At 39.2% G+C, this 512,474-nt stretch overlaps 6 protein-coding genes across 14 annotated transcripts in view; 4 read left to right on the top strand and 2 right to left on the bottom strand.

Annotated features, from left to right (window-relative positions):
- The first annotated feature begins 87,496 nt into the window (after positions 1–87,496).
- On the top strand, positions 87,497–147,456 carry SH3GL3 (SH3 domain containing GRB2 like 3, endophilin A3). Its single transcript, XM_076347881.1, has 9 exons — positions 87,497–87,656; positions 129,548–129,616; positions 130,888–130,960; positions 132,989–133,132; positions 134,725–134,858; positions 136,260–136,418; positions 139,269–139,372; positions 140,601–140,728; positions 146,662–147,456. The coding sequence occupies exons 1-9, from the start codon at positions 87,612–87,614 to the stop codon at positions 146,865–146,867; spliced, it is 1,062 nt and encodes a 353-aa protein (XP_076203996.1). The 5' UTR covers positions 87,497–87,611; the 3' UTR covers positions 146,868–147,456.
- Positions 147,457–149,336: 1,880 nt separating this feature from the next.
- Positions 149,337–165,719, bottom strand: LOC143164862 (lamin-B3-like). 2 transcript variants are annotated; one of them, XM_076347882.1, is made up of 12 exons: positions 165,349–165,719; positions 160,659–160,815; positions 159,535–159,660; positions 158,447–158,617; positions 156,991–157,116; positions 156,647–156,867; positions 155,708–155,933; positions 154,668–154,775; positions 153,702–153,818; positions 153,495–153,602; positions 153,291–153,361; positions 150,950–151,013 (listed from the first exon to the last, which is right to left on the bottom strand). In XM_076347882.1, the coding sequence occupies exons 1-11, from the start codon at positions 165,717–165,719 to the stop codon at positions 153,320–153,322; spliced, it is 1,773 nt and encodes a 590-aa protein (XP_076203997.1). In that variant the 3' UTR covers positions 150,950–151,013; positions 153,291–153,319. The 2 variants fall into 2 exon arrangements, with proteins under 2 accessions (XP_076203998.1, XP_076203997.1); XM_076347883.1 differs by lacking the exon at positions 153,291–153,361 and having other exon boundaries at positions 149,337–151,013.
- Positions 165,720–176,115: 10,396 nt separating this feature from the next.
- ADAMTSL3 (ADAMTS like 3) lies at positions 176,116–365,628 on the top strand. 4 transcript variants are annotated; one of them, XM_076347884.1, is made up of 31 exons: positions 176,116–176,154; positions 177,520–177,611; positions 207,660–207,779; positions 261,542–261,669; positions 264,092–264,137; positions 271,781–272,017; positions 285,458–285,584; positions 294,636–294,710; positions 300,098–300,255; positions 301,237–301,348; positions 304,093–304,231; positions 305,822–305,872; positions 311,213–311,429; positions 312,305–312,452; positions 313,890–313,974; positions 320,839–321,125; positions 328,523–328,652; positions 329,692–329,884; positions 330,539–330,718; positions 331,509–331,662; positions 336,011–337,091; positions 339,154–339,281; positions 339,613–339,741; positions 351,354–351,536; positions 353,569–353,688; positions 354,496–354,708; positions 357,164–357,347; positions 360,216–360,420; positions 361,292–361,401; positions 362,907–363,121; positions 363,653–365,628. In XM_076347884.1, the coding sequence occupies exons 2-31, from the start codon at positions 177,531–177,533 to the stop codon at positions 363,760–363,762; spliced, it is 5,346 nt and encodes a 1,781-aa protein (XP_076203999.1). In that variant the 5' UTR covers positions 176,116–176,154; positions 177,520–177,530; the 3' UTR covers positions 363,763–365,628. The 4 variants fall into 4 exon arrangements, with proteins under 4 accessions (XP_076203999.1, XP_076204000.1, XP_076204001.1 ...); XM_076347885.1 differs by having other exon boundaries at positions 311,225–311,429; XM_076347886.1 differs by lacking the exons at positions 361,292–361,401; positions 363,653–365,628 and having other exon boundaries at positions 362,907–363,019.
- A 1,677-nt stretch (positions 365,629–367,305) lies between these two features.
- SAXO2 (stabilizer of axonemal microtubules 2) lies at positions 367,306–381,607 on the bottom strand. 2 transcript variants are annotated; one of them, XM_076347890.1, is made up of 4 exons: positions 381,488–381,607; positions 375,349–375,417; positions 373,812–374,014; positions 367,306–370,027 (listed from the first exon to the last, which is right to left on the bottom strand). In XM_076347890.1, the coding sequence occupies exons 1-4, from the start codon at positions 381,526–381,528 to the stop codon at positions 369,045–369,047; spliced, it is 1,296 nt and encodes a 431-aa protein (XP_076204005.1). In that variant the 5' UTR covers positions 381,529–381,607; the 3' UTR covers positions 367,306–369,044. The 2 variants fall into 2 exon arrangements, with proteins under 2 accessions (XP_076204005.1, XP_076204004.1); XM_076347889.1 differs by having other exon boundaries at positions 375,238–375,417.
- Positions 381,608–381,672: 65 nt separating this feature from the next.
- Positions 381,673–484,908, top strand: EFL1 (elongation factor like GTPase 1). 4 transcript variants are annotated; one of them, XM_076347893.1, is made up of 20 exons: positions 381,673–381,728; positions 382,460–382,562; positions 383,258–383,325; positions 383,522–383,606; positions 385,031–385,164; positions 385,793–385,930; positions 386,894–387,108; positions 391,529–391,652; positions 392,544–392,620; positions 392,762–392,898; positions 393,720–393,842; positions 396,741–396,840; positions 406,836–406,987; positions 407,682–407,860; positions 408,537–408,672; positions 436,882–437,013; positions 439,535–439,682; positions 446,184–447,187; positions 452,113–452,297; positions 484,689–484,908. In XM_076347893.1, exons 2-20 carry the CDS (start codon positions 382,472–382,474, stop codon positions 484,749–484,751), a joined length of 3,291 nt encoding a protein of 1,096 aa, XP_076204008.1. In that variant the 5' UTR covers positions 381,673–381,728; positions 382,460–382,471; the 3' UTR covers positions 484,752–484,908. The 4 variants fall into 4 exon arrangements, with proteins under 4 accessions (XP_076204008.1, XP_076204006.1, XP_076204009.1 ...); XM_076347891.1 differs by lacking the exon at positions 484,689–484,908 and adding an exon at positions 465,462–466,021; XM_076347894.1 differs by lacking the exon at positions 484,689–484,908 and adding an exon at positions 461,637–461,701.
- A 27,138-nt stretch (positions 484,909–512,046) lies between these two features.
- Positions 512,047–512,474, top strand: part of MEX3B (mex-3 RNA binding family member B) — a 2,855-nt gene continuing 2,427 nt past the window's right edge. Inside the window, exon 1 of the mRNA XM_076347895.1 lies at positions 512,047–512,474. This exon is cut by the window's right edge and continues 65 nt beyond it. Coding sequence (XP_076204010.1) covers positions 512,272–512,474 — 203 coding nt within the window. The 5' untranslated portion in view covers positions 512,047–512,271.

The raw sequence follows: 512,474 nt of genomic DNA on the forward strand, positions 1-512,474 counted from the left end.
CATGCCAGGAAGTGTATTACATGCCATTGGCGAGATACCAAACCTGTGACTCTGGGGGGATGACTGAAGGAATCCTCACAATTCTACATCTTGGAAATAAATTCTATGCTAGAAGGAAAAGCTCTGTAACACATGCCATCTGGTACCCTTTGCCTTCTTGTTGTGAAAAGGGAGAAAAGAGAGAGGTTGCTTCCTCATGTATAGACCTAGACACAGTGGGCCAAAACCAACTCTTGGTAACAGCAGCAGAAACAGCAACTCAGCTGGTGCTTTTCTCTCCCAGTTGCACCTCTGTTGAACACGGGCATTTCCATAAGTCTCGGTATCAATCTGAGTTATCTCAGATTTATACCAGGAAGCCTGTTATAGTAACTGGGAGTGTTATTTGGCCCATTAATTGCAGGAGAATAGCATCTAATTGCATTGTAAATGGAAAGAGTTATGCTGAAGCCACTGTACTGCACTGGACTCGGCTCTCAACTGTTCTATGACTTTTCCTTTAAAATATAATTCGTAATGTCTTAAGCAAAAATCAAAACTATGTCCAAAATTGAAAATCAAGTATTTTATTTAACCTTAAAATAAGTAAATAAAAGCTCAGCTGAAATCAATATTATATATACAGAAAATCCAGATGAGAAGCAATTACTATTTCAGGATTACTGAAAGGATGTTTCAGTAATTCTTTGAGAAACACTTACTTTAAGTAGATGAGAAAAATTCAAATACAAGTAAGACTCTTCTACACATAGGTAAAGAACTGTCTACCGTTCATTCCCACGGCCCCAGTAAGCTGTCCTACCTATTCTTTATCCTGCTAGGAGTTAAAGTAGAAATGGCTATGTGCCAGCATGAGTTAGCCCCAAGGAAATTCCTGCAGAGTAGCAGGAGGCATGTTGGGGACGTGGCCTGAGCATTTCTGCATTCCAGCTCTCTCCAGTGGCTGTAATGACCTAGTGGGGCCATCTGCAGCCACATTTCAGTTTGGGCAACACCCAGGCTACTCTAACCTGGGGTACGGACGAAAGTAACTCAGCTGGCTGAGGATACAGATACTGAGGTGATACAAAGCTCCCTTCCTTGCATATGAAGTAGTGTACTGATACAGTGATTTATTTGGGTCATTCATTAAACTGTTGAAGGACTTGGCCCGTATAAGTTAAAAGTTAGTGTTCGAATCTCATGAGACAAAGAACACCTCATTTATACATTTATAATGATAGGAAATAACCAGCATAATAAAAATCAATAATTTATATCATAAGGCCTCGCAATACTATTGTAACAGTTTGTTCCATAATAAGGCAGTAAAAGTTATTAAACAAGCAATATTTATATTATATAATATAACCATAGTTTGTATCATGACTGGGGTCTATTTTCCTCTGAGTGCAAATATTTAACTCCCATTAACATTAACAAGAGGTTACCTAGCATGTACTTTGGCAAGAGAATAAAACCTGAATTTTAACATTAATCTTAAGCAAGCTTTCAACTTGAAAGAATCGTGAGAGTACCTTGTATTAACACTATCTTAATTGCTTTGAAATCTGGATTTTGCATGAAGCATATACACAGATAAAAACAACTCGTGTTAACTTTAAATTGCACATTTTAGGATAACGGGAAATAATTGTCTGTCACCTTTCTGTAAACTGCACAGCTCGCTCTGTGAAGGCACTGTTAGCAGAGACAACGATAAAATCTTTGAAGAATTCTCTCCATTTCTAAGGACATTTTTTCCCCTAGCCTTGCTTCACAGAGGAAAATTAACTCACAGTATTTTTCACAATAAGAATGGTGGAGGAAATGCCTATTATATTTGAAAAAGAAACAACTTTTTGGCACTCTCTATTTACAGTTTGGGGAATCTCCTTGTTCGCATACGCACTCTCACTGAGGACAGTGAGGTAGCATAGATATATAGTGCAAGTAGAATCTGGCCCTTTTCATTTTGTGAAACTGCTTTGATCATGACTCTCTCAAGACATTATTTTAAACTAGAATGCAATTGACCGCTATTGCACCATATGTTCCTTATGTGTGAGCTCTGTCTTGTTCATTAATTTTTATGCCACTACTGTTGGAATTCAGCCAGTGTAATGTGGAGGCAATTAGCAATGTCAGAGTGTTCATGCCAGCATATAATGAGAGAGAGAGAGAAAAAAAGAGAGAAAGAGAGAAACGGGGAGATTATACTTGCTGCTACAGGCAAGGGTCCTCTTCAGAGGGTTTTCTTTCCTTTTTTTAAAATGTTATTTGAACACTGAAAAATCTAATAAAAACAGACAGGTGACAAGACATAAAAGTCTTGTTATAGAAGTCAGATTTACTCACTTATAAAAACTCTCCCATAGCTTTTTAATATATTCACCTATTTTCAGAGGATGAAACTGAAAACTCCCTGTGGCCCGATGACCTCGTCTTCTAATCTTACAAACACTGCAGTCTGCTTTAGCTCTGTATCAAAATGCTTAATTTTAGCCTACAAAAAAAGTTGCATGCATATACTAGAATAGAAATGTACATTAAATAATACATGTTCCTGTGACATAGCATTTACTGACCAAATCTGTGGCTTGTTTTCTTAAAAAAAGAACTGCTACTGCAAATCTTGCCATCTGAGATCAAAGATATTTGCCCTTCTTGTTGCTATTTGTGTTCTTTAAATTTTCAAGATAAAAAAGATATGTGCCTGAAGTTCCAAGGAGTACTGGAGACCTCACTAAAGTATCCACCTCTTCTCATTCTAAGCGTACACATACACACACACAGACACCCCCCCTTCCCTTCCAGTGAGGGAAACTGGCCCCAGGATGGGCCAAGTTTCAGAATATAGTTTCTGCCTTATCTCAGGATACAAATGCAGCTAACATAAATGCTGCAAAAATTCTGCAGTATTAGAAATCTTGTGCCCATAAATCCACAAGTAGAACTCTACTAGAATTATCTCTCACAGTATCTTCCTATTGAACTCCATAGTATTCTCCCATGAGACAGAAGATAAAAAAACCCACTATATACACAGGAATCCCTTCATAGTTCAAGACTTGACAGAATTTTGTTGTTCTTGTGTAAACATCTACATGTATGTTCACAAAGTAGATAACTCAGAAAAACTTGACTAATCAGAAGAATGGCTCAAGCTGCAAAATCTAACTCCATATTCTCCTATGCTTCTTTCCACTTCACATCATAAGTGATTCAGACCCAGGCTTGGGTTTCACAGTTCATTAAGGAGACAGACAACTTTGAAGTTCGCTGGGGACACAATTTTCAGTTCTGTAGTGTTTAATAGTTTAATTATCTATTTGCCTGTGAAGTCATTAAGCAACTCTGCACTAGTAATATGGTTATTAAGAGATACCTCCCACCGCAGTCATTTAAATACCAGTTACAGTAGCATGGTGCTGCTTGTGGTAAGGGTCTTTGAGGCTTAGCGGCAGCCTTTCACTTTTGAAAGCTTGGCAAGTCTGTAAAGGTAGTTTGACTAATCCACCTTAATTCCTACTGGATATCTACCCTCATCACAAAAATCACAGCATCTGGCCAGCTTCGGAGTGTACAATTGTCTTTAAAGAATCCCACTCAGAGGTTAGCAAAGGCATTGCTGCACTGAATTCACACATAAAGAGCCTGATCCAAAGCCCACTGAGGTCCAAGTCATGGCTTATTGGGCTGAGAAGAAACATATGCAGTTTGGCAGTATGGGCTGCCTAGGATCCAGCTACTGTCATTTGTTCAAACTTCATGAGCAACAGAATTCAGTCAGAGTTTTTAATAAGTTTCTAAAGCAGCTCAGAGAAGTGTCAAAAACTTTCTAAATTGGAAGAGTTTTAGTGAAATCTAGTCAAAACCAAATGTTTTGGTAGCATGACATTAGAAAGTTTCATTGAAAAGTTGGAATTAATCACTTAGTTTGAATTAAATGATGAAATATTTTGTTTTGAAAGTACATTTCTTTTGTCCAATTCATTTGGACTTTTATATTACATATTATATTTAATATTGAGAAATAAAAGTGGAAGAAAGCTGGGAACTTCCAAAAGGACAGATTTCTGTAGCTTAGCAGCTTCCGCACGCCCATTTGTGTCTTCTTCAGTGGATGCAGTAAGAGACCTGAACAGCTATTCAAGTCAAGAGCAAACCCCACCTTTATATGAGAGACAAACAAAATCATATCTAGTCATTACTGAACATCTACTTATTCTGCTAGTAAGGGGAAAAATTATGTGCTGGAGTAAGCCCAATGAAGTCAACTAAATTATCAGAGCAATACAGTTTAACTGATAGGAGTGAGCAAAGCACTGACATTTGAAAACTATGTGCTTCGCTTACTTTCATGTTGGTTGCAGTAATAACACAGGGGAGTTTCACTTTAATTGCATGTTAAGAATAGAAAAGCAAGGAGAAGGCTTAGAGAGCAGTCATGAGGTGATTGGATTAAGAAACAAAACCCAGCACCACTGAGTATCAGGGTAATTCTTCAGTCAAATGTTATTAGAACAATTAATATAGTCCCTCCACTGCAAAGTCATCCAGTGATTTCAGTTTCCTCTATTAGTTAAGTTGTTTTTTTTTTTTTTTAAAGTTGATACATTTGCATGTAGCATGCAAGACCAATTTAGAAGAAAAAAAATCTTTTCTAGCTTTACAGAAATCTCACATTAGTAGCTAGATTTTGTTCATAGATCATATTAGCAAATGATGTCTCTCAGACATTTGCATCGCAGTTTCAACAGGCTGTCCTCCACCTTTTCTAATCAACCGAGAAGAGCGACAGTGAACTCTGCTCACTGAGTCTGTGCAGTCGTCTGCCCTGTGGCTCTCCTCCTCTGGCATTCACTTCCGAGGCCCTCCTCCCTGCAGTGTTCCTAATATGTTCAGACACCCGGGATGCGGGGAGAGGCTGTGCATTCAGCATGAGGCATGACAGAAATGCCAGCTACAGTCACAAACTTGCCCCAACCAATTCTGCTTCCGATGTAAATTGTGCGTCAGACACAGAATTGGCAGGAAGCAGTTTCATGGGCAAATGGCAACGAGGGCAGCAGAATTTTATTCCTGAAGCAAATCTCTACTTTGTTTCCTCCTGTCCTCCTCTAGAGCTCTCTCCAAGGCCAAAGTTTTCACACAGTACAGAAGACAAACTCCAATTTTTCTGCCTCAAAATCTAAGGAATGTGCTGCATGCTGCAAAACCGCAAGTGAGCAGAAACGGTGCAAGGAGTCTTAGCCTCTATGAAGACCTAGGCACAGACAGTGTTTGGTTGCTGAAGAGATACCTCCTAACACATAATGTGCAAGCCTCTCAAATGCCACAACATGCGCATGATGTGACCCTGTCACCTACTTGGGACAGCACAAGTCTCCCCCAGCTTAAACTCACGGCTATTTGATACTTAAGTGAAGATTCCCTTCTAGCTGTAGATTTGGCACCAGGGATTCCTTTCTCCTTCTTGAGACCCCCAACCAACACATACCCAGCAGATACCCCATATCTGTTCAGACAGGTTGGCTGAACTCCGATCACTTCTTCCCACTGCAGGATTTGGTGTTTCAGGCCCCCAGTGGCACTGGACACTAGCAGTAGCACACCGACCAGTGTAGGTACGTTCACAGAGCTACCGCCTAGGTATTGCTGCTATGGAAGCTACTATACCTTCCAAGTCTATGCTCGGGCCACATTTTCAAGCTTCCCCCCCTCAAAGTGAAGACCAGAAGGATGCTCAGTTCAAAATATGAGCTGAAATTCTGAGGTAATAAATCAATTTCAAAAGATGTCCAAGACACAAACTGATGTAGTTACGCCTTAATGTGATCCACAGCAGTTGCTGGCAGAAGAAAAGAAATCCTGGCTCCAGAGGTCATCCTTTTGCCCACAGTTTTCAGAGGAAGGAACCGTGATATTTACCTTCTATCCTAGTTCTGAAATGGATCTGCCATGCACTTTTGAGCACATCACCTAAAATTTAAATACCTTCCTTTTCTCATATACAAGATAAACAACATTATCTATCAGCTGGCCCACTGATCAGACTGAATTTATTTTTTGTGACGGACTTGAGATCCTTTGGGATAAGGTGCCGTATATGTGAAAACTATTATTACTCCATTCTTGTAATAACTCCAGAACATCCCAGGGAGTCCAACAGCAAAGCTCTCCCACAGAACACAAAAATAGTTTTACAAAAAATAAAAATTAAAATAATAATAAAAATAAAATACTGAACATTCAGGAGAATTAAATAAGAGACCGGCTTGTAGTTTTCATGTGCAGTCATCTGAGTCAGCTCTCCAAGGAGTGCCAAGGGCTAAATTCATCCTTGAGCTATGCTGGCTTCTGCCAATGTAAACCAGGACACGCGGCCTCTGCCAGCAAAGCAGGGAGAGGCTGCAGCAGTGGAAAGCACCCACAGCCTTCCTCTTTGTTGGGGGTCTAAATGCAGCAACAGCAGCACTGAGAGAGCAGCCTGGCCAGGGCAGGTTCATAGCTGTGGCAACCCAAGGTGTCGTGGTGTAAGCATCTTTTACTGTGGAATCTATTACAGAGATTCAAGCAGATTTTAAAGCAGTCTTTGGCAGAGCCTACTGCAACGAGGAATAATGGTGACCAAACCTCTTAGCAAAAGAAGGCAGGGTGAGCTTATACTGGGATTGTCACTGGCATGAAGAGAAGTAAACCCACCTCCAGGGGTTTTGTCCATCTTCAGATTTTTCTGTGCAGTTTGTATCACTGGCCAAGTTTGCCAGCCTGTGTTGCATAACACAACTTAATGTACAGTCAGATTGAGCCTGTGATTTGACTGGGAAACAGCTGTGTGACTCAGATGTTTTAAGGGGAGGGCAGAATACTGTGTACAGAAAACTGTCCTCATTCCACCACGAACAAAGAGTGGCAAAAACACAGGCACCTCCACTATGCCAGCTGTATTGCTGCAGCATAGCAGTCCTCACTTGGCACGATATAAAAAAGGAGATTAGCAAGTATAATAGCATTTTACTGTGCTTGTTAGAGTGAAAAATCATTTGTATGTTACCACTACTGATGGTCCAAAACCACAATGCTGAAACTAAACAGGGAATCCAGATTTGAACCTTCATCCAAACCCCACCCTCTGGGTCAGTTCTTTGTTAGATCCAAAACTGGAAGGTACCTATTTTCTGTCTTCTGGGAGGCTGGCGTTTTGCAAGGCCTCATCAAATTCATACACTTCACAGCTGAAAATCTTGGGAGGAGAATCTCAATCTTGATTGCCACAAACCAGACTTGCCAACCTAACTGGCAACCCCCAAACTAAGTCTCCACCAGAAGCATGCACCACTGCCCAGTCTCTCCCAGGGTGGAGTTCTGCCAGCAGAAGAGGCCAGCAGCCGCCCAGGTATAGCTCCATTACATTATGAGGATGGCTCCAAGTTTAATCCAGAGGAATACACAAAGATTTGGCTTTATGTACAGGCTAAGTTGTGACTGAGTGTCTCATCTTGGTCCCCGTTGGAGCGGAGCCCAAAACCACCACACGCTTTGGCACTGTTTGTTGTACTTGGCAATCTTTGCTCAAGCTAGGTGGGTGCATTGGCAGGACTTGTGAGGAACCCCTCCTCTTTAATTGGTGGGAATGTACCTGTAAGGCTGAGCTGTGTTTGGTAAGGCTAAGTGTTCCCGCAAGGGAAAACGACTCGAGACAATGCAGTTGGTGTTTAGAGTAACAAGACAGAGGATGACTGAGGCACTCTTTCATGTTACCTGGAGGGCCCTGTTAAGCTCTCTTACTGCTTTCTGTTGTTTCGCCATGAAACTGTGTCCCTTGCTTTAGTTAAAGGGAAAGCTGATGAAATAGCCAGACAGCCCAAAAGTTTCTTCCAATTACTTGAGAGAAACCTAGACCATATCTAGCTCCAGTCATTATTTTGTTCCATGCCAGAGGTTAAAAAAATCAACACAAATACAATTTTTGCCATGAATTGTCTAAAACAAAGACATTAAAAGCTACAACTGCGGCTCCTCTTCATTTATTAAAATAATTTCTTACAGACAGGAAGATTACATGAAAATTAAACTTTGTTCTACTTACAGGCTGCCTAGTGCTTTTTTTTTTTTTTTTTTTGTATGTGACAAGAGCTGGTGATGATTATATATTTCCTAAAGCTAAGTATACATTTCATGCATTGACTTGAGAGCTATTAATTCTACAAGCACGGAATATAAGGCGTTTAAGCTGTGTTGCAATTTAACATTGGTAGGAGTGTTTTCTCCAAGCCCCGTGCCTTTGCATTAGATGACAGAAGGCTGTATATCACTTCCCGCACAAAATTAAAGATGTTCAGAGGTATGTGACCTCTACTGTCTGAGCTAATGGAGTCTCAGATACCTCAAGACTGAAATTATTACAAACAGATAGCTGAAATATCATATCTCATATTCTATTCAGTAGAGGGCAGCGGTAGATAAAAGCCATGCACACCTATTAACCTATTTAGAGTCCTGTCTCCAAACTGGTTGGCTGTCATGAATCTGATGGCAGCAAACACACTGGACAGACAGAAACAAGAATGATGGATTCAGTGCTTTTGGTCATGTTCCTCTGCTCACTCTCTCCCATCTCCTACCCCCTACCCCCCCCCCCCCTTTTTTTTTTCTGCAATGGATGGTATCATCAAGGCCGAATGCCTTCTACAAGGTGTTCCCCCTGAAAAGCCAGCAGGAAATAAAAATGCTCAGACCCTTGTGGGATCAAGTTCTTAATGGCTCTAAATGAGAGCAAAGTAAACACATGCACATGTGCATGCATGCACACACACACCCAGCATCTGTCAGACCTTTTTACCAGACAAGGAGAACACAAGCCGCAAAAAGACTGTTGCCTGGTGGCAAGGGCACAAAGAGGCATGGGGGAGGAGTAAGTTTTAGTGCAGTCCCTGCACTTAGCAAATTAAATTAATCGATTCATTATACAGTGTTATGGTTACAATTAAATATAAGTGCCAAGAAATACAGCAAGAATGTTACATTTTGCTACATTAGCTCACAATTACACATGCAGTGTCACCTCACAAGCACTGATTTCTCAACCTGTGCAACTAAGTAGGAAAAAGATAGATACATACATTATTAGAGTATGTAGCATTTAAATTTACGTACATTAATATATATGAACAACTGTACATATTCTAACTTTTCCTGATCTAAAGTAGCTTATCTTGGCAATCTTAAGGCATACAAGAAAAGAAGGAAAACCCTGCTGAACAATGGAGAGATGCCAAGGGGGAACACAAGACCAAAGAAATGGGGGACAGGTCAGGAATACTGGAAAGAGGAATTCTGAAACAACTCTTACTGTATTTGTTTTCAGGGAAAAAAAAACCTTGCAACCCCACTTCTTTTATTACAGGTAAGGGATAATTCTGCCACAGTGGAGTATATCTTTATGCCTTATTACAATTATTTTCAAAGAGAATTACTGTTGAATGTAAGAAGCATGGTGCGTGTATGTCTTTACATATTTATACGAGCTGCTAAATGGTGAATGGCAAGAAAAACTGATTCATTAAAAAAAAAAAAAAATCCCCAGCACCTTAACTGGTGGGGGGGGGAAAGGCAATGACTACTACATGCACAGTTTGCCATAAATGTAAGTTACTGCAACATTTCTAAAGATCAAACAGTTTTACCTGCCTAGCTGCAGAGTGGGCAAGACAAGCAAGTGGCACACCAGTCTGACTGATGAGTACTGTGCTGTAAGGGTTTGCCTCAGCACGCCTACACCTGCGTCCCCTCCTCGGTTCTGTAGGCTTCAAGTTCAGCCTTTCCAGAGACCTATCTGCAATTGTCATACTTTATAGCTGTTGAATGACACTTCCTATCAGGAGCTACTTAATGAAAGAGGCTTTCCAAGAGAAGGATCAAATGTCAGTCTACTTTGCCCTTCTCTTCTGGAAAACCATGCAGGTCCAAATGAGAAAGACTATTTTGCTGCCATCTCACAGGATTCCACCACAGCACTTTAAACATGGCCCAGTTTCATCACTGGGCTGTTATCTCTTCAGCTGGAATGGATTCACTGGGGGAAAGTGCGATAGCCTTTCCTCCCACCCCACAGCACTGCTGAAGGCACTGCTTGTGTCTTGGGTCACGTGGAAAAGTCACAGCTGAGTAGCTCTGCCAGCCCACATCCAACTGGTGGCTGCATCTAGCCCTGCTCTTCAGAGCCCCATCCTACTGCCTTTACCAACAGATTTCTTGAAACAGGAAATATGGCTGGGAAAGGTCACAAGTGAGTAATGACTTCTTAAAAGAATGCAGATTACGCTTCACTATCTTAACAGTGAAGTACGGCTTTATTCTGCTCTCATTTCAAGTATTCAACGTTTTGAGCTAAATTTAACTGAAGAACTTTATTTGCATTGAGGAAAAAAACCCCATATTTATGACGCTAAATGATGCTATTCTGCTTACATATGTGTGTATGTGAGCAATAATGTAATTCACATGCAATTCCCTTTATCTCCAATAGACTTTAAATGAAAAAAAAAAAATCACAAAATGAACAAATGCACGCTGGTACAATCTACTGAAGCATACGTTGAATTAAGGTGCCTTATAACAGCAGTAAAGAGATAAAAAGGCACGAAAACAATGCTAACAGGTAGAATTAAACATTTGGTTCTTAGTAAGATATAACTGTCCTCTTCACCAGAGCACCAACGAAGTTTCTTGTTAGCAAGTTGGCAACATCTGAAGTATTATTTCCTGATTAAGTTGATAGCTGGTATTCATTGCAATCACTTGAGGATATCTTAGTATCCTGTGCAATTTTAACTCCTCCGTAAAATATCTGGAAGGAAGCCTTGCAGGCTATCTAACATCGACTCAGCTACTTGGTGACCAGCTGCTTTGCTGTGGTAGCAGTAAACTGCAAAGTCCTGTACTTACAGAACACTAAACACCAAACCTTTGTAGGTGCAGAAACAATACACTCAGCAACTATTTATTTGCTGCCTTGCCTCTCTGGGAAAAGCCCTGCAACTTTCTCGTAGCCTGCCTAACAAAAGCCCTGCATGGATTTCCTCCTACATGATACATGGGAACCTACTGCTTTCTCAGAAAGGGCCATAACTTGTAATCTTTGCCCAGATTCGTACATCCAGCCATCGGGCTGAGGCTTGGCAGTGGTCAGTATGCAAAATGCTCCCACACACAACTAACCTCAGAGGGAAAATTCATAGAGAATCCACCCCCATGTAGACTGCAGAGGCAAAGCGCAGCTGTCTGCAGCTATCCGAATGTCTCAGGCTTGGTCATCTTGATCTTTTTAATGACCCCGCATATCAGTAGAATACAGGCATCTGTTCAAAAGAACCTAGCAGCTCCTGACAGAGCAGAGCACACATCAAAGCAGAATGGGTCAGATTCTGCCCTCACTAGATACATTAATTCAGAATAACTGAAATGAAATCAACAGAATTATCCTTCATTAACACTACGGTAACCAAGAGCTAAATTTGCACTGTTTGCTTTTCACTGTAACTTATGCAGATGTGCTACTTTTTGTACTTCAAAATATCTATATGCTTTATGGCCTAACTATTTTTCATTTTCCTCTGGCAAAATCAAGGGTAAATTCTAAAGAAGGCAAGAGACTGACTATATTTCTATCAGAACTTTTTGTCACTGGCATTACTGAAATGCCAGCAAATGCAACAGACCTGCAACACATCTCAGGGTGCAAAGAGTTAATCTCCTTTCTTGCAGATCATCTATGTCAGTCCAGATGCTTGGTTGGGAGGAAATATAACCCAAGTGCCTGGACTAGTGCAGCAGTCTAAAGAATAAAAATATTTTTATGTACTGTGCTTATAAAATATTCTATTTGCTGTGCAGTACCAGTTATGTTTAGAACCTTCCTTCAAGGATTTTCTTTTCATATTGAGAAAAATAGATCCATACACTCCTTGTTAAAAAACACCCCTGCCTAAATGTCTAACCTCCTCTGTGAAAACTGATCCTTTGCTGTTGGTCTGCATCTTTATTGTGCCTTCAAACTTATATGTTAAAATAAAACCAAGACAATGGATATCACAGTAAAGTGCCACTTAAAGTCAATGTAAAGTTTGTAATTCTTTGCAGTCCATTCTTCTATTATGCTGATGACAAGTTAATTTGGGTGATAAAATGGAAACAAAAAGCAAGGAAGTAATCCTGTTTTATAGAATATTATTCAAACAATAATAGCTTCCTTCGCATAACACTTATTTCATTCCATCATTACTACTATTATTACTACTATCTTAAGCTATGACAGATTGTGAAGGGTCAAAGATAATTTTTATCAATCAGCCTCCCTTTGTCTTTGGCAGGTTTAATCATGTCACTTGGAATGTAGCATGAGGGGCCTGATGAAATTGGAAAAGCATGTGAAGATAAAAATCACTCTCAGATGAATTCAGACACTTCCTGCCACTCTGCAGATGCCACAGTGCTGCAAGCCACCCTCCCAGGAGAGATGATTCACCTGGAAGGAGGGCCAGGCTCTGCCAGATGTGTAGGAGGCTGCCTGAGACCCACATGCTAACACTGTCTCAATTGTATGAAGCATATGCTTTCAGTCAAGGGTGAAAAATGCAGGCACCAGCACATGCCAAAAGTCTTTCAAGCATGGCCCACCAGTCAGCCTGAAGCTTAATGCACTGATCCATCGAGTCAGCAGATGTGTGTCACCACAGTACAAGTTGAAGCTGGTTAAAGCTATAAAAGAGTGAAGTGACCTAATCCAGACATTCAAATCTCACAAAGAAAACCATATTGTTGTCACTTTGGGGGGCTTAATGTGGGACTTCAAGCACAAACACTGAAAGCCTTCTTGGAGTAAAAAGATATGTTGCTGCGAAAGCATAAATCCCAACCCTGAGCTACACTTGTACTGATTTCAAGTTGATCTGATAAAAGCATAGCATGGCTTTCCTTTTTAGTACTGCACATACAAAAAAGAACATCTGCAGAATTTTATTGCTAAAGCCATAAATGCTCCTTATCCGCTTGGTTTGAGGCAGAAGTCCAAAAATACCTGGATAGAAAGTTTATTTGCAGAGTACCACTGCGTACTTGGTAGAGCCAGTGAGTTATACAACATATTCTTTCACTCCTGGCAGAGTGCTGTCGGTGTCAGCTAGGAGTCCGGCAGCAGAAGCTGGCTCCGTAGTGCCTGGGAACTCCTCCCTCTTTTCCATTTAATAATCATTTAGTGGGTACAGTATTTCCTGACACACTCAGAGTCAAAGCACACTTTACAACAAAAATATTCACCTTGTTCACATGCAGAACAATTTGTTTAAAGAAACCAGATCTCCTTAGCACTCAAAGATCAACCCAACACTGGACGTGTGCAAACTCACTTCACTGTCAACAGCAGTTGTTTCAAATAGCTTGTTCAGAGGTTGGTGATAAGATGTAGTTCTCACTGGGCAAACATAATGAGGCAGATGTAAAGGTTTTTCTTGAAGTCTTTTCTGTCCATCACCTGGAATCCAGTTCACAGGGCTTTCTTAAGTATTCCTGTCTGTAATAGCCAGGTCTCTGGAAGAATACTGATGTTTCACAATGACCTCATTGTGCTTTGACATAGCTTTCCTGAGCTGTGGCCTGTGGCAAACGCACACCTGTTCCATTTATGCCCAAGAGGCCAAAAAAAAAAAAAAAGTAACTTCAAATGGTATTCAAGTTCAAACAACAAGCAGGGCTCTTCTGCCTTAAGAAAAGTCCATCCTGCAATCCATTTTGCAAAAAACGATACCTGGTCATTTAAAAGTTAACTCTTTTAGTAACCACCATAGATAAGAGTTAAGAAAACCTGTGCCAGCTTAAGGGGGAAACACCCACTGTGCATCTGAAGTTTTTTTCCCCCCACTTGTTTCTCCATGTATAAGTGTTGAATATTACCATTGCTTAATAACGGAGGCTTTCTGTAGCCTAAAATCAGGACTAAGGTGGTAACTGCGCCAGGAATCATACATATGTATTATGAAAAGAAGGTCGCAAGACCAAAATCTGTATAAACTAAATATGGGATGGGAGGCAACAAAGATACAAGACACAGATGGTACTGCCAGGAACAGAAGTACAAAGTAAAAAAGTATGTACATAAATACACACACGTACACACACACACACACGTGTCTCCTGTGTTCTCCCATCCAGATAACGAAGGATGTTTAAAATTATGTTGATCAAAAAGGTTTTGAATTAATTGGGTTGGGTTTTGGTTTTTTTTTTTTTTTAGTCCTCTCCTGATTTTTCCATTGCCCTGCTCACCTGCAATTTATAGTGGGCCAAAAAAGATTTCTGGCAACTGCCCTTATACCAAATGCCTTTTGCATGTCAGCTATACAATACTTTGCATCATCCATAGTCTCCATTAGCAAATCTGCCCTTTCACCCCAATAGCACCCATCTGCCATTTCCACAGCTTCAGAGGCTTTTCCTCCTCCACCAAAGCACATTTGGGGGTAGTTTCAGGGCAAATTCTTTGATTCTGGTGCTGGAGCATTATTGAGAAGAAAAAATAGGAGAGAACAGTTAAGTGGTTTCAAAAGAAATAAGTAAGACAAAAGCAGAGCTCCATAACTATGATTTTTTCACAACTCCTTCTCTCTCGAGTCTTTTGTGAATGCTACTTTCCCTATCCAAAAAGCTTTTGTTCCTTGGAAAGGTAAAGGATGTGCTGTGGCTCCTATGGAAGAGTAACCGGAGGCTAGTAGAGGAATGGAAGTGAAAGGCTCCTCAAGACATCCCCTGTGGTGCTTGAAGGCTTTGTCTTTGACTGTCATGGCAAGACTGGATTCAGCAGGAGCCAAAATAACAATATCAATACTTCTGCAAGATACCAAAGTGTAAACAGAGATGGGAAGGAAAAGGTAACAGTGAAACAATAGAACACAAAAAGTAGCAGGTATCAAGTTGAGTTTTCTTATAGTATAAGATAAAACATGGCTTTGCACTACCTAAATGCCATTGAAACCTCACATGATAACATTTTTTTTCATGGTTTTATGTATGCTGCCTCAGTATTAGCTAAGGTAAAACTAAATTATTCTTCATTCATAAGATATTCATCAATTTTCTGCACTATGTGCTGTAGAAGCATTCATTGCTCATTTCTTTTTTGGGACTAATACAGAGAGAATAAATTAAGAGCTCTTCAGGCTTACCCACTTTTTTCCCCCCCAAGTGCATAGACACTAGCAAGCACAATAATAGTACTGCTGTGACACTGCTATCGGCTCATGCACCTGAAGAGTTTAAGGAAATAAGAAATTCTGCAGAACAACAAAAATGCATTAAATGATTGAGATATGTTTATGCTTTTTTGCAAAAATAAACTGTTATTAAAGAGTTAAGCCACTGTATGTGTGGGCGAACTACTTTCTGTAATTGCTATCTATATACAGATCTTGAGAGAGATGTTGATCTTCTGAAATGAAGGGTGCAGACGCAAGTCTTTTTAAACCAATAAAAAATACCAACATTTAAGTGGTTTTTTTTTTTTTTTCCATAGATCCTTTGTATGCAAATCACTCAGGTCAGATAGAAAATTAAAGACTTCTCCTTGGACAAAACATTGTCACTTGAACTTAGGAAAATACATGGCTGCCAATAGAAATCTAGTCTGTATTTGACAAAGTGCTCCACTTTCCCATCAGAGAATCTCATTATATGATTTATATTTGGAATTTACACATGTTAATATTAAAAAAAATAATCATGGCTGTCCTTCTCCTGCTTCTTTGGAGTAAGCCATTCTGTAGCACTATGTATGTTATGTCCACCACCAAAATCCTCTGGCTTTGCACTGAGAAAAATCTCTCTCCATCTACCGGGGGGGGGGGGGGGGGGGGGGGGGGGGGGGAAATCTTCTAAAACTTGGCCCCCTCGCGTCCCAATCAAAACATGTTGATGTGCGTACACAAGTTCAGAATTATTTCAGATGGCTCTGAAATATCCTAAATAAATATTTTTAAGGTCTTGTCCTAGTTGTGGATATCAAGCAGTATTTCTACCTTGCAGTAGAATAACTATGTAGAAAGAGGTTAAAGACTGAAAACTAGACCTGACTGCTGCCAGTGTTGGAACCTCTCTTATTGCTCTGTTTTCCAGAGCTTTCCTTGTGTAATACCTTATTCAACACAGTTTCAACATAATACATACGTGCCTTATATCTTATATTCAATGTGACCACACATTTTCCTTTCTTTGGGCTTGAACTTGCAAAACTTTTTCTTCCATGAGTAACCTTCTCTCACAAAAGGTGTACAATGGAGATCTGTACTCAAGTAGGAAAAATACTTCTTCTGAAGATGGAATTAGAGCATGAGTGCCTAGCAAACAGCTGGTGGGCTTACCTAGCCTGGCAAAGTATCTCCTGGCCCATGGACCCCCCCCGTGAATGTTGGCTCATGTCAAAACTGCATAGCAGTGCATGGGGCAGAGTGCTGACTCACACCGTAAGATTTCACGAAGCTCTGCAGACCTGTCTGGAGGTACCGGTTCAAGCCTGGAAGCGGTAAAGTCACATTTGCATTGAATCTTCCTCGTAGCGGTTTAAGCTAGGGAGAAACACTATGCAAGGGTAGCTATGCCACTTCCCCCAAGCAAATCAGCCCCAAACTGGTTCAGACAGTGCCAAATATCAAGGAGCAGTATATTGGTATTCAAATTTAGATTTTATCTGTATATAACTGTGCACTTGCTGTAAGTGGCCCTTCTACATGCCAGAATATAAAGTAGATTTGACATCTTTGGATTATAGACTGGTGCCTGCAGTTTGCAATTCCAGGGTTTGCTTTGAAGCTTCAGCTTTTTCCTTGCAGTGGTTTGACAATGGTCATGATTCAGCATATTCAACGTGCTTAGATCCAGCTGGCTTTTCCTTTATCATTTGGAGCTGAAGGAAGACAGCAAGGACTTTCTGTAGCCCCTTATTTCACGTTAATGGACCAGTTAGATTTTACAGCCCTTGCACCCTTCAGAGGACACAAACTAATTCCTGCTCCTTCCTTGCACCCCAAGAGAAGTGTTACAATCAGATATAAGTAAGTCTCATTTTTCATCCCACCAGAACTATGAAAGTAGACACAAAATGGAGCAACAGTTGTGCTCCGCAGAAATGCCAGACAGTATTCAAACAACACTCAGCAGAACAACCCTGAGGTGTGTTTGCTCCGTACTGTTCCCAGCACCAGACAGGCCCCAAAATTAACTGTGATCCGTTATTTCATTGAGTTGTCAGGATCAGCCTTCCTACATTTGTGGAAGGAAACATTTCCTTTTCTTTAATATCTCTTATCTATCCTACCTGTAGACATAACATTTATTACAGGTTCAATCGATTAATTAGAATATTTCTCTTAAAACCCACATTAATTCACTGACTTGACTCTACTAATTTTCCAAATACTTTACTTGTTACTCTTTTTGTGTATGAATCTTTATTCCTACACAATGATCTAGCTGTGCTGTTTGTAGTTTTCTGACAATAATTCACTCCAAAAAAGGCACCCTCTTCCCAAGTGTGATTAATGACAATTTGATTTGTGTGCAACTAGCCTAGTACAGACTATTGGATTCTTTCACTTCAAACAGCCAAAATTGCAAAGAAGATGAAGTGTTGCATATTTTAGAAAAGACCATTTATGGCATAGCACATACATTACATTCATTCCCATGAATGAAGCTGTGACCTCACTGGGTTATTTTAGGGGAACCTTCTACACGTTTGAATGCTAGGGCTGCAGTTAGGCCTAATATATATTCTAGTGTTTCTAATAAATTATTTCCATCCTTATACACATACCGATCCTACAGAATGTCACAAAATCGGATTATGGGCAACAAAAAACTGTGCTGCTACCTTAGGGTTACTCATGGGAGCAGGACAGTTACTTAGAAATGCTCTTGTAACTAGAAAGAATCTGCCAGAGGAGGCAATCCAGGGAGCAGTTAATGGTTTTGGGGTTTTTACAGTGGTCTTAGGGACCGGTGTTTCAGTTTAAGACTTGCATTTCACTTCAGCCTTTGCAATGTCCTTCACGATCCAACTGCAAACTGAGTCCTCACAGCTATGCTGGTCCCGTAGCCAGGCAAGCTAACCCAGCTTCAATAGAAAAGTCATTTTTTCCCCATATACTATGCCGAGGTACAAATTTTGAAGTCAAAGTATTATTAGAGAGATGCCAAAATTGACTTCATTCCCTGCTGAATGCCGACCCTCCAGGTACATTCAGCAACTGCTATAACTAAATGCAACTGGCCATAGTTGGCATGCCCCGATACTACATTTGTTCAAACAGATATTCCACGTAGACCGATGCCAGCACACACGCATGTTCCAACAGTGAAGGCTGTGAAACATCAGGTTGTGACAGCTGGCTTTAAAATAAAAACTGTCCAATGAAATATATGAAAACATAAACAAGAGGACTCTTGTTAGCCCAGGGGATTCAGTCATTTTCTCAATGCTAGTTTTAACTTTGCTATGTTTATCAAATTTATACCTTTAATGCATACATAGTTCCACCTACTTATAAAATGAACAACTGAGTACAAATTGAAGAGTACCTTCTGTGCAGAGAAATAAAAGATAACATCTCTCAGCTTCCTCATTACTTTAATGACTATAACTTGCACAAAGCAAGTAAAGAGGTCATCAAAATGCTGTGGCAGTGCTCCACGTTCATGTTGCAAATCCAGAATCAGGAACTTCAAGGTCACAATGTTTGCTATATTTCTGCTTTTCTCAGATATCTCCTTTCAGAATCCAGATAGAGTACAAGACATACAGTCATCTACAGTTTTAGAGCTACACGACAGTAAGGAATTTCATGAAGAGCCGCAATTTCTAGAAATAGTTCACCTGCAGACAACCTAGAGTGCAACCGCTCATCTGATGCGGAAAGATCCACAAGTCCAGTTGCTTTCACTCTAGAAATCTCTTTATTTACTAATCAGAAAAAGGCAGGTAGCTTGAAAGCTCCTGCCAGCGAGCAGATCATGACTGCAGTTAGGAAACCCATGACACTCTTACAGGCCTCTTCAGGGGAAAAAAGCTCAGAGTCAGGTCTCCAGTTTTCCAAAGATCTCTCATTTCAGCCTGTGACATGAATCAGGTCTTTCCAGAGAATACCTACACACCATTTCTTCATTTTGCAGTACCTTCCCTGCCATTTAATAATTCAATATCACTTTGAAAGTAAGGCTCTAATTTCTATTACATGCCAAAATTACCTTTACATTTTTCTCTTTAACTTAATCTTTCCTGTGCACCTTGTATACCATCTAGCGCTACAAAAATCCCCAAACAAGCTCTTCCCCTGAGGTGTAAAAGACCAAAGGAAAAAACCCACCATATATCCTTGCCTCTTAGAATGAATAATTATTGCAAAAGGACACTCTTAGGCTTATGAAGAACAGTAGTTTCAAAGGATAAAATTATATAAATTACAGTCTTTTCATTATTATTTTTGTCTAAAGGTGGAGCTCCCCTAGAAAGGAAAGTGATCATTAAGGGTAGAATTGAGAGACAACTCTGCATAATTATTTCTTCTGTCTTATAAGCCCCTTTAGTACTCATTTTTCCAGCCATGAAACGTCTATTTGATCATTTTTTTCATATGACATGAGAGTGCTTTTTCTTGCCTTACAGCATCATCCTAAATGAACCACCCAGCTCTATTTGATTTTTCACCTTAAACAAGAAACATATGCACCTCAGACTTCTTCAACCCACAGAAAAACTCATTACACAGTATCCAGCTAAACGTGATCCAGAGAAATAGATAAAAGTCATTATTTCCCATCTGTCCCCTTCCAGTTATCCCTATTTCCCTGCTGTCATCTCCTCCACTTACATTCTGAAAACATAAATATCTACTTTTGAGGGTTCTTATATAATTTTTGGGTAAGTAAAAGGGAATCTTGAGGGAAAACGTCACCAGAAATCTAAAAGGAAAACCTATAGCTCATGAGTTTTAATAGGGTAAGTCACATGAACTGTCAGTTTGAAGCTATATAAATGGTTTATATTTTTAGAAGGAAACAAAACCACTATGTCCTAGCTAACGATTTATTGAATGAGTTGATCTGAAATGATGATCCTTCTATTAAATGTTAATATTTCTTCTAATAAATATTTTATTAGCTTGCAAGCTCTGTTCTGTATACACAATCAGACAAGTATTATACCTATGTCCTGTAGATACAACGATAGTCTACTGGAAAAGTTATAGGCTATGGCTAGAAAAGAAAAGAATGCCTCCCCAGAGAAAAATCAGTTGCAACTGTGAACGTATTAAGGGTATGAATAGGGCAAATGGTCAGGTCTTGCTTATCCACTTAATAGGCTTGGGAGCAAATATTATCTGTTTGGCCTGAGTCTACAACAGCCACTATTTTCACTGGCAAAGAGAACTCCTCTGGAGCTGTCCTACCAGGGACTGAGGCAGGCTGGGGCTAAGTTGCTGTTCCCTTTTGGGTCCTAAAGACACAAGGAAAGGCAGACAGCAGGGGACAGACGCAGTATTCCCCCCGCTGAGTCACCCAGGGCCACAGAAAGCCCTGTGTGAGGCTCCCAGGTGTAAGAGAGCTGTCTACAGAGTCCCCCTTTACATCTGCAAAAGATATAGTCAGTGTCCAAAAAGCCTTCTCTGCAGTGAAGTGTGGGACACAGCAACTCCCGGTTCTTGATTTATATCAATATACAGCTTTGATGACAATGGAGATACCTTGGCTTCAAAACTGAGTGGTTTGACAGAAGACCTTTACTAGAAGTAGTAAGATAGACTTTATATATGTTTTATGCTGCTATTGTACAGTGCTTTCACTAAACAGTACACGTAGAAAAATCATTCTTGAACAAGGTTTTGTAAGTTTGAAGTAGTACCAATTACACTGTAAAGGTGCACACCAAAATAAATATTAGAGGTCTGTTGCTACAGATTGTATTCTTCCTTTTATACAATATTTGTTAATATATATTTTATAATAACCAATAGCATTATTTTTATATAAATATTTTAAATGAAATCAGACATCACCACAGTCCTTACATTTTACGCTTTGAACTGCACAACCATGGCATGGTTTTGTCATTGTTACAGTAGAGCGAGTCTGGTATTTCAGATCAAACACAGTATGTAGTCCAGATGTGTTAGCTGTCACTCTGTGAGTAAACATTTCTGATGGACAGTGTGTTAACAACAGATTGTTACTCATGTTGTTGCACGATGGTTACAAAAAGTTAGCCTGAGTGTCAGAGATAACACCAGTGAGAACTGCTGGTGGAAGTGATGCAGACTGGTGTGTTTACAGTGATTTCTGTCATGTGCCTCCCCCATTTACTCTCCAAGGGAGAATCATATTTGATTTGAACAACTCCCCATAGAGACTACGGTGGAAGCATGGAGCTATTTGATCTGAGGGGCAGGACTCACACTGAAGCAATATCTATCAAGGAACGTTAAGCGATGCAATATTAAATTCATAACTGTGCAGTTAAACTATTAAATACATGCAGTTTTGCCTGAAGTGCTAAGCACATTCATTTATACTGTCATTTATGTGCCCTTTTAAGGGGATACTTGTGAAGTGTCTTAGATTAACAGACGTTAAATGACAAAACGTTCATCAGTCCATACAACAAAGGCAGGACAAGCAATAGCATCTGCAGTTTAAGTTTCTCTCTGCACAGGCTGACCTCAGCCTGGACCAGAAGAGACCCTTCCAAGACAGGGCCACCATTTATCTTCTATAAACACTCACCCTTCAGTTTCCCTTCTGTCACAGGGAGAAGGGGTATCCAACTGCTAACAAGGTATTGTGCCTTTGTGTCCTTGGCACATCTCTAGAAAACCGGATGGAGGGACAAGGCATGGCATGCAGATGAGCAAATTCCAGCAATCGTGCAGTGGGCACCTTCTGTTGTGCATGTACAGCCCAAAAAAAACTCTGGAAAACCTCTGCTAGACCTGTGCTGGTTTCATGTAGCGTCAAGCCTGGGTGCGTCTGCGCCTTGCTACTCGAACTGGAAGCAGTGGCAGCAGAAGCTTTGCTGGCAGTGGTAAAGAAGGTATATAGCAAGTGACAGAAGTCCTGAGGCAAATGTCGGTGGTCCTGGGAAGGTGTGAAAGATTGCCCGTTTCTTCTAGCCTGGTTAGACTATCAGCTAATTGAGAACCATCAGTATAGATCCCTAAGCTGCCCTCATGGCCATGACTTCTGGCTGTTGAGCTGAATGCAAGCCATTTCAAAGTACTTTTTTTTTTTTCCTTTTACCACTTGTTAGAATGACTGTTATGATACTCTGTTCCACTCGTCACTCCTTAGATATGACTGTTGTGATACTCTGCTCCACTCGTCACTCCTGACAACTGAAAATAACAAGGAGTATCTAATATGCAGTTATGTTCCTGCCAAAGACCTGGAGTCCCAGGGCTAGATGTGTTACATCACAGAGAATTACAGGTGATTATATAAAGAGTTACATATTCATATGCTAACAAGTATCACGAGACACGCACAAGAAGAGATGACGACACTGGTCAACTTTTCTTCTCCATATCTGTAACTATACAACGTAAATTCTGACTGGCAGGTTACAGTGTCCTCGGGACTACCCAGCAGCTCAGGCCACTTAGGTCTGATGCAAGATCTGATCCAAATTCTTAAAAAGCAGCTTTATTTTTCTTGAATTCAACAACTCACAGAAAAGATACGGTTTTGCATGTGTGCAAAGTGTGGTTAAGGAAGCTGCCCCATTTTCTTTACTAAAGAGATGTTTCCTAGTACAAAATGGGACTTGGAAATTTCAGCCGCTTTCAGTATTATTGTACACAAAAAAACCCTAATGAAATGTACCCAGCTATTCCACCTGAGAAAACACAAATTCCCTACATGTTACAAACTCACACTTTTAAAATTTATTATGCCACTCTATCACCTCAGGCTAATCTTCACAATATCACTGCCTCCAGTTGAATCACACTGATTTATACCAACTGGAGAGATAGCTAGTCCATCCTCAATGCCACAAATTATAATTTTCAGATTTTTATGAAAATATAATGAATTTAGAAAACTGCAGGAAGCAAGTCCACTGCCTAGCACACTGGGGATTAATTTTATTCTTAAAAATTGCAGCAATGTATGCTTCTGCTTATGAGGGTGCACTAGTAGTGCTACAATTAGGGTTGTGCTGTCACTTCAATTATAAACCCAATTTTTTGAGGGTTTACTAAAACTCCAGATTAAAAAGAAAAGCTTGCTGCAGGCTGAAATGTTTTGTATAAGATCTCAGCCAGGGGATAACTTGTTTCCAACATTCTGAAAAAAATGAATCAGGTGCTTCAAATGTTAGAATTTAAATGTGCTTGAAGAGACAAAACATTGAAAAAAGAACATTTAGTTATGAATTCTCAGTGCAAAGCAAGTTGCTTCCTGGTTCCTATCAGAAATACTAGGCAGAAGCATGACGGCAGATTATGCAAGTAGAGAGGAGGAATAAGGAAAACAAAATCCCAAATGTTTGGGGGATTTGTGTTTGTTGTTTTTTTTTTTTTTAAACAAGCACCAAGCAATTTTGTAACTGGGATTGGCTAGATCAAAAAGAGACAGTGACCTATACAATTTTAAGGAGGGAGGAACAAACCACCTCTTCTAAAAGTGAAAAGTAGGACAAAGACCACACAGACAATGTAGGCTTCTCTCACTTGAGTGAGGGATGAGCCAGAGGTGTGACAGTTTTTACATGTGCACACTGTAGTCCATGGTATTGGCAACTAGTGTCGACATGCCTCAGACCAAGTTTAAACCAAAAATAATGTAATGGAAGATGCACAAAGCTTGGTGTGGGCTGCAAAATTTAAGTGAGCAGGCAGTTTTATACTGAGATGATTATCTTGCCATGAGCTCTTTGCTGAAAACACTGTATCTGAATAAGACAGTTCTTTAAAACCATCCCAGTTAAATTTGCATTCACACTCCTGACCGCAGTGTGGGCATACCGTCCAAGGCTGAAGACCATTAGTTAAACAGAGAAATGGTACCGCACATTGCATAGTAGTGGTTTCTTCATGCTGTCTTTGCTCTCTTCTACAAACACTTCTTACAGAGGAGGGATATCTTTTGCCCTGAAAATTTATTCCTTGATCTCTCATGCTGGCAGGCTGGTGACACTGACACCTCTTTGCTATTGAAACAACTATAAAACATATCCATGCAATACAAACAGACCCTTGTTTCTGCATCTCTTGCAGCTTAGAAAGTTCCAGGTCCCACACATTCATTTTTGCCAAATTGGCAGTTGCTAGGAAGCAAAAGAAAAATGCTGGCAATGGTTCTGTGGGACTGGGGAACATGCAGGCGGTTTTCCTGCAGCACAGGAAACAGACAGGAATTTTCAAATGACTTTCCAGGCCAGAGACATCCAGGGATGTCTACTAATAAGGAAACCAAAGTAACTGCAAGGGGATGATAGGAATGGCGAAACAATAATGATGCAGCTTTTGGAATGAATTTAAATTGGACACCTTGATTTACTTACCTACTCTAGTTGAAGTTTCTATAGAGGCAGAGAAGTTGGTTAAACACTGATAGCCTACACAGTCTATCACTGCACAGAAGCAGCAAATTTTTAAATGGAAGTAGTCAGCCTGAGCTGAAATACAAAGAGATAAATTGCAACTGATAATTTCAATTAAAGACTCCCTTAATACATGAGAAACAGTTCAAGAACTGTTCAGAAAATAACCCAACACTGCATTGCTGCCACACTTTAGCAGCAGTTTCTCTTCTCACACAGAGGAAAACGGCGCCAAGCAGAAAGACTGTCAGAAACCTGCAAGGTTAAAGGTACACCAATAAATGGAAAGGTCAAAAGACTATTTTTACAGAGCACCAAGCCTAGCTATTTACTGCTTTGTACTTTTGGGAGAGGGGGGTTGTAAAAAAAAAAAAAAAAAAAAATCTGATACCAAGGCACAAGATCAAGCAACTGTATCTAGACTGCTGTTTTCTGAAATATTCTTCTCATACAACAATGAAAAAAAAAAAAACCACACAGGCAACTGCACTTGGTAGCAAATGAAGTGCAACTGGATTCTGCCAATCGAAGCTAGTAGCTACATATCATAGTGGTGAATTATTGTCATTTAAAATATATGATTTAAACATGTAAAAAATGATTCTAAGTTCCCATTATATATGCAGTACATAATGTATTTTTATCTTTGATCACACCATACACCAATCAATTATACCCAGCCCTCTACCAGCAGGAGCCTTCTTCATTCCAGCTGCCCGATTCTTGCAAGAAGGTCCATCAGGGCTCTCAAAGGCAACCATAAGCTTCACACTCTGCAACAGCAGAGATTTTGCTCAGGGTGTTTAAGGATCTGCAGGATTTTTCCCCCTCTCCACTTCCTCCATGGTGCTCATTTATAGTAAAATAGGGAAAATGCTGTTGGCAAGAAGATATAGGAATGATTTCCTTCTCTTGCTACTTTGATGATTCCCCTTAGGGGACACAGAACAAAGAAAAATCAACACTGGCGGTAGCGGGGAAGATCCAAAAGTCTCTTTTAGGGCAAAGGACACAGGTTGTGAAACTCTCTTCTTCTGGATCTGTCCCATACAACTCAATTGTAAACTCCATGTACCTGACTGCACTTTCTTTTATGTTGCTACAGTGCCTGACGTCTCATGCAACAGGGCACCGCATGACCTCTACTTCTGACAGACAACATGGAAGAAAATAAATGTGTGTGTCCCCCCCCCCTTAATAAATGGAGAGTTACTACAAAAGGCAATTAGGGGAATTTTCTTCCTTCAAGAAGTACCAACATTGTCTCAAATTCATGGATGTTTGTAGAAATTCACCGAGAATTGCTGTCTCTAGTGAAACTTAACCATTTTAACACTACAAACATTGAATACCTTCCTTAATCCAGGCTTAAGCTGACAAAATATAGACAAGTAATACAGGTAATTTTGCACAAAGCAGCAAATATCTGAAGTATATATTTTTTTTTGTTAGTTCTTGACTAGAAGACACTCACTGTCTAACACATAACTCACGGCAAGCTGATCGGGGAAGCAGAGTGATTCACGGGACCCCCGATCTCTCAGAGGTCTGTATTTGCAACACTTTAGGAAAACTAAAGCCTTGAAGTTCAGAAAGACTGCTTGCTGGACTTTCAGCTCTGTGACCTGTATGCAGAAATACAGGTTTTAGAAGTCAGATGTGGTACAGTGATTATTTACAGCGACAAGTCCCTTCCAAAAATATAAGACAAAATTGGTTTGGGAAATCTGTCAGGTTTTTAACTTAGAGCACCAACATCACCAGCACATACTTCTCAGTCAACTAGTTGCACCAGGAAAGGCCAGGCTGGGGTGGAATATGTTGCACAGTTCCTGATTCTTTTTAGTCCTCAGTGAGACCCACTGGCATAATTTAAAGTAGGTCTCCATAGGGTCATAAATGGATAAAATATTCCTAACCAATTTTCAAAAGCAAAGATGCCTGATCCAAGACTTTTCACAAGTTTTGAGAAGAACCAAAGCGAACTAAAAGGTTGATCGGTACAACAGTGTTGAGTCAGAAACCCCACTTAATTTACAGTGGTATAAATGCAGAATGAATAATTCAACTTGTAAACTCATCCCCTCATGGCTGCTTGTATGTGTGCACATATGCACAAGCATGCTTACACACATGAAAAATGAGTCCAAGACACAGGGCTACTTGAAAAACAAAAGAATATTCATGTTTTGGCAAAATACTATTTTGCTTTTACTGGCATGTAAGACCAGGCTGCATTAGGCATATTTTAGCAATAATGATCAAAGCACAGGCTTTCCCTGAAGATTAATGACTGGCTAAGAGGATAGTTTGAGGTCTGTTTACCCCAGTTGGTCCTTAATTCCCAAGAAAAGCATCTGCAAAGCTTATTATTGCTATAAACTTAAGATGGAGGGAGGGGTTATGCTGTTTCAAATGATACATACAATGACTTTTTAGAGACTTAACGTCTTATATATTAGCCAGACTGTTTAAACCATCTCTTAAAGAACTATTCATCTTGAAAGTAAATAATTTCATACTTCCGTAGCAGCGCACTTCATGTAAGCACTGCAAACTCCTTTACAACCAATTCATTAAACCCCCCCCGCCTGCCTCTACGGCAAGTGAGGAAAGAGATATACAAGGATCATTTCGCTCTTCATTGAAATACAGCTACATCTGGGTGGAGAATGAAAGCTATTTAACAGCAGACAGAACTCCTACGTAATATTTAGGACAGAAAGCGAAGAATATCATATTCACTTTAAACTGAAGAGGATTTAGCTACATAGAAAGCAGCTGCTTGACCTAACAGAAGCTAATGTGTAACACTCTTGGAAAATATGCATGTGGTTTTTCAGACAGATTGTGAATCTCTTATCCACACTGCTGAACAGCTACTCAAAGGAATAATTTCACTGATTTAATGGAGGAACAGTTCCAGTTTGAGTAAGTAGTTTCCAACCTGAGTCTTATTTATCACAGTGGTCAAGAACGTCATGGCTCACCAGAAGTTCCCAAAAGCCTGCACTTACAATTGAAATGTTATTTCTTAAAATATATGGAATTCTCAGTTATGGTGAACTTGCACCTTAGAATACAAAAAACGAACAGCAAAGATAATATGCTAAGCTTAAATTCACATCAAATTCTGGATTATTAATAGTAACTGGCCCAAGGAGGGGCTATGGATTTTAAGTTATTGTAATGTGGCAACCCACTGACATGTTAGATTGAAATCTTGAAGGTGTTTCATTTAATTGTATATACGTTAGCAATCATGTTTAGACTTGAAGTAGGCTATATACTATACTTTCCTGTATATTTTCCCACAGACGTAATCTAAACAACAACAAAACAAGTTGTTTTTAGCATCATTATAAAAAAAAAACCAAACACCTGGATGTTCCAAATTAAGCATGTGATTCAAACAGTCTCTTTATAAAGGATGAATAAACCAAACAGGATTAATTTATTAAGACTCCAATGATCGAAAGCCTATTCAGGGCTGGCAAAAGTATTCATGGCCTTGAATGGGATTTGCATAAGAAACTCGTGTTCTAAAAAAAACTTTACCTTTTCTTGCACAAATAAAGCTGCTTTGCTATGTAGAGCAAGATTCAGAAAAGTGTGCAATAGTTTTGCCACTGAAAAACTCTTTTCTGCTTGCATCCTACTGAAATTTCCATATCTGTCACTCTGTTTTAAAACGACAGGTATAATAATTAATACACTCTCAGTTTAGGTCTCTAGGTTCTTCATTATCAGTGTGTAAGGTAGAGGGTAGACTAAGTGAACAAATACAACCCAATGGAAGATGGCGTAAAAATTTATTTCTAATTATTTATTCTCATTATCTGAAACAGAGCTCTTAAAAAAAATGCATTAAACTTCCTCAAGTGCTGCACTCACTTTGGAAAGGTGTGACTTTGGAAAGATCCAAAGATTTTCGGAAAACCAACTTCCAACGTGTTTGAATTTACGTGTGTGCCTAGATCCTTTCCTATAATTAAAAGGGCCTTTCAAACCACGAGCCCATGGGCTTTCTGTAGCTAGTAGGAATGATCCTTCTCTCTATGACAACTTTTAGCTTGTTCCGACATATCTCCTAAATGAAGGCATCCATAAATGGAAAAGAAGCTGATCTCATTTTTGCAGGTAGGTGTGACGCAAAGCAGCAGAGTAGCCTGGTTGTTAGACACCCATACCTATACTTACGGGAAAACACTCTTTGGACATTAAAAAGGGCCACTGCCTGATCATGACAAGACATGAGTAACATAATTTGTAAGCATAGTAATACACGCTATTTCTAGTCACACACGCAACTGTGAAGACACCAAAGGAAGCAGAACTCTGCTGGTACATGCTTTCTCAAACCTTTCACTGTCATGCATACAGCGGGGTGGCAAGATAACTGAAGTAAAGCTTTTGTTTATGAAAAAATGCTGATTTTCATGTTTTTATAAACATACCATGTTTATGAAAGATGCTGGGTAGGCTGACATTATTTATTAGCACATCATTGTGTGGTCGTACACTTCATCACTTCGTTCATTTCCTGTTTTATGCATATATAACGAACCCATGTAGCTGCTTTTTTTTTTTTTTTTTTTTTTTTTTTTTTAATTTGGCCTTGTATACCTGAGACATTTTCTCTGGCTTCAGGCTCCCTCCAGGTGTCCCAACTAGTCCAAATCTACATAATTTTGAAAGAGAATATCTATGATATTGTGATCCTCTTTTTTTGGTTTTGGGTTGGTTTTTGTTGTTTTTTTTTTTTTTTTTTTTTTTTTCATTTTTTACTACTGGTATGTTGTTTTAATAAAGTCTTATTGGCTCCGTATTCCACTATTCCAGACTACTTCAGACAGTTACAGCGTATGAGCTCAGATGGTACTATATGAGAACACAAGAAGACAAAGATAAGATTATACAGAGATCCCAACAAATATAACTGAAATCAAATGACCTGGTAATCCAAACAAGATTCAGACGGCAAAGATAATCAGAAAGATAATCCACTGAGTAATACATATTTGATACCTAAGTCTTCATTGCTCTTTAGCTTCTATTTCATCAGGTGTATCACCTAGACCTGTGCAAAGTTAATATACAGCGATGCCAAGACAGCCTTCAGTGTACAGAAAAAAGGCACCAGAAAAGCAGTATTTCACTGCTTTGAAGCAGGTTAATGTGGAATCCCAATACAATTCTAGCTGCAGAACATCTTAGGGAACACGATAATGTCAGCAATGTTTCAAAACACAATCCTACTCTAAATCTCAGAAATTACTGCAAATTTCTAAACACATTTGACAAAGCATCTCTAAAAACAGTAGTTTCACAGATGTTCCTGAGCATATAAACTGATTTGTAGCATTTTTATCATGCATCCAGGTGCATTAAGATGAAAAGAACTGCCTGGCTGTCAGTGTGAGTAACTGTGTCTGGCAAAAAAAATTCCAATTTGAAATATCTCAATAACAGCCCAACACTACTTTTTTTTCCTTTAAAATAATTGCAAACTCAACAAATCAGACCACAAAAAAACAGGAAAAAGTCATTTAAATATGGGTTTAAACATTTGTTTTATATATTAAACATAATATTTTAAAAGCCTAATTGTGTTTTTTCCTCAATAAGGATTCAGCACTGCTCTTGCTCCACAGTCAGTATGAGTTTTAGAACAACGGTAAGGAAGGCAGGACTGGTTCTTCAGGACCTGTTACAGGATTTATCCTGATACAAATAAAAAAGCATCCCTGACTTCAGCGCAAATACCCTTTATTCCTAGGAATGTCATTCATACCTGAATCCACCAAAATGCATTTCCCAATTTGGAACTTATTTATTATGAATCAGGCTCCAATTTCAGCGTCAACTGGCTAAGTTAGAACTTATTCAAGCATAGATATCACATTGAGCTCTTGGGATATTTTTAAAGCAAGCAGTATTTTAGAAAAATGGATTGCAGAGAACAGTTTAATCCACTTTGAAAAGACACGAGTTTTATTGAAAATAATGGAATTATCAACCAAATGATATATATATCTCCAAAAGAATAGAACTTTACCCATAAGACTTTATATACATCATGCTGTATCAGAAAATTTTTTAGATACTAGATACGATGTTGAACTTAAGCGCTAACAGCTTCTATGACTACATCTGTATTCTACCACCATGAAAGCACAATCACATTTATCATTATGCTTTAAGAAAGTGAAGCAGGAAAAGCAATTTTATGCTATAAACGGGACCACTGCTTTTGTATTAAACTTCTGCAAGTTAGGGTTATGCCTTATTTCCTGAGAGAAAATTAAGAATACTAGGAAAACCAACAATGTTCAGTGAGTTGCTTCCAATAAGAATGATAAATATTGCTTCAAGAGACAAAAATAATTTAATCCATCCTGTCAAAGAAACAACCAACTTGTTTCACTTAGTTAACATTTATTCTATGGAGATATTTTGACAAAAATCCATGATACTCATTTTGTTCCAACTACTGTGATTATTGACTATTTAACTGTGTCAGGATAGAAGAAAGTAAAGAATAAAGTCAATTTTGTTATAAAAAAATGCTTGTAAACCTATACTAAAACTTAACTTCTTATAAATGTCAGATTCAAAAAGATGCCAAACCATGAACATAATATGCTTATGTTTGAGCTCTGTTAATGTATTAGTTACTTATCCAAACTGTCTTTATTAAAGACAGTTAATTCCCTACTTTCTTCATGTACTGTACCTGTTATATTTATTTGCAAATGAAGGACCAGAAAGTACATTTATTTAAATGTTATTTACAAGCACCTTGGATGTGCCTCCAATGTAATATATCATCAGCGCAGTCTTTGATTTAATTGTTGCCGTCATTCCTTTTTGTGCACTAACACATGTAGGAGTTCCAAACGCCAAAATACTCTTGCCTTTTTTTGTGTGTGTGTTACATACCAGATTTTGTAACCTGTGTCAAGCTACCTCCGATGCTTACAACTTGTGAACAGAGGCCAACAATGAGCCTCCCCAGACACTAAATCATAATCTTCATGTTTTTCGTATTTCACATTCTAGCCACAGTTTCAACATCCATACCCCGTGACATTAGGGAAGGATAAATCAACGAGGATGACAGCTCCCTTGTAGAGACTGGTACGGCCCTGGGATCTGCCACACCCAACACCCACAGCTTCTGCCAGATGTCTTGAAGAGTTTTGTGGTATTAACCCCTTCAGGAGTAACTAAGGGGTTTGTGCTGAACCTTTATTAAGTAATGGCTCTTTCTTTTTTTGTAGAAAGAGGAAAAAAAAAAAAAAAAACAAAAAAAACCAAAAACCACCCTTGATCCAGCTTAATAAAACTTTGACCAACTAGAAGACGGATAGTGGGCTATCAGTGATAATTAGCAAATCAGTCCTTGTATTTCCTTAAAGACAGGAATTAGAAGTTAAGAGTTAGCGTTATACAACATTCCTTCCTTCATACCATGCTGTGGTCCCACATGTTTATCTAAAACGTCACAGTAAAAATTTCAAAACAGTTTTATGTTCACTTTTTCAGACCTCGGAAACTGCTTTACCTTCTTGGAATCAGAATGCCCATTAACTGCCCTTCAGCCAAACAGACTATTCATGCCTTAAATCAACAGGATTTCTAATCCAAAATCCGTACGGTACACTCTACAACTGTTTCTCTGGGTCTGATCTGGCCCCAGGGACATAAATTTGCATGCAACTTCTAAGTCTGTGAATAGTCCCTGGGCTTAAAGTTGCACATGTGCTTAAGTACTTTGTTCAGTCTGGGTCTAAGACAGCTACTTTAAAATGAAAACAGAAGCCATGTAAAGAATAACATTGTTAAAAACAATTTTCCTCTGTAAACATTGTACAAAAGGAAAAAATGTAACAAAATAAACATACTGATTCCTAAAAGCACATACTGACCCAACAGTAGGTAAACAGCAGCTAAAAGGCCATCAGCCAATATTAATGCATGCCACTTCACATAAAAGGGCAGAATCAATTTTATTTAAACATAACATTAATAAATGTGAACTGTATCCAGGATTCTTTGTATACTATTGCAGGTAAAAGTATCTGTGGATATAAACAGCAAGCAAGTGGTCGCAGCTCTCAGAGTAAGCCTGGCCCCTATTCTTCATCTAGTTTATTTTGTGGATTTGAAAGTAGTTATCTAGGCAACTTCATTTGTCTCTCCTGTACAAAATGTGTTCACCTCTCCAGTTTGTGTGTGGCTTTTCATAAAAAAATAACCTAGTAGAAAATATTGCAAGGCTAGCACTATTGACAAATGTACTTATGAATATTGTACTGCCTAAAACTACTTCTGATTTGCTTTCCAATGGGCTAGGATTCAAGTTGAACATCAGTATTTCTTTAAACAGTTATAAAGAATACATTTCAGGCTTCAATAATTTGTGGAAGAAATTACACTGAAAGTAATAGTTATTTCAGCTCTTGTTGAAAACAAACATACAATAATCAGTGTTGAACTTGGTCAGAAAAAATTAACGCGCCTGCAACTATTTTTCATTTGGGGAACATGCCACTAATGATGTTAAAAACACTTAAACTTAACTATCCACAGTTCACAAGAAACAAACACAGATGCAGTTTTTATAATTTAAACTAATTGCTCATAAATAGCAAGACTGATGGGCTAAGGGCTTGTTCTCATTTACTAACATTTCAAGATGGAGAACTAATATTTCATTGTATGGTTCACACCAATATCTGAGAAGAATTTTTTTCCCCAAGCTTGTTCTTTATACATGTGCTATATGAGTTAAAGGGTTAAGTAACCATTATATTCTAAAGAGCAAACTGTTTGCCTTAGGGCCATCTCCTCCTTACTCCTGATGAATTGCCTGACACTTCATGTATCATACATTACTTTTCACTAGGAAATAACGTTTGGTTCCAGTCATGGTGTAAGACCTGACTTTGGAAGTATGAAGCAATATGGGATAGACCAAAAAAAATTAAAGTACATCATCATCTGCTAAATAGCCTATACCTAAATAGTGATATACTAATTTATAAATATGTATGTTTGTACTTAGAAAATGGGCATAGAAGTATATAAAGAGAAATTCTGTGCAGACTAAGATGAATAAAAGACCGACTGTGAGAATCAATATTCTGAGTGACAAGACATTTTTCTGGACTAGAATGAAAGAAATGCTAATGTTATTGAGGGCTTTGCATTAAAAATGTTTGTTAGATATAAGCTAAACACAAGCATAACACTTAAAATTATTTTTAAAAAGAATTATTACAAACAAGTAGGAACAGCCCAACAAGTAGCTGGCAGAAACCGACCTGGATTTCAGCACAAAGGCACAGTATTGATTCTTTTCAGTGTATTCTGCAGAGGAGAGGAGCTAAAACTCCTGCTTGGAACAACAGCAGGAAAGTGAAAGCAAAAATAGTGGCATCGACTTCTGGTTTAGATTTTTTTTGTCACAAAACATTTAGATACTTATTTCAAACACAACCCTAGATGTGTTGTCACTTGTGTGTGTCAGAACTTGCTCAGGAAGTACAAAGGCAAAAAAAAAAAAAAAAATCCACTTGCCAGTGCTCAACTTTTCCAGGTGATTCAAAAGCCAAATTAATGACTTCTGCAAAAATCTTTATAAAACCATACTACCCAAAGATACTCTATTAACTTTGTGAACTAAAATACTTCAATAAGTACTTCAGAGCAGTTTACAAAGCTTTGCAAATATTACATGAGACAGCAAACCAATCTTTTATAATTAAAAAATTATTTATTAGGCAGAGATTGAACTCAAAGAGTTAGGCTTACAGTTTTCTCTTAATTTTAAATATATTTTCTCTTGCTGTCTTGCTTCCTAGCAAAACCTATGCTTAATGGATAAGATTTACATAATCCTGCATCACATTACTTACTTATCAAGCTGTGTGTTTCAGGATATAAATGTCTCCCTGGAAAATGAATGATTCAAGCTACAGAGACTAAATTTGGGCGAACAGGCCCGGAACTGTGTGCTGCTCCTTTGTGGAGGGCAGGTCCTTCCATTAACTATGCATCTGATGTTTCTATGATGGAGTGCCAAAGAAGGAATGCTATTTAAAAAAAAAAAAAATTGGCAGATAAGGTCTGGCCACTGAGGAAGGAGGACCAGGTGGCGAAAGCACAGCTCTTGGGTGGAGGTTCTGTTCCTGGGCTTGGCCCAATCCCCTCTGTGATCTTAGGCAAACCAATCGTAAGACACTAGGGGTTTCATGTGCAGCTCCCACTGCCAGTGCTTCACACCTCTGAATCATCAGTGCACCTTCCTCCCTCTCTTCTGTGGATGGGAAAACGAATGCTTCCTTACCACAAAGGTACAGCAAGGGTTAATTCATAAACATTTATAAAGCGCTTGAGACTGCAGCAGCTCTGGACTGCAGAGCATGCGAGGACTGAACATGAATTTTAATCAAAATACCTCTATTAGATGAAGGAAGTGGCCAGTGTAACAACAGGTACCAGAATAGAGAGGAGAATGGATGCCTTTTTTGAACACACCATGATCAAAACATTCAGACAGTGTGGAAGAAGAAAAAAAAAATTGCTCCTGCTGTGGGGAACAGAGGACAAGAAGCATGCTTAGGTGATAGACTTTAGGGGAGACAGGGGGGATAGGAATAGATGGGCCAAAGCAGAAGGGTACAGAGCTCAGGAATGTAGATTTCTCAAGCAACAGCTGTCTGCTAACAGCTACAAAATACATTTACAAAACAGAAGTCTGATCTCTCCCCAGTTAGCTTATTTAACAGCCTGTTTATTGTTACCAATAAGCCCAGCGAGGTGAAGATCCGATGTGTGAAGTTCTTTCCACAGGCTCTGCAGTTTAAATCCTATTGTATAGCCAATGAACACAGTTCTATGGGGTTTACTTCAGAGTTTTTTGCTTAAATGAAAAATAACATTAACATACATTTTGAAAAAAAAAAAAAAATACAGGTTGCGAACTTGAAACTTCCCCTGTTAAGATCCCCAATAAGTCAGCAGTATCCTCTATGTGTGCCGAGTGAACCACATCCCCTGGAAGGCACATAATGATAAATAATTAAAGACTACCACAATGCAGAAGGCGGCCAGATTAAGATTGTCCAGGCAAACACCATTTCTAATTTGAGAATCTGGCTTTGCAGCCATTTCTTTTTCTTTTCCCTTCTCTCAAACACACAGCTTTCTGCATTAGCAAGATGGTCACATATTTGGGATTGTCAGTGGCATTCATAAAATGCTCAAAACTTACAACCAGTCTTCTTTCCCACCTAAGAATTCACTTCATTGAAGACTTCCAAAGCTATCTTTGGCATCTGACTCTGAACAATGGTGTTTTGTGATTTATCTGTCATAGGTTCTTGTCCAGCTGTATGTTTGCACATATAGCTGACAGACTGCTATGTTAGCTAAAATCATTAAATCCTGCACATGTTTGTTTTTTTGGTTTGCTATCTCAACCAGAATTAATACTGGCACTCTTTTTCTAATTACAATGGTTTAAAAATAAAGGAGAGGATGGAAAAAGCTAGAACGGGGACAGCCAGTATGAACACCAATAGCTGAGGAAATATCTTTTATCCACTCCTTTACTCACATGAGACCATAAAAGAGCCAGAGGACTGATGGGTTTGTTTTGGTTGCGTTTTTTTTTTTTTTTAAATAAAACCCCTCGCTAATTCAAAACTGCCCTTCGAAGCAGTCGTATAGCAACTGAAGAAGTGACCAGCTCAAGCACACATCAAATGAAATGGTGTAATTAAGACAATCTATTTCACAGATAAGCAGTTCAATCTTTTGAAGGTAACACATGTGCTGATTTGGCTACAAGAAGAATTGCAAAAAGGGTTCCAGGAGAAAATGTATTAGGATGTAAAGGGGAAAAAAAAAAAAAAAAAGGATAAAAGCATTTTTGCACTTCCCTTAGAGTTGCCTTTTTGGTTTGTAGAGACCTTTGTACATGAAAAGGTCACATTCGCTTATGAGTAATAAACATAGTCAGAAAGTTTGCTCACAAGAGAGCTGAACCGGGTTCCAGCCTCTCGGTAGTTGAGAAAGAAAAGGCACTCCCAAAACACAGGATGGGATGTTTGAATGCAGGAGGAAAGAAACCTTAAACATTAACTCATAACACAAAAATGTAGCGTTTGTGTGATTCATTAAAACTTCAGTGTCAAAGCTAAATCTGAGAATTTACCTTAAATAGCGGATTGAGTAAAATGAAACCAGAGGGTCTTCTGGAAGATTCCTGATGACAGGACATCACCAAAGACTATGATATTGCTGTCAATTTTTCAGTGATTTCACGTACATACATGTATATTTCAATAATTTCCTATGACCACAGAAACATTTCCTTTACTGCTATCAAAGTCTTTAAAAGGTAGCAATTAACCATCTTCTAAATACCTAAGTGTCCTAATAGAAAGGGCAAAAAAATCACGTCCTCTGGCAGTTAAAAAGAAAAAAAAAAAAGTCAAAAAATTGAGGCCAAAAGCAACCTCGTACTTTCCCGGAGCGCGGGTGAGGGGAAATTAACCGTGCGTGCGCCCGTGAGGCGTTTCTCTCCGCGCCCTCGGGGACGCGGCGACGGAGAGGCTGTTTTCCCGCCGGAGCGCCCACCGTGCCCTCGGCCGTTCGCGCTCACGGGGCCGAGGCCGCCCCAGCCGCTCCGTCCCCCGCCGCCTCGCGAAGACGCCGCGGCGTCGCGGGCGCCGCCACGTGCGGTCGGCGGGGCGGTGCCGCCGGGCGGGGAGCGGGAGAGCGGCGGCCGGGGCCGCCCTGCCGGGCCCTGAGCGCCCGCCCGCCTGGGCCGAGGCGGCCGCCTCACGGCGGAGTCGGCCCTGACCCGGCCCCGCCGGCACGTCCCGCTCAGGGACCAGGCGGCCTTCCTGCAGGCGCCATTTCAGCCGCCGGCCCTCCCGAGAGGCTCCAGCGGTGTTTCCCCCCTTCCCAGCGCCGCGCCACATAACCCCGAGGTCCCCTCAGGCCGCCGATGGAGGAGAAGCCTCCCGCCCGCCCCCGTTAACCCGCCAGGAAGGTACTTACGGGCTCCATGTCCGACGGTGTCCACGAAGCACCCGGTTCAGGGGCTGGTCCTGAGGCGGCCCGAGCCTGGCGGCAGCGTCCTCTCTTCTTCCAGGAGGGGTGACTCTGTCCGCCTCATGATTTAACGCCCGCTCCCCCTGGCCGGGGGAGGGTGACAGGCTGATTGTCACCTGCGCGGCTGTCACCCCCCGCTGGGCGGCCCCGCTCCGCCCCGCCACACCTGGGAGCGCTTTGCAGCCCCGGCCCGCCTCGGCCCCGGCCGGAGGGGGCCGCCACCCCGGCTGTCCGCCTCGCCAGCCCCGCCACGGCTCCCTCGCTACCAGCGAGCTCCCCTCAGCTGCGGGCCGCTCCGCCAGGATCGCGGGTTTGGCGGCACCTCTTGGCCCTCCGCGCCCGCCGGCGGGTTTCCTCACAGCGGGGCTGAGCGTCGGCAGGCTGAGGGCGGTGCGGGAGGGGGGCCGAGGCTGGGCCCAGGGGGGTTCCCCCGCCAGGCTTTCGGAGCCACTTTGGACATGGAGGCAGTGCTTCTGGCTTGGAGAAGGCCGCAGCTCGGGCACGGTGAGGAGCACGGTCCTTGACTCCTCCAAAAAGTCTCAGGTGGGGACCTGCCACCTGTGGGGCAGGGTCCTCTCCAGACCCCTGCACCCACTGAGGGAAGGTGCTCAGGCCCCTTTGGCAAGAGGTGGTCTTTCCTGTCAGTCAATGCATCTGCATGGAAAGAGTTTCATGAAAAGTCTGAATTTGACGTCTAAACTGGTGTAAAGTGGGAGTGATCCCACATCAGTGTGTAAAGTTACATCAGTGTAAAACTTGGGCAAGTGGCAAGAGAATTAACCTTTTCCTCCTCTTCTTCTAGAGGCTTCCACAGCTAAGAGGGGCCACCAATGTGATCAGGAATGGAAAAGTGAATAGTTGTCTGAATTCCATTTATCTTCCCAAGAAGACATATTCATTTAGAAATGCTGACTCCAAGGTATGGATCATATGGATCACTATAAGTATAAAAAAGAGACTATTGCATATTTATTGTGTGCCATATACAAATTATATTTGTGCATACCACAGAACATAGGGGAAAAATATCTTAGCACCTTCTTGCCAAAATAACTAGTGTCTTTTTAACTAGACTAAAATGTTATTATACAGTTCTGGAATATCAGTTTGCATGAACATAGTTACACCTTTACAGTTTTATTATTTGTTAAATAATATGTACTTAACAAGGATCACTGTACGTGATTTCATGTAGCAACAGGCAAATATAGTTAGACGCTCATATGATGTACAAAATTTGAACCCTTTAATCACTGTATGCCCTCTGCAATCTCACTGAGTCTTAGTGAGAACAGTAACTGAAGTCAATCAACTATCCACAGTTAATCACATGAGAAAGTGTTTACAGAATCAACTTACTAATCAGACAAAAATGTTCAAATAATGAAATAAATTAAGCATATTACAGCAGGCAAACTGAGGACGTAATATGAGGTTTCTGATATGTATAATATCTGCACTGAAATTCTTTAATGCCAGGTGTTGTTATAACTATTCAGAAAGCAAGCGGCTTTGGGGGAAAAAGTTGTACTGATTTAATGCTACAAGTGAAGTTACTACTACTCTTTATTTAGTCTTGCAATAAAAATGTGGGAAATACACAGCAGAAAAAAGTCTCTTAAATGAATCTTTTGTGAATGTTTAGCATACGATCACCAAAATAGTGAAGTTCACTAAGCCTTCAAATTCAGAAGGCTTAAAATGCATGTGAATAATAGAGATCTTATAGACAACTCATTCTACACACAACTCTCCTGGTTTATGTCATGATCATCATGATTCTGAAACAGAATCAGAGAGTCTTCAATTCTATAAACAGGAGTTTAAAGATTCATTATATTCTTCTTTGAAATGAGTCGATGCTCTAAAAGCATAGTGCTGAAAGGCTGCCAAGCTAATAGTCCAGTGAGCACTAGGAAGAGATTAATTTTATACCTGGAATGAGTGTATACAGTTTCCATTCCATTTAGTGAAAGGGCTGGAATGTGAACTAGTGTTTCCTTCATGGTGCAGTGTTGTGTTAAACCCTGGAGTAAAGAGTCAGCCTCTAGAACAGAGAGAGTCTGCATTCAGGGCTGTGACCAGCTACGGATGTTAGTCCACAAAAAGTAAATCAAAATGGGATGTTTGCGATGCTTACTTGCATTTTTTTTCCCAGTATTTTGTTGAATACTGGTACTGGTAGTCTGAAATCAATGTGAATATTTGGGAATGCAAATACGTTATGAGCATTTCTGTTTACTTTGAAACATGCATATATCAAAATGGAGAGGTGTGTGCTAGCAAGCATGGTCTCCTCACTAGAGAGCTCTGCCTGAGGTGTAGCCAGGGTTGTAATCTCCAGGTGTATTCTTTCTACTTTTCAAAGGATGCCTGACCAATAAAAAGAGACAGAATGAAGGCAAGGCAATGGATCTACTTCCACAAACTAGGTTAGCCAGCAGTAATTAGCAGAGGAGGTTTGGAGTTCAGACCAGTTTTGGAAACTGTGCCTTTAAAGGTTGTTAGAAAAGTTGTATTAAATTGTCTTTTGTTTTCCTGTTGCTCACTGTTGACTGTTCAGAACTCCAGGGATGGATTTCTGAAAAAAACCCTAGGCCTTTCTGATTATTAATCATGTTAAGGTATTTGGTGCAATATATTGGTTCATACTACCAGGACCCATATATTGGGTCATCCTACTGGGATTATTCAAATTTTGTCATTCAGTGTGAAGAAATGTACAAGGAATGGGAGGATGACATCTCCTCCATACCTTTTCCAGGGCAGCTGGAAAAGAAGGCAAGCATTTCTTGCTTGGAGAAGTTCAGTCTAGGTTACCGAGTGGGAAGAACAATGCTGAAGGAGGCTTTTTTTCCTAACCAAAACCATAAGTGAATTGTATACCTGAAAAATCATCAGTTCCTAACTGACATTCTTGGTCAGAAGTAAATGGCATAGGACATCATGAATATTTGGAATGTTAAAGAACGATCAGAAGGAGCAAAAGCATTACTAGAGTTGTTCCTTTATGCTGCATGTGATGCGACGTTGCTATTCCAGACAGAAACATACTAAGGTAGGTAACCACACCTCAAATTTTTGTGACAAGAAGAGGCATTGAGTCATCTGTTTCATCAAAAAAAAAATCTCCACAGGCGACAGTTACAGCTGGTTGATATAACAGGGTCCTACACCTAGAGACTTGCACAAGTAAATGAATTGACTGCTGAATCAGGAAACTGGTAAGCCAGGGAAAGCCCGTTTAAAAATATTGGAGAGAATGGCTGGGCCTAGTGGAGTGCTTAACATAACACTAAATTTCAGATAAATACCCAGAGTTCATGGTTAATTTTCATATTTGGCTGAGGAAGAGATGTGAGGAACTGTACCTGTAGAAGATTTTGTCAAGAATCACTTGGAACTTTTTTCAGTCATGTAGAGATTCATATTAGACAATGCTAAATACAAACCTGGATAAAGTATTCTTTTTTCAGGCTATTTGAATCTTAAGTATGACTAAATACAACTTTGAAGTAAAAACACATAGACACACAAAACTTAAGGCCAGAGGTTTCATTAGCCTATATCGTCCAACTTATTAAATACCAGAGATCATTACCTTTTATTCTCACTCTTGTGTTTAAGTCATTAATACACTGCCACTGCAGACTCCAACAGCCAGAGAGACATTCTGGACCCCAGATCAGATTATTTTCTGACTCCTTTCACCCTCTGGTTATTCTCTGTTCTCCAGCTGTGATGTCTTCACTCCATCATAGTCACTCAGATGCTATTACGTACTACATACGGGAGAAGCAACATTTGCCCGTAATTTGTTTAGAACTGCATTAGAAAAAAGAAGAGTTGTACTTATCAGAAGAATAAAGAGTACAGGGGTAGCTCTGTTGTGAATCGGTTAGCCTTGTCATTTAATAATTACTGCATTATAACTTCATAATAAACATTAGCTATAGCATTTTATAGACAAAGCTTGTAAATTATTTGCATTCTAAAATCTTTGGAAAATGCATCTAAGAGTAATCACGGTTCTAACCACTGGGTAAAAAATCATGTGATCCATGCCAGTGGCGCATTTTTGTTGAGCCACTGAAGAGTCTCCCTGCATGAATCTTTGGTAGAGGTAGGATTTTTATCATGTATCAGTATATAAATTCAATAGAATGAACAGCATCTCAAATTTTTTTTTTTTTGAGTAAAAAATTTGACTAATGGCACGGTGACCTCATACAGCTATGTTTTGTGCTTTTGGCGTTTTGGCTCACCGCACCTAGTAGATAAGAAGGATACGTGTCCAGCTGTAAAGAAATAAACAGTCTAATCATAGTGCTGACAATGATACGGTGCTGTTTCACTTCTGGTTCATCTTGTTTCCTCTTGTACCTTTACTGCGGGGTGAATGTGCAAGGTTATGCTATCATTCAGCTAAACAACTGGTTAGTAATGCCACGCCAGCTAGAGAGTCTCTGCCTTAAGTCAGCTGAGAGATTCTTCTCTCTGTGGGGCCATAAATGTGAGTGGCAATGGCGAAATCAGGAATTGCATGAAACAAATAATTCTTGGTTTGTCATTCTGTGGTTGGCAGTCAGATTGCTGCATCATACAATGGACCATATAAAATGCAGAAAAAAGGTGGCGTAACAGAGAAAGTATTAATGAATGCTACTTTTCATTAAGGTGTATGAATATATGCTTTTCAAGGATATTGATTTGTTTTGGGTAATGTCAAGTTGTATCAATCCAGAGGAAGTAGCAGGAGGCATTTTGCATGTCTGCTGCTGCGAACACATGACTGTCCTGATGAGTTTTGTGGGGACCAGGTCCATGGCTCTTTTCTTTTCTACTGGCTATCTCTGTAACAAACATAGCAAGAAGAGAGTACCCTGGAATTTTGCTTTCTCCAGGTTATACAAAACAAGAATGAGACTCCTTGTGGGCTCCTCTCTGCCCAGGCAGTGAGATGGCTCTTTCAGAGCTGGCCAGTGCTCAGTGTAATTCCCGTATTTAAAAAGAAGAAAGAAAGTTTGAGTCATGATGACATAATAACTCATGTAACACTTTTTGAGGCAAACCAGGACTTTTCTGACACTGTTACAGCTGCACAAGCAGCGTATGTCAAGCCCTCACAAATTATATGCTCTTCTGTATCATTATTTTCTTTCACTTTGAGCTTTATTAAAGAAAGATCTTACCATGTGGAATTACAGACCAGTTAGGCTAATTTCATCTATAGGAAAGATATTTGAAAGCCTTTTAACAGTTTAGGAGAAGGAGTACCTAGTAAAAGCATCCTTCAACCTGATTAGTTGTATACACATGGTTTAGGAAAAAAGAAGTCATGCTTCACTAGCCTTCTGGAACTCTTTGAAGATAACGCTGCCAAGATAGGGTATACTGTGGACATTATATTTTTAGATTTTCAGGAGTCACTTGACAATGTTTTACCCAAGAGATTAATGCTTAAAGAGAGGGGAGTGAGGGGGCAAAGCAAAAGTTCGCTCATTAAGTTGAAAAGTAGGTCTAAACAAGAACAATGAGGAGCTAAAAATGTAATTTTTACAGACCAGGGGAAATGAAATTTGTAAGGCTGCAGTACTTCTGTGTATCAAGTTAACTTATTTACATAAATGGCTTGAATGGATGTACTCTTTTGAAACTAAAATAGGCTCATTATCATTCATTTGTAGTGCTAAGAAGCCCTAACAGGATTTGTAATCCCAGTGTGCTGAGCACTGTATATGTTAAGAGACTGTCCCTGCAGCCAAGTAGACACTGTAGAATTAAAGTAGAAGGGAAGTGTTATTTTCCTGATTATGTAGAGGAGGTTCTGAGGCCTGGGCAGACTTGATCCCAGCCACAGAGTAAAATCTGTAGATCTGATGAGTGAACACATTTTCTTAGTCATGAGACCAGATTTCTGATTTGGAGATGATACTTCACAGGAAACAACAGTAAATTCCAAAGAACAGTGAAGTACTGAAAAGCAAATATTGCCAGCCCAGCACTTCCAAATGAATATACATTCTAACCAGAGAAGAGATTTAAAATTTATTGTAAAAGTATATCTTTCAGCATAACTTACGCATCTGTAAGAAATGTAATTTTTATATATAAATGACTTAGAAGAACACATTTAGAAGAATTATCTCTCCGTGATGTAAAAAATCTTGCAACAAATGGTGCAACATTCTTAATTAAAACTTGCTTGGTTCAAATATAACTTTCCAAGTCAAAGTCATATCTTAGTTATTTTTATGTGCTACAATAAAAGAACTAAGCTGCAAAGAGCACTTACTTTGGCCCACAGCTTGTAGATAGTGGTGCAGCAGTGACAAATTGAGTGAGTGTGAGAACCACTATGTCTACAAGTTGGGTTTGAAATATTAAACTTTGCAAGATGTGAACATGACCACACACATCAAAAGGATGTTCGAAGATGCTGTTCACCTCTTTCTGTGCATCCACTTCCCAGAATACTAAGCTTAAAATCATGTGGTAGATGAAATTTTCAAAGGAATTGCCTATACTGTAAAAAAAAAAAAAAAAAAAAAAAAATCTTTTTAGACTAGAGATCCATCTTGCATTTCTACATGCCTTTTACCATATACCCAGTTTAAATACCCTCTTTTGAAAAATGAGACCCTACCCTTCTGTTTTTCTGAAGGATGCTTTTGTTTTTGAGTGCCTAAGAATCCTGCCTGACTACGCTTCTGATACAGGATCCAAATTTACTCTTGCAAAGGACACTTCATAAGACTTCAGCATAGATAATCCTGATTTACCATGCTATGAAATGGATGACATTCAGATCTGTCATCTTAAAAAATATTGCTCCTCTCTTCCCATTCTGCTTATCTTCCCCCCACTTTACTGAGAGTTCTTGGAAGTACTCAATGCTCCTCTCTGCCTGTCTGTAGTCCCCTTGCTTTGTGCATATAGACACATAACTGGCACGTAACTGTGGGAACAAATTCCTGTGAGGCAAGTTAGGGTGGTAGTTTGTAGTATTTGGTACTGCATGGTTAATGGTTAGGATAGATGCTCTTACATCTTAGTAAACATAAGGTAATTTTAGGTAGCTTGCTGCTCAATGAAAGTAGGCTAAGCAACCTTGTACCCGCCACAGGAAAACAGCGCACACATGAATAGCTACCGTGCATTAACTAATGCACTGTAAACTCTTACCTTCTCTTACTTCACAGTTAATGCCTGGAAATAACTTGTTCTTGTTGCTATGTCTAACTTGTTGAATGACTAAGTGATTGTAGGAACTAATCCATTCATTACCTAAAAGAGTTCTTCTTTAGCTGGAGTTGTGCGGGCTAAGGATTTTGATCTTAAAGACAAAGGCTCTAATCCTAGTTCTTTATCGGTGTGATTAATATAATCATGTATGTTTGAGACCATCATATTCTTTACGCAAGATGACTGCAGTAGGGTCTTTTATAATAAGACTCCGATATAGACCTTAGCCATGCTTAGGTTGGAAGTGCCACACCTCTTATATGGCATAAATAGGTATCTGAGTTAGAAAAGCTGCTCAGTGTGCTGTTATTGCTTGTGTTATGTCCTAAAGGAACATGAGTCAATCAATAATTAAGCCACAAAGTACTGCCTGTTGACATGGCAACATGTTCACAGATGTGACGTGAACTTAATGTCCTTCTTTCATGTCTCCTGTGAAAGTAAAAGTCTCCTAAGCTCAGTAACAAAGAAATGGAGCAGACATTGCCAGGGGAAAAGGAGAAAATGCAAAAAATAGACGATTTATTTTATAAAAATGGATGCCTTTGAACCTCTTCTCTCTCAAAACTACTGTATAAATGGTGTCTCTTTTTTTTAGTAGAAGGACCTTTCCCTAATCAAGAAATCCCCAATCACCTATTGCCAAATCCTTTTTTAGAAGCATGAAATGAACTTCCTTATGGATCATTTTCATGATTGCCTCTTTCCCATGTACTTCACCCCACCCACATTTTTAATGGAGCTGAAGTGAACACAACTCTTTCAGGTTACTTCTGTTTAGGCAAGACTCTGTCTAGCTCCAAGAACAACATTAGCTGCTGCACCACAGATTAAGGGTTGGCATGAAGGTCCTAATATGAAGTTGTCATCATTGGTTGATGCCTGTTGTTCTGACGACGAAAGAAGAAGCACGAGTGTCATGGTTTAAACCCAGCCAGCAACTAAGCACCCAAGAGCTGCTCACTCACTCCCCCCTGGTGGGATGGGGGAGAGAATCGGAAGAGTAAAAGTGAGAAAACTCGTGGGTTGAGATGAGAAGACAGTTTAATAGCAGTAAAGCAAAAGCTGTGCACGCAAGCAAAGCAAAACAAGGGATTCATTCACTCCTTCTCCTGGGCAGGCAGGTGTTCAGCCATCCCCAGGACAGCAGGGCTCCATCACGCCTAACGGTGACTTGGGAAGACAAACGCCATCACTCCGAACATCCCCCCTTCGTTCTTCTTCCCCCAGCTTTATACGCTGAGCATGACGTCATATGGTGTGGGATATCCCTTGGGTCAGTTGGGGTCAGCTGTCCCAGCCGTGTCCCCTCCCAACTCCTTGTGCCCCCCAGCCTGCTCGCTGGTGGGGTGGGGTAAGAGGCAGAAAAGGCCTTGACACTGTGTCAGCACTGCTCAGCAGTAACAAAAACATCCCTGGGTTATCAACACTGTTTCCAGCACAAATCCAAAACACAGCCCCGTACCAGCTGCTGTGAAGACAATTAACTCTATCCCAGCCAAAACCAGCACAACGAGTTTGTGTGACATCAACTTCCATACGTTGGGATCAGTTTTGCTGGCTGTTTCTGCAGCTTCTCTGCACGTGCTCCCACTCTCACATTCTCTCTGCTTGCCAGTTACCCTATTCTCCTCTTGGCTTGCATGTCTTTCTTCTGAGCTTTCTGCAGCAGATGTTAATGGGCCTCGCCAACATGTTTTGTTTGCCACATGTGTTGCTACCTGTGTCACAATGGGTGAGGTTCTTTTTTCTTTTTTTTCCAGGGCATCTTTTTACTTCTGCCTCAGTCAGTCTCTTGATCTTTCACACATTAAAAGTTTACTACACATTTTTTCCTTTGGGAGCTTGGTGTCCTCCATGCAGAGGACATGTCCAGTCCAGCAAAACTACGCTTTTATAAGATTGCTTCAACACTGTTTGTGCAACCACTTTGCAGAACTTTGTTATTCATGATTTTATCTTGCCACTTGATATGCATAATAGCTTGAAGGTGCCGTTGATTAAATTTTTCCAATGCTTTGATGTACCAGTACTAGCATTTCCATGTTTCTCAGCTCTAGAGTGAGGTAAAAATTAGTACACTACAGAAAAGCTAGGGTTTGGTCTTATGTCTAACAGTGTGCTACTTCCAGATTTATTGGACCTAATTCTCCATCTCTGTCCATCTAAATATACAAAAACTAACTGATGTATAAAAGCCGACTGTTTTGAAACTCATGTTAGGGAGAAACATTAGATGCAGGCTTTAAAATTCTCATGTGTAATCCTTGTCCTTTAAGAAATCGGGTAACAGTTTTGATAGCTGTAAATTTATAAAAGTACAAATCTCAGCTGCAGGCTACTGCACAGCTGGGCAGTCTGAATGTTTGGTGGACCATATACCCTTCAGCAAGTATTAATCCTAACCTTCCAGACATAAGATATGTGGAAAACTAATACACAAGCTCAGTGATAAAAAGAGACAGACAAGATTGCTGAGACAGCAGGATGACCTCATACTTCATCAAATATGTCCCTTCTTTTCTCCTTCGCCGTTTTCTTTTTAATGTATTTTCTTCAGTGTCCTATGCAATTTCAGATCTCTGAGCAGATGAACTTTTATTTTTAAACAAGAAACCTCTTTCTGCTTGTATCACTTTTCAGATCAACTTTACACAAAACTGTACTCCAGCAATATATTTTGGGCAGGGTCAGGAGCAATTCAAGAACTTAAGGTTCTTAACAGCATTTTTGGGTTTATGTCTGGGCAAAATGTGCAGCTGAAAGACATGTCTGCTGTGCCCTTAATAAATAAATTGCTCACTGGCTGTGGTGCTTGCAAACTGACAGCCTTTAGGCAATGCCCAGTTGTCCTTTGTGATATTTGAAAGGCAGGTTCGGTTGAGCTGGAGAAAAGGGCCCAAATCTCCATTTAAAAATACTGACATGGCTTCTGCTTTTGCTATTTTTATTTACTGAAATATAATATTCTAAGGCTCTTTACTTGGAATTCTTCTGTGAATTTTTAACACACAAATCAATTCATAAACCTTACAATACATATAATTTACAAACAAAAGCTAGACATTTAATGGGATTTCTGCAGGCACATTATAATTATACCTGAACAATAGTCAACAGGGAAGGGAGTAATGGTAGCACCATTAGGAAAAGAGAAGCATGACTGCTACCTGTGCAAGACTTAACTTGATGGGAACTCAGCTATTCCCATGGCAATTCAAAACACTGAAATTATACTGATTTAGTACTCGGTGTGCAATCATGACACCTTTACTTTTTTTTTTTTTTGGTAGATCTTACTTGAAAAGTATCACATTGACATAAGTGGGTCTCATTTCTGGAAGAGATTTATTCCAGGCAATAAAATTGGAAAGATCAGCCCCTTACAAAAGAAATGAGTATGTGCAATACCTTTAGTTCACTCTCCAGCACGCGCACATTGTTTTAAAAAAATACAGTAAATTATTGTATTATTGAATGCATCCAAATCTCTTCTAAGCTGTAAAGTATACTTTATTCTGTCCTTTATTACTTAGAGAGTTTCATTAGTTTTGCAAATTACACTGTTTCTCTGTTTCATTCATGTGACTTTAATAGCCCCATCTGCTGGCTGAGCACCAGGTAAGAGAATTAGCACATACCTTTGAAGGTCTCTTGTTCTAACAGGGCTTCCATGGACTTGCTACTGAAATGTTCTGTTTTTTTCCTAAGTGAGACAAAAGACAGAAAGTTGGAAAACTGCATTTTATAGATGCATATTATCTCACAATGCTGTGGAGTTTATTTTGTGTTTACAAAGTTCTTGGTTTCTGCCAGTGTCAGTCTGCTTTGTTAATGATAAATATGCACTTTTGTTGTTGTAGGATCTTAATTTCCTAGAACATTTCACAGTTTGCTAAAGTGAAAAGGCATGAAACCGTAGAAACTGGAAGAAAACATCAGATTAAATGTAAATGGCAATGATCACTGAAAAAGGAACGAAGCAAAGATTTGCTTTCAGATGCAGTGCATCAGTAGCACTGAGACTGTGTTGTGTTCTGCAGACTTTGTCTTATTGCTACTCTTCCCTAGGCATCCATTTATGCTGAAGATGGGATACAGGGCAGGAGAGACTCTTGCCGTGACTCAGTAGGCTCATTTTCATGTTGTGATGTCCTTTTAATGGAAATAGATGCCACAAATCTCCCAGAAAAAATGAGGGGGGCTTGATTCATCCCCTCATTCTTTAAATGGAACTACACTACACTGCTTTTTGAGGGGAAGCTTCTGATGTTACGTGTACAGCCATGGTACCACTCGTTCTACATGGATGTAAAGGAGTAGCTTATAGGATAGCTAAGGAGTATGAACATGTGTTTCTTGTGCATCACTGAAACTGAACACAAATTTGGTATTGCATCTGCAGATTGTCCTGAATAAGTATTCTTACTATAAACCTGTGATTTATCTATGTATTAAGATAGCAAAAGCACATGAATAGACTTCGATGTGTTAAAGAATCGAAAAATATCTTATATATAAAAATATATTCTCTACAAAAACTGTCAAATGGCCTGGGTAAGGAAAAGGAAAATCCTGAAAAAAACAATGCTGGAGAGGATATTTGTTGGAGGGGTGTCCCAGGATGCAGACACCTCACTGTGGTCACTCTGAAGGAACAAAAACTTGAGGGGGAAGGGAAAAGGATTAATGAATGTACCTTTGCTACAGTCAATAAGAGAGCCTAAACTGCATTACAATTTCTGATGCTGTCCATTGCAATAAAGATCACCTTAATTCTTTTGCAATGTGCAGCAAAGAGAACTTTGCTGAATAAGAGCAATCTACCTTTTTCCAAAGTTTATTCCAGTGACTCAAGACAGAGAGAATGATTTAACGGAGCTTAAACAAGCACTAACAGAAAAATAAGTTACCACAGCCATCCTATTAATGTGTCGATTCTGGTCTGATAAGAAACTTGGATGTTTTTTAGGGCAGTGAAGTCTAGAAAAGCAAGACAAGTCAAAATCACTTATGATATGATGGGCTCACCAATATAGCAATCCACATTTTCTCATGACTGTGAAGATGTTGAGTCAATCTTTGCAAGGAAATTCCAGTGAAACTATTACTCTATTAGTAAATTAATGTTTACAAAGCCTTGTGAACTCAAATTGATAAGTAAAGGTTGTCTTTGCTTGTAGCCTGGTCTAGAGATACAGAGGGAATGAGTATCAAAAAGAAAGAAACCATTTCTTTCACAAAGATGAAGTACAGGATTGTGTTCATACTCTTTCAAAAGCTTTTTCAAAACTTGGTTGCTGAAATTTTCAAAATACCTTAATGTTTCAGATGAGTTTTACTGAAAGTCGAAAGGGCTTGTGGTCCCCATTCACATAATTGCTTGCGAAAATATCAGCTCCTCTCCTAGTTCTGTAATAAATAGCACATGACTTAGAGGACCAAAGGCTAGCTTCCTGCTGAAGATCATACACAAATACTAGCATACCATGGAAAATTTTCTGCTGATGTCAGTGCAGAAGATACAACACAGGATGCCCTTAACTGCATTAAAACAACACAGATGATTTTAAAAGGAAACCTGGGAAATACATTAATTGTATGTTCAAGATCAGCATTTTCCAGTTAGTAGGGGTATTCGTGTAATATCTTTCTTATTGTGCAAGAAGCTGCTCTTTTTCCTTCCAAATGCATTTAACATAGCGACCCAAGTAAATCCACCGATGCAGCTTTACCAGCTGCTGTACTGTTTCCCTCCTGCAGAGGTGTTCTTTAATGAACACATGTTTCTTGGTCACAGGTAGTCCGTTTTATGCCTGACTGCATTTCTTTACAGGCTTTAAAACCGAAAGCCTGAAGGCACAAGTGCCATATGTATACTGGATGGAAGCCTGATCCTTCAGTGGACAGCTCAAGTGATTATGAATTACTCACTTGTGAAATCCTGAAGTGATATAACCAAAAGGACTGGTGGATCATAAAAACACTGATTTCTGTTTTAAGAACAATTTAGTCAATTTAATCACACAGTTTTAAAGTTAACTGAAAGATTTGTAACAAAGTTTCCTGTATACCTTGAGAGATAGATACATATATAAAGCTCTTACATAAATAATGTTACTTTTTAAATATCACATAAAGACACGTAGAGAGGTAACCATCAAAGAAACTGTTACAAACAGCAGGCCTTAAACTTTGTTTTGGTAGGCTTGGCAGCTAACACTGGCCATTTCTTCTCAGCAGAGATCTGGATTTGTCTTTTCCTAAGACTAGCTAATCCTTGCTCTCTTCTTCAGGAACTGTATTCACATCTTTTTGCATTCACTTGAAGAACAGGTGGCTCAGATCAGCCAAACCTTAATCCTAGCAGACCTTGAACTTACTGGAACACTATTGCTCTTCCAGTGGTCTTAGAAGTTTTCTTTTTCCTGCCATTACCATGATTAATAATGATCTTGACACACAGACACAGATGCGTTCATATATACACTAATAAACACAAATAGAAAACATAATAGGTTAAGATGTTAAAACCAGAAATCGGTCAGGAAGGCAGAAACCAGAAGTTTTTTTTAATGTGGTAAAGTAAAAAATAATATTTTTACTAAACAAAGGCAGAGTTAGGATTTTGGAGAGTCTTACAAACAGAGTCAGAAACAAATGCTCTTCATTATCCATTGATTAAAGGAAAGACAATTTCCTAATCTACATTAATTTACTGAACAGCTGGACAAATCTCCGAAACTTTAAAAAAATTATTACCAAATGTCTTGAAATATACTGTGCTTTGCCTGTCCTAAGTATGAATGCTGTACAATTTGATTATCTGAGATAAGCAATTTGTACTCAGAGTAGCACAGAGCCTATGACAACACATCTCTTGTGACTGTCCATACTTCGTAACCATTTCTAAAATCCTCAACTGCCCACTATGAGTTTTGAATACTGAGACCACTTACAGACACTTTTCCAAATTATGACTCATTACATTAAGCCTTCTTTTCATGAAACTCTGCTTAACTGTGCATGTGCTGATTGTTTTCTTTGTCATCTGACTTTCAGACTGGTTACTGATCTCCTTTGATATACCGTACATGACATCCTAACAAAACCAAGTCTTTAATCAAAATGATGAGGATTCAAATGTGTGCCACTGTCAGACAGCAGGGTAAGGCTAACATGCAGCAGATGTGTACTTGCAGGTCAGATGGAATGAGTGGATTTAAGACATACAGTTGGTACAATCTTTAGTTTAACCCTAGATCTGATTTTAAAACCCAGGCAGAACTTCTTCACAATGAGCTGTGTTGGTTTTAACTGTCAGCTGGCAAAAGACCGGCACAAATATTTTATGCATCGGATAGACCTGACAAGCCTTGAAAGTCACAATCTGGAAAGCAACAGGAATTCGTTGCAGGGAAAGAGACAAATGGATCTGCTTTTTGCTTTATGACAAAAATCACCTGCATTAGTAGTTCTGTGTAAATATTTTCTCTTTCATGCTGCTAATCTACAAGATGTGGAAAAGCAAAAGACACAGCCACAGGTGATTGCCTCTAACAGATTTCATTTACACAAGCACAAAACACAGATTGCATAAATGAAATCTGCAGCTGCAAATCAAAAATAAGACTCCCTGGTTAGTCAATTAAGGATCAGGAAGCACCAAGAGCAAATATGTCAGAATATGATCTGCTTTAATATAGTTTAGAAAAGAGCTTGAGAATTTAAACATTTAATTGTGTAAGCTGAACTTTTCTCAAGAAAACAATTTATAAACTGTGGGATAGACTGGCATATTTTCCTCCTACACATATGTAAAAGTTTTCTTCTTAAAACATAGTGTCAGTCTCACTGATCTCAATGGGAGTTGCGGTGCTCCATACTTTCTAAGAGATGCTTTGTTGCAAACCAGTTCCAAAGTGACTGATGCCACTAGTGTTTAAGCTATAGCATGATTAATTTTCTCAAATTTGTTACAGACATTGATGTTATAGTAGTAAAGACTGTTCAGGGCACTGCTATTTGTTTGGGAAAGTGTTACCAGATAGTATTTTTACCTCATTACAGGGAAGTACGGTAGATATAATTTAATGGACTATAAAAAGAAAGAGGTAGGTTACACTTTTTGTTCTGCTCTGGGAAAATAGAGATTTTTATGTGCTGTAGTGATATTTATTTAATGCTGTTGATTAGGAACTGAAGAGTCCTATCCCCCCATTGCTATTGGCAGATGCCAAGAATTTGTGGATTCAAGCTGTGCACTGGTTAATTGTAAGATCCACAAGAAATGATGATGGCAATAGTAACGCTCAACTGAATAAGCAGTTAAGCACATCTTAACAAGTTATCATGTTGATGAGCCCAGTAGAAATACTGAAATGGGTAAATTAATCAGGGGCTAATTCCTGAGTCCTGCTCAAGAGCTCTGAGCAGAATGTATCATCCCGGGGATACAAAGGAACCAGAAATCTGGTAGGTATCTCCAGATGTCGATTTCTCTTGAATACGAACTTTTCATATACAGCATTTCCAACAGTGTCACTAGTGTGCATGTCTGTTGATCCCCAGCTGAAACATCAGTCCTTTGATGATTATAGGTAGAGGGATTTAATTCACAGCAACCCTAACGGCGCTCTAACATATACCAGACAATGAAATGGCTTTTGTCAGCCACGAGTTTGGGGAAATGTTACCATTTGCAGCTTAATCTTTCACTGGGAATAGTTTTTACTCTTGGACAGAGGTGAATGAGTCCACTGAGGTTAATGAATTCATGAATGTGAGTCAGAGATGCAGATCAAAACTCCTGCCTTTATTCTCTTACCATATACTGAAGTATTTGTAGTCATTGCTTTCCTTTTACTTGGAGAGAATAGCATAATGATAGCTTTTTTTAAGGCATCATAAGAAAAGTATCCCTATTGTTTAGTCATATAGCATAATGGGTCTACCAAAGCATGACATTTGTATCAAAAATGTCTTTCAAGAGCACTCAGGAGACTACAGGGCCCAGTTTTGTACTTGGGTGCCCCACTCAAAATCAGTAGAATTATTTTCAGAAGAAACCCCATGCGTGATCAGTACCGCTTCCTTTGCGATGGCGATGCTCCATACATTGCAGTTCATCTGCACTCTGGGATCTTTGGGCAAAGAAAAGAATCCAGTTCTACATTTTTCCTTATTCTATTGGGAAGAATTTGATTGAAGTTTTGTATGAAAAAGGGTAATTACTGAAAATGTAACTTCACCTTTGTGATCTTAGCACATTTTCTTCAGTTTTGTTCAGCATGCTGAAAACTAACAACTGGAGGTCACAATGAGAATACGCACCGTTATCAGAGAGTAAAGCATAACATGCAAATGCACAGTGCTGTAGTAGTTGAGGATGGGAAATTTATTTCTGTCTTTGTGACCACTGTAGTTAGGTTATACAACATATACCTTAATAAGTCAATGTATTCACATATTGCTGAAGAGGTACTATGTTCCATAGTATTTATATATATTATGGAGCATTATGGCATGTCACCAGGTAGTCCCTATTTTCTATTAATATACTCTGATATGTGATATACTGTAACTTCAAGCATCTGTATAACCTAGACGGTCACTTATGCCATCTGGGTATCTGATGTCCAACAGCAATGAATGCCAGTGGAGACTCCCTATTTTACTATTGCAAAATATTCTAAACCCAAATCCTGTTCTTGGTGACATCTATGCAATGGTGCAGTTTGTATCAGGGTTGACGTAGCATGGTCAGTGCAGGATTTGCCTTTGAAGTGCACTGTGGAAAATTTCTGTTTTAGGCTGTAAGTGTTCTGCAGAGAATATTGTCTTAGCTCTCACTCTTGCCATCTTTGGTTTCTATAATTGAGTATAGACCCACTGACTTCTGACTGAGTGTCTAACCCAGATATCAGATTCTCAGATATACAGTCTTCTCTTAAAAATCAAAAAGGAAGAGTTGCACTTTATTGATAACAACCGACTACACACCTTCCCTGTGACGAAGAATGTTGTCCTAAGTCAACACCTACACTTCTGCCTTTTAATCTTATGTCTCTGTACAGCTCCATGGTAGTAATATCGGCTACCTCCTCTCACGTACCTTATGATTCTTCCATCCAGGACCTCAAATCTTCCACCTGTGCTTTCTTGTCCTCTCTCGCTGTCCATACACAGTACAGCAATGGTCTCATTGCTATAGCTAATTACTAGCTGGGCAAGAGGCAGCATGTCCTGTGGCTGGTTATGAGCTGTATGTGTGTTGATTGTCCAACTGGTAAGCCAGACAAAACAGAACTTTTGAGTTCACGTTGCAGTTTTTCCCTTAATGAGGCCAGTCATCTATCTAGTCATCAGTTTTCACGTAGCTGGGTAGAACTTAGTATCTTTGAGATCGCTGCTCTTCTATCAAATTTGTTTGACATTGGCCAATAGATTCAAAAGTTAGTGGGAAAGACAGAAAACACAGTTGCATAAGCTTGGGATGATCAGGTTAGGAACACAGTAATGCTTTCTGAATACTAGACTAGGCTAGTGTACTACTTAGGTGTGTACTCACTAGACTAAACTAGACAAACAGATTCAGAGATCAGATAGATAGTTTCCTAAACACTGTAAATAATGCTACCCCAGGAATGGGTCTAAGGAGACCTGCTTATGTCAGCATACTCACATTGCCTCTCCTTCCCCATTTTGTATCATGGAAATAACTTTGAAACTAGGACAGTCTCCAAGGCTAATTATACTAGCATCTAGGGGAAAGTTTTGGCATTTTGGAGATGTGCAGTGGAATCCCCATATGCTGCACTTGGGAAAGGATTTTTGAAGAAGCTGTGATAAATTCAGTTGTTTCATTTAGCTCTTTGTTGAATGAGAACTATCTATGGAGTGCTGGTTGTTCAACCGGTACCTATTTGTCCTTCAAGTAGGCAGAATATGTAACTGAATTTTATTTGAGGTTTGAATTGCTCCTACCTACTTGCTCCATAAAAGATCACCATCTTGGAATGACCTCTGTTATGCCAAAGGGAACAGGCCAATCCATCTGAACAAAGTGTGTCATATGAATTCTTGCCATAAATCCACTGCAACCGGTGGAGTTAACAGTGGTCACAAATTTGACCAACAAAATTCTTTTTTTTTTGCCATATGCATTCTGTAAAAAATATTTTGAAAATACTCATTAAACTTCTCCTCAGTATCAACACAGTAATATAACATCCCATGCTTGAACTTACTCTATGTAAATTGATTCATATAAAAATTCTGTCTGTGAATTCCTTTATGTAACAAGTATTTGATGCCTTGATTCACCAATGTAGGGGTCACCAGTTGATGTCTCAGTGCTGTTTGGAGCTTTTTTTTTTTATTTTTCCATTTCTGATTGTCAGGCTTAAAAATAATGTGATTTCTCACTGAATTATGGTGTTGTGCTAGACATGGAGATATATATATATGCATACATATATATGTATAAATTTGTATGTATATTTTGACTGGCATACCAGTACACGTCAGTTAACAGTAGGATCAAATCTTTATTCAGTTTTGAGGATAGCATATCTTATGTCTCGGCTGTGAAGAGGCCATAGTCTGAAGTTCTTTGATATAATATTTCTAATGCCTTTGTAATAGCAGTATATATACAGTTTTTCATTAAAAAATCATAATCTTTACTTCAGAAGAAGAGCTCTTACCAAAGAACCTCTTATGCTGAAAAATTTGTGAAGATGCAAATTAGTCAAAGCAAAATGAATGCCTGCTTGCCTTAATGAACAGCTAATTCAGTTCTTTTGAATTCAATGTTATTGAGCTGCTTCTCTCCAGTCTTATATGTTTCTTATTATGCAATTTGAAACAGCCTGAATATACAGACATATTTACAGGACTGTTCCTGTAGCAGGAAGCAACTGTGGTTAGTTTAGTTGGAACCACTGCCTTTAATGCACTGTTTAAACTAGATTAACTTACCTATACTCTTACCTAAAAACTGAGGTAGGACTTGCTGGTAAATTCAGTTGACTACATTTGTCTTTTAAATTGAAAACTTTTTAAAATTTAGGATTTATAAGGGGGTAAGTCATTTATAGAAGTGGTAGACTTTTGTTTACTTTACACAGTAAATAATTAGCCTGATTATAAATAGGAAACATTTTTTAAGTCTTCTGCTATCATAAAGCAGTTTGCAAAGTCAGCATTGCATAGTATAAAAATGTCAAACAGAAATCCATCTGTCTCTTGTAGTTCCCTGATCACCAGATGTGCCTGTGTCCCTGTTTTTCTTCGGGGGGGGGGGAATAAATTTGTGACCTTCTTTTGTGCTAAAACATTTCATTGTTCAATTCCCATTTTTTTTCTTTTTTAAGAGATAATCATAGGCAGATCACGAACTTGAAGGTGCATATATTGGACTCACATAAAGCCTCTGGGGCAAAATGCATCTATTTCTTCAGCTTAGTTTATGTAGAGGCAAAATAAGTCAAATGTGTGAAATTTAGATTCAGAGTTCACAGATTGTCCTTTGCAGAAGAAATCAAATGAAAGCTCTCTGAATAACCCAAATAATCAAACTTATTTGGTGATGGATGTCCTGAATTTAGCTGAAAAAGTTAGCAGTTTGTGTTGGGATCTGGTTTATATTAATGCAGATAGAAGACTGCCATCCTAGAAATGTCTTCCTGTATCAACAGCAGGATATATTTGGGTAACCTGTGTTATGTTGTGGGCCTTTATAGTAACGGATTTCTGAGATCAGCTCCACAAATATATCTACTGCAATTCCATGTTACAGAACTAGACCTTTAGTGTACCAATCCTCTTGAACAACTAAGAAAATAACCTTCACTGAAATTGAAAAACATTTTACAAACACCACCGACACTTCTTTTGCAGCAGTTTCCGGGCGGGCATTGAGCAACGCGTGTAAATCACCACCATATTTTTAAGATGCAGGAAGATGTGCCTCTGTTTAGTGCAACTGAGAAGTGGAGGTGATACTGCTACTGGATTCCAGTGCAGGACCAAATTCACTGGGCCATTAATTTTGCTTTGCATCACTTCCTCAACACAAAGCAGACTTAATGCTACATTAACTGGCAGCCCAGTGGTTCACAGTGTGTTGGAGAATCCAGGTGGTGCAGCTCTGGTGAAATGGCTTGTATAGTCCCTTCCTTGCAGTTTCAGAGTAGATGTTGAGCAATAGAGGGTGGGCAAAAGCAGGGGCAAATGAAGTTTTCAGTATAATTTTGTTCTTAAACTCACAGCTTCCAAAATTCTGTGGTTAGGTACGAATCTCAGCTTTCATTTAAAAATTAAGTCTCAGAAGCCATAAAGTAAATCAAGAGAAAAACAGACAGATATTAATCTTGTGATGTTTGATCCAATTTTGTGTTTTGGGGAACTGCCTTCTGGTTTTTGAACACCTGGATTTGGCAAGGCTGCTATCATGCCTGGAACAAGACACCCAAAGAGTTTTCTTACTATCACTATTCCGCTCCCACTCCCTTTCAGGCAAATGAACTAATTTGGACACAATATTGCAACACGTTTTTTGCATTCAAGGTGGCTAATAGCCTACTGTAAGCGGAAAGAATATCTCTAAAAGCCCAAATAAATAGCTGAATAATGTGCTCTTCACAAACTAAATGATCCAAATCTATAATAAAACAAAATATTAAAAATTAATTCCTCTGCTTAACTGCCTAAGCCCAAGTTTAGGATTCAGTGTTTCAGGAGATACAAGGATGGCATAACCGCAACTCTAGGGGCTATCAGTTCTCATACTTTAATGAGTGCCTTGACAACATTAGGATATTTAGTAATGAGATATGGAGTCCTTTTTTTCTAGGTCACTGGCATGAATTTGACCCTGGTTAGTAATAACGGAGAGTCATTATCAGCTGGTGACTGTTTGGTGGCCTACGACATACAAGCTGGTGGTTTCACTTTGTGTAATGACCCATGGCTGCATACACATACACACAGTCTTCAGTTAAAACATGTGCAAATAGCTTGGAAAATACCATATATCTCATGACTGAACTTCAAAACTCAGGCTGAAAGGTCATCTGTGGTGGCAATTAAGAGTGACAAGGTTTATACCCTGTCAGCTGCAGAGAACAAGGTACTCACCAGCATCCATACAGGTCATTTGCTTCTGCTTGTACAGTGGTAGATACACATTTAAGGCAGAATAACACAAAATAATGGGTAAGTACTAAAGTCATTCTATACAAGACAAAGTAATGAAGCAAAGTCCTTACACGTGTGGACTCTGTGAGCAAAAAGGAGGGAAGCAGAAAATAAAGGGGAAGAAAACCTGGAAAAAAAGTAGTGGAAAAGGGAAGATATGGAATGGTAAAATAGAGAATATAGAGAAATGTAAAACAGCAAATACACTGCTGGCCCATGCTTCCCCAAACACCTGACCTCTCCCCTCGCCTCCTTTTCAGAATTAATCTACTTCCTGTGAAAAAATGGCTTGTTATATAAGAAGAAAAATTCAGCAAAGTATTTAAGCACATTTTTAACTTCCAGCATGTGAAACATTCTGCTTGTTTCAGCAGAGTGACTGTCATCCCTTACATTAGGTATTTGCTTATCTACCTTACCAAAGTGAAGTTTCGTAATTATGCTGTGTAGACTAAGCTAAAGGGCTTGGTTATGATGATGGATGGCGGCTTTACTACATCATCAGCAAGCAGCATGATGACCAGGAAATTAGCAAGGAGTAACAAAGAAATAAGAAGATCCCCACTGATGTAATATGAACTTTAGAGAGGGTTGGGAGGGCTTTTGGAGCAAATGCATGCTGGGTCAGGATTTTCCACAAACTGGTTCACCCATCTCTAGAGTTACTGTTAAATATCTGTGACATACGTGAGTTGATTCAATGGTGAAAGGCTTAAAGATCAGGCTGGGTTGACATTTTTCTTGTAAGGCTCAATATCATGAAAACATTCGAAGTGTAAAGAGCTGCAGAACTGGCTAGTTTCACATGTCATACTGATGCTGCGTGGCTTTGTAAAAGAACTGATACACTTTGACGCTCTAGGCCTGAAGCAAATACAAAGCATAGGACTTCTGAGCATGGTTAGAGACCGTGAAGCAGCAGCATAGAGCACCAGGTAAGATCAAATTCCTGGCTGTCTTCCATTTCCCTGTCACACTGTGTATGTTGATAAACTGTTTTTACAATAGTGATAGGATATGACTGCCACCTGCATGCTATGTAATATGTATACTCTACAGTAAGAACATTTAGCAGCTGCAAGATATAACTAGTTTAAGCCTAGAATGCCTGGATGTTCTCAGGTGAGCTCACTACTTTCTAAGCTGTAAAAATGCTTAATCTCTGTGTCACTTTATATTATTTTGTAGTTAATATTGTCAGTGGGTTGACAAAGGCACATAACCAGGGGCAGAATCTGGCCTATCACATTTAGTAGGATATGATTCCTCAACTAGAGACACTGCAACCTCGTAAGGGCACATATTCTGCTTTGTTTTCACATCTGAAATGTGAGAGAGTAGATCTTGTCTTGCACAGCTGTAATTGCCAACTCTGTGACAAAAACATATGTGAGCTCAGTGCCGATACATGATAACCCACAGATGCTAAGACCACATTTTTGTTTAAGAACTTTAAACAAATAACCGACTGACAGCTTAGCAATGTATTCTTGTCTGATGCTTTTGACTGGCACTTAGTTGGAAAGCTCTTTGGAGCAGGAAATCATCTTCTATTTGATAATAACATGATGCCCTGTTCCTAACTAAAGTTCTACTGAAAAATTATTATTATATTGTTTAATGATTTTTTAAACTTAGAATAGTGCAAACACCATAAGGAGCTTATATTAAGTTCTGAGACTTATTAATACTTCTTGTGTAAAAGTACCTTTCTCCTCATTATTTCTCTTCTGCTTTCCCATTTTGGGTCTGCAGTCACTTTTCTTTAAGCTTGAGTTATATTACCTCATTAACTTTGTCTTGTTCTGCAGAAGCAGTACGTCCTGCTCTGCTCAAAGGCAAATCTTTATGCTGTAGTTAGCAGGGGACTGTTTGTATGTAGGTCTTCACTTCCTGCTCATTGTGGCGTTTGGTACTTCTCACAATAAACTTGGCAAAGCTAAGGCTTATTACATATCAACTATATTTTTGTCTTTTACAGTCCTCCATTGCTAAACAAGAAAGCCAAGCTTTCACAAATAGAGGAAGCATCTTGCTGCTTTCCAATAGGTAACCACAGATACTTCATATGTAACCATTGATTTTCTATCCAGGGATATGTAGGAAATCTTACAAAGAGCATGAGTAAGGACGCATCTACTAACATGTCAGACTTTTCCAGTTTCCACACTTTAATGCTCAGTCCAGAATACTGATCCCCGCACCAGAGAACAACCACAGTTTACAAAGTCAATATATACTTGTATGAAGTAGCTGTATAGTTATGATAGTTACCACAGGGAATGAAACCTAAAATTTTTTAGATGCAAGCAGAGGGCATAGGCAGGATCTGACTTTTCTCTGAAGTAGGCTCAGCTAGAGGAAAAATATTGATTTTCACCACAGCCATCCTTCCTTCAAAAGTTATTTCATGTTTGAAAGGAATGCATGAGGCTATAGAGGAAAAGGAAAGGGGTGATATTTTATCTTAATTTATAATTTTATTTTATTTTATTGATGCATACTGCATTGGAAGTTATTAATTAGTATCAGTGGTCAGTCATGGCAGTCATGCTTTCTTCCAAATAGGTGTTGCAGATATCAGACAAAAATGTAAAAATAAATTAAACTTGAAAGTTTTAGTTTGTTTGCGTAAAGCACCCAAATGTTAACAAATTTCTCTGAACCAACTGCTAAGCCTTAAATCTGCAAAGTCTGAAACCGACTTTTCTAAGACTACGTGCGAACTGCCAGCTTCAGTTCATGAGGTCTTTGCAAACTGAAATCAATTGCTTGGTTTCAAAACCCTTTAGTCAATACTGGCTTTTACTTGGAGAAAGGCTGCTGGGCTTGGTGGGCCACTGGTCGGATGCAGAACGAGGTTGCTACTGGGGTGGGGTGGTTTTTGATAGAACACATTTATGCAGAAACGCAGGTGCTCTCCTTTCAGATGGGGCAAATGAAAAGTGGAGGAGGACGTTGGGGAAGTAGATATGCAGATTACATTCTCGAAGCCCCCTGGAAAATGTAGTTTTGCCTGTGTTCCTACACTCATTTTTTCAGTGTGAGCAATTGACAGCTTGATATTCATGAGCATTATGAAAAAATGAAATAAAATCGGTTCAAAAAGAGTATGCTGTATAATTCTCATGTTATGGCACTTACTTGCACTAATTACCTGTTTTAGAAATATAGCTAGAGTCATTGTGTAATAAAAGCAGAATCAGACACCATACCCAAATTAAAATATACCTGCATTGTAATGTATTTTGTCCGTATGAATTCTAGTATTATTCCTGTCCCTTTTGAAAAAAATGTAACCCTTTTTTTTTAATTTAAACAGTTCCACTTGGAGTTCTTTTTGCTCATTCTTCTGAAGAATTTCTGCCTGAAGCACAGCTACAGTACACTCATAAAACATATCAAAGTATCAGCATTCCCCAGTACTCCAACCATTCCAATCACTGCTGTGTGAACAGCTGAGAGTGCATTTTTTTAATATTCACAACCTAAAATACTTCAGCACTTAAAAGTGCCCAGCTCTGCAAGCCTTCCTTGGCCAGGACACTTCTCAAAAGTTCAGTGAAATTCTAAACCTAGTAGGATTGCAGATTCAAAATCAAAATCTTGGGGCTGTACCTCAGGGGGTAAAAAACCAAAGCAATAAATGAACTGTGAGGAAAAAAAATCCTTTTAGATTTAGAAAGCAAAAAAACATGGTTACAAAAAAAATTCTTAAAAATACTGACAATCAAAACACAGCTGTCTATTTCTAAGAGAGTAATTCCTTATGCAGAAAATACCTGCGTAATTAACGTTTACTAAAGCAAAAGCCCAAACCTGCATTCTTTGCCCATTCCAAACTTCTGCTGACTTCACGCAAACGTAAGTGCTCTAAAAACGTCCTACTTTCTTATAAAAAATAAATGTAGAGTTTATAATAATGTAAGGAAGCATGAACCTTACTAATACAGCACCTATACAAAATTACTAGCAATCACACAATGGATAGTATGAAATATGCAACTAAAGGTCATGGATGTTAACAGAAGTTAAAATGTGATTTCAGTGACGGACTTTGGCAGATTCTGCTAAAGAAGGCGGGCTGCAAAGCCAGTGAGTCCAGCAGAGGGTATTAGATGAACTAAATGCACGGTTATTTGTTCCTCAGTTGACTCTGAAGTAAAACAATTCTGCGTGAACTGAATATACCAATGTTTTCAGCCACTGATACTTAGAACACTTAATTCTTAATATTTAGAATATTAAATATTTGCTTATTATTAAATGGGTGTATAGTTTTCTGCTTGTTCAGGTGTTAATAGTAATTACTGATCCTTAGAAACAAACATGCCAAACATAACGGTACAGGAATATATATATGCTGAGACTGCCTCACAGAGCACTGTCACAGTAGGAGGTACACAAATACTGATTCAGTGCTTCAAGAGTAATCTTAGGCATGGCAGTTTGTTAATCCTAAAATAAGGTAAAACTGAATGGAACAGTAAGGAGAAAATCCGGACATTTAATTATCTCTTAATTTGAAATGCTTTTTGTTATTATTTGTCCAATTTATAAAAACACCACGTTTAAGTTAGGTGGGTTTATGTGTAATTCATCTATACTTACTATACCTACTTACCAACACAAGAGATTTTTAAAAGATAATGAGAAAAAAAGACTTCCTCTTTGTTGTCAGCTAATTTTGTTTTGTGCTTACCACTGCAGTCTCATTCGACCTGAAGGATGCATAGGTTGTAAGGTATGAGATATAGAATGAGATATTACATTTTCTGCATCACCCAACAGCCAATAAAGCACTAAATCAGCTTGTGAAAGAAAAGAATTCTGCTACTCTTCTCACAGTACACAGGGTAAAAAATGCATCCAAATGTTTTAGATTTTTTTTTTCCCAACTCTTCAGGGCAATTAATCTAGCCAGATGAAAAAATGACAGGAGAATAAGCCTTCAAACTGAACTCTTAATTCTTCAGAGAAGTTCTTCACTGGAACAGTGCTGCTACATACAGTGATAGGGCCTTAGTGTGTATTAGTTCTTGTCTACTCAGTTGTTCATTCTTCCAACAAATCCACCTCATGCCTCTTGCTTCAGTAGCTCCTGTATTTAAGACAAACCAAAACATGTAGATAGTCAGGAGTTTACAGTTCCTTCTTAAAACTGGCTCACAAAACACCCGTGACTGCGTCTCATCCCTCAAATAATGAACAATGAAAATCCATGGTATGAAATTGGACTTTGTGGAGCTTCTTAGTGGAGGCAAAGAACTGAAATAGGAGAGGAAAACAACAGTTACAGTATTAAAACAATTGGAGTAACTAGTCTAGTCTTAAAATACTTAATCTAGTCTTAAGATAATGGTTCTATTCCAACATAAAATGTAAAAACCCCACTGTTCTAGGAGCAAATCTGTTCAAGATTCACATGGCAAACAACATTGTGTTCAGTTGTAGGGTAGATTTCTGAGCCACAGTAATTTCAATGCCACAAGGAACATGGACTATTAAGTAAGTAGTAGAACCTGGTTAATTCACATCAGTGGTTCAAAGCACCAATGTCTATTACTAAAATTTGTAAATTAGTAAGTTATCAAGCAGCATGGCCCATTTTTACAACTTTCCCATGAGCATTAATGATATTCGATGTTTTCTTAAAGTCTGCTCCCGCAGGCTAATGAGTAGATGCAAACTTCAGCTGCCATCAAAAAAAAGTTCTAGCCTTTATGGTTAGAGATAAAACATGAAAACATGAGCCAACTGAAGCCTAGAGTATCAAAAAACAGAAGGCAAATAAGCAGAGCCCCAAATTTACTTATTTATTTTTTAAAGATCTGGCAAGCATCAAGCTAATCTTTTGATATTTGATGGACCACTTTATGCTTTTTAAACACCTGTAGTTAGCAATATTGAACTGGCACAGTATGAAACAGAAGAGCACTCCAAATATCATTGTACCAGATCCTGATTTTGCAAGTCGATAAACACTATCCAGTGGGAGCTTACGGCACTGTGCAAGTTTGAACCTTTATTTAATAGATGCAGTTTAATATTAATTATTTATTAAAATATAGCGTAAAATATTCCTTTTTTCCTGTATAAAATTAAAGTAGTCCTCCTAATGTGAAACCTGAGCACAGCTCTCTAATTTAGCACAGCACACAATTATAGAGTTAAGCACGTGTGAAAATGCTGAATCAGCTTTTTTCTTCTTTGTGTGCTGAGAAATAGGGAGGAATCTCCAGATTACTTAAAGTTTCATTTTATTATTCATTTAAGAACAAAACATGACAAAAATAAAAAGGACAGCGGGGTCCGAAAGTGTTGGAGGCACAAATCTTCAAAGCCTGTGACTCATTTTATTGCATGTGAGAGATCGTCAAGCTCCTCAGAATACACCCGTGAACAAATTTATGAAATAAGTTTCTGTATGTAGATTCCAATTTGTGCAAATAATGAAGTAACATTTGTAACAGATTTGGCTTTCTGAGCCTTGTTGACCTATTAGAATATGGCTCATTTTCCTTCAAGATCATTGCAGGAATCTCAGCTAAAACCTTACATCTGCCAGAATACAGGATTAGACAAATTGGCAGGTGGTAATAGGTTCAGAAGTTAAAAGGAAACAAACTGAGCAGCAGGATAAAATCAGGGCAAGGTAATTAACATTCTGTTTATATTTTCAAAGAAGAAACAACAGGAAAAGAACAGATGCCGGTTCAGATTTGTGGACACTCCCAGGAATTTTTTGCTTTAGGTAAAACAGTAAGAACGGCCCAGAAGCTGTGGGACTCAACTAGCCACTCTGGTGAAAGAGGTCAGATTGCACCGAGAAGCAAGAGGCATAGAAGGGTGTCATTTAATACACTTGGTTGCTTCCTGCACAAAACTGTTTCTCAGCTCCAGATGCGCTTGTGGAAAAAAAACCACCAGGGAACAACTAGAATTTAGAAATTATAATATAAATTAAAAGTGATATCAGAGCTATTGGGAGTTTGTTTAATAAGGCAGATTTTAGTCTGGCATCATACCTTAACACACCCGAAGATTTATAGTCAGCCCAAGAGCTACAGGGAAAAGCCGAACAATCATGCAGCAATCAGTCATTTTTAAAAATACCACATGGGGCATATGGCAGACAACTGAGATTATTCTGCCTACAGTACATACTGCCAATACGGTGTTCTTTTAGGGGCTGATTCAGAAGCCAGTTGGATGGAGAGGGGATTGGGTTGATATCAAAATATGTAAGGTTTTGGGGACCTTACCAAAGGAAAGAGAAACCAGATATAAAATGCTGGCCTCAGTGAGGGCTATTGCAAAATTCCCAGCTGTCCAAGATGGACCAGATCATTAGTGATTAATGCCCCTGCAGCTTTGCAGAAGTCAAATAAGCTTCAACTTCACCCTGTTGGCCACAGGCTTGATCCAGTGATTGCTGAAATCTTTGTAAGTTTTTTCAATAATCTCAGTGAGCTTTGAAACATACCCCCATTCGGGATCTGTAGCCTTTTACCTGTAGTGAGCACAAGAACTACCTATGCATCTGATTTTCACTTCTACACAATTAATATTAAAATAATTTTACCAGTTTGTTTGAATTCTATCAGTAGTTTTATTTAGGCCTGTAAATATATAGCAGTTGTATCTGAATAACCGAGCAGAGGTGATTTCATGCAGAGAGAAGGAGAAATTCTCATTGCTTTTCTCCTGTGTAGCAATTTACCACTAAAGTAGGATTGTCTTCCATTCTAGGGAAAGGAAAAAAAAAAAGTTTAGATGTCAGTGAAAGGGAATGTTGAGGCAAAATGCCTTCCAGAATTATCTCTGCAGACTCAAAAGGTGAGCATTTAACCTCTAATTTTACATATATTTAGAGTGAAGCTCTGGACGAAAGAATACTGTGACACAGACTTTCAGTGAGGTGTCTGGTCTGAACACCAGGTAGGGGGTAAGGCACTTCTCTGGCTAAGGCACAACTATGGAACCTGAGAGAGATGTTCAGTACCCATTTTTGATATCACTTTCTAGGTCAAACCCCTTAACCAGTCTGTATCTCAGTCCTTTCACTGGTAAAATACGGATTGTATTCCCCAATTGCACGATGAGTTAAATATCACATCATCCTTAACATTTATAAATGCTTTGTAATCATTCACTGTGAGGTTATATAGAATTGCAAGGTAAAGCGCAATCCAAACACAAGGTAATAAAAGTCAAAGCCTTTCATGCAGTGCTAGGAATACTCAATACGACTCATTTGGAATAAAATTTTCATTCCAGCCTATTTCAAACATACATGCAATGCTACTGTTATGCCATCTCAAGTTTCTTACGACAATATTAATCTACTTGCAATGGATTGTAGCATGGTCTTCCTGTCTTAAGAGGGAACCTGTTGATTTTCATGTATATTAATCCGGTGTAGCATTCATGGCAAGGGTTTATTTTACATGAACAGATTTGGTTGTTAAGGCAGCAATGTTTGTTTGCTGTTGTCTTTCTATGTTGTTGTCTTATGTTAGGTGGTAAAATAAGTAAAATATTTCAGGACTGTTAGCTACATATTTTAAAATTTTGCTGAGAATCTTTTATAGTAAGCTGATTTTTCTCTGAGATGTGGTGGTTACATCGTTTTTTAAAAGTCCTCAACATTTCCTTTTAAATTTTTTTTTTAAGAAGGAACATAAAGGAAGATGAAAAGCAAATTTCATTTGTACAATTGATTTTTAATTTATTGTTTCTGTGTGGTGCTCTTGCAGAGAACCTAGATATATACATTTTTGCAAATTATGTTCTTCCAGAATTACCACTGTGTGTGTACATAGGGAGAAGAAGTGGGGCATAGAGGGCGGATTTATATTTCCCCCCCTTTATTGTGTTAAGAATTTTATCAACTTGTTTTTAGCTGCAGTGTGCATAACACTATGTTACATAATGTCAGAAACATTTTATTGAAATCAGGTTTCGCTATTTGTCTAGTATACTAAATTAGAAAGACAGTGATCTTTCACTAACTCAGTTCTTTCTAACCCAGTGACCCAGATCCCAGTGAGTTTTCTTAAGCTCAGAAATACTATTTCACAGAACAGTCTGTACATTTGTGCCAGTTCTACCTTTTATTTATTGTTTTCCTTATGGAAGGTATTTTCATCTGGTTGGTTATATATTCTTTCTGTTTGTTTGCTTCTGTTTTAAAGCAAAGCTAAGCAAATAATTATTCCTGGTTTATCAACATGCCTTAGTTGGCTTGTCATCTTCCTTTTACTAAACTTTTCAAAGGAATTTTAAAATAAAAATGTTACTGAAAAATGAAATTTCAGGGCATCATCCTACAGCATATGAAGTAGATTTAAAGGACACTTACCCAACTTAAATAGGCAGCATAACAACAGGCAGAAGATATTTCACTCTGTAAATTGGAAGGAAATCAGTGGAAGCTAATTGATTTATAATTATTTATAATTGATTATTTTAGCCTGGAGAAAAGGAGGCTGAGGGGAGACCTCATCGCACTCTACAACTCCCTGAAAGGAGGTTGTAGCGAGGTGGGGGTCGGTCTCTTCTCCCAAGTAACAAGCGATAGGACGAGAGGAAATGGCCTCAGGTTGCACCAGGGGAGGTTTAGATTGGATGTAAGGAAAAACTTCTTTACTGAAAGAGTGGTGAAACATTGGCACAGGCTGCCCAGGGAAGTGGTTGAGTCCCCATCCCTGGAGGTATTTAAAAGACGTGTAGATGTGGTGCTTAGGGACATGGTTTAGTGGACATGGTGGTGTTGGGTCGACGGTTGGACTCGATGATCTTAGAGGTCTTTTCCAACCTTAATGATTCTATAATGTGCAAACGAGAATCCACCATTAAAGGAAATTAGTGTGGAAGCCAGGTGTGCTTAGCAAATAGACCCAGAATTTTTTGTCCCTTCTTGCTAGATGTGTGGCAATCACTGAGATGATACCAACAAATCTCCCTTTTTTCCATATCAACACACACACAAAAGACACAAAACCTCTATGTTATTATGCAGCAAACACAATATGAAGTATAAATTAAATTATTATGATTATTATAAATAAATTATGAACGGGTATACTGGAGCTTATAAATAAACCCCATAACCCTCTAGATAGTTCCAACAGGCTAATCTTAGGAACCTATGTATCCGTCAACAAGAGCAAGGATGCTGTAACATTACATTGATAGAGATCACCTGATATCCTTGGCACTTACCAAATGTTATTTAATTTATGGAAACTAAATTTCAGCACAGACAGGACTGCACTTTGCATAGTGACAAAATGCCCAATGTGCCATTCCAGAAAAGATGCATTTTTAGACATCCGGGGAAACTGCAGCTAGCCTCCATCTTGCTGGAGGTCAGGAAATCTAAAGCTCATGGAAGTACTACAAAGCAGTTTTGTATTGAATCAACCTTTCAAGAAAAGTTGAAACAGTAGGCGGTATCAGGGAGATTTGATAGCGCCCTTTAAATCCGATTCTACTGTATTCGTTTGCTGAACAAATTTTCACCAGTTTATCTGGAATTCTATGTATTGATTTAAGTCATGCTTCAGTAAGTGTTCAACATGACTTCAATGGATGAGTGAGTTTACATTTATGGTTGCTCAGTTTAGTAGCAGGCAGTGCTTCTAATCCCTGTGGAGCTGCTATTAGCCATTGGTTGACCTGAAATTCACATGAGTTGGCTTTAATTCAGAGCTTGGTCTGCTCTGCATGGTTTGCTGGTTTGGGGTGTTTTTTGTTTAAATTTTGACCAGTGGCTTAGGCCAGTTTTTCTTGAGTTTTTCTTCTTATTCTTGAGACTATCTTTTTTAAAAAGGAGAACAGATTACTTTATAATGACGGAGAGCTTGTAGAAATAGTATTAAAAGAAGCTTTTCTGAAGTAAATAGAATGGACACTTTTGCCTTCAGATTTACATGGTCTTACTAGAACTAACCTTCCTTCTTTTTGTAGGATTTCGGTTTGGAAAATACTAACAATTGTCAAGATGAGGAACTGAGAAAAAAGCAATAGGCAAACAAGGATGATCATGTATTTGAATAAAAATAACAGGAGCTACTCATATATCACATGGATGGAGACCATGATGTCCAACGCCAGTGCTAGTTTTCTCGTTTATGTTCTTTTGTCTCTGGACTCTAGGAGAAGGCGGCAACACAGCCCTTTAGAAAAACACCTTTCTACATCCCTGAGCTATATTGACTGTATCTCACCTTTGAGTTTTCTCCTCTGTGAGGACATACATCATTTCTCCTTAAGCAATCATCCTAGCTAAAAGTTTGCTAAACGGGAATCAGAGGTAATCCAAAAGTAACAATGATTTTGAAAGAAAAATGAGACTAAAATGAAAGGAATTATTTTCATAACATATATAGAGGTTGTTTCTTGTGAGGCCTTCTTAGCTTAATTGCAGGCATATCTTGCATCTTTTGAAATCCTCTTTTTTTCCTAACCCTTGTAGTCAGCCTATCTCTGTTGCAGGGATATCTGGATAGCCATCCTTTTTCTGGCCTGCAGGCGTCCTATTACCCTTTGTGCATTGGTGGGACCACATGTACAGGTTCATCTCCTCCAGTGGTCTTCAGTAGCTATACCCAAATTTTCAAACCCTTTGTAATAAGGGAATGTTACAAATTGCTATTCTATCTGCAGGATTGATCACCAGTGATCTACAAACCCTTTAATCATGATTAATAAGTGTCTTTTAAAAAATTTAACGATCTAGCTGAGACATAACTTGTTGCAGACCATGACTTGTCATCTTTGTCTCAGGCCTCTCCAGGCCGTGTTTACTTACTAAACCATTTTTCCATCTCAAAAGAAAATTGAATTATGCACCAGCTCTAGAGCCTGCGTTTAAAATCAAATAACTAACAGGTAATGACTGACAAATATGCTGCTGCGCTGTTAACCTTACACAAAGCCCTCTCCAGCCAAATGAGAACAACAGCAGAGATGGGAGCTCACTGCAGTGGGATGACCTTTGAAATTGAATTGAGGCCATCTGAATGAGTGATGTGGAAGCTGTAGCCTTGCTCTCGGTGTATCTTAGATACGTACTGGTGTATGCAGCTCGGTGTATGCAGGAGCTAAGGCAGGGCATTCTTTGCTCTTCCCTGCCAATCTTTACTAGATGCCCATATCCCCAGGGCCCAGCCTGCAGTGCTCTTTTCTGCTTGTTGCTAGCTATGACAAGTTTGATATTGCTTGCCTGTTTGTAACAGTACTTTCCAGCACTCCTTGGATGATCATGCTATTTCTTGGGCTTATTGTCTTTAGGCTTTGGCCAGAGTGGTAGGGAGGGCCAGGGACAACTAGAGGGTGGGCAGAGAGGGAAGCAAGAGAGAGCTTTCTGTGTGGCCTCTAGCATCAACATGTTTTGTTCCTTGCCTATGAGGAATACTGTGAGTGTCCAGACAGTGTAATTAACTTCCAAAGTTACCGGAGGGAACATTTCACGTGTTTTTAATAACGACCCTTAGACACTTAATGTGACCTTTTTCTTAGTATCATTTGGGGCCTGGCAGTCTAACTTTTGATTAGACTGCAGAAGGGTTGCGTTTTATATTAGAAAAATTTATGTCTGTATGTGGCTTGCAGAAAAGTATCTGAAAGCTGTGTGCAATCCTCAGTAAAGAAAATGTTTCTTTTTTGTATGCTACGTTTAACAAGCAAATACATTTCCTCCAGTTTTCTAACAAGGGGAATATTGCTGTTGAGTTAAAAGTCTGAGGTATTTTCTGGAATAGGGAGTATTTCTCTATGCTTTTATTGCAGATTTCTTTGTATTTATCTTATTGAAAACTATTGGTGATGGGACAAAACTGTGACTTGCAAGATCTTTTAGCTTTAGAAGATCCTAGTCTGTATTCCCCATGTGTGAAAATCTCACTAGCTGGCACTACAAGGGCAGAATCTTAATGTACTTCTTTGGGTTTCTTCTGTAGAGCATTGGTTTGATGCCTTTTTACTAGCTAATCAAGGTCCACAGGGACTGGAGATGGGTAAGTAGCTATTCCACTTATCTTGTACATGTCCATATAGAAAGATACATGGTTACTCACCACGGAGATGGACAGGAAATAACAGTGAGGGGGAAGATCTTTACCTCATTAGTAACATTACATTTCCTATAGTGCGTATTTTTCATATATTAAAAGTTAATAAGACAGTGTTAGCTTACAAGACTTAAAAAGAGATGTGATCATAGTAAATGTGTCTAGAGGTTCACTAAGATATTTTAAAGCATATCCAGAACTCTTTCCTTCACATTCTTTATATGTCAAACAATAGTATTTTTTTGTTCCTTGTTTAAAGTCTTAAGAGCTGCAGCTACCATAAGAAAATTAATGTTCCATATTATATTGGTTATTACAGTTGTACTTTGAGGCCCCAGTCTTGACTGGGGCTTTGGGATAGTAGGTGTGGTGCAACACACTTAGCAGGATAGCTTCTGCTCAAAAGACCTTGAAATGTGTCTGGACAAGACTCACAGAAGTCTCGATGCATCCCTTTTATAGATAAGGAATTGATATATTAAGTTATGCACTAAGTTAGTAACTAAGATAGAAGAGAAGTGAATAAAATCTTCTTTCGGGAAGGCTCCGTTTATCATTCCTATAGGTATTGTGTATATTTTGCAGTGGGCACACTGTCAACCAAAGCTAAGTTTAACATGCACATAAAAGGTACTTTGTTGGCATCTTTTCCTTGCCATTATATCAAAATTACTGTAGCTCAGCTGCCGTGGCTTCAGATTGCTTCTTCCATATTTGAACAAAGCGCTGCTTGTAAGAACAGATAAGAACCACGAATATATTTGGCACTATATAAATAACACTTAATATTTTCATCCTCTTATAAATAACTCTTTTGCATTCTTCTCTCAAGTTTACACACATACCTGGATGGGGTTCTGTTTAATATATATATTTTCTCCATTGTTTAGAGAAAATATGTAGAAAGGAGAACTTTCCAATTAACTGCACATACTCCAAGAGTTATAAAGGTCAGTCACTTCTCAGGAAGCTTTGGAACTCTTGTAAAATGCTTCCATGTATTTATGTATCTGAAAATACGAAGCAAAAAAACAGAATAACAATGATGTTGAGAAAGAGGATCCCTCAGAGACTAAAAATATAAGGAAAAAACCAATAATGAAAGTAACGGTCATTGTCTCAAGTCTAGCCCTGTGTGGTAGACCCACAGCCTTAAGTAAAACATCGACTGCACTGCAGTCTTCCTCTGTGCCAAAGGTAATTTTTTGGGAAGTTTTTGAGGAAAATCAAGGAGTCTGATCAGCTGATGCTGCTTATTTTTGTTAGCTGTTAGCATTAAACACACTTCTTGAAACTAGCTGGACCATGTTCCTTGCACGGCATCTAACTGTCCAGTAAGCAGCTGTAATTGCTGTGAGGGTGGAGAAGACGACAATATTCTCCTAACTGTCTCTCTTGCGTAAAACACTGAGTAGAGACTAAGTTATATTTCTAGTTATGTGGGTGATTTTAGGTAGTTGGGCGTAGCGGCAAAGAGCCAATTTCTGCAAAACTTCAGCAGACAGATTAAGTCCTCTGATCAGATTTCTGGTGAGATTTAAGATATTTATTGTAGCCTGTAGTGATGCTACCTTCACTGTTTTGTAATAGATCTAGAAACTTTTGATTATACTGCAATGTTTTTAATACTGAAAAGACAATAGCACTAAACTATTTACTGAAAAAGGCTTTCTTATGCAATACCCATCAAGTATACAAGGACTGTAATTTAACCTTTTCTTCTTAGTGTTGACATTGTATCTTGCCTTATTTTTACACAGTTCACTGGAAGTCATGCTTGCAGCAGAATGCAGACTCTTTCTATGTGTCAGTTCTGAAACATTTTCACTAGGCTAAGCAGTTTGAGTCCTGAGAATAGGAGATATGGGCTTACTACCAGAGTAGTTTTACACAAATACAAACACTTCAATCAGCTACTTTCCTTTTTTTTTTAAATTTGTGATGACTGTATTTGGTCTGCATAGAAGTGCAGAAGTAGTTGGAATGTTTGTTTTATCACCAAGTTTGTATGATAACGTTTGCTATAAACCACTTTTTTTAAAGGTTCCAAGAGAGTACAATTGATTAGATGCATATTTTCTGCCTTATACAACAGATCACACCCAGCTGCACAGCTTTTCTCAGGTAAGTGAACTGTGATGTATTCCCCTTTCTCTTCCCTTCCCCATCTCTCTTAATTAGTAAGGAAAACCAGACATCTATCTGCATGAGGCTTGTTTTAAAGTCAGTGCATAGGTCCATGGAAAATACATATCTAGTTACTAGGATTTGTCCACCGGGGCCAGACAGCATAGATAGCTCTAATAATGAATTTGAAATAGGATTTTCTTACTACACTGAAAAAAAAAATTCCTCAGACTCAAAGATAAATCAAAGGGAAGTGGCACCCTGGTGGACCAGACAGCCCATTGGCAGCTCAGTCACATGAGAGCCTCAGAGGTCACTACCTCAGTATCAGCAGAGCTGTTTGTAGAGTTCACTGTGGAGTTTCACATCAGGGCTAAATCAGAATGCTTAATAATCTGGCACCCAAATTTCACATGTTGCCAGCCTCAGTCCTTATGTGAGCCCTCCTTTCACTGCTTTGGAAGCTACCCCTTTGAGTCGTAAAAGACGGATACACATTCCTATGTTTTGACAACTCCAAAAAAATTAATTTAGAACCAACATTAAGAGACTGTTCTAACTGTGTTGATATACAGGTAGGTGAATTTTATCGCAAAAAAGTATGCTGTCCTCACAGCAGATACTCTGAAATGAAGAGGAAGGATTAACCGTAGTGAAATCTTTATTAGTTATGTGCTCTTTCTTCCAGTCTATGATACAACTAGGGCCATTACAGAATTTTCCTCAGAAGCCAACATTTTCAGATCATTAACTGGTTTCGAGTAAAGTATCTGCTTTGCACGAATTTGATTCTTTTTTTTTCAGGATGCTTTGATTTCTTGTGGGGGAATGGAAATGTAGGTCAGACACTTGAACCAATTCCCACACACATTCCCTTTTCTACCCATCCATAAATTTGGATTTTGAAAAGTCACAATGGGGTTTTCTGAAATTTCTGAATTTGTGTCTCATGTCCCTGTTCTAATGTAGAAAGAGTCTCCCCAGCCAGTCCGTATCTCCCAGAAGTCTCTGAAGCCAAAAAGGCTAGAGTGATGGCCTGTCCTCACTGCTAAAGGAGACTGTGGTGCATTGCAGGTGTAGTTTGACAGGAATGTTCAATCTATACAGGAGATCAGGAGCCAAGAAATACTTGAATACAGCTCCCACGGCTAAGCAGGGCTCTGAGCACCTCAGTTAATCTACAGTGTGACCACTCCCCATCTATAAATTGACATATACTTCCTTGTTTCACAAAGGCTTCAAGAGGATAAAAATCTGTGAAAGTTATGAGATTCTCAGATGCTGTGATAAGTCCCAGGATAAACAAATGTTGAATGCAAAACAGCAGCTTACAGGGTACATATTCAAGGGCATGTGGAATGAATTAGAAAGATGAAGAGAAGGAGCAGAAGAGTAAGAATGGGAAGAAGCAGAAGGGAGGAAGGATAGACCGTAACAGTGCAAGTCAGGCAGCATGACTGGAAGCTATGGGAGAGTTATGCAGAGTCCCAGCACACTTTGAGTTCATGTTGCAAACAATCTTGTAAATGTATCTAAAGCAAACTGAGCCGGTGGCTTACTAAACTGAGTTTTTTGCAAAATTCTAATATTGACATTTTTGTGAAGTGGCCAAGAGTAACTCCCAAAGAAGGGATCTTACTGTGTGCATTTAAAACATGAGTGGATATATTAAACCTAGGTTTTATTTAATATCTCACAATAGTCTTTTCTTGGGGGGGGGGCAATGTAAGCGGGTTAAAAAAATTAACTTTCTGTACTGTGCCGTATTTACTCTGCCAGTAGTGTGAGGGAAAAGAGCAAGTCTGGCTATATACACATGCACATGTGTAAATAAACAGGGAATAAGGCCATACATCCTTCCTTAGCTGCCCTTTCCCATCCTTTTTTTGGGTGAGAGTGCATATTATGAAACTGTGTACTGCATACTGGGAACAGATTAATGGATTATTTTTCTGACAATGGAAGGTAAAAGATTAAACATTGACTCATTAAAAAACAAATCCCTTTTTTAGGACTACAGGTTAAGCAATGTGGATAGATTAGATAGAGAAACTGATGCTGTTTTTCAAAGAACTGAAGAGCGTGATCAGTAAGGAAGAGGAAAAGCTATTTGGCACTGCAAAAAAGAGGTGACAAAATTCAGAGGAGAAAATGTAGGATGCATGTAGAGAAAGCTCTTAAGACAGTGATGTCAGGTAGATGGTTTTATCCTCCTACTGGAATGGGTGGAAAGCCTGCTATTGGGTTGAAGAGTATATGTCCTTTTTGTTCCGGAACATATTGGGTGAGATACATTCCTGTGCAAAAGGAGATAACTCCCAGCTAAGCTTTCCAAAAAGGATTTAAGCGATGCACAGTAATTTATACTGGCTTTCTGCACTAGAGGTTGTCAAAATTGCCACTGGTCATATCAATGACAAGACTCCACTCGACTGCAGTGAAACAACAGTGACTGCAAATTAGGTGTACTGATGTTGCAAAACATCTTTCAGCAGCAAGGAGCCAAATGGCTTAATGTTAAATGGAAGAACCTGACACAAATAATTTCTTATGATTTGCTGAGGAATGTCTCAACTTGGAGTCACCCTAAGGTATCTAATGCTCATGCCATTTAAAGTAAACTGGGCTGCCTTAGAAGCAGATGAATAGTTTTGTATTTTTTGCTCTTTGCAGTGATATACTTTCTACTGAAAACAACGGATATTAAGAAATTAACTGGCTTAGGTACTTCTCTGTGTCTCACTTTGCATATACATGCATTGTAGGCATCTTCCTCCCCACAAAACCCAAAATCTCATTTATATTTATAATCTTCAGAAGCAAATTTTAAAATGCTATTTAGATGCCGTTTGAAATCCTACCAGGCACCTCATCTGCATTTGTGTGTCTAGATACAGTTTAAAATCTGAAGCTAGAAGCCTATGTGGCACTTAAAATAGAACTTCAAGAACGTTGTAGTTTTTATAGTCTGATCTTCATGGAAAGTATCATATTTTAAAATCCTATAGGCAGAATCATTAAGAAAAAAACAAACCGCAACTGAAAATAGTGACAAAAGGGGAAGGTTAGACTTTGTGTTATACTTTGAAAATTCTCTCTGCCAGTCACCAAGCAAGGTAGATTTTGGGAGGCAAGATTCTAAGCCCACTGAAATCCATAGAATAACTCTCTTTGATTTCAGTGGGCTTCACATCAGACGCTTCACTAAAGTATACTCTGACAGCCTTACACACTGCTTACTGCATTTTATTTGAGTGAAAGTGAAAACTAATGCAAGTGTCAAGAGAAAAACAGCTAAAAATTGAACAGGTGATACAGTCCTGCTGAACAACTGATGCAGGAGGTAGCTAAGTACCCAGAGGGGTTTGGGAGGAAAAATGCAGATATTATTTGAACAGACATGTTTAAAATAATGAAATGTATCAAAGGTATGTACAAGATGTCCAGAACGCCAGCGTCGGGATTTGATCATAGATAAATCCGAAACACAGGATTCTGCAATTTGTCATCAAAATCCTTCGGTACAGAAATTTATAGGTTCTAAACGGTGTGATGTATTTTCTCATTACATGAAGGAAATACAATAAGGGGTATACCTTCCTATATTCTTTAAGTAGGTTTTAGTTTAAAATGAAGATTGGTATAGAGAATTAAGTTAACTTCACGACTTCCTTTCCCCACATCTGTTTTGCATAGTGGTTTTAATTTTAGGATTCCCCCCCCTTTCCTCCTGAAGCAGGCAGTGGAAGATCACTGCCATCTACAGATTGGAGATAGTATCACTAATATTAAATTGTTGAACAGTTTCTCTCATGTTGGAACATTTTTCTCTCTTTGCCTTGAGCCCTTGTCTCCTCAACCCCTCCTCCCCTTGAAAAAACCCCACAAAGTCACCCAACACACACTGTTGTCTCTGTGGCACCCTGATCATAATCACCCTCATTAAAGGAAAAGCATAGTACTTTAAGAATCTTAGAAGTCCTGTAATGTTTTAAGTCAAAGTTGAAAGGAAAAAAAAAAAAAAAAGGCAGGATTCACAAATATGCTTTCCGTTACCTAGTATATATGTCAAAATTTAGTATACATGTCAAAATTATAAATGGCTTCTTACAGATTTCTCAGATAGCAGCTGAGAAAAATAACAAACTCTGTGGACATCTGTATAGACGGATTGAGTAAGTGGGTACCTGCTTTCCACATATCGGTGCCTGGGTCATATTTGCAAGATGACCTATCAGGAAAAACAAGAAAGTATGGCTATAGTTGAGCTATAGTTTAAGCTCAATTTAATCCCCATCTTCTATTTTCTTCCTCCACAGAAGGGAGTAAAAAAAAAAAAAATCTGATAAAGCTTCATGCTATTTTTATTTATTGCAGAAGAACCACACATTTGCAGCATATAGAAACCCATTACATTTCACATAACTTTAGAAAGGAAAAATAATAAAATTCATCATTTCTCCCCTGTATCTTTCATAATCAGATAGAAAGTTTCTAATTGTAAGGAAAACTTTTATCAAACAAGTCAGACATCAGTTATTAATGTACAACAGCTGTCACTATTTTTTAATCTCTTCCGATGTATGCTGTTTCACTGAATCCTTGAAATTAGTGCATATCTGACAACATTAAAAAATATTAGAATCACAGATTAGGCAAATTAGAAGTGGTCCAGTGTCTACATTAAGATTAAGTGATTTGTCAGCTTGCATACAATTTCTACCATGTTATACTTGACACAGTAAAGAAATTGATAGGCAGAACCAAAAAGAACCTAAGAAGAGATGACAGATTTCCCACTGGTGTATCCAAGCGTAGGACTGGGCTCACTGAAATTATTTTTAACTATGACTTGAGAATTTAAGTTTGCCAGAGATCACAGAGCTGGAATAGCTAGGTAAAAAAATTAAAGGATAAGTTAAATGCAGTAGAGTTAAAGCAACCTGTAACTGCAGGGGATTTCAGCTACTGTCTGCCCAAATATTCTTCTTCATGCACCGGAGAAATGCTTCTTATTTGCTTCCCCAGGTGAGAGAAATTCCCTGGCTTGTTTCCCCTGCTGCCTCTATATCATCCTAGCAGCCAGAGTAGAATTTTGCTTTGATTTGGGAGTCCATTACACTGTGATAATATGATTGCTTCAAGGAACATGTTCTGGTACGTACGACATGCTTTTACCTGTACTAGCAACACCAAACAACTGTAAGTCTATTGCTGGAGAAGTTCAAGCAATAAAAGCAACAGCTAATCTGGTCTGATCATAGGGAAGGAGAGGTCTCTGACTCCGAAAACCTTTACCGTCATTGTTTTGCAGGACCAGTTTCTTCTTTAAAATCCTGTGCCCACTAAATTGCAGAAGAATATATGCCTGGCTTCCTTAAAATCTTTTGAAAACTCAAACCCCAGTTCACAAGAGCAGCTTTCAAAAAATACAGGCTGAAAGTTTGGGCCCCACTGAAGTCAGTGGCAAAAGTCCTGTCAGCTCCAGTAAGGTCAGAATTTCATTCCTGATATTGATTCAGCTGCTACCTTTAAATGCAACAGTTTTCAGGTTGTTTCTACAGAAAGTCAATGTCAGGTGTGTTTATTATTTTAAACTACACAATTTGTTTAGAAAAGTAAATATCTGAGTACCTTTACATTTCAACGAGCAAGCTAGGAAGTCTGTCAGGAGGCATGTCTGTATTTCACACATTTTTAACATATTTAATTGAAATAGTTATCTGGTAACTACGGAATGAAAGCTGTGCTTTTTTCCCTATTGCTCTCAAAGGGCGTTTCTGTACATAGCCGGAAGGTGGCATTCACGGTTAACAGTTAAAGGAATTAATAGATGCTATTTCTTCTTTGCATATGAGGGAGGGGAGAAAAAGGTTTCTTAGTATAGTGGCAGTTACTCAATTAACCATGATGCTTGAACTAATGCAATAAATTTGATTTATGTATTCTTTGTTTTAAAAGGAGTGGCAGAGTTATCCAGTAGTAGACATTAATCATCACGACGAGACAGCAGGGACCTGGCAAGTTGTATTCATCTTCCTGTAAAGTATTTGATAGTAAAGGTCCTTGTCTTCAGTTACGTCATTTTATTCCTCCAAATAAGTCAGTTTCCAATAATTCTTTGACCACTATAATACCCACTGTTATCAGAACAGTTAGGAAATGAAAAAAAAAATTTGAATTTTATCCAGTCAATGACTCTTAATCAGATTTTTCAAAGTCTGATCATTCCCATTTATGATCCAGTTGGTCTATGGAGTATTGCCATATTTAACATCTGTGTCACATCATGCCTTTCCTGTTGCCTCATTGATCAACAGACAACATGTGATGATTCCCAGATGTTCAAACATGGCAGATCCCAAAAGACCTATTAAATTACACTGAAAGCAAAACAACATTCATGCTGTAAAAGTTTTGTTAAAATCAGGTATGTCTGGATATTCACAAACTTGCTACAAGATACTTACTGATATTCAAATCAATTTTAAACATCAGTCAAATTCCTTGAAATGTCCACATTGTGTATTATATAAGGACACTGTGTCACAGAGTTGATAAGACTTTCTGTCCTGTAATATGAAGCAAGTTAAAATAGAATTAGGGATATATTTATACATGGAGAAGAGAAACCACTGGATTTTTTTACTTTATTTTTTACTATTTGCCTCTTTTTATTACATAGAGTCTGTGTTCTTTCAGATCAGATTTTTACTCAGATTTCTTGCTGATTATATATTTTTTCCCTGATAAAGCTGAATAAATTATTATCGAAGAAGCTTGTGCATTGCATTCTCTAAGCAAGGCAAGGCAGCACGTGTTGTTCTTCAGTGTGTCCTTTTTCCACTGAAAAGGATTATTCTAAAGACCAAGACTTATTAAGATGATACTTCAAGCTTTATTCTATAACTGAGGAGCAGTTACATGAAATTCGAGGCTGGATTTCAAACAGTAAATGTGATCCAGTTTATGCCAGAGTGCTACAACATTCTGCTTCGAAACAGTCCTCACCATTTCTGATACAGTGGTTTTAACATGGAGATGAATATCCTTTACACCTTCCTGAAGCTAGCATTACTCTTCTAGCAACATTACAATTTCAAATTTTGTGCTGGCTGTGGCATTGTCAACAATGAGAATGTCACCATTTTCTGATGAACACAGGCAGCTGTGTGCAGCAAATCAGTAGCTCTATTTTGTCACCTCTGAAATAGCAGCACAGAACTCAGGTGCAATTTTTTGAAGTCAGAGCAACATTTCTGCACATTACCACACTGACTCATTTTAAGTTACGGTTTATTTTGCCTTACTCTTTTATAAGAAGGAACACAGCTACTTTACAAAGGCCAGCAAAAAAGAGGGATGTTCCTTATGTGGTTACTTCTGATACACCAACACTTGTTTTTGCCTTAAACTAAACAAGGTTTTAAAATAGGTTGATTTTTCTTCCCCAGAAAAGAGGTTAAGAAATTTCGGTTCAGAAATGGCTACGTACTTCTTTTTGGTATTTTCCAAGAGAAAAGCTTTTTTTTCCCCTTATCCTTAGTGAAAAAATTTGTGGGTCCGTTTCACAACCCAGCCTTTTCTCACGGATTTGTTACCTTGCTGTACCTCCATGAAGAAGGCTCCTGCCCCAGGTCCCCCTCGCCGGCCGGGCTCCTGCTTAGACTACATCTCCCACAGTGCAATACGCTGCTCCCCGGACCCAGCACAGGCAGAGAGGCTCACCTTGGCACTCACATGGCCACAGATGCATTAGGGGAGATGTAGTCCCTTGAGGGAATACAGCCCGAGAGGGAGGCTCAAGCAGGCAAACTAGGCGCTTGTGTGAAGTAATGCTGCTGTACTGGAAACGACGAGATTTGAAGCTGAAATGAAGTTTTTTTCCGATTTGGTCAGAAATCGGAAATATTTCCATTTAGGACAAATAGACCTACCCAAAGGAAAACATCTTACAGTTTTTTTCAATGGTATATCAAGTTAGAAATCTCAAGCACAGAGGAAACAAAAATGCTCTGGGTATCCAGGATTAGCACTAACTAACACTCTTTTATTTCCAGACTTGTCTCCACTGTGGAGTACTTTTGGACATTCACATCTTTATTCTAATTTACACATGTAATTAATTTTTGTTGAACGGTCTAGAGTTGTCTGTGAGCACTGAGTGCCTAGGTATATGTTAACAGTAAAAAATAAAGTTTTTTACTGCTACCAGAAACAACATAGGCACCTAAAAGATCTCCAAGTAGGAGCTGTTCAGGAGTCCATCCACATAGTATACTTTGCAAGATTAGGATTGCAAAATTTTTACAAGCTGCAGTGTGACAGAGCTGCATACACAAAAAAGTAGCTTGTTGAGTTTTCAAAATTAGAGTACCTACTTATAGTATACACATATGTAATTTAAAAAAAATCTATATCTAGATTTTGAGTTCATCTAAAATGTTTGTATGTCTTTTTAAAAGAAACATGTAATTAGAACCATGCTTATTAATTAATGGCGTAAGACCTAACAAGCTTTTGTTTTGTTGTTGACACTTGCAGAACAACAGCCATGGATTTAGGAAAGTAAGTGAGGATAGAAGGTATCTGCAGGATCATGGAGAAGAGTGTGGAATACAAACACAGGAAGGAGACAAGAAGAGAAGCAAAAATCTGGATAACGGTAAAGCAACACATATGGAAAGTCAGCTTGAGAATAACAATCACATATGCCAAAAGTAATTCACTAGCTACATTTAGTTAGAAGATCTGGGGAGCAAACATAAGCATCCTAAACAAATGAAGTAGGTTAGCCAGAGTGTCTACCGGCCCCAGGGTCACATATTCCTGCTCTAACTGCCAGAAGTGTCCGTGTGGAACGGGGAGCTTTCCAAGTCCTGGTCAGTCCTGGCTGTGTGGGGAAGACTGCCTGTTCTTTTCCCTTTCTTATGAAATGTATACTGCAATGCAAAGCCATGTCAGAAATACCTGAGCTAGTTTATCTCCACAGAAAGTGCTACAATAGGCAGAATTGCTTGTTTATGTTCTAGAAGCAAAACCGTAGTGTTAGCCTGCTCCTGTACATGAACATATTTTCATATCACCAACTTTTTTTGTTTATTTTTAAATAATTGTTTCTTTTAAGTATATAGAAAGGGTGCTAAAACAGGCTCATGAGATGTCCTTACTGTCTTGGGCATTTTTTGCAGAAGGATTCTCTTCTTTGTTATTGGGGTAGTTTGCTATTGGCATTGTTTTCCCAGTGTCAGCTCCCGGGTTTGTCCTACAACATCAAACCTGGGAGCTGACACCAGGAGAATAATGAAATGGATGAAATTTGGGACCAATTTTATCCAGTGCTGTAGTCCTTTGGATTTCACTCTGGAACACTATGTTATACATTACTTCATTTACTTGGGTCAATACTCAAGTATCAGTGTCAATTCAGTTTAGTATTCCCCTTTTTCTTCTAGAATTGTGGAACCAGATGAAGTCCCACCTTTTTAGAAGAGCACACAACCTTATATCTGAGCCTGCCACCTTATATCTGAAAGCCACAAAAGCCTGTAGAAAGGTAAGCGTTTGGGGTTTTTTTGCTTTTGCTCTCCTTCCCCATTGCCAGTATTTTGAAGATGAAGTTTGGGAAATCAGACTTCTTCAACATTTAGAGAATTCATGTGTAGTTTCCATTTATTTTTCTATTAGGAATCTAGAATTTGGGGTTGCTAATCTCTAATTCAACTACAGATGAAAACCTCCTTTATGGGTCTCTCATAGGTTTCTCTCAATGACCTTGGCCATGGTAAGCAATACTTGGTTACTCAATAGGCTGGTTTCCCCTGTAGTTATTCTTGTTCTGGATCAGGTAAGTACATCCAAAGTCTCCTTCTAATGCCATGTGTAGAAATTTATTGCAAGGTAAGCTGATGCACAGTAACTTGTTTTGAGTATTTAAGCCTTAAGGAATAGATCAGTGCTTTACTTAGGTAGTCAGCGTGGCCCAGAATCAAATCCAATAGAATTTCATCACAAACTCATCTTTCCTCCCCTTTTTGATGTTTTCTTTTGTGGCAGTAACTACCAAAGACCCAGATCACATTTCACTGACAGATTTCTCATTATTCTTAAGAGACATTCAAGCAAACATGTATGTAGTTTGCTTCAAATTCCAAATAATTTCAACTGCTAAGATGCCTCTGGATCATTTTTTAAGTATTTCTAGTTTTCGTTCTGCTGAAAACCTAATACTTCATATAGCTGCTATTGCAATTTCAGCTCTTACAGGTAAGGTAATTTGTTCATGGAAAACCAAACGCCTATAAGGTTCTTTGCCACATCTTCAGACTGAGTTTCTGCTGACTGTGTTTTTTACATAGTATTAGCCACACTGAAATCCAAGTGAATTATGAATTTATCCATTTATCTTAGTATCTATCTTGTTTGAATTTCACAGGACCAATTTTCAAGCCCAGTTCTCCCATATAAGTAGCCAGCGCATATTTTCTAGTCACTGCCTTGATTTCAGCCCAGTTAGGAGTTCTCAGTTTGTACAATTTCACTGTCCTTTTTAGCACATCTGATTCAATGACAATAACATGTCGGAGCCATCATTTGTTGTTCTCATGCACTTTGAGATTTCCTGAGTAGTGGGACTGTAATTGTTGTTTAAATATCCAGGCATCTAGAACTGTTGCCCTGAAGGCCTCCTCTTTCCCAGAATCTGTGAAGCATTTTTCACTATGCCCATGTAGTCCTATGCCCTGGCCTGTCTTCTGCTTGTAACAGTTCTTTTTAATAGAAGCTTTTTTCCCCATCATGTCAGCATTTATCTGAACCACTTCCCATAGTTTTTGTACAGTTTCTGATTTCCCTCATTTTATAGACTGAATTAGTGACTTTTCGTAAAACTTAAGGAATATCATCCAGCAAATCACAACGCCTTTTTTCCATGAGATATAACTATGTCCGTGATCATAAAGCTCTTACATATTGCTTAGCCAGCATATATTACTGGCTACAAGCTATAACTTTTGCTTATACCCGAACTGAGTATCAGTTTCTTTTTCAGGGTCTCTCTACCAAATCATTAACACCTGGACCATCCAAGTTGGGTCACTAATTAGGTTTTCACCTTGTCTGTATCATTGAGCAATTAGGCTATGAAGCTGAATTTCCACAGGGCATTTCCCACTTGCAAATTCTTGTGTCATTTCAGCAGAGACAACATGGCTGTTACCCTTGGGTTACAAGCAGGATAAAAAAAAAAAAAAGGTAGTTGTAGACATATAGCCTTACTCATGTTCTTTATCTAATCCAATTTTACAGCTAACAGCCACAGTGACTCCATAATCCATTGATTCCGCTCCACAGTGACTTATTTCAAACTCCGTCCTTCTTTGCTTCTGGTCCACCCTTTCTTAAAGCCGAAGATTAGCCAAAGCCACCTTCTCTCCCTAATTCCATGGTACACTAAGAGGTTGCTTTAATACCTTTTACAGAACTCTGGTTTCTTAGCTTAGGCTTTATTTTCTCACCTGAGATCTCTACAAACACGTCACTAATTTAAGCCATACCCAATTTGGCCTGGACAGTTAACATCTTGCTGCCTGTTTCAATTAGGAGGAGAAATTGGTGCCGAAATCAAGTGCCTGTGGTGTCATCATGTTTACTTGTAAAAAAGCTGAAAATGCTTTTTTCCTAGACACAGGTGGCACCAGATAGCAGATGGGGATTGCAGACCTCCCTCAAACATTACTTGGTCCAAAAACCTAAAAGGACTTCACCTCACAGTTTGTCTTCCAGAGCAAACGTTGACTGGTGCTATCTTTGCTTTCTCTTTTGTCTCTTCTGCCTCTCCAGTACAGAGAGTCCTTTGTCAAGTAATAGCCAGTAGGAGTTCCTTAACTCAGAATATGTTATGACTTTACACTTCGTTTCATAATGGTACATAATTGTTTCTAATAGGTGGGACAGTGATTCCCTTCTCCCAATTTATAACATGACAATTACTCTGAAAGTTCTTGTATTTTTAGCCATTGTCCTCTTTGCTGTTGCAGAGAAGTAACTATAACACACTCTGGAAATGCTTTTCTCTCCCAGCCCAATAAAAATGCAGTAAGCATGACAGTGAGTAACACAGAGCCCTGCTGCAGCCGGCAAAGGTTATCTCTAAACTGCTTCCCAGGTCCAGGCAAAAAATTTCAGCTGAATCATAGCTCCCAAGCGATCTTATGGCCAGGATCGAGCAGCATGCCGCAGAGCGTATCTTCCCCAGAATCTAAGTGTAGTCTGGAAGCACTTTACCAGTGTAGGCATGACCACATCTCACATTTATATCAGCACATTGCCGATACGCAGTCATATTTAAGCATACAATGAACCAATCCTATACCAACCAAGCGAACAACTGAACCGTTCTTTCAGCCTAGCTCTTTCTTGTACCTCTGCTCCGAGAGGGAGGTGTTCGGTGGGAGGCCGTGCCTTGCTGAACCTTGAGCAGCATAAGTGCAGCTATGGAGTCAAACTACCAAGTGGATTTTGTTGTACAGCACCAACCAGTCACGTTCTGGACCACTGCAAGAGCTTTCATGTGTTAAAAGGTACACTTGAATTATGATGCATAATAACAGATGTGAGGTGAATGAGCGCAACTAGAGATGCTACATGGAAACAAAAGAAATGAGACCAATAAAGAGAAAATTGGAACCTTATTAGAAATAAGACTAGTTAGATGAAATCAGAGCGCTAACAGGCCTTTTGACGCTCAAGCATCTTGTAATCGGAAGGATGCCCATGCTGTAGCAGTGGTGCCACCTGGGCGCAGGGACCCTTTCGGCTCCGCCTGACAGGCACCGCCGGGCCGGGCCGGGCCGGGCCGGGCCGGGCCGGGCGCGGCGCCCCCCCGCAGGCAGGCCGCCCGCCCGGCCGCCTTCCCCTTCTCCGCTGTCTCCATGCAACATCGCAGCGTGGGCGTCTTCCAGCGCTGTCATTTGCATAGCCCCTGCAAGTGGCCAATGGGCAGGCGGCTATGGTTCTGTCATTTGCATGGGCCCCGGCGGCGGCCAATGGGGCGGCAGCCGCCGAGCCCGCTCGGAAGGCGATGTTTCCATCTGCGCGGGGCGCCGGGGCTGTAGGTGCGGGTGACACAGCGAGAGGCCGGGCCGGCCGCGGGAGCCGCGGGGACCTGCCGGCCGCTCGGCCTGGGCAGCCGCGGGGGAAAGATGTCGGTGGCGGGGCTCAAGAAGCAGTTTCACAAAGCCAGCCAGGTAAGGGGAGCAGTTCCCGGAGCCGGAGCGGTGGCAGAGCCCCAGACGGGGCTTTGCTGTTGATGGGCGGGTCGCCCTGCGCCCGCTCCCGGCCGCCCGCCGCAAGGCGCAGCGGATTCCTCGACCTTCGCCTTCTAAGGTGGCGGCATCACCCTCTGGCACCTCGGGGAGCGTTTCCTTCAGCTTTACCTCCCGGTCCTCCCTTTTGTTAGTGCCTCCTAGCCTCTTGTGTTGATCCTTACAAGAGAGGGTTGCCTGTTTCCGTCTTTTGCTTGGGGCTTCGGGTCTTTCTTTTGGTTATTAATATTTGTTATTTAATGCTGGGTTTGTGTTTGTACTCAGAGGCCTCAGTTAAAGATGTAAGCATAAGGGTACTAGCTTTCCCCTGAAGAGTTCATTGTGGTGTTCTTCCACAAACTACTGGTTTATTATCCTACCTGGCATACCATGTATTTGTTCTATAGAGGGTATCATATGTTTCTAGAGTTTTCCCTCCTTTTCTAGATGCTGTACTCTTATCTTTTCCTCGGTGAACCTTCATCTTCTGACCCCTTTCTCTCCTGTTCTCTTTTCTCTTTTATAATGTGCTTCTCTTCAATACTTTTGCTGATTTCTCTTGAGAGAGAAACCCCTTTCTGTCAAGCAGGCGGACTGGTTGCACTACACAGCACGATAGTGCCAACCCAAAGCCCCACGTTGGTATGGTAGCCTCAGGAAGCAGCAGCAGTGGGATTCTTCTCACTTGAAGGTGTTTGGAAGCCTCGGTGGCTTTGCTTGCTTGTTGCAAGCCCAAGAGGTCTGTATTTCTCTTGGCTCTCATTAATGATACTGGTGGTACTGAAATTAGTGTCTGTAACCTATTCAGTCAGATTGGGTAACTGCTCTTGTCTTGGTCAGAGTGGAGAAAATAAAGGTTCCTTGAGTGCTTAGCTGTCATCTGTCTAGGTCCTCCTTCAGGTATTTGGCTTGTCAACAGCCCAAATGCAGAATGTGCACTTTGTTTGGATATAGAGATGCTGAATATTTGTATCTAATGTTTATTTTCAGTAGTCTTCTTTCTTTCATGTTATGTACTGATCTTGAAAAATGTCATGAATCTTTTAGTAACTTTCACTGTTTCTTTGAGAAAAACGTGGGACTCCCAGGGTGAACAAATCCAAGGATACTTTATAAAAGGTTTTGGCTTGTTTTGCACCTAACTTATGCTGGTAAGTGATGCAGCCTTTGCTATGGCGAGTTTGTAACTCAAGAAGCAGAAGGTATTTAACTGAGGAAGTTAGAGTAACCACAACAAGTGCTGTCTCGTCTAGCCACTGGTAACAGTGCAAGTTGCTTAATCCTGCCCAGATGTCAGGTAAACATAAAAACAAAAAAGGAGGGAGGGGATCTGATAAAGGTAGTAGTAATGGCAAAAAGGAATAACAGAATATATTGAAGTTGACTGGGAGTTTGTTGAAAAGTTGTGGTATGACTTCCAGTATTAATTACAGTAAGGAACCACGATGCGTAACTCGGATAGTATTCTTCTCAGGGTGGGTCAAAGGTAAACTTTCCACTTATTTTCAAATGCAGGACAGAGCAAGGAATTTAAAATAAGTTGATTGAAAAAGTCCCTCTTCAGTAGAAAATTAACGTGCAGGAAAAAGATACTGGAATTGGATTTTTCTGGGTGCTCAAGGAAACACAAGACACTTCTTAAGAGCTCATTCTGGAATAATTCAGATAAGATGTTGGGCAAAGTAGTAGTGGAAAAAATAACAGAAGAAATAGCATATATATATAGTTGATCAAAACATCCAGGTCTAAATAATGGATCTATTTATCTCTGACACACAGAGACAGGGTCATGCCCATACATATACAGGTACAAACTAAACAGTTGTTGAAACTAACAAAAATAAAGTGAAACACGCAAAAGGGAAATATCGGCACTCCATCTTTCAGCTAAATTCTTCTACAAAATGCTAAAACAAGCAAATGCAGAGCATGAAAGAGGTATTTCTCAACAGAAAGTTTGTTAAATCTCTAAGTACTGTAGGATCACTTAAGGAGACATACACCTTTGTGTATTGAATAGATGAGAGATGCCAAGGGTAACTTAACAGCAAAGACAGGCATTGCTTGGGGAAAGAATGACATTAATTCCTTTAGTGTTCCCAAAGGAGAATGGAGGCAGATGACAAAAACTGGCAAATTTCCCAGAGGACATTGAGGAATACTGAAGGGAGTGAGACTTGTGCCAGGACATGTGATTAAGGAATAAGAATAATATTGAAGGCTGACAGAACCTAAAGACAAAAAAAATCTGAAGGATGAAGCATGTGGGTTAAGACAATCTGTATTTAACAATTCCTTCAGAAATGTGAATAAATATCAAAGAAGTGACAAGATCCATATATTTTCAAAAGATACTGTTTCCATGCTAAAATAGACTTCTATTCAACTGAAATAAATCATAGTTCTAACTGAAATATGGAGTAATATAGATACATAGTTATAGAAAGATTAAGTAAAATAAAATAAATGGAGTTATCTGTAGCTCTGTATACTCTAGCTGAACTACTTAATTGTTGCAGAACTGTTTTTTGCAAAAGAAATGCATTTCTGTTTTGTTTTTGTAAAAAGCCTGCCTATTCTGTGTGTCTTTATGTGCAGCTTTTGTGGTAAACTGGTGGTGATTACCTTTGTGTGTAGGCTTAAATTCTAAGTTTATACAGTCCAGGAAAAAAGCAAACAATACTTAGAATTTTATACGTGCAGTTGAGGTTTCTGGGATGTTTGTCTGGTGCATGCCAGCTTGGTTTATCTAAAGTTACAGTTAAGTAAATAAGTGTTTGCTTTATAAAAGGTCAGCAGCTAACTTTTTGTGGTTTCTAAAGCCCTCACCAAAATCAGGCATGACACGCTTTTGCAGATTTGGTTGGTGTAATAAAAAGTCACCATGTCTCTGTTTGTAAACCATTAATTCACAATAAGTGTTCTTGATGGTGTTTTCCTAGAATTTTTTACCCGATTGTATTTTTTTTTCCACTGAAAATAGCGTGTGTGTATAGGTTTTCACCTAAGTATCTTGTAGTGAGATTCAGAAGACAACTCTTGAGTTATGAGCATCTGTTGGAATTACTACAGTAAATTCTGCACCTCAGATTGAGTGGCATTTTGACTATTTTTCTATGTATTCCAATATATAAAGCTGCAATTCTGCTCCGTTATCTGTACCCTAATAACTGCTTCCTCTGGCGTCACAGAACTGATAGACCCAAAGCTTATATATAACCCAAAGGTTATATATCTGTTATGTAACAGATAATAGCTTTCAGGTACACTAGAATTTTCTTTACTATGCTTCTTATTTAGGTTATAAGTTTAAACTGAAACACTCAAGTGGACTGGAATGAGGATCGCTTCCATTCTGTCCGTTTAATGTCAGCAATGATCCCTTGAGTATAACTCATTTGACTAATGAAATACCAAGCAGAACCTGTGTGGCATCTTACCACCTCTCACTGGCTGATAAGTGAGGTCAGGCTGTTTCTCAGAGCTGATTAACTCATGTGCAAGTCTCATGGAATTCAGCTTTTTTTATGTTTTTTTTTTTTTTAATGTATTTTCAAATAGAATTTTTTTAATTAACCTTCAGGGAGTTCTGTTCGTGATGAAAATTTGTCTTCTGTTGCTTTCAGCCTCTGACACATCTTATCTGTTTTCCTGTTTTCAGTTTGAAACCTTTTGATGTAGGTGGGTGTATCTCTGCCTACTGTTTTTGTAGGCCTTGTTCTCGTGGTGGTTGTGCATGTGGGATAACCCAGATGGTGGGAGGACTGCATCTTCTGATGCATACTGGGAGTATTTTTAGAGTGGTGTTTCTGTTTAGAAAAGCAGTAAGTGTAGAGAGTGAACAAGAAAGCCTTAATAGGCAGCAGATGCTATTATAATTTCTGCTGTGCTCTAAAACTGCAGCCAGGCTAGTATCTCGGTGTAAAGATATGTGATTTTTTCAAAGTAGTTGGAGGCTAGTGAGTTGAGAACCTCCCTCCTGTAGGGTGTTTTGAAAGCTCAGCCACGATGGTGGCATAGGAAATCTGCTGTTGACCTTCATTCACGTGTTTTGTGTCTTTTTTAAAATTAATTTTAGCTAAAGTCTGTGTATAGCAGCAGTCTCATTATCAACAGCTTATTCACAGTGTATTTCTTAGGCTTAGCTTCTCAGCAGTGGTAGAAATTAATACTTTTTTGAGGAAACACATGACTACCACTTATTGTGAATGTCTTATTTGTAATGTAGGCATCAACAGTTATTGTTAGCCTATGCAGACTGGTTTCTTAAACCTTCTCCTATTGTCAGTGAAGAAAGAGAGGCTCCAAGAGAGTGTGAATCAGGAGCTGGCTCTGTTGTCTATAGATCGATCCTAAGGGTGAGCAGATTTTTCTAACCAAAACAATCAAAATCTGTTACAACTTTTTTTGTCTTCTGAAAGTGATTTAACTTAGTGTAATAAAGTATACGCTCTGTGCTCTTGTCTCTTGCATACCCTGAATGGCATTTGTCTTTTCAAGTACTGCATCTTTTTTTAGCAATGTTTTTAGAGGCCTTTTTCTGTTTTTTAAATTTTTTTTAATCTTTTGACTATCGCCAACAGTTGCAGGGATGCTGCTGCTTCTCTCCCAGATTTCTTCTTTTACTCCATTGATTTATGTGGCATTTTGATCCAATCTGTTGGAATGAAGACCAGATCAGAATCAAGACCTTGTTCCCCAGACAGAATAAGTCTTGTGATTGGGTTTTGTTGTGTGGTTTTCTTTTTGTTCTCCTGACTATTTTTCTTTTCTGTTAGCCTAGACATAATATTTAAGCCTCTTTTAAAGTCCATGTTGACATTGAGTTAATACACAAAAACTTTATTTACACAAGTGCTTGCTAGCAAAGGAAGTACTTTGGTAAACTGAGGAAGAGACAAACTTTATACAAAGAAAACCTGAACTTGCCAGTGAGACATGAAGAGAAACTCTTTATTGACTACATGCGGATATATTTCTTTCCTAGGACTGTAAGCTGTTATCATACCATCTGTCAGATGGACTGTCCTCTCACATCCAACCTGAATTGGGCATGATGAATCCAAGACCTTAGTAGAGAGAGAGAGAGCTTCTATCCTGTTCCTAGTTTTTATTAGAAAATTGGATGTATTCTTTTGCAAATCTTACAGACTTGTGGGGGTAGAACAGTGGTGAACATTAGGACATTAGTTTATTGTCTGAGATGTTCTGAAATGGGTAATTATGCTTCTTATACATGTTTCAGAAAGGAGAGTAAACCCTCAGCCACTGGCAAGGACAAAAAATAAAATTCCTCTATTGTCTATGTATATGTAGATATCTAATTAGACAGTATTGTTTGTCTTTACCTGTGTCATGGCTGGGGACTGTTGTTATGCAATCCAGTAATTATAAAACTATAATGTAGATGATACACTGTTCATCTTAAATTCCTAAGATGATATGAGGAGAGGCTGAGGGTTTGTGTCTTTGAAGACTTGTTAGTTCGTGGAGTATTTGTTGGGTTTTGGGGGGGTATTTGTTGGTTTTTTCGGGTTTTTTTTTGTTTCTTTTTTGGTGGAAAACTTGGTGCTTGCAAAAGAAGTCCTCATTTTGCACTTTCTTTCAAAGCAAAATTATTAATAAAAGGGAGGGAAACGTGGTGCTGTGCCAAAGATCAGCATGGATTTGGGGGGGGGGTAGGAGGGGTGTGCGCAGTAAGGGGGCAGTAATCTGCACTTCACCCCTCTTCCTTTGGCATTAGTAAGGCTAACTCGCTCACTTTTGAGTTACATGGCTGACTTTAGGTTGTGCAGCCCACCCTGCTTACACTGAAGCTTGCTTCCTAGGACCGAAGTATTGGGCTAATAGGTAGGAAATAGGAAGATGGTTCCTTGTGGCATGGAGGTGATTTTCAGTATTAAAAAATATATCTCATGGAGTTGGGAGGAGGGGAAAACTAGCTCTCAAGATTCAGGTTTACAGTTATATTTACAATTGTATTTATCATCTGTTAAGTAGCCGGCCAGTAAGGCATAACTGTAGGAAAAAGAAACTTTGAGTGCTTCAGCCAGCATACAAATTAGCAGAAGATAGCAATCATATGCCTCTGCAACCTTTAACAATGGAGCTCTCAAAGCTTGCAATAGATGGATTACAACGCTGTAAATTGGGAATCTAGCAGAGATGCAGCTACAATTTGGAAGGAGGTTAGTTATACTTTACACATAAAATACTTATATATAAAAATCTCATGGCATTGCAACAGAAAATAGTATCGCATAATGGAATGGAAGCTGAACTTTCTCCTTTAACACATCTCCTTTTATAGATTCTTGGCTTTGCTGAAGAGTTTTGCACAGGCATCCTGAAAGGTCGAGTGAGAGCTGGCGTTCCATCCTTAATTCATGCTGTTGCCTGAGTCATTGCGGCACATGCTGGGTAATATATTGCAGTGCAGTCTCTTGAGAATCCTGCAATGCTGAAAAACAAATAGACAAGTGAAGCACAGCAACAGCATTGCATTAAGATCTTCTTTAGCCTCATTTGCGAAGTGTTACTCGAAGTTGCTTAAATATCTTGAACAGATACATTCTACCAAGAAGTTGCATTCCTATACAGAATCTGGGACACAGTTTGTAATATACATATAGGAGGACAAATTCTGCTTAGTTATACTGACAGAAATCTGGGATGGCTCAAGGAAGGGTCTCTTATATAGGAGTGTGCAGCATAACTGTATAACTGAGAGCAGAATCTGGCCTGTAAAACCTCAGTCGAAGTGCTTGCTTCCTATTAAGGTAAGAAATTGTATATATTCAGTGGCACAATATAGCTGCAGTTCCAGAACACACTATTGCTGAAGAATAGAAGTGGTTTTTATATAACGTTTTGTCTGTTGTGCCATCCAAACACCAACACTTTCTGTAAGCATGCATGTAATTCAAGTTACAAAATATGTCCTGTTCTTCATACCTTCTGTTAAGAACCCTAGAAAACCCAAACTTTGTCTTATAATGATATTGTTAAGAACAAACTGCTTCTATTTACGTTAATGCCACTTTCACCCCAGTATATTGCGATAGCCTAATACTGTGCTGTGTTCTCATTGTTAGTCTCTTTCCTGTTCATGGAAAGGAAGCCACTGCTGGAGTTTTATGACTAGTTGAGAGTTGAAGATGCAGGTTTTAACAATGCTTTTAACAAGTCCGGTTAGAAAAGGGCTAATCAAATGTTAGATTACAGCTTGAATTCTATTTTGTGGAGCCCTAGTGTCCTATCACTGTGTACATGTTTCTATTATTAAAGTTATTAAGAGTTATATGCATTGATGGGAGAATATACCAGTCAATTTCTTGCAACATCTCAAATATCAACAGCTGTGTATGTGAAACACAAAAATAACTTGGCCTTACATGCTTTCTATTCAAAGGACAATGCCAAGCCTCTGATGAGAATTAATTCTGTTTCTGTACTACCCTAATTAAATCACATTTTTGATACTGTACCTGTGTTTAATGAACTGCAACGACTGCAGTGAAATTAGCCTGGTTACGAACTGAACATGATTATAAGAATCCAGGACTCAAAGGAAATCAAGGGGTTCTAAAATTCTGTTTTCTGTGATTGGAAGTGGTTCTGTTCTTGTGCAGTCAGGTTACAGATCTAAGGTGAAAAAGTGGGGAAAAGTTTTTGTAAGTTGTTTGTTTGTTTGTTTTTGTTTAACCAAGTGAAAAAGAAATAAAATATTAAAACCAAGTTCAAATGGTCCTAGGTAGTAACAGCCCCTTTATTCCCTTGTGAGTGCTTTGCAAATGCAGGTAGGTCTCGCTGTTCCCATTCTTTTTTGTACAGATGCAAATAAATAAGGTACTTGAAGGTGACGTGACTTCAAGGTTAAGGAGCTGGTCAGTGGCAGAACCAAAAGTAGATTATGTGTTTCCAGACTATAGATGCAATGTCCAGTCATTAGAAATTCTGCTTTCAAACTTTGTTGGGGTTTGAAAAGGTGTGTAGAAGAACCATGTCATTCACTGTGGGTTTTTTTTTAAATTCTCCTTTATTTTGCATAAGATGTATGGATAAATATGAAATGTAGATACGAGTTTGGATTAAAGCTTCTATATAAATGTGGTGTAATTCCACTGACTCGAAGTTCAGCAGGGCTGAACATGGTATTTTTGCTTAACTTTACTGTTTTTAATACCCCTCTGGAACTGGCAAGCAATGTTTTAGAAACTAGGATTTTCAGATAATTATACCTCCCCAGCAGAGAGTAAGTGGGGGGAAAAAAATTATTTAGTGCCGTAAATAAGATGTGGGATTGGAGGTCAGAAAGTCATTGTTTTGATTCAAAATTGTGAATTTCCCTTTCGCAGTCCTGTTGAGAGAGCTAGAAAGTGCAATTTGGTGCGTGTGCCGTCTGCATGGTCAGAGAATGCCACAAACATGGGAACGCTTTCTCTTTCCCGCAGAGAATGTAGCACCTGTCAGCTTGGCTTCTGGGTCACAGTAGGTGTGTGCATGGTGGCAGGGGAAGAAACCCTGTTAAAGTAAATTATGAATCAAAGACTATAACTTTTCATCAATTCAGAACCAGCAGTTCCAGTCTGCTGTCTAGAAATTCCTTCCAAAGAAAATAATACAATTTTTAAAGACGTCAGGATTAATTCTGCTTTTGGTGTAAGCTGCTTGGATGTCTGCCTGGAGGCACTGGAACATAGCAACTGTTACTTACCTTTAAGATTAACTGTTTATCGTTTTACAGCTTTAGCATCTGAATACTCCCTAAGTAAGCTCTATAGGTTTTTCTCTCTTAACTGTACACTTGGTTACTGCTTTCATTTATTCCGAGTGGGCCAGGTACAGGAGCACTACTCGCAAAGGGGCTGAAGGCACTGATGAACCCAAAAGTTTCTCCGCTGCCAGACTTGTAAATGGTTGATGCCGGAGCATGGTGGATGGTTGCCCCTGTGGGTATGTGTAGTACCGACAGATAAGGTGGAGGAGGTACTCATCCTTTGTACACCTGTAAGAAGCAAGATGAAACTCGGTTTGGCCGCTAGTGTTTGCGTCGGGAGCTTCTGTGCCTGATTCTTCAAGAAATTAGGTGTGCAGTCTGCAAACCTATTCTGTGACACAGCTTAGGGAGAATGTTTAATTGTGTGGGGAAGACTATCGGAAAATGATGATAAATTGGCTTTGGCTACCTGAATGAATATACCGTGAAGAAAGTTGGCTCTTACTTTTAACTGATTTGTGTGAGCTTTTTTTTGTTTTGTTTTGTTCCAGTCTCTGACCCTTTGTTTTCTCTGTTCCATTTGCCATTACACTCATAATTAGTTTTTAGAAGTTAGTTGTCCCAACTTCATGCTGCCATTTAATATGCTCTCTTGGAGAGATTCCTTTGTTTACCTTTCATTATGTAAAACTATTTTAATTACATAAGAACTCAGACTGTGTTTTCTACTGGGGGTATTTTTCTGCGATTCCCTCATATACTTAGAGGGAGTGTAGCCTTTTATATCAGCAAAATGGATCTTGTATGGTTTCTACAAAGTACATATCTATTTTGCTTTTTTTTTTTTACACATTAGTAAATTATCTTGGGTGTTTAGTCATTGCGATATTTTATATGGTCATAAGCTATTAAGATTTTCTCCATTTAGATATTCTTGGTTTATAATGATGCACTTTCATTGAGATAAACAATAAAAACTATGTTCTGGATCTATTTAGGTGGTGGGGAAAACAAACCAAGCAGTTTCCATTTGAGGTCTTACGATTCCTGTGATTCGTCAAAAATATATTTGGGACATAAGAAAGCTTTTGACTAAAGGCCTAGTTCAGTCCTCCCACTGAAACCAGTTGAAGGAGACAGTGAATGGTAGAATTTGAGGTGAGCAGACTATTATATACTAGAAATATTTTCTGCTTTTTACTTCCTCAACTCTGATGAGGTTGCTTTGGTGGAATCACTGAGCCCCCAAAATAATCTGTAAAACAAGGATGTGAATAAGGTAACACAAATGGAAAGGAAAACAGAAGCATCCACAATTGCAGATTTGGCCCAACCTAAATGCCTATGTTAGTGTGAGGTGATCTAATTTCCCAGAGACATTGTATTCTTGTTTATTAGTGTGATGAAATCGATGATCTATGTTCAAAAGTCAGGATCCCATAGATTTATCTACTATAGTCATGAAATGACAACTGTGTCTGTCTGGTGTAAGAGCTGTGGTCTGTGCAGGTCAAATGAAGCAGGTGTTTGCAATGTTCTGCTGCTGTTTGTGGGTAAATGCAAGGTCGTTAGGCTTCAGCAGGTTTTTTGGATGTGACTTGTTTGTGGTGGAAGAATATTTTTCTTGTTTCCAGCTTCTTTCCAAAGGTGGAACAAAGGACTTTTTTTTTTAACGGGAAAAACTGTTCAACAATTTGAAGTATGTCTCTATTTTTAGAGTTAATATAATATCAGTAAAATCTTGAAACACGTTGAAATTTGAAAATCCCTAAAGCTCATGGGTGTGAACTGTCTTAACCTCTCTCTATCTCTGAAAGTTCCAGGCCCCAGTTTTACTGTGGTTAAATGGAAATTGATGATAGCACTTCCATTATTATGTATAAATATAGTGTGTATATATAACCTGTATTTCCTCCCCCACCATCTTTAAGCCTTTGGACAGAAAAACTCCTCATAGATAGCCTCTACCCGAAATATATTTGCAAGACATTCTTAGAAGGCAAAAAAAATCTCCCCTTCAGTTTCCAGACTTGCATGTCTGAGCAAACATTGCTTGTAGAAGAGCTGAAGATTCACTGTGTGGAATGACACTTGCCCTGAGCAGTGCCGCCCTGGGTGGCTGACTCTGTCAGAGGTCTAGGCTGAATTACATGGTTTCTTTGAGATATATTCGTTGCTTCTTACGTTGCTTTTTTTGACATGACCTTTGTGGAAGCAGTCTTTAAAGCTTCTTCATTAGTTATTGTTGTACTTCTGAGTTCTAGTCAGATTAGTGTGGGATTGCACCCTGCTGCAAAGAAGAAAGAACAAGTTCAGATGGAGAAGTCTTGTGCTATTGATGGCTTGCGTAACAGATTTGTGGCTTTGCACTTAGCACCTCTTTGTCTATCAGCACATTTGGGAAGCAGCCAGAAGACTAGGACAGCTCACTCTATCTGATGAACAAAAAGTTCATTTATACAAGGGGAAAAGATGCACATAAATATAGCTGCTCTTGCACAAAAGTCGTAATGCTTCTGGGAATTGCTTTTTTTTTTTTTTTTTGGATTATGTCAAAATTACATTTGTTAAGAAAATGAGGAAATTATTTTGTTAAAAAAAAAAGGCAAAACTTTATGAACTCATCTTGCCAAGTGTTGTGGATTTCTGTGATGCTTTATTCAAAATTATACGAAATTGGAAAAATTATAGTTTTTGAAAAGCCTAGGTGGAAGTTGTTTGTTTATGAAGATTATATGTATTCTTTTGGAACATTACATATTTTATGATCCAAAATAGTAACTGCTTGCTTTGTTAATTACTTTTGTTAATTACTTTTCGTAGTGTATCATCTAAGTTATTCCTTCAGCAGATGTTCAGTTGTTGCCAGTGTATATGAGACTGAGTAAATTTTATGTTTTTTGTTCATCACTTGGAACATGTAAAACACACCAGCATTGACACTCATTCTAGCAATGCATATTATTATTCTAGCAGGTGACTGAAATAAGTACATGGTCTGGACGAAATTGCTGTTCTAGCTTGGTGCAAAATAAAACTCAGTTTTTGTCAATTTGCCAGTTATTTTTTAAATTTAAGTGACTTAGGTATACAGAAATTGCAAGTGTTGGTATGTCAGTTGTAATTACTACTCAGAAAATACTGCTGTGCAAAAGCCTGTCTATAATTCTTTTCCTCTTCTAGTATTCCTGGAAGCTTACATCTTTCGGTGCGTTTAAATTAATGCAGTTACAAAGATGCGTTCAGTGCATTCACAAGGATTGCTCAAAGTAGTGTTGAAATGTTATTAAAAAAAATTTTCAATTGCTATATTTCCATGATCCAAAAAGTAACTGTAAAATGAATTAGGTGCTGGAGATATTGTCGGAACTCCTGTCAGTCAGGGCTTTAATTTGCGCACATCATTCTACATGGCACATCTTAAAGGGCTTGAAAAATAGCAAGTCTTGCTTTTCTTTGTACTTGCTTTTCCAAGCAGCGATTTCAAATTTTGGAAAACTCTGATTCTGTGTATTATGCAATTTAGAGTTGCATTATTAATAATGAAGAACACATTCTACATGTATATTCTTAAATCTTGATCAAACGTATATGACAATTAAAGGACCACATCTACTGCGTTGTTTGGTCTGAAGAATGCAAGAATTGTGACATTTTCACTGCAAGTGAGTTTGTTAGCGATTGAGGTTTGCCCTTCAGCGATCTCTTCAGCTGTGGTTAAAGGTTCCTGTTTCATGGGACTTGGCATGTTTTGCTACTGATGGATGTACTGCCTTTTTTGTAGGAATTTCTTGCTGTAAAGCCGTGTGCCAGTACAGAGGAGGACAATGCCTTTTGACCTCATTTGCACTAGCGCTTCAGAGCTCATTGGGGATTTCTGCAGAGGTGTGTGTTGTTCTGTGTGTAAGTTACGCTTGGAAAATTTTTCCAGTTTTCTGTCATTTGTTTAAAGATGGAATTTGATAAAGTTTGATAACCATGAAATACAGACAATTCTGTGTGCATGCTGAGGGAAGTTCTTTGTCCCCATGGATGAAGTCAGCGGTGCATTTCTGCAGTGCTGCTGTTACCACTAGAAAGAATTGTGCCTCGTGGAGATTCAGGACAGTGCGTGTCTTTCTTGGAAGTGTGGATGGGAAGCCCTATTATCCCCAACTGCATTTTAGTTTGTGGTACTGCGTGTGACAACATGTTGCTGCCTAAAACCACTAGTATGTTTTGAAATGGAGTTATGAAAATAAGGCAAAAATGTACAAGTGACTTCCTCCCCGGACTAGTCACAGTGAACACAGTGACGAAAATAATCTTTTTTCTTTTTTTTTTTTAAACTTTTCACTGTGATACTTGGAGTTTTTCTTTTTCCATTAAGTGGATGAAAAGAGCATGGATTATTAAAAACTTTCAGATACACAAGAGTGTTTGAGACTTGTTTGTTCCATTTAGGTTTTGCAACTCATGATGAGCACAGGTTGCTCATCATTAGCAAAGAGATAAGTCCTTTTGTTTTTCCCATGGGTATCGTTGCTAAGGGGCTCACACGAATCCCAGCGAAGTCAGCAGTGCTGCAGAGCTGCTGGGGGAGCATATTGTTGGATTTTTCAAAATATTTGAGTAATGAGACTGTAGCATGATTAAAAACTCAGTTGCCTTTGTAGTGGACCCAGGAACAGGAAGCACATTACTTCACAGTGTTCTAATGTGAATGTTAACTTAAAGGCTTGTGAAAACGGTCAGCTTAAATAGCTTTAAAAAAAAGAAACAAACAAACAAGAAACCTCTGAAGCAGAGGAGAAAAAAAAAATCTTGCTGATTCAAAGGGAAAGTGTGCAATCCGCCTACAGCGGGAACAGGTGGATTGCCTTGAGTAGCAAGTAACAGGGACGACTGCGTGGCAGAAGAATGTAGGTGTTTCACAATGTACTAAAAGCAGTGGAAACTACAGGACTGACTGCTCAAAAAAGTAGGAATGATGCCACTTGAAATAATGTGCAGTAAAAAAGTAAGGGTAAGAGAAGGAGTTGTCAATCCATTTTATAGTGACTTAATAAAATCCACAAGGCTAGTGTAAGTGCTAAAAAATGTAAGCAGTAGTTTAATAACATTGAAGGACAAATCTCTAACTTGATTCTGTGGGAATGGAATTCCGTAAGAATTACTGCCTGATGGAAAGTAGTTTCTGAAGGAGCAATAAATAGAGATTATTTGTCACTTTTCATGCATAAAAGATAGACTTGCTGATAAACATTATGCTGGAGCGGTGATGAGCAATAGTATGCTAATGTAGGGAGAAGTTAATTCTAAACCACATCAACCAAAAATTATGATTTCGACCATTAGTGTATCCGGCTATGTACAACTTCTGTTGACAGTCTTGTTGTTCTGCTTCCTCTGTACAGCTCACTTGGCACTCTGTAGTGGATGATCTTGACCACATTTTTTACTGATAATGGATTCACTAAAACTGTCACTTTACTATGGCGCTGCCAAAGAACTTTTTACTTTAGATAAATACATAGTTGTATAGTAACTTCTAAAAATTAAAAATGGTATTCTTAACTATTTGCAGCGTATCTTTTAGCGTTCACAGCTCTGAACTTAGACAAATTTTAAGAATATTTAACCTAAATACATATGCTTTGAGCTTAAAGCTGTAAATCACTATTAAAAGTGCCCACATCTTGCCTACATTATTTCCCCTGTGGTTGGTCTTTATTGGCACTTAAAAGTATTTGCCAGGTAATTTCTAAGACTCATACTTACTGCTTGTGATGTTGAATGTATAATGAGATAGGTTTGACTTCAGTGAAGGTGATGTAAGTGTATTCTGACTTTATAGAAATCAGAATTAGGTCAACCCAAAAAGTGAGTAAAAACCCCTGACTTTTTCCTAGCCCTTACTTTGACAGGGCTCTCTGACATCAGTTGTGAATAAGTGATCTTTTTAGTGTTGCATGTGGGCATTGAGGATGTGCTTAAGGCATAAAGTCAGGAAGAGGTGGTAGGTGCTTGGTGTCCTGACAAGGAGGCCCAAGGTCCTCAGCCTTGGGGCGGGGGGGGGGGGGGGGGGAATAAATATTGAACTATAGTTTTAGACCACAGCTGATTTTTATTTTAATGGGTTTTCAGTAAAGCCGTCTAATAAGCAGAAATCTCTGGTCATGGAAAATGCAGGAGGGCAACTGGATATTCATGAATTATGCAGTGCGGTTAAGTGTTTTCAAGAAGAAAAAATAATTTAAATGTTTTAAGGATTTTAATTGCCTATTCTGCACATGCAAGCTACGATTTGTGTGTTGACTGATCTCTCTTATTTGAAGAACTAGGATTTAATTTTTTGTTTCAAGTGATGTGAAAGAAATAACACCACCAGCATATGTTACTTTAACAGAAAAATGCTGCGACTGGCTGTTCTGTAAGAACTCTTACCAAGTCAGACTTCATACCAGACCCAGCTACGAGGTAATACACTGGGCCTTGGTTCCATGAAGCCTTGAAGCATTTGCTCAGCTTTACATCCATGGGTAGCTCTGGGACTGTTCATGTGCTGAAAGCTGGATAGATCCCCTCCTGAGTTCAGGCCTGTGCTATAATCGGTGATGTATTTAATGTTAGCTTTCGCAAGAGCCAGTGGGAGCCATCTTGCCCAAATAAGCTAGGGTAGTTTAACCTGAGAAAAGAGCGAAGGATCCGTTTTCTGGGGTTAATTCCAGGGCATTGTGCTAGAATTGGTCAGACAATGTTCTGGGAACGTGAGGTGCAATAGATTCTTCTTAGAAGCTATGAATCAAAGTAGTGCACTCTTCCAGAACTATGACTGGCAATATCCCAACATTTTCTAGAATAAGGCAAAGCGTAGATTTTCACTAGACTGAGTGACAATTGCTAGATGTCATGTGAAGAGGACAGAAATGAAGAGGTATCGAATGGACAAGGTAATGTAAAGCTTACTTAGTTTAGGACAGAGAGGTCATTAAAGAAGTCAGACTACCTCAGTGGATGGTGAGATTGGTTTTTGTACGCATAGCTTTCCACTGCATATGCAAATACTATGTTTATGGAATTGGCTTTAACAGCTGGATGCCATCAGACTTGAGGATGCAGTTGCATGGCAACTTGCATCACCCTAAATCTAGGCCATCGTAGCCTCTCTCTGCCCCCAGAGTAAGGTCCTGCCCGCTTCCTTGAGTCAGCTCTGAGTGCTTGTGTGATCACACACTAAGCTGACGGAGGCAGCTTATCCATCTGAAAACTACTCTGTCTCAAATGTGTGATTAGCTTTCAGGTGGATTAACTCACTGAAGCAGCTCATCGTGTAGTTGCACGAGAGCTAGTGCCAGTGCAAAGGAAGTGGTGGGAATGTCTCAACAGGGAGGAAAAGGATTTAGAGAAGGCTAAGCTGCTGTGGAAAAATACCTTAATATTAGAATGTTTTGTTCACATTCAGAGTAGAATAAACCATGATTTGTATCTTACTGATGTTCTGAATGATTAGCCAACAAGAGATCTCTGCCACTAGTTCCCCCTGGGTTCAGTGGTGACTATCAGGATTATGATAATAATCATGTGAGGGCAAACAAAGGAGGCAAAAAGATCTATCCATATTCCAGCAAGCCTGTAGACCAAACAGGGCAAATGAGTGTTTTAACTAAAATGGTGGTTAGCCTGGATGTAGGTAAAAGGAATGTTTCTGGTGAATGCAGCACCCTAAGCCATATAACCTGCAAATCCTTTGAGTGATAGGGCTTACACAATGAGATGTGAGTGTCTTCAGTCCGACTTCAGCGGAAAACTGAGAATGCTGTTGAAGGGGGTGGGGGGGAATGTACGTTTTCTGAGTAGAGGAAAGAGGGCCCTTAATTCAACTGTGAGGAGTATCAGAGGAAGGAAGTTCTGCTCCATTAGAGTAAGGACTCGTGTGACAAATGATGTAGAACAGAGATACAAGTTAGGGTAAAGTTGTAAAAGGATGTTAGCGGTAGCAAGAGGAAAACTAACCGGTAAAAAATAAATGTGGTATAACTTTTCATGTTCTCTCAATACTCTTTGGGCAAAACAGAATGTCGTAAGGGACCACTTTGACAATTACTTGTTAGCATCTGTAAAAGCAATCTTTAAATTCAGTCATGAGAGACGTCTAATGTAGAAACATCTTAAATCGCACAGGAGTTGAAGTAAGAAAGAAGATAATATGAAAGATCTTCATATTACTTGGAAAGGAAGTGTGCAAAGGGGGTTATTTAAATCTCCAATTTTAAGGGGTTTGTTTTATAGCATAATCACCCTTTCTCATCTTCGCAGTGGGCATATATGAATATGTCAAAAGGAAGCCACACCTTCTTTACCAGCACAGAGAACAACTTTAGAAAGAGGGATTGTTTTAAGGCCAAATCAAGATTGTATTGCTGCCAAGTGAATTTTTGCACCAGGAGCTTGTGGAGGGAGGAAGAAGTGTTAATGTGATAACAGCCAGTGGAACTCAGTCTGCGTGTAACTTGTCACTCACAGCTCTAGCTCCTCTCCATGCAGAGTAAAGGGGACGAAATACTGCCCGGTTGTTACACCTGAAACAAGATGCCTAACAAGAGGCAGGAAGTGGTTCTGGCAGGGTGCGTACCCAGCGCTGGGTCTTGCTCCTGGTACTTTGTCACCCTGCAGAAGGACTGCCTCTGTGTGATGCACCCGCTGCCACCACTTGTCTGCAGTGCTCATGCACATGCTGTCTCAGTGTTTTCTGGCTGGATAAACAAGTGCCGAACAGATCATAGTTTGGAATAAAAATCCCCAAATTTTACTTTTCAAAGAAATTCAGAATGTTTTCTTTAACAAAAGTTTGGAACTGAGTGAGGAGTCAGTGAAATTGGAAAAGTGAGGAAGGATATGAACGACAGGTTTTTTTTTTTTTTTTAATTCTTTTTTTAATGGCTCTTTGAAGTCTTTATACTTCTGTTTTTAGGATATGGTCACTTCCACAAACAGCAAGATTTTAAACAGATTAGGGAACAGTATTTTAGATTTGCAGAATGAAGTACTGAAGTAAAAGAGTGATTCTGTCTGTGTGGAGCTTTATGCTTTCATGTATGTCATCGTTCTTGGTTACATGAATTCTCAGATCAACGAAGTTGATTGAATTTTTGTCAGAGACTTCAGTGTAATCAGGTTTTCTCATTAAAAGCACTTGTATCTTCTCCTGAAAAGTGGACAGTCTTGAGTCTCGCACTTTATTACATAGTCTTTTAAGTACGCTCGCAGAGCAAATAATGTGTCTGCATCTAAACATTTAGATAGGTTCGTTTATTTTATTACATTTGAATTCTTACGTAGATGTTTTCCTTTTGAGATGTGTACAATAATGATTACTTTCAATTTACCAATTTATAAATGCATGTGTAGGCATCAGTGTCGAGTTCTTTGGGAAACAGTGGAGGTTTGTCAGGAAAGTGTTCAAGGTTTCGCAATACAAAGTAGTTCTTGTTGTACAATGCATGTGCTAAAGAATAGCTTTAGCAGACAAGTTTGACTAAAATGCTCAGTAATACTGTGACGTGTTACCGCCTGGTGCGAAATGAGTCACTCTCTATAGAAATGCAAAATCGCATTATAGAGTCCACAGTCTTGTACTTTATTATACATGGACAAGAATGTCCTTTGTCCGTGATACTGGTTTTCTTCAATATCTGTATGCATTTAATTTAAGCTCATAAACACCATGCTGAGTGTAATGATCTGTTTGATTCGTATCATTGGCCTCCATTTTCTATGGGTTCAGTATCTCACTGTCCTTTTTCACTGCTCTTTTAGATGTGATTGAAGACGAGGTATGGTTGTCAAACTGGAATGGCTGTTTTGTAATATGTAGAAATACTGGCCTCAGAGCTGTATTTATTTGGGCTTGTCCAAAACAATTGCTCATGTTCTGTCTGAATAGTTGCAGTGAGTAGGAAAGGTCATTTAGTGCTACTTGGAAGGACCATAGCTAGAAGTCATCAAAGGGCAGTCTGAAACCTTTCTGTGCAGAGATCTGGAACAAGTTTGGAGAAAGCATGAGTGATAGTTACGTAGCTCTGTGATTTATACAATGGCATGGAGATGAAGGCTTTGTTTAGCAATAGGGTTTTGGTCTCTGGAAGGGGGCTGGATTTTGCCACAAGTACGTTGGATTGATTGGCAAGGAAGAGTAGGAGGCATGTAGAAATCTTGAAAAACTATGAGTTTGCAATGGGATGGACTCAGTTTCTGGAATGTACTTCTCAGTGGTTTTGCTGCCTCCAAAATTCAGTAGCTGCCAAGGGCATCAAGAATAAAAGCACTGTGGTTTAGAAATTTCTATGTGAAGCCTGCGTTGCTTGCTTTTTCATCCTACTGGTGTGGTCAAACAGTTTAAGTGAGAACTGCAGTGTTAGTGGCGTGCAATGAGAAAGCCTATTTAGGTACCTGGGAAGGATGTCAAGTCTGATTATGGATTTCAAGTTTAAAGCACTTGAGATGGTAGATCACCATATCCAAAGGAAAGACTTCAAATCACAATGTGTCTCAGAATTGTAGCACTAGAAGCAGTGGCTATGCCCAAGTTCAGCTATAGGACCCAAAGGTGAAAGTCCATCCTCAGGATAATGGTATTACTACAGCAGATTGTCTGGGTAAGTTAATGACAAGCTCCATTAATCCTTGGGTGGTCCAGCTCATTTGTGAGAGACTGTGGGGGAATGGGGGGCGAGGGGGGGAAGAATTGTGTTTGAATTGTTCTTTACTGGAGTTCAACTCCTTTGGCCAGAATGGCTTGGAATAGCAAGCAGTTGAGCAAGCATCTCTCTGCAGTTGAGATGTTGTGCTAGCTCTCTGTTTCTGGAATCAAACTTCTGCTTTCTGACAGCTGCTCTTTTTTCCTTTAAATGTACAACACACATTTCTTTTCATGTTATTATCAGCTAGTGTAAGCTCTGTGCTAGTGGTTAAAAAGAATAAAGAATGTGTGTAATTAGGAAGCTGAGAAAGCTCCTATAAGTTATGGGAAAGAAATAAAAGATGGTGCTTTTACAACTACAGTTGAGGGTCTTGCCAAAATTATCTACATATGGTTACTGATTGCTTAATATTTTCCGTCAAACTTAGTAAAGAAAATTATCTTAAAGAAGTACTGTATGCATTATAAGAGAAAGGACTTAGCCTTTTAGGTTTAGAAGTAGTGGAATACATTCCTTTAAACATTTCCTGCTAGAATAACATTAAACATTCTGTATGCTTCTAGCTCGTGTATTTGTCTAGTAATCTTACCTCGTAGAGCTACAGGGTCTGACCTGGAGCTTAAATCAAAAAGTGTTTTGCTGCTGACAGATCTGAAGGGAGGAGGAGACTCAAGTCCCATTTAAAAATTGAAGGATTTAATACGCACTGATGACATTTTGTCTAAGTGACAGACTTCTAATCGGAGACCTTTACTCTTGCAGATGATTTAGAACTCACGGTGCATTGCATTTTCTGAACCTGGCATTGCAATACTTTATAAGCCGTTTGGCAAGTAGCTGTTCACAGTTAATATAAGTGGTGATGCTTATCTGTTGTGTTCTTAAGTTCAAGTGTCCATGCATTTGTGGGAAAGTGCTTTTGCAATTTAAAAGCAGAAGGTCAAATTTAATGAAACAGGGAGTCATAAACAGTGCATATCTTTTTGACAGAAAGCAAAGCTGATAGGAACTAGCTTTTCAAGCAAAGGCTTATTGCAACTCTCCTTGAAAGCAAAGGTAGTTATATCTCTTTCTTGCTGTTTCCCCCCCTCCCCCCCTTGTCATCTGTTTCTCAGTTATCTGTTTCTCAAAATAAGAGCAAGTATATGATCTTTTCTGGGATGTTTGCTACAGTATTTCTGTCCTAGGACTCTTCATTCTTTCAACCTTGAGTTGGAGACTATATAAATTAACAGTATAAGCCAGTCGTGCACTTTGATAAAAAAACATGAGAGTGTACCAATAAATGACTCCTGAGCAGAGTACTGAAAAGAACAAAAGTATATGCAGCTCTTGCTGGGAACAGAAAACAGAGACTAGCAGGGGGGGAAAAAAGCGAGGGGGGAGGCTGGCTTGTGAGGGAGAATATTTAGGATGGAAGGCTGGATGAATTATCATCATCTGTAGATACACGAAGTAACTAGTCATTCCAAAATGTTTCATTTCCTGCCTAAGTATGAATTCTCTGAACAATTTATCAAGCCATTGCTCATAGCTGTGGGAATATTTTTTTTTCTTGACAATTATGCAGCAAACTGGAACCATACCTGGACAGTTCTTTGGTCCTCTGAGTTGGGCTTAACAGTGGAACTAACATGATGATTAGACCTTTTTCTGGTAAATTTTATCTTTAAGTGATTTAATTATGAATTGTTTCATAGGACCAATGTATACTGATGACAAGGCTAGAGGGGACACAAGTGCATCTGAAACAACTCCATTAACAAAAGTATCTAGATGAAAACTTGGCAATGGTCCTGTCAATAGGCTTTCCTTTCGTGAGCAATCAATTTGAAGAATAGTTTCTTTACCATTTAAAAACAATGCAAAGCACAACAGGCTCTCACTGTGTGACTGTAAATCTGAAGTTACGAAACTAGTGACTTAAGTAAATACACAATTTGTCAAACGAAATCTCTAGAGCTAACCTCTCTAATGGACATGGCATTACATCAGTGGGTGCTCTTATTTCAGATTGACAAGGCTATATCAATCTATATAAAATTCTAAGGTGGGAGAGAGCTTAGAGATAAAAGTGAAGTTACTTTATCTTCTCTGCTGTTTTGAACTTGAGTTGACTAATTTAAACAGGGTGAACTCACATTAAAAATAGACTTAAATGGAATGAAGTATGCTCTAAATGAGCTTAGTGTGTGTCAGTATATATAAATATAAAAAAGCTATTAAAAAAAAACCCAACATATATTACAGGTTCCCCGGGTTCCTTTGATTTATGTACATTCATTGTAATTTAAAAAAGAAAACAAACCATAAACTCTCTGTTTATGTTCAGGTTAGCAATGGAACATTTGAATCATGCCAGTGGGAAAACAATTGGGCTACTTGAAGCTACTATCAAATGCAGAACATAAACACACTGAAGAAGAAAAGACTTCTTTTCCTGTCTACTCCCTATTGCACTTTTAAATCTCTTTAGGAGATCATTCCCTGACCACAGGAAAAAGATATATAAAATCATTTAAATAATGACACTTCCTTTAGTTATTACTTTTCTTTTAAATGGAATCAACCCCTCCCTTCCAGGCTAGTTGAGATAATAGTTAAATTACTATTTTCACCAGCTGCTAAACGAATAGCCTATGCTGGATTTATCTTTCATTCCCATGCATATGCGTGTGCAGATGCAAACTGATATCCATATGGTCTGTAATAACAGGTTCTGAAGAGTTAGTTCAGTTCATCTCTAGTTACAGTACGTCAAGGAAATTATACTAAGAGCAATGTTTTCTATGGCAAAGATGCTGCTGTAGAATGTGCAGAATTTCAAAAGTTAAAGGCATTTGTCTGACTAAACTTGAACATATCTCTAAGGAAGAAATGAACAACGGGCAATCTGCTGTCCCAAACAAGATGCAATTAGGAAATATTGGAAGCCATATAATAGCGACATCATAGCAACAACAAGCAAGGCACTTACCTTCCTGCCCTTCCTGTATCACCTTCATTAGCGGCACTGACTGTGGCCTGCGTGCAGCCATAGGAAATGGTATGGCTGTATTTGCAGTGGCAATACTCTGTGTAGGAAGAAGTTACAGAAAAGGAACTTTAAAAGAAGTCTAGAAATAGTAATTGACCCGTTTTGCTTATAGCCTCCCGTAGCTGAGCAATACTTGGTTTGGTTTCAGTTCATGGTGAATGCACATGCATCCCAAAATGAAATTGAACCAGTTAGAAAAAATAAAAACATACCTCGCTGCGCTGGCTTTAATCTCTAGTTGTTTCTGGAAGGTTAAGGGAAAATATAAACCATACAAAAACATAAGCCCTATGCAGAGGCAGTGAGTAGGCTTTCCTCATTTGCCTACAAGGGAGAAAACCAGCTTTGTTTATTTAGGCTTGGTTTTGAGTCTTGGTCTGAAGCTGCAATGAAGTACTTTCCCTCGCATCCAGACTTGCACGCTGGAGAATTGCTTTTATCTGCCATCTGAAGCCTCAAGTCATGTAGCAGGGCGTATTGCTTGGGTAGCTTGGCCTTAGCTATGCTGATAATTTTATTTTTGCACAATATAAGATGGAGATGATAAATGTATGGTAATAAGACCAAATGCCTTGCTCTGATCAGAGCCTACATTTGTATTTTACACCACTGCCTCTTTATTCCATCCCTGTCGTACTGACTTCAGTAGGAAAACCTTTTTTCGTTTGAAATTTCCGTGGTTCAGCAGTGTCAATATTTTGCGTGTGAGTGGTGCTTTAGCATCAATGGAAAATGGACTCTAGATGGATTTAAATCTAAACCCACAATATCCTGGAATCTGTTTCATGAAACCACCTATTTGAAGAGCTAGTCACAGAAGAAAATTAATAGGGAAGGTTGATGGAAGAAAATGGAAGAAATTGCCCCTCTTTTTTCTCCCTCTGAGGAGCTCTGAGCTACTTGCTGGCAGGTGCTGGAGGCTGCCAGCTTAAATGCTGCTGCTCTTTTTTTCTTTTTCTTTTCTTTTCCTTTGTGTGATTTGCTCAGGTTTTGAGCAGGGTCTTACATACAGCATAGATGGAGAGAAGTGTGTGTAAGAAGAAAATAAAGGAAACAAAGAAACACAACGCAAAGAGAGATAAGTCATAAGGAGGGGTGAGGCAACTGAGAGAAAAACAAACTAAATGGAAGCAGTGGTAGTGAACAGAGACTAAATTGAATTGACTGAATTGAAAAGAAGTGCAGAGGTACCAGTGATTAGAGCATGAGGAGACAACACGTCTCGGGATGCATGGCTGGCTTAATGTTTCTGTGAGAGAGAAAATCTACAAAGCTTAGAAGAAGTGCATCAAGAGATGGGAGAAAGTGACGGCTCTGCATTTCTGTACTGTAATGTGAGGTAAGCGCGCAAACAGGACTGCCAGGAAAACCTGACACAGTTTAGTGTCTTAATAGAGCTGACTGGCCCTGGCACCGAGTTGTGTGTAATACAATAGTTGTCAGTGGTAAAGTGATTTTCTTGCTCTCCCCTTCCCTGCTTCTTGTTTCAGTTTTTGAGTGCTGAGCCAAACTCTTTATTTTTCTCAGTTTCATGGGGACGATGATACTCTAACAAAGACCAGACTTTGTCCCTGGTATTTGAACTTGTGGCATTGATTTAGCCTTGATGGTACAGAGGAGCATCAATTTTGCTGTCTCCTTCCCAAGAAGGCAAGCAGTGTTTATGCTTCAGCCTTGCACTGAGAGCTTCAGCAAGCTTTTAATTGTCACTGGGGCTCTGGGAACCCAGCTGGTAGTGGCTGCCTAGGGAATACACTGAATTGCTACATCCCTTCTTGCCAGGGACATGTTTCATTCCTGTGCCTCTTTTCCAGTATCAGAACTGTGTTGGCTGTCAGAGAATGACTGGTACAGCTACGGGCCACCTCTCGCCAAGGGCTCTGAAACTGGGATCCTCAGGCTGAAAGGAGAATTTGCAGCAAACCTCTACTGAAAGTAGAGCTAAAATCTCACAGATTCACAAATGAAATACATAAATTTAAAGTGCTAATGTTTTAAATAGGATTTCAAATGAAATTATTATGAAGCATTAAATGTGCTACTGTTTCAAAAGTAATAATTTCTGCCATGGTTACCTTTTAAAACTTCATTTTTGCAAACTCTGGCCCTAGTGATACAGGTGAGAGAAGTGCCAACTTGAGCTAATTCTACTAGCACAAAGTACTGGGATTTGAGAGGTATCAAAAGGAGGGAGGTAGGGGACTCCCGGGAGAAATTACCGAATGCATTGCAGAAAAAGCAAGCTGTAGAAAATGGGACTTCTGTTTATAATTTAATATTATTACATGCGCCTTTTGGGTAGGTGGGATTGCCATTGCTTTACAAATAATCATACAGTGTTTCTTTGTAAAAGTGCATCTGTTCATTTGCACTGGCAGAGTGCTTCCAAGCCAGGAGCCATTGATCTGAGCTCTGTTGTGCAAGTCTGCCGTCTTTCTAGAGTATTCAACTTTTTGTGTAATTTTTAAACACACAGCTTATTTTTGTGGAAAAGTATGTGCTGATTGTCAGAATTCTTAATGCCAGTTAAAATGTATTAGGCCACAGTGCTATGGATCTTTATATATATGTGGTAGTTTGCAAATAAGTGTTGGGTCCAGATGTGCACAGGTAACTGTAGTCAAGCAGTAGTTTAAATATTGGTAATTTCTGAAGTGTTTTCTGGGTTATAATTGTAGACCATACACAGTCCTAAACTGTATATATGCCCTAAGGCATACTCATGGTTCTACATTGTGGATGCATAGACTGTTTAAGAAAATACCCACCTCCTATCCAGCCGTTATTTATAAATGTAAATAAGGGAAGCTTTCGCTATGCTGTGCTAGAAGAAACACAAGGACAAAATATTGCTTGAGAAGAAGGCATGAAGTAATAATAACGTAGTAGTAGTTTAGCTGCTGTCAGCTGTTTATGACTAGAATCTGAAATTAAACAGAGCTCGTATTTTGGCACTGTTGAGTCCTGTGTGCTTCTCTGATGAGTTTCTTGGGCTAGACTCTTAAGAAGTATTTACATGCCTAGAGATTTAGATAAGCACTTGGTGGGGTTTTCAGAAGCATCCAGTTCCCTAATACCTTTTGGGTTTCTTGAGGGGATATGGGGCGGGGGGTGTACGTGCGTGTGTGTACGCACATGTACGTGCATATAAAAGCTGTTGATTAATTCTATTCTTTTGAAGCAAAAGCATATTCAATTTAATAGGAAAAAGCATTCCATCCCGGTCTGCTGAGCCATTGAGTTATTTCACAAATACTGTTTTGCTTCTATCTTCCTTTCCTATCATTTTTTTGTTTTATTCTTGTTTTCCCTCACTTGCTGTATTTGCGAGGCAAAGGGAAAACTTGTTAATCCTTGTACCTTCTGACTTGCATGGAAAAGGGTATCCTTTGACACATATCAGCAGGTTTAATGGCATGATGTTGTTATGTGTCATATTTATTGCTAAGACATCAATTTTGCAAATTCCAGCTTAGCATGGTTTTGTTGCTGAGCTCTGACAGATTTACATTTAAGAAAGAGCATTAAAAAAAAAAAAGCTAAAAGTGACTGAACTAAGGAATATTTTGTAAAATGTTGCCCTTCTGTTTCTGTTAATCTCCTCATCAGGACAAGAGAGCAAGTCTTTTCTATTTACGTGCATAATCAGTATTTAACATTTTGGTTACTGATGTATTTTGAAATGTTGCCTCACTGTAACTGTATGTGATGTGATTTATGATCCTTATGGAAGCTCTCAGCTTCATTAATAATACCCCTGTGGAAAGCTACTTCTGCTGAATCAGGACTGCAACTGGAGGTTGTAGTACCCTGTTGTTTTCCTTAGATTTAGTTTTAGCAGAATTTATTCAGTTAGTCCAGGATCTTTTTTTTTTTTTTTTTTAAAGTGAATCCTATAATTGTAGAGTCAGTTTTATGCTAGTGTAAAATCAGTGATCACATGTTCCTTGCTTTGTGTACAATTTCAGGTAGCTTTGATATAATGTTTCCTGAAGTTTGGTTTTAAGACAAAGGTGTTCAGCTGGACAGCATGGAGTTTATTCAATTCCTAATTGGGGTCAGAACTGTCATATAATCTTGAGCAAACTGTTCAACTTTCTGCTAACCACAAAATTGCATATTTGGACCGAATGCAGATTTTTGTATGTATATTCTCTTTTGTAAGGTTGTAGTTTAGGAACTAGAACAATCCATGATTGCTTAGATCAGCAGAAAACTAACATAACTTTGCAGATTTTAAAAGTGTTATCACTCAAAATTTGAAAATGTGAAACATTTAGTCATATCAGTTTGAACATGGAAAATGGGTGTAAACACTTTTCACTTTTCTGACAGACTGTCTACAATAAAAATCTTTCTTGCACAGATTGTACACTCATTTTTTGATTTTGCTCTCTGATGAAATCTGGAATTGCATTCTTATAATAAATTTAATGATTGTGCAGTAATTGACAACTCACAATTTGTATCCCATAAGCATAACTTTCACTTGCTTTGCCTGTTCAGAAATACATATAGAATATTTTATGTAAGACAGCATTCTTCAGGGCAAAGAGTGGAGATCTGGGACTCTGGCATTCTAATTTCAGAGTTACTACTTGTTTACTGTGTGGCCAAGGACAAGCCAGTTTAACCCAAATTCAGTCAAGTCAAGGCTTCCAGTTTCCCTCCCCCTAAATTACTGGCATATCAGGAGCTTGGATGCGTGGTTCAATCTGTACCAATTTGTTCCTCATTTTTCCTGTACCATCTAAAGCTATAGCAGTGGCTAATAAGTAGCTCTTGCTGAGAGCAGAAAGTCTGGAATCCAGACCTGTGAACAAGCAATATCAGCAGCACAAGTGGCTTTCTTTTAATGAGAGACTCGAGACCTTTGGAGTGTCACAGAAAGAGTCAAACTGTCCACTACATAGTGAAGATAAAATATTCTGAAATATGTTAAGAACTTTAAAAGAGCATACTTTCTTAGAGGAAGAGACAGCACCCTTCTCAATGTGCAGACTTCTTTATAAGTCTAGATTACACAGTCTATATTTACACATATTTTAGCTGGATTTTGTTAATAAGGTTAATTTAAAAGGCTGCCTGATTGTGTACTGACTGGATCAGCTGGGTACAGGATTTTGAGTGTTGACCAAGTAACAGCAAGTGCCCAGCATTCCTGACCCTACTTAGAATTCACTTTCTGGCACAGGCTTCTTGCATCTAGTTTTCTGCAGAACAACTTTAAGGACTATCAGAGCTATAACGTAATGTCTCATGTTTCCGTTACTAAATTAGTAAAAAACATAACCAAACCCTAAATTCTGGCAAAAAAGATTACATATGAGAAATATCTTAGAGCATAGGAATCATATGGGGTAAGTTCTGAGTATTGCTGTCAAAGAAAGGAGATTTAATTTTTTTTTCACAGATACAGCAAATAACAAATTGAGTCATAAATGATATGTCACTAGATGTTATTGCTGACTTTCATAAACTGCAGGACCATGACTGGCACATTGTCCTGTTTTTACAGATGACTTGATTAATGCCAGACACTTCATCTTACCTTATCAGCTGTAGATCTCTTCTTAGAGCACAAGGCGTTACTACATCAGTGGCTGCTTACGTTAGAGATGATGAGTTTCTAAAGCAGACACACAGAATCTTACAGGTCTGTCGAGACCTTTGATATACCTGTGTCTGTTTCCTTTTTTTTTTTTTCCCTTGAAAGAACAGGAATCAAAAAATACTTCATGCATCCCAGTTATTTCATGCATCCCAGTTATGTCAGCAGAAAGAATTGCAAGGATGCTAGGAACTTACAGAAATGATCAAACACCCACATCATATACATTGTATGGCAGATCTTTATGTACAGCACTCATTAGCTTTGTCAAAATGGCGTGCCCTTCTCTTTTGAAAAATTTCTGTTGTGATAATACTCCCAAATGGCAGAATCTTTTGTTTAGAATATGCAGAATAATATAGGTTGTTCAACTAATCACACTCTTAATGTGTTTTTTTTTCTTCCATCTTTTTTTGATTGTGTAAGTCCTTCCTGAAGAAAAGAAGGCAATCATCAACCAGTAACCTCATTTATGTCATGTTCTTGGGTTCTGTGCTTTTTTCCTTTTTCTTCGGTGTGGTTTCCCAAGCAAAGGCTGTTAGACTGATTAAATACATTTTGACATGTACCTAGGTGTCCTCAGCAGTCCTTACTCATACAAATTGATTTAAGTTAGTAGAGATCACACTAAGTGGTACAGAAGAACTGTACGTAAAAGAATTGAAATCAGCAGAAATTCTTGTCTGCATAGTTATGAGTCTCTAACACCATTACTTTGAAAGCAGAACCTCTGGTTGATCAGTTGGTGAGACTTTTTGCTGACAGACAGACGTCTGTGAGGTGTGTCTAGATTGCTTGCTGAAGCTCCTACATCAGCGGGGAGTTCTGTCATTGCTCAGATGTTCCTGTATGTACCAGTGCCTGTAAGGGCATTCTTGATCCCAGAATACATGGCTTGCACTATTTGAGCTTCCTTTCTAAATAAAACTAAGCTGCCACTTCTGAACCTTTGCCAGAACTGTGCTGTTGCAGCTCGACAGCTGTGGCTGTTCATTGATTCAGCCTGGTAGCTGCAGACCTTACGTTCCATGATGTGAATGGGTATTTTTTTTCTTTGTGAGCATATGGGGACTTTTGGTGGACTGGGTCCATTCTTGTTGATACTGGCAGCTGTAGAGTTGACTGTAGCGGTCTCAGCTGATTGCCTGGCTGGACTTCTCTACACTCTGGGTCGTGCTTAGCTGTGACGTATTTGCTCCACGTTAGAAAGTAGGCTTAATAATAATGCTTTACATAGATCTGCATTCAACCCATTAACAGTGGCGTGCTTGAAGCCGAGTTAATGTTACACCAGCAGCTCACAGAACATCACCATGCGGGAAGTACGCGTATGGGGTCACCCTCAGATCCCTACTTCCCAGGCAAGTCACATTGCAAACATATTTCTCTTCTATTCCTCTTTATCTGGCATATAATTTTATAACGCATTTCATCTGACTTCCTAAAAATAATCTACTGTGATCTTGTTGCTCCTGTTTGTCTGAGAAGTTACAAGTAATGAAATAAAGGCTTCATTAATGTTAGAATCATAGAATCATAGAATAGTTTGGGTTGGAAGGGACCTCTCAAGGCCATCTAGTCCAACCCCCCTGACGTGGGCAGGGACATCTTCAACTACATCAGGTTGCTCAGAGCCCCGTCCAACCTGACCTGGAATGTTTCCAGGGATGGGGCATCCACCACCTCTCTGGGCAACCTGTGCCAGTGCTTCACCACCCTCAGTGTAAAAAATTTCTTCCTTATATCTAGTCTAAATCTACCCCCCTTTAGTTTAAAGCCATTCCCCCTTGTCCTGTCGCAACAGGCCCTGCTAAAAACTCTGCCGCCATCTTTTTTTATAAGCCCCCTTTAAGGACTGATAGGTGCTGATTAGTGAGATAGGAACGTTCTTCATGAATATAAACATTCTGGCAGTACTTTCATGCATTTCTTTAATTTCGTGTGATTTGGAGATCTGTTGGTAGAAAAAGTATGTTTTGCTTCTTGGGAAACAGGCCCTTGAGATTCCTGGCGTCCTTTATATTGCCTGGGGGTTTTTTGTTATGCAAATGGAATTTCCTACCTAAATCTGTGCTCTGAAAATGAAATGGCGCTCCGTTTTTATTTTTCGTGTTTATAAGTTGTATGAAATTTTTAAAATTAGAAAATATTTAAGAAATATTTTAATGACATTTATCTTAGTGTGTCCTTAAATGTAACACATTTCTACATATATTTAAAATCCTTCATATTTTAAAAAAAATACAACTCTCTTTGGTATTTTGATTTTGTTGGCTGCTGTGACGAGATTTGCTGCTGGGTCCATCAGAAATCCCTAAAGGATTTATAGGGATTTACAGGGAACCCTGAAGGATTTATAAATGTGGGGCATGCCCTTTCTTTACTCAAGATAGTGTGAGCATAGGCATGAGCTGTCCTTGAAGTACAGGCACATCCTACAGTTCATACTTTATATTTCTACTTTAAATATCTGGGAATAGAGATCTTCAGTGAAACACTAGGACGTGAATTCGTATGGCCGTGGATGTGGTGTTCTGGAGTTCTGGTTCAGCTGTTTGTGATGGGTACAAGAGAATCATCCAATTGTACGCAACACTCCTTTGCCTCCCTGCATTTATATAAAAATGTACTCTGCCATAGGTACTGCCAGAATGCTGTTTTAATTTTTGTATCTGCAATATGATTATAATTTTTAATCAGTGTTAATGTCTCACATTCCAAAATATTATATTACATTTTATAATTATGCATAAACTGTTAGCAAAAGAGAAAGCTTCACTTTGTTAAATATGCATGTACAAGTGTTGTTGAATTCAGAGATATTTTATACCACTCATGTAGCCGTGAGAGCAATAACAAGTATTTGATTTTTAGGGCGCAGCTTCTTGCACTCCATAATTTTGATTAAATAGCAGTAGGACCCAATTCAGCTGCTTGATTAATTTTTTCAAAAAAAACCCCAGTTCTCTCTGTTGCTGTCAGAAATCTTTTTTTTACTGTTTCCTCAAGTGCGTTGGAGAAATCTGTGCTACTGCTAGCTGAATGTTTAATAGAAGAAAAAGTTATAAAATACTCCATGTAAAGGTAGTGACCCTTTGAGCTTGATACCATGAGGTATTGAGCGCTCCGGTCTTGATCCAGCAAAGCACTTAAGCACCTACTGAAGTATGAACTTAAATGATTTGCTGGAGGCAAGCCAGAGTGTTCTGTATTTGCAAGACTGAAGTGTATGCACTTTGTAGTAGACCCCTTATTTATTTTGGGGGGCAGAATAAATCTTTTTTATTTCAAGTACATCAGAGCAAGAATATCTTTGTTTTCTTTGAAAACACAACGTACTGAGGCAACCAAAGATTTCTTGCCATCGTTTTAGTGCTTAACCTCTAAAATAAGAGGTTTGGATTTTCTCCAAAGCATTAGGATAGTATGAGCTGTGTCAATATAATTAAAAGAACAGCTTCAAGTACTGGTACACTTTTATAATTTGACTTTTTCCCTCGTTGTGTTTTTTAAGGAGCCTGAGAAAAATCTCTTTTTAGGTATATATTACCCATTTTCATTTGCAGATGATTTTCCACTTTTAGTGGCTCTGACATCCTTGTCTCTGCATGGATCTGGGCCCTGTCTTGGGACATTCTTGGTGCAGGGGGAGAGACCTGAAGAGGCTGCCATTCTCATATCTGGTTGGTTTCAGCATCCTCTGCAGCTGTTCCAGAGGCCAAGTGCTGTGTTTCTTTAGTCTTTTGTTTAGATCTGTGTTTGAAAATGTGCATCTTAGTTTAGTTTCTCAGTGTGGGGCACTTTTTTCCTTCTGAGTAGTCAGACCTTCGGTAGATCTCTAGAAGTCAATCACAGGGGTGTCTATAAGCTGCCCATTCATTTTGGATGCTTGCCTAGTCAATAAAGCAGAATATTTTATTCTTTTTTTAAAGAATATTTTTCTATCACAGTGGCAAACTTTGTGCAGATGGCTCTGCCAACGTGTACTCCTTTCTGTTATTAAAGATGTGCTAAGATGCAAGACATTATGTAAGCTGTGTTGTAGGTTCAAGTTCTTGCTAGTCTGCACTACATGAACTAGTAGTAACCTTTTTGAGTGGGGGGAATTAGCAATCTATATAAAATATAGCAATCGGGAAAGAGGAAAAACAGGTAATATACATAGCATTGTAGTAGAACTTAGAAGCACAAAACAGGAAATTACAGGTACTTGAGGTTAAACTATTTTTGATCTAGAAGACAGGCTGGCATCTTGGTTCTCTAATCTGATGGAGCATTCTGGAAAAGGACAAAAAAGAAAACCTCTCTCTCCCCTCAGGAGGTTGAACGCTGCAAGGAAATTCTACTTTAGCCAGAAGACATCTTGCCAGTCACCTTATTCTTCCCATTGTTTATGATAGGCTTTAATAAGATTCTTCAGAAAGCTGTTAGTATTGTCACATTGCATTAAATCCTCTATGCATAATAATTTAACACCAAATGAAACAATTACATGGCTGCAGGGCAATAACTGGAAGTTTTAATAATTTATTAAGAGGAGCGTAACTATTATGCATTAACCATACTGGAATGTAGTATTTTGTACTAAGTACTGTATTTAAAGATATATCTTAATGTATTTGAGCAGTTTGGCCGAGTTACATGTTTCTGTGGGAAATGTAGCCATATAGTCATATTATTTCCTGGCTTTCTATGTGTTAACTTTGGGATGAATCTATTAGTTTCCCCAGTTGATTGCTTACTTCCTTTTTAGACAGAAGGAAATAAATTTAAAGTATTTTCATAGCTTTGGCTTTTTTGTTAAAAGATTTCTCCTAAAAATCCAGGTTTTGCCTCATGGGTTTGACAGTGTGCATATTTATGACAAATACAGGAATTTTCCATCCCATTAAAGTTTCAACAGAAAATTTCAGCAGATACTCCTTCAGAACGAAATAAATGCTGTTACTTGGTGAAGAGTCATTAAAAGCTCTTAAGTCTTTAATAGAATGATACCTTTCATTCATTCATTAAATAGTATTTTATGATTTCTTGGCCGGTTATCTACAAGAGAGTTTTGCTGGCCAGTTAAGGACTTCTTCAGCTCCACTTGTTTCAACAGTAGCTGAATAACAACAAAAAACCTGTGATGGTTCAATCCCAGTTAATGACTGCTGCAAAAGAAAGGCAAGACAAGTGAAACAGAAGGTCAGAGCATGTGTGCAGGTATTGGCTGGCAAGAATCCTATTGACCTGTATTATAAAATACCCAGTGGATATATTAAAAAAAAATAGGGTAATTGTTTTGAGAGTTTTATCAGCTCTCTGTTGATCTGGGATATTTTTGGCAGTTTCTCACATTCAGTAACCTTCCTTAGTGAAATATGAAGAAGTACTGTAATTTAGTGGGTATGATGTACAAAACGTTAGTAAAAGACAGCATCTTTCTGAAGCTCATTTTTTCTAATCCATATGAGAATGGAGAAATGTACTATTCCTGTGCAATAAGAAGGATAAATCTTAACATACTTAAAGTACTGAAAAATTACATGAAAGCTTGAGGTTTTTTTAGTTCACAGTCTTGGTGAGCCGTAGATTTTAGTTTAAACTGTAGACAGTTCATGTGCTGTGTTCATGCTTCATTCATTCACAGAACAAATCAAAAGAAATTTACATTATCGCAAAGAAATTAGAGTAACAAAGAACTAGTGTGAGAACAAAATCTCAATATTAGGTTTATGGAAAAAAGTTTTCTCAGCGAATTTCTTGGAATATAAATTCCTTAGGAGATAAATATTTAGTCTCTTAAGACTGAATAACAAAATTGCAGTTTGCATTTTGAACAGTAGCTGGATATACAGAACTTAAATAGAAATCACAGTATCTGGAGGGGTTTCTTCCAAAACCTATTTGTTTTTTTCCAGGTTTGTCTTCCTAGAAGATTCTACATAAGCCCACCAGAGACTTCTAGATTGTCTGTAATACAACATCGTATTTAATTTTTCAGTATTAAAAAGAACAGTAGGATCTAGGAAGAAGTTACAAGCAAGGAGCGTTTGTGTACAAACTGCAGTATTTCTTCAGGCAAAATGGTCGTCTCCTATTATATAGAGCATGCAAGTTTTACAATAAAAGGTAGTCTGCTATCGTATATAACTACAAATGAGCAGGGATAATACTGTGGCTGATTTGAAAGTGTCTTCATGTTTGTAGTTAGTGGTGTGGGGTTTTTTCTCCTCTAACTCTAATACGTCAAGTGTGGTGGAGGGAGTTGCACAGACAACCGAGAGGAAGAAATCTTTCTCATTTCACAGCTATTCTCCGGGTGTAAATTTTGATCTAGAGGAAACCTAATTAGCTCCACCAGAAATATGACTGATGAATGGCTTTAGTTTCCGACCTGGCAGTGGAATAGTAAGGTAGTGGTGTTTTTTTTCAGAGCCCCAAATTCTGGCTCTGGCCCTGTCTAGTGAAAAGGTGCTGCATCCATGGCACCCAGCTTCCGAATTTGGAGATGAAGGATTCTTCCTGTACAAGTAATTCCGTGCTCCCTCGGAGTACGTGCCTTATGTGATGGTAGCAGTTTCGCCTTTGATTAGCTGACTCGTAAAAACTGATAGATATTGCCACATAATTACACAGCCCCACAGTTGGGCATGCTTCTATTTAAGTTCAAAGCATTTTGCAGCTTGATATAATGCATGTAAATGATGCTCAGCAAATAGTCGGAGAACTAAAACTCAGCAGCTGTCTCGTTTGTGCATCCATTTTCAATAATTAATCTGGTATCCTGTGACTTTTAATTGGGAGAGTGGTGGTGCTGGTTTTACAACTCCTAAATTCAGTATGATCAGAACAAAAGCTTTTGTGTTTCTAAATGCAAGAATAGTAAAGACGATCCCGATTATACCAATATGAAATAAGCTGTAGTGGTGTAAAATTTAATGATAACCATTAGACTTTATATGAACTTTTACTGTCAGGAGCGCAGACAGCTTATAGACTTTACGGAATCATTTTTTACGGTATCTCTCTGAGCACTGAGGTGGTCTCCTTTTTCAAAGGAAATGAGAGCTCAGAGTAAATGTAATTGAAGAAGTGTCTCCTTGGGCTAGAAATTGCAGTATCATTAACGTTTGCATAGAACCGGGAAAGTGTGAACAAATTTTTTCTTATGGTCAGTGCTTTTGCTCCTAGATGTAGGTGTGTTAGGTGGTTTTCAGTGTCTGTATGCAACCGTGTCTGCAGATCCTGTGGCTGGCTCTATGGAGTTGCATTCACATGTCACTGTAAATACGGAATTAGAATTGGAGTCAGGGCAGAAGGGCCCTCGAGTGCATCTACTCCAGCCTCCCGCTTGAAGCAGGTCTTGTTAGAGCAGGTTGCTCAGGGCCTTGTCCAGGCAAGGCTTGAATGGCTTCAAGTATGGGAGCTCCACAACTTCTCTGGACAACCCGTTCCAGTGTTTGACCACCCACTTGGTGTGGTTTTTTTCCTTCTTTTTTTTTCTTTCCTTTTTAACAGGTCTGAATGTCTTGTTTTCCGACTTGGGACTATTGCTTCTTGTCCTTCCACAAGATTCAGGCTCCATCTTTTCATATGCTCCCACTAGGTAGATACCCACTTAACTCTTCTAAAGACAGAGAGCTGAGTTTGTTCTGCATGCCATGTGCTCCAGGCCCCTGCTTATACCAGCAGCCCTCCACCAGACTCACCCAGGATGTCAGTGTCTTGTACTGGGGAGCCCAAACTGGACACGTACTGCAGATCTGGTCTCACAAGTGCTAAATAGAGGGAAATTATCACTTCCCTGGGCCTGCTGTCTATGATGTTGCTAGTAAAGCCCAGTACAGGGATGGCTTTTTTCACCTCAAGGACACAATTCTGACTTATGTTCAACTCTACCGGTACCACAGGTGTTATTCTGCAGAGCTGTTTTGTCGCCAGTTGGCCTCCAGCCTGTACTGTTGCATGGGGATATTCCATTGCAGGTGCAGGACTTTGCATTTGTGTTTGAGCTTCATGAAGTTCCTGTCAGCCCATTTTTTCCAGCATGTCAAGGCCCTTATGAGGAGCAGCCCCACCATCTGGTGTATCAACTGCTCCCCCCAGGCTGGTGTCTTCCAGATTCTCAGGGAGTGTACTCTATCCCATCATCCAAGTTGTTAATTAAATTACTCCATTATTCTCTGCAAATTGTAGATGCAGAATCTCTCTCTCTCTGAAAGCCGGTGCGTAGAAGTCTCAGTTGTTCTGTGACCTTCTGGATCTAACTTAGATGCTTTCCTTACTCCCTGCTGCTTCAGCAAGTCCAGTGATTCCCTTGTAAGGAGTGACTCAGTGTTGCTGCAAATAGTTTCTCCCTCTGTGAGTGGCATCATATTTTATCCATTAAAAACACAATGAAAAGTTTTGCAACATTTCGGAAGAGAAACCAAAACTAAACATAGAATCATAGAGTAGTTTGGATTGGAAGGGACCTCTAAAGGTCATCTAGTCCAACCCCCCTGCCGTGGGCAGAGACATCTTCACCTAGATCAGGTTGCTCACAGCCCCGTCCAACCTGACCTGGAATGTTTCCAGGGATGGGGCATCCATCACCTCTCTGGGCAACCTGTGCCAGTGCTTCACCACCCTCAGCATAAAAAATGTCTTCCTTCTATCTAGTCTAAATCTACCCCCCTTTAGTTTAAAGCCATTCCCCCTTGTCCTGTCACAACAGGCCCTGCTAAAAAGTCTGCCGCCATCTTCTGTATAAGCCCCGTTTAAGGACTGATAGGCTGCAAGAAGGTCTCCCTGAAGCCTTCTCTTCTCTAGGCTGAACAACCCCAACTCTCTCAGCCTTTCTTCATAGGAGAGGTGTTCCATCCCCCTGATCATTTTCGTGGCCCTCCTCTGGACCCGCTCCAACAGGTCCGTGTCTTTCTTGTGCTGAGGGCTCCAGAGCTGGACGCAGTACTGCAAGTGGGGTCTCACCAGAGTAGAGGGGCAGAATCACCTCCCTCGACCTGCTGGCTACACTTCTTTTGATGCAGCCCAGGATACGATTGGCCTTCTGGGCCGCGAGCGCACATTGCTGGCTCATGTCCAGCTTTTCATCCACCAGTACCCCCAAGTCCTTCTCGGCAGGGCTGCTCTCAATCCCTTCATCCCCCAGCCTGTATTGATACTGGGGGTTGCCCTGCCCCAGGTGCAGGACCTTGCACTTGGCCTTGTTAAACCTCATGAGGTTCACACGGGCCCACTTCTTGAGCCTGTCCAGGTCCCTCTGGATGGCATCCCGTCCCTCTGGCGTGTCAACCGCACCACTCAGCTTGGTGTCATCTGCAAACTTGCTGAGGGTGCACTTGATCCCACTGTCTATGGCATTGATGAAGATATTAAACAGTACGGTCCCAATACGGACCCCTGCGGGACGCCACTCGTCACCAACCTCCATCTGGACATCGAGCCGTTGACCACTACCCTCTGGATGTGACCATCTAACCAATTCCTCACCCACCGGACAGTCCACCCATCAGATCCGTACCTCTCCAGTTTAGAGAGAAGGCTGTTGTGGGGGACCATGTCAAAGGCCTTACAGAGGTCCAGATAGACGACATCTGTAGCCCTTCCCGTGTCCACTGATGTAGTCACTCCATCATAGAAGGCCGCTAGGTTAGTCAGGCAGGACTTGCCCTTGGTGAAGCCATGCTGGCTGTCTCGAATCACCTCCCTGTCCTCCATGTGCCTTAGCATAGCTTCCAGGAGGATCTGTTCCATGATCTTGCCAGGCACAGAGGTGAGACTGACTGGCCTGTAGTTCCCTGGGTCTTCCTTTTTCCCGTTTTTAGAAATGGGGGTTATGTTTCCCCTTTTCCAGTCAGTGGGAACTTCACCGGACTGCCACGACTTCTCAAATACGATGGAGAGTGGCTTAGCAACTTCATCCGCCAGTTCCTTCAGGACCCGCGGATGGATCTCATCGGGTCCCATGGACTGGTGCACCTTCAGGTGCCTTAGATGGTCTCGAACCTGATGTTCTCCCACAGTGGATGGCTCTTCATTCTCCCAGTCCCCACCTTTGCCTTCTGCGGCTTGGGCGGTGAGGCTCGAGCACTTGCTGGTGAAGACCGAGGCAAAAAAGCCATTGAGTACCTCCGCCTTCTCCATATCCTGGGTAACCAGGTCTCCCATTTCATTCTGGAGAAGGCCCACATTTTCCCTTGTCTTCTTTTTATCCCCGACGTACCTATAGAATCTTTTCTTGTTGCCCTTGATGTCCCTGGCCAGATTTAATTCTATCAGGGCTTTAGCTTTCCTAACCTGATCCCTGGCTGCTCAGACAATTTCTCTGTATTCCTCCCAGGCTACCTGTCCTTGCTTCCACCCTCTGTAGGCTTCCTTTTTGTGTTTGAGTTTGTCCAGGAGCTCCTTGTTCATCCATGCAGGCCTCCTGGCTTTTTTGCCTGACTTCCTCTTTGTTGGGATGCATCGCTCCTGAGCTCCTGATCCTTGAATATTACCCAGCTTTCTTGGCCCCTCTTCCCTCCAGGGCTTTGTCCCATGGCACTCTACCAAGCAGATCCCTGAAGAGGGCAAAATCTGCTCTCCTGAAGTCCAGGGTAGTGAGCTTGCTGTGCGCCCTCCTCGGTGCCCTCAGGATCTTGAACTCCACCGTTTCGTGGTCACTGCAGCCCAGGCTGCCCTTGAGCTTCACATTCCCCACCAGCCCCTCCTTGTTGGTGATAACAAGATCCAGCAGAGCACCTCTCCTCGTTGGCTCCTCTACCACTTGGAGAAGGAAGTTATCATTGACGCATTCCAGGAACCTCCCAGATTGCTTATGCCCTGCCGTGTTGTCCCTCCAACAGATGTTTGGGTGGTTGAAGTCCCCCATGACACCAGGACTTGTGAGCGTGACGCTGCTCCTATCTGTCTATAGAGGGCCTCATCCACTCGATCTTCTTGGTCAGGTGGCCTGTAGCAGACCCCCACCGTAATGTCACCTGTCCCTGCCTTCCCTTTAATCCTGACCCACAAGCTCTCGGTCGGCTCCTCATCCATCCCCAGGCAGAGCTCCATGCACTCCAGCTCGTCATTGACATAGAGGGTGACACCCTCTCCTCGTCTCCCCTGCCTGTCCTTCCTAAAGAGCCTGTATCCCTCCATCCCAACACTCCAATCATAGGAGCCATCCCACCACGTCTCCGTGATGCCAATAAGGTCGTAGCCCTGCAGGCGTGTGCACGTCTCTAACTCCTCTTGCTTATTCCCCATGCGACGTGCGTTTGCATAGAGGCGTTGAAGTTGGGCCCCCGATGAAGCTGTCTTTCTGGCTGGAGTTCCTTTGTGCTGCTCTTCAGGCGCTCTCCTGCTGACCTGTGTTCCTTCTCCAGGCTCTGGGCATCTATTGCCCAGATGCTGCCACATGGGTGGCATCATTTGAGCAGATGTGCAAAGAGGGTGAGCAGGCTGCAGCCCGGTGCTGAGGTGCGTGCCTGTCGGCACTGGGAGTGCAGCCTCACCAGCCAAGTGCAAACGCCTGGATCAGCAGCTGCAATCCTGACAAAAACAGCAACAACACAGTAGGCCTCGGTTTCAGACTATTACTTGAGGGAGGCGTGTGTGACCATGTATGGCCATCAGTAAGCCAGGGAGAGCTAAGGGGTGCCAATGGATAAATAGTGTATGCCCTAAGACATTTGCTGAAAACATATCAACTTCCAGTGTATCTGACGAGACATTGCGTTTTTCAGACTATCTTTGTCAGCCTTCTGATGAGACAGTGGAGGGTTTTTTTTCTCTCTGGCATTATTGTTAGTGTGTGATCTTTCTACTCATCCACCGTGCTTCTTGTTATAACATTCAGATCTATTCTCTCTAAGTGTGGGACACTTGTTATTTTAGTCATTTGGTGCAGTAATTTATTATTAATTATGCTTTCACAGTCGAGCAATCATATTATTTCATTGCACTTATTCTTCGCCAACATATAAATGAATTATTTGTAATGAGACAGCTATGGGTTGCTACTGAATGTGGATTTTGCAACTTCAGCCTGAGAAGGATAATTCCCCCACCGCACTTAGCCTTTGAAAAGGGATCACCATGAGAGGTTTCAGGAAACCACAGATCTGTTCATTGCCTGCTGGAGAAAGAAAACGTGTGAGGCCGTGGAAAATGGCATTGATTATTTTAGGAATTAACATTGCACAGAAAGGAGATGGAAACTGTCAGTGTAAGGAAGCTGCACAATTTCTGATAGGCTGCTTTTCATGCAGCCTTTTCATGCACCTTTCTCCATCTGTGCTCAAGGACTCCTCAGATGTTCCTGCGGACACCTGGGCAGTGTCCCCCTCCATGCATGGCCTCAGGTTGCTTCTCTGCTGTGATGTCTTACAGCAGCAAGATGATGACCTACAGGAACTCACTGGTACTTGGGCTTCTCCATCTCTGTTTTTATCTGCTTTTGTGCTTGTTCTGTCAGTGCTCTGGAAGAGAAATAATCTTGACAAGTTTGTGGGCTGTTTGGCATATTAAGCATAAAGATTGTGAGTCCTACTGTAAAGCCGATAGAAATAATTAGCAGTACGGCTCTCTTTGAACTCACATTTGCCCTTAAGCAGGTCTGTTGGCTGTGTGGTAGCAGTGATATTGATGCAAGGTCAGCTGCCACTGAGCTCCCAGCTCTGCTTCATCAGCTCATCGCTGTTTTTTGGCAAGGCAGCGCGCTCCCTCCACACCTGAGCGGCGCGGGCTGTGACCGAGAAGAGGGAACTATTGCACTACAAAGAGCCGTGACCCATTTTCAGATTATGCAAGTCTCCAAGGCCCTTTTAATTCAGTGAGATGAATTCCCTTTGAGAAGGTGCTGAGGACGAACAAAACGCTTTACTGGGGGCAGGTTTGGGGAACACCAGTCAGTGAGCTAGGCCTGGATATTACATTACGCTGTTACAAGATTCAGTGATAAAAGTCAATTAAAACAGAAATGCGTAGCATTTTTGCAGGAATTATCTTAGGAATTTATGTTTAATATTTGTTGAATATGTGTTAAACCACTTCTCTTGTAGTGAAGTGATGCTTTCACAGGCTGTTTAACACTGGATGAGGGTCTGGCTTTCTTTTCATGCTGTTGCAGTGCAGGTACCATGCACTGCAAGAAGCAGATAGCAGAGTTGTGCTCGAGTGCTTATTCCTAGCCACGACTTACTCAGTGAGGACCAGACTCGGGTCTGACAGCCTGGAGTTTTTACACAAAAGCTGGATAATGTTTCAGCCATCTTAAGAAGATTTACTGAAATCCTCTATTTAAAACTGGTGCTTTGTGTTTTTGAAGAATGCATGGCATTTTTGTTTTCAGTATCATAAAGATGCTCAGTCCGTTCCTTCCACAGAACTTCACACAACTCCCAGCAGCAGGAGTGGGAGTTGTATCCCTGAGCCTAATGGCATACAGGACCAGAAGGTACTCAGAAGTACAGAGCTGGAGAGACCTCCTTGAAAGGGTTACTCTGGATTTACCTGCAGTCAGACTCCGGTCCCTATGCCTGAAGTCTGCAGTGTAGGAGTGTGTTTAGGGTACAAACTGTTTAAGCATGAGAAGTCATTTTTTGTTTGCCTGTTGTAAATTCATATTGGGTATCTTTGTCTCTCTTGAAATGAGTGCTTCACTTCCAAGACTAAGGTTACTCTTCTCTTGCACAGTTGCCTCAAATGGTTGCTGCATATTTTCTAATCTGAAATGAATTCCTGTGACTCTCAGAGATATTTATTCTGTAATTAAAGTCATGCAATTTTTTTGTTAAATTTGTCTTTTTACAGTTGTTCAGTGAAAAAATAAGTGGAGCAGAAGGAACAAAGTTAGATGAAGAATTTCAAGAGATGGAAAGGGTAAGGAAAGCAACATTATGTTTTTCAATATTAAGCTATTGCAGAATCAAAAATGTTTCATGTTTCAAGTGATAGAATGGTATTGTAGATTTACGGGGGGGGGGAACCCATGTGCTTCCGAACAGAATTATGTAAGGATAAGTGCAAATTTATCCTTGAGCCTTGTCAGCTCAGCCAAGGGAGAAGAGACAGCCACAAAGGCTGTCTGAGCAGAGGAAGCAGGTTCCGCTGACACCTCTCGACAGTGAAGGGAAACTCCTCCAAGAATGGTGCAGAGCATCAGGAGGGGCCTTTCTCCTCTGTGTGGGAGACTGGAGAGAGAAGTCTTCAGTGTTTAGTGAGCCTTTGTAAATATCACAAAGCCTTCCCATCTGATATTATTCATGATAAAAATCTAACTACTGGGGTCAAAATTTCTCTTGATACAGAATTATATTTCTTAGTTTAAATCCATGTTCAGAAATTTACATGAATTGTTGTGGAAATGGAGATGTTTGCTATCCACTTATTAGCTGTTGTGTTGCAAATTAAACAATGTTCCTGCCAGTTTCTGCTTTTATGTGCTTTTTTTTTAATTGCCCTTGTCTTTCTGTGTATTTTTTTAATGTTCATAGTAGACCTAGGTCACAGCTTTTATTGTTGGCAGCTTGACGAAAAAAGTCTTGCGTGAGTTGGTTTTTTTCCAACATGCACTTTTGAATTTATGATCTAAACAGGTTTCTAGGTTTCAGTTTCATTGGCTACGGAATAATTATTTCCTTTCTCTGCATTATAAGAGGAAAAATAATGTGCAGGCCCTAAGGGAGGAAAAGGGAAACAAACCAGAAATGTGATTTTTATAGCATTTTAGAAACTATAAAATGGGAAGACGGTGCAAACTACTGCCTTAAATGGCCCTGACCCCAAGATTGTGAGGGGTATGTTCAGTCTTTTTAACCTGTGGAGGAAAGCAGTCTTAGTAACAACTATTGGGATGGCTGGAAAATTGTAGTCTAGAATGTGTAAGTAGTAGTCAAGACTGATGGGCTGGAAAGGCAAGCCCACATTTTAATATAAACCTTCTCTCCTTCCCAGTACTACCTGCCAATGAATATGGTTTTTGGTAAAATCCTGTCATAACTATGACATGGCTATTTATTTTAAGCTACAATATTTGCTTTACTTTAAATAAAATTTCATAATCAGTTAGAATAGTATATTATGTCTAATAAAATGATAAACTTTCTAGTAACTGATTTGCTTTTTGTTAATTGTGTACTCTTCTTTTTCAGAAAATTGATGTTACTAATAAAGCTGTAGTGGAGCTTCTATCCAAATCCACAGAGTATCTTCAGCCAAATCCAGGTAGGATAGGAACAACAGGTGTTGGATTTTGCTGAACTTTGTCTTCTTACTTGGAAATTCATCCTAGGTAAATAAAAGCTAATTAGGTCATCATTGTGAGGCTCATGGGTGTCCTAGAGAACTTTACCTGTGTGTGCAATGAACTGTCAAGTTTATATGCGGTAAGTCTGATCTGGGATGCATTCAACTTGCAGCACACAGTGCATCTGGTTTACTGGGCATGTGTAGGTTGCGCATGCATAACATGTTTTGGACAGCTTGGTCCTGTGGTACAGCACGTGTGTTCATATTTGTGCTGGGTTTCCTGGAGTGGGATACGGATCCCTAAAGTGAAGAGAACGCCAACATGTTTTTTAGCAGAGATATAAAAAGCAATTGAATTTAACTCGGATGCTGCTGCCATCAGAGGTACTGGTGGTTATGTAGCCATGAGGAAGAGGGCTGTACTTGCTTACCCAGTATTTGAATGAGGTTTTCCATTTTCTGGCCACTGCTAGGTCTTCGTGGATTTTGGATCGTCATTTAATAGAGGTTTTTGAAATCTTGTTTTAAGAAACAAGAAAGGAGACATGTTTACATTTGCAGTCAGTCACGAAGTTTATCTGTTGTGACCTTGATTCACTGTCCAAACCAGCTGTTGGAAGAACCTTCATTTTTTGAGAGCTGTCTGGCTGAATTCCTGTTTAGTCAGCTACATTAGTGACTTCAGAGATAGCCATCTCTTGTGGGTACTTTGAGATGCACGTCCCTGAAGAAGTTTAATGGGTTATGTCTACAAAAGGATGATAGAATTCAGTCCTTTACCAAGGCCCAGCCGAGATGTTCAAGACGAAGCTTGTCACCATGGTCCACATTCCTCAGGAATGTCTGGCCCATGGCCGTTACTGTGTTAAAGAAGCTGTTGAGTGATGATAGTAAGGAGTAGATTGGAAAAACTCTCCAAGAATAAATGCGTGTTTTTATCATGATACGTGCAGGATAACAATAAATTAATTTGTATGTACCAGGCCATTCTGCAGAATAAATTTCTACTGTCTTGATTACTGGAACCAAAACAAAAGGGGGTGGGGGGAAGTTCTGCAAAGTTCTCACAAGCAAGAGAGAGAGCATGAAATTGGCTTTGGCCGTGCTTGTATCTATTCTGTGTTTGCTTTCTGCAATACTTCTAATCAAGGAGTTCACAAGCAGGAATATTCAAAGAAATGTGAGTATTGGTGAATATCCACAGAAGGTGACAAGCACTTGTCCTGGTTTCAGCTGGGATAGAGTTAATTTTCTTCCTAGCAGCTGGCATAGTGCTGTTTTGGATTTAGGATGAGAATACTGTGATAACACACCGATGTTTTAGTTGTTGCTGAGCAGTGCTTACACTAAGTCAAGGACTTTTCAGCTTCTCATGCTCTGCCAGCGAGGAGGTGCGCAAGGAGCTGGGAGGGGGCACAGCCAGGACAGCTGACCCCAACTGTCCAAAGGGACATTCCATACCATGGGACGTCATCCTCAGTATATAAACTGGGGGGAGTTGGCCAGGGGCCGCGACTGCTGCTTGGGGACTGGTTGGGCATTGGTCGGCAGGTGGTGAGCAACTGAGTCATGCATGACTTGCTTTGTATATTCTTCCACTATTTTACTTTATTTCAATTATTAAACTGTTTATCTAAACCCATGAGTTTTCTCACTTTTGCTTTTCCGATTCTCTCCCCGATAACACCGGGGCGGGGGGAGTGAGCAGGCAGCTGTGTGGGGCTTAGTTGTCGGCTGAGGTTAAACCACGACAGCTCTGTATCTGCCTGGAGAAATGATGCTCATTCGGTTGGGAACAAAACTAGTTTCATATGACCCATATTGTTGAACGGAATCTTATTTCAACTTTTGACTATGAAGTACTGACAACAAAAAACTTACGAATCTACAGACCAGCATAGTGACTTGCTTTGTGACATTGCTTGTTAAATGATTTATTGCTTTAAATATATTAGTTTTAAAAGTGTTTTTATAACTTTTGTTCTTTTTTTATGTCCTTCTTAGCATACAGAGCCAAGCTGGGAATGCTGAACACTATGTCAAAGATCAGAGGACAAGTTAAAACCACAGGCTATCCCCAGACAGAGGGACTCCTAGGAGACTGCATGATACGGTATGGCAGAGAGCTTGGCGATGATTCTATGTTTGGTGAGTTTGTGTATCTCCTCTGTGAATATTTCAGCATAAAGTTCTTTGCAGAATATTACTCAGTGACATAACCTATGTAAATAGCCGCTGCAGGTAAGAGGGAAAGTTAAGTACAGTGATCAGGGGGTGGGTGATATAATTAACAAAACACGATGCTTCTGCATATTTGTCCACCTCTATTGCAGGTGGATTTGATAACGCTACTACTGATGCTGTCTGATTGATATTATTACTATGACCATTTTAGTTTCTAAGTTGACAAACCTAAATAATTTAGGGTGATTCTTAGATGCACTGTATTTCTTTTAACCTTTAAATAAAAACGGTTACCCTATGTTTGAGAAGTAAACTAAGGGAAAAAATACTCCTGGAAAAAAATAAACAGTACCTTTGGGTGATTTTTTTTTTTTTTTTTTTATGATCTGGTATTTCTGTACTTTGGAGCAGTGCATCTTAAATATGCATTTTCTTGTTTTCATGAAAATGTATTCTAGCTTGGCCATGCTCCAGTTCTTCGGTAAATCAAATCTTACCTATTTCCTCTCAAAATATCTTGGTACTTCACAGCCAAAATCTCGATAGAGGCCTTGCTTGCTGAGCATGCATAGTGTGTGGGCTTGACTGGAATGAATTTGAAGCATTGTCACAGAGCTACTCAGTGGGTGCTTTTTGATGTGGCTGGAATTAAGAGAGAACCAGGGAGAAATACCTGAGAAAAGGAGAATCCTGGTGTGGGGAAAGAGAGGGGACTAGGGCTAGGAGAGGGTGGCATGAGCCGGGACCGCGTGCAGAAGCCAGTACACAACTGTCTGGCTTTGTTACGTACTGTTGTTAATATCTGCAATTTTACGCACAGGGGTTGTCTTGAAATAGTAACAGCTATGTAGGTGTAGGGACCTCGCACTCGAGCCCAAGCAGGTGCTGCAGAGGGAAAGATGCTGCTAATAGCCAAAGACTCATTTATTCTCCTCACGAAGAGTGAAGTGGCACAACTCATCTGTGAGCTGGATGTATTTGTGATTTTGCAAAAGCAACAGGGATACTAAATAAAACTAGGAAAGGGGAAAGGACATTTCAAACGCTGTTCTGCCTGCTGATACTTACATGCTTAATAAAGTATACAGCTATGTTAAATAGGTGGTTTTAAAGAAGCAGCAACAGTTTTGATCAAAAGGAGGTTTGGAAGAAAAACACGCTGTATGTGAGGAAGTTGTAAAACATGATTTTGTGATTAAAAAGTTACTCACTTTTTGTGTATTTAATAACATCACTAAAGTTGTACAAATTAATCAGCTCGGTTTGCAGTTCTCAAAGTGGAGGAGGTTTGTAACCTATGCAAATACAGTAGGGAAGGTAGTATTATTTTTTTTCCTAGGGCATCAGGGGAAAAAAAAGAAAGTACATTTGGAACAAAAATTTTCCAGTTCTAGTTTTCTGTAGGGGACAAGCAAGTGCGTAGCTTGCATTATTTTTTTTTACTCTTCAAGGGCCTGCAGCAGATACAAAGATACCTATTTGAAATAGCTGTTTCATAAGACAAATTTTCTGGTTTTACATATATTGAGGTATAAGCAGCCTATTCTTTACCATAGGCCTTGCACTACTGGATGCTGGTGAGAGTATGAAGCAAATGGCAGAGGTGAAGGACTCACTTGATATTAATGTCAAACAAAATTTTATTGATCCTCTACAGTTATTGCAGGACAAAGATTTAAAAGAGATTGGGGTAAGTTTTCCAGAGTAAAGCTTCACTTATCAATGATCAGAGTCAATCAAACTGTAGTTCCCTGAGATATTTTTCTTGAAAGCAATAAGGTAAATAAATTTCACTGCATTTAAGTTTGTCTCTCTAGCAAAACAGTGATGAAATCTGCTTAAAATCAATGCCTGGCTATTTCTCACTTGTCTAACTTACTCAGTTTGCTATATTGCTTATACATTCAGTACGAGAAGGATAGTGAAGAAAATTATATTCTTTATTTTTCTGCTATTTTATTTTAACCGACATTTTTATTAATTCTTATGAACATGTGAGTGGGCTGTGATTTACTGTGACTGATTATCCTGTCTTGCCATCTCTATCAGCCTAAAGCTGTTTGTAATGGAGGATGAATGTAACTGTTGAAAAAGGCTATTCAGGACAATCACAGAATGATCTGAAAAAATGATCCATAAAATGTTGAAGTGCCACTATAGGAAAAATATAAAAATATGTTCCTCAGCTTCCTAACCTTTAGAGTTAAGTTTTTCAGTGCTTTTGTTTACAATGTGACAATTCAAAGAAAGCCAGGCAGTCTCTGTCCAAGTCTGTTGATTTCAATAGACTTGGGTAATAAGCAAGTTAAAACCCCGATGAAATGCAGAAATGAGAGTTATTTTATTTGTTTACATATAAATGGACGTGGAAAGCATAGCAAAAAGATAGTAATAATGTCTTGATGTCTGTAGCTGTCTCCTGTGATACATAACTGTTTTCAGTTGTAGTTCTTCTAAACTGATGAAAAGACATTGTTTGATGTTAGCTTTAATGAGCATTTTGTACTGTCACTTTGAGTCCATTCTGTAAGTCTGTCAGTCCCATGATTTTTGGCAACAGAAAAGCTTCTGTAGTTATATCAGATAGAAGTGTCAAGTTGACGCCTAAAAAAGAAAGCAAGAATACAAGATTTGTTGGAGCACTGCTTATGGAATGAGAGGGGAAAATAACCCTTTTAGTTTTAGCTGTCATATTGCAAGTAATTCAAGAGGTAAAATTGAATTCAATGTAGAATATGGGGACACACACATATTTAAATTGGATCCTGCTTCTCATTTAGACAATCTGAAGTGTTGCACATTTAGTGAAGTCCATGAGTTGGATGCCTAAGTTTAGTAAATCAAGGTAGCCAATTCTCCAAGTGTTAACAAATGGTTGTTTATTTAAACTCTACACAGTTTAAAATTTCATTCATGTATACAGTCCTAGACTTACCTGTTGCTGCCATAGATCAAAGGGGTGGACTGGATAATCTCTGAGCCTTGTATTTCTTCAATCCCGCATATCTCTATATTTGCATCCATAACTGAAGTTTCCTTAAATCACAATGTGTTTGTTTGGACCTCCTCATAAATGTTCTGTCTTATTTAGCATCACTTGAAGAAACTAGAAGGACGCCGTTTGGATTATGATTATAAAAAGAAGCGTCTTGGAAAGATACCAGATGAAGAAGTTAAACAAGCAGTAGAAAAATTTGAAGAGTCAAAGGAACTGGCTGAACGAAGCATGTTCAATTTCTTAGAAAATGATGTAAGTCTGTCCTGCATTTTTGTTTGCTGCAGTACATCCAGGAGGGCAATGTCTGTGGGATTGGATAAAGCCTGTCCCATCCTTCATAGGAGGTAAGGTCTGAAAGCAGAAAGTGTGCCTCTTTCCTCTTTTAATCTCCTGTGAGAGACAGACACGTAATACACAGCAGTAAATGGGAGAACTCAAGAATTCAGGAATTTCTTCTGGAAATACAGTGGCTCAGACAAAATTGTCACAGAGGTCTTCAGTAGTTTTATAGTCTACAAGCAATGAACTATCTGAGAGTAGAATGCAGTTTGATCAGTGGGAGGGAGAAGGTTGGGAGATTAACATAGTCACAGACCAGCTGCTGAAACTATGAGCAAGGGTATGTACCCTGCGCTTTCTGAATTGTAGCTCACTTACTGTCAAAACTTTGCTGCTGATTTGAAGTCTCTGGATGATTTTACCTCTGAAAATCATTATTATTACAATTTGGCTCTGAAAATTACTCCATAGAGTTTGTTTGTGGCTTGGGCTCAAGTACCTGGACTTTGGCTCAGAGTCCCAAGTCTATCATGAAATTATGTCTAAATAAGGAGCAGCTGTGGTCATTCAGAATAATCCTCTCTCCTGTCTGTACACAGAGAAATAGCAGGATGTGCTTTCTCCCATGTAAGCATGGAACTGTAGGAAAAGAGAACTGGGCCTATTCCAAAGCTTTCTCTTCTCCTGTAGATGTAGCATCACAGAAAACACACTTAGAAAGGAAGAGGTGTGCTGTCTTCTGTGAGCAAACAGCAACAAGGCGGAGCTGTTAAGTGGGAGTATTTAACTGTGAGCAACTTCTCCCTCAATGCACACCTGTGTAATGGCCAGTTATAAACTAGCCTGTAGCTCCTAAACTGTTTGTGAGTGGGACATATTTCTTACAGCAGTGTACAAGTCAGTAAGCCTCTTACTGTTTTATGAGGACACCAAAAAATGTAACATTCTCTATCAACAATTTCAGCACACTGTTCTGCTGTCGGCTCTACCAATTGCCTGGTTGCAGTGTATGTGTTTTATAATTCTGCCTTGCATAAGCAGCTGAGAAATGTTTCAGATGGTGTTTATCGTTAGTCAAAGCACCAAACTGAGGATAAAACAGTTCATGGATTAAAATGGTGTAGCTGAGCCACTAGAGAACTGATGAGTTGTACTTTCTAGAATAACTAATTCTGCCTTTGGGAGGGGGTGAACTGGCTGTCCCTTTGAGGTTTTTTCTATATCCACTTTCTATTGTTTAAAGAAAACTCTGTGCTCCTTCCCTTCCATTTTCCATGCTGACCCAGTCCGTCTGTCCTCCTCAAACTTCTCACTACGGCCTTGTTGTCTAACCCCAGACTGTCTTGCTGGGTTTGCAGAGATCTTAACTGCAATCGTTTCCTTCCCATCCTTTCCAACTCCCCATATGTCACCCTTTCTTAGTCTCCTTGCCCTGCAATCTCTGTTCTCTGGTTCCCAGCCATCTTGCCAGGTGCCCTTCCCAGACTCAGTCCTGATCCACATCTCTTTCTCAGGTTTTTGCACAGCTAGTTCCAGACCTCCCTCATAGAGACTGTTGCATGCACTTCTTATCAGATCCATCTCCCTGCCTTTCCCACTCGGCCAGTCCCAGGCTCCTCTTGCTTAAGTGGCTTTTAGTCCCTCAAGTTTCGCTGGCTCTGTCCCAGTCTCTCTCTCTCTCTCTCTCTCCCCCCCCTCCTAATCCACAATTCCATATCCCTCCTGGCTCTTAGTCATCTTGCTTGGACAGTCCTTGTCTATCCATTTTCTCTGACCACCCCATCCAAACCCCAGGTACTTTGTGTGTTGTCCTCAGCTGGTTTACATTACTCTCTTTTGACTGTGATGGAATTGTACCAGCTGTTGATTTGGTTCTGTGCATTTCATTTCTGTATGCTATGTGACAATGTTTGGCTCTCTTGGAGTCCCGGCAGAATTTCTAATAATCTTTTTAACCGAGTAAAAGCAGACAAAGTATAGCACATAATTGCCATGGGTCCATAAAACATTCGCAGAAAGTTTACTTGGATACTTTCTTATGATCCAATGTCTGAAGACATCCTGATGGAATGGAAACATGTCAGACTTCTTGGGGTCTGTCCTCTTAATGCTGTCTTAAAGGAAGAGGACAAATAAATATCTGTTACTGCTCCATCCGCAGTACAGCTTGAACTTCTCGGTTTGTGTTAGGCAAATGAGATTATTTGTTACCTCATGAATAAAAATATTTTGATTTTTCTTTCTCCTTCACATTCTCCCTTTCCTCAGCATTCATATTTTTGAGTGATTGTCTGATACTTTTTAAATCCAAGTAGATAAATCATGTTTCATTTATTGGTTTATAAATGCTGCCATCTAGTGAGGTAAGTCCAGATCACTTCAGAACTGCAGTTTGTAAACATTGCTAATAAATGCTAATGGGTCTGAGTCATAAGAGCTGTCACAGTGTAGTTTCTTCCAACATTGCTGATCAGAAAAGCTCCACTTTCACCTGTTAAGGGGTCATGTCCTTTTAACTGTTTCAGGCTTGGGTGTTGACAGACAGATGGCTTGGAAGTTGAAAACAGAAGGGATTTGCACATTGTGAAAGGAAATGACTCAAGGACCCAGCCCTGAGTTAGCAAACTACAAGTTACACCTCAGTTTTGTTCAGTTTCCAACTGGCGATTTCTTTGATAGAATCACATATGCTCTTTTTCAATAGCCTCCACAAGATATCATGGTCTTTTGAGATACCAGGTCTGTTTTGAATGATCTGTTTGTTTCTCCTTCAGCTGAATGTACTGCAGGCTCCTTACAACTATTTTCCTCTCTCTATTTCAGGTAGAACAAGTCAGCCAGTTGGCTGTGTTTGTAGAAGCAGCACTAGATTACCATAAACAATCCACAGAAATTTTGGAGGATCTGCAGAGCAAGCTGCAAAACCGGTAAGACTGAACCCATCAGAAAATTTTGAACCTCTTTTGCAGATGAGGTTCATGAGTGTGAAAAGTCACTGAAGCAACAGATCTTGTAGCACCATCTCACAGATGCACATTTGCTGCACTCTGTGCCTTACTGGACTTCATTGCTTTAAACCGTTGCCACCTGGCAACTTCTTGCTGCGCTGTGAGCCTTTAATGTAATGCAGGATCTGCCCAGAAAGCTTTGAGTGTGTGCAGAATCTCTCTCTCACATCTGTGGAGGTTAATCAGGACAGCCTCCTTTTGTTTGGAGGTTTATTTAAACTTGCATGCTTTGCGTTGTGTTTTGGAGACTTTGCTGAGAAGTTGGCCTATTTTCATTGAGATTAAGGGGTATAACAAAATTCTGCAGCAGAGTAAGGGAATAGCCAGCTGGCTAGGAACACGGCTGTGGTATAATGCACTTATGAAAGGCCCAGATACTTTGTGTCATCCGAATAGAAGAAAAAAATGCTGCTGTGGTTAATTTGTTATATGTCACTCAGAGAACAGGAGACCTAAATGACTTGAGTGTCACCATAGCGTAGGCTAAGGTTACAGTCACAGAGTCGAGGTAACTGTTTGGGGCTTTCCTGAGATGAGGGTGGACGTGGTGGCTGTATTGGCATAGGGGTAGCTGTGTCTGTAGACACCCTGCACCATCCCAGCTGGAGGGGCCAGTGAGACAAGGAGGTCTCAGCCTGGGCCACATGCACATACAGGAAGAGGTATTGAGGCAGTTGTGCTGACCAAAATGGTTGTTTCCCATTTTCTCTAATAAAAAGGCAATGTGTGCGATGCAGTCCCTGGGCCTCTGTCCTGGCTGGGTTTCTGCATATGTCATTTGTAGTTGAGCTTTCCAGAGAGCTCATTCCTGGAACTTCTGCTGAACTCAGTGGCAGCTGTGGATGCTCAGCACTTCTCATACTCAGGCTGTTAAGCTTTATGCCTCTGTCAGCAGGACCAAAGCATTAAATAAAATAGGGACTTGCTGAAATTCAAATACTGCACGAGAATTGAGCAGCTTTTAGTGAATAAACCTGCACTCCCTCCCTCCCCCCCCCCCCCAAAAAAAAAAAAAAGCCAAAAAAGAAAAGCAGCAGAAGGTTTTTTCCCCCCACTTTTCAAACACCAAAGCACTGAACGTGAGTGGGAGCTCCATAAGTATTTCTTTCTTCAAGTAAATCTCTTGCCACTCTTTTCTGTGTTCCAGAATAAATGTAGCATCTAGTCGGCCTAAACGTGAATTTAAGCCAAAGCCTGTAATAACTACAACTCCAGAAATTGGTGATAATCAGCAGCACAATGGGATTGCCTATAGTTCTTCCATAAAATCATCAGGTAAGTCTGTGGCCACAGAATTAACATGTTGATAGATGTTTTGCCAGATTGTTGCTTGAGGTATTCCTTGTACCATGAGAACAATGGATCCATGAAGCATCGGTATCCATGCACCTGACTCCAGTTTGTTTCCCAGGTTTGGAAATGGAATTGTGAAGCAGGGTTCCTCTCAACAGTCTCTCACCCATCTGAAATTTAGGTGTGGCATTCTGCTTGGCCTTTTAAGTTGTCTGTATCACCACAGAGGGTGGGAGGAGAGAGAGGGAGAGGCAGTTGCAGAAAACTTCATTTCTTGCAAAGACAGATGCCTAAGGTGGGTGTGTTAGATCAGTCTGGAATATTTCCAGATGCTGGTTTCTCTCCACAGTCTGAGACCATAAATGATCAGTACAGGATCTTAACTTAGCCATGTAAAATTCAGAGAGATGACTCCCACCCTTACTCTCCCGTAAAGTATGCACCAAAGTGAGTGCATTTATGAACTGAAATACTTAAGTACCTATTGGTGTGGGAGTAGGATCCTTTCCATTGATTAGGCCTTGATTCCACAAAAAAAATCAACTGTTGAAAGCCCTTGAAAGTTATGTGAATGATAATAATTAGCAAGGTTACGCTACTCATTGAAATAACTTTTCCTCATCTCACGAATAAAATTATTTTGCCCTATCTCCTTAATGGCTACAGTGGTGATGAGAGAAGACCAACTAAAAAAAACCAACCACACAAAAGACAACAATACGCAAAGAAAAGAGAATGAAAAAGCCAATTTTTTCCATAGACATTATTTGTAAGGAAAACAGAGGGGAAGCAGTGAGCCAAAGGTTCCCTTCTCTACTTGGCATGGTATCTAGGATCTTTTTCTGAAGCTTTTTTCTTTCTATTTTTTTCCCTCACTCTCCAATGTCCTCTTCCCTCCAGTCTTGTTCCTTTTTAAGGTTGTTGGGAGAGAAATGAGAGAACTAAAGGTGAAAGAATAAAGCTTGGAGCTGTAACTTCATGTCTCTCTAATTTTCTTGCACTCTGCCTTAAGATGAAGCTATTATACAGTCCATACTGAAGGGGATTTGCAGCAGTTTGGCAGCATAAATCCACCCGGCAAGATCTTATTCCTCGATTTGTTTCTTTTGTGCTTCAAGTTAATTGAGGGTGTGTAGTGAAGCTCCCCATGCTGCCCGAATGCTAAGAGCAGTTCTGTGTTGCTGTGAAATGTGGGATTGAGGGAGACAACCCGCTCTTTGCACACTCCTCTCAATTCAGACCACCGGTTCCTAAGACGTGTGTCCTAAGGACACGTTTCATTCAAAGCACTGGGGATGTTTGCAGCAATCAATAACTTTCTAGTTATTTTCACAGCACATCTGGATGAAAGTAGCAAAAACAGAGCAACCTTTATTAAAAATTCAGCATAAAATTTCTAGGCCCCTATCAATTACTTGTCAAGTTATATAGGCTTTATTTTTTCTGCTTTGCGTGTGCAGTGGAGAAAGGAGATTCAGATTCAGCGTTTGTATATAAACGAGTGTGTCAAACCAGAGATAAAACAGCACACGTATTACAGTGGTTTATCGTTGCCATGAAGCAATTGATCCAAGACGTCCTTTAAGGGTAATCAATCCTGCCTTTGGGGGAAAGGCAGACTAGATGACTTCTCAAGGTTGCTTCCAGCCCACTTAGTCAAAAAAAAGCCAGTTTTAATGAGCTAAAATTCAGTGAATGAACTGAAAAATAAATGACCACTGATCCCTAAGATAAGGAAGGAGTGAGACGCTTCCATTCATTGATTCCATTTATGCACTATTGCATCAACTGCTTGCATATCACTAAATGATGGTTTTTCACTTACTGCTTGGCTCACTCAGTGCTGTCAGAGTGGAAAAGAAATAAAACAACCATGAAAGAGATGAAAAGGAGAAATGGAATATATTTAATAATTGTTGCTATGCTTAGTGTCACTAATAATATCAGAAAGACCATTTATCATGTTTCTTTCCTCCTGAAGAAGCTATGGATGCCGTGCTTACCTCCCCAGCAGGTACAACCATCAGCGAAATCATTGTTCATTGTCTTCTTTCTCTTCCTGTTCCATACTCAAAAGTTACCCGTATGGATTTCTGTGGAGCTGCAGTGGGGTCCTGCTTGTGAATGGGGAAACCTTTCTGTTCCTGTTTAAAATCAGAGTCATGAAACAGATCAGATTTATGGTCTGTGTTTTAGAAACGTGAACCAGGCGGCTCTAAGCAAAACTGCTAAATGTTGTTAAGGTCCCCATGTGACAGGGGGGATAGCGTCATGATCGCCCTCTTTTTTTTCATTTAGAAAACTGTTCTCTTCATCCTACACAAACAAGCACTTTCATGCTTAATTTCCCCTGTTTACACATTGACCCTATCAAAATGCAGACCTCTAATTTCTCTGGTACTGTCACTCAAGGTAAGTAGTATCTTAGTATTCACCGAACCCATGGAAATCAACAGGACAGTTCAAAGCTGTGATACATTCAGCACTACCACAATCCAGTTCTGAGTGTTGAAATGGCTTTTCCTGTGTTTCACCATAGCTTTTCAAGTTAAGTATCAGCTTCTTGGAGCAGAAATAGTATTTTCCTTTGTATGGTCCCTAACACATGGGGATTATTTACTACTAACGACTTGCACACATTTGCAGGGCTAGATTCACAGAAACCTCATTTTAGTGTTGTGAATTATTTAGCTCCTTTGATTAAGCACAGATAACAAATCTGTGGTTTTGTTCTAATTCATTGTTATCCTCATTAGTCAGCTGAGGCTATGAGCATCATCTGGCTCATTTTAGAACTCTCTTTAAATGCTGTGTTATGTCATGTCTTTCATTCTTTTTGTTTGTCAGGTTTGACTATGATATGAAATAAAGGGGTCTGGTTGCCATGTGCCAGAATTTAACATAAGCATCTAAATGTTTACTCGCTTCAACTGTGAGGGAGACTTGGATTAATCATTTTAGCAAGCTTCCAGGTTGTGATTATTAAAGTATAATTTTGCTACCATATGTATACAACATGCTATAGAAGACAGAGTAAATGCAGGTACAGGCAGTAACTCCCTTTGAGGAAAGCAAACAAACAAACAAACAAAAAACAAACCAGCATTGAATGGCATTCTGGTTTCATTCTGTAACGCTCCAGAAATCATAGACAGCTTCTTGCTTAGCCTGTTTTTGTGGTGGTTTTTTCCATTTGTGCTGTCCAGGTTTGAGTGGTCTGGAGATTAATGACAAGTCATCTTTGACAGTGACAGTGAAGTGTGGCAGTTTAGCTCCACAACTGGAGAAATTAAGGAGGCGTGCATGGTGTTGCAAATTAACATAAACCCTGTTTGCAGAAAAAAAAGTGCAATTTCTTTAGCTTAAGTCTCTGCAACAGGAGAGGATGTGCAAGTATTTAATAGACAGGAAAAGGCTGGAATCATGTCGCCAATTCTGTGATGTTAAACAGTGTGTGTGCAGACTGTCAGGCAGTGCTGCCCCCATTACCTTTGTCAAGGAAGCTTTGTCTCATTGGGTTATACAGTAGCAGCAGCTGCCTGACTCTAATGAAGACTTTGACTGATCCTACAGCCTGGAGTGAAACCGGTCGTACTGGCTGTGACCATTATTTAAAAATCTTTCCAGGCTGCCAGACATTTCTTTTCAGTTCTTTGGAGCTTAAAATGAACCAAATGTGATCCATCTCATATCGGGTACCTTACTGTCAGAAATTAACTGGCTTGCAATAATAAACTAGCCCCATCGGAGCAGCTGGTGAAAGCAAGGAACTTTGTCAATTATTCAGAGCGCTGCCTTCTGCTTTGGCAGTTCCAGTGAGCTGGTACCAGTTCTACCCTGGCAAAGACTGAAAAGAACTCAGCTGTTTTTGAACACAGTCAGTCCAGTTTTGTTGGGAAAGTGTGGCTCATCTTCTTTTTTCTGCTTGGACTGTTTCAGCAAAAATATGTCCAGAACCGTGCTTTCACCTGTGTCACTGTGTTAGACTAGCAGTGGTTTAGTTTGTTCTTGTAAAACTTTGTCACTACCCCATGCCTTCTACAGGCAGAGGACTAGTCCGACGTTGTCACAGCAATGTTCTGGGGAGGTTTGCTGAGGGGCATCTCTGTGTTGACAGCTCTCTTCCGTTGTTATAAATAAAAGCTCTCTTCCGTTGTTATAAAGGATAAAACATACCCACAAAATAGAAAAGTAATTCCTACTCCCCAGTTTTAACCCCAAATATTACCCCGATTGTATTATTGTCAATTAAAAAGATGCTTTCACCTGGTCTCATGTGCCAATCACCAGAACAGTTGTCACCTGGTTTCCTTAAGAGACTTCTCCTAATCCCTTTTACTAGAAAATGTCTGAACAGTTACTTTTCGATAGTTTCCTACGCATTACCATGGTTAGCAGATTAAAATGCATTTTTGCATGCATTTTTAACATCTTCGCTATTATATCTGTATTGCATTACCGACTGTGTGCAGATTTACCCAGACAAAACCCATTATTCAAGGCGATTGCATGATTAGCATGTGTGATAGCGGGGAGAGAGGGTCAAGACTAGAATATTTGAGAATTGTTGCAATGTTGCAAAGAAGACAACCTGAATAACTTAGTATTTAAGAGGTTTAACTGCTTTAATGTAAGTACTGGAGTGTTCTAGAGTTGTCATGCTATAACGTGTTTTACTACTGTTTACATGGTAGCAGCATGAAATTTTTTCTCCTATTCTTCCTTTATAAATATATTTCAAATTACCAGACTTTTACTTGGATATGCTCTATATGGTTTTAAAAATCTGGTACGGCTGAACTTCAGTTGAACCCCTGGCTAGGCCTTGGCCACAGGGCTAAGCTTTACAGTTTGAACATTAGATTCCATTTTATTAGAATAAGTTATTATTCATAAATACGAATGAATGAATGTATCCATACCACAAATCCAAGCCAATTAACACCCCATCTTTAAAAAAGGTGACTGCATTTACAAGGTTAACTTCTTTTGCTAATGGTGATTCTGTTCTGTACTTCATGTTTATATTTACTTGTTTTCCTGTAAATGTATGTACTTGCTACTACGTTTGCATATGGTACCATTAATATTTTGAAAGAGTAATTTGGAATGAAGATCTTTGTAGCAGGGCAAACAGCATAAGTCACAAGAACAGCCGGATACCGTATCGGGAAACTGTTTTCATCTGTAAAAATAGTCTGACAGGCACCGTTGTTCCTAGCATAACCTTTGCTTTAGTTCAGATGAAGGATGTGTACAACAAAGGGTTTGAACACGTCAACTTGGGAGCAGTAACGCGGAAATGACTGTCACTGCTCGAGTGAGGTGAGGGTGGAAGCCTTAACGCAGGAGCAGCTGGAAGCCTTGCTCCTGCAAAGGCACGTGTGGGGTGGAAATCCAGGTGGCTGCCTCCAGGCGGTAAGTGTGTGTTTGTAGGACTGACTGTGAGCCCCTGCCCCCGGTACGTATTCACACAGTAGCAGCGTGCTGCAGTGCAATTTGCTTACATGATGACTTGCCTCTTCTCCTGTTGACTCTTCTACTTCCTCAACTCCTACCCTTGCAATTCCTCTAGCCACCACTCCACAAAGAGAAGACCACACTGATTACTCAAGCTATCAGTTTGAGATAAACATCCTTTTGAAAGGGAAGGCAACTAGGAATGAAAATAGAGTAGCATCTGAACTTAAGGGAGAAACAGAATTATGCTTTAAACTAATTAGCACTAGTGTTATTTTTCATATGTAGAAGCACCAGATGGTAATGGGTGAAAGCAATGGAAAAACTGTTGAGGGGGGAACTCGTGGCAGCAGGGCTATGTGTTTTGACCCATTGTTTTATGCTTAGTGGCTGGTGGGATGCTGGGACGCTCTATTAATATGTGTTGGGGTTTTTTTTTTCTGTCACTGGGGCAGGTTCTTCAATGCACATGGATCAGCCTTGCTGCCAAGCTCTCTATGACTTTGAGCCAGAAAATGAAGGCGAGCTTGGGTTTAAGGAAGGGGACATCATAACTTTGACCAATCAGATTGATGAGAATTGGTATGAGGGGATGTTAAACGGAGAGTCTGGCTTCTTCCCCATCAATTACGTTGAAGTGATGGTTCCCTTGCCTCAGTGATTGTGTCATTCAAGCTGTGAACGTGATTTCATGACTGAAATGGATTCACAAATGTTCTGTCAGTGTGGCATTCTGTGAAAGCCTTGCTATTTGACTGACTTACTGACTTTTGTATGCGTCTTTTTAAAATGTATTTATTTTATATTCAAAAAAATTTTACCTTCCCTGACTCCATCAACCTGCAAAAAAACCCATAGCCAGTTTTTTTGCTTTGTGCCTTGAAGATCACTGTATGAAGTGTTTACTGGTAGCTCACTGTTGCTCCAAAAATGCATTTCCTTGCTATTATTGTATGTGGATTTTTTTTTTAATCTTTGGCTGCAATGATTTTACTATTGAAAACCATTTTTAAAAATACTGTAAGTGAGGCTAACTGTAACCGGGTCCCAAGTTACTGATGTCATTGAGCTCTTTTTATCTATCACACTGTAATTTATTGTGAGCAAGTTAATCCATGTTTCACATTGTATGTTGACAAAAGGCAAAGTGGTTGTTGTCAATATTATGATGTTGTTGTATTAAATACAAGTTCTCAGCATTGAAAATTCCTATAATTTACTGACCAAACTGAATAAATATTTCTGTGGGATAAGAACAGTGGTTGCTGCTTCTATTCCTATAGTTCTGGCATTTGTTTTTGAGCTGGAGGTCACTTTTGCTAAATATATCAGCTTTCAGTGAAGAAAACAATGCTACATTAAAAATGCATTAATAAAGCCAAAGTATTAGTTTTATGACACCTCAGCCACTGGAATTTTAATAATCTTGCTCTCTCCCTACTGCTTGTGTAGCATTTATAATGTCTGTTAAAATTCTTTTCTAGCAGGAGGATAAGAGAAAAATTCCTTTGAACTAAGTACAAACTGATCCTAGCTCCACAGGGTTTGGATAGAACTCTGTTGAGGTAAATAGGTGAGTATCACTGGTGACTGCTGCAAACAAATGAAAAGTCAATATGCTTCTACTTTTTTTTTATTTATTTGAAAGGGATGTTCTCCATCCCTTGGAGGAGAAAGAGAAGACTAGGTGCAGAAGGAAAGACATTCTGTAACAAAAAATATGCAAAAAAAGCCTCAAAATGAAGGACAGACATCTTGATTACTATCAAAATGGAGGTAGAATTAATTTTATTTCTGTTAGCCATCTCCTGCTTTGTTTAGTAAACAAACAGATGTAGTAATGACCAAAAAATTCAGCAGCCCCAGAGGAACATGTAATCTTTTGCCAGTTGCTCTCTGTGTAAGACAGAGGGTGATGAGAAGGGAGCTGAACTCTTTATGGGCAAACTGGCTTGAACCCAGCTTCATCAGGGTTCTGTGGTCCAGTTGAAACAGCATTCCCTAGCGAGGAAAGAAGTTAATGTGTGTCACAGGTGCAGTAACTTTTCCATCTAAGAAGCATAAATAGCCCCTAACTGGCTCTCAAAACCATGGCTTTCTGGTTTCTTTCATCTCTGGCCTTGGCTTGTGCAATGATCACAAGAGAAGTAGAGGGTTATTCTTTGCAGCTTTGGCTACAGCCTGCTACATAATCTCAGAATTGGGACTTGCTTATGTAGAGAAAAAAAATTCATCAGCCCTTTTCCAAATTCATGGGCAAGTACCTAGTAGTTACTAGAGCAGCAACTTGTCCTGGCCTAGTTTTTGAATGAAAGTACTTATGTATGGGACAACTTTCAAAGGTTTTAGTGTTTGGGATTCACAGCTGCTTTTGCTTTTCCTCCCCTTTATCAGAGAGATCTTTCCACAGCAGGCAAGAAAAGAGGCATTGAAATGTCTCTTTCACTTCACCAGAATTCCCTAGAGGAAAGAATTATACAGCACATGTGTGCACACACACACACATATATAAAGGTTTGAATTCTTGATATGCTTTACAGTAGGCAGCTTGCCATTTAGTATAGAGCTCCTGGTCAGCTGCAATAGATGTCTCAGCTAACAGAAGTAGCCATTGCAAAAGTAGTAAGCTGGAAGCAAGTCAAGAGAACTATACTGTTACTGATTAGGATAAAGTATATAGAAGGGTCATAGGAAACCATTCCTCTTTAAGGTTTGCTACCAGGAAGACAATTTGTGCAATAGGATCCATTGCACAGCAGAGACGTGATTCTTTAATATGTACCTTTTTAAGATGGTATGCCAACAAGTTTCATCATAAACTGTCTAGTAGGTTGTGTAATTAAATAGATGTTTTTCTGGACCATTGATGGTGTTACCAAACATTATTTCCTATCAGGACTTGTACACTTGTTCAAATCTTAATACCATCCTTCCCTTGTGCTATGAAAAGGTTTCATTTGAAATACTGAAGATTCCTCTCAAATCAAGTTCATAGCAGTCCAGCGCTGAGTGATAAATATAAACAGAGCAGCACAGGGTACAGCTGAAGCTTTCTTCAGTCTGCAGGGAATCTTCCCTAAACACATAAGTTTCATCGCTTCAAAGTCTTTTGAGCCATTCAAATAAGATCAATGAACAAACAAATTTATTATTTAACCTGCAAATATTAAAGTCCAAGACTGCTTTTATATACATGAAAAATATCTTTAATTAGTTAAAAAAGTTTAAGAAATCAAGATAAATATAGCAAGATTATAGCAGCAGCTATTTCTATGAGGGCCATAAGGTACAACAAGAATTCAGATCTGCTAAAATGCAAGTATTTATTTATTAAACCAGTATCTACTCTTGATATCTCAAAACTAGAATTTTTAAATAACTTGAGTTAAACTAGTATAAGGAAAGCCTCACTTTAACAACTGCATCCTAACACAGAACAGGTCTTAAATTCAGAACTGAATACTTTGGCAAGGTAAGAGGCAGTCAAAAAACTGTTCCAGCATTTGGAGAAATCTGCAGTCTCAGCTGCTCCTCTCCCTTCAGCTACTCACCTCTCCTCATGCTCTTGAAGAGTAGCATACTTCATGTGGCTCATCAAGGCCCTCTCTTTACCATAGAGCCTGCAGGTAAGCATTTTAGTAAGAGGCTAAGAATAATTAAATGCAGTGGCCCCAGAGGCTGACTGCCTGGTTTCTCAGGGTTTTCGGTCAGGCTTTGCATGAACTACAGAGCTATTAAAGTTACAGTAAGTTACATACTGGCCAGTAGACAGTATTCCCCCAACTGCCCCATTAGACACACACAAAGCAGTACTGCAGACTGCACAGAGCTAAGGACTCTAAGAGCAGGTATTTCTGAGGTACCTTTTACTACAGTCAGTGCTTCCTAGTTTTGATTTTTGTTTCAGCATGTTTTTTTTTGAATGGGACCATTCAAACAGAATGCTAATATTGCTAGTTACAGTACCTTCTCTGTTGGAATGAGATGCTTTTTCACATTTACAGGATACATCTGTCCAAGTTAAGGTTGACACAGCTACACTGTGATATACTGTGTCTAGGAACATACAATACTGAAACTGGTGGATTTCCAGGTGCTAGAATACAGAAACAGTACATTTAATAACAGACAAGAATATTTTTTACAACTTGCTTTTAATTTTAAAATGTTTCACTCTAGGAAGTTCTCTAGCAAGTGATCTAGACCAGAGTTCCATATATTTCAGCATCAGGATCTGAGCAGGAGATGTTTCAGACACTCAGCACTCTTCAGGATATTGTTTTACTTCAGCCAAGTTCAGACTTGGTCAGGGTGCAAGCTAGGGTGCTATCTGACCCATGCAGTTTCCCACTCAGGCTCGAAACAGAAGTTACCCTTGGAGAAACACCATATCAGAATATTGAGAAAGCTGAGGCAGCCTCATGCTCATTGTCAAATATTTAGCATCCTTCCAGGGCTTATGTTCAGAAGTTTTGTAAACTGTGTACCCTCCTCTGTTCCAGCAGGTCATGGAAAACAGATCCTTGTGTTAAAGTAAGAAGTAGCTTCACATGGAGCTTGTATTCTACTGCTCTTTATATCAGCGAATCCAAGGACAGGGTCCAGTATCAGAAGGTAGGAAGTTTCATCATGTCATGGACAGTGTTTCTTACAAAGAGGTCAGATGGGAGATGTGAATTCCAAGTTTCATATATTGCAGAAGATACCAAAACACATGTAGTCTTTGTCACCTGGGATTAAGAAGTGTTTTCAGGTGATCATCTCTTTGTCCCCATTACATGATAGAACAGCTAGGATCCTCATTTTGCTGCAGAAATAAAATAAAATATCAATACATTAGGCTACTTAGCACGCATACAAACTTAGTACTTATTGCTGGTTACCTACTTGATCCTCATACAGGTGGTGGTGGGTTTAGTGTTTTGTAGATTTAGTTACTTATTAATAAAGCAAAGCAGATTTTCAAGAGGGGCAGTACTTTAACTATACTAGACAGTTTGGGGGTGGGGGAAAAAAAAACACCAAGCTTTTAAGAATTTCAGTCCATGCAATACATGAGCCTGTGCCTTCTTTAATGAAAGGCCATTAAGCTATCTATCAGTGCCTCAGTTCTGAAGCATCAAAATTTAACTGGCATGCAGATTCATGCTACCCTAGTTAGGGTGGTAAAAGCAGAAGCAAAAACCATGAAAAGCCTGCCTTCCTTTAAAGCACAGCATGCTTTCTCTGCATCATTTTACTACATGCAAGAAGCTAACTGTTTTTTTACTAGGCTGCCTTTATTTCAGTACTACCAATGCAGCAGAAGCATATAGGTACTAATGAAGAGTTTGACAGGAATTCAGCAGACAGGAATGACATTAACATTTGAGTGGGAATATTAGAATTGATTCTTACCATAAGTGGCACACAACTGTATTGTAAAGTTGCTGATAAAACAGATTAGAGGTGTAAGGAAAAAAGTTACTTTTGCTTTCCATCACTGATTGCCAAACAAGTGATATTATTAGTCAATTCAAATAAAGAGCCTTTAGAAAAGAAACTTGGAGAGGCCCTACTCCAAACATGAAAAGAAGCTTGTATCAGTAAGTCTCTTGATAAGCCTAAAACTTCCACTGGTGTTACTTCAACCATTTTGGTGTACGCTGTGCATTAAGAGCCCAAAGGCCAGAACAGCATTATAGAACCTTTCTCAATAGCTTATTTAACAGGGTCTCACCCTCCTTCAGTGAGAGACTGAAAATATTACAAGAATGTGCATTTAAGTCAGGAGACTTTGATAAACATCCTTTAAGCCAGATGGTATTATAATAATAGATATTTACCCAGATTTTCTGTTTGAAAGAAGGACAAGGAAAGCACCAAGCAGCAGGCAGTAACTGCCTGTTCTCAGGTACATTTTCTTCAGAAAGACACTACTAAGGTACTTTTAAGTTAAGTTTTCAGACAGATATATTATGAAAATACCTAGGAAATGGTGGTGGCTTTAAGACCTGGTGCAGTAAGATGCAAGTCCTCCTTGTAACTGTGTAGGATCGGTTTTAGCAAGAGCTGTGGTAGCTCAATATGCTGTGTCAGCAGGAGGGAGAGGATGAATTTGTAGCTAGGCATCCCCTTGCACTTAGGGCCTCGGTATTTGTACTAGCAAAGGGGGACTTGGTGCTATTTCAAGTCAAGAAACAAACCAAGTCAAGTACAGTCTATAAACCTGTCTAGTTATGACCAATTTAAAGCCCTTTATTAGTTCTGGTTTAGACTACTTGAGCAGTTAGAGACACCTGACTACTAGTACATCAAAGTACACTAGGAGCATCCCACATGCAGAAGTTCAGACTTGTCATGTGGTCAGTCAAAAGTCATTTGGAAGGGCTAAAGAGTCTTTCACAGGGCATTACCACATGCAGGTTGTAGCCAAAGGGTTATAGTGTATTGAAGGCAAAACATGCCTATTCTATTTGACTGTGTCAACTCCATTAGCATGACCTGCATCTGTGCTGAAGTTCCACTTGGAAAGTATTGAAGGGAGTATTTATGACCGAAGCAAGGCCGAGATTCTTATTTTGCACAGTAAAATAAGAAAAAGTAGTTCCTGGAAATGAGCTGGAACAGAAGTGCCTCAAACTCATGCTTGAACTTAAGAGGGGCTTAGGCAATCAATACACTTAAGAACTTTGATTTCAGCCTTTCAGTACTTTTGAATGGAAATACTAGGTTTCTTCAGTGTGAATTTATCTTAAGAGCAAGTCAGGGACACTGTTTGGAGTCTCGGCTAAGTCACTTCATCCCACAGAAATAAGATACTTCTAGTTAGTGTTTGCATTCTGTTCTTGGGGTAACAGCTTTTAATTCATGGTCAGATGCTTAGATAGAACAGACGTTAAAGCTAGTATTTTTCAGTGTGTCAGTAATAAGAGACCAAACAATGCTACTATTTGATCATATTCAACCAGAGAATAAGCAAAACATCAATTCCACTTCTGATGCAAAGCCATGCAAGCTACATCCTACATGGGACAAGAGACTGCAGCACTATTAACGAAGCAAGTTTTCTATGAGATGACAAGCACGACTCTTACCATCTCACCTGCTTAAGGATGCTCACAGGAGCCACTATCATGAAACCAAACAACATTTCTTTTTTCTTCTTCTTTTGGTCTGACATCAAGAAAAATGTGAAGAGTTGTAGGATATGGATAGTACTTGGGGAAGTATTTTCATACAGTAATGAAAAGAAACAGCCATTGAATGATTCTGTTGATAGCATGTATTTAAACTTCAGGCAGCTTACCTGAGATGGAAACTCCATTTCACTTCCAGTTATTTCTTCATAATCATCATCTTGCTCGCTGCTTTCTTCTCCTCTGGGTACATGCATTATCTTCCGCTCTGCGAGTTCCTAGAATACAATTGAATTGCCACCAAGAACCCTCAAGAGTAAAGCACATCAGACAAGTTTAGCAGTAAATAGCTTCTACTGTCCTAATATCTCACTTACCTCACCATCATCTGTGATGAGTGTAACGCCAATATTATCCCCAATTCCCCAAGACTTCTGAGACTTCCAGACCAGATCACTAGGACCTGGGCTTACACCAGCAGCTGCACCCCAGATCTGCAACAGATTTAGAGTGAGCTTCTGAAGAATCTTATTCGTAGTTAGGTTAGGATTCAGTCTAACATACAATTCTTGAGTACTCCAATACCAAACATGAACTACTACGATCCCTGGCAGGTTGGTAGGTCCTGAAAAGAACTAAGAATGGTGGTAATGTTTTTTTAACTGAAGACTGTAAAAGAGTGAGCACAGAAAAGGCTGTTAAGAGCTTCTACCTGATGTAGAGGTAGCCTTGCTCAGACATGCATACTATTTGAGTCAGAGCCAAGACCAGTATGTCTGGTTACAGAGACACTCATGGCAGCAATTTGTGTATACAAGATAGCCTCTAGCCTGGAGTCACTCACAGATTCTTGAGCAAGCTTGTATGGAGTTTGGAGTGCAGAGTGTAGAACTAGGCTCTTTGATCATTATCTAAGTGTACTTAGAGTATGATTTTAGAGCTAGTATTTAGCTTAGTACCATAAACCGTGAGCTCGGCATTGCTGAACTGTAGTGGACTAAAGCTTTTAGCAACAGTAAAAGTCTTTGCACAACTTGTATCAAATCACAGGAGTATGGGGAACCCCTAAGAGTAAGCTAGAATATATTGATTCTGTTCATAATAACAGCACATCCCAATCTGGGATGATCCAAGTTCAATCCAAGATTTAGCTTTAAAGAAAATTTGTCATTTCAGATCAGGTTGTTGCAAGGATTTTTCCCTGTCTCCCTCTCCACAAAATAAGGATTTTAGTTCTTTAGGCACTTGCAGTATCAGTTTAGTTTTCCTTATGACATGAATCTGTTGCCATCTAACATAACAAGAACAGAGCTCTGAGTAAGTTTTACAAAACCACTACCTACTGTAACTACTTGGCCTGCCTGGAGAGTAAACCGTGAAGGAAATTTGTACGTTACATCTGACACGCTTCCAAGATGTCTTCTTAACACCCATCCATGTAGTGGCTGATCCTGTGGGACAAGAAATTTCTCTCAGCATTACAGACCACCACCATATCATACAAGTGGCAAGGTTCTTTCCAGACTCAAGGGTCAGTTTTAGTCCCACTCCTGTAGCGTACAAGAATCTGATCATTTTGAGGAAGCCTTCAAGTTTCCATTAAAGCCTCTCTATGTTTTCTCCCAGTACTTCCGTAGGATTAATCTTAGTCCCACAAGTTTAGGCACATCTGTTCTTGCCTTCTGTTGAAAGGGGATCGTGATGCTCTTTACCAGGAAGATTCTAATGAATGAAGTTGGTCATACCCATCTACCAACTTGGGCCATATATATATGAACACATACATAGTGGCCTGTGAAGGTTTAAGGCGTCTCAGGCTGAAGCAACTAAGCTACCAGCCACGAGTTTTGGAGCTCTGAGGATTAATTCTAATAATTCTAGATTTGCAGACTAAACTAGTCCAAGAATTAGATAATTGGTCAGATAAACCCTCTACATGGCTTAGATACTATCAGCTCTATTCACCCTTTTAGCTGTTTTAAACATTTCTAAGTAATAAGAAGCTGTCATTATCCAATTTACTAAGCACCTTATTTAGTTTGAGGACAAGTAGTACTTCTGATAGCACTAGCCTGAATCTGATGAGAAACAACTGAAGGTGTTCGATTTCTGCACCATAGAACCCAGTGCACCTCCCCCCAAAAGCACCTCCCAGACATCCCTGTGAACAAAACACCTGCAGTACAAAAAAGAGTCAGTCTCTAGTCTTCTCTTGACAGCAGCCAGGTTAGCTGAGAAGTTCCCAGTTTGTATTTAGTTTGGCAGTACTCTTCCCTCATCTCTTCATCCTTCCCTATTGTCATCTCTCACTAAGCTACAAGTGGGTTCACAAGCAGTCACACTTTGCAGTGAAGGCCGTGCAGACTTGAATGAACAGAAGTACCTCATCAGAGTTGTTTTTAAGCCTGACAAATTTCCCATCTGCATCAATTTCTTCGATAGATACATTTCCAGAGGATGAAGCATGCTGAACAGTCTTAAATCCAGCACTACGCCCTCTCTTTTTGGCTTCTTTCATTTTCCTTTTCTTCCCATGCAGGAACCGGCGCCCTTGGCTTGTTGCTTGAGTTGCAGTGCTGTGTGAAGATGGACTGGGTGACAGCTTTAGCCTAGAAGGGAGTCAGATAACATTCACTTGAATATATGATGTGCTTATTTCTTCTCACTCCTATCCTCCCACTACAGCCAAGCCTAACAGCTTCTTATATCCAAGCTTTCCATGAAGCCTTGAATATAAGATTTTATTTTTACTGGCAAGACTAGCTAAGTAGCTTGTTAAGTTTGGAAGACAGCCCCAGCCCTAGAGTTCAGAGCAACCTTATGTCGATAAGTAAAGATTCCCAACTGCAATAAGTACTCCTTTAAAGTTCCTACAGACACAATCTTCAGTGGAAGTAGTTTAAGTTTTTGACCCTTCTTAGCATGTATTGAGTTCATGTTGTTCTCACCAGGCAGTGTTTGGATAGTTGGGAGTGGATACAATTTCCCAGTTTCATTCATGAAACTTGAGCGCGGTCTTTGATACATCTCCAGGATGTAGCACAAAGCTTTGAGAACGTTTGATTCTAGGGAGGGATGTCTAATGGACCTTTGAACTTTATCGGTTGCATTTATCAAGTTACTTCATCTTACTACACCAGGTGGTGGATGTGGGATATAAATACCATCTACAGAAGATTATGCTTCAAGAACTAAATTGTGGCACTAATCACATATTAATATTTATTTCTTGCCTCCTCCACATTCTGAAGAATATACAGTTAATTAGCGTAGAGATCTTGGATGGAGCAAGTCTTCATATGAGGATCTTGTCATAGCCTACCTCTGTTCCTCTCCTTCCAGCATCTTTCTGTAGGCATTTATTTCCAGATCTAGAGCCAGTTTCACATCTAAGAGATGCTCATATTCTTCCAACTGTGCTTGCGCCTGCTGCTGGGCTTGTGCCATTTCTTTCTCTTTTTCAGCCATACGCCTTCGATGGAGATCGCGATCATAATCCAGTGTCTCCTGTAGCTCCCTTATTCTGTTCTCCAAAGCAACATTCTAAAATTAAGGGGAGGGAAAAATCAATTAAGCCATAACTGAATATTAGAGAGGAGAGGCCAGTGTTTTGAATTGGGTATCTAAATTAAAATAATTCTAAGGATATACAAATAAAGATAGTACCTGGCTTTGATATTGATTAACTTGAGATGTCAGAGTATCAACTCTCAGCTTTGTTTCCATCAGCTCCTCCCGAGCAGCATTGGCAAAGTCACTATTTCTTGCTGCAGATAGCTGGGCATTCTCCATCTACAGATAAGTCACTGTTAGTAATGAGTTGCTTATGACCACATATTTTAAATAGGGAAGGAAAACCAAGTGATTTCCAGCTGTTACATCTGGAAATAGTTATGTTTTACTTAAGTGTGCAGATACCAATAGAGTCCAGGTCAGAAAGTTTTTCATTGCTTTTCAGGGAGGTTTACACAAGTTTGACATGAATGTCAGAAAAAGTCAGCAATAATCAGGTAGTGAAAATTGCTGGATTAGGATATTTCAGTTACAGATGCACAAAGACTTTGTATAGATATTAACTAAATTGATTCTCCAGAACAATGGACAATATGTTTAGAAGCTGCTTGTCAAAGCATGGGGCTACAGGGTATTAGGTATGCTTATCAAACTATTGCTCTTCCCCAAGAGTTCTATTACTAAGCAGTTCCTGCATCACTATAAGCAGCACTGAGCTATTTCTAGAGCAAGTCAATCTTGAGATGTTGCAAGAAAGGATAAAGTAGAGCCATGCTCCTACAAGAGGCACTCACAGAATTTCCAGTGGAAACCTGGACAGAAGCATCCAAAGGAATTCACTGAGTTGGCATATAGGTTGGAGTATAGAGAAAGCCAGAAAAAACCAGGAAGAAACGAACACATGTACTTGTTGAGAGAAGTAGCAGATCATGGGATTCTGCACCGAGTATTAAAGAAGGCTTAAGATACCAACACTGTGCACTGCAACCAACCCAGGAACCCCTGGGATCTTACCTACCAACAGTATAAGCCTAAAGTATTACTTTTTCCAGCTAATGCTGGGAAAGAGGTGACAGACCAGTTCTGGAAGACAAACTGTCAAGCTACTTCATAGCTACCCTCTCCCCCTTATCCAGTACTAGGCAACTGGAAAGGGTCATTTACACTCACACATTTAAAAGTGCTCTTGGAGAACTGTAAGAATACCTTATTTCATGCATTTTAGTAACACTATAATCAGTAGATCAAGTTTTATTCAATAATACTGAAATTGCTCAATACAAACATAGCATACCTTGGTCCTGAATTTGTCAGACAGGCTCTCAGATTTGTCAGAAGTCTGAATTCTGATCAACTTCATTACATTAGCCATTCCTGATTGCTCCCCAAAGGGACAGTATTTATGCTTGAGCCAGTTTTGTTTTGGACCAAGTGTTTGTAGAAGTTCTACTGTCAAATTTGACACTGCTTCAAAATTCCGTAACAACTTATGCCAAGAAGCTCTGCACTGAATGCAAGGGCTCCATCAGTCAGCTATTTATGCTAGCGTGACTTTATTAAGGTGCAGAGAACTAAAGCTTTGTTTTATTGGCATGTTTTACAGACTCACTTTTGCACTGAATGTTCGTTCCAGCTCCTCTTTGTATCCTTGAATTTGTTCTTCATGTTGTTTTCTGAGCCCCTGCAGAGCATCCGAGATCTTACTCTCAAATTCTCTCTGACGGCCAGATTCTATTTCTGCTATCCTGCTCTCATGGACTCTTTTTGTCTCCTTGAGCTCCTAGGAGAAGAAGAAGTTTCTCAGAGAATAAGCAAGCCAATACAGTTTGATTTGAGACTGAACTTACTGTACCAGCTTAACAAGTCATTCAATATTGAAGCAGATTTATCATTGAGTGCACAGTAATTCATCTTTATTCAGATCTTGGATATTCATCCATTAGGTCGGGTACTTCCACCTTGCCAGAGTTGTTTTGCTTCCTCACTGCCAACACTGCTTAAACTAATAAATGCAGTAGTTTGTATTTAATTTTAAGACTAATTCTTTGAACTAGATGGATTTCTCTGCTTTTCTTTACTTAGAGCACATGCATATATACTTCAGTTTCTTTAAGCACTGTTACTTCACCTATTCTTGTTTTATTCAAAAAGTAATAGCAGTTGGTTAGAGAAATTGGAGTTCTATCACTGAAACCACACACTTTGAGATTCCTTCCAGTCAGAAGGAAGTTGGTTTACATTCACATGTTTTTTAGTTCTATGTACTGACTTCACACAAAGGTTACCAGACACCTTTGATAAGTATTAAGGAAGTAGGGAACATAAGTTGCTTATTAAAGGAGATTTAACTTCTTCGATTATTTTAGGTTTCTAGCAAACATCTGGAATCATTTAACTGTAATATATGCACTTTCAGTTATACAAAGTAGTATATTGGGATTGTAGTTACCTTCAGAAGTGCAGCCTGAGAAAATTATCTCATATTCCAGATACCTACTGGTACTATGCCAGTTAACATGAGGTTGTGTACTTTCTTGAAGTCTTCCTAGTTAGGTGGATTTTATTGGCTGGTGGACTGTCATAGGTTGACTCAGCTAGTTACCTTTTTAAGGATAAAGCACATCTTAACATTGCTTTTAAGTGCCTCCAGGGATCATGGACACCTAAAAAAATCCTCGTTAATAAGCTAAAACATACATCTTCATGAAGGCGCTTCTGGAACGTCATTTGTTCCTGCAAAGTTTTCATATGATTTTCCAGGTCCACCCTCCTCAACATTTCGCTGTGGAGATGCTTTTTGGTATCTTCCAGTGACAGCTTCAGCTGGAAGAGACACACATCAGGTAATCAAAATTAAGAGGTCATTTTTCAAAACTAAGACAGTCAACTTATTACAGGTCATTCAACTTCATTCCCACAGCAATCAAGACACACTGCTTGAGTGAAGTTGGTTACTCTGTTTAAGTTCTTACTTCAGAGGGATCCAGCATATCAGCAACAGAATCCTATTTAGTTATATAGACCAGATTTCCCACAAGGCAAATAAAGAGCAGCCCTTAATCCCACCAGCTAAGTTTGATTCCTCAAAGTAGACTTCTGATGAATCAGTTGTACCATCCATGTACATTCCTCCCCTTCACAACACTAAGTGTTCCAAACTTCTCCCTAACTTCCAATATCATTTGTTTGCTGCTTAACAAGTAAAATCCTCCAAATACAGCCTAACTATGTTAACAAACTATTATACACTTCCAGTGTTGGAGTGTGCTGCTTTAATGATACAAGTTTGCGGTTTTTTAAGTTTTCATCCTAAAGATTTGAAGTTAGCTTATTCAATGATCACATTAAAGCATGAAGATACAAAACCTATGCTCTTAGAAATGCACTGAGTAGCAACTCAAGCAGAGTTCATTTTAGTAGCACAAGAGCCTACAAAAAAGTAGTCAGAACTTATTTATTCTGCCTAGATTTAAGCACAGTGAAGCAGGGTCCATCAAATGTTCCCTTTGCTGACACGTTAGAGAACGCTACAGGGGCTATAGCAGTGCAACACATTTCAACTTCCTTTGTCCTTAGAACAAGAAACACTACCTACTGTGGTCATAGAATAGAATTAAAGGTACCTACAACAGGTGGAAGTTTTAACAGACCAACTATCAGTAGCATTTGCTTTCAGCAAGATTGCAGAAATTTTTTTGTCCACCTGTCACTGCCATGGATAAGTCTTTCCCTGCTTTCAAATCTCAGTAAGCTAGGTGGGGAAAAACAAGCAATAGCTTCAGGAACAAAAGCAAAGTTGAAATTCCAGGAACAAGTCTTACAGTGACTACTTGATCCTTTAATTCACGGAGGTCATTCTCCAAACTTCGGTTCTCATTCAAAGCTGTCGCCAAGTCAGCTTCCTTCGCGTTCAGCTGAGCATCAAGGTCTCTCATACGAGCCTGTGCCAGGTTTAGATCAGCTTCTTTTTTTGAATTCCTACAAGTGAAAGTTTTACACTCATAAGTTGCAGCTGGAGGGGGAGATAGTTTGTTTTTAACATGTTTACCTTCACAGGGGTCTGTGGCAGAACTGAAACAGAAGAGAGGTTAGTTAACACTCGCGGTGAGAGCACAGGGCAGGCTGTAAAACAAACCAGACAGGCCCCTCAGACAAGTATCATTTGTTTAACCAGAAAGATTTCTGACCCAGTTTCCAGCTTGTTTTCTGTGAATCCTACACAGAAGCCAGCTATTTTCCACGGCATTATCAACCGGAGAGGGAAGGCACAGCACACACCACTGTCTCCACAGGGAGGGACTAGTCACACTCAAAGCCGAAGTTCACCAGGCCACAGTGACCTGCGCCCCTGAACAAGCTGCTCACACAGGCACCTCCTTTCAGCAGCAAAGGCCGCCACCAGCTTCCCGGCAGAGTGCCTGCTGGCCCTGAAAACACACCGCTCCTGCGGCCCCCGGGGCTCCGAGCCCCACACACCCCTCTCACCAGGAGGGATCCGCCATGGAGGCCACCGCCGCCGCCCCGGGGGAGGCCCCGCAGCGCCTCCAGGCGGCCAGGCTGGGTGCGAGCAGCTCGAGGCCTGCTTTCCTGAGGCAGGGCAGCAGGCGATGCTGGTCACACCTGGGGGCAAAGCACCCCCGCCTCTGCAGGTAGAGGCAGAAAGCAGCTCTGGCTGCCAGGGGGTGTCATTCGTCCTCCCCCCCGACCGGGACGTTCCTGCCCACAGCACAGGAGGAGTTCTGTCCCCGGGAGGCCACTGGCCCAGCCCTGGCGAGCAGGCCTCAGCCCCACATCCCCAGCTGGGCCTTTGCCTCCTACAGCCCCTCAGCTCCTGCCACAGGGCAGCGAGCCCCCACAGCAACCGCCCTTCCCTCACAGCACCCTTGCAAAGGACTCTTCTCCCTCAGGAAGGGTCATACGCTTTTCCCTCCTTCACACCATGGCGGAGTTACAGGGCAAGAGAAGCTTCGCCTTCAGAAGAGGGCCATTGCCTTGCGCAAACACCCAGGTACAGAGCCCTCAGGTACCACCTGGATGGCCAATGCGGTTGTTTAAGTTGCCAGTTTTACTTGGCACCACAGTAGAGAAGTGCTGGGCCCACGGTGAGTTCCTGTCAGAGAAAGGGGTGATAATTTCCCAGACTGTTCTAACTTCTAAAACCCTTGCAGTTGCCTGACCATGATCCAGAGTCTGACTTCCTGCTCAAAACTCAGATTTGAGATTGCGAAGACTAAAGTGTTCAATTTATTTTTGCAAAATCTGTTCTGCCAAGTGGCTAAGTTGTGATAATTCATACAATGAGTTTTCCAGTTGATAACTGAGCAGACCCATTGGAGAGAGTCCAAAGTCATTCTGCAGGAGTGATCAGCTCTAGAAAGCTTGGACTGCAAGGAAAGATTGAAAAAAGTAAGGGTTGTTTAGTCTAGAGAAGCGAAAAGTGTCAGGAGGTAACAGTCTTTCATACATGAAAGACTGCTGCACAGAGGAAGAGAATCTGTTTTCCATGTCTGTTGTGGAAAAGACAGGAAGTTGCAGGCTTAAATTGCAGGGAGGAATATTTGGGTTAGATGTTAGGGAGAGGAAACTAACAGTAGGTCAACACTGAAGCACATTGCCTGGGGGGATATTCTGGAATCTCCATCATCTGGAATTTAAAAAAAAAAGGGTTACGCAAACATCTGCTGGAAGGGATACAGGTATGGTTGGTTCCAACACAGGCCTGGGCACGTGGCTACATCAGGTTCTTGCTCGAGGCCTTTTCTAGCCCTGCTATCCAGAGACATTTGTTGACTGTCTCTCATACTTCCTGACCATGATGGAAAACCAAGTGTTTTGCTAGCAGAGGTTATTTATTCTTTACTCCAACTCTAGGAAAAGAGTAACTCTACTGGGGTAACAATAAAAAACCAAGATAATGCGTTGTAGGTTTTTTAGTATTTACAGGTTTCTTTCTTTTCTAGGTATTAATTAGCCACCTTCCTTTTGCAATCTCTGCCACCACCACCACTTACTGTGAGTATTAGTTATGATATTAACAAGTATACCAATAACACTATTTAATATTGACTGTTTCATCCTACAATAATATAAATTTCATTCTGCAGTCAAAGTGTGTGCAAGACTGAAATTCCATTAGTATCTGTGTTTTAACGGTCCACTTTCCTGAGGCAGGCCTCTGACAGCCAGGTTCAGGTTTCCTATATTTTTTCCTGACAAATATTTTTCAGAGAACCCTGAATGAGTCATTTCATCTTTAAGAACAGCAATTTAACAAGTCTGGCTTTGACAAGAGTATTTACTACCCTTTTAAACCAAGTTTGGGGTTCAGAACACCACTTTACATTATTATACAGCAAGCAGTGACAGTTACAGTACTCTACAACATTCCATATACCAACCATTCCAGAACTAAGCATGGCTTATTGACTATGAATTGCAAGCGATAACTTTGAGGCACTGCCAATCACATTCCTTGTAAATCAGGGTGCCACATATGCTTGACCTGGAGAATCTAAATAATTTTACCAAAAGAGTTCAGGTATGTTTGAAACAGACTCCAGCTTGTCAAGACAAAAGGATGTTAACAGCACTTGCAGAATTCATTCTTACAGCTTCAGCTTGCTACACGGCATATTTCAGGTGCAGTAGCAAAATGCATGTCTATACTCAGTGGTGCAGAAAGAAAGTGGTCTTGTCTTTCTCTGCTGAGCTACTGTAGTTGCTTTGACCTTCCTCAAGCTCTGAATTCAACCGATACGCTTATCCATAACTCCTCCTCCCCAAAGGTCTTTGGCCTACTTCCAGTTACCACTGTTTAAGTAGTAAGAAAAAAGCTGAAATGCAAGCACACTTCATTGTTGCTGAAGGTTTAAGTCTCTTTACCAGTGATTAATAAGAGCCAATGTTAATGCTGTGTGGAAGTTATCTGGTGACATTCCATCCTATAAGAGTTCCAGGTTATTTAAAGGGTGTATATATAAAGGGCACGATACACTCAAAGTAGTTTGTTCCAAGTCATCTGAGACATTTGCAGTTAGACAGCCCAGATACAAAACACTCATTAATATTAGGACTTCAGTCTAGTCCTTTCAGAAAGCAGCATGTACTATGTATCATTTCCCATGGGCCGTAACATTAACCACTTCTAAGACCTACTTATGTTAAAGAAAAAAAAAAATCAGTCCAGAGGATTGCATACCTGCCAAGCCTAAAGCTTTATAAACAAAGCCACAGGGTTATACAAACACAAAGAGCAGCAGAAAAGTTTTAGAACTGGCATTACCCCTCTCCTCACTGTCCACTCAAGTGGCTGGTTAGATTTATGAAATAGATCTACAAGCCAAAACCCAGCATGAATGAGACAAGCCCAAGAACTTCTAAGCAGCTGAAAACAGAAGCTTAGAGTAAAAACATGTTTTATTCCCAAGTGGAACAGCTACTTAAGTCCTACTGAGCCTATGAGGAGGCAGTATTTGCTCCATACAAGTATTAAAAGAAAAACCTGGTGCCTAAAGCTGCTACGATACAAGTTTATAACAAGATTTAGGGGGCCTGTGGACACCCAAATTATTGCAAGTCTGTAATTGATTTAGCAGCGCAATGGGGCATTAAAATAACTAGCAGTGCTAGCACTCTGTATATACCCATAAAGGAAGCTTGGTGGGATTGGACACTTGTTCCCTCCCCTTCACTACCCACCTTCCTCCCTCCTTCAAGAGGATTTGATCACACTTACATTGGGCCACCCCTCTGTTCCAGGCTTGGTGAGACTAGACAACAAGATGATTCCAGGCTTGGGATACACAGCTTGCAACAGAGTCAAGCCCGAAACAGCAGGCAGTTCATCCCAGTAGCACGCAAATCAAGACCTAAAAGCCACTAGGACAATTTCTGTGCAGTACCAGCCTAGACCAGGTAAGCTATACGGCTTACAGGACTACCTTCTCTGTGTATTCCCCTCTAGTCAACATCTGAGCTGAAAAGTCCAAAAAAGATGCGAGCTGACTCCATACAGAGACTCCTTCCCCTACCCCCGTAGCTTTCTAGATGCTTTCCGGCATAGCAGCTTCTTGACTGTTCGTAAACACAGGTGTGGTGCCAAACCCAGTCAGCTATGCATTCATAGCATATGAATGCATATGAAAGAACGTAAGGCCACCCAACACCAAGTTCTGGGGGAGCCCCCGTGCCCATCATGGAGGTGCTGAAGTGGCCCAGCAGCACTACAGCAGCAGGTGCTCACAGCAGTGTCTCTACAGCACATCTTCAGAAACAGACATTAGGATTTCTCCTAGCCCAAGACACTCCAACCTCACAGGGCCATACCTTTAGGGTGTCACCATGACCTGGACACCCTACAGCACCGAGCGCTCCCTCACCAACACACAGCTGCTGGCAAGCAACATCCCCTCCCCCTCACGAGCCCCGAAGAGGAGGCGGCCCCAGGGTGGTCCCCAGCAGGGAGGCCTGCTCGGGGCCGGGCAGGTGCAGCGGGAGGGCCGGGGCACCGACCTGCTGTGCAGCTGCCGGTGCTCCTCGCCGATCTTGCCCAGCTCCACCTGCAGCGCGGCCCGCTCGATGGCGATGTCGTCCAGCGCCCGGCGGGCGTCGGCCAGCTCCGTCTCGTAGCGGAGCCGCAGGCTGCCCAGCTCCCGGTCGCTGCCCGCCTCCTGCTCGGCCAGCCGCTGCTGCAGCACCGACTTGTCGGCCTCCAGCGCCCGCACCCGCTCGATGTAGGCGGCCAGGCGGTCGTTGAGCTGCCGCAGCTCCTCCTTCTCCTGTAGCCGGCTCAGCCGCGTCGGGCTCAGCGGCGAGGCGGCGGCGGCGACACGGCTGAGGGAGCGGCTCCCGCTCGCCGGCGTGGAGGAGAGAGCCGTGGCCATGGCAGCCTCCGGTCCGGGCCCGGGCCCCACCGCCGCTACCGGGACCGCCCCGCGCAAGACACCCAGCGCCTGCCGCCGCCCGCGTATAAATAGCCGCCAGCTGCCGCCGCGGCCTGCCGGCGAGGGTGGGCAGCTTAAAGGGCTAGGGCTGCTCCCCCACTGCCGCCCCGGCCCGGCGGCTCCGTGTAGGAAAGGCGCTTTTTAAATTTTATTTTCTTTTTTTGCTTTATTTTTTACACGTGCCTTGCTGCATCTCATCAGCCCAATGGTGCTGCCCGGAGAGGGCGGGGAAGGAGCTGTCAGGAAAAGCCTACGGCAGCCCGGCGTTTTTACAAACCGGTGCAAGGGGTCGGGGTGAACACCCCCCCCCCCGATTTAGGAAGATGCATGACAGCTGCAGTGATGCTCACACTCCAGCATGCTGCCGTGTCAGTGCTCTGCCCGTTCTGTCTGTTTTTTTGCGATTTGTTCAGCTGATGAAAATAAGCTAGTCCCTCCTCTTTTTTGGTTTGTTGCTTGTTTGTGGGCGTTTTTAGCTTTCAGGTTAGGCTGTGGTGGCTGTCAGCCATCCCAGTGCTACAGTGTCTCGGTGGAAAGGTGATGTGTGAGCAGAAGGAAGAATGGAGCGGGAATGAGAACCTGCATCAAGACAAGCGTGTGAAGCAGTCTGTGAAGCCGTACACTAGTTACATTTTATAAAAATCATTGTTCAATAAGAAAGTTGCTTCAGCACTTTAGTAGTGACGTATACTGTGATAGTTGTCAGTTTTTTCCAGCAGCTAATTAATTTACCCTTTTCTTTTTCACTTGCATCTTGGAGAGCAGATGCTGTGCAGATCTCATTCAGTATGAGCATAAAAATCTCTGAACATTAATATAACTGTTAATTATGGTGTTTGTTGCAGCAGTTACAAGAAACTTCACTTAAGAGCTTAGCTTAGGTCAATGTTATTTCCTACCCAGAAAAATAGCCTTGACATCCTCTCAGAGTTCTTTAAATATAAAGATAGATTTTATGAAGGTTGCAGGTGTAAATTCAAACTTCACTTTATAGGTCGGCAGGCACATAACATAGGAGGACAACATAGCTGGCCCCAAGATTGTAGCTGGGCATTTTAGAATGAGGTTATATATACCCCTGGATACAAAGTTACAAAGTAGATGAGGACATAGAAGGAGGTATGGCTGCTCATCAAGGTTTTTTTCTGAACTTCTTTATACATCCATATAAAAAACCAAAACACAATTTCAAAACGCTAAAGCTACATGCAGCATGGTGATGACACATGGCCAGACTGAGCTCCTCTGGTTCTAGTCCTAGCAACAGCACCAGGAAATTCTTTTCTGCAGAGCAGTTCCAGTTTTTTGTTTTGGTATAATGAGTACTTGTTTGTTCTTCATTGCCAATAGAAAGCTCAATTCAAGAAAAATAAAAAGTATGATTTAAATCTGAATATGTACCTCTAAGACCAAGATGTGTATGTCTGAGGGTTTACTTCAGCTTTGAAACCCCAGTCCTCTACAAAGAACACTGTGATCCTATGTCATTGCCATGTTTGATGGTTGCAGGTTACTGGCCAGCTGTTCAAATACAATTGTATGGGTTTGGAACAGATGCAGAACAAAGCAAGAAATCTGCTATCCTAAGAATATTTTCCTTGCCTGCCAAGGCTTTGTAATAGTGCAAACAAAAACAGCTGAAAGAAAGAGTTCAAAAATAGTCTGAGCTAGTTTTGTCTTTTGTATTCTTCACCTACTCTCCCTATGCAAGAACAGAAGGTGGCAACTTAAGAAGAGCGTGATGGAAACTTGTTACTGATTCTTGCTTTTCTGACATTTTTTCTGACTTTTTTTCTTTGATTAAGACTGTAGTCTGTACTGCTTAGACCACAAGTGTAGCTGAGGAATTCCTGCAGAGATAAGCCTGTACCATCTTTTCCTATTGTTTCAAGTATAAAGATATCAGGAATGTTTGGGGATTAAGAGATACGGAGGTTATCAGGAAAAATTGTGGGAAAAGGTATATATCCCAGACTAAAGCATAGTAAAAGCTTTTCTACAAATAGTCCTTTTGTAGGAAAATGTAGACATGGGAGATTTAGACAGTATTAGCAGATTCCACAAAGTTGGAATCTTTAAGAATATTTGTGGACTTTTTGCCTTAACGACCTTGACCAGCCTCAGCGGTGGCTTCCGCCCACGCCTCTGCCCACGGGTGCAGGAACTCCATTTGAGCTCTGGCCTGGCCTTCAGTCCCTCTTTGAGCTCTGTTATGGTTGTGCCTAGCTATAAGCTTTGTTGGTCCATGGACTAATTTTCTGGCTTGACCTTGTACCTGCATAGCTACCGCAAATTTGCCTGGGCTCTCTGCACACCCTGGCTGCTGTCTCTAGCCCCCTGTGTACCTTGCCTAGGAGCGGTGGGACAGGGCTGTGGCTGGTGTGGCTCCTGCCCTGCCAGCCTGGCCACCCGACTTGGCTTTCTCTCCATTAGGAAGCAGCTGGACCTTGCCACTCATTGGATGACAGGTTGTTAGAGCAATGACTCTTAAATACTTAGGTAAGGCCAAGTTTGTTGATAGTAGCATATCTTTTTAGACTTTTTTGTGACCTAATACGGAATGTTTGAATTCATACCTACTTTTCAAGTGTTAAATACATTTGAGGCTACGCACAGCAAGTGATCAGGCTTGACTAGTATGAAAATATTGTGCTGGCAAATGTAGAGATGCAGAGCCAGCATAGACAACAGAAACTTTTGTAGTGTTTTAGTGTTTTTCTTGTTCTCTGATAGTCATTCTGCTCTCTAGTTCATGAGAGTCTCTTCCTAAATATCCATTGGAAACAAAACAAGGTATCTCTGGACAGCCTTCGGCCTTCGTAACAGTTCAAGAAATCTGTACGTATAATAGTAATGCTATTTCAAATGGTATTACTCTGATGCATTAGAATATATCAATAAACACTTTGCTAAGCAGTCTATTTACAGACAGCTGTTAGTGACTCACACGTGTCCAGAGCTAATAAAGACAGATTGAGTTCTACTAGCCTGATAATGGTTGCCACAGTACTAGAGTAGATAGGGAGGCTCCATGAGAAAATTAGAGACTACCCACCGGAAAGGTTAAAGGGCAGTTTCTGTGTCGTTGGTGGTAGTACACATAGATGAAGTCCTTTCCAGAACATGTCACTGCGCAAGTGATCCTCCTGTGTAGTACTTCAGCATATGCCCCTACTCGCCTAGTTAAATTAAGCAGGACAAGTCGGTCAGCTTACAGTGGTTTTTGCCTGTGTTGGAACAACAGCCTTAAGTTGGTAATCAGTAAAGAAATGAAATTATTTGTGGCATTACCAGATGCAGAAGTAAACAATAGATTTTGTTTGATAAAACATGAAATACAGAAAATGTACCCGATAGCAACATTTTGTAGGTGACACCTGATAAGATTCTGTCTTAGGCTGTCCTAGTTTCCAGTTGCCAGTGACTAAATTCTACGTTCATGTACGAATGCAGAGAAGCTGTTCCTATGTACAGTTTATATTGGTACTGCTATGACTCGCATCTGGCTCACCGTCTGAAGATGTATGCTGTCGTCCAGTTTTATGTAGAATGCACCTTAGTTTCTGTAAGGAATGCCTATACACAATGAGGAGGAAAAGAGGTCTTAGGTACTGCACGGGTCTGCAAAATTGAATTTTGTTCTAGAAACTTTACGAATACCAGTATCAGACTTTGAAGAAATGTCACAGATTATGAGGGGTTCTCACAGCATAAGGCAACAGAGCCAGCAAAGAAGAAAATATGAAGGAAAGTGGAAAATAAGCTGTTTTTTCAGTGACTAGATAGCACCAAACGGTGAATCTGGAGCCCTACAAACTTTCTTTCCCTCCATCTACCAAATCTCGCTAACCCTTCTTTATCCTCATTCACTGTCAAATAGATTGTATTCAATTATGTCATCACTGAATGTTAATAAGAATAACGAGTACATCTGCTGGCTCCCACAGGAGCCAGGAACCACCTCTGATCCACCAGAGCTAAGGCAAATCTGAGTCCCTTGTGAAAATGAAGTCACTTCCATCTCTTTTAGTAGAATATAATAACAAAAACGTCTTCATTTATATCCAGGCAACATTGCTGAGCTGAGCTGAGCTGAATCCATTTCATAGAGAGCAAATAGTTTATCCCACTATTATTGTACTTGACTCAATACCTCACTCAATACGAAGCACTTGGGCTGCAGCCAGGCCGTGGTGAGGAGAACAGATACTTTTCCTTGGTAATGATTCACAGTATAGTCTCTTAATGAAGATTGTAAATGTGCAAGTCAAGAAACAAGAGCATTTCCCAACATAGCGAAAAAAGTTGGCAAGTAGAAGAGAACAGAAGAATCAAAAATGAACTTCAAATGTGCTTTCTGTCCTCACATTTACTTTCAACTGTAAAGTATAGATAGAGCTGGGGGTTCTATCCTCTCAGTACACGATCTCATTCTTTGTTTCGGGCTTCATGTTTTATTTGCTGCTTTGTTCCCACCCACACAAGCTTACAGGAGTGTGTGACCATTTTATGTTATGGGTTTTGTTGTAGTTTTTTCTGTATTTGTATTGACACACAAACTGTGTGTGAGAAAGTGGAAATTTTGTTCCTCTTGCTGCCAAACTTTTGATGCACAATGTCACTTTTCTGAAGCTATTTTCTGGTGACCCCGCTTTTGTTTTGGGAATTTAATTTTTTAATCTGTTTCAACTGTTACCCACACTTATTCTTTCTTCTGGTTTTGCTGCATTTTCCTACATTAATCATTCATCTTCTGCTTTCATAACCACACTGCCTTTGTCACTAGTATTCCTCCCAATGATGTATTATGTATTTCTTCCAACCCTGTCCTTTTTTTCATTCCTTCTCACTGTTCACTCCTTGCTTACGTTCTCTTCTTCTGTTTCCATATTGGTGTGCATCTTTAGACACTCATGTAGTGACACGCACAAGTCATCTTGTGAGATGCAGGTCACCTGCTTTATTCTTCTTGCTTTTCCCCAGTGAACCATTACAGTGAGGACAGTAATTGTCCTGCTGACCTTTGTCTGTTGTTCATGACTTGCAACATAACTGATTTCCTCAGAGCCCCTGTTTATTCCCCAAATGTTGCCTCTTTCGCATAGCACTCAGTAACATTTTATTTTTAACAATCACAGAAGTAAGGGCCGTCACAGACTGAGGAATACAGATTGTTGTCACTGTTGCATGAAAAGAAAATGGCGGACAAGTTCAGGAATTCAAATCTGCATATCCACAGTCCTCAGCGGGGTTGCATTTTTTTTGCAAATTAGGAAAAAAAAATCTGTTAAAGAACACATAGCTATGTGTAAATAAACTGAAGCTATTTTACTTCTGCAATGAATTTTTCATTTTGCCTTATCTGCATTCAATCTTCATCTATACAAGTTCATATTTTCTAATTATGCCCACAATAAGCACCTAAATCCTTTTGAAAAGATATGCTGCAAAACCACAAAATGATCATGTAAGTGTATTACAAATTTATCTCAAAATGTCCGTTCTAACATTTTAGTTAGGGCTATGAACACCGCAAAAAGTGTGTGCCATCTGAATCAAGATGTGTTTGTTCTGGAGAGTCATGAAATTTAATGCATCTGCTACTACTGTACAGGATCATAAATATGCAAATGAGCCACAAGTTGTTTTGCTTGAGGATAAAAAGGAATTTGAGAGACAAGAAAGGACAAATATTTATTCAAATACTTGAAATAGTGACCATTTGTATATACTGTATTGGTTAATGCTGAATTCATTTAAACACAAACAGAGAAGACGACAGTAGTTTTCTTCTATAATGTTTAGGTCTATACATAAGTAGTTTTTCTTTCTTTAAGCCACAAGGATTTTCTTCTACTTACTGTATTGATGGAGCTGTTTCCAAAGCCCAGGGGCAAGGATCAACGTGGAACGCAATGGGTTCCATAACACCAAGAAATCAAAGACACAGTGCTGTAGCTGAACTTTGTACCTTTATACTAATAGAGGCTTTACTCTTTATAGGGTATAACGTATTTGTGAAGTGTGACGGTGTGTGATTGCTCTCTACCCCAGAGAGCTTGTTATTTCAGGGTAAACAAGCACCCTGTACAAATACAATGCAAGGCCGAAGAACTGATTATATCGTGTCAGGGTTCTCATGACTCTAGTTACAGGAAATTTAACATTTTCCTTTTATTAGTCAATCAGGTGCAGCTCTATTACTGATAACTTTGAGGCCTCAAACTAAAACTCTGTTTCTGCATGGGGCCTCGGCAGGATACTTCCAGTTTTGGTATTCATTAGACATAATCCTGATTTACGAGCCAAATGTTGTTCTGCACTGTTTCAACGGATTTTAAATTTGTAGTTTAGCCAAACATATTTTTTCCTGAGTAGTATAGGCTTTTGTTATGAGGAAAAAATAGCCTTCATGATAATCAGATTTGCTTAGTCGAACTTGTTTTGAGAGAATATTTATATATAAGTGGAGTCTGCTGAAGAATTATGTATACCTGCGTTTCAGGACAAAGCTAAATAGAGAAATGTGGGTTTTCTCTTTTAGATGTGAAGATTTTCTATTCTGTCCACTGAGAGAGTGAAATCTGATGGTTATCATGTGATTGAACGGAGGTTTTTGTTTACGAGACCAGAGATTTAATTTTTTTTTTCAATTTTGCCCTAGCTATATCTTGTGGGATCTTTTTTTCTCTGCCTTTTCTGCCTGCACTGTTGAGTACAAGTTGAAATTTTCTGTTGTTACACTTGAATGTAAATCAACGAATGACAAAATATTTCATGGTTGTTTGGTAGCGAAGACACATGGTCTTAAGTCAGTATAAGACAAAGGATAAGACCATCATATTTCCAACCAGCTTCCTCAGGAGAGACCATGCCAGCTATACAGATGGACGAGATCATGATTATGTGTTCAATGAAATAATAAGTGCAAATGTCCATATTTCACAATTTTATGAACAGTAAGGGCTTTACAGCTGTCATATTTAATGTCATTTAAATGATGCATATTTTAGAGAGCAGCAAAAGAAAAGCATACATGTAATAAAAAAGCATTGCTAACAAGAAGAGACAAATACAAGAATTATGCATGTGAACTCTGAGTGTTAAGAGCATCACTATTCTTTCCCCTTCAAAATCTTACACCAACTCTGCCAAACTAACGTGGCACGAGGAGGGCGAATTAGAAGACTGTGTGGTAAAAGTGCTAATAAAGTAATAACTAAAAGACTTGACACTGGAGCAGGGATTGTGCAAACACAGTGTAATAGTCAAAGAATGATAGTTCCTGCCTTGAAGAGTTTATAATCCATACAGACAAGACAGAGTGAGGGGAAGGGAAGTTAAATGTTTCCTTAGAAAATGGTGATTTCTTTTAAACTTGAATGGTCAATTAGTTTTTGCAGAATTCCTGACAAACTTCTCCAGGGATGAAAATTAGGCTTCCAGGACCTCTAAGTTTGTGGCCTTTAACTTTAAGGTACATATTGAAGGAGTTTACCATGGAGCTGCAGGTGCTGTGATTTTGAAGTGGTAGTTGTCAAACAGATCTTGCCTGGACACCTGAGTTTCTTTTGGCTTTTGCTTGGCTCAGCAGAGGGGGTTATGGAGATCTCCAACAGGAGTGACAACCCCAAAGCTTCCAGGTCCACTGGAAGTCTGGAGAGAAAAGAGTAAAGTTGCAGAGGTGTGGTGTGAGGCTGAGGTGAAGCAATTAAATTGGATAAAAGAGGCAACAAATCAGCATTCAATGAGAGTGAGATTCACATAGGAAAATGCCCTGTTAAAAGCTGTCCAAAACCCTGTATAGTTTCCAGCAGTAGGCCTAGGCTATTTTTATGCTTCAAATACTGTTATTTCCTAGGTGCTCGTCTTCTTCACAAAAAGGATGATTTCAATGTAATAAAAGCAAAACCAGACCATGGATGGTGGGGGAGAATGGGATTAACAACACCGTCATGTCAGTAGCTCAGGCAAGACACACTGCCAATCGCTATTTTACTAGCTGTAGGTACCATAAGGTACATGCATTATTTATTACAATGCTGGTTCTGAAATCTGCCTGGGGTGTAATGCTTGCAGGTGCTCACCTCTCTTTTCTTACGTGCTGTATAAAGGCAGATATAGGGCCGATACCCTAAGATCCAGATCATGCGAGGAATTAAGCGTGTGCCACAGCAGCAGCCTCAAGTCAGTGAATCTGATGTGAGCTGTCTAACCTAGGCTACTTCCTATTACACCGCTTCTTTTCTGCTCTCAAATTTATTGCGGGAGATGAGCAAATTTTTCTAAGACTCGCTTGCACGATGTTTGATTATCCTTTATGGTTAGGGATGCACACAGCCTAGTGTGATGCACACTGAAGCAAATGACCAGGAGCAGCGTTGAAGGAAGGTATCAGAGTAAGCTGGGAGGAGAAAGTAGAGACCACAGATGAGTAGCACTGAAAAAGGGAAAAAACAAAGAAACGCTGACCAGCATTCAAATTTGGAAAATGCTATTAGAATGTCAGGGCCAAACCTTTCAATGTAATCTTTGGCTAATACCAGTGCTAGGAACATAGCCAGAGCTATTTTGTCTAAATATGCCCATCTGGCAAACAAATTAATAGCCTACTCTGCAGCTTTTGCTTCAGGGACTCAGGGCACTGCTTTGCTATTGAGGGGTAAATAATTTTAGGAGAAGCGATATTCTAAATAGGGATGGTGCAAGCTGTGTACGTTCCTAACTAGATGGCAGGTCTTGAGGGCCATCTTCATCCTGTAGTTGTGAACGTCTTTTGGTTTTGTTCCTGTAGTACTGCCAGCCATAGTCTTGGGACAGGAGAATTTATTTTCTGCACCAGCTGATCTAATGGCTAAATTCTGGCTTTAAAACCATTTGTGAGCAAGTCTGAAGTATGTGCTGATCCCACCCGTATATCTTTTTTGAAGATAACATATTGCAGGGGTGTAACTGAAGTCATAGTTAAAGGGCTGTGTGGTTGTTTAAGTAACTGTAGCAGTTGAAATGGACGGAAAGCAAAGCTTCCCAGAAAGTTGATATACTTTCAGCTGACCATTATCAGAAAAAGAAAAGATCGGGTCCTTAGCGGTACTCTCGCCTGTTACACAGCCCGTTATCGTGGCAATGCGCAGACTGGAAAGAACAGCTTGCCTCAGCTGTCAGGGTGAACCTGCGACAGAGCAGCCTGTGAGTCTTACAGCGGCGCGGAGGAGGCGGACCCGGCAGCGCAGGTGTTAGTGCGAAGTCGGCGATGTCCTGGGGAGCCCTCCGTGCTGCAGCGAGCCGGGCGTGCGGCCCTCCCGCGGGGTGGCTGCTCTCCGGCCCGCGGCTCGCCTCTGGCTGGTCTCCTCCGTCAGGCTAGTTTCGGCAGAGGGCACTCTGTTCCTAACGATGGAGGAGGCGGTTTCCCGTCCTGGTGAGAAACCTAAACAGATTGGAAAAGTTTCCAGTGCAACATATTTGAACAAACTCTTCATCGGTTATGTTTAGTTCACTGGAGCGTATTTTTAACTTCAGTGGCAGGGAAAATAGCCCTTTTTCTACGTGCTGCTCTTAGCGGACTCGACGAAAGCTTGCGACATCGGTGGAAGCCGTAGCGCAGAGGTAGAGGATTTTAGTGTTCCTGTTCAGCAGCCCGAAGCTCAGAGGGAGAACGAGAGCAAAGCTGTCGTATGAGACATACTCGTCAGATTTACAGTAGAAAGCCTAAAAATATCGTAGAGGGCAGCATGATTAAAGACCTCCTCGGTGTGCGAGCAGATTTGCAGCTGTCTTGTGAGAGTTACTTGGAGATGAGACACAGGACGGTTGTGGTTTTGGAAGCTGCTTTGCATCAGATTTGGGGGCTGACTTCACGGTAGCTCTTGCCCCTCGGGGGAAGACGAACCACTCGGTCCGGGGCTGCCGGGGTCTCGGTCGCCGACACCGGAGCGCCGCCAGTGCCTCCGCAGCCGGGGCGGGCCCCCCTGGCCGGCCGCCCGCTTGCGCCGGCCGGGGAGGCAGAGGCTGCGCGGGGGGTGCCGAGCCGCGGCGGCGGAGCGGGCGCCGGGCCGGGCCGCGGCCCCGCGCCGCAGGTGGAGGCGCCCGGGCGCCTCTCGCCGGGGCCGGGCTGGGGCGGGCGGGGGCGGCCCGCTGCCAGCAGCCTGTAGGACCTTGGCTAACGTGCGGCGGTGGGCTGGAGCCTGGCGTGAGGGAGGGGCCGCCGCTCGTGATGCAGGATGCTGTATCCCCGGTGCCGTGACAGGCAAGGCTCTCCCCTGCCCTGCGAGCGGGAAGGAGGCGCCGGCAGAGCCGGGCCCGCTCCCCGCCTCCCTCCCGGCCCCAGCCCCGCTGCGCGCTCCCCGCCGAGCCGAGGGACGCGGCGTCGCACCAGGTGGGTGAGCTCGGCGGCGGCCCGGGCCGGCCCTCGGGCGGCGGCAGCCTCCCCGACCCGCTTCCCCGAGGGGCTTCCCGCGAGGGGGGCGGGCGGCGGGCCGGGCCCCGCGGGCGGCTCCCCCGGACGGGCCGGTCGGGTTCAGCCTTGAGCGGGGGCGGCCGCGGTGCTGGGCGAGGGTCGTCCGAGGAGGCAAAGCGGCGCGGGTTGCTTACAGAGCCCCTGGGGAGCCCAGGCACCGACACCTGTGAAGTACCGGAGCCTGGTGTGTTTTGCCGGTTGTGGCTCTCAGCAATGCCTGGCGGGGGGGGGGGGGGGGGCAAATAAAAATAAAAAAATCTTCTTCCTCTTATTGCCGTAGTTGATTGAAACTTTTGAATGACAAAAGCATCCAGGAGTGCTAAAGGTTTTGGGAGGGAGGGGGACTTTTTAATTTTTTTGGAGGGAGGGAATAAAACACTTACTTCTGTAGGGAATCTTAATTATGTTTTGTTGACAGGTGCAAGAACTGTTTGGATAGATGGTTTTCCTCTGGGATATCTGACCTTTTAGAAAGGAGTACTTTTTTTGGAGGAGAGATTTGCATTCACTGTGGGGCTTTGCAAAATAGTAGGGTGGTGGCTGGGAGGAGGAGAGGGAGGGCTGTTTGCCTGCATATGTATTAGGGGTGCGTGGAACGTGTACTATTTTGAGATCACTGCGGTAATGAATCGCCTGAGGCAAAAAGATGCATTGACACTAACAGAATTAGCGGCATTGTTACATTATTTTTTTCTTGTTGGCAATTTTAAATTGAAGTTTTTAGTAAAAGCGACTGACAGTTTCGTGTTGGCCCTGTAATGGTGATGATTACTGAATTGATGGATTTTTTGTTTTTTTTTTCCTCTGCCCCGATCACTTAGTCTCTGAGCTGTTAACGATCAGAGCTTTCAAGGGCAATGCAAATGACTGCTGAAGTCCCAGGGCTGGGCTCTGAGCTTTGAGTGGGTGAAAGTGCTGGAACAGTACATCAGAAATACTATGCTCATTGGATTTTACCTTCCGGAGATCAAGATGGGAGGGGTTCCCAATTTGATAAATTCTCTTGCATTCAGGAGATAATCAAACTTGCCCACTATTGCCAGCTTCCCCAACCCTTTCATTTTCCCCCCTTTCTCTTCCCTAATTGGAACTACCTCACCCTGCAGGCTGTGCTCATGGCATGCACTGCGCGTCTGCTCCTCTGGCCAGCACAAAACTCCGGTGTTTGCATTGCATTTCTTCCAAAGGCCAGTTCCATGCCTTTGCCCAGTTTGCTTTAGTCATTGAAATTCTGGCGGAGCCCACTTGATTTTGTTTGTAACTTGAAACAATTTCTCTCAGCAGAGCCCCAAGGCATGAGGATGGCCAGCCCTAAAGCCACAGGGCTCTCCTGGGAGATCACTTGGCTTGCTATTGCTATCTGTGCTCATCTACAGGTAGGTAATGAACTTGTTGCTATTGTCATGCCTGGTCCTTTATCAGATGATCTTGCTGCACACTTTGAATTACTGTTTTTTAAACAGAAAACCGCTGAAGGAACTGCACTGTAAATAAAAGGCTGCCGATGAGAAGGTTTTCCTTTCACTGAATTTCAAAGACATCCATGTGGGAAATTAATATTCTCTCTCTTCCTAGTAATATCGTACCTGACTACCAAATGGGGACCAAAGGGAGGTCTTGCCAGATGTGTAATGCCATGGGTCTTTCTATGCAGCACAGCTGCTCTTTGCCCCCAGGAGGTTTAGCACCTGATAAAAGTAAAGATACTGTAAGTGACAAGGGTTATATAAATACCTGGGTAGAAACAGCTAAAGCACTTGGAAGTCAGTGTTGGGGGGGAAGGTGGTCCAAAAGGGGCTGTGCTTCAAGTGTTCAATGAATACAGGAACCATGGAGGAAAACCATAGCTGCCAACTGATCTATTGCCTGACACATGAGCCTAATCAGTTCCAAAAAGCGAGTATTTCAAGAAATGTGGTGTGCTGGCATGCAGCAGAGATGTTGTTACAGTATGTCATTCTCTATACTGATAGTTCCTACAGCACAGAACGTTTCAAGGATGCTTCAGTCTTAAATACACCCAAATCCAGAAATCTTAGGAAAGGACATCTAAATAAACTGAAGAATATTTTTTGAAATAAATAGCATCTTTTTTTGAAGTATTGTTGTAGTTTTTGACAAAAAAGTAAAATCTTGGTTTTAAATAAAATCAGTGGTGCTGTTTACTGTAATACTGTTATGTACTGTTTGTACTATTGTGATGCTGAGAAATGGTGGTTTCAAACTGGAGCCTGGTGTGCTGGGCATTATATAAACGTACATCCTGAATAATTTTGAATTGAAGGACAATACAGCAGGCAAAAGTAAATTCAGAAGGAGTATGAAGAACTGAGGAGACTGTACTAGACAGCTGAGTAAGCTATGATCGATTTAGGGTGGAGTTTGAGGTTTAAGGTAGTGGGAATCGGGCCCCAACCCATTCTTAGTAGCACTGCCGAGCGCACTGTGTGCTGTGAGTCATTTGGCAGCTGCCTGTTGATGAACACCTCCTGTATCTGTATTATGGTTGCAGCTAGTGGTGAAAGTACACTGGTTACTTGGCTAAAGGACTCGCCATAAAAGTAAAAATTATTATTCGTATTAATTGTGCAGTAAACTGCAGTGCTTTCAGTGCATGTCCAAGCAGATAGGGAAACAGTGGGATCTTCTGCTTTTTGCTTGCATGTTTCTTATGCAAGAACAAAAATGTTACTGATTTGCTGTGCCTGTTCAGCTTGTATTTCTGTGTGCAAGCAGTTGAGTGATGCTGTAATAACCGGCCCTATAAAACACTCAGAAAGTAGTATGTAAAGTTCACTTAATAGTTCTGTTCAAGATGAGAAAAGAAGTTCAGAGAAGGGAAATGTCAACTTCATGTTTGGGCCTTTTGGTTATGAAGAGACCGTTTTTTTTTCCTTTTACAATATATTTCTTGTATTTTTTTCTTTCATATTTTTCTTATTGTAGAACTGGAACCAGTAGTGGCACAGTTTCCTCTTCTCCACGAATGGTTTGGCATAGCTTCACTTGTCTCTTTATAATAAAAACAACCCGAACACATTGTAATAATCAATAGGCTATTGTGAGTAGCTTTATGAACATTTCAATCCAGGTCAAATTTTTTGGTCTTGACTGTCCTTTAAAATATTCTAATCTGTTTGGCATATTTGAGTCATTAGCACTTAACCCCAATCTTGTAGGAGGCCCTTCTGCTCCTAAGTTTTAGGTATTTTATCACAATTTTAGGCACATTAAAGGTATTTTATATTATTTAACATAACATTTTCAGTATCCAATAACCATTAATTCTTTAATTGGTTGCTTGGGGCCAGGCTATATGGACCACACACAGTCATTCTACCCTAATATTGTACCATAGCTTCCACTTGTGTTGTTTTTGGCTATTAAAGTGCTTATGTCTGGAGCTAATCAATTAGAAACAATTGGATGCTGGGCAAGGTCACAAGTCTATGTCATGTCACTTATGTGCAATTGATTAATTTCATCCTGCTTGAGGCAGGTACAGAATAAAATAATGACCATTTCAAAAGAATGTGGTGGAAATGTGGTATGAATGTAACGCAAAGAAAACTTTAACATGAGAAGTTGTGAAAAAGAGGTAGCTGTTACTGAGAAGAAATGAAAGTTAACTTTGGTTATAGGAGCCCTTTCCGATTCTTCAGAGCATGGTAACAAGCACAGCATGGTGGCTCCAAACTGAACTCTGCCCTTACAGCTATGCAGTGTCTCAAGTTTGACAGAACTATTTTGTCAAGGGCAGATTAGTTGCTATACTAGTAGGTAAGTTAGATTTCATAGGACAACCCAGTGAATAGTTTACCACTGAGCATTGCTGAGCTGCCTGTTCATTAAATCTGTTCTGTGACCAAGAGCAGTGGCATAAACGACTCAGGAGGAGGTCGCTTATGGGCTAGCCTTGGCTGTGTTCTTCTGCAGACGCAGAGCCTACTCTTTCCGATATGTGCCAATATAAATGAAATGAATGGAACTGCGTTAGTCTAAAGCCAATGGTAATCCAAGCAAATGATGTCTGTATGTTTTTCTTAAAAACAAACAGAAAAACCTTGCCACCAAATGGTAGCAGCAACATGGAATAATTCATTGTTTCTAAAGATCTAAATGATGAGTCTATCCAAAGAAGTTACTGTATTCCACAGACTATATGTATTTGTGAACATTAACTATATCCTTGGCCTTGAATTTAACTATTCATGTGTATTTATTGCTAAATATGGTGTAAAAGGCTCCTCCTTTTTCTCACACGGTAGCAGGTGAGCTATCAATACTACAGACTTTAGGAGATGGTTAAGCTAATAAACAGAATAGAAGTATCCAAGTCCAATTTTGCTGGTTTTAAGTGATCTCTTGAGTACATATGGCTCCATATTGGTAACTGAAAAGGCAGGATGTTCAGCCTGGTAACCCACTCTTGCTTAACCTCGTGAAAACATTTTATTACACCATTCAGCTAGATGCTGTTACATTTGTTATGAAATGTTTGCAAGACTGCGTATGTGTATATTCTTACTAATGGATTAACGGCAGCAAGAAATGATGGCTAGCAGATTTATATAGACAAATATATATCATCAAGAATTTTACACATGGATTCATTTTAGATTTATCTCTGGTATGTTGTTTTCAAATCAGGAATACGCTGATATTTTCTTAGGTTCCTACAGTCCTAGTTAAACCCTCTACAAGTCAGTCTGTTTCACCTCCAAAGACCGTGGAGTTGCTAATGTCCGAGGAGGGAATAGCAGCAAACACACCATGTCTGGATATTTAAGAAGCTTTAGCGCTGGGTTTCTATGGAAGGGAAAGTTTCATAGGTCACATACTCATTGAATAAACTGTTGGTTGCTCCCATGATTTATGTTTCTGCAATCCCTGCTTGCGTTATGTTTTTTTCTATCTGTGATATTTTGGATGTAAAGGATATACATGCTGAAAACATTATCTTATTCAAAATGATTCTGCCATAACCAATCTGCCAAAAACTACCAACATAGTAAATGTCTTTAAGGTTGAGTTTTGCAAGGCCAAAAATCTGATGTCCATTATATGACATAGTGGACTTGGAGACCATCTTTGTGGAAAACCTTTGGAATATTGTTTTACAGTCACTGGATGTATTGCACACCGATGTTCAGAAAATAGATTATGATCTACATGCCATACAATAGTAAGGATTCTTAAATGTCCAGTAACTTTAATAAAAAATATCAGGATGAGATTTGCAAGTCCAGAGTTAAATCTGAAGCAGTTTCACTTTTTTGTAGGCAGGTCGCAATTCTGCACCCATCTGGAGTTTTGCCATCAGCCTCAATAGGCCTGTGGTTTTATTCTTAGTTTGAAGATTGAAATGCCTCTACTACAGACAAGTAACACTTTTGAGACTCTGTAGAAGCATTCTGACTTAAAATATTCATTGTTATTGACAAGGTTGTAACTCAGTGACAGTATTACCAGAAAACTTATATAAGTTTCTAAGCTTGCTTTGCATTTATGACTAATAATGATTGCTCAGCCAGTGCTCATAGGATCTGAACTGCTGCTACCCCCAATTTACAACCCAAAAGAGTTGAATTGCCAGAAAAATTGTGATGAGTCTGTCTTGTGACTTGAGACACAAGCTATGTGTGAATACTTATTTTTTTAAAATGTACTCATTTAAAAAAAAGAGCCAACTATGGGAGATGACCAAGAGTATAGATATCATCAGTGAAGGGATCCTTTTACTATCTCATTTATTTGTTTTCATTTTCTCAGTAAATATCTTTATCGTAGTGAGTATGAGTGATGCTTGCAGTGATACAACTCGGGAAAATCAGTTCAAGCATGGTCCAAACCCATTAATTCTGATGCAGCAAAGGTGGTTTAGTCTCCATATCCAGCCAGGTTTCGAATTCTGTATCTACATCTTCAGACAGGGGTATCAGTGCTCACTGTGATGATGATTTTTGTTAAGGTTACACTAAAAATTGGGCAGAGTCTCAAATCAGTTGTGTGTAGAGCTGCAAATTGCTTGTTCCAAAACAAAATATCCAAGAGTTGAATACATTTAGAGAAGCCTCAAGTGTAGGAATAATCTCTCACAACAGCCAGTAGCTTCTCATTTCTCTTGAAAAAGTAGTGAAGAAGTGAAGGAATAGCTCTAGGATAATCTTTGGTTTTAGCAGATACTTGAATGCTTAGTCATTGATAATTACTCATTCAGGTCTGCTTGGTGCAGCTGGATCCTTCATATTCCTTACCAAATTGGGGCATAAATGGCACTGAGGGTGGCAGTTTCGCACAGCACACCGAATTCCATTCCTGCCTTTGCATCACAGAAAATGTACGTGATTGATTGTACTGATATCAAAGCCCTTTTGCCGTTCGTTCAGAAATCATGATTTGGCCATCCAAAATAATGAGTTTCGCTTCAAAAGAACATACATTTTAAAATCGGAGTCCTTTTTATTTGCTTTTACTTCTAGAACCTGTAGGGTTTACATTTATGTCTTTATCTGCAATTTTTGGGCTTGAAGCTTTTCATAAAATAGTTCTCCGTGCTTACCTGAATCCAGGAGCTGGGGTTTAAGTAAACACCAAATATAATGTGGCTTGCAATGAGGTAGTAAAATATATTAATTTCAGTGATAGTGGGAGCAGATTTATAATTGTGCCTCTCTACTTGTTTGTGTTGTAAGGCTATGCAAGAAATCTTGGGGCATGAGTTATATCATACTGTGCAAATGTTGAACTTTACTGTTAAGTCAGCGCTTTGTTAAGATTTTATGTAGTTGATAATACTGATGATAAAGTCTTGTGGCTGCATACAGTCCAACACAGTCTTACTTGAACAATTCAAGTGTAATCCTTATTATGCAAAATCTCTGTAAAACAGAGGGAATTTGTGCACGGTGAAAGAGTGGGTTTGTTTTTGAAGTACAGTTTGCTAGTGAGCACAACATTCCAGAAGGGACATTGGATATAGCCATGGCAACTCTGGAGAGGCAACTAAGACCCACATATGAACTGCATAGCACTGCAGTTCTGATATGCCCTCTGCACTCACTTTATTGTCACTGATTGATAAATAATTCCTTTAGGTTTTGAAAGCATGTATATAACTTTCTTTCCCCCAAGAGGAGAACTTTTCTTGATATTAGCTGAAGTATGTACACTGTCAAGTGCTCTTGAATTTAAGGGTTATATTTTCAAAAAGGCCTCGCTCCAGCTTCTAGGAGGAAGTACGGTTCTGCAAACTCACTTTTTGATGACTGTCAGCTACGCAAGGGTGCTAAACTTAATGCCGATATAGCAGCATTTTCAGAAGGGTCTGTGTCACGTGGAGCCTTTGTTTTGATGATTTTCAGTAAGACTTGAGACATCAGTTAAACACAAATGCTGTTAAGTACTTAACTGTGGTGGTAGGTGCTTAGCTGGATTTTTTTGAAACAAGTGACAAGTTAAATTTCAATTAATCCAATGGGAACCAGGCATTGGGTGCCTTAGGCTTAGGCTAAGCATTTGTCATCATAGTTAGCTGATGAAACCAAAACTTTCACCCTTAAAACTCCTTTGAAAGACTAGGTTTCTGGTGTGTAAATTCTAGTACCTGGGTGTGTAGATATTCAATAATACTTGAGAAGTGCAAGTACAAGCATCACGTGGTTATAAAGGGAGGGCAGTTTTTGAAAACTTGGCCTAATATATCCCTTCCAGACAGCGTATTACATAAATTGTTTAGGAACAATGTTATTTCTGTTTCTAATTTTATATTTATTAGATTTAACATCGTTATGGAGAGAAAATGAAAACAGTATTCTCGGTCTGTTTTGAGAAATGTGGTTTCCAAGAATTGTCAGTTTGTCATGCTTCTGGATCCACTAGAAACACAGTGAATGCAAGTCAGCTCAACTAAATTGCGAAACAATATTAAAAATGCATTTACGATTGCAATTACTAGATTGTTGTTGTATGCTAACTGTTGTCATTTGTGTCACGGTGGGAGGTCTCAACTGGTTAATGATGCTGTTTTGTAGCATTAAGTGGAGCATTTGTTTATATGTGGAAACATGTATTTCTGTATTTATGTAATGTTTTTTCTGTCATCAGGTGCTTTGCCAAAAATTGAAGCTGCTTAAAATTTATAGGATACAGTCTCTTGTGCATGCAAGCAGAACAGGGCATAGTTTATAGTGTGTATATGTGAAAGGATCTATAGAGGCTCACTCTGTAGTAAATGCAGACATAAAGAGAGTTTTAGCTGCCTGATCTATTGCCTTCTAGTATCATAGAAGTAGATGACATGGGCACACCTGCACTGCCACAGAATGCAAAAAGGGATTGTGTTCTCTCAAGCTCTGGCAATAAATGTTTCCTGGCCTGCACCTTGCAGAAGCTCTGAGAAGGTTGCAGAAACTGGCTTTATTCCCAGCTGGCTTATTCAGCAAGAAATTATCTACCTCCAAAAAAAATCCCCCCCTTTTGTTGCAAGTTCTTTGCTTGTATACATGGCTGCTCCAGGCCATCTACTGTCATGGAGAAATGCGAAAGGACAATGCAAGTACTGCTTCCGATACATTCAGGTTTGCCTTTTCTGATGGGAGTTTTCCTTGCTTTCCCAGCTACTTCAGCCTCTTGTTGGGTGTAGCAGTGGCGTGGAAGCAGAAGGCTAAACAATCTCAGTGCTCTCTGTGGATGTATAACAAATGAAATACGCTAAAATATGATTTGGCTTCCTCTCTTGAGAGTCTCCTTTTATTAGATGTTTTCAAGGTCTCATTACTCATTTGGTGTTTTGTTTTCTTGAGTCTCCAAATAGTTTTAAACTGTTCCCTTGTTGACTAACATGGATGTTGACTGAAAAAACCAATAGCATAGAAGTGTCTTGAGTATTGCCTGCTCGGTAGATGATGTTCTAGTTGGAAACTGCCAGGTACGTCCAACATATTACTGATTCTTTCAGCTGATCTTATCAACATTTCTGTTAGAAAGCAGAAGAGGGAATACATCTATCACTGGAGAGAGGTGTTGTGTATGCTGTGTAGGGATTTTACTAATGCCACTAACTGATAAGACTGCTTGAACAGGCTCTGTTTTTGTGGCCTGATTTTATAACTTTATTTATATGAATATAAAGTGCTTTCTGTGATTAACAATTACGCTTTTCCTCTAGACAGGTGATTCTCAGGTAAGTCTTTTCATGGAATAGCCAGCAAAGAGCTTGGCAGCAGTTAACAGTGCAAATTGAACGGTAGGAAATGCTATGAAGGGAAGCTGTAAAACAAAGCAAAGGGTATCATCCTTTCACTGTATGAATTCCTGGTTTGCCCACGCTTAAGTACTGTGTACAGTTCTGATCCCGTTATGAATGGGGTGGAAAGGCTAGACAGGGATCAGCTGGTAACTTGTTTCTTCTAGCGTAAGAACTGAGTGCCATTAAATAAAACTACTAAGAGACAGATTCAAAACAATGAAAGGTGGTTGTCCTCCATGTAACGATCTTAGGTACTCCTTGCCATACATTTTTTTTCAGTAGAAGGTTACATGGGTTTCAGGGGAGACAGGACGAGTACGGGGAAGATCCACTAAGAACGACTATATAGACAAACCACAGCAGGCTAAGAAAAGTGGGTGAGTCCAGGAAAGTATTCCAGGGAAGTATTGTATGTACTTGCTCTGGACATGCTCTTTGGGTGTCCGGTTATGGCTGCTGTCGGAAGCTGATGGGCTAGATGGATCCTTGGTCTGAACCAGTTCAGCTGTTCTTATGTCATTGTGATGTTCCTGGGGGCTACGCCTGCGGATTGTTGAACTAGGAGTTAGAACCAATGCCTAGACTTACTGTTACTTGTGACTCATTGTTTAAAAACTAACATTAAAGAAATACATTCTCCAAACTCCAGGTGTATCTGGAGGTATATCCTGGATGCATAAGAACTTGCTCAAAGCCTACGTAGCTGCCTACATTCTGAGCTGCTTTGTGTCTGCCTGGAATATATTTTAACGTTGTTATTAAATTTTTTCTTTACAAACATTTTTATTATGTTTCTGGCACATTTTCAGATTTTGAGTATTTTCAGAGTATGCAAGGAAACTTGGGTCATCTTGCTTAATTGCTGGAGTAGTTTCTTGTTTTTAAACAAACACTAGTATTTCCTTGAGCAAGATAAATACAGAAATGGCTTCAGATATTTTACTAAATAAGGCTTGGCTTAAATTCCACTTTGATTATGTGGTCAGTCCTTCTGTAAGACACAAATATTCCAGACATTTTCCCTGCATGAGTGCGCACTTGCCTTCACCCCAGTGTTGAAACTGTGCACCCAAATGCTTTTCCCATTTCCTCTTCCTACCTCTTTCAGTTAAATTTAGAACACAATAGGTTGGTTAAAACTATAAGAAAACCTCCAGAATGCCATCTTAACGTATGGGTTTTTACCATGCAGCTGTTTATCTTCTGCTAAAAGGAAACTATAAATGTATTTTTAATGCCAGGAGCTGGGCTTAAAATGCCATTACTTATCCGGTGGGAATAGATTTGAAAATTAGTAAGCAATTAGATCAGTTGGCAAATACATTTTACTTAATGTTGCAAGTCTCATGTGCCTTTCAAATATCCTGTTAGCATCACCTGTTCTTAACTTGCAACCTTTTAAATCTTCACCTAGTCTTAAATAGCAGTGTTACTTTGAAAGGGAAAATTTTCTGTATATTTTTAATTTTTATTTATGAGCTGAATTTTATTTTTTTTAAAAAAGCTTGCATGGTTTCTCCAAGGGCAAGAAATGTACTGGGAACACTAAGCTTTTCTTGGAGAAAATTTCTTCCTGTAGATAACCATCTTGCGAAGGGCCTTAGCTGGGATAACAGAACATGTGGGTCTTGTTCTGATCTTTTGAACTTGCTTGAATTATGTCCTTAGCAAACACCAGTGATGTATTTGTTTATAATTGCTTATTTTTCTTGCTGAATTTAGACCTCTGTGAGTCATCTGTCATATGTCACATAGAAGCCACTATTTAGAAATGGGAAAAAGGTAGGAATTGTAGACTTTCTTTTTTATTATTTCAAATGTTAAGGGCAGTCCTTGAGAACACTGAAGAAGAGACCTTGTCCTCTTCAACTGTACTGTAGGAGCGTCCCGTCATTCCTTGTCTGCCAAAAGTTCACGTTGAATCAGTGGTAGTACGAGGACTCTCAGCCTAGGCACTATAAAACCTCAGTCCTGAAAAAGATCCAGGCTGGCGAGCCCCATGGACTTCATTAGGTTGCTGTGCCACAAGTGAGACCTTATTTTGTAAAATTCAAGCTTTCTACTTCAACAGTACAACATTCTGCACTTGAGTAACAGTGCCAGTGAAGTCTGCAGGCACTTTGCCTGAGACATCAGTGGGAGTTTTTCCTGAGCAAGACCTGCCCATAGGAAGCAAACTGAGGCTGAATTTCATTAGTGCTAACTAGTTGGTTATCATATTTCCTCTTGTGTGGTGTGAATCATTTCATCTCATCTTCATGTAACTGCTAAGGACAGATGGCATTTAAAGCTGTGTCTGCAGCTGTTAGTTTTCTTGAAAATTTGCTATATTGATCCCTCTGGAAAAAAAGCGGAGATAATAAAAAAAGATAATTTGCCTGTTGCTTATAAACCTTGCAAAATTTGAAGTGATTTCCATTTTTTTACATGTCACTTTTTTTATTGTGTGTCATTGAAGACCATTTTATCAGGTGTTCCAGACCATCCCTGTTGGCAGGAATTTCTCCGAACTACTGCAGAGGGAAACATCAAAACCAGTCCTTAGAGCATGTATGCTATTTTTCAGGAGAACTGAAGCAGAACATGGAAATTCACTTTTTAAAAATCGACATGACTTTTTGCCAGATTTACTATATTCAGAAGATTCCTTTGAACCTTTTAAGGGGTTGCACTCTCCACTGCATGGTGCAGTTCTGCTAATGAAAATGGAGGGAAACACAAGCACACCATAAATAAGGAAGATATAGAGAGTTGATTTCTACATGTAGCATTTTGTCTGTGCATATGAAAATTGACATCATGGTGTTGGAATGTTGACCGTGTTTTGCATTTTGCTAGCTGCTCTTACTGGAAAGCATGTGTTTCAAAGGGAGTTTTCAATTTTTATAAGTCTTTGCCTCCATAATAGCCCAGTCTTATTTTGAATGTAGACTTCAGCTATGAATAAAATTTAACTCATGAAGTAAGAGATTCCTCTGGCACAAAATGTGAATGAATTATGCAAACATTAACCAGTAATGTGCATGTCTGGATCAGAATAGCGAAAGCCAACCTTTAGGTTCCACTGTTACCACTCAACATTGTCTTACTCTGTTCAAGAATGCCTTACTCTGAGAGTAAGGCTACTGAGTTCTGAGGAACTCCTCTCAAGAAAAGCTGTATTAAGTGTGGGGAAAGCATAGTTGGCTGCACAAAACCAATTGTTTGTGGGGAATTTTCACTAATGTGCTTTCTTAGCTCCAGACAGGTCTGTGAAAGAAGGATGCTGAGAAGTGAAGAAGACTAGCAGCAATGAAAAGGTGGCACTAGCCCTTCATCTTGAGAGCAATCATCCAGATAAAATTAGCAAAATTCAATTAGATTATCTTTCAGTAATGGGCTGGCCTCTCTCTTCAACCTTCATAATCCAATACATTTTCCCAGAGTTTCAGGGTTATATACTCTGTAGAAAGTTGGCAACCCAAGTTTCCCATGTCATCAACTCTATCCAGTCTCCTGAGAGAAGAGTTTCCTGGTACAGCATCCTTGCACCTGCTAGTTCTTCCCCAGCTCTTCTCAAAATCAGACCACTCTGAACCCCTTCATGAAAGTATTCCATGCTACTTAAACAGTTTTACTAATTTTTATAATAATGTGATTCCTCACGTGATACGAGGCGGGTCCAATTCCATTAACCTGTCCTTGTGACGCAGACCCAAATTCTTGCTGATGTTTTCAGTGTCTAAGGTCGATGGGTTTGAAAGAGTTAGACATCTATATTATTCTGAGAAATTACATCTGCATCTTCAAGTTAAATCAAAAGTACCTAGTACCTGTCAACCTGTATATGCTTTTGTCTGCAGAGAAAAGCTAGCACATTTTTTTTTTTTTTTTAAAGGAGCATTTAGCACCCTGAAAAAATATAATTCCCCTTTTTAGGTGGTGGTGTGTAATGTTGAAAGCCTCAATTCACTGCTAAAGTTTTAGACTGTATTCCTATATGTATGCTATATGGAAATATGTGCATGTATACTGTATGTAAGTGCACTAACAAAGTCTCAGGCAAACTGAGATTGTCTTTAGTTGAGTTTTAGTCTGAATTAAGTGTGAGATAGCTGCAGGTTCCTGATGGACTCTTCTCTGCATATAAGTATAAAATACTTATTTGCTGCTGTATAAAATTTATTATTATTTATTATTAGCATATTTATACATATGCTGCTGTATAAAACAATATACAATTATTTACCCTGGTGTTCTTTTTAGTTGAGAAGGTAGACACAATCAGAGCTGTCTGCACAGCTAAATGAGAACATGGGTCAAGAAAAATGAGGAATGATGTTTCATGTTGAAGGGTGATGCAGCTTGCTAGGCTGAATACCTGCTTGAACTGGGGCTTGCAGTGGCATGATTGGTCTCGTTAAACTGGGGGCCTGCTTGCCTGATCTTTGCGTTGGAATTGGCTCTTTTAATAAAGTAGCTTAGAAGAAAATCCTGTTCAGAGCTGCATAATTAACATTAGATAGGTCAGACATTATATATGGAGCGCTTGAATTGAAATAAAATTTAGATAGGTGGGGGTGTGCTTGATTCTAATGGATCTTGCTTTCAGAAGCTGTTATTACTCTTTGTGGAGGCATTTGCGTCGGTACTTGTTAAGTTCCGTTCATTGATACTTGTTAAGTTCTGGTCAGCTTTTAAAATGCTGGTGTAGCTCATCTACATCCATTCCTCTTTTTGGAGGGCTGCCCTAGCAGCCTGTGCTGTTTATATGGGCTGTTAGTACCAGAGGATCTCTGCTGCAGTAGTCATTTTTCTCTCTCTCTGGATTTGCATGCGGGTTGGTGCGGTACTCGGCTCTTCCGCGAGGCGCTGGAGTTGCAAAGGCCTCTCAGTGGGATCAGTCCATTCATGGCTGCTACGGAGGGCACATAAGAGCTCACAGCTTTCAGAGACATGTAAACTGACTCACAGGGCTCTCACCTATCTGTTATTTTCCTGTATCTTGTAAATAAATAAAAAAAAGTAAACCTTAACCAATTGAAAAAAAAATTAATATTTGTTCTTAATATTTCATCAGAACATTTCAATGTAAACAGCTAACTTTACATCTCAAATGTTCAATTATTAATTGTCATGATAGCTACCTATGACTTTTATTGGTTATTTCTAGAATCCTATTTCAAGTATAGCAAGATTTGTGCAAGCTTTATTGTTAGGGGTGAAATTTAAACTTTATTAGGATTAAGTGTTTAATAGTATAATTTGCTGCATATGTTGCAAATACAAGCTGCTATGAATAGATCCTCTGTAAAAAAAAAAAAATCATTTGATATCTTATGTATGGACTTAAATTCAATATATTGTTATCTTTAACGAAAGGAAATTATAAAAAGAGATTTACAGAGAAGGGTTTATTCTATTAACTTGAATTTCTTTAAAACATTTCTCAACTGAAGTTGAATTTGGTTTCTGTATTTTGACTTTGGTTAAAATGTGCTGTACATAACTTCTTTGTTCCTTGAATATTATTCTGAAAGTAGTACAAATTGGCTGTTTTTCATATACACGAGAGGAGAAAAATAGTAGTAGTAGTAGGTGGAATATTTATTTAAGTGGGGTGCCCTGGTTTTCTATTTGTCCACTCACAGTAGACTTGAGGATTTAAGTGCAAGGTTTCCTGTTCTATTACTGGAATTTTTTAATTTAATTTTTATACCTTGTAAAGAACTGGGAGAAAGGCTTTCCTTTCCTACATGTCTTCAGCCCCCAGCCTCCCAGGAAGCAGTAGTATGGAACACATTGAATTAGAATAGGTATCAGGTTTTGGCTTGATGCTGAAGGAGCAAAAACGGGAGGGCAGCACAGCCCTGCGTTTTCTTGGTCTTCATGAGGCATTTGATTAATCTGTGAAATGCTGGTGATTGGTTTGGATTCATAGGGCTTTGGGGCAATTTGGAATGATTCTGTGTTTGTAAATGGCAGGAATGAATAGTTTTGGCTTATTTTGAGATTCAGAGACCATATTAAATCTTCTCAGCATAGGCATTTTGACTTGGAGATTGTATTCTTGTCCCATACTTCCTTTTAAAGTGTGTAGTTGCTTCTTTGAGGATTTTATTCAAGTAGGTAATCAGGCTTTTTGGAGAAATTGGTTGTATTTTCTATAGAACAATTTGCAGTCAGCCCCTTCCTCTGTTATTAAAGCTGGAGTAACACAAAATGAGGGAAATCGCTGCATGCATTATCTTAACTCTAAGAAAGGAAAAACACATAGAGAAGGGACAAATCTCATTCAGTCATTTTTGGATGGTTTTCTGCAAGAGGGCAGCAAATTTCAGACCTTGTGTGGATGTGTAGGATTCCCTTCAGCCTTTCTACCAGGAACTATAAAAAGCTTGTATAAAGGCACAAAATAATTACGGCCTGAGCCAGGCCAGCAAGTTGGCTTTTTTCACTATAATCAGGATAAAAGAACATCTCTCTTGGCAAAAAGGACTGGGCTCTGAAATAGAGATGTTCTGGACTGATAATTCCAAGTACAGCCAAACTTGCGGAGAAATACACAGGTTAAGATTTATATTCGGGTCTTGTTATTTAAAATGGATGCTGTTTAGGCTTCATATAATACCATTGTACTCTGTATAGAGTGCAGAGGAAGCCAGGCCTGTAAAAAGTGCAAATGAAAATAGGATCACTGCCACAGTTAACTTCAGCACGGCTTAACTGTGAAAGTGAGACTCTTATTGTTTACAATTTGTAAAGCAGTGGAGAACGTGAAGATATGTATAATTATGCAGGATAAGAATAGATCAACCGAATCATTAAAAGCACACTATTTCACAGCACTGTTTGCAAATTCACTAGATTGTGTAGGTTCTAGCTTCAGTAGTTTCTAGTGTCATGGTTGTCTTCAGTCCGAGAAGTCATAGATACATAGAGCAAAAGGAATCCTCTGCAATTAAATAAAAGGGTGGATGAATTTATTTCCCTGCCTTTGCACAGTCCATTGTTCTTGGATTCTGTCTGTATTTTGAAAAGTCGTAGAATGCTAAAGACAAACATATGAGAATCTGGAACCATGCTAAAGCTTTAGATATTGAACTGTTAGGGTTGGCCTCCTAGCTCGCATTAGCTTGTACTGGCAAAGTAAGAGCTGACTGCGGATAAGAAAATTCAGGGGAGGTTATTGCCACAGGTCCATCCAAAAGTGCTCAGGAATAGTTGAAAAATATTCTGTAGGAATAGTACCCTTCTGTAAATCTTTAAAATTAAACTATGCTGTCAAGAATTCTGTTTAACCTTACGTGAAAATGGTAGCAGTAAAAGAGAAGCTGCTAGATATGCAAGAATGGGTGGTTTTGCACTGTTGGTTAGAAATCAGACATGTATTGGGAACTCTGCATTTCCCCTTGTCCTTACTGTTTTTAAAAGTAGTGAGCAGAGTATCCCTTGTCCTACAAGAGGCATGACAGCTTTTCAAAAGACAGGGTCAAGTGGACAAACCAAGATTATGTGTACTCTTTTAGAATTCAGTATATAAAAGCTGCTTTTGAAAAGCTGTTCCTTAGTAGCTGTCCTACTTCTGAGAAAAATAGTGGTGTTTTCCACTTTGCTGAAGCAGGGGAGGCCGAATGACTCACCTTCTAAAAGATGTCCATGTCACTTAGAGCTAATTGCTCATTTTGCATGCAAGACAAATGCATTAAGAGATTCGATTGTACCAGCAGCAACAATAAGAGTCAGGCCCTCCACAACCTTTCCTGTTTTGGTCAAGGTAGGAGGGCTTTTCAGTAGCTTGTGTACAGCCTCTTCTTAGTGTTCAGTTGTGTGTCTAATTTTTAGTTGCTGGTAGATTCAGTGAAATGCCAGTAACTAGGTACATGCTGAAAAGTTATCATCCCCTACAGTTAGATTCTTCAAACCGCTAGAAAAGAGGAAGAAAGACGACAGTTTATCTTACTAGCCATCTGCTATGCCATCGTAAACTCCAATGCGGTACTCTGAAGGAGTAAAATTATTCTGTTAAATTTCCTGTAGAAAGATAATCATTATTGGAAAGCAATGCATGACTTATGACATGTCTCAATTCATCTGTCCTGGGAGCTATCCATTGTACGTACACATCTGCTTCTGTACACCCACACAGGATGGGAAGATATTCTTCCACAGGAAGGTCTTCCGTTCCCTCAGTATGCAGGTGGTATGTATTGGCAAATCACATATTGTGGCTATGGTAGCCAAGTTCCCAGAGTAATGCACACACAGTGAAGCAATTCACTCAACTTCAGCTGTTCGAATGAGAATACAAGATGGGTGACTAGGAATATAATCACATGGGCCTATCTTTCAGTGTTCCTTCTGTGATACCTGTTTTAATCACTTACACTTGCTACTGGTTCATTTGAAATATAGACCATTAAAGGGTTAAAAATGGTATGTTAGTGAGATCAGTCACACTGAAGACACTTGGTACTCAAAATATTTAAAAAGAAAATGCAGACCATTTAAGAGGGCATCATACTTTTTTTAATTCCAGAGCGCTAGACAATGTCTTGCCTTTGAATTACAGATGTTCTTCAGTGTTCTCCATTCTTCATCCTTTTTTTGTTGTCATGTTCATTGAATGTCTTTCTGTAATCACCTGGATCATTTTAAAACTGCTTAATGAAATTTCTTTGCTGGTCATGGAAGATGGGTGATAAAGCTGTAGTGTTGAAACTATCCTGATTAGAGCAGGCATCCTGTTCTGAATTAGCAGTTTCTATTTTCATTTTATGTCTGACTTTCTCAGCTGTGTCTTTTAACATTTCAGCAATTCCGGTTCATTCAGAGGATTTATTTCATTCTTTCCAGCAGCAGATCCTGTGTTTATCTTTTCTCACCTCAGTAAGAGCCCTTTCCCCTTCACCATATCAGTCCTCCAGCATTACTGTACACATCATGTAAAAGAACAAAAATGAGTCATTATACTAATGACCATTAGTCTTAACAGTTGTCAGTGAACAGATGCCTGCAGTGCCTGTCACGTGAGCTTTTAATTGCTGTTTGTTTTACCGCTAAAGCGTAGTTATCTAAGTAGCGGCTTAGTAAGTGTACATGTGAAGTACTGTCAGTTAATGCTAGTAGATGAGATGTGACCATGAAGGGGACAATCTTCAGATTAATGGTAGGTCCTCTTTCATATTTGGTCTTTTCTGATTTGGAGACTTTTCTTTTTGGGGGGGTGCTTTTGCTTCTTTTGTTACATTATTTGCTTTTTGTTCCCTTTTTGACCTTTTTCTAGTCAGCCTTTGCTTTGTTAATGCTGGACAATGTCTGGCTCAATATAACACACAGTTAAAACCTTGCCCTGCTTGAGATGCTTTCACTGGCAAAGACAAAGGCAAAGTACACTTGGAGAACAACCACCCCTCCTGCCCCTCAAAAAATTAAGAGGAAATGAGAAAGTGGATGGATCAAAGATATCAAGACTGGCATGACTGGACTGAGGGAATAGTTAAGTTGGGATTTAAATGAGGCTAAATTAAATATGTAACAGTGTGGATGCATGCTTGGAGAAGTGAGTTGCAGCGTTTGAACAGCAGGCCTAGGTCAGGGAAAGCATTTCAGCAGCAGCAGATCAGGTCAGAATGAGCAAGATACTGGAAGTCAGTGGCAATAATAATGTAAAGTGGTAGATGACAACAACAGAGATGCTAATAAGACAAAGATAATTTCTTTGGGGAAAATTTCTTACTAGGAAGCAGCATGCTTTACCTGGTGGTTGGTGTATCAGTATTCCTGACATCAGTAACGCACAAAAAGCTTAAAAGCTCTAGAGTATTTGCAAAAATGCATTTGAGACTTAGAGACTGCATGCTGTGAACAGTTTCTTTTGGGAATTTTTCTTTAAAATCATACTGAAACAGGTGTGCACACGTGGAGGGAGCTTGGCTGAAAAGCATTCACCTCATGTGCCTTATTAATAGCCTTAAACCAACATTCCTACAGCAGAGCCGTGACCATTTAACTGCTTCCTTATTGTGAAAATGTGCCTGACCGAGTCAATGTGCTAGGCTGCTCAGCCCATAAACCCTGCAAAGGGACTTATTGCAATGGAGAAAGAAGAGTAGACGAAGAACTGGGTTAATATCACTAAAATTATCAGAAGTGGTGGAAAACTAGCAGTGGAAAAATCACGTTTTCCTCACCATGTGTTAGACACATTCATGTGCTGAGCTGTTGTAAATCATAAGTTAGCCTGAGAGTGAACATCTGGCTGTGGCATTCTCTACAGTCTAATTTCTTTCAGGTGAGAAAGAATTCATCAGCTAGAGGTAACTGAGAGGAGAACCATTCTGATTATTTACACTCTTATTCAGGGTGGTCTGTCTTCGTAACTAGAATTTTGGGACACCCCTCTGCCCCAGCCCCTCTTTGAAGACATGTTGACAAGATGGTAGCAGGCACCCTCAGTGCTCTGCTGAAAAAGGTGCATGAAGAACAGCGTTAGCCCAAGCTCTCCAATTCCATGGGACAGCAGTACCAGGAGTATATTTAAGTATTTTGGTCATTCGTGCGTGCTGTTAGGCCACCACACACCACTTTTCCTATCTTGCTTGAGGAAAAGGGAGAAAATTATTTCTGATGATAAAGGACAGTGTAATACAGCACAGAAAAACCCTACAAGCCCATCCAAAGGCCTACATCAGAAGCTAGGCAAATTCAGAACAAAAATATACAAAATTTTAGCAATGAAGGTAATTAAATGTGGAAATAATGTATATATTAGGTATATTCCCTTTTCCTTGATACACTCTAAACTGACTGAATCTTTTAGAAAATGTTTCCTATTTTAAAAAGAAATGATGAACTTGCTGCAGAAATTTCCTCACCCAGTTCTGTGGCCAGTGTCGTGCAGGTCATATTAGTGCCTTTGGAACGTACAAGAGAAGTTCTGGCGCCACTGAGGTCAGTTCTCCATTTACTTGAGGAATTTTGCTCTGTTAATCTGTACATGCACAAGACTTTACACAGCCTTATCTATGTGTATTTATTCTTTGTGGAAGTCACTGAAGTAGGTCAGCAAACACTGCTGATCAATAAAGATTGTTCTTGCGTCTTGTGTTATTTTAGTTTTAGTTATTTTAGTATAGCTGAGTGACCTTTGTGTGTGTGACATAAGTGTATTCTTTTTTAGAGGGGTATTTATGTATCCTACAGTAAATTGATTTGACTCATCTCTGAAGAGGAATCTTGCCACCTCATTCTTCATATTTCTGAATTATACCTGTTTATATGGTATTTACAGGACTCTTTGAGGGTCTCATAAATTGAGAAGTTTTTTGATGGTAGATGTTGATTGTCAGAAACTTTCTGTCTTCCTAATCTGTTGAAGTTGCTTAGTTGCATGCTTTTTTGGTTCTCCTACTTGAATTTTGGGCTGTTTGATCTTTGAAATAGTTGCACCAAAGATGTATTTTCTTATTGAGAACTTATTCCAGTTCTTGGTGGCTGAGAGTTTGCCTGTTCCCAGGTCTATTTCTGTTATGAGAGTTTGTAGTCATTTACAGTAGCAGAGCAATTCCATACATTTCATCTACCTGTTCAGTTCATGATAAACACTGTGCTGTTGCTGATGACAACATTGCATAAACAGTATGCAATGAAGAAAAATTACTAGCGATAGGGCAGGCTTTTTTGGGGCTGCATACTTGCCAATTTTCCCCTGCCACCTGAATCAGCAGCAGATGTACTGAGATTGATGGCAAGGAGAAAACTCCCTATCACTAGCAATGAAAGGCATGGCAATGCCCTGCAATATATGATAAAGAGTCACTGTTCAGCCTTCCCCATGGTACAAAAGCCTCTGTTTATCATTGCACTTGTGAACATCTTTAATGTCAAGATCTTCAGTATTTAGCTCTGAAGTATATAGTGGTTTAGGATTCTTTCCCCCCCCTAAGTGCTGTGGTTTTAATACCATTCCATTGCCCCACACATTTCCCTTCTTTGTGTTTTCATTATACAACAGGAATTCTCTTAAAAATCTGGATCTGCCACTAGTTCTAGCAGGTGTTTGGCTTCTGAGTGCCAGAGTTTTTTTTCCCTTATGCAGCTTATGGATGAGAATTTCACTGCCCTTAGGCACAATTTCAACTGAAGTATATGAACAGCATGTTACTATGTCAGTTCAAATTATATCACTATTAAAGCAAAAACTCAAAAGGAAATTAAATACAAATAATCACACTAACATAACATAACATTAATAACATTAAGGTTATAATTTAAATTAAAAAGAATCAGGAAAATCTGAGTCAGGAGTCCCATGTCATTCTTAGCCAGACTCTCCTGAGAGCAGCCATTGTAAAATGAGGATAATGACAACTTTGAGTCATATGAGATCTCTTGATGAATAGTACTATAATACTATAATATATAAGAACTAAGTGTATTTTCTAACTCTGTATAATATCCTGTATAGGAACTAAGTATTTTGTAAAGTCTTGTATCCTACTTTCTCTCATCATTAACCTATTTATTTGATAGCGGCTAACAAATTTTTTTGCAGTACCCAACAATGTGCTATGTCCCGTTTTGCACACATATAAATAGGTGAATTGCTAGCCACCTGTATTGTCTTCCTTGGTGTGTTTAAACCCGCATGTAGAAAGGTTGGTCATATCTAGCTGAGGATATTGTTCCTTAAATCCTGAATCCTGCAGTCACATCAGTGTGGGCATGTCACTGTGGCCAAATGAAAAAAAAGGGGCATTTTGCAAGTGCTGTGCAGAATTGCTTACAAAATGGTGCCACGAAGTGCCACCTGCCCAAAATCCTTGCTTCATGTTAGCTTTTAGGAGGCTTCCCGTTCAGATGCAACTCTTGGTTGCCTGGCAGCATTCACACCTTTCTTGTACCCTTTCTTTAGCATTATTAGAGCAATTATCCAGTCTGGATACTGGGGAAGTGGATGAGAAGGAAGTAATTTATTAGAAAAGGGTGATGTTGCCCTTGCAAGCCTATTGGGTACTATTTATCTCACTAGTAAAGGATTAGGCACCTGCAGCCCATAGCCTGCGACAGCCTCTCATTCATCTCATGTGGCCTGCAATCATCAATATTTTTTGTGTTATTACTGAATGATCCTAAGGTCTATGTTAATGCATGGCCTGCCAAAGCTACTAAGGTGTCTTGCTTGCCCCTCCATGATAGAGGCTCCTACCGTTCAATGAAGGAATCACACTATATCCTTTCTCATTTCATTTTGTTCTTTCTTTTACTCCTTAAGCAATGTGAATCTTCCGTGCATGTGTTGATTTGTTGGGCTTTATAATTCCACTGCCTCTGACAGTGATCCTACATAGCCTTAAACTATGCTCCTTTCTTGTCTTTTGTAAATAAATCTGCTGTTCCTCAAAGGTTATGCTTCCAGTCTCCTCCAGTATGTTACTGGAGCTGCAATCACGTCCATAGATAAACAAGCAAGATTGTCTGTTTGTTTCCAGCAAATGAGTCCATTCAGTTGTTAGCAGCTTGTTAGTTTAGCAAAAAAATTCTTTCACCACATGGTGTTCGTGGTAAAGGACACTTTAACAAAACTTTAGGAAAATATTACAGATTGTCCTGGTTTCTTTGCTAAGGATGCTTACAGTACTTTTGTGGCATATATTTTCTGTGGAGATCATAAGGACCCTTAGAAACCTTCAATGAATAAGAGAGAGAGTTCCACGAGGACATGCTCCAATAATGCTGAAAGGACTTGATTTATGACAAGAATTTTACCAATTATTAGGTTACTAAATAAAGAATAAAAAGAGGGTTTTGTTTGGAATAGTGGAACATATGGTGAAAGAAGGGATAAAAAAAAATCTTTTTAAAAACTATGTCTGTCTTGCTCACAAGACTTTAAAAAGAGGTTTTAATGAAATAGTATTTTCTGTCTCATTTCCAGATTTTTTAACAAGACGTTCCTTCCCTTTCACTGTTTTAGGCACAGAGGGAGTGTTCATCAAGAGGATTTTAGTAAAACTTCGATCTTTAAAAAAAAAAAAAAAAGTGAAAACATCCCCCAACCACTCCCCATGCCCCCAAAGCACCAAGCCTCAGAGAACGCGCAGGTAGACTCTTCCTTCACCATTCAAAGCCATTGTTAGAATTTCATGTTATCGTAAGGCAGGGCTGTATTTAAGATAAATTGTTGAACAAGACCTTTATATAAACAAGTAAAGAAACAGAAGAATGTGCTGGAGCAGTCAAGCTGTGCATACAGGAGATATGAGTTCCGCTGCATACAGCAGGTACAGTCCCTCCTCGCCATACTGTCAGCTCCTCTCAGCCTTTCAACGCTGATGCCACTGGCATACTTAATGCAGCTTCTCAGCGCCTGTAAGGAGACACAAAGTAGACATCCCACTATGCTGGGAATATAAGCAGTATCACCACTGTGGCAGGAAAGCAGAAGACAGGGATTAAAATCACTGGGGTTTTTTTGTTATCTAGTTTCTTCTCTTCCTACTGGTAAATCCATATCTTTGCAAGCCTTTTTTCTTGTTCTTAATAATAGGCTTGTACACTTTGTATGTGAAACTCTACTCTCAGTGGTAATAGTAATACCCAGATTTTATAGTATATGTTTTATCCATATGCTGTAAAATTGCTTTTACGTTGGCTCTAAATATTGTTGTGCCCATTCCCCCAAGGCTAAACTAAAGACTTAGGGAAATAATTGGGCACTGCAGAAAGCAGAATCTGATCCACAGTCGCTAACTTTCTGATAATAATTGGAGATTAACTGCTCTAGGGTCATCTCGTCGGAGTGCTGTATTTTTCACCTTGGCTCTTATTTATGCAAAGCTAGAGAGCATTGAGTATCTAGTGTTATTCACAGTCGCAATAGTAAGTGTTATATTGTAAGGGATGTTGTCCTGCTGCAGATGTATTTGGGCCCTGGTTCTGTAAGGATGTTGGTGGGAACTTTGCCATTGGTATCACTGGGAGCAACTTCAGTCTGCTAGTGCAGCTCAATTAAAAGCAAGTATTAGGCACATCCTTTGGAAAGAAGGCAGAGTCTGCCTAACACAGAATTTAGAAGCAGCTTCATTGGAAGAAGGAAAACACCAGGGTTCATATTTCTTTTGGAAATATGAAACAGAGTTGACATTTAAGCTGGGTTTTGAAACTAAATGAGATTTTGGCTAAATACTACTGCAGCCTTTCAGTGAAAAGTTTAATCTTTTAGCCAGACCATAGCAAGAGAAAACGTAAGTAGTTGTTGATAAATATCCAAAAGCTTAATTGCTAGTATACATTTTAGAAGGTACAGAAAAAGATTTTCAAAATGTGTTAATCTCAGTCTGCAGCCCAAGCTATGCCAAAGAAAATGTATTTACATTTAATCAAGAAAAATTTTGGTAGGAATGTCCTTTTGAAAAGACTGAAAGATAGTATCTTAATTTAAAACCAAAATGATCCCCGTTATCCTTCTTGTGTTCAGTGTTGGCTTTAAGTTGTACAAACCTACAGCATGAAAAAAGGTTTAGACTGAACACTGTTGTTTTGACGACATGATCTTAAGCACATTCAAGTCAGTGGAATGACTCCTAGTGCTTGAATGGGCGTAGGATGGGCTCGGTTTGAGCAGCAGAGATGATGTAGGCAGTTGCTTTCTTGCAGTTGTGAATATGATTGTAGTTATAGCTTAAATTCAGTTTTCAATAGTAGACACTATTGAAGCAATAGCTGAACTTTCAGTTTCTAAGTTGCTTGCTGACAGCATTTTACTGTGTCATAAATAGGTGGCTTATGCAAAATACTTATGAATTATGTATTATTATGTATTATGAATTGTCTTTCGTTTATCTTTATATGTATCTTCAACTTACAGGCACATTTTGCCAAGCTTGTTTTATTTCTACGTGTTATAAACAGGTCTAGAATGAGAGATGAAAGGAAAAATCATTAGATTCGTGCTTAAATCAGGCAGGTCTGAAGTTTGCCTTTAGCTAATACAGAGCATGCACCACAGAAAAACAATCCTGGAATCACACACTTGAGTTCTGTCCCTGGAAGAACTTCTGGTTCGGTCTTTCAGGTTGTCTCACTGACTTCCCTGATGAAATCTGACAGTCATCTTCAGTGTTTCAGGGTTCTTTTATGAAGAAATGCTTGGCTTTCACCAGTTCAGCGGAGTCCTTTTTCTTTTTTTAGAAGAAATGATGTTTATAGTTTAATTCTGGTTTGAAATGCTGGCCGCTTAGTTTAATATTAATAATTAAATAATTGGCCCGGTCTCCAGAAATGCTGAGCTGCTGGCAGCTTCTGTGGAAACTCAGTTCACTTGCAGGGTCTTTAAATGTTTCAGAGCGTCTAGCATTAGGAAGTTATTTTTGTAAATCTTGGCCATGACAAAAGCTAATCTGAGTCTTACTAGATATTTTTTCATCAGGATTGCTTGCTCTGGAGATATCTGAAGTTCTGAACTGTTAATGTAACTTTGTTTATCTGCTAACACACTTCTTCATGTTGTGATGAAGCTGGAGCGCTATGCTCTATCTAACATTTTTGTACTGGACTCCTTGAAAATCCATTAAACTGAACTGCTACTTAGCTGGTATATTACTTCCCTCGGGCGTAAATCATACGTTACAGCAGCTTAGTAGACAGATATTTAACCTGAATTAAATCGGAAGGCACACATTTTGGTATATGATTGGACTTGCCATGCATATTAATCTGACAAACGTGTTTACATGTCATTAAGAATGCAGATAGTTTTTCTCACTTTATCTGCTTTTCCCATCTTTTTCCCTAAAACAGTGATTTTGGAAACTAACACTCTCGAGACCCTGCCCAATTTTCCCCTTCCAACAAGAATTAATAAAAGAGCCACAAAACCATGGGTAGCAAACTGCCTTCGCTGTGCTGGTCTTTTTTTATAGAATTTATTTTGGGCAGGATAGTGCAGTTGTGCATTACTATAAAGCTTTAGGTGACTGGACCTTTATCTTTTGTCTGTTCCTCTTTTTAAAAAGAAGCTATTGAGGCAGTTTCAGGAAGAGTGTGGTATTTTGTCATCTTTGGCATTTAAAATAGATAATTTTGAAGTTTTCATCTTCATTACACAAAGCAGATTGTTCTCATTATGCTCCCAATTTTAGCAAGCACGCAGGCTTAGTTAGGAAATGACTGATTTAAGTCTAGGTAATGCTGATTTGCATTAAGAAGTGTACGTAAGAGCATAGTTCTTATTTTTCTCTTAATGTGGTTCTTGGTGCCAAGAAACTCTAAAATTAAAAATTCCTCTGTACCTGAAAGATTAGTGTTTTATTTCTAGTTATGTTCAAGTCATTTCTTTGAGACATTCCATCTCTGTTTTCTCATCTTCTTGACCTTCACAACTCAGACTTAGCAGAAAGCTCACTTTCTAGCGGTTTATATATAAATTCATATATAAAAATATATAAATTCATAAATAAAAACAACTTTCAGCTGTTTATATATACATATGAAACAATTACTTTCCAGTCTCCTGGGGGCTATGATTAAATAGAATAGTGGCAAGTTATTATGAGGTTTGGTTGAACTTTGTCATAGCCTTTGTATCAAATGAACTTTGTCATAGCCTTTGTATCAAATGATCCCCGAGAATTGTAGACTAAACTACATTTTTTAATTTATCTGAAATTACAATAACAGTTTAAATCCTTGGATGAAATTGTTAATCTGTACCTTGGAAGGCATGACCAATGATTAATATTTGTAATTTTTAGTCATAAGGAAACTCTACATTTCAGCGATTGCTCTGATTTGATAGTTACAAGTGAGTTGGATGGCAATAGTGAATATGAATCCTGGGTATCAAGGAAAACAAGAGCAGTTAAAGTAGTTTGCGTTGTGTAGTGGTTTCAGAGTGTGCTAGCAGGATTCCTTTTGGGTCAAACTGAACCAGAAGATGTGCCGCAGCAGCACACCTACTGTGCTTCAGTCACTAAGAGATACTCAGTCCATAGGATTGACTAGAGCTAGTTTAAAATAAGCCCTTCTCCTTCAGATATGCTTTCTGTGGGCATTCGGTCCTGCACACCATTTTTATCTGCCGATTCAGTCCTACTCGGTCATGCTACTTGGTAATGTCAGCATTGGCTGGGAAGCACTTAGTAATCATCTCTCAGTAATAAAATAAAATATAAAATCCTCAAATCCAGCAACTTCAACTCGGGCAGATGCTTCTAGTCAGAGTAGTATACAGAGCAATGAAATCGGGCAGCAGTAAAAATGACAACATGCAACTCTCAGTGGAGGGAGATCCAAAAACCAGAGGCTTGGATATAAGCTATTCATTTTGTCTTCTGCAATTGAAAGTGGAAGAGTAATTTAGTCTTTAAGCACTCAGGTGGGGAGTGATGAGTGAGGAAGCAATCACAACCTGAGATCAAAGCTGTGCTCAGAGCATAAGCCTTTGAATAAGAATGGTGCCATTTTACACTTTCCAGAACCCACATATGTTATCTGCTTATCAGGATACTTCTCCTTGATCACATCGGTAGAATGATGTAGCAAAGACCTTATTTTTTTTGTTTCTGACTGATAAGTTACATGTTCTGATTAACCGATACCTAGAAAGATTTTCAAACACCAATGTTTCCAACTTTCAGATTTTCTTCTTTGTCAGTACAGTACTACACACTTCCTTGCTACCGGATATAATGATTTCAATGAATTTTATGCAGTGAATGTTATTAGATCTGGTTTGACTACATTAGCACCTTCTACTGTCTTCATATGCTTAAGTAGCTCATAGAAGCTGGTTTAAAATGCCTATTCTAAATCTTAAGTGTACTTGTAATTTGACACCTTTAACTTAAAGCTATTAATGTTAAACTGGCCGTTAAACAGACTTAAAACACTAGCATGAAATGTAGTTGTTTTCTGAAACTTGCACTTGCAGTCTTTAGTTTAAAACATGAATTTGTATCGGTTTAGCTAAGTCATTCAGAGATGATCCCAAATATACTATAAACCCACAGACTGTTGAAATTTGAATTATGTTTAAGCAAAAGTGCCCATAGAAATATAAAAGCCTCACAAGGAATATTGGTAGATTCCTCAGTGGGGAATAAAGTGGACTAAGTGGAAACAGTAGGTTTTGTGTTCAGTACAACGTATGAATGAAAGTGCATTGGACACATGCAGCTTATTTGAATTACCTGTATCCAGAGAGGAAAAATGTTTTTCTGCTACTTTGATGAGTTGATACAAAAAAGTTCTTTGAGCATTTGAAGCTTTGATTTTTTTTTTTTTTTTTTTAAATGGACTTCTTGATTTGGGTTGTTTATCAGCTGTAATTACTTGGCTTCAACATCAGTTTGCCGTGACAACTCGTAGTGTGATCTTACTAGATTTTTATTTTTAATTGAATGTTTTGCTGCCTTCTTCCTTACTTTAGTTATATTAGGTAGGTAGCAGTACCTATTGCTGTAGTTAGCAGATCAGTTTCCATTGTAACCTCCTGTGTAACCTTATAAAACATTCATCTTTTACATTGAAGTTTTCCATGCTTGGAAGACAGATTTTGCTTGCCTTAATCTAGCAAGCATTCTTCTGCTTCTCCAGTGGCTAGCTGCTCATTAGCTTTTAATACGAAAATTGAACGTGTGTGAGAGAAGCCCTTAGTTTTTCATGTCATATTTATTAACTTGTTATTTCAGCTTCAGATGTTGGCATCTTTTATATTCAAAGCATAATACTGACGCATGTCCGAAGACTTTCTATTTTAAATGTTTAGCTTACAAATATGAGAAACACAAACAAGTTAATAGCTACATATTCTGCCGTCGAATTTGTTTATGGGAAATTAGGCAACTGTATGATATATACATTTATCTAAGACGTGTGTTGGGGTAAATTAAGCAGCTCTTTCAAAAACATTGTTATAAATCGCTAGCACTTAACACTATTCTTTTCCAAAGTATTTTACAAATATAAACTAAACTTTACAATACACCATTAATATAGGTCAGTTGGTGTTGTAATTGTGTTTTACACCTGGGGAAACTGAGGTAGAAGCATTAAGTACTTTAACCCAGGCCGCTCGAGATTTAGAATGCATATCTCTCATCCATTAGCCCTGTGCTGAAATCATAGGATTACATCATTGCCATATTCCCTCACATAGGATCTATCGATAGCCCATTGAAACCAGTGGGGAAAAATGCCAGATTATGTCAGCCAGTTTCATGTCTGGGTTATACTTGGCATGTCAAGGTTTGCATCGGCTGCAGCCAGCTCAGATTCAGCATGAAGCATAACTGTGGACCTCTCTTGGTTGCTTTATGGGGAAACTATTGTTATCAAATGTAGATTTATTCTCCATATTTTATGATTTAATTCTGCATAAATAAAGTCAGTTGGCTGAAGTGTACAAGTGAGACCACTGCTATAACAGGCTTTATAGAAATGTCAGGATAACATGATGTGAACATGAATTACTCTTATGCAGGCCTGAAGAAAAAATCCTCTTTAAAATCTTGTTCAGTCTTGCATGCTAAAATATGACCTTTTACCCTAGTCTAGACATGTCCTTTGCAAGCTATTTCTAGTTTATATGAAGATTGCTTGATTTGAAACAAATATGTTAATCTAATGCTGTCACAAATGATGGGGTTTACAGCCTGAGAAGCTGACAGCTTCTTCTTTGCAGAACAGAGTAAGCAAAAGCAACGTAAGCTTCTCCAGACCCATACTGCGAATGACATGTCATCTGCCTTTTGTGAGATAAGTTGTGAGCTTCAGAAAGTGAACTTACTGCAAGAGAGAAACTGCAGAAGGTCTTGCCTTCCTTTCCCACCACAAACTGGTTAAATTATGTGGATTACTTTTGAAATCTCTAGTTACCTGGCACTGAGATTACACACCTATATTTGGTACAGTTCTAGCCAACAGTCTGGAAACTGGTCGATGGCAACTGCTAGCTTTCATGTAAAATTACTATGTATATGTCAAAATACAGCAAACAGTTTAATTAAACCCCATTTATTAAGTGGACTCATTGGGAAATGTCCAGCAGTAACTTGTACATTTCAGGCCTTGTTTTCTTCCCTGAAAGGTTTCAACCTTTTGGAAGGTAATTTTCATCTCCTTGCCCTTTCCACTCTCCCCCTACCACAGCTGGACTCAATATTCTGCATTCAAAAGATGATTGCTTATTTTCTCCAGTATGCAAACCAATTAGCTTCTCAGGGTAGAGTTACAATGTAGTAGGAATAAGGACATAAGAGTCTGTGCAGTACATTTGCTACGTATCTGGCATGCTTTAGACCTACAGTGCAATGACAGGGTGTTCAACCAGCATGTGTTCAATGTGTCTAGCACATTTCAGGTGCGTCATGATTACTGAACACACATAGATCAGTTAAACAAAAGCCATTTGTCTAATAAGGGCCCAGGTGTCAGACAGCCCAGGTGGAGGTACTGACTCCGATTCTGACAGAGTTAGTTCCTCTGTAGCTCCAAATGGGCTCTTCTTCCTCTCCCAGTCTGTTCTCAAATGCTCTTCACCGATTGTGAATAGCGTACAGAACTAATATGGACCGCTGCCTGGCGTTCACTCCAGTCATTCCCCGTTCCCTTCCGATTTCTTCTTCGCAGTAATATCTTCCTGCAGGATAGGAAAGTAATTCACTGTGTCACGGTTTCATAGGTTACTCTGCTTTGAGGAGGCTGGACTAGATGAGCTTTCAAGGTGTCTTCCAAGCCGAGTTATTCTATGATTCTATGTCTTTATATCTTCCTGTTAGAATAGATATACTATATTTAACTGGAAGCCTGTTATCTGCAGCAGCCAGTAACTATCTAATGAAGCATATAAGGAAAAAGAAAGTGTAGCTTAATGTTGCTTTTCCACTGTGGTTTTCACAGTGTCTTTCAGCAGTGATGGCTGATAAGCCGGAGATAGTATATTTTTGTTTAATAGATGATTCTGCTATTGAGGCATCTTGTTTGGTTTTGGACCCCTGCAAGCATCTGGCATATCCTGGTCACAGACCTCTGTAGCAAAGTATCCACCCAGAAATACTGTGCCTGAAAAAGAATCACTTGTTTTTTTCCAGAAGTTTGTGTCTGGTCTTTGTAATTTATATGCACAGAGTTTTTTAAAATTTTGACTTGTGTTTGTAGTAGCTGTAACGTGACCTTTCTGAATCTCTTACAGACAAGAGCAGAGCAATCCCAAGGTGCATACTTCTTGCCCGAGTTTGCACTTTCTCCACAGGGGAGTTTTCTTGAGGATACCACGGGGGAACAGTTCCTCACTTACCGTTATGATGACCAGGTCGGTATGCCATATGTGAAAATGATAGAGATTGTCACATTCATGTAACTCTGAGATATAGATTACTGTGAAACAAATTAAGATACAAAGTGTGTGTTATCTTTTGAAGACACATCAAATTTATAGCAAATTGAATGATAACACACTATACAAAATGAAAATTAAGGCACTTAATTGTAGAAATAATAGATCAAAACCACTTATGGAAAACATTAATAGGATGTAGTAGAGATTAAAGCAACAATGTTTTAGTGATGTGTTAATAGATGTTTATAGTTAGTTCTGTGAAATGTGTAGAATTAGAGGTGGTTGTCCTTTCTGTGAATTGTTTGACCTATTCTAAATTGTTTTATTTCATGGATAAATCAGTATAAGGTAGATCTTGCATTTCCCAGCTTGTGAAAAGTCAGCACATTTTATTAGTTCATGAAGTTTTCAGAAGGGAAGGTTGAATCAATTACAAAGAAACAAATGCGAAGTGTAATAATGGATGAAGCAGAGTGTTTAGAAAGCAACAAATTACGTATTTTAAAGTTAAAGATCTTTAATGCTTTATCCAGACCCATAGAAACATTATGTTAAACATGGAATATAGATATAAATGTAAAGAAAGCAACATGAAAGAAATGCTGTTAATCTTGGCAAAAGATCTAAAGTAAACCTAGGAAATGTGTGGCATGCTGTGGAAATTTACTCATAACACAATGTGTTCCAGAAGTCAGTTGAACTTCACATCAAAACTGCCTGAATTACATTCATAGACACTTACAGTACATTTCTTAATGTAAGAGGAGGGAACTTGTTAGGAAACACTCCCTGTAAAAGTGAGAGGAGCCAAACTTGCCCTGCAGTCATAAGGTATGGTTCTGTCAAGTGATTGGCAGCTTCATTTTGAAAGATGGTCTCCTTGCAGGAGCTACTTTGAGAAAAATAGTTTGCTCATCACTACTCTAAAAAGAAGAGAACTGAGATGAGTTTATTAAAGCTTTAGGCTGAGTATCTTTTTAGGCAGACAAAAGGAAGCAGAAAAGATACAATAGAAAGCATGCTGAGCTACTGTAAATTATATGAATTTAGTTTAAATACGTTTACAATACTTCATACTTTTGCTACCTTAGAGGGTCTTGATTATCAACAGAAAAGGTACTTAGATAAGATGTCCCCTGGACCAAACACCTGGGAAAGCAATAACTTACAGGACAGTAAAATGCAGCTGCATCTCGGGCTGCAGTTAATGACAGTAGTTGAAAAACACTGTAGAGGTTATACACTTTGATCAAAATAGTTTCCATTAAATGGAGCACGTTTTAGAGAAGATGGTAAATCAAATATAACAGAGGGATAGTCTGAGTCTTTGAATAGACTGTTTGGACTATGTGAATAGCATACCTGATTAAAAAACAAACAAAATGATTCCCCCCCCAAACCCCCCCCCCCTCAAATACCAGCAGCCAGTTCCAGGCTCAATTCCATTTGATGGAAAGTTTTCCAGTTATTCCATTGGGATCTGAATTGGATCTGGGAATATGGTCAGCTTCTGTTCTTTCACAAGTGTGATTCAGCTTTGAAGCTGGCTCTTCCCAGACACTCAGTGAGCAGTATGAAATTAAGTTTGAATTCTTGGAACTGAAAATGGTGCTAAAATATCAGAATGTTGAAAATAAAAGCAATGGTATTAGTAGTAGTTTCTTTTGAAAGGAAATTCAGTCCTTAAGCATTATTTATTAAAAAATATAAATACATTGAATGCAGATGGGAACTGATGTATATTTCTAGTTTACCTTCCTGTGAGTAAGCCAAGAATTCTTCAGTAAATAGAAAGATTATTCTCCTTAACTTTCTAGGACATTAATCATAGGATTGTTATAATGTACAGTTATAACTTACTTAAGCTTTTGCTGAAATGTTCACACAAAACTCAATTTTATCATGTGGTCAAACTAAGCCAGAAAACTTGAATTCTTCTTGTTTTCTGTGTTTCATTCTACTCTTTCATATGACATTTACTCTATGAATGGAAGGAAGTCTTAAGCCAGAGGGTGAAAATCCTTTGTCAAATAATTTCTTGAATTTTTGTAAGCCGGTATGGATAGGCTTGATATGTGGTAGTTGTGATAAGGATATGCACGTGAATAAAAAGAGAGGAATGTATGTACATTGAAAGGCCATTTTTAATTACCTAATGTATCCAACACAGAAATGGAATCAGTACAGGAAGGTTGCCACATAATAAAAAAAAAAAAAGGCAGTAGCATCTTCTCACACACCTTAATTCAGTTTTAGCAATTCATTTTCTATCCTGCCCCCCTGTGAAGGGGTGCTGGCCTGTAGGAAATACATTCCTTCCTTTTCCCTGAACACCAGCATTGTCCTGTGGGCATCCCTACAGAGTCCTGGGGTTCCTGCACATCCTAAGTTACGTTAATTTAGTTGAAAATTGGAAAAGTGAAATAACCTTGTGCACTTGACCCCAACAAAACAAGAGATCAGTCTTATCCGATCTACTGTGAAGATCATACCTCCATCTGTATTCGTGGAAGGGAGCAGAACAGATAAAAGGGGTGAGAGTTTCCTAAGACTGTGGCACGGGGGTGGGAGAAGAGGGTGGGTCACAACCTCTGTTCTTTTGGCTAGCAACCAAGATGTCGAGACCCTTGCAGGAAAAGTGATCCTTCCGTATCTTCCCAAGTGTGCCCTTCCCCCCTTGCACTGTTCCTCATATCCAGGCCAATAAAATTTCCAGTTTGTTGGGGTAGATGGATATTATTTTATATAGCATCATCATCCTCATGATCCAAGATTAGTTTCCTTACATCCTCCAAACACAGGAATGTTTCAAAGGGGTTTTCTTTGGCTGTTGTGTGTGATATTTTTCAAGCAGGGAGCCAGTTTAATCAGGATCATTCATTCCTTTGTTAGTAAGTAATCTCAGTAAAATAGAACTAGCTGTTACTTAAATATTCAAAAGTATTTGCTATCTGAAAAGACGAGCTTACAGTTTGAAATGGAAGATGAGTAAATATTAATGGGAACACACTGTACTCTTTTCTAACCCAGCAAAATTACACATGGATTCATGTTGTACATGCAAGATAGTACATTTTGTTCTGGTTTAATCTGGCAGGACTGTGCTCTCATTTTTGTACAGGATTGCACTAACCCCTTTGCATATTCTGTTGCTATGTGTGTACTTAAGAATTACATGCAGATGAAATTCTTTGGCTAGATATTTTCAAAATTCAGTGAATATATCTTTTTCTTACCCCCTCTATGACTATAGAAGAAAATACCTTATAAGACCTGATTCGATACTGCCACCTTTATTCACGGAGGTGACATCTGGACAGAACGGTACATTATAGTTTTGACACATTTACTGCTTTATCTTCAGGGAAAAAGGAAAACAGTGATTCAAAGCAAATACTTTTGAGAGCTCCCAAGGAACAGAAACGTAGAAATGTTTACATTGAGCATTTTCTTCTAGCTCCCGCATTGTTCAGCAAGCTATGTCTTGCATCAGTGCATTGCATACTGCATTTCTAAAATTCTACTGAGTCAATGTAATTTAAATCTAACTTAGTACCAAATAGATTCTGATGCATAGCCAAAGACTTCATCTGCCATTAGAAATTAGAGACTGAAAAAAATATGCCCCTCTCCTGTCATTCTTGAATGAGTTTTAAAATAAATATATAAGTAATAGCCCTTCCCCCAACTTTGAGATATAAGTTGAACCTTGCCATAAGGAATAGTTTCCTAGTTTCCTTTCTGATTTCTTTTGGCTTTTCACCTTTTAATCTACTACAAGGAATTTTTTTCTCTTCCAGAATACTAGTAGTACTGGAAAGCTTTCTTGCAGAAATAAAATGTTCTTGTTTTCTGACACTTAAGGTATTGCTTCCAAGTATTAAAACCATTCCATATGACGGACCACCAACAAGGACAGCGGTGAAAGCTTGGTTGGGCTGAGTATGTTTGAAGTACCTTTCCACTTTGATTGGCTGGCTGAAAGAGACAGCTCGGGGGGGGGGAGAGAAAAGAAAAAAGAAAAAGAGGTTATCTTCTTTTAAGTGAGAAAATATTTGCTTGACCAGTTAGCTTTCTAGCTGACCATGCTCCTTCTAAATTTTATGATGTTTACCAGTTTAAACTCATAACAAGGACACCCTGATTCTGGAGTTAGACATACGGCACTAAGTAGTCCAATCCTGGCAGAGAAATGTAGTATTTCTAAACAAACCTTTTTTTAAAAAAATGCAGTCAGGAAGAGTGGTAAATATGGGCACCTTGAAACCACCCAGCAAGCGATTAAAGTAATGAAAATCTGCACTTTCAGACTTGTGAGTGTTTAGCTATGCGAGGTAAGGTAGAAACCAGTGAGTCTGTTTTCAACTAGATGTGCAAGTTCTAATACACAGGCTGAGGCTGTTACAGTTCTTTTAATAACTAGCCTTTCTTTGGGTTTGCTAGAAAAGTCTGCTATAAAGAGAATGCCAAAATTGGGAGAGTAAATATTCTGATATATGCCTTGTCCTCCACGAAGAGAAATACTCTGGCTTGGTTTCTGCTTTTTCGGGGGGGAAGAAGCACAGTATTTAAAGTGTTAATTAAAAAAAAAAAAAAAGCAGTTGAACCCAGGATCTGGATGACTTCAAAAATTAATGTAGAAATAAACTGATGGAACCCATTATTCCACCTTTTTATTTGTAATCAGCCAGCAATAGATGGTAGTGTTTGTTGTGTAAGTTTTTCACCTCATCTAAAGTAAACTACTATGTGGACAGAAGTTGTCTTATGGATCCAGCTGGGCTGACAGCCATTTTTCCTCAATTCCTCACCTGCTTTCTCCACTCCACCTGCTGATGATTGCCACCCTCCCTGGTCTGCCTGTGGAACTGTACGTGAGTCACTGCCTGGTTTTGAGTATCAGCTGCTTGCTGGCTTCTGCTCCTAGTCTGAGCCTTTTTATTCCATTGCCAACTAGTTTGCATGTAAATCACCGTGAAATGGAGCTAGAAATTTTTGGGCTTCAAGATGAGTCATGTAAGGGACAAACTTATTACAAATTAACACATCAGTGAAGACAAGCGCTAATCCTGAAAAGGGAGTAAGATTTGTAGTTAGTGGCATGCCTGCTACCCAAGTACATAAAGCTCAAACACTCCTCTTTTGAGAAGGAGCCAGAAACTTGTGTTATACTGTGACCTGACATTTTTGTTGATACCCTGAAGAAGCATTCAGAACTATTAAAAAGACTTAACGTCTTGAATCTCAATGTCTAGCTCTTCATTTAAAGATTCTTTTTGGAATGAAAAAAGCTGTTCTCAGGTGGGCTTAAACTATTTCAGGTGTCTTTCTACAATCCAAACCTTCTACCAACAAACACTCCCGATGGTTTCATTTGTGTATTCTGACAGTGAGCTGATAGGCTTAATTTTGTCTAAGCACCAGAGGTGCAACTGCTAATGCTTGGCTACCTGAATTTCAGTATTATGTTAGAAATATTCCTCTTCAGCTGAGTAAGGGACTGACCTTGCAGTCCTTACTCAGCCAATGTGCTGATATTAGAATAACACAAATTCCACTGATGAATCCTGCAAGTGGTTCCATTCTCTTAGCTGGGACATCTTGTGTAAGTAGCAAATTATGAGGTAAGGTTTGTGCTACTCCATACTAATCCTACAGATGTTAATAAGGAGTTTTAAATCATGTTCAAAGAGTTTAGAGCCATGTGTTTGTAAGGCTGTGTGAAGATAAAATGCATCATTTGGTGTTTTCGTGGAAATTTAACTGAAGCTGATGTTAGGTGCTCCCTCGTATTTTCAATTCTTTTGCTTGTTTTTTCAATACCTTTATTTTCTGTTCGCAGATTTAATTTGGACCGCTATTTTTAAGATTTTTTTTAATATATATATTACTTGGATAAGGAAATTAGCTCCGTAATCAAGTGAAATGTGTTTCTGATTTGGAGTGGGAGGTGGGGAAAGGAGGCAGGGATTAAGAGCATTACATTACCCACTTACAATTTCAGGCAAAACTGCTCTTACAGAGACTGGTACTGCGTAAGTCAGTAGGCATGATCCTATTCAAACAATACTTTTGTTTAGGCTAATTGCTTGCTGGAAGTGTGTGACTAGCATATGCACAAGTAATTATATCATTAGTGATATATTCTTGTGCGTGACAGATTGCTTGGTAAACTGAAAACTGTTTTAATATGCTTTTGTCTATTGGCCAACTGAATGGGGAACTGGCACTTTTTAAAGCACCAGCTAATATTTTAAGCTCAGGGTTTTGTTGATCAGAGAAAATAGTGGAAGTGCTGCGTGCGGTACATTTTTCTTTGTGCGCTAAGAACTACAGACTTCCTTGTTTTGTTCGTATTACTGCATTAGTCCCAACCCTGCCAAAGGTGTCTGCATGTAAATCGTACTTACAGGTCTACACCTCGTGCAGGATAAGTGCCTTCGCAGGGAATCTGTAATAATACAATTTCTGCAGAAAACACCACATTTTATATCACTTCAATTTGGACCAAATACCTGCTATGAGGCTGTAATCCTATTCCACTAAATTCTGTGGTAAAACTCGTTGGCCTGGATCCTTAGTCCTTCTGTGGCTGTGATAATACTGGCCTCAGCAGCTGGCAGAGGATTCCCAGGTAGCAGAAGCAGCCCCTCATTTGCAAGTTCCTCCCCCAAAATGACTTCTCAAGGAAGAAAGGAGAATGGACAAAACTTTCAGGTATTTCTCTTATTCTTGGTCCACTGGGTGCGGGACGGATACTGAGGCTGCTCTAATGGATGATAAAAGGCTATACAGGGATGCATAAAGCTTTGCTATATACCCTTGCTTGGAGTGGTGTTGAGAGCGGCTTGGACACAGTATGTGACTGAGACCACTGACTTGGGCAGAAAGAAGATTCAGACTAGAGGAAATACCTATTTGCAGGGACTGAATGAGAAATAATCAGGAGTATCTCTTCTACTAATGGAAAATAGAACTCAATTGTTAAAACACATTACTTTCTGATATACTTATTTTCTTCCTTTTTTCTTGGACATATCTTTGGGGCCACAATTACATGTTTATTCAGTTTGAGGTTGGTCTATATATATACAAAAAACCCCTTTTAATATTAAAGTGCCTTGTTTTTATAGTGTCTCTGCCATGCACATTTTTCATAAAAGATTGAATTTTTTTAACTCATGTTCAGTGTTTCATGTTCTGAGGGTTTTCAGTTTAGAGTTTTCCCAAATACATTTTTCAGTTCCTAGCAATAGACTCAACGTCCTTCCCCCCGCCCCCCCCAAACCCGATGCAGACAGAAGGATGTGTGCTTGGGCAAATATTCTACTGTAAAGTCTTTAACTCAGTTCTGCTACATTGAGCTAGTGACAAGACACCTGATAAAATGAATTAACAATATACAGACTAGACATTCATTTGACATTCTTTACTGGAGAACAGTGATTAAACCATGAGAGATTGATACAATGTAATGTGAATTTACCACTGACCTCCTTATGCCCCCAGCGCACCCCCAGCAGTTGGCACATGTACTTATCCAAGAATTTTGACATTGATAAAGGCTTGGCTTCAGACTTCTAAATTAAGACTGAAAGGTCTGGAGGTAGCAGAAATGATCCCATGCTTGCACAGCTCTGACGCACCACTGCTATCATCTATCAATAAGAGTCCACTGAGATACAGTAGAGAAGTGCTTCTCAATCAGAGATATATTTCAAGTACTGTAGGAAACACAATGCTTGGAACTGGAAAGCCATTCTTCAGATTGTACATGGAAGAGAGGGTGTTTTAGGCTGACAAAGCCCAGTGGTGAATTAATTAATCAAAGAACTACGTCTTTTCACTGCTCTCAGTCAAGACCAGAACAGATTGCGTTTAGTTTTTCAAGAATATAGGTGAATTTATTGAACTTCTCAAGCTGTTCAGAACCTTCATTAAGTTTTGCACGAATGCGAAGATAAAATTATTGTATTGCTGAATTTTTCACGAAGGATAAATGTGATGAATTGTTCTTTTTTTTTTTCTTCTGTGCTGCTTCTGCCACAGATAACGTTAAAAGACCCATGAGAGTTTATAGCAGCTTCTCTCTGTTAACATGGAAATCCTTAGTGCAACAATAAAAGAAACTTGAGTTTATACTGGCTCTGAAATAATGCTGAGTAAAATGCTTGCTTGATGAAATGAATCATTCTATGTGAGGTATTTCTGATATCATTCTATTGTTTTGTAAGGCAGTGGGTAACTTAAATGGAATTTACATTGTGGAGCATGTGGATAACATCCCTCACATCCTTGACAGTCATCCTTTCAGGCCTGTCCAGCATGGAAAACAGATTTATAGTACAGGTTGGATGTCACAATGACCTTTGTAGTGGAGATATACTTGAACCTAAATCTCTTCCAATTTGTATGCCACTAATGTGGAAGATGTGGTGAAAAGCCTTCTTTTAAAAATCTGCATATCTTGGCTGTTTCTAGAAATAGTTAAGATGGTGCTTGATATCATTAGCACTTGCGTAATGAACCAGCCGTGGGACAGCTAAAGAACAATCTCTTTACCACTTCAAACAGTTATTTCACTTCACACTATTTCAAAATAACTGTCAGCACTGCCAGTAAACCTAATTTATTTCTACTGACTATTAGACTTCAAAAGCTATTTGCTCACAAGGATGAAAATTACATACATTAATTACCAATTTTGGCAGTAAGAACAAAAATGGTAAATGTAGGTTCTTGAGAGGATCACTGCTGACAACTGTATTTATTATTTTCAGAGCTTAGAAAGTGTTTCAGGTTGTGATACTGTAAGATCTGAAGCATTTTAATGCTTCTAATGTGAAACAAACTGTACCAGGCTTCACAACACACATTAGTAACGTGCTGTTGATATAATGACAAAATAAGGGGACTGTCTCTTCTATTTCCCAGCTTTCAGCAACTGTCTTTTCTGATATCTAATTCAATAAAAGTGTGTTTATGTAATGTAGTCAAGTGATCCGGCTGCAGCATGGCCAGGAAGGGCAGGAGCTCTTCTCCTTTAGTGACTGGATGCTAAATCTTTGTGCTGTTTTATAAACAACTGTCTCAGTTTGTGAAGGGGAGTTATGCCCTTGTACTTGGTTATGTTAAGACACTGATAAGGTAATGATTGATGAAAAGAAAGAACAGAGGAAAATGCCGTTATTCGCTGTTTTTGTTACAGAAAGCAGAACTGATTTGCAGGGCAGGTCATAGGATGGGCAAGAATGATTGAGCTTTCAGGATCAGAACAAGGCTAGGTAGAAGAAATAATATAAGAAATAATATCTTCAGAATCAGTTTGGCTTAAAAAAGAAAAAAAGAAAAGGAGTACATGAAGATTTCAGAGATAGAAGTAGCTGTAATCCCCGATTAAGCGTCCTGGTGCAGTGTGTTTCAAGTGTCGGGTTGCCTGTGTAGCTTCCCACCAGCACCGCTGCTGAGCCTAGCCTTGGAGGCTTATCAGCACTTGACTTAAGGGTACAGAGGATGACCATGGTTTTCAGTAACAGAACTGGGAGAGTGTTTTATATTAAAATAAAAAAAAAACCCAAAACCACGTATATGGAGTTTGTTATTCATTCTTTCATGTTATGAAAGCTCAGTGATTTTTTCTTTTTAATTCTCCCTCTGTTTTATGTATGGAAGTTACTTGCTGTTCTGTTTGGGCCATAGCCTAAAAAATATTGCTTATTTTCTAATCCCTTTAAACCATTATCCTCAGAAAACCACAGAAGCTTTGGGCGCAAATTTCAGTATGCAGGATGTCCTAGGAATGTCAATAGATCTTTTTCCATGTCTGAAACTATTTACAGAAATAAATGCTTGCATGTGATTTGAGGCAATGGTTGAAGGTGCTCAATGCTTTGGGTTGAGTGTTTAGTGCAGTCTTTGCTAAAGAGTAATGCTATGCTTGAACATTAGCCTTCAGTACTTTAATGTACTTGACACAAATCATAGGTCTGACGTTTTGTGGAATGATTGGCAAATCAAACATTCCTCTTCATTCTCTGTTTTTTTTTTTCTCCACTTTCCTATAGACAGGCAACTGTTAAGCTGATTCTTGGTCTAGAAGGATTGGCAGTTAGACCTCTGAGAATTGGAAACAATCTGGACTTTTTTTAATACTCTGAGACTATTGGACTTGACCTCTTGCCACTTGAGCCTATGTAATTGAGCTTTATAAAAATATCTTATTGCTAGTAAATTTTTTTTGTGTTATCTTGCTATAAGAGAAATTATTTTAGTGTTTTGATGGTATAAGCCTTTATTCAGTTGACAATTTTATGTTGCGCAGGAGAAAAAGGACTTTAAAAAAGGCACCAAACCTTTAGCTGATTTGCAGGTTCATGAAGCAGACTAGAGTATTTGCACATGGGTGAGACAAATTAGTAGTAATATGCTGCTGTATGATATGGGATGTTTTTGTAGCTTTTAAAATAACCCTTGGGAGATCGTTGCAATTGTAAATACAAGATGATATGTTCTCTTTTACCTGATTATTTAGGCTTTGGTCCAAAAATCATAGTAATTTCAATAGACTTTGGATCAGGCCTTCACTTTTTTTAATGGAAAAGAGATTTGTCATTGATTTCAGGCAGATTGGATTCAGGTACCCCAGAAGAAATACTGTGGAGTGTTAGACTAAGGCATTACTGGAAAATGGAATAGAAGCTACAAAGCACAAGCATCATTGCAGCCTCAGCATTCTGCAGAGAGACAACTTCAATGTTTTTTCCAAATCTGGTGTCAAAAAGATGTGCTAAGACTTGCTGTATAATAAACTTCCTTAATTTGAACCAACTGCTGGCATATTTGGAGAGGATCACGGAGTTTTCTGTGACTTATACAAGCAAACCTATTCACACACCATGAATGCTGAAATGAATCATGTTTTTAAAATATTTGATCTGTTTCATTAATTATATTGTACTCAAATCACATCACAAAATATTGACAAAATGTGGTTTACTACTCCGCTCTCATGCCCCATCGTTGCTAAAAATATGCACATTTGCTTAAATGTGTAGCATATAGGTCAATGATCTTCCTTTGTCTAAACATCATGGTTTTATATGGTATAAATCTGAAGAAACAAGCTGTGCTCTTTCAGACAGCTCATATAATGCCTCATGACATCAATACAACATATAGTGGCAAAATACATCTTTTTGTTATACCATTTGAAAAAACTTAAACTAGTACTTACAATGCATCAATTTTACTTACAAGAAATGCAGTGCATTGGCTTGAATGTTTTTTTTCTTTGATGTTGCTAATAGGTGATGTAAAATATGTTCAAATATCAGACTATAAACCATAAAATTTTGCCACCTTTGAGTGCTGGTTTCAGTGGTAACTACTTGCGTTGGGGTAATATTGCATTCTAATATATGAATCAGAATTATATCTTAAGTATCTTATTTAAGTACTGGGGCTAAGTTTTAAACTTGCCCTGCTCTTTTTATTCCGTTCGAAAAAGATTTTGTTCTTTTTGCAGATATTTTTATACTTTACAGTGAACTTGCCAGTTAATGTTCATTCTTCTCCTGCTCCTTCAATACTGAGGCTATAGGGTAGTCTGTTTTTCTCATATTTTCAGCTTTGCATTCTAATGAATGTGAGGCAAAGAAAAGGAGGGTGAAAATATTTCTTATGAATAGTCCTTTTTCTATACAGTTAAGCGACTTCCTTTTAATGAAGACTGTTGCCCAAAAATTAATTTTAAAAAGGGTGTCTTTAGAGCATCAAAAGAGATTACCATCCTACTAAGATATAATTGTAATTGAAATGATCTCCTGTACTCTGCTACATGAGAGACCAAGGTCCCGCATATTAGAAGGGAGGTTTTGCTGGCAGTACCATGGAGTCTTTCTGAGAATTGGTTCTACATATGTTTGTTAATATTTTGGTGAGTGCGGACAGAAAATTTGGAACACTGTCTAGAGCAGATAGGATAGATGACCTCTCTTGCACAGACCTTACAGTCTAGGGCCCAAACACTTATGCACATGCATAACTTAATTCTTGTGAGGACTCCCGTCTACGTCAGTGAACTACCCACACAAGTAAAGATCCACATGTGCAGAAGTGTTGGCAGGATCAGGGCCTCGCTTCCAGCCCTGTTCTTTGAAATTTCACGCTTAAACTCCTGTAAGACCCCAAAGAGAGAGCACCTCTTGGGAAGATCTGAACATCTCCTGTTCATATTGCAGTGAGTGGAAGTTGAAATCATTTGTGTAATACGATGGGGCCAACAGGTCTTTCTCTTTCATAGCTCAGATGTGTACTGATTTAATAACTCCCATTACTCCAACGTTGTCATAAAGTTTACCATGAATTGCAATCAGTCTAGTTTACATTTTAAGTATTACTTTTTCTTAAATGAGGGACTTGAAACCATTTTTGCAGATTGACGACATCAGAAGATTTTCCAACTTAATGAAAAAATCCAAATGACTGCGTAATATTTTCAAAGAACAGACTGATGGAGGCTGGCCTGTTGTCAGAAAAATAGCGTATGAATTAACTTTGCTACGTTATGATTTAATTTAAAATTAACTTATGGTTTGTTGACAACATTCATATTTCATAGAATAGGTGTAGGGTGCAAGTTTTCTGTATTTCCTACCATGAAGAAAAAAACCCATTAACTCTGACATCTGTTTTTAGCACTTTCCTTCATATTTTTGGATGAATGCCTGGCAAAAGCTGGAAAGCGACTAAGAGATCAACCAAAGATGGCCTAAGGGCCTGTTCCCAGCTGGTACGACATCTGGAATGTTATATATAGTGGATAAATTCAGAGTTGTAGTTTAATAAGATTGGTATTCAAGCTTTCGGCCTACAGCAAAGGAAAGGACAGTGAAGCTGACAGCATGCGTGGTGCATAATATGTCAAGGTGTCTGAAATATAATTTGCTGGGTTTTCACTTTCATTTTGGCAGATCCCTTGTGCTTATATATAAACTTTCATCTAGTATTGTTTTGAACCCTTACAAAATAAAGGGTGAAGTCATATTGGTATTATATCCAGAATCTTATCTTTTCACTAAGCTTAGAGTATGTCTGGGTTTCTTTCTTTTTTCTTAGGAAAAAAGTGCTAAAGACAGATTTTTATGAGCTGACTAGAAATAACTTAAGCTGCTACCTTTGCAAGTTTCAAGTATATGCAGTCTTTTGCAGTGAAGATTTTACAGAATCATAAACTATTCAGGGATCTGGACTTGTGCTGTATGGAACCATACTTGCAAGATTTATGTCTCAGAAGGCCTGGTTGGTTTTTTTTTTTTTTTATTTAGGGTTTAGTTAATCTTCTAACTGTCTAATCTCCAAATTGTAATTAAATGTGTTGCTAGACGAGCCCAACAAAGTTGCAGGCAGGGATCAGTGGAGAGCCACCTGCTTACAACAGCTCTGAACATGGTAATGCTAGGTCAAAAAAATGAGCTGAAGGTGATTTCTGTTTGCAGTCCTGTCACTACAGTAACCAGATAGTATGCTTGCAAGTCCCCCTACCTTTGCATTGCCTTTTTGTGTCCCGATATAAGGTGAGCATTGCCTATGTTTTGCACTGCAGCCCAGAAGAGGATATAGTCTGTGTGTCTGGTCCTGCAATGGGCAAATCGGTTTACGTGACTGGGGCCAGACCACGTCGCAAGGCTGCAGCTGGGAGAGAGTTTGCTGAAGCATCTCCGTGTGGTGCGGTGCTGTTCTGCACACGATCCCTTTCTGTTTGGCAGCGCAATGGTCTTCTCTCCCCGATCTGCATCTTTCCTGTATGATGCTGGAGCAGGGGGGAGTCAGTGAAACTGCACTTCTAATATGTAAGTCACAGGACCGCGGCAAGGGAGTGTGAAGTGGAGGAGGGTGTGGTGTGTGAAATGTGACAGGGCTGTAATTGATGGAGGGGGTGTAATGTAAGGTCTTATTCCTCTGTTTTTTTAAAAAGGACTTGCTTTGCTTGATAATTCCTCAGCACATTGTGGTTATTTCTATGTTATTTATTACTATGCAAGATCTTGTAAGTGAAGACAAGGTACTTGAATATGATTTGGCAGGAGACCAACAGAGTCTAGGAGGAGATGGACCTAGAGTGGGAGGAGAGATGACTTTTACAGCTGCACTTTGGTAGCGGCTTAGATTTGGAGGTGGGAAAGCCAGATCTGAAATGGCTGCAGCTGAGAAGGAGAAAGCTGATGTGTCTGCAAGGTAGTGTCACTAATTGCTGTTTAGCTGGTGGGGATGTCAACAAAATTTTATTATAAACTTGTGTGTATGGTGCAGGTATACGTGCATGTAGTGCAACTGAAGCTTAAGAGGCTGAGATCTTAAAAAACAAGAACAGTGCAAGCTGTCCATTCCACAGTAATACTAACAAGATAGAAATATTTAACTGTTTTGATCTTAGCCCTTCCCTGTTTCTTCTGCTCTTCTGTCCAGATAGACCGTGTCACATGCTTTCACAGGCAAGTCTCCAAGCACTCAGGCAGCCTAATGGGTCTTCCCAAAGACAGCTGTTTTTCTACTAGGATAACTTTCACTTTTTCCAGAATAGAAATAATGCATATTTAGAACAACAAAGCGGCCACCTAAACCAAACATTATGTTAAGGTGTAACATGATGTTAGCACCACAGTCTTGTGTGATTTTTACAGTAACGTATTGCCCAGTCTCACATTGCTATCTGTTAATTTAAAACTGGTATAATCTGATGAAAATAAACAAACAAAAAAATAGTGGGATTGGAAATAGGAGGTGGGGAGGGGCTTTGACTGACAACTTTAAATCTAAGACTGCTAGCTGTTTTCATAAGCTTTTACGTGTTTGGGGTCTGATCCTGTGCTTGCAGTGTAGACCAAACTTGCTTATGTCCCTGTTATCTGTGCAGTAAGAGATTATGTGAATTAAGTTAAACCATATGGAGTAGATATTAGTTTACATAAATAGTGTAGATTTAGTTGGAGGAGTACTTTCAAACTGAAAATGAAGGATGTGCTTGGTTCTTGGTTGGAATTTAATAATCATCTTAAAACAGCTGTACGCTTTCTAGAAGGAACCTATGGTTATTGTCAACACTTTATCTATTAAAGACCATTTTGTATAAGATTTTATAACATTGTACTTTGGTTATGAAATATTGGTGCCAGGAACAGAATGATTTACTCTTCCATACGCAACTCCCTATGTAGCTTCTTTCGTAAATGAGTTACGCAATGCAATATGAATATAATGCTTTTAGATCTAAACAGTTTGTCCCTACAATGACAGAAAGCGTTTATGTGTGCCCCTTTGTATTCATGGCAAACACTTATGTAGACCCTGTTATTTTGAAGTGAAAACACTATCTTGTTTACTAAGGAATACGTATTTATTTTTAAATGAAACAATGCTACTAGCAATCATGTAAACCACTCTGTAAATGGAATTTTACCAGGGTATGATATGTACTTCTGTCTTCAGGAGTTGATTATTATTTACTATAATTCAAGAAGGCAGCAAAACTCATAGAGCTTCAATGCAGTCACATCGGGGGCGATCTGATAAGAATTGCATATAGAACTTTGAAAGAACTGCACATGAAATCATAGCTCTGATAGCAGGAATTTTTAACAAGTCTATCAAAACAAGGGTGGTACCAAGTGGCTAGGGAATAGCTAATGTAGTACTAAAATATATAGAAGGGAAAGAGCCAGGAAACTCTGAGCGTGTCTGTCTGATCTTAAGTGTATAAGGCTTTGGAATGCTTTTTGAGGAAGGAATAATTAATAACATAAAGGTAAATGGAAAACCGAAGAAAACAGATTTATCTGGAAGATCAAACCTATCCTAACTCATTTTATACCTTTCTTTGATCAGTTTTTTTTTTCCTTAAATGAGGGGAATACAGAGACCTAATTTATCTGGACTTTGGTAAAGCCATTTGATATAATGACGTACTGGAAATTAACTTAGAGGAGATGCAGTCTGGTGTGTGAAGTGGGAAGTGAGTAAGGAATGGGAGAGGAAGACAATAACTGACTGTGCCGAAAGAGGAATACTGGCCTAGAGAAAGGTTACACACAGAGTCACTCTGGGACTAGAGCTGCTTAGTGTTTTCATTAATGACTGGGACAAAAAAAGATTAAGATTGGGCTCATTACACTTCATGATAAGATAAAGTTGGGAGGAACTGTCAACACAGATGAGTATGAGAACAATACAGTAATAACTGGATGACCTTGAAGATGGGAGTAATAAAACAAAGTGCATTGTCATGCACATAGGGACCACCAGCAACTGGAAACAAGGCAATGTAGCACTTGGTTCTAACTTCCTAATACTGCTAAGGTCTAACATGGAAAATAACATTCAGAAAAAAACAGATGCAGAAAACAGTTTGTCAGTGTGATTAGGGAATGGACAGCTTATTTTATTACAGGTTTCTTTTATACTGGCTGAAGAAAGATGTTGATGACATATGATTGCTGTCTGTCACGGCATGAGGCTAGAAAGAAGTAGTAGTGTTTAAAGACACTGTGGGCACACCAGTAAGTGTATTGCCCTTCAGTTAATCTTACTATGGAAGTTAGAGGGAGGGTTTCTATCCATCTTGTAAGATTCTGAAGTAGCCGCCCAACAGGAGTATTGAGAGAGGGAACAAGCTGATGTGTTTCATTATGATGCACAATCATTTATAGATGTGTGATGCTGCTGCAAGTCTGTATTTGGAGCCTCAGGAGGTCCATTCCAGAACTGCATTTTTTTGGAGTACCAGTTATGAGAAAAAACGTGCCCTGGTGGTCATGCATGCGTATTTGAGTTGTTTAACAGATTGGCGGACAGGAGTGGTGTCTCTTTAATGTTCAGCTAGTTTGTGCATATGTTATTTTGTGTGCTTTAATAAATATTTAGTAACTAATATATGAAATTAACAGTAGATTCAGGAACATTCCTAGCCTATATTACTTGCTAAAGTATTTGTGCATTGCTTGTTCAGATTTTTTTCCTTGTTACAATAACTTTTCTTAGCAACCTTTATAGTTATTAACCTCTTTGTTTAAAATAAAATTCCTTCCATTAACGCAACATTTCATAGATGACATGCAGAGATGAAGAAAATTTCCAGCCGTTTTTTGCCAATGAGCAGTAATGCATATGCATCCAGATACTATTCAAGTTGGTTTGGCAATAGCACTGTAACTTTATAGGTTTATATGCTTACACTAGGATGGTTCCTGCTGTTTTAAGTATTGTCCAGAGGATATATTTTCTTAAATGAATATTGCTTGAAACCATTCATTTTTTGTGTGACAAGTGTAGGTATCAATTACTTTCTCTTATTGCCTGTATGGAATAGGAAATGTTAATGAAACTCAACTTCTGAACCTCCTGATTGGTAAATTCTTGGCCACCATGTTGAAAGATCATTGTTGCTGATGAAGCGAATGTTCTGTTTTACTCTTTAAAGGTCACACACGAGATGCAAAAATAGGTAAGTAATAAAAAGGGGAAGGTACTTGAGAATATGTATAACGTATTAAAATTTAATCCCAGTTGTCACTAAGCATGATATTATGGCAGATCTACCTGCTCCCTCCTTTTGTCCATCTCTGTTCTTTTGTCTGGCCTTATGTTTTCTGCTTAAAGGTACGGTCCAAAACTACTGAAAGTAAAAGCATTGGGGTTTCACCGTGAGAATTCTTCTGTGGACTTCAATGAGTCTCATTTTAAATCATGAAACAGTTTACTTTTTCTTTACATAAAGATGTGATACTTTATAGCTCACGTGTTGCAGGCTGTTGCACTGAGACTTTTAATGTGTGCAGTGATTACAGGATAGTGCCCTTAGGATTCTAGAAAAGCAGGAGAGATTGAGTGTAGATCCATTTTAACTCAGTTCTGCCTCTGAGACTGGATTCATGCTGAAGAAGCGGGGCACTGCTGATTTCCAGTGCAGTTAGACTCCATATTTTACACATTATACTTTTTGAAGGATCTGGCTGGTAGCATGAAAGGTCTGTATCAGTTATAAGCTGTGTGCTTTAAATCTTCTGCCCTCATGTATCGCATGTTTGAATTGCGTGTTTCCCTTAAGCCTAGGGTTTTTATCCAGAGAGTCTCCAGACCTGTTTTTGTCTCTCTAATGTGCAGTTAAGCACCAGGCTTCAGGTGGGAGGGAGACAGCTAATAGCTGGGAGGCATTAAAGCTTTACTGTTTGTCAGCTGTACCTGACTTTTGTAGAGAGTGATTAAAACTGCTCAAACACTTTTACTGAGACAAACTCGCTTGAGCGTGGACGATGGTTTTGTCTCAGAGCAAAAGCTTTTCTGCTCTTACTTTGGAGACAAATTTTGAACAGGTTTTCTGAGGTGGAAGGGGTCCTTCATAACACTGTGCAGGGAGATAGTGTTAGGCATTCATGCAGAATTACCAGACAGATATGCCTTGTGCCTGAGTCATTACTTCTACTTTACCCAGCAGTATTTTGGCCTAAAATCATAAATAAGATAAAAGGTAACACAGAAGCATGGAAGCAAAAGCCTTCTGTTTATCTTAGAGATATTGCCAGTCATCTGCCCTCATATAACTCTGAGTAGTTAAGGGGGAGTGATTTTTGGTATTCCACATTTCTGCCAAGCAGAAAATCGTATGAAAATAAACAATTTTTACCACTTTTAATGCTTTAATATAGCCTTATAGTTGTTAAAATAACATTTGTAATTTTTTACTGGAAATACTTATATTTGTTATCATTTAACTGACTCAGAAACTTACTGGCATGTGCAACATTCACCCTTCCAGATAAAAAAGGGATGATCCACTTGACACAAGTAGCAGAGCTCCTCTGCACAACCTTACAAATCTTTACATTGTAGATAAGGTCATTTGAGGATATTCTGTGTTTGCTCGCATTTGAGCAGAAATCACTATTAAGGCTGAATTGAGATAAGAGTTTGCCAGTCATAAAATGGATGGCTTAAAAATTGGCCGGCTATTAAGGCTACTTTTTATCTGTGGCCTGAACAGGGAGTATGCTTGAGACATCCTGTGTGTGTTTTCAGATAATGCCCAGGACTCTCATAGATGGTGGCTCTGAGTGGACAGGGCAATTAACTGGGTGCCCCTTTGCTATCTGGGTCTGGGTGACTCCTCTGACTTTCAGTGTCTAACTGCTTAGCTCCTTTTTTAGCGTGGTCTCTTAGTAAGACTTAGTGAAGAAGGTGTGTAAGTGCCTGTGTCTCAGTTGTCACCTAATAATTTTTTTTTTTTTTTTGCTGATTTCATCCAAATTTGACAGAGGTGTGACAGATCCCAAAATGTTAAGTTACTATATGGTTTGTACAAATAGGTGTTTATATGAAATGGAGAAGTGCTACAAATGCCCTTCATTTGAGTGAAAGGCTGCAGCATGAGTTGAGCCTGTATTAGACATCAGAGAAACCATGTGGGATCTCAGCCTTGTTATACAAATCCATAGGGAACCTGACTTATTTGGTTCAGAGACCTGTGTAAAGTATTTGTGAAAGCGTACTGGCTTATAAGTGGCAGTATAATGGATGAAATGCAAGTGCTCCTCTGCAGCTGGTTATGAATGCAGTACCATGCAGACTGTGAATCACAGTATTTCTCATTTCTCTTGTTTCTTCTAGTGTGGAAATGTATGTTGTTGGGGTCAGTGCAAAGCTCACTGGCAAAGTTAGATCTGCACCGGTGTGAGGAATTTGCCCCATCATTGCCAGAAAATTACATGAGAAGAAAGCACAAGTCCAATATCTCACCTGTGCGGCTTACCTCACAACATCAAAAGCCAAGATTTTGATATATATATTATGAAAGCCAAATACATATAGTATCTATCTATAGCTCCTATATATTGGTGTGGGTGTGTGTATATATTCACTATCTATATATTCATTATACTCCTTTCAGGAAACAATGTATTCTTGTGGCTAAAGCACAGAAGTAGCCATCAATTTTGGATATATTCTCACGTTTCTGATTTTGTCCAAGGTTTCCTGCAGACCTGTCAGGCTCAGGTGCTGAATGTGAGACTCTGCAACCGGCCGTTCCTTGTGCTCTCCTGCAGCTGGAGCTTGTTCTCTGCTACTGTGGGGCTGTGGCCTTCCATCAGAGACTCCAGACACAGCTGCTCTGGCAGATCCTTTTGTTTGCATTTGGCACTGGGATCCCTGAGCAGGGGAAGGGCCAAAGCAATGTATTCTGCTGCTTTTGGTTTGTTTCTGAGCGAGGAGCTGCTAAAAGGCATTTCACTCTACAGCCCAGTACTGTGGCCTTGGCCTATCGTGTGGGCCAAGACAGCTTTTCTCATGTCATGTTGCCTGATGTGCCAGAAGTTTCTCCTCGTGTATTCAGCATGACCCATCTCATGCATTGATGCAGAAGAACTTTGAAGGTTGGATCCTGTGTCACGTGAAAAGTGCTGAACTTTCCAAATTTTAAACCCAGACAACTGTAAACTCTACTTTGCATGCTTTGGCCTTGTAGGACTTCAGGGTAGGGGAGGATTTGTTAATCCATATCTCCTCTGTGTAATTAGATAGTGCTGTGGTAAAGTGCTGTGAGATCCTGGGTTGGGCGGTGCTACACAAAGTTAATAGATCTCTTACATTATTACAGAACATTTAAACCTTTCTCTGAACAATACCCTGTGAAGAGTTCTAGAGATGTATGCCCCACTAAACAAAAATACAGACACTGGAAGTGGTTTCTGTGTATTTGTTATTTTTGCATTATTTTAAGATTTTCTATGGGCTATATCATGAGAGTACAAACTCCAATGTATATTGCTTCTTATAAAACTGGAAGTGCTGTGGTTTCTAAATGGCAGAGTACTGAACTTGGGAGGTCTTTAACTTTTCTGATACTGATATTTTAAAAGCTTTGTATGTGTTTTGGTTAGAATTTTTAATGAAATTATATCGGATTGGTACTAGATGTCAGTTAGAAACAGATGTGACATTTAACACCCCCCCTCCAGCCAAGGTGTGGTCTGATAACTGAAGAATACAGGTATCCTTGAAAGGAGTTGATACCAGTCTACTTGGATACTAAGTTCTTTTCAGGCTTGTATTAAGAGTCCTTGATGGAAGACTGGAGGCAGTGTGTATGTGCGCGTGTGTGTGTATTTTTAGGGATTTGCAGCAGTTTCAATGCCAAGTGTTTTTGTACTGCTTTTTTAAAAGAACTTTTTTTTAAGGCACATCTAGAAATGCAATCCATTGACTAACTAATCTGTAGGTAGCTTTTTAGAGGGTCCTTCCTTTCTTGCAAGGTTATCAGTCCATGACAAACCTAAATGGGGCTGTTTTTTCTTGCTGATATGTTTTCATAGTAGCAAGCCTTTATTGTGTACATGGGATTACTGGGCAAGCCTTTGGGCTTGTTTTTAATGCAGTGTTACAAGAGGAGTGTATATAATTGCTCAGGATTTAATTTTTAAATAAAATATTTCTCTTATCTCTAATATTTTTTGAAAAAAACTATCACTTGGAGATAGTCTGGCTTCATTTGGAAATGAGAATTAATTGACTTCAAGGCAGTAGTTAATATATTTGTTCAAAACCACCCACTAATGGGCTTCAGTTTGATTTATAAAACAGTTCTCCCTTATCATACAAACTTTAATAGTTAGCTTTTGTTCGTGGAGAACTGAGGGAGTAAAGTCAGTTTTCACTGAGACAGCACTACTGAAACAACAGAATGAACAAGCTATGACTGAAAAGAGCCTTAAACATAAATGTTGTGATTGTGCCAGGGCTAATGTTTGAATTTATGAAAGAATTTAGATAAGCAATATGATGCAATGCTTTCAGAATTTAGAAGAAAATAATTTTCTTCTTTGAAGCAAAGGAGTCTGAATCATTGGTTTGAATATGTGAACAAGAACATGCAAAGTTTGCATATGGAAGATTAGTAGAACCCAATGTAGCAATTTTAAATGTACAGTCGGGGAAATATGTAGTATGCATAGGCTTGGTTAGCACAATTAAGGACGTTTGCAGCCGTTGGAGCTTTTAGGGTTGTTGTGCACTTCTGGATATGTGGGGTGTTGTGCCTAGTTTTCACTTGACAATGATATTGCAATAGTTTTCGTGTGTAGACCTCCCCTCTCTAACTAAAAACCACTCAAGATTGGCTTTTGTTTAGCAGAATGGACCTTGATGACTACATGGAAACACCAGTTGATAATGCAGAGTGTATCTACCAGGTCACCCACGCTGCAGTATGCTGTGCGTGGAAGGTTGCACAGGCTGGCAGTTGGCTTCCTGGCTATTGATTCTGTTCTAAAGTACATATTCACAGTACAGGTTTGTGGAGGAGGGTGGCTGCAGCAGGCATCAGCTCTAATCCAGCAGTTGAGATCAGCTGCAACGCTGCTGTGGGCTGTACTGCATTTTGTATGTTAGAGACCTGGAGGTTTCAGCGGAGGGTTCTCCACTGCTTTTTTTGCTTTAAAGGGTGGCTTGAAGCTTATGCGTAATCTGTTAAGTGAGCTTGAGTAGTTTTCACTGGGTGATGCTATCAGTTTGAGTAGATGCGTATAATTTGCATATGTACATGGAGTACATAGGAGGCATAGCATTGATAAAGGTATCAAAACCACACAAATAACATCTAAGTTGCTATTTTTCTGACTTCATAAGGAAGAACTTAATGCTGAGGTCCATGGTAATAACCTTCGGAAAATCTGTCTATGGTTGATTGTAAAATTACTTGAAATAGCTAGGATGATACACTAATAATAAATATTATTGTGGTCACAAAATTGGTCCTTGTTTTTCCAGAGACAGCAACGTATTTCTGCAAATATGTGACTCCGTCATAATTCCTCTGTATAGCACAGGATGTTACCAAAGAGTTTGGAGTGAAAGGAAGGAGGCATGGATCATTCAGTGCAGACTGGGGACTCTGCTTTCCGAATAATTCGGACTGCATGCGGTTATCCCCACTTGGTCTGAGAAGAGGTTGAGTTCTTGCTCCTTGCAAATGGAATGCTTTTATCTATATTTCTATTTAAGTAGGTGCTGAAATAAAGATTAACACAAGCAGGGTGGAAATGTACTCTATAGGCACCTCTTCTGCTAGGACAGGAATAGTGCTACAGCGGTATGACCAGGTAGCTAATACTGGGGTTCTCAGACTATGGGCCGCATGTTGCTGCTCTTGATAGAGCAAAAATTCCATTGAAATCAGTGGCAGCTCATATTAAAGATCGAAGGATACAGACCCATATTTTCTGAGTCAGCAGGGTGGACAGGGTTTCCTGCAATACAGTATGAGAAGAAAGGTAAAACCGTGTTTCTCTTCTGAAGTCCATTGACTACAGAGTTTGCAGAGCTCTGATGCTAGTACACCTATAAAAGTACATTGCGGAGAAATGAATCAAGATGTATTCTTTAAAAAAATGTGTAGGATTTGTGGTACCTTTCAAAGGGACAATAGAACAGACTGACAGGAAAAAAATCCGAACCATTTACTGCACCTAATTGCTGAAAAATGTATTTTTTTCAGTGTATGGGATGACTCATACGGTGATAGGGATTAGAGTCTTTTATTCCAGAGTCATTGGTTCAAAGTGAATAGAGATTATTGTAATTCCCTGAAAGAATTGGAAGAGAATGAGATAGTGATTTCTATCACCTTAGAAGTTAAAAAGAAGAATCAAGACTACATGCTTTATGTCATCTTACAGTTTGTAGGGTGCTAAGTTAAAAGAATTATACGTATATAAATATTCCATTTGAAATTTGAATTTGCCAAGATTCTTTAGGACCCTTTGCTCTTTTTATATTTTCCTTGTTTATGGCGGAGGGTGGGGTAACACAACTGACTTCAGTTTATGGCATCAAAATTTTCTCATTATATCTTTCCCTTTGGAGAAGAGTTTATAGTTAGTCTGTGTCTTAGACTCACAGACGTATAAAAATGTAGTAACGCTTTTGGTTCACTTCACAGAACACGTATACTAATAGGCACACCCTTACTCTAACAGATATCTATAACAGAGTCCCACTCTGGCTGCTGATTCCCACTAGACATAGGTATAATAGACCAGTACACCCATAATACGTACGTGTAACAACAGAACAGAAAAAAAGGCAAAAGAGCTTCTCACATCAGGTGATTCCATGCATAGTGTGGAAAATTCTTGAGTATCTTTACTGCACGGAGAAAGGGCACTTTCCTGGTATTCTGTCCTGGCTTATTGGAGTATCTCTGTTAGGAGGCCTGGCACTAGGCAGGGCTGAATGCCTTCTCCAAATTCAGAGATGAAATGCTCTCATGTTTCACTCCTGCTTTATATTTATATATGACATTATGTCTTTGTAGGAGAAAACAAAGCAGGAACCATCACTGAAAACCGAATTTTTTTTTTTTAAACTTCATCAATGATGTAATAACCCACTTCATGAGGAAAAAAAAAAGTAAAATTAAAAATAAAATGCCCTAAAATGCCTTTTCTGATGTGTGAGTGGTGGTGTAATGACAGTCTAGTTTTTTTAAAGTAATTTATCATGTAGTAAGTGTCATTATTCCCATGCTACATTTTTCTCTATAAGATTGGGAAGCAATGGCATTCTTTATGCTTAATGGCACAAACAATTATAGTACTGACTTGGCACTGTTTTGCTGCTTTGGCTGGCTCTGATGCTGCTGGCTTTTAAATTGGCTGCAAAACAGCCTGTGGGACCGATGTATAATCGGTCGTCTGTTGGCGCGTGGTTCTGGATAGCGTTTTTCCTTTGACTCATCTCTGATTGCAGGGAATTTGCTATTGGCTGTAGCATATTTGAGAATATGGTTGTATGCAAGTTCCTTATGAGCTGTATGCAAAGTCCCTTTTATGGTAAAAGCAAATTGTTTCACATATAACATGAAAATATGCACCATCCCTATTTATTGTTTCATTGCTCCTTGGGTTTTCTTTCTGAATTTAATATTATAAACTCTTCTAATGTTCCAAGTCCAAAATCTGTGTGACTGAGTTTTGCCAAATAGTGCTTGTGCTATGTTTAGATATGCTGCAGAAATTAGGGTTGAACCAAACTGAACATCCTTGTAGTAGTCTTTTGTGGCTGAAATGACATCAGCCTCCATAAGTGTTTCTTGAGGAACCTAGTAAGAACTGAAGCTAGGAAATAGGAGGAGACAGGCCAGATCATTAATACTGTAGTGCCTTTCTTTGTAGTATATTTATGGTTCCCTTTAGGCAGAGACCTTTGGGGGATGGAGAGTCGGTCAGTTTTGGTGACCACATGTTGGCTTGACAACGGAGGTAGTTGCTGGCGGAGTTATAGAGCGGTTCAGTGTTCCTATTCGGCTGTCTCAGAATGTAAGTGCTGCTCCCTGAGGTGGGGATGGCTTTGTAAACTTCTGCTAGACCAACATTTATACCCTTGAGCTATCTGTTTGCAAATACGAGCCATATCATGTTCTTGCTCCCTTGTCAGACCCATGCAAAGCATAATGCAAATACTAACAAGTGTAGTAATACTTAAAACATAGTAAAAATACTATTCATTTTTGTGCTGGAGGTATGCAGGGCTTACCTCTAAGATGTAGGGCTGCAATGTGGGAATACTGCACGCTGGCTTGGAGGTCAGCATTTACATTGTGTTTTTTCTGAGGGAAAACTCCAAATTTCTACCCGGAATTGGAAGAAGAAGTCAAAGGACAGATGCTAGTAGGGGCACAACATCAATCTGTACAGTCAGCAGCTGTAATATCTTTTCAGTTGTAATTTTGTTGCTGTGCGCTTTGACTCTCTTGCCTTGATATCTCCTGTCTGTGAATGTTTGAAAATCTGTCTGGCTGACCAGCTGAGAAGCATAGCCTGTGCACACCTATTGACAGACCAGGAAAAAAATCTCCTCTTCTGTTTCTGTGAAGGTCAACTTCAGTCAAATTTTTAAAACCTTTTAAGAGCTGTTAATATGGTGGACAAGATGGCTTTTTAGTTGTGCTCACTAACTTATCAGCTTCTCCAAATATACACCTCCTTTTCCCATTTGGAATTTTTGTTTGGCTCTGATAATGGTGCTCTGCATTGAAGCTGGGCTTACCAAGGAGGCCGGTCCAGGGGACTGTGTTCTTTTTCTCTTGCTGTCTGTCTTCCACTGTATTTAAAAATACCTTTCACCAGTTTTAAAATTTAATTTTTAATGAGTTTTTTGTCAATATATTGTGTCATTTTTTGAAACTTGTACAGGTTTTTTTAGTGAATGCTTATCTCGAATACAATTAAAACCTATCAAACTAAACCCTTTCAAACTTGAAGGATTATATACTATTCATTGTATTTCAAGTTAATAATACTATATATTATTTTATGTTATTTGGAATAGCCCGGTTGGTATTACAGAGCGAAAGCGGTTGAATTAATGATATATTGCAGTGTGTTTAGGCAACCACATAATGGCTGAGGAGGAACTGTGAGGTCTGCTGTATCCAAAACTTTAGGCTCTTTGCACAGAGGACGCTATATTGAGCCATAATGATTCCAAAGAAGCAATTACTGCAAAATGAAAAGATAGCCCTTTAAGATTATTTGGGTAGACACTTACGGGCCTGACATTGATGTGGACTGCACTGTTACTACAGCCTGAAAGTTGTAACATGCACCAGTGTTTAAATCATCCTGTATATTAACCAGCTTATTGTATCCATTTTCTCCCAAGTGCAAGAGGAGCCAAGAAAACTTTCATTAAAGAAATGATCCAACTAATTTAAGCTGGTGGAGGAAGGAACTACTGTGAAGTAATAATTTGGCTTTGGTCTCTTTTACAGTAGTACCTCCTGGAATGACCTACTGCCAGGTTGTGCAGGAGCTACTAATGGACACGTGATAAGTACTTTATTATAATTGAGTAGCAATGACAAAAGAATCAGTGTTTCTAATGCATGCTTACTGTTTTAACTCTCAAAGTGCCTTCCAGCACATGTACTGTTTCTGGTGCTGTCACGCTGCCTGTTAGAGCAATGGCTGTTTAAGGATCTGAGCAGAAATCATTCCGCCAACTTGGTGCCAGAGGAGACCCTGTTCAACATGGCTGTCTTCACCTCTCTCTGATGTGGTGGGACGATACTTCATGTCAGTCAGGGATGTTTAAGGTTTGAATAAGATCAGGAAATTCTTAAAAACAAAAAGCAGGAAACCTTTATTTTTGCTTTTGAGTCTAGAGATCAGATTTCAGGTTTCTCTTCTAAAATTAATATGTCTGAAAGCATGTTGTAGTTACTTTCATGTTAGTAAATGATGGTATTTTCAGAAGACCACAAAATCCTGAGGATACTGGGCGGGCAACCCTAGTTCACATAAGATTTGTTCCCAGTTAGAGTGCCTTTTTCTGCTAGCTGCTCCTAGATCTGTCCCCAGGCCAGGGTGCAAACTGCACCTTTAGCAGAATAGCTGTGCGTCTTGCCTTTTCTGCAAACACCTCCCATAATCCACTGGTAGCTGCTGAAATAGCTGGAGTAAAAGCTGCATCATTGCTGTGCTTAGGAAACCCTTGTTCCTACTAGTGACCCCCGTATTGCTCTTATTGTAGAATTGAGCCCGTATTTCTGGTTGTCCTTTCATCTGCACTGTTTTCATCTTCTGTTGATGAAATGGTCTATAGCTGAAACCGTATTTCTGTCTGGAATGCTGTTTAATTAGAATGAATGATCTTGTGTGTATGTAAGGTTATTTTTCTTTAATAAATCTTTTCTCCATGTGTATATTCTATGACAAAACTAATTAGGAATGACAAACATGTAATTCAATAGGTTAGAGGGAAAAAATTTGTAGTACCTCTTGTACTGCTTTTCATACCCAAATTGTGGACACTGTGGGTTCTTTGTTTGCTCTGTCACCTTGAAGTTCAGCTTACCAAATTTAGCTCGGCATTCTTGTGTTTTTGTAATTTGTGCTGTTGGCCATCTCAGGGTTCTTATTTCAATTACATTTTTATCACACTGATTCTTTTTATTACGTTACCCTCCTTATAAAAGTTCATTTTAATTAACTCTAGCAATAAAGAAGTTATGAAAACTGTAAATGAGAAATGGTAATGTAAATTTTGACCAAAATGTGCAGTTAAAAGAAGAATGGAAAGTTTATTTCTCTTGCTATTTAATTAAAAATGAAGAATCAGATATGCAAGCTGAGGGGGAAAAAAAAAGATGCTTAACAGAGTTAAAATGAAATATTTTCTACTCTGTCCATACTTTTTTTTTTTTCCCCCAAGTTATGTAACTTTACCCATCAGGTTTTTGGTTCTTGTCTGTCTGAAGTGATGCATCACACCTGCTTCTGAAGTCCAGGGACAGCTGTTTCTAATTTTTTCCTTTAAAGGAACAAATCCTGCTGTCATTGGAGTCAGTTATGAAACTTGTAGGGACTTTCTGGTGTAGGTTTAGGCTTTTGGTAGTCTTAACCCAGTGACACTATCGTTTTCCTGGGCCCTTCATTATTCCTGCAAGCTTTATCACTCACTGCCCTGCTGTGATGTACTTTGACCCAGACTCTCTTCTGTAGACACTGAAGTGCTGTTCTTGTTTACTTTTTTCAACACCTGCGTTCTTCTCCATCCCTCACCACTCACAATGGAAGATAGTTGAGCTTTTTATATAATACCACTGATTTTCTTCTCTGTTCCTACATATCAGATATAGTTAATGATGAGAATGACATTGGAGTTGTTAATGCTGACCCACTTTTTCTAGCAGGAAGATACTGTGTAGTGGCGAATGAGCAGGAGGAGTCCAGTGTTGTAAAAGAGGTGTGCGCTCTGCTCCAAAAAGAGCATTAGGGCAAAAGAGTTCCTGTGTCCTTGTGCCAGGATTGGTATTCTTCCCTCCCCCTGAGTTCCTTCAAGCCTTTCTTCTCTCTGCCAAGAGCACCTTTCTACATTCATCTGGAAGTACAGTTCGTATGGTATCACCAAGATACCTTTCATGTTTGTTTCTAAGTTGGACCTACCTTAAAATCTCATGCAGGTAGTAAATCAATTCAGCTACCCCAGTAAATTTCTCTGGGGAGAAGACAAGGGAAGGAATCAACATGGTTTATAAACTTTCAAAATACATAGTAAGAACTTTTTCCCTTAAGTTGGTGATTTACTTCTATTCATTGTTAGTAAGTTAATATAGAGAAACATTGTTTCTGGTGCCAAAAATCATCAGGAACGTAACCCAGAGCAATTTTTAAGGGCACAGCTTTTAAACAAGCTTCTGGAAGAAGCATTATTTGACAGCACACAAGTGAAATAACCCAGTTTGTTATTTTAATCTCCTATCTCCACTTCTGGTGTTCTGTCTTGTGGATGATTTGCATTCAGCTGAGGCTTTGGCTGATGGGTTGCCATAAATGGCTCAAAACCAGTTTGGGTACACTTATGTACAGCAATTTTTGTACGTAATTAGAATAAAGCCAGGCAGCTTTCTGAAATACCTTTTTTCACCTGATTAAACTTGGAGTCATTGTTCCTGATATAAAAGCATTGGCTTTTTAGAAGTCCGTGATGGTTTTTTTCCCTCCATGAAAGATAGGAGGCACTGTTCTTTGAAATAGGCATTTTTTGAATAGGAATATTTTATTTGGAATTTAGGTAAACTCTAATATGTGAGAACTCAAAATTAACTATTTTTATATGTATATTTTTAATATGCAGTCCCAAAATATGCTTTGAAGAGCAGTGATAATCTTTGTAAAACAAAAAAAAAGGTTGGATTTTGATCTGTGCTTATTTTGTTAATTATGGAGAGACTTCATAGGCAATTGTACAACTAATTTTTCATTGAAAACTGAATACCGTTCTTGTCCAATTTTATCCTCTGAATGAAAAAAGCTTAGTAGCAACTTTGGAAATTGTCTCAGAAGCTGAGCTGAGGTTTGGGAAAAAGGGGAATTTGTTAGAAGAGGAAATAATTTACATTTAACATATAAAACCAGAAATGTTTGTTTTCAAATTTGTGTGGGTATGCTGCTTATAAAACAGCATCTGGTCGTTTCCTGGCCTTTGCAAGACAGCATTTGTTTTGCATTTTTTCTCACTCTGTGTGAATGTGTGGAATATTGGAGAATACATGAGGTGACTTTAAAGACATGTCTACAGCTAAGAGGTATGTTGAATTTTAGTTGTAACTTGTACCAGAGACATAAGAACAAATATTTGTTTGTAATCACATCTAACCCTGAGATCCCAATGATTTATCCATCTTGATATCAAACGTGTCTAGAAAGATATATTTGTTTCTTCAAAATGTATTACTTGTTTTGCAAGAGTAATGTAGCCACACACCACAGTATTCCTTTGCTATCTTCTAGACAATGAGACACTGAAATTCTGAATTAAAGAAAACAAGAATCATAGGATCATAGAATAGTTTGGGTTGGAAGGGACCTCTCAAGGCCATCTAGTCCAACCCCCCTGCCGTGGGCAGGGACATCTTCAACTACACCAGGTTGCTCACAGCCCCGTCCTGGAATGTGTCCAGGGACAGGACATCCACCACCTCTCTGGGCAACCTGTGCCAGTGCTTCACCACCCTCAGCATAAAAAAAATTCTTCCTTCTATCTAGTCTAAATCTACCCCCCTTTAGTTTAAAGCCATTCCCCCTTGTCCTGTCGCAACAGGCCCTGCTAAAAAGTCTGCCGCCATCTTTTTTATAAGCCCCCTTTAAGTACTGACAGGCTGCAAGAAGGTCTCCCCAAAGCCTTCTCTTCTAACATTGACCTGCCTTGGTATTTCCCCATATAAAGTTTCCCGGTTTTATCTTTACAAGTGGACTGGCTTTACTGTATCTCGATGTGTTGAATTTCCTTACAGCGATCTGATTTTGTTCCCATTGTACCAAATATGAATTCTTCCACTGCATTCACAGAGAGCACGAATAGACACTAAAATGTTGTTCTGGAGTAGATCCACCTTCCACTATGTAAAAAGAAAGAAGGTAATTTTTTTACTGAATCGTGAATGAGTCTATCCATACTGGTATGTGACACTTGCCAATAGTCTAGCCTCTTGAGGGACTATACAGTCTTCCCAATCAATGGCTGTGTGGCAGCCTTCTGTTTCTGTCAAGAATTTGAGAATAATTCAGATGCAAGAGAGTAAGGAAACAAAGGCAAGACCTTTGGTGCCACCAAAGAATATCTGAGAGGAAAAATCATCAACTAGTATTTAATTCTGGAGTGCTGCTTTAGATTATTCACCCTTTAATATGCCTGTTCTGAACTGTATTCGTGCTGCCGTTGACATTGTCTTTATTTCTTGATCGGAGACTAAGATAATATATTCTGGACATATGCAGAGTAAGAAAGCAAATACCTTTTTGGACTAGTTTACCCTTGTCAAATGAAAAGAATATGCCGCAAACTAACTCAACAATGTAGTCCCTGATCTGTAGCTCACAGCACAGTCACAGGAAGGATTAGGAGAGGCTTTTTTCACTGAGCCTTTCCCAGGCAAAGTGTCACTAGGGTATTACAGCCCCTACCTCACACATAGAGAAATCAGTTGTTGTTTTCCCCATCTTGCAAGACAGTCGTGGTGCTTTATTCTTTACCAGTTTGTCCAGAAATGTGCTGTTTGCCGAAGGCCTCCAGATGGGTTAAGCGGTATGGTCTAAGAGGCTGCAAATCTCTCTCACCTCATTATTATTGCAGAGTAAGATGTGGATGACAGAGAGCAGACATAGCTATCCTTTGAGTATGTTGTTTGAGAAGTCTCCTTTTTTGGGCTGGGATCGGGTCTTCCCCTGACCTAGCAGCATGAGTTAGTGAAGACTGAAAAATACAACAGCCAGAACTTTTCTATGTAAAAGGCTTTCTGCTGTCTACTGGTTTTCCTACTATTCTGGTGAGGCCTCATAACAGAGTTAGTGACAACTGCTTGTGTGCCTACCCTCATTTATGGATAAAACTGGTTTTGTACTACTATATAAAATCTGAGAAGTGTGTCTTTGCAGCTCAACAGCTTCTGCTCCAGGGTTGTGTGAGCTTGCTCACGGTGAGCACAGGGTAGCAGTCCATGATTGGAGTGCTGAAAAATGAATGTCAGAATAATTAATTTTCAGAAAATGCAGATTAATCCAAAGTGAATCAAGTTCATGGAACTGAAATCTAGGTAGCAGATAGACTGGTAGAAATTTCCAGTGGGATTCCAGTCTCTGTGGGAGGTTGCTGTACGTTATAGGAATATAAATGCTTTTTTTCCACAAAAGCACATTAAAAAAGGTTGAAAACAGTTTAAAGAAAATAAGAAACATCTGTCTTCCTCCTCACCCTTTTTTGTGTAGGTTGTTAGAAACTTCCCTGCTTAAACATATTGCCATATTTTAACCTTATTTTTTTGTGCATAGGGTTAATATGGAAAAGCACTGCACAACTGCAAGCTCTTCTTGCATTTTTTTTTGTGTGTGTGGTAGCAGCCTTTGAAGATATAAAATGAAGACAAGAAGATTGCTCTTTAAAGTTTATAACCAAGCTCTTGATCGCCAACTAGGTTATTTATCTCATAAAACCTTTCTTCAGATTTCATCTTCTCCAGCTATATGTTTATTGACCATTTCACCTGGAGTTAAATTTTTCCCTTTAGCTGATGGTCAGCTTCTTGGAACAGGCAGAGGATGTTGCTGGAACATGTCTGAAGGCAAAAGAGAAAAGCAATGAGGCCAATCTACCCTGGGCAGCTCTCCAAAGGAAGTATTACACACTTCGCTTCCATGCCCTGATGTGCGAGACATTGTGATTTGACTGACTATTTGAAGTGGTAAAACTCAAAGTATAATTTAAAATAGAATAGGGCTTGCATTGCGGAGTATGGACTACTCATGTTAGCTGTGAAGAGTATATTGTAGTGATAATTATTTGGTGTCTGAATAGCATCTTTCTCTCAAAGGTTATTAGCCTGACTATCTCCAGCTGTCTGTTTGCTTAGTCGAATGTTACATTCACTCATTAACTTCTGAAAAACAAACCTGCCTTATGTGTTGTGAGGATTAGTTGCACATAATCTCACTTATTGGTTGGGAAACTGAGTCAGAAAAAGTTATTTATCCAAATGCTTGTAGTTGCTCCTCATCAGACATGGCAGTAGGTGCCTGGATCCCAGGTCTTGTGTTCTAGCCACTAGTCCATGCTGTATGTATGTTATCACCTATAGGCAGCTTCTCTTCACCAGCTTTGAGCTTTACTATGCTTCAGTGCCCTCTACTGCTCCATTAAAATAATGCTGTCTCCTTGCCTATTGTAGAAGCATGGTTAATTTTGTTCTACTTTTTTCTATGGGCTAATTGGCCCCGTAGTTCCCCTGGTGAGAAGTTGCTAGTAACGATGATTAGAGTAATGGACATATACTGTACTGCAAATGAATTTATCTGAAGAAATGTTTTTATCTTCTGAAAGTCTGGTATGATTCAGACTGAGATCATGGGTTTTCTTGTTTTATGGCAAGGGTAGATTTTTTTTATATATATATGTACAAGTAGTTTTTATTACTATTTGCTTGAATTTCTGAATATACAACATGTAGGATCTGATATTCAGAAGTGCAGAGCCATTTCAGCTTCCACTGAAACCAGGAGTAACGAATTTTGGTTTGGGAGCTTCTCTGAGTCAGCTATGAATTAAATTGTAGATTCTCATTCTTTTCCTCTGTTTTTGTGGGTTTTGGTTTTGTTTTTTTTTTTTTTTCTGTGTCCTCCTTTCCTCTATAATGTTTTGCTTTTTACCAGGTACATTGGTAGATTCACCCTCTGATTACTCCTGTTCTCTAGAAAGAAGCCTTGGGGTCTGTAAGCTATTGACCAACACTTTTGCTATACTGGATGCTTGTTGTTACCATATGGTTCAAGCTGCGATGGTCTTTCTGGAACGGAGTGTAGGGAGCATTGCGTGTTCTCACCCTCAGAGAAGAAATTCAGACAGCTATGTAATCTCCTTTCAGAGTTTTAGTCTTTGAAAATCTGACCTGTTACGGAAACCATTGTCCCATAATGACAGAAATGTTAGTCCTGTGTGGCACCTCTGTTGTATAATTAGATGCAAACCAGACAAGGTATTCAATTTCATTCAGTTTTTTAAATGTATAATTTGCTATTATATCCTCTGGCAGTAGTCCACATGGGCTGCCACTTGATTTGGAATTATGCGCTAATGCAATGGTAACTTGGAATTTCAGCCCATTTCCAGCTTGCAATGCTGAGTTTTCTCACCAGTGTTAATGACTGATAATGCATTTGAGAAGTGAGTGGTTGCACATTCATGGTGCACTGCGGCGCGAGATCTTTTTTGCACATTTTCGGAATGTGTACAATGTATTCTAATATAATCTATAAATAGTTTTTAGATTATTCATAATCTTTGTGTTGCAGATCTCCCTATGGAATGAGATTCCTAGCTGCAGTTTTTATTTCTTCAGTGGTTCTTTCTAGCTCTCGGGAATACCCATAGTAAAATGTTACATTAGACTTGATTTTTCCTATTCTTAAGATAGTCACAGAAGTTGAAAGAGAAAGGATTATCAAATGATGTTTGTGACCTTAAGTATATCCCATTCATCCAGTTTACCTTTGTATCAAACCAAGCAGTCATTCTCCGCACTAAAAATGTGTGCCTAGTGTCTCATTTGAATTTGTCCAATTTCAGCTTCCAGTGGTTGGTTCCAGTTATACCCTTCTACAATTAATAGATATAAATGGGCTTCCAGTAAGTGCTGTTTGCTCTTGGGAAGGTCTTTGGACTGCTATAATCCTATGTTCTCTCTGTTTGTGAAGTTCCATAGGTTAAGACATTGCCTCAGCCCTTAGGCCGTTTTCATTACTACTTTTTGGACCTTCAGCTTTTCAACGGTTTATAAAAATATGGCCCCCAGAATTGTGGAGGGCATTTCAAAATTGGTTTCACCATCTGTAAGTGCAGTTGTAATTATTTTCCTATTCTTACTGGCTACTTAGTGCTCACCTTACCTGTGTTTATTTATTAATTAGTAATTACACCTAATTCCTAATTCCCTTTGATTCCTTGGCGAGGGTTATTTTAATTCTGCCACTCATTTACATTCATTTAGCACATGCTTTATTGATTTTATAAATCCTGATTTTAAAATTAAAACGTGTGTACCAGATCAGATGCCTTGCAAAAGCTGAAATGTTTTATAACTGACTAACCCTCCCAGCCCCACCTGTTACCAAAGTGTGACATCAGGTTTATTTGACAAGACTGTCTTTTTGTTGGTGTACATAGCAAAGTTTTCCAGTTTTCCTTGGTTCTCTGCTTATGCTTTTCTGTTTGTGAAAAGCGCATGATTTCCCTTATCTGTATGGAACCATTACATTGGCGCAGAAAGCGAATGCAATTTATAATTCAGGTTTTAAGATAGGCTGTCAGCAAATCCTGTCCCGACTGCTCTTGAGAGTATTGTATACAAAACATAATTGTTCCTAGATTCGTGATTGATGCAGCAGAACTGATAAAAGTTACATTGTTTAAAAGTGTTTATAAATCACCCTGTCCATATGTTCATTTCCTGTAATCTGTCATTATGGTTTCAAATGTAATTGTGAGAGACACAAAACTGGCTTTGTAACACTCTGGAATGAGTTTTGCTTCCATTTGGTATACGTTGAAAGGTGGCTCAAAGCAAAAATTATAATCCTGGAATTCCATGTACGTTACAACAGGATGTCTTTGCTTTGTGGTTTTGAATTACTGAAGGGCGTAGTCTCTCTTCTGCGTTTTTCCCCTAGCATTGCTGGGATTTATGCAAAGTAACTGGGCCAGTTATAGGGATCGCTTGGCAGAGAGGATCGCGTGGTTTTTTTCCCAATACAATTCTTGTTCTCACTTGGGAGGTTAACATTATGGCAGGCTGGGTTTACAGTCAGTGTTGAGCTGGGTTTTGGCTCTGCCTGACACAGATGGGCTACTAGAGCGCTGTGTGGTATGATCACAGACGCAGAGCTCTCCGCTCCGTTCCTGAAGATGCTTCTCAGTTTCTCAGCTAGGCCTAGAAGTTAAATGAGGGAGCAGTTATTGCAGCAAGAGTGAAATCTGAAACGCTCTCTTCATGCACAGGTTTCTGCATTGCATGGGATGGAAAAATAGTTTTGGAGAAGCAACCTAAGTTTTTACTACCTTTTAGTTCTTTGTCAAAATCGGCCAGGAGCATGATGGAGGCAGAAGTTTCCTCTCTGTTACAAAGCGCCCCTACTCTGCAACTCGCTAAAATGGGAGACTAGGTATAGCACAGACATACGCTTCTAATCCCTATGTTTGTCACCCCACCGTTGTAACCTTATTGGCAGTTAGCCTTCAAACTGTACAAGTTTTCTTCCAATTTTAAAGATTATTCCTTTAAAGAAGAAAGATAAAACACACAATATTGTTCTCTGAAGCTGCCACGTGTTCTTCTAGAAGCAAGTATTAACTGCCTAAATATCCTATTCAGTTTTCCCTACTTGTGAGTCCTGTTAAGGAAACTGTCCTTTGCCCAGCTCCGTCAAACCATATGAGCCTCCTATTCTGCACAGCGGGCAAGGACAACATTTGAATGCAAAGTATCTGTATGGGGAGATTTGATTTAAGTCGAGAAGTACTGAACAGCTTTCGTTCTGAATTAGGGTTTTGGGATATAATAAAAAAATGTTAGCTGTGCAATTGAAAAGTGTCCCTTATGTCCAACTCAGGATGTGCTTATTTTTCCCTGTCTGAAAAATTGGAAAGAAGTAACATATTTGAGTTCTGTTGCTCAGTAAAGCAGTAAAAGTAAATCCTGTTACTATAAGAGGTCAGAGTAGATGGTCAGGCTAGATGTCCGTCCTCCTTTTCAAATCAGGAAATCAATGCTTTATTCCTGCTTCCCAGGAGAAAATTTATTACCTGCTTCAGGTGTTATGTTCATGCCATTGCATCAAAATATGGTTGGTATGATGGTACATTCCAACACTCTCTTATTTGTCAGTCCCTTTATTAGACTTTTATAGTTAAAAATTTAGAAGAGATTTATTTAACAACATGATCAGTTTTACTATTAACGTAGGAACTTTCTCTTACTTGGGGAACCTGTTGGTAGTGTCTAAACAGTTACCTGCCAGCAAAGCTATTTTTTCCCGTAGTGCATCTCTGACTTACATTTGTATTCATTTTGTGTTTGTGCAGACACACTTGAGATCTGCTTGTAATTACTGGATAGGATTTACAAATCAGAAATGCAAACACAAACACACAGCTTTTTTTATCGTATGTAAGTCACCTTTCAAAAACTGTCAAGGAATCATATTTTTAGAAGCCGTACTTGTATAGACACAAGTAATGCAATAGCTGTGCCAGTCTTTGAGACTATGAACACGCTTATGATGAGAATATTCTTGGCGTAAGTCAGGAGTATTATATAATAAGGAAACAATGCCTTTTTATACTTTTCTTCCAAAACATTCCCTAGTGAGAACTAGACTAACAAACCCCCCCCGCCCAGGATTGCCTATGAATAGATCTCCTTGCAACATGATAACTTTAGCCAAATTACACAAAGTAGATTTAAAATCCTTGTCATGTTTTCATAGTTATATTTTTAAAACCCTTTATTGGCATCTAATATGAATTGAGATTGTATAACTGTAAGTCCCAGACCAACAATGTATAGATGTACAAAACTGTCCCTCTAGCAGTACGGATGTCTAAGAGGAAGGAGGCACAGTGATCGAAAGCAATAAACTACTTGAATGAAATAAAATAAAAGCAGGGGGACTAATCCTGAGGCATCAGGTGAAGCACAAAAAAGCAGTGCGGAAGGCTGAGGAAAATGTCTTTGGCCCAGTAGTGGTATAGGTCTGTGATTGTGTGCAACACAAATACAAACCTAGCATACGGTCAGGAGATCCTTTGTTGCAATGCAACCTCCAGAAAAGTCAAAGACCTGCTGTAACAAGAGGTGTCAAAAAGGAAGAGGATTGGCCCCTACATCAGTTCAGATTTAGAAAATACGCAAGAGGTAGATGGTTACCCCTCTTCACTCCTTTTGCTTCCCCTGTGACTTATGGAGCTCTCAAGTGCAACACAGAATACAGCCCAACACGTTCTACGTGGCCACATACAAATGCTGAAAACTGAGGTGGAGCAAAAGGAAGATGAACTTGGATACAGCAGCTGTTGTCTGTGTTAATGATGTTTCCTAAAGTTTTATGAGTAGTTTCTAAAGAAAGCTGTTAATCCGTGGTGACCAAGAGTATGAGAAAATATATGTGTACGATAGGTGGTATTTGTAGTGCGAATAAGGATTTGGGAGTGTAAGTTAATGATCCAAATTAGGCAGGAACAGTTCATCAGCAAGCTTAAAAGCCCCAAAGGAGACGTAGTTTTTGGGTACGCAATGTATCTGTTTCCAGACAGACCACCTGGGAATAGGTATATACAGCCAGCCTCCAGAAGACAATGGAATTGTCTTGTTTGAGTTATCCAAGCTGCTTTTATATTAAATAAGAAACACAAAGTTGATTTGTGATAAAAGGGTAGAGCAAAACAGTAGTTAGGCGATTTGAAGGATGCCGCCTAAAGTGGGAAATATATTGTGAAATAGTGTGTTTTGGAAGAGAGTTCCCTCTGGTAGGCATAAACCAGGACACACGTCTGCGAAAGAACAGATAGCTGAGAGATGGACCTTGTCTCCAAGCAAAATATGAGTCATTGCAAGGCGTATGGACTAAAACAGTGGTAGGCCTTTCCTTCCTTACGTTTGTTTTCAGAATCCTGATTGCTTCTTCAGAGTAGCTAAATCTTAGCCCTTCTTCTCCCCTCCCTCAACGTCTGGTATAGATCAAACAGAAAATGGCTCTGGAAGAAACCCTGGTCTATTCCTTTGCTCCCAGGCAGGATCAACTCCAAATAAACTTTTCCTGATGGATATTTGTCTAGCTTGTTCTTAAATGTATTTGGTGATCAGGATTGCACAACCTTCCAAAACCCAGCATTTACTTATCCTTGTAGTTAATTTCCCTTATTTTTCCTTTATTCTTATCTAGCTGCTGCTGTGGCTTTGAGCACACAAAGGGGAAAGGGGAATGAGATCACAAGCCAAATTTATACTTTTACCATTAGCTATTTGTCATCTCTACAAAGACTGAGAAGCTTGTTCTTTATTTTTGAACCAATGAGATGCTACATGGATAATTTTTAATAGAGTTGAATGATGTGCATGGAAAAACCATGGAATTTAGATGCAGTGCATCAGTGAGGAAAAAAAATTGGGTGCTGATCTCCCTTTGTGCTCAGCAACATAAATATGGTTAACTGATAATATTGTGTTCTTTGAATTGACTGATAAATGGTGAGCAAGATCTTTTTTAAGGGAAAACAAGCCTCCTTTTTTGTGAGGATATATTTTCAGAAGAGAAATAAGTAATGCCATAAAACGTGGAACATTCAAGAGTGTTTAGAATCTGACAGTGGGTGAACTAGTATAAAATCCGTTAGCTGTGTATGATGGACTACATAGCTTATTGGTCCCCTAGCTCTCTGGAAAGCTTCACTTAAATTATTTAGCTTTATGTATTTTGGGGGAAAAAGCATGCAAACAAGCAGGAAGTTGTTTCAGACTTTCAAAATAAATTTGTATACAGAATACATGAAAAGACATAAAAGATACATCTCTCATGCCAAAAGAAGAGCTTCTCTGTACTAAAGATGTTGAAAAAATACCATTTGTTTAAAATGTATGTGTGGGGAATCGTTTGAAGTTTCTTATTGTTCTCAAGATTCTCAACTAGTATCAGTGCAAATATTTTCATATTTAACCTGGAGAGTGAGATGAGATGATGATAAGAGGGAGACTTTTGACAACTAAAATGTGACTGACAACTCTCTGCAACAAGGGCAAAACCAATCAGAATTTATCTAAGAAATGCAACTGATTTTTGGCAGGGGGGTGTGTGTGTGAATCCATGGCATCTGAGGCACAGCTTGGCTTCGACAGATAACCAAGAGCTGATGTTTTCTTTCTCTTGTGGCCAAAAAACAGATGGTGTTCTTAAGTGGATATTTGAAGAAGCATAGTTCTAGACTCCAACCAAATACCTACTTTATAGCCAGAACACTGATAAATGGAGGCTGGTAGAAGAAATAAATTTGAGAAAAGTATGTAGGAGTTTTTCCCCCTCTTCTTTGATCTTTATCTGCCCATATGTGTAAGAAATCACATCCACGTCTCCAGTTTGGCTGTATCTGACATGGAATTCAGGTGGTTCTTGTAGGTCCTATACAAAATCCAACAAAGTCAGTGAGATACTTTCCATTGATTTCAATGGCTTTTAAATCAAGCTTTATTCACTATATGTCTGACAGTAATATTTTGGTTATCTTTCGTTTACCAGATTATAAGGCAGAATTAAAAACAAAAGCAAAAAAGGAGCTTTGCTGGTTAATTTGTTTACACAAATTTTCCTTAAGTGCAAATGCTAATGTCGCTTTTAATAAAAAAACCCCAACCTTCCTCCCTTCTCTAAACCCTTCAAATACAAGCAACCAGGGAATTATATAAATAGATATTCTTACCTTTGCTACAAAAAATTCATGCGGAAGTCCTATCTTGGAATAAGCTATTCATTAGTTGGCTTGGCAGAAGGAACACAATCCAAATGAATGAGCTGCCAAGAGTATTTTTAGTGGTTTTATATGTTGCCCATTCAAATCTTGGAAAATTTCTTTAGAAAATTGGACAAACTGACCACTCATTTTTATGGGCTTTCGCAAGATATAAAAGTGAAAAACAACTATTGTATTTAGCATCTGTTAATGGAGGTTTCAGGCTACAGAACTTGAGAAAGTACTGCTGGGAAGCTAATACAATAACCGTAAAATATTGGACTGATAATAGGAAACACTGGCACTGAACAGATATGGAAAGAGTCATGCTAATATTCCATATCCAGGCCTGTTACCCTGTGCCGAGTGCTAAAGATACTGTAGTTAAACATATACAGTAGTAGAGATCTGGAATGAAGTCAGAGTCAAACTCAAGATAGATGAAATTGTCTTTCTCTACCATGAATACTATTGGTTGGATAATTCTGTCTTTGGAGAATTAAAAACCAGGAACTTGGACACAGAAGAGAAAGCAAGTTGTGCTAACATTTTTCCAAATGGGGAAATATATGTCCTTACCCCACATACGTAATTAAGCCCTCATCTTCCTTTATTTGAAGTCAGTGGCTTTTTTTTTTTCTTTTGCTTCTTTGGGAATTGGATCCAGACTTGTGCTGCCATTGTAAATGTTCCCTTGATGGGTTTTTTCTCCCCAAGCTGGAAGCTAGAAAATCAATAAAAGAGAAACTATTCACCAGATATCAAATGAGATTCAGTGGATTATATTTTATTTGACTCAAAGTAGAAAGGAATGACAAGAGACTATTACATTTTTAATCCCACATAAAATACCTTTCTGGGAAACTGTTCTCTGCACATGGAGCTTAATTTTGAAGACTTTTTTCTCAGCACTGCTGGTTTTTGGGGTTTTTTTTAACCTGTACAAAGGTGATATCCAAAATCTGCCCTCAAAAGATGTTTTGGCTTGCAACTTCTGCATATTGGGATCCTCTGCAAGATGAGATATAGGCAGGATATTTCAATGTTTTTTTTAATTATCTAAAAAAACTTCAGGAAGAGTTTGAGTGCGTTTTGCTGCACGTGAGAGAACACAGCTGGAAGAAGCTTGAGATGACAACATTGGTACAAGCTTTTGACTGTGAATAACCAGTGATCAAACAAAAGTTACGCGTATGACGGAACAGCGGCAGAAGCAGCTTAAGGATAGATTTCACCAGTGCAGGTGCCCACCATAGAAGGTTCACCACATCTCCAAGTCAGGCTACCCTTGTGTAAAGCGAGCTCTTCACAACAATGAATGAAACTGTTCTTCAGGTGCAGGAAATCAGCTGGAGCCAGTGAAGCTGAGCAAACTTAATTATTAAATATTAATATATTAAATTTGTCTCTAAGTTAAGCATGAGTAATAAAAAGAAACACTAAAACTATATTTTGATTTTGGATCAGTTATGCCATTGCTTAATATCACCCAAAGATCAGCTCACAGTTAAATGGGCAAGAACTGTTTTCTCTAAGAAAACTGATCTTGTTAAATTTCATTTATGCCACAGTAAAGAGGCACTGTGATCAGGTTGACAAGTTTTAGAGTTACTTTGGGCAGAATTAACTTCAGTCAGACTGCTTCTCAGTTATGGGCTTTTAATAAGTCTTCTCCTTCAATATATTAATTTAAAATGGCTCTACACAAAGTGATATCTACTTTAAAAATCAGGGGTGAGAAATACATCGACATAAAATAATGTCTTTAAAATTCAAAATTGATAAAGTTAATTGTTCTACATTTATAGAAAGGAAAATTAGGATTCTTATAATTGCTGTCAGCTAACAATGTGGCTTTAATATTTTTCCTTTTGACATTTGTTCTGTTGCCAGGTGTATCTGCTTATGTTCTGTGATCTGCTTTGCATTACTTTTATAGAAATATTACCATTAAAAGTGCTACATGTAGTATTAAATATCAGGGTGAGTCAGGAGACGTGGGTCGAATCTCTAGCTCACAAATGAGAAGTTTGGATGCTTCATCTGAGTGATATGGTATAAATGCCTATAACCAAATCATCAGTCTGGCACTACTGATAATCTTGGCATGAAATTGAGACACGCAGGAGTGCAATATCCCAATATCCAGAGTTATGAATATTGCAGATTATGGATAGACAAAATGCTCAGGAAAGACTTTCTATAGTGGCTGCTCTTGCTACAGTTTATTCTGCTGTCAGTATTTCCCCTATAAACTCCTTTTATTCATAGGTTTGGCAGTTAGCCATAAAATTTTGCTTCTAGCTGGAACTTGGCAGACAGTGTCTCAAGTCAGGAAAATTATTTTAAACAAATTTTTAAAATATATGATCTGTATTGGGGCTCTTTTAAAAGTTAGAGGTGCATTCATTTTTTTTCTGAGAAGAGGGATTGGTTTCAGTGGTTTTTTTAATTGTAAATCCTCTAAACAAATTCTTAAAAAAGGAAAAAAGATTGTTGTAACCAATTAGAAAGAGAAAATGTGAATTTTCTTTCAAAAGCATGTGTATAGAGATACTGTGCGTAAATGTCGAGGACTTGTGTATTTTGAAGTGATTGCTTTTAGGGTATTGCTTTACATGAAATACATAATTTATCATTGTGATGGAATAAAGCTTGTTTATGGTGTTATAAACTGTAAGGTAAATAGCGTGTAACATATAAGTAATTTTAAATGCCCATACTCCCTCTTTATCTTTATTTACTTTTCCATAACCTGTCTGTAAGTCTTGTACACAAGAGTCTTGGCAAATGAACCCTTTAACAAATTCATCATAGTACAGTAATTGATAAGGCTGTGGGAACAAGTAGATACCATTAGGTCAATTGTTGTACGGTCTAGGATCCAAGCATACTCAGATTGCGTGTGCGTGTCATGTAAGCAGAGTAGCCTTTCTTCTACTTCAGGGTTTGCAGTGTTAATTTGGGCAAATACCACCAGGACCACCACAAATCAGCAGGAATGAAATTTGATGGTGATTGTGGTAACAGCTCCTGGCTTTGTGTCAGGGTCTGTTCTTCTCCATGTTCTTACAGCTTACCTGTAGGCTGGAGAACAAGAAGTCCCACCCTGTGCTCTCCCCCTGTTGCTTTTCTCCTACTTGTAAACTGTAAGTTTACTACCGTGTTGATTAATTTTAATCTAGACCTTCAGTAATTCATAGCGTTCCTGCCATAGCTCTCCTTACCCTGGAATGACTTCCTCAACTACCGTCAAGTGGGTCTCCATCAAATGAATGGATCAGGAAGGAAATGAGGAGGTCCTAAGCTGGCACAGGTATTTTATCAGGAGGAGATGAGTCTGGGACAGGTACCTGGCCCTTGGGAGAAATGTTTAGGATTTTTTGTTTTGTTTTGTACTGTGTTTTACATTGAAAGCATGATTTAAAAGCATTCAAAAATATGTAATCACTGAAGTATGATTGCAATTTCATATGGCATCAGAATATGGAAGAAAACCCTGAAAAATAAGCCTCGACATGGAAAGATTTTGCACATTTGACAGTGGCACCAGTGTGCCACTGTGTGATCTTTGGAAGCTGATGGAAATTCTCTGCTTTGTCACAGGGATAACGCTCATCCTTTTATCGGTGTTGCTCTTCTCTTTCCGCTGCATGTGCTGAAGTGATGCAGTTTTTAACTTTAGAGACCAGTTTTAAAAATTGTGTGGTAAAGTATTTAAAAGCACCTTTATTTGGATGTTTGCAAATACATTTAATAAGGTAATTCAAAAAAATAATGCCAGATATATTTCCCAGAAATTGGAATCTATTTTTCTATTATGCACCTGAGGAATTCTGCACATTGGACTCTGGCTGACCCATCACACTGTTTATGCTGGTTGAGGAACATGTGGTGTGCAGTGTGAGGGTGGAAAAACCCAGTGTATCCAGGTGCAAATTTTGAAAAAGCATGCAGTAAAGCTTGTATGAATTCTTACTGCTTTCATGGACTCCAGGAAATATGTGGAATGTTGTTAATGCAGCTTTATAAGTAGGCCCGGAGATAATTAACATATCAAAATGTCCTGAAGATCATGTTTTCCCCTTCATACTTTGTACCTACTGTAGATATACATAGTAGAAAGGACGATGTTTCTAGTTGCAAAATAGGAGGTGGAAGAGCTCTATGAGGGGCACTAAAATCCGACTTTGGACACTGAGATGTAATTCTCAGCTGTGCTACTCACATAATGCACCTTCTCCTCCTCCTTCCTGAGGTCGGGTTCTCATCTGTAAAATGGACATAACAATACATAGCCTTAAAAGCCGCAATCAAAAAGTATTAAGACTGTGTATTGTATTTGTCACGTGACAATGAAAATGTTCTCATTATGTCTGTGACAAGATTTCTTTGTACAACCAAATGCAAGGACTGTGTATTTAATAATACCATATTGTGGAGAGTATTGTGTAATTGATTATAATTTAAAAATTATTTTTATACTTATTAGGATATAACTTTTAAGTTCTTCATTGGGAATGTTAATATAATCAATGATATTTTTAAAAGGAGTATCATGTTTCCTATAAACTTTTTAAAGGATCCCATTCCTTCTTTTTTGCTTATTTTAAAATTCTGCCTTTATCTCTCTTCCAAGCCCTGGCAAGTGTTTGCCTCAGGCTGGCTACTGAGAAAGTGGGCAAAGAGTGCTGCAATTTATATTGCTTTCTTGGTTATGTTCCCTTTCAGACCCTCTGTGCGTTTCCCAAGGTCTGTGGCTTTTGAGTTGTTTGCCAGCTACACGTGCAAATCTTTAAGTTATAATTCTCCAGACCACTTAGAAATGGAGGGAACTGGAGTGATGCTAAACATTTCTCAGTGTAGTTTCCATTTCAGATGGGGCAGATTCAGAGGAATGGATATGTTTTGAGAGTTCAAATTTATATATTTCCAGCTACGTATTCACATGTACTTTTAAATCTTGGAAGACAATGAAATACTGGAAACTCAGGGAGAAGTTTCTCATATTCTTGATCCTGGTCAGCTGTCCTGGATGATTGGACCTAAAAGCATTAGAGAAGCATAGACTTCTTGCCTGACCGTTTGGATGTCACCAAAGTTGGTTATTAGCCTTCCTCCCTGTTCTCAGGACCTAAGATCTTCTCTATGCTCTAATACTGGTGAATGTGGAATAATATTTACCACTGTAGATAAGGCAGATACAGGGCTCGTATGGCTCTGGTTGGGCAAGCATGAATGAAAACCTGGGCAACTAAGTCTGGATTGTCAGGTGCGTTGTCAGTGACGTATGTTTGTGGGACGTGCTTATCAGGGTTTTAAGAAAGGTTTGTCTCTTTGCTAGACATTTATCTGTCAAAATAGTAATTTATGGAATATCACCCACGAAAATAAAACAGATTGCTGTTGTCCAGAGGAGAGGACAGAGGCAAGCGCTCCTCTCGTAAAAGTCAGTTATGTAATAAAAATGTACCCTGGGACTTCAGTGTAGGTCATCAAAACCTGTCAGCAGTAAGTAAAACTAGAATTTGTGGTTTTTTTTTAAACTCATCTGAACAATGTAGTTAAGTCAGAAATTGAAAAATAGCAACTTAACTATGCTTTAACTACTTCAGTGCTGATTCCTTTTAGCAGGAACGTGTAGGTGCTGTCCTTGGCTGCTGTTAGATGCAGAAATGACCGCAGGAGTCGGGTATACTAATGCAGTTGCTTTCTGCCTGGAGTTGTTAGGGTGGGAACCACGGTTCCTTCTCCGTGCCCACAAATTCCATGTTCCCTCTGTTACTGCTCACAAAGAAGGAAGGAGGTGATACAGACTCTTTTCAGTGCCAAAAGCCTCAGCTAGCTCATAGGTGCCAAACAGCCAAGCAACATTTCATCCCTTCCTGGATGCCAAAAGCCTCAAGTATCCCTGCTCCACCTGCCAAAACCTCCAACTTTGTCCTGACAACTCCTGCAGTGCAGCCCTGTGTTGTCAATATGAAATTTTGCAACACACTGACAATGGAAAAATCTGGATGCAGTATAATACTGAAAAACATGCTGGGATTTGCCTTCAGTTTAGTATCAAAATGAATTACACTGTAAATATTTCCTGTGTGTGACTTTTTTGCATGTTTTTATTTTCCAAAACTTGAATTTGAATTTGTTCAAAACTGCCGTAGAATGAAAATAAATTGCAGAGTTCAACACTGGGAGCTCTAAACTACACCTGAGCCCCCAGATGTATTCTTTCATGTAGCTGAATAAAGTCCATCGTTTGCCTTTTGGCTCGTTTCTTGCTGGTGATTGTCCCGGTGTATCACTGAGCTTTACCAGCTTGTGTTTCTGAAATGCTCTTTTTGTTACCAGGCACAGGTTCCATTTTGCAGCCAGTTCCTAGTGCATGGACACCCCTACACAGTGGCAAGGCCAAGTGCAAGGAATAGTTAATGTGACTGAAATAATGTTAGTAATATTAAACTAATTACTTCTAAACATCTGCTTAAAATAGCAGCATTTATTCCCAGGTGGTTTTTATCAGTCAAAAATAACGATGCATTGTTTTTCTCCAGGATTTTATAATTCCAGATATGTTCTTTTTAACATACAGAATAATATATCATTTACTTTGGTACATATAAGTAAAAGATTTATTAAACTTAATGACATATACAGTGCACAATTAGGTAATATATAATGCTCCCAGCAATAGTAGAACTATATCAGGAAACGTCTTGAAATCTGTCATAATGAAACAAGTGGAAGTTTTTCTGCTAAAATTAGGTAATGCAAGATCTCATTAATAATTCTTATTTGTCTGGAAATAAGTTTTGGCTGTTCTTCTATTTAGTTGCTGCCACAACTGAAATAGTTTTTCCTAAATCTGTAATCTGCATTCTACACCTTACTTAGATTGTACAAAATAGAGGTGTAAATCATTTTTGTATGTGACCTTAGCAGGGAAAGAGATTTCTAGTATAGTTTGTCGCAAAGCCATAGACATAACAGCCAGAGTTAAAAGTGAAGGATACAGTTCTGAGGCTGAATAGCATATCCAGTGATTATCTGCAGGTAAATACTTGTTCTTTCAGTTATGCGCTCTGCTCGTGGATACAGTCAACAGTGCAACTTGATACCTTTTCCACCAAGTGTAGTGTCTGGAAAGAAGAATCTGGGAAATGCATCACAGAGCTACTCAGGCAGGATATTTTCCCTTCAGTGCCATAATTCCTTGTGCTACCTCTGTTTGGAGCTGTTGTAGGTATGAGGAGAAGAAAATGGCATAGTGCAGTGCTGCGCATGAAGATTAGTGAACAGCAACATAACCTTGTGCTTTGGAAGACTCTGAAAGTCAGGATAGTGTTAATAGTATTTATGGGTTGTGAGAGTGGGAAGAAGCAATAAAAAGAAATGCTTCATCTCTGTTCAAAATACCATCAAGGATGAAATTCACTCCTGGGAGAAGGGCCAGTACTGACCTTTGGGTATTGCTTAATTTAGGCCTTCAGTGGGACCGAAGTGGTGTTTATACCCTTCAATAGCTTCTTTCACTTGGATGAACTTAATCTGAAGGATCTAAATTCTGTATGGAGAAATTTAGTTATACGCAATGTGTTATTAAATAGCAATAGGATATAGCTGTGCCAACGTAACTCCTTATGGGGATTCTCTTTTGGAGTTTGGCACGCCTTTTCGAATTAATACAAACCACTTCGATAGGAAGCCATGAGAAAAACTAAAGAGCACTCACCCGGTGAGCTGCAGTGACGTCGGTGTAGTAGCAGATACATTGGTAAATCTTCCTGCATAACCAAGTCCCTACTTGTTATGACAAAGTTTTTGTGAGCCACATCACTCTGATGTGTTTGAGTAGAGCATTTTACATATCCGTCCAGCCCTAGGCATGGTCTGCATTGGTAGATGCTGCCCAGAGGTTGCACTGAATCTCTTCTAGAACCTGGCAGAGCTGGGCACCCTGCTCTGGGGAAGTGCTCAGGGGCACGTCACAGGGCAGAATATGGGGTAGTTTGTGTTGTGGTACGTACATGGCAGAGGGACTGTCACTTGGGGACTCTTGCAGACGAATCTGAGTGTTGGGTCTCTACGTTTCTTTCATTACACATTCTGTTACAATAATTCTCATTGTCAAATGCTGTGTACTTGGCTTGTGTTTGTATCTAAAGCAAAAATGTATGTTAAAAACTCTGGGAAACAAACATTTAAGGTATCAGAGCATTTCTACTGAGAAGCTGAATCTTTGTTACACTGAATGCTAAACATTTACATATCCAAGCCTTATGTAATGGATGTCTGAATAATAATAAAACTGCATAAACTGACCTTCATTCTCTGGCACCACATCTTCTTTGAAGTCTGCATGACCAAATTCAAGACAATTATGTCATCCTTCATAACAGCCAAACAAAAGTTTGGCCAAATAATAATTTTTCTCCATATAACAGTACTGTGTTTGATTTTTGTAACGTGTGTCAATGTAGCTGTTGTTATTTACTGGGTGTTACAAGTGACAGTAAAAATCCCCTTGTTTTAGATTAATGATCAGCCCTGGTAACATCTGGATTTCATTTATTTTACCTCAGTGCCCACTTCTGCTCTACTCAGTTACTTCGAGTAGTACATTGCAAGGCAAGTATGGCCTAAAAACACACACACACACACACACAATTTGCAGAACATGGTGTTACAGTATGTACCCATGTGTGGCAGAAGCAAAACAGAGCCCTGGATAGAAGAAGGGAAACTGGCAGTAACATTTTCCCCCCTGTCCAAATCTACCAGTGCCACACTTTCAGTAAAATTCTCCATGTACAAGGCTGCCTCTGTCAGTTAAGGGTTGTCAGCAGAGACTCAGATTGCATATAACTGGGCCTCAGACCTTGAGGAAACCTTGGCATACTGTCATCTCAGTCTTTGAGACTCTGCCTGTGTCACCAAGTGCTTCAAAACTTGTAGTTTATTTTCCCCCATCTCCTGAGTCAAGTGATCCTTGCCCAGGCCCATGTGCAGTGTCACGACTTACTCTTTTTTTTACTTTCAAAAATGAATTATAGATTGGATACATAGATTGGGATGAAATATTTGAAACTACCTTTATCATACAAACGGGATTAATTTCTGCAGAGAACATTGTATAAGTTCTTAAATATTGCTTTGAATGCAATGCTTGCATCTAACCCTGCGTTCACATGTGATGCTTTTGGAATGGGTACAACTCCCGCTAGCATAGCTGGATCCAGTGGAAGTGTGATGCCTTTTGCCATCTAATTCTACGTAAAGAGCAGCAATCATCTAGGTTGTGTTTATAACTGTTTTATTTTATCTGGATTCACTACAGCACTTGTGGCTTCCCTTGATCATGTTACAACATGGGTGCACATGTGCATGTACATGCACACATTTATGTATGTGTAGGTACATACATAGTTTCACAATGAATATGCTTAATGTACGTGTTGCACTTCATCTGTTGCAAAATTAAACCACTAAAGGAAAAACACTTCCGTTCTAATATGGTTCAGCAAAGCTTCACTGCTGAACCAGGTTAGAATTATGACTGAAGACAATAAAAACATGAAAAATTGAAGTTAAGAAACAAACCATGAATGCAATCCTGAGGTACAAAAATACCCTTTTGTGCCCAATTGCAATTGGCTTTTGATTTAATTCCTAAATGAGCTTGCAAGGTTTTGTTGGTTTAAATCATGATGTTGATGACCTTTTCTTTATTTTACTTCAATTTGGTACCGTGGTGTAGACAAATGTAATATGTAGAGTTTATGAAACCAGACAGCTAGTAAATCAGTATTATTTTGCTAGTAAATTACTAAGCTGTCGCAAGCTGCTTTTAACTCTTTCCCATGGGACAAATAGTTTGAACTAGCTGGAGTTTAAATCAACACTGTGGGCACTGAATTAGTCAATGATTCTGAAGAAGGCTTTGTTGGCATAAACTTCTGCTTTGATCATCCTAGTATTTACAGCTTTTTAATTAGATACAGTTCAGAACAATGGCTTTTATCAAAGCAGTTTGGTAAGTGAACAACTGGACATTGTTTAGGGCTTTAGATGACATTCTGTCTGTTAATATCATGTGGCTGGTTTTAATACAATGATGAAGTTAGGATTATTTTAGGCATTGTCACTGCTTTGTCAAAAGAAACTAGCTATTCTAAAAGAGAGAGCGGCATGTATTGCTTTTTTAATATCGTAAGTTTAATCATTTCTCAACATATTAAAAAACAAATTATTTGCCTTGGGATTACAGAGGACAAACTTTAATTTTGCACTCACAAATTTGAAAGAAGTGACTCTTTTGTTCATCTTGACTTATTTTCATGTGCTGAGTGATTTGTTGGGAAGTGCTGAGCTCTTTTTGCTCAAGATTGAAGGCAGTTGGTTCCATTTTCAGTGTCAGACATTTCAGAGTTGGCTTCTGATGTAAAGTAAACCCAACGCCAGCGCAAAAATTCCTCGGGGATCTTGGCAGAGCTGGGCTCTATCGTTTCTGGAACAGTAGATTGGCTGAAGTACACTTTTAAAGCTTTACAGTAAGTGTTTGTAAAATTTGTAAACTTAGGGGAGCAAGAAAGTTAAGGAGCCGCTGACGTGTTTAGACCAACTTCTGCAGTTTACTCTTCAAATGGAGATAGCTTATCCTCTAATTAACAAAATTCTTTTGACAAGCCGAAGTTTTTTGAGGAAGGGATGGAAAAGTTTGGAAATTGCCGACATTTGTTAGCTGCTTAACTGTGGGGAGTAGTGCTATTGTACTAAATCTGCCTACTCTTATTAATGCCTTTAAAATGTGTTTGAGTAGTCCCTAGTTCTGCTTAAGTGTAGCAAAGTTTAACTATTTGCCATTTGGGTTTCTAAAATGGTGCTTGGTCAATAGTTATACTTAAAACTGCGGTGTGAATGCATCCTAAGTGTAACAGCTCATTCACAGAAACAGGCCAGTTTTCTCAAGTCCTGTGGCACGTGGTGTTTTTGGTGGGTTTTTTTTTGCTATAATATTTAGGAGAAAATCCCTTTGCCTACACAGCATGGTATTGAGTCATATTCCTTGTACAGTGCTATTTTGAAAACAGCTTTGGGTTTTTTTGTTTGTCATTTTCACTACAAGCTTGGTAGGCTTTTATCCGAGTCAACTTCCTTCGTGGCTGAAGATGAGCTGACTTTATCTGTACTGCTGAATTTAAGGAGAGTTATGTATTTTTTTTTTCCCCTTGTACCATAAGATTTGAATCACACATCCCTCACTTTTAAATCACTTTTGTGAGGCATTTTGGAAGAAAATAGGACTGAGTCTTGTTCTCATGAGCTTACTTAAGTTATTTCTTAGAGGAAATATGTATTAGTAAAGTATGTTCATCTGGTTTAGTATTAGGATGTATACTAATCTCTTCCGCTTCTCTGGATCTAGTCAACGATGAAAACATTTTCAGCATTTTAAACTTTTTTTTTTTCCCCACTTATGAAGACTTAAATGTTTACTTGGATGCAGTTTATTTAGTAATGTTTTTATCTCTTTGCCTTATGTTTGCTGACAGCCCTTTGGTTGGTGTTTCTGTGCGCTTGTTTTTTGGGAGTAAAGATTCTGAAACACTGTCTGATTAAGTTGTGCCTTCCTATGGTGTCGAAAATAAAATAGTCATGTGAATGTAGTGCCTTTGTTTATCTATCTGAGGTCTGCTTGGATGCCCACTGAAGTCAATGGGAATAAAAAATTGGCTGTATAAATAGTTGTTTCAGTAAAGCTTGGATGAATTCTTCATGTTCTCTCATTTGCGATTGTATTGGGGCAGAGTAAATATCAGTCAATATTCTGTCACCTAAGATAAATGACTCATTGCCCCATTTTCATCCACAATATGACTTTCGTTCATAATGATGTTAATAGCCGTTACGTTATTACGTTTGCAGTAGTTTATGTGCAAACTCTATCACCACGGTGATTAGAGAAATTGGTGTTTTCATCTCAGTCTGGGTGTAATTCAGGGTTCTAAAAATCCTAATTTCTTTATGATAACAGGCCCATCATATGTCTGACAGCTCTCGGGGAATCATTATGTTTGACATTTTGTTATAAAAATCTGTGCATGTTTTTTCAAGAGAGAAATTTTAAAGGTTGCAGGGACAGAGGAATGAAAGTAGGATGTAAATGGAACAGCTGCTGAACAATTGTAGTGAAGTCAAAGAAATGCTTGGGGAAATCCTGGATGTGATTTTTCCTGTGCTTTCTTCATGAAGAAAATCATAAACCAAAAAGTACTCTCTTAAAGCAGGACATTATTGAATAATTTGATTCATATTTTTAATATTGAACTATTGTGCTAAGCTACCATGTTCTAAAATGTTTTGAGAATTTTCTCTGGGAAATGCCAATTTTCTTAAGCAGGATACAATGCAAGTGAAGAAAATGACATTTTTAAGGGGTCAAGCAGAATTTTGGTTTCGTCACAAATCTTTAATTTTTATATTTACGGTGTCTGGTAGTAATGTTTTTGAAGCCTGTGTAAGTGAGTTTAAGCTTGAATCAGTGTTTAATTGCTGTAGCCTAAAAATCACTCTTTAAGCCTTTTTCCCCCGATCTCTTTCAAATTAATAGCACTTTTTGTAATGAAGTTGTATTCTTGATTTTCTTCCCTGATTGCAATTCTGGGCATGCACTTTATGAAAGATTTGAGGTGCTTAATTTTTGCACTGCTGCTGAGCGCGGGCACACTTGAGGACATAAAAAAAGACTTTCGTCCTCTCATTAGTCCTGGATATGAAACTTCTTTGAAAGGTCAGGATTTTGGAAAGCCCAGCAGCCTGCTCAGAACAGGATGCCTGGTCTGGCTGCTTGAGATCAGTTGTGTTGTTCCTACACAGTGTGTTGGACATACGTATGTCAGGAATGACAGCATATTGGGACGTAGCAGTCCATCGGCAGAAGGCAAGGCATCAAATACACTGTATCTTCAAAGACTCTGCTTCCTTTCCCATGTAATTATGATATATTAAAATAGTAAATAAATTTGAGATACTGTAAATAAGCAGCAAAGTAATATACTCAGTACTATTAATGCCAAGCAGTAAACCATGTACCAAATCAATTAATGGGTTTTTTTTTCCCCCTCTCCATCCTCCATTTTTTCCAGACCTCCAGAATTACACGCTCTGATGAAGATAAGGAAGGCTCCTGGGATGCCTGGGGGGCCTGGAGTGATTGCTCACGAACCTGTGGGGGGGGAGCCTCTTACTCGCTGAGGAGATGTTTAAATGGCAGGTAAGCCACACGCTTATGTGTATTTATTCTTCTGCAGCTCTGCCATATTTCCCTGTCCTCTGAAGGTGTCCATAGAGGAGCATCGTTGCTTCTGTTTCTGGAACCTAGTCCTGTGTACAGATCAAGTGTTACGAAATCTTGCTTTTAATATATTTTCGTAATATATTAGATAAATATCTGAGCCTTCAACTCTGATAGAACTTTAGCATGTTATTAAAGATGTTTGTGGAATAACAAGAATGATTTATTTAGTACAGTGAAATACTGAGAGAAGTCCCTGTCACCGTAATATAAAGCGAACGGTGAGTTACCTGCATACAAATTAGCCTGCACTTGAACATTACTTGAAATAATGTTCAAGTGCAGGCTCCTCCATGTCTTCCCTGTAATAAAAAACAAGTGACTTACTCCACATGTAACATAACAGTATCAAATGCTGCTTTCTGTCAGGAAACTTCTCCTCTGCCGGTTCTTTCTATGCAGTGGTCCTGGTGGCCATATGTTTTCGTGGATAAGCCTCAGTGTAGCTTGAGGAGGACAGCGTATGCGGTGAAAACGATTTACCTCAGTAGTAAAGCTGGACTAATGTAGGACTCGTTGCTACAATCCTAAAAGTATGAGTAATGCAATAGGCTTGTAGTCAGGCAAGAAGAGATCTCAACCAGCTTAGAAGCATCTGTGCTGGTGTCCATAATTGCTTGCTTTACTTGAGTTATTCTTAAACTTTTTAAAAACTGCTGATTATGTTTAAATTTCTATTTTTTTTGAGATTTTTTAAGTTAAATGCAATATCGCCCAGGAAGCCAATTGTTCTTAAAGAAGGCTTGTAGTGTGATACGCTAGTTAACTGCAAACTGTATGAAATACATAGCTAAAGAAGATTGATTAAAACACTGCCTGTTTCTTTTAGTGCAAAATGCACACAGGTCTTTGAGAAAAGCAATATTTCCAGCAAGAAGCCGTGATATTCTACCAGTGTGTTAGGGACTGTGAAATGAGCTCAATAAATTGTAGCAATAGAAATTCCACTGTGGTTTTATTAATATTTTTAATGTGTTCCCCTGTGAAAAAACATGTGTTTTCCATACCTTGACAAATGTGTAGTTTAAAAGTTTTTTTCCCCTGCATTTTATTGTTGTTGTAATGTCCAGGAAATGCACAATTGTGAAACAAAGTTTTCACATTTGTATGTATCATAAACATTTTTAACTTGCACGTTGTGATGCAGTCATTCTTGCAAAAGGTTGGACATCTGAGACATGTAATACCTTAAACTTGGGGAGTTGTACCTTCAGCTGAGCTGGTTGAACTCTTGCTCCAGGCATCCATTGCTTTTTCCTTTTCAAATGATATTTTTCAATCCCTCACATATGTTAAAGAATTTTTTAATATTTGCAATCAATTTTCATGCAAAAAGTGGAAAACTTAGTCCAAGCTGTAAATTACCAGCTATAAATTCATGCATTCTTTAATGTAAAGCAGGTCTTTTTGGTATGAAGGGGTTATTCCAAAATGCTATTCCTGATTTTAGAGACATCACTAATTATAATTTCCTGTCCAGTCATTTGAAATATGTTTTCAGTTCTTTCAAGGGCTTGATTTTGCCATTCTGAAGAAGAAGAAGAATATCTTACCCTGTGCAAAAGCGCCAGTCGGTTATTGAGAAGTTTGGCAAACTCTGTCCCTAAAACAAGTGTGAAAGCCACACATCCCCATATTTATGAGACCACAATAAATAATCGTGGCTTTATTATATGCCTGTTATTTCAGCTACTAACAACAGACTTTGCTGAGGATCTGAATTGCCTGGATTTCAGGATTCACATGCATTGGGCACCTTAGAAATGCATCCAGTCCACGAGAATTATATTTCATTTAAAATTATGAATTCTGCTTATGTGGCTTTGGATCAGTAAAATTACGTGCTGTTCTTCAAAAGTATTGCATTGTTTCTTGGGAGAAAGGAAAGGTTTGACGCTGTTTTTTCTTTCCTAAACAAAACAGGAGAAAGGAAAATTAATGCTCATTAGCCCTATGCTTGATTAAAAGATTGCTTAGATATTCTGATCCTCTTTTCCTCTGGGTTACATCCCTTGGATTAGAAATAGCTTTGCTGAAGTCAGCATAGATCAGGCTTAGGGATGCCTTGTGAAATCTTTTTCACAAAATAAATGTGTTTTTCATAAGGTTTGCAGTAAATTGGGCTTGCAGGGAAAGCCACACGTTCTTTGCTGAAGAGAGACAGCAGTGTAATCTGTTGAGTCCCCAGATCCCCTTTGTATTTAAACCTTGTATTTTGAGTCCAAATTATGGTAAGGCAGTAGCAATAAAAGTCTAATTTTCAAGAGAATAACTAGCTGTAAAACAGGCAGGGTTGTGTTTTGCTGTTATGCAGTGTAACCGTTTTTACTCTGTTTTTCAGGAACTGCGAAGGTCGGAATATTCGATACAAAACCTGCAGTAGTAATGTGAGTCTGGCCTTTAATCCTATTTTACTTATTCAAACAATGTGTTAAAGTTTAAGAAATGCTGCTTCTTGTTTAAAACCTTCTGGTGCATAATTTTCTTTCCATCATTATTACCATTTTTAAAGATTTCAGTCCGCATGACACCACGAGGTCTCAAATTTAGGCTTCCCAAATGGACATTTTCTTTTGAAATTAAGTGCCAATTGTGATTCAGAATGTTTTATATCATTTATTAGGAAAGTTACACATTTTGGAGGATTAAAAAGTCAGTTCTCATCTTAAGCTAGCAAGTGCTTTTCCTGGGGGTGCTGTCTTTCAGATGAAGCATTAAACTGAGCTCCTGATCATTTGTGATCATTAATGGTACGGTGGCATTCTTCGCATGAGCAAAGAGGTTAACCGCCTGTGTCCCTTTCAGATCTTAAATTGGATAATTACTCCTTATATTCCCTCTGTTTGCCTAAGCCCAGATCTTTATATGTCTGTATGCAAAAGCATGTATATTTAGGTACACTGGCAATTTCTGTGACTGAATGTAAAGCTGGAGTTTTGACTATACAGTTGCTGTTACTGTCATGCAATCGCATTTTATTTTTACAGACACATTTTATGAAAACCAGTCACGTGCAGCATACTACATGACTTGTGCTCAACTGATTTGTAGTGATGCTTTGTGCTGTTTAAACAGCTGCTGCCTTTCACCCCAGATGTTGTAGTCTGTTCAAGGTGTGCAGCTCATGCAGGACTTTGCGATACCACTGATCGACAGACCATGTGTACAAACACAGTAACTCAGGATGGTTTATGGTCAGCAGTCACCCCCCTTGCACAGGTTACTTTACGGTACAACGTGACGTTCATATAATCCTATTCCAGAAAAGAGAGAAGGTAGATAAGTAATTAAAGCAAAAGCAGCTTTTTTCTTTTTTTTCTTTTTTTTTCTTTTTTTCTTTTTTCTTTTTTCTTTTTTCTTTTTTCTTTTTTCCTTTTTTCTTTTTTCCTTCTTTTTCCTTTTTTCCTTTTTTTCCTTTTTTCTTTTTTCCTTTTTTCCTTTTTTCCTTTTTTTCTTTTTTCTTTTTTTCCTTTTTTCTTTTTTTTCTTTTTTCCTTTTTTCCTTTTTTCCTTTTTTTTCCTTTTTTTTCTTTTTTCCTTTTTTCCTTTTTCCCTTTTTCCCCTTTTTTCCCCTTTTTTCCCTTTTTTCCCTTTTTCCCCTTTTTTCCCTTTTTCCCCTTTTTTCCCCTTTTTTCCCCTTTTTTCCCTTTTTCCCCTTTTTTCCCCTTTTTTCCCTTTTTTCCCTTTTTTCCCTTTTTTCCCTTTTTTCCCTTTTTTCCCTTTTTTCCCTTTTTTCCTTTTTTTCCTTTTTTCCTTTTTTCCTTTTTTTCCTTTTTTTCCTTTTTTTCCTTTTTTTCCTTTTTTTTCTTTTTTTTCCTTTTTTTTCCTTTTTTTTCCTTTTTTTTCCTTTTTTTTCCTTTTTTTCCCTTTTTTTTCCTTTTTTTTTCTTTTTCTTTTCTTTTTTTTTGTTACTGTAGTGCATTTGATTGATCTGCTTCTGGCTCTGGGAGAAAGGCAGCAATTTTCACACAAATACACCTTAAAAGGTGAGGCCTGTGGTTCCCTTGGGTTGAATTATACCCAGGCAAGAGCAGGTGATACTCATGTCGTTGCCAACCCTGTGATTTCTGCCAGCAGCAGGCAGCTGTGGAGTGTGACATGTTCTCCTTAGGAGGCCCGACACTGGAAGTTGCCCAGTAAGTATGTTGAATCAGTGTATCTCCTGGGAGAACTGGCCATTCCCTCTCTTCAGTTTGCCACACCTACAGTTTCTTGTGTGCCAGTTGGCTTCTGCCCTCCTCAGGAACAAGGCTTACTAGCACCTTGAATTGCTCTAACACTCCACTCAGTGTTGGATGGATTTTCCACCACGGCGGCTCACAGCCGAAGTTTCTGCTGGCAGAAGCTCGTGGAAGTGATTAATGAATCAGGCCCAGTGCATGCAAAAATCAGATTCTGGAGACAAATCCTGTCACTTGCCCTTTCAGAAGAAAAGGCCTAGCAGTTTTGTGCACGATGTCCTTGGCTCATAAATAAAAATGCCACAGGCAAAAAATACCATAATCTTTTAAAGCTGTGTGATAAGCTAAATTGCAGCCAGCCAGTGTGTAAGCAATAAACAAACTGCCACTGGAAAATCTATTTGCTACATTCCTTATCTAGATATCTAGTTGTATGCATTGTATACAGTAATATACCTCCGATTGCTTGATCACGCGCACTACAGCTTCCTATGCAACAGTACAAACAGGTCAACGTAGCATACCTTGTTCCTCCAGCGAAAGGACTAGAAAACTACCCGGTGTACGGAAAAAGGAGAAAGGTGAGATCAATTTGGGCATATTTTCTGCTGTAAGCAGAGGTCTACATGCTTTTAGGATATGTAAGAGCAATTGTGGACACCATTCATTTTAAGCATTATGCAGTAAAGATCTGATGGAAATGAAGGCGCTCTATGCTTCAGCATAGAGAAAATTAAGATGATTACTATATCCTTTCTGAACTCCCAGGGAGTTTTTCTGAAGTCACTGGGGCCTGTTTTTTAACTTTAGGACTTATTTTAAAGCGATAAGTGGCAAGCGTCTTGTATGTGAGTCTGTTTGAATTTATGATGATTCAAATGTTAATTTCCAGACAGGAAGCTGCCTTTACAGTTCTGCTTTTGGGGCATGTCTGAAAGGGATCAGGTTTCCATTTCAGTTCAGATACAGCCAGAATCTCTCAGGAATGGTTTTTCCTAGATTATGGATCAGATAATGGAGAACTCCTGAGAAAAATATATTTCATGAGATTTCGACTGTTAATACAGTTGATCTTTGAATTTGGCGTCACTGAATTCAAACCCAGTGTTAGACCTGACTTAACCTTGAAATGGGAGCTTAAACCTAATGTAAACCTGGGACTACTAGGCCAGTTTGGTTTCAAATGATATAATTTTCCCCAAAGCATTATTTCTAATGAATGCTTCTCCCTTTAGGAGTAAATTTCAGTTTGAAAATTAAGAGTTTAAACTAGCTTCTTTCCATATTAGTAGGTATTATTGTTAACCACATGAGACATTCAGTATATATACACTGTGTAAAGTTGTCTGCAAATGTAATTTTGCTACATGATACATTACACCACTAACATCTATATTGGAGAGTACAAATGAAGCACAACTTAATATGTGTGTCATTCTAATGAAAAGAACAAGAATCATTTTACCAGAAAATTGGTTTCATCTGGATTTGTAATAGAATAGTAGTAAGTTCATTGAACTCAAGCATGGTTCCAGAATAATATTAGTGATATTTCAATCAAAAAATTAATTCAAGGTCTTAGCAACAAAATAATTGCTGAGATTAAGGCATATGTATAGCCTGCTTATCTTTCTATCATAACTGAGATGCCAGGTGCACGATTTCCTAAAACTGCGTGTATGTTTTCAGCTTTTCCTCATAGAAATTTTAGAGAAATAAACTATATAAACGGTTCATTATATGCTGTTCAATGAGATTTTCAGTCTTTCTTAACCCCCCTTTTTTTATATTTCCATTTTTGTATATACTGTTACATTCTAATGCTATGATGTGCACTATATGGAAGTGTTTAAGATAATCCTTTAGGGTCCTATTCATAGAACAAGTTATTTGGGCCATTTCCCCATAAATTTCACATTCTTATGTGCCAAAAAGTCACTTATATATTTGCCAGAGTGACTCTTCTACAGTAAGAAAAAACACTATTTTGTAACAGATTTGCCCATGTTTAATTCCATTATAAACTTTTATTATATGCAGATAATGCTCACATTTGTTCAACATATTCATCAGATTATGGTCTCAGCATCCACTTCTTAACCAGCTCATTTATCCCATTCAGAAAATCTTGGCTGAACTGTGCCTACTTTAGTTCTATAGTATTTCACCTTGTGTTGCATAGTTTCTCTAATCTGTGCATTTATTTATTTTATATTTACAATGCTGATGCACCATATGGCTCTCATGGCTAGGGTTTCTAGCTCAGGTGTCTTGATTTTACTACGAAGCGGCCTGAAAATTGCGTAGGAAAAACATAGAACCTGAAGCTAATTTCAAAAAGAAAACAAAACAATGACTTCATCGGTTTTGGCTAGGTTTCAACAAAATGAGATTCAAAGAATAAAACTAGACAAAGGCCTAGACTTTCTTTGGTGTCATCATTTTTACTGGGAATTTTCTTGCCTTCTCTTTTGTGCTTTTTTCAGCGGAGTAATTGTTGGCAGGAGTCACAGGGTCTGATGCAACCTTCATATTTTGTACATGAACATTGCCTACAAAGATACAGATTTCCCAGGTTAGCTTTGTTTTCAAAGGCTAAGAGTGCTCACTGCCAAAACTAAAATGATACGTTTCATGAGAAGCCAGCCCTTGAATGCAGTATTTTGTAATCATCTGTCACAAAAAGAATGGGAATATATATATATGTATTTTTAACCTGCATGGTAGTCATGTCTGAAGCATCTTTTTCAGATCCGTCTGTCTAATAATATGTTCGTAAGTCATGTCATAAATACACTTCATTCCACTACAAGATCTGGATGCGATTATTTTGCCAACATTTTCATGTATTAGACCTCATAGATATGTCTTCAGCTCCTTATGTAGTGTATGAACCTACGAATGGCCTGGCTAAGGTTCAGTGGATTGAGTGTAAGACAAAAGTTATTGCTGAATTAGGAAATCTGAGAAATCCTGAAATTAGTAGCAAAAATATTCAACAAACAAGAAAAAATGTGGAATATTGAGAGGGGAAGAGGGAATGACAGAATGAAGTGATGTCTGAAATAGGTTAAAACCAAAAAGACATGCAAACAGTATGAGGATTGGGGCCCATGTATCATTGTCCGACAGCGTGGCCTTGCCCACTTCCCGAACACGCTTCACCCTTGCCTACCTCTCCCACATCTTGCCCCCCCCTTCTATTTTTTAAACTCCCTCTCACTTTTCTGACCCACTCTAATGGAATTAACCTGGTTTACAAGTCCTCTTGTTGTCTTGATTACATTCCTTTCTGTGCTTAGTTGTCTTTCTGCTTAGATTATAAACTCCTTTCTTTATACAAATATGTATTGTTCCCAGGAAAACAGGGATCTGAACTTGGTTGCCATCCAAATGCTGATATAATGCAAATGATAATAATTTCAGCCCTTTGATGTCCCTTTGTGATGCTCTTTTTATGCTCCTGCTTTTGAACACGGCTCAAACATAAAGCAGGTGGAACTAGCATATGAATCGAGCTGCCAGGATTGCTTTATGTTCTTTGAAGATGCCAAAACAAAATAGGGAGATGAGAATTCACTTGCTCTCAAGCAGCCAGGAAGAGAGTGGAAGGAAGGAGCTGCATTGTGTTGAATCAATGAGGAACATAGAATAACCACGGATTGACATCCTGACATTGTGGTGTTTGTGTCTTGGCATTGCATCAACACCGCATGATAATGAATTGTAACAACAGCCTGTCAAAACTCAGCCTAAGGCCATCGCTCTGCCTATTTTACAGATAGCTCTTTAATTCTTTGTGATGAAATGTAGCTGTGCATGGCTGAATAACACTACTCCGAAATATTGCTTCTAACTTTACCTGAATCTAACTTCCACTTATTATTTTTATCCTTAGCTACTCCTCTATTTGCAACGGTGGAAGGGAACCATATGGTATCCATATGAACTCTGAAGTCCTCTCTGCTTTTTAGACTTGCTATTGTGGAAAATGAGAGGTGACAGATAAGTCAGAGCCAAATTCTGCTCTCATTTACACCAGTGCAAACTTGGTGAATTTCTCTGGAGTGACACTGCAGTAAATAAGGGTGGTTTCTAACAGTATTTGCTTGATGTTTTTAGAAGCTCTCACTTGTGGGATTTTGCAGAGGTAAAACTCTCAAAGAATTACAGTAACTGTAATTTCTCCTTGTCTTATTCCACCATTTTATCGTTTAAAAAAAAAAAAAATTGCTCAAACTAGAATTATCCCAGACTAAAAATAATACAAAATGTGTTAGCATCGTTCTGAGTTACTCTCGCTATAAGGTGTAGCGCTGGGCAGAGTTGAAAAGCATTGCTGGCAATGCTCAGTGAATTGCCCGGTGCTCAGTTGCAAAAACCCCACGTTGATCAGTAGAGATAGAATACTGATTTTAGAAGGTATTTTATGCAGACTACAAAGAAACCAGAGACATTTCTAGGTTACTGTTTCCTATGGTGAAAAAAATCTAAGGCATTGACAAAGTATTAAGCTAATGCAGTGCTAACTCGTCCAGATTCGTATGAGCAAAATGGTGTCAGGACAACATTGTTGAGGGCATTGTACTGGAATTTGAACCTTTCTCCTGTATGTTTTAATCTCCAGTACTGTGTAATGCACTTACTGTTTCGTTAGCTTTTTTTCAGGGAAGGTTCAGTTCACTGATAAGGTTGAAGCTGTGTTCAGGATTAGTATTGTTAACTAATACTTAGTAATAAGTTCCATGAGTTCAGCTGACACATCACAATCTTTCAGTCTTATGTCCAATGAAAACAAAACTTTGTTAAAATCAGCCTCACATCTGGCATATATGTGCAGTTGGAATTCTTGGAAGAATATCCTTTCAGTCTGGCGTATGGGCTGTTTGACACTGGACATACTTTCACATGAAGTCTTTAGTGAGAAATTGTTTGACACTAACTCCTTTGTCAGTACTTTACCGAAGTTATTTTCAGATAAATCAGTATTCATCTCCATTCCTGTCACCATAGTTTAATATTAACATCATTGTTTGGGTGCAATGCTTTATGTAGAAAAAATATTTTAGAATATTTTATTTCAAACAGTTCTCATATTTGGTCTTTCAGCTGCATATGCTGAGGCTCTGTATGGGAGGAGGTACGGAACTGTCTCATTAGAACTGGAACTATATAATCAATAGTTACCAATTTGAAGTCCATTTTATTTCAACAAAGCCTTACTGCTTCCATGAGGTGATGAAGGTGTTTTGTGATTAGATTAAAGGACTAAGCACTGAAAGTTCTGGTGTCTCCTCCTAATGCTCTCATCCCCTTTCTGAGCAATACTGAACAAGTAATTAGACAAATTTTTATTTCTTTATGTATAAGTAGCAATAATACCTCTTTCATTACTCTGACGTATGAATTGATGCATGAGTGCAGAGCGCTCAGAAATCCTTAAGTGGAAAACGCTATTGAAAAGAGAAATATTAAATATCAGACATCTCATTATAGTCACTTAAAATATATAGATTCCTTTAGAAGGTAGTTCTTATTACAGAACCAGACTTTAAATGCACTACATAGTGTCATAAAAAGTAGCATTTTTAATTATCCTCTCATATCAGTTATGTTGTTATTACTGGAACACGCGTGATATTCTGTTACTTGCACTGCAAGCGATGGATTAAGCAACATAAATTGTCTTAATACACACAGTAAAACTTTGCAATATGGCATATTTGTCAGAGCAGATCAGTTCTTGAACCACGCCTCCCTGAACAGATTCTGTGTAATTCATCAGATAACTTTATTGCAAATGCAAAGTATTCCCTTCTTAAAAAAATATTTCCTTTGGTTTGTTTTTAGGACTGCCCCTCAGATGTTGGTGACTTTAGAGCACAACAGTGTTCAGCCTACAATGACGTCAAATACCAGGGACATTTTTATGAGTGGATCCCTGTGTATAACGATCCTACTGCACCGTGTGCCCTGAAATGTCAAGCTCTGGGAAAGAACTTGATTGTGGAGCTGGCCCCAAAAGTGCTAGACGGTACTCGTTGCAATATTGAATCCTTGGATATGTGCATCAGTGGAATATGCCAGGTATGTTCATGGTGTAAATCTAATTGTGACCTTTGTTGTGAGACACTGCACATTAAGCGAGCGCTTTTTGGTTATTTTTCATCTTCGTGTATCGGTTCACTTTAGACGTATCTGCAAGTACTGCCAAATGGATTGTAGATAACTTACCTTTCTCTTGCACACAGAAGTTCCTGACTGCCTTAGCCATTGGTATTTTTATATATAAATAAAAAGTCAATAACATTCACTCACTCTTCTGTTTATACATGTAAAAATTAATGAACCTAGTTATACTAGTTATAGCTTTCTAACCTTTAGTATATCTGTCAGGGTGTGATGAAATTACATAGACTTCCATTTCATTTTACTCCTTCTCTGAGTCTTACATCTCATCAACTCTGTTAAGGAGAAAATGTGACGTTTTATGGGATCCAGCCCAGAATGGCAGGTGTGAGTGTGTCTATCTGCCTTGTATGGGTGAATGAGTACATGTTGTGATTGAATGAATTGATTGTTAGTATCTTTTTACTGGGAATCTACATTTCTGGATATATTTATTGTTATTATTTGAGTTATGCTATCGACTTTACACAGTTGGTGTAAAAACAGAGACTTACAATATTTGAAGCTTGCCAGCTTTGCCCATGTCTCATTAGCAAAGACTGCAATCTTAAGTTTTATGAACAGAACAATTTTCTATAGAATGGATATGTTATTGCAATTAGTTTTCTTTCTCTGCAAGTGGTTGTTGCTCTGTTAAATGCCTAAAATGTGTGCGACTCAAAAATGCAGGATGTGGCCCAGTGAGCAAAATAGCTCCATTATAGAGGAAAATTTGACACATTTGGCAGAAGACTGGTGCACGGATTACAGCAACATTAGTGTATGATCTGGACCTTGCTGTGGGTTTTCTGTGACTTCTATGTATACTGCAGCTCCAATACCAGTCGTGCCAACACACAATGCATCTGCTGCCTCTGAAATAGAAGAAGAATTCCTTACAGTGTTTCCTCTTCAAGAGACCGCATTTGTCAATAGTACTTCACAGCGGTATCCAACAGCATTCATTACCCTGCACATTTAAAATAGGATCTACCTCTACAAACCCTGGAAGCGCTTGCCAAATAATACATTTCTTTTGCAATATTCTTAGTGATGTCTCCTCTTCTAATACAAGCTTTCACCCTGGAGGATGTCAAAGCCTTTTGTAGGTTGTATGTCTACAGCAGTCTTTGCTGTTTGTGTCCGTTGCAGCACAGAAGTGTCATCCTGAATGTAACGGAGCTCTGGATCTTTCAGAGGCTTGTGAGACTCTTGCTCAGAGAGCTGTGGGGTTTTCCGTGTTTCCCACGGTGACCTCGAACATCTACCATCTCTTACATAGCATAAAATTCACTTTGTCTAGAGGGGATCCAATTCTGTGAAGAACAGTTGAAAGATATATTTAAAAGGGCTGCCTTCAATGTTTCTTGTTAGTATTTTGCAGTATTCATGTATACATCTGACATCAAATGCTTGGAAATGTCAATAATCCGTTTTCAAAATAAACGAGGTAGTGGCGGAAGAAATTAATCATTCCAGAAGCAGGCACTGGACCTCTTTTACACTGTTAATGAGAATCGATTGCCGTTCTCCACTTCTTCCATTTTTTCTTTTTTTCATTATTTCTTCTAATTCCACAAAAGTATTTTTCAGTGTGAGAGAACATCTTCAGGGGAAAAAAATAAAAAAACCACCACCATGTTTAGGATGTGTCCTGTGCTGTGACTTATGCAATTTAGTTAATTTATAACTTAACCTCCTAAGCTGTTAGGTGCTTTCACTTTATTTCCTTTAAGTCACTGGCTATTGCTGAGGTATTTTTGCACAAATGGAAAATTTCTCCTTTTTAAAGTCTATATTTGATAATTTAGTGTTGGATAATTTTATTGAGGTAAAAATGAGTCTCTGGTCACTTGAATAACCTTTTTCTCTTTGTGGACTGTTTTGAGGGCAGAGTGGAAAGGTTGGTTACTTGTGAAAGGGACTGCGGGAGGCGGAGGACTTCCTCGGAAGCCGACACCGAGCTTTGTTGCTACTCCTGTTCAAGCAGGAAAAGAAAACAAATTGACATCTAATCTTTCCTGGAAAAATATGGTTATTTAGTCAAATGCTGTGAAGAGAGAGACAGCAAAATTGTGATTCTCTACAATGGTTGCTGTAAGATCAGTCTGTTGGGTTCTGACATATACTTGGCACAGCCTGCAAATAACTTGGCAAGTGTTTTTACAGTTAACTCATCTAAATAAACATGTCATACTGCTGATGTGGATATCTTCCCTTTTATGCCTGCGAGAACCAAAAGGTTAGTATAAGGAGACTGGCTTGCCTGAGACCCTTTCCAACTGGTGCTGGTTTTGCTCGTTTATTGTCCCAAAGTTGGCAGGTTTTATAAGATCGCAGCTTCCCCTCCTCCCCCCGCAACACGATTTCACTTTCATCTGTTTTCTTATTCTTGGTAAAGGTAGGGCTGCATCACTAATTCTGCCTCTCGGATGCTTGCTCAGACTCTCTCCTTGGCAGCATATGAATTTACAAGGACGGGGAGTTCCTGTTGTCCAGCTTCAGTTCTGATTCTTTGCACTTCCCTTAACAAGCAGAATCAAACTAAGTAACGTTCTGTCAAAGAAAATCGTGAGACGACAAAACTGCTCTTTGGATAGGAGGTTTGAGGCTTCAGGGGAAGTAAAATCTAAAGGCAGTGGAGCAGGGAAAAGTTTATTGGGAAAGTTAATAAGATATTTTGGGGTTGCTTGAGGCTTAACTCAGCCAAACCATTTGATCATGTTTTAGTCTGCTACTGCCGTGCTTCTGTTACCAAAGCAAATATCTGGGGCCGTTGTGTTAAATGGGAACAGGTCAAAACTTCACTGCCGGGAGGATTTTCACACTTAACTTCTGATATTTTTTCTAGTCTCTGCACAACTCCCAACACATTTTTTTCATATAATATATTCCTGCTGTGCCCATCTGGATGTGGGTGGAGACATTTAAAAACATCTGCATGTCAGACACATGTGTGGGCAACATTTACCCAGTTACTCCGCCTGCTTTGGGGCCCTTCCTCTCCTTGGTTTTTGTTTTTAATTCATTCAGACCTGCTTTTTTCTACCAGAATGAAGAATGGGGTGTTACTTGTGTCAGTACCTGAAATGGTTACAGTGATAATTTTCCTAATATGGAGTAATGTGTTTGGACAATAAATACACGCATCACCCAAAAAATCTGGAGTCCTAAGGAGCAGCCTGAGTAGTTCTGTCCTAGGCTGTCACAAGTAGGTCAAAGATGATGTAAATCCTGTGATGAACTTTCCATTTAGTGTCAGCAAGTTGTTTGTGTTCCAAAAAAGGCAGACGCTACACTGTGCTTTGTAGCATATGGCATAAATTTAGCTGACATCAGAATCCATCCCATATGTCAAGTGGAGTTCCATCAACTTCTGCCATACTAGTTCTTTTCTGTCACGTGTCGTGATATGGCAAGTAGGTCCCTCTCTCACTCGCCACCAAAGCACTCTTACGCTTGATGTAAATATCGGTCGGAGTTTTCGTTGAAAACAGTTTCTGTAAGCTTTTGGATGACTATTGCACTTTTTTTTCTGAGCTTTGCTTGTGCTTAAAATCATAGCTGATTATTAGTTTCTTCTGAATCTTGACTCCTTTTATTCTGAGAGTTGCTTTCTCAAAGTAATAATTTAAGGTGTTTTGTGTACTTTCCCTTTGAGTTCCTGTAGATACACCTTTTTGCCTGTATATGTGTTAAAGGACTGCCCAAGATGCACAGGAGGTTTGGTGTTCAGATACTTAGAAAGGAATGTTTCCTTTCCATCCGGTGTTACTGCAGACATAAAGCTGTGTTTCTCAGACATGTTAGTCAGGGTAGTTAATTCTTGAATAGCAGTTAAAAAAGCGCCTTTTTTTCAAAATGAGCATTTACAATCTTTTTTTACTATTTAAAAATAAGAAAAAAATGTCCACATTGCATTTTCTTCCTTTTTAGTCTTCAAACCTCAAGTAACATATTCATGGGAAGAACTGATTTTGAGGTAGCTCTGTGTTAAGTCAGCCGTTATACTGAACCTGGCACTCTTTCCTGGGTACAATTAATTAGTGAACACACGGAGTAAAGTACATTTTGGAGCATGGAAGAATCTCTGTGTAGAGACCTGTACTCTGCCTACGTATTACCGCAGGCACCAGAGTTGGCAGGCTGGACCTTATCCAGAGAGCCTATGGGAGTTACTCATGTAGATCCGACAAAAGAGATCCAAAACCAGAGCTATGTATCAAAATCTTCATATGACTATGCATACATGTGACATATGTCATAAAACTGAGGAGAGCGGGGAGCTCCAGCTGCAATTCAGCTGGCAAGTGTTGGTGGCTCTCCAGAAGTCCCACTGAAGGATGGGGCCGTGCTGAGCATGGGTTACCACATCCTACGTAACCTGCCAGCATCACTGTCCATAGCCTCAGTGGTGGTTTCCTCCCCCAACGGAGGCTCTCGGCACTGCCCAAGCCAGCAGACCACGTAGCCACCCTCCAAGGGCTGCACTTGCACCACTTTTAATGTCACAGTCCACCTCAGTGTAGTGGTTCCCTTGCGATGACGTTGTTGGCAACTCAGAGGTGTGCTTTTACTGCAGGTAATAATAGGATGCTCTCAGACACTGAAAAGGTCTTTCGGTATCACTTGTTTTTATTTTGCAGCTGCCCACTGCTGCTAGAAACTGATGTCCCTTTTCAGATCTTGTCTTATTCTCCCTCCTACTGTTATGGAGAAATACTCCCTATAGGGACTTCTTACTGTCTAAGTTTATCCTTTCTTGTCAGATAAGTAGTGGATTTTTTCTGATCTCCAGTTTCTTATCTATATTTCTTTTTTTCTGAAAAGAAAATGATTCTCTCTGCCAAGTTTTGCTTTGTTTTAGTGAGCTTTGTACAAATGTGATTTTACTTCCCAGCCCGGCAAGGTCCTAAAGCATGTGAGCAGTGATAGTAGAAAAACTCACGCTTTGGGTGTCATCTTGAACCAGAGCCTTAGTAACCTTCAAATCCCCCAGCGCTAACTTCACCTTCTTATAGCAAGGCAGATTTGGCTGGACCCAGCCAGCAAAGTAATCTGATTCCATATATTGATTTCTTTTTCGAAAGCATTCTCACAAACAAGAAATCCAATGGGAGTTTGTGTCCTATCCTCTGAGTGTGTGTATGTGTATTTTTTAAAATGGAGACCTTGTGGGAAAGGGTACTTGCTCCCCTACTGGGTGGTCCTATAATCTCTTAGCTGCTCTAGCATGTGACAGATCCTGTAGTAAGAGTTAAATGTTTTGGAAACGCTTTGTTTTATTTGATGGAAGTGGATTTACAGAATTCCGGAACACTCTTTAGCCTCTTGCCTTCAGATATAAAATGTTTGCAGAAATATGTGGAAAGTCTTTTTGGGAGCCCTTTAGTATGCAATGAATTTTATGCACTGTATTTTTTTATCTTCTGGTTTTTTTATTGCTTTACATTCTTTTCCTCTGTATGCACGGCTGGGGAATTTGAGCATCATGGTGTGTCTCCTCGTGCCCGTCATTCTGACTTACTTTACGCCTCTGTTCCGAGGTTTGCATTTTGACACACTTTGCCTTTACTCCCTGCTTTCTCATCTATGAACAACTGAAAATCCTTACACAGAGGAAATTTTCTTACTCCCACCGCTACAGATACCCATTCAGCTTGGCAACAGGGATTGTTGCTTCACTTGCTGCGAAGTGATGGGCTGGGACATTTGCTGTTAGTCAGAGTACATGCTCACGGTCCCTGACAGGGCTGTATTCTGTTTATTAACATATGCCAAAACCCGTGTCAGCTTGTCTGGGCTGCTAGTGACCTGCACTGGCTCGACTGCAGAGATGTGAGAACCTGTGCCACAATCAGGCCTTTGTTAGGCTGAGCTTAGACATAACTGAAGTTATGAGACAGGACCATGTGAGGACAAAAATCATGTCTCAGGACAAGTTAAATCTTCAATGAGGATAAACCAGAGTTTGAAAGTGGTGCTTGAAAGCTAATATTCCACACTACTTTTAAAAGTAATTTAAAAAAAAAAAAAAAAAAGGAAGTGACTTTCTTAATTGGAGGGATATTCTGGTGTCTCTCCCTCTGCTTGTCAGAATCAATTTCTTGTAGATGATGAGCATGGGAAAGAGGCAGTGGGAGTTTTTTCTTTATATTCTCTCCAGGGACATATTTTATCTGTGTAGAAATAAAGTGCAAGTTGAAGTTATCACAAAGCAAAGGATGTGAGCAGATATTGCAAAGTAAATGAGTAGATAGGCTTTGAATGACAGCAGGGTTTTACAACAGGGCAAAGATACATGGAAAATACTGACTGAGAGCAGGATTTTCACATGACAGGTTTTATACTCATGTTTTTATTACCATAAATTCCCATAGCCATATTTAAAATTAATTATTTGTTGTGTGGATGCAGACATTCCTAACATCTGCCTGTACTGTGATTCTGTGCTAAGACAAGTAGAGCAGGAGAAAATGCAGCAAATAGCTGACATTGATGCAATAAGATCTGTGTACTGTGATAGCACATGCAACTGTGCAGTAAAATACAGCCTTAACTTCTCTGAGTTTTGGATTTTGTGGTGTGTCTGTGTTTGTAGAAATAGAAATCTTTTTTCTCTGACCAAGACCCTGAGGATTTTAATTTTCCCTATTGAGAGTGATTCTAACAAACTGCAATAGAGATTTATCTTTTTGAGCACGTAAGGATTTTTCAGTATTTTCTTCTTTTACTAGTAAATGTTGAAATAAAACACGTGTCCTTTCTTAGTCAAGTCACAAGACTTGGAGAAGATATTTTTGCCAGAAATAATTCTGAGGTTATCTTGTATTTTGTGCGATGCTGATAACCTTTAAAAGTATGTAGATGTTTTTGTTCCATTTTTATCTTAGTTCTGATCTCTTGTAAGGCTGAAATAAATAGTTTGGTTATAACAGTCCAAGTACTACTATCCTGGTGGCAGGGCAGTCACATTACTTCATTGGATCTCTTTGATGTAATAGTCTACTTTCATTCTTATTTTTCACATCTTGACAAATTTGTAGGCAGTGAAAACCCGGTTGCACCTAGTCCACAAAGTCTTTGCCACCCTTCAGCAGATCAGTGATCCAACCAATACAGGATTCGCTTACTGAGATACTGTTGTAACAGATCTGTTGCTAGACAATTTTAAAACAAAAACTGCTGGGCAACATGTGCTGGGATAATTACAGACTGTTCAGCCCTTGAGGAAAAGGATCTCCTGTATAACAACTCTATCGCATTCTTGTGAAGAAGTATAATTATCATCTCCATTTGTGTATTCTGCAGTGCAGTTCCTTGCTCAGCAGAAATGTAGTATTTCTTTTACATTCTAAGCACATTGGGTACTTCCCTTTAAATTATTTGCTGGGTTTTTCTGCTTCGGCTGAATTTCACTAAATGCCATCTGTATGTTTGTGTTAAAATCCCACTAGCAGCCTATTTCATGAGTACACATGGTTGTGCATCCTTTGAAATAGCCAGGCCAGTGAAAGCACACAAATGTGAATGTCCTCAGAGTAGCCTTCATCTGGATTTCCCCAAGCTTTGTGGGGTTTGCCCAGCAACTCTAGGATGGTAATTATGTCATATTGAGATGTTGTTGAATTGATTTTCTATTTTTATTTTATTAAACCAAATCACATTAACAAAGGGCATCACTCCCTGACACTGAGCTGCCAGTCCCTCGCGTAAACATAGAACACTGAAAAACATAACTTAACATCATTTTAATGGAATCGCTGGTAAATGAGAGTCTATATCAATCAAAAATTCATTAGTCAAAGTAGAAAACGATATAGTATTTAACACATACATTGCTGAATATTTAAATGGTCTGTCTGCTAAAGAGCTTAGTCTAGGACACAGTAGGTAGAGAAAGAATAGCACTAGTGCAACTTCAGTCTTAATGTTTCATAGAATTTATGTATCTGTCACAAATAAAAACAGCGGTGATTTATTCTTTCGTAGCCACTTCTATTAGGAGAACTCAGTATGTTTGTTTTTTCTGGCTGTACCTCGATCTCTGGCTCCAGAGGACCATAGAAGGGGGGGAGCCCCTTTCTAAAGAGAAATGTTGTATATAATTATGTATATTGCTGTATATAATTTCATGCTTTTGATAGTAATAATGACACTTAACACTTAAATGGTACTTGTTATGCACAGATCTCTGGTTTTACTCATGTTTCAGATAGGTGTATCTTCAGGTTCTTTATTTGAAGTGTATCATCTTGAGTCATTAGCATCCCAGAAACATTTTTTAATAATTGACATATAACATTTTTATAATTGACAACTTCCCTCTGTGGAACCTGTTCTACAAAAAATGGTGGTGTGCCCATTTTGAAAGAGAGCGCCTGCAGCTGGAGGCGAGTGGTCAGCTGAGGGAAGAACACAGGTAAGGAGGTCTAAAGCAATGGTCTAACAAGCAAAAGTTGAAATTTCAAAACCTGATCCTGCATCGGGCTCTGCATTGGCAACTCTCGTCCATGTTTCTATTTATGTTTATTAAGAGCAGAGTTGGAAGGGGGTTTGGGATTTGCCGGGTTTTTCACTACAATGCTTTTTTTTCCATATTGAAATCTTAGTTAAAAATCTGTCACCTTGCAGTCCTGTCCATTTTCTCATCATAGTTAATTATAAAGATCTCCTTAAGAAAGGAAGATCCTTGAATTTAACAGATTATACTTTGACCCTCACAAATCGAAATTAACATGCTGTATTAATTTCTTTGTTTAAGTCTAATTCCTCAGCTGAAACCCTACTAAGTGAATAAGAGCTAACGAAACAGCTGTGGGAGCTTCTGAGTGGTTTTTGGATTCATATTTGCAAAAATATTTGTAACGTTCCATAGTCACCTCTAACATATCAACAGCAATTTCATTTTTCTCTTTCATCTGTATCACTGTATTTTATACCCTGACCTTTCGCTCTTCCTTTGCCTTTCTGAACCTACATGAACTATTCTAAGCATGCTACAAAATATTTAACACCCTTCAGTATTGTCTTTCACAATAGCACTGGCATACTAACATTTAGTTTAGAAGTTTGTTGAAGCAGATGAGCATTTCTGTTCACTGCTTAATCAGATGCTTTCTGTCCTAGCTGCTTGTGACAAAGCAGTATTATTCTTTTCCATATTTCTATTTTTTTCTTTGGAAGAACACAGACAAATAACATATTCAGGTTCTGTCCAAAAATAGTAATGGATCAGACACCCTTTTCTGAAAATAATCCCGCCATATCCAAATTCATAGATACCCCATCACGGACAGTTTGTTAAATGCACAAAGTACCCATTTCCTCAGTACCCTTTTTATATTAAATTTCTACTTATTGTTCATTTTGTTACATATTGGTCAGTATTCTCCCTGCTGTCTGAGGAGCTCACTGACAACCTAGTCATTACAATACTTGTATCATTTTTTTGAATGATGGTATTTATGACTGCAGATTTCTTAAATCGACAGGGTCCCAACCCTTCCATTACGCAGTGTGTGTTATCACTTGTTTCATTTGTGCAGCCTATGTTAAAATCGCCTAATATAATTATTTCTGACTATGCCCTAAAAGCCTGCAGATGTTTTCCCAATCTGCCTGTAATATTTATAGCTGATCCCTTTGCTCTGTAAACAGTGAGCAGTGTGGGTAAATTAACCCTAACAAACGCCTTAATCGTGAAAATCATCAGACCTCCTTGGCTTGCTGAGATGGTGTGTGAGCTGAGGAAGGCTGTTGCCATAGATCATTTTCCTGTCCTTGTTGCAGCTTTGCTTGCAAATACACACGTACTCTCTTCAGAATGTTTCATCAAACACTGTGTTTTTCTAACAGTTGTTGGCTAAAATATGAATACCTTAAATTCATAATGTTTGGTGTCAAAATACCGTATGTGTTGGAGGCCTGATTTCCAAAGCCGTACCTTGCAGCTTCCTGTTATTTTGGTGAGATCCATGGCTGTCCAGCTTGTCTGGGAGATACAGCTTCCTATCAAGGTTTTACAAACAGATAAAAAAGGCTAACTCTAGACACTCAGGTTTGAAATACACCCCACCCTAGTGTTGATCACCCCACCCTAGTGTTCACTCATTAAGATCCCAGGGTAGCAATACTTGTTGAATTAGCTCTAAATCTGAGGCTTGTCACATTAAAATCTGCAGAATTTTTCGGTGCTTCATGTTCAACAAAATCTGAAATGCTGTGCTCATTTCAGGCCTAAATTGTGATACTAATTTGAGTTATTTTCTAAATTGTGTTCCGAGATACCATTGCTTGATACTCATATTCGTAACAGTTGATATAAACGTAGTCTCGGAAGGAAGTCCACAGGCGGTGAATGCATCTAGCTGAACACACCACCTTTGCTGGCAGGGGAGCCGTAAAGCTTTTCCCACATCCAGGTCCCTTGCAGCTAGCACTCCTGTTTTACTTCTGTAGCATTTGTCTATTATTAAAAAAGAAGCAATAATACTATATGAAACAGTCCTCTAAAGTGTGCTGCTGCGCTGATTATCTTTTTTCTTATGTTCCATGTTGGACACGATAGTGCCTCGTGTTTGCGCAGTTGTATAATTTTTGTTATATGCAATGAGAGTTTGTTTTCATAGTGACTGTGTGTAATAGCTCAGTCTGTATGTTTATTATTGTCATGTTGGGCTTTAATGGGCTGGTCTTGCAAGTACTCTGCTTGCTCAATACCCTTCTCCCCCCTCCAAAGGCTTGCAGGATCTGTAGCCTACAAATATACAACAGCTTAAACTAATAAAAATAGCAGTTTCTCACACAGAGTATCACAGTGTGCAGCTTAATTTTTCCTTTGAGAATTAATTGATGAGTGAATAAACAGATTCTTAATATTTAGAAAATGAGATTACACTATGAAATGGACATGTGTTTGTGAGATCTGGGGAGAGATTACACTTGCAGTAGTTCTAACCATTTACCTCCATGTGGTAGTAGTATCTTTATGTGAATAAGAGCAGGAGAAGCAGTGGAGAGCAATAAATACTGTAAAAGTCTACCCGAGAGAAATATAGACTCTCAACTACTGGTTTGGTCCCCATCATTGTCCCATCTGAACGTTTCAGAACCTTTGGGAGATTTATTCTTGCAACATCCCTGTGAGGTAGGGAACTGCAGTTATACCCCTTTCACAGGTTGGAATCGAAAAGCACAGGAAGCTTTCAAAGATCAAAAAGAAAGTCTGTTGTGGAGCTGGGAATTGAAAGAGAGTTGCCAAGTCTAAGGCCAATGTGTCGAGCACTGTATTATTATATCCCTTGAAATTTTATCTGCTTTCTGAGTCACACAGTGGCCCAGTCAGTTTCTGTTTCTGGAATGGTGTTTTCATTCATTTCTCCATGCTAATTGGTGATAAAATGGGAAGATAAGCTTGTTTAGAGTAATTTGTTTACAATCTTTTTCTTTTTGTTATTTTCTGGATGTCAGTGATGAACCCAGAGCTAATGATAAAAAACTCCTTCAGATGAAAACATTCTAATCTTTAATCCAATCCTAAATTATAGTGTAGTGTTCCCGCATAGCTTCTATGGGGTAAATAAGCACCTGTTCTGAGGTGGTCTGATTTCACACATATGTGTGTTGATTTGTCTCAGTTTTACAACTAAGTTTTTGTTAACACTTAACACTAACATTAAATCATTTCAGTTAAGCTGCCTTTTTTTTTTTTTTAAATGAATACTTTGCTGGGCTACATAGGATGAAGATCTCCTTCAGTTGCAGGAATAAAATAATTTCCTGCTGCTAATGTAGAATTCTATGGTAAATCTGAACCCTTTAATAAGGAGATGTCGCTCAGTGCAGCATGTCTCTCAACCGAAGTATCATAAACTGTCCTCCATAATGCCCTCCTTTTAAGAGAACGCGGGATGTAGGGAATTGGGAAAATGAGGGAAAGGGGCAGGAGTGGGAGGTGGGGCTGCTTTGCTGTCTTTTCTGTAGACACATGAAGCTTGGAGATTACATTTCGCCATGTTTGGCAGCGGATGCGCATGATTTGTGCAGGGAGCGTGTGTCGCCGTGTGTGTGTGTGTTGACTCAGAGACTGGAAGACCCAACCCTGCCTCTTATGTGCGGACTCGATCCTCACCTCTCCGAGGGGATCGTGTGTCAGTTTTGGCATAGCGCAGATGCAGTGGATCTTGGCAGCTAGGACTGCCCCTTCCAAGCATTTTTATATAGGAAGAGGAGTGTGCTGGCCAATTTCAGCATTCTAGCATGGCTTTTAACTGTGCGTTTCCAGAGTGCTTTCTATCTGTTTGTCAGTTTGGAGTTTGGTTAAATATATATGTCCATGATGAATTAGCTGCACTTCTCAGGGATGTGTGTGTGGATATAAGAGGCGTATAGGTTGACTTGAGAAAACTTGAAGCTGCAGATTAGCTTTTTACCACATTGCTCAGCATTTGGTACTCCCTGCAAATTTCTTCTATGAAATGGTGAAGGGTAAGATAGGCGAGACGAAATATTTATCTCCCTTTCAGCAGGAAGGTGCTTTCAGTCAATGTTGTCTATTCTTCTTTGTCTTCCCATTCTCACTCCCGTGCTTCTTGTAGGGTGACAGATATGAAGAAAAAGGAAAACCCAGAAAAATGTTTTCATTATAGTTTGGAGAGTTTTCAGTTGACAGTTTTTCAAAAACTTTGCTTTTGGAATTTTTGGCAATGTTTAAGTTTGGGTGTTTTTATAATAATTGTTGGAAAGTTTTATAGATCGGGTCTCATGTTCAGAAACAAAAAAAATCAAAAGGTGAGAACTGAATCATCCAAGTTTTTTAAAACCTGGTTAGCAAATGTATGTGTGACTGACGGTGATATAAATGGCAAATAGGAGATCTACACGGATGCCAGTTAAATTTTGAATGGCCAAGACACCAGATTATGAGCACTGCCCACAGCTGCTTGCCTGTGAAGCTGAAGGCTGAGTGCCCTTTAAGTATTTAACTTGGGTTATTTCATTGCATTAATTCCTTCTCAGACATAATTAAACAGGTGATGAAAACCAAATTGTAAATAACATAGTTGTCCCTTGTGTTGGAAAGAATAACGCTCAATGGTATTCATTCACATACATAGTGGGAAACCGATTCATGTATTTCCTATGCTTGAATAGCTTCATATATCAGTTGTTATGGTTCATCATTAAAATCATGGAAATGACAGTGTGCTTTTAAAATCCTAAATAACAAGATATGCTGTGATAGAATGAGGCCAGCTCCTAAAATCAAAAGGATAACATAATAAATAAAATTCCAGAAACCTGAGCATGTCTACTGCAGCTTTGCCCTCCTTCTGACTGTGGTGTTGATGTTGGCAGGCAGTAGGCTGTGATCGACAACTTGGGAGCAATGCCAAGGAAGACAACTGTGGAATCTGTGCAGGAGATGGTTCAACATGCAGGCTTGTGAGGGGACAAGCTAAGGCACATGTCTCACCAGAAAAAAGTAGGTTGCAAATTGATCCTATGACAATTTATCCTTGACTATGTTTTCTGCTTGTATATTAACATACATATTGCAGAGTGTTGACCTTTTAACTATATACTTGTTTGCAGTTTTCCAAAGCTACTTATTCTGAAGTCTGTGCTAGATTAGTCTATTGAAATTCCATGAGGGATACCACACATTAGGGTATAGCTAGGAAAGAATTTGAGATATGCATTTTTTTTTTTATAGAGCTGCTCAATTCATTCTATCAGGAATAACCATCAAGATGCACATCTTATTTTAGAGGGTATCCTCATGTTGCAATATATGCGATGCTGCAGCAATGTTTTTAAATCATGGAAACATCTTATAGATGGTTTTATGGAAATTGTGGCCGTGATTGAAAGTGCCTGGTTTTCAACTTACCTTTGCTTTTTTTGTTGTTTTTTTAAAGTGTCTAAAGACAGTTGAACTTCAGAGGCAAGTTAACTACTTGTATGGTACAAAAAGCACAAGGTGAAAGGGAATAATACTTTCTTCTCTTTTTTTGTGTGTTTGGCTCAAATTTTGCCATTCTTTCTCAAAGTAATTAGCATCTTACTGTGAGTAACTCTGTAGGTCTCAGTAGTATTGAAAATATCAGGGAGGAGGGGTATCAGAATTAGACCCTTTACTGGAGTCTGAAGAGCCTGGCTATTTTGATATCCAGGCAAGGTTTGTCACACAGAAGCTCTCTGACACTTTTCTTTCCACCCTCACAGACGATGCTCCCTGTAATCTCGCAGCATATGTCCCATGTGTTTATCATGTGAGATAGTTGCCTCACATCTATTTTTTTTCTGTTTCTGAACTTACAATGTGCATTTGTCACGTGCATTTGTCACATGGAGATGGAGCCTTTGGGGTTCGTTACCTTCCTGCAGAGCCACAAGGTGCAAGGGTGATGATCTGGTGCTCTTGGAGTAAAGTCAATACTCAAAGTTCAAATGCAAGCAGGTGGTTTTTTTAAATGGATGAAGCACCTGCCTTTGACAGCTGCATGTATTTTAGTACTGTTGTAGTTCAGCCTGCAAAGATTTCACTTGTGCCCTGATTTTGAAAGAACTGTTGTACATGGAATCATGCTTAATTCTTATTGTAGTACATGTAAATATTTCCATGGTTTTTTTAAAGCCACTGCTTGCAGTATGCTTCAATGTGGATGTAACTTGAAGTGCAATGTATGTTATCTTAATGCTTGTTACCTTGCAGTGTGATTACTTGTATTGATCTACAAGGTTTCATGTTAGGTTATCTTACACTGTGCAGGTGCATAATTTCTGTATTCAATACATATGTATAACAAAGGTAATCTAAATTAAAAAGTGAATATTTTTGTGGCAGCACCTTTTGAAGTCACAGAATAATTTTGCACAAGTCAAAGAGCCTTTTTTTACGTACCAGATGGGCTATCGGTGTCAACCTTTGCTTTGCCTGTACTAGAGGCCTTTTTCATGGATGGGAGAATGTAGTTCAGTAATTTATAAAGTTTTTCATCCTGAAACACTGAGCAAATGTCTTGAATGTTTACAGTGAGCCAAAAAAGAGTTTTCATGGAGGGCCACTTTTTGTTCACTTTGTCATATCAAATACTCAGAGCTTCTGGTCGGCACAGAGCAAGCACTTGTGAAGCAGTAAAGATTGGATAATATTTTTGTAGTATTACCGAGTTGTATTTGTTTTGTGTGTCTATATATAGATAGATATAGATATATATAGATATATAGGGATATATACACACAAAATATCTCTTCCCCTTTCTGATGTGGAAGTCAGCTGGAACAGAAAGGAATTGCATCGTCTCTTCCAGTTTTACAGCAACAGAGATTCTCTGGGAGAAGGACGATTCCTGGGGACACCCTAGCTAGTTCTAAGGCAACCCAAACTAAACTTGTTGGATTGGCAAATCTGGTTGGATAGCTCATGATAAGTGAAATAAAAAGATTCACGTTTAATTGCTGCTTAGTATGCAAGTACAGTAAGGACAAAGTGGTAGAAGGGATCTGGCTTTGAAACTGTCATTTTGCGACAGAAAATATTAATTTCACTTGTGGTATTCTGGCACAGGTAAGAGCTGACTACAGCTGACATCACTTGGTGGAAGGGCTCCCATTGCCTTGACCAGGTTATGGAGAATACCTGTGGTTCATTCTTTCCTCTGTCATAATTCGGTGGCTCTTGAAGAGTTCTTTAAAATTAAAGATGAAGAAAGACTGTTCTGGGGAAAGATGTCAGTTATGTCAAGTTTTGGTTTTATCTTGCGCTGCAGTGGGCTAGATTATATGAATGAATTACCATTTACATAAGCAAAACAGTACACGTGCTACTAAAATCAGAACTTTTGATGGTTTTCTTGGTATTGTGGTAGTGCCAAAATCTTTTTTGGGTCAAGTTGTTCAACACTGTGGAAACGGTTCGATATAATCATCCTATGTGTGAATGAAATGTAGAAATAAAGCCATGCTTCCTCTGTGCTAATGTATCAGTGAAGGGAGACACAATATCTTCCAAATAGCCATTTGGAAGCTTTCAGAACTAGTGTTGAGAAGTAAAATATCGACACATGACAGACATGTATTTAAGAGGGAGCTTGTAAGGTTGTAAGCAGGATGTAAATTTTATTGTGCAATGAGGCAAATTAAAGAATTAGAAGGAAAGCAAGAGCCAAAGATTTTATTATGGAAAAAAAAGGAGACATAAGGGAAAATAAAAGTGCCTAGTTATCTTGGTCCTTATTTTAAAAAAGAAATTTAGGCATTGACAGCAAATGATTTCTCATAAAGGACTCAGTTTGTTTTATTACCTTTTTAGTATGTTTTTACATAAAATGAATGCCTTTGATTGGAAAGCTAAACAGCACTGAAAGCAAGCTTACTGTTTTGCAAATATGAAACGAACTGTCATTTCAAAAGTTTATTTTTTCCACTAACACTTAATTGCCTTTGAAAGACAAAGTAAGTTAGACTTCTGCCAGCAAGCCAGATTCTAACATTCTGGTAAAATGATTAAAGCTTTGACTAATGATATTCAAACAAAAAGTGTAATAGGTTGTAAAATGTACCATCCCATTGGGAAATGAGATATCATGGGCCTGATGTTTCTAGTACTATATGCATGGAACTCCCATTAACTCCACTGCACTTTGTGCACATGGAAAAATTGTAGGATTGGGCCCTGATGTCTGCTTTCTGCACCATTATTGGCAAGAATTGGTAGGAAAGTGTTCTGGTTCTGATACCAAGGAAGAAGAAAAGATGCTGGTTCTGAAATTAACAGGGAGTGAAGTTGAAGGCACAGACTTTTCGTAATCTGGCCTTATTTGATTCTCAAACTGCTTGATACTTGCAAGTTTTACCTTTCTTAACTTTTTGCTAAAACTTCATACAAAAGGTTTCAATGTCGATAGCTTTGTAACTGTTTGAATTTCTTCGTGCCGTGCGTTTTATTTCCTGTGGCATTTGTGCAATTTACCATCGGTCACTTATTGTCACATGTTTGTATGTCATCATCCCCAAGCACACTTAACCAAAAACCTAATTTCACTTTGGTCATTTATCTAAACAGATGCCTTCTGCATGGCTCCTTGTTCAGCACCATCAGCTGGCTCAGTTTTGTGACAGCTTGCTACCTTGCATCTATTTCCCTCTTTGAAATCAGTATACGTGGAGCTAGTAACCCCCATTGTCAAGGTTGCTTGATACTTCACTTTATAGGAATGATTTTTTTGCCAAAATTCAACAGCTGGGTCAGAAACTTTCCATGCCAGGTGCTGAATGTTTTGGAGAAAATTCAGGCAAAACAACTCAGCATATTCCAAGGACACACCAGAGAAAAACATGTTGTTTCCCACTGTCAAAACATTCCTGAAACCTTTTCTTTAATATGTCTTAACATCCCTCATTGTTGGACTTGATCACGGGTCAGGGATTTGAAATTTGGCAGGCAATGGTGGTCTGGTCATGGACAAGTCTTTTGCAGTATCTGTGAACATCAACACATATTTTACTACAACCCTTCAAAAAAAAAACCCAACCCTTTTCCTTCAGGTTCTGTAGAGGCTTCTCAGATGTTAACAGCTGACATTTCTGAAAACTTGTCCTTTTAAGTGTGCTCTAGCTTGTTACATGTCCTAATTGCAAAGAGTTCATATGTGTGCAATCTCCTTAGAATAAATCAACATGTTGCTCTTCCAGAGCTAATCTATTAAAAAGTGTCCTTGAGGTTGCTCTTGCTTTCTACTTTGCTGCAGTGTAGAATGGGTACCATGGGATGAACTCTGTGATGCCTCCTGCCTCACATTCAGGCATTACAGAAGAGATTTTGTGGAGAGCTTCTGACTCTCCCGAGCTTCAGACTTATGACATGAGAAGAGGAAAAAATGAGACTAGCTGAACAGAAAAAATTGACATTAGTTCATACAGTAAAGGAAAGACAGATATGAGAAGGTGGGAGGAGAACCTAGGACTGGCTGTACAGACACATTGGGTTAAGGGAAAAGCGGAAGAGCGGAAGACTGAGATTAGATAAGGAATCTGGGGTGGGAGATGGAGTCAGAAGCACTCGGAGAGGAAGGGGAAAAGTCAACTGTATGTAGAGCCAGGAGAGGGAATTTGGGACTGGTTTGGCAGGAAAACTGTGTGTGTGGAGGGATAGAATGCCAATACATTAGCATTTCAGTTTGGATAAGGAATATGTTTTTTGAAGCAAATTTCATCATGGTCCTAACATACTGCTCATCAGCTCACATCATGGAGTGGTCTTGGAGAGCATAAACTGGATTCTTTTGGATGAAGCTAAACTGGAAGATGTGCCCCAGAAAAGCATCTAATGTTCTCCAACGGCTACTAAATATGCAGTCCATGGGATCGGACTAGAGTTAGTCCAAAGTGAAGCACCTGCAATGTGTATGGTGTGGATGCTGTGTCTTCAGCACCAACTATTTCAGTCTACAGATCCGTTTAGTTTGGTTGGTTTACTTGGAGCTGTTTTAGGTAGTTTGAAGCCACCTTCTTTACTTTCCTAATCTCTCTTGTCTTACTTGGAGAAATTCCTGTGTAAGAACATTGGCTATTTCAGTATTTATTTCACACTGCATTTCCTTGAGATCCATTTTCTTGATGGGTTGCTTACTGTGTGTCTTTGTACATTTTGTCCAGTGCATACAAATTTTAGAAGAGGTGTCCAGAAGTAGAAAGAAGTTGTGTAACTAAAATGAGTTGAGGCCACACTGTCTCAAAAGCAGGTTACCACACCTTGGAAATACTTACTCAACAATGCAAAGAAGTGGTACTCTCTGATGAAGAGGCAGCCTTGAGTCGTAAGACCAGTGGACAGAGGATTGGAGGTACAGAGGAGTGGGAGAGCGTGAGACTGCAAAGGGAAGGACTCAAGGACAGAAAGGATGTGCCCATACAGATTTTGCAGTGTGACTTTTAGGGTCAAGATATATAGCTGCTGCTTTCAGTAGCACATACCTATCTAGTTCAGGTGTCTCTTAAAGAGTATGCATTTGGCTTTGCACAGATTCTTGTCATTAGGCAGGTCAGCACATACTGCAGCACCAATGTCTTCTGAAATTATGCCTAATGTTAGAGTGGATGAGGGAAGCCACTGCAATAAGACTCCAAATATTTTGAGCTTTTTAGTTCCCTTGTACCAGTAGTTGTTCCTGGGCTATCGTTCTTTGTATTTTGAGAGCATATAGGCCTTCGATCAGAACTGGAGGACCAGCAGATAAGTGTTGAGCAAATACATGGAAAGAAACAGTTTTTATAGGCCTGAAATAAACCCTCTGCCCTGCTGTAAGAGGAGAGAGGGAAAAATCCCAACTGGCCCATATGTGAAACAGTAAATGGGTCCACCATGGCCCACATGGAAAAATAAATAAAACCTGCTGAATTGGATCGAGCTCAGGAATGTGGCTCCTTTATTTTGATCCTGGGGATTAGCTCCCAGTCTTACCATAGCAGGGAGTCTGATCTTGCTCTCATTGAAATCCAAAATCTAAATCCACATTAACACCATAGAAACAGGATCAAACCTTGCCATCTAAAGTAAAAGCAATCCGGGAGCTTAATCAGCAAGTGCTGTGTGTAGTGTGTGCACATGCATTTGCTGAGAGAGTCCCCGGGTAAGAGCAGAAAGCCCATTTTAGGCAGGTGCTGGAGAAAGATGACCCACATGCCCTCGGGAATCATTAGAATAGAGAGACAATATCTCACCTGTTTCTCAGTTTTTAAGGTGAGCTTTATGACTCTAAAATCAGATTTTACAGTCTAGTGTTTCTGCATGGTCCAGATGATTTTGGGCTTATTTGTTTTCAGCTTTAGACAAAGGTCAGCAATTAACTTTCAAAGATACATAAATAGTATAAGGGGGAAAAAGAGATAATTGGAAATTCTAAGTATAGGTTTCAGGGTAGCAATTTCCCTCTTATGTTTTCATAAGAGTTCACTGCTTTTAACAGTGTGGATCCTACTGATTTAATGGGAAATGTACAGCATGACCATTTTTAAATGCGTTTGCAGGGCCTTGTGTTCCTTTAAGAATATGAATTATATGCTTCAACTGAGAACCAGAGACCTTTGGAATATATAGTTTTGGAGCCAGACCTGGACAATCGTAACTGCTGTTTCGTAGGAAGTTAAATACGTCCTCAGGAGAAGGTGGAGTCCCTTAGGTCAGCTCTGTCCCATTTTCTTCCAATTCCCCATCTCGGTTCAGAATTCCAAAAATCTCACTTTTATTTTTTCCTATAATTTACTTCATCTCATGGAAAGACTGCCCTAGGTCATAATTATCTCAGTCAGGTTACAAGAATCTCCTGCTGTCAGACTTCTTGACAGGTCTGTGGGGTTGCAGAAGGTTGAACATTGCTGTGGTGGTGAACTTAGTCATCTCCTCTAATGCAAATAAAATACTTTCTGGTAATATTGTCTCCGACGCAGAGAAACACCAAATTTAGCACCCCCATGAGAATTTTGGACCATATCAGAGAGTGCTTCGGTGAGGGTGGAATGTCTGTAGTACTGCTAAAGGAATGTGAAGCATCCTGAAAAGGGATCAACGAGGCCTGCCGAGGCGAGCAGAACTCGCTGTAAGGAGGTGGAGGAAGCACAGCAGAACGACCCTGGTTGTTCTCAAGAGGAGCAGTCCTACGCATCTCTGCACATCTGCAAATCTGGGCCTTGTCCGTTCAGCGCGGAGTGCCCTTGGTTCCACTTCAACACAGCAGTTGCATGAATTCAGAACCGGTCATAATCAGACTCTTACTTGAGGTTTTGTGCTGTAACTGCTGGTTGGTTGTCAAGACGGGATACAATTCCTGACCAAGTAGGGACAGATGGGCCCCTCAAACCTGCTTTCTCTCAAATACTGTAGAGCACATATGAATTCAGTAGTTATTTCCTTACTTTAAAGATATACACATCCACTACCTTCTGGCTATCTTTAGCAATTCGCCTGATGAAAAACCAAGATGCAAAAAGATATTAAGTGGTTCAGTAGTTAATGTTTTTTCCAGGGCTCCTTAACTGTATTATTGTTCTTACTGTAGTATTTTGCACTCTGGTGGAATACCCAAGTATGAAATTAATAAAGATCATATTTTATTACATCCAAAATAAATTGTTATATTTAAATGACCTTCCTAGAAATTGGCGATATAAAAACTGTAACATAAGAAGGTGTTTATTTCAGAAAAAATAATTGCAGTATTTGCTTGAACTATCCTGAACATTTGGCAGGATTTCATACTTATGCTAAGGAGATGTAAACCAGAAGCTGATAATTTAGCATCCACTATAAAAGGGTCCGGTTTAAAGTGGAAAGAAACATTCTTCAACTATTTTTTAGTTAAAACTAAACTCAAATATTCTTCCTCTAAATATTGTATAAGTAATTCTAGAGCCAATGTATCACTGACCTTCAACTCACATTACTTTTTGAACTTGCAAAAATGAACTTCCTCTACACCAGCCCCTAGATATATGTTAATGCCATCACTGAACAGAGCACCCTCTGCGGGGTGTACCTGCAATGGGCCCACGTTTGCAGGTCCTGCCTCAAAGACGACTTACGGTTGGGCCGTGATGGAAACGGGAGACGGCACGTTGGTACTTTGTTGCTTGGACACCTCTTGTCCTTTTGTGGCTATCCCTGTCGTGCGCTGTGCGTACCCTTTTCTGAGAGCACCGCTCTTGTTGGCGTGAAAGACTCTGGTCTATTGATTTGACTGTTAACTCAGTTTGCTTGGGCAAATCACAGATTTCCTACGTTTGAAATGGAAAGTAATAACTTTCTGCCTTTGTAAAATGCACTGAAGTAAGTGTGTTGTACATTTATATACGAAGAGGCCATTCGGGCAGCCAAAAGCTGTTTTGTATTGACATGTCCTATTCAGGGCTGGTTTAGTTTATAGTTAATTTTAAATTGAGGCTCTTACTGGAAGGAATGATCTTATATGGTAAGTTAGATGCAGACACTCTGTTATAACATATACATTATAGCTAATACATATTTGCTCTTAACTGGTCCTGTAATTGGTTAAGGGCTAGTGTTAAGTAGATGATTTATTTCCTGTAAGTCCTGCCACTTATTAAAGTTGTGACCTGCAGCAGGAAACGAGGTGTGGGCAAAATGAGACTGAACAGCTGCAGGTTTTTGTAAGGGGGAAGTACTACTTAGCAGATTCCTTATGTCAATTCAGTGATTAGGAAATAAAACTAGGACAACAGAGTGTAAATATGTTCCTAATACACTACTGACATTTCAGTCGTTTTTGTTAATAGCAACTAATTTTCCAATAGCGAGAAAGATTTACAAGTCCATTCGTAGGTCTTAATAGTTGCATAGCATAGCAAACAGACTCAGTATACTGTACTTAAATAACGTATGATTATTTTTAATAGAAAAATTGTGAAACCTGTTAAATATTTTCTTAGACACATTTGACAGTTTTCAGTCTAGTTATGTGATGTGCAAATTCCCTGATGCAAGATAACTTCTAAAACAGTTCTTTAATTTTCTTAGGGGAAGAAACCGTGATTGCTGTACCACATGGGAGTCGCAGTGTGAGAATTACCCTAAAAGGACCAGCGCACCTTGGTATGACTGAGCTGTTTTATGTATTTATTCATAGGCAGAAGATAAAAACAGAACCTTGTATCTGAACTCATCCAAACTTTGGGAATACGGGTAAGATCATGACCTTGATTCCTCTTCCCATCTTTAAAATCCAGCCTGGAGATAGTCCTACAGAACACTGGTAGTCCATTTAGAAAAAAGAAATAGTATACATACTGGTGGTTTCTAAATTTATTTAAACCAAGTAATTCTTATATAAGATGTCTAAAATACCATACACTCTTAAACTACGTGCAAACAATTATGATACATTACTTTCAAAGGGTTATGTGTGGGATCGATAGCGCTCGTATAACCCAGCACCAGATTTCTGTTGAAGAGTCCGAGATAGTGTAAATAGTCCAGCTGAAGTCACACCTGGTCAGTGAGCAGTGTTCAAGGAAAAGTAATCTGAGTAAAAATGAGGTAAGGTAAACAAAATACATAAAATAGACTACACAGGTCCTGTTTCACCGTAATACTTTTGGTCATTACATACCATCTATGAGAAAGAGTTTGCTATTCTGTTAGATGTTTGTTTCCTAATATTTTCTATAAGGCTGATGGTAGTATGTATGCTAATTTCTATACCCTTAGGCCTCCTTTACATAAAGAACTAATTGTTTCGATGATATGTGGGACTGCCATATCAAGCAATGAAATAAACCATTCATTTAACATTTTGAGCAATTTTTTATTAGTAAAAGTGGAAGACTTAGTCTGAACCATAGAAATAAAAAGGACTACTTCTGCTCTGAGATATGTAAATAGAAGACAGGAATGCATTTTATTTGAAAATTGCTCATCTATTTGTTTGCTTTGAAGAATATATTGTCATTTTCTTTCAAAGAAAAAACTGAATAAGACTTCCACTTTAGGGCAGCTCCAGAGTGACAATAACTTCTAGATTTAGCACTGATATCAACAATGTACAAAGCTGAACTTACCTTGAAATAAATAATACTCATTTAAAACTGTTGCAGGGGATGTATGAAGGAGTGATCCTGACCAGTTCAGGTCAGGACTCTTGGTCTTTCTTAAGTAGTTCTGCAGAAGGAAGTTGTTGTTTCAGCTTTGTATGAGGAAAAAGTACTAGATTCAGTGGCTCCTGGGCGATTTCTGAAAAGCTCCTGAGGAATGCAGCAGCAACTCGGTAACTAAGTACAGAGTGCTCCTGGCTTCCTACCCAGGGTGGTTCCGTAAAGAAGCTGTGGCTTGGCATTACCTTTGTTAGCTAGTTCTCTAGCTAGATGAGAATTGTGAAATGTTCCTTTAACCACTTCCCCCAGCACATCTGTTTGCAAATCTGTGAGGATTTAGACATTTGTTACCTAAAATTAAAATGACAGAGGTGAAAAACAGGTGAGAGCCGTTGTGGGGAGGGAGGTGGAAATTGCTTCTGGCTTCATAGCCACATCTTCAAGAACCGATGTTCTAGGGGATGTGCTTTGGGACAATTTGCTTGTCCGCCTTTCTGACTGTGAGTATGTTTGTGGGTGTTGGTCACTTAACAGAAAGTATCAAGTCATCTTTGGTCTGCAACTTCATTGACTTCTGTGTGGGTGTGCTGGTATAATTAAAGGCAGAATTTAAAAAATAATCACCTATAATTACAGGCTCCATTTGTCAGAGATGTTCTTCCTGGCTTGTAAGGAGTTGAATTTAACAGGTGGAGCAGGGACTAATTATTGTAGAATTTTATACTGCCTCCTGTTGCCAGTATATATTTGCTCTTCAAGTAAAGTCAGCAGCAATAGCGAATGCTCGAAGAGCACTATGGAGTGTCTGGCACTTTTCCCTTTATCTTGTGTTCTTTTGTGCTTCATCCCGGGCTTTACGATCTGCTCTTGTTCCAGGGAAACACAGCTGCTGGATTAATCAAAAATGGAAATGTGGTTGGAGATGTAGCACATAACAGATTTGAAACAAATAAATGCTCTGAACATTGTTTTACAATCAGCAGCTTAGTGTTTTAGGAAAGACTGCATTTCTTTGTAGCTGGTAAGAGTAAGTATTTTGTTTGTGTCTATGGACACTTTAAGACAGGCAACAGATTCATCAAAGAGCAAAGGTGTTACTTTGGGGTTTTTACGAATAGGTTCCTTTTGTACTTCTCTCTGCTTGGGTTTTGTGAATGATTTGGTGGAAAATAACCAAATAATTAGTACAAAAATGGTTATGAATAAAATGTTTCATTGCGTTGGTTTTGTTTTTGATTTGGACTATATTATGGCTTTTCTAGCAGTTGTTTTAAAAGCATTAGAATCAAAAGAAAGACTGAAAGTTCCCTGAAATTAATCCTCCAGCAGAAGAAACAGGAAAACCAGAAGCTAATATTTTTACAAGTGGCTAATGCTAGATAACTGAGTTCATGAACTTAGGGAGTTTAAACTTCACTAAAAGGAACTGACACTCTTTTTTCCCTTTTTGTCAATATCTTCTCCGCTTGCAGTGATTTGCATTACTTGACAGTATTTAGCTATACATCTATGCACTGCTTTGTCTTCGACAGATGCTAAGAGGAAGGCAATGTTGCTTGCATTTTGAAAAGAACACGTACTTTAGTTTGGGCCCCTGTATTGTGCTATCTACAAATGAATCGCATGGAAAAGAAAGAGCTTTTGGGTAGCAACATGATTTGCTCCTTCTTGCACTGGGAGCAGGAGCTATTTCCCTGGGAATTGTTCCATGCATCTCTCCACACAGTGAGGTATCTGCAGTGGGTTCCCCATGCCACGCTGCCCTACTCCTGCCTGCCACTAAGAGTATGGCAGGCTTTTGCGGCGGGTCTTCCATCCACAGCTGGGCAAGGCATTTCCATGGGGAAAACGTTCTTCTAATCAAGGTAAGGGAAGTAACACAAAGACAGACAGTTACAGGTCTTTGGCACCAGTGATTATCTTGTTAGGCACAGAAACACTTAAGAGAATTCCCTGTCCTTATGACTCTGCACATCTGGAGTCCTAAAGACCCCTCAAGGAAATGTTTCCCTAACTTAGGATGGGGAAACTTACTCCTGAAGTCAAACTTCCCACCTCTCTGCCATTACAGGACCCTGCAGAACAAATAAATGTTTGGTGACTTCTTTTCTAAACCTTGCCTATAAGCCAGTTGGTGAAACCTTTGTTCCCAGTTACTGCTCTGAAATCAATAAAGTAGGGTTTTTTGGGGGGAACTGCTCCCTAGTAAGAATTATTATGTTACATATGTGTCACATACACTAGATGCTTGGTTTCACTCTGTTTTAGAAGCCTGTGATGACAAGCACTAGATACTACTGAGCAGGGATATATTGCATCAGAGGTTATCTGTTGTGCTGTGGAATAGCTCTTCATCTCCCTGTGTGACTCACTTCTGGGAAAATCTGCGCAGCTGTTCTAAGCTTCACTGACATGACCTCCAGAGACACAGGCCATCACTCTATAGCTGGGCCTTGCAAATAAACACATGCTTTGGATTCAAATCTAGTGCAGCTCTAACATAAATGTATGTTAGCTCTCGGTGAGCTATCATGTTGTTGGTTGCTGAACAATGTTCTTGGTTTGTGCTTAGAAAAACATAAAAATTATTTTTTTATTAAGAAAATTAGCATAAGGACTGTAAGGTAAAGCAGCTCAGGTCACCAAATTAACATCTTTAACATCTTTTTGCAACAGCCAAATGTCTTGCTTTGCAATCTTAAACGCTAGTTTCAAAGGGGTCCTGTACTCCTGAGGATCCTGCTGACTTTACGTGGAGTTGGAAGTACTTGAGATTTGCTGATCCAACAAAATGACAGAATAACAGGCACCATGCATTAACAGTTACTGTTAAGCAGTGTAAGTTTGGGGTCAAGGCTTGCAGAAGCTTAATCCAAGAATGCTGAGTTCCGGATATTTAAAAGGTTATTTTGTAATGCAATCAGGAAAGAAAACTTCCATAAAAGTGACAAACAAAAATAAGTAGTAATAGTCTAAATACTTGTTTCTTTTTCTGTGATTTGATTATATCTATTTGTTCCTAATGGAAAAGCATTGGACAGTGGGGCACTTTGATTCCCAGAGATTTATTTTTTCTCTTTGACAAAGTACATTTGATTCAACACTAGATTCCTACCCTATGATCAACATAAAATCATTTCCTAGAAACATATTCTTCCTTAAACTTCCTTCCAGCCATGTATGGGATCTTTGTTATACCTATGAGCACAGTGGAACGTAATGCTTAGAAACTTGGGATAATGTTGGTACCTTCTCAAGGAAGTTAATTTCTTCTAGAATTTCTTCACTCTCTTTGGGGATGCTCCAGAATGCATTTGTATTTTAAAAGACCTTAAAGAAGAAAACAGTACTGATGGACTGCAGCATTCAGAGTATGTTTTCAGTGCAGGTAAAACCAGATGCTCTTCACCTAAATTATCTAGCCTGAATTAGGTAACACTGTTTAAAGTACCAAAAAAGGCAAGGCAGTTGGAGAAAGAGGGTATTTATAGCTCATCAAACGTTCCTTTTAGCTAGTCTTGAGCTCATCTGAGATTCATGCCTTTGTCATGCGGTGCTCTGATAGATTGTAACCAGACCAGTGTATTTCAAGTCATGCATCTTGCTGTGCCTGTACGCTGTATTATACAGAGCCCAAAATTCTACCTTCATTATGAATATCTTCCTTTAGCTTTGTCCACTTAGAGTTCAGTCAGTTTTCTGGAAGTGAGTCAATCCTAAAATGCTTCATCTGTCTTCTGGAGGTTGTGGGCTGTTAGTTTAATCTCTTTCCAAGGAGTGCAGAACAGCTCAAAAAGGGTTTTCATCACCACCTGTTCTAAGAAAGGGAGATCCCTCCGGCAGTGCTGCAGCTTCCCACCTCCTGGCCGTGCTTTTTGCTCACATGGGAAATATTCAAAGTTGAGTTGATGGCCTCTGGAATGGGTAGAGTGATACAGGTATTGAGGTGAGTGTTTGGTGAGTTTGACACCATTCAGGCTTCTCTGGAGACTGATTGCTGAAATTGCAAGGCTTTTGAGTTGCATGGAAGTATGAGTTATTTTCCTGTGTATTGATTCTATCTGTTTTGAGTTTCTTTCAGCTTGTCCTGCTGAATCTATTGCTTTATAACTATATAGAGCACTTGGCGTAGGAAAAACTGTCTCAGAAGTGCTTCTGGTATGAAAGAATAGTGTGTTCAGGCAGATATTCCTGTGCTGACATGTCATGCAATTATATATCAGTCTATAATCTGAAGCAGCTAATATTCTCACAGATATTCTGTGTGGTTTTTTTAATGCACATATACAGCTGTTACTTGCAAGGCAAAGTTGTAAACATTACTTTCTGACTTCCTTGAAAATAAACAATATCCTGTTTAAGTTTACTAATTGCATGTTTATTCTTTAGTTATAGAGTCAAAGACTCTACAAGGAGACAAGGGAGAGCACAGTTTCAATGCTCCTGGAACATTTGTCATAGAAAATACAACTGTTGAATTTCAGAAGAGTACAGACAGGGAAATCATAAAGATCCAGGGACCTCTTGGAGCAGATTTCATTATCAAGGTGGGATGTGTGTATGTACAAATCTACAAAGATATTTCAAGTATGTGCAACAGAGTAGGTGGCTGTCCATCAGCAATACAACAAAATCTTTTAGCTAGCAAATAAGGAACCCTAATTACAGTCCAGAGAGAATTTACACTAAATATATCCAAACAAATTAAAATATTACGGGGTTGATGTCTTTGCTGTGGTGGAAAGCACCAAAAGATCTTTAATGGTAAAAATGTCCAGGACTATTGTTTTAAATACTGGTGAAAGAATAACAGCGTGATCCTGTGCAGCAGATTGGTGTTAATCCAATTGAAGACTGCCACCTACTGAATCTGAACATTGCTTCCAGCAGCGCCTAGAATCTCCCTTAGACATTGCTAATCCAGCTACTGACCATTTCTAATGCTTTTCTCTTCTACCCAGACCACATACCGATGGCTTACATCATACATGCAGATATGAATATGTAGAAACATCTCAGTATTTGACTGCCAAAGGAAGATAGTCATAAAGTTTTCCATTGGAAATGACAGGTGTTGCAGTATTATCACACCACTTGGCTTTATCTGTCATGTTGTAGAAACAGACTTTCAGTAGTTTTTATTTTGCATCTCCAATATCGCATGTGCAGTTAGACTTGCCTGAATATGAACCAGTGTGGGTAGATCAATTATAGACTTCCCTCTCCAGCGAATTTTAAAAATTTTGCTATCAAAGAGTTAAGACAGAAGAATACAGTTAGGAACTTTGCCAATCAAGGGTAGATAATCAAATAGTCACATTAGTACCTTGAATAATTTGAAAAACAAAGCAACATACAAGTGTTTGACTATTGGAAACTTAAATTTAATTGTCACTCTAGACTTTCTAGAGGTTTTGTGCCTGTTATGTTATTACTCTCTGCACTGCTATTATATATGAATTAAGTTTTGAAATGACATGAACGGTGGAGTACAGTATACACATGTGTTGTAATGGAAATTTCTTCAGACCAGGTACTCTGGATCAAAAGAGAGTGTGGTTCAGTTCTTTTTCTATCAACCCATCAGTCATCAGTGGAGACAAACAGAGTTCTTCCCCTGCACGGTGACGTGTGGAGGAGGTAAGTAATGGCAATTCTTCAGGAGTGTTTACAGCTGAAGATTAAAAGTGGCTGATTTACAACCTTCGTTCTGCATTTTTATTGATTAAATGTTTGTGTTTTTTTGCACACTGGTGGTTCTTCAGAAAAATAAATGACAGAGTAGCAGGTAAGTTGGTTAAGTTAGTATGAGCATAGGTTTTTTTATACCTTATATTACTGGAAGTCATGTTCTTCCATAAAGAATGATCATTTGAGTAAGAACTTTGACTAAGAAATAAAGGTGTGACATTCAAAAGTGGAAAATGGCAATTCATAAAGGATATTTTGGGAAAGTAAGCAAAGAAATACAATGAGATTTTAGAATAAGGATAATGAAGAGATGAAAGAAGAAGGTACATCTGGCCACAGTAGTAGACATAAGGGAGAGTTTTAGAACACTTAGTTCAGAAATTAGTTACACAGAAAGCAGAATAAGTAAATAGAATTTAAAGAACAGCTACTATCAATACCTTTGGCTGTCTGATCTTAGACACTTAGTCCTGATGGTAGAGCAGCAGGTAGCGCGCCGTAGCGTCTACTCCTGGTTTAAACACTAGAGCTTACACAATGGTTAGACGAAGTGCAGCTCAGCTCTGCTACTGCTCATCCAGCCCAGCCCACTGCTTGTCATGTCTGGTTCTGCAAAAAGCGTGACCTCATGGTAGGAGGAGCGTTTGACATTGTAGATAGCTATTTAAGTTCAGCTAGCATTACCCAGGTCACCTGAAAAACAGACTGGGATACTAGTGATACTGGTGTAGTGATTTTCTTGGAGAGTACACATATGGTTTAAATAGTTCCTTGGGACATGAGTAAAAAGAGTGAAAGATGTTTAAAGCACAAGCAGAGTCTGGGGATCTTTTGATGGACCATCCATTTTGGCACTTGTACCTCACTTTAATCTGAAATGCAGACAATGTATGTGTATAATATGTAGTCCCACAGGAAACTACTGTATCTTATAAGATACTTGGCCTCATGAAGTGTGATTCTTGCTGGAACTGTGAGTGGCAATACATATCCTCTGATGATTTCATCGCGCTGTGTTTATGAATTTTTCCCTAACCTATCTGACGAGGGAAGAAGTGTAAAGCATCACAGTATTTTTGAGGACTGCATGTAAACACTGGATAACTCAAGGGACCTGTTTACCTTCCAAGTTATTGGCTCAAATCCAGCCTTATTCGGACTGGTGTTATGGTTTGAAAATTATAGCTACGTGTCAATCTCTTTGAAATTAGCCAGGGTTTTCAATGCCCTACTTTGTAGCTGCATGTCTATAATACAAAACTGGTCCCTTTATCAACAGGGCTTGACACTCTTGATGGCAGTCCCGAGAGAGGCCAGTAACTGAAGAAGCGCAGAAACTAAGCTACTTGCTTACCCATGAAAGTAGTAACATTAAGAACGGCATGTTACTGAGGCATGCAGGGAAGTTGTGTTGCAGCTGCCTGGCTTTAACCTGTTATCTTAAAGCGGATTTAGTATCCAGATTGTCTGTTTGGAGTCATTTACTGGCAGTAAAAGAGAAAGTTCCTCACAACAGAGACTTGGAATCAGTGCAATCACCATTCCTCACTTGGATGCTTCTTCTACATTTAATTCTGTAATCTCCATGTGTGGGAAGGGGGAGTGTGACGGGCATCTCAGAAAGCCCAGTCAAGCTTGAATGAGCAAGAATGTTTAAAAATTGTTCATCTTGTTTGCAAGTGGCGTATCTTCTGGGTCCTTTCAGTACTTACAAGAATTGGAACATACATGCTTTGAGCACAGGAACTGCTTAGTTCTTCTTTATGGTTATCGCTCTCACGCATGATGACACTTTGAATCAGCCAAGAGACACACAAGTGAAGCCATTGATATATGATACTAAGCATTTTCAGTAGACACTGGGACTTCTGCTGTTCGTTTATTGACTCTATTTGGATTTTAATTCTTGTGGTTTCAAACTTTTTTTCTTTGCACATACCAGAACATCCTCCTCCTCTCCTCAGTTTAAGTCCAAGTCAGCTCTTTTGAATGAGTCTTTTTTTTCTTAGCCAAAAAAGCAACCTAATGGTTTATAAAACTCAGATCCCTTCTTGTAACCAGTCTCCACACAGATTTTTTTTTTTTTTCCCCCACCAAGTAGTTACTTCAAGTTTTCTTTTGTTGGCTCTTCAACTAGGAATGTTCTTGAAACTATTTCTTGGTTTTCTACAGTTTAACTTAGCAATGTTTTTGGATCTCATCTTCAATTCCTCTGGCTTTCTGTTTTAAGTATTTATTTTTTTTTTTAGCATGCATGACTGTGTAATATAGCTCTCTAATATACATGGTAACTCCTCCTTTGGGGAGGGCAGTTATAAATTGTGGAACGTGTAGTAGAACCATATGACTTTGTAGGGTTGCCTCTGTGACAGGTGAGCTGCTCCAGTACATGTATTCCTGCATCATATGAAAATATGTATGCTTTTACTCTTATACTTAGAATATTACTAGAATGGTGTGCCAGAGTCTTCATCTAGTGTTAAGATAGGTTAACATAATTGTTATGCTGAATTGCCTTAAATGAGGATCTGGCCCTGTAAGTTCCTGTGCAGTGTTTCCTTGTTTAAAAGCAAACCAAAGAGGAGTAACACAGGAAATTAAGTCAATGGGCAGCACATTATTTGGGGGGGTGGGGCAGTAACGCTCCTTTAATTTATCTCCATTACCAAAATTTAACTTTGCTTCTGCATTAGGTTATCAGCTTAATTCAGCTGAATGCGTGGATATTCGTCTGAAGCGTGTTGTTCCTGACCACTATTGTCATTACTATCCCGAAAATAAGAAACCAAAGCCCAAGCTAAAAGAATGTAACATGGATCCCTGCCCTTCTAGGTTTGTATGGCAAATAAATTTAAGTGTGTGGTATAGTGAGTTACTAAGGAACAAGCAATCATATTTACTTAATTTCAGTTCTTTTCATCTTTAAGGCTAGTCAATCTTGGTTGATTATTGCACGCATTAAAGGCTGATGGCTGGCACCACCGCCAACAGATTTGTGGCACTTCTTCAGTGTTGCAGAATAGGAGACTCTGCTTTATACAGAGATATTGTAAATATCAGTTTGTCTGTTCAAGGGCTAATTCTACTTAATGTCTTTTGCTGAGTGGTACAGCACTAGTACAAGGCTTTTGTGACGTTGTGTGAGGGGGACAGATTGTTTGCCTGCTTTTGGATTTATTGATGCTGCCATTCAGGATTTCTCATTAGACAGACAGTAGCTCCAGTTCTCAGTCAGCGTGCAAGTTTTGCACGTGGTTTAACTTGGTTTATTCATCTGCCTACCGTAAAAGTTTCATTCTTCATTTGTACTGTGGAGTTGTCAATTATTAAAGTTTGGGGGGTTTGTTTGGTTTTTTACACTAAGAATTACAAAAAAAAAAAAATCATTCAAAGTAAATATACTTGTGGTACAAATACCACAGAATATTATTGCCAAATTATAAAGGCTATAGTATACATAAATTGTATTGAATTGCACTACAGTATTTCAAACTAAGTTTTGGATTGTCTGGTGAGGTTTCCTGGCTGTGCTAAAGAATCTTAAAATAACATCACAGTATCAAGTCCCAGAACCTCACATTAATATGCCAGCTGGCCAAGCTAGAGTTATATGCAAGAAGAAAAGGAAACACTCTCAATGGATTTCATTTCCTATAGCTAAACTGTCCATTTCCTTTCATTCCTGTTGAACATAATCGTTGATAGTGACCTCTAACAGTTATAGATGTGCAGACTTTCAAGTTTTTTTCCTGGAGAGTTGATCACTATATGGAGTGGTAAGACTTCAGTAATGTTTAATGGCAATGGGTGCCAAATGTTGCAAAGCTGGAGTGGGAAAATTAGGGAAAGAAAGGGCGTAATTATCTTTTTCCTTGCAAATTTAGCTTCTATAGACAGGAAAAGGGAAGTACTGCTGGATATAATACCGTATTTCTTAGTATTGGAAGTAAGGCTTTATGCCTGCTCTATACTGTGCAGTTCAAACAAAGAGCTCTAGAAGGGTCCTAAGCACCATTCAGGACCTATCTAGGAGTAATCCTGTGATGCATTTATTTCACTGCCACTCATGTTCCTCAGCGGTCTTTGCTGCAGATATAAAAGTATGTAACTGTTTTCTTTTTAATAAAGTAGCACAGATCTAAAGGATCACTGATAATAAATTTCTCTGCCGAGGGCTTGCTCACTTACTATTTTTTTGATGGTATGAAGTGGAGAAACTGTATGGTGAATAGATCTCTATCCATGCAGAAGAGGTAAGATTATACAGTCGTCGTTTGCCACAAGGGTAATGTGTAATGAATGTAAGACTCCCTCATTTCGTGTTTGGAATTGCTTACTTTAAGCATGATCACGTAAAAGTATGTACTTGATGTACAGTCTCGGGTATGGGAAATAATGATGCAATATTTATTTTGTTGACAGTGATGGATTTAAAGAAATCATGCCCTATGATCACTTCCAGCCACTTCCTCGGTATGTATAATCAGGATAGCATATGTGTCAGCATTAGCACAATTTTCACTGCAAATATACTATTTTGAGTACTAAGATCATGGAACATCTTCTGATTTTTTGCTGTACAGGAGAGCAAGTTTATAACAATCCTGTATGCATTTTTGAAGCTTGTGATTTATTTCAGCGTGCTCTGGATGATTAGCTGAACAGCGAGAGGTTAATATGCTCTTCTTGAAAATATCAGTGTGGAAGGCTTTAGAATAAAGAGTTGTCCCCCTAAGCCTTCTCCTGCTGTAGTGCTGAGAAGAGCATCTCCTTTAAAATGCATGTATGAATTTTTGTCTTGAAAGGTTTTTACTTTGAAGATGTATGCAATGGATATATATTCTTTTATAGAACGGGTCTCCCTATGTTACAGGACTCTAGAAATTCTTTTTCCCTTGAGAGGTCTCATTCTTCTGCTCTTCTTTATACCTACACTCTATTTATTGACATCAAGGCTGACATGCCACTTTAAAGATACTGAGTTGTCTGAATATCTATTGCCTAAAATTAAGTCATTAGAGCACAGTTTGTTGCCTTTTTTTTTTTTTTTTTTTTTTAACCTGAATCAATCACAAGAATGTAAAACTTCTCTGGAAGGCTTAGATGTTTTGTAAAGGATGTTAGGACTAAAAAGCATTGAGCCAGATTTATTGTTAATGTAAAGAATTATAGTTGATGGAGTTAGATGCATATTTATCTGAGTTGAACTTCTACTTTATTATGTCATGAAATGAATAATGTGTATTTTTCTAAAGAAGTAAAGATATGAAGTAATAAGAATGAAATCATAGACTTGCACGGCTCAGTGGAGCTACTGATTACAGCTGATATAAATGCCATGGTTTATTTCTGTAGCAATTTACGCTTGTTGTGGATCTGCTGTCCTGTGATGTACTTTGGCTTTCATACATAGATTGAGATTTTTTCCTCTAGAGCTTTATCCTGTAAAGTTCCATAATTATATTCTGTGTCCCTCCCCTTCCATTTCTTCTGCCAATTCCTTTGTACTTCAGATCTCCTCTGGAACTCAGCACAATTTATTTACATGAGTATTTCATCTTCTGAACTGCTCAGGGCTTGGAGACCAGTTGGAGAAGAAATGTAATCCCCCTTTCTGTGCTTTACTGTGCTCAGCACGTTTGCATGACACTGTGGTGAGATGTCTGTGATAAAGCCGTGGGCACGTTCTCTTATTTCAAACACTGCGAACTACAGACCAAGGCCCACCTCATTTCGACACCTCAGTGTGTCCTGTCAGAAGGTATCATCGTCTTCCTGGGGGATGCTCAGGAGTAAGAACTGTAAGATAGCAGATGGCCAAGCAGGGCTCGGAGTTGGTGCCAGCAGGAAGGAGAGAAAGGAAACAGGCTGTGTTCCACTGGGAGGGCGCATAAAGAAACACAATGAAGATGTAAAAGCACTTTTTCTTGCTGGAATTTCTGAAAGAAAACAGCAGCTGAAACAGGCAGTTTGTATACCTGCATCATGAGGTGAATCTGGTTCAGCGCGGATGCAAGTCTTGCTTCAGTGTAGCGGGATGTATTTTCTCTGTGCTGTTGCATTAGTCTGTGCCAGTTCTGCTGGGGCTTCTTCCACCTTTTCTTTTTGGTTTTTCTTTTCCTGCCTGTTTCTTACATGCTAACCCAAGACTGTTCTTGCAAAACAGGCAGAACACCAAACTACTGTAGATATGCTTGAGCAAAGCTGTACAGACTCCTTCACCTTGACCAGCAGTCATACATCACACCTCCTACATAACACGAGGGCCATGTGGAGGGCTGCTTTGCAGTCCTGTGACGTTTACCACTACTTTCCCATTCACATGAGGAAGTTGTGGGAAAGTCATGGTGCGCACCGCAAGATCTTGAAAGAGTTCTCCTGTGGCTGGAGTTGTAAATGCCCCACTGAAATATTTTTACAGATGGAGAATTCTTTTGAAATAAATAGAAAAATTTCCCAGGATGAAAATTTTCTTTTAAAGCTTTTGGAATGCCTCCATATATTTCAGACTTGTTGGACTGTTGAGGATCCCTTGACAGCTGTGGGTTCTGGAAAGTATCTCCTTGACTGCTTGCCCAAGACCCCCCTTTTCCCCAGTAGCCATGGACCTCACTCCATCTTGAAAATGCTTATGGGAGTATGGGATCTGGAGTGTGTTCGAAACTGATGAGATAAAGAAAAACAACTATAAAACTTCGTGCTATAAACACTTGCGAGGCTAGTATTACATATAGCAGTGAGCCTTATATATATAAATCCATGAGCTGCTAATTCATTGAACAGTTAATTGCTCTTTAGTTCCTGACTTTTTTTAAAGAAAATGAGTTAACGCTGGCTGTTCATTTACGTAGAAGAAAAGTGTAACTGTTGCTCTTCAAATGTATTTTGTACTTGTGATATGATATCAGTATCTGGGCATACAGCTTTATTCTGAATGCTTTTGAGTATATACTCTATGGTTAATGTTCCATGGCTTGCTGTATGTTTCGTACTCATTCTTCTGTTGAGCTTAAGCATGATTAATATGTTTTTGTAGGCAGTTTAATGAATTGCTTAAAATAGGAAGTGTCCTTGATTTACCTGCTGTATCATAGAAAGTCGGTAGTAATTACTTAAATTTACCTTTGATTTATAGGCCTTTGCTTCATCTACTCTGAGATTATGACTTCCTTTATGATAGCTAAGTTACTATTGATGAATTGATTTTGATGGGATATTCTAGTACTTGCTGAGTCCATGGTTCGTAATGGATATAATTTTTTTCATGATCCTTTCTGAGCCCCTGCAGTTGTAATAGGAATAAGTTTTAAACTAACAAGACATTAATGAACCATAAGATGCACTGCAGGACTCAGTCATTTCCCAGGTCTTAGCTTTGATTTGGGTGGGTGGTGGAAAGAAAGCAAGAGATAGGAGGTCAAGGGTGAGGAAAAATTGTGTGGGGATCAGTGGAACCTATAGACAAATGCAATGATAGGAGCTTGTTATCTCAAAACGTCACAGGAGCAGGACATTATTGAAGTTAGTTTTTGTTGAGAAGTGATTGCTTAAATGACTACATCAGTGAACAAGGAAAGAGCTACAGATGTCATCTATCTGGACTTCTGTAAGGCCTTTGACACGGTCCCCCACAACATCCTTTTCTCTAAATTGGAGAGGTATGGATTTGATGGGTGGACTGTCCAGTGGATGAGGAATTGGTTAGACGGTCGCATCCAGAGGGTAGTGGTCAACGGCTCAATGTCCAGATGGAGGTTGGTGACGAGTGGCGTCCCGCAGGGGTCTGTATTGGGACTGGTCCTGTTTAATGTCTTCATCAGTGACATAGACAGTGGGATCGAGTGCACCCTCAGCAAGTTTGCAGATGACACCAGGCTGAGTGGTGCGGTTGACACGCCAGACGGATGGGATGCCATCCAGAGGGACCTGGACAAGCTCAAGAAGTGGGCCCGTGTGAACCTCATGAGGTTCAACAAGGCCAAGTGCAAGGTCCTGCACCTGAGTCAGGGCAACCCCCAGTATCAATACAGGCTGGGGGATGAAGGGATTGAGAGCAGCCCTGCCGAGAAGGACTTGGGGGTACTGGTGGATGAAAAGCTGGACATGAGCCAGCAATGGGCTCTCACAGCCCAGAAGGCCAGTCGTATCCTGGGCTGCATCAAAAGCAGCGTGGCCAGCAGGTCGAGGGAGGGGATTCTGCCCCTCTACTCTGCTCTGGTGAGACCCCACCTGCAGTACTGCGTCCAGCTCTGGAGCCCTCAGCACAAGAAAGACACGGACCTGTTGGAGCGGGTCCAGAAGAGGGCCACGAAAATGCTCAGGGGGATGGAACACCTCTCCTGTGAAGAAAGGCTGAGAGAGTTGGGGTTGTTCAGCCTGGAGAGGAGAAGACTCCGGGGAGACCTTATTATGACCTTTCAGTACTTAAAGGGAGCTTATAAGAAAGATGGGGACAGACTTTTTAGCAGGGCCTGTTGTGACAGGACAAGGGGGAATGGTTTTATACTGAAAGAGGGTAGATTTAGATTAGGTGTAAAGAAGAAATTTTTTTACGCTGAGGGTGGTTAAACACTGGCACAGGTTGCCCAGAGAGGTGGTGGATGCCCCATCCCTGCACACATTCAAGGTCAGGTTGGACGGGGCTGTGAGCAATCTGATGTAGTTGAAGATGTCCCTGCGCACGGCAGGGGGGTTGGACTAGATGGCCTTGAGAGGTCCCTTCCAACCCAAACTATTCTATGATTCTGTGATTCTAAATGTACATTCATGCTAAAACCAAGAGGTAAATGAAACAGAGTTTGTAACCTAAAAACCTTCATGTAATTCCCATGTCAGATGTTGCAGCAATTTCCGTCTTTATTGCAGTTAGGTCTAAGATCGTGGATAGATGTCCGTTTTGAAGACATTCCCTCCCAGAAGGTTGTTTATCATCCCTCTGTTGGAGGCTAATACCCCACAGCTCTGCTGGTTCACAAGGCTGTGTAAGTTTTCCTTAATCTGTGCATCACCCTGCTTCAGGAGAAATCAGCTAGGTTAGCCGAAGCAGCTGAAATGGATGAGCAGCTGGCTTTTGCTTGAAGCAAGTTGGAAAGTGTGAATACAAAGTCATTCAATGGCATTTTAATGAGGGTGGAAAACCCTCACAGAACTGCAGTCATGACCAGCCAAATGGTACCTGTCACAATTTAATTTGTTCACAGTCCTTATGGATGAAGACAGTTTGAAATGAAATGGCTGGGTTTACCCAAAGCAAGTATTAGAGTTCCCATAGAAATTTTTTCATGAACAGATTTTTTACGGGTAGTCTGCATGATGTGGGCAGTGATGAGCAACTGTGGGTAATAGCACCCTCAGTCAGCACAGCCAGATCTGTCTTTGTCTTTGGACTTCATGTAATCTCAAGTACATATGCTTCTCTGACAATGGCAATAAGAGTATATGTGACTGTGTAAATTAACTGTGATAAATATCCTACTGAGATGATTTAGACTATTTGCAAGTAAAATCATTCCAGTAATCGAACTCTGTATATTTAGGGACTTTAACTTGTGTATGAGAATCAGATTTTCAGTTATTTTGGGAAATGTACTTAAATTTATAGTTCTGTTTTTCTTCTCATTTTGCACATGAATTTAAGCCTGGAATAATGCAAGGTAGCTCTGTAATTCAATGTATTTATATTCAGTGTGTGGTAAGAATCCAGCAACCAAACTATCAGTGGGTTTTAATGACACTAAGGTTGGATTCAGTATTTTGCACTTTTAATAGAGGTTAGTGGAATAAAAAAATAGCCTTATTTTTAACATATGTGAGTTCTTTTTCCAGGTGGGAACATAACCCTTGGACTGCATGTTCAGTTTCCTGTGGAGGTGGTATTCAGAGGAGAAGTTTTGTGTGTGTAGAGGAGACCATTCATGGAGAGATACTGCAAGTGGAAGAATGGAAATGCATGTATGCCCCTAAACCCAAAGTCATTCAAACCTGCAATCTGTTTGATTGTCCTAAATGGGTGGCAATGGAATGGTCTCAAGTAAGTTGAAAAGTAATTTGGACCTTTATTCTTGTTTTCTAAAGAAAGCCTCTAGTCTTGTGTTACCATGTATTTGTGAGCCCAGGGCTATTAGAAAAATACAGCCCTGCGAGCATAATTCATAGTACTTACTAGGAGGAGTTTGCGCTAAGTAATTTGGGCTGATAATCAAAATGTTAACATGACTGTGTGGAGAAAAATGCATAAAGAATTATTTATGCCTGTTGAATTCCTGCTTTACACGGAGGAGAAATTAGAGCCAGAGGTCAGGCCCCTTTGCAATCAGGTCGTTTGTCTCTCAGTTCTTGATAAATGTAATATTTCACTGCATATAATAGCTAAAGGCATGTCTGTCTAGGGGCTGACATGTCTGCAAGGGTGATTTTCCAGCATTCTTACCTTTCATTATAGTAACAAGAACGTAAAGCCAACTTATCTTGGCTGGAGTTATCTGATACAGTCAGATAGCTCAACACTTCTATAATTCCTTAGTTCATCCAAATGACATCACTGACATATAGTGAAGAAACTGTTCTTGCAGCGCGTCTGACCCAGCTTTAACTGAAAATGACCACTGTGAGAGAGCGTATTCTCAGTACACAGCCACCTCTGTTTCAGACTGTTGCCAATCAGATAAGCTTTACAGAACCCCGAGAAATCACTTGCATTCCCAAAACTTAGACCTTTTTTTCCAGCATCAACCTTTTCTTTACTCGCCTGGCAAGGCAGGGACAAATTCATACGTCTCTGATACCTGACTGATTGTGGAAAAACTTTAGTGAACACATCATCAGTACTTCTAACTTGCTTTTTAACAGTATTTGTAAATATAATAAGAAAGAAACAGCGTGAGATGGTTGCATTGTCTCCTGCAGTGCACAGTGACCTGTGGCCGAGGCTTGCGTTACCGAGTAGTGCTGTGTATCGACCACCGTGGGCAGCATGTCGGTGGCTGTAATCCACAACTTAAACTACACATAAAAGAAGAGTGCATCGTGCCAATACCATGTTACAAGCCAAAAGGTAACTGGAATTTTGTCTGGGTCTGTTATTGTTTTACATTTTTGTTAAGAGAATTAAAAGCCCCTGGTAACCTTTTTCAGAAATGCCAGAAGCTGGAATTTACTAGGACTTATTTCAGTCTTGGCAGAAACAAGCATTTTAATTATTGGTGCTGGGAATAAATGCCCTGCTGATATTTTTTGCTGATAATGTGGCCAGACTGTCATGAGGTGAACATGCTAACTAAATCTATACAGCCTGGTCAAGTTGGGAAAACCAGAATTAATGAGTTCAACATGTGGAGGAGGAGTTGTTCAGTAATACTTGAAATGGGAATGATACTCCGTATGTATCACCTGGGATCTTGTTCGTTTGCATCTCATTAAGTGTGTCGACATTCTCAGTGGGCCTCATCAGTTCATTAAGTTATAATCAAACTGGTTTCCTTCTCTCTTCTCCATTTCTGCATGTTTAAAAGGTCTGTAACAATGATGTAAATTGACCAATATTCTCTAAAAGAGTTGGTAAGGTTTAAAACAGTAGGTGGGAAGGTGAAAAAGAGAAAACAGAGACGAGAGGGGAAACTAGTATATCTTGTCCCTTGCTCCTTTCTGTCCCTCTGGGCCCAGAAAATTTTAGTGGGTGCGACTCCCATTCTTTCAGTTTTTATTTGAAAGGCTGTATTTCAGACCTTGACAACTCACCATAAAGATTTACAGAGGAAAAGTGAAAGCTCTCTGTAGACAACCCCATGTTTCTCTTCAGGATGTTTTCAGACTCTGGAGAATTCTTCAAGCAGAAAACTGTGTTCAGGGTTAAACCATGAAGTAGAAACTAGCACTGAAATTTTAAGAACCCTCTTCTGGGGTTTTACTTAAGTTTGGAGGCACAGATCCTCAACTGGCTTACAGTACTCCGAGAAAAACCATCACAGAAGTGTAGGATGTATAGACAGATAAAAGAAGCTAGTGTTGTTTTTGAAATTAATTTCCAATTTTGGGAAAGCTGGCTAAGTCATCAAAAAAAACATTTGCTGTGAAAATTTTCTAATGAAGCCAGTCCATCTGGAGAGCAATGTACCTTTGCTATGCTCTGGCTTCTTTTTCAGCTATAAACTTAAGTTACGACAATAATCCGTTACACTGAGATATAAGCTACAATCTACTTGAAACTGCCTGCATTTGGGGAAGATGTGGGAAGGAAGTAAAAGATTAAACAGGAATGGAAATTGGATTACTGGTACCCTCTCAGTAAAAAGGGGTGTCAGAATGGAGCTCAAACATCATGAAGAAATTTTCTAGTAAATTATGTTTTATTATCCAGTATATCTTTATTCAAAAGTATTAGCTCAATTGGCAGTGTAAAGTGTGAAGTGCTAAGGTGAATAATGCTAACATCTACATATTGCTTTGATTTTGGAGGAATTACTGAATGATTGTTTTTTTTTTCCTCTACCAGAAAAAAATCCTGTGGAAGCAAAATTGCCGTGGTTTAAACAGGCCCATGAAATGGAAGAGACCAGAACAGTCTCAGAAGAGCCAACGTAAGTACATTGTCTTTTACAGTGAAGAAACATTTCCGGCATATTTTGCAGATCATCTGGAATGGCTGTTGCTACGCAGTTTGCTTTGACAGTTGGCCCTCCTTGGGGGATGAGTTGTGCTGTGAGCTGTTCCTAATTTTACATCTCTATAGCTTTGCTTCTGGAGCTCCTGTTCTGGATGACACGCAGCTACTCTATTATAGTGTCCCTATATCATTCGAGCAATGCAAAGGGATCTTAATTTAGCCTAATTAAGCCCTAATTAATGCATGTGGAAGCACTTCAGCAGATGTAAATTAAATAAATTTGGTTTTGTCCCAGTCATTGCTGTTACCTCAAGAATGTAGTGGTTGTATTAAAAATCAAGAGGTGCTTTGTAGGGTTGCCAGGATTTCCTTGGGGGGTGAGACCAATGCATAAAGAAAGTGAGAAAAACCTGCTGATCTCTGAGCTTAGCTGAATCTATGGGGATAAGTTGCGATATTTTACACACACGCGCGCGCGTGTGTGTGTGTGTGTGAAATAACATCTGGATTTTGTGAGTCCCCTTAAAAGCTGATGGGGGTAAGCCTCACAACATTTAAGTCCTGGGGATGAAAGCATAACTTAAATTCAGCTGCACTTGTTCCTGTCCCGTGTATGTTCAGGCATCTGCACAATTGCTTGTATCCCCTGTGTACGTTTCATGCATATGCGTATCTAATACATTCAATATATAGTATATAACTTTCTAGAAAGTAGTAACTTTCTATAAGGTTTTCATGAGAGATTTTGAACAGTATTCTGTTGTGCTTAGCCAAATTCTGCACTCATTTGTAGTCATGTTAGTTTAAAATAATTTAGAAGAGCTTACTGAAGTCACTTTGGATTTATAGTGCTCTGAGAGCGGAGTGTGCCCCATAACTTCTTATTTTTCTTCCTCCATCTAGCTATTCCTGATTTTTGGCATACATGCACCAACAGGTGTGATCATGAGTAATAAAATCTTTACACCTGCACTGACTCACAGAAGAAACCTCTTGCCAAACAGGTGTTTGCGTAGTTATGGTGACTGTACTTGAAACTTTTCACTGCTCTAGCCTCTCAAGTCAAGTGTCAACCTACTGTGAGCAGTTATTTCACTCTCCAAATTGGTGGCCCTGAATTCAGGCAGGGTGGTAGCAAAGATATAAAAATAAAGTGTGCTTGTCAAAGGGGGTGATGCAATCAAATGTGCCTGTTGAATGTCAGCATATCAGAATGAAGGTATATGAGGCCACCTCTAAAGAGGATTCAGCATGAAGCTATAAAGAAAATGATCTCTAGCATTACAAAATCATGCTGTGGCAACCGTGAGCTAATGTAGTCTCTAAGTTTTTAGGATTCTTCAGCAGCAGTCTGAGAGAACAAGCAGGGAGGACTGGCAGGAACACAGCATGCTAGTTCAGAGTATATTTGGAATATAATAGAGCTGAGCCGGAATCTTTGTAGTGGGTTCCCTTGTACCTTGTCCTTACAAAGAAAGCAGTTATTCATGCCTTCCTAGGCATGACCGGAGTATTCCGCTGCAGCCTCACAGTGTGAACGCAGCCATGTGGTTGAGTTCTCAGTGCATGCCCTGTCACAGCTGTGAATTTTTGCAGTTTCCTGGATTTTTTTTCTTCTTCACTTACTCTGGAGACCTAGATTTTCTTCGTCTTTCATTCGTGATCCTAATCCTGTCCTGAGACTCTTCCCTTCGCGTTTTCCAGATGCATCTTCACCTAAGTCTAAAAGGTTTCTCCAGCCGCTTCTTGCTGATGACTCTTCTCTGCCATCCTTCTCCTTACGGAGGTGTTGCTGAGGTGCTGTGCTTTCCTAGTCTGGGTACTCCGGGCTCTCCTGGCACCCAGCTGTAATGCTGCAGGCAGATTCCCCTTTAGTTTCTTTTTACCCATCTTCTGCTGCCACCTGCTCTTACTTTATTCTTCTAAAGAAGCTGGCAAGTAAGGAGAAATGAGAAATAACTCATCCCTGACTTCGTCCCTTTTTGCAGATTGCCTGCTGGTCATGTGGACAGCGGTTTGCAAACAGAGCAATTTCTCACTAGATGCTTTAAATCTTATGCCCTAACTGCTCCTGTCTTTTAGCTGGAGTGAGATTTTTGGGTCAGGGTTTAGGATGTAAAAAGAAACTGTAACAATAGGTTGTTACTTCTCCCAGAGTAAATTATAACAAGATTTCCCTCTGATTTGGATCTGTTTAACTTTGTTTTCTGTAATTTACACATGGCACAGTGATAACTGATAGCCCACCTCTGCCTAGCTGGAGGCTTGTGATTTCCTTGGTAAAGTGCCATCACTTGTAATTTTAGTTATTCTCTTGTCATCCAAACTTAAACCACAATAAGAAGTCTCAGCTTCTAGTCCATCCTTTTATTACAACTGCCTTTTCGATGCTTTCGTGCGATGTTTTAGTTGATAATGAATAAGAGAATAAATGCAGCTGTGTTTTAGAACCCACAAATGATGGATATGCCAAAAGTAGCTTGTGGAAGATAAATACTTCTGCCGCTGTGGTCTACCACGGCTGGTGTCCTGAATTTACATAGAGGGGGAACGTTCAAAAGCTGCTTTTTTTATTATTAGCAAAATAAAAAATGACTGCCCTTAAAGTGAGGCCAAGAAAAATGTAGGTCTGACCTTTTTAGTTTTTAGTTGTGGAATGTGATGACAGTTGATACCAATCATTATTTTAAACGTTCTTCCCTTGAGCCTTCTTAGTTACAGTGGGATTCGCAGAGAAGCTCCAGCAAGGTTTTTGCATCCTTTTTATTAATCGTAAGTTAAAGAAATAGACACCTCAACTGCCTTTCCCTGTTGTGGCTTAGGACAAAACCAAAATGCTTTCAAAAGCTGATATATTTTTTCAGCAACCTGAGCTAAAAAGTAATCACTGGGTTTGTGGAGTTGCACTCGCTGAATGTGAAGTGCGGGGTGTCTCATGAAGGTTGCTGCTCATTGCAGTTGAGTCATTTTCACAGAAATGTCCCCATCGTGCCTTCGGTGATAAAGAATTACGCATTTTTCACAGCTGCTTCTCTGAAAACGGGCTGGTGATTTTGTCCAACACATGACACTCGAGGTTGATAAAACCTGGCAGTGCAACTCTGCTTAGAGCAGGCAAGGGTGGTGCTGCAGGGAGGGGTAGGGTGCCAGCGTCGTGGAAGCTCTGCCCCAGTAAGCAGCCAACATTTTAGATGCTTCTGCAAACTTCTATCCAGGCCTCTTGGCACAGGAGGGTTGGAGTGGAAATATCACAAAAGCAGCCTTTTTTTCAGGATTTAGGCATTTCCTGTCTTAACTGAAAGCAAGAACTGCAGGCATGAGGAAAATAAAATAAAAAAATATTAAGAGACACCATGTTTTCCAAGTCTTTAGAAAGCTGCAGAAGGCTGCGCTGAGTTAAGTTTTCAGTTCAGATTTGATTTGGTTGGGTTGGGCTGTTCTGTCACAGTTTTATCATCAGTAGTTTAGGTCACTGCTTCATTTTCCAGGTCATCCTACACTGGCTTTTTCAGAGTGTGCCAGGTGAACGCACAATTCTATTAGTGTCAGACTGATAACACTGCAGCATGGACATACTCTCCACTGTAGCGTGTACATCATTTATACCTGTGGAGCTGATTATAGGAGCATTTGATTTCTACATTGCATTGGGAAGAATGACTGTACAAAAAAAGGCCGATTGGGAAAAGTTGTGCCTGCTCAGATTTGCATTTTTCCGTTCTTTTTTTTTAATCAGAAGAGGAGTCTCATCTACAAACTTAGTTAAAGATCTCAGAAAATTTTCAGAGTTACCACCATCCTATCCATTCCATTATAAATTCCTGATGATCTGCAAGGCATCATAATACAAGCGCTTGGATGCTTCTTAATCCAGACGTGAGATCGCTCTGAGCGTAAGCCCATCAAAGGCAGAGTGAATTTTGCTTCAGGGGAGTATTGTGTCCAAAGCATTGCCACGTGTGTGCTGTGAATGCCGCTGAGTAAAAAATATATCACTTCTGAGGTTGATGGAGTTTGCTTTAATGATCTGTCACAGGCTTTGGTTGTGCAAGTGTTAAAAATAAAAAAATCATCTGCCTGAAGTCAAAATTCAGATACAATGCCAGCCTCTGGAGCTCTGTCACTGTCCAGTCAGTTCCTCGCTCTAATTTTATATTAGCAGTCTCCATTGGCTTCTGTTGAAGGTACTTAAAGTGTAACTTTAACATGGTCATCCTTTGAAAAGTTCTGTAATTTAGGATTTTAATAGCTAAATAGTCGGGTGACTAGTTTAGCAAATGCCAAGGTAGAATAAAAAGTATTTTGGGTGTTTTTTTTTTTTACCTTGCACTTCACTGAAAAATACCAGACACTAATATTCAACAGGAAAACCTCAATTATAATATAGACTATAATATAAGTCAAAGAAAAAATGCTCAGAATTTTCTGAGTTTCTTTATAAATCAATTGGTTGCTGAATGAAAGAATTGCTGTGGTTCCAAATTTCCTTTCATTTATACAGGATTTTAAAAGAATGCATCATACATTATTTTTGGAATGTTTTAATGCATTCAACTAACAGTATACAAAACTAACACTAACTTCTGGTATGCTGCTGTCATACTTTTACCGAAAAAAAGTTATTTGCTTTCAGACTGTAGACTGTTAGGTGTGGTCAGAACACCAACCAACTCTTTTCAACTGTAAATGTCCATCAATTTTATTTTTCAAATTAGGTACATAACTACAAATGGACTTAACTTTTTTTTACACAGAAGGAGAGGAAAGTCATAATTTTGTTAGCCTACACACAATGGCCTTGGTCCAATAAAGCACTTTAAACACAAGTGTAACTCTGAACACATTATAGTCCTATTGACTTCAAAGGACTGCTAATATGCTTAAAGTTAGGCGCATGCTTAAGTGTTTTGTTGGATGAAGGTGATTTTGCCATGGCTACCCTAGGTAGTTTGCATGACTGTCTTTGAAAAGACTGTGAGATCTGATATTTCAGGGTTAAGCTGATTTTATCTGCTGGGGTAAGAGAAAGCCTTCCTTTGCAGCTTGTCCCACAGATGTTCCGTTAGGATTTGTTATCAAAAGCGTCTGGACATTCACCCCTTGCCAGCTGTGCCATTGGACTCGATGGGCTGTTGGGTTGCACCAGTATGACATTTACTCAGATTTTATCACTGTAGGACACAACCATCCACCATTTTGATACTACTCTTCCAATAAAAATCAATCTGGTCATCTACTTCAAAGGTAGTCAGACCTGTGAAGTGATGAGCACTTGCAGTTTTCCTTGGTTTCAGGAGGAGCTGGGGATGCTGTGCCCTTTACAGAAGTCTGTCAAGGACTAGTGAGCTCAAACTAAAATTTTGAGGCTCTGTTCATGGAAACTTTGAAGTGACAGGCTTTGACTTATTTATTTATCTTCATAGTAGAGTTGTAAAGCTAATTCATCAACATGTCCTTAAAGAATAACCAGTTACCTTGTAACTTTCGTTGGAAATGGGAATAGTCTTTTCCACAGGAGACAGTCTGTCTTGGGATCTATCCCAAGCACAGCTTGAGTGACTACCCCAAGGACTGAGTTAGAGTATCCTTACAGGTTACCCACTCATCTGGTCTCCTTTCTTCTATTTGATTCTTCCTCTGTATATACTGGCAAGGAGTTACTGGCTCAAGATGATAAACTGTCCACCGAATCAACCACACTGTGTTGACATTTTTCTATGCTTACTGCGTATGCAGAGCGTAATTTTTGTCTTACCCAACTGTTCTTATATTTGTAAGGGCAGCTTTCCTGCAGTAAAGAGAAAGATAATTCTTAATCAAAGATAAGGAGAAAATCTTGCAATCCTAATTTGGATTTTTCCTTCCAAATACGTTTTTAGCATTGGTCAAATACACCCTCCAATATCTCCCATTTGTGTTTTGATCATCAGCTGCATTTGGACTTATAATAAAGAGCAACTGCAACCTTTTGGAAAAATGTCCTGTGAAACTCTGTATATTTGATGTCATACAAATTGTACCCCAGAGCCACTCAGGATGACTTTATTAATGAAATTCAGCCCCTTGGCTCTAGTGCCATTTTGAAAATTACAATCAGATATTAATGTCACCCTCGAAGTCAGAGAATATTATAGACTGAAACCTCCTTTTATTCAGTAAATTCATGATCTGTAAAATAAGATTTTACTATAGTTCATCAGGAGCATAAATGCTTCCTAATAAAAATGATGGATTATAGACTGAGCCAGTTAGATCTCTTTATTGAAGATGAGAGGCTTCTTAAAAGATTAAATCTGAACAGCAGCCTGCGGTGGTGTGCATTGGAGATAGCCAGATTTGAAAAGTGCTTTTCTTCTGTCTGGTTGCTGATTATTAGTATGACATAAGGTGATGGCCTTTCTCAGATTTAAGCAGACTGCACATATACTTTTGGCATATGCCTAAGTCTGCGTACCTGGGGAGCTATTTTGTATTGTATAGATATGTCTTCATGGAGTTTCTCCTTTTTTTCCACTGAAGGAGTTTGAGAAAAGATTTAGGTGATGTCCTTTTTCCCCAAAAAAGGATACAGCTTTCCCTGTTCCTCATGATTCTTTCTCCTCTTTTCCTACATCTTTTCTTTTGCGAATTTTGAGAAATGGTCTGGGACGGGAGGCAAGTGAAAGACTTAAGATGCTTGATTATGCATTCTATTTAAGCATCAAATAGTATTATGTATTGTCTGCTTTGTGTATAAACATACACTTATGTGTTTTAGCTGTGTTTTAACTGTGCACACACAGACACAATTATATGGAATAAAATGACAGTGTTTCTACTGCGCTGTGATTGTTTGCAGGTTTATTCCTGAACCCTGGTCTCCGTGCAGTGCCACGTGTGGCAATGGCATACAGGTGCGAGATGTGAAGTGCCGAATTCTTCTCGCGTTCACTCAGACTGAGGTCGAACTGCCTGAGGAGGAATGTGAAGATGTGAAGCCACCAACAGAACGAGTCTGTCATCAGGCGTCCTGTGACAGTGATCCTGTCCCCTACACACCAGAATTTTCACATGCTGAAGATGGCAGTGTGATTTACGACTGGGAATACATTGGTTTTACTCCTTGTTCAGCCACGTGTCTTGGAGGTACCTGTATTTATTTATTTCTTTACCCTGGGTTGTAAGAATTTGGCATTGTTTGACATTGTTGGGCCTTCTGTTAGTGTTACGCTAAATTAGCTATGTTGATCTGTAGGAAAACATGCAGCTTCAAGTTTTAACTTATTTCTGGGTTACCCATAGAGTATTTCAAACTACTTTGTTTCCTTTATATCCTGTGTTCAAATACCAACTTTATTTGGTTAAGTAAGGTGCAAGAAGTTGTTGATACAGCAACTTGCTTTAGTCTTGTTGCTGCAGGAGTCTCGGCTGCCAGGTGGTACCAGCATGTTTAATGCATCGGTGACGGGCATGTCTAGATGACCTTTCTTTTCATAGGAACTGAAAGTGTATAGTTTCGGAGTTAAAATTCCCATGTTAATTATTCCTTCCCTTCCAAAATGCTGCCATTTTCTGTAGTACAGTAGGGATACAAAGTTGTAATTAGGGAGGCTTGCTTTCAGTCTGACCGGCACGAAGATCAAACGGGAGTTTGTTTAGGTCATGGTACAGTATATCACTCTATAGGAACTCTGTGCCATACATCTGTCTGCAAGTAGTTAGGCACATTCCTTTTTGGATGTAATCGAATCTCCCTGTCGTCCTAAGTACATGTTACTAGACAAGGTTGCTGGTGTTGCTACTACATACTGTACTTTGGGACTGAACACAAGTGAGTTATGAAGTGTTAAGTGGAGGCAGTGGAATTGTGAACACACCTATATATGACAGGACTGATGACATCAGTGGGAAGTGAAGACAGTTGTACCCATAGAAGAAATAAAAAATGTAGAGCATGTAGAAAAGGGGAGGACAGAAACAATTGGAAGCAGAGAACCAGTCTAGAGCTCACAGAAAGCAGCCTCCTTTGTACTATTCACCAGTTTGAACCTTGAAGACAGAAGTTGGGAGGGATGCCCTAGAATGCTATCAGCAGGATGGTAAGTGACTGATAAGTGCCTCCTTTATCATTTACTACTGCTGTTTACTGATGGGGTTGAGCCATAGGAATAGCAGCACATGTGATCACAAAAGCTGATGCATCCCATTCCCTCTGCTACCTTCAGCGGGCATTTTGACCGGCAAGGTAGAAGAGGCTATAGTCCAAGTACCTACGTATAAAAGTGACATGGTAATGACAGCTATTGTGACTGAGTGTCTCTGTTTCTTCACTTTAATGAGGGAATTGTTTTTAGAAACAAGTAAAACCTACTCTAGAGCAGAAACAAGGCTTTCATTGCTACTAAATTCATAGTTCTCTTTTTCATATCTCAACTGATTTTTGTAATGTACAATCATTCCATTGCCATCTTAAATCCACTTTACTACTGCTTTTTAGCCCATATCTTTGTTGGAGGTGTTCTAAAAGTTTTTGAATTTTGAGGACATCAGCAGGCATCTAGGCTGAAATAATCTCTAGGCTTTGCCTGCTATTGCACACGTGCACGTTTGCATTGCCTGCGTCGTCACATGTGAGTTTGTCCATGCAAAAAGTTCACATAAAAACTTGCACTGGGAGTGCAAGCTGATGGTAATTTAAGGAGCCTGTACTGAAGACAATAGTTTCGTTTGCCGGCATGAAGGAACTTCAAAATGACTGCTGAGCAGAATCCCATGTTCAGCTTAATTTTGTTCCTGAGGGAGCTGTGTGTGAATTCTGTTGTTGAATTCTGGCCCTTTCATGAATTTGTGAGGTTGCCTGACCCAGAATTGTCCTACAGGCGTTCACAGTAATCTAACCATTTGTTTGATAGGCAATAGAAACGATCCATTTAAAGAAGTTTGAAAGAAAATATCTGGTTGTGTTCTTGAGACTTCTGTGGTATCACTGGTACTATGTCTAGACATTTTTCTTATGTGATGCTCCTGGGAAATGTGGGAAGTTGTCAGGATATTTTATCAATGAACAGCTTCAGAAGTCCCTGTACTGTTATGCTAGTTAGGTAGCAGTGATTTTTTCCTTCTATCAGTTCTGGTCTTCTTGCTGCCTTGGCAAAGGCTTTCAAACAGACCAAAAATTACCTGCCGATAAATAGTTTTAAGGGAACCAGACATCTCTTCTGTTTCCAGCTTATTGCAATGTACTAATGATCTCACTGTCTACTATTTTTCCATTGTGTAGTTCAAAGGAGCTGATCCATTTCTGCTAAGTTTTATGTTCAAATCTCATTTCAATTAGATGAACTCTTTCGTTACAAGAAATAAATGTTGTCTGAGTTTGGAATATCCCAGTGTAATGTAAATTATATTAGGTACTTTTTCTCTAGTATGTCTGTATCTAGCAGTGGCTATTAAAATAAATTCCTGTGGATTTCTGTATCCTCAGAACTCCCTACCCCCATTTCTTAATGCTTGACTCTCTCTGAATGAGGGAAAAATCTGCAGGGTCTAAGTAGCTGGAAGCTTTATAGCCACTGTTTGAGCAAGGACTGAATCTCTGTTTCAGTGCTTGTCACTTGCACCTTTTTTTTAAATCCTCATACAGACTAGACTTTTAATTCAAACTCTCCTCTGGTCCGTAAAAATGCAGATGGAAACATTGTTTTTGAGGTATTAGAATTACAGAGATAGAGCGATCTGCAAGGCATTATCAAACATCATCTTTACTTTCCAGTTCATCATATTCAGCAGGTTCTAGAGCATTAATAACACGAGGATTTGGTCATTTTGTGTGCTTTCTGCACCAATTCTGTGTGGCTTGTCCTGCAGCATATTGGGTGCCATAAAACTTACTGCTTTTGAGGACTGCTACGTTGTGTTATGCCTGTTAGCATAATTAATACTGCTTTCATCAGTCTTTTCATGAGTTCAGATAAAAGTTGTCCGGGCTAATTGAGGCAGACATCACCTTTAACATCCATAGGAAGCTCAGTAACCATCCTGAAAGCTAAAGATCTATTTTGCCTTCAGTGACTGAAGAAATCCCAGACTGAAAATAAGCCAATTGTGTGCTCGGGGGTCTCAGGATTTGCCCTCATTTTCTCGGAATGTTTTGTTTGTTTTGGTTTGGTTTTTTCCAATCTGAAGAACTTTGGCCCTGATGCAAAAGCCCCCCGCATAAGTTTAATTTTCATAATATTGGCAGTGAGAAGTAATAGTTGTTATCAGAATAAAGAGTAAGCCTGAGGAGAAGAAATGTTTTTCTTGTAATCTCTAGTATTTCTTTAGTGTTGTCAGTCATTTAACTATTCTACAATATTTTAAAGGGATGTTTTCTATTTAAAAAAATAACTGGACATTTTCTGGGTCCCTCTTTAAAAATACCTTTAATTGCAAGAGGCAGATTGTGCTATTTCAGTGTAATTATTATTATTTATATTCCATATGCTTCAAAAATTACGATTCAGGCCCCCCAAAGTCATTACATTGGCTTAAAAATAATGAGATTAAACAACAAATACATATGCACTTCCTGTTGTTTCCTTTATAGTCTGTGGCTTTTGGAAGCTTTAGGGTGCAGTCAAGTTGTGTTTTCAGGCTCTTGTCTGGACCCTAATGGCTAAAAGTTTACCATTTTATTTATAAGAAACCTGAGATTCTTAGAAAATCAATGGATTCTAGCCAAATTTAAGGGCTCTTAAGAAAAACAATGACCGTTCCGAGACTCGCATATGAAGGTGAGAGCATTTGCAATAGTGGTGTAGGCAATTTGATAACTGGTTACTCCTCTGACTAGTTTCATTAACTGCAGACACTGTTTATTCTTTTACAGGAGGACTATAAATAACATTGCCGGTTTCAATAGATTTACAGAGAGGCTCAAGCGTATGTAGGACTTGGCATTTCTTCTGAGTAATTTTCAGCTGATAGTACATATTTTTAAGCAGTCACCAAACTGAGACTGTCTGATAGAAATAAATGACTGTCCTTCCTCTTCCAGGTATTGAGAATAGATCCACCCTCTTAGCATTCGCACAGCAACTTTCCACCCCCATTTTCTTTGCACTCTAAAAAAGGCAGAAACAAAAAGTTTGGGCTTTTTTCAAGCATTCTGATCTTTTAACACAGCTTCATGCACTGTGTATTTCACTGCACAGAAAAGCTTGTAAAAGAATGTAAATGTATGTGGTTTGAATGCTGGGTTAAATAGAAAATATTCTATTTCACTGAATAGTAGGATAATTACTACAATAGTACATCAGATTACTGTAAAAATACTTAATGCTCCCTGCTGCATATATAATGTTTTAGTTAAATTATCTACTATGTTTATATTATAAGCCAAGAAAGTCATACATATAAAACTTTGCTTGCTTGAATAATAGATTCTTCCATTTTCCAATCAACATAGAATAAGAAATTTATCAGTGATTGAAGTTCCCAGCTAATGTAAAATTATAGTTTGGGGTGAGAAATCTGATTAATCGTCAAGACATTTTGACAGTTAAGTTCAAGCAAACACAGCATCAATTAAGTGTAGTTATGTATTGAATAGAGTCCTTGAACTGAGAACCAAGGGACCGGAAGGGGGTGCGTGGCGTGTTTTTAACAACTCTTTAATACCTGTTTTGTACTTACGACATCAAAACAGGGTGCCATTTTTCTTTCGATAAGGCCCCTGTGGGGAGGAATCACCACTGCAGTCTGTGCCCTGTAGTTAAGTCAGATGAAAGATACACCGCCTATCGACGTTTTCTTCTGGTAACACAATTAAAGCCAGGTAGGTCATGCCGCAAGGCAGAAGCGGTTTAATGAACTCCAGGTGGCAAGCTGCAGTCAAAAACCGTCACCTGGTATGACATGCCTTTTGCTCGTTTGGCTGGCCAATTTAGTCTTTATAACACCGAGATAAAAAGTTCCCAGGGGATTATTGCCGACTTAGATGGTCTGAAAGGAATCTCATTTCATTCCCCTCCTTCGTGGGAGATATTAACAAGATATTACTTATCGCAACCTGTTCCAGAGCAGCATCACCTCTGAGTGTGGTTTTCCCACAGGAACGCAGTGAGGTCAGCGAAACTGGAGGTTGGTAACATAGCGTAGATTTTGACCTAAAACAGAGATTATGTGGATGCTTGATACGTGCTTGGTTGCTTGTCTGGTAATGTCATTCTGTTTCTGCCAGAACACCATTTCTAAATCTTTCTTTCTCTCCTGTAGACAGGCAGATGTGCATTTCCTACATATGGGGACAGGGAAGCTGCTCCTGTTAAACAAACACATGGGGATCAACTGGACAGAAAAAAATTGATTCCCTCGGTTGTCAGTCTGGAATAAAATAGTAGAGTTCTAGAAACCATGTTTATTTATTGGTTTGTCTTTTTTCGGGCATTTTAATGTCTGCCTTGTGGTGATGGTTTTCGCTGTTAAAGGTTTCTTCTCAGCCCTGCTAGTAAAATACGTTTTACTCAATGCGTGTGTTCTATGTTAATGTAATTATCAATGCTTTGATATGAGAGAACTGAATAGGTTGTCAGTCATATTTAAGGTCAGGTCTTCTGTTCTGTAAAAATTCATCACTTTGTAGATGTAGTCAAAACATTTATATAACAAGGTCTTTCTGAACTGAAAATGAGTCCCAGAGGGGATCTAGAGGTGTACCAGAGAGCCCGAAAGAAATTGGAATCTATGTTATTGTGAAAATCACTGCTGGTCTACTCCTGCTGAAGTGTCTGAAATCGTTGGACCGGTTCAAGTGTTGCAAAGAGGGATTGTGGCAGGGCTGGCTGATCTGCTGGACTACATCAGAATTGTTTATAGATGGAAGGAACAGCTTTGGTTTGTGAAAAGAATGACAGTGCTCATGAATGTGTTGTAATAGAGAGAAATACGGATGATTGGCATGGAGATGAGACTTTCAGTGTAGGATATTTCATTGAGCCCACTGAAATCAGAATGGCTGATGATCAACAGTGCCAAGAAACGAGTCGCCTTGCACAGTTGACACAGAAGTAGGAATAGATATAGTAGCCTTTGTGTAACAATAGTGATGGTGTTTTTGAGGTAATGTCATAGGTGATACCATGAAGTGCTAAGTGAAGGTTTCTACTTAAAAAAGAACTCTCTTTGAAAGCTTAGAAGTTGGTCATGAGAAAAGAATTGTAACCTGCTGCTGAAAGCAAGTTCGTATCCTTACAAAATCACTGGAGATAAGTGAAAGATAGGAAGGCAATAGCCTTTCAATACTTAAAGGGGGCTTATAAGAAAAATGGGGACAAGTTTTTTAGCAGGGCCTGTTGCGACAGGACAAGGGGGAATGATTTTATACTAAAAGAGGGTAGATTGAGACTAGATATAAAGAAGAAATTTTTTACGCTGAGGGTGGTGAGACACTGGCACAGGTTGCCCAGAGAGGTGGTGGATGCCCCATCCCTGGAAACATTCCAGGTCAGGTTGGACGGGGCTCTGAGCAACCTGATCTAGGTGAAGATGTCCCTGCGCACGGCAGGGGGGTTGGACTAGATGGCCTTGAGAGGTCCCTTCCAACCCAAACTATTCTATGATTCTATGAAAATAGGTATTTTATTGTTTCAATGCTTTTTTGTTCTACAGGATTATAATCATTAGCGTTGCTTATATAGAACAACCCAGATACACAGGATCCCCCAAGTACATCACAAACCATCTTGTCTTTCATATGCATGTGAGTGAGCTTTGAAATTGAGCAAGGCTTTCATACTAAAAAATACGATATATAAAATTGGATAATTACATAGGTTTAAAATAAAAGTAGTTCATAAAACATGTATTTGCTAAGCTGACTTGTTCTAAAGCAAACTTATATTACGTTTCATTTTGACTCATAGAAATTTGAGTATTAGTAATCATTCATGCTTCAGTAATAAGGTCCAGGTAGCAAGAGCTGCAGATCGGAAGGTGCCAAGAATGGTCACGAGCGAGGAAAGCTCTAGGCTGCGTCAGATTTCCTGCCTTCAGCAAAACTATTGCCCCTCTTAGCCCTTATGAGAAAGGTTCTATGTTTAGTCAGCCATTTTCCTGACTATAGTTTTGCAAGTTTTCTGCATTCTTTATTACATCTTTTGCAGATCCTTAAAGTCAAGGTAAGTGAGAAGGAATCCCTTTTACCCTGATTTTGGCAATGAAACCAGTAGTTGGCTTGGGACCACTACAGCACTAGGCAGATGTAGCATCTGATGGTGGGCAGACAGAGAGAAGCCTGTTTTCTGTTGGTTTTCAGAGAGGTAGAATGTCAAATCAAGCCTTTAAAATATCACAGAAGTAAAGTGCTAGGTATAAATCACAAAATCTTTTGAGCGTTAACTATATAAACTATCTCTGTGCTCCTTTTGACTTGAGATGTTACTTTTAAGCCTGCTATCTAATTCAGTGTTCGAAGCTTTTTTACTGAGTATTATTCAAGAGTAAGCTTTACAGAAATCTCTTCCATCTTCAGTGTTTTATGAGTGTTTTCCTCTTTAATTCAGGAACACAAGAAGCCATTGCAATGTGTCTGCATGTGGAGACAAAACAAGCAGTCAATGAAACCCTGTGTGACAATTCCAAGAGACCACCACCAATGACTCGTACTTGCAATACGAAGCTTTGCCCTCCGAGGTACACTGTAATAATGAAATCACACTGTGGCAAAGAAATGGTTAATATGACTTAAATAAACATTGGCTTTCTCAGAAAGGGTTCAGATTGCAGGACTCTGGTCTTGCTTTGGGATGAAATTTCACTACTTCTGTCTTTAACAAGGTTTTGGGGTTGGGTTTTTTTTTTGGTCTTGTTCACTCCTTTTCCACTCTTCACATCTCACTAATAAAACAGTGAACATTTTCTGAAATAAATCTCTTCTGTGTCGATATTTGCCAGAGTTGGAAAAACAGCCTTAACTCTTCTAGTGGTACAAGGAAAATTTCAAGGCAATTTAACAAAAAAACAGAGAATATTTACCTTCTGTCCTTACTGAACGAAAAAAGTGGAATTATGATTTACAGTTCTTTTAATTTCATGCTTCTTTGGTAGCCCCACATAGTTCTTATGGCTGCTTATGTTTATTCAAAGATCCTGGGAAAAGAACAAACCCAGTCCAAATCCCAGAAATCCTAGCTAATTTGGTCACTTGAAAGGGCCATATGTGAAATTTTGACATGCGGTGCCTTATTTACCCACTTGTGGTCTCTGATATCCCTGATCCTTTGCATGTTGTTTCTACGTGTTTGCAGAAACCTCCTCTTGCAAAATGTAGAGGAGAAGTTAACATGAACAGGATGTTTTATAGATAACATATACACATCTAAAGGAAGCTTTGTAAATTGAAGAAAGGTCTATTTACATATTTACAATTAAACATCAGCAGTTTGCCAACAGGCGGGTTTTTTTTATGAGGAACATTCAGAAAGTAAATGCTGGATTTGAATTTGTCTGGAAATAGCTATCACTGTTGTCAGTAACTTCTGTGTTTTCTTGCAAGTTTATAAATCTAGTTTATAATTTTGCATTACTGCCAAACCAAAGGGATGTTTTAGCCATCTATCAATAACTGTGCCTTCAGGTACTTTTTGCTAGGGTCTGTCTGGGTATGACTGCTCCTTCCGCCATCTGAGGCGAGTTGCTAAAACCTGGGCTTTTGGCTGTGTTGTTGGAACAGGTGGCAAAGCCGCCCCTGGAGACGCTGCTCGGCTACGTGTGGGGTTGGGATACAGACGAGAGACGTGTACTGCCAGCAGCCGGGAGGATCTGCCGTTGCCGCTGAAGACTGCAAAGACAAGAAGCCCCATTCTTTACAAGCTTGTAACCAGATTCACTGTCCCCCTGTTTGGCACGTTGAGGAATGGCAACAGGTATGACTGGGTTACAGAAACAGTTTAAATGTGTTCCTCTGGCTGGGTACTTGAAATTCTCTAGCTGGAATAACATGGAAGGTAGCTCCTAAACTTTGGTATGTGTTTCGACTGATTTCATTAGAACAAAATAATCCAGGGTCAAAAATACTACTTTTGACTACTGTGCCAATGGGTAGTCACAGGATGAGGTGGAAAGTCCTTTTTAAGATTTCAGAAGGCTGGATACCAGTTACTCCAGACATCACTTCTCTTTCTATGCTCTGCAAATGCAGTAACCTGCTTTTGGAGACATTGCTTCATTTTTTTTTTGTCTCAAGGACAAAGTTTCCTAAACTCCCACCAGATACGTTCACTGATGTTGGACACAGGCAGATCTACGTGTAAGATGCATGTTTTTCTTTAAGATTGCATTTAGGTGGTGTGACTTTTTAACTTAGTAGTTAGGTTCTCATCATCTCTAATACATTAGCTGAACATTTTAACAGAAGAATTTTCTACATGCCGCTTGCTTTCTAATTAAAAGTAGATGTCATTTTTCAAGAAAGCATAATTGGGCGGGGGAGAGCTTACCGTGTTTGTGTAAAATAAGTGTGGTGGGTGAGCACAGATGTCCATGCAGGTGTACGAGCTTTGTTCTCTTCTTCTCCTTAGTGCTCACGTACTTGTGGAGGAGGGATTCAGACCCGCAAAGTGTACTGTAAGCAGCTGTTGACGGATGGAAGTTTCCTGAAGCACTCTGATAACACCTGCCAGGAACCTAAATTGCCAACAAGTAAACCATGTGCAAAAGTTGATTGTCCTCCTCAGCTAGTCGTAGGAGAATGGTCCAAGGTAAGCAGCCCCCAACAAGAGTGAACCAAAACCTTCAGTTGCAACATGACCTCTGAAGATTTCTGCTTGGGTGAATAATATGTTTGGAGCAATAAATTCAAAGGGTAGCTGAAGGTTTTGCAAGGCATCTACCTGGACTAAACTGTGCATACAGTTGCTGTGCATCCCTGCCTGCAACCAGACGGATCACGTCCCCCTTCCTGAGCTGTGTTTGAGTTGCTGAAGGACAGGGTGTAATGCATTGCATGCATTCTACCAGACACGTTCAGCTATCAATTATTTCATAGTATGGCTTTCAAAAAGCAAATCTTTGCATTATTCTGGAATAAGTCCTCCTTCTTTCCCATTTAATGCAAGCTTGCCTACCACTCCCTGTTCAAAAAAGATTCATAAAAGTGAATTTAGAAGCTGCAATTAAAGGCTCATGCAATACAAACTAGGAGAGAGGGTTGAGCGACTTGACACAAACTGTTTGGAACGTGCTGAATTGTTTCTCTTAGATACTAGATCTCATTGCTCTGTTCTGCCCATGGCTGGACATAAAGAAATACTGTCGTGTTATTTTAATTGTTCCTGAGTTGCTTGCTGGAACAAATTATCTGTCTTATATTCTTATTGCCTGGAAAAGCGGAGAGAGTTTAATGTCTGGATAACACAAAGATTCATGTGAACTAGAGTGTATGCACTCTCTCTCAGAAGAAAAAAACCAAACAAACAACAAACTAGTTTAAAATTAACATGTGTGGCATGGGACACCAAGTTTAGTTTGACTGCATCCTTCGTTTCACAGTGCTCAGTAAGCTGCGGTGTTGGAATCCAGAGAAGGAAACTTGCCTGCCAAAACCTAACAGCAAAGGGCCAATATGTCACGCTAAATGGATCAATGTGTAGTGGTCTGTCTCCTTCACTGCTTGTAAGGTCTTGTCAGATGAGTGCCTGCAACAGTAAGTATGTTACTTTATGTAGTTTCTTGCTAATTTGGAATGATCTATTTATAAAGAAAAATCTGTACACAGGTTAACTCACTCATCTCCCTATACTTTCACAACATTACTAATCTGGCATCAACTGAGCGTCATAATTACTAGACCAGTAATAACAGGATTGTTTTTAATTTCTTTCTGCCAGTCAGAAATAAAGGTTATGATCTAACAAAGTAGTTTTTCAATACACTTCAATGGTACATACCTCTCACCCTCATACTTACCTACATTTGATCTGCTTTTTCCTTTATCCTTTACACTATCCCAACTGAGAAAAAAAAAAAAAAATCATAAATTGAGTATAAATTACAAAGGACATTAGAAAAGATAAGAATCCAGTTCTGGCTTGTCTTTTCACTGTACATTTGCATTACACTGGACATTTCGCTTAGCATGGTGGAATTCAAAACCTGAAGCTCTGTGCCAGCGATAACTTTAGGTATAGTTTCTATCTTTCCTTGTAGAAATGAGAATCCCAGTCTCATGAGCTTTGCAGGAAGTAATGACAGTACAGACACGCTTCAAAAAATCCAGTATTTTATTACTGTCTGTATAAAAATCTTTTCAGAAAAACCTCTCTATAGGAATTGTACAATTTGGGCACAGTCAAGTTACTACGATACTGATGGTAGTTGCACTCATTGCATGTGTATAACACCAGTGGAAATACCTTACTGATATAGAGTATGTTCAATTACATACAGGAATTTAGAACAGGCAGTTCTAAATGCAGGTTCCTTAAGTCCGAACCTGCGCTCCCCTTCCTTCATAAAGGAGGGTATTAGTTTGTACGTTTGGGGAGCAGGGCGCTGGAAAGAAAGTTAAAAAGGAGAGTGTTTAGTTTTGAGGTGGGGGAAGAACCAAAAGCCTTGACGAATGGCCTGGTTTTGATCACAGATCACAGAGATAGACATGTTTTGACCCAACTCACAGCGCTGTCAAGAAATAGCTACTTTATACATTTTGAAGCTTTGCTTTAAAAATTATTCACAAAACAAAATAAGAAATAGAATAATTACTGATTCATACATAATATGAAACTTCTTTTCCTGGCCTGCGTTTCAGATTAACGTGCCAAAATCCTGAGGTTCAAAACTCCACTTAAATAAAGCCCTGTGGACTTTCAGGAATGTCCTTGGCATAAGGTTTAATAAAATATTTTGAGCTGCATATCTATCTGAATTTAATTAATTGTGGATAGTTGAATGGCAGTGTAGCTGGATTGCAAATTGCTTAGCACAGACTGATATTACATTGTCAGCTTCCACCACAGTGCCAAGAAAGCAGGACAGTGGACTGCAGAGGGAACGCGATTGTGCTGAATGGGTGCAGATCAAAGTCATAAAAGAGAATCACCATCCTCTCCCTTCATCCCCACAACCATTTGGAACAAGGGAGCCCTTGCAGCTCGGATCTGCCTGGCAATTCCCTGGCTGGGCAACAGGAGGGCAGGGGAAGGCGTGAGACACGTCCGTACCAACAGTTCCATTTTGGGTTTTGCAGAAGGAGCCAGGGCAGCGGCAGCAGCAGGTTTTGGATTCACGGGAACACGGAGGAGGTATCTCCTCCTCCCGCAGCAATGGGTTCAGGCTGCCTTGAAGGGGGAGTGAATGGAAGGCAGGAACGTAGCATGGCCCTAGGATGGGCAGATGGCTAGTTACAAAGAGTGAAGCGGACTCAGTGAAGAGTAGAGTGATGCATGGCATGCGTGCGGTTAGGGGTTCTTGCCTTTGGGAGCAGTGTTTCTGAATGTGCCTCCTCAACATGATGCTTCTGCGGCTCCGATGAGCTCCTTCTTTTTTACTTTCTCATGACAGTGCTGAGGCTTTTTAGACTTAATCTTTTACCCTGGGACTAGTAATCGTAGCTGTTTTCTACTTAATAAGCCCTATTAAGTCAGAAACATTCCTGACTGTGGGCTCTGAGAAATGGGAAATAACACCAGTCTAGCCTTGAGGTTACCAGGCAGGACCTGATGCCCAGCTAAAGCTGTAGAGGACCATTAGACGTCATAGACTCAGATGGATTTGTACCAGGTGATAATGAGGTCCAATGGCTCCAGTATGATCTAATCCTTAAGCAAGATTTACCTTGTAGAAAAAAACTTCTCCCAAACAGTCCGTTACCTCAGCAGCTGTGAGGTTGGATGATACTAAGGATCTAGAAAATGCACACTTACGTGGCCTCATATATTTATATGACCTTATATATTTATGTGGCCTGCCATCCTCAACTCTGAACTTTGTTTCACTCCTAGCCTTGCTCACCAGCCACCAGTAAAAATATACACACCCTTTAGCGTTGAACTGCTAATGAGAGTTAGTGGTCTTTCTTTTTTTAAAAATGAAATGGATGAGACTTGTTAACGTATTTATAAGTATGCGCTGGGTTTAATTCCACGTTGGAATAACTAGCGTAAACAGAGCACAGCCTGAAGTATTTTAATTTGTGTGTTTAAAGTTACACTTACTGTGTCTGTAAGTTGGATTTTGGAAATGGAAGATTTAATACTGGAACGCTTCCCTAAAAATAAATATTTGGGGCCCAGTAACTTATTAAAAACAGGACGCTACTTTAATAATTTTAGTAAACTGAGTGCCTAAAGCAATTTATTTGTTGTACCACGTGAAATGGTTGAGGGAACCATGTATCTGGATAACGAATACCGATTTAAAATCTGTGTAATTATGAAACCATGATATCCCCACAGGTCTGAACTCATTACCCAAAACACTGAAAATAACCATTTTGTTTTATAAGCATAAGAATGCACTCTAGGGTGTAGTTCATGTAGTGTACACACTTATTGAATGCTTGAAGCATTTAGCTTTTCACCTATTTCTTCACAGCATATTTAAAGCATATGCATATATGAAGCATGCAGTTTTTCAAATATTATTTGTGTGCCATCGGTGTAGTTGTCTTTTTATTTCTGTACCTACCAAGCGGAATAGTAGTGGTGATTGCAGATTCAGGCACGCTGAGAAGCATTTTGATTTGCGTGTCCATTTCCTGGCTCATCAACTCATTCTGCAGCCTCTGAGTTTTTTCTGTCACACACCACGAGGCTGGGTCACCAAACACAATTGGATTGTTTTCTAGCACCAACGCGGAGTGTTTCCCGACTCTTCCCAGCCGGCCAATTTCGTCTTGCGTGGAACTCGCTCAGGGAGCGCGTGCCCTTGCTCCACGCCTCCTACAGCGCAGTGTTTCTCACCTGCCTAGTGGTTTCTTAGTAAGATCAGTTCTACTGATCACAGTGGGGCACAGTAGTTGCCAGCAATGAGTCAACACAGTGGTATCCGAAACATTGCAGTCGTTCTTGTGTTGTCTCCAGTGTGCCTATCCAGCCGCTGCTGGGAAAGCCTGCCGGTGGTGGTATTCATTCAGGCAGCTCCCTAGAAACCTTTCAGCGTCCAAGCACCTGCAGTACAATGCGGGAGGAGCTTCATAATACCCGGTGTCTCCGTACCCAGTCTGCATGAAGCTTTATGCAGTTATTGTCTGCTTTTGTCAATGCATCTGATTACTATATTCAACCTCTCAAAATTTTGACTGACTTCTCTCTTTCCTCCCTTCCCTCCCTGCTTTCTTGGCACAACGCTGTGAGCAACTCATCTTTCAACCCAAAGAAATTACCCTCAGCCAATGATTACAGGGTGGCTTTGCTTGTTGCATGTACTGTGTCTTCACTGACTGTTTCTTTCACCTCCTATGTTGCTATCAATTTGGCTTGACTCAACCAGACAACCAGCATGGCCAGCCAACAATTTAAATAACAGTCGGGGGAGCCTTACTTTTTCGGTAGGTTTTGTTCTATTTAGGTCATTCTGCACTCGGCAGTGCTCAAATGTGGGGAAAGTGATAATGCGTTCAAATTTTTTGATTCACTTTTTCCATTCCCGTCATGCCTAGCCTTTCTGAGGCAGCAATAGGAAATATATAGGAACTATAACCATAATAGGATTATATATATAGTAGAAATGAATGTATTATATAACACATCTATATATACATTTACGTATGTGTGCACCATCTATGTCCATCATATAGGTATATGTTGCCCGTATCTTCTTATTGTTAGGAGGCTTGGGGAAGAAGCAACAGAATTCTTGGCTGGAGCAGGGGAATGTTATGGTTTCATGTTGTTCATATTTTCGCATTTTTGTGACTCAGATAAAAGCTCAGCATGTTGCAATCTGACTTGAACAAAGGCAGGAAAAGCTCTGTCAAGCATTCTGTGAAAAGCAGATTTTGTAAGTGTGAGTGCCAGTGATTAGATACTTTTCAACGCTTTGTTTTCTTTCAGAGATTAAACCAAAGCTTCCAGAAAAGTACTCTGCTCATGGACCTCAGATTGTCGGTATTCACCGAGTCTATATTCAAACAAGACAAGAGAAGCGCATTAACTTTACCATAGGAAGCCGAGCCTACTTACTTCCAAAAACATCTGTCGTAATTAAGTGCCCTGTACGAAGGTTCCAGAAATCACTTATCCGGTGGGAGAAAGATGGGCAACACTTACAAAACTCTAAAAGACTTGGCATCACTAAGTCAGGCTCGCTGAAAATACATAGTCTTGAAGCTACCGATATTGGCGTGTACCGGTGTATTGCAGGCTCTGTGCACGAAACGTTTGTACTCAAACTCATCGGTACTGACAACAGATTGATAGAACCACCGAATCTTAGAAAACTTGCCAGTGAGACCAGTAACACAGATCACAACGAGGCCAACAGCTTTGGGGCCAAATGGCATAAAATGAGCAAAATGTGGCAAATGTGGAGTAAGAAGAATGAGCTCTATCTGGGTGACAGGCAAGTAAATGATCAGCCATTTCTGCGAAATCTTGAAATCTTTGGGAGTAATTCGGCAGAAGACTTCAGCTCTCGTGAGTTCAAGAATAAGCGACTGGAGGCAGCAGTTCTCCAAGGCGCCTACAGCATGGACACTGTGCAGTTTGAAGAACTGATAAGGAACATGAGTCAGCTGATTGAAACTGGAGAAGTCAATGACGACTTGGCATCCCAGGTCATTTATCAATTAGTTGCTGAGTTATCTAGGCCTCCACAACCAACTACTGAAAAATGGAAGGGAGCCCAGGATGAGAAACTTGCCTCAAAACTCACAGGCAAATCACCTAATGAATCTGAACATTTCAGCACAAAGGCTGTTGATAAGTTAATGTTTGACCAGAAGGTTCCAGTTATTATGAGGCAAAAGGAAATTCCTCGAGTTTCCTTCAACAAAACAGTGACTGTACGGATTGGAAATACGGTTTTTCTGACCAAGAATACTCACGCTGTCAATCTACTGTGTGAAACAGCTGGTATTAGTGAAGTGAAATACACTTGGACAAAAGATGGCGAGACATTAAAAGCTTCTGAGAAGTAAGTAAATATCTTCTCTTTTATTTTTGAATGACTTATTATGTCGCTATCAACTGTAAAAATCCACCCTGCTGTGCAATATTAAAACATACTGTTGTAAAAACGAGATAAGCATGAACACTGCGCCTTCCATCTTTTTATTTAAGTAATTTATTTTTTTTCTTTCAAGTGTCTGTCACGTTGTTTGGCTTTACTAACATCCAAGTGTATGTCCATTTCCACGATATTATGTGGGAGGATTGACTTTTTTTACTAGGTGAAGTGTTTTGGATGTCCTAACTGTGTATTTTGTGATCTGCCTTAATCACTTCAGCTGCATCAGAAAATGAACAGATTTATACTCAAATTACGAAGCCTACTGGATTCGTTCATGTACCAAATACAGTGGGAACACATTAAAAACTTCTGCCATGGCATGGATGAAAAGAAGTCTTAGTTATTACTCATTTTAAGGAGGGAAAATATCGTTGGTACCCTCACCATCATTCAACACAGTAAATCTTTAGGTAGAAATGTAGCTGCATAAATTCTGTTTAAAAGGGAAGAATGAGCTTTTATGGATTTTTTTCAATACTTGAAAATTTACAAATATTTCTGTTGAGGACAGTGGAATACAAAATAATAAAGAACCTGTATTACCATCACATTTGAGAACTGTATCTGAAGAACAAGTACAGCAAGTGTGTGTTATATTCAGATATTTGCTCAAGACTGAGCAAATACTTTTACTTCATTGCTGATAAATTAGAAGCTCACCTGATAATATTAACATTAACTTCGTGTGTGAGCCTCTCGGAATAATAGCTAGCTCTTGAGGAATGAAAAAAACGATTCTGAAATGATAAAGGCGCTTTTGGATATTTCTCAACATACTTAACTGATTAACCGCACTGCCAAGAAAAATATACTTCTGCAGGGCTATCAATTAAAGCAAAGACACCAAAACTAAGCCATTTTTAAAAGTGCAAATGTTTTTGGAACCATGTAGCTCCCACCAGTTATGTTTATTTTGTGAAATATGTATAATTTCCCATTGATTTGTTGCAAGTGATACTTTCATTCTTTGGACATGATGGTGTTTTGTTTATTCACGAGTATCTCTCTGATTCCTGATGTCTACTTTCATAAATTGCCTTCATTTTAGCCCAGACTGATACTCTTGCACTTAAGGGATACATTGGCAAAGTAGGTTTCTTTCCTATTTGTTTCACAGTGAGGTTTCTTATACACACATCCATATATACGTGTGTGTACTCAAAAGCCAGTGACATCGATAGTATTGCATCTGAAAAAGAATGGGAGGAGGTAAATGGGCTGTTTATCTGTTGGGTTTGTAAAAGAAGGGCATACTTGAGCCGCGCCCGAGGCGGCTCATTTTGTTGAGACACAAGTATTTTTAATATGTTTGTGTGTATCTCTTACTTTTGTAAGTGTACTCGGGGTGGGAGAGTGCCAGAGCTACAGGGTTTTTTTGGACGTGATGAGTGTATGGCGTAACTCATGTAACTTACTGCAGAGAAGGGTAACAAGGGGGAAAAGTCCAGGCTGCTGTTTTCAGCCTCTTCCCCAGCCTGTGACACTCTCTCATATCTTGCCCCTCAGATGGCAGGCAAGGTATTCAAGACACCTGTGGGGTTTTGGTGGAAGACTTTAGCTTTAATGATGATAATACTATAAAAAAAACAACCCTACAGTAATTTGGCAATCATTTGTGAATTCCTCAATCCTGCTGAAAACCAAGCTTGCTCTTGAGAGATGGATTTCTTGCCAAGCCTAATACTTTTAATTGTGGTAGTCTGATTTATTTATTCATGCTGTTGTTCCCGAGAGATTCTGGTTTGTAGTAGCAAACTCGCTGTCCTCCAAAGGGCTGAAGAATCTTCCTTGCGCAGCGCTCCCCTGTTGTCGCCAAAGAGGAGGCAGAACTGTTACTGCATGCGCTGGTCTAGAACGGCAAACTCCTAAAAAGGAGTTTTGCTGCTGTATCTGTAACTCTCGCAAGAAGATTCAGCTGGGTTTGTCCCAGGGTAGTAACCCTTTCCTCTCCTTGAATATGCTGCAGGGTGATCCTGGACACCATTGGAAAAGTGCAGATTCAGAATCCTACTCAAAAGGAACTTGGTACATATGGATGCCTGGTTGTTAATGACTTTGGTTTTGATATGGAAACATCATTGCTATTGCGTGCAGGTAAGGCTGTAGCATCCACAGAATCGGGAACGTTCTTGTTTGGGTTTTTTTGTATATATATAAGCACCCATCCCCACTCCAACGTAAAATAGTTTCTTTTGCTGGCAGTCCATGAAACTCTGCCTGATTTAACAGGTAGCAATAAGATGTTCTGGTTGCTCTAAAACCACAGCAGGCGCGAACTGAGTCTGCTTGTATCTATCCCACCTGTATTTTCTGGCTGCTGCTTTGCAAACCAAATTCTGTTCCAAACACAACAAATTTAAATACAGGATCTGTATTTAAAAGTCAAATAAAGCTTTTAAAACTGATTATCCCTTTAATTTCAAAGAGATTCCTGTCATCTTGTCCTCTGTGTTAAATGTTACAAATCTGGAAGCCAGCAGTCTCTTGGCAGTTGTTGGAGGTACAATCGTGGCAAGAATTGGAGCAAACATTATGGTTGAATGTCCAGTGAAAGGTAAGCGAGAACTCCACTGAAGTCCCCTGTAATGTTGGAATCAGAAGTTTACCTTACACCTTGAAAGAAATTACCAGTCAAGGCAGAAAATCATTGATCATTAGTCATTTTTTATTAGGCATGTCACCCACACCAGTCCTATTTCTTTTCTGTCTGTCACTTTGATTTACACACGCATGTATATGTTCAAACAGACTTTCCTTTAAAAGCACTTTTCTTTCCATGAAGTGGTCTGAGGCTCCACTACCGAGCTTAAAGCCCACCAGAGTGAATGACTGTCTTGCTGCAATAGCAAGCGTGGCCAGCTGACTTGCTCATCAGAGAACTTTCCTTAGCCCTATTTGCGATGCACATATGTCTAGACTATTGTTAAAACCGAAAATGAAATCTCCAGCCATAGCTTAATAGAACTTTAAACCTGACAGTGAAGTAAACTTACCTTGTAGAGCCATCAGTCTGCAGCTGCAATAAGGAAATAAAGAAAAGTGCCGAGCCATGAGAGCATATAGATATATTCTAGCTCAACATCTGTGGAGCAGCATTAATGTTGATCAGAAGCTACATGCATTAAGCAGCGCACTGCTCCATTTTATTTTCTAGTCCTTTGTTGGAAAGGTAGATATTTTCTTTTTAATCTCATCATTACTATCTGTTAAGTTTAAATTGTAAGATTTAACTCTCAGAGGCAATATTCTGTCAAATGTTTAATAAGCTAAGGTCAGCCTTTTGTGCCTTGTTGAAGAAGATGTATGGAAGTGCTAATAGCAATGAACATTGCGACGGAGCGCAAAGAGAGACTTTGGAGAAGTCAGCGTGCCGTTCACATTCGTATTGCTGGGGGAGTGCATATCAGAAAGCATGTTGATGCTGAACCAGAGTAGTGATAGAAATATATATATATATATATGCGCAAATAGTTCTGCATACAATAGTGGCGCCAGGCTGACATACACTAGGACATGTGGCTCTGCTATTCACTGTTGTACCAGGGCGAATTCTTTGATGAAGTAATATTTTCCAACTATAGTTTGGCAACTCCTATGTATAACTGACCTACATCTCCAATTCAGCAGAGAGTTAATGTCACACTGTTAATATTAATATTGTTAGGATGGGTAAGCAGTTAGCAATTTAAATATAAATTAATGTTTTCACATGGGACTGTAGATTTCCAAATGCTTTAGGATTGTGTATATTCATGAGCCAAACTTTAGTTATGCTAAGACACCAGTGTTGACTTAAAAAATGATTTATCTAATTGCTTTATTTCCTGTCATTGCCAAGGAAGTATTACTGTTTGTGAATAAAATAGAGCTTGCATGTCTTAAAATGTCACTAAGCCCAGAAGCAGAAAAACTTACGAAATGATGTAAGCAGAGTTTTTCTGATCTCCTTTCCTTAATGAAAAGTAATAAACCCCTGACTTTAGAAGATTGAACTTGATAGCACTTTATGCTAATAAGTTTGTCTAATAGGTGGGACCCAAAAAATATGTCCCTATGCAGTGTAGAGGACGAGAACTTTGTTGTGAATGCTGATAAAGCATCATGTGAATTATCAGACAAGCAAGAGTTTGGATCAGAAAAAATACTAATATTTCTACGCACTCTAAAAGTTCCGTTCCTACAAACAGACAATGTGAGACTGCAAGAGTCCTCTTCTCCTCATCAGACATGTCAGGCAGATACATCTGCTCTGTTGGACTCCTGCTGGCCCACAAAATAGTTCCCCATAAGAAGAACCATCTAATGAATAAGGTGTCTGTGTGTGTGAAGAATATTAGTGCCATGCCACTAGCAGAATTCTTAAATTACTTTTAAATTTCCTGGCTGCAGTGATGTCTGAGGTTTTTTTCTATAGGCTGGATAACCTATAATACTTTCTTATAGTTCAAACCATAGTTTTCTCAGTGAATAAATCTGCATATTGAGTTCTGCATTTTGTGTCTACCATTGTAAGGCCTATTCAGGAATTTTCTTTCTGAACCACGTATAAAAATTATGCACATATGCAAAATGGTAAATTAATGGTTCATTTAGGAGAGAATATCATGCCATAGAGCAGAACTTCAGCTGGAGGCAGGAGCAGCCTACCCAACAATCTGACAAAGGCAGTTGTGAAAGGTAGAGAGAAGGTGGTGTTGTAAGGAAAGATACGCTTCCCAACTTCCTCTGAAGGCTGGCTAACGGCTGTGCAATTCACCCTTTAACTGTTCAAGGCCTGAAGACAACCAAATATATTCCACTTAAGGGGCTCTGGGTTCACTAGGTCATGTCACGCAGGACAGCTCTTGTTTGATGATTTTAACGGAAAGGACGTGAAGTTTAATATTACATACAGTGTTAGCCAGCTGACCGCCGTTTTTTTCTTTTTTCATTGTTACTGATTTGGTTCTTTTTGTCCTTTTGAAAGTCTTTCTTGCACACTCCAAAAATCACATTCAGATTGAAAAAAACTTTGACGTGCTAAAGAGCAGTGTATCCTAATAAATGGAAGAACATCAAGGAATAGATTAAGAAAAGCTAGCTAAACTGCTGAAGCTAATAGTATCGATTTCTTTTCTCTTTTAAATTTATAACAAAACTATTTTTCCACTAATTATAATAAACTCACTTTTATAGCTCCCACACGAGCACATACTAGAAGATATTCATAACATTCTGGATAGATTCATATTCCATTCTTACAGCCAAGAGCTTTTCAATCAACACACATGGTATAAATATCAATACTGATTGCTCCAAATAGCTCTTGGATAACATTTATTGTATTTGCAGAAAAGATCGTCCTGTGATTAATACTAAAATAAACTAAAACTGTCAGACTCATTTATTGTGAAACCTTGAAAGTTCTCAGTTGAAGTAAAACGGGGGAAAAAAATTAAAAATACGTATAAAATGTGCATTGTCTGCCACCTGCTGGTGAGAGTGTAGAAGGGCCATATACTGGGTTGGGGTTGTTTATACTATATACATTATATTGCATCTCTGAAATATCTTGGCACAGAGGCTTTTAAAAGTAGAAACTCCATCTTCCTCCAGATTCTCATTCCTATGAATATATTTTGGCTCTCTAAGAATAACATATTGATAAAAAAATTGCGAGAAATACACGAAACCTGTTGAATCAGGGTCATCTTTTTGCACATACGTTTCACAAAGATGGACCAGCTACTTGCTGTCAGTATTGGAACTTGAAACAGGTCCAGATAAATCAAGAATTTGATTTTCCATCTGTTCCTTCATTTACCCACGCTATTCCAAATGTAACTTTGATGCTGTTCTTTGTCTTCTATGCTTAACCCCTCAGAATACATCTCAGTGAAGAAAAACGGCAGTTTAATACATAGGATTCTGGCTCTTCATTTCTTTTAGGTTTTTTCTGTGTTTTTCTAAAAGATATTAGTAATGGATTTCAAAGGTTTAAAGGGGTAAGTACAGATTTATTTTATGAGGAAGGAATGACACTACTTATAATTAGTATAATAAAAAGAAAATCTTTTGATCTTATGCTTCTTTTCACTATAAGTGCATCTACATTAGAGTTTTTGTTTGGATCAGGCATAAGAGGGAAGGACTGAAAGATTTGCTTCAAAAGCTTAATTGTGCTTTGCTTTGTGTCTAGCAACAGTCTGGGAACCTGAAAACTGAATCTCTTTGGATATAACTGAACTGAAAGGTGTGCCTGGGAACGATGCCTGTTACTTGCCAAATACTAATGGGCAGTAAGTCCAAGGGTCCAGGCAAGATTCACCAAGTAGTCCAAAGCAACCCGCATCCAAACACGCATCGGGTGTGTTTTGGGACCTTGGTACCAACTATGTCTCTTTACAAGCACGTTCCTGATGCTCTCCACTACTTGCTAATGTAGATATAGCTTACAGAGTTCGTGGGGGGGAAAAACCAGCTTTTTTTGGTGTGTGTTTCTCCCTCTGTCTCCCAGCTTTCCTTACTGGGGCAGGGGTTTCCTTCAAATTCCTAATTCAGGAAGGGTTAAGATGGATTGTGTTAGAGGAAGGTAAAATTTCAAAAACCTAATGGAGTTCTTGGGATGCTCAGCAAGCATGTGGGTATTCCCTTGATACTTCCTACTTCAATTTGCAGAAAGCTGTCAAGAAGTTCCCTTGGCAAAGTTTAACAAATTCTTATAGTGTAAAAGAAGAGGTTAGCTCGTTGGTTAGTACCTGATTAAATGATCAGAAGGAACAAGTGGTCAAATTTTACAGTGGAGAGAGGTTACCAGTAGGGTGCCCCAAGGCTCTCTTCTGGGATTTGTGATGTTCAACATTTTTATAAAAGTTCTGAAAAAGAATGTGAACAGGTAATGTTTAATAGCTAAATGAGGGCAAAGGGTGTTCAGAATTGGTATTTGCAGAATAAATGTACATATAGAACAAATAACCTTCAATACAGACATGTGCACGTGGCTGTACCTGAATGATTACCACTCAGAAAGCTTTGTGGAGTCATGCTGGTTAGTTCCCTGGGAACACCAGCACGCTCCCTGGGTGGTGTCCATAAAGGCAAATCAAAACTAATGGCAGAGGAATGGACAAAAGAATAGAAAATACAAATTGGCCGTTGCTTAAAGCTGTGGTGAATCCTGTTTGCAACTTGCTAATCTCATCTCGAAAGGGATATAGTAGTGCTAGAAAAGGTAGAGAGAAGAGCAATATTAGAGGAAACAAGCATGATGGTCTAAGTGCAACCTCTGGTTCTGGAAGCTAGGAAGATATATTGAGGACAGGTCATTCAATAAATGCCATGATTTTAGTACTCTTTGCCTACACATCCCCAGGTGCCCATCACTGGACACAAAGTGCTGAGTTAAGTGGACTTCAGGTCTGACTAAGAATGGCAATTCCTGTGTGGTTCTTCAATTTCTGATAAAATTATATTTTCCAAGTCCCTGAGCAGGTATCTACTTTACGACCATAAATGTCTGGGTCCTCGGTGATATAGCAGGCTATTCAGGAAAGTGAAAGTATAATTACTAACCAGTTGGGCAAAACAGTCTCTGATTACAGTGCTGAACTGTAGAATTGCCCTAACGCACACCAACCAAATCTTTGTTGGCAGTCGACTACAGAATTCACTCTAGCAGTCATTTCTGAGTTCATACTTAACCCAGATCCTCTTATTTAGTTGCCTAAACATAGTTGCCTTATTTTAAATGCCTGATTTTGTAAAATATTAGCCTTAAACTTCTGCAGCTGGAAAAAAGATCAAGTTCTCTTTGAGCTGACAGCCAAAGAACTAAAGAGGACCCGACAGAGCTGTAGTAAAGGTGGGATGGGGAAGGGGTCTTGCTTCAGGAACCCCTCTAAGGAGGTCACCAGATGTCAGTGAGTATATCTAAATCCTGCCAGATGTTGCTACCACCTAGGAAGAGCGGCTGTTGCACGGCTGGTAGGAAGAGGCAGAGGTAATAGCTTTGAAAGATTGCGAGAGAATGGGGCAGTATCAGAGGGGAGCTTGGAGGATCGTACCAAGTGCCAAAATGTCTCACGCTGGCTCTCTGTCCAGGACTATTATTCCCGGTGAAGTTGGCAAGATTCATGCGGGTAATTTCAGTAGCGGCACGGTTTAGGCTTTTTAGGGTTCTCTAGAAGTTGATTGCTCAAGCATAATTCAGATGAATACAAAGGCAGTTTGCGACTTCTGCTGGAGAAAATATGAAGATGTATCGATCAAAGAAATTGCATTGTACGTTACACTAAGTCCACTGTAGGTGTTAGTGAGTGTAGAATAAATAATAATCAGATGACACTCGTGTATATTACTGACCCAGAATCGTTTCCTCTGAAAGATGACATGCGAATTTAGCCTCTGAAGTCAGGTAAACTTTTAGCAAAGTGCAGCAAAATGTCATTTCAGCCAGCACAGTTCTGCCTTGCTCTTGAATGGGAAATACAGAATACTTTATGAGATTCTACATAGCTGGGGGAAAAATTTCTGAAGACACATCCAATGTTTTAAAGCAACTAGTTAGTAGGCCAAGATTTTTATGGTGTGTAATATTTCATAGGGCTTTCAAGGTTGGAGGAAATTTCGTTTTGAACACTGAATATTTTAAGGGTGCCCTATAGTGTGTGGATTCCTTTTTTTTTTTTTTCTTTTTTTAAACATGTGTTTCACAGTCCCATCCGGAGCTGGAGGTTTTTTTCCATAACATTTGCTGTCCCAGGGCCACTCACGGTAGAAAATGATTTTTTTCATGGAACATGGAGTATTTTAGAGCTGCTCCAGTGCTAGTGGAAAATAACCCATGTTTGAGGTCAGAAAAATAGATTAAACTAATTTTAAAGTTTTATAGCCATTTAGCTCTATAGTAGAAATTTTTAACTTCAGAGGATTTTGACCCATTGCAGGAGTAAGATTCTGATTTTTAGGGTTTTTCTAAGACTAAGAAGGCCCGAGTTCAGGAATGCGTCTTTGTTCATGAAGGACAATTATAGCCATTCTTAATTTTAAGCATGTGTTTAATTGCATTCCCTAATAGGGATGGATTTAATCCTATGCTTAAGTGCTTTCCTGACTTGGAGCCATAGGATATGATTGTTTGATTCTGCTACTAGCTGATGTCAGTGATGGATCTCCCATTTGAATCACGGGGATCTAAATCGCACTCAGGGATTCTGAACCTTTGGCAGTTTGGGCGAGTCGATACCTTTGGGCTCATCCTCAGCTGCATCTGCGTGGAGGTGGGGCATGAAGGAAACAAAGGTGGCTACAGGCCATCTCTTACCTCTTCTCCTTTTTGTACTGGCTGGGGATCAAACCAGGAATTCTTCAGCTTGAAAGTAATATTTTCTTGGAAGTAGATAGGGAATGACTTCCTTCCAGGATTACAAACTGGAAGATTTACTTTTTTTCCTGAAGAGAAGGTCTAGGAAATGATTCCCAGAATGATTTGGTGTCTTCTGACGGATACAGAAAGGCAGCCATTCTGTAGAAAGAAGCTTGTGTAGATACGTTAAATTTGGACAGTAAGGTGAAAGGAAAGACATGTTTTAAAACTGGCTGGGAAAGGACACATGACAACAGCAGAAACTTCTCTGAGTCAGAACAGAGGGCAGAAAATTATAACAGTGAGGAGGAAATATTTTTAAAAATCAATGTAATTAGCTTTTAAACATCTCTGTTAATAGTCTTCAGCTACAATTCTGTAATGGAAAAGGCTCTTGAAGACAGTGTGAATGTTATTTTTGTCCATGTAAAGTCCCTATGCAAATCAACCTTTATGTAAAGGAGAGTCAAGCATCTGCAGTAAAATCCAACCTTGTGCACAGGACGGACTCCTCCATGAAGTCCTACACCTATATCCCAAAGCTTAAGTATAATTTCAGCTTCATTCAGTTTGTCACCTTTAAGAAAAAAAAAATAAAAAAACACCAACACCTGGTGGTTTGGCTTATTCTTGCTTAGTTTAGTTTCTCCTTGGATAAGAAAACAGTACTTAAAACTTTTAAAGTTTTATTTACGTGAATACTAAAGCATAAACCACAGGTTTTAGGCCTTAACTATTTGCCTAGAAAAAAAAGAGCTTCTCTTGCATTTTGATGGCATGCTTGAACTCTGCCCTGCAGTTTCTGTGTAGGAAAATTGGTGCTTTTCACAGTGCTACTGTAAGAGTCTTGTCATGAGGAATGTGGGAATTGTATACTTTGCTTGCTTTCTCACGAGAGCTGATGGATGAGACTTAACTCAGTGTGCAGTGCTGCATAACAGTAGGGAAGAAAAATCTTATCTCAGGAGTAGTAAATATGGAGTCTAATTTCTAAAGGAAAGGCATCGAAAATCTGCACGACGGAAGCTTTGTCACCTGAAATGTATAAATGGTGACCGCATGCTGGGGTTGTGCTGTGCACTATGTTATGAGAAGGAGTTTTATGCAAAGCACTGTTAAGCACAGAGACTATTAAAAAGGTAAATGCACACCTAAAAATAGGGGTTTTTTAGTATCCTTCAACAGTAAGAGTTTCTCCTGATAGGAATTCCAGAAATGACGGTATGCACAAGAACTCAGTGTCTCTCGTGAGAGTTACGGCAGAAAAGGATTTTTCACTGGCAGTATGAACGTACAGATAAACTGAAGCTGTCCAGAAGAGGTTGAAACGTACACGCTGCTTTGCCGAAGAATGCAAAGGAGCTGGACTATAAGGGGTGTCTTTTTCTCCTGCTTTATTTCTTTAATCCATTTATAGGGTGTCTATCGGCAGATGGGATAGCACCACACAATAAACTTTTTTCTGGCCAGATTCTCTACTGCATCTCTCTGGATGCACAACTCCAAAAGCTTTATATCACATTTGTGTTCGCCAGTTTTGGGTTCCCCTGAAAGGCAGGGTTAGAGGCCCCTGATTTCTGGCACACAGCTATGTCCTGACTGCAGAGTGTGCCGAGTCCTGCCCCCTCTCCTCCCTTCATGCTATACTCCAGCCTGTAATAGGTCCCTGAACTCTTCTCTGAAAGGTATCTTCCTTTTTTTTCCTTAGCTCAGGGCTCAAGCTGGGGATTTGCCTTAATACTCTTAATGGCAACCTAACCAAAAGCCCCTGAAAAAGGACACAGAAGGAGCTTGATTGCAAATACCAGTTGTTCTTAAGCAGATGGTCCAGTATCTCCCAGGCTCACTCTCAGTGAATTGGTTTCCACATAATACAAAGGTTGGGGAAAGAAAAGGAACCATGAAATGCAAAAACTTGAAAGGTCCTCAAAATGGTTGTGAAGAAGCCAGCTCAGAGAGACTCAGCATACAGTTCACATAAAAATTATTAACTCTTAGATAAAAATCTTACTTCTCGGTAGTTTTAGGTAAAATACAATGCAGGAGTGTTGTGATTATCCCTACTACTATTTTCAGCCCAAACAGATCACGTTTATGGATGCACCCTGGAGGCATCTAGATAGCATTAACTCTGTTTAAAAATGACAGTGTGCGATAACCATGTATAATGCATAATAGTGTTGTTTTTTCCATTATGTATTTAACTGATCATTTTTCATGGATTTTTTTTTTCCCCTCCACTTTACCTGTAAGTGGCAGCACCCCTAAGATTGCTTGGGTGGATTCATTGTGCGTTTCAGTTGGACTGGTTGCTAGATTGCCACGCAGGGCTCTGTCCACGCTTCTGCTCCTTAGACCTAGAATTTATGTTTGTGTATTCACATTATTCACTTGAGAAATGGTCTGATTTACTTGTGTGTGTGTGTGGTATTACTTGCTTGTTTCCCCTAAAGAGAAATGTATACAGCTCTGTGGAGAACGAAAGAGGAGTCATTTGCTGTAACTTAAATGGAGTTTAAGGTGTGTGACAGATACCCAATTTTGAACTTAAAATGAGAGGCAAAGCTATTCTGCAGATTTCTTCTGCAAACTGAACTCCAGTCCAGGTTTTAAAAAGCTCTACATGTCTCTGAATGAGACACGGGTAGAAGAGTAGAGACATGGCAATTTTTCCGGGATAAACTCTAGGATACAAACCAAGTTTGGAAGAAGGAAATATTTTACTTAAGTTAAATCCCAGGAATGAGGTACATTTCTGAATGCTGTGGTGAGAGCAGAGGGAGGACTGTATCACGGGGAGATACTGGGCTGAAGCTTGATAGAGGCTCAGGTTAAAAGCTTAAATTTGAAGCTTTCCAAACGGTGTTTTGTGGAATTTGACTTTAAATCTTTTGACTTCAGTCCCATCTCAACCGTGCTGCTTCTGGCTTATTTTTGGCTCTGACTGGTCTGCAGGATTTTGGTGCCAGTGAGGGTTGTCTGGCTGCAAACCTCTAGGCCTTAGATTAAAACAGCTCAGCATCCTCACAACACCTCCTCAGCCCATCTGTATAGTAAGTGTATATGCCTGAATGGCCATGGAAAGTACACTGTAAAGGAAAAATATGTCTGAGAATGATACGCTTTAGCCAGAAAGCTGGGGTAAAATGGAAAAAAGACCCTTAAAACAAGACCTCATCCTAATTCCAAAAGGATTTTTCAAAGTGGCATAAAGCTTCTTCTGGAAACTTGAAAAACAGCCTGGATTTTTGGACCCTTGTGCACTCTGCAGATCTGTACTTTGTTTCATGTGGTTTCATTCAGTAAAACACAATCTCATGAGTTTAAAAGTACTGAACAGTTGCTAAATTGTCTAGAATAAAATCTGTGATTATGCAGAAGAGTGTTTCTCTCCGCTGTCTTTCTAGACAAAATGGTGGGGGGCGCTTTTTTCTTCAGTGAAATAGCAGGTTCCAAAAAATATGCCTGGTTCCTATTACAGTAAAGGAAAAACTTGAGGTGTGCATTGGAAGTGCTAAGCCAGTGATTGAAATGTTAAAGTTGTTCCTAAAGGCTATTCCACAGCATGAAGACATCATCTGTAAAGTAATACTGCACGATGATCTGTGAAGAGAGGAGACTGAATTAGCATTCAATATGGCTGAAACTTCCAAATGTCCCACGTTCAGGTCAGCTTCTATAGCAGAACCCGTTTTGGTAGTCTTCAGCGAGCACTGGTCGATATATTTAGAGAAAACAGAGTTTAGGTGAAAGACAGTTTAACTGCTCTTGACTTGTCTTGTGCCCTGCGCCTTTGGGCACCTCCGCGGCAAGTCACTGTGCCACGTATGTCTGACTTACCCCGTGATTTATCTAGGAATTTGGAGCTTTCAAAGAGCACTTCTGCTGCGGCAGCCCAACCAGAGCACAAGCAGCGAAGTGTCTGGTTTGCCAACTTGCAAAATATCTTTTAAAGGCAAATGTTTGAGGAAAATAAAACAGTAGAAGTCCTCCCACAGATGTGGTACTGTGCCAGTGGAAAAATCATCTAATTAAAAATAAATGTCCAAAGTCATTCACTGACTAAAATTTAGAATGACAAGTTATCTGCAAATGCTGAGTTTCTCAGAGTTCAAGCGTTACAGTAGGAATGACGATAGAGCTTTGGCTTTCTATAACATGGTAAATGAGATTGCTTAACAACTGTGCCCCTCATTTAGTTGTGAACAGAACTCTTCTGTTCCTTTTCCTTCACGCTGCATTGTTACAAGTTGTATATATGACTTCTGCTACTTGGAGGAGTTTTCAGGAGCTTTTTTTGGCAGAAATTGGCCACATATATTTTCTAATCTAATTGATAAATGTATCCTTTTTTTTCTTCAAGAAAAATATTTTGCCTCTATTTCTTTTTTCTCTTTATTTTTAATTAGAAATTGAATTCCTTCATATATTCTGGCATGCAGGTTGAATGAAAAGATGCTGTGCGGATCTTTACATTAATTGGTCCTGACCGGGGTTAACGGTCTCACATCTTTCAGTAGCAAGACACATGAGCACGTTGCTTTTGTAGGACCGGTAGCAGTTTTTAAACTGTTCTGTGAGCTTGCCTTACAGTGCTTAACCTTTAAACTCAGGGGGATGCTGAATTATTAATAGGGCTCAGAACTGAGAAGTTTTGTGAGTGGAAAAAGTACTTGTTTTGCTGCAATGTTGTTACTTTGGTTTACACTATCTGTGAAATGACAAAGGAACTTCCGATTCTTGGATGTTACGGTAGCAGTTAGCAATATAAAAAGTATGGTTTATCTCTCTCAGTAAATGTTTTAATTATTTGTATTTTAAAGGTGTTCCCCAACCAAATGTAACATGGTTTAAGAAGACAGACATTCGACAAATCAATTCTTTCTTGGTTTTGAATGGCTCGCTATTTCTGAGGAATGTTTCCTATGAAGACGCAGGGGCATACACCTGCAGAGCAACTAACGCTCTCGGAAAAGCTGAAGCTGCGTCTGTTCTCCGCTTAACTGGTAAATGCTAAATGAGAATTCCTTACTGATAACAACAGTGAGCCACTTCGATTATGAAGTTTAACCAATAAAATAGTTGGGGGGATATTTACCACTTTATTATGAGCTTGGAATTTTTGACTGCATCTGACTCCCTGGGATCTGTTCTCTATGTTGTGTTTCCTGTAATAGTGGACCCTAGGTACAGATGGTTTGACTTGTGACTTCTTCAAAAGTTGTTCCATCTTCTTGCTTCCAGGCAACAAATATCAGCCCTTAAACCAGAAGACACATTAGAAAACTAAATCCACTGTCATATTACGTTGTTCCCAGTGCTTTTATCTAGGGAAGCAGGCTTGAGTTATTCAGAAAATCTGCAGGGAAATGCAGTGAAATGAAAGCAAAGGCTGGTTTGGGTTTGGTGGTTTGTTTTTTTTCTTTTTTTTGTAATTATAGAGGCCAATAAAACGTACAAAAAATTCTGAGTATGAACTGCTAACTCTCTGAATAGAAAATGTAAAGAAAAACTCCATTTAAATGACTCTATTGTAAGTAGATTAATAATGTAATACTGTGTAATACAATCATGCCTTGCAAATAGCTCCAATAAATGGATCATTCAGCTCTAGAGATTAACTTTCTCACCATTTTGCTGTACGAAGTACAACGCGGTTAAACATGGCCAATCCTGCTACAAAGCTTGCTTTCTTAGGCACACATGTGTAGGGCGGGTTGTAGATGTTTGGATCTGTTGGCCAGGGAAGACGTACCAAAGACATAATAGGAGCCTCTGTGTGAGGATGAGTGTAGACTGAAGCTCCCTTCTTGGTTTCAGTTTTCCTGGACTACATCAAAACTTCAGATGTTCCAGAGAGGAATATTATTATAATGACGTGACAGGGAAGATTGCTCACAAGAGTCTGAACTTCGTTTCTATTCCTGGTCACGTGACATTAGTTTAAATAAATCTTGAGTGGATAGGAGAGGGCCAAATTCTGCAATTTTTTTGGCTGTGCAAAACTGCAATGAAATGGGAGGACTTGCAGATTGCACTGACTCGATGTCGTCTAAAGCAACATCGTGTCAGCCTCTTGGACTTCGCTACAGCAATCGCTGCCTGTCCTGGGGCAGTCAAGCAGTAGAGCAAAATCTGTGCAGCCTTCCGGAAAAAAGTTCGTAAGGACTGACAAGGCAACTAGCCTTTTGCCGGTATGGGACTGGCCTCACTGTGGTTCTGTGGAGACTTGTGTGTCCCTGTGTTTAGGCAGACAAGCAGGAGGCTTTGTACAGACGTTGCACACTGAGGAAAAACGTTGAACCGATGTAAAGTGAACCCACGGAAGTTAGAATATAACAAAAGATTTAAACCATTCTGGAAGGAGAAACACAGCTATTATGCACATTCGTTAAAACAGAAGTGTTGACTAAGTGGCAAGAACTGTGTGTTACTGACAGATTGCCCACACTTTTGGCAGTTATTCTGTCTGGCATATGATAAGAAGGAGGAGTTGCTATAGTGATAGGCATATGATTCTGCATACTTCATGCTATCTCTATGCATAATGAGATTTTAAGAGATTTTCTTCTTTTTTTTTCTGTTGTAGCACTTTGTTATAATTCCATCCAATGGAACAGAGGACTTGGCCTGATTCCATTGAGAGAATTATTTTTCTTAAGATTTCTGTATGTGAATGACTGGTAATGAAATCACAGATAACATTGTAATGAGAAACAGGAAATACATCATACATCCTGTAAATCTTGTTTTTACACTGTTACAGGCTTATTTTTCTAAGAAATAAAATTCAGTAAATTTGATTAATTTAGAAACTTGCATAAACATTATAAATAATTTCTGCGTTTCCCAGTTTACATATCTGAAGTATATTTGTTAGGCAATTTAACTGCATAAATGAAGTTGATCCTAAAGAATTCCAAAGCGCTATTATCCTCCTGCTTCATAACTAGCATGTTGGATATTTTGATACATTTTTTTTTTTTAGCATCCTGATTTAATTCTTGCTAAGAAGAGTTCTTATGCATTGTGTTACAGAACAAAAATATATGGAGAATAACACCCTGTTATCAAAGGGAAGCAGAAGAAAGCGTGTCCTAATGGCATCTGGAATTGGTACAAATGTCAGTGTGGTACCTGGAGATCCACTAAGAATAGGTATGTTGTCTTTTTTGCTTTGTCATTTAAATTATATTGTTTATTCATTTCATTAAAGTGGAGACGGCCCCATGGAGAAAGTGAGTGTAATTCCTAAGAGTCTGGCTTTGGTGACCTTCTGGATTTCCTAACCGTATCTCAGCTTTCTGTTATCAGGGAGGGAGCCTCAAAGTAAGACACACAATTATTTTTTGATTCAGCTTTTCAAAAAATGTTTTAAAATGGTGACCCTTTAGGCATCATCTAGGTGACTCACCATGAGACTGAAGCTGTGTAATTTCTCTTTGAGCTTCACTTGAAAACGATGGGAGGGGATTCAGCTGAGCTCTAGAATGTTTTTTTTTATTTTTCTGTCTAAAGGAAAAATCTGTTTCCATCCCTGCTTGTGCCTGTGGAATGAAAATGCAGCAATTTCATTTAATGTGTTTATGACGCCTTTCTAAAACAGATAGAAATTCTTTCAGTACAAACCTATTTGCATATTGTAGTCTGGGATGAAATCTTCGTTCCATTTAAATAATTGTTCCCCCCACCCACTTCATTCATATAGGAGTTAAGTTTGTAAGAGCTCACTGAAAGGGAAAATATAAAGAACTATGGTAAGTAAACATCAGCTTACACAGCTGATAACCCTCAAGGGGCAGTCAGGATTTTGGGCCGCAGCTTTGACTTCAGTGAATTTATGCATACTCTTGTTTTTATTTAGACTGGTAAGGTCTTTTACATAGAATCATACAGTCATACATACTTATTCACAAACATTTCAGTGTGTTTAGAAAAACCTGCTAAAATGCTGTTGATTTTTAGGTTGCCCGGTGCTGCCCAGCTACAGAAATACAGTTCACTGGCTTTTCGGAGATAGTCCAATTGAGGAAGTTAAGACCTTGGAATACCGAACCCTGGTTGGGGGTCGTATCCTAGAGGTGAACACCAACTCTGGTCAATTTGCTGGACAATTCCAATGTTGGACTTCAGCTAATGCAAAACCAATGTCAGTTTGGGTAAATGTCAAGAAGGAAGGTTTGTTGAAAATTATATGACAAATTCTTAAATTTTAAAACATTTTCTTTCACTGTGTAAAGACTTTCCTGAAACCTAACGTGCTTTTGTACATAGAAAGTAATTCATAAATACGTTTAACTTCACATATGTGAATAGTCCCATTTAAGTCAATAGACAATGTCCATACTCAGAGTTGGATATGGGAATTAATGTGTATCCAAATATCATGGGGGGGTCCTCATTTCTTACCTGCGTAGCTGAGAAGCTGAGAGAATGTTGCCTGATTCGGTGTCTTGCTGCTTAAGCAGTTTTAAATCAGGCAGGTTTTCTTAACTTCTCCTTCAGCAAATCATAAAAATTGCTGCCATGATAGCCCACCAAACTGAAACAAAACTGACTTTGAGGTCATCTTTGGAAAGTTCTCAATTATAATCAAAACAATTTTAATATAATTGTCATATTCCAGCGTCATTACAATGATGTGGTAGCCATCTTATTGTAGTCACCCTTAAACATATGAATGTACTACGGCACACTCATCAATTTCGGTGTTAAGTTTTCAAGACTGTTTTGTAGTGTTCTCCAATGTAATGTGCTTGCACAAAACTACGTTTCCATTAGTAGGTTATAAAATGTGCATCTGAGGATTACAGTTGAATTTGAGAAGAATCTTACCTGTGCACCAGCAGGACAATAGGCTACATCTGCAAACATTTTATAAAGTTTGTAAATATTTAAAGTGCCTTAGAAATTAATTACGTTATAATTGGGCTTTTAAAAGAGAGAATTAGGAACTTGGATCCTACTAAGAGCCTGGCAGCAAAGCACCGAACTCCATTTGACAGTTTAAAAAAAATACTCTCTAACCAGGCAATACCCAGGGAATGCAAATCAGGTTTAAAACCAAGTATCTGTTGAAACTGAAAGTTTTCGTATGTGATTTATCTATCATCCTATCCATATGATTTGGCTTACTGTTTATGTGCAAAGGACTCGAGCTGTAAGATCAGATCTTGCAAATCTCACACACTGTGTGTAAGTGTACTCTCGGTGACTGCCAGTGGATTACTTTTATGATGGAGAATGGTTCTGTGTGCGTGGGGCTGGGGAGTCAGTTACATTTACAAAGTAATTTTACTGAAACATACCTATGATCAAAATGTTCATTTTTTAAATCAAAAGTAAATCAAAATATTTATGAACCGAATCAGAAAATATCCTAATAGAGTTTATCAAAAAATGTATCCAGGCCTTGGTCCTAATATAGATCTCATTAAAGTTAGAATTTCTGAACAGGTCTAGCCAGGTATTGAACTATCCACCTGTAGTCTTTAGCTGGACCGCCTTTTGGTTGCCCAACACCCTTTCCAGTGAGGCTGGTCAGTATTTTGGGGAGATTCCATTTTCCAGTCGTGAGCTTTAACTCTGATTGTTGCTTATGTAAATGTTTCATCACTGAAATACCCATGCATTTGTAAGACTGCAAAATCTCCTTTGGTGGTTTTTGCACAGTAGGCATATTGAGGGCACTTCTGAGCAGTATCATCCTAGTTAAACAAACAATACAGCCTCTCCATCATAGTTGCAGTCAGTAAATTTAACTATTTCTACTTTGAAAAAGGCCCTTTTGTATTATTTTAAGAAACCCAGAAGTAATAAGGAAACATTGAAAAACAATAAGTTAAAGAATTCATTATGTGCTGGAAGAGTGAGCCTGTGGACACAGCTGGTAGCTATCAATTATTCTTGGTTATTACAGAAAAATCTGACTCTTTCTGTGATCACATAAAAATCTGTCAACATTGCATAGTACTTCATCTTTTACCAAGCGTCAAAAAAAAGAATTGTGGGGGAAGGGATAAGTGTGGAATTGTGACTAAATATAAAGGTAGTAATTGTTAGAGGTGATTGGGTTTTTATATAAAATGCTCTTTAAAACAAAATTCCTTTTTCATCTTGCCAGATGCCTTGGTGGCAGATTATTTATGCATTAAATACTTTTCTATAGTTTAGTACAGGATTCTCTTAAATCCTGAAATTATGTGAAGTGTCTGGAGTAAGATGAGTTTTCTTCAGAATATACTCGCTGTAGAACAGCAGGAAACCTAGAGAGCCTGATTTACAGTTTCCTCTTTTTAATGCTCATTGTATAAAAATGTTATGAAAGTTTTAAAAGAAGTTCATCAGTTCCTACTGTGAGCCAGGTTCTGCCCTTCACGCGCACATATGCTGATCCCATTTGCCTTCTAGAGAACTTCATGTTCATATGTAAGGGCTGAACTTGAGGGGAAGCTGAGTAGGACTAAATTCTACTTTGGCTTCTGGCCCCTTTTCACCATGCTGAAATATTTGCTTTTCTACAGAGGATGTGGTATCTATCTAGCTTACAGAATATGCTGCCAAATCAATTAAAATGTTACACAGTTTTAATGTATAGTGCCTCTCTCACACTACTTTCAATTACATTTCTTAGATTATAAATGGGAATATGCTGAATGGAGCACTTGCTCTGCTAGCTGTGGGCATTCAGGAACCCGCTCCAGAAGACTACAGTGCATGAATGCAGAGAAGCAGAAAGTAAATGAATCATTATGCAGAGAGCTGCAAAAGCCAGTGATTATTTACCAGTCGTGCAACACAGATGACTGCCCTGCCAGGTAAACTCCTTTCTCCTCTATTTCCATGTGCTCTATGTGTATTAAAATGCACTCACAACCTCCTGAGATTGTTTCTGTCTTTATACTCTGAGTCTGAAATGTGGGTTTCACATCATCACGAACCCTAAAGCATGAGAGATGTGAAAGTGGATCACAAGCAAGTAGGGGAACGCTTGATTCAGCTGAACAAGATGGAGATCTGTGCAAGTCTCCATGCTGCTGCAGCAAGTCTTGCTGCTACCACACTAACACCTTGAAAGCTAAGCTGGAGGTCTCCCTGAGGCACCGATGTGCCCGTTTTGTGGAATCTGTGCCAATGCCCTGAGAGAAAACTCGTCATGTTTAGAGCAGCCAGGATACTCGTGAGTGGAATCTGTGTTCAGCTCCTCTCCTTCCGTGCCAGCAGAGCTCTGAGTAGGATGTTTCCTGTGGAATACCTCATTTGTCTCTAATGCTCCTCACCACAGTGTCACGCTCCTTGCATGTCCTTCCCCGCCAATTTTCTCACTGGATCAACTGGGGTACCTTGTGATCTTGGGGCAGAAAATCTTTATATCACAGGCAAGTATACCACAACATCTGATTCCAAAAGCCAAAACCTTACCTCTAGATTTCTTGAGTTGCACTGAGCATTCCAGCTCAACAAGGCGTTGCTCTAGGTTTTTAGCAGGAAATCCCACAGGAGTCCTCAAAACAAATGCTTTCCGTTGCTTAAAAGAATTGGCCATCACTGTCAGCAGTGTAAAAATCCTTGAGGGATGAGAAGTCATGCACACGTTTTGGAGTTGTCTCTCACTGGAAAATGTTCGGAGAGAAGTGTTAAGACCTTAGCTGACATTGTGGGAGTGCATCTTGCCAGTATGTTCTAAACTCTGTTCTAAATACAGAAAACATAGCAACAGATAAATATCAGGAGAAATTTGTTTATATTTCATTATTAGCAGCCAAAAAACCAGATCATCTTAAATTGTGAGTCTGAACTCCAGCCAGCCCATAACAAGCAAACTTTTTGCCAGTGGAAAAATACTGAAGTAGAACTAATAGTTTGAAACACTCAGACTCAGTTGCAGGTTTCCCTCTTAAAATCCAGCCCTTCAGAGCAGATGACAGTTAGGAGGATGCTAGAGGGCCTGATACTCCCCTGAGCAAGGTCATGCCTTTTCAGTGGACTGTAGTGCATGACTTAACAATCTGATTATCACTGGACCCAGAGTATTCACCACAAAAAAGATCCGTTATTTCATATGGCTAAACAGACTGGGACCTAAATTCTCTCTTATTAAAATGCTTAGATTTATTTTGCTTTTAATTTGGCTCTATGAATTTACCAGTGGAAGGGAATTGTGTGTATACTAACCTAAGTAACTCTACCTTGAATTATACATGTATGCTAACATACAAATTGTTTTTCTTTCATGAAGTATTCCACACTTCCTATCTAGGAAGCGCATCCCAGATGCCTGGAAAATAGCCCTGTGCCTGGTTCCTAGTGCCTCCAAACTCTCCCCCTTCCCCGTGATTACTGACCTGGGAGGGAAGTGCAAAACGTTCAGACTTCCCTTTCCATTTCCTCACTTACTGATTTCTGCACGATCTTCTCATCCCAAGGCAACGCTTTAGAAAGTATAACTCTTTAGAATTATAAAGGCTTTAGATGTACGGTCATGGGCCCTTACTATTCAAAGCGTTTTGCATTGTTTATTCACTTCTCTCCAGCACAGCATAGAGGACAGTTAAGCAAATATAAGGGTTTAAGCATGTACTTAACTTGCGCTTTAAGTGTTTGCCAAATTTGGGCCTTGCTGACTTGCTGGGCATGCACTGCACCAAATGTTTGCAAAAGTACTTGAGCTTTAAAAGGGAGAAAAAGACAAAGGTCCAGACTGTGAAAGATTAATCTTCCTTGAATGGATATAAACTGTTTGACTGTAAGAAAATGAAATAATTGCTAAAGAGAATAGAATATTTTTCCTGTTATCACAGTTGTGCTACACATAAAGTCCCGTTCTCTATTTCTAGCCTAGATTTATGAAAAGATCAAGTCAAATAAATTGTATTACCACCTGCTGCTTCCCCAGTATTGTTCCTAGCTGCCAAGACAGACTAAATCTTTGCAACTTCTAATCAATAAATAACATGTTCTGCTTTAGCCATTATCTAGCAAGATCTTGATGTAATAAATTTGGATGAGTTATGACACCCTCACCTTAGTAGTAACTAAATCAGTACCGTTCATTTTATTAGTTATGGAAAAGTATGCTGTCCTTCCTTCTGAAATGTTAAATCCAGCAGGGTCTGTAGGGTTTACCTAATATAACCTTTTGGGTAACAAGCACTGTAACTTCTGTTAGCATATATTGAGCCACAGTTGTCTTAGAAGTCATAGAATCACAGAATCATAAATAGTTTGGGTTGGAAGGGACCTCTCAAGGCCATCTAGTCCAACCCCCCTGCCATGGGCAGGGACATCTTCAACTAGAGCAGGTTGCTCACGGCCCCGTCCAACCTGACCTGGAATGTTTCCAGGGATGGGGCATCCACCACCTCTCTGGGCAACCTGTGCCAGTGCTTCACCACCCTCAGCGTAAAAAATTTCTTCCTTCTATCTAGTCTATATCTACCCTCTTTTAGCTTAAAGCCATTCCCCCTTGTCCTGTCGCAACAGGCCCTGCTAAAAAGTTTACCATCAGTTAACCAAATGTGTAAGATCTTGCTTAACAACTGAAAAAGCTGATTCTACCTTTCCTCACATCTAAGACTTGCAATGACAGGTTCTTTTGATTTTTATTTGCAAACGGATCGCTGCAAACTACCAGCAAGTTTGCCATGCATTCGTAGTTGCTATAAATTTGTCCCTGCGTCCTGTAGGTGGGTAACGAGTCCATGGTCTGAGTGCTCTGCATCTTGTGGCAATGGATTTCGCTATCGACAAATAACCTGTCAACAAGTGAAAGCCAATGGCAGTGTGCTGACACTGCTGCCAGATGCTTGTACGCACAGAGATCGTCCTGTGGGAAGGAAACCCTGTACGGGTCATTTGTGTACAGTGGGGACGATACAGACAAAAGGACAGGTGAGTTACAGAGCTTGTCTGGAAAGTCCTTATGTTATAAAGGTGCATCAGTGTCGTCATACCACTGGCTGAACACCTATTCTCTTGCACAGAGGAAGAGCTATGTGGCAGTAGTTGTAATTACCTTTCAGACCACTGAATTACAAATCCTGTTTTTTTTTCATTTTGTAATGTCTGAGCTACTTTTATTTGTCAAAGACGTGATCTGAAACCTGAGTATTCGTTTCAGTATATTTTATAAGCTAATCCATTACTATGTATTCCATTTTTTAAGCTAGTATATTGCTTTTATCGCAGTCTTATAAGAACAGTTTGCATAGCTGTACTTGTGAAGTCCCCAAAGAAAGATATATGAATGTGCTTCAAAAGCAGTTGCCACAATATTTAATTCACAGAAATCTGCTTTCCCATGTTTTCTATGTTTCTTCATTTCTGCAGTAAACTTGTGGACATTTTGATACGATTTTTATAATTATTAACACAGTATTTACTATTCAGTGAGCCAAGTAATGAATTAAGAGAATTGCTGTTGCCGCATTTCTGATACAGGTGTTAGCAAGGCAAGTTTGTGATTGTCAGAGCTACGGAAAGAATGTTGTAGCACTAGAGATGTGAAAGGATGAGAGCATAGACAATGGATTCAGCTTTATGATTAGGTAGGAAAGTCAGTATCTTGGCAAAATTACACACAGAGAATCCAAAATATCTAGGCCTTACCCGAACTGAGGTGTGATATATTTGAAGAAGGAGACACACAGATCAAGAATTATGGCTGGGTTGTGTAACTGGGTAACTGCCTAGAAGGGCGATTCTGTTGTTATTAACTTGGTTTTTTTTTTCTTTCCCCTCACCCTTTTCTCTCACTTTTTAGTGTTCTGGTCGCTGTGTAGGCCGCCCTGTAGGTTTACAGCATCGTCACTTTATATGTCAACTTCGTAATGGATCTTTGGTGCCAAACTCTTCTTGTGATGAAAGAAAGAGGTACACAGTTTGAAGCAGTACCAGTTAGATTCTTTAGACGATCAAATTAAAGATACGGGATTGTCAATGCAGCATAAATATGCAAATTCTTATGTATCAAACACAAGGAAAGGAGGCCATGCCTTTGTATACACTGGATGAATTCAGGAACCCAGGGAGAGTAATGGATTTGATGTGTCCTCCACTGTGCTAATGGCAAAGCTAGAAATAGAGTGAGAGAATCTTGATTCCCAAAAAGAAAGTAGAAATTGGAGTGATCTGCCATAACATTTTTTATTACTGCTGAACTAGGTCTCTTCTGATATTACTTTTTATTCTGGTCTACTGCTGCCCAAAGTTTATAAAATAAGAGTTTTCCTGGGCCTTATTTTGTGGACCATGTAAATTGGTTTACTATTTTATGGTTACTGAAATAAGGTGTACTTCTCTGCATAAATAGATCTCATTCTGCCTCTTGGTATGTACTGTTGAGGTATGTAAAAACTGAATGGTTGAGAAGGTATGACTTTTTACTTCAAGGTACACATTCTTTGTAAGAACTCTGTTAATTTCTTTTACTGTCTTTAAACAACTCCTTTCGGTATGAAAAGTACAGGCTATACACCTCCACAGAATCTTAATCAGCAGATTCGCTTGCGACTATGCTATAGCACGTGGATGGATGGCAGTTTCTGTAAAACACCATAATCTCAAAAAGGCTGAATTAAAGACAAATTAAAACGGAACGTGAGGGTCTGGGGGCACAAAACTTTGTTCCAGACCAAATGTGTAGGTAGGGCAGTGAAGAGCAGGGAATAAATGGGTAACAAGTACATACAAGGGAATTGTTACCGTGTTTCTCCATTACTGAACCCAGCCCTTCGTATTTCTTGCTATAGAACTGCTTCTGAATTGTGAGCATTTTAAAGCATTTTTGCTGCACGCACAATGAAATTTTGGCTCCACTGAAGTACATGGTGAAACTTCCACTTACTACTAAGAGTCAGGATTTCACTTTGGCAGCTTCAACCGTTCAAGGAGGTTTGGTGTCAGCATAGAAATATCACTCGTGTTCAGGAGAGAGGTTACGCACGAAGCACTTGCAGCATCCAGTACGCAACATTTCAGGGTCAGTTAAGTTTTCCTAAAGGTAAAACATTTGTTCTATTCCAGGATTAAGGAATTGGTTTAAAGAAACAGGGCCTTGTCTTGTCTTTCCTCGTGAGTAAGGCATGATGAATGGGCACAAAATGAAATACAGGAAATTCAACTTAAATGTAAGAAAAAACTTTTACTGTGAGGGTTCTCAAACACTGGAACAAGTTACCCAGAAAGGTTGTCCCTGAAGATACACAAAACACAAACGGAGACGGTCTTGAGCAGCCTGGTCTAGTTTACTGTGCTATGAGCCGGGGGCGTGGACTAACCAGTTTCCAGAAGTCCCTTCCAGCATCGGTTCTATCATTCTGTGAATAAAGGCTTAGCACAAAAGTAAACATTTAACCGCCATTTCTTTTCCTCCACAGATCTCCTGTCAGAAGAAACTGTTCTTCAGAGGCATGTGATGTCTATTGGCGGACAGGCCCATGGAGGCCTTGCAGCGCGGACTGTGGGAGTGGATTTCAGTCAAGACGAGTGTACTGTGTACACAGAAAGAGTAACAAACCTGTGGCTGATCAGTACTGCGGATGGGGGAAGAGACCAGTGACCTGGCAACACTGCAATGTCACATCCTGTGGCAGTATGTAAATGTTTATTTATATATGAGCATAGTAATAGTTTGTAGCAGTTATATTAGAAAGTGACTCACAGTTGTACACTAATGATTCTACAAGCATTCGGTTGTACATCAAAGGTAAAACTATCCTCTCCAAGGAGCACCTCATAATCCTGGGGTTATTTTTCTCTGAGTAGGCCAGTTTGATATTAAAGCCTCAAAAGCACTTTTAGAAACAGGATATTTGGGAAGTTGTTTTATGCAAACTTCCCTACGTGACCGTGCCAGTTGTGACTCATAAGTTTCTGAGCAAGCTGTTAATTCCTGAAAGGTGGGGTAGTTTTCTGAAACAGACAATAGGTAAATGAATGCAATGAGATCACACCTCTTACTGGTGACCTAGTTTAGCTTTGAATCCACTATTGCCAGAAATGCAAAGTAAAATAATTACAAAGCTACCAGGAATCCATCAGTTGTTTACAATTACGATGGTAAGTTCTACTGTTTATCTTTTGTCCGTTATAAAGCTTTTTAATCTTTAAATATATTTTTCAGAAGGCGAATGCAAGGATACAACTCACTACTGTACATTTGTAAAGCAACTAAAGTTATGCTTGATAGACATCCACAAACAAAGATGTTGTCAATCATGTCAAGAAATGTAACTCTTCTATGGAAAGTTCATGATGCTGCAGTGACGAGATGAGAAGAGAGGTTCATTAAACTAGCCTGCGCAAAGTATATACTTGTAAATAAGACATTAGTCGTAACAGTTAAGTGGAAACATGGGGCTAATGAAAAAACAGTATTGCAGATTGATATGCTGGAGAGGGTATTTTTTCTGGGAACTTTTATTATCCACTCTTTGCAATGGAACTTTTAACGTTTTAAGCATTTTTGTGTCTGGATTAGGAAGATAACATCATGGCATATCATCTGTAAAATTTTACAGGCCATCACGTTGTGATTTTATTAGGGGAAAAAGCATTATCTAAAAGTACTAGGTAGTGCTTACTGTCCTTAACTTAGGAGAAAAAAAGTCACAAAATCCCTTGAAGAATTTTGGAATGCGGCAACTATTGACCCCTAGGTTTTGTTTTTATTGTTTTATCAAATTTAACACAATTTTTAAATTTATAGAAGCTGTGGCTTGTAGCTGTAAAATTTTTGGCAGCAACTTCATTTTCATAAACAGCTTGAGCTTGAGGGTCGATCTCACAGGATGTGTTTTACTGACATTAGCTGTCGGATGGATACACAGAAGTACATTTCATTTTTGGTGCTTGTGTTTATGTGTATGCAGTAAAGACATTGTAGATGCTAGTACAGTTTCCAAAACAGCAACAGATCTGTTTTGAATAAATGAGGTGTCATTTTCCATTGTTTCTATTCTGCTCCAGTCACTGAAGTACAATCAAAGTTCTGGCATGATTAGACTTTTCTACTGATTTTAAATTAGACACAAGGCTTCCTTGTCAGAGCTGTGAATGAAACATTTGTGAGCGCTGTTCTCGTGCACATCAAGTCAAATGGGGAGCCAATAACTGGCCAGACACGGCTGTCAGATTTTCTGTCCTGAATAAATATTTTTTTCCCCTGTTAATGGGGAGAAACTTCCAAGGAAGAATTATTAACTATGAAGAGAGACAACTGCAAGAAATCTACTTTGAGCAGTTTTCCATCAAGATGGCTTTCCATCATGACCATTAACCATTTGAGTCTTTTGCAACTTGTTAAATTCTGATTGTGATATTCCTGGGTAAATTATTTTCCACACCGCAGATTATGCCTCATGAGGGCTGTAAGCAGAGAGAACCCCATAGGAGGCAGCAGATAGATGGTTTTTTTCTTTTGTAGTTTCCAAACTACTGCACATGTTGGGGGCCTGAATGCTTGTATTGACTTAGATCTTGTGTTACGTTACTGAACTACATTACATGCTAATTAGTGGGTATGCTGTAAGACCAGTTTTAGAAACAGCATTCCTGCACAATGGGTTTGCATCACTGAAAATTAGATTAGCACTACTGTATAGAAAATGTTTAATGTGGACTATTGTGTCCAAGGCTGACTGCAAGGAGAGGATATTCCTGATCATTACCTTTTTAATCAGCAATGGGTCTTGATTCTTTAAGCAGTTTTTTTAAATTAAAAGAAAACATTTGTAAGATACTTTTGTAGATATTTATTGTCTGATTTAAAAGTGCAATATTTTGTTTTGTACAGTGTTTAATAAAGATTTTTGGACATATATTTTTTCTTATTACCAAAATTTCTTATTCATGTTTTTCCTTTATATTTAAAGTTTTCAAATGTTAACACATAGCATTTTTTGTTGCTTTAATTTTGTCTTTGGTTAAGTATGCATGCTATACAGAAGCAGTGCTGTAAATGTTTCTTATTGCAATTGGCATGACATTCCTCTGTAGATTATTTTATTGCTTCTCCAGTAACTGAAGATGTCTAATATTTAGCTTTCTCGAACGTAGTTTTGATATTTCTGAAATAAACTCTAGTTTGATTATTCAACACTGATTACCCAGAGATTGTTTATTACCGTGATTTTCATGGTAGCTATGCTTTCATTCCAAGTGTTATTTTATGAACCTGCTGTGTCCATAATTCTGGGATTTTTTCAAAGCTAAGATTAGTTCTTATTTTTGACAGCTTATCAGACAGATTCTCAGCTTCGTTACAGTCTGCTTTGCACTGCTATTAAGAGGCAACATAGATGTAACCTCACTGAAAAAGTGAGGAAGAGAATTTGCCAAAATCCAAATATGCCAGCTCTGACTCATTGAAATCTAGAATCAGGATTCTGTAAAAAGGTGGAATCTTTATTCCATTAATCTTTATTCCATTAATCTTTATTATTTACGTTTCTTTGCCAGGCCTTCATGTACTGCACCAAGCAGAGTTCATTTAGATCCAACGGAACAGCTCTATGTTTTATATTTAGTGGGTGATGGGAACAGCTACGTGAAAAAAACTTGTTTCAGAATATCCATTATGTGTAACAGTCTTTAGAAAGAAGAGTCTCATAAATAATCTGAACAAGAAAAGCCTTAAAAAAATGTATTAAATTGAAAATACATGTCTAGCAATGAAATGGTGGTGTTTCAGAGTCATCCTAGATGGTAACATTGGCAAAGGTGCATGGGTCTATTTAATTTTCCTTTTGTGTCACTGACACATTCTTTCTGTGCAGTCTCTAAAAAAAAGGAAAGATTCTGTATAGCATAGTGCATGAAAAGCACTTTTAGAATAGCGGTTGAATCCATGAGTAACTTTTCCGCTTGTACATCTTGGTTTAGCATGACATCATAAAATGCTTTTTTAACAGCTGTTATTTTGAGACATATTAGTTTTCCAGCCTGCTGTTCATTTTGTCTGCATTTCAATAATATGTTGCTTATGAAAAAGTTGACCTCAAGTATTGAATACTGTCTGAAGGTTTATGGTATCATTTGATGCTTTTCCTGGGAGCACAATCAGTAGCGTGTGGCTCTTTCAACTGTAATGTAATAAAGGCTTCTCTCTTTCACTATTAAACTTAGGGGAAAACATTAAGGGCAAAATGAAAGGCAATATGCTCCCTCCAGCCTAAAAAAGTCTTCAAACACATCTGCAGAGGAACTGTTAAAGGTATCTGAATATGCCCTCCACTTTCTCTCAAGAATTTTTGTACCGTGCTGGTAGGTGGCAGCAAATGACTTTCCATAACTTAATGGGGGCGGGGAAAAAGTGACTTAAGAACTAAAAAAACAGCTGTGAAAATTACAAAAAGCATCTGGGCTCACTCACAGACCCAGAGGAAGAGCCATTTTCAGCAGAACACGCAGGCGCACATAACTTCATGGATTCAGATTGCCTTTCTCAATGAGTTTTCTTCCTCCCTAGGAAAGAGAGCTGGAGGAAATTAGGAGCTTCTGTAAACTTCTCATGAGGTACCAAGATTGTGTATAGGATATGGACTTGGGTAGGTGTGACTGTGCGAAGTTTTGACTTTGTTTCCTCAGTTGTGGCCAGAGAGTGACTCAAGTTCCATAAAGAAAAGGCTATTTGTAGTTTTTCTTCTGTGGCACAGAAGGATGACAACATGAACTAGACTTTTTTCCTGTCCTGCTTTTAGGATATCACAGCTTTACGTTGCCCTTGCTCATGCCCAATCCAAAACATGTCGTTACCAGCTGGGGACGTGAATAATCTTCAGAGAGACAAGTTTAATTGAATTGTTGTTTCATTAATAGAGTAAGTCATATTACAAAAAACACAGTACAAAAAACAAAGACAAAAATTACCTAAAAGTAACTGATGCTGTAATAATGTCTGGAGCTCTCTCATGCAATGCTTTTATGCACAGCTAATGTACTCAGTTCAGCTTCCTTCCTTGCATATGATCCAGTTCCTGCTTTCAACATGTTTCCATCATGGATCTCAGTCCTTTTATTGGTGACTTGGTTTATGAAGTACAAGCACATAATTCTTCAGAACCCAAATGACTACCCTATACCTATGCGTACAAGATATGCAATAGTGAAAAAAAATCACAGTGCAGTACAGTGATAAAACATGATAATACTGTTAATCATAAAACTATTTAACTTGCTTAAATCGTGAACATAATAGGACTGAAATCAGTTCATCTAGATTTCCCAAAATCAAGTAAAGATACATAGAGAAAATACTAAATATCTCATACAGAAGCATAATCATTGCATGTACAATTTCTATAAAAATATCATTTTCTGTTTATTTGTAACAAGTAATTCTGCTCTGAAGAGCAGACAGACTGAAGCCACGCTGTCTAGAGATTTCTGCATCTCGGTTGATACTTCTTTTTTTAACTGAGTTTACACTATTTTGTTATCTCTACATACACCTTTATAGTTTTCTGCTATTTTCCCCATTCAGACTGCCTCTGCAGTGACCTTTGGCAGTGATATCAGGCTGTTCAGCTTTAAAAATCAGATAGCAGGATCAAAAACTGTGGTGGATGGATGTTAACTTTTTGAGCCTGATTCTCTCTGCTTCCTCACCATCTACCTTAGAAGCTCGAAAAAACAATCATCTGTGAAATCTCTTTGTGAAGTTTGATTGAATTTGCACACTGGGTTTAAAAATTGCTTAGGTGGGGAGGACGCACACTTAGTGTGTCAGTGTCTCCAAAGCTTTGCGTCAGCTTTGTTTCCTTTGGAAGTAAGGCTGAAAAAGCACTATCAGAGAAATTAGGAAACAGAGCCTAATGACCTGCTTTTTATGTCTGAGTGATTTCAAGTATGTGTACAGAAAAAGAGCAAGGTTACTCCTTGTTAATTGCTATCAGAAATTACAGTGTGACCTTTATACTCTCCTCAGAACTGAATGAAGGAAAAGTAATGATGACTAAAGCGAAAACCAGGTTTTTAGAAATGCCTGGGTGTCATGGGATGCTATCTTATGACTTGGGCAGCAAAATGTAAAGAAAAAAATCTTATCAGATTACTCCAAGTATTGATGAGATGAAAAACTGGACTGATGAGCTAATTATTTAGATTATTATTGCATTATTTGCTTATTATAAAAAAGAAGTTAGGATGAAAAGATACTTGCTATTTCACAAATACAATCATTTGATTTGCAGAAAATCTGAAACAATTAAATGTACAATACATATGCTTGAGATGGAGCATAATGAAATCTGGGAAGTCAAGGAAACTAGAATGCACAATCAAAAAAAGAATAGTTGCCGTATAAGATGCATTATTCCTACAAAAACTGGCAAATCTTTTATCAGTCTTGTGAAAAACTTCTGGTTTTGCTTTGATTTTCTTCAAGCTATTAGTTTAAATGCTTTTAAAATCAGAATTTGCATTATTTAATTTGCTTTCAGTGTTATTTAAAGAAAAAATAAACAAGTAGGATTCCAATTATTTCACCAGGGTGCTTGAAATACTACATTTAAGTATTATGACAGAACAGCTACTTCCTTTGGAATAGGATTACTGTTTGACTCGGAAAATTCTGGAGTAAGCTGGCGGAAGAATTTGTGACCCTGAGAATCTGTGTTTACATAGACATAACCTGGAGGAGATGGGTAATTTGCTGGGCAGGTTTCTTGTTTCTTTGGAGTATATTCTGTGCGATACATAGTTTCACCTTGAAAAGGAGCTGAATTAGGAACTATAGCATGCACAGGTTTGAAACTTTGAGCTGGAATGATCTGATGTGGTATGTAATGAGATTTGAATGTAGTTAAATCATAAAATCTTCCCGTGGGTTTTGGAATTTCCTGTTGTTTCTTAGTAATCTCTTGCCGACAGCTGCCCCAAGCTTTAAAGTCTTCCTTTGTAGTAGTGTTCCCTTGAAAAGGGGCATTGGTTCTTCTTCCATTAGAAACTGGTCTTATGGGGACAGCAGGAGAAATCTCATGCTTAACGTAATCAAGATGGCTCGTGGAGTTAAAATCCATGTTGCCTGGGGGAGGAACGTACTCTTTTGTTTTGCGGACCTCAGGCAAGGAGACCAACCATGGCTGAAAACGATCCTGGAATTCAGTGACTCCATTAAAATGAGCATTGGATCCGACTTTTGCATTTTCAGGCTTGCAGCTTTTTGCAAGTTGCCCAGGTAGCCCTTGAAAATCATTCCGGTGGGTTGTGAGATCTTCAAAGGGTTGGTTGCTTGGCTTGTACTCTTCTTTTGATCTTACGAATTTTGGTTCCAGCTGATGGGCAATATAAGAAGTGCGATGGCTAGTAGTACTATCGAAAGGCACATCTGAAAGCTTGGCTACACAAGGAGGTTTAAAACTTTGCCTGGGATTCAGTTCCCTAGGAACAAAGTCATCTTGAAACGTAGTAGAATTTCCAAACTTCTCTGTAGGTGGGTGGTATATATGCTCCACCTTACTAGGTTCCCTTCTTTGAACTTCCCATGACCTGTAGTCATCTTTAAGGCAAAAAAAAAAACTTCACCATACAAGTGTTATTAGTTAAGACCATTCCTTTAAAATTAAGCCAAATTCTTCTGGTATTAAATCTTGCAAAACAAAGAAAATGGATGTAAGTGAGAATGATAATGTTATCTGCATGTCTGTGATATAACAAAACTGTCTTCTATTATTCGTGTGATAAAAACAGACGAAAAAATTGTACATGATGCCCTATTTTGAATATTTCCTCAAGGAAAAAGAAAACGTTGCATGTACACATTTAGTGTGTTCTACACAGAAAATAGCCATATACAGGTTTTATAGAGAGTATCTTACATTTTACTTAGAAGTTTGTGCACATATACAAGACTGAAAGGAACCTCATAGGTCAATGGGTCATGTTCACTACTGATTGGGAGAATTCTCTCTCATAATTTCCATATCAACATTACATCATCTTAAAGCTTGTTGGGATTTTTTTTTTTCTTTGCTTCTGGGTTTTTTTTATGAACAGACTGTTCTGCTATAGTTACAAAACTTAATGTCCAGTCTAAACTTTTTCATGGGCAGTTGAAATCAATTTGTTGTCTTGCAATCACTGTACTTCAGCTTTAGTGTTTTTTCACTCCTTGATCCTTACTCCCTGTTGAACTGCTAACATGCATTTTAAATGAAGCAGTTGCATGCTGTCTTCGTTTTATGCTGAGACTAGGCTAAATTATTTATTATTTGCTAGCTTACTACTTACACATAGGCTAAATAGAAATTTAAATTTCTTATAAATTATTTAGAATTAATAAATATAAATAGAATGTATTTATACAAATGCATTTCTATCTAGCATAGGCCTAAGCTTGAAGAAGCTAGTGAAATACACCTTTGGGTTTTTTTGAAGAGCCTTTTTTCCCCAAATTATATCCTTCCAACTCTTTCTGTCACTGCACTCTCTCATCTGCTCATTTTGCACCAAGCATTCTAACTTCTTGTTTTAATAACCAATCTGATTCTCATTATCTCAAGTATCTTTTCAATACCGCTGGCCCTCATAATCAGGAACATCTTCATTTTCATCCTGGCATTCTAGTAGATCATACCTCATCATTTATTTTTACTTACTTTTAACTGGGGCTGCGATGCAGTACATGTAACGAATTCAGTAACGCATTTTATGTGTAAAATTTTCTACTTGTATAAAGTATACCAAGGTCATTTGCCAGAATGACATAAAAGATTTAGTGCCTTTGTGCTGACCATTGCAATAGAATAATTTGTGTCAAAACAGATCATTACTAGGATGATATGCAAGCTATACAGTACACAAGAAAGAAATCTAAGATCAACTTTTGACCTACTCTGTGGAAAAACATGTCCTGCATGAGCTAAAATTATCTGAAAGATATATTGGCACTTTAATTGCAATCAACTTTTGCCTGAGATAGCCTAAGCAAGTATATGTTAGAATTTCTCTCCTTCTAGCCAAGAAAACCTTAGAGAAGGCTTTTCGTTTATCATAGAATCATAGAATAGTTTGGGTTGGAAGGGACCTCTAAAGCTCATCTAGGCCAACACCCCTGCCGTGGGCAGGGACATCTTCAACTACATCAGGTTGCTCAGAGCCCCGTCCAGCCTGACCTGGAATGTGTCCAGGGATGGGGCATCCACCACCTCTCTGGGCAACCTGTGCCAGTGTCTCACCACCCTCAGTGTAAAAAATTTCTTCTTTATATCTAGTCTAAATCTACCCCCCTTTAGTTTAAAGCCATTCCCCCTTGTCCTGTCGCAACAGGCCCTGCTAAAAAGTCTGTCCCCATCTTCTGTATAAGCCCCCTTTAAGTACTGATAGGCTGCAAGAAGGTCTCCCTGAAGCCTTCTCTTCTCTAGGCTGAACAACCCCACCTCCCTCAGCCTTTCTTCATAGGAGAGGTGTTCCGTCCCCCTGATCATTTTTGTGACCCTCTTCTGGACCCGCTCCAACAGGTCCGTGTCTTTCTTGTGCTGAGGGCTCCAGAGCTGGACGCAGTGCTCCAGGTGGGGTCTCACCAGAGCAGAGGGGCAGAATCCCCTCCCTCGACCTGCTGGCCACGCTGCTTTTGATGCAGCCCAGGATACGACTGGCCTTCTGGGCTGCGAGCGCACGTTGCTGGCTCATGTCCAGCTTTTCATCCACCAGTATCCCCAAGTCCTTCTCAGCAGGGCTGCTCTCCATCCCTTCATCCCCCAGCCTGTATTGATACTGGGGGTTGCCCTGACTCAGGTGCAGGACCTTGCACTTGGCCTTGTTAAACCTCATGAGGTTCACATGGGCCCACTTCTCGAGCCTGTCCAGGTCCCTCTGGATGGCATCCCGTCCCTCTGGCGTGTCAACCGCACCACTCAGCTTGATGTTGTCTGCAAACTTGCTGAGGGTGCACTCGATCCCACTGTCTATGTCACTGATGAAGACATTAAACAGTACTGGTCCCAATACGGACCCCTGCGGGACGCCACTTGTCACCAACCTCCATCTGGACATTGAGCCGTTGACCACTACCCTCTGGATGCGACCATCTGACCAATTCCTCACCCACCGGACAGTCCACCCATCAAATCCATACCTCTCCAGTTTAGAGAGAAGGCTGTTGTGGGGGACCGTGTCAAAGGCCTTACAGAGGTCCAGACAGACGACATCTGTAGCCCTTCCCGTGTCCACTGATGTAGTCACTCCATCATAGAAGGCCACTAGGTTAGTCAGGCAGGACTTGCCCTTGGTGAAGCCATGCTGGCTGTCTCGAATCACCTCCCTGTCCTCCATGTGCCTTAGCATAGCTTCCAGGAGGATCTGTTCCATGATCTTCCCAGGCACAGAGGTGAGACTGACTGGCCTGTAGTTCCCCGGGTCTTCCTTTTTTCCCCTTTTTAAAAATGGGGGTTATGTTTCCCCTTTTCCAGTCAGTGGGAACTTCACCGGACTGCCACGACTTCTCAAATATGATGGATAGTGGCTTAGCAACTTCATCTGCCAGTTCCTTCAGGACCCGCGGATGGATCTCATCGGGTCCCATGGACTGGTGCACCTTCAGGTGCCTTAGATGGTCTCGAACCTGATGTTCTCCCACAGCGGATGGCTCTTCATTCTCCCAGTCCCCACCTTTGCCTTCTGCGGCTTGGGCGGTGAGGCTCGAGCACTTGCTGGTGAAGACCGAGGCAAAAAAGTCACTGAGTACCTCCGCCTTCTCCGTGTCCCAGGTAACCGGGTCTCCCGTTTTGTTCTGGAGAAGGCCCACATTTTCCCTCGTCTTCCTTTTATCCCTGACATACCTATAGAATCTTTTCTTGTTGCCCTTGATGTCCCTGGCCAGATTTAATTCTATGAGGTCTTTAGCTTTCCTAACCTGATCCCTGGCTGCTCAGACAATTTCTCTGTATTCCTCCCAGGCTACCTGTCCTTGCTTCCACCCTCTGTAGGCTTCCTTTTTGTGTTTGAGTTTGTCCAGGAGCTCCTTGTTCATCCATGCAGGCCTCCTGGCTTTTTTGCCTGACTTCCTCTTTGTTGGGATGTATCGCTCCTGAGCTTGAAAGAGGTGATCCTTGAATATTACCCAGCTTTCTTGGGCCCCTCTTCCCTCCAGGGCTTTGTCCCATGGTTTAGAACCAACAAATGTCACCTCTAACCAACTGAGTGCTGAACATCTTAAGGCATTATCACCTGCTTTCTATTATGTCTTACTCTCTGGCTCAAACTAAGAAATCCAGTTTCTAATATAGGTAATTCAAAATACTACCTTCATCTTGGTTATTTCTAAAGGCAGCATATATTATTACCTTGATAGGTTGGTATGGTATCCAATTTTCCTCCTGTAGTGTGTTTTCTCTCTAGAGGTCTTACTAATGTCACTGGTTGTATTTTATGAGCATTATAATCTTTCTGGTATGTGGTTCCCAGTTCTATCTCTCCCATCTTTGGTTTATGTTCTTCTTGTACCCGAAAAGGTCGCTTCACAATATCATACGGTAAATAATCAGATCTGAATTGGGGAAAAAGGAAACACTGGTTAAAAAACATCTTTTTTCTGATGGAGTCACTTTTGTCATTTTTTCATTATATGGAAAAACAATGACTTATAATGTTTACTCTGAAAAATCAATGTGATGCCATATGTTAGAGGGGATAGCAAGGAGGAAAGAAAACTGTAATACATAAATCTAGGGTCTCTGATGCGTGATACAGCCTTTATTCAAAGGTAGATGGTAAAGCAACTTTTTCAACACTGAGTCTCATTCCCAGTTTAAAAATATTCTTTAAGATGTCTGAAAGGAGACTTGAAAAAGTTGCTGTAATTTTACAAAGAAATGATCTGGAAAGAAGAAGCAGAGCAAAGATCATACTACTACAAGTGGCAGCATTTATTAATTGCATGAGGAGAATGGAATATAATCAGAAACAGCATTTCACTGTTTTTCTGTGGGCACATTACATCAAAATGGTGTATATTACATATGTAGATGTTTAAACAGTATATGCAGTACACAGTCAATCTTGCAGAAGGGCATTTGGCCTTTCTATGTATGTCCCTTTTGGTTTTTAATAAATAAATAAAAAAATTTCACCTGTTGCCCTTACAGCTTAAAAGAAAAACAATAATGCAGAAAGTAAAGGTTTATGCTCCTGTCACTGTATTAATACTGGATGAGTGATGTCTTTTTCTAACTCTTTGAAAGATGCCCTTTAATTTTGTAAGCTTAACATCAGAGTCTGTGCACTGACAGGACAGACCTACGGAACCCCTTTACAGTTGGCTTTCTTCAAACTCCTAATAATTTAGAACTGTCTGAATAAAAAAAATTCCTCTTCCTTTTTCTTAAGGTTTCATTTTCCCATTATCTCAGATTCCACACATGTATTGCAGAAAGTTCCCCAGCTTGCCAGCTTTTTCAGGCTCGATGAGACCTAGATTTCCAAAACAGGCTGAAAACAAGGACAAAAATTTTAGATTATCTTTACAGGTTAAAGGATGCTGTAAAGAATGCAGATCTTTTTGTATGCATGCTTCACTATTTTTTATGACCTTTTTGTGATAACTGTATTTCTACATTCAAAATTTATACTTTTAAATATGTGAAAAGTGTAAAGGATGCAATGATCGCGTTTTGAAAATGATTGCAATACAATGTTCAGTCCCCCCTTAAATGAGAAAGTATGAGAAACTTCATAGAGTAATTGTAAAACACATTGCTTCAAAATGTTTACTTAAATGTTGTAATTCCTTCCATTTTCCCACGATGCACTTGGTACTCTTGTTTCGGCTTAAGGCTCCGGGGAGGAGAAATGTTGCTATACTTGGGATATTTTTCCACATACTCTGTTGTGAGGCACGGCTGTTGTCCATTATCATAAATCCTTGTGGGTTTATGAGGGCAGCGATGGCGCCTGGGTAAAACACATCAGATGAGATCATTTTGAATAGTTTCATTTAAGGGGAAAACCCATGCCCTATCTACTGGGAGCGAATAACAAATGGGGAAGATTGAACAATGGCAGTAGCTTGTGTTTAAAATCTTTTCTGAGTGATAAAACCACAAAATATTGTGCAGATGGCATAGGTTCGAGAGCACAGTATGCTAATAGAGTAATAACCAGTATCAGTATGAGAGTTAGTCCTTAGTACAGAATACAAAGGATGGATAGAGTTGATCTCAGTTCTCTAAATGATGCTACCACCAAGATGCACTTTCCTCTCTTTTTTTAATCTCTAATGATATTACTAGTCTTTTTTGTAAAAATAACCAACTATGCTTCATTTCTCTTCTCACATTGTCACTTTTTTATGGTTTTCCCTCATCGCTTGTCTTTTTATTTCTGTGCATCTACTCACCTATTTTCACAACTCTTGATTAACCCTTTTTGATTAAAATTTTAGTGGGGTGAAATCTCATCTGCACTTCTAGTGCTCTGCAGGCCATTTCTGACTTTTCAAACCTTTTTTTTCAAGGACCGACTAAATCCTCTATGCAAAAACTATGTTTGTTTATAAGTGATGACATCCCTTTTTCTTAATAGGTTTTATTTCAATTACACCTGCTTGTCATTGATGCCTATTTTAATGACACCATTGTGTTAAAAGGTGTTAAGAGGTATATCATGACTTAATTTATTACTCATACCTTGTTGTTTTGTGTAAATTATGCATGAAATTAAAATGTACATGTTGTTTTCTATATTGCTTTGAAAAGCTTGTTATATTCACTCTAATTTGCATAATGCACTTACATCTCTGGTAGTTTGTTTCAATCATAGTTTTAAAATTTTATTTTGTCTGATGTGATTATTATTTAATCTCTCCTTTAAGGACATATATAATGAAAGATGTTCCTCCTACTTGTGGCTGACAACTTGCAATACTGATTCAGATATAAGCAAAGGGAAATAACAAAAAATAAAGCATTTTTTTTTAAATAAATGTCTTGTAAAATTCTGTACATGAAAACCAAAAATAACTAAAGAACAAGAAGGGTAAAAGTGTACAGCTCTTACTGGGTACAAATCAGGTTTCAGGAAGCCAGATACCCAAGGAATAGTTCAAAAGTCTGCAGAGAAATTTAGCTAGCACTGAATACCACGAAGGAAAAAAAAAAATTAAAGCAAGGTAAAGGAATACAGAAACAGACATGAAGGACTCCTGCTGGGAAAAGTAAAATGAAAAAAACACTAAAAGAAGTTATCTGGAACTGGCGATCCCTAAAGCTGGTATTAGTTTGGGCTGCCTGGCTTTGCCAGTTGAGTAGTTCAATAAATGAGAAATGAAGTAGCTCTGTCTAAGAAGCCAGATCCTTTCAAAGCCTCAGGTGCTTACTCCTTTTCAGTCAAGTCAACGGATAGTCAAGTAACAACTGAGACACCTATTCAGAACATAGCAGGGAAAGGAAAAAGAAGGGGGAAAGAACAGGAAAGGTAGGAAAACAAGGAGGTGAGTGTGCGCTATTTCTCAGCACGACGCGTGCCTGCCACTACATTTTTCATGAAATTCAGTTGCCACCTTAGTAATATTCTTTTCAGTAAGTATAAACAGCATATGCTGTGTCGTGTAGCATCGGAAAGTAACAGCTAAGCAGGAATTAAAACCATTGAATGTATGTTTTGAAAGCTAGTTGAGATATAGGGTAGTATATTATAATGTTCTTCACATATTTTAGGCATACAATTCAATGGCGTTTGAAACAAACAATATTCATCTACAAAAACTTCATTTTGACAATCTTCAGTTTGCCATAAGCGGGTCCGGAAGACCCAATGACCAAAAAAACCCACCTTCTCTGTTCTGGTATCACCAGTCTTTGAAGACTTAACTCTCATTATTTTCTAAGCAATATTGTCAGTATATCCCCTGTATTACTGAATGGTCATGCTACAAACAGAAATAGACACTAGAAAAAGGATTACTTGCAGAGTGAGCCTATAGTAGTTCTTGGTAGATTCAACACAGAGGTGAAAGTAATTTAATGTATCTCTCCAAGGAAAGAAGCTTTTGTAATTGCATTAGAATTCATTGCTGAATCAAATATGTCCTTGATCCCAGTCATTTCTAGCATATGAAATAATTCTGAACAGCCTCTAACTATGCACAAAATTACTTGGATTCAGACAAGACTGTTCAGGAAGATCCTACATCCTACTCTGTGCTGTGAAAGAACCTTCAGTGGGCCTAAAAGGCAATGTAAAATTATCTTAATATAAAAGTGAATTTGACTTGGAGAAGAGATTAGGGGATTTTTGGTTAACCGATAAATCTACTTTTGGATGTTGTCCAACTGCTAAACCAAAAGTTTTCCTTTAGATAATAGCTGTACAAAAGTGATTACATAGGGCATCACAGCTCTTTAGAGAGACGATGCTAAGAATCATCAATCAGAGAAGACAGATTACAGCTCTGATAAATGAAATATGTTGCTTACAATTTGGCCAGAACTCCCCGAGTCACTGATGATTTTAAACTTGTTATTTGTAGTTATCTTAACTTCAACCCCACAGTTACTGATAATTCAAATGAATTTGGTGAGAATATGCTTCCCCCATGACTGACTGATGCCTGCTTTGATGGATTATTATTCTTTCCCTTCTTTGAGGGAGACTATCTATCCTGTGGCTTGCATAAGGTCTGAACAGAATCTCAGCTAAATAAAATTGACAGTATATGAGCTCTCTACTGCCAAATGCTGTCACTCCGATTATTTTAACAGAATGATGCTGAATTTCACTTATTTAGGATCTGGCATACATACAGTTGTTTTTCATACAGTGCTAGCAAGACCATTGAAATTTTCCCACAAAGTATTTTCCTCTCAGAGAACTAGACTAATAATGAGAAAAGTTTAATGCTTATCGTCATAAAGAACTTATTTTAAAAACAAAAACAAAGGAAAAAAAAACCCACAAAGTTGCAGGGGTTTTTAACTGCCAGTGCACACACAATGGCCTGAAAGACAGAAGTTATGTATGGACACTGTGTTTTTGAGAGTCATCTGCTTTCCTAGTGTTGGCAGGAGACCTAGAAGCTTTTATTGGGTGTGCGTTTATTTACATGTGGTCGGTATGAAGGCTTAAATATCTCATATTTTAGAGAAATCTTCCTCTTTCCTCTTAATGTACTTTTATTCAGGAATCTAGATTTTTATGATAATGATAACAAAAGTGCAATAAATGGGGAAAGGCTGACAGACTGAGAAGAAGAAAAAGCAGTAGTTTATTTTCATATCTCAAAACTAAACTTCTATGCTTTTGTATGCTGTGATTATCTTTTATGGTAGACAAATACTATTCTTGAGTGCAGAGAGTTCATCTACCTCTGAGGCTTTATTCTTCCTTTGGAGGCCAGATTTAACATCCTGTATTTGCTGTTAGACACATTTCTATTGAGCCAGTGATCTGAAGCCTGACTGTACTTGCTAGCTAGCAGGGGGTAATTTTCTCTTGTAATAAGTTAACACATTTGGAACCTATGGGAAATAAGAAAATAAAAGTATTTCCTTCTCTTTATGGATCAATCCCAAATAGGACTAGCTCATAGTTTCTCCACATTAAAAATACACCACTTCTAAAATAAGAAATGGATCGGGAATATCTTAGGAAACAATACTGAATCCAGCCATTACTCTGCACAATGCAGTTTGGAGAACGTTTTTGCTGTATATTTAAAAAAAAGACCCTCCAACCAAACTTACATGTCTACCACAGCAGCTTGAAAATGATCATCATACCTCCTTGGTAGCATCTTATGCTACTGCAAAAGTCTTAAAGTCTTAAGCTGAAAAGGCTAGAAATTATGTCAGTTATTAAAAATGGAGGAGTCCCCAGCACTGGACCTATTTTGCAAATTGATCTTTGAGCATGCTCAGCACTGGGTACGCTTCCAGTGGTTTTTGACTTTACAATTATTTGTTGATTTTGAAAAAGATCACCTAATAGGCACAGAAAGTGATTCAGTCTAATAAGAAGGAATCTATTCAAAATATTCTTAAAAATCTTGTAACAATTATTGGATTAAGAGCCCAAGACTGCCACCCCTAAGTATGAACACTACCACTCAGATGTGAGCCTTTAATGAGTGGATTGTGTATGTCACATTACAAAAAAGGTCATTCTGGAATTTTGGAGGCTCTTCTCACTTCACTGTAAAGAGAAAGCAGAATAAAGTGCTGTCCTACTGACTTCGCTGTATTTGTAAAATTTTTCGGAGTGTTTTTTCTTCTGTGAACAGCTAAGAAAGATTGTTTCCTTCTATTTTATTATTTAGAATTAAACAGTAATTATATCTCCACAAAATTTCCTGCAAATAGCTAAATGATAACTTCTACAAAATATTAGACCTTTTTCTTCGCTTTGAAATCTCTTCTGAGATGTGTATGCATTGCGATATCCAGGTAACACTGCCAAGCGACCAGTCTTCCCCTAAAAACAGAAACACTAGCTACGCTGGAGCAAACACAATGTGCTGCCTAAACCAATAACGGCTTAAGATTCTATTAACTGTAAAAACTTCAGTAGTGTTTATTTTAAACCATAAGTTTTGTGCGTTTTATTAAATTATTCATATTATTAAACTGGGTTTTTGAATTGAGAATTTTCAGTTGAGTTGAACGTCATTTTCTGCTGTCAGATTGTGTTATCTCACCATCTTTGTACTTGCGCCTGAGCCAAATGTGGTATCTCATCATGAAAACAATGTGTTCCAACTCGTCATTAATCTAGGACTTTTGAAACAAATTTATGGGGCAAACTACACCCACAGTCTTGGCCAAAAAGAACATGAGAAGCTTTACATACTGCCTGTGTCTCATCTCTGACTACAGGTCAAAAAAAAAAGTGGCTGATGAACAGACAGACAGACTTCCCACACAGAAACACGAGGAGTGCGTCTGCTATACAAACCTCCAGATGAAACCTGTAGTTCACAGTGTGCTTTGCTGCCATAGGGTTGGCCCTGTGCTTTCAATAGATAGTGACCACGCTCCTGTGATCTTATGATGACTCTCCTTGTATGTAGTTGTTAGAATTCTTTTTTTTTTTTAATATTAAAGACTGAATCTTTGAATCCTAGGATGATTATTGTTCTGGTTTTTTTTACGTAGACAGAGAAGAAATTTAAAATATTAACAGTACTGACTCCAAACCTATAAACATGTATTTGAATTTTGCAAGGTTTAAATCCCTTATGATTTTGGGAAACCTGATTTGTGAATTTTTTTCACCTATGGCATTGATAATATTGCTTATAGACCTGCAGTAGCAATTTTAAACAAAAAAATTGCCTCCTGACGCCAACCTCCCTGGGCCAAGGAGGCTATATAGTACAACGATGAACTGTGTGTCTCCACACGATCGTTGAATGTAAAGAAATCGTGGGGCTTCCCTTCACACTGCAGAGTATTACTGGAGGTGATGCTAGAAAGGCAGGTATGTTAAATCTATTTTAAAGGCCGTAGTGCTTGCACAGGTTTCTGTCAAGGTTGATTTAGCCAGAACTCTTCCGAGGGCTCCTTTGGTGCAGTCCCTCTCTCCACACAGCAGAGTTGGCTCTGCTTTATGGAAAAGCCTGACCCTGAGGTTTAGTCTAGGTGGCTTTGAACAGACTGTCCCCATTCTTTTCTATTTTAATGCATTTAAGATCTGCTTTTTCCCCCACCTGATGTAAACATAAACACATTACTTCATATTTACCAAGAAGATCCCTTTTAGAAAAAACGGAAGCCAGAAACTGTTGAAATAGGAATGTTACCCACTTTCCGCCTTCCCACTGCTAAAAATATTAGGCGTGGGGGTCCCCGCGCAACCCGGGCTGGGCGAGGAGGGGGACAAGGTGAGGGGTGTTTTTGTGGGGGTGGCGTTGGGGGGGCCCGGAGTGCCGAGGGGGAGCCGCCGCCATCTTCCTGGGGGGACACCCTCCCGGGGACCCGAAGTCTTCCCCCACTCCCCGAAGACGGTGGCGACCCGCGGGGCTGCTTACCCGCAGGTACAAATCTCACACAGACACCGGGGCGGCTTCATGCTCCCTGCGGCCGCCCCCGCCTCTCCGCCGGGGTAACTGAGGAAGCGCTCCGTCGCGTGGCAACGGCGGCGTCCTCGCGGTGAGCGGCCTCCGCCGGCTTCCGTCCGGCGTCACGCACCGGGGGGGGGCGGGGCGGGACGGGGGAGGAACGGGCGCGGGCTTCCGGGTGCGGGCGGCGCGGCGCCGGGGGGGAGCGAAGGTGGGGTGTTCCCCTCCCCCTCCCCGTGAGGGGCCGTTTGGCGGGGGGGGGGGGGTGTGTGTGTGTGCGGGACCGGCTTCGCGCGCGCACGGGGAGGCGGAGCGGGCGCGCGGGCGGGGCGGCGCGGCCTCCCCCCCCCCCCCCCCCTTCCCCGCCTCGTCCCCTCGGCCCCGGCCCTGAGGGCAGCCCTCGCCCCGAGCGGCGTTGCGGCGGTCCCCGGCGTGGAAACGTTGGGGGAGGTCTGCGGCCCCCTCCCGGGGCGCCGGTCCTCCCTGGGGCGGCTGTGCGGAGCCGAAGCGTTGTAGGGCCGGGAGCAGCCCCGGGGGGAGCGCGGCGGGCGGGGGGGGCTGCGGCCCCCGGCGGTGCCCGCTCGAAGGGGCGGGAGGGGAAGGCGGAACGGGGGACGGGCCGGGGCCGGAGCCCCCGCGTTTGCGCGGCCTGAGTGTAAAGCGTGAGGTTGCGCCTCTCCGGGACACCTTCGGGTGCGGGGAGCCCCGGCGGCTCTGTGTTCATACACAACGAAAAACTGACCAGAACCCCCAACCCCCTGGTTCTTGCCCCGTGTTCTGTAAGTTTCTGGTATCCGAGGTGTAGTACAAATGGTGTCTGAGGAACGCGACGTGCTCCGCGTGTCGGAGGAGGTTTCCCTGATCACGACTTACCTCATAAAAAAAAAAAAAAAGTCGTTTCTTAAGTTGCCTCCTAAATAAAACGCTTTCCTCCGTTCACAGAATTAGCTAACCATGGTCCTCACAAGCGTGGAAAAGATGGTCGGCCTCCAGAAGAAGACTTCTGGAATCAGGAATATCTGTATATTAGCCCACGTGGATCATGGTAAGACACGTGCTTGTGAGTGGCAGAAACCTTGTGAGGAAAACTTATGTGTGTGTTAGTCCGAATGATGGTGAGATATTTTGGTCGCTGTTTTAAAGCAGTAGGCTTTCACGGATTTAGCTTTAAACTGTCTTAATCCTGATTCTGAGACGTAAATTTGCTTTATGCACATTTCTTTTGTCCTGATGCAGCTTATCTTTTAGAACGTGAGAAAGCGTGACGCTATAATAATTTGGAAGAGTTGAAACTGAATGTTTCCTGCTTTTGTGATGCTGAATGTTGGCATGAATTAAATATATGTGTGTGTGAGGTAGGCTGTTCTATTTCTATGTTTACTTAATGGAAGGAGTTTGTTATGTAGGTGGAAATAATAAATGCTCGTTTTAGGACACAAATCTTTTGTCTAATTGCATGATATATTGAGGTTCTGATGTACTGTTTGTGATTTCATTCGCTTTTCTGGTCATGGCAGGTAACGTTGCATCCACTCTTCAAAAGTAAATTTGTGTGTACCTAACAGGTGAAGTTGAATGAACAGATTTATTTTTTTGAAAGTTAGTTTGTCCTTTTGTGGCATTTTAAAGCCTTTATTAATGTTGATATCTCAGAACACTAGATGTCATCAGCATTCGTAATATCGTTGCATCTTTTTCCATTTTCTGTATTAATTTAAACTAATTTATTTTTCTTTTCAGGCAAAACTACTCTAGCTGATTGTCTAATATCTAGCAATGGAATAATCTCTAGCCGCTTGGCAGGAAAGGTAGAGTTATACTGTCATTTTTAACAAAATTTCGGTGTGTATGTGCTGGGATTGTAAATCGGTGATGATTAAGGAAATTCCATTCCTAGTCTTGCTAAATCTCATTTTCTCACGGTCATGCTCTTTGACAGTTGCTAAGTAACTTGTGAAGATAATTCTACAGATTTATCACTTCTTCTTTTGTTTTTGTACTCAGCTGAGATACCTAGACAGTAGAGAAGATGAACAGATCCGAGGAATAACAATGAAATCTAGTGCAATTTCACTGCACTTTGTGAAAGGTAAGTTGGTGATGCTGGCAAGTATAAACTTTAACGTATATTTTTGTTAATTTTCCCTGTCTTTTCATTGTTGCTGTTGAGATTTTTTGTATGCAACTTTTGCTTTTGTGTTTCTCAGTGTTAGGCCATCATTCTGCAAAGACTTAGGCATGTATTCAACTGTTAACCAAGATAATCAAGTTCCATCTCAGGGTTAGCAAAACCACCTTCAATTGTATCTCTGAGTGAAGGCAATTAGACTAGTTACCTTTATTGTTTTATTTTAGATCTAAATCTTTATATTTTGATCTTAAGTCTTGAAATAATGTCACTGAAAGGCAAGATCTTCTTTCAAAAAACCAATAAATTTTTAAATGGTTTTGTACAGTCTTATCTTTACTATACTTGTATGTCAAGGTGCCTGTTATAATCTGCTATAAATTGTTCAGAGGGTTTTTTATAGTGTAGTTACAGTCTCGTCTTTGTTGCGACTCCATGTTCCTCACCAGTCTTATCCTCAGCTAGGCGAATGAAAAACATGAAATACATTACTAACAGGCTTGTGAAGAAAAAAGAATAACTAACAGAAAAATTGCATGAACAGAAAAGCCACCATTAGTCTTTCCATTTCAGCTACTGCTGATTATAAAAAATAGTTGAAATCGATGATCTTCCAGCTAAGTATTGTAAACTGTGGCTGTTTTATTGTTGACTCTGAAATGACCTTACTTTTAATGGTTAGAACCTTTTACGTCTGTTGTTTTTCTGTTTTATTGAAATGTAGACTCTAATACAACTTCTTAAACAGGAAAGTCATTTGGTCTTATTTTGATTATGGCTGATGATAAATGCAGTGAGTTCATCAAAAATTGACTGGAGTCTCAGCTAAGCAGAATTTTTTGGGAGTAATGTAGAAAATACTGAAAACTTCTCCTGTGTTGATATATTGAAGATATTTTAGTAATATGGAGTCAAAAGCGTGTTTTAAAAAAATCACAAGGTTGAAATGAGGCATTTCATCAAGAATGTAGGGTTTATTTTTATGACAGTCTGTCATGATCTGTCTTTAAAATGCAGACTGTAATGCAGTTAACTTGTGTTTTAGCCAGTGATCTCTGTGTTATGCTACTACAAGCTGGTTCAGGGTTAGGGTTTTTCTTCTTGTTTGGTTGGCTGGTGTGTTTTTGGTTTTAATTTCCCAAAGGTAGTTGGGCGTTGAAAGATGAAGATTGGCATTAAGAGTGAAATTAAAACCAGTTAGGCGCAAGCCGCTAGATGTTATGCTGCTGACAGTCTTCCTGTCCTATTTGAGTTTTTCTTAAGTGTAATGGTTACTGCAGATTTGGTCCTTAGAAATTAATAGTAGCTTAAACAGTATAACCGGGTGGCTGAAAGACATATTTTTGAAAACTGTTCTGAAATATTAATTTATTGTTTGATCCTAGGTGATCAGGAGTATCTGATTAATTTAATAGACTCCCCAGGGCACGTGGATTTTTCTTCAGAAGTATCTACTGCTGTCCGACTCTGTGATGGTTGCATCATAGTGGTGGATGCTGTTGAAGGAGTCTGTCCACAGGTGAAATAAAGTATATTAAATAGAGAAAGAGGGTAGAGAAGACAGAGTAAGCAAAGTCTTAAGTGTATTATGTAGAAATAAAAGATGAGCTGGTTTAAGAAGTTTTGTAAAACTTCTAATAAATGACAATGTACTTGAGGTATGAAAGAGGGTAGTTAGTTTCATAGTTGTGCTGAAAAACTGAGCAGCGCTGGTGAGTGGGTGTAGTGGTGTAGGGTTAAAACAGTGGGTATGCAATTTTTCAGGTAATGGAGTATTTGTATAGAGAAGAAATAAATGTCTTAAGGGAAAAAATTTAATATCTTTACATGTGCTTCTAAGATATCGAAGGTGAAAAAATATACAAAATAACATTGAGATTGCTTTTTTCCATAGCTTACTTTTAGAAAGAGGGTTTTGTTGTTGTTGTGGGTGTGTTTGCCATGAAATTCTGCCATTCTGCAGAATTCTGTAATAACTAACACTATGTACTATGGGAGTCAAATTTCTGGTTTGAATGTCAACCTGTCCTTTATTACATTTTTAATTAAATTTTAGAATTATATTGTTGTTTACTTTAACGTTCCATCTCTTTTGTGGTATCAAGCTTTCTGTAATGGATTTTTTTTAACTATTTCCTTCTTAATAGACTCAAGCAGTTCTACGGCAAGCATGGCTAGAAAATATACGTCCAGTATTGGTGATTAATAAAATCGATCGCTTGATTGTGGAGCTCAAGCTCACCCCTCAGGAAGCATACTTGCACCTTAAGAATATCTTAGAACAGGTACTCATGCTATAGTGTCGTGTTCACACAGAAGATTTTGTTGAGGTTTTTTTCTTCCCCCTCTTCTCCATTCTTGAATTGAGAGAGACTGTAATTTTCAGTGCCTTATAGCTAGAATAAATTTAGAGCAGCAGAACCGTTTTTTCTTACTTTGTGGGATAAGCACTATAACGTCGAGTCTAATTTTTAACATTGAGATACATAAGCACTATAACGTCGAGTCTAATTTTTAACATTGAGGTACATAAGCACTATAACGTCGAGTCTAATTTTTAACATTGAGATACGTTTTATTTCTAGTTGGTTTTGAGGTTCATTCAGAATGCCCGTGATAGAGAAAGGAGTATTAAATGCTTCTTGACAGGTCATCAGGAAGTCTTCATTTTTAGAAGTAATATGCTGAATGTTTTGTTCTTCCTGTTAAATTGCTTAAACTTCTTTGGAGGTAGACAAATAATATCTTTAGACTGCTCCTGATATTGATGGATTTATGCAGGGGATAAAGTTAATTCATCTTTTAAGTTGTAAGTTAAGCTGCCTTCAAACTTTTTTCCCCCCAGAGCTCACTTTTAAGCACTTACCTGCCTGGTTTCCCTTTGCCCTCCTTTGTTGTTTGTTGGCAGTAGCAAGTTCCTATTTCACCATGCCTTGTTCTGAGAAACACAGTGTATTACACATGATACTTTAAATCTGATTCAATCCTGATGTGGCCGACTTTGACTTGGAAAGTAAACAGTGTTTAAGTCGAAATGTTAGTCTCATCAGAGTCCTGTTGTCTTCAAATGGGCAGGATTAGATACACAAGGTCTGTATTTTAAATTGCAGAATGAATCACAGGCATGCTATCTTGTTTAAAAAAAAAAAATCTCTTTTATATTTTGGAAGGTGGGGAATTGCATTTTAATTGCAAGGGTTGTGAAAGAGTGAACAAATCTTAGGGTGTTTTTACATATCCTTCTGTAGGTCAATGCAATCACTGGAGCACTCTTTACCTCTAAAGTCTTAGAAGAAAGAGCTGAGAAAGAAACAGAAAGTGAAAGTATTTCGGACACTGCACCAGGAGATCAAATTTACGACTGGAGTGCTGGACTGGAAGATACTGATGATTCACATCTTTATTTTTCACCAGACCATGGAAATGTGGTGTTTGCCAGTGCAATTGATGGCTGGGGTTTTGGGTAAGTCTGGGATTTAGTTACTGTCTTTTTTTAATTGATTACTGCAATTAATCTTAAAGTGTTTTCAGTTGCTTCATATTTCTAAAGATGTGTTTTATATTTTTCTGTGATATGCAACTGTATATAATCAGTTCTAATATATTATTAACACTGAACAGCTGAAAATACTACCAGCTTTGTCATCTATGTGATGGGAACCCCTGTTTTACTTACACAGCAGCTGCTGAGCCCACTGTAGTGTCCAGCCTAGCCTGGTAAACTTAGTATTTTATTAATTGATGACACCTGATAGGCTGTAATAGACTAAGCCAAAAACTGTGGCAGTACAGGAGCTGTTTCACAAGTAGGTTGGACCTTCCAGCTACAGGGACAGTGACATTCATAACAAGCATAAGGCAGGCAGCTGGCATCAGGGCAGTAGTTTCAGCTGTCCAGTTTGGCCCAGACAATTCTGGGTCACAGCATTACTGTGATCTGTTTTTTCTGCACCAGACTTTGACTTGTCCTTGAAATTATGCATTTGTTCTCAAGTGTTTATGCTCATCGGTCTTAATCTAGCTTTTTTCTGTTCTTCATTCAGGTGCATTTCTTATCTCTTGTTACCTACTATCTTTATATTTCTGTTTCAGCAGTCGCTAAAGAGCATTGCAGAGATGTTTAATTAAGCGTAAGAATTTGGGGATAGAACAATTTTAGAAAATTTTTGGATTACTGTATTTGAGTTGGTGATCGGTTCTGTTTTTCAGTCCTGTTCTTAGTAATTAGTTTCAAAGCGCAGCAGGCTAGTGTAAAGATTACACACATTCTGATTGCTTGCCACAAGGTGGAGTCGTTGTCTTCATCATGAAAATATAATTAAAAAGATACACGCTACAGTAATACAGTGCACATCTTTAATATTGCAAAACCTTTAAAAAAAAATCAGCTCCAGGATTTTTAAGTCAAAGTCAAGGTCTTAAATAAGGTTCCATGCATAGTTTGTAGTCTAACACAAATATTTCTTATCGCTGCAGAGGAAAGGGAAAATAAAATGGGTTATTTTAGTTTAATTATCTGCCATGAATAATAATAATTTATAAAAAGAAAAACTGGAGTGTAAGTGGTGTAAAGGAAATCGAAAACAAATATTCAAGTTCTGACATGTTGGAATATTCTTTAGTCTGAAAGAGATGTTTTCATGGAGGATGGGTGTGAGGGGAGACCTTTTAATTTCTGAAGGCTAGAGGGGGTTTTCTGATAGCTTTGGTGATCTGCACATTAACACACATCTTATCTAAAGTCCTCCATTCCCATATGGTGCCCACAGTCACTCTTCTGTTTTATGGTGTGCAGGGAAACAGTATTTTGATTTCTGTAGGCTTTAGCTTTCCTGACTTGTAACTTTTCATTGAAATGACATGGAAAAAATGGATTATGGTAGTAAACTGTTGTTATACAGAGTATTTGGGATGCAACTGTTACGAACTTGTTCAAGTTCGGAGTCAGAATAAGAACATTTTCTTTAGCAGGTGTTGAAATGATTTATAGCTCTCTGCTATTTTTGTCCTGTATGGAAAAAGATTGGGCAATTTGCAACTTAGTTTTGTTTTGGATACTGACAAAGCCTGTGGAAGGGAATAAATGAAAACAAAAAGCTAAGTTTTTGTTTTGGGAAGTTCAAAGGTGGCCTAGGTTTAGTATTAGTATTCTAAATATGCTGTCAGGGAATGCTAAACATTAAGAAAAATGTTTCTTAAAGAAAATGAATTAGTGGGGTACTTTTTTAGAATAAGTAGAATTATAAGCTCAAAAGCAATTTAGACGCTATTTCTTTAGCTCAAGCTACTTGATATTTGCAAGTAAATCATCAACTATTAAGATTTTATAGGTTACAGAACTCCATTCTGATACAAGCCTGTGGTCATAAACACCCTATGATCACCTCTGTAAATGAGAAAGCAAGCATGTTGTTCTTAAATGTTAGGTGAATATAATGGTTATTTTTGTAAAAGTGAGAATTCAGATAGTTATCTTCCTTTCATGATCTCTTTTCCTCTGATAATTTCTCTGCGGAGAGAATTAAATTTCGTACAAATGTGGCAGAAAGTTCATTTGTTTTTCCAGCTCAGAATTTTAGCAAAGAATACTTAAATTTGAACTGTTTGACACAGGAGTTTACTGATGTACTTCCAGGTTATGTGTCTCTTTTGTAATAACATTGGTGTATATACAGAGAGGTGGAGAAGAAAATTTCTCTAAAACAGTGCCTAGGGCTTGAGAGTCTCTAATTTGCTGTTTTCAAAGATAATACCTTGTGTTAATTTTTTCATTGTTATTATTTTTTCCCCTAAAGCTTTTAGCAGTTGGTATATGTTAGTAACTGATATTTCTGCAGAGTGGAATGTGTGATAGATGATTAACGATATATGCTAGGATAATGTGAAGTGGAATGATAACTGGTCAAGCTTTAGCCATTTCTCTGTATTTGCTATGTACCTGCCACTTGAAATGTTTGTCAAGTGGCTTGAACCTTACTTGCAGAGTTTCTATAAGGCTGAAATCTAAATATTGGTTGTAATTTAGCTTCAAATGGAGGGAAGAAATGGGCCACGTATGACCTGTTCTTATTTTTGTGATTGTTATATTGGTATACTAGAGAGGATTGATAGGCTTTCTGTTTATTCTTTGCCAATACTATACCGACACAAGATGAACTTAACAAACTTCAATGCTTTTTATTGAATATGAGACGAAAAACCATGTTTGCGAAGATTCCCCAAATTTTAATCCCCTTCTGCTTTATATATTGAAACTTTTCAAAGATTATATTAATTGAACTATCCATGTACAAGATTGTATCTCAGCCAAAAACATGCATCTAACTTAAGCAAGGGGTGTTAGTATTCTGCTGCTGGGTCTGGATCAGACTGTTTATACATTGTACAGTAAACTAATTTGTGTTAATCTATTCTCTATCCCACAAAATGTGCCTACAGCTTGGACAAATAACAGGGCTCCTATCTGCTAGGTTTCTTATTTGTACCTGTCCTAATTCTCCATTTTTCCCCTCACATCTTGAAAATGTTTCAATGTATTTGTTGAAGCTGAATGAAGATTGTTGGCTTTCTGATACTGCTTTGTTTCTTATGATGAACTGGCAGGCCCTGGTTCTGATAAATGATACAATGGGAGGGAAAAAGGAACATTTTCCGTAATTAGTTTCAGGAGGTACTTCTGGACTGCCAGCATTACAATCTGGTGAAATACGGATCAGTGGAGCATTTTCTTAATCAGGGCAAGCCTTGACTGCTGTTACATGGTTGTGGGTTCTGTTCCTAAAGGTATTACAACTTGTCATGGCAGAAAAAATTAAGCCGTTAGGCAGTGCCGGCCTCATCCAGTGCAATTAGTAAATATGCTTTTCTCATAATCCTCAAGTGTTGAAAGAATGCCGTAAATACATATGCAGGAGCTGCTGGCACAAGAATCTTGAAGGTTCTCCCCCTGTTCAGAGTTTGGGGTAGTTTCTGGGAAAAAATCTCCCTTTTGGTCTTAGTTCAGAACTCATAGCTTACGTCTTGCTGACATGGGCAGGTCTTTTTTTAGGTGTGTAGAAATCTGAGAAATCTGGATTTCAAAGAACAGATTATCAAATATCATTGTTCTGTAAATAGGATTGTTCCGATTATAAACGTGTATTTTTGTTTCTGTGTGCACAAGGAGCAAATATGTGGAAATTTTTTCTGTTACTGCTCACTGAACATTTTCAGCAAGGAAACCATAGAATGTTCAGGACACCCTCTGTAAGTCGTAAGTAGCCTGCTTTTATTAACTCATGGAGGCTACTGAACAACACAATTGGCTTTATAACACAATTTTGTCATTACAGTTTTTATATTATTTTCTGGGTTTTACTCATTATTAAAGCAATGATTGAAACAACAAGTGCCCTAAGTAGTAAATTTAAAAAATAATTACCACCATCTGATGGCTCCAGTGTGGCTCAAAAGAGTACTTGATTTTTAACTTGTACCGTTCTGGTCACAGACCATAGTAAAATGTGTTGGACATCTTTTGCAGAATAAATTTGAGAGTCATAACATAAATATTTAGAACTTTTGTGTTATGCTTTTGAGTTTTTACTGGGGGGGGTAAGTACACAAATACTTACTTCAAATCAACAGGTTCAGCCTTGAAGCTGACTTGAAACAAAACAAAAACATACAAATACTGCTGACATTTTTGAGCCGTTATGGCTAAATATTTTTGCAGGTGTAAATGTTACACAGTGTGAGCTAAAGTGAAGGCAATTGGAAAAATGGGAGTAAAACAAGGATTTGAGATTTGTGTGTATTTTCATGTAAGCTGTCCATTGCTTAGGCTGATATGCACATGTAAACAGCATGACACGTTTATCAAGATGCATTTTGTTTCCTTTCAGCATTGAGCATTTTGCCAAACTGTACAGCCAAAAGATTGGAATCAAGGCTGCAGTACTTCTGAAGACTTTATGGGGAGATTATTATCTAAATACAAAAGCAAAGAAGATAATGAAAGGCGATCAGGTAGGGAGGTTGTCAGAAATATTACCTGGTTTCTATTTTGTTTTGGGTTTTTTTATTCTGTTCCTCATGGTGTATTCTGAAAATTGACCTCAGTACCTTTTCACTCAACATTAGTGGAAGTATAAATTCGCTAGGATAGCCTTGCATCAGCCCTTGGAGAAGAGAACGTTCCAGAATTGACCATTCAAAAGCTACATGGAGGAAATCTCATCTAACAGTGCTCACAGTTGCTCTTAAATGTCTCTGTTCACAAAATAAGGGCCATTCCAGCTTCAAGGATTCAGCATAGAGCGAAACACACAAGGTGAATGGAAGACTAACAATGTAGAAACCAGAGTAGTGAGTAGGTCTCTGTCTTATTTGAAGAGTCCTTCAACAGCTAAGGATTTAGGATATTCACATTTAGTTTAGGATTTAGAAAATCTTTTTTGCCTTAGTGAGATCCCATTGAATGCTCTACCAAAACCCTGGCCTGAAAACTATGGTTCTCTTATATTAAGCGTTTCCACCACTAAGAGTTAAGAGGGGAGAAGGGAGTTTCCCTGTTTTCATTTAATGATGACTTTTTTTTGTGTTTTGTGAGGATTAATAGTTATAAAAAGGGTGATAACCAGGCTCAAGGTAGACATGTTCTGTGTTTGTCAGGCTCTTTTTCTGAAACTGAAACCCTTGTCCTTCACTTTTCAATTTCATGTTTATTTTGTGCCTTATACCATCCTTGTAAGACAGACTGTTGAAGTAGTGATCTTGTGTAGAAACAGGTAACTGTCTTGAGTTTGAATAAAGGTTTTACATGCTATTTAGGAAAATGGTCAGTTAAAAGTGCAGTCTTAAGCCTATTGTGAAAGTGAGGAATTGCTGGTAATTACCTGTATGTTTCTGTTCTGCCAGTCAAAAGGAAAGAAACCTTTGTTCGTGCAGTTGGTGCTGGACAACATATGGAGTCTGTATGAAGCTGTTATGAAAAGGTGAGGAGATCTATAAAGTTTTCATGGAATCTCTTTCAATGTGCTATGGTGATTTTTTAAATACTCAAACAAGAAATGTTGTAGACGCTTGTTATGTATTGCTACTGTGGTTTTTTTATCTATTTATTATTTTCCTTACAGAGACAAAGAAAAAATTGAAAAGATAGTTACCTCTTTGGGATTGAAAATTGGTGCACGGGAGTCACGGCATGCAGACCCTAAAGTTCATCTTAATGCCATTTGTAGCCAGTGGCTACCGATATCTGATGCAGTCCTCTGTATCCTTAAGGAAGATACTACTTTCTGTTCTAGTGGTAGTTCTCAGACTTCAAAGAGTGCTCACATATTTCAATGTGTGACTTGGTATGATTTGTTCTTTTTTCACATCTGTGCCTATGCTAGCTGGACCTATTTTCTCACTTGTAATACTAAGTTACATATCTACAATTAGTCTTACGTTTCTACCAACTTTGTGCTTTTGCACACATCCTTTTTTTAGGAAAGTAAGTTATGAAACTGGAGGTAGTTTAACAATACACTTTTGTTATGTAGTTTTATATACAAATTTTAGTGTTTTTCCTGAAGGATAAACCAATCTCCTTGTTATAATAGTATCTTAGCTCTCCTGTCCATGAGCCTCTGTAAGTATCTGTTGCAATGTTTTAGGCATATGCATTCTTAATCCAAGATCAGCCTTTGCTGTTTGTCTGCTGTGTAGACCATCTTCTCATCATTTATAATATAATACACATTATAGTATAGCAGGCATGCACAATTTATTGATGTATAAATACTAATTAGTTCTCAAATCTTGCCCCAATTGTGCTATTCTTCGTTTCCCAATTGTACATAGGGTGAGCCACCCCTACTTAACTGTCCGTTCTGCCCTTGGATAAATGCCAGAAATTGTTGCTGACTTGAGAGGGAGCTGTGTGCACTGTAACAGACAGAGCTGGATTTTAGCTATCTGTTGTTGCTGGCAGTTAGCGCGTGAGATTGATTTAAAGAGACAAACATTGAAAGCATTTGTCTTCCTTTTATTTGCATTCAGTAAGGAAATAAAAATATATAAATATATATCCTTAGCAATGTGTTTTAGCCATGGTGTGTAATAAACTTCCCAGTCCTCTTGACATCACTGCAGAGAGAGTGGAAAAGCTGATGTGTGTTGGAGCTCGAACGTTTGATTCTTTGCCACCAGAAACTCAGGAACTGAAAAGTGGTGAGTAGGTGTTCTCCCATTAACATGAAGGTTATTTCTATCTTGGTGGTTTTGTTTGTCTTTGGTTCATAAGATGCGTAGTAATCTCTACTTAGACTTATAATTATTTTACTTGTAGTAGCTTTGTTGATGTTTGTCAGTGACGTGCCATAGTATTATGTCTTATTTTTATGGCCATACGTTTTTCTTCAATCCCATATATTCATGGTTTTTAGGCAACTCAAGCTGCAGGTGATGTAAAGCCTAAGACTCTGAAAGTGGGGATTTTGGAAGGATATGAGGTTAATATTTGGTTTTAGTTCTAAACAGTAGACGTTATCATGTAATTGAGAATTGAATATTTTACCAACTTCTATATTAAAATGATTAATTTTTAGCCAGTAGGGGTTTGAATTTGGATTCCATTTTTTACAAGTGTATTGATTAACTAGGCCCAGCTTTTGGTAATTTAAAATAAAAAACATTTTTTGTTGAATTCATTGCTAAGTAGTTTGTGTACTGAAAAGAAATTAGTAAGATGTAGCTTAGCTGTTACTACAAACATTGTCATTAATTTCTTCAACATTTCCATAGCTCAAGGTATAACTTGATTTCTTAGTTATTTCATAATATTCCAGAATGATAAAAGATTAGCAAATAAAAATGAGAGCCAAAAGACTTCCAGAGCAACAAATCTATCTTGTTACCCAGAGTGTTAAATGAAGATATGAAATCCTGATATTTTGAAGTTAGTTTAAGTTTTGCCATCGACTTCATTGAGATCACGATTTCATGTCCAGTTCTGGCAGAGTTTCCAGCTTTAACTAAGAGTTCCTCCTCAGGAAGGGTTTAGTGCTATATTCAGATGCTGTTGTGTTGATCATTGGGATGTCTATATGTAAAAGCAAGCAAGAGGAAGTTTCATAGTCACCAAGTCCTGTGCTATAAAATTGTAATAGGGGCTGGAATGACCACGTTCAATGATTTAACTTTTCTATAGGCAGTGAAAGAACTGTATATAGGCAGTAATGAAAATAGACTTGGTGTACAGGATGCAGGAGAGCTTGTAAGATGCTCATATTGCTTTTTCTGTCTTTGAATTATTTATAAACATAAACTCTGTGTTCATGTATGTCCTTTGTAACAATTGTGATGCCTTGGAAAGGAGAACTTCTACTGAGTTCTTTTCCTGAAAGACAGATGAGAACTGATGAAGCTGAATTAAGTATTTAGCGGAATTGAAAATCAAAGTTGAAACCGATGATATGGATGTAATGCTCAGTGGTGAGCAAAGCTCATATTTCTACATGTGTATGGGGTAATCTCTTCTGTGAGGTAGGAAGTTCTGTATAAAAGCAAGTGATGTTTTTCCCCCAGATTTGGTAGTCTGAAAAAGAACGTTCCCAAATGATCTTTTCAGATAGGTTTGTAGGGGACAAATAGGCCTTATATGTATGATTTTGTTGTTCTGCAAACATTCTTTCTAACTGAACAGAATATAGCAGAATACCATTTTGTTGTAAGGTAGTAAATGTTCTCTGATATTTCAAGAGGTAGTTTAGTAAATTTACAAGAAGATACCATGCTTAAGCTAGTAACAGTTAAAAACATTGCTTAACTTTGTATGTGTAGTGGAAGGTGTTTATAGAACAATGTTTTGAAGAGAGCTTCAAGAAATCTAAAGGGATCATAGAATCATTGAGGTTGGAAAAGACCTCTAAGATCATCGAGTCCAACCATCGACCCAACACCACCATGCCCACTAAACCATGTCCCTAAGTGCCTCATCTACTCGTCTTTTAAATACCTCCAGGGATGGGGACTCAACCACTTCCCTGGGCAGCCTGTTCCAATGTTTCACCACTCTTTCAGTAAAGAAATTTTTCCTCACGTCCAATCTAAACCTCCCCTGGCACAACTTGAGGCCATTCCCTCTCGTCCTAAAATGATGAGGTATCAAATGTCAATTTAAGATGAGATGTGAATGTTCAATTGACAGGCTGTAGGAATTGTTTCCCAAGTGTGAGGCAACTGATATTTTCATCCTTTACTGAACGTTTAAAAATGTTGTATTCTCCAAACAGCATTCAATACTGTCTCAGTATAAGTTAATTAGAAGAAATTTGCCTCTGTACACTTGGATCTTACCGCTCTTGGTTATGAAAAAATAGTGTACTTCATGTTTAATTAATATCTTGCTAATTTTTAGTAGTAGTATTGCACTTTGTTTGCCGAAGCATTTTACAATATGGTCTTTTCATACATCAGATAAAAGGGGGAAGTGTAGGAGAAGACGATTTATTTTCTATGTTGTTAAAAGTTTTGAATGGTATAGTGTCTGTTTTGGATTTGATAATGTGTTCCAAGTTAGATGAAAAAAATAGTTCATGGGAATTTCCTAAGTATTGAATGAGTTTTGTGTGAATCTTTCATCCTTTGAGGAATATCCATTCTTGCGGTTAAGTTGTTACGATCTTGTGAAGACATGAGCGTCTGGACATTTGCAGGACTTTCTCCTTTAGTTTGAAAGGAGGGAGAATACTTTGAGGTACTGAATAAATAGCTTGGTCTTAATGCTAAGCTGTTCTCTGTTTTTCATTCTAATCTAAACCAGCCTATGAACTGAACTTTAAATATCAAAACAATATGTTTAGTTGGAGTATATGTAGTTTGTTATGAAGAGTTCGATTTTTACAATTTTGCGCTTTTTATTGTGAAACAGACTTGAAGATATGGGCAGTGTTATCAAATGATTAGGCTAGAGTAATTTTCTACTTTTCCTGTTAATTTTTCTTTAGCATATTATCCACTGAAATAGGAAATAAACAGTAATTCCTATAAAATGCATGGAAAGCCATTGTTTTGTCCATACTGTTCGGAAAAAATTGTGCAACTCACTTCCTTTTTATGTTTCTTCAGCTTTTATGAAATGCAGTAGTGAAGGAGCAGCCCCGGTTATCATCTTTGTTTCCAAAATGTTTGCTGTTGATGCAAAGGCATTACCACACAATAAACCAAGGTATGAAAATGTAACATTTAACTTTCTGATCTATATTAGATACTTTTAGGAAAAAAAGTTACGTTGCAAGCGTGGATAAATTGTTTTAGACCTGCGAAAATAATTCACGAATTCTTGAGATGCAATAAAATCTTTTCAGCGAGTAGAGATTTTTTGAATGAGTTCAAGAGATGATTTGTTTAATCTTACTAGTTTTAGAAGATTTAACAAATTTGTTGAGGAGTAAAAACCACATTTGTTGGAGAACAGTACTTTTGTCCAAATATATCATCCTAATGCATACATTGTATGCTGTTTCAGGATGTTTGGTTGAAAATACGATTGAGTTGTAATGCTTTCTTAGTTTTTCAGAAAGGTTGTGTTGATGTGATCATAACAGCTTGCGTTTGCACCAAGAAACACTTCCCATCAAATCTGGCATAATAGCTAGGCGATCATCCAGTCCATTGCAAGTGCAAAATAAAATGGGTTAATTAAAGTAGTCTAAACCTTGACTAACTTTTTGCAGTGAAGTGAAAGGCATTAATGCACTTCAAAAGATTTTCTTCTGGGACATTTGGAAGATTTTTTTTGTTACAGCTTTTTATTGTTTAATGACCATCTTATTTTCTTTGAGGGGTAGATCCTTCTTGATTTCATCTCCCTGACATCCTTAAGTGGACTACTTTTAGCTGAAGCCATCTGCTTTTTTACAGAAGAAAAAATGTACTTTTCTGATGAGTTTATAAGAATGGGGTTCATCTAAACCTTTCATCCCTCTAAGCCTCTGGAGCATTTTCAGTAGTCAACTTTTGTATTAACTGGCCATTTTATGTTTTTCTGGGATTGTCACCGTACAGTGAAGTAATACAGAAAATACTAATCTTTCTACTAAATTAGACTGGTTGTGATTGTTAAATCTTTGTGCAAAAAATGGTAGCGTTGCTGTAGTAATATTTGAAAGCTTTACTACTATCTTGGGTTTTTCACACACTTCCTAGATTTACTTCAGTTTTTTCTTACCACGCTTATCTATGAATCTTCCACCAAAAATCTTTCTTGCACTAAGTTTGAATTCAGGGAGAAGATGCATTGCACTTATGGATTTACCAGACACTAGATGGTGCAGTTTTGCTTTGAGTTCTGTCCTTAAATGTATCTGAAACGAGTTTGTGCTCAGGTACTGGTGTAGCACAGCAGTGCCATTCCTGCTTTGTCTGCTTTCCTGGATATATACTCTAGTTATCAGAGAAGACTACACTGAGGCCATCGTTTTCTGGCTGTTCTGTCACTGATAATGACCTGTTCTTTTTTTTTGTTGGAAGGATTGAGATTCTTTGACGTGATGAGGATGTAACATAGAGGCAAAGGTGGCTTTTACATATACTGGACACAGAAAGTCTTGGACATATTTTCAAGATTTTAGTCAAAATTTTAAAAACCGAAAAGCTAGCTACTGCAAGTCCTGGGTTTTTTTGTTTTTGGTTTTTTTTCATTTTATGTCATTTGCTTGTGAGCATTCTGCCTCATGGATAAACTCTCCCTGCATGCCTCCTCCAACATTAATCTTTTTTTTTTTTTTTGATGGGGTTTTTTCTATTCTTCTTAGTCATCCCCCTTCAGGAAGGGAGCTGTTTCACATGTGTGGTTATATGCCATGTTTTAAACTTTTATTCTTTTAAAAGAGAGAAAAAGTTCCCCAAACGGACAAAAGAATATTTTGAAGAAATTTGCTGTGTATTGCAGTTCATAATATGTGTATGACCAGCTCCACTTTTTTTTTTTTTTGGCCAATGATGCATTCAGTGCAGAAGCTTATGCATTGTGACTTGTTGGTTGTATTTTATCCTTAGATTAAAAAAATGTGCTGCTCTCAATTTTATTGTTTTTGAGAATGCAAATACGATTGCATTTTTGCACTCTGATACATATTGCGTAACAAATCTGTAATTCCGTTTATCAGTCGGGTTTGAAAAACCTCAAGATGTGTACTGAGTTGAGTGGAGGATTGCAGTTGACTCATAGTCCAAGTAATGCAGAGCTGGTCCAAAAATCCAAACAAAATTTAGATAAATTAGGCTTTCTGAGATAATATTGCAGGAGGGCGAGGACTGTCCTGGAATTCTTTCTGGGAGACTTGAGGCATATTAGTGATGACTGTAGACAATATGTCCTTTCTCCCTGTTTATTCAGTAAATTGAGAATTGTAGTGTCTTGCTCCGTAGTTTGTGTGAAAAGTATTTCTTGCTGGCCTTAATATTAAACTATTCAATTGGTTACTAATTGGCTAGTAGTAAAATGAAATCACGTGACTGTTTTTCTTTGAGATAACTAGTCATTATCAGCACCATGTAATTTTGCTGATTAGGTAGTATTAACAATTTTGTTTTGAAGTGACAGTTGGATTTCATTTTTTGAAAAAGAGTAATATAGCTAAATGTGTATTTCTCAATATTTGAATTGTTAAGATTCTACAGGTAAGCAGTTCTTGAAGAAATCGGAAAAGGAGGTTAGTTTTGGAGAGGAAGGAAAGCTATCTCCGTGAAACAAAATATAAGTGTTTTAAAAACACAGCATTGTGTAAATGTGTTTCCTAAGCACATGTTTTGAATTATATTGGCCACTGTGTGATATCTACAGTTACACAGTGAGGATTGTGCTTAACAGAACTGAGTGATGGCTGTGTGGAGTGTGTGAGATCCAATATTTAAACTGGCATTCCATGAGGATGCTCCATAAGAATGCCTGAACATAGGGAGGAACAAAGAATACGTACACTGTGTCGAGTAACAGTGGTTTCATATTTAACTATTTAAGAACATTAATACATGTTATAAGTTCCATTTCCATGTTAATTTTGAGAAGCCATAACTGTTCTTGTGTATTCTGATGTTTGACTGCTGGACCTATCTGCTAGGTTATTTGCATCCTTTGGGGGGGCTGGGGGAGGGAGTATTTTTAAGCGTGTTAAAGCATGTAAAAAATCTGAGATTTTTCTCTAGTTTGTTTTTATTTTTGTTTTTGGCAAGACTTATACTCTTCTTCCAGAGGAAAAAAATGTTACCTTTTGTAAATTTCTTAGAAGCTGCAAATTGACTTTGCAGTTTTTAGTTTGCCTTATTTCTCCCATCTGCTTGTAATACTTTTTAAGCATAGGTTGGGAAAAGCAAAAAGCTCTTCTAAGTCCAGGGTGTACAGTAAATGATAATGAAGGTTGGATTTTTAATTAAAGCAACCTCCTTTGAGACTGGTGTTGGCAACTAATATCTCCTAGAAGGTGACTTTAAAAATTAATAGATTCTGTAATAAAACTTGCTATGTTTTTGATTTTACTGTTTAAATAACAAAGTTTGTCAGCTGTTACAACAATAGAACACATGGGAAAATAATTTGTGGTCAGGTTACAACAGGTTGGCAGCTTATGTTTATCTTTCTTTGGAAAGATTTAAAATTTGACTTTTATATAGTACCAGTATGTCCCTGAGTTTTTAACAGGTTTTCTAAAGAAACGAGAATTGTGCAAATATGTTTTGTCTTCCAGTTTCTTCTGTCTGAACTTCTGAAATTATTTGCTGATTCCAACCAAATCAGAGAAAGGTGTAAATTTTCTGAAAATCGGTGGTTGTGCAGAGTAGACAACACATTAGGACCCTTGATAAGAGACTGTGATCTTCTTCACTTTAGATATTAAAATATCTAAAATCAAAACCAGTAGGAAATAGGGTCATGTTGGCTTCTTTTTGGAGCTACTTGCTTTATGTAATGAGGCCATGGTTATTTGATGATGCCTGTGGTTATTTATTCTTAAGTATTGCTATGTGCAGAATTAGGTGTTCATTCAGCATTTGCTGTTTCTTTCTCTCCTTTCTACTAGTGTTTTACATTGAACTGCGGTCTAAAACAGAATGGTTGAGTGTAGGTGTATAAATAAAAGCAGAGCTTGGCGTTTAGGTACGGAGTATAAATGTTCCAGTTTGCTCTTCCTGAGGTTCAGAATTCTGTCTTTATCAACCCAGTGTAAAAGAGATATATTTAGTAATTAGTTATGATCGTTTTCAAGTAGTTTTAGCTGTCGCTATGTGTATTTAATATAAAATACTGAGGAAATGTAAATTGGATATCAGATGTTTGTTATGCTGAAATCCTCTACTAACTTTGTAGAGCTTTTATGTATAACTGTCACAGTGATGTGATGCAATGTCAGCAATAGGAGGCAAACCTTTTATGTTACTTCAAGTCCATCATTCTTACAGTCCTGCTGAATAATGTAGATAAAGAGAGGACACTAAAGAAATTCCATTTCTACTTTTCAATGGTAATAAAGAAAAGTCTGTTGACCAAATCATCTGATGTACTAAAATTATATTTCATGACTGCACTAGGGGATATAAAACATAAATACCCTTACCATTTTCCTCTGGATAATATGAAAAGTACCTCTTTCTCCTCAGTCAGCTTGAAATCAGGATTTTTTTTTTTTCTTAGGTGTCATCAGGAAATAGGCACTTTCCCATACAGTTCTGCATGAAATGATGATGGTAGTTGTTTCTTTGTTTTGTGGTACAAGGTAGCTTGTTTGCATGTCTTACACCAACAGATTGTAGTGTACTTCATCTCTTTCTTTTCTAATGTTTCCTAAAAACTGTATTGGAAAAAATGTAAATCCTGTGATTTTTGCCCAGCCTTCAGCTAAAAAGACATTACATTGTCTTGATCAAAAGAAGAGAATATTTATAAAGCTCCAAGCTCTGTAAGAAATTCCTATCTTCTTGCAAGTAGATTAATTTTTATGTTTAAAGGCAATATGACTTTCAGTGACTTCAGTGTGATCTGAACCCATCATCTTCTGTGTGCATTAATAGTTTGTTCTAAATTGTAGTTGGTGCATTAGAAATTAATATGGCCTGAGTCGTCTGAACAGCCTGTCAGATTTACAGGTTAACATCTGAGGATGGCACCCAGTTATATAATTAATAAAGTAATATAGGCTTTTAAAAATTAAAAACCCTACTTAACGGTTATTGTGAAATAAATTTCATTGTAACAGTGTACACTTGAATCCGGCTAAGACCTTTGGAACTGATCTAAGAGAGGTATATGTGGTAATGGATGAAATTTGAATCTCTGGACATAATTTAGTTTGTGTAATTGTAAGCTTAAGAGAGAAAAGCTTGTAACATTCTGAAAGAGTTTTGCTTCAAGTTTCTTCTTCTTTATTGCACGTTTAGTATGTGAGGGAAATCAAAAGTCAGTATATCAGTCAAGAGTGTTTTTCAAGTCAGCGTATGACAGCTTGATATTGATATCTTAGTTTCATTATGTATCTCAGAATGAATGATAATTGCTATATAATACAATACAATATGAAACAGTTACCGAGTAATTCCCCTTTGCAGGAGCCCTGTAAGATTGTTGTGTGAAATTTTATGTAAATTCTGGTTTGGATAATTTTCAGTTGTTCATTTTGTGTATACACGTTTATTTCTACTGTGAATTGCCTAGTGCTTTCAGTTGCAACAGAAAAGATAGGAAATAATCTTAGTAGGTGTACATTAGTTTGTGAATGGAAATAGTTCTATAGACATTACACAGTTTAGTCCAGAAATTAATGAATTTCAGAAGGATTAGGAAGACCGCTGGACATACTCTGTGCTGGATTGTAGCAAACAAGCTGTGCTTGAGAGAGCTGTCCTTAGGGATGCCGTTGTCAGAAGTCTTTGAGTGCCAGAAGGTGAGCAGAACAGCAGCCAATGATTTAACTAGAACTTAATTCTGAAGAGCAGAGTCATGAAGAGTAATCCAGAATATTCTCTATAAATTACTTGGATTTAAAGATGTTAACAGAAATTATCCCCTTAGTTTCATGAAGTCAAGCACGTGTCCATGAGCTCATGGAATTTAAACTGGTAAAAACCGTATGGAGAGAAAGCATTTTCAGCCACTTCAAAAACATTGTTCATGGCATGGGAGATGCATCACAGACACTTGTTGATGGTAGTGTCAGTCTTTTGGAAATTAGTTGATGTTCTGACTGTGGTGTTTCCTTTTTAAAATGGTCTGAAGGTTAAAAGGTTAAAAAAATAAACATAACTCTTTAATAATCAGAGGGGAATTTATGTTTGGGTTTTTTGGCTTGATTAGTCACTGAATTTTTGAAAGGTTTTGGAATGAAGTCTCCCTTTGATAACACAGAAGGGTAGAAAAGCTATCATATTCAGAGGATTGATTGCATGAAGTAGTTTAGTTGTCGTTCAGTTTGAACTAAATGAGTTATCCCGGGAGAATGTGGGAATAAAGAAGTCGGCAGTAGCTTGCTTACATTACCTGAAATCCGATTCATTTAATCAACAATCTACTGAATGGTAATAGTATGTATATTATACTCTTTTCCACATTATTATTTCCATAGCATTTGTTTACCACGTGGTTGAGGTTAAGATGAGTTAATAATGTGTTTACCCATCTGTGTCAGCTCTGTTACTTGTGCCTCGTTCACATGTATGGTGTCTGGATGCTGTAGCATCTCTCTGGAGGTAGGGAATCTCCCTTTTTCTTTCTGCTCCAGAATTTTCATTTACTGTGTTTTGTGTGACTGCATGGTCCCATTTTTTTCTGCCAATATTACGAGGCTGTAGATCCTTTCTCATGGAGTGAAAAAAGGGGAGGGAAGAAATATGGTTGGGAAGAAGAAGAGAGAATCTTTCTTCTGGTTTGGGCAGCATTTGTTCAAAATTGATTTCCCTTCTGATTGGTTTTGCGAACTGGAGAAATTTGAATAAATCAGGGTGTAATTTAAACCGGTTTTGTTGCAGATCCAGTGCCTTACGTGCATTAATTGTGTTCTGTGTTCTGCTTGAGTGTGTTACAATTCTATATAAGGATTTATTTGACAACATTATCTTTTTGTGGTTTCTAATGATACTACTGGGAGTGACTAATTTTACAGAAATTGATGCTGACAGAAACCAGGATGGAAGTCTAGGTTGTACCTACTAGCTAAAGTCCCACCCACGCTCAATCTGCTTCTTACCAAATTGAGAATATAATTTGAGAATATAATTAACTGTGCTTAAATGTATTGCAACTTACACCGGTGCATTCAGAATTTTAAGGTATTTGTGATTAGGGCTATCTGACACCTAAATATACTGATACTCTTAAAAATACTATGTAAAGGGGAAAAAAGCAAACAAACTTTTTTCTTTTACTTTAAGGATTATTTACACAAATGAAAAGTATTTTTGGACAATAAAATGTGTTGGAATGCATACATATGTCCTCATGTGTATACTTGCCATCATATATAGACTGCATTTATGACACCCTTGGCTGTCTCATCTGTACTTTCCCTATCAATCTCTCTCCTCTGGGAATTTTTCAGACATTCCAAACCCTTAAATAGCTTTGAACAGCTGCCTTCAGGAAAAAAAAATCATCATAGAAAAGTTTTCTTCTCCACCATCTGCTTTGCATTTTGTATTGTTAAGCCTCACTCTCTTTTGCAATAACATAAACAAACCAAACAGAAATACCACGCTATCCCAAATTTCAGAGGTACATATTCTTCATTCTGTCACAATGATTCTTTAAGAGATGATTTTTTAAAAGAAAAAAGGAAAAAAACCAAAAGAAGGTGCTGAGAAGTTTGTAGTGGCAATTTTGTCTTCCTTTTGCCTTTTTTATGACATGTAATGTGTCTGTCCCAGGTTCTGAGTTCTGAAAGTCTGTGCTTCAAATCCTGACGTTTTATCCTGGGGATCTCTCTTAGGTAATTTTTAGGGAGATTTTTAATTTATGTATGGTTTTCTTACTCTTGAGTTGAACGTTTGGATTCAAGGTAAGCACGATAACTGTGTTCAAAGTGGTTTCCTCAAGTTCTAAGAAGAATTTTGATAAAATGAAGGGTCTCAGTAAGCATTTTTTAAATTAAGTCTCTTGCAGAATGTGTTGTATGCAGAAAAGCATCCATATTATGATATTAAAAAAAACCAACAACTTACTGGCAGTGAGTTGGTCTCAGCCACATAATCTGTTCAGGGCTTTCTGCCCCTAATTAATCCAGTTAAGGGCAGAGTAAGTGTCCAGTAAGTGTCTCTACTGGCTACACATAAGAACTTTGACCCTTAAGTGATGGGTTGTTTCCCTATTTGGGAGTGTGGAGTAGTTGGTATGGGGATGTATGTGATTCAGTCTTTTCTTTTTTTTTTTCAGTAGAGATCATATTTATATGCCTGTTCTGTAAAGAAAAATTACTCTACTGCTGTAGTGCTTCCCACTGTTTTCTTCCTCTTATCATTCATTACTACTACTGCTATTCAGGAAATCTTGAACTGTTTTTTAAGTGTGGAATTTAAAGTGAGGAGAGGAAGTGACTTGTCCAAGGCTACTAAACAAGCTAAAACTACTCATAGGGCACTTTTGTTTTTAATGCTCTGTTGATCAGACTGTGTGCTTGGTACAATTGACTGAAAGAATCCTAAACCATCTTAATACCAAGAACCATTGTTCTTGCCTCCATCATATGAGCAAGTGCAGGTGTAAGGACACATCATGTAGATGGGGTTTTTCTGTGGGATTATGTTCACCACCTTGAGTTGAAGTCAAGATCTAAGACTTTGTGATTAGTGTGTCCAGTTGTGTTGTACAAATGCATGTTTTATGATAGAATTCTTCTGTTTCTTCTCTCGAGTTAGAATTCCATTAAGAATATTCATATAATATAAAAATGCATTGGTTATTATTTTGGAAATAAATTATTTATTAATGCTGGAAAGCAATATATATTTCCATTGCTCCCAATGCAAAAGAAAAAAAAAATTGGAAGTATTCTAGTTCCATGAAAAAAATTATATTTGCATAACTTAATTATTTTTCCCTGCTTTTAAGCCACGGTGATAAAGATTTTTTTTTTTTTTTAATGTAGGCACCTGACAGCACGTTACATGAGAAATTGTCAATACTGAAATTACTAAACAGAATAGATTATTCCTAAGAGTATCTGTAATGATTATAGCAGGATCACAGGTTCAGCTGTTTTATATGGGAAATTCATAGAAACAGAGGAGGAATTGGAAAGAGAAGATGACTAGTATCTGAAATTAATTTCCTTGTTTGGACTTTATTAAATTAGAAGATTGTTTCTAAGGGCCAGATTTAAAAATCAAATGGACAATTTCAGGCAGTGCTGTTAGATTTCATATATGTGTAACTCACTTCGCTGTTTAAAATGCTTGAAAAGAGTTGCATTTAAAAACAAGTCTGTTTATATTGCCTTATGTAAGAGTGATAATGTCATTCTTTAATTATTATTATTTTCTATGATTTATTACTTTAAATCTTACGTTAAAGCACTTTGTTTTAAGGTAGGGTTTACCAGTGAGTAGATAGAAATAGCATCAGAATATTAAAATTATTTTTCGTTATTGTCTCAGTTTTAAGTCTTTTGTCTTTTATGAAGTTACTCACTTTACGGAAAGGTAGCTATAACAAGCAAAGACTTTTCCCTGCATTTGAACACTTGTCATAAAGACTACCTTAAAATAATAAAGATACCACAAGTAATTTAAAATGACAGTATTTGATCCCTATGTATTTGGAAGAAAAGTCTGGTAGGTTTTTTTTAACTATCTTGGTGTAGATAAACTTAGATTAGTACACTGTATGCTTAGTCTTAGCTGTCATTCTAGCTCAGGGTAACATACTGGACATGGTGTAAAAAGCAATTTTGAAAATTGGCTTGGATCTTTTCTGAAAAAGTGAGAATTCACACATCAGTGGGAGAAACTTGACTTATTTTAACAAAATAAACAGAAGTTTAACATGATGGCCTCTTCCTAAACATGGTAGAGGAAGAGTTTGCTAATTTTAGCTGACTGAAAATATATAGTATCATGGGGACAAAAGGCATTCTGCATAAGTTTTTACTTATGCCAAATACAGTATTCTAATTATTGTGATTTAATTTATTTTAAAATAAATGACATTTCCAAATACTAATGTTTTAAAATACAATGTAGGCCTTTAACTCAAGAAGAAATAGCTCATCGGCGTGAACTTGCGAAACGAAGGCATGCAGAAAAATTGGCAGCAAATCAAGGAAAGGAGCTGTCAGAAAAGCCCCCAAGTGAAAATTCATCTGAGGTAACTGGGAGCGCTGGTGATACGAAAGGTATGTAATGCTCTGCTATCTGTTTTTCTTAGAGGATGTTAAATAGTAGTTTCTAGGTGTTGTCAAGGGGCTGTGTACCTTACAAAGAATCATCCAGATGCCAGTCCAAACGGTTCAATAGATGGAACTGAACGAAGAATGAGGAGGGGTCTGTAAGAAAGCTGATAGTTCATAAATGCTGTAATAGTGCCATGGATACCTGTTCCTATAGCCTGAGACCATGCTTGGTCTCAGTACTTTGAGTCAGTGAAGACAGATGATGCTTGAAGGAGGTGCTCTGCTGAAAAATTAAATAATTTTCACTCTAAGTAGAAAGGTGCGGCGATTGACTTTTGCCCTTGTGTATGGGGTAGAAAGATTCAGGTTTGCTTATCTTACCGCTAGAACCTTCTTATGGACTTGTTACTAGCATGCTTTATGCCAATATAACTTTAATTCCTTTAAGCTTTTATGAGAGTAACTGTTTCATTTAAAAAAAAAAAAAAAACCAAACAAAACCAGCCTAATAATAAACTGGTACAAAAGCAGTGTATGAGCAACAGGACTGGATTATGAGTTACAATGAGGCATTCTTGCCGTCTTTTAATGTGTTGCCAGATGTGATAGAATAATATGCAATTGATTATTTTTTTTTCTTCAGATGATGAGGCAGAAACTGCTTGTATACTTCATATATTTTTCTAACTTTGATTAGGTGAAGAGCAACAGCTCACTGGTCAAGTAGAGATCGTGACCTCAAAGGCGATGAAACAGGAAGCAGACGACAAGGAGTCTTTCATTGCCTTTGCTAGAGTGTTCAGTGGCGTGGTGCAAAGAGGGCAAAAAATCTTTGTTTTAGGACCAAAATATGATCCTGCTGAGTCTTTGCATAAGGTAAGAGGTGACAGTGAACTGTTGCCATAACTTGGGATTCTTTTGAAACACTGATGGACAACTTTTTACACATTGCTTACTCAAAAAATAAAAAAAATTCAAGTCAAAAATTCCAAAAAGTATCAAAGTAATTTAGGTAATTGTGATAATAGCTGATTGTGTCCATAAGCTCATTATAAACTTTAACATTTCCAAAATAGTTTAAGTACAGTGTATTAGCCAACAATAAATCCAATATGTGCATACTTGGAGTCAAAGAAAACTTGTGAATGAAAAAACAATGCTTTTGGGAACAGGAAGGTGCATAATAGTATGGAAAAAAAAAGTTGTTAAATGTTTTGAGATTGTGATCATAGTTCATTATTTATGAATTTATTTTAAAACATATGTTTTGTCAGTGACAATGAAAAGCAAGCTAGGAGTAGTACACACCTAAAAATTACCAAAGAAAGCATTATTTTTTATTTTCTTGGTAACATTTGCTCGTTTGCCACAAGACTGGATTTTTGGAAGGGGAAAAAAATGTTTTGTATATATTGGTTTTTAATGCCTAACTTCTGAAATGAAAATGCTCTACAATGTAATTCTTAGCTTTGGAATGCAAGGAGGTTTTGAGGAAGAAGTTTTTATCAGTACTGAGTGATAAATATCCAACACTTGTTGTTTTACTCTGTAGCTGTCATCCCAGTGTTCTGCTACAGATGATCTGCCATTAGTTCCTCATATGACTTGCTGTACATTGGAGAATCTCTACTTGCTTATGGGAAGAGAACTTGAAGATCTTGAAGAAGTACCTGCAGGAAATGTTCTGGGTAAGATGTAACTAGTATTTAATTTTCTAGGCTTGAATCCTTATATTATCCAAAATACACTGAAATTGTTTTGATGTGATTAATAATAAGAAAACTTAAATAAATCTGTGAATGTTTTAGGTATGTTATGTGTGCAAAAAAATGAAGGCACTCTAATTAAACTGTGATTTTTGTGAACTTTGAATTGTGAGGAGGGAAAAGATGCATGAATAGGAGAAAACTAGGGATTACATTAGCCTGTTATCTTCAGGTTGGAGTATTGCCAGGTAAGCATCGCTGCCAGGAATTGCCAAAGGCAGCAGTAAGGTCTCATATTTTATAAATTGCAAGAATTATTTATAATATTTTCCCAACAGTGGAAATTCTGTAATACGACTTCTCTAGTGATGTGGATAATTGTAGTTTTATTTATGGGACTCTGCTTGAACTATGGTGCTAAAAATTATTTCTTTTATGGCTCTGGCAAATTTTTCACTTTCTCCATGGACAAGGTTCTAAGTGATAAGTCATCCTAATCATTGAGTTATGCTCTTTTTGCTTTGCTCTAGAGTATGAAAAGCGTTCTTTGCTGCTTTTGTCCTTCATTTGTCTTTTTTTAATATCAAAAGTAGTGTTTAGAATTTAGAAAGTGTAAACTTTAAAAATTATTTGGTTCTTTATTTTTTTGATTTTGTGAATGAAAATGTACGAACTACAGCAAAATATAAATTATTTTTTTCATGTCTATTGTCTGATTTTTAGAGATTTATAGTAAATATATAGTAAACTAAAAATAGATGTATTCTGTCAGGGTTGGATTTTGTTAATTCAGGCAGTTAACCATGCTGGTCGCTTTTAGCATGGGCCTAGTGTTCAGAACATAAGCAGCTGGTGAATTAGCTTTATTTGGAAGCTTAATATTTTAAAATTCTGAATTATACCTTACTCTAGTCTGATGCCCAAGTTGACCATTTTCAGTATCAAAATGTATTAAGCATATGGTCTGTTTACTTCAAAAAATAATTAAGAGTTTGGAAAAAAAAACCCACCCCAAAGCACTCTGCGGTAAAAGTGAAAGGATATAGTCTTCGTGCTTGCCAAATAATAAATACTTCTGGAGCTGCCTCCTGCAGAGAAAAATATATTGTGAGAATTATGTCTTTAATGTTAAGAGTTGGACCAAATTTCAAGAAATGTTTTGTAACCAATTAATTCTACCAAAAAGTTGTGAGTAGTCTCTACTGCTGAAGGCTACTCCTCAGTGGGGTCTAGCTTTTCCATAAAGAAAAGCTTATTAGTTGAGTAATACAAAAGTTCTAAATGGTGACACAAGACTTGTCATATTCAGAAGAATTCATTAGAATTTTAAGATCAGAATTAACAGTCAGAGCTCTTAGCCAGACTGTTTGGTATTTCATCTCTTTTTACCAGATCATTGTCTGGTCTCTTTACATATTGACAAAACAGGTTTTCATTTTTACCTGGAACATACAAGCTCAAGTATATATGGTTGTGGGTTTTTTTAAATCTGATGTAATTTTAAAGAATTTTTAAAACTAAAAGCACTAAGTACCTTCTTGTTCGTTTCTCCCATTTCCCTGTAAAGCTGCATTGTTAATTTACATAAATTCAATAAACACCTTTACTGATTTGATGATGATTTACCACACTCAGGAGAAAATGCAATACATTTATATGAAAGGAATCTGTAACAATGGTGATGCAAGACACTTATTATTCCAGTTAGTAACAATGATTTCTGTTTCAAAGGCCATTTATCTTCCAGCTTTAAAGCATACAGCAGTGATTTCTCTCCAGCCATATAAGGAAATTGCTTGTAGGTTATTTAATAAATTAAGGAAGCTTTTCTGAAAGCTCTGTAGTTTTACTCTGTATAATTAAATTATTGCCATAAGCAATGCACAGTTAATCATGACTGCCTATTTCCACTTTAAAACTTGTGGTATAGGGTTCTTTCAGATTTTTTTTCTTCAGGGTTTGGGGGTTTTTAGTTATTATTTATAGGTTGTTTCTTACAAGGAAGAATCTGCTTGGTCCTAGTGAGCAGCCTTTTTATTCTTTATACTCACTTATGCAAAGGTTTAATGATCAAAGACATGGCTTGATACATAGGTTGTTTTACTGAAGATGAAAAGATTTCATCCCCTGTTCCTTGTGTTCAACTAATATTTCCTAACATCTGTGTTAGGTTTCATATGGTTCATTTCATAACCACATACTGGAGGTTCCTGCTACCATGCAAGCATCTTCTCCAGATGTGTTGTATTTGACAGGAAGTGAACCCCTGGATGTAGCATTGTCGTGGTTTAACCCCAGTGGGCAACTAAGCACCACCCAGCCACTCGCTCACCCTCCCCCACGGTGGGATGGGGGAGAGAATCGGAAGAGCAAAAGTAAGAGAACTCGTGAGTTGATATAACAATAGTTTAATACTTGAAATAATAGAAAAATAATAATAATAATACAAAATTGTAATGGAAAGTAAAACAACGCGAGAGAGAGAGAGGGAGAGAAACAAAAACCTGGGGGGGCAGGGGGAACCCAAACAAACAAGTGATGCAACCGCTCACCACCTGCTGACCGATGCCCAGTCAGTCCCCGAGCAGTGGTCACGGCCCCCCGTCCAACTCCCCCCAGCTTATATACTGAGCATGATGTCATATATTATGGAATATTCCTTTGGCCAGTTTGGGTCAGCTGTCCTGGCTGTGCCCCCTCCCAGCTTCTTGCGCACCTCTGCACTGGCAGAGTGTGGGAAGCTGAAAAGTCCTTGACTTAGTATAAATACTGCTTAGCAACAGTGAAAACATTGGTATGTTATCAACATTATTCTCCTGGTAAATCCAAAACACAGCACTATACCAGCTACTAGGAAGAAAATTAACTCTACCCCAGCTGAAACCAGGACAGTATCCACCCCTTATTCTATACCATCTATGTTGTGCCCAGGTCCCACACTTTCCAACATGTTTTACTTAATCATCACGGCTTTTCTTGTCTTTTAATATATACACACAGATACCATTCCCTTAGTCTATGGGCCATCCCTCTAAAATGTCTGTTGTGTTCATTTAGTTCATGACTTTGGATTACTTAATCACCACGGCTTTTCTTGTCTTTTAATATATACACACAGATACCATTCCCTTAGTTGATGGGCCATCCCTCTAAAATGTCTGTTGTGTTCATTTAGTCCATGACTTTGGGTTCCATCTGTCATAATAGTCTTTTTGGGCAGGGGAGATGGTGTGTGGTGGTGGATTGTTGCATGCTGAAGTCAGTTGTGGTTCCATCACCACTGCACTTTTGCTTGGTTTCATCTAAGTTCATTCTTCATTAATTTGGGTGGTTCTTATTGTAATACCATTGATATGGCATATAACTATAGTAGTAATGGCATACAATATTACGTAGCAATTAACATCATACAGTTCAAATCATGGACTGTTCTGACCCAAAATCAAATCCCCTTGAGGTACACATCGGACTTCCCCGTCCTTCCGCATTATCCACCGAGTGCACTGAGGTCCTTGAGCAAAAGCAGTCCCACGGATGGGTTTGACTTTGCCCGAGGCAGGAGTAACCCATACTGTCTTTCCCAGCATATTTTTTATGTGCACTACAGGGACTTTATCCTCTTCTACAGTACATAAAAGTTTTGACTGGGCAGGGCCAGCTCAATTGGCAGATCCCCTCGTGTTGACTTAACCAGGTGGCTTTTGCTAAATGTGTATCCCAATGTTTGAACGTCCCGCCACCCATTGCTCTCAGCGCAGTCTTTAACAGTCCATTGTGTCATTCAGTTTTCCCGGAGGCTGGTGCATGACAGGGGATGTGATACACCCACTCAATGCCGTGCTCTTTGGCCCAGGTGTCTATGAGGTTGTTTCAGAAATGAGTCCTGCTGTTTGACTCAATTCTTTCTGGGGTGCCGTGTCACCACAGGACTTGCTTTTCAAGGCCCAGGATAGTGTTCCGGGCGGTGGCATGGGGCACGGGATATTGTTCCCAGCTATCCGGTGGTTGCTTCCACCATGGTGAGCATGTGGCGCTTGCCTTGGCGGGTTTGTGAGAGTGTGATATAATTGATCTGCCAGGCCTCCCCATATTTATATTTCAGCCATCGTCGTCCATAGTAGAGAGGCTTTAACCGCTTGGCTTGCTTGATTACAGCGCAGGTTTCACATTCATGGATAACCTGTGCAATAGTGTCCATGGTCAAGTCCACCCCTCGATCACGAGCCCATCTGTATGTTGCATCTCTTCCTTGGTGACCTGAGGTGTCATGAGCCCACCGAGCTAGAAATAATTCACCCTTATGTTGCCAGTCCAGATCCACCTGAGCCACTTCAATCTTAGCAGCCTGATCCACCTGCTGGTTGTTTTGATGTTCTCCAGTAGCCCGACTCAGGTACGTGAGCATCTACCTGACGGACTTTTACAACCAGGTTCTCCACCCGGGCAGCAATATCTTGCCACAATGTGGCAGCCCAGATGGGTTTGCCTCTGCCCTGCCAATTACTCTGCTTCCATTGCTGCAACCACCCCCACAGGGCCTTTGCCACCATCCGTGTGTCAGTATAGAGATAAAGTACTGGCCACTTTTCTCGGTCAGCAATGTCTAAAGCCAGCTGGATGGCCTTTACTTCTGCAAATTGGCTCGATTCACCTTCTCTCTCCTTCAGCAGTTTCTACAACTTGTCACATGGGACTCTGTACAGCAGCTTTCCATCTCCCAGAAGTGATAAACTGCACCACAGGGAATACATACTGCAAGCAAGGATTTACATAACATAACCCTGCAAACAAATAAAAGAACATTGTGACCAGTGACTATTAAATGCTTATAACAAAGCTATTTTAACATGCCCTGGTCAGATCTGTCGTTATCTCAACCCTTCGAGCCCCACATTGGCTGCCAAAAAGGACTGTCGTGGTTTAACCCCAGTTGGCAACTAAGCATCACACAGCCGCTTGCTCACCCTCCCCCCCACAGTGGGATGGGGGAGAGAATCGGAAGAGCAAAAGTAAGAAAACTCGTGGGTTGAGATAAGAACAGTTTAATACTTGAAATAATAATAATAATAATAATAATAATAATAATAATTTGTAATGGAAAGTAAAACAGTAAGAGAGAGAGAAACAAAAACCCGGGGGGGAGGGAACCCACAGGTGATGCAACCGCACACCACCCACTGACCGATGCCCAGTCAATCCCCGAGCAGTGGTCACGGCCCCCCGGCCAACTCCCCCCAGCTTATATCCTGAGCATGACACCATATGGTGTGGAATGTCCCTTTGGCCGGTTTGGGTCAGCTGTCCTGGCTGTGCCCCCTCCCAGCTCCTTGCGCACCTCCTCGCTGGCAGAGCATGGGAAGCTGAAAAGCCCTTGACTTAGTATAAGCACTGCTCAGCAACAACTAAAACATCGGTGTGTTATCACATTATTCTCATGGTAAATCCAAAACACAGCACTATGCCAGCTACTAGGAAGAAAATAACCCTATCCCAGCCGAAACCAGGACAAGCGTGAAATCCATTAATCTCCAGTTTAGTTTCCATAGCTCTTCTTACTAGTGCTTAGTTTGTCTTATAAGAAGGACAACTATAAATAGTCCAGTCAATGAAGCATTAATTGATTTAATTTGGATGTTGTAAGTTAGTTCTTCTGTTTGCAAAGTAGTGTTAGGTATTGTTTAACAAATTGTAGAGACTGATAATGCAGGTACACAAATAGAAGAATTAATGCTAACATAAACAATTCTTCTTTTCAAATTTTTTTTGTTAATGGAAGGTGTGGGGAAAGCAGTATTTATTATGTCATTTTGTGAATGAAGCAACGTTGCTTCTTTACTAGGAGGGAAAACAATAACTTAAATTGAAACAGTGTTAAAAGTTGCAGAAAGATTATTACAGGCACCTTTTAAATTATTTCAGTTATGTTTCTATGTTAAGAATATTTCGTCTAAATCAAGACTCCCTCTATCACACCAGCAAGTGTTCTGAAGCATTAATAGGTCTGTATTCTGGGGAATGCAAAAGGAAGTGGGGACGATTGATTTGCTTGTTCCCATGCAAGAATCTCTCTCTCTCTTTATTTATTTATTTAAACAAGGGGAAGGAAAAGTACAAATACAGGAAAAGCATTATTTTGTAACACTTGTTCTGATATTTTTGTGGCTGAAGACAACAAAAAGAATTTAGTGGGTGATCCCCAAAGTGACAAAGGAAAAATTAGGAGGCAATATGTGAGGAAAAAGTAATTTGGGCTCTGAGTAAAGATTGAGCAAGTGCACACCCTCCAGATGCCCATAATAGCTTCCTTTCCCCCCCTCTTTTTGTTATTTTTCTTGTTGTCCTGTAATTGAAGGCAAAATGCCTTTTTTGTTCAATGCAAAAAAGGGGGGTTTTAGTAACAAAAACAGCTGTTGGAGGTAGTGTAAAAATGTATTTTAAATAGGCAAAAAGAAGTAGTGCTTTTTTGGGGTGATGATGTCATGCACAGATGAAAGGCCTAGGATTCCCAAACTGGGTATTGATTTTTATCTCTAAGTAATTTAAGCAAACACTGATGTAAAAACCAAGGAACATGTTTCTGAAACACTGGTTTAAGTGCTTGTGTAAGTACAAGCATGTTTAGGTACTTGTATAAGTGAATAATGTTGTGGGGTTTTTTTAAACTTGGCTTGGTGTCATGTTTTTCTGAATAAATAATTGAAGGATCATCAAGTGATAAATTTTTCTTAATTGGAATAAAATTTATCTCAAGGCATGTTGCGCATGCACACTCATGCATGTGCACACACATCGAGTTCAGAATAACATGCATCTTAAAATTGACATGTATGCTGCTTTTTATCCACAGGTACCACAACAATAGTCTTGTGTTTGCTAGCATACAAAAACCAGATTTTTCTTAGAGCTGCCTATATGACTATGTAAGTGCTTTTTGTGTTTTGTTGAATACTGTTAAAAGCAAAGCTGTTCCCTTACCGCTAGATTTGTAGTGCTTTAGTGTAATGCTCATAGGAGGCTAGGTGATTTCCTGACTGTTTTCAAATGCAGTTAGCTATGTGAATATCAAGTGTTCTACCAAAGTAAGAGCATTTGTTTCTTTAACTTACCAAATGACGTTGTTAAAAGCAGGAATCTAGAAGTCACTCCCGTTGCCAGCTCACTATGAACTGACTTCCTATATAACAGACTGTTGTGTACCTTGGTTTTTCCATTTCTAAAATGCTTGTTTTCCCATACAATGTTCTTTCATATTTTAATTATTTATAAAGCACTTATAGGATTCTTGACATGTAAACAATATGACATGGGAAATGTAGGTGATTACGGATTCATACTTTGGATTTTTTTGTACCTTTCTGAAGATAGGTGCCGTACAGCTGCAGCTAGCATGAAGAGCTGGTATGAAGTAGTGTAGCTAACCTCATTACAAGGTGTCTGACAAGCATTTTATTTCTTTAGGACTTCATTGAACAATTTAGGAGCTTTTAATAAGCAGCCTCTGTTAAGAGCAAAGAGCAGCTGCAAGCAGCGATGCCATTTTAAAGGCCCAGAATGGCTTTCTAGGACTGATGCCAACTAGCAAGCATTACCACCTTCTGTGAAAGCCCTAGGAACAGTCCTGCTGTTGCACCAGCCTTTTATTTCTGTGCAAACATTTGGTGGGCTAATTTCACTCTCTGAATCAGTAATGTGATTATTTAAAAAAAATAAAAAATAAAATAGCCAGCTTGAAGTGATTCCAGCTGTATGGGCTGTCTCATCTCAGCATACTATGATCAGTGAACACAGGAGGGCAGTCTTTCTCAAGAATGTTACTGAAATTAGCTGAAAATAGTGAATGAAACAAAGAAAACTCAAACCTTTGTCTTCAGTTTTGGAATACTTACAATTTTTATCGCTAACTGCCATCTCATAACCCCAGTAAAATAACCTTGCATTTTTAACTAGTTTATAGTAACCCAGCATTATTCAGGAAAAGATATATCTAGCATTATTCAGGAAAAGGTATATAATTGAATGGATTTTGTTACTGAATGATGTTTTATCTCTGTGAACTGTTGAGTTTACCTGACATCATTGTATCTATATTAATTTCCTAGCCAATTAATGTTCTGTGTCTAGTTAAATGGTCGAAAAGATTAAACATGTTCAAGTTGTTTCTTTGCGCTAAAGACATAATAGTTAATCTGTTGTTTGGCCTCTTTCAGTGCTGGAAACTAAAACCATTTTCTTACCTCTATTTTTGCTGTAGCGGACTTAGTCCCTTTGCGGTTACTGCTCTTTGCTGTGTGTGGTTCCAACAAGCAGGCTGAGTAATTTGTGTTGCTTATTGGGCAATGTAACATAACATGGTGCGCAGCTAATGAACTAGTATCAAATGAAATTAGAACTGTGTTTTGCTGATCACCTTTATCCTGTTTACCTTACCATTTCTGCTGTTTTATTTGTGATTCCATTTCAGGGGATTTGACTTGACAGACTTTAATGAATCACTTATTTCTTTTGCAGTACTTTGTTTTCAAATCAATATCGACATATCACTTGAGAGGAAAAAGTATGACATGTCTTAGGTCAGAGGTATAGCACTGTTGTGTATCTTTATTGACCCAGCTAAGGTTTGTGGGGAAGAATACTTTGAATGGTTATATATAAATACATGTATTATATAAATTTATATATTATAAGATATATATAAAGCTGTTTTACATTGGGTATTTTTTTTTAATTTATATTGAAGAATTTAAATTGCTATCTGAGTAGCTGTACTTTTTCTATTTTTCTGACTGTAGCTTCTTAAGACTATAAATGGAAATCGTAAGTGTAGTAATTCTTGCTGAAGAAAACCACTTCTAAATTCTCTAGTGCTTCTGGAATGTTCTCTGCTCTAATTTTCAGGAGTTTATTATGAGATCTTAAAAATGTGTTTAGTCTTGCCACTGGAATACAAGGGGTTTTTTATCATATTTAAAAATTGAGCTGTATAAGATTATTTAAGCTAAAGTCATAATACCTTCATCTAGGCAAAAACGCCTTTAAGTTTGCTCTTGACCACTGTTGGATTATAATGTCAAAAAATTCAAATAATTAAGTTTTTGAGGAAAGGAGAGAATGCAATGAAAAATTCTGTTTCCGTTTTAAAGCAACTTTCGGTTATTATAATCTGTAAAATCTGAGCTTTCATGTAAATGAAAATTAGATTTCTAAATAATCTTCCAACTGTGAGGCAAGCGCTCCTGATTCTTTGGGGTTTGTATGCCGACAGATACTTGCTGATGCTTGAGGTTTCCGGAATAGTACCAGAAGGAAAACTGCCCAGACTTGTCAGTGTTCGTTGTTGCTACTTATATGCCTGTGGGCAGCAGTGGGACTAACAAGAATCAAGACAATTTCATACCATTGCTGCTTGAAGAAACTCACAGCACAGCAAGCACATGCTACGCAGCTACTTAATAGAAAAGATCTAGAAATAGACTGGAAAGAGGGTTTGAGGTGCAGGCAGTCGTCTCTGTTTACCACCCCTGTGTTTGCTTCAGAAATAAGTGATTTTTCGCCTTGGCACTTCAAATTTATTAGATGCCTATTATTACACTAATATACATCGATCAGAATTCAGGGCCAGAGTTAAAGGAGACCGACTCCTTTTCCTCGTGTAAGGGTGGAGAATTGACTTACATAGTCATTGCCACTGGGCAGATGTTACTCAGCCTTTCAATAGCTAACTCTTTTGGGTTTAGGTCCCAGATACTAGCTGGCTTATCTCCAAAATTTCCAAATCTTCTGTGTGAGTCCGTGGTTGGGTGTGATTTTTCAAGTCTTTTTTAAATCAGAGGAGAGGGATTTTCCCCAGTATTTCGGAGTTATTTTCTTTAGTCAGCATCAATGTATTTATTTTTAGTTTCTCCCTCTATGAGACTGAATACGTCCATGTATAAATAAAGGGAGAACAGTTATCTACAGAAAGAGCCATATTTATAACTTGGCTAATGAACCTCTTATTTTTTCCCAATACTGTAAGAGAATGAGAGTGTTAAAGTAGTTAGTATCACCGATGTAAAATGGTAATAGAAGTCTTAAGGTGAAGTTTTGAGATGATTGGCTGAGCTTACATCCATAATGTTGCGTTTGGGATTTTTTCCAGCACACTGAGATACATCACTGATGATTTTGGGAAATTACCTCACATTTTCATTTGAAGAGCCTGAAAACTAAACCCTCCCTCAATCTGCTTATAAAAATTACTTGGAGCATGCTTTTGTGTTTGGTGTTTTGTATTTTTTTTTTTTAAACCGGTATCCTCTTTAAAACTAGAATGTTGGTATTGTTTAGTAGGTGGCACTTATAATATAGCCATGTGCTCTCTTCTTTCTTACGATGTGGTTCTAATGGGAACCATCTAACTTGCCTTGACTGGTTTAAAATCTCTGAAGAGACTTTAGTATCCATTACTAAATGAGGATCTATCAACCAAAGTGACTTTGGTTTTGTACTCGAAGTTGTCAGAATTCCATTTCTAAGAATATCCTGCCTGTTAGTGCCGCTATGAAATATTGTACAAAGTGGGAAACATCGATTCAGTGATGAACTTGGACACTGGGGCACTAGAGTAAATGGCTGAGAGATTCAGCAAGTATGCCTAATTTGAGGAGTTAGTGTTTAAGGCTCAGTTTTCAACAGAGGTGTAAATTACCTGATTTAACAAGGATCTGTATTTAGACTATATAATTGAACCTTTTATCCCTCTGTACAAAGTGGTATTAGGCTTGTTTTCCTACCTCTGAATTAAACACGCTGGAGAATACCCTTTGCAGAAGTAGTTTGTTGTAGAACTCAAACTTTCAGAAAGCTGTTTTAAAGGAACATTTCCTTTGTTTAATGTGGCCGTGGGTTTTCTAAAATTCAAACTGAAAACATGCAGTGTCATTTCAGGAATAGGTACAAAATAATGGCTTTAAGCACAAATGAGTTTGAAAATATATGCCTTATTACATGTAAATTCATGTATAGCAACTCAGATGTGAAAAAGACACCATAAATCAAATCTGTTTAGGAATGTGTGCAATTACCAATGCAGAAAAGAAGTTTTATTCTTAAAGGATTTTAAGTTTTGCAGTGTTATTTGTGGAAAATACATCTCATGCTACTGTGATGGTGTACGTGAATCAGTTAGTGACATTTTTGAAAATAAGTGTGTACTTTTAATCAGCTGGCTATTCCTTTAGCTGTTCTGGTCAGATAAAGTTCAGTTTCTATTAGATTAATTAAGCTTTTCAGCTTCATTGCAAAGGTAGTCAATTCGTGTCCTAAAAGGTAGTTGTAAAATGTAGATGTTTGTCACAGTATCAAGTCGTAGTATACTTCGGGGCAGATAACTAAATAAAAATGTAACTGGAATACTGTCTCATTGGTATCATTTAGGCTAGACTTTTACTTAAGTGTGGAACTGCAAAGACATTGGAGGGTTTAAAAACTTACATTAAATTGTGAAACTGTCTGTTTGGATAATATTTGTTTTCTGTATCTTAGAGATATATTTTAGACGTGAGTGCATCTCCGTTCCTAACATAGGTTCTCTCTTGCCAGGCCTTGTACACGGTGCTGCTTCTTTATCCTTTTGCAGTCTGAGTCAGGAGAACGTGCTTTTCCCAACACATCCTTAAATAACACAAACTACCTGCCTAGATAATGGGATTAATGATACAAAATATTTTCATTTCTGATGTTTATCAGTGCTGAAATACACCACGTGTAACTTGGAGGGGGGGAGGAGAAGCAGCTTGGATCTAGAAATTGCAGTTCAGTTGTCTCAAAACATTATCCTCTCGGTGCCCTGTAGGAGGCAGTGAATGAGTAGTGGATAAAAGCAGTTTTTCTAGGCAGTGTAGGTTTTGTTGGTTAAATCTAGTTTGTCACTATTTTTGCATAGTTCAAGACTTCTGAGTAATTTCTCTTAAATCTTACCTTTTTCAGCTTTAGTACATCAGGAAGTTGTTCTCTGTATATATGGTTTTTAGCAATAGAGAATTTATAATTCTCTTGAATTTGTAATGTTCTCTATTTCTGTATAATGTCTTTTCCAAGGTTGTGCAAAATTGACACTCCTTTACATGACTTTGAATAAGGCTTTTTCCCATCTTTATACTTTAAACAAATATCCTGTGAGCAAAACAGTTCTGAAGAAAAAAATTGGTGGTTTTCTTTGTTTTTCACTGAGTTTCCATTTCTCATGACATATGCACAGCTGTCTGACAAGGATTATATTTGAAGTTGAATATCAAATGATCTCAATATTCAGAGCATCTGAATGATGATGATGATGATTCCTTGATAAATTAGGGTAGTTAGAGAATTGTCATGTAATTTTCCATATGTTTCTTTACTAGAAATGGAAATAGGAACCAGGTAACTTGTTTTATCCTTTGAACTGTTTTCTTATTCCCGTTTAATGCGAAGCCAGAGGGCACTGTTTTTCATGCAATACAAAAATGTGTAGCTATTTCAATTTTGGGTAAAGGTCTCACATGGATTCACAGCACTGTCAGTGTAGTGAAAACTTTGGATTATGGTTTATAATGTGCATTTCTTCATGCAGAAAATCTACCAATGTTTTGACTCTAAATTAAATTAATCTCATGGAGTATTCTGAAAGCCAGAAGTCTGCAGTCAGTGTGCTGCCTACTTACTAGCTCAACTCAGAAATAATGTCCTGGTTTCAGAGGCAGTGTAGTGTTAAGTAAAGCCACTGTCATGAAAACATCTTGTTTAGCTTCCTTTTTTTCTTTGATACTTCCTTTGTCCTGAGAAAAGCTACTCTTTTATATGAAAAAGAGAGGGGAAAATTCTCCTCTCTGAATGTTTCTTTAACTTTCATGGCTACACTAATTGCCTTCTGCACAGGGTAATAGCCAGGCTGTAGAAATTAGGCTGGACCTCCCTCAGCTCTCTTTGATGGCTCTGAAATCTACCCTTTTTCCCCTAAGGTCCCCACCCCAAATCTTAGTGTTAACCTCCTGTGTTCTCTTTGGATTCCACCTTTCTCTCTGCCTTTCCATCTGTTACTCTACCTCAGCTTTTTATTTTGATTACCTTAGTTATCCCTTGTCAGTAAAGTAGGACTATATGAGAATATTTTAGTTAACCACAACCTAAGCAAATGCAAAAGCTCTTCTCCTAACTGGCATTGTTTATGCAGTATAAACCACTAATCCGTGAGGGCAATTTATTTGAATGTGTTCTAAATTCCTGCTGGAGCGCTTCCTAATCTTAGCCAGGCCTCCTGTGTAACGGGGAGAGGAGCAGTATACACGCTTTCACACCTGCATGTGAAGAAGTGTTTGTCTTATTGTGTAATAGACCTAGTGCCTGTAATACACAGCATTCTTGCGATAAATACCATCTGTGGTTGTGAAATGCCTCACTTCTACATTTGAACTAGCCACAAAAGCCTTTTATTATTTTCTGTATTTCTCTTTTGCTTCCATTGTCTGTTGATAGCAAAATTTCTTCAAGGAGTTCAGAAAAAGCAAGGAGGGGGTTGCAGTGAGGGCATGGGAGTCTGAGCGAGGAAGACCAGTTTGGAGTTAATTCTGCACACAACCCCACTGAACATGAAGACAGTTGCAGAGAATCAAAATCCTCTGTAACAAATGGGAAGGTTACAAAGTCAAGAGATTGTTAATAAAGGCTATGTTTTAGTGAGTTATTTTCTAAATATTTTCCCGAGATTTTAATGTTGTTTCATGCTTCACATTAAATTGCAAAAGTGTTGTGAGGGTTTTTTGGCCCATATCAGGGTGTGAGTCATGAAGTTGGCTTTGTCTGGCTTGTGAACTGTGGGGGGGAGTTAAGGCAGAGCTATATTTAGGAGAATCAACTGATGTCCAACTGTGGAGCACTGCTAAACAACAGTGTTAAAGGGGCAGCACTGGACAGTTTAGGCTCAAAGTTTAGATTGTTTGTACTGGTTTATCATTTAGTAAACAATCAGAAAAGCTGATATTTACTAGAAATATTCTTCTTCAGAGGTTGCAAGCCAAGCAGTGTGAGTTTCAACTCCTTTTGTACTTACCTAGTAATAGCTATGCTAATTTCATTGTCAAAGCTGTATGAATTGAAAATAGCAAGCATAGATAAAACTTCTAGTTTCATCTTACAGGTTTCAGAATCTGAATTTGTAAGAATTTGTTATTTATACAGAATTGTTTCATTCCAGTTATAGGTAGATAAGGTAATGTTTGAGGGGCTGTTTCCATTGAGTTTTTGTCTTAAGATGGAGTACACTTGCTAACTTTACTTGATTGTATTTTGAATTTTTGGCATGGATACGTGGAACCAAAATTAGGTACCTTTTTGCATCTACTTACGACTAAAAGAAATATGGTTCTTTTCTAACCTTTCTTTCTCCCTACTACCTAATTCTCTCCAGCGAGGTCTGTTACGTATTTGGGCAAAATTCAAGCCAGTGATTTTAAAAAACGAGAGGCTCCATTTTCAAGGCTGCTCTTCTGTCATAACTATCATGGACTCTAGCTAGTGTTTTTTGTGGGGGTTTGTGTTTGGTAACCTTCCTTTTTGCAGGCATGTTTTGGTAGATAATTCACCTAGTTTGGCAGTGAGCGTTTTATACTGCCATCTTTGTTTCTCGGCCTGTTTGTGTGAAGACAGCGAGATTGGAATAGGAAAACTGCAATGAATTTAAGGACTCCAGCTGAGACGTGAGTGAAAGCTTTTCCGTACAGAGTGGAGAGATTTCTGTCATCCTCATGAATTTGAAGCGGGCAGGTTTTTCAAAGGCACTTGGTGTTGGTTTAAGCACACTGTTGTTGACTTGAATGTAGACAGACCTGAGCCGAGACACTGTGCTGGTGGGGAAATAGAAAAACCACACTTGGAATGTATAAATTATACAGTTGTTTAAGTTAATGTACGGGGGATAAGTCAGTTTATCTGTTACTGTCATTTTAAGCTTCATTGGCTAAAGTATTGTCATTGCCAACTTTGATAGAAGTCTGTTTTGGTGACTAATTGGATTTCTGAAATACAGTATTGAGCAACAAATATTCATTTAAATACTTGGTGTTTTCCAAGTGTCATATGTTAAGATTTGTACAAGTCATGCTTTGTGCAATATTAAAGGATTGAGTCAACCATTGTGAGTTGCATGACTGTGAACCCGTTAATCTAAATGAAAATGCAAACCTGCCGGTAGTTCTTGTTACATCAGTTGTTGCACGGACACATCAGCAAAGACATTCAAACTGATTCCCCCCTCTTTAGTCTGCTGGAGCTGTTGAGGGCAAGAAAGTTGAAAGCACACGTGATGAATTCTGAAGACAGCCTACATGGTTCATTGATGCAAAGAGCTGTGTGTTGAGAAGCTTTCAAAACGGGACCTAAAATGTATGGAATCCTGATGGTTACATTTTTTTGAGCTTTTCCACAACAGCCTAATTGTTTTGTGACATGTTCAAAAAGCAAGTTCTCTGAGCAGTGGTACTAACAAAGCCTGGATTCCTGTGGACTGGTGTCCTTAAGATCCTCAGCTTCCCTCTAAGCTACGCCTAGCCTGCAGTTGTGCGTGTCCCAGTTGGCCAGCCAGAACGCGCATGCTGGTCTCCAGGCAGCTGCTTCCAAGCGGGATATATAATGATCGTGTTTTGCCTGCCCTTGTTTCAGTGAGCTCACCAATTTTGGTCTCCCTTCAGTACTTAGCCATTGATTTTACATAACTTGTGGAAACTTAATTACATCTGAACCCTCTCCTCTCTCTCACTGGTAAACTTAGTGGAAGTTGACAACATGTTTAAAAGTTGTTGAGGGGAGACTGTGTGATTACAGGAGTTGCGTTTACTTTGGAAATGAGACTAAAAACATACTCCATTTTTAACAGATTCTTTTGTGTACATAATCCCATCAGGAAGTATGACATACTGTGTTGGAAGCATTGCTTCTCAACCAAAAAAAGTCTTTTTTTGTGATCAGACATTTTTAGCAGAAAAGCTTTTCATTTTTAGCAGAAAAGCTTTTCATTTTTAGTAGAAAAGGTTCATCTACCCAGAACTCTTCCAATGCATTTAAAGCCGATACCTACCAATGGCAAATGGCCGTGCTTCTTTTGTTCAGAAAAGCAGCTGATGTTCTGTGTTTTAAGGTTTTGCTTTGTCTTGAAGCAGCAAGAAGCAAACTGCTGCTGTTTGTGGGTGATACATGATACCGCATCTGCGGACTCTTCTGTTTAGTCAGCAAAATGTTAACCAGACTGATCTAGTTTCTGAGGGGGTAGTGGTGGGGCATGGAGACAAATTAACTTGTTTCAGGACCATGAGGTGTTAGCTCCACTTTCAACATGGATGGGAGGGGAAAAAGCTCTCTTAACTAGTTTTATAAGGTGCTGATTGTTAAACCTATACTTCTGGTTGGTTTCATCATGCCATAGGAGTTTCACTGTGATTAATACCTTGATTTGCTTTTTCTTGGACAACATGTCAGAAGCAGTGTCACTTAGAGATGTATTAATGCTTTCTTAGTTGCGGGAGTGAAAATTGGGTGACAAGGAAAATTGCCTTTTTATTAGGTTAGTTTTACTCTGTTTATTTAGTATCCTGAATTGGCTCACCCAGAGCCTGACAAATGCTAGTGCTGCTGCTGGGAAGCCAGAAGTGGGGGCAAGCTTGCTCTTTTTGATGGCAACTGGCTGCTAGATTATCCTAGCTGTATTTGAGACGGTGTTCTTAGACTACCTTTTGGGGTGGGGTCTCTTTTCCTTTTATCCTCTAACGCAAATGAAGCACTCAGTGACTGGTGTTATTATTGTTGAAAAGGAAATTAAACACTAAGGGTTTTCCAGATGTGGAGATGTTAAGGCTCCAAGCTCCCTTCCTGGTACCTTTTGTCAGTATGAGGCTCATGCCTGTTTTTAACAAACAAAGAGAGCAATGTTGGGGATGTTATCATTGCAGGTAGACTGGTGGGATGTAAATAAAATTAAATCTTAGAAGTTACTTTTTTTGCGAGGGGACATTAAAAATCAAGATTAGTTCTATTTAATTTCTTTTCTCCATTTTGAAATAGAGGAACATTTTAAAGCCCAATTCAATTATGTGGTCTTCTGCACTAGTCTTAAGAATTTCATATCTTAGGAATGATCTGTATATTTTTTTTTCCATTTTCTTCTTGACCTAGAGCGAATAAAAGGTTATATTTTGCAATATTTTAGGAAGTCAAAGTTATATGGACTACGAATTACAGTAATAACTCTCAATGATACATGAACTGAAGTAATCAGAAATTAGGGGGGAAATGGCAGTCTTTTTTCCTTTCCTTTGGGGGAAAAAGGTTGGGGGGATAAGGAGTAGCAGTCTTATTTTTTAGGGGTTTTTTTATGTTTTAAATAGACATGATTTTGGTATGCTTAGTTTACACAGATGCAGATTGCCAGAAGTACTTAACGTGAAGCCGACTTGTAAAATTCATGATTTAAATACAGTTTTTATTTTGTGGAAAAATAAGAAATTTTTTTTATCGCTGTGACAAAAACCTATTTTAACCAGAATAATGAAGGTCTAGCAGAACATTTTCTCCAGAATTTTATTATTTTGTATTTCTTAGGTACTTTTGTCAATGATTAATGTGTGTGTTTTGAAATAACTTTCTGGAATTCCATCTTTACTTTTCACTAAAAATTTGTCACTATTCTAGCTAAATTTTATTTGATGTGTTTGGAGCATATCTCCACCTTTCAATCTGAGATCAGTATTAGTGGCTCAGTCATAGGTTTTCGTGTGGCAGTAACTTCTGTATTTTTTTTTTTATTTGAATGCATTTTCTGTTTATTTTGGTATTTATTTTGCTATTAAATTGGAGCGCATGATAAATAACTCATTATCAGTAACTTCCTAAGCTGCTGATTTAACAAGTGTATTTAAGGCATTCCCTGTTCCCTCTCATGCCATCTGTTTGTACACCCATTTTGTCAAATAGTCCTAATCTGAGGCATTGGAAAGGTGTTTTCTTTTGTTAGAATCTTTCTTCTAATTAATTATTCCCCAAAATATTATTGCTTGTAACTACAGATGAGCTATTTAAAGGTTTCTTTTAGCTTGAAGTAAAATTTTATGTTATTCTTTACCTTTCTTGAAAGTTATTGTATTTAAAACAAACATCAACTTCTGCATAATGTAGACTGAAATGATCCATTATTCATGGTACTTTTCAAGCCATATTTCCCAAGGCAACAAAATAAGCAAGCAGAAATCACTTATAGGCAGATGTAATGCGGGGTAGGGGGGTTGCCTTTAAAGGAGAGCATTAGGCATTGGGTCAGGTCTTGGAAAATTGAATTTTAATTAGTTACTTGCATGTCTTACAAGTTAACAGGATAAATGGTCAATGACTCAGTAGGGCATTTCCCACAGGATATTGTACACATTTGGTAATTGGTATGCTGCTTCTACTTGTGATGTCTGAAATATCCTAGTAACTGATTAGTCTGTCTTTGCATTTACCTGATGTATTGAATGATAAAGGCCTCATATTCTTTTTTTAACTTGTGAAATGTAAATCAAGTATATTGGGATTCTACACTTAAAAAAATTTCTAAAATCAGCACAAGGATGGACAGAATTTAATGAGCTTTTAAACTAACTACCATTGTCTTTTGTAATTGGCACTTCTAGTAGTAGATTCTAAATTCCCCATGTACCTAGGATATGTGATGCAGAACGTGTAGCAATATGTTCATGTAGCTTTTTCTAGGCAAACATGACAAAACCTCCAAGACTTCTACAGATTAAAATGAATTCCTTGCAAGATCAGTGCCTGAAGGCCTCATTAATTTTAACACCACTTATAATTGATTCTGGGAAGTAACAGATGTTACTTATGTTTTATAATCTTCAATTTAAGAAAACAGTATATACATGAAGTCTGCCCATTTTCAGGACACACTGCTAAAACTGAATAAAACCTAAAATGGCATTTTCTCTTAATGGTCGGTTGGTTGTTAGACTATGCTATAGCTAGTCTGATTTATGAAGAAATCATTTGATGTTATTGATCTATTAGCTGAGATTAGTTATTTTGCTCTGTTGTGGGAAGTATTTGGTCAAGAAATTAGAAGAATTCAGTTTGCTATTGTGCTCAAAACCCTAATAACTTTAGATCTTCACTCACTTGGCATCTTGCCTCAAGTACTCTCATAAAAATATTAAAATATTGTGTGGGGTTTTATGTCTTCCCAGTGTCTATTTAAAAATAAATATTGGACTTCACTACATTTTTAAATAGAAAGGTTTTGCCTCCATCTCCTTTCCTCTAATGTTAAACACTTTTCATGCTCAATCTGATAGAGCACAATTGATTCAATGCTTCCCCTCTCAGCCTCGGGCTGCTGCCTCCCCCTTCCCTGCTTTCTGAAGTTCTATATACATTTCAATGTAGGCGAAATATTTTAAAAACATTTTAATAGAGTAAAGTGAGAAGTGATTGTTTTGATTAGTACTTCCGATATATAATCTATTCGTGTTACAGACCTAAGAAAACAGGATCCTATTTTAATAGATTTCCAGGACCGAGCATGTGTGCATAGCTGTTATTAATGGTAGTCCTGCAAAAGAGGAGAGTTAGGATTGCTCTACCTTTTTCCAATGTAACTACTATGATATATTCAGTGAGCCAGAGAGGTTTATTTTAAAATATTTTGAGTTTTCTCCTCTATAACATCCAAAATATAAGCAATATAAACTGTGTCTTTGCTAGAGGACTGCTGGAACATAGAGATTTGTCTTTTTCTTCTGCTACTTTGAGGATGAAGAATCATAGGACTTTTAGTATGTGTTCCTTTTGCAAACTTAATTAGGTATTGATATCAAGCCTAACTAAAGCATTCTACCAAACACTTCAATGTTTTCTTGATTTTTGTTGACATTTTTTCATGGGTAAGATTTATTATCAATTTATAATTATGCACAAAACAGCTTTATGAAGGGTCAGTTGCCTCATCTTTTTCTATCTTCTACGAGGCAGATGTCAACATTATAGCTGAAGTCTTGGAGAGTTTCAATATAGGAATTACAAATGAAAGAACTTTTTTCTTTCTTGTTAAATACTTTTCTCATTGAACCAGTAGAAATCATCAGTAGATGACTAGCATGTGTTTATCTGTGGGACAAAGTAGGGAGGCTTCCTAGAAATATCCAGAGCTACACCTGTGAGACATTTCTCATCTCCCAAAAATATATATTCTCTTTAGAGACCGTAGTTGATGCTCTGTTGTCTGGAAGGCTTTCTTCTTCCTTAGAGGATTGCTGGGCAAAATTTTTTCAATTGCATAGGATGTTCTATATGAATTCAGATGATCTGTTTTCCAGTACAATATGCAATTTCATGGACTTATTTACAAAAGCACATTTACTATTAATAATAAAAAAACCCAACAAATCAGCATTTCAAAGGACTTTTAGATTATCAAAGTAAATATGTTGAAATAACCATTCCCAAATTCCATTTGTTTGGGACAACAACCGTGCTGAACTGCCTCTGAAGTTCTGGTTGTCATTTTAAAAAAAATTAAGTACATTCAGATGTGTTTCTGTCAGGTCAAATTAAAATCGTTTATTCGAAGTAATTATAAATCTAAAATTTGATTTGTGTTTCAGAAACCCTTGAGGAGTTATGTATGGTGCTAAATGCTTTCCACATGCAGTAATGGAAGTATTAATTTGATGTACAGGCTAACTGAAGTGAGTTCCAGTGCCTATGTGGTCACATTGTACAAAGATCTGTCCACATATTTACTGTTGTTCTGTATCGCTGCTTTCAAGTCATGTCAAGTTGAGCTGGTGTATGGAAAGGAATTATAATGTGTGGGCTCAGGCAAAATATATTACATGTATACTGCTGAGTAGAAGTACAAACATTTTTATAAATCCACAAAAGGTACTGTTTAGTGCCTTTATCAAGAACACTTTACAGTTAAAAGAGTAAAGTAACTTAAATTGGAGTAAAGATTTTTTTTACTTTTTTTTTTTTTTGGAGAAGCTAGGAGTGCATTGATTTCATAATACGTAAAGAAGAATGGGGGCGGGTTACGGATCTAAGTATGAACTTTCTTTCTAAGTTTCTGTGCTAAAATGAAGTTTAACCATAAATATTTAAAAATCAGGCTCATTTATGTTAGTTTTGAGCTCCAAAAATTAGCATGGCATGACAAATGAAATAATTTTGTAGCATAAGAAAAATATCATTATCTTAAATACTTTAATCTTCTTTCTTTATTTGCCTCATTAAGCAACTTAAGGAAATCAATATTTAATTTTGACTACACCTATTTGTAAATCCAGAAGTCAGATTTGGAATTGTTAACTGGTTTTGGTTTAAGTCTGTTTACTTTAAGGTAAATTTGTATTTTAGCAAACAAATTCCTGACTCGGCTTTGGTGTCTGCTTTTTCACTAAGACTGAGTGCAGGTAGATCTCTATCCATTCACCTTATCATTTTAAAGATGTTACTGTTTAATGTAAAGTTTTTTTTATCGTGTCCTTGAAAATGTTCTTAGTCTAGTCTGAGAAGAGTATAGGAAAGTCCATAATTACAATTGTCAACTCAATCAACAGTTAGGAAACGTATGTTATCATGCAATCTAAGTACTTAATCAAATATATGGTATTTTTTTCCAAAGAATCTCAGCAGAAGATAAATGATGCTTGTTTACTCATTATATATGTTTGCAATCCTCTGCAAAACTATAATCGTGCAATAGGAGATTTTAGTGGAAAATGCTGTTAGATCATGTTATTGCTTTCCTTGCAGTTCTTCTAAAAGCAGACAGTTTTGTTCTTTGAACTTCTAGTCTTTTTCCTAAAAGAACTCAATGGGGTGCCCTAGCACTTTTTCATCTTTTACTACTCGATGATTCAGTAGTAAAGCATTGAGGTGCTTGTGTCAAAAGTCACTTACTGCATTTAATGTCCTATCACATGATTGTGTCCCTTGGGGAGAGGGAATTTTGTTACAACAGTGTTAATAATACGGCTGACTTTACTCTCATCTAATCAGAAAGTTATGCTGAATTTGCCCTCAAACTGCTGTGAACCTAAAAGTAAAGTTCTACAATAAAAGTATAACTGAACACCTTTGTATTGAGGAACTGAATTCACGTTTCTGCTGCTTAATCTCTAGCGTGTATTTAGGTAGAACTTGTTTCTTTGAAACTCGTGAAGAAACTGGGACAGAGGCTTCTACAGTCTGTTGGATACTGGTGATTTTTAGAGAGCTCAAAAAAAACACATTGGGAAAGAGGAAATGAAATACAAAAGAAAATGTTGAATTAACTTTTTCTGTAAAATGATAGGAAAGTACTGAGAACAGCTGAAATCATGCACATACTTCACAATATTCTGTTTTCCATACAAGCAATTTCACTTGCCTCAGAATCAAGTAAGAACAATTGAGGGGGAATTGCACAATTACAGATGAGAAGAGGAGGCTCACCGGCAATCTGTGCTAACATGTGGTCTGTATTATGGACAAAAGTTGATGAAATCTCAACTAGAATGTGGTCTGTGTCTTGATTTACATTCCCTTCCTTTCCAGAAACAGTTTCTAATATAGAAAGGTCAAGTTCTGCCCTCAGATGTCTCTATGCAGTGCCCATGAGACTCAAGGGAAACATGCTTAAGAACTGAGGCGATAAATGTATAATACAAGGTATTCTTAAGCCATAGTAGCTACTTGTCCAAAGTCGCTAGTTATCATCATTTAATCCCAGTAATTTGTAAAACATTTTAAGATTCCTCAAATATAAAAGGCATACTATTGTAACCAAGTTTAATTCTACCAAAAGCCAGTTTCCCCTTGCAAAATCCCTCCTCTTTTTTTTTTTTTTTTTTTTTTTAATTAGGGATAGTAATGGAAGGATGGAGGCTGATACTGAAAGTGTATGTAGAAACAGTGAACCAGTATTAGTCACCCTAATAGGTAACGGTGTGCTAATGGTATAATCTTTTCTAGGCTTATGCTAGATATTCGGAAAAGGAGAATTCTGTGGATAAATTTGAAGGAGAATGATGACTGATATGGAGTTATTTTCATTAATTTTTTTTATTATTATAATATCATTTGGCAAATATATTTTGCCTTTCTGTTTGTTTTAGTTGGCTTTTAGCCTATTTACTTTAAGGAGAAACTGGAAACATCTAAGAGCCAATCATATTTTTAAGGTGGATCTGTAAATTTATTTTCTTATATGTGGTTTTTTAAAGCACCTTTTAAAAATAGTTATTTTCAAATGTCTCTCACTAGGGAGGAAAAAAAAGTATTTGTATTACTGCCCAAAGAAAATTACTGAGGTCAGTCTGTTTGTACTCCCTTTGAAACAAAAGGCACATGCTCGTTTTAAGATTTCGGATTGTGTAGATTTACAGAAGTTTGCATCACACCTCCTTTTACATGAATTACCAATGAGCTTGCATGGTCTTTCTTCACTGATACATAGTGCAGTGCGTGGAGCGTTTAAACAGGGAGACTTTCAATATCATAAAGTCTTAATCTTTCTAAACAAACAATGTTGATGATAAATGATATATTTCAGTGGAGACAGAGCCTTACTGGGAAGATTAACGTTAGCTTTTTGCTTTACTTAGTTCCTTACCGTGTTAGTCCAAAGCTTGACATGTCTCCATTCCAAAGCAGCCAAGGATTCTTAAGTGGTGATATCATCAGCGGGAGAAGATAGAGATCCACTGAACTAATGTGCTGAGGCTAGTAACAATGTGGCAGAAGTTAAAATTTAAACAGCTTTCATTCTTCTTTGTTTGATTTTTACACTGCAAACTAAATTATTTCCTTATCTAATTGAAAAAGTTATGCATGGCGGTGGTGTCTGCTTCATTTTTTGCATCTTGAAAGAACATTAAATGCTAAATCTTTCTACATCAAAGGAAACTAATTACACATATCTTGAAATTGATCTATTATGTGTTCAGATCTTTATAGCTGAATTCAGCTGGAAGAGTGTACTTTATCTTTAAAGGGTGCATAATTAGTGTCTAAGGTGTAGTGGTTACCAGCAAGACACAGAAGCAAAAAGTAAATGGAGGCTTCTCTTAAACCTCCTACTCCTTTTGAAAATTTCAGTCATGACGTTCTTATCTATTTCTACCATTTAGTTTCTATCGTGGTAAAAACACTGGTGATACAAGTAGGTATATACTTGATTTAGTATTCTTATCTTCTAGGGCAAGTAATAGAAAGGACTCAACAAAAGAAGGACCTTTGTAAATCTAACATTTCTGTGTAATAATTCTCCCTGATGTACACCATAATTTGGTCTACTTTTAAATGACAAACCACCAAACTCGGAAGATATTTTTTAACATTCTCTCACAGGTTTTTAATGAGTTCCTTGTCTATTAAGAGGAAGTCTTATTTTCAACCTACAGATTGGCAATGACTGTCAAAATAATAACTTTAACACTTTGAAATATGTTTATTGTTGGTCACTGTGAATAATTTGTCAGAGTAATCTGAATATAGTCTATGTAAAAAGTAAGCAACTAGTTACATTTCGATGTGGATGATACCCTTAATATATGCTAGCAAAAATCAGTTTGAGAAACAATTATGTGTGGGATTGGCTTCTTTAGGACAAGAGAGAGAATTTGTAATCTTTTTAAAATTATATCTCCACATAATACTTGAAGTCTTGCCTGTTTCTTTTAAAGATGGTATCAGGTTCGTAGAACTAATGCTAGTCTGCCTGTGTGTTTCTGTCTGAGTGTTCAGCTTTGTAAAACTACCTTTCTTTCAGTGAAGTCCTTGCCACGTAGAGACAGAGCCCTGGAGAGTGCTATTTTTCAGTGTCCGTTATTCTTCAAGTCCAGTTGAGTTCAGGCACTGTGTTTCTTTAGTGACCAGCAGTATGTGGGAATGCTTTTTCAAAACAAAAATACTATTCTGCAGTAGGAGCAGAGCATTTAGATGACGAATTTAAGAAAAAATAATCTAGCCTTATACTTGCTATCAAATCTCATATGGTATCCCTTGGTAGGCTTGACTTTTCAGCATGGGTAGCTTGCTTTGCAGTTCTTTACACTGTAATCCTCTTAATCTCAACAGGACTATGCACAAGAACAGAAGATACTTACAGTAGTAACTGTTTAGTAGATACGGCTCTTTGCCTTACATTATAAAATCTGTAAAGGTGATTTGACTCCTGACTAGGATGAAAAGGCTTTGCTACCAAGCACAATGTTAGAAGTAGTGTTACACAGTATATAGCAAAGTATGTGATATTTCTAATAAGGAGTTTTTAATAAACTCTTGTGTCTTTGAAGTGTACACACTCCCCCGAACAGTCAGAATTCAGCATTTTCTTTTGTATAGAAATTAGGTGACACGCCACAGGCAGAGTTTATAAAAAGCAGCAGTTTCCTGATCAAGTTAATACTCACGTTGAAAAATTCCTATAGACATTTTTAACTCCAGCTTCTCTTAAATAAATAAATAAAAGCAATGTACAACAACCTGCCTACTGGCGTGCATGTTTATTTGTGTGACAGACTGCACACTTTGTAGACTAGGTTGTTCTTTGAGAGATGACTATTCAAAAATACTTGCAATGCTTTTGAGAGTTTCATTCTTTAAGCTAACCTAAAACAAAAGAGCAGTAGTTTGTCTCACCTTCCTTGTGTAAGCAGTTTTTTCTTACCGTTGGTTCCTTTCTTTTTGAAAATTATTGTACTACAAAAAGAAATGTGAAGTAAAATGTGTGTGTTATAATGATGTCTTTCTTCAAGGGCTGAACAGAACAAAAGCAATCTTAAAATGGGAGGCGTATTTATAAGCTTAATTTTGAAGTGGCTTTTCTAAGTCTATTCAAGTAATTAACATATTAATACACATTTGAGATCTGTGATCTCAAGTAGTATGTGTAAATTTCAGTGGGATGAACAATAAGTAAGTTTGAGATTGATGTATCAGCATAATTAGTAGAATTCTTCCATTGACATGTCACGTGGTACTTTGGAATGAGTTGTGTTACATCTTTGTCTAATATTATTCAGAAAATACATTAGCAGTTACTTACTCATAATCATATTATGCAAAAAAGTGTCCAAGAACCTTTAATCTTTATGGATTTTTTTGCCAGCATTCATTACTAAGAATTTGTAAATTAAATAGATTCATCAGGGCTGGACACTGCTCTATGCTAGCTCACCCAGTTAAGCAATTAAAACACTCAGGCTGTAAGCCTAACAGATTTTCATGAAAACTGACAGATTTTTTTTATTTTTAGTGTATTAGTGTTGGCAGACACTAGTATAATTCATGTACTTTTACCTTCAAATGTGAAACAAAAGAGCAGAGAACTTTAAGTTTTCTTTATGGTGGTAAGAGTACTGTAATGTGTGTCAAGAAAAGAGTGCGTCTATCTGAAGTGAGATTTGGTAACTTGATTTCTCTGGTTCACATTACACTGTGAAAAGAAGCTGTTCACCTCCCACTCTAAATAATTTTCCTTTTACCAGCTGGAGAAGATCAGAATAAAATGGACCCATCCCTTTTCTCAGTCCCTGGTGGTGATGATGATCCAGCATTTGTTTTTCATTCAAACCACATGTTGAATAAGTGAAAAAGAGGAAATACATGCTGGTCATAGGTCAGGTGCAACACAGAGTTTATACAGATTTATTTTCTTTGTAGCATCTGCTATCCTGCATTTAAAGCCGTTGAATGTTGCTCTGCTTCCAGTTATTTTGAGGCAGGTTTTCTTAAATAGTGACATTTCGGGTTTTGGCATAGCCTAGTGGCCAGACATTCAGCCTTCAGAGCTGTAGAAACAGCCTGATTCTGCAGATGATAACTCTGCAGCAGACTGCCTCTTCAGAATTTAAACTCCCTCATGATCTCATAGGGTGGAAGCTGACCCTCTTTGTTTCTGGCCTCAAATAAAGAAGACTAAGCCAAAAAAGAACCTGGAAAAGTATTAGGGTGATAATGGGGAGCTGGGGTTTAGAACTTCTCTGCTTATCGCTCCTCGGGCATGTAGGAGAGAAGGAGGAGGAAGGAGCACAAATACACAGCAATCTACAGATGCAAATTTAATTTTTAAGCAGGTATAGATTATGAGCTAAAGGTTTTTGTTTTCTTGTAATAAGCTATGTGTACATTTAATTTATACTCCATTAGAAGTACTGTAATGCTTGTTGTTTATGATTTAGGGAGAACCAGGAAAACTGACTGTATGTATCAGTATCAGCTTTATTTGTTGTCTTTATTACTCAACCGCTCCTGGTAGTGTTTTTATAGCTCTGACTAAATTATGAATGATGTCCTGTTGGTTAGGAATTTGAAAGCAGTAATTTGAAATTGTCTTAAATGTGCCAGCTAGCCAGCCAAGACTAAATATGCATTTACAGCAGCTATTTTGCAGATTTATAGCTAATGTTGTTTTCTATATTTTTTCTTATCACTACAGTTTAAGCTCAGTTTTCTCCAACTTGCCAGCATTAGAAAATATAATAGGATTAGAATTAATAGCTTGCTATATGATAAACTAAATTTTACAAGATTCAAGTTGCAGAAAAGGGAAATCCCAGATGGGCATGGGGTGTAGGAAGGGGAAAAAAAAAAGCATTCTTCACAATACGAGTAATTAAGCACTGGAGGAGCTTACCAACAGAGGCTGTAGAGTCTCCATCATTAAAGGTTTTTAAAATTTGACTGGACAAGGCCCTGAGCAACTTGATGTAACTTTGAAGTTAGCCCTGCTTTGAGCTGGAGGTTGGACTAAATGACCTTTGGAGGGCTCTTGCAATCTAAATTTTTCTAAAATTAAACCACCAAAAATAAGTCTGAGCTGTACAAAGGATTGGACATATTAGAAGGGGAAAAAGTCCTCATGTCCTTTCTGTTCTTCAGAGTTATAAACATGCCTTTTTAAGATACAGAGGGAATGCAATGGGAACTGTGAGACTATCAAATGTCACACCAGAGACGAGTACCCAGATTATGTACAAATATTTTAAGATACTTTATATAAACAGTGAGGAATTTTTGAGTCTGATTTTTGTAATTAGAATAATTTCAGCTTTTTTTAGCTTGATGATCATGTCTTTAGTCTCATTTAATGTGACCGTGGGTGATTTTTTTGTTGTTTTGCTTCCCCCCCCCCCCCCCCCCCCCCATTTCTATTAGGAATAGGAGGCCTGCAAGATTTTGTGCTAAAGTCTGCAACGCTGTCAACATCACCAGCTTGTCCACCATTTACACCTCTCAACTTTGAAGCTACACCAATTGTGCGGGTAGCTGTTGAACCAAAACATCCAAGTAAGTTTAAAGGAGAATGGGGATGGTAATGCGAATTCAATATGGTAGCAATGCAGCTTCCCACCCTTAATGATTTGCCTAGTTTATGATCTATCCAATGAATCAGAGACTGACCCAGTATAAAACGTATATATATGTTGCCTAGAGGGCCATACTTTATTGTCCTTATGAATTCTTCTAGCTGGCTAGCTCATGTCTCAGTAGGTGAGGAGATACAGGAGACCTTGTTGTGCCCTTTACAGTCAGCCTTAGCTGTTCCACAAGTAAGACACTACATGATGCTAAAAGTTCAGTATTCCTTTACTTTGAAGGTAAGTATATCTTTGGGTTTTTCGCTGCTGCTGACATTCTTTTATGCTACACCGGTAAGCTCGTGGTACAGATTTGCAGTACTGCTTCTAATTGATTGCTCCTCACCCCCCGCCTCCACCCCCAACCAGAGAGTAGTATATCTCTGGCTATATTTGAATTTCAGCCCAATTTCCATTTGTTGTTGTAGCGTTAGTAGAACCAAAATAACGGGCTTTTCGTTCCGTTACAAAATACTCTAACACTAAGATTACCTGTTTTTCAGAAAGTGATTGGACAGCTTAGCAGCTATTTGTCCCACGTGTCTGAATAACACATAATCGTATATTGTACATCCTGCATTTGTTAAAGCAGTTTTGAAAGTATTGGAAATCAGTGGTTCTACTGAGTGTAGTATTAAGTTGAAAATGTTAAAGGAACGTAATTCTAGAACTACTGACCAATTTTTGGGGTAATTTTTTTTCCTTAAGGAAATGAAGCTATATCATTCTTACACTATTGCTTAATTTCTCCTCCCTGGTAACTTCTGAATCTGTGGTTTGAGCTAAATCTGTTAGAGGGACAGAAGCCTCAAAGGTAACTACACTTGCTAAAGTTTCCTGAAAATCAGCTGCTGCTTGCAATAACAGGAAAACAAGCAAAATTTGGCCATTGCAGGCTCAGCTTGAAAGCAATCAATTATCCAGTGGGCTGCATATAGTCTTGAGGTGGCCCTAGCACATTGTCTCATGGGAGTGCCCTGGATTTCCACAGCAAACCTACCTCAAAACTGCATTTGCCTATTTGGAAAAATGACTCAAATAGATCCAAATTACTCCCCTATGTGTATTTTACAGAATTACTGCATGTCTTCACATTCATGTCAAAATCTTCATGTAAGCTCTAAAAGCAAAAAAAAAAAAATCTACTCATCCCTCTCAGTGGGCTTAAATGCAGAAGACAAGGTTGAAAGTCTTTGTTCAACTATGTTGGCCATGGGAACTAACACTGTGGTTTTTCCACTTTTTGTTTATTTTTGTCTGGTTTTCAAGGATACTTTTCTATTATACCCTTACAAGCTTAGCATTAAATATCCAATATCATATTTCTTCTAATAGTCTCCGAGTGACAAGTTTAATGTCACTCTTCTTTCTGAATATGAATATGCATTCCTAGAAAGCCTGTGGGTATTCTTTACCCCTTATGTAAAATAAGAAAAGGGAATCATAATGAATTTTTTTAATTGTATTAATTATGAAAGGCTGCTGGCATGAGGTGTTTATGCATAGCTTTGATGTAATCTAGCCAAATTTGACTCAGCTGTGGTTGTTCAGTCTCCACTAACTTCAAGGCAGCTCTTTTTAAACATCTTCATTTCAGGGACAGCTGTATTTTGTTTCACTGAAAAGCTCTCACATTCCTGATTTTTCCCCTTTTCAGGTTGTAATATTATTAAAGCTTTTCAGTGGCTTCCAGCTAGTTTAAATCCTTCCTGTGCTTCATTCGCTCTTATGCCTTCTAAGTAATCTATATGGAATAATTTTTGCTTTTATTTTAGTAAAGTTAACATGTTATTATTTATGTCTTTAGAGCATTTTAAGCATTAGCAATTTACAGGTTGCTACAGTTAGGCATGAAAGGTTTCAAAGAAGTACAACTATTTACTGAAAGATGACTTTAAACAGTTGTAATAAATGGGAGGTTATCTCTCTTGATAATTTGTGAAAATGAGTGAAATCCTAAAATTTTTAAGCACTTCATATTGATAACATTCAATTTTTTTTATTGGTTGTGTGCTGTTTATGAGCTGTATCTATAGTTAATTGTATATAGGGAGCAAGATAACATAGTCATAGTCAATAGCTAGCTTGGTATATTAAACCTATTGTAAAACTATGTAAAACAAAAACTTGCAATCCATTCAAATGTGTACCATGGTTATGATTGTATAATGTGAATTTATAACCAGTACATAAATTCTTGGTGACAAATTATGAGTATAGCTTATGTCTTCAGTTGCTGCTCTTAAACCATACCACTCTGTGACTCATAAACAGAAATTTGCCCACAGAAAGACCTCAGAATTTAGCTGAAAGTTTTTGAGTATTCCTAAATATGTATTTGTGTTTAGACTTCCATAAAAATGAGTGTTACTATTTCTCACTTTAAGTATATCCTACTTCAAGTATTCCTTCTTCAGTATTACTTTGTTAATAATACCTTATTTTGCCAGGTGATATGCCTCAGCTGGTCAAAGGAATGAAGCTTTTAAACCAAGCTGATCCATGTGTCCAAGTTTTAATCCAGGAGACAGGAGAGCATGTGCTAGTGACAGCAGGAGAAGTTCATCTTCAGCGTTGCTTGGATGACCTCAAAGAAAGGTTAGAGGGGCAAGGAGGAAGAAGTATTTTTAGTTCAGTAGGTGTCTGTTGTATTTCTTTGTCAGATGCATATCTTTAGTTTATATTCTGGTAAAACAGAAGCTTCATCCACCAACAGTTTTTACCATTGGATCGTAAATGTACCTTTTTGTAACTATAAATTTACCTGCAGTGGGCAGAAGCCACTAGCTCATCACTTTTATACATCTTATACACCTTTTGGGCACTTTCTAGAAATGATAAATTGCAATAGGTTCAGGAGTCCAATTAAGAACGTAATATACCATTTGTACAAAATAAAAACCGTGAGGGGAATCATGTCTGATAAATGAACTCTCAAAAATTAGAAAGCAACAAGACCAAAATTGTATGTGCACACTCTATCCTGTTCCTTTGCTCTTCACATCGATTTTTTTTTAAATGTTAATCTGTTCTCTTACTCATGAGCAGTATTTTCTGCAAGCATAAATGCATACATTTAGTATCTTCTAATGTTTCTTTAAATGGTAGAAGAACAGTTGTCTGAAACAGTCCTTTCCTATAACTTTGTTTACTACAAAATTTCTGATACTTCTGTCCACATGCATTTACTGTCATTTTCTTTCTAAACCGAAAAGCAAACCTGATGATGGATGGTTGAATGTCTGTCTTACTGTGCCCATATTCATTACAGTTAATGTCAGATAACAATCACTTCTTATGGAAGTTAGACTGGATCACTTGTAAAATTGGATGTATGTTTTAACGGTTATCCTTGTTACAATTTAGTGCAACACATTTTTACCACTTTTAAGAGCATAGTATTATTTATTGATACACGTCGCTTGAATGTAACGTGTTAAATAGAGCAAACTGGTTGCGCCCGTCTTCAGCTGCAGTTTGCATGGCAAGATGTATAAATGCCTTTATTATTGGCATTGGTCAAATTCTGAAAGAAAAGAAATTAATAGCTATGTGATGGGGAAATAGGATTATAGTGAGCAGTTAGTAGCAGTCCCTATATTTACATTCCTAACCTTTTCTTTTGTAAATACAATTTTGGTTTTTTTCTGAGTTGTCATCTAATTTGGCTTTTATTAAGAGAACTATAAACTGTCAGGAGTGACCACTTTGTGTCCCATACTTGTATTCCTCAAAAAAACGTAGTCAGTATTCCAAACTAGCAAAGCACATAAACACTCTGTGCTTGTAGCATCGTAAGGAGAAACAAGAAACGCCTGAGGGCACAGACCAGCAGGGCTTCCACCATTGATGCACTTGGACTTGACATATGGTGCCTTTTTTTTCACTTGGGTACCAGCTCCCAAAAGGAGTTGGGAGCAAGTGTGTTTACTAGCTCGTGCGCCTTCTAGCCGTCTCTGAGGACTTAGCGTGCCTTAGGTGCCATCCCTCACATACTAGCCCGTGGGACAAGAATTGTCCCTTCCTTCTCTCCCCAGTTTGTGGAAGGAAAAGTGAAGAATGGGATCCCTGTCTTGCACCATTCCTTGTGGATTCCACGTGCGTTCTGACGGCCGTAAACTTACTTCAGTTAATTATTAAAGTGTGAAGAGGAAAAGTTGTGGTCTGAAATGTTAGTTATATCAGCTATATTTGTGTTTCTGTACACATGTTTAGCTTGTTCTAAGTGCACGTAGTTTGGAATAGCAAATTGCGAGCTAGGGATCAAGACAGCGTATAATACCCTTAAAATGTGACCCACAAGTTTTTCCCCCAAAATATTGGGAAAGTTTATTCAAAATGCTTAAGTCACACTTGAAGTAGTGGGGCAGGATTCTGATCTTAGCATCTATCATAATTGTATCAACTGGGTTCTGAAGAGTTGATATTTTTGGAGTAACTGCAGAAACTGAGGAGGTTCTGCTGAGCTGAAACTACACTGAATTGTCTTTGTCAAGATTTTAACCAAACTTTTCCAAAGGCACATATTTAATTTTAGCTTTCCCAGTGTGTATTTAGAAAACTATGTTCAAGTGATACTGTCAAAGATGTGAAAAAACATGGAAACAAATAAAAGATCAGTCATCCATGTTTATCTAAATGATTAAATATGGATGTTCTGCTTAATTTCCCTAACTTTATTTTTATTTGTTTCTTCCTAATTGGCTCTTTTTGAATAGAGTAATAAATTGAAGCTTTTAACTTTGAACACTTTATTTTCTGGATTCTACAATAGAAATTTTTAGAACTTTCTGTCCAGAGAGCATTGTAAATACTACACGAGGGGATTAAATGACCCTGTTCAGAATGAGAAACAAAGAGAATGAAGATGGTGGTAGCAGTGTGGGGGTTTTTTATTTGCTTTTTTAGTATAATACAAGTGCGTGGAAAAACTGCAGGAGTAGATCTCCTGGTTTTGAGTCCCATGGAAATAAAGTTTACAATGACATTTGCTTTTCCTCTGCAGCTTTTTTCACTCTGCCAAATTTACCAGAACTTAGGAAATTTTGGTTAGTCTTTCTGTTGTCATTTAATGAACCCGCTCAGACCTCATGGGTGGTTAAGAAGGATACACAACTCTGAACTTTGAGTCTGTCAAATAAATGTAATAAATCATTCCTCATTTTATCTTGCCATCACTCACATCCTTTGCTATGTCTAAAGTGTTTCAGCTGACTTTAAAGCATTGCTTTATATTATGAAACTGTTATAGTGGTTATCAGACCAAAGAACAAAATTATTTCTGTGAACTTAATGCTGGTTCCCTGAATAAAGCAGTGCTTCACTTCCATTTCCTGTGTCATAACCCTCGGAGTTTTTATTCACGCTTAGTTACAAGAAAAATCCAGACACAATCCTAGCTTGCGGGTTTTTTCTGCAAGTTGCACTTTTCTTGGAGTTTAGACTAATATCTTCTAAAATAATCTGGTTTAGAGCAGTTTTTGATGCAATGAGTTATACCTCATATGAAGGCTTAGTGCAAATTTTAATAAAAGGGGGTTTTCAAATACCAGGATTACCAATCACAGAGAAACAGAGATAATGTTAATCATCACTGTTGCCAGACTTGTGAAGTATTTCGAGTAAGTTGCTTTAGAGCTCCTAGGTCCATGTAGTCCACAGTGCAAAAGACAGAGCCTTTGGTTGTTTCTCAAGGTTCAAATTATATAGATTAAAATTGATGAGTTACTTTAAGCTGTGTTTGCTTGGATATAAGTGCCTATGATTTCAGGTGGCGGCAGTTGTGGCTGTTTTACTGCAGGCAGCTATTCAGCTACTAGCTTTCAGCTGTAGGTACTACAAGAAGTGAGGCTTGATGCAGAATAGTGGCTATTCTAAAACTGATTACAGCAAAATATTTCAGCTTTAGAATGAGATAGAGCTGAAGTATGGTGTGCCTGAATGCGTTGTATTAGCCTCACAGATGTCCATGCAGGCATGTAAGTAATTCATCCTTCAAGTTATGCGTACTGGAGCATGGTTTTCCTTAATTTTGTTTTTGAATGTAAACTATAGCAGCATGAAAATCTAACTGCACCTCCTTTACGGGGATCAGTGACTTATCCTTATCCAAAAAACTAACTTTCTATTTGTATGGTAAAATAGTCCTATATAAACATTAATTAGCAGGAATGTTGTATAAATAAAGGTAAATAACATCTGGGCCTTAGAAACAGGTCATTCCAATTATGGTCTTGTTTTCTCCATGTGTTTTAAAAACTGAGCCTAATTCAGCTGGCAGTATCAAACATTATTTTTATATCTTCATACCCAAATGATAAACCAAAACCCATTCTCCATTGATCTGGTGCTAGCTTGCTATACCACAGGTTGTAATTGTAGCAGTGAGATAATAATCAGTAGAGTATAATTTTTATAGATTATATAGCTAGAAAAGGCTGTTACAAATCTTTGAAGACAAAGGATTACCATTTTACCAGTGGTAGGAACCTTTCATTTCCAAACAAGGTGTTTCCTGGGACATTTTTTCTATGAGACTATTGTTTTTCCCCTTCAGATGAGGTGAAAACCACAGGCTATTTTCCTGATCTGATGAGAAGCTTTCAACATTCCAGTATCTTCAGCTGAGTTAAATCCTGAATGTATTTGAACAAGATGGTGATTATGTGCACTTAATAAACAGCCATTTCACAGTTCTAAAAAAAACAGGGTTTTGCCATGGTGCCTTTGGCAATTTTCAGCTCCTGTGATTACAGTAAACAGATAAAATACCATACAGGATATTTTGAAGCCATGAAGTTGTACTTGAAGATAAAACAGGTGATCCTTTATGAATAAATATAGAGATGTTTATTAAATATATGAAAGAGCTAACAAATCTGGCACTTCCTAGCTGGGTGGTAAAATAACACATTGGCATACTCAAAGAAGCGAAGCTTTTACTTTTAGAGCATTTTAATCACTAGTAATTAATTTTCCTCATCTTGTGAAATACCTTTTAAAGTGTAGTGAAAGTTTTTCTGCAGAGTACTCACTTCAAGACAAATAATTAATAAATATGAACTAATCTGAAAAAAATTGCTGTTGGTTAATAGCATTGCTCCGAACAATATATCAGTTCCTTAATCATCACACTTCATCGCTGTTATAAATGTCAATACTACAATATTGTTGAAACTTCTGTCATTCTGTCTTACTTTTGTCTGCTGCACTTGTTTTTTTCTAAATATTTTTATTTCCAACACAGGTTTTCTTCACTGTGTAGGGTATTTCCCAACTTAGTTTAAAAGAAAAAAGAAAGCTTTTTAGGTTGTATCTTTCTACTCTTGACCCAAAATAATTCCTTTAAAATTGCTAGTACTCTTGCAAAGCAGCCTATAAATTAGTTAAACAGGCTCCAACTGCATTGGTAAGATTTTTTTTTCCTTTCTTTTAGCATGGGAAAAGACCAAAATCTTCACCTACTGTCTCATATCCCAGTTTACCTAGTGCTTTCTGTGGTCCTTTAAAGGCAAAGATTGAATTTACCATTTCTTAATTAATCCAAAAATAAGATTCATCCACAGCATTAAAAATTTGTTTGTTTTCTTCTGTTAGGAAATTTTACTATCTTTGAGAATCTTCCAATAGAAACTCTTCTAACAAACTGAAAAGTGTTTAATGACCTGAAATAATAGGGTTTGCTGGTATAGAAATGATGGTTTAATTTTTGTCTGTAGTTAATGGTCAATTTATTTTAATTATCTCCTGTAGTTTCTTTTGTTTATGTTTTAGTTTTGTATAAAGCTGTACTCACAAAAGTAACTTTATTAAAAAAATAATTGCCACTTAATTTTCATTGAAGCAACTGTACAACATAAAGCTACTTGGGATGTCTGAGGGAGAGGGATTATGTTTTGCTTTATAGCAGAGAAAAGGCTGCTACTAATGACAGGTCTATACATTAAATAATTATCTGGCATAATTCTCTTAATGAATGTGATACTCGGGAGTAGCTATTTCACTTGAGAATTTGTTCCCTTCCTCAAGCCAGCTTAAAGGCATTCCAGTGTAGCCAGTCATTGACTCCTGCCTTGAGAATAGTGCCTTGCATATTTACATTTGTTACAAGATCGCAATTATGAATGATCCTTTAGGTTTGCAAGGAGAATAGCAGTTAAGGCTTCCACTAGCTAATCACAATACGAAGCCACCAGGGGCTTTTTTCCCCTACATCAATCCTCCTTCTGCTTCTGTGCTGCAGTGCTAGTTTTATGCACATGGGCAGCACAGTATTGTGCACAGATTGGAATCTGCTGTGCCAGGAGTACGGAGGAAAACAGGAGTATCAGCTCTCCAAGCGCTTCTCGCTGCAGAGTACTTGATCTGAACCCACAAGGTTATAGAATCATGGCTCCACACTTTTGTAAAAAAGCCTGCTCAGCTTACCCAGTGCTCCACCTTTTCAGAGCATCTCACTCTAAGAACAGCTGTACTGGTTCAAATAGGGTGTCCCTCTTGCTCAGTATCGTATCTCCAGCAGCGTGGCCTAGAGCAGATGTCTGGGGAAGAGTAAAAACAGAGGAACTGTAATGCTTTTCTGGTCCTTAATTGTTTTCAGTTCAGGGACAGTTCAGGGCCTGTTGTGGTTTGGTTGTCGGTTAATCCTGGTCAGCCTTTCCCATGCCCTTCATGATTTTGTAGACTTCTATTGTATCCTTGAAACCTCTGAAGGCTACTTGTACTTTCATACCTTTGATCATCCTTATTCTCGTTTTCTTCTAGTTCTGTTGTATCTCGTTTGAGGGGAGAGAACAATAGCACGTAGTTTCCGAGATGTGGGTGAATCGGTGATTTACACAGAGGCACAGCAACGCTTTTTCTTTTATTTTCTTCAGTTTCTTTCCAAATATTTCTGAAGACATAAGAGGCAGTGCTTCTTTTTTGAAGTACATTATGCTTTTAAGAGTTTGAAGTGCATTATCTAGTAATCTCCGTTGCAATCAGATTTATTTATGAACATCTGTTCCATGTTAAGGCAATTGCCCTACCTCCCCCCCCCCCCCCAAGTTCAAAAGTATTGTTTTAATTTTAAAGTAATTTTTAAACTTTATTTTTTAGGTTTGCAAAGGTACAGATTAGTGTATCAGCACCTATTATACCATTCCGAGAGACAATAACAAGACCTCCAAAAGTTGATATGGTGAATGAAGAAATAGGAAAACAGCAGAAAGTTGCTGTCATACACCAAACAAAAGAGGACCAAAATAAAATTCCTGAAGGAATTCAGGTTGATTCAGATGGGCTTGTTACAATATCTACTCCAAATAAACAAGCTACTCTCAGCGTAAGAGCAATGCCGCTTCCTGAGGAGGTAACTCGACTTCTTGAAGAAAACAGTGACTTAATTAGAACTATGGAGCAACTCAACACATCTCTGAATGAAGATAAAAAAACCCATGAGATAAATAAGAAGACGCTCGATAGGATCAAGGAATTCAAACAAAAGTTGGAGCAAAATCTGCAGGGAAGAAAGTGGAGGAATGCTGTTGATCAGATCTGGTCATTTGGACCACGGAAGTGTGGGCCTAATATTTTGTTATATAATTTTGAGAACTATAAAAAGTCTGTGTGGCAGTGCCTTGGGAACGCTGTGAAAGAAGGAAGTAAATACAGAGACTTTGAGAACAGCATAGTAAGTGGATTTCAGCTGGCTACACTTTCAGGTCCCATGTGTGAAGAACCCCTCATGGGTGTTTGTTTTACAGTGGAAAAATGGGAAATGAATAAAGTTGGGGAGATGCTGTCAACTAGTAGTCAGGATCCAGGGGAATGTGGTGCCACAGAACATAAACAAAGTGAAGATACTACTCTAACAAGCAGTTGCACTGATGGACTTTACAGTGTGAATGAACACCAGGACAGCAGTCAAAGTGTTCCAAAATCACCTGAGAAAATTAGTAAACACAAGGAAGACGTTTTACTTGCGGATTGTTATGGTCCCTTCTCTGGACAACTGATTGCCACCATGAAGGAAGCTTGTCGTTATGCTTTGCAAGCAAAACCACAGAGGCTTATGGCAGCCATGTACACATGTGAAATTATGGCTACGGCAGAAGTTTTAGGTAAGACAGACAAAATAAACCTTTGTCAAGAATTTGCTTTCTGAGTTCCAAGGTGAAGTTTTATAAATTAGACTGAATCAGAAAGTATAACTTGATTAAAAGTTTTGTCAGAAGTTTTTTGTAGTTCTCCAGTAGATTTGTACAGTGGCTCTCTGATACCTGTAGTATTTATACTATTCTGAATGAAAATTTAGCATTTTTGCTTAGCTGAAACATATGCATAAATAGTAATGCTACACTTTTTTTGGAAATGCAAGATACAAAATGTTGCCTTTTTATGAAATCTTTGTAATATCAACTTCAGTAAACATGAATACCAATATTGTGCCTCATAATTAAGCGTTAGTTCCATGAAGAGATGAGGAAACCTATCCTGTTTGTAAAATGAGTGCAGAATCTTAGTTAATGCCATTTCAAGATGTTTTAAGTTAATATAATAATATAGGAGTAAAATCAGGAAAAAGAGAGAATCTTAAAATAATGTTATATTGTTACAGTCCAGTTGGTAGATTTTTTTTTAATTTATTTTTTTCTTAGTAGCATCTGCATCCTTCTGGTATGCAAGTTGCTCACTTTGCAAACCCAGTGCATACCAAATGTGTGTCACTTATATTACCTTACTACTTACACCTACTTAACCTTGTTTTTATGACCTACTTACAATACCTCTTTACTTACCCTAACATTTGTTCTTGGAGTTTTCCGTGGGAGTTGCTTGCATGTTGAATCTGACCCAATGCACCAAGATCATCTTTAAAACTAACTTCCATTGCATTTAAGCTATCAGCGAATTTACTTTGACTATACTACTTATGACAGAAATCACAGTATATCCCACATACAATAATTAAAGATTTGGTTATTTGTTGTAAAAATCTCAGCTGTTTTGCGCACAAGTGTAGTGATAGCAGTTATACAAAACAAATGGGTCTGAAGAGCAAAATTTACAACTGTATGTAGTGAAAAGAAATGCATTTGAATGAGCAATTGTTTTGTACAGATGCATGATCCTGTTCTCTTCTGGAAGTACTCTTTAGTAGGCCTGGTAAAAGGTGTCCTGCGGTAAGCTTATTAGCACATTACCTTAAACTACAACTTACTATGACATAGAACTTCTGCATTTTAAACTCTTTATTAACTTTAAAATTATTTTTTTAACATGTAAGAATGCCTATCAAAATTAGACATTGTAATGTTACACATTACTGTTCCAGGAGCACATGAGCACAATACTTCTGAATCTCTATGTCAAACTATAAGCAAGATACCAATTTTCAAACCACAAAAACACTGTCTAAATTGCTGGTTTCAAAAATGCCCACTACCAAAAAAGCATGATTGTTTATAGTGATGTAATTAACATGCATTGGCTCATCAGTTGTGCCATAAAACCAAATGGAAACATGGCTTTCTAATGCACATATATATATTTAATGAGTGTAATTTAGGACTCAGACATGCAAGCAAATTAGTCCAGTCTAATGAATGTGAGTTGTGTGGTAATAACCATGGACATGCACTTAGTTGATTACAAATTCATGGGTTTAATTTTTATTATGGAAGTTTAAGCTAATAAAATTTATCATCATTAGGGGAAGTGAAGAGTATGCATGCTATCCAGTAAGACTTGGCAGTTGACACATGATAAACAACTGGCTTCTGTAACTTTAATTCTTTCAGTTGGTCTTCCATATATTGATACCCAGTTGAGTTTAATATGCCTTCATATTATCTGATTGTTTCTAAGATGTTAGCTTCTGAGGAAGCTAGTTCTTTTATGTTAGTTGTCTCAGTATATAAAGCTTTTTCCATCAGACTTTTCTGACAATGAAAATGAACTGAACTGGAGCTGAGGAGCATGGAGAGAGGAACGCAAAAATGTGTTGCAAGCTTATACATGTCCAGTGTAACGGGCCTTGAGTTTAGACTTGGGTCCCGCGTACACCCGATGTTTCCCAGTAGGTTAGACTTTGACATCTCATTCCTACAGTTAGTTCACTAGAAGAATCCATTTTTACACACTCCTGCTTTATGGAAGTTCTGTGTAAACTCCCAAAAGCTGAAGAATGTTCTGAACTAGTATCACATGTTTAATTATTATTAGCTTTTGCCTGTTGATATTCCTACCTTTTGAGCTCTTCTTCCCTTCTCTCTTTTGTGTTCTGGAGACTGAAAGCTAGACTGTCTTTTCATTTTGCTGATGTCAGTGAAACTTAGTTGGGAAAGGACTTTACCAGACTCTGTTGTAGCTTTTGTTTTTGGATTTTGATAGCAATTGTTATGGCTTTATTTTTTTTTTTAAATAAAGTTATTAAAATTTCAGATCACAGCATTTTAGGGGGCAAGTCACATCAATTCATGGTGTTGTCCTTGGCTCAGTTGTGTAAGTGAAAACATGCAGAATCCAAAACAGAGGAGCAGCTCCTCCTTCCCTGTTTGCTAAGTTTATGGTGACCCCTAGGCTCTTGCAAATGGTGATCCTGTTGTCCTTCCACAGTATTTCTTTCCAGTATGAAGCTTCATTTTTTTTAGTGTGCAGGGAATACTGAAATTGTTTAGCATTTTCACTTGATGTACTGAAGTATCCTTCAGTAAAGTGGTGAACAGGACTTAAATATTTTAAGGAGCTGGACTTAATAAGTCTTTAAAGTGAGCCTGTTACGCACAGACTTATTCTGTATGTTGCAGCACCTTGAAGCTGTTTTTGAAGTAGTATCGTATTTTCAAAATGTTTTAACTATTTTGAATAGCAAGATCTTACAGTATTTCTTGGTGATTGATGCTGCTAAATCCATTCAACTAATTAGTGTAGAGGTAGAACCGGTATTTCTTCAGTATACTGCAGTCTGCCCATAGTGGTAAAGCTGAAGACCTTATATAACTTCTTTGTGATAGCATTAACCGAGACAGTACTCCAGGCTGCTTGGATGAAATACATGTAGCTAGAAACCATTTAGTAAGCTATAAATTGTCTTCTGGCTTTTATGTTTTCAAAGAATAATCTTCGGTGAATTACGGCCATAAAATATGTGCATCTAAAGTGCTTTGTGATAAATGTTACCTTACTTATCTCATTAATATGTGTGCAAAGTTTTCGAAGTCCTACTTAAAACAATTAGTAAAATAAATATTTTGAATTATAACATTAATAACCTATAAAGTGGTTTTGAACTTACTTGCTTTAACAAATGGCTTTAATATATACTGTGTGGTACATACACAGTATATGTACAGTGACCATGATGTGATGCTCTTTTGCAATGTGTATGTTTAAGCTTGCATTTTGAAGCAGTTACTGAATTGTGAGCTGTGCTGAGATATGATCCTTTCATATCTGAGAATTTTCTGGACTCACTGAAGTTTCCATAGTCTTGAAATTGCTTAGTTATGTTAACAAAGGCAATACGTGCGTGGCAAACTCAGTGATTTATCTTCAGAATGCCTTAATCTTTTTGTGATTTTAAATATAGAATCTTAAGTATTTCCTCAATTTCCTCATGAGCAATAAGATGACTGTTGTCCATAGTAAAGGTGAAGTTCAGTCAGAGGAACAGTGAGGAGGTCCTGGTAAGGACACGAGCAGATAAAATTACCAGTGATGGTAGAAAGAACACTTCAACATTTTATTAGAGAACGATAAACTCTGAAATGATTGGTGCTGAACTGATGCTTCGTTACCTGCATCTGACAGGAAGATTTAACTATACTAGCTGCGTGCTCGTGCTGAATTTCCTGAACAGGGACCAGATTCTGTATTTAAAGAATAAAGGCAAATAAACCCACTCCCAACATTTCCTCTGGTGTCCCACAAAAGGCTTACAGTATATATGCAAATCAATGTACGTGGCTATAGTCTTTAATGATATCTTTCTGTCAAGTCAGAATAGGTGGCATGTGTTATGAAGGAATGCATATTTCTAATTATTTCCAGTAAGAGTCAGTTTTGCCCAGATGTTTAAAAGGTAGCAGTACACATTTGTGTTTTTTCAATGCAATATATTTGAACCTCTTAGAAATTGGTCTAAACTTGTTCTTCACTACAAGGTACCTTTAAAGGTAATTTGTACAGCTAATACTTACTAACTCTTGACATTTGTAAATGAAGGCATTCCTAAAACACTTTTTCAGTGCATAGGTTTTCTTGTGTTTTTGTTATCTTGATTAACACAAATGTATTTGCTAGTTTTTGTCTGTAGAATATTTAGCCCATAAGTTTGCAAAACATTTTAAAAAAATTAACTTAATGCCTACCGTAAAGTTGAACATGGGCGTTTTCACAGCTACTTTCATGATATACACTGTATTTCAATGGATTGACTGTTAATTTGGGAAAGAAAAATAAAAATTATCCATGACTAACTTAATCCTGAATTAATTAAAAAACTAATTGAACATATTAAACATAATAAATATGTAGTATTTCAGATGAACAAGTTTTCTGTGATTAGAATAGCACTGCAGTATCAGGGACAAGTACCATATAGGGATATGGTGATCCAAACAAACGTCTAAAGGTAGTTAAGATATGATTCCTGAAACACAGTAATATTTCGTAGTAATGTTTCTCAAATATTTGGCTGTAAGAAGTAAAGCAAGTTAGGCACATAATCTGGCAAACCGCCTTTTAAAAAATACCCATGTGATTGTATAAAATGCACTTAGTGCAAGCATTATCTAGATCCATACAGTAGTAATAATTTATTAAATGTTACTCATATGGTTCTGCACATTGTACTGGCAGAATTAATTGTTTGTTTGAATTTAATGGGTCCACTTAATTGATCCACTTACAGGGAAGAATTTTAGCCAAAGAAACTATGTATTTTACTTAATGCTGAAGTTTCCTAAATGAATATTTATGTATTTCTCTTCATGACGCAGAATATAAATATATTGGTAAGCTAATCAAAATTATGCCTTTGCAGGTCGTGTGTATGCTGTCTTGTCCAAAAGAGAAGGCAGAGTGTTACAAGAGGAGATGAAAGAGGGGACGGATGTGTTTATTATTAAGGCAGTCCTGCCAGTAGCAGAAAGCTTTGGTTTTGCTGATGAAATCAGGAAGAGAACTAGTGGCCTGGCCAGTCCGCAGCTGGTGTTCAGCCACTGGGAGGTAAAAATATCTATTCACTCCATCTGTTTTGGTGATCTATTTCCTGTAGATGTGGCAGACTGGAATAATAAGCGGAAAAGGTTAAGTTTTGGTCAAGACATTTGATTAATTCCTTTTTGAAATGAAGAGGGGGAAAAAAAGTAGCTTTGTATTAGTCTTATTTGCTTTTATAGATATGCTGTTCAGAAATGTATTAATATTTTGTTTAGATGGGGATGCTTTTTTATTTCAATAGAAAGTAAGTCCTTTACAAATGGAAATGATTCTTCATAACTGTGTTTTCCTGAATTTTATGTGCCTTTTTAAATGAGTTCTCTGGTAAACTTGTTTAGGGAGTGGAAAAAAAAAACACCACAAAAAACCCCAACCTACCACTAACAGAAAATGTAACAACAGATCTAATGCATGTGAAAGTTAACCTTTTAGGGGTTAGCAGGCACCTAGGGTTTTTTTTGTCCTTATATATTCCAAGTCAACATATGTTTTCATACTTAAAGGCAAAGGGAATATATTTAATTCTTTCAAAATTAAGTCTGGTGATAGTAAGCAGAGGTGTCCTCAAAATCATTTCCTTTGATCATCTTTGTCATTAAAGAAATGAAGAGGTGAAAGTGAAGGTGTAAAGGAAATTGCAAGTGGGAGAGCTGGTAAGGAGTGTCATCAGCTGAGAGTGCACTGTATTTTGTTCCTATGATGTGGATAGTAGATCTTCAAGGAGAAATATAAAAAGCTGTAAATCTGAGTTCCTTGTTCAAGACAAACCAACCTGCACTGTAGGGCTCCTCGGAAGATTCTACTGAAGGAGCTAAAGATGGGTTCACGGTCAAGAGTCAGTGGGTATAAGCTTTTCACATTAAATTTTTAAAACAACTAAAGTTTACGTTTGGGGTTTTTCGGGGGGGGTGGGGTGGTGTTTTTTTTTTTTTTAGTCAGGTGTTCCTTTATTTGGTGTTAGGACCATAGAAACTTTTGGAAATGCATTAGAAAGTCTTTTTTTGTTTGTTTTTGTTTCATCTTCTGATTTATTTTGTGACCTCAAATGTCAAGTCTCTGAGTACAAACAACTACAGATTTTTGAGGTCAGTAATACTCCATGCAGTTGCCAGCTATGGTCCGTTTACCACTGTTTGTCTCCAAAGCATGTGCTGTTTTTTTCACGTGGTGTGGATTCTTCCTCGTTTCCTGTAGCTAAATTGTCCTAGTAGGTAGTAGCTGTTAAATACTTCACTAGCAGTATTTCTTTGTTGGTAATTGTTGTAACTGCCTCAGGAATTTTATGTGGATGCTAATGGAAAAGGAGCATTGCTGCAAACCAGCCGAGTCATGTGCTATCAAAAGAGTTGGGAATCCTTGAAACAGTACACTTGGAAAAGTACGTTATGTCTTCCTTGGCAATGGTACCTTACTGGTGTTAGAGGATGCAGCGGACCAGGGACTTCTCTCTCCTCCCTCAATATTAATACTGATTCATTTAATCCTCTTGTAACTAAGTCTGACTTCACAGAGAACCGCAGAAGGGAAAACCAGAGCTACACTGAATGAAAAAGAAAAAAAAGAAAAAGGAAAAAAAAAAAAGGCAACCTCCGATAGATGGTGTATGCACAAAAAAAAATAGATAAAGCAACAACTTTTTGATATAGGGATCTAGGTGTAAGCCAGTAACAGATTAGGTACCTCAAACCAATGAGTGTTGGCAGTATTGCATACAGTAGTTTTGTCAGTTTTGGATGTTCTCATCTGAAGTGCAGCTGGTGAGGTTTTGTGGCTTAACTGGTCTTTTGTCTGAATGGCCTCTGATATCAGTGCCCTAAAAGAATATTAGTCAGAAGGACGTTAATTCCTGCTAACCATTGTTTTGTGCCAGTTTCTTTAGGATTTGTAGCTACTGTGCTCCAATACTAAGCAAAAACATAAACCCCTTGTCTCTCTGACCTTCCCTTCTATCCCCAAACCTTGGCGTATATGGTCACTGTCAGATGTTACGAATTTCACATAAGAAAATGTTCACACATAATTATAGATATGCATAGGAGACGGAGATTTGAACAACTGGCAACATTTTCTAAAATTGACCCTCAGGAGAGATTATAATTGCAGCTAGTATGTTAAAATGTAGTGGTAGTAGGAAAAATGATTGTGTAAGCCAGTCACCTTTCCACCTGGCAAATCTGTTGGTGGGGAGGGCTGGGTTTTTTATCACATTGAAAGTCACGCTCACATATTTTTGTGACAAAATAAGCCTTTTACTAAGCTACTAGCAATGTTGGCTCTGTGCAGCAATGGCAGAGGGAGTGCATTCTACTCTCACATCATCAGCAGAATTGCTAAATAAATACAATTTTCAGAATCTCTAGTGGTGGTATGACAGAGAAGCCAGAAAAAATGGTTTTGTGTCTCAGATCATATGAGTTATTTGTAGAGCTTTTCTCTGTTTCTTTTTCTTTCTGTTTTCTGCTCAAACTAAAACAAAACCCCCAAATAAATAAAAAACCCTATCAGGTTTCATCAGGTATTAGGCGTGACTTTGATAGTGCTACATTACTGATGAATTATGACGGTGTATGTATATACATGATAAACACCAGCATTTTATTTGCATCCCAATTATTTACTGTATCATTGTGTAAGATAATATGATGTGAACTCTGTCTACGTAATCTTACCCTATTTTTTCCTTAGTGCTAAAAATGGAAAGGGAGCGTGGTAGCTACTTGGTTTTGTTTTGCCTTTCCTATGGTACCGAGTGTATGGTTGCTACTTTCATTGCATACTATCCAAACCCCTCCATGGCATTCTGAATTAATTCTGTGCTAGTGGTGTTTTCTCAGTGTGCTTGGCTCATTAGCTGAGTACCTGGGACATGTATTTTTCTACACAGATTCCTTCTAACGTGTTGTTATCCCCATTTTACAGATAGTGAAATAGACACTTTTTGGTATTTTTAAACTTTTAAACACTTAATCTCATGGAAATCACATGTATAAAGTATGTTTAAAGAAATGAGGTTTGAATTAATTTTTTTTATTATTCTTATATTTCATTAATACGATCTGTAGACTATAAACACAGGAAGGTCAGTGATAGAGCCGATGTTTAAATGGAGCCATTTTGGTCTCTGTGGAAATGAAATTACCATTTTTTTTTCTTCAGTTAATGAATGTATTTTGTATAGTTCAGATTGCTCCAGCCCCAGGGGATGGAGCAATACACGTATCGAGGTCTATCTTGTCAGATACTCCTTTTTTATTAATTTCTTCTGTCATGCTTATACAATTTATTCCTGCCCGTAGAGGATGGCGCCAAATAACCATTAGTGGGAGCTTTCAGTTTGGTCCCAGTTTAAGCAAATAAATTTTAAAAGTTAGTCAAGTATTTTTCTTTATCCCTAGGCAAATGTTAAGTGTATTGGGTTTACTTGGCCGTATTTTCTTAGATTTCAATATAAACTTTCTTCTGAATTCTTAGTTTAAAATATATAACTTTGGGATAATTATGAACTCCTTGTATTTTTTTAATCCTTGGATTAATAATACACCTTCAATTAGTGTATGTTTTTGCCTGAGCCTGTTTCCTTTGTTCTCTCTTGATTCTTTGCCGTTACATCTTTCACTCAGTCATGTCATTTTATCTTAATCGTAAGGTTCTTTGAACAAGAAGATATTTGTGGTTGCACAATGCTTAGAATAATGGAGCTCTAATCCCATTTGGGAAATCTGTGTTATAGTAAAAAATAATGAATGTGGCTCTATTCAGATGCTGATTGAATTCTCAGCAAGTGCGGAAATTGTCAAAGACATCTACTAGTTGTAAAGTTGTGAAATGTATAGTATTCCTGTTAACTCGCATTTTTTAAATTGCATAATGATTGGCTATTAGACACACTTTTATTCTTGGGGGGGCATGGGCAAACTGTAAACACATGTTTAATCTGAACATCTTTTCAGTATCTTTTTCAGTATCCCTTCTAAGTAGAATAGTGTCTAGAATGTGCTTTAGGGCTCTGGGGAAAGGTAAGAGAAGGACTGCATGTAATAAGTGGTAAGAATATGAGGTATTCTGAGTCTGGAAGTTTTATATTCTGAACTTTAATTCATTCCTTCCAAACCGTAAGTCATTTTACAACTCAGAAGATGAGGGCTTAATATAGAAGTTGCTGGATGAGATTGTTAGGCCTGCATTAAACAGGAAGCAGACTAAGGTACTGAGAGAGATTCTGAGAATCTGCGAATCTGTACTAGGTTTGAACTGTAACTTTACATACATCGTTGTGCCGGTGCCGGTTTAGGCATGTAAGTGAATTCTAGGAGGGACCTGGAGCCTTTCAAATGTCAAAAGCTCATTGTATTGGCCAGGATGTCTGAAGCTAATTAAAATAGTAAATAAAAGTGGTAGTGGTGTAGCTTTAATTTTCCCTCTCGATACGTGTTTCTTAAGCAATAGGAAAAAATGCAACAGCAGAGCCCACACGTCTCCTTTTTTCTTTCAAATTCCTGAATTCCTGTTTGTAGCTACTGACTGAAGTCAAGGCTAAAGCTCAGCTGTCACTGATTGAGACACAAACAAGGATGATGCTCTTGAGCCAAAATAAACTTGTATGAGTATATTTTATAACTAAATGTGTAAATGTTCATTATTATATGAATATATATATAAATTCATATATATATGAATATAACAATATTTATTGGAAGATGAGTTCTCATATCTGACTTCAGGCATTTTAAGGCCTCGGCTGTCCCCTTTATATATTGTGAATGGGATCTCTGAATTATGAAGTACTTTTGGATGCTCGTTTTACTTTGTAGGGAATCTACACTCCTAATACCTCTCTGTAGGTTAAACGTCTAAAGTTTGATTGCATGTTACTCTGTATCCCCTTAAACCTCCTGTCTCTAAAAGAAAATGAAAAGTTATGAACCTGATACTGTTTTGGATTTTTGAAGCTTTTGCAAGATGGCTATGGATACGAAATAAGTGAACTTTTCTGTTGGGTTTATAACTTGCATCTCTCTCACTTTGCGCTCTTTTTTCTTTTTTTTTTTTTTTTGTTAAATTGTATTTTTGCAAACCCTTGTAATTTACAATCAAGAGCTGTTGAGAGAAAATACTTCTAAAGAATACAGAAATAAAATTGGGAGATTTTTTTCTAGTTAGTTATGAAGAAAGCAATCTGTTTTCACGCTGTCTTTTAAATGCCTGTATAAAAGTATATATAATAATCTTGAGAAGAAGGTATATTGTATTTATTTTTTTGATACATAAATTGATCTATAGTGATGCAAAGCAGCAGCGTTCTGTGAAGCCAAGATTTGACTACAAGGTACAGTCAGTAAAAAGGGAGGGTGAAAATTAGTTGTTGGGTTTTTTTCTTTCAGGATGTCATACAGAGATTAGCTATTTATAAAATAAACAAGCTGGTACACAAAGTATTTGGTACAATGTGAAAGTTTGTGTTTTAACAAAATAACTGTGACTTGTTTTTATTTTGAGAACATTTATGTGTAGGTGCTTCTGTAAAATTCTTTAACATATTGTAGATACTTCTCCTCCCACCCTCTGCCACTTAATCCTCATCCCCAGCATGATGTTTCGTGCAAGTGTTTCAGGTGCTCAGCACTTCCCACAGTCGCTCAGTTCTCCTAGGCAGGAAAGGAGGTGATATCTGCTTTCCACTATGATGGAATAGGTGCAGCAAAATGGAGAAGCTGAATCTGCAGAGAGAATATTCTCTTCCTTTCTGAATGGGAAGCATTTGGGGCCTGTAAAGGCTTACAGAGGAATAAGATACCTGTTACAAAAGGGTTTTTCACTGAATAAAACCAGTAAGACCCCACAGTTGGTTAAACAACAACCAGACACAAACTTGTAGAATCTTTTATTGAGATTTTAAGTTGTGGTTTCTTTCAAGGGCAGGCAGAGATTCTGGCTGCTTTGAAGGCAGAATGGCAAAATTGGTAATAAGTTTTTACCTATTCTTCAATTGTATATTGCCAAGCAAAAATATTTCAACACTGTAGTACAGAAATCACTTCACAAATGGTATTCAGACTGCTCTACATTACAGGTTATGGCAGCTCGTAGTCATATGCTAGCATCACGGCGTTTTACCTGGGGTTGATGGAAAGCAGCTGTTGATGTGGAGATTGCTTTTGAAGTTGCCAGATGTCATCTTGCAACACCGCTCTAGGATCTATATGTTCTTTCACATGGAAGTAAGGAATGACTTACTGGAAAACTGCCTGTGCATACAGGCACTAGCATGGTATGTGTTAAGCGGTAGTGCACTGCCACACTGCCAGCACTGCTTTCCTCACTCCGTAGCTGCTTGGGTTAAATACAGGAATTAGCCAGTCGCTCGTGTACCTCTGCATTACATTGTGTGTCATACTCAAGGAAGGCCTTCCTTACTGAGGTAATAGGTCTTTCTGGATCTGAGGTCACAGGAGGGGTGTAGTCAAGAAATCAGCCTCTATCTACTTTTGAGATTGTCATCTCCTCCCTGCTCCACATCCCAAAAATGTACGAGGCACTGTTTAGAGCCCACCCCAGTCCACCTGACCTCAGTCTTGCGGGGTACCCTGCCTGGTGGTCTCTGTTCTGGAAGCACACTGCCAGTATCCAAATGGCCTTGCACTGTTTGGTTATGCTCAGTGCAGAAGCACTTTTACAGCATTACCCAGCATATTACCAAAAACCCAGCAGGTAAGTTTTTCGGGGTCACATCTCACATAAACCTCTGCAAAGTTCTGTCATTTTACCTGAAAGGTAGAGGTAATTTCCGTTTGACAGGGCTGCTTCAGACATCTAAGACACGCATATCAGCTGTACCCTTCTCGTTGCATAGTCTATGTCATTACTAAGTGATGGACACCATTTGAACTGTGAATGTTCTTGAATTGTCTTTCTAGCATCAATTTTTCTAAGGTAGAAGGGATTCTGATACACTGAAGCCTGTATCATCTTTGAAATTGTGCATAATAGTTCTTTCAAAAGTTTTTTTGGAAAAAAGCTTCTGGCATAATGTTTTTCCTGGCATGCTAAGGGCTGCTTGCGGTAGTGCCCAATCACATTGAATTTAGTGGTTCTTGGGATTTCTTATTAAGCAGTTCACAAAGGCCGTAATGTTGCTTGCTGGTCTTAAAATCTTCATTGGACAGTGCAAGACTGCTCTTTCTATTCATGGTCCAACTAAAGCATTTTCCACACTGATGATATTTGGTTCAAAAGAAATGTTCTGTCCTCATCAGGCAGTAAGGACCAGTAGGGGAAATGCTACTAGGAACATGGCTGTGTTCCCAGATCTGCCTGACCTTTTGGGTGAACTAGGCAGATCCTTTCTGTTTGCTTTTGATGCTTCTCTCAACCTTGTTTTGCATAATTAGGCTGCCTTAGGCAGAGACTGTTTCATACCATCGTTTTGTGAAATACGCTAGACAATGGGACCCAGATCACTATTGGAGCCATCTGGGTGCCACTGAAATGCAAATAATAAATCATCCTCAAATTAAGGCTTAAAATTGCAAGTCCTCTTGAATTAGAAGTGATCTGTTCTAACTCAAATCTTATTGAAAAGTTTGATTAGCTTACATAATCATTTGGAGAATTTAATGTACACTGTCTTTCAGTATTAACATAGTACACTCATAGTATTTGTATTTTTATGGATTAATTATCACAGGTATTCAGATTATGTCTCTGATAAAGATACAGGCATTTATTGTTTGAATAATTAATGTGTAGGTTGTTAGGCTAAAAGAAAATGACAGCTGTTTTGCCTATGCTACTCTGCACGCTGTTACTAAACAAGTCTTACGAGACTTCATTGTTTGGGTGTGTTGGTTTGAATAGTTGTGATATTTAATGAAACATCTTGCTTTAGAATGATTTCTTTTTCTCAAGAATACTCTTGCACTTACAGTATTTGAAATAATCTATTCACTTCTTTTGAAATACCTAATCCCAGCTGACTTCATTATAAACACTGTTTTATTTATACCTAGAGTGGGCTCATAGTTCTGCAGTGAGCTATGGAACACAGTCTTCAGCATGTATTTGACTGGTTTTTTTCTCTTTTTTTTTTTTTTAAGTATAATGGGATTCTAGTAATTTGCTTATAGTCATACTTTAAACAAATTATATCACCCAAGACTTTTATAAAGTAGGTCAATGAAGATACTGTTAAACAATACTATTAAGGAACATTTCCATCACTTAAGAATTGCATTTGCTATAACAGATTTAAGAACTGTATCAGCTGCTGTGCACTAATTCATTTTACTGTATTGCATTTTATATGGCTGCGTTTAGAGAAGATGCTTGTTCTCTAACAGAGTAAATGCTAGTCCAGAGATCCACTACGCAAATCTTGATTTACAATTCACTTTTTAGAAGAAATTGTTTTCAGAAGAGGCTTGTGGATGTAGTGTAGAAATATTCGGCTGTGTTAACTAGGAAGCAGTAGCTGTCTTCCTGCTTGTTGTGCACACTTTGGAGGAGTAATCGTGTTCATTCTGGTCTGTTTGCAGTTAATGCTGCTGTTGCCCCATCAGATTATTCTGGTGTTGAATAATAAATAAGCATAGGCCAGTGGCTAGTTTATGCTGTTATAAAGAAAAATGAAGTCCTAGGAAATGTTCATGAAGAAAAGATACACTGAATTTTCTAGATGTCAGATCACACACAGTAGTATGGTGGTATTTTAAAATACACTTTACCATAATGCTAACAGTACCATCACGTAATTGGCCTCACAGTGTCTTGCTCCTAATATTGGTTCCTCTTGACATCTTTTGTCTGCTAAACTTGGGGTATAAACAGTTTGGCTGTGATAATTTTCTTGTCACCCCTGCTCAGTGGTTCCCAGACACACATGGCACACGGGCAGAATGAGGGAAAGGCAGACTAAAGACCTTTGCTAGAAGGGTAACTGAATTGCTTGAGTCACTTAAAGATTTTCAGCTGTGAAAGGCATGATATTTTGAATTTCCAGTTCTGTTTTGCTTAAAGTTTTTGTTTAGGAGTGTAACTTTTTGAAAAAGCACTGTTAAGATGCTATCATATTTCTGTTTTTAAAATGAATCTTAGGCTATATGTTTTAGTTTTGCACTGAAAAATTAGTATGTGGAAACATCTGAATAATTTTAAATTAAAAGTGACATGCAGCATGGAATAAATAACGTTTGTGGGTGTCTTTTCTGCTTTGATCCTGTGGATCTTCTAGGATCCACACTAAATACCCTCTGTTAAATGGCTACATCATATTCCAGAAGGATTGGTCCATTTAGAATCTAATTAATCATTTAGGACTTGATCCAGACAAAAACTCAATTTCTGTTACAGATTCCGGAGTCATCCCTATGCAGTTCCCATGAATGCAAACAATAGCTCAGGGTCTAAAAAGCTTCTCAGCTCCGATTCCAGGAAACCCAGACCCACCATTCTGACAGCTACTATTGTAAGCAAATTGATGACAATGCTTTTGGACCATTATACGGAAAGGTTTTTTTCCTTTTGCTTGCTTGCACTGTATTCACAGGGTATGGGGAATGATGGATGCCACCTGCTACATGCATTTGCTTTGATTCATTAATATGATGTGGATAGAAGAGGGACAGTCTAGTCTGTGCCCTCACCTTCACTTACAGAATCAGAACTTTTAAAAAAGAAAACTTCTTACTTTTTTTGTATTTCTGTCTCAGTAACACCTCTCTGTAGTTATATTAGGGTTACATTAATGTGACTGTTTGCTGACTTCCTAGAGCAGATGCGCAGCTGATGCCCCAAGTTCCAGCTGACTCAATAGATCTGGCTTGCTCTTTCTCACTACTTACCATGGTGTGGTAATACAAATAGTGTGTTCTAATTGACCTCATCTTTTGCAGTGTGTCTGCACCATTTAGGTAGGTACGATCCTCTAACAGAAATTTTCAAATGCCACCATAACTTGCTCTAGAAGCAGTACGTAGTGTCTGAATTATTTAGACAGGTTGAGAAGCAAAGCTAGCCCCTGTGGGTACTGAGGTGGCTTTTGAAACCTAATTTATGTCGCTTTACAGTGCTGCTCTGCATCATGTGGCAGTACAGGCTTCACTCAGGATTCTGTAGCCCTGAGCTGCAGCAAGTTTGCAGGTTTACCCTTGCTGGCTACTAACTTGCTGGCTACTATAAATACTAAAGAGTACATACATTGGAGCCTCCTGTTATGTCGGCTTTCCTGAGAGCTAAAGATACCTGTTGAAGCGTAAAGAATTATTATCAGTGGAAAAAGTATCCAGTGCAAAACTTCAGTTAACATTAGCAAAACAACTCTCTCATAAATTGTTGAAAGAGCCAGTCTGTCAAACCTGGGGATTTTCTTAAGCATCCATCACTACAGTATCTAAATATTTACATGTAGATTAGATCTGTAAGTTCAATTTTGTATACTTTTGGACTCCTCTGTTGTATTCATTCTTCAAGAACCACTGTTTCACTGTTTCTCTCTGGGCATAACTTCTGGGTGTTAGATTTCTTGCTAATGTAAAAAAAAACTTCATCAAAGGGGATAGTAGCAGCCTTTTAAGTTATCATAGTTTGTAGCTGTATAATCTCCCTCAGCAGTACAGTCTGGAGCAAATCCATTGAGCACGAATCACCTTTTCTTATTCACGTGTTCTTGGACTTTGAAATTTTTGTTTGTTCAGCTCTTTAGCCAGATCACGAGTGGGGAAGTCCATGGTGGTTTTCCATCATTAACATGTTCAGTATGAACATCACTACAACTTCATCAAGTCAACATGCAAATTTTGTCCCCAGGTTGGAAAAAACCCAGTAGTCTTCACTGCCCCTTTTCTTTATTTCTAGTGCATAAAATAATGGTAAAACTTTCAAGCTCTCCAAGAGTGGGGAACCATTCATTCTTTTTTTATTGAGATAAGCTGTCAAGGAATCACCTTTAAGTTTCTAGGCATTGGTTCTAAGGCCCTGTACGAGACATCAGAAGAGGTATGACTCAGATTCTTCTGCGGTTAGACAGTCCTTACTTTTATGTTAAAAATAAATGTAGAAACATGTGGAAAGCTAAGTTTCATACTGTTTATTTCTGAGCTCTCCTTGCTTTTGGTTTTCAGCCAGACAACCCTATGCATAGTCATTTCCCACCTAAATAATTGAGATTGGATGTCACCTTCAGCACATGAGTAATAAACCACTTAATTTACCAGGACTATGTATATACTTAACTGTAACAAAGTAGAACTATTTTTGTTGGTTTAGGGGCTTAACATAATATTTTGCGGGATTGAACCTACAATGTTACCTAATACAAAATAGCCATCTTCTGCTATAGTAATTTTCCTAACTCCCCATAAAGTGTAATTTGTTTGATGGTGTTAGGTGTTATTTAATATGAGGTATTAAATTAGGACTTTACAATTGTTGATGTTTCTGGGGAAAATTATCCAACTTAAGTCATCATTTTGAAATTCCTCTTCTTGCTAGTGTCTGTAACTTAAATAAGCTTTAAGAAATTTTGCTTGGTTTGAAGTATCGTATGGCAATTAAAAGTATTTTTCAGAAGGAAAAGTTTATAACACTAGAAAAGGTTTATAATGCTAAGCTAAAATTGGTAGTTCAGGGAAGTTTGTTCTCTCCTTGCCAGTTATTAATGTTAGTGCTAATATTATATATTTCAGAAATTATTATGGTGTGATGTCTTCAATTATTGTCGTAACCATCACGATTCTTACAGTAACTAATACTTGCCTGCACTCATTTTTTCCATGAGGATTTTGTTTAAGAAATTGACACAATATTACCTGTGGGTTTTTTAGTAAAAATATATTACTTGTAACTGCATCTTGTGAGGAAATCTACAATCATTTAAAAGTGAAATAAGTATTTTGAAATTTGCAACAGAACCCGAGTAACATAATGTGGTCAATTTTATCCCTTCCTAATGTTCACGTTTAGCATTCTTGGAAGGTGATCTTGTTATTTTTCACTAAGTTCCTTAATGCTCATCAACTACAGTATTTCTTTACTCTGTTTTATGGTTAATTGTCCACTAATGGGAAGGAAAGTTAAATCTCAGGACTATAACCCTATACAATTTTGGTGGATCACCCAGACATCAGTTCACTAGGGAGCATTTCCCAGATTTGATTACACATACGCGTTATATAAGCTTAAGATTTGACGATCACTCTTAATGACTTAGGAGTAATTTCTGGTGCCTGCAACAGTTTAACATATGAGTAGAACTGAGGTGGATTCTTAGGAGTTTAGGATTGAAAGGGGGTCTCCTTTTTCTTTAGGTCTTCAAATGTTTACTTGGAAACCTAAAGCTTCTTGAAGTAATACAAGAGTCACTAACAGTAACAGAATAAATTGTTATCTTTGGCTAGCTAGTTAAGCATTAAGCCTAGAATTTGTGTGAAATCTACATAGTCTAAAGGTAGAGGGTAAATATCTCTTTAGACTTTCTTGGGGAATTAAAAATGTTGTAGCTTTGCTGTGCAGGATGAAATGAGGAAAGGTTTTAAAGACTTTGCAAGATAACTACATCTGTGGCATACTCTCTGTGGTAGTCTGAGAAGTGTGGGGTATATAGGATGAACTGGGGATAAAGACATGTCCAGTTATTCTCTGATCATGTTAGACATGAAATCTCTTCTAGAGGAGGGCCCCTGAGATATTAAGCTTGCAAGAACAGCTCAACTAAATACGTTAGCACCAGAAACAATGATTTTTAAACCATCTGTCCAACTCATAGGGACTGAATAACATAGGGCACAGAAATGAGCAGAAACCTTCAGTTCTTATAAATTCTGATAAAATTGTAGTGAGACAATATTCTAGATATGAAATTCCTTCTTGAAAACTGAGAATTTTCTGAACGCTATTTGGTATTGTTTGCTGACTGGCAATTGAATTTGCTTTTAAAAAAAATTTGTATGCAGATAAACGCAACTGAATTTGAAAAGCTATTGTGGACTTCTTATGGCAAATGCCACATAGTGTATCTTAACTCTTCTGCTTAAATAGCTAATTACAAGCTTTCCAGAAAACTCTTACCTGTTCTACTTTCATATTGCTCTACTTCAGAGATTGATTACCTGAAATGTAATAATAAACCTTTGTACTACTTTACCTTTTTTTTTTTTTTTTTTTTTTCTCTTTTTATAGATCATTTCAAGTGACCCATTCTGGGTACCAACCACTGAGGAAGAATATTTGCACTTCGGGGAAAAGGCAGACTCAGAGAACCAGGCCCGCAAGTACATGAATGCAGTAAGAAAGCGAAAGGGACTTTATGTAGAAGAAAAAATTGTGGAGCATGCTGAAAAGCAAAGAACTCTCAGTAGAAATAAGTAGCTGTGTCTGCTTCCTTTCTCTCCTGACCCAGCTAAGTGCAGGTGGATTATTTTCTATGCAGCAGATTGAAAATTTCGTCTGGACTTTGTTCTTTGACACCACTTTTCTTACATGCTATAATGTCTGTGGCTTATGTTTTAATAAACTTAAGCCTTTCCAACTTTTATACAGAGAAAATAGTTTATTTATTTAAATAAAATACAGGCATATTCTTTGCAATTGGTCTCAATTTTTAAAACTTACTGCCCTATTGAACTTTCTGTTACAGGATTAGGAATTCCTAATTTAATTTTTCTTTCTGATTTATCAGATGTAATTACAGTTAGAGCTGGTTAGCTAGTTTGTTGCAAATAAACTATGCAGTGAATTTAGCTCCTTCATGTTTTTGACTCTGTTTTTTTAAATTTATTTTAATTTCTGTAAGGTATCTGTTACTTACCAGTACTTTCCATAGTTACCTATATGCAAATAGATGTAAGCCTACTAGGAGTTTCTAAACTATTTGTTTTACTCTGTTCCTCATGTAAGCAGTCATCTAAATCAGTAATGTGTCGTCTTTAAATCAGGGGGCAAAAATAGCACACGTGGAAGACTAAGCACAGCAAACCAAGCAAGATTTGTCTTTTTTCCCCTCCTTAGAACCCATCTTATTAAAAAGTTCATATGATTATCTGAAGCTGGGAGCTGCCATCTCTGAACTAGGCACACAGCTACCTCTGCCAATCCTGTGTGTGTTTACAGACCCTTGCAGAAATTTCTACCCGTTCAGCCTGTTGTCTTGAATTCAGTGAAGGGAAACACTTGGAAAAATACACAAAATGTCTTGCTGATTGCAGGTGTCTAGGATGCAGAAGGCTCCAAAATGAATTAGACCAAGACTAACAGGAAAAAAAGTCCTCACAGGGCGTAAGTTTTAGTTAAGAAAAATGGAAACCTTGAGTAGAAGGGAAACATGATGCATGAATTATCTTCTCATTTGGCTGCTTAGATTTGTAAAAGGAAAGGACAAGAATTCTAGAACGTTGAGACTGAATAGATAGGTGTCCTTGAAGAGTTTCTGATGTTTAGTTAAATGAATGGGAAATAAGTCCTTAAATCTTGTGCCAACTGACTTTCTGCTACCTCTTGTTTTTGCTAATTGCAAAGAGTTCTGTTTCAGATAACCATGCAAATGGGTTGTCCTTTTCTTTCCAGAATATAACCGTTTCTTTAATTTGTGATTGCCTTGTACTCCTTCAGCACCTACTTGATCTTTCTGAATAAATATTCTGTGTGTGTCAATTAATGCAGCAGGCAGAATTTACTCGTATCAGTTTTGCTTCTCATGGGAAAGAAAACTGTTACTTGTTTCACAAGTAGAATGATTTTGAATGCTTAACTTTTATTTTAAATAGCAGCCTTTTCTTTTCCAGCTTGTTTGCTTTCATTATGGAAAGATGTCCTTTTAAGACTGTGTTTATGAATTATTCAAGCAAATGAAATATTTGCCTTCCTTAGAAGGTTGTTCCATAAATTGCTGTTGTTTTGCAAGGGGCGTCTGCACAGCAGCCCTATTAGAGCTTGTACAAACATACTCGCGTAGCTTGGGCACTGCCAGCTGGTATAGCCATGGAAGGCATGGTATTTACTGCAGCCTGCAAAAAACAGTCAAGACATAAATGTTTGTGATGAGATCTTGGCTAATACAGCTACCCTGCTAGCTGAATGCAAGATAGAGTTAGGGATGTTTGGCCTGCAGTCACAAAGGTGCTTGAATAGATGAGGTAGAGATGGACAGGTTGGTCATTGTTATGACTGCATAATTGTTAACTGTAATCTATACTTGAGTAAGCAGGAAGAGCATTAACATAGATTTTTAAAAGATTTAACAATAGCATTCATATTTTTTTATGGTGTATTTTCAGATTGCATCTCAAAGATGATAATTAATTCAGGATGTTGCAACACTATTATTTGTAAAGAGCAAAAACTCCACTAACTACCAGAAGAAAATCAAACTAACCTGCAAGAAGTGCTAGCAGCGATATTTGAGACCTGTTTTCTTTAGTAACATCTACTAGTGGGAAGAGAATCTAATTGCTTATGTGCCATGAATCTCTAACCATTTTCTCTGGATTATTCAAAAAGTAACTTGATGTAGCTGTTTTTCCCCAGCTTTGTTACACGTACATAACAATATGACGTAATTTTGGAAAATCTTTGCAAAGCAGGATAAATAACTTGCTGATGGAGCAAGCCATGGAAAGATTTAATTGAGAGCTAGCCGTTATATAATTTCATTTTCCATTACCAGCTTTATTGCTACATATAATACATACTTAAAATAAGCATACACAGCTTTTAAAATATTTTATATGTGTAAATGTTCAGTACACTTTTTCTAAAAACTACGCACTCAGTTGATGTGATTTGGCTCTACTGGCTTTAGTAGAATCAAGGCTCCTTACAACTGATAAGGTATAAAACCAACAGCTTCTGTGTGGTAGCATTTATTAGAGAATTATAACTATTCACTGGGCAAGCCATATGATAAACCAAATGATTCCACTTTGTAGAAAGAAAAAACAAAAATAGGAGCTAGATTTCCCCAGAGAAGAACAAAGACCAAACAGTGGCCAGCACACCCCTTTCTCTTGCCTCTGGCCACACTTCTTTTACCTTCTTGCTTTAAAAATCTCATTTTCTCAAGCACTAGTAATCTTAGGTCATTCACCTTCCCCCCCCCATTTTTCTTTCTTTCTTTCTTTCTTTCAACAAACTTCACTTGCATTTTAAAGCAGGAGTCCAAAAGAGAAATCAAAGTAGAACTGGAATCTGTGCTGTATCTTCTTTCCTACCCCTCTTTCGATGTTCGTTTAGGACTTCAGCTGCAGCCTCAATATTACAATTGACGAGGACAGAGACACCAGAGAAGCACAATATTTCTGTACCAAAACATGTAGTTCCCAAATTAGGTCTGAATACAATCTCTTGACTCCCTACTAACCTTAGGAACTAACTCTTCTTGTTTGAGAGACTAATATTTGGAAGCTTATTCTGTGGGAAATAGAGCGTGTCACTCCTTCATAATGTCAGCTGCCGTGCTAACAAGAAGTGAGAAATGTGCAACGTTTGAACTGTATGCTGTACTTCTGATAAAAGACCATTTAAAACATGGAAGAGTAGCTTTGGCTGTAAGCGATTTTGGAATGCTTTATTAGATTGAATACGCACTCTGATAGCAGAGGGGTCCTGGCAAAATTCTTGGACTCCAAATGGCCATTGTTTTGAGTTGAAACTCTTCTTTAACAATTCGGGGTTGGTTAAGCAATCACAATTATAAATGTCCTTTACATTTCTCACGGTGCATGGTAAAACCCTCTACTTTTCTGTGCGTGGTGTTCGGTTATAAATATATGGAGAAAGCCATAAACAGTCTATAGGAAGGTTGTGAGCAGCACAGTTCAAGTACCTTGCAATCTGCTTGAGTAGTCCTTCCGATAGCGTAAGAGGGGAGAGGTGGGTCAAGTCAGGCATTACAACAGATGACAAATAAGCAACAAGATTCCTCTCATGAAAAGCTGTGGGCAGGAAAATTCTTTAATGCTACCTGAGGAATCTTCAGTTGATCTTTCAGACAGCCAGATTAAAAAGGAACCTTAAACTAATGAGTTTGATGTACAGCTAGGCCTGGCATATTGCCATGTCTGAGAAAAATTATGTTTTTGTGGGTGCAAGGAGTCACCTGTTAGTGGAACTACTAGAGACCCACGAGGATGAAAGAACCTCAGCTTTTGCTAAGTGCTTGCTTTTGTTCTTTGTTTCCACAGACTGGGTGAGGGGAATAAAGGTCCCCAGTATAAATGAAAAACTCTACACAGGAGGTAAATACACTGTACTCAGCAATTCTGGGAGTAAAACGGCACTCTTGATTAGAGAGGTGTTCCTCAAATATATCTGTCTGAAACTTTTTTCATTTATAAACCTAGTGCCAGACAAGTACCATTTACAGATGAGACAACCTGAAGAATAGAAGCTTGCAGATCTGCTTAAAACCTTGCACAGTGTGACTTGGCGGCAGAACTCAAACTGGGAATTCAGGTGACTTTTCTCCTGGCCCTGATCATATCAGCCTAAATTCTTTGGGCAAGGTGTCTTGAGGTTTTGCTCCTTCTATTAGGGTTTCTCCTTTCTAACTTTAGTTTGGTTCAGAATGCTGTGTAGCCTTTTCTGTGCTCCTTCCTAGTTTCCTTTGGAAGCAGAAATAGAAGTAGCAGAGCATGTGGAGGAGAGGATGTGAATGAGCTGGATTATTTTGTCAGCACCATTTTTTTTTAATGCTTGGTTTGAATTCTCGCATAGCTTCTGATTCATTTTGATTCTTGTTCATACCAGACTGCCTGTGAAAACTCAAGAGTTGAAACTAGGCAAGGGAGTATAGTTTTCTTTGTTGCATCATGCATAGAAGAAGGACAGTCAAGAAAATAGTGATAAGGTCTTTTTAGTACCTGTTGTGATGTTGACACGTAATCCTTTGGTATTCATAAAATGTTTTGAAATCTTTCGCTGGAGGGTGTTAAATGTTAATAATTTTTTTTACTGCTTACTACTAGATCCTACTTACAGGATGCCTATAATAAATTTCCATCAACTGACATTACTTCTGATACGTAAAATCCATGGAAATTAAACCAGTTTCGAAACATGATTTTTAAAGATCAAATATTTACATAAAATTTCCAGGTAGTAAATGTTCTCTTAATACTGTAATTTGAGGGGGTTTGCACTGTTCTTATTCTCTCATTTTGACTATAGCTAAACTTCTCTATGGGTCTAAAAGCCTTTTAATGAAATTTGTGTATAATACGGGTTATCATTTACAGGAAAAGTGACATGAAAACAAATGTTTTAAGCTAAGAAGTATTTTAAAAAGCATGGATGCACCAAAGCTTTCAAGTTCAGACGAATATTTTCTTCCTGTGTTTCTTCCCCCCCGCCCCGATACAAGTCTTTTTAGAATATGCAGAAAACCAAGTAAATACACATTCTTGTTTGAAACAGCATTTTTATTTTTTATTTTTTGAACTTAAAGCTTACAATAGAATTCTTTGGATTCACTTATGACATCTCAGCTGTGACTGAGGGTTATAAGACATAAACATCCATGTTGGTCGTGTCACCAGGCCCAAGGGTTTTTTTAGGAAAAGCTGATGCCATTTCCACAGCCATAACTCAAGCTTCTTGGGAATTTTCTGCAGAGTGCAATCCAAAGAAGTTGGGGAAAGGCTGGCAGAATGTGGAATAGAATCTCTTATTTTAAACCATGCATAGATATGTCTGTGAAAGGATTAAAAAGTACATACATTTCTTGCTGTGCTGTTCTTCACCAGTTTGCAGTTTTACTCCTCAAATTTGCAGTATCTGTGATTTGCTGCTTCAGTGCAGACCTGAGAAGGAAAATAGAGTGTTAACGTGAGATGTCTGTGTAGGCCTGGCTGATTTTACTCATGCTTAGACAAATAGTTTACATGCAAGATAAAACATTTGCATGTAAATACCATTTTGATTTAGCAGTATTTCTGAATTTTGGTCTCTTACCTACTTGATGTGGCTTAGTCCTATCCTCTATTGTGAGTGTGTGCTTTTTGACTTGTTTTGTGCTAGTTTGGATCTACTGAAAAGTAGATAAGGTAAAAATTAATACTGATTTTTGTAGTTTCTATTAATAAACTGAACTGAAAAGTTTGGGGGGCATTGGTCTTTTACAGCTGTATCATTCCGTGATTATAAAACTCCTGCAAACCATGACTAACAGGAGGAAAAAATAGATACCGTGAAGTAGTGTGGTTTAGGCTGTTTGGCAGAGACTTTTCTGTTTCAACAGATGCTGTTTTCCTACAGGAACTTTATTTATTTATTTATTGTTAAATTATCCTTCCTCCCCTTCTACTCATCCCTCCTCCTTCATTTTCTGTTTTACCAAGGATCCAACTCCATAACCCCCCACTGATTCTTTAGAGGAATATTTTTATTACCAACTTATTTACTTCTTTTTACTAAACTGCTTATCTTCGTAAAGACTTGCTGATTCTGGAATTTGAACAAAAAAAAAAACCCAAGCAAAATTCAGTAGTGTTTTCCTGTTAGCATTTTTGATGGCCGTATAAAAGGCTTGTCCTTCACCCTCACAAAAGTGGCATGGCTCACTGTTCTCCAGCGAGATATCTAGATGCATTTTTTTCCCCCCAGAAAAGCTGCTGGTGTAAAAGGCTAACAATAAATAATAATCTGCACAGGCAGCAAAAATAAAACTTTCGTCAAAAGAATCTATAGCCTTTTTAAACCCTGCATTTCCTACATGCTCAGAAACACGTTTGCTATCCCCTGAGAGGGAGGGGAATTCAGTAATGTTATGCTACTTTTTTGTGAAGTGGCCACAAAGAACAGCTAAAATATGCATCTTCTCAAGTGGAATTACAAATGGGAGGCAGATTGATCATCACCACCAATTCAGTGCTGGCTTTTTCCCATCTGTGGAGAGCTCTTTCCAGAATTTTTCATATGGTTCTTTTACACTGTAATAAATTAAGTCAGGTAATGAATAAATCACTCTTGTTTCATTGCTTTCTGAATGATTTATGCCTGTGTAAACTGCTACCCTGGAATATTCTGTAATTCGTTTTGCTGTAGCAAAGGCCTCAGACTTACAGACAGGTCTTAAGAAACTTTTGGGCTTTAGTGATGACTCCATGACAGTTATGTGTGTCATTGTCCCCTCTGCCATATTCTCCTGAAAACAATAATTCTGGATTACAACTTGCTTAAAAAAGAAGGAAAAGCCCACAATCTTAATGTAAAAAGAAGGCTGTGGAGTAAGCAACGAGGTTTTTAGAGGGGGTTAGTACAAAATGATCTCTGGCCTTCTAACTCGGTGTGCCCTACGAAAGCAATTTTTTGCTGTAGTGATGATTTCATAGCATTTGAAAAAGGGAACATTCAGCTGTCTTCTAATTGTAGGATTCAAGAAAATGGTTTGGAGTGGCCACCATGCAACGCAAGCCTCAGTGCTGTCTTTAGTGGAGCTGTAAGAAGGTTGATCATGATGAAGAGGCAGATTTGATCATGCTTAAAGAGAACTTAAAGTCCATGACAGCTTCAGGAGTCCCACTCCTTTGCCGCATCTGAAGGCAGTAAAACTTTTTGGCTAGACTTACCACTTGAGTACTCTGAGATTTTACTCCTACTTTGAACAAAGGGGAGGATGCAAAGTCAAGGTCAGTCATGTAGGGGTAGGGACTGAGATGACCAAAAAAACCTCAAAAATTTTCATCGCGGGAGTGATACAACCAGTAAGCAGTGGTTTCTGGTTGCCTCTAATATATGTGTTTGACCGTAAGTCCTTTTTTTTAATTTTTCTAATGCTCCTTTAAATGATGATTTTATAACAATCAGCCTAATTCCAAAGGCTGATTTATTTGCTCAGTGATACAGACATATCCAGAGCCAACTGGTGCTGAAATACAGTAGCAGGCATGCTATGGATCATACTTGCAGGTAATTGTTTTCTGTCTTTCATCTCTTGTCATGGTAGCATTTACCTTTAGGAGGTCAAGAGAATGGCTTTTTAGAAGAAAAAACTGGCATTGCTTCACGGAGTGACTGACAGAAGGAGCTGTGTAAGTGGCAGCTGAAGCCGCACTTCCCCTGGAGACTAGGCACAGTATGTTCATGACAAGTGCTGCTATCACTGGTCTGGGGATCGAAAGCTGATCCTATTTATGAATCCACGTCTTCTCCTTGTAATGTTGCTGTCATGCAGTATGAACAGCTTAGGAAGGTTATTTTAAATTAACCTTCCTGTGTTAAAACAATGTCTAGTCTGTTCCTATCACATCCAACATTGTGAGCATCAAGGCCAGTGAGTAATTCGACTGCAGCTGGTGTGAAAGGGAAAGGCTGGAGAAGAGATTTTAAAATGCTGGGGAAAAAAATAACATCATGCTTGTATGGGTGCCTTTATAGTAACTGGTTTAATTGCATAGTGGGATTGCTTTGTTGCTCTAGAAGTGTTCAATAATAGATAGTGTGCAAGTATGCTATATGGCAGATACGCTGCCTTGATAGGCAGAATATAATTACCAGTCAGAGCATGCCTTCTGTATAGCCTTGCCTCTGCAAAGGAAAGCATGAAGAAACAAGCCTCCGTAGCTTGTTTCTCTTGTCTCTCTCGCTGCCCTGTAGATTTCACAGAAAGCCCTTTACTGTGGCAGGCTCATCATTTCAGGGAGCGTGATGGAAGGGAGCTGCACGTTCCCAGCAGCAGAAATTCCCTGGGTACCAGTTTACTGACTGTATAGAAAGCAGCTCTAAATAACATTTTAAAGCCAGGACCCAGCAGTGAATCATGGCTTCTGTTGAATCTTGCTGCTGGGACAGGTGGAGCCTGAAGAACTGTAGATACTGCATGCAAGGATATTTGAAGGGATGTTGTTCTGAGATCCACAGGCTGCATGAGGCTGGGCGGCCCAGGGTCATGAAATTACAGAGCTTACCCTCCTCTCATGTAGGAGAATGCTATAATGGAAACTCCTTAATTATTTCCTTGTTCTTGTGGTTCTCAGTTGAGCACCCCAAAGCTGAATACTGCTAGGCACATGAAGAAGCCTATGCCAACCTGGGCTGGAAGAGTTTGGGCTACAGAAGAGGGAAGTACGGTAACTCTCCTGCTTTCCGATAGCTGTCACTTGTGCTTGAGCTTATCAACGTAATTTTTTCCAAGCCAGAGAAGATGCTAAAACTGCGGTTGACAAAGGAAGATGGTGGCTGACAAGCTGGGCTCTTCTTTTACTCTAGAGCTTGCAGGTAACATATTTCTCTGGCCAGAAAGAATGAAACTATGTATTTCCTCATAGCTAACTAAAAAAATGGCAAACAGCTGCATCTTCTAAACATGTCTGAAAGGTGAAGTAATTTTAAGGTTCTCTTGCTTTTGTTGTTTAAACAGATTTGGTACTGATAATAGCAGTTTGGACTTGAGCAATGTCATATTATGCGTGATTCACTCTTAGACAATCAAAAGAGCCAAGTTCCCCAGTCCATACTGCCGGCTGTGTTAACCCAGAGAGTGTATGTCCTGCGAGCAGGCAGCCAAAAGAAAACAGAGGCCAAGAGAGTTGAAGGTGGATATTAGCTTTAACCTTGGCTGGAAGGAACAAAGGAGCTGTTCAGTGAAGAAAATCACTCAACAGTTGAAAGAATCACTGAGCAGTATGAAAATCATACATGCTTTGTCAGACACTCTTCAGCGCGGCCATGTGGCTGACATGGCATTTGCATTAGTGTGGCAAATTGACTCCCTGGTGTTGCCTCCCTGGAGGATATGCACTTCTCTGTAGCCGATTACATGGAAGTGTGTATGTAATACAGCCTAGCCTTCAGTTTTTATTATACATAGATTGAGATTTAGGACCAGGATCTCATTTTGGGTAATTCATTGTGGTTTATGTGACTTCAGTTGAGTCCTCTTTGATTTCTGCCAGACGAGGATCTGGGTTTTGTGCTACTTTCATTTTGTTCTTGACTTACAAAGTGACAGGTATCTGTGATAATGCTAGCTGAGCCTTTTTTCTTCATAGGTTTATTACTGGAGAGCAGAAGTATGTCTGCAGACTTGTGAGCACTCCTATAAATAGCAAGCTACTGTGCATAAGGAGACTGTTACTGTTGCCAACTCCATGTTTTTATGACAAATCTTGTGATATTTTGTTTTTCCTAAAAACCTCAGGTCTTGTATTTCATCAGAATCTCTGTTTTCATTTAAAAAAAAAAAAGTTTCCAGCTTGATGTTGGCACCAAATTAGAGAAAAACATGAAAATGTTTGCAGCTTCACCATGATGGCAGAAAAAACCAAATGCGTACGAGAACCCCCAAATATAGTATTTTACTTTAAAAGCAACAAACAAAAAATCCCAAACCACCAAGTAAATGAAAGACCCGTGGTTTTGAAGGACAGACTCTTAATGTCTGTGTTGTGGTCTTTTACTGTAACTGTAAAAGTGACTTTTGTAATACTTTTTATAAAGTGGTGGTGGTATTTTTTCATTGCAGATAAGCTTCTTGCAAAATCCTTATTTAAAAAGAAAAAATGTTGAATCCTTTGGAAAATTTGGTCACTTTATAAAACAAAGAGCTGCTAATAGTCCCTGAACAGATGCCTTTTTCCTCTAGATTCAATTCTTGATCTGAGTCTGCATGATCCAAAGCAGAAGGGCTGGAGGCTGACAGTAAATCTGCTAAAATATCGAGCTGTTGTGGGGGAAATGCTAGTCTTGATTCTTCCTTCCTTGCTGGATATATACTGAGTTACCTCTGCTTTTTATCAGGGTAAATGTTTAGAGAATTGTTTGTCCTATTTTAATTTTTAGACCTTGGATTTCATTTTATAAAGATTTTCTCAAAATACAACCCTCCTTTAGCCCCTAGCTTGCCTCAGAGCAAACAAGTGTGTTTGTACTGTGCTTTTACTAGCGAAGTCTCGAGTCATCACTTCTGTGAATCGAAGCACTTAAGCTAAATCTTTGGGGGACTGGGCAAGTGATACCAAATGAGGCTACAAACTGAACTAGAGCTTTCCTTCTCTCACCGATTCCTATGAATTGGCCTTTCTTCTTTGCTCAGTGAGAGAGAGAAAGACTTAATGTTTGTCTTGCACAACATCATTATCCAGCACTTCAACGAAAGGGAGAGAAATGACAAGTTGTTGTTTGATATTTCAGGTGTAAAAATCAATTTTAATTATTTCAGGTCGGCTTTAATCATCCTGAATAAGTAATGAAAGGGCAAAAAGTCACAGCGTAAGCTTCACACTCTGCTTTTGTTGACAATAAATGCTGTTGTAGATGAAGCAGTAATCAGGGCCAGAAGAGAGAAAGATGATTACTGGATAAATGGGCAAACTTCACATTCAAAAGTTGTGCAACCAGAGGTAACATTATAGAAGAGAAAATAAGAATTTGGTAGGTTCAAAGGCCTTTTTGCTACAACAAATACTATTTTTGAAAGGTTGATGGAGTTGTTACAGAGGAGGTTTGCAGAAATAATGACTTCCTGATACTTAGAGATTGAAATTCTGCAACTTTTGTTAATTTCCAAATCAAAGGATGTTTTCCATGACTTTGAGCTACACTGGCTTTATGTTATCCTCTAAAAAGCTTTTTTTAGAATTACAGCAAAGTAAGGGGGGGTTGTTTATTTTGCATGCCTTTTACTCTGTGGATTTAAACAAATCTTTTGAATCATAGGTATATTTTCAGTGTTTCAAGGCAAAGACGGGGACTTCCCCTATTGTGCCATATTTCCTTTTCTGATGCTGCTATATCAAACCTCTTGGTGATGATAGTCATCACTGACTTACAAGGACACTCCCAAAGAGCATGCTGCTTTTCTTTTCAGATACAAAAATAGGGGGGAACATCCCAGGAACTCATCAAGTTATCAAAAAATGTGTTTTCTCTTTTCCTTCAGCCCTGGCAAATGTCTTTTTGAACACTACATAATTTGCTGTGCAATGGTTTTTTTAAAAAGTTAAATGCATGCTTGTGGGAAGTGAAATGAATGATTTGTGGATTGTGTAGCAGAGGAGGAACTGGTGGCAAAATCTGGGGTGTTTTTTTCTATGCTGATTGCTCAGGGATGTATTATAATATCTAATCAGAAGTCATTACCAGTTTATGCAGCATTAATTCATACAGCCTTCCATACATACGCCCTGTTGGGTCCCTCAGGGCAGGATGGTTCTTTAATGGACCGCATTCCTGAGATCAACTGATAGGGCTGCATCATTCACCTTCACCCACACAGATGATCTGCAAAGTGAGCAAACATTTAACTGCCTCATGAAAGAAGTCCAAAACTGAGTTTCCACTCTCAGCACTTCTTGCTGAAGGAACAGCCTTGGGTTTTGTTCGCTTGTTTTTAAAAAAAAAAAAAAGATTATCCTGGCCTTCTAGAAGGGATACCCAGAGGCAACATATTTCATAGAGGGGTCTCTTTCCTCGTGATGGTCAGTCTTCCAGCACACCAGTATTAATCAGTAATGGAAAGACCTGATTTTAGAAACTCCATAGGCTGTGCTGGGATATTGTGATAGCATCAGGTGGGAATAGCTGTGAAGCATGTCTACCACCTGGAGGAGCATTCACTGTAAACTCAGAATGTGCCACAAAATGTTTGTCAGGCAAAAGTATTAGAGTTCTGGTAAGGGGCAAATGGAAGGAGGATGAGGGTTGCTGCTAAGAGAATATGGGGCTTCAGAGGTGAGTCTAATTTTATTGATGTATATAAAAAGAAAGTAATAACTTAATAATTCCTTTTCTTAAGAAGGATGTTTTGAATACTGAGAAAATCCTTCTCCACAGCTGTAAGATGCATTTAAATCACCCAGCGGAAGCAATGATCTGTATTCATGTAAATGCGTTTTGATGTCCTCTTAGAAGTTTAAATGAAACACCCACATCCAGGAAGCTAGTTAGCTCATGCAGGAGCACAATTGCAATTCTTCATTAAACGGACTATGTAGGACTTCTTTTTCACTGTAGAAGCACTGAACTTTGGCAATTTGTATTTATTTGAGATGAAAGAGGCAAGCTAACAATTCAACATTTATCACTAATAAATAAGAGGAGACCTACTGTTACAAATTAATTAATCATTTTTAAAAACAGTCTTGGTCTTTGAATGTGTTGATGAACTGCTCATTCCTGTTGGAGATGATTAGCATCACTCCCTGTTCCGTAGAGACAGCTTTTCTTTTCACCACAACACAGGAACCTCCACCCCCCACACCGGCAGGAAAATGTTGCAGGAGGTAATGAAGATGCAACCAGTAAGATCCCGTAGAAATTACTCAAGCAGTAACAAAAATGTGGATCTTTCCTCAGATTTTGTAAACTTGTATAATTGTGTTGTCTTGGTAGGTAACATTAGTTAGCTAGTGTTGTAGCTCCTTTAAATCAAAGAAGTTAAACTGATTTATTCTGGTTGAGAACCTATGAAAATCAATAGGGGATTTTATTCTTTATGCAGATTTGGATCTCAACCGGCCTGTAGAATTTTAGTGCAGGGAAAAGCTGTATATTAAACCTTACATGAAGGTTTGAAGGCAAACTCTCCTTTTTTAATGAGCCCCATGATTTTGTTCCATGTAGGTATCAGTGCTTCTGTTTGAAATGGAACCAGATCTTCTATTCAAGCTTACATATGTTTATAACATTTTCTTTGTAATGTTTTAGCAAAAATAAATGGGATTGGGACCCTTGCTGAGTAAGCTTTTTCATGAGTGAAGCTCAGAGCAAAGTCTACAGCACTATACTGTATTACGTTGGAAAAAGTGCTGCCTCTGTAGCTTTTATCTAATGCTCAGTATAGGCTTTACATGTAGTTCTGTTTGATTATTGCCCCTTGGAGCAGACAAGTATATGGAATGATCTCACTCTATTGTTAAGATAATTTGTCTTTGGGGATTCTGACCTTCTTCACATTTCAATGACATCATCCTTTTTACAGACCGTAAATCACTGATGTTGACTCCTGGCCTTGCTAATAAAACCTGCAGAAATATAGTATGGAATAACAACGTGCTTATATTAATACTGTTAGATGTGCAACAAACTTCTAGCTGCTCAAAACAGTATTTTAAAGGTAGTAAATTGGGATACACATAGCCTCATTTAATGTTCCTAACATGTCCATTATATGCCAACCCATGTAGTATGCACATCTAGCTGAGCTGTGACTTAGGTGTTTTCTTTTAATTCTGTGATCTAAATAGCTTTATTAATTAGCCTGAAACACAACAGCAAAGAGAAACTCTTTTCCACAATGACCAACTTTTACATTTCTGAAACATTGCAAAAAATCAAAATGTATGGGTTTACGCACAGCAAATGGCCTTCGTTTATAGAAAAGGTCAGTTTTACGTGACCCAACAAAGACAATTTTCTCACTTAACATGTTTTCAGTGGAGCTTCTTGCAAACGGTTCTGTCAAAGTACCTCTGAATGGTGCCTATCCGTTTCTCTAGTGAATACCTTCATGTTGTTATCCAGGGTAATGCAAGGGGCGACGAGCTGTGATTTTTCTGAGTCTGAAGAACTTAATATTCTTGCCACAGCCTATTACTGGGTTGAAGCAAAGAAAACCTCTTTCCTTTGTTGGTCCTTCCATGTGTTGGCTTGTGTGCATTTTACCTTTTGGGCGATACGGGTCTTCTGTGTTATTGGTATTAATTTCTAATGCCTAATTAATGCCTCGTATAATGGCATTAAAACCAACCAAATCAAACCAGTGTTTTCAGGTCGCTTGTGTGTCTGAGAGCAGTTTGTGTACAGTCACTTTCACTCTTCCTCCTGCATATTCAGGCAGTTGCCTGTTATGTTTGTATGGCTTTTCATGTGCAAGAGGGAGAGAAAACTGTTCCTAAGAAGGTATGATTGCAAGGTACACACACTGGACAGTTTGGGAACTAGTTGGAAGACTGTAGAAATTATTTTTGACCATTTTTGATTTCATTTCAGGCTGGCACATGCCCTTTTGGGCTTATTAATGTGATCTGTGTCCTATCCTAAATTAAAGGGAAAATGGACAAAAATTGAAGCTGCTTTGCAGTAGCTGCCAATGTGTACGGCGATGTGCAAATACAGTTTCTGTGAAGCTCCTTATCTCTGGGATTCGTTTGCACAGGAAAAGCATAATTTCACAAGCCCCGCACTTGCGATTGTTAATCACAGTTTTAATAACCACATCTCCACTTTGAGCCATGTATCAGTTCCAGGTCCCCAGTGATACCAGAAATGTTTTAAAAAACTTGGCTGGACAGTAGTGAAATCCAAGTGTGAAAAAGATCAGCTTTGTCCCCTTTTCCTTTCCCTCCTTCTAGCTTGCTGATTTTTCTCTTTGCCCATTTTCCTTTCTTCCTTGTTTTCTTGGGAAGCTCCATAGCTGTAGAATACAAGCCAAAAGACCAGCAAGATTGCGTGTTCTTTGCAAGCAGCCAGTGCGCGCTGTATTGAGCGTTCATTTATTTTGCAGTACTCCCCCCAAGCTAAAACTAACCTGAAATCATCCTTCTACCCTTTTCATTTTAATGTCGTTCTTTCAGTTTCTTGTTCAAAATACTGTTTTCTCCGTAAGAGTCCATGGGAGGTATTTGCCATTTTAAACTTTTTTTAATGTGTTTAAGGAAATGTTGGTAACAGCCTATCTTTTCCCAAGAAGACTGGAAAGAAAAAACAGTGATTTTTTTTTTTTTCCTCATAAGTCCAGACATTTCCATTCAGAATTACATTTCACCTCATAGATGTATTTAAAATGATCTGTGCAGTTTGTGTTTGATTTCTTTGTGTACAGAATTACATGCTGTAGACAGCGACTTCTGGGCCTTTTAGAGCTGCTGATCAGAAGGCAAATGGGAGGGAAATGTTCTGAAAAAAGAACCAGACTGTAGTCTGTGTTGTGCTCTTTATGTATTTTCCAGCTGGTTTTACTTCTAATCTTCAACATTCCTCATGGGACACTGATGCAAATCTGCATTCACTTTTTTTTCCCCCCTCTTTGTGTATAACACACAAGACCTAAAGTAAAGCAATAATTTGCAGTATTAGGAAATATGGCTCGGTGTCCCTGTCCCCAGTGTGAACGTGCACATTTAAATATGAATGAAAGTGGGCCAGAATCCCCTTGAAGCTTCGAGCTGATGCACAGACTGCCTGTTCTTTCCAGTTTAAGTACTGTACTTGGTTTTTTTTTTCCTTCCTTTGCCGAACAACAGCTACCATATGGGCTGAGCTTCAGCCAGTCAACTACTAAATGACAAACACTCTTTTGACTGTAAATTGAATGGAAAAGGATGTCAGTTATCGCTTTCCTCCTGTGGCCACACCACAAGAGCACCTGCAGTAAAAAACTGGCATTCGTGCTCTGAAAGGCACCACATGCTTCTATTGTTAGCCGAACAGTATCTAACCTTGGCTTTGCTTACCCCACTCTATCGCAGCGAGAAGATTGTGAAGATAAGAGCCTCACTTTTGAATATGAGTTCACTTAGAGACACGTCTCAGCACTTATCCACAGTATTTTGTTTCCACTAAAGGAAGTAAAAATCTGTTTAGGAAGATGGCTATCTCTGGTATCCTTCAAAGAGGAGTCTTTGACTTAGGCACGTTTACCATATTTATTTTGAAGTTTGTTATGAAATTATAACTGCTTTCTCGGAAAGCTTCACACTGTGACTGGTTCAGCTCACTTATAGGATTATCTGGTTTCCAGCCTGAATGCCAGAACAAAACGATTCTGTTTCTCGCCTCTGCAAAGGTAGTCCGGAATTTGACCATTCCTCTGTCCCCGAGGCAGGTTGGAACTAGAAGCCGCACGAAAGTGAGCGTGCAAAGAGGATTTGAGCAGGGAGGAATTGGTGATGTCTGGAAGCAGTGAACTGGGCAATCCATTGAGGGAGACAGCTGTAAGGCCAAGAGAGGTGCCTTGTATCCCGATATGTAATGTGGCAGCTGAGCTGGGGAGCAGGCTGTGAGAGCGCCTGCAGCTGCTGCTGTCAAGGGCCCTACCAGCCGGCGTGTTCTAGGAAGGCTGGTGAAACTCTCCCATCATCTGCTATGTCCATTAACTCTTCCTTTCCTAGATAGACTACATACAGGTTGTTATTGAACTACCCAAAATGTTTATTCAGTCTGTGATTTAAAATTATTGGGAAGAATGGGCGGTTTAATAATTAGGGTATTTTCTTTTCTCTTCTGAAGCCTAAAGGTACATGGCTGGCTAAAGCATTAATGTGTTTGAGTTCCCCGGTGGATTGTTAGATGCATTACATATCTGCCTTACGGCTTTTATTCAAAGACTCCTTAAAGTCCGGTGCCTACAAACATAAAGCCCGCTCTTGGATCACTAGAGGGTAGTCATTAGGTCAAGGCTCAGTGCGCTGAAAAAAGTATTACAGTGCTAAGGAATTTATGGGGTGACCAAGTAACTTTCAGAATGATAATTTACGATTACTGCTTATGACTTAAAATTGTACCGATTGGAGGCCTTGAGCATTTCTGCCAATGTTAAAACTCACAATACTTGAAGACAACCAAGTAATTCTAACATTAAGCCAGGTGTGCAATTCTGGTAATTATCTGGCAGCATATCACACGAAAGAGGTCGTGTATTTTTAGATATCACACTCTGTAGTTGCCCTTCTCCCCAGAAGTGAGTGGATGATAGAAGCTACTGCTGTTTGAATAATCTCAAAACAAGATGCTGATGTTCAGAAGTTGTTTTTAGAAAATGCTCTGTATCTTCAGAGGGTTTTAAAATCCCTTCTTCTGAGACGGTAGATGATACCTTATATAATGAACACCGTCAGACAGTTCATCCTTCGTTCCTCTCCCAGCCCTGGGCCTTCTTTTAGCATTCATGCATGTTATGACTACTTTAATTAACATGCCTGGAAAGTATTTCCACATGTTTATTAAGCTCAGTCAGAAAATTAAATGTCTTTTATGGTGGTTTTTTGGATATCCATGTGTGCCCTTGTTTCCTACCATCTGTGCAGTGCTGAAAATTAATAGCCCAGGTTTCCATTACCTCTACCATTTATGAATGTTCAGCCTTCACTCTTCCTTTGTTTCCAATTCTAAACATTTTGTAGATAAAGCAGGCATATGTAGAATATTTGTCACTTTTTAATAAAACCTGTAGGGTTTTTTTATTATTTGTGCCATTTAAAACAGGTTTGGAGAGATGCTGTGGCATTGCTGGCAACTAGAAATCTTGTAGCTGCTTCACAGTTAAGGTTGCACCTTGTCTCTTGTGGTGAGCTTGTTTTTCACATCCTTCCTAGATTCTTAAAAAATAATTTAAATACAGTACATCTTCTAGGAAGGCAAGTCCAAGTTTGGGAGAGGTATACGAATGTCTCTATTTTAAGCAGCACTTCTGTTGCTAGCTTTTCAATGTTTGCTTCCTGACAATTTCCCCACGGGTATCTCCAAAGGGTCTTGACTGATGAAATTCCAACTGTTTTTTCTTTGGTTGCCACGTCTGAGTAGAAACTCCTGGTGAATTGTTGCAAAGTTGTCTTCAGGGTTCACCTACTTGATAATACTGTAGGGAGGAAAGGGAATGAAGTGGCTGCTCACCAGAGCAGGGAAAACTGGGGAAAAGAGGCATGGGATTGTGCAGAGGCAAATGAGGACAGGAGAGCGTGAAAAATTTTCAATGTGGATAAAATGTATGTCTCCATTTCTGCTTCTCTCCATCACCCACAGCCCTGGGCTTGTACCCAGAGAATCTCAGAATGGTTGAGGTTGGGAGGGACCTCTGGAGGTCATCTTGTCCAAGCCCCCTGCTCAAGCAGGGTCACCTAGAGCAGGTTGCCCAGGACCATGCGCAGTCGGGTTTTGAATACCTTCAAGGGTATCTCCAGGAGAGCTCCTTGCATTTGCACATATGCCCTTGCTAGACATGCCAAAATCTTTCAGAAGGGAGATTTCTCCAGAGAGGCCTTCTAAGACCTGTTGGACCGCAGAAGGTCTTAGATGCCAATCTTACTGGGGGGGGGGGGAGGCACAGAATTCCTACATAAACAGAGAAAACATGCATGTAGGGAGGAAAGCATGTGTAAACGTGAACATCTGTTAGGTCTTATTGTGCCTACAAAGAAGTTTCTCCTGTTACAAGAATTCTCAAACCTTAGACAGTCTCTGAAACATTCAGGTGGATTCAGAAGTTCGTATTTCTAATGGAGTCAGAGGTTGGAAGTGTGATATTTGTTTCTTAAATACACACTATAAACAATATTAGGAGAGACAAATCCTATTCCTACCCGGTGTCTTTTGATAAGCTCAGTGTGAGCTCGCATTAAGATATGCTCATTTTTAATTTACTTTTGCTCAGAAGTGTTTTGGAGTTACTAAAATTTATTTATTATGCGTCATGTGTGGCCATCACTTACCTTGAGTCAAGCAGCTGCTTTTATATCCTGTTTTTCTGTCTCTTGCTAGCTCTGTGCCTGGTGTGGGACATCTTGCTGCAGTCATTCTGCTTTGGACGTGCCAGTTATGTAAACAGAGGGCGGGTATAGGTGTTGCTTCCTTTGGACTGTGTGAAAGTGGTGCTGGCAGCATAGAAAGAGTTGGGCTGAAGTAGTTTTCTTCCATTAGAAGAATAAAAATCTGAAAATAATAAAGGTCTGAATTGCATCTAGAGGTAAGGTGACTGTTTCTTTCAAAATCTAAAATGTGAATCCTTGCTTCTTCCCTCCCCTGAATTCCAGAAAATATGATTTGTCTTTGATTATGGATGGGTTGAGTTTTTTTAAAGCAAATGTTTTTAAATGGGTGGTTTCTTTGGTATGCTGAAAGAAAATAAATACATTCAAAAGGGCTGAGAATTTAACCCCAGGGAAGTGCTAAAGAAAAGCTAGACAAGTTCTTGTACTGACTCCACGAGCCCTTTGAGTGACAGGTTCAGCACCGTTTCCCCATTCGCTTAACGACACTTAGAGTCATCACAAAGTTCTTTAAGCTTTTGTCAGGGCTGGTCTGAGGAGGAGGGTTGCACAAACAGAGTAGAGCCGTGAGGGGAGCTGAAAGTCAGAACGCTACTGATGCAGGCTCTGCTGCCACGGGAGGAGGGGAAAACCCAAACCTCTAGCAAGTTACACCCACGCTGACAGTTCCCACAAGGCTTTGCTTTTACTTCTGCTTGCTCTCAGGGAGGCTTTTCCTGCCTTTCAGTCATCGGCCCCTGAACACTTTCCTCTCTGGCCTCTCCAAAACACCCCCAGCCACCCCAGGGAGTTACAGCAAGTAAGTGAGTAGCCCGCAAGGGCCCCTCGCCTAGCAAACCCTCCAGCACCTTCTGGCATTTTAACCAGATGTTACCTACGTCACCCAACTCGCAATGATAAATGTTTCTCCAATTTGTGGTTTTTTTAAGGTGTAAAGTACAGAACTGGAAGAAACACTAAACGGTTAATGAAATCATTTGTATGTAGTGTCTGCTTGGTACTGCGCAACCCAGGAGCTGTCCCTGACTTAATGCTTTAGATAAGCTCATGCAGCTTCTGTTACAAAACAGAAAGAAAGAAAGAGGTGGTTTGAAGAAGATGGTGGCATGGGAGGCTGTAACCCTCCATGTTTCCTAATGGGATGTCAGTAGCCTACCAGTAACACCATCGTTTCCTCAAGTCTCTTCCCTTTGAGTTTACAACATTTCTCCTGACAGCTGAGAAGGAACAAGTTTCCAAGGGCCTAAAGTTTTGGGGTTTTTTTCAGCAGCACCCAGAAGTCTGGCACCTTACCCTGACCTTGTAAGTCTGCAAAACTGGCCTGGAAATTAAATGGAAACAGACTCTCTCTTGAGAGTCCAGCTCCCTCCTACTCCTGGTTGAGCCAGAAACACTGTGAGAACAGACAGATTTCCTAGCAGTATCCTGGCACTTTCTCATCCGTTCCTGGCCAAAACCAGAAAGTGTTAAAAAAAAAAAAAAAAAAAAAAAAAATTTCTATAGGAAGTGGGAGGAGAGGAGAGCAGTGGATATTTTTAAAACATAAATCTTATCTGAGTTTTGAGAAGAGAGTTTTGGGTCAGTTACTTTGACTGGTTCGTTTACCCCTCTCCTAATCCCTGTGTTTACTGCAGAGCTTTGTGGTTTCCTTCCTCCGGTCCCCTTGGTTATCTGGGTTGGCAGGGAGCCTGGGTTCTGCTTCCCTTCCCCCTTGCGCACCTTTGTGTCCCCAGCCACTGGGTCCTGCAAAGGCAAGTCTTAATTCTTCACACACTTTTTTTTTTGAGATTTGCAGCTACTCAGGGGTGCCCTTTGCAGGCTGTTGTGCTCAACCCTCGCTGCTTTGCCTTCAGCTTGGCCTGTGGTTTTTGGTTTCCTTCTTTCTTTTTTTTCTTTTTTTTTTTTCTGGCTTCCCTGAAGTGGTCAAAGAGCTGATGACAGCCCATGGAAAACTCAGCAAAACATTCCACGCAGAGCACTTGCTTGCCTTCACCATCCTTTCCTGTGCCAGGTTCATTTTTGTTAGGGGTAGCTGAGAGAACGGGACCTTTGGGCTTTGGCTGATCTGCTCCTGCTGCTTTCAGACACAACATGCAGGTCTGGACCTACCTGCTCTTATCGCAGCAGAACCAGCTGGAGCACCATCTCCCCTGCAGCCTAAAAGCCCAGCCTTTTAGCCCTATGACTACTTGGCCATTGGTTCCTCATCAGGAACTTGCTCTTCAGTCAGCTGTACAAACCAACTGCTTGCAGCTTTCCCTGGTTCTCTTTCTCCCCCCAAGTTGTCCAGACAGCTAATCCTTCTCTCCAAGTTCAGCTCCTTCATTTTTCTGGTTCCCACTAGCTACTTGCTCCCTTTCTCCCTTGTTTTGAGAGGTCTGGCAGCAAAGCCTCAGATGTTTCAATACTCGGATGTTGCAGGATTTTTATTTGCCTGGTAGATAAGTAATGATTTTGTAAGGAGTTAAGGAGGCATCTTCTAACGTGATCGCGGCTTGGTGCTTTCCCAGCTCCTCAACTTGATCAGTCCTGCACCAACTCCCAGGTAGTGTTAAGCACTTCATTGTAGGCCACAAGGAAAGACATTTAGCGGCTCAGAGAAAGGTGATACGACGAGCTGAGCCCACCCCGTCTTAGGCTGCCTTATGTGACAAGCCTGGAGAGGAGGCTTCTTTCCTAGTTGAGGAATTTCAGAAACTCGCTGGTCCGTCTTTAATTAGGAAGGAGTGTTTGCTAAGATTTCTTTAGCTGCAACTGTCACAAGCAGATCAGTATGGCCACAGGCAGAGACAGCATGTGAACACCATAGCCCACCCCTTTTCAAACACTAGCAAGCATCCTTTGAGGCAATTTTCAAGAGCTTGCTCAGCATCTGCGTAGACCTCCTCCCATTAAGAGTGGAAATTTTGGTGTTGAGTAGGGTGAGGTCTGAAATCTCAAACAGTTTTGAATATCTTGTCCCCGATTTCTTGGAACCACACAGACTGCAGCTACATGCGGATGCTTGCCTGTGCCACGCAGCCCTGGGTCCCTTAGGTACCTTGCTTTAAGGTACAGAGCTGTCCCTTTATGTCACTTCCACGTTAACACAAAAATAGCCTGAAGCAAGAGAAGCCAGTCTAAAGGTACACTGGCTATGATTTCAGAAGTCACTTTCAAAATGAGGAGCTGTTGCTTTGAAAGCCAGTTGGGTGCTTTAGATACCAAACTCCGAACCAGGTGGCCTTGTCTGTATTTCCTCCTACCTCACAACGTCTGCTTCAGGCACTGGAACTGGTCTTTGCTCTCCAGATTTCTTTACTGCAATGGTAGAACCTCCTTTATTCCATCATTAATAACTATGTTGGATTTTATTTTGAAAATGTTTTCTCTATGTGCTCCCATCTCTCAGATTTTATTCCAAACCGGTTTTAAGGACTGCAACCCCTGCAGGAGTCCCTACAGATCTTATGACTGGATCTCATGACAACAGCCTCTTCAATGTTGTTGATTAATCTTTGTTCTCTTGAAGGTTAAGAAGTTTGCACAAATAAGAAAGCCCTCTCTATTACTCAATAACCAGCCCAACTTACATCCTAACACTACAGTGGAAAATTTGACTGTTGTGGGCCAAAAGAATCTAACCGTGTTACCAAAGGCATTATGCAAGACTAAATGAAGTTACATTTTCTTCAGACTGTTCAACTCTCTGCATAATTTACTTAGTATTTTAATCATCTTTTTGAACAGTCCTTACTTTCTGAAAGGTCAGAAGTAGCCTAAAAATAGTTGCCATCATCTGATGGCTGCTTTGCTGGATATGAGATTTGATTCCCAATAGACAAGATTTTCACATCATAAAACCGTAGTTATCCTGGCAATAATTAGCATCCTTGCGGACGGTCTGATACAGAAATGCAAAGCTTGACTGTGTGCTCTTTGCTTTTAGAAAGTGCTATTTATATGGTAGGCTCTTTGGGGCAGGGACTGTCTCGCGTTATGAATGCTTCATACAACTGAATCATGAATTGGTTGAGGCCTGAAGGCACAAATCTAATTCCAAGAATAGTATGATTGAATGGACGTGGAGACTAAAGCAACTTTCTCAGTCCTAGACATGACGTCAGAACAAGATTGAGGTGGAAGTGGGAGAACTTGTACTGCGCAGGCTATCTGCTGTTTGGATGGAAACAGGACTTCATTCTCTAGGTTTATCAATGGGTCACTGTTAGTGAGTACTCCCAGTTCGCTTAAACTTTAAGATCTTACTGAGTACAGGAATTGCTCTTAAAATCTTGAAATAGTCTATTTCCTTCTTTAGAATACCGACGAGAGAAAAGTTTTACTTGCTTTGATTCTGCAGTGAATGCTGTGGTTGCTGCTGGTTGTTGGTAGCGAGGATACATGCAATAACAAACGCTAAGCATTAAGGTCACTGTAAGCTTAGGATTAAGGCATGAGAAGACACTAAGTGAGCCAGATCTGTTCACAGGAAATGAAGAACTTTTTTCTATGCTTGTTTTGACTAAAAGAATAAAATCCAATCTTATATAACTCTTTGCTTGATCAGGACATGTAGGAGAAATGAAGATAGACCTGGCAGGCAACCTTATAAAGATTAATCTTAGGAGTCGAACACCCAGACGTTAACTGGATCCAGGAAAGTGATAAATATCTTTCTGCTTTAAAACTGAAGCATGGTTGTTTCTATTAGCCAAGATTTTACTGTTCACCCATTGCTAAGCAGAATAGAGCATTAGTAAGGAGGAGCTGAGGTGGCCCATAAACTAGCAAGGACCGTTGGACTCCCACTACCACCCCCCCTCAATCTTCTGCACAACTGCACCTCAAGATCTTATTCTTTGAAGATCTTTGCTAATGCCCTCACAAGCTGGAAGTTGTAATAGTGTTTCTGATATTTATTACCTAACCCCAGTCTTCTAAAGCTGCTATTTCTTTCCCTTCCTCTTCCTTTGCACTTGGCTTTAAGGATGGTAGGAGGAAATCAGGAAACCCACCTAACATGTTTTTAATCCTGGCCAGATGGGAAAATTCATGCCTGGCTCCAGAAGCTAACCCATTTGGTTCAGAAACGTGGTTATGCTGCTACCACCCAGCGGGCAAGGCACCTTTCAGCAGGGAGAGCACCTGTGCCTGCAGGCAGCGTGGAGAGAAAGGCAGGGACTGGGGCTGCTCAGAGCCAACTGCTCCCTCATTCCTTCTGCTCCATCAGCACAGCTGTACTGGGACAGGCCACAGGTCTGCCTGGGCCAGCGTCTTGTTTGTGATGGAGGCCAACAGTTAAAAAAAAAAATTTAAAAAAAAAAAGTGTGTATATAGAAAAGCTTCTGGAGTCAGGCAGAATTTTCCCATCTGCCCAGGTTTTTTATATATAAAAATATATATTTATATAAAAATAGTCAGTCTCCTAGCTCGTGTCTCCTTTGTATCTTCTGAGCAGAAGAAGGAGGAAAGGGAGATGGTCTAGTCTCCTCCCAGTCTGTTGTGGTTTAACCCGGCAGGCAGCTAAACACCACACAGCCGTTTGCCCACTCCCCCCCACAGTGCGATGGAGGAGAGAATCAGAAAAAAAGGTAAAACTCGTGGGTTGAGATAAAGACAATTTAATAGGACAGAAAAGGAAGGGAAACTAATAATGATGATAAAAGAATATACAAAACAAGTGATGCACAATGCAACTGAGCAGCGGTCGTGCCCCCCCCCCAGCCAACTCCCCCCAGTTTTTTTGTTCAGCATGACGTCCCATGGTATGGAATGTCCCTCTGGCCAGTTGGGGTCAGCTGTCCTGGCTGTGCCCCCTCCCGGCTTCTTGTGCACCTCCAGCCTCCTCGCTGGCAGGGCAGTATGAGAAGCTGAAAAGTCCTTGACTTAGTGTAAGCACTGCTCAGCAACAACTAAAACATCGGTGTGTTATCAACATTATTCTCATCCTAAATCCAAAACACAGCACTGTGCCAGCTACTAGGAAGGAAATTAACTCTATCCCTGCTGAAACCAGGACACAGTCCAACCAAATGCTAAGTGAGGATGTACAGCCAGAATGAAGTTTTTAGATATAGAAGAGCTGTTTATGCAATTTGGGTTGTTGCTGTTCAGTAGTTCATGTGGAGTGGCTGGGGGAACCGCTAGCGCAGGTAGGCACATAGCTCTAACAGAGACATCACCAGCCAGCAGGAGTAGCTATAGGAAAATAATTTGAGTGTGTAAGGACAGATACTGGCTACTGAGAATGTGTCTCTAGTACAATGGGCATCCTTGAAATAGAAATGAATACGCTTGTGTCTGGATTTGGAAAAATAACGTGTGTGTGAGCGTATGGCAGGAAGCTGGGCTTGTAGTGTTTGGCCTGGCTCCATCTCCCGCTCACCTACACGTACAGCTTCTCGTACCTGCAACAGCGCTGTACAGTGTCCCTTGTCGCTCTCGCAGGCGTTATTAGAAACACGGTGCGGACATTTGGTGTACCCTGACTCTGTAAAATGGATCGTGTTTCAAAATGCATTAGCGCGTGTGGGTTAGTGAGCCTCCGTGCTCCTTTCCAGCCAGGTTCTGCTTTGAAACTCGTACTTTTTAGCACTGCCGAAAAGTATCTGCCTACACCTGTCTCTTGGCTCCCCTTCCTTCTCCAGGGTGGATCACGATGCTTTAACAGAGCTGAAATAGCAGTACGTTGGGCATAAAATTGTGTTTAATGCTGTGTTTGCTTCCATGTTTGAACATGACCTCTTCTAGTCTGGATGAGACCACAGTGAGAATGGAGTTCAATAACAAAGTGCAATCACAGAAATATAGAGAAGATGCCACTATAGGTCATTTTGTGCTACACTTTCATCCAGGCAGGATTGAATATAACTCTAATTTCTATTCCTGACAGGCTGTTTGACATTTCTCTCTTCTGCAGCGGTTAAACTCCAGTTTTTACTCACATGCTGATGCAACAGCTTCTGCTCAGTTTAAAAGGAAAGAAAAGAATAGATAGGAGTCCTCGATATGCACCTAAGCAATAACTTTCTCTTGCAACCAAACCTCACTGGCGTAGGTCACTACATCAGCGCTCGGAGTCGAGTCTTGTAGATGAGCAGCGTTTAAAATTTAGACAGCTTCTAATATGCCCTGGGCCAGCCAGTTTTCAATTACGTTCAGGCCTGCACCTTCTCTTTGATGTGCAATGGTTAACCCTTCTGATACGCTCTCACAGTGCTACCTGTGCCAGTGGTGCCGTGCACTTGCCACAACAGCTCAACACGCTTCCCAAGGCAGGAAGGCAGCCAGGCACTCGGCTGTTTCCTTTCTTGTTTTTGTTATTTTTTTTAAATGCCATTAGTGAGGCATGAAAGTATTCTTTTTTCGAGGTTTTTTTTCCCACCGGATTTGTCATGGTCTAGGGCACAGCAAGATATATTTTTCCTCTGCTGTACTACCATGGATGAGTGGTACTTGGGCATGTCCCCTTCCCCCTGGGAACCATCCAACTGCAGGGAGCTATCAGCTTCTCCCTGCGCACTGGCACCGGCTGGTAGTATACGGGCACATTTATCTTCATTGCATGCCCCTTGCCCCCTGCCCATCCTGTAGCTTGTGCTATATTTTCTTTTTCCTTGTTAAAAAGAGCCATTCCATATTCTTCTAGGGTCTGCTCTTGCTATTATTGTTTGACAGCATAGATATAGTTAGAAGGGTCTGCAGAAAAGGCTGTCAGATGGTTTAAGCTAATGATCCCTTAGTTATGATCCCTAGCAATCTTGACTTGATTTGGCAGTGGAAGCAATTTAAGGAGTGAACTGCTTATTAAAATGACCTCTACTGCATGTGTCTGTACTCAGTAATTGATACAGATTAGCCAGGAGTTAGTGTAGCTTTTGATAATGGATTAATCCTGGAAAGCTGAGCTTTTTTTTTTCTTGGGAGCAGCTCAGAACAAGTCTATGGTTGCTGCAGGCTTCTGTGTTCTCCATCCTCTGCAACATCCCCGTACTCCAACTCCTTAATGGATCAGCGCATACAAAACCTCCTCTGAAAGAGACGTGCACCGTGCAATTCTATGGTACCTTTTAGCAGAAAATGCCCTCAAAACAGAGGCATAAAACCAACCTAAGAGTTTTAAGGACAAAACGGCTGTGAGGTTTAGAATAAATGGGGGTCTTAATTTCATTTTATTCGATATGGCGTGTGGAAGCATGCCAGGACAAGCACGCACACGCTGTCCAAGGAGCTTGCAACAGCAGTTCTATACGTTAGGCTGTTCAGTTTAGAAGCGTTGATGTTCTTGGGAATGCAGGCATGTACCAGTAGAGGGCACGCAGGCTTCATTAAATGGGGACGTGCTAATTAATAAATCTCAGGAGTAGGTAGGAGCCTACCTGCGTCCATATCGTTCCCAGACAAAGCGCTCATTCAGCTGTGCAGAAACTGCCCGTTCCACCAGACTTGTGTTATCTGAGAGAGGCAGGAAGCGAGGGGGCACAAAGCACATGTTTGGAATTACGTAATCCGTAGTCAAACTGCGATCATGTTTCGTGTTCATGCTTCGTCAGACCGTGGCAGTGATTAGGGTTGACTAAACAGTTACTGTACCTCCCATTTTTTCCATTGTGCGGCATCTGCTAGCTCTGCTCATCATTAAAGTCTCAATCTAGGCAAGCGACACGTCGTGTGGATCAGCCCCATAATGAACTAGAGGAAATCGGGGAGAGAGTCAGCAGTTTTTATAATATATTAGCACAGGATTATTGGGAAATGTGAACTTAAAAGGAAGGCTATCTGCATTTCAGAAACTAAATCAAAGATAAACCGTACAGTAGACTCCTCTGTTTTATCCTGCCCAATGCACTTGCAGTACATTCATAATCGTCATAAAGGAGAAAATGAATTGGTGGAATAGGCTGTTTTGTGATAATATCCCATATGTTATCAGATTCGTGCAGGCAGAATCACGCTAATGAAGAGGAATTGCAGTTTATGTAGGGCTTGCAGGCCTCGCTCAGGCAGATTAACAGTGGCGAGGGTAAGAGGCAGCACACCGCCTTGGCAGGCTGCCCAAGAACTAATCAATGCAGATGGAGTCAAAGGGACTGCAAGTCTGATTCCCAACAGTTTCATCTCGGAACAGGAATGACTGTATCCGTCAGTGCTCCCTGATAAGACATCCTTTAAGCCTGTGGTAAGAATGAACCCGTGTGGGGAGGCAGAGGCTGAGCAACACTAAAAGCGATGACTCCGCATGCGGTGCAGGGGAGAGGTGGGTGTTTAATTTTAGCTGCTGACCTGATTTCATGCTGAATGACAAGTATCTATAGGAATCCTCAAGGGCCAATCGGTTGCTATGCTAGTGAGGCTTTTGGAGAAATGCATTTAATTTTATTCAAGTGATGCCTTTAAGGAAGAAATTATGATTTTAGCTCGCAGTAGTTCTGACTCCTTCAGGTTGATTTTGGCTAGCGCTAAGCTGAACTTCTGTCATGTTTCGTGTTGCTGAAGCTGACGTCTAACTCAACTGTGTATTTAACATGGCACGCACTAATGTTCTGAAATACCCTGATTTTCCTCTGTGCTGTTCAATTGTTTCACCAATAGGAGAGCAGATTTGGTGCAGAATCAAAACAACTGAAGTCCTTTCGCCATTTGCATGCGCATCCTGAAGTGAGGTTTAGAAAATGAAGCAACTGCAGAGCCTCATCGTTGAGGAACTCCTTTGCGGAGGCTTCTCCTTTGTGACTTTGTGCTTGAGGAAAGTGTACTTGCAGTGACCCGGGAGAGGGCTTTCATTTTTCAAGAGGAAGGCTGGCAAAGATCTCAGTCCACATATCAGGTCCCTTGTCATAGAAGACACTCATGAAAAAAATATGAGAGTTGGGCCCACACATGGGGCAGATGCTTCGCTTTTCACTGGTGATAGAATCCTGGCCACTACGAACATTAGTCACTTGGAGCACTTCCCTTGGCATAGTGTGTTTCTAATAAAAAGTGAAGGCTGCTTTCAGCCAGGAGCTAAGCATCAAATTGTCCGGTATTATTGAATGTTTAAATATAAAGTAGTAGGGCTTTTACTACTGCTAATAACATGTGGTAGCGTGCTCAGTTGTTCTGTTCATACTCCATTCTGCTGCTGTTGCTGGCTTATGTAGGTAGGGTTTGGATCCAGGCTTGGTTCGTGCCCATCTTTCCACAGTCATATTGATTGATTTGAAAGTTTATGTTTGAAGATCACTTCACATTATCCCCCCCTGCTTTTGACTTCAGTGAAAAATGGCTGGACCCAAATGCCAGGCTTTGTGGACAGGATTTGTTTGTTTTCTGTGGCTAGCTGCTGACTGGAACCTCATCTGCACGTTTGTATTGGCTTTTTATTTTCAGTTGTCTCTGAATCTGTCCAGTGATTAGTTTGTTGACAGATGGCTTTTCCCTTGAATAAGATACAGTGACTAGATGTTCTGAATGTCCCAGAAGGGCTCTGGCGTTTGTCCTCAGGACAATGAAAAACACCCTGTCATTTTCTGCCTTCTCTGAATCTGCCTTTCATTTGTGTATTGTATGGGTTCCTCTAAGGATGTGGAAACAAAAGTGTTAAAATGTGGTTAAAGCAGGAAAAGTGACAGTTCAAAAAAGCCTTTTACTCAGCATACCTGCAGTTCCTGTGTATTGCAGTTCACGCTTACTTGCTTCAGTAAGTAAATACATTTTTGACCACTGTTGGAAGCTAACACAGCAAAAAAAGAAGGATAGATTTGATTCCACTTGCTTTGTTTTGACTGAGTTCCCATCCCTTGCACCCATGCAAATGGTTTGAGGCTCTGAGGTTGCACAGACAAAGCAGACAGTACAATGGAAAGACAACAGGGTTTTCACATGGGTATAGTGGGAGCTGTGGGACATTTCCTCAGTGCTGATGTGCAAGGAGAAAAGAACTTAATCACACTCTGTCTCCAATTTGAGTCTGCAGGGTTGGCACCTAAGGGAGAGGAGGATCCCTCTCCCTGTTGCCAATACGTTAACCAGTCTTAAAATGGAACTGCTGAAATGCAATCACTGAAACACACTGAAACCAGGCATCCTGTGATGCTAGGACCGGTCCCTTTTCCGAAGGGAAAAGAATCTCAAATTGTAATACTTGATATAATCTCTTAATCACAGCTCTCATGAAACAAAAGCCTTCTAAGAGCATCCTTTCTTCAACAGTTACAGACAAAAAAGCCTCATCCAAGTAACGCACTTGCTGAACCCACTGTGCTGCTGCAGCTGGCTACTAAGGACAAACTCACCCTTCTCCCCAGTGACAGTGATGTGCAGAAATCCACCCTCTGCCTTTTTTTTTTTATCCCGCACCAAATTCTTCAGTTTTGCAGCATGTGAGTCAACTTGTAAAAATGACTCACAAGCTCATTCCAGCTTTCTGAATTGGGAGCCCAATTAAAATACTACTTGTAATGCACATACTGAAGAGAACGCAAAGTGTCTGTTCCTGAGTGTCAGGCATTAGCATAGCATATCTGAAGGCCTGTCTTGAGCTAGTCTGATACTTGCTGGCAGGAAACCTTGTGTTTAATTAAGGTACAAGTAACAGAAAAAATATTTTGAAAATTGACTCAGGTAAAGAAATACATAATTCAACTATAAATTTGATTAATTATAAATATATCAAAGTTTATTGGTTTTTAAATATTTATTTATATACATATCTCCTGGTTTCGGCTGGGATAGAGTTAATTTTCTTCCTAGTAGCTGGCATAGTGCTGTGCTTTGGATTTAGTATGAGAATAATGTGATAACACACCGATGTTTTAGTTGTTGCTGAGCAGTGCTTATACTAAGTCAAGGGCTTTTCAGCTTCCCATGCTCTGCCAGCGAGGAGGTGCGCAAGGAGCTGGGAGGGGGCACAGCCAGGACAGCTGACCCCAACTGGCCAGAGGGATATTCCATAACATATGACATCATGCTCAGTATATAAGCTGGGGGGAGTTGGCCGGGGGGCTGTGACCACTGCTCGGGGACGGGCTGGGCGTCAGTCAGTGGGTGGTGAGCGGTTGCATTGTGCATCACTTGTTTTGTATATTCTGTTATTATTATTCTTATTATTGTTGTTGTTGTTGTTATTTTCTCTTCCTTTTCTGTCCTATTAAACTGTCTTTATCTCAACCCACGGGTTTTACTTTTTTTTTCTGATTCTCACCCCCATCCCACAGGGGTGCGGGGGGAGGGTGAGCGAGTGGCTGTGTGGTTCTTAGTTGCCGACTGGGGTTAAACCACGACAACATACAATGCCATTGTTGGATATAATGTTTTATTTATAAGACACTGAAAAGGTTGTTTTCCTGCAGGGCTACAATACCTGGCAATCGGCTTCTACTGCTGCCGGTTTGACTTTTGAATAGACATTGTCTTAGGTTTGACTCGGTGTCATGCGGGCAGGTGCCCCCGTAGAACTGCAGGGGTAGTTCTTCACAATCTCAATCTTTGGCCTTCAGTGAGCCTTTACATCAGGACCAGCCAATCTTTCTGACATTACCACCCACGTCCCCAAATCCTCTCTGAAAGGTGATCTCACGGAAGAAATGGCAGTAGCTGTAACTGCAGCACCAGGACTGAGTTTGAGCGCACTGCAGGTGGGAAGAGTGACTCAGTAGTGTCAGTCCCAGCTTTCCTGACACATTTCCTTTCACAGGTGAGGACTCAGTCATGCTGCAGGCCCTGTTGACATAGTCCTAGCATCGACTTGTATTTTGACTGGTGTAAGTCTCATACAGTCCAAAACTAGGCATTGTCCACACCAGCACCGCATCAGCAATCGGGTTTTTGCTAGCAGGCAGAGGTCTCCAGAGAGAGCACGCAGGTTGAAAAACATATCATCCAAGCTCAGCAAAGATGATGTTTGTGGTCTTCACATGTGGCCTTTTAACTAACAAAATTACTTTCTGGCGTACACATCACAGCACATCTACCTCCAAGATGTTTCTATGGCATCACTGTGAACCTTGGGGCAAGAAGGTGAGAGCTGCAGCAAAAGGCAAGGAATCACTCGAGGAAAAGATGTTTCAGAGTGTGATCGCTCCCTGGTGTTGTCTCCTCTCTCTAGCCATGGCCCTCCTTTTCACAGGCTTCTGTGTGGTTGGTGCGGAGGAGAGGTCATACCTAGGAGCAGCACTTGCCCAAATTCTCCTCCCTGGTCCCAATACCACCATTGTAATTTATGCCCAGTTTCCAGAACAGTGGGTATAAAATGGCAAGGTCTGTAAGCCTGGTGGTACCATGTTACCGGCCTTCTATGGTTGAGCAAAAAAACCCCAAACCTACATTAAAGGGATTCACTGACAAAAGCAACGACCTTAAATGAGAAGTATTTAAACAATCAGCTATTCTGGCTTAAGTTCTTAGTGAAAAGAAAATAAACTGGTCACACATTGTGGGAACTACATGCACAGGAATATATTTTTCTTCAGATGCAAGTCTAGTAATGGTAAAGATGAAGCCTGATCTTTGTCCTAGCAAAGTTCACGCAAATCAAATGTGCACATACTGTTACCACTTATCAGTATGTAAATAACATATATGAATAATTGCCAGTAGGTGGTAGTGTGTGTTTTTCAGATAAGTTTGTAAGTTAGTACTGCAAGTGTTTCATGTTTGAGGTGATTTAGAAAGTTCCTGTCATCTTTAGTGTATGATCTCAAACCATCATTGCTCTGAATTCAGTCCCTGGCCTCACTGATTTAATAGTTCTGTTTCACAAACATCAGCCCATCTCAGAGAGGCATATTTTGATTTTCTTTTTCAAGCTTATGGACAAATCTAACTGGAAACGTTTCGAAAAGTGCCAATTAGTATGAGCCCTGAGAATTCAAATACATGTATTCATTGGAATGATTGGATTGCTCTCTAGTGTTTCATTTTAGGAGGAGAGTTTTTGATAAATAAATGCATTATTTTAATGATTTATAAATTTAGAATTGCTCTGTCACACAAGCTGTTTTGAGAATTCCTGAAAGAGCTCACTGGAAAAGAAGCAATACAGTTACTGGACATCCAGTTCTTTTCAGCGTCTCATCGTCCTTTGTAAAGAAAGGAAAGAAGCGACCATCTGGAAGAGACTAGGGGTTTCGGTGGCAACCATCCCTTCCTTGTGTTATTCCTTGCCGAGGGTAACCTAAATCAATGCTGTTCCCCCAACTCATCGCGCAGGAAGAGATGCCCGCTCTCTCTCCTGTGAGAGCAGTCACTGCGTCTCCTGTGAGCATGTCCTTGGCTGGACATTCTTCCTTCCTCAGGTGATGACCAAACGGCTCTTGCAGCCTGCCTGGTCTCTCTTACTGCCTTTGTTGTGCTTTTGGGAAGGGACTGAATTTTTGTTTGGCAGAAGAAGGGGATGCCAGTGGTAAAGATTCTTTCTGTGGTGCTGCCTGCCAGGAAGCAAGGCAGAGGTCGGAAAAGGCTCTATAAATATTTCTGCAATAACTCAAAGGCAGTTAGTGTTTTGGTTGATTTGTTTTTCCTGGGGTGTATGAGACTGCTCTCCTCTGTGCAGGTGTCTGATTCATGTGGGGCTTCCTTTTTCTTTCTTTTCCTACTTGTTTCCTGCCTCTGCGATTGTTGCTTGCACTCGTAGCACTTTTACTCGGCCCGGCAGTCCCACTGAATGCAATTAGGTTATTTGTGCAAATGCTTTTCATCGTGAATGCGGTCTGCAGAGTCAGACCTTTTGCTTCTTCCTTCTGCTTCTAACCTGTCCCTCCCAAGTTTCCTTTCTCATTGTTTTTCCTTTCACTTATGTCTGCCTGCTGTTAGAGCAAGCTAGCAGAGAAGGAAGTGGGGGAGGGCTGTTTCTGCAGGGGTTTCAGTGCAAATAGCTGCACGGCTTATAATTTCTTGAGCAGATTAGGATCTCCTTGGCACGCACTCAGGCTGAGAGAGAGAGAATCACTCATTGCCAGGTGAAGTTAACGTGTCTGTGCCACCACTGTCCAGAAGCTGCACTGGCAGGAATCGTAGTGAAAGTAAGGAAGGGAGCAATGGGGCCTTCCCAGAAGCAGAATTAGCGTAGCCCAGAGGAGCTGTGTGGAGGAGATCTGCGTCTGAGTCAGGCTGAACAGATTCCCCTTGAGCTGAGGGAGCTGTAGTCCTCCTGCACGTGGAGGAAGGCTTAGGCGTATTGATGAGACAAACTACCAAAACAGAAAGCTTCCATTTTCGGTGGTGAATGAGTCCTGGTTTCACTTTACTGCAGCTTGATTGATATTTACTTCTTCACATAATATTTTTTTTGTCTCAAAGTAATACTCGAGGTCTCCATTAATGAAAGAAAATGCAACATGATATAAATAGGTGTTGGAGGTGATCACGTGAGCTTGCAGCCTGCTGCCAGTCCCATGCAGCCGTGTCCTACCACTCTAGGATGGAGGTGAAATGTAGTTAACGTGCCCCGTTTGCCTTCCTGTATTATCTATTGTTCTTAACCTGTTCCCTTGGGATTGAAGTTGACTGTGTGGTAGAAGGTGGGATGCAATCCGATTTTGTGAAGAGATTATTCTTATTGCCTGGAAATGGTATCAAGTTAGACACCCAAAGTTGGAGTCCACTTGGAAAATGCTAACTTTAATATTCTGTTCTGCTTTCTGTCTTTCAAATGGTAACTGCTAGAGGCAAACTCAAGTAAGAGACATCCATGCTACCCTGATGTGTGTCCTCCCCAATATATAAATGTACCGTTAGTATATTAATATAGGGACGGGATGCCATCCAGAGGGACCTGGACAGGCTCAAGAAGTGGGCCTGTGTGAACCTCATGAGGTTTAATAAGGCCCAGTGCAAGGTCCTGCACCTGGGTCGGGGCAACCCCCAGTATCAATACAGGCTGGGGGATGAAGGGATTGAGAGCAGCCCTGCCGAGAAGGACTTGGGGGTACTGGTGGGTGAAAAGCTGGACATGAGCCAGCAATGTATGCTCGCAGCCCAGAAGGCCAGTCGTATCCTGGGATGCATCAAAAGCAGCGTGGCCAGCAGGTCAAGGGAGGGGATTCTGCCCCTCTACTCTGCTCTGGGGAGACCCCACCTGCAGTACTGCATCCAGCTCTGGAGCCCTCAGCACAAGAAAGACACGGACCTGTTGGAGCGGGCCCAGAAGAGGGCCATGAAAATGATCAGGGGGCTGGAACACCTCTCCTATGAAGAAAGGCTGAGAGAGTTGGGGTTGTTCAGCCTAGAGAAGAGAAGGCTTCGGGGAGACCTTATTGCAGCCTATCAGTACTTAAAGGGGGCTTATAAAAAAGATGGGGACAGACTTTTTAGCAGGGCCTGTTGCGACAGGACAAGGGGGAATGGTTTTAACTAAAAGAGGGTAGATTGAGACTAGATATAAGGAAGACATTTTTTACGCTGAGGGTGGTGAAGCACTGGCACAGGTTGCCCAGAGAGGTGGTGGATGCCCCATCCCTGGAAACACTCCAGGTCAGGTTGGACGGGGCTCTGAGCAACCTGATGTAGTTGAAGATGTCCCTGCCCATGGCAGGGGGGTTGGACTAGATGGCCTTTAGAGGTCCCTTCCAACCCAAACTATTCTATGATTCTATGATTCTATATTAGTAACAGAAAACAGATTAGTGAGAGTGGGTTTCATGCTTGGAGATTGAGTTTCATGATAAATGTAGACTATTGAAGGGAGGAATCTCAGGGTCGGAAGCTGGTTATATCATGTGGAAGGCAAGAAACCACAAACTCAGTAGAAGTGTTGCAGAATCGAGAACAGAAACGTTAATTTAGCAATTGAAATCAGCCATGCCGGAGGCTTTTTAATAGTTTTTTATTTGTATAGAAACAAACAGTCCATCCATCCAGCAACAGTCTCTCTGCTGGATGTTTGTTTCTTCTTCTTACTCTGTGCACTGGTGACATCATGCTGTGTGGTGATAGGTCTCAAAACTCCTTTGAGTTTTCTGTTCAGAATTAAGGAGAAGAGTGGGAGGTAGCTTTAGCTAAGTGCACACAATATATAATCTGTGAATGAATACTAAATGTGAGCTAGATGGGACATCGTTCCCGTAACAGGACCAACTCATCAATGCTACAGCACTCTAAAAATAGAGATATTCCTTCTCAAACTACGTGTAACATGGGGTTGTGCTCAGAAATGTACCTCATCTCATACACACAAATTCCCTTGAATATGGCTGAGCTGCCTGCGTCCTTGTCTAGACAGTCCCAGAGTGGGGCACAGCGCTAAGGTTTTTCATCTGAATCCCAAAGTGCTTTTCCTCTGGATTCAGTTCTCCCTCTTGAGTTAACGTGGTCTGAAATACAAAAACTAAGAACGTAATAATTGTTATTTCCACCTTCCTTTCAACGTTTTCTTTCTGCTAGGAAGCAGGAAAAGCATGAGGGTGACACACTTCAGTTCAAACTCTCACCCCTGGCTGCCAGAGCTGTAGAAGCGGGAGGCTTTGACAAGGCAGATTTGGTGAGGCTGAGCTGGGGCTTGTTCCATTACATCTTCCCAGTACAGCTGCGGGGGAAGTCCTGACTTGGGAGCCCTTAACACTGAGCGTGACACATAAGCCAGAAGGATGTAAACTAACCTCCAGCTCACCGGCTGGAAGTAGGAGAGAGAATTCTAGAAATCCCATCAACTTTCACCCAACACCTTTGCTTCCTGCTGTAGACAGTGCAAGTCAAAAGTACAACTGAAGGTTTGGGTTCCTTATCCAAAGTACAGTTTTGACTGGGAGTTACTAAAAGGCAGTAAAAGTGGAAGCATATTATGCTTTTTTCAGAGTCCCTTCTCGATGATTGCCATTTGAGGAATGAGGATGTCAAATTTGCCACGTTGCACAAAGTTATGGCAGCTGTTCCATATTGCTAGATTGGAAATTAAAATGGAGATCTATTCAAATTGTCTGACGCTTCCAGCAAGCTTGAAAGCAATGCTTTAAAATATAGCAGAACTCTAATTTGGGTCCTGAGGGATAGTCAGTAATGTTGAAAGCAAACGTCTTTTTCCAAATGGTCTTTAACTACTTTGTGTCTTTTCCTTTTCTTTCCTAAATTCTGCTTTCCGTGGCAGCCATGTGATCCAGCTGAAGTCAACGGGATTGCTGAGAATGTCAAAGACCAAATCCTAGGCGAGAACATTTCAGTAGGTCTAGTCTGTTATGGCAATAAATACTTTCAGGCATGTTTAAGCTATGCTAACCTTTAAAAAAGAATAGCTCACATTTCTATTTTCTTTCTTCATAAATGTGTGGTGCCTGAATCTTAACAGTTTCTTCATCTAAAGATAAGACTGGATTTATCTGTATCTGTAGAGGGTAAGGCAATCTCGTAGTTTAGGAATTTGTAGAGGTCAGCCTTTGCCTGTCAACACACAATCAAATCTAACTTTTGATCCTAGTGCTGCTGCTTTAGTAACACTAATTTTATAAAGGCTAGAAAAATTCATAATCTAGGAAAAGAAGTTCTTTGCAACACGCGTAATTCCAGACCTGTGCTTCAGAACTCGAAACAAAGTTTAGCCAGCTTGATTTGTTGTCGCCATACGATATTATTTAAAACCATTAATGTTTTTATCTGGTAATTCTTATTCCTCAGAAAGAATGCACTGTTGACATCTTTTAGCATTTCTTTGTTGTCCTGAACATGCCAGTTCATCACTCATACTCAGCATTAATCACTCCGGTAAATGTAGCGTTGTGATCTGTTCAGGAAATATTTGACGAGGCTTTATAAAGGCACTCCATAAAAAAAACAGGCAAAAGTAGTCTCTGTTTTTCCTTGTGGGAGAAATTCACCTGCCCAAAGCTCAAATAAATACGTGACAGACTCTTCTGCTAACATAATTCCAATTCCACTGCTATCTGTTCTGTTTTGCTTCCCACACATCCTGTAATGACGAAGATACTCTCTTCTAAAACACTATTTGCTTTTTCAGGGTGGCACTGGAAACTCCGAAGGGCTCAACGGGCCCTGGAAAGAGCAATGTGCTATTGATTAATCTGTCCTCTGAATGAACCCTGGTTAAGAGCTGTACTTCCATAATTCTAGATGAAAGAATCTGTATACAAATAATGGCAGGAGGAGTGCTCTCTGGGACGATATGACTACATAAATAAGCAGTTCTTCAGTGCAGCATGTGGTTTCCTAATTTCCAGTAAAATGGAATGAGTCACACATGACACCACCATTGCCACTAACCAGTGTGGCATGGCATCTGAAAAAGATAGCACTGGAAGGGTGTGAACTGCAGAGCAGATGATGGGGCTTGAAACATCTTGTTTGCTTTGGCAGAGCAACCAAAATCTCGATGCTTTCCCACAATCTGCTCCAAGGATATAGGTTTTGCTGTGCTGTATCAGATTATTACTCTGGGAACTTGTGTGTCCTGCCTTTGCCAATGGACAGCTCTTGATGCTTCAGATAAAGATAAATGCCCAGACTCCCCACAGGGGAATTCCAAAGTTAGATGGTGTTTCTTCAAGTAGGGTTTGCATTACTGCAGAATTACCAGGGGAGGTTTTCTCTCTCCGGTACCAAATCATGAAGGATACATCTACTCAGTCAGGCAAACAAAGACCCAAGACAGCTCTCGAGTCCAGGCTCACATACCATACATATTATTTATATGTAAGTACATGCTCTGGTATGGGCCTTAGGCCGAGTTCACTCCAGAGGGAAAGTCTAGCCGTAGTCATGTCTTAGCACAGGCCCAAGATGTTCTTCCTCCTGTTTGGAAAGGTGCTGCTTGGCAGTGCAGCTGCACAGGAGCGAAACTCCCAGAGACTGCTGCTGCTGTTCAACCCTGAATCTGAGAGATGATACGGAGTCTCAAAAGATGAAGGTCCAAATTAAAGGGGTTAAAAACCGAACCCCTCCCCTTTATTTCTGCTCTTGGGCCTCTAGAACTGGGGATCAAATCTTCTGGTGTTAATAAACTGGAAACTCTGAAACTTGCCTCCAGTAAAACTGGAGGCATCTGTTCAAAAGCAAGCTGAAAATGACCTAGCACACACGCTTGGTCCCCATAGCAGGGCACTAAGGCTGTCAACTTGGTAGTCATGAATGACTTGTGCTTTCCTGCATCTATTATATGAGAGTGGCATCAGACACTTTTTCCTTCGAACGTTTCTCAGAACGAATACTTGTTAAAGGCGGGGTGGGAGGAGGTCGCAAGTAATTCTTTTTCTCCTCCTGACTCATCCCCAAACGCAGCACTGCTGGGCGCCGTATTTAGGCAGAGTTAATGGGGATGTTCTAGGTGCCCAGCACTGTATTTTCATTGGTTTATGTTGCTTCCTCCCTGTCAGTATTGTCCACACTAAGGGCTCAGGAAGAACAGTAGTTTAAGCTGCAATTTAATTCCCTGTGGATGGAGATTTGCTGTGACAGAAATGCCTGTCGTCCTGGCAGTCTCTCACATCTGCTGGAGGCAGAAGAGTACATGAAACAATAACTCTGCCAGCAGATGTGGTTCTGTAGGGACAGTAGTGTCTGTGGTACGAAAATTCTCTCCCAAAATACAGATCTGCAGGGACAGTAAGCGTCTGTGTCAGTGACAACTTTGCAGCATCTGCTGGGACAGTAATGTCTGTGATACGTAAATGCATCTCTGCATCTGCTGGGTCAGTCAGAGAGAGATGTATTGTATATATCGAGTTTTAGATGTGAAAATCTCCTTCACTTTCCTTTAATTTGGGGGATTTGTTTGATTCTTCTTCCCACAGAGTTAGTAAGAACCGTCTTACATAAGAAGAGCTAAAGGTATTCCTGAGTCTTTTGCGTGTAGGACAGACATTCCCACATTTCAGCTGCCAAGAAATATTGCTACATTTTCTCCTGCCATAGTATTAATCATTAATGGCTTTGTTCTCAATGAACAGCCCGAGTATCTTCAATGATGCTCTTGTGAGTGCTAATGCTTTGTGGTTGCAGTGAGAGCATCGCGCGAGAAATGTGTTTGTTCAGAGCGGAGATGCACCACAAACACGGCGGTCTGACCCAGACCGGATTTCAAACGCTCCTAAGTACAGGTGTGCGCAAATAAAGATTTTGAATTTGGCCTCATCTCTAGGTTAGGCACCGGACCCAGGTTAGGAAGGGTTGCGCTGGAGACAGTCAATTTTCCAGCAGCAGCGACTCCATTCAGAGGGCCGGGTATTTTGCTACAACAAAGGCTGATGTTGACATTTTTTCTTGAATAGAGACAGATGCAAGAGCTTCTGCCTCAAGGTTATCCATTATACAGTATATTAACTAGATGTTTTAGCATTGTGCTGCCTGCAGAGACAGAAATGAATGATGATTAATACTTATCAATTTAAATCTAATCTTTTCCCATGTGTATTTATAAGCTGAACTTCAACCTACAAGGCAATTCTGTGACAGGAATTAATACCGGTATTCTTTTATTGGAGAGCACTGGGATTATGGTCAGGGATATATTATTCATTCATTTATTATGAGTATTGCATTTGTGCCTAGATTTTGCATAGGCACAATATAAATATAGCACATATAAACATAGTCTCTGTACAAAGGAGTTTATAAACAATTAGCATTAAAGGGACAATTATTTTCTCTTCCTTCTTGTAGCAGCACTGAGTAGGGGGGAGGGATGGAGGAGAGAGGAAGCAAAGGTTGTACATGTTTTATGACCGTAATTATAATTATTTCAGAGATTAACATTAAATTAAAATTTAATTATAATTTACTATTTCAAAGATTAAAACTGATGAAAAAAGACTCAAGGTTATGAGCTACCTCACAGATCTGTGAGTTATCTAGCTCAGTCTAAACACACAGATATAAATCATCTTTTTTTTTTTTTTTTTTTTTTTTTTAATCCAGCCACTGTTTAATAGACAGTGCCCACAAGTGTGATAGGTGCTTTACAGGCTTGAGACGCCAGGGCTGCATCACAAACCGAATACTGGCCCAAGGGCCATGGTAACAAAGAGCTCCAATCCCGCAGCCGCGCAGAGAGGAGCACTCCACTGAGAGCGCTGCACACAGGAGCAGCCTGGCAGGCTGGGCTCCAAACACGTAATGTGAGAGCGAAGGAAAGGCAGAAGTGATTTCCCTTTTTGAACTCTGGTCGGCACGGTTGTTAAATGCCATTTAATTCAGATATACCGTGCGATAACCCTTGTTCGTAAGCGAGAGGCAGAATGGAACAATAAATGAAGGAGGCCACTCACAATCCAGGTGGAGAGTTTTAACGCGGGCGGGCGATCTGGCTCGTTGGTTCTGATTTATTATAAAGGCATCTTTATGCTTTTTGAATTGCCTTCCATCAGTCTTGTTAAACAAAACTGCATTCTTATAAGGCAGTTCATCCCCTACACACGTGCGCACACTTATCGCTCATGTCAAACTAATAGCAAACGCATATGAAGAAAGTACAGTATGTGATGCCTATTACAAAAATCTTTTGCGTTTTAATATACTGGAAACAAGCATTTTAGTTTAACAAAGCCATTAGCAACTGCTAAAAGTTTACAGTACTGTATCAACATCTTCAGGGACTGATTGTGACTGTCGAAGGTTTGTGGCAAAATTGCTTCTGAGAAGCTGTCCCAGAAGATCTTTGTTTTAAAACCAAAAATTTTGCAAATGAATTCTATAACAGGGAGAGGTGTAGAATTACGGGGATGAAAGCGCATGTGGGGAAAATCATCAACATCATCTCCCCGTTTGTATTTTTTGATGCGACATTCCGTGTCACGAGGGAAAGAGGCACTTCTGCAGCTTCCCTACCCCTGAGCCTCCTTCCGCCTCAGAGAGGTATCACAGAGCCACTCACCAGTCCATCTCCATTTTATTTCTTGTCGTTTATTAACAACCGTACTGTTTTGAGAGCTCTGCCCATCCCTTAGTATAAAGCATCCAAAGTGGTTGGAACAACTGGTGGAAAAGTAATAAATATTTTCAGCTGCAGTTGTTCAGACTCTGGATGAGTTGTTTATACACATCTTGTCTAGAATTGTCAAGAGGTGGAGCTAACGTCATTGAAAGATGATAAATTCTGACACGGTGCTCTGAGATTTCACTGCCACTGAATGTAGGTTAATATGGGATTCAATAGGAAATCTGCCTGGTCTAGTGCTACGTATGACAGGAAACGAAGGAACTTGCCATTTGTCTGCAGGTTGCTAATTGCAGTTTATTGCACATGCAAAAGGTTAATTTGGGTAGGTTATCACAGTAATCACATGCACTGTCTCAGAATCAACTATACTCCTAATCTTATTGATGATCTGGCCTGTGGGATTTGGGACATTATTTTGTAAGATTATGGCAAATAAGAATTTTACAGGAAATGCTGTAACAGTAGGCAGCAGGGTCCTTAAGTGTAAGCAACTGGGATAGAGTGGAGCTGCAAGTCTCTCGTATGAAATACTTTTCCTTGACCCTTAATTTAGTTATTCCCCGAGATGCACGCAGTTTATTCTTTGTGAAGATACATTGAAAAGAGAGGTCCCACCTATTCTAAATGAAAAGGATGCCCTATTCTTATTATTGCTAATGCTTTGTATTTAGAGTAGCATTTAAAGGCCTCAGATTAATTCATGACCTCCTCATGCCAGGTGCTGTGTATACACACACAGTAAGCTCACTGCCCCAAAGACCTTACACGTTAATTAAATAAAGGTTGGAGGAAGGAAGTTGTTTTCCCTCTGTCACAAATGGGAAATTATAACAGGGAGAAACTAAAAGGACTGAGAATTACACCCCTCCTGCAACGAGTCCTGTATTTGCCTGTAATACATCCTCCCTTCCTGCTTTTGTTAAGCTGCTGTAAAGGGGTAGGTAGATGGTTGGTCTCTCCCCCAGAGGTGGAGTTTACTGTAATTCTGCATATGTTTCAAGGTTTTATGGAATGAAAGGAGTTATGCAGATAGGTAACACTTCAATTTAGGTCTGATTAAGTTATTCTGAAGAAATACTTCCGTGGAGTAAGTAGATTCATACGAATCTTGTGTGCATTGCTTGTTGCCACACGAGCACGCTATTGCATAGATTCTGTGTTCCCAGGGGGGCTGCGCTGTTGGTGCATGCGTGCTTTAAGGTACATCAGTGTAACTTTTTTATCGTTGTTATCATTATTATCGTTCCCTGTAGTTTGCTCTTTAATGTTTTCTAAAACAGTAAAAAAGCAATAGCCCTCAAGGTGTCGGACCATTCCACAGGATTCATGGGAGGCTTGAAACACCAGCGCACGCTCGGTCTCCCACAAACGCACCTCGTTCTCCCCCTGCCCCCGGAAAGTATCATGCTTATTCTGAAATGCATTTTAAACATTTTTAATTAGAGCTTCTAGCTTAACATTAAAAAATAAAGCTAGATCTGCGTGGAATCTTGCTTTGAGAAAACTTTTGCTATAGAGGAACATAAACCTGAAGATAACTTGTTTTCCTTTTTCTCCTTAGTCAGTACATGGACATTCAGTACAGTATAGTGATCGTGGGCAGAAACGCAATCAGAGTTTAAGCAGATGGGGTGGGAAGGGGGAGGGAGAAAAAAGGGGATAATGTAAGTCAGGAGAATAAACAACACGATGAACAGGTAAAATCTAAGCACAACCCAACCGCCCTCCTCCTATCTTTGCATTTCAGTATTTACGCCCCTCACTGTTGGACTTCAGCAACAGTAATCCTCTACGTTGGCATGTCTTTCCCTCATCTCTGACCTGCCCTGCCCCTGTCTGGTGAATGGGTACAGTTATTTTCCGTCTCACAGATTTTGGAGTCCTTGAGTTAAGAAGGCTGGAAAGAAACAGGCTTTTCATTTTTATTTTATTTAATAATAAGGAGCGTTATTTTTATGGCTGTCAAACGTTCTGTCCATCTGCTTTTTCTCTGTTTAAAAAAAGACGCTCAATGCTGAAAATAGTTAAGAGCCTTCTGGATCCTTGAGCATTTATAAGTAATCTCTCGTTTGCTGCCTATGGAAACCATCACTGCTGCCTATGGAAGTAAAGTGTAAATTTGTAAAATAAGTAATCTTTTAAATATGAAACTACAGAATTTCCTTAGTTGATGGGACAAGCTAAGCACTTGGGAAAGCACATCATCAGTGTATACCCTTGCTAGAAAACAATCCACTGCAGCTTTGTTATAAAACATGCAAACATCCTGAGGAAGTGACAGTAATTTGCAATAAACACTGCGTGTAAACAATTACCTGTGACTTGTTACACTTGTTTGTACAGGCAGCTGGCTAAACAGATCTGTGCGCACTTGTAAACGTCTGTCCCCGTCAAACTTGATACCGGAAAACAATTACTTGGTATTTGATTTCTCTGAAGTAAGAAAAAGTCAGTCTTTTGTACCTGACAGCTGGCAAGGGCTAAGTAAATGTGCGTGCTTATAGATACGCGGAGAAAAGCCGGAGAAGTAAAATGCGATGGTGGTGTTTTTGTGAGAACAGTGAGGACGCTTTCATGTCTATTCACCAGACTGAAGGGAAGTTTTGGTGGCAGGGTACTTGGTGAAAAAGCTGTTTTTACTGGTTGAGGGGTCCTGTGGCGGCAGAGAGGTGAAAGCAAGCCATTTGGTCCTGCAAGGTCCAAAGGAGGGGCAGGTGTGACTCGTCTTCTAGTGGTTTAGCAAAACGGATGCAAGGTGTTGGCGAAATTATGCTAGAGCGGTTATGCCCGACGCGTTCTTCCCCTTCGGACTCCTACGAAACAGGAACGTTGAAATGGCAAGCTGCACGGCGAGGGAAGCCGGGGAGCACAGGATTTGCCAGTCACCCCGCTCGATCCCCAAGTAGGCCAGCCCAGCAGGCGGCCGGCCGAGGACACGGGCCGGGCTTTACGGCCCCCGCAGCCTGAAACACGGTAGCGCTTCAGTAACCGCCGCCACCTCCGCAGCGCCCGGGATGCACCGAGCCCGCAGCACCGCCGGGGCGGGCCCGGGGGCGCGGCTCCCCCTCCAGGTGCTGCCCCCCGCAGGGCGCTACCCGCGCCCGCCGGGGCCTCTCGGCTACAGCGCCTCCAGGCAGGAGCAGGAAGCGGCCCCCGGGCCCGCAGGCGCTGCCTTCCCGCTTCTCAGGAGACCGCGGCTGGGGGCAGTCGCCGGCCCGGGGCCCACACGGCTCCCGGCGTCCCCCCGAAGGGGGCGGCTCCGTCCCGCCGCGGGGCGGCGAGCCCTGGGGAGAGAGTCCCCACGTTAAGACGCCGCGCGAGGAGCGCAGAGACCCCCCCCCCCGCTCCCCGCTGAGGGGGCCGGGCTGGGCCGAGCCGAGCGGGCGACGGGTCCCCTCAGCCCCGGCGGCGGCGCCGCGCGGGCGCAGTGGGCAGGAGCGGGGGGAGGGGCGCGCAGGCGCAGGGCGCGCGCCGGCGGCGGGCGGGTCCGCGCGGGAGCCGGCTGGGGGTCCGCGCGCCGGGCGGGGGGGGGGGGCGGCTCCGGCCGCCGCCCGCAGGGTCTCCCGAGGGGCGGCTCCCCCGGGGCGCGGAGCCCGGCAGGCAGCGGCGCTCCGTTTGGCGGCCGGGAGGGTGGCCCCCGCCGGCTTCGATGGCTGCTCGCCGCCCGGCAGGCGGGGCGCGGGAGTCTCCGGTGCCGGCGAGCGGCAGCGCGCTCCTTCCGAGGCAGGCGGCACACAAAGGACCGGGGTGGCCGCCCGTCTCGGCGCACGCCCCCCGCCAAAAAAACCAACACCCCACCACCCCAAAAAAAAAAAAAAGCCCGAACCCCGGCACCGGCGCTCGGCCGGGAGCGGGCCTGCTTTCGGGAGGGCGGGGCGGGGCAATACGGGGACAGCGAGGAGACGGGCAGCCCGCGGACAATAGGCGCACGCCGGGCCGGGGGATCGCAAACAAGCGCCGGGGTCCGGTATTGTTCCGCACCCGACAACAAAGAGCGGAGCCGGGCCGGGGCGCGGGTGGGGAGGGGGGCTGGGGAGGGGGGGGGGAGGGAGGGAGGGTTCAGCGCCGGCCCCTCCGCCCCGCGCCCGGCCAATGGGCGCGCGCAGCGATGGCGGCGGCGGCGCGGGGCTGTCAGCGATCGCCGCTTACGCTGCGGCGCCCGGCGCGGCCCCCCCTTCCCTCCCTCCCTCCCTCCCTCCCTCCCTCCGCCCGCCTCTCCAGAGCCGTCTGGCTGCAGCAGTGCCTCAGACAGAGGAGGGGAGAGGAGGGAAAAAAAAACGCTGAGTGAGTGGAGTGGAGCCGGGGAGGGGCTCCTTAAAGAAACGCTGCCGTCGCTTGGCATTGTGGCCGGCGAGGAACTCGAGGGGGGGAAGCCATCGGAGCTCCTCTCGCTATCCTCTTCCCACCCCCCCACCCCACCCCCAGCCGACAAAAAAAAAAAAAAAAAAAAAAAGGAGAAAAAAAAAAAAAACCCCAAACCTCGGGGGGGGGGGAGTCCTGGGGGGGGGGTCCTGAGAACATCTTATAAACCGGATTGCACTGAGAGGAGGAAAAAAAAAAAAAGCAAAAAAGATACAAAATATACAAGCAAAAGGCAACAACTCCCCGGCCTCCAGCAGTCGCCCACCCTCCCTTCCCTTCTCTCCTGCTGGCCATCTGCCTTGGGTTTTCCTTTGTGTCTGATCTTTTACTACTGAGCCGAGTGCAGGAGGAGGGTGCAACACACGCAGGGACTATGCCTAGCTCGCTTTTCGCAGACATGGAGAGGAACGGGAGCGGCGGCGGCGGCGGCGGCGGCGGCGGTGGCGGTGGTGGAGGGGGAGAGACCCTGGATGACCAAAGAGCCCTTCAGATCGCCCTGGATCAGCTCTCCCTGCTGGGGCTGGACAACGACGAGACGGGCTCCATTTACGACAGCGAGCCTCGGAAAAAGAGCGT

The sequence above is a fragment of the Aptenodytes patagonicus genome, chromosome 10 (genome assembly GCF_965638725.1).
Source record: "Aptenodytes patagonicus chromosome 10, bAptPat1.pri.cur, whole genome shotgun sequence".
Lineage (NCBI taxonomy): Eukaryota > Metazoa > Chordata > Aves > Sphenisciformes > Spheniscidae > Aptenodytes > Aptenodytes patagonicus.

What these genes read in the sequence shown, in the direction of transcription:
- EFL1 (XM_076347891.1), top strand. Translation starts at nt 382,472, where the DNA reads ATGGTCCTCACAAGCGTGGAAAAGATGGTCGGCCTCCAGAAGAAGACT. An exon ending in TTACCACACAATAAACCAAG is followed by an intron (nt 396,841 to 406,835) that starts GTATGAAAATGT and finishes AATACAATGTAG; the next exon opens with GCCTTTAACTCAAGAAGAAA. An exon ending in TGGTGTTCAGCCACTGGGAG is followed by an intron (nt 452,298 to 465,461) that starts GTAAAAATATCT and finishes CTCTTTTTATAG; the next exon opens with ATCATTTCAAGTGACCCATT.
- ADAMTSL3 (XM_076347884.1), top strand. Translation starts at nt 177,531, where the DNA reads ATGAGGATGGCCAGCCCTAAAGCCACAGGGCTCTCCTGGGAGATCACT. An exon ending in ACAGTCTCAGAAGAGCCAAC is followed by an intron (nt 313,975 to 320,838) that starts GTAAGTACATTG and finishes GATTGTTTGCAG; the next exon opens with GTTTATTCCTGAACCCTGGT. An exon ending in ACAGATGACTGCCCTGCCAG is followed by an intron (nt 357,348 to 360,215) that starts GTAAACTCCTTT and finishes TGCGTCCTGTAG; the next exon opens with GTGGGTAACGAGTCCATGGT.
- SAXO2 (XM_076347889.1), bottom strand. Translation starts at nt 381,528, where the DNA reads ATGAAGCCGCCCCGGTGTCTGTGTGAGATTTGTACCTGCGG. An exon ending in TGTGAGATTTGTACCTGCGG is followed by an intron (nt 375,418 to 381,487) that starts GTAAGCAGCCCC and finishes TGTTTTACCCAG; the next exon opens with GCGCCATCGCTGCCCTCATA. An exon ending in TACCATACCAACCTATCAAG is followed by an intron (nt 370,028 to 373,811) that starts GTAATAATATAT and finishes TTTGCCTTAAAG; the next exon opens with ATGACTACAGGTCATGGGAA.
- LOC143164862 (XM_076347882.1), bottom strand. Translation starts at nt 165,719, where the DNA reads ATGGCCACGGCTCTCTCCTCCACGCCGGCGAGCGGGAGCCGCTCCCTC. An exon ending in TTAATCAATATCAAAGCCAG is followed by an intron (nt 156,868 to 156,990) that starts GTACTATCTTTA and finishes CCTTAATTTTAG; the next exon opens with AATGTTGCTTTGGAGAACAG. An exon ending in AGGCAGGCCAAGTAGTTACA is followed by an intron (nt 153,819 to 154,667) that starts GTAGGTAGTGGT and finishes AATCTGTTGCAG; the next exon opens with ATCTGGGGTGCAGCTGCTGG.
- SH3GL3 (XM_076347881.1), top strand. Translation starts at nt 87,612, where the DNA reads ATGTCGGTGGCGGGGCTCAAGAAGCAGTTTCACAAAGCCAGCCAG. An exon ending in AATTTCAAGAGATGGAAAGG is followed by an intron (nt 129,617 to 130,887) that starts GTAAGGAAAGCA and finishes CTTCTTTTTCAG; the next exon opens with AAAATTGATGTTACTAATAA. An exon ending in GTATCTTCAGCCAAATCCAG is followed by an intron (nt 130,961 to 132,988) that starts GTAGGATAGGAA and finishes TGTCCTTCTTAG; the next exon opens with CATACAGAGCCAAGCTGGGA.